This window comes from Schistocerca cancellata, chromosome 4 (genome assembly GCF_023864275.1).
Source record: "Schistocerca cancellata isolate TAMUIC-IGC-003103 chromosome 4, iqSchCanc2.1, whole genome shotgun sequence".
Taxonomy (NCBI): domain Eukaryota; kingdom Metazoa; phylum Arthropoda; class Insecta; order Orthoptera; family Acrididae; genus Schistocerca; species Schistocerca cancellata.
The window spans coordinates 148,747,570-149,292,328 of NC_064629.1; the positions used below are offsets into that span (position 1 = coordinate 148,747,570).

At 41.9% G+C, this 544,759-nt stretch overlaps 1 protein-coding gene across 1 annotated transcript; it reads left to right on the forward strand.

Annotated features, from left to right (window-relative positions):
- The first annotated feature begins 5,329 nt into the window (after positions 1-5,329).
- On the forward strand, positions 5,330-301,290 carry LOC126183313 (mediator of RNA polymerase II transcription subunit 16). The gene is made up of 16 exons (XM_049925164.1): positions 5,330-5,721; positions 40,026-40,172; positions 48,842-48,905; positions 94,777-94,911; positions 117,514-117,766; positions 130,890-131,045; positions 155,989-156,170; positions 180,084-180,242; positions 192,836-193,013; positions 220,679-220,886; positions 222,075-222,214; positions 249,645-249,829; positions 257,128-257,323; positions 264,492-264,601; positions 285,359-285,504; positions 297,953-301,290. Exons 1-16 carry the CDS (start codon positions 5,651-5,653, stop codon positions 298,077-298,079), a joined length of 2,457 nt encoding a protein of 818 aa, XP_049781121.1. The 5' UTR covers positions 5,330-5,650; the 3' UTR covers positions 298,080-301,290.
- Positions 301,291-544,759: the final 243,469 nt, after the last annotated feature.

Sequence of the window (544,759 nt, forward strand, 5' to 3'; positions counted from 1 at the left end):
TACTGTGGAGGTGCTGACAACTGTAAGCTGGATATTTGTGTCCTGGTCCAGCATTTCTGCTAGCACTGCATCAGAGAAAAAATATGATTATAAACACATAGGATACTATTTAATAAACAACAATATTGTTAATAGTAAAACTGTATCGACAGATACTTACTTAAAAATGTGACAGTTTCTTCTTTTTTTGCAGGTCTCTGCTCCTGCTGCTGACTTTTCATGGCAATCCTTTCTCTATAGTGAAGAGAACATGAATGAAAATGCCTCTGCAGTTGATTTTATATTAAGAAGAAACGGCAAGGGGGAGGGTGGGGAACCTGTTTCTTATTGGTCCAGGGGAGAATGACCTTGACCTCACCTTAGATCATAATATATCCCAGAACTAGCACAGTGGCTCGATGACCTGGCATGACCTCATCACATGCCAGTGGGATGGACATTTTCAGAAGTCTTATCTTGAGTTACGGAGAACAATGGGCCCTTTGTCCATGTACTGACCCTCATACATAGCTAGCGTGTATCTTGACACTAAACAAATGATTGGGAGTTATTATCTAAGTATCTTTATACCTCAATTTCCTGTTTTATAAATCCATTTAATTTTCGAAATGCACCATTCTTTCAAGGCATGGAGGAGACAAGTATAGAATTGTTAGCATAGTTTACTGGTGAAGCATCCTTAGATTCCATGTCCTTTTCCTTCCAATCAGTGTGTCAGTCCAACCACACATAGTCAAGTGGGATTAATATACAGTATTTTAAATTGAACTTTCCTGCATTATTCCACTTTTGTAAGTAGATTCACTTGTCTGCATAGAGTTAGAGCCCTGTACTAGGCTGATACAACAGTTCTGTATAACAGCACAAACTTCCTCATGATCAGCAGAAGTTGCCATAGTTCCTTTTTGAAAAGTGAAGTTGTTACACAATTCAATTGGGTGAAAACAACAACACGATATCTTAAAGGGTTCAGGAAGTATCAGAGGTGAACGGGTTAGCTGAACACTGCACACATATAGGGTGAATTGTATAAGATGAATATGTGCATAACACCATTATAACATGTGTTTATAAAACCTATTTCAGAAGTCCAGGAAAATTATGTAGACTTAGTTGGGTTGGGTTGGGTTGTTTGGGGGAAAAGACCAAACAGCAAGGTCATCGGTCTCATGGGATTAGGGAAGGACGGAGAAGGAAGTTGGCTGTGCCCTTTCAAAGGAACCATCCCGGCCTTTGCCTGGAGCAATTTAGGGAAATCATGGAAAACCTAAATCAGGATGGCCGGACTCGGGATTGAACCGTCTTCCTCCAGAATGCGAGTCCAGTGTGCTAACCACTGCGCCACCTCGCTTGGTGTAGCCTTAGTCCCCACGATACTAAGTAGCATATTGGACAACCAATTTCCTCCAGAAAATTCGATCACCTGCCAGGTTTTCAGCTTTCTCCCAGTTCCTGTCCCTACACTGAAGATCCTTTGCAAAATTTCGTTTCCAGATGACACAAAATCTTCCTTTACTTCTGCATCCATCCTTTGGTTTCCACAACAGTGCTGATTTGGGGATTCATTGGTCTTTCGTGCATAGAACATGCCCTCTCAAGTTGCAGTCTTCTTTCAGCAACAATTCTGTACATGGTGGCGAAAACTGATCTTCAAAAGTCTCCTCAAGCATCATTGATGAAAAACATTGTGCTTGTGTGCTGATTTTACAAACGTTTAGTAGCTGTCACATGCATTTATCGCAACCAGGGAACAGGTCAAGCAAATTGATAGCTACAATTACTGAACAGATGTGCAATCTAAACGAGGTTTCTAGAAAATGATAGTACGCAGACAGGTACATAGTTTTATTGCGTTTTTAATCCTCTTAACTCTTGTACTGAGTGAGATATGAAATGGCTTTTTAATGGTGCGATATACTATTTTCAGGCATTTATAAGATCTTGGTAAAAAAAGTACTTTTCCCGTAAGTATCCAAGAAATGTTCTAAAATTGAAAGGCAAGGCAACCAGAATCTGTTGTTTTAACATAAACAAATTGGGTCTATCACTCCACACTGCATTGTTATATCCGTCTTGAAGATAGGCCTATGATACTAATATGAAATGCATTATTTTTTTTCGGGCCTACTGTATATGACATAGATACAGGGTCAGTTATGATTGTTGTTAATGGAATTACATGCTAGAAGCTAGCATATAATTCCATTACAACAATCGTAACTAACTCTGTGTGTATGACCAGAATGGGCCAAAGAAGTGAGCAACCCAAGCAGAAAACAATTAAACATTAAAAAGGGCCGGTCGCTGTGGCCGAGCGGTTCTATGCACTTCAGTCCGGAACCGCCCTTTTGCTACGGTCGCAGTTTCGAATCCTGCCTTCGACATGGATGTGTGTAATGTCCTTAGGTTAGTTAGGTTTAAGTAGTTCTAAGTTCTAGGGGGCTTATGACCTCAGATGTTAAGTCCCATGGCGCTCAGGGCCATTTGAACCATTTTTTTTTAAGGCTTGTCATGACGGCAAGCCTGGAACGAGTGCCCCCTTGGTGGTGTTTACATTGCAATAGCAGTTTTGGGCTGCCTTGGCCTTCAGTTTCAAATGCTGTAAAATAGATATATCATTGCATTAAAAAAATACTTGCTTTAATGTCTCAGTTGATATACTAAAGTTACTATGATGAAACAGGCATTAAACTTACATGCTCCTTTGCGTATTATCATTTGTCGAAAACCTGGTTTCGATACACTGAACCATTGGTTGGTTGGTTGATTCGCTCGAGGGGACCAAGCAGCGACGTCATCGGTACCATCGGATTAGGGAAGGATGGGGAAGGAAGTCGGCCATGCCCTTTCAAAGGAACTATTCCGGCATTTACCTGAAGAGGTGTAGTGAAATGGCCGGATGCGTGTCTGAACCGTTGTCCTCCCAAATGCGAACCCAGTGTGTGAACCACTGCGCCACCTCGCTCGGTCCCTTGAACCATTCATGAAATGAGAGGCGTTAAAACGATATTACTTGTTCATTAAATCCTTATATGTCCTTGATATACGTAGTATTCTAATGATATACTTTTGTTAACCCTTTGTTTCATTTATACCTGAGGACCGTGTTGTTACAGCCTAATTGGGCTGCCTACGCTTGGGGCATCGTCCTCTGTGATGTTTATCTTCACTTGACTCATCCTACTGAAGGCTGTAATACATACTCATAAACAGGTTTGGTCTCTATTGTGCTTTGCGGACGCCTTTACTGTTTAATGGTTTTATAGTTTTCGACGTTTATTCAGAGCTACTTTTGCGCTGTGCAGTGGGCACTGATAACTTGTTCGTCTGATGTCAGCAAACTGAACTACCGGTACCATATGTTGTAAAAGCTCGTTGCTGATGCTTGTTGACTCCTGTGTACTGCCTCCACTTTTGATGACAACGAACTGTCCTCCCGTGTTGATAGTATTTGTCGACCTTATAATTATTTAAAATGCGAAACTACGTTTCTTAAGCACCAAATATGGACGACTGTTTGCAACTGAATTAACAGAGGGATCTGCCTCTCTTTGTGCTGATTAATTTTGGAGCTCCTTCATGTATCTTGCGAAATAAACGCTATAGAATCAGAAATGATCTATTCATCTGCTAGCACAATAATTTGTTTGTTCGTACACTCGTGCAAACAAAGTTGACACTCAGCGCGCTGGCTGATGGGAGCGACTGTAAATGGGAAATGCCTTTACATTTGTAGCCAAGTCGTCTGTTTATCGCAACAGGCACTGGACTTGTATCTATACGATCCACGTTCATAAGCCCAATAAATTCTGCCAAAGCCAAACAGATGAGGTAGTTGAATGGTTTTTGTTAATATATCAATAATTCCATATCGGAAGTAGGCGATTACTTATAAATGTTGTGTTATTGACGCAATGTATACTTTGTTTTCATTATTTAAGGTTCTTGCACGAAATATCTGTTACAGAGTCTGAAACATTCATCCTGTGTTTGTCAGCATAGTATTTAGTCTGAAGGAAGAGTAAAAAACCAGTACTGGTTTCATGTACCATATATATTTCCCGTGTTTCATTTTTTCCTAGGGTCTTCAGACTAGCATTAAGTAGGCCAGAGCATTTCTAGTCTGTTTTGTGTTTATTTTTAATCATTTGTCTTAAGGTCAATGAACACAGCAATACAGGACCTATCGAATCAGTTTCAAATATATTTACACACACACACACGTACTACATGTATGAAATACGGTTGGATCAGAGAAGAGCAGGGGAGGAAGTCGAAAATAAGCCATGGCCTTTTCAATGGAAACACCCCAGCACTCTCCTTAGCGACTTGGGGAAACCACGTAAAATCCAAGTCAGGAAGAGTGGGTCAGGAGTAAACACCAGCTCTCTTGCAAGCTTGTAAAATAAATTAACAGTGTGTCTCCTTGTTCCGTATTTACTTTATAAACAAACAGTAAGTAAAGCGATTACATATATAGAGCCTACTATGAACACGATCCCTACAAAAGAACTATAAATAGTAGTACTACTCGAACGTGAAAATCAACTTCTGTTCCTCCTTTCTGATAAACTCTCACGTTATATTTCCTGTATTGTTGATAATGATCAGTACTTTTTCTTTGTCTGGTACGCCATGAGACAGCCTCGCACTCACAGTAGTAGGTTACGTGTTTTCCATTCCTGTTTAGATTCCAAGTTCACTTTCTATTTCGAGCAAACTGCGCATGCGTAAATGAAGAAAACCGTCCTTCTCAGTCGTGTCTCTAATTTATGCTTCTTCCTCAAGATTGTTATCACGTCTTTCAGACTTTGACTATCGTGGACATCTTTTTTGGAACGCATAGAGTCATGTGCTATATCTATTGTAGCACACCGATCAGGGCTAATTTCAAGTCTCTTTAGAAGAGGAAACAAATTTCGATGCCGATTCCTACTGTTTTAATGATTTTTTTGTGAGTGGACCTACTATGACGTGCAATTTTCGTACCAAAACTGGAATGTTGTTCGATCAGCAGATGAATCACCCCCCCCCCCCCCCCCCCATCAACAGCAGACTCTCACAAATAGTAAAATTAAACACCTGGATTTTGAAGGAGTACTGGTGAATGGGATAGACGTATGGCTCTGTGAATTTGTTAAGACGCCTACAGGACACAGGTACATAAGCGGCACCGCATGTAAACACATTTTCAGCTCCTGGCATTGATGACGACTCTGCGTGTTATCATGTGCGAACTAGTTAAAGGGTTTTCCGAGGCGTTTGCTAAAAGAGTGAACACGTATTGTGTTTCCCGCACCAAGGAGAGGAAATATATCGAAAGCAACAATATAAACACTTTGGAGGTTGTGATGTGCACTGAACTTGTGGTTGTGTTTTGTTTACTTTTGCGGTACGTTTCGAGCTGGGGTTTTGGATTGACGATATATAAACACGAAATTATAAATGTCATGAAAAAATAAGCTTTCAAGAATGGGATATAGAACATACATTTAACGAATTCCCTTCTCGGTATGACTAAATTTCGCAATTAAGTGATATTTGGACTAAATATTGGTCTTCTCTTTACTCCCAATGTACAATAAGTTTCACATGTGTGTGAGGTACCGGTAGTGTTTGTGATCAATAGCTACAATTAGAAGAGGACATTATGGATCTTCTGTATACAGTTTCAAGAAAGCCGAATTGCAATCCATCCAAATCAGGACCAGACTACGATGTGTAAGTGCCTAGTGCTATTTAATGTATTTGGAGGAGAAATCGTTTTATATCGTCTTTTCATGTATTAGGCGTGTTTTTAATTCTGGTTCTAGGTTTAACATATCGGTTTACATGTCGAATTATCATCAAGTTTAAGTTGTGTTTTGGTTAGTGTTGTTGGCTTCGAATCGGCGGGTTCCTACTTCCATTCACTACGGCTAACTGTAACTTTTCTCTAGCGAGAAGATGTGAAATTGTGCCTCTCTCTACTGTATGTTATGATTGCCGTACGGGGCAGGAAGCTATTCGATTCTGGTGCTGTGCTTAAGGCAGATATTACCGTGTTGCCACCTTGATGTTCAGTGGATTTATTGGCAAAGTATGTTAATCGCCTCAGCGTAATTTGAATCAATAAAAGGCTATGTATAAAATATTAATTTTAAACGAATATAAAAGGGAGAGGGTGATTCGTCTTTTCAAGCCAACCTGCCCAATCCAATGAAGCTGTTGTACGACACTAACAATATTGGCAGCATAAAATTTAAGACATTCCTCAAAGCGTCGAAGGGAACAACATAGCCTACTACCTTTATTGATACAGCATCTGGCCAGAAACATGTAATTTCATGGAAGTAGCCAAACAATTTGTAGACTTGTCATTTGTACTTCCATACAATGTATAACTTTGCGTGAAAAGTGGGGTGATATTATAATTCTTTTGGTAACAAAGTAGTAATTATGATTTCAGTGAAAGAATTGTTTATTTGCCTTTATTAGTCTATAGACAGCTCAAAAACGATGTGGTGTGTGTGTGTGTGTGAAAACAGTTTGAGACAGTAATAGAACTATATAAATATACATAGGAGAAAGATACTTTTCATCAGACATGGAATAGGTTTATAGTTAGCCTACACTTGGTACTGTTGCTGTACACGTGCTATTCAGAATTAATGGGACCAAAACCGTAATTTTACACTTAAAAAGTAATTTATACTGTTTTATTCATAAAGTTCTCAAAATCTTGGAAATCATTTTGTTTCACCCAAACTTCACATGACTTATTTGATTTTTTAAAACCCTCAGCAGCTTTTTGTTGTATGGTAATTTACTAAGAAAAGTTTTTCTAGTTTTCAGAAAGATGTTTTGTATTTTTATTCATCTATTCTGGGAATTATTTAGAGAGTGAGAGTTTGATACAGTTTCATACTGATCCCACCTGATCTTAGTATGCATAAGGACTTGAAGAATGCAGGCCTATAGACTTAGAAGAGTCAGTATGTTGTGTAAGCAGTAGTGGCACCTAGATCAAAACATATTCATGATGTCCTTCTGCCAAAGAAAAATTCTTATGTTTGCAGCAGATTTTCATTACATTAATATACCACAGTTGCCAACAGCCCTGCCACAGTGGTAACACAATTTCCTGTCAGATCACCAAAGTTAAGTGCTGTCAGGCTTGGCTAGTACTTGGATGGGTCACCGTCTGGATCTGCTGAGTGCTGTTGGCAAGCAAGGTGCACGTAACACTTGTGAGGCCATTTGTGGAGCTATTCGATTGAGAAGTAGGGCACCAGTCAAGAAAACACAATGGCCAGGAGAAAGTGTCCACATCTGGTGATGCTTAAGGGCTGAGGAAGACACAGCGGTCAGTCAGTACCACTGGGCCTTCAACACCTGTTTGGATGGTGTTTGTTTGTTTATAATATACCATAGTTTGCCTATGTGAAAGTAGGTGTTTTCCACTAATACAGTATTTTAGTTATCTAAGAGGTACATCAACCACGGCCCGAACCGCACAATAACCCTGGGTTTGGTGTGGGTTGGCGGAGGGGTGAAGTGGAGTGCAGTAGTCATCGTGGGGTTGTGGACCACTGCGGCTGCGGCGGGGATGGAGCCTCTCTGTCATTTCTAGGTCCCCGGTTAACATACAGTACAATACAATACAATGATGTCAATGCGGTATATTAAGTTTATGCAGAAAAGAAATAGACAATTTGTTGTATTTAATTTTCTGATTTTCTTTCCATGTGTGAATCTTGTTATTTGTGGTAGTTTTCAAATACTTCGCAAGAAGACTAATACTGGTTGAAGAGGGAACTCCAATGAGTATGCCTAGGCCTAGCTTTAAGATTTGTTATTGCTTGGCCTTCTGTAGTCTCAATGATCTGGGTTCATCCCCACATTTGTAACTCCATATAGCCACAAGAGTATGTCATGACTTTCAGGTAGCATAGGCGTAATTATTTCCAATGGAGTTTTATGTTTACAGGTATTTGAAATGATCATATCTAAACAGGCATTTCATCTCGTGAGTTGATTGTAAATACAGTCAAAATTGTGTAACCATAAAATAGCTTTAAAGAACGTAACCTTGATTTCACTTGCACATTCATACTATTGCCAGAGATTAGAAATTCTGTCATCTTTTGTATAAGTAAAGATGTTGTAGAGATAGCTTTCCTGTATGCAGTATAAAATTTTTAAACTCAATTTTGAGGGCACAGCATACAGACACCAATCACTTTAGAATCTAGAGACTGAATAGCATGATCTGTGAATTTTCCTTCTAAGCTTACATATTTAACATCTTTAACTTTACCTTTATATGACATATAGGCCTTAGAAAGTCTTGCTTCACCGCCTTCATCTGAGATGTGTTTAGCCAGAACCAACTGAACCTAGCAATACCAGATGTTGGCTTCATCCTATGACGTAATTATGCTGTGATGTGACATACATGCACAAACAGGAAGAGAACAGATCACCGACATTATTTTGTTTTATGTCTGTATTATTGTTTGGAAAGTAGGTTATGGTGTCAAGCAGCCTGAGGTATAGGTTACATTGAAAAGTATCCATTTGGTTGTGAGTTGAAAAAAACCAATGAATACAAAATCTTAGTTGTGTGGCATAAATTGACATCTAGGTTACGTTGAAAGGTGACAGTCTGGTTATCAGTAAAATGGTATCGAAAGCTTCAGTTCCTCTGTTAAAGTTGTATAGATAGGTGTTGTGTAAGCCAGTGTGTATTTGGACACACAATATCACAGTGTGCTTCCAAGTACTTTCAGTGAAAACAAGCCTGACAATTAACACGCATTAAATAAAATTATTAAAATGGTATACTGATGATCTGGCTCGCATTTGAGAATTCAGAATGCATAAAATTTTTATAAACAAAGGTCAAAGCTGAATGACACTATTTATAAAACTTAATTAAAATTTTGCATATATACTGCTTACCAGAAAGTTTTTTTTCACTGGGATTGGTTTGTCTTCCTAGCAGACCGTGGAAAAAAGGTTCTGGTGAACAGCCTACATAAAGGCACTCAACAAATGTGAAGCTACATGGGACATCATCAGACAAGAAAATTCCCAAACCCACACACAAGACATAGTCATGGATCCAAAAGTGAATGACTTCTTCTTGAACTCAGTAGGTGCGCTGAAAAATAAAAGATACATCGCATTAGACCTGTGTGGTACTAAGCCATGTGGAATGAGTACTTTCCACTTGAATGTTGTCACTTCCAAAAAGTTATCAAAGGAGATAGCAAAAGGAAGGCTAAAGTTTTAAATTCCACGTTTAAGAAATTGTTCATGCAGGAGAATTGTACAAATGTACCGTTGTGTGACTGAGTCCTGTATGGAAGGCATAGTAATAAGAAAGAGAAACAACCACAAAAGTTGAAAACAACTAAGTTGCCAAGTCCAGATGGAATCCCAATTCGGTTTTACAAAGAGTACTTTACGCCATTGGCCTCTTACGTAGTTTGCATTTATCACAAATCTATTGACCTGTGCAAAGTGCCAAGTGACTGGAAAAAAGTGCAGGTGGCTCCTGTAAATAAGAAGGGTAAAAGAATGGGCCCACAAAATTACAGACCAAACTCCTTAACATCGGTTTGCTGCAAAATTCTAGAGCATATTCCGAGTTTGAATATAACAAATTTCCTAAAGACCTAAAAGCTCATGTCCATGAATCAGCACAGCTTCAGAAAGCATTGCTTGTGTGAAAACCAGCTTGCTCTTTTCTCACATGATATACTGTGAACTATGGATGAAGGGCAACAGGCAGATTCCATATTTATAGATTCCTAAAAGGCATTCAACATGGTGCCCCACTACAGACTATTAATGAAGGATCGTGCATACGGTATAGGCTCCCAGCTATGCGACTGGGTTGAAGACTTTTTAAGTAATAGAACCCAGTATGTTGTCCTCAATGGCAAGTGTTCATCAGCGACAGGGGTAACTTCAGGAGTGCCCCAGGGAAGTGTGATAGGACTGTAGCTATTTTCTATATCTGGCAGACAGGGTGGGCAGCAATCTGTGGTTGTTTGCTGATGATGCTGTGCTGCACAAAAAGATGTCCAAGATAATTAACTGCAGATTGATACGAGATGGCCTATACCAAATTTTGAGGTTGATGTGATGAGTGGCAGCTGGCTCTTAATGTAGAAAAATGTATGTTAATATAGACGAGTAGCAAAAACAAACTCATAATGTTTGGCTACAGCATTAGTAGTGTCCTGCTTGGCACAGTCATGCCATTTAAATATCTGGGTGTAACGTTGCGAAATGATATGAAATGGAACGAGCATGCGGGGATTGTGGTAGGGAAGGCAGATGGTCAACTGTGGTTTACTGGGAGAATTTTAGGAAGGTGCAGTTCATCTGTGACAATGGCCTTGTCACAGTGGTAACACTGGTTCCGTCAGATCACCGAAGTTAAACGCCGTCAGACTCGGCTAGCACTTGGACGGGCAACTGTCCGGTCTGCTGAGCACTGTTGGCAAGTGGGGTGTACTCAGCCCTTGTGAGGCAAATTGAGGAGTTACTTGACTGAGAAGTAGCAGCTCCAGTCATGAAAACTGACAAAGGCTGGGAGAGCAGTCTGCTGACCTCACACCCCTCCATATCCACATCCAGTGACATCTATAGGCTGAGAATAACACGGTGGTCACTCAGTACCATTGGGTCTTCCACGACCTGTTCGGACGGAGATTAGAGTAGTTCATCTGTAAATGAGACCACATATAGTATGCTAGTGTGACCTATTCTTGAATACCACTCGAGTGTTTGGATTGAAAGAAGACATTGAAGCAATTCAGAAGCGAGCTGCTAGATTTGTTACTGATAGGTTTGATCAGCATGCAACTGTTGAGGATATGCTTCAGGAGCTCATGTGGGAAACCCTGGAGGGAAGAAGACATTCATTTTGAAGAACACTACCGAGAAAGTTTAGAGAACCAGCAGTCGAAGCTGATTGTAGAACAATCCTATTGCCGCAAACACACATGAAATTTTGTATTCCACAGCCTTTTGCTACCCAACTATTGCATATTAACTTTCACGTTCAGCATGCTTTTACTGTACAGGATATAAGAATCGGAAGTTAACATTTTTTTCCTGCTGCGATTTTCGCGCCTAACTTTAATTCAAATTATGTAGCTTTATTAGCCTGTGTTGGATAATCAGGCACACCATTTTTTGCTGTTAAAACAATGGTATTTCTAATGAGCCCAGTTTGGAAAGATTTTTTGTAAAAATCCAGCCAAAAAGACCATGGTATTTCTAATGAGTCCAGTTTGGAAAGATTTTTTTTGTAAAAATCCAGCCAAAAGTCCTCATTTTTTACTTTTTTAAAATAAACTCTTCAATTTGCACTTAATTTATTCAATATTGGAAAGTGCTACATAAATGGAACTTGATATTTGAGAGCCTTGTGGTTTTACGTTACTACATGCCAAGTTTCACATTTGTTGTACCTTTAGTCCCTGAAATATAAGAAGCCAAACTTTGAAATTGTTTTGGGCAATTGTGCCAATAATTTTCTGGCTGAATCTGTCTTGTAAAACTCTTTTCATTATTATTGTTAAGAGAATGCATAAATTTGTACAGTATGGACAGATTTCATCTCTTTCAAAACAGCTCAAAGTTGCCAGAAATTCACACTCACTCTGCGCAAAATCACTACAAAAATCAAACAAGTGACTATATCTCGGCCGGTATTGCTTTGATGAACATTAAACTATACCAATCTTTATTGGGGACATGTGTGAATGTTGACATAAAATTTCACTGAAATATGTGATGGTCGACCAAGGAGGCCTAGATGAGTTGATGTGGAATGATCCATTTGTTATACCACTGAACACCATCATATCACTTGAGACACAGTACAAGATAATACTGTAAACTTTGCTACACTGTTCTGTCCAATACAACTCTCACACTGCTGGCTGTAGTGAGGTAATACTTTTGTCTTTGACAGTGAGAGCAGAGTGGGCTGAGTAAGCAAGCATTCTACAGCAGTGGCATATGGAATGCTTGAGAGCATATCTACGCTGACATCTCTCATACGTTGTTGCTTCTGGCAACAACTGTGATGTGGTTCCATTGCAAGGTACCAACTTTGCCATTCTTTGGACAACACCACACTTTTCTAGTTTCTTGCCCCCTGTTTTATAGTGATATGTGGACATTTCTGTTAGAGCAGTGAAATTCTCTTTCTCAAGTTGAAGATACTGACCATCATATCCCTATATAACTATACAACATTGTTTACGTCAGTGTCAAAAGCAATGTAACTGAATTTGACACTAGAGAGGATGCACAGCATCACAATAAGAAAAGGAATATTGGACTCCCATACTTCAAAGAGAGCCAACGGCTTTGCTGCAGTGAAAACACCAGTTCCTGTCAGGTCACTGAAGTTAAGTGTTGTTTAGCTAAGCTGGCACTTGGATGGGTGACCATCCGGGTCTGCTGAGCATTATTGGCAAGCAGGGTGCACTCACCCCTTGTGAGGCTAATAGGAGAACTACTTGATTGTGATGTAGCAGCTCCATTCACAAAAACTGATTACATGTCCCTCTGTATGCTCATCCAGTGATCGTCATAGGTTGAGGGTGACACGGCAGTCGGTCAGTACCATTGGATCTACAAGGCCTGTTCAGATGGAGTTTGTTTATTCTAAGAAACTTATTGGCAAAGACTGGGAAGTCACACAAAATAACAAGTTTAAAATTTATTAATAAATTTCCAAAATCTGTTTGGTCCTTGGAGTTAAAATTTGTGATGAGTATTGGAACTCTCATGCTACAAGGTAAAAGAACTTTTGGGAAAAGGCCTATACAAAGTTGATATTCATTTTTAAGAATGTTGAGAGTGAAGTAGCATTAAATTTTAAGGCTTACTCTGTAAAAATAGGCTTGTTGTCAATTGTATATTTAATCACTAAACGTATTCAACAGTAAGTGGTCCGTAGTTAATTAAGAATCATTACAAGGTGCATTCAAGTTCTAAGGCCTCCGCTTTTTTTCTAATTAACTACTCACCCGAAATCGATGAAACTGGCGTTACTTCTGGACGTAATCGCCCTGCAGACGTGCACATTTTTCACAACGCTGACACCATGATTCCATGGCAGCGGCGAAGGCTTCTTTAGGAGTCTGTTTTGACCACTGGAAAATCGCTGAGGCAATAGCAGCACGGCTGGTGAATGTGCAGCCACGGAGAGTGTCTTTCATTGTTGGAAAAAGCCAAAAGTCACTAGGAGCCAGGTCAGGTGAGTAGGGAGGATGAGGAATCACTTCAAAGTTGTTATCACGAAGAAACTGCTGCGTAACGTTAGCTCGATGTGCGGGTGCATTGTCTTGGTGAAACAGCACACGCACAGCCCTTCCCGGACGTTTTTGTTGCAGTGCAGGAAGTAATTTGTTCTTCAAAACATTTTCGTAGGATGCACCTGTTACCGTAGTGCCCTTTGGAACGCAATGGGTAAGGATTACGCCCTCGCTGTCCCAGAACATGGACACCATAATTTTTTCAGCACTGGTGGTTACCTGAAATGTTTTTGGTGGCGGTGAATCTGTGTGCTTCCATTGAGCTGACTGGTGCTTTGTTTCTGGATTGAAAAATGGCATCCACGTCTCATCCATTGTCACAACCGACGAAAAGAAAGTCCCATTCATGCTGTCGTTGCACGTCAACATTGCTTGGCAACATGCCACACGGGTAGCCATGTGGTCGTCCGTCAGCATTCGTGGCACCCACCTGGATGACACTTTTCGCATTTTCAGATCGTCATGCAGGATTGTGTGCACAGAACCCACAGAAATGCCAACTCTGGAGGTGTTCTGTTCAACAGTCATCCGGCGATCCCCCAAAACAATTCTCTCCACTTTCTCGATCATGTCGTCAGACCGGCTTGTGTGAGCCCGAGGTTGTTTCGGTTTGTTGTCACACAATGTTCTGCCCTCATTAAACTGTCGCACCCACGAACGCACTTTCGACACATCCATAACGCCATCACCACATGTCTCCTTCAACTGTTGATGAATTTCAATTGGTTTCACACCACGCAAATTCAGAAAATGAATGATTGCACGCTGTTCAAGTAAGGAAAACGTCGCCATTTTAAGTATTTAAAACAGTTCTCATTCTCGCCGCTGGCGGTAAAATTCCATCTTCTGTACGGTGCTGTCATCTCTGGGACGTATTGACAATGAACGCTGCCTCATTTTAAAACAATGCGCATGTTTCTATCTCTTTCCAGTCCGGAGAAAAAAATCGGAGGCCTTAGAACTTGAATGCACCTCGTATTATTGAGTGTAATTAATGAGTGTACAGTCCAGTACAGTTATTTCGTTGACAGCCTATAATGGAGGAAGGGAGAATTGCTGGAAGATAGTTGAAAATTGGAATGATGTTGAGGAAAGATTATTTTCTTAGAAAGGGGCATGTAATGATAAGTGTTGTACTCGTATTAAGTTACGTGTAAAGGAAAAATTTTGATGTCATTTGTTCTGAGAAAACCACTGATTAAATTTAATGGTAGGAAACCTTCACAATGTACTTTCAGAAAAAGTACTCAGAAATGAAACTAAGGGCAAGAAATGGCCCTCACGGAATTTCTTTTCTGTGTGTTATACTTTGCTGTGACTTCTGGTGGCAGTGGCGGCGGCAGCAGCTCCTGCGGCTGCTGCTGCTGCTGCTGCTGCTGCTGCTGCTGCTGATGATGATGATGATGATGCTGATGGTGATTATGATTATGATGACTGATAATTGTTTATTCACTTTGACATAATTTTCACAATGACATCAGACATATCAGCTTAATACAGATGTAAAATACAGTTGAAAGTTAATTGACTGATACGTTGGACCATGTAATTACTTACAGGTGTAATTTCATAAGGCTGGATACATTGAGTACAATTTATTTATTTCATTAATATACACTGACAGAAAAAAATTGCAACACCAAGGAGTAGTAGTCTGTGATGTAAACAAAAGTTAGTAGGTGTGTTTTTTACATCTGAAAGATGACATGTATTACAGTTTTACACGTCACATAAAAGTGGCACTGGTAGTGCCACAATGAGAATGCAAGTCAGGATTTGCTTTAAATACTTGTTCACATTGTAATAGTGCTGAATGTTACTTACCATTGAGATTATATGTTGTGAGATGATGTTAGTCAAGAATGATTTTCAGGTGACAGAGACACCATTATCAATATCTCACTGAGTTTGAATGAGGTTGTGTAATGGGGCTATGAGAAGCTGGATGTTCCTTCTGCGATATTGCATGAACACTTGGCAGGAATGTAGCCACTGTACCTGATTTGTGGCAGCAGTGGTCACAGGAATGTACAGTCGTAAGAAGATGAAGCTCCGGATGGCCATGTGGCACTACTGAGAAGGTAGACCATCATGTCTGGTGTATAGCTGTGGCACATCATACTGTATCTGCAGCAGCAGTTTGAGCAGCAGCTGGCATCACAGCAACATAGTGAACTGTCACAAATGGGCTACTTGAAGGACAGTTCCGAACCAGGCGCCCTGTAGCATGCGTTCCACTGACCCCAAACCACCGCCTTTTGCAACTTCAGTGGTGTCAAGCAAGAGCTTATTGGAGGGCATGGTGGAGGCCTGTTGTGTTTTCTGATGAAAGCTGTTTCTGCCTCGGTGCAAGTGATGACCGTGTGTTGGTTAGGAGGAGGCCAGTTGAGGGCCTATAACCAATGTGTGTGCGTGCTAGACTCACTGAACCTACATCTGGATTTGTGGTCTGGGATGCACTTTTGTATGACAGCAGGAGCACTCTCGTGCTTATCCCAAGCATCCTGACTGCAAATCTGTACATCAATCTGGCGATTTGACCTGTTGTGTTCTTATTCATGAACAGTATTCCAGAGGATGTTTTCCAACAGGATAACTCCACCCACATACCGCTGTTGTAACTCAACATGCTGTAAGTGTGTCAACATATTGCCTTGGCCTGCTCGATCACCAGATCTGTCTCTAATCGAGCATTGTCCACAAGCAACATGAACCGTTGCCGTATTGCCCGACCAAGTACCACAGGCATGGATCTCCATCCCACAAACTAGACATCCAGCACCTGTACAACACAGTGCATGCATGTTTACATGCTTGCATTCAACATTCTGGCGGTTACACAGGTTATTAATGTACCAGCATTTCACATTTGCAATGGCTTATCTCACGCCCATTCCCAAATTTTTCAGAAGTGCAGATCGTGCGGGGAAGGTTGCCAAATGTGGTGTCTGTTCCACTTTTGTGCCTTCCCACCTTAGCACCCTTCCTTTCCACAAAGGTAATATACCCCAAGCCCAGCACAGCAGCCATTCCATTGTGGAGACGTGGAGTGGGTGGGTGAGGGGGGGGGGGGTTGTCAAGCACCTGCACTGTAATAGCCCCCTGGCCATGCAGGGATCACACTGTTGGTGCCTCAGCTGATACCTTCTCATGCATGCCAAGGAGTATGTGCCCATCATGGCATGGGTGTAAGGACTCTGAGCAATGGATTATTGGCCAGGTAGCCATTGCTGAAGTTGGTTGGAGCCCATCGGAGAGCCTCTGTTCGGAGTGGGTTGGCACCATTGTGGATGGCTTGTATATGAAGCAGATGAAGCTTTCTTCTGCTGGTGGTCACATGATCTCTTCAGAAGGAATGAACTCATTCAACGCAGAGATGTATGACCCCAAATGTTTCCTTTCATGGTTATGCCATGGGATTAATTTCAAGCTAAGTGACAAGCAGAGAAATAACCCCTTGGGGCCTTCATCTTGGCCTTTGAGGGTAATTTGTTATCTGAAAAGGTCAAGGTGATGGTATACCGATGTGATGTGAAACTGTATGTTCCTCCCATATGTTGTGCTTCAAAAAGATGAACTTTGGGCACATGTCTTCGCATAATGACACTAGCTCAGTCTGTAGGGATTGTGGATGACCATTGCATGTGAACATTCTGTATGCTCCTTCCCCCTCTCTGTGTCAGTGGTGGAGAGCACCATCCTCCTTGCTCACCAGACAGCACTGTCTTTTAGAGAGAGAGAAAAATACAAGAATATAAGACTAACAAACCAAGAGACCAAGAAAACGTATAAAAATCTACATCCTGCATGCATGACGATGTCATATGCTACAGTAATGATGACGTCACCCTTTCTGCTGGGTACTCTCCTCCATTATGCGTTCTACAGTGAGCCCTCATGCCTGCTTGACCATACCTGCTCTCATGATGGTTGCAGGCTCCCCTCCTGCTGCTTCCCTCACCCCCACTTTCGGAGCAATGGCTCGCCACCAACCAGGGACACTGATCCCCATCTCCCAGCTGGAAATGAGTCACTCTCATCTGGCTTCTCACACCTGGAAGGGGTCTCTTGGGATTCTTCCCTCCAAGGTTACTGTCAGTCTGCAAGCGTATACCAGCCAGTGGCTGAAGGAGGTACAGGCTGCTGGTCATAGGATTTCATGGTCTTCTTCGGTCGCTGAAACTAATTCAGGGAAGCCCTCTCAGTCATCCAAACTCTATAAAGAAAAGAAAGAGAAAAAGAAGTTTTCCAAGATGAAGGAAATTCTGGTGGCACCCAAGCCACCTCCCACATATACAGCTTCTATGGCCGCAACAGCGATCCTGGTGGCCCCTGAGGCTTCATATCACACCACACAATGTGTGTCATAACCTATGTGTCTTGACACCATACTTTCCCAACCAGTGGCAGCAGGTGTGACTGAGATATAAACTGCCTCCTTGGTCCCTTCACACCCTCACAGTATACTGACAGCGTAATTCTCCAGTGGAGTTGTAGTGGTTTTTTCCATTACCTGGCTGAGCTATGACATCCCTTAAGCTCCTCCCCTGCTTTCTTTATTGCCCTACACGAAATTAGTTTTTCAGTAACATGGACCCCTACCCCTCATGGTCAGTGGAGGGTATTTTAAGAATTGTGATGATTATTATATTGTGTCAGGTGGAGTTTGCATGTATGTTCTGAAATATGTAAATAGCAAACTTGTGCCTCTTGATACAACTTTGGATGCTGTGGCTGTTCTGGTAAGGGCATTTCAGGATTTTACCATCTGTAATATTTATCTCCCTCTCGATGGTGGAATGTCTCAGGATGTATTGTCTGCATTGGTTTCTTAGCCCCCCCCCCCCCCCCTTCCTCAACTTGGGTGACTTCAATGCCCATAATCCTTTGTGGGTGGAACCACAACACTGGCCGCAGTAAAGGCATCGAAACTTGCTGGCAGATCTCGACCTGTGTCTCCAGACACTACTGTGTGGTACAGGGAGCTTACTTGGCCATTGATCGTTCTATTTGAAGCCCTCGTCTCCTCCCAGCTGTCCACTGGGGGCTCCACGATGACCTGTTTGGTAGCAACCACTTCCTATCTTTCTGTCCATCCCTCTGGGTGCCTGCCTAGATGGGCTCTCCACAGTGCCAACTGGGATGCTTCCGCCACCAGTGTTGTTCTGAGCTCCCCGCGAAGTAGAGGTATTGACGAGGCTGTCCAGAATGCAACAGCAGTCATTCTATTGGCAGCCGACTTAGCAATCCCCTTTATTTGGTCCCCCCCCCACACCTCCCCCCCATTGAAATGTAGTACCTTGGTGGACCCCAGAAATATCCCCAGTCCATTGGAGATCGTAGGCGGGCTCTCCAACGCCGTAAGTGGCATCCATCAATCGAGCACCTCATTGCCTTTAAGCGACTCTGTGCCTGGATCTGCCTCTTAATAAAATGGCGGAAGCAAGAATCTGAGAATGGCACATTTCAACCATTGGACGATGTATTCCTCCTTTGCAGGCTTGGGTGAAAATCAGATGCCTCAGTGGATACCAGTCCTCTGCAAGTGTATGTGGTATTTCCTTGAACAGTACTGTTTTCACTGACCCAAACATCATAGCCAAACATTTTGCTCTGCATTATGCTTGAACCTCTGCATCTGAGAAGTATCAACCTGCCTTTCATTTTCTTAAGCAGCAGATTGAGCGACTGCACTTATCTTTCAATACACACTTTTCTGGAGCCCAATAATGTACCATTCAGTGAATGCGAATTCTTCAGTGCCCTTGCCCTTCAGTGTAATACAGTCCCATGACCAGACCACATCCACAACCAAATGGTCAAACACCTATCGGTGGATTGTCAGCATTATCTCCTTACCATCTTCAACCATATCTGGAGAAAAGGTGATCTCCCATCTCAGTGCCGGGAGAGCATCTTCCTCTCCGTACTGAAACCAGGTAAACACCCCGTAGAGATGGACAGCTATTGACTAGTCTCACCAATGTTCTCTGTAAGTTGCCTGAACATGTGGTGAGCTGCTGTGCTGGCTCCTTGAGTCTCTGGGCCTTCTGGCTCATGCCAGGGCTGTTTTTGCCAAGACCATTCCAGTGCCAATGATTTGGTTTGTTTGGAGTCTGCCATCTGGACAGCTTTTCACTGATGTCAACAATTTATTGCTGTCTTTTTCGACCTACAAAAGGCTTATGACATCACATGGTGACACCATATTCTCACTACTTTATATGAGTTGGGTCTCTGGGGCTCAATTCCAAATTGTGTCCAGAACTTCTTGTCACACCATACTTTCTGCGTTCAAGTTGGTGCTTCCCACAGTACCTGTATCCAAGAGAAGGGGGTCCCGCAGGGCTCTGTATTGAGTGTCCCTCTTCCTTTAGTGGCCATCAATGGTCTAGCAGCAGCTGTGGGGTCTCCAGTATCACCCTCCTTGTATGCCAACAATTTTTGCTTTTACTATACCTCTGCTGCTGTGGCCATTGCTGAATGCTGACTGCAGGATGCCATTCGAAAGGCAATCGCATTCTGGGTGGAGTGGCTCACCCATCTTACCTCCTCTCAGTCCCTTCCTACTTCTCCTCGATTTTGTCTCTGTCTTATTATATCTTGTCTACAATCGGGCTTCCCAGGATTTGCCTTTTGTATCCTTCTTTTGAGGGTTATTCATGGTTCGCTACATATAGGATGAAGGGACTGATGACCTCACATTTTGGTCCCTCTAACTCTGACAACCAACCAAACAATCACTACTCTGAGAGCTCCAAGTAATTTTTAATTATGTTGTATGCATTATGTATATGAAGAATGTTTGAAGAATGTTTTAGCTGTCTTTTTAAACAGAGGTATGTTAGTAATCTCTTTTAATTCTTTGGCCAGACTGTTGTTACAATTTAGTCCCTCATAGAAAATATTGTTTTTAATTTGTTTTTCCTGGATGAATATTAGTAAAACTAGCTCTTGTTCCATGATTATGTATAGAACTGTTAGTGAAATACTGACTAATGTTTTCCCTGACATGCATACCAGATGGGTAGGTGTAGAGTAAGGATACTCATTTTTTAAAACAGTTCTTTACTGTGATCTGGACTACCACTTCTGGTCATTCTTATGGCCTTTTTATGCAGTTTAAAATTTGCATTTGTGCTTTGCGCCTTCAATCCCAAGAAGAGAAACCCACAGCTAAGAACTGAGTGTACCTAGTAATAGTATGTCAGCACAAGACATTGGCATATTGAAAATAAAACCCTAAGAGCAAAACATGGTGGCATTCTTTTTGCCAACATGTTTGTGTGTTCATTGTATTTTAATTGACAATTAGTATTCATCCCTAAAAACTTTGTTTCTTACTCAATCCATAGATTAACATCTATGCTTAATGCAACAGAGTTGTTTACCCTCTTAATGCGGAAGTGCATATGGTTTGTTTTCTTTATAAATCTCATGGCGAGTGAGGCAGTCATAGCCCTAGAAATCCATTTGCATAAATAAATAACTGCAACAAAAGAAAGACCACAAACCTTTTTAGACATGGGAGGTGTCCCTCGATAAAACATAGATATCCCCTATCCTCATGATGATCATAGTGTAAAAAGACAACTGTCAAAAAACTTGACAGTGGACTACATATCAGGTGCAGCCTAGAACAAACAAAGATACTCTAAGAACCCAATCAAATTATAAAAGAATCTGGTGGTAAATAATGATACCCACAGGAAATTGAAGACCCATTCTAAGAACCCCTAAACATAAATGGTTTTTACACAAGCATTGGTGAGAGGATGTGTGTGGACTGGCCCAGCCCACAGCATATAATGTACTGACAACTCAGGAGTAAAACACAGAAATACTGTCCTGTCACACTTGCACAAAAAGATTATTTTTGGGGGTTCTTAGAACGGGTTTTCAATTTCCCATGGGTATCATTATTTATCATTGGGGTTCTTTTATAATTTAATTGGGTTCTTGGTATCCCTGTTTCTTGTAGGTTGCACATCATGTATAGCCCACTGTCAAGTTTTCTGACAGCTGCCTTTTTGTGCTATGGTCTGCATGAGAGTAGGGGACATGTATGTTTTATTGAGGGACGGGTTCCATTACTAAAAAGGTTGATGGTCTTTCTTTTGTTATTTATAATGTAATTAAAAATTTTTATCATATAGTTTAGCCTATGTAGGTTAATAAATGGGTTTTTGTAACTTCTTTAGGTGAACTGTTTGTCATGTGAGGATGTGACTTTACAGTTGTGAAACTAATTGTGATCCAGTAAGAGATCAATAAATCTTGTCATGGCAGTTGTTGCAATTATTTAAAAATGGTTCAAATGGCTCTGAGCACTATGGGACTCAACTTCTGAGGTCATTAGTCCTCTAGAACTTAGAACTAGTTAAACCTAACTAACCTAAGGACATCACACACATCCATGCCCGAGGCAGGATTCGAACCTGCGACCGTAGCGGTCTCGCGGTTCCAGACTGCAGTGCCTAGAACCGCAAGGCCACTTCGGCCGGCTGCGATTATTTATTTATTCGGTGTTTCTTCATGTTCAGTTAAAATTTATTACATACTGTCCAAATGTAAACATCTTTGATGGTTTCATTTGTTTTTTTCTAATAATAGTTCTGGTGTTTTGTCAGTGACTATGATGTTGCTGTCATCGGCAAAGAGAAATTTTCCTCCAGGCCTTACACTATCTGGAAAGTCATTGATATATATTAAGAACAGACTTGAACCCAATACACTACCCTGAGGGACACCTATGTTTACATGTTTTTTGTCTGACAATTGCTTTACTAAAAATTTATCAGCAGCAGACATGTAAACTATCTCTGCTTTTAGTGTCCTTTGATTAAGACTGAAACCACTCATTTGCTATTCCTCCTATATGTAGTGCTTCTAGTTTGTGTGATAGTATTTTATGGGTCGCAGTGTCAAAAGCCTTGGAAATGTCCAAGAATACGTTGGTAACATAGTTGTTCTTATCAAGAGCTTCAAGTACCACTTTTGTGAACACTATTATGGGTGATATGGTCTTCTCCCTCTTTGGAAACCAAATCTTGTTTCTGTGGAGGGTGTGGGTATGCTCTGGTGGAGGATGGTGGTTCAGGATGAGGCAGATGCCACTTTTAGGTAGGAGAGTCTCTTTACTAATTTGCTACAAGCTCACTGCTGTTGGCTCACCACAGCCCAGGTGTGGCATGACCTAGAGCCATAGACAATCCTAGTAGGCTGAGCTACATTAGATGCGGAATGCAAGGTGGCTGTCACTGCTGAATACGGTATGTTAATTCCCACTTGTCTGTGACAAGTGGTGGGTGCAGATTGTCAGGGAGCGAACTGTGGACCTGCGGGTTGGCTGGTGATGGCTGTCAGGATGATGGCAGGTAGCCTCATGGCCGAAGTTGGCATAGTGATGGTTGATGACTCAGTGACTTGCCAATATGGCGGATGACTAACCTGGCTGTATGGCCATTATTTATGTTCAACAAAGCGGGTCTGTTGTGGCACTGCAGCTGCAGAATTCATGTTTGCCCCTGTTTACGGTCATCGCCTTGGCATAGACCAGCAGGCGAATGGCAGAGCCATGATGCAACTATGGATCTGTGTACTGCTGCAAGTGACCCGCTTGGAGCCCATGTAACTAGATCTGTATCTTTACACTCTTCCCCTCTTTAAATTCTAATTCTCCCTGTTGCTATTTAATTCTTTCCTGTTCATTGCACACACATCTGGTTAGTTGATGAATCACTACATCTGTAAGAACCCATCTATGACCCTTCAACAGCTAAATCAGATACGCAGATATGTATGAAATCTTTACATATTTCTTATGGTTGCAGTCACTGACTGTCCCTAAAAACTAACACTAAGTCTGCTAACACATTCCAGAGATGCTTTATCACATGTACACTACACGTATGTTCCTTTTTGTAGTTCACTGACTGCTTTCAGCAGCACTCTCCGAGCTGTCTCACTGAAGAGTCTATAACTCTTTTTTAGTCTATGTCTTTGACTTGTCTGTCCAGTAGCTATGTCAAACTGTTTAATAGGAATAGGGGTGTGGGAATCTGGGAGCCATCCTACAACAGTACTACCACTAACATAATGAACCATGTAGCCATCCTTTTCTCCATATTATCCTCTTCAGCTCAGTAATTTCAACCTAGTTATCCCTTCCTTCATGTGGCCCACTGTCCTTATCACTAAGTCATAAAAAATGAGCACTTACATTCAGAATGAAGAGTTTAACATGAACTATTTACAGAAATCTATGGTAAAGTCACTTCAGTTGCATTTCTGATCATAATGATCAGAAAACTATTGCTTGAACTCTAATACCTCTCATCTACGAGAGACCTGTCCTGTGTATCATGGTTCACTAGCTCTGCAATACCACTGATGTATTTAACTACAGGCACTGTATCACCTGCAACCTGTGCCTCTTAATACAATTCTGTGATACTCTATGATACTTTCTCCCTGTCATAATCCCCTGTTACCTGGTATGTTCTCAGATTCTGCCATAGGCTGGTTGCAGTTATCACTGAACTTGAGGAACCTTGGAGCAGTACAATGGTGATGTCACAGCCAATAACCCATCTCACATCCATAGTACCTCTGTGCCTTGCCTTGCTGCTTTGAACTAGTGTTGCATGATGTAAAGACAAAAAGTCCGAAGCATAAGATCTGCTGTGACACTAATCTATGTTTTACTTCATCAGTGTTGTTCCGTGGTTTAGTGTTACCTCACTATAAAAGAATGCATCACAGAAAGGGCAAGAAAGAAAGCAGCTCTGCATACAACTAGGGCTCTCTGTGGGTTTCAGACCACATATCTACTAGTGTACACCCTTGGAGAACTCTTAAATTCCTAATTCACATATAAACACTGTTTACAACAAACTAATTGTACAGTTGCCTACTGTCAATATCGACTTAAACTTCATTTGAATCCACAGCCTTCCTTGTCCCAACCAAGCACTCCCTCCACTGCCTGCCTTAACACTCTTTTTTCCATCATGCTTAGTGTATGACATTGTGTGATTCAGTGCAGGGTGCCACATGAGCCGATAAGTTATGTTTTTTACACAGAACTGGTATCATAGGTTCGTGTCTTGGGCCTTTCCCGGGTATCGTAACCAAGTCTATACCTGACGATGAGAACCAGCATGCTGCATGTTAGATGGCTATCACTCGTGGTGAATACAATGAAAGCATATTCTTTGAATTGTACAGTGGGATCAAAAGTGTTTTTTGCTATGAAATGTGCACCCACTCCCCTCCATCCCCTCTCTGATGCCTTATGCTGATAATGAGAGCCCAAGCACTGCTTTAGTTTATCTTCGGTAGCCTCTGATTGTGTGTGGACTTTCAAAATATTTTTAGAAATTTCTCTTGGAAAATTTGATTAACAAGGGATATGAGATTAACATATTTCTGCGCAAAAGGCAGCTGTTCAATATTTGAATGCGGAACCTATGCAGCATATTATTTTAAGTGCATTTTGTCAATATAGTGGAATGATTTAAATTCGCCCTCTGTTATGATGTCTTTAACCTTTTAAGTTCTTGATTTGTTGATGCTGTTTTCTTTTTTTGTCTTCATCATGTTAATATTCAGTGCATTACATCCCAGTGTGCAGTACCGGGTGATTTCTCCTAGATGAGATGTAAAGTTTTATGCTTCAACTATTTTATTCATCCATCCATCCATCCATCCATCCATCCATTCATTCATTCATTGATCCTTTAACCATTTCCCACAATGGTATAGGACATGTCAGATACATTACAGAAATAATGGATGCAGTAGATCTCCACTGAGAAATTGTGAACTGTTTATGAGGAATCTGGATTCCTTAGGCCTACTGTGCTATCTGTCAGACAGCAGCAAGCAGATAATGGTGTATGGTGACTTAAGTGTAGAATTTCTAAAGGATTCCGATAGCAAAAATGGTCTGGAAACCTTATTTGGATCCTACAATTTGATCTCAGTAATTAACTTTCCAGTTGGGTGGATGAAGACAGTAGAACTCTTAATTGATAATGTTTTCTTTGACGAAGCTCAAAGCAAGAAAGTAACTGTTTACCCAATAACAAATGCTTGCTCTGATTATGATATGATGCACAGTTAGGATAAATCACATAGTGCCTTACCATATGGATACTCCTCAATGGAAATCAGTTAGAATAGTGAAAGACTCTAAGATAAATGTTGTTATGAATAGTTTACAAGAGGTGACCTTGATTAAATTTATAATTTATTCCTGCAGTAGTTGCACACTACAATAACTATCCAGAATTGTTAAGAAAGGTTATTAAAAGTCAAGGAACATGGACATAATGTCAGGAATCAGTACTTTCGACAACAGATTTAAGGCTATATGGAATGTAGTGAAACGAGAAACAGGACAACCAGCTGAAAAACAGGTTAACATCACTACTGAACTGAATGGAAGAGCTGCAAATGTTGTGTCACAGGTAGCAAATGTATGTAATAGTGGTTTGTTAAGATATTAGAAAGCATAGGGACAAACAATTCAAGAGAAAAATCACAGCAGTATGTTGAAAAAGTAACTCTCATAATATTCAATCATGTGAATGTTTCATCAACGTCTCCTTCTTTCATTAAGAAAATTATACATTCATTCAAAAATAAAAGCTCATATGGCTTTTAATGGTGTTTCTAATATAGTACTGAAGATTAGCTCCCATATAATTAGCCCAATCTTATCTGAAATTTGTAATGCATCACTAACTGAGACTGAAATGTGCTGTCGTTAAACACTTCTTAAAGAAACGTGATAAGAGAGGTGTCAGTAACTACCAACATGTTTCACTGCTGACATCATTTTCCAACATTTTTGAGATGATGATGTGTTCTCAAATAATATCTCACCTTAGCAACAGTAATATCCTCAACAAATTACTGTTAAGTTTTCAGAAGAGTTGCACTACTGAGAATGCCATTCATATGTTCAATCACCAGATTTTACAGGCATTAAATAGTAAAACAGTGCCAGCTGGTATTTACTGCAACCTATCTAAGGGATTTGACTGTGTGAATCACAGTATTCTCGTACATAAATTGCAGTTTTATGGGAATGATGGTCTAGGCAACCAATGAATAATGTTGTATCAAACCAAAATAATGCAGAAAGTTGTACTTAGTAATTCAACCAATATAGTCTGCAGACATAATCCTGACTGGGGAGAAACCACATATGGGGTGCCCAAAGGTTCAGTCTTAGGCCCACTATTGAACCTCATACATGTAAAAAATCTTCCGTCTAATATACAACAAGCAGAATTTGTTATTTTTGCAGTTGACACTAGTATTGTAATCAAAGTGTACATACAGCAACAGAAGAAATGATAAACAAGGTTCTCAAAAGTATCATTGACTGGTTTTCTGCGAATGATCTCACCTTTAATTTTAAAAAGGCACAACATATTTACTTCTGCACATCTAGAGGTACTACACCAATGATAAGTGTAACACATGGTGAGGAACTGCCTGTTGGTTTCTGTCTTGGGCTGTTCGGCCGATGTTCGTCTGACATTTCGCCAGCACGGGTGGCTGACGTCAAAGGTTCACCCTCCATTGCTGGTGGTGGACTGGAGCCAATCTGGTGGCTGCAGACTATACATACCTGGCGTGCCAGTGTCCAAGGGGTTCTCCGCGGTCGTTTCTGGTGCGGTTCTCTTGCTGCTTGCGACGGTTGCGTTTTAAGTTTTTTAAAAAGCAGTAATATGGCCAAAGAAATTTCATTTTTACCTGATGACTCCGGTTTCTTGTCAACATCTTTTAGATTCTCTTCTGTAACGTCTTGATGTTTTAGATTTGTTTGTTCTTCCTTTTTGTATTGGACCTCGCAACGGTTTTTTTCTCCTCGCGGTCCCTACAGTCTCTGGTTCCTTACTGGGTGCTTATGACCTTAGATGTTTTGCGCCAAAAAAAAAAGTCTGGGGTGCTGCAGCTCACATATTTGTCTTGCTCGCACTACGAGCATATTAATCATGTCTCTTTTCTGACTCATGTGGTGGTTTGATAGTTTGTGCTGGTATGGGTCCGTGTGTGGTGGTTGTTGATACATGCTGTGTCACCATCCCTTGTGAGCAGCACCCCTAGAAATGGTAGTTTTTTGTCCTTTTGTACTTCCATGGTAAATTTTATGTTGGCACAGAGGCTGTTCAAGTGTCTTAGGAAGTCACCAAGCTGTTCTTCACCATGGCTCCACAACGAAGGTTTCTTTGGTGTATTTGTATCACATCTTAGATTTACAAGGTGCCAGGTCCAGTGCCTGTGCTTCGAAATGTTCCATGAAGCACCACTGGTCTAAGAGGACTACCCACAGTGACGCCTTCCAGCTGTGTGTAGAAGCTACCATTCCATGTGAAATAGCTTGTGGTGAGACATGCATGAAAGAGCTTTGTGATATTTTGCAGGAAAATGGAACCAATGTGCTCCAGAGAGTCACTGAGTGGCACTTTCATAAACAAAGAAACCACATCAGAGCTGAGCAGGATGTTGTTTGATGCAAGTTTTAATTTCTTCAGCTTCTCAGTGAAATGTCGTGAGTTCTTTATTTATGTGTCAGTTTTCCCCACGTGTGACTGGAGTAGCAAGGCCACATGTTTTGCCAGTTCATACATCGGTGAGCCAGGAAGCGCTAACAATTGATTTTAGTGGAACATTATTATTGATCTTAGGTAATCGATACAGCTGAAGTGATAGGGCTTCTATGTTGCACAGGTTCCTCCATATGTCTGCCAGCAGAGAAGATGCCTTGATTAACTGATTTGTATTCCTGAAGGGGTACAAGCTAAGTGCAGATCCGATGCAGCGTATAATATGGGATACGAATCAGTTAATCAAAACGTCTTCTCTGAAAGAATTAGGCAAGAATAAGGCAGGGAGACACTTATGGCCTTATCAAAGGAACTATCTTATCATTCACCTCAGCAACTCGGGAAAACTACGAAAAATCCAAGTCTGGGTGGCCAGACTGGGTGGGTACTCAACCTGCTCTCGCCAAATGTGAGTCCAGTACCTAGTGTCCAAGGAGTTACATCATTCACAAGAAGTAAAATAATAATATAACTAGAACAATAAACTTTGTTATAGTATACTTCTGAAAAATATAAACACACAAACACCTGCCAGCACTATAGCCAACACAACTTTTTCTTGCAACTGATTCACCACTTTGAGATGGTGTATTGCATTGCATTTGAAACAGAGAAAACAGGAAACCAACAACAGAAACATTTTTATTGAAAGACACACACAGCATAGATGGTACGCCTGATAACAGATTAAAAAGAACTCGGTAAACAAGGCACTAGTATTTGTTCAAGCTAACACATTCACTTACGCTGTAGAAACATTTCTCAACAAGAATGAATGTTAACTCTTTAAAAATCTTTTTAGCTGTTTCCTTGTCCAGCATCTTTATATATGTGGATAATGCATTATGAAAAATGACACTATAGTGGCTTACTTTTTTTGGGTACAAGTTGGTCGCACTTGCTGTACATGGAGGGACCCACAGTTACAAGTGTTACAACTATTGTACATGCTGTTGGTTTGCAGGTCTCCAGGTATAACTCTTATCATCAACACGCACTTGCATAAGAATAAGGAGGGTGGAAGGGAGGTTAGAGTTTAATGTCCCACCAACAACAAGGTCATTAGAGATGGAGTGTTGTTTCAAGGATCAGGAAGGTAATTAGCCAACCCCTTGCAAAGGAACAACCCCAGCATTTGCCTGGTGTGATTTAAGTGAATCACAGGAAGCTTGAATCGAGATGACTGGATGTGGATTTGAAATGTCAACCTCTCGAATGTTAGTCCAGTATGCTAACCACTGTGCCACCTCACTCTGTGTGTAGGTAGGTTACAGTAAGCACACATAGCTTTTTAACTATGGACTTTCGGTGAGCCCTTGTACAGCTGTGTGGCAAGAATCAAATAGGCTTCTTTGGTAATGTAAAAATTTCATTTAATTGACAACTAGTTTTACCCCTAAAAACTATTCGATAAGCCACAAGGGACTGGAAGTAACCAAGGCCATTCTAACACCTCCTAAGGAGCGTACTTTCGAAAAGATTCTCAGAGCAAAGCATGCCGAACTGAGTTTCTGGGAGAGTTTTGTTTCCAGTTTGTCTTGATCTATATACATTCCTAAAAGCTTTGTACATCAAACTCTAACCAATTTTCACTTAATACCATTTGATAATCTTGATTTTGTTTCATTTTTCCAAATTGAAAGAAATTTGTTTTCTTTACATTATAGTCCCAATGGTAGCAGACCTCTATGGTGGGTATTGGAACTAGGTTGGCAGAGGTCAGGACATCAGTACTGTACCACCCTGGGTGGCATAGCAGTGGAGCAGTGAGTGGATGCCAGCTAGTTGCCTGACATATTGTCATGAAAAGGTCATTATTAAAACATTCATTTATTGTTCATCAACTACAACAATGAAATGAAGTGAGTGTATGGCGTTGTTGGCCGGGATCTGGGGAAGTTTGCCCACCAAGTGCAAGTCTTATTGCAGTCGGAGCCACATTGGGCAACAGTTGATGAGGATAAAATGATGATAAGGACAACACAACTCCCAGTCCAAGAGCGGAGAAAGTCTCCGACCCGGCCGGGAATTGAACCCGGGTCTACTTGCATGGAAGGCAAACACGTTACCACCCAGCTAAGCAGGCGCACAACTACAACAATCATAGTAGCCAATATCCCCTGGCCGTAAGTGGTAGGCGGCTGTCAGCAAGTGACCCAGCAGCATGGAGTGATGACAGCAGTGACTTGGCAAGTCCACTAACAAGTGGGCTGCAGCCCACAATGTAGACTAGAGACAGCCTGACAGCACAGAATGGGGTGTACAGAGGTGTCTATAATCACACCATGGAGCCAGCATGGATGTAGTTCGCAGCAGCAGTATTGTCTGCCCACATGATCAGTGGCAGGCAACATGGAGTTTTCCTATATAAGCAAAGGCGGCTGAGCGGCTTCACCACCCTGGGCTCAAACTGTAGACCACCTGGTGTCTGGCCAGTTGGAAGACACTAAGTCCACATTGTTGGACTGCAGCTATCAATGGCAGAGTCCAAAGATGGAGACTAGTTGATCCATGTACATCTACATCCATACTCCGCAAGCCACCTGACGGTGTGTGGCGGAGGGTACCTTGAGTACCTCTATCGGTTCTCCCTTCTATTCCAGTCTCGTATTGTTCGTGGAAAGAAGGATTGTCGGTATGCCTCTGTGTGGGCTCTAATTGCTCTGATTTTATCCTCATGGTCTCTTCGCGAGATATACGTAGGAGGGAGCAATATACTGTTTGACTCTTCGGTGAAGGTATGTTCTCGAAACTTTGACAAAAGCCCGTACTGAGCTACTGAGCGTCTCTCCTGCAGAGTCTTCCACTGGAGTTTATCTATCATCTCCGTAACGCTTTCGCGATTACTAAATGATCCTGTAACGAAGCGCGCTGCTCTCCGTTGGATCTTCTCTATATCTTCTATCAACCCTATCTGGTACAGATAGTAGAATCCATGTAGATTCATATACTGTCTTAGGTCCCCCACTGGAACTGGTGGCTGCCAACACTGTAATACGCCTGACTAGAAGTGAGGCGTATTTACACAGGCTTGGCCCGTCCTTGTTTTGCTAAAGCGTGAGTTTCTATCATGTAAACCATTACAGAACTATGGCTTGGATGTGATGCAATTAGGCCACTCACACCAGAGCAGCTCTGCCTTTCTGCGCTGTCGATGCTAATACACCTCTGGGCTCTTTGATTGACTGTAGACTGTGGTAACCGTCTTGACGCCTCAGAGACATAACTTCACCTGGCCTACCTGAACTGACCCACCTCTGTGCTCTTGCATTAACCATGGAAGATGTCTCAGTTTTATCCAGCCGTGCCCAGTAAATTATTTGCTGTGCAACAACATTAAGGGTCAGCCTGTTGGCATTGAACTATGAATGTGTGGACTTGAGGACATTATCAGTTGTTATAGAGAGATTCCTTAACATTGCTCACTATTATGCTAGTCCCATCTGCAAACAACATGTCCTTGATTGCAGTTTGTGAGAACTTTGTCATTTATATAAATAAGGAACAAAAGGGGGTTTAACACTCTACTCTATGGTATATTAATGTTACCAGCTTTGTAAGTGAGTTTTCCTGCTTGTCACGTATCTTCCCTGTTTTCTCTTTACAATATCCCATACAGATTTTGATTTATTGCTGACAGTATTAGTATGCTATCGTTCTAAGTAGTTTTACCATTGCAATTAGCTGTCGATATTTTTTCTTATAAGTCTTTACACATCCTATGAACTGGGCATCTATGTATCTTTTCATTTGAGAAATGAGCCTTTTTAAAGTTGTACAGGAAGTATTAGAGCCTAATGTAATCCAGGAACTAGGTGTAGTTATCCCACATGAATGGACTCTGGTTAATTTTTTTGCAAAACACAATTTCATAATTGGTCATGAATACTGAAGAGAAATCGTTGTAAGCATTGTTTTTGGAAAGTGCTTCTGACTGGGTTCATTACTTGGAGTATTAATTAAAATAGTGGAGTTCTGTGCAGAAAAATTCCGTCACAGGCATAGCAGAAATTGTAAGGATGAAGGCATTATGATAATATATTTCTAAATCAGTATTAATAATGTCGCTCTCTGCAGCACCCACTATTGGAAATATGTTGTGTATAAGACTTTTTTTTCGATGTGTTATTCTTATGGAACTATTTATAAGTGGAGAGATGTTGAACCTTTGTAGCACATTAAGAAATAGCTCCTTAGATGCAGATTCATTCACAAGATTTTTAGTGAAGTCCCCATAGACAATTATAGTGGATTTCTCAGTAAGTGTAATGTCCACCTGAGACTCTTAATTTATCCATGAAAGTGTCTGTGTCCACACTAGGTGGTCAGTATACTTCTGTAATTACTATTTGGCACAAATCTCGATGCAGTTGAACAGTAGCAGCTTCAAAATGCTTTTCAATACTCAGTGCTTCTGCCTTACACATCCTTTTGTGTTCAACATTAGAATTAATAAAAATTCAAACCCCTCCACTTCCTATAGAACTGACTCGCCAAATTGTGATGATTAATGTTAACAGTACCTAATGCAGTATTTCTACACTGTCTTCCATAACACACGTGCTATCAGCATTGGTGGCATTAACCGCAATTTCAAGTTCAAAATATTTATTTGTCAAATTTTGGATGCTGTATATAAACAAAATATGAAAGCTTCTAGAACAAGACTGGGAGCAGTTGTGCTTGCACTTTGCTGTGTCATATCTGATCCAATTTTGAGGCAGGGTACCAAAAATATTTGAGTACTATATATTTTCTAAGCCTTTTAGGTCTTCCCTTTGGCTTTTTCTGCTAGTGAAAGATCCTCAGCTGCCAGTGTAGGATGATCTGCAACAATATGAGGTATGGCCCTCTGCTTCAAATCTAGAGTCCTCCACTGCCAATGTAGGGTCTTCTGCTACTAAATAGGTCGAAAGCATCTATCCACTCACTCTTTGACCAGTCTGGCGTGGCAATAGAAGACAGGAAAAGGAAAGCTGAAGTTTTGAATTTCAAGTTTAAGATATAATTCACACAAGAGGATTGTACAAGCGTACAGTTGTTTGACTGTCATACAGACTCCCACATGGAGGACATAGAAATTGGCGCTTGTGGCATAGAGAAGCAACTGAAAGATTTGAAACCGAATAAGTCACCAGGTCCAGATGGAATCTAAATTCATTTTTACAGAGAGTACTCTGTGGCATTACTTAGCCTGCATTTATCGTGAATCTCTCACCCAATGAAAAGTACCAAGCGAAGGAAAAAAGTGCAGGTGTACATAAGAAAAGTAAAAGAACTGAGCCACATGATTACAGACCAATATCCTTAACACTGATTTCTGCTGCAGAATTTCTTCTGAGTTCAAATATAACAAATTTCCCTGGATTTAGAAGCATCATTTGTGCAAAACCCAGCTTACCCTTTTCTCACACAATATTCTACAAACCATGTAAACCATGGATGGAGGGCAACAGGCAGAGTCCATATTCCTAGTTTTCTGGAAAGCATTTCACATGGTACCCCACTGTAGAAGATTTTGATGGGGGTCTGTGTGTCCAGTTTAGGTTTCCAGATATGTGAATGTCTCAAAGACTTTTTAAATAATAGAAACCAGTACACGGTTCACAACAGCGAGTGTTCATCAGAGACAAAGATATTGTCAGGTGTGCCTCAGGGAAGTGTGACAGGCCTGCTTTTATTCTCTGTATACATAAATGACCTGATGGATGTAGTGAACAGTAATGTACAGCTTTTCCTGATGTTGCTATGGTGTACTGGAACGTGTCACCGCTGAGTAGCTGTAGCAATATATAAGATTCTAGTTGGTGTGGTGAATGACAACTTCCTCTAAATGTAGAAAAATGTAAGTTAATGCGGATGAATAGGAAAAACAGTCTTTTAATGTTCGAATACAGCATTAGCATTAGTAGGTTGCAGCTTGATACAGTCACTTCCATTAAATATCAAGGTGTTACATTCCAAAGTGGTATGAAGTAGAATGAGCACATCAGTTTGGTAGTAGGGAACGTGAATGCTAGACTTCATTTTTATTGGTAGAATTTTGGGAAATGTAGATCATTCATAAAGGAGATGGCATATAAAACACTATTGCAACCCATTCTTGAGTACTCTTCAAGTGTTGGATTAAAGGAAGATATTGGAACAGGAGCTATTGCACAGATTTATAGAACCATTTGAGGCTGACTGTAGAATAATTCTACTGCTGCAGATGTACGAGGGTTGCCCAGAAAGTAATGCACCACATTTTTTTCTCAGCTGAATACAATGCTACGTATGTGAAATGTTACGTATGTATTACTTGAAGTCTGCTGAGTGAGCGCACCAAGTTTCCGTCACTTCCAACTGGTAGCGTAGCTACAGGACAGTTCCAAAATGGCTTCTGTGTAGGTGATACATGTTACAAACAAAAAAATGGGCCGTCGTTGAATTTCTCATTTCAGAGAAAGAAACTGTGGGGAATATTCACAAACACTTGTGCAAAGTCAGTGGAGCATCTACTGTCAACAGGAGTACAGTTAGTTGCTGCGCATGAAGGTGAGATCATCAGAAGGTGAGATCATTAGAAGGTGATTCGGCAGAGCTCCACAATTTGCAGTGGTCAGGGAGACCATCAACGGCTGTCACACTTGACATGTTGCAGTGAGCTACCACTTGTTTGGGCCATTGAAGGATGCCATTTGTGGAAGAAATTTTGAGGACGATTAGGAGGTTAAGCACTGGCTCCAGACAAAGATCGGTACTGACAGGGAATACACATTCTTGTTTTGCACTGAAGGAAGGCCATAGAATGGGCTGGAGATTACGTGGAAAAATGGGGTGTGTAGATAAAACACCATTCTTTCGTGTGTGTAATTCTCATTATGTTCAATAAAGAATTGTTGAAGGAAAAAAATGCAGTACATTACTTTCTGGGCAACCCTCATACATTATGTGTAAGGACTATGAAGGTAATATGCGAGAAGTTAGGTCTCGTACAGAGGCTTTTAGACAGTCATTTTTCCCTCGCTCTATTTACAAACGCAACAGGAGAGGAGATGACTTGTAGTGATACAAGGTACACTCCGGCATCCACTGTACGGTGGTTTGCGACGTATGGATGAAGATGAAGGTGTAGTGTTTTCTACTGCAGATCTAGGCTCCTCCACTGCTGATGTAGGATCCTCTGCTGGAGGTGACCCTGGGCTCATGTGTAAGTGACCTGGGAACATCTGTGTTGGCCTGCCCTCGTCTGTAGGTGACTTAGTCTCTGCTGCTGTGGGCGCCATGACTTCCACTGTAGGTGACATGACAGTCACTGTTCACCAGAAATTTTGCAGATGTGTTGCCATGACCTTGCTATTTGAACACATTTTTGTAATGTTCTGAATTTCAGTTGTCATTACATTTTTACCCTTTATGTTCCTGTGGAGAACATGCCTGATGAAATGACCTCTTACAGTACTGTCTCTATTGTTGTATCGTGACTACAGGAGAGTGGCTGGCCACATATTTACCAGAGAAAGATCTCCAAACTACCATATGTTTTCAGAAATTATCATTTTATTTACACAACCAGTTTTGGTATATCAGTAATGCCACTTCAAGCTCCTATGCAATCCGTATATAGAGAATCAGATATATCGATGCATGTTGCGGGGCCCTCAATACCTGGGTTCCATGACGTTTTGGTGGAGTGTGTACTTTGAAGACTTGATAACAACTTGAGTTGTCATCAGGTCCTCAAAGTACAAATAACAACTTCTGAAAAGATATAGCTTTTTGGTGATTTTTCTCCGGTAAAAATCTTACATAACTGTCTGCACAAATATTGCATTGGCAGAATCATTGCAGATTTTCTGAAGACTTATGTTCATGGGCTCCTGCCCAAATACATTTTGTTTAAGGCCCACAAAGATAAAATATGAGAAATTAGGGCTGATACGTATACGTAGGCGTATAGACAGTAGTTTTTCCCTTGCTCTATTTCAGAGTGAAACAGGAAAAGAAGTGGATATTAGTGGTACAGGGTACCCTCCACCATGCACTGTATGACTGCTTGCGGAGGATGTAGATGTAGATGTAGATGTAGATATAGATATAGATATAGATGTACTCTGTGATTAACACAAGAATTTTCCATGATACGAAGTTTGTGAGGTACCCACTTCAGGTGTTTTTTGCAAAACTTCCCTAAAAACAGTGTCTGCATGTTAGCTCTTGTTCCTATACACATAGTTAGCACCTCCAACTGACACTCAGTCACTACCAGGCTTTACTCGTAACATCTTCTCACAGCCTTTCAGTACTTCCTTGAGGGGGAGGGGGGCGCTGGGCTTAATGATACCCATGACATTGAAACAAGGTTGACTGCTTGCCATGATTGCTGCTACTTCCCTCCCATGACTGTCAGATAATATAGTAATGTCATGCATTTTTTGGTTATGTTTCCTTGCTGCACTTGTTTGCTTTGTGACAACTTTGGCGTATTCACACAAATTTCTGCATTATCTGACAAGTCTGATAAAAGTGAGTCAGAGGTAAATTTGTCAGAATCCAGAGCTTGGAATTTATTATTTATCGTCAGCATAAATTAGGGATGACAGCACTGTAATTTGAATGGTTTTCTTGGCCTGCAGTAACTGTCATTCCACACACACTCACATGTGATATTTGCATCACAAAATGTATTTAACACATCTTCAATGTTCAAAACATACCTTTTTGCTACTGAAAGTTTATACTGAAAAGCATTTTCCATGAAGTCTTCGTGATTTTCAAAACATTGGCCAATTGCTAGGTAAATACCAGGCTGGTACCTATGTCCAGCCTCGTACTCTCACTACTTCACTACTCAGTGTTTAGTCTCTTGAAACCTTTAATCAGCAGCAACAGCAACATTGTTACTATTCGTGATGCAAACAGAATCTTCAGTTACTGGAAGGAGTAAAGTTCTGTTTAGATTACTGTATAATTTTCTTAAACTTCCAGGATCAAGTGAAACAGTTTGTTGGTGATATTTTTTGAGATGTATAACTGGAAACTTGGTTGGTGTCATAGATTTGTAGCAATATTTCGAAAAGGCACCACCTTTTTATGATGTAGTATATGAATTACAGGTGTACAAGAACCTCATGTTCAGTTGGATTTCCTGACATAGGCTTTAGGATTAATCTTCCTGATGAATTTATACTTTTCAGTGTAGAGTTCTACATGATACTGAGAATACCATGATACATTAGAAATAGGATCATGTGAATCATTCCATTATCAGCCCTCAGTTTCCTAACTGTTCTTTCTTTTATTCAGCTGATGTACCAAAACAAAAAGTTAAGTAACCACATCAAGGAGCCCATTATTTTGCCAAAGCAGTTACTTATTGCCCCTATATTCTATCATTAACTCATAGAGACGTATCTTAATGCATCGTTTAATGGCTGACTCATCAATTACATGGATGTGTTAAATGTTTGTAGATTTTCATTTTGTTTAGAATGGCTTCTACTAAATTAATGCTTACCTATTTTGTTATGTATGATATTCTAAGCTGCTGATTGCTCAGACATCATTTGTAGCTGCATATTCTATGATTTGCAAAGCGTTAAGTATGTTCAGACAAAGAGGAGCAGCACACCAGATTCTCTAATTTTGATGAAATACCCTCCAAATCACTTTATTTTTTATTTATTTTTCCATTTTTGACCTGTGTTTAATATTATCAAGTACATGCCATAATTCTTATTTCTTTGGATGGCACCATGATGTATAATAAGTACTTTTCATGCTACTGAGTACACCAAGATGACTTGAGTTACTCAAATGCATTACAAAGAATGTATGATGGAGCTTGACATGAGGTACTTTCTAGGATTAAATTAAAGCACAAAATTTGTCTAATGATAACTGGTTTATGTGAAAACCTGTAACATGATTTGCACTTCTGTCAATAAACTTCTGCTCCAAACTTGTTCACCATATCTTACAATAGGTACTGTGTATAAAATTATTTTGTAATTTTTATATTAAATATGTAATGGGATCTCCTTGTGTATCATCCTGTTATTGTAGAACGCTACTTTTCAAAAAATCTTCCTAAATCCATGTCCAGTATTTCTATCAATATTATTTTTGACACATATGTGACATGATCATATATGCCTGTGTGTGTGTGTGTGTGTGGCTTTCTTCATTGTTAGTTTCTGTCTAGGGTGTGGAAGGATTTATTATTATTCTTTTTCAGTTCCTAACTCATTACATGTTTCCCTTGCGTTGATACCACTAATGTAATTGATTCATTGATGATAAGTAAATAATAATACCTGGACTCTTAGACATACAGAAAATGTATGGTAGTAGTCTGTGACACCTTGAACAACCTAGTTCCATGTTCTTTCTCTTTGCCCTCCATTACCAAAGTGTAAACTCCCATAGATGAATTTCTGAGTGTTCTAATTGTTGACAAAATTTCTCTGTTAATATTACTGTGCCGACTGTTATTGGTCCCCACACCTCTATAATGTCTGTGTTGAACATAAGTTTTGCCTAAGATATCACATTTGTTGTTCCAGTATCATACTGAATTCTCAGTGTGCAAATATCTTAGTATATCTGACCACCAGAAAATCTACTATACTAGTGCCATGCAATTCACTAAAGTTTGTGTGTTAGGTATCTGCTGATCTTGGAGAAAATTCCTCCAATTACTATATTAAATTCCTTGTCCAGTCCTGTACTTATGAAATAAAAGTTCTGTTGTACATCTCTGTAGTGGCATTAGTTTCCAGCTTATCCCTAGCGGCTGCCCTAAACAATAGACTATCAGGCCCGACACAAACTTTCATTGCTGCTGATGTTTCCACCTATATCTGAACACTACTATTAGGGATTGTCCCCTGGGGTATATGGGAGTAGCTCCATTGGGGGGACAGAGTCGCTAGAGTTCTGTCAGTTACCCTGTGACAAGGGATGAAATGAATTAAACGCAATGAGATGAAAGTAATGGATCAATGAGGATGAAAGAAATGATGATGCAGTGTCATGAAATGATATCAGTGCAAACTGTTTAGATATGCAAAATCTGTGGTACCTGCAAACCCTATAGGAAAAGCTCTGGTAGTAGCTTTTCAAAATTTTGTGGAAACACAAGTAACAACAAAAGTTTGAATCATTCCTGGAGTTGTGCTCAGATAGACAAATGGTGTGGGTGACTGCTAACAGTGAGCAGGAAATTCAAGTTGAGTTCCAGTCTGGTGCAGTATCATTTCATGTCATTACATTTTCATTGATTTTGGTCCAACAGTTATTCATTTAACTTATGTGCATTTGATTCATTTCGTGAAAGTTATATATATCTTCTGAAAGAATGAATTCCATCCTTTCAAACATCTGAAGTCATCTTATTTCCTTCATTGGATCAGCTGCCCTTAACTTACTATAGGTTCCTTCTATACAGGCCTCCTTCTCTACTCACTCTGCCCATTCCTCTACCCAACTGCCCCCCCCCCCCCCCCCCCCCCCCTCTCTCTCTCTCTCTCTCTCTCTCTCTCTCTCTCTCTGTGTGTGTGTGTGTGTGTGTGTGTGTGTGTGTGTGTGTGTGTGTGTGTTTTTCTGCTGGAATTGTGTCTAATGCAACATTCAATTATTTAATTTGAAAACTAAGATGATTCATTATGGGAAGTGTTACTTGCTTTCTGCAATACTTGCAGAATTAATAGTGACATATCTTCCTTGCAGGACTAAACAAGTTTATTAAAAGTTTCCTTGTCAGTTATCATAATATATTCTTTTGAAATGGCAGATAAATGTTTCATTTCTTTATGTGTAATTGATAATTAATGGGATGAAAAGAATACATAAATAGTAACTAGACTTGAGCTACGAGAATGAAAGCTGTAATGCATAGGGCATGAAAGAGGCTCTTAATGAATGTTCGCTGATAAAACAAAGGGTAAGTTAATCCATAAGCTTATGGAATTGTGATTCTCATGTTCTGAAATGGAAATATTTGACCATGAATGCATGTTCACCTAAAAACTACCATGTGACTGTAATTTTTTGATGCTTACATTTGTCTTTGCTTTATTTTTTACAGCTTACATGATGGACGCACATTGTGTTGCATATCAAGCCAAAGCATCGTTGCATTCTCTGCAATTACAGAACTTGAAGACTGTTGGGGCAAAAGCTGGGGTTCACATGTTTACATAGCAGACCTGAATGTGCCATGGCATTGTCACAAGTATGTAATATGAGACTTTCTTCATTTGAAGACATATGTTGATGTTTCTGTTAAAGTTTTTGTTATTTACTTCATAGTACTCTTCTTTTGCCTGATTTTAAGATGAGTTTGCCAGTGATACTGGTTACAGTTACAATATCATCTGTAAGTTTTGCCTGAATTCACTATACTGTGTGGTATTATAGTGAGACAACAGTGTGAACATTGATCATGACTTTTAAGAAAATTTTGGAGACTCTAGTGTATTAGATGAATACTGTACTCCATATCAATCTATGTAGGTCAGTTATGATGGGTTTGTCATTCCAGCTTCCAGTCTGTCATTACAACTTAACTGGTAACAAATGCATTTGAACTTGACAGATCAAGAATCCAAGTTGGCAGCTAGACAACATGTCATTTTTTACCGTAAGCTTTGTACATTGTTAACCATCCTCCATTGCACATGGAGGTAGATGTTTTTCCCCAGGAGGCACTGTTTAACAACTTGCATTTAGAAGAGGTGACTGAAGTTTGTGGTGCCTCACCCTTGTTCTATTATACTTTTATGGATATGATGTCTGTTTTTTCGGACATGACCTGCAGCTGTTTAGAATGAAATTAGAATTATATTAATACCTTCAGCTGTTGATGGGCATTGATATATATCAATGGGGACAGGTGAAAATGTGTGCCCCAACAGGGTCTCGAACCTGGGATCTTCTTACATGACATGCTCTATCCATCTGAGCCACCGAGGGCACAGAGGACAGGGCGACTGCAGGGACTATCTCGTGCATGCCTCCTGTGAGACCCACATTCTCACCTTGTATGTCCACACTCTACATTCATAGTGTCTCACCCCAACACACTCATTACTCATGAAGACATTCTTATCAAGTCCCATAACAGTTCAGGGAATATGTGTGCATCTGCACAGAAGAAGGAGGTCATGGCCGGTATTGCCAGAACTATATACTTACATGGTGTCTGTTCTTTCGGACATGTCCGAAAGAACAGACACCATAATCATCCTCCTGTGATTTGATAAATGTGGAAGAGCTGAAACAAGAATAGTATGTAGAAAGTGTTATGGAAGTGAAACATTGGAGTTGCAGGGTGTACTGTACAAATGGCTATTCTTACACCGACATTACAGTCTCTGGCATTACCCAAGTGTGGTAAATGATGACTTATTTATTCTGTCATAAATTTCATCTTTTTATTCCCAGTACAGTAATATATCTTTGTATCGCGCTAGGTTTATAAAAATTTTGATATATGTGACAGATGTGCACATGGAGGTGTGACATGCTCACTGTGTGCCCATTTGTGTGTGTGTGTGTGTGCACACGTGCACGTGTGTTTGCCTATGTGGTTGTGTGGGTGTGTGCGGGTGTGTGCGTGTGTGTGTGCGCGTACGTGTGCATGTGCGTTTGTGTGCGGGTGTGTGCTAGTGTGTGTGCGCGTACGTGTGCATGTGCGTTTGTGTCACCATTCAATTTTGTGATCAAAAAATTTACTCAGAAAACAGCTTAGTCTAACCTGGCTGTTACAGCTGAAGCTGGTGTGAACAGGTGTACCTGAAAGAGTAGATTCAGTCATGTTCAATAGATAAAGCTATTAGTCTCCTCCATACTACCAAGAAAGACAAGAGATATGAATGCAGTACCTCACTCACAACTCTTAATGTCACCCCAATAAGAAGAAAGAGAAAAGTTAAACACTGTGGCCAAAACAAGGAACAGTTTAATAAAAACTATTGCAGTTAATAATGGTATTGATCTCTTGTTAGTTGAAAACATCTTCAAAATTAAAACTGATGCTAAAGCAACTACTTTAGGCATCAGTGCTGTTTCTGACAGTAACGAGCATAAGGAAGATTTTTCGGTTCCATTTTTATGCCCAATTTCTTATAGTATTCATCATCTTCTAATTAAAAAATATGGATGTAAAGTTGCCTTTTCTACTAACAATAACTTACAAATGGGCATATGTCACTGTCCATGCGTAATAGGTAGCGCAACTTGTGTAATGTTTTCGTGGCAGCAATCTAAGCCGCTTAGTCTGATGTTACTTGCAAGGTGTATGTACCAAAGGCTGGAATGTTTTTAATTTTTGAGTTGAGCAGTCTGCTCTAAATATTGACTATTGCCTTCTCAGAATATAACTTTACGTAAGTAACCTTTCTATGTTATGGCATTTTTCATCTTGGTTAATGTTTCCGCCAAACTTAATTTACTATATATTATTTTGTAGGAATTTTAAATTAGGGTGTCGAAACCTGGGTAAATATATTAAACAATTACTTGCAACCGGTTGGCTATGTTATGTCCACATTGAAACTTATATATTATACTGACAGACAGCCATGTTCAAAACTGTCTAAATAAGAAAGGCATCAGCTTCACACATCTAGGAGAAACTTATAGACACCTTTCACTGATTTTTATCTAAAGAATCAGATGATGACTGATCTATCTACATAGGGAATGCAAATTGATGTCTGCATGAGGAAGTTATTTAATCCCAATGGACCCTCCTCCCCCCCTCGGCTCACACACACACACACACACACACACACACACACACACACACACACACACAAAATGCTTGTGAATTAAAGAAGACGTGCAGCGTCATTGTGTGGAAAGTAAGTTCACTGGACGAAAAATTAATCGCCCCTTGAAAAATATGCACAAGAGTCATTTAAATTGTGTATTTTCACCCCTGGACTTGATAACCACCTGAATTTGATTAGGAAGTAAGGCCATAAGGTAGTGCAGGGCATCACATCCAGGTTAAGGCACTCACTGAGGATTTGATTGCACAGTTCCACCAAATTGCGAGGATGCTGATGTCAGCGTTTCACCCACTGTTCCAACGTGTCACACATAATTTCTGGGGGATTCAAGTTAGGTGATTTTGCAAGGCAATTCAGATGTAATTGGGTAGGGGAGTGTTCAAGAAACCAGTCACATATTCTTCCAGCCCGATGAACTTTACTGTTGACGTCTATATGTGCCTGTGTGAGCAACATCTCTTGCTAGGTGACTGACTCCAAATGTTCAAAAAAGGTTCAGATGACTCTAAGCACAATGGGACTTAACATCTGAGGTCATCAGTCCCCTAGATGTAGAACTACTTAAACCTAACTTACCTAAAGACATCACACATATCCATGGCTGAGGCAGGATTCGAACCTGCAACCATAGCAGCAGTGCGGTTCCAGACTGAAGTGCCTAGAACCGTTCGGCCACAGCAGCTGGCTCCAAATGTTCATTGCATGCAGTTCCCATCATAATATTCTCTCGCTAACAGGGGGTAATGGACCTTCATTCATTGCCTGCAGCAATTGCTGTCAGGTTTGGAATTGATTTTGATTCACAAGCTGTGAAACATCTCCATTTCCTCTCATTCAGGATCTTTTTTGGGAAACAATTCTGACATCATGTTTTGTGGCTACATGTATTACACCACTGCTTGTAGACACGTTGAACTGTCCACTGCAAAACACAAACAAACTTTGGGTTGCCAAGCTGAGGAATGATCAGTGCTGCCAGTCCTGTATAACCAAAAATTGCAGGAGTGCTTCAGCTGCTACTGTCTGATGTGAAAATGGAATACTGTGTGTCACAGGAAAGGAGGATTTTGTTTTAACTGTATTGTTGGTAAGGCTGATACAAATCTACAAAAAGGAAAACAAAGCTGTCAACATCAAAGCTCACTGTGTGTGATGAGGTGGACAGCTGTTGTGTGACAATCATTAACGAGTAACCTCTAGCACACATGCCCAATGCCAGTTGAATTAGGCTTGTACAGATGCACTTTTATTTCCCTAGCTGCTCATGTTACCCAAACAAAATCCATTAATTTAATCCTCCCCATCCCTTAGCACACACACACACACACACACACACACACACACACAGATATCTGTGCCTCTACATGGTGCCAGCTGGACACAAAATGTGAAGATGGGGTAGGGTGTGGTTGTATGGAGTGTGGCTGGAAGAGGGGGGGGGGGGGAGTGGCGGGAGGCAGGAATAGGGGTGGGAGGTGAGTAGCTAGTAGCTTGGAGGGAGGTAGCCGGTTTGCTGGCTAGGAATGCGGGAGGAAAACATGGCAGGTGCACAGGCTAGGGATGTGATGCATGGATGTCATAGCAGATGGGGAACGTTGCACGATGAAGGTGACAAGGTGACACAAATTGTGAGGGGATGACAGGACGGAGGAAGGGGAAACTGTTGTTGGAGGGAGTGGGAACAGTGTGTTAATGGAAATTAAAGCAAGGAGGATTACTGGAGTGAAGGATGTGTTGGAAGGATAATTTCTATCTGTGTAGTTCAAAGAAGCTGGTGGTGGAGAGAAGGATCCAGATGGCACAGGTTGTGATGCAGCCATTGCAGTCTACCATGTTATGCTGAACAGCACATTGTGCCTCCGTGTGGTGGGGTCCTATAAGCCTGTGGCAGGACTGGAGCAGGAAGTGCTGTTTGGCAGGACTGGGCAGGAAGTGCTGTTGAATGGATTGGGTAGGTCTTGTGCCTGTGTTTTCCACAGGAATATGAGCCCTGTGGCAAGAAGTTGGGAGAGAGAGTGGCACAGAGATCGACGAGTATGTTGTGTAGGTTGGGTGGGCAATGGATCACCACCGTAGGAGAGGTGGGAAGGATCTTGGATAGGATGTCCCTCATTTCAGAACATGATGATAGATAATCGAAGCCCTGACAGAAAATATGGTTCAGTTGTTCCAGTAGAGGGTGACAGTGGGTGATGAGGGGGCACACGTCTGTGGCTGATTCAGGGATGGGGGGTGGGAGTTGGGTGGGAGTGTTAAGGTTAAGGTTAGGGTTAGGGTTGGGGTTGTATGTCCAGGAAAGTGGCAATTTGTGTTGAGAAGGGGCACATGAAGCAGATGGGGTAGTAGGTGTTAAGGTTGTGGATGAACGAGGATAGGATCTCTTGGCCCTGAGTCCAGATCGTGAAGATATCAGTAAGCAGACAAGGTGTTTGGGAGGCTAGGAAAGTTTCCTCTAGATGGTCCATTAGAAGGTAGGCACAGAAGGTTGCTATGTGGGTGCCCATGGCTGAGCTGCAGACTTGTTTATATGCCTTTGCCTTAAAGGAGAAGTAGTTGTGTATCAGGATATAGTTGGTACGGTGTATGAGGAATGAGGCCTGAGTCTAAAGGAAGTTGGTAGAGGTAGTGTTAGATAGCAGCAAGGCCATGGACATGAAGGGTGTTGTTGTGTAGGGTGTTGCGGTCTACAGTGATGAATAGGGATCCTGGAGGTAAAATGGGTGGGGATGGTTGAGAATCAATAAATGAAGTGGTTTGTGTATTTACTGTGAGAGGCTAGGTTTTGGGTGATTGGTTGGAGGTGCTGGTCAACAAGAGTGGAAATTCTCTCAGCAGGAGCACGATAACCACCTATGGGGTGTCGAGGATTGTTGGGGTTTATGGATTTTGGAGAGTATGTGTGTGGGGTGTCCTTTGGGTGAGGAGGGAGGTGGAATCATGGGAGAGGTTCTGGTATGGACCTAAGGATTTCGGTAGGGATTGGAGGTTATGTTGGAGTTCTGAAGTGGGGTTAATATGGCAGAGATTGTAGGTGGAGGAGTCCGACAGTTGGCAGAAGCATACTCTCAGGTAGCCATTGAAATTCATCACAGCAGTGGTGGAGCTGTTGTCTGCCAGGAGGATGATTAGGTCTGGATCTGTTTTGAGGTTATGTAAGGCTGTCCTTTCCTATGACGACATGTTAGTATTTTTAGGATTTGACCTGGGGAAGGATGGTGAGGCCAAGTTGGAGGTAATAAGGAGTTTGGCAAGGTGACCACGGGATTGTTAGGTGTGTGTGTGTGTGTGTGTGTGTGTGTGTGTGTGTGTGTGTGTGTGGGAGGGGGCCGACAGTTAGATGGTAGTATGAACTGAGAGGGGCAAGGTTAAGCATCGGGACAATGGGACTTTGGTTGGAGGGATTTGTGGTAAACAAGTGTTCCCACTGCAGGGATTTGTGGTAAACAAGTGTTCCCACTGCAGGGTTCGGGAGAAGAAGAGTAGGTCTTTGGGAAGCCCAGCATGGTTAAACTTGGGTTTGGGGCTCAAGATGAGGCATTTAGATAGGACTGAAACTTCTATGGGATTGGTATTTTTGGTGGCAAGGTGAACAACAGTGTTCTGGGTTTGTTTGGATTCTGGGTTGGGAGGGAGTTTTAGAGGATGTGGCAAGTAGTAACTATTAAACACTACCCTTCCCAACGTCCTTCAGACTTTAAACCCACTACCTCATTCCTCTTACTTGTTACCAACTACATCCTGATACACAGCTATTTCTCCTTTGAGGCAAAGGTAGATAAAAAAATTCACAGCACAGCCATGGACATCTGCATGACACTATTGTGCCAGTTTTTCTATGGACCACTTAAAGGAAACCTTCCTAGCCTCTCAAAACCCTAAGACCCTTCTATGGTTCAGGTCCATTGATGATATTTTCAGGGTCTGGACTCAGGGCCAAGACACACTATCCTCAAGTGTTTCAGAACCTTGACAGCTTCTCCCCCACCTGCTTCACATGGTCCTTCTCAGCTCAGTGTGTCAACATCCTGTACATTGACATCCATCTCTCTGAGAGCCCCATCCACAACTCTGCCCATATTAAACCCAGTAACCACCAACAGTATCTGCATTTTGACAGCTGTTATCTCTCCCACACCAAGATATCTCTCCCATGCAGCCTGGCCACTCGTGGATGGTGTATTGATGAGAACTCTCTTGCCCAGTATGCTGAAGGTCTCACAAGGGTGCTACTTCCTAAACCCAGTCTGCAAACATATTTCCCATGCCATATCCTCGCACACACCTAATCCTCCCATCATCCCCAAGAATCAACCACAAAGGAGTAACCCCCTAGTCGCACAATATCGCCCTGGACTGGGACAACTGAACCATATCTTTCTTCTGGGCTTTGATTACCTATCGTCCTGAAATGAGAGACAGCCTGTACAAGATCCTTCCCATCCCTCTGTGGAGTTCTGTAGACCACCCAACCTACATTCCTATGCCACTCCCACTCCCATCCCCTTGCCACAGGGACCATATTTCTATGAAAGACCCAGGTGCAAGACCTGCCCAATTCACCCACCAAACACTTCTTACTCCAGTCCTATCACAGACTTATCCTAGCCCATCAGAGTCAAGGCCACCTGTGGAAGCAGCCTTGGCATAAACCAACTCTGCTCCAATCATTGCACATATTTTTGTTTTGGTGTGACAACCATCCAGCTGTCCATCAGAATGAATGGCCACCGACAAACTGCAGCCAAATACAGTGTTGAACACCTGCTGGCACAATGTGCAGCTGTGCACAACATGGTCTATTTCTTTGGCTGCTTCACAACCTGGACCATCTCTATCCTTCCCTCCACCAGCAGCTTCTTTGAACTACACACATGAGAATTATTCTTGCAACACATCCTTCATTCCAGTAACCCTCCTTGCCTCAATTTTCATTAACCCACTGGCCATACACCTTTCACCCAACAGTTTCCGCTTCATACATCGTATCACCCCCTCTCAATTCATAACTCTACATCCCCTTCATGTTGCAATGCTCCCCATCAGATCCAACACCTGTGCACCACATGTCTAGTCAGTGCACCTACCATCCCTTCCCCCCTTCTTTCCTAGCCAGCAAACCATCTTCCTCTCTCCCTCTACACACCCCACCCCACCCCACTCCACTCCACTCCACCACACCACACTCCACACCATCACAGGTGTATGCAGGGATGCCAACCGCATTTTTCTCCAACATACCTTGGGTGTCAAATTACGAAAGTTCCGAAATTTTTTGAACAGACCTCACAAATTCACTAAATCTAAACTTCTAAAATTAAAAATATTTAGCACAATTTTCTAAGCAATAAGCTTACTTAATTTTAGCATTGCTTCAAACTCTGAAGTCTTTTCAGTAGTAGGTTCTGGCAGCCCATCTCATTTGATTTGTTTTTTTTTCTCCCCATATCCTAATTAAAACAAACTTCATCTTGCAATTTTCTTTAGGTGTTCCACAGGATCTCGTGTATAATTTGAGATGGATGTTGGACGGTTTCTTCAAAGTGCGTGTGTCTAATTTCCTTTACTATCCTCATCTAGTTGAGTAACAGGCTTCAGGACTAATTGGCCATTACACCCTAACCTACCTTCCTTCCATCTCCCTTTGCTCCAATTAAAATGCTGTTACCATTGTTAGGAGAGATGAACCTCTCCCTCTCCCTCTCCCTCTCCCTCTCCCTCTCCCTCTCCCTCTCCCTCTCCCTCTCCCTCTCCCTCTCCCTCTCCCTCTCCCTCTCCCTCTCCCTCTCCCTCTCCCTCTCCCTCTCCCTCTCCCTCTCCCTCTCCCTCTCCCTCTCCCTCTCCCTCTCCCTCTCCCTCTCCCTCTCCCTCTCCCTCTCCCTCTCCCTCTCCCTCTCCCTCTCCCTCTCCCTCTCCCTCTCCCTCTCCCTCTCCCTCTCCCTAAATCTTTCTTATAGTTGATGTTTTATGAGCATGACATTTTTGCTGTCAGTATTACTCTCACAAACTGCTTATCTATTTAACATTAAAATTCTATTTTGGTATCGCAGACTGCTTTGCTATACTTGTTGCAGTGAAATTGTGTAATATGTACATTTTTGTATTACAGGGTTATTTCTAACAAGGCTATAGTGACAGCATTAGAATGGGATGTTCCTGGTGATAAGTTGCTGGTATGTATTTATTGCTGTTGTGTAATATCAAAATCGGTGATCGAAAATTACCTCATCCTCATAAACGGCTGAAGGCGTGATGTGTTCGTTAATACTACACAACAGTGTACCTAATTTATTTATGTTGTTGGATTAAATGAAAATAAAATATTGCATCAAATCATAGTGCACAAAACTTCAAATTCAGAAGTGAAAATTAATTTTTGAGAAATAATATTAACTGAAATAGGCTTCATTTTAATTCTTGTCTCATGTTGTATAATTTTTATGATCTATACTGGAAGAAACTACTGATAAACTTTTATGAAAATTACTTCCTCATTAAAACATGGTTCCAATGCTCCTTATGTGTTCAGAGAGCTGATGAGTATGGTGGCTGTGGTAACTCGTATGGCACAAACTATGTAGTTGTTCTAAACATATGAGGATGTGATTTATTGTGGGACATTAGCATTTCATTTCTTTTGACAATTAAATGCCATTTAACTTTTAATTCTCGATTAATTTCATCTTGGTGGATGTTAGTTTTAGTGATATTTTGATATTGTTAGTATTTTTTACTCATGCCAGAAGCACAGATGAGAATACATATTTAATTTTTAACGCCTTTTGCACTGTGGTAAGTAATGATGGCTCAAGGTTTAAGTGTAATTAACAGTGCAACAGTTTTTATAAATGAAATAAATGACCACAAGAAGAAACTGGCACTACTTGATATAAATTAATAATGAACATTGCAGGATTAAACTATGGGAAGGCAAAGCAAAGTGAGATATAGTTAGTAACACTGCCTTAAACTACTCAATAAAATAGTGTTCGCTCACTAGCAGGTCATGTAGAAGCCATTTTGGATTGTTTCTGTGAGTTCACTTTGAGTGCATGTGAAAGTGCACTGTGTACACTTCTACATGCTGGAGGTTTGTTCCTCTCCACAGTTATAAAGAACTGAACTTGCAGAGACTCTCCATCTTCATAGATATTACTTTAGGATCTGTCTGTACCTGCACACAGCTTGTTCAGTGACTTCTGTTTAGGCCACAATTGTTTTTGCCCAGATGATAAGGATTCTCATGATAATTGTGTCCTCATTTTTGGAGTCTCCTCACGTTTACTTCATAGCCCAGATATGAACTTCAGTTCTCATGTGATTGTTCCTATACAGTTGCTCAGGTAACAAATGAACTCTCAGTGAGATTCTCAGCCTCATACATTGAGGGCATCTGCTCTTGCCTTATGTTAATCCATAGAGGAGAATATTAGCTCTGTCTAGCATAAGTCTACATATGCAAGACAGCTGGAAGTTGTCCTGAACGAGAAAGCAATGATTATTCGTGGGTTGGTTAAAATCATCTCTCATTGGAAGTGTGTGGTTTTTTTTTTCCCAGTGTCTGGAACACTGACATGAAAATACTGCATGAAAATTATGGCTGAAGATCCTATCACAAAATTTTTATCTACTAGCTTCCTTAAGTAAGCAGAGTACCTGAAGTTCCTCCAAATGTGTTTCATGCATTTCATTTTGTGTCCAAGGAAATGCAGTTTATGTATTCCTCTTCTGTGCTTTAGTTGGGTCCTGATCATGACACTCTTTTGGCTTGGGTGATGATTTGAAAGTCATTACAGTTACTGGTCTCTGTGTGTGTCAGTTTTAGTTACCCCCTCTTGGAACAGAGTGGGTTTTGAAGACAAATCATTATTAACTATTTTAAAGTTCAATGTGGGCTCTTCTTACCTTGCTGTAGGTGTAATGTTCTCTCTCCATTATTATTATTATTATTATTATTTTTAAAAATATAATTAGGTTACAGATAATAGTAGAGACAACTTGTGTTCATTTTGTGTCAATCACGATATAGAATGCTCTTATGTTAATGAAGGAAGAGAGACAATATCTACTAAAATAACTGGAGGTCTAGTACAGCTTACATTCTCTGTATTATAATTCTTTTGTAGTGCTTTAGTGTTCAGAACTGTTGCCAAGCAAACTTAATTACAAGCCAGCTTGTGCCTACTCACTAACAATTTTCAAAAGCACTGAATAACTCATTATGACCTTTTTCCTTGGAATCCGGTAATACCGAAGAAAACTTGAGCATATTTGGATTATTAACACTGTTGTTCCCACAGGCAATTTGGTCGCTATTATACTGAGCAAAATGTTAAATGGGCAATAGAAAAAAAAAATCCCTCTTGCCATTTTATCTTATACTGTAATAGAACACTTCAACAATTTATTGCCCAAATGCTGTAATGGATTATGGGTGGGTCTGCCTTTTTGCAAGTACCCAAGATATTGTTTTGTTTTAACAGCCAAACATGTTTCACCACAGATGTGGAAACCTCAGTGGGCTTTTCTTTTATTTTTCTGAGATACACACATACGGATTATGGTTCAAATGGCTCTGAGCACTATGGGACTTAACAGCTGTGGTCATCAGTCCCCTAGAACTTAGAACTACTTAAACCTAACTAACCTAAGGACTTCACACACATCCATGCCCGAGGCAGGATTCGAACCTGCGACCGTAGCAGTCGCGCGGTTCTGGACTGCGCGCCTAGAACCGCGAGACTACCGCGGGATTATGTTTAGATTAGGAAATACATTACATCAGATTATATTGTTATTTAAGTTATATATGCACTTTACCTTTTATTTTATTGTACACTGAAGCACCAAAGAAACTGGTATAGACGTGCATATTCAAATACAAAGATACATAAACAGGCAGAACACGGTGCTGCGGTCGGAAATGCCTATACAAGACAGCAAGTGTCTGGCCCAGTTGTTAGATTGGTTACTGCTACTACAGTGGCACGTTTTCAAGTTTTAAATGAGTTTGACTGTGGTGTTATAGTCGGCGCACGAGCAATGGGACACAGCACCTCTGAGGTAGTGTATGACCATTTCACAAGTGTACTGTGAGTATCAGGAATCTGGTAAAACATCATATCTCCAACATCGCTCCAGCCAGAAAAAGATCCTGCGAGAATGGGACCAACATCGACTGAAGAGAATTGTTCAAAATGATAGAAGTGCAACCCTCCGTAAATTGCTGCAGATTTCAGTGCTGTGCCATCAGCAAGTGTCAGTGTGCGAACCATTCAATGACACATCATCGATATGGGTTTTTGGAGCTGAAGGCCCACTCTTGTACCCTTGATGCCTGCAGGACAAAGCTTTATGCCTGTCATCATCGACATTGGTTTGTTGATGACTGGAAACATCTTGCCTGGTCTGACATTTCAAATTGTATCGAGCGGATGGATGTGTATGGATATGGAGACAACCTCATGAATCCATGGACCCTGCATGTCAGCAGCAGACTGTTCAAGCTGGTGGAGGCTCTGTAATGGTGTGCGGTGTGTGCAGTTGGAGTGATATTGTACCCCTGATTTGTCTGGATATGACTCTGTCAAGTGAAACAAATACTAAAAAAGAGATAGAGGGGCTGGCCAGTACTTACCTCAGCTCAGTACAGCCGATAGATACACACAAAACAAAACCGAAAATTTATGTTCCTAGCTTTCGGAACAAATGTTCCTTCATCAGGGAGGAGAGAGGGGAAAGAAAGGGAAGAAGGGAAAGGAGATTCAGTTACTCACAACCCAGGTTATGAAGCAACAGGGAAAGGAAAATAGGGAGGGTAGCAAGGATGGAGGCATGGTTGTCAAGTGACACTTACATAAGCATCCTGTCTGATCACCTGCATCCATTTATGTCCATTGTGCATTCTGATGGACTTAGGCAATTCCAGTAGGACAATGTGGTACCCCACATGTCCAGAATTGCTACAGAGTGGCTGCAGGAACACTATTTTGAATTTAAACACTTCCACTTGCCACCGGACTCCCCATACATGAACATATCTGGGATGCCTTGCAACGTGCTGTTCAGAAGGAATCTACACCCCCTCGTACTCTTACGGATTTATGGACATCCATGCAGGATTCACAGTGTCAGTTCCCTCCAGCACCACTTTAGACATTAGTCATGTCCATACCATGTTGTGTTGCGGCAATTGTGCTTGCTTGCAGAGGCCCTACACAATATTAGGCAGGTGTACCAGTTTCTTTTGCTCTTCAGTGTATATGCACTTTACCTTTTATTTTACATTGTATTTGTCCTGTGGCTGCTAACCAAAATCAGCCACAGGTCTACATTGTTAAACCATGTCATCTGCAAAAAAGAAAAAGAATTGTATGTTCAACTAAAATTTGTGGCATATACCCATTTCTGGTCTTACCATTGTAGTATTTGCCTTATCCTGAGCTATTACAAGTTTGTTATTGTGTGCCAAACATGTTGTCGTGTAGTTTAACTGAACTAGTTTAACTGAACATGTGGACATCAGTATAAGGTTTGTGAACCTTAGGTATGACGAACTATTCCATGCAGTTTGTAATTCATGGATTATGTTTCATATTTTCACAGTGTTTACCCACTTCTTCTCCTGCTCATTTGTGAATACTGCTTCTTACTATGTTGTTGTGGCTTGGAAACACATTTCTCTGCACAAGTTTACATTTCTGATGCACTTTGACATGATGTAATAATTTTGACCTGTGGTTGATTTTGGTTGGCAGCCATAGGACATATGTAATGTAAAATAAAAAGTGCATATATAATTGAAATAACAAAAGAATCTGATGTGGCTTATTTCCTAACCTAAACATAATCTGTATGTATGTATCTCATAAAAATAAAAGAAAAAAACCTGCAGGGGATGCTATGGTGAAACATGTTTTGGTGTTAAAATTAAAAGAAGATTTTGTGTACTTCCAAAAAGGTGGATCCATCCTTAATTCATTATAAAAAGCTTGAGAAACAAGACCAGAAACTAAACAGACTATTGAACACAGACCTTCACAATAGAAACAACAGACACTGGCACACGCAACATTTTCAAAGAGTTGTTAATTTAACTGAAATAAAGTTCTCAACATAGGAAGAACTACTACAAAATGGACCCAAACACAATCTAAACACACGTCGCACAAAGAACAATACAAAACATCACTGTAGAAAGTTAATGCACAATAAACAGTTAGAAAGGAAAGATACAGGAAATTTCTATTCATGGCTAACTGGAGAACTAATAGCAGAAGAAAGCAGACAGTTTATCAGAAAGAACAAAAATACCACCAGTGATCACAAGATAACCACAGAAGAGAAAGCAGCCAAAGACATACACAATAAACTGAAGTCACAATATTCAGTGGTCACAAGAACAGACCAGGGAAGAACCTTGGTTATCAAGTGTGAAAAGGACTATACTGAGAAAACACAGTATTTCATAACAGCAAACAAGAAAACTAAAAAGTGACTCCACCAAAAGATTCAAAAGAGAGACACAAAAAATATCAAATCTACACTCTGACTGCCAAATAAAAAGAATAGCACAGAAGAACCTCGGGGCACCCACACTGTGAACTTTACCAGATTCACAAACCTGATAATCTGATGAGAGCAGAAGTTTAGAAAACACCAATGATCTAATCAACAAAATAAAAGACTTGAATTTACCCAGCACAGCTACACTACTGTCATTTGACAGTGCATCATACAAACAGAAGAAACAATCAGAATAACTGAAAGACAACTAAGACAGACAAACATTATCTTGCAAACACAAACAGTCTGAACTGTTTCAAAGGTAATCACAGGACAAAATTATTTCAGCTAGAAAGATGAGTTCTGCTTTAAACAGGAAGCACTCCCATTGGGGTCACCCATAAGCAGCATGCTGGTCAACATCTTTCTTAATCACCTTGAAAACAAAGTCTTTTAAGAAATAATAAAATTAAAACAGTACAAAGTAATACATTGGTACCACTACGTTGATGACATAATTTCCTTGATAGATGAAACACTTGACTGGATACTACAGAGACATCAATACTGCTGACCCAAAAATACACTTTGCCCTTGAAACTGAAAGAGACAAAACATAAATTTCCAAGACATATCAATAGAAAACAAAAACCACAAACACTGGTTCTCAGTATACAGAAAACCTACATCAACCAGTATAGTTATTCACAACAGGGCAAACCACATGAAAGCCCACAAGCAGGCAAGCCTCAGATACATCCTACACAGATTGAACAGAATCCCAATAGACAAAGATAGCTACACACAAGAACTAAACATAATCAGACAGACTGGCAACAAACTAAGCAATAAAATAAAAACACAACTGATGCAGAACACACACAACAGTATCACAACACAACAGACCAGCAACAACCAGAGAACAGAGGACACACGGGGCACATAAGTGAAGAATCCACAAACAATAAGAGAACGTGGCACACCCTGGCGTTTAACAGCAAAATAACACACATGATAGGAAACATCATGGGAAAACAGGATATACATGTGGCATATAAAACAAGCAACACCAAGCAGAAAAGATTAAAAACACCCAACACCACCATAGATAAATTCAACAAAGCAAGCATATACCACCTAACCTGCAAAAGGCAGTGATTCAGTATATGTTAGACAGACATGCAGAAGTTTCAGTGTAAGATACTCTGAACATGTAAGAACATTGAACAGCGACAGAACACATTCCACATTTGCAGCCCACCTCATCAAAAACAACCACCATCCCACTGACATAGAAACAGACCTCCAAATCCTAACACACAGTAACCATCTGTACCAATTTTTAACAATAGAAGAAGATTATGACAGCCGGAAGCTATCACAAGGGGGGAAAATTATCAGTGACCAAATAGAACTGTGTAACAAAATACTATTCAACACACTAAAGGAATTATCAGACAGCACAAACTAGCACCCCCCCCCCCCACTCCATCCCTGCTCACACACACACACACACACACACACACACACACACACACACACACACACACACAATGAAAACAAATGGCACAGATTCAAAGTTTGTGGACATCAAATGGGACTTAACATGTGAGGTCATCAGTCCCCTAGACTTAGAACTACTTAAACCTAACTAACCTAAGGACATCACACACATCCATGCCTGGGGCAGGATTCGAATGTGCGACTGTAGTGTTCGCGCGGTTCCAGATTGAAGTGCCTAGAACTGCTCGGCCACTGCAGTGGGGCACAGCCCTGACAAGAGGACATAGCATGGCATAGTGTGGAGTCCAGAGTACACAAACATGAATTTTAAGCACTTAAACCATACCAAAAATGTCTCAACTCATTACTACACTCCTGGAAATTGAAATAAAAACACTGTGAATTCATTGTCCCAGGAAGGGGAAACTTTATTGACACATTCCTGGGGTCAGATACATCACATGATCACACTGACAGAACCACAGGCACATAGACACAGGCAACAGAGCATGCACAATGTCGGCACTAGTACAGTGTATATCCACCTTTCGCAGCAATGCAGGCTGCTATTCTCCCATGGAGACGATCGTAGAGATGCTGGATGTAGTCCTGTGGAACGGCTTGCCATGCCATTTCCACCTGGCGCCTTAGTTGGACCAGCGTTCGTGCTGGACGTGCAGACCGCGTGAGACGACGCTTCATCCAGTCCCAAACATGCTCAATGGGGGACAGATCCGGAGATCTTGCTGGCCAGGGTAGTTGACTTACACCTTCTAGAGCACGTTGGGTGGCACGGGATACATGCGGACGTGCATTGTCCTGTTGGAACAGCAAGTTCCCTTGCCGGTCTAGGAATGGCAGAACGATGGGTTCGATGACGGTTTGGATGTACCGTGCACTATTCAGTGTCCCCTCGACGATCACTAGTGGTGTACGGCCAGTGTAGGAGATCGCTCCCCACACCATGATGCCGGGTGTTGGCCCTGTGTGCCTCGGTCGTATGCAGTCCTGATTGTGGCGCTCACTTGCACGGCGCCAAACACGCATACGACCATCATTGGCACCTAGGCAGAAGCAACTCTCATCGCTGAAGACGACACGTCTCCATTCGTCCCTCCATTCACGCCTGTCGCGACACCACTGGAGGCGGGCTGCACGATGTTGGGGCGTGAGCGGAAGACGGCCTAACGGTGTGCGGGACCGTAGCCCAGCTTCATGGAGACGGTTGCGAATGGTCCTTGCCGATACCCCAGGAGCAACAGTGTCCCTAATTTGCTGGGAAGTGGCGGTGCGGTCCCCTACGGCACTGCGTAGGATCTTACGGTCTTGGCGTGCATCCGTGCGTCGCTGCGGTCCGGTCCCAGGTCGACGGGCACGTGCACCTTCCGCCGACCACTGGCGACAACATCGATGTACTGTGGAGACCTCACGCCCCACGGTACGTCCACCCGGCCTCCCGCATGCCCACTATACGCCCTCGCTCAAAGTCCGTCAACTGCACATACGGTTCACGTCCACGCTGTCGCGGCATGCTACCAGTGTTAAAGACTGCGATGGAGCTCCGTATGCCACGGCAAACTGGCTGACACTGACGGCGCCGGTGCACAAATGCTGCGCAGCTAGCGCCATTCGACGGCCAACACCGCGGTTCCTGGTGTGTCCGCTGTGCTGTGCGTGTGATCATTGCTTGTACAGCCCTCTCGCAGTGTCCGGAGCAAGTATGGTGGGTCTGACACACCGGTGTCAATGTGTTCTTTTTTCCATTTCCAGGAGTGTATTTTGAATTGCTTCCAGTACATATTGACATTTAAACTCCTACAGATGTAATTGTTACCCAAGTGACTAGCAGAGGAAAGAAAGTCAAGACAGTGTTTGATGTTACATTGTAGGAGATGTCCTTCAATTGGGACTTCAGTTTGTAGACATGAAATATTATATAACAGTTGCTGTAACTTAGTTCTTATGGTAATTTTTGAATAATGTGTATTTGAATAACAATGAAACAGGTTCATGTTTATTCCATGTAGTCATCACAAAAATGTGAAGTGTCTATTGGATGACGTAAAGAAACATTTTCTATGCAACAGGCACACCTGATAAAAGAAAAATAATGCATTCAGAGACTTCACGGTGATTACTAGTTTTATTTAGACAGGAATGGAAAGGAGCAAGAAATGGTCATGGCCATTATTCTACATATTGTCTGGGTACTAGGCATACTTGATCTAATTCATATAATGTGATGATGCAGACTGAGAATACAGAAATGACTGAAGTTTACTGTTCTGCTGATGCATCTGAAATGACAAAAGAGCTATTGGAAGTTATATTGTTCAGTTATTTTCTTAGAAGTGCTTTACACTGTTGGAAAGCTTTTTTTATTGTGGGACTAGAGCGCTCTATTAGTTCCAGGTGGAATTCTATTTATATTAAGTCTTTTCATCATCCTCCTAAAGGCAGAGGGGTCATTATGTTCAGGCCAAGAGTCCAATAGAAGCAATCACTTATTCTCTGCAATTGGTAAGAAGGTGTTTCCAATGTAACATGGAAAATTTTTCTCTCCTGTTTTTCCAGGTTTTGCTATCTCAATTACAAGACTTGTGCAGGTAAACAGTCCTTCTTTTTTAATTTTTGGTCCTAATTTGTCAGTTTGCCATGTTGTTCCTGAAGACATAGATAAAGCTGTGGAAACAGTAATCCACTGATACTTATCACTGGTTTTGTTGTATATGGATGTGTCACAGCATTCATTGACTGCACAAGCAACTCTCTCTCTGTTTTTTCTTTTCCTCTCCTCGAAATGATGAATTTATTTTGCATGAAACCTGACTGATTTAGCTTTATACACAGCTTTTAGGTGATAAGAAGAAGCTTCGTCTTCATGTCAGACATATGAATTTCATGATAGAATTACCTATTTATGACATCTCCTCGACACGTTTACTTCAGGTAAACTTTTTAATTTTGTGGCTTTCTTTTCCATGTAATTTCTCCTGAGCCTGTTTAACTAAGTCGTAGAAGCCTGGAAGGCAGTAATGTTTATCGTACCTGCAGTTCATAGCACCAAGTCTCGTAGATCTCCGTTGGGAGCTGTGCATTGACTCTCACGAGCAATTCTAAATCTTTTGAATGGTTTTTCTTTCACACTTCTGTGAGTTTAATTTTGACTCATATTTTGTTCTTCTTGTCTGTCTTTCTTCCATTCATATGATTCATGTTCAGATTTACAAAATGAAACTGGCTCTGCACATGGCTTAAGTTGAAGTGTTTTCTCCCTCCTTAGTTTAACCAAAACATTTACAGTCGTTTCTTTCTCACTGAAAGCTATAAGTGTGCATGTTTTCTTTGTGTTTGGAAGGTACTCTGTTTTCGTTCTCAGCTTCAATTAGCGCAACAGTTGTCTTTTGAACAACAGTTCATGAAATTGTCTTGAGTCATTTCCTGTTTCTTCTCATGTTTCCTCAATTTTTAACGAAATGCCAACATCATTGGAATGAATATCCAAGAAATTAACTAATAAATAACACATATGTAGGTCTTCAGGAGAAGTAAGTGTTTTCGATTGCATACCATGTTTTTCACATTACATCTTTGCAAGGCTGAAAACATTAACTGGATTCCACAATCCTGTGAAACTCTGGAACCTGCACAAAGACAGATGCTATTGGCAAGCATATATGAAGAATTAACAAAGAAAATTAATTCAGTTTTATCTCCAGGGTTAATGCTTAGTGATACTGCAAAGGCAGCTACTAAGAGGCATCTTCAGAAAGTAAATGTACTAGAATTTTATATTTTTTCAGACAAAGTGTATTTGAAAAAAATTGCAGAATATTGTTGATATACTTGTTGTCTATTTTTTCAAATAATCGCCATCCAATTCCTTGCATGTGGTGAGCCAAGGCACTAGCTTCTTTATAGCATCCTCGAAGAACTCTCCTGCCAGATCCTTCCTCCACTTCAGAATGTCTTTCTGCACCTGCTCATCTGTTGAAAATCTAAATCCACTCATTTTTGCCTTCAGGGAGGTGAGAAGATAATTTGAAGACACCAGGTCAGAGAATGAGGGGGTTGGGCGGGGGGTTCAAAATAACCTGATCAAATGTGTCCAAGCACATTCCCCTCGTGAGCATCCCCCTTCTTTCGTTTTGAGTGTTCCTTTTCAGTTTTTTAGGGTCTCCCAATATCGTTGTGCATTTATCTTCTCCCCCTGAGGCGGAAATTCGATCAAAATGGTGCCTTTTTGGTCACAAGACACTGAGGCCATGATTCTTTTGTAGCTGAAATTGTGGTTTTGAATTTCTTGTGCTGTTCTGTCAGCTGTTTTGGGACCAATCTTGCCCACCATTTGCTTATACGGTCGCAGGTTCGAATCCTGCCTTGGGCATGGATGTGTGTGATGTCCTTAGGTTAGTTAGGTTTAAGTAGTTCTAAGTCTAGGGGACTGATGACCTCAGATGTTAAGTCCCGTAGTCCCTTAGAGCCATTTGAACCATTTTTTGTGCACCATTTTTGGTATCCCAGCATTTCTGTGCCTGTCTCCTATAAGAGAGTTCTGTATAGTTGTGGAAACATCACAGAAATTTTATCTATTGTCAATTGGCGATCTTCATGACAGTTTCCTTGATTTTTTGCACCAATTCATTGGTCAGAATGGAAGTTCTTAGACTCCTGTGTTCATTGTGGACATTTGTTCTGCCTCCACGAAACTCCCTATACCACTTAAACACAATTACTGTGTTCATAACACTTTCACCATAAACATTTTGATTGAGAAAAAAGTTTTGGTTGGTGTTATTCCTTCCATGAGTATGAAGCGGATCATAGCATGTGACTTACACTTGGCGGGATTTCTTACTGACCTCTTTTGTACAATTGAACACTACAACGTGATTTTCTGTACCACTGTGTACCCATGATGCTCACTCTGCTCTGGGCATCCCTCTTTACCACGTTGCCAACTCTCAAAAAACAAAAGACCACAGCCTGTTACGGTTACAGTATGCTCACTTTCTGAATATGCCTCATAATAATTATGGATATTCAATGAGTTGAAAATTTGAGCAAAAAGTAACTGTGAACAATTGTGTCATTGAAACTGTCAACAGAAACTGAAATTTGCTTTACAAATCATGATCATGTTGTGCTGTGTTATCTGTTTACCGATGTGCTGTCAACCAAGGATATGTGCCCACCGTGTTGGGTGTGCGCTGTCTGCTTCAGCCATGGCATGAGTGTACATTTCTCCAGCCATATGGTGAGCCAGGAATTTGGCAAATTTCAGCATTTTAAAAAAATATTTGTCTTTTGTCTTAGCAGCTAAATTTTGACATTGTGCTTCTTTTGGGGTATTCTCCTTGTTAAAAAATTTCAGGGCATGTTTTGACATGTTGGGTTGCACTCTCCACTTGATAGTGATGTATGTCCGGATGTCTTGTCACGCTCACCACTTAAAAGGCTGTAATTTTCACAATTGATTGTTGGATGATTAAAGTTTCCTCTGATGATGACAGAATGATTTGGTAACTTATGTACTAGTGAAGCTAGCTTTTCTCTTACATTTTCAGTTACCTCCAGAGGTGAGTAGTGGTTGAAAGGAGGATTGGATTACCATGTTGTGCCCACCCTTGATACTGAGTTTTGCCTAAACAGTTTCATATGCAGCCTCCATTTCTATCTCGGTGAATTTGAGTTTTTGTCTGTTGTGGCAAATACACCATCTCCATTTACCATTAACCTATACTTTTTAGATACACTTAAATTTTTCCCAAACATCTCAATGCTGTTAGTTTTGGGCTTTAATTAGCTTTCCATAACTAGTGATATGTGAGCTTCACTGTGTCCTTAGGAGCACTTCAAACTCTGGCACTTTGTTGCAAATGCTTCAGGAGTAAATCACTAGAACGTTAATATGCTTGCCTGTAGGAAGCATTTCGTTGGGCCTTATACTAACACTTCTGTCCCTCCTACAGTTATTGTTATTTGGACTGCATAAGAGTTGCCTAATCTAAGAAAGCGAGGTTGGACTTCTCAACCTCCTCTGCCTGTCCCTGAGATGATAACAGTATGACCTTGGAATGTATACAAAAGGCGTCATTTGTTCCAACGTGCATCACCATCTACAGATGGCTGCACTTTGTTCCCTCAGTAAAATTCATAAAAATTTCAAATTCTTCCAATATTTTAGGGAATGACTCTTTGGGGTTGTATGTATTACTTCCAATGTTGTTGTATATTTTGTGTCGTAGGCTTCACACAGATTATGTTCGTACAAAATACAATTTTATTATTTGTGTGTACGTATTTCATAAATCAATAAAAAGCAGAATGACTGAAATAGCAACGTGGTTGCCATGAATGAAGTACAAGAAAAGCATATAGACATAGCTTCTATGACAGAGTAGTCAACCTCACCAAGATACACATTTCTGAAAAAGAACAGCAAAGGCTAAATGAACGATTATTATGTGTCTGTCGTGTTTTTTTAAAACAGCAAGATATTAAACATTCAATTGGGCAAATGAAAGCAACACATACACAAATGCAAGAGAAACCATATTAATATCGGGAAATGACTTTAACCATGAAAATAAAGAAAACATTAGAAGACAAAATATTAAAAGGTTTCAGTACAGAAACAAGCTGCACATTATTAATAAAAAAACAATGCACCCTGAAGGAATGATCTGATGGAATGGAAATTGGTAGATATAGTGTACACATACAGACAGACAAATTACTACAATTTCAGAAAAATTGGACAATTTAATGAAGAGAAAGAGCTTCAGAAATTGAGCAAGTCAATAATACGTTGGTCTCTTATGCAAACAGTTATTCAGCTTGGCATTGATTGATTGATTTTTTGGATGTCCTGAGGGATATTGTGCCAAATTCTGTCCAGTTGACACTCTAGATCGTTAAAATCTGTAGGTGGTTGGAGGGCCCTGCCCATAATGTTTCAGACATTCATAATTGGGAAGAGATCTGGCAACCTTGCTTGCCAAGGTAGGGTTTCACAAGCACAAAGACAATCAGAAGAAACTCACAGTGTGTAGGTGGGCATTACCATGCTGAAATGTAAGCCTAGGATGGCTTGCCATGAAGGGTAACAAAATGGGGCTTAAAATATTGTCGACATACTACTGTGCTGGAAGGGTGCTGTTGACGACAACCAAATGGGCCCAGCTACAAAATAAAATGGCACCCCAGACCATCACTCCTGATTGTTGAGCTGTAAGGCAGGCAACAGTCAGGTTGGTATCCTGTTGCTGTCTAGGATGTCTCCAGACACATCTTCACTGGCCATCGAGGTTCAGTATGAAGCAGGACTCATCACTGAAGAGACAGTTCTACTTCAATCACTGAGATCCCAAGCTGAGGACGTCTGGAGATGGTCCGGACAGTGGTAGGATACCAACTTGATTGTCACCCACTATACGGCCTGACAACCAGTAGTAATGTTCTGTGGTGCCATTGTATTTCATAGTGGGACCCCTTTTCTTGTCATCTACGGCACCCTTACAGCACAGTGGTACATGGACAACATTCTATGCCCCGTTTTGTTGCCCTTCATGATGAGCCATCCTGGACTTATATTTCAGCAAGATAATGTCCTCCTGCATGCAGCAAGAGTTTCTACTGCTTGTCTTCATGCTTGCCAAATCCTACCTTGACAAGCAACGTCACCGGATCTCTCCCCAATTGAGAACATTTGGAGCATTATGGATAGGGGACTCCAGTATATTTGTCCATCAAGTTTCAGCACCAAACTGCCAAATGTTATGATTTGTCTCTAACTGTTATGGATTTGTCACCTTAATTGTGGATTTACAGGAAGTTACTAAAAAATTATGAAACTAGACATTTTTATAATTTGATGTTTTTTTAAAAAATGAGATAAGGTACTGTTTACATTTTGCTAATTATGTGCTACTAAAATGTTTTATGAATTGTAACAATTTTTCTTCCTGAGTATGTAGTAAACCTGTCTATAAATGACTTCATTGCCACGACTTACTAAAATAGGTTGTGATGAGTGACATCAAACATTTTTTGGTCTGTGCATGTGAGGTTAAAGGGTAGGAATAAAACTGTTTTCTAACCAAGGGACATCATAAGGTTATGTAGGGGTGGAAAGCTTCTGAAATTTAGTGTATAGAGGCTTACTTTGGCCTTCTGATTTTTATTTTGCCATGTGATTACTGACAGCCTCTTCTCAAAGTTGGCAGCTATGCAACACATTTCTGTAAAGTTTCTGATAGTAGCGGTTTGTAATTTTTATTCAGTTTTGTAGTGGAGAGTAAATAGTGTTCTTTTTTTCTCTTTTTTTCTTGCTGTGTGGTGGGGTTAAAATGGCAACTGTGGCAGGCGGTTTTAGTGTCTTGGGTGATGTTTATTTTACTGGTTACATTGTGCTTCTGTTAGCACTTAAATTAGTAAAATAAAATTCTATTAGTTGTTGCCTTCACAAATTATGTGGGTGTAAATTAATACTATAGTGCCCACATTGCAGGGAAGGGTGGCTATGAGGCACGGTGGTGCAAGTGAGTAGTGAAAATGAGGTGGGAGCTCAGGAGGCTTCAGAGAAAGACAGCTACAAATGTAACAAGTTATTTTTGAAGCATCAGCGCTGTGTAGTGCACCATGTCAGTGCATGACTGGTCCTGAATTCTGCTGGGCTGCTGCTTGCATGCCCCATGATGCTGATGTGGATTGTCTACTGAGTCCTGGTGGCTTTGTTACATAAGCTGACAGCACGGTTCCTTTGCCAGTGGCACACAATCAATCATGGAGTATTTGCTGTGGGCCCAGGTGGCACCTGGATGCGTCATGGTGGGTCATGCCCACTGCGATAAGGTGCCTGTCCTGCAGTGGTGGTTGATGGCTGGTGTGTACTGGGAGCGAACTGCTGCTCTCTGGGCAGGAGTTGGCCATGCTGCTAGAGTGCCCTTGCCATTCAAGAGTGTGCAAAGTACCATTAAGTTTGCTGTTTCAGCAAACTAACCTGCCTCACATTACATTGGCATTGTTGAATTATTACGGTGACAATGTACCGCACTCGCCTGCTGTCAGCACTGCTGCAATACATTGTATATGGTCACTATGCTACAATACATATAAAAAAACAGTGCATATTGCTGAAGAGAGAGCACCACAAGTTGTCAGCACTGTGGGACCTCACGACCTTCAAACATCACTGACCCTGAACAGTGCTCCTCTGCACAGAAGATGCACTTCACCTTCTCATAGCACTGCTTTGGAAACAAAAATTACTTTTCCCTCATAATGTGCTGTTGGTTGGAGCACATATACTACTTCACATTAAAAGTGTATTAAAGCCTATTCTTCATTTTTTAAATTTTTTCTATGTGAAACTGCACTACCCACACTTCGATTAAAATATTTTAGTTTGCCTGTACACAGTGAAATTCCACCAGATTCAGGTCTGATAACCTAAATTGTCAGCTTTGCACAATACCCAATTCTCTTGATTAGCAGGAGCCTCATTCCTGTTCATCATCTGAAACCTAACTTTTACTTTCCCATGCAGCTGTTAGTGCTAAGAATGAAAAGGTACACCATATACCTGAAGTAATTTATAAGGGGCACTCAAATGATAATCCCTGAAGTAATTTATAAGGGGCACTCAAATGATAATCAGACAGATTGGAAAGTAATCGCCATAATAATTAATACATTTATCTCACTGTGAGACAGGACGGGCAATACCTTCATGGAAAAATATATGCAGTCACCTACTGTATTGAACTCAAAGCTCCAAACTCTGGCATGATACGACACACAGATTGCTAATGAATTCACCCCGCCCTGGTAGTAGCCAATAATTAAATAACTACTATGATCATACAGTGAAACTGAACAGCAAAAGGTAATGAGATTAAGGCATTGATTGCAAATGGAACAGATTAATTAGAGGATTAAAATGTGAAATGTTTTCTTTTATTGTGGCACCGTTTATGCGAATAACAAATCTCAGGGCTGATTGGACTGGTCTTGGATGTGACTCAGTTATTAAGGGGAAGGAATGGGGGAACAAATCATCTCACCGTTCTTCATAGTCATTTGTGGTGCGGTGATGTCAGTGACAGATGTTGGCTTGGTACGGCATGTCACCTCATAGCTGTGTATTACCAAGTCGGCAGTTCTCATTAGTGTTCCCTTGCTTTACGGTGAGGCTCTGGAATGATCTCCACATTGATTGCACACCATGTTATTGGGTGGCTGAAGTAGCATTATTTCGGTGTTGGGAGGCATGTGTTAGGTGAGGAAATTGTAATGCTCAGTTGAGTGAGGAAATTGTAATGCTCAGTTGAGTGCTGGATAGCAGTAAGGATCAGAATCAGTCATCAGACTAAGTAGTGATGGGTGGAAGAGCATCCCTGTCCTCTCACTTTCGTACAGTCTCACTGATTGTCTCCTACACTTCTCACCACTCTCCTTAGCTTACAGACTCATTGAATTTTTCTTCCTCTCTGCGTTGTCATTGGTGAACTAAATTTACAATGCTACCTAGTGACTGATCGCCCTTTGTAAGAATGCCACACAGCAATGGGCAAAAATTTTTTATCGTGTGTGTGGGCAAATGTGTGACTCAGGAACTGTTGTTTGTCTCGCATTTTCACTGTAAAGGGAGTTCGAAGCATTGGTCGCAAACAGTCCAGCACATTGTCCAAATGTTTTTGCACATTCTTATGTTGCTGTGAAAGCAGATACACAACACTTTCTTGTAATGACAGTTTTATGTTTTGTGCTTTGTCTAAGAATCTTCTGGCATTCATTATTGATAAGCAACCTCCTTACTCCCCATCAAACATATTTTTAAGCAGGTTGATTCTTCTTCTGCCTCCCTGTGTGCATTCTTGGCGCTTTTGTGTCTATGCTCCACCTCAGTGCCTGCAGGAGTGTGTGTATTATTGGCATGTTTCTGACTTTTAAAGGCAGGCCAAACTACTGTAGCAAGCCAAGAGTATGAGGTGTGACTTTCCATTCTGCCTGGGCCATTGGCACTGGGAGGTGGTGAAAGTGTCTGCTGGTGGAGGTATTTCGGTATGGAACCGTGATTGTACTTGGACATGCACCTCTTCACTTGAAGCAAATCAAAGGGCACATATGTATTTCTTCAGAGTTCCAAAAATATGGAAATCACATAGGAAGGGATCTGGACTGTATGAAGCATGTGTAAGATCTTCCCAGCGAAAATTCTGGAGCATAGTTGAAACAACCTTTGTAACATGTAGGCCCTCCCAGAACGACAAAACGTATTGCTGCTATCTCTCACCACTACTGTCCATCACATAATGCTGAACATATACACAGCACATATACATAGGATATGTACATCACTCCCTCATCAGTTCACAAGAGTCAAATCCTTGCTGATCACTGGGTATAATGAACATTCGCATTTGCTTCCCTTGATAACAAATTAAATGAGTAGACAGGTCAGTAAATAATTCAAACAGTTCTTTGCATGGATCCCACACAGCTAAGCACTAACCCAACAGGGAACTGTAGACCTCCAAGGAACATATTTAACTGGACAAAAATTTTGTTTCCCCATTGTTTTTGTCTTAGCAGAGAGCCTATCATGTTTTATGTTACTCCTGATGACCAAATTGTATTCAGATCTCTTAGCCATGAACTGTGACACTTCATGCAACAGCAAGTTGTCAGGCTTCATTGTCACTGGGACATAATCCCACTACAATTTATCAGCTGGCACCTTAGATTCAGCCCAGCTGATGGGTCTAACTTTACAGATTTCATAAAAGTGTCTAACACTACAAACACTTAAAACTTCGTTTCTCCCACATCTTCCTACCCATCCCCATCCTTTCCCTTTCACTTCACCACCCATCCCCATTTATTCTTTCCCTTCTGCTATCCCCTCACTTCCCCCTTGTCCTCCCTCCACCTCCCCATCTCCTTTTCTCCCCTCCTCCTCCATTCCTCCCCTCCTCCCCACCTCCCCTCATACACCCTTCCTCCCCTCCTCCACCCTTCCTCCCCACCTCCACCCTTCCTCCCCACCTCCACCCTTCCTCCCCTCCTCCCCTCATACACCCTTCCTCCCCTCCTCCACCCTTCCTCCCCACCTCCACCCTTCCTCCCCACCTCCACCCTTCCTCCCCTCCTATTCACATCCTCCCCTCCTCCACCCTTCCTCCCCTCGTCCACCTTTCCTCCCCACCCTTCCTCTCCTCCTCCCCTCCTACTCCCTTCCCTCCTCCCCTTCTTCTCTCTTCCACCCCTTCTCCCTCCCCTCCTCCTCCCTTCCTCCCTCCTCCTCCCTTCCTCCCCCCTCCTCCCTTCCTTCCCCCTCCTCCCTTCCTCACCTCCTCCCCCCTCATCCCTTCCTCCCCTCCTCCTCCCTTCCTCCCCTCCTCCCCACCACCCCTCATAACCCTTCCTCCCCTCCTCCACCCTTCCTCCCCACCTCCACCCTTCCTCCCCACCTCCACCCTTCCTCCCCTCCTATTCCCATCTTCCCCTCCTCCAACCTTCCTCCCCTCCTCCACCCTTCCTCCCCACCTCCCCTCTCCCCACCCTTCCTCTCCTCCTCCCCTCCTACTCCCTTCCCTCCTCCCCTTCTTCTCTCTTCCACCCCTTCTCCCTCCTCTCCTCCTCCCTTCCTTCCCCCTCCTCCCTTCCTCACCTCCTCCCCCCTCATCCCCTTCTCCCCTCCTCCTCCCTTCCTCACCACAACTGCTCCACCCTCCCTCCCCTCCTCCTCCCTTCCTCCCGTCCAGCTCCCTTCCTCCCCCTCCTCCCTTCCTCCCCCTCCTCCCTTCCTCCCCCTCCTCCCTTCCTTCCCCCTCCTCCCTTCCTTCCCCCTCCTCCCTTCCTTCCCCCTCCTCCCTTCCTTCCCCCTCCTCCCTTCCCCCTCCTCCCTTCCCCCTCCTCCCTTCCCCCTCTTCTCTTCCCCCCTCCTCTTCCCTTCCTCCCTTCCTCCCCTCCTCCCTACCACCCCTCCTCCCCTCCTCCCTCTCCTCCCCCTCCTCCCTTCTTCCCCTCCTCCTCCCTTCCTCCCCCTCCTCCCTTCCTCCACTCTTCCTCCCTTCCTCCACTCCTCCCGTCCTCCCCTCCTCATCCCTTCCTCCCCTCCTACTCCCTTCCTCCCCTCCTACTCCCTTCCTCCCCTCCTACTCCCTTCCTCCCCCTTCCTCCCCTCCTACTCCCTCCTACTCCCTTCCTCCCCTCCTCCTCCCTTCCTCCTGTCCAGCTCCTTTCCTCCCCCTCCTCCCTTCCTCCCCCTCCTCTCTTCCTCCCCCTCCTCCCTTCCTCCCTTCCTCCCCCTCCTCCCTTCCTTCCCCCTCCTCCCTTCCTCCCTCCTCTTCTCTTCCTCCCTCCTCTTCTCTTCCTCCCTCCTCTTCTCTTCCTCCCTCCTCTTCTCTTCCTCCCTCCTCTTCTCTTCCTCCCCCCTCTTCCCTTCCTCCCCTCCTCCCTTCCTCTCCCTCCTCCCTTCCTCCCCCTCCTCCCTTCCTCCCCCTCCTCCCCCTCCTCCCCCTCCTCCCCTCCTTCTCCCTTCCTCCCCTCCTCCTCCGTTCCTCCACTCTTCCTCCCTTCCTCCACTCTTCCTCCCTTCCTCCCCTCCTACTCCCTTCCTCCCCTCCTACTCCCTTCCTCCCCTCCTACTCCCTTCCTCCCCTCCTACTCCCTTCCTCCCCTCCTACTCCCTTCCTCCCCTCCTACTCCCTTTCACTCCTCCTCCTCCTCCCTTCCTCTCCCCTCCTCCTCCCTTCCTCTCCCCTTCCTCCCCACCTCAACTGCTCCACCCTTCCTCCCCACCTCCCCTTCCTCCCCACCTCAACTGCTCCACCCTTCCTCCCCACCTCCTCCCTTCCTCCCCTCCTCCACCCTTCCTCCCCCTCCTCCTCCTTTCTTCCCGTCCAGCTCCCTTCCTCCCGTCCAGCTCCCTTCCTCCCCTCCTCCCGACCTCCCCTCCTCCCTTCCTCCCCCTCCTCTGTTCCTCCCCCCTCCTCTGTTCCTCCCCCCTCCTCCCTTCCTCCACTCTTCCTCCCTTCCTCCACTCTTCCTCCCTTCCTCCACTCCTCCCGTCCTCCCCTCCTCATCCCTTCCTCCCCTCCTACTCCCTTCCTCCCCTCCTACTCCCTTTCTCCCCTCCTTCTCCCTTTCTCCCCTCCTACTCCCTTCCTCCCCTCCTACTCCCTCACCTTCTCCTCACTTCCTCACCTCCTCCCCTCCTTCTCACTTCCTTCCCTCCTCCTTGCTTCCACCTCCATGTCCAACTCCTGCACCTGCACCTCCACCTCCATCTCCACGTCTAAGGGTGTAAACGAATTTCAATGGGGCTTTGACTTCTGTTTTAGCTGATGACAAGATGATTGTAGTGAAGGTTTTAAAGTTTTATAAAGTGTCTTGACTCCATCCTAAGCAATTCATTACTTTACTGCCGCCTGCACTGTGTGCGTGCATGTGACTGTTGGGAACTGCTGCTCAAACAAAGCTATTATCATTGTTGCAGAAACAAAGTCCATTTCTTCAGTTAGTAGTAGGCTTACAGTTCTTTAGAAAGCTTACTACTCTATGACTGATTTAGCCCAAGCTGTCTCCAACACTGCTCATGGGTTGTGGGCACATGAAAATGCTTGACTGAAGATGCTAATAGGCTGTGGCCCAGCTGCCTTACTGCTAGTGTGTCAGCAGTTCGCACACTTCTGTCTACTGCTGCCCACACACACCTGACTGGCTGCAGGCAGGCATTTGAGCTTGAACAGCTTAGTTTAGACAATGGCCTTGTGTCCCAACAAAAAAGTTCAAACTCTGAATAAACTACACTTTGGGTAAGGCCTCAAATTCAAAAGTGTGATTGTTTCTAATGTTATATGACATTATTTTGTTATTACAAAGCAATAGTAGTGTGCTTATATATCTTCCCACCAGTAAAACGTACTTTTAATACACTTTTATAGGCATATTGCAAAACAGTAACTCCAGAGTTTGAATTATGCAGGACAAATATCATGCTATTCAAAATCTTAGTTTCAGGTTATTAACACATTACTGCCCGGCCACAGTGACTACTGCATCCCTATAGATATCTTACACTTTTTTTTAATTTCCTTGTGTGGTTCTTGCGTATAAGATGAAGGATTCAAGCAGATTACCATGCATTTCAGAAGTACTGTCATTGATTTCAGAACCATTATCATGAATTTTGTAACAAGATTATTCAAGGAGCCTCATAATTTCTTCATCAGCCAAACTGTTCCCCATTGTGCAAGAAACGTTTCTGATGAACCCAACTATGGAAGCACATTGCCCCAACAAATGTGTGGGAAGTGATTTGCCTGTAATACATTTTTCATTTCACACAGCACTTCATGGAAGGAGAAACATACATTTAGCAGCTCTTCAAAGTACTAAAAGAGTGAACAGCTGACTTCAAGCTGTCATTGCTTGGAAATAGCTCATCATGAAGTAACAATCTGAGAAGCTGCACTCGGAGATTCGTTGAGAGATGACTGTTAGGGAAATCACAGTGTGCCCGTAGTTTCTACCAGAATGTGTTAAATGTCAGTCCATGCCACCACCACTGCTGCCACATGATCATAAGGAACTGCAGAATGACTGTATTTACACTTGGAAACTGCATGGCAGTTTATTTTGTCTTTTCTGCCACTGAAATTTCATTTGGAACTGGTTATTGCTTCACAAAGGACATTTGGTGCTCTTTCACTTACATTCTGCACTCAATGCAGTTTTATCTGTAAAGGCTATCTCATTTTTGACCATCAACTGCCTTCTTTTGTCTATTTGACAATCTTTCTGCTTCATGTAGTTCATCATTTATTGTATTGTTCTTTCCATATATTGTCCTTGAACATGTCTTTCTTCAACTAGAATTCATAATCATATTTTACTCACAGTGTACATTCTCCTGTATACAAATGCCACAAAATGATCTTGCATCACTCCCTGTACATTAAATTCCTTAACTCCTGTTGAGAAATCGGTCTTACCTCTCCTCATGAAAGCAATCCCATATGTTCACAGGTAAACTCAGAAATACCAAGAATTGGCACTCCATAGTATGTTTGTGTAACATAAAAGACAGCAACACCTTCCATATTACTGCACTGGTTATCTATCTTGTAGGCCCTACTATTTTGATGACACTCACATTGGCATGGTCACTAGTTCCACATCCGTAGCTATGTATTCATAATGAAGGATGTCTCATACATTTTGCATTCCCTATGAAACAAGACTTTTAATTCCTTCCTCTTACAGCTATCTTTGCTTCAACACCTATCTCTTACCACAGCCACTGCATGAACACTCATACATTCTATTTCTGCAGCCTTCATTTCCTGTTCATAATTTATTTGCCTCTTATGACAGTGGCCTTCATTTCCCATCCACATTTAGTTTGAAGTTAACTGCTGGAAGTTTCACACTTCCTACACTCTCTGAAATGGATAGCGACAAAACACCTTTGGCTCCTATTTCAACAGGATATTTTTGATTGCCTGATCATGTCCTTTTATTTGCCACAATATCCTAACATGGTCTAGCCATCAAATATAATATTGCACTCACTAATATCTGACTGTACTCTTTAGGCTAAATATTCAGTGCTATTCTTTGCCTCTTACAGCTCCTCACTGGCCTACTCCCTTTGCATGCATGTCTCTTTACCACTGTTTCCACCCATCATAGTCTCCATCCTCATCCTTCTACTTTAATAGGAGCAGACTGCTGTCAAGAGCAACCACACTCTGTTCCTTATTAGGTTTTCCTCAGTCCACACTTTGTGTGTTCTGTTCTGTTTTTGATTAGAGTTATTGGTTCAGAACTAACTCATACATGATTCTTGTTAGTTTTATTGAATTCCACAAATGAAGTGTACACTGACATTATATGATACATAATTCTTACCTATTTTACTGTAGTTGTCCTTTTATTACTCATTCAGTCTTAGTTCATTGCATCATTTCATGCCCTGAATTGTATCCGAAGATTTCTCTTCTTCGCTATATCAATGAAACTATATTTTTGCATTACTTTCTTGTCACTGGACAGCAATTTTAGCAAGGTTGCAACCATGAATGTGAACCACTCATTTCCACATACATTGCTTCCTTGCTTGGAACCCTGGCATATACAAAAAATGAAACACAATAAAAGTAATTTGAAATTCCCATTCCTGATTTTTGCATCAGAAAAGCAGAGCAGTGTTCAGTGATAGTTTGCAGCCCCCCCCCCCCCTGCTCTCTCTCTCTCTCTCTCTCTCTCTCTCTCTCTCTGTGTGTGTGTGTGTGTGTGTGTGTGTGTGTGTGTGTGTGTGTGAGTGATTATCGTTCGTAGTAGTGAAATATTCATTCTGTGTTGATTGCAGTTTAATAAGCCCTGTAGTAGTGAATGACTATAAATCTTGTTTACTACAGTAAGTGTGGAGTCTTATGTTCACATTTTCGTAGCTGTATGACATTCAGAGCTGTTTGCAATCAGTCATTATTACAGTCCGACTTTTGCCTCCTTACTAACATTTTTCATAATCACAGGATAAATCATTCTTGTCTTTTTCATAGATATTGTATGATATTATAAATACTCCAACATACTTGAATTATTAACACTCATTTTCATATGCTAATTTAAATGCTATACTGTATATTACTAAACAAAAAAGTAAAAATCATACTAAAAATAATGTACACCCATACAAGCATGTCTACATTGCCCCAGCTGGCTACGTTCCCCCACTGTTATGGTCCAACTGCAATCAGGGGTTGTGTTACCTGGAGTTGGGTGAGAGTAGCTAGAGGGTGGGAGGGGAATGGAGGAGTGCACAGAAGGAAGATTGAAAGTTTAGAGGGAAATGCAGCAAGGAAACAGGATAGAAAAGTGGATGTGGTGAGCCCTTAGTGTTACGGGCAGAGGAGTCTTGCATGTGACACATCATGAAGTGGCACAGTGCATATGAAGAAAAAGCAATGGGGTGTTGGGGTTATAGAACAGAAGAAGAGAGGGACACTGCAGAGAGAAAAGTGTAATTGTAGATTAATAGATTATATTAGGTGCATGGGGTGAGGTGTGTGTGGGACGGGCTACTGGAGATTGAGAGCAGGGGGATTATGTGATTTAAGGATATGTTGTAGGACTGACTACCGTCTAAATAATTCAGACAAGCTGATATTGGGACTCAAGGTCCACGTGGCAAAGTTTGTGAAGTAGCCACTGAAACCAAGCATGATGTGCTCAGCTGTATGTTCTACCTTAGAGCAATCAACTTTATTATTGGTGACTGTCTAGCAGTGGCCATTCATTTGGCTGGGCAGTTGTTTGGTGGACATACCCACTTAAAAGGCTGTGCAGAAGTTACAGCTGTGTTGTAACATGACATGCCTGCTTCTAAATGTGACCTTAGATCTTATTAGGTCAGATATGCATGTGACAGAACTATAATAGGATGAGCCAGGTAAGTGCATAGGACAGGTCTTGTGCATGGGTCTTCCACAGGGATACTGTCCATATACTAAAGTAATGGGAATATATGTGGCCCAAGGATGGATTATGATATTTTGTGTACTAGGTGGGTAATGGGGTACCAGATAGTGGGAGTTGGGAAAGAGTGTGAGGAGGATGTTTCTCATTTCAGTGCACAGTGAAAGATGGTAGAAGCCCTGCTGAAGGATGTGGTTAAATTATTCCAATGTGGTGTGATACTGGATAACAAGGGGGTCCGCCTTTTCAACCTGTTTGTTGAGGCTAGTTGGAGAATTAGGGGCCTGTGTGAACATGGCCAGCAGATCTGTTTACAGACTGTATTTGGAGATAGGGCCTTTCTGAAGGTCTTAGTAAGACCTGAAATACATAGTGGGCAAGTGATTGGTCATCACTGCAGATGAGTCATCAGTGATTGGGTTGACAGTATAGAAGTAATTTTTTAGTGTGGAAGGAATGACAGCTATTGAAATGGAGGTACTGTTGTTGGTTAATTGGATTATTAGGGAAGGAGGTTTTTATGGAGACATCAGAGATGTGGAGGGCAACATTCTGGAAGGTGGCATGGTGGGCTGAAGAAGACAAGGTAGAATGAATTGGAAAGATGTTTCATTGCTGTGGAGGATGGAGATAGAACATATTAACCTTTGGTTCGGATTATGAACATATAGTCAATGAACCTGAGCCAGATAGTGTTTATGTGTGACTAGATTGTATGGGAGAGACTTCTGTGCTCATAGACACCTTCGTATGATAACCAGTTTATGGGCCATCTATAAAAAAACTTTGTTTTCCACCCGACATCGTAAACCTATTGTTTTATTTATTTATTTTTATTTACACGTCAAGTTCCATAGTACCAAATTGAGGAGCAAATTTCCAACATCATGGAACATGTTAGTACATGAAATTGCAACATAAAAGTAATAACAGATAAAAATAAAATGTTTATGAAACTGAAAAAAGTCAGTCCATAAGTTTAAGTAAATGCAATCAACAATACAACAAGAATCAGCTTAATTTTTCAATGAACTCCTTGACAGAATAGGAGCAGTGACCCATGAGGAAACTCTTCAGTTTCAATTTGGAAGCACGTGGGTTACTGCTAAGATTTTTGAATTCTAGCAGTAGCTCATTGAAAATGGATGCAGCAGTATACTGCACACCTTTCTGCACAAGAGTTAAGCAAATTCAATCCAAATACAGGTCTGATTTCTGTTGAGTATTAACTGAGTGAAATCTGCTTATTCTTGGGAATAAGCTAATTTTGTTTACAAGAAATAACAGTAAGGAATATTTATATTGAGAGGCCAATGTCAAAATACTCAGACTAGTGAATAGGGGTCGACTAGAGGTTCGTGAACCTTACACCACTTATTGCCCGAACCGCCCGTTTCTGAGCCAAAAATATCCTTTTAGAATGGGAGCTACCCCAAAATATAATACTATTACAACATAGACGAATGAAAATAAGCAAAGTAGACTAATTTTCATTTCGAATGATCACTTACTTCAGATACCATTCGAATAGTAAAAATGGCAAGCATTAAGCCTTTGAACGAGATCCTGAATATGGGCTTTCCACGAAAGTTTACTATCTATCTGAACACCTAGAAATTTCAGCTGTTCAGTTTCACTAATCATATGCCCATTCTGTGAAATTAAAACATCGGGTTTTGTTGAATTGTGTGTTAGAAACTGTAAAAACTGAGTCTTACTGTGATTTAGCATTAGTTTATTTTCTACAAGCCATGAACTTAGGTCATGAACTGCACTATTTGAAACCGAGCCAGTGTTGCACACATCATCCTTTACTACCAAGCTAGTGTCATCAGCAAACAGAAATATTTTAGTTACCCGTAATACTGGAGGGCATATCATTTATATAAATAAGGAACAGGAGTGGCCCCAACACTGATCCCTGCCCCCCCCCCCCTCCCCCCACTTGGCCGTACCCCACCAGACCCCACATCACAGCCATTCTCAACATTGTGAATAATGACCTTTTGCCATGATGTTGCTAAAGTAAGAGGTGAACCAGTTGTGAACTACTCCCCGTATTCCACAATGATCTAACTTCTGGAGCAATATTTTGTGATCAACACAATCAAACGCCTTAGTTAAATAATATATATATATATATATATATATATATATATATATATATATATATGCCTAGTGTTCGAAACCTTTTGTTTAACCCATCCAGTAGCTCACAAGTAAAGAGAATATAGTATTTTCAGTTGTTAAATGACTTCTAAAGCCAAACTGTACATTTGATAGCAAATCATGTGATATAAAATGATAAATTATTCTTACATACGCAGCCTTCTCAGTAACTTTAGCACTCACTGATGGCATGGAAATAGGTCTAAAATTGTCTGCATTATCCCTTTCTCCCTTTTTATAAACTGGCGCTGTACTACTGAGTACTTTAATCATTCAGGAAACTGACCTTTCCTAAAGGAAAAATTACAAATATTGCTAAATACAGGGCTAACATGTGCAGCACAGTACTTTAATGTTCTGCTAGGCACTCCATCAAAACCATGAGAGTCCTTAGTCTTCAGTGATTTAATTATTGACTCAATCTCCCCCTTGTCAGTATCACACAGGAGTATTTCAGAGATCAATCTTGGAAAGGCATTTGCCAAGAAAGTCACATGATTCCCTGTAGAAACTAATTTTTTATTTAATTCACCAGCAATGCTTAGAAAATGATTGTTAAATACTTTACGTAAATCTGATCTATCAGTAACAGAAATATTTTTACTACTAACTGACTTTATATCGTCGATCTTGTTCTGCTGACCAGACACTTCCTTCACAAATGACCATATGGTTTTAATTTTATCCTGTGAATTAGCTATTCTATTTGCATACCACATATTCTTTGCTTTCCTAATAACAATTTTAAGCAGCTTACAATACTGTTTGTACTGGGCTACTGTAGCTTGATTGTGACTACTTCTAACATTTTGATATAATTCTCGCTTTGTTCTACAAGATATCCTTATCCCACAAGTCAGCCACTCGGCCTGCCTATTACTACTAGTACATCATTTAGAACGTCCTAATGGAAAGCAGCTGTCAGAGAGCATGAGAAATGTGTTAAGGAAAGCATTGTATTTATCATTTATGTTATTGACACTATAAACATCCTGCCACTCTTGTTCCTTGACAAGGTTTAAAAACTCTCTATTGCTGTTGGATTAACTTTCCTACATAGTTTGTAATTAAATATGACATTGGTTTGAGTACAAAGGCCTTTTAGTGTTAAAATTTGTGCCTCATGGTCTGAAAGACCATTCACACTTTCACTATCAGAATGTCCATCTAGTAATGAAGAACGAATAACAATATTGTCTATGGCTGTGCTACTGTTCCCCTGCACCAAAGTTAGAAAAAACACAATTTGCATCAGATCATATGAATTGGGAGATCTACCAACATCCTTTTCCTTGCACCATCATATACAAAATTTATATTGAAGTTACTACATATAACTAATTTCTGGTTCTTCCTACAAAGTGAATCAAGAACCCTCTCTAGCTTGAGCAGAAATGCTCTGAAGTCGGAGTTAGGGGACCTATAAACAACAACAACTAGAAGTTTAGTTTCACTAAATTCAGCTGCCCCTGCACAACATTCAAATATCTTTCCAGTGCAGTGCCATGATATATCTATGGACTCAAATGGAATACTGTTTTTTTTATGTATGTAGCCACTCCCCCACCCCACAAGGAACTCCTTGAAAAACAGCTAATTAATCTGTATCCTGGTAAAGGAAGCCTCTGAATTGTCAAATTATTTAAGTGGTACTCCGACATACCAATAATTTCAGAGGCAACATCTATAAGCAGTTCACTAACTTCATCTCTAATACTTCTTATATTTTAATGAAATATGCTAATTCCTTCTCTACTTGTAAACATGACATCCTCTGAAGGTGAGCCCTTAGTTAGAGGGACTTCCTTTAAGCAGTTATACCTATCAGCTGACTTCGATCTAAAAAAGGTGCAGCTGTAACACCAAGTACTACAGGAATTTTTCCATGAGTGATTCCACCACTACCCACTACTCTGTCACCTATAAGCTTTGCCAGCCTCCCATTCCCATACCTTTTGAGCTGCAGGCTATGCCTAGTGAAACCCGATCTACTGATAGACCCAACTGGCACCACTGAAATGTGACCCATGCCCTCTGCCGTCAGTGCCCTCTCCAGCCCCATGTTAACATGCGTAATAGGTGTATTAATTTGAGGCCAATCATGATGCTGAAACAGTTGTATGAAATGCAAATTAGTGCCACCAGTTTGAGTAGCTATCGTTACCATCTTTAGCTATCTTTTACATCATATTCCCCGTCCCTATCAAGAGACTGTTCCCTGCCTCATCCACTATCTCTACCTGATCCTCCTTTGTAAAATTCTTACATAACTCCCCTATGCTGTCAGTCACTTGAGCCAACCCTGCACTTGGCTTCACAATGCTGGTGATCTGGTACCCACTCCCCAACACTTCCTGTAACTGCTGGCCCACACCTCTACCATGTGAACTACCTAACAGCAGAACCTTCTTCTTTCTGTTAGACTTTGCAACTGACCTAGGCCTCCTAACTGCTGAGGACTGCTGCATGTTCCCTACACCTGCAGCTACAAGAGGCTCCTCTCCTCTCAACTCTGACAGTTGGTCATATCTATTGCATATATGCAAAGTATAACTGTCTAAATTCCTTCTCCTCCTATCTGCTTTCTTGCCAATTGCCAGTTCCCATTCCCCAGCACCCTTCACTCTCAACCTATCTAGTTACTCCTTTGCATGTTGGAACTGCACCTGAACGGCACAGATCTTACGCTCCTGCTCCTCTATCAACTTATTTCTACTACAGATTCTGCATTCCCAGGAGAGGATCTCGCTAGAATGCCCACTGGCTTCCCCACTGCATTCCCCCTCAGTGAAAATACTTTGAACAAATCCCACACCATAACCCACTCCTCACAAACCTACGGCAGAGCCCACTCTTCTCAGTAATGGTAAAATTTTAGTTACTGAAAAAACTATATGTCTTTGTTATGTAAGTTCAGTTACGCCATTAGAACTATTTATAGTAACAATAGCAGTCTCGAAATTTTCTATCTACTAAGAAAACAACTACTTGTATTAATACTACTACACCACAACTAATACCAATACCAACAGAACTTCACAAAATTATTAACTAAAATAAAAAATTCAAGGGACCACTGGAACACTCAAAGAATGAAAATTTTACTGAAATATTCCGTAGAAACAATAAGAAACGTCAACTGAAAAGTAAAACATGAAATTTACTAAATGACTTCAACGCACAGAAAACTCTAAAAAAACACAGTGAGCGAATGTTTCCAAATCTAGCAGCCTGCCTCTGAATTGCTTCGATGTTTTCTTTTAATCCTATATAGTGCAGATCCCAAACACTCGAACAATACTCAAGACTGGGTTGTGCTAGTATCCTTTACAGATGAACCACACTTTCATAAAATTCTCCAAATAAACTGAAGTCAACCATTTGCCTTCCTTACTATAGTCATTACATGCTTATTCCACTTCATATTGCTTTGCAACATTACATCTTGGTATGTAATCGAAGTGACTGTGGCAAGTAGCACATTACTGTTACTGTACTTGAACATTATGGGTTTGTTGTTTTTACTCATCTGCATTAAATTACATTTTTTCTATATTTTGAACAAGCTGCCATTCATAACACCAACTAGAAATTTTGTTTAAGTCATCTTGTATCCTCCAACAGTCATTCAACGATGACACCTTCTCATACACCGCAGCATCATCAGCAAACAGCCACAGACTGTTGCTTACACTGTCAGACAGATTATTTGCATATATAGAAAATAACAGCATTTTTTATCACACTTCCCTGGGGCACTCCTGACAATACCATTGTCTCTGATGAACACTTGCCGTCGAGGACAACATACTGGATTCTATTATTTAAGAAGTCTTTGAGCCACTCACATATCTGGGAACCTATCCCATATTCTTGTTCTTTTGTTAATAGCCAGCAGTGTGGCACTGTGTTGAATGCTTTACAGAAATCTAGGAATATGGAATCGGCCTGTTGCCCTTCATCCTTGGTTTGCAGGGTCTCATGTGAGGAAAGGCCAAGACGAGTTTCTCACAAGAGATGCTTTCTAAAGCCTTGCTGATTTGTGGATGGAAGCTTTTTCCTCTCAAGGAAATTTATTATATTTGAACTGAGAATATGTTCGAGGATTCTGCAGCTAACCGATGTTAAAGGTATTGGTCTGTAATTTTGCAGGTGCATTCTTTTACCCTTCTTATAGACCGGAGTCACGTATGCATTTTTCCATTCTCTAGGGGCTTTGTGCTGGGTGATAGATCTGTAATAAGTGCAAGCTAAGTAAGGGGCCAGTGCTGTAGAGTACTCTTTGTAAAACCAAATTGAGATTCCATCAGAACCCGTTGACTTATTTGCTTTCAACTCTTTCAGTTTGTTCTCTACACCAGCAGTGCTTGTTACTATGTCCTTCATATGAGTGTCAGTGCAATGGTCAAACAACGGAATGTTTGTATGATTCTCCTGCCTGAATGATTTCTTAAATGCAAAATTTAAAAGTTCATCTTTACTTTTGCTGTCTTCTACTGCCACACCCAACTGATCAATGAGTGACTGGATAAAAGCCTTAGACCCACATAGCGATTTTATGTAGGACAAGAATTTTCTTGGGTTCTCGGCAAGATGCATCATTAAAGCATGATGGTGGTAGCTTTTGGGAGTTTCATGCATCGATCTTTTTACAGACACGTGAATTTCTGTTAACTTCTGCCTGTTGTTTCAAACTGAGAGTATAGTAGCCTATGCTTTCTCAGCATTTTTCAAATTTCATTGTTAAACCGTGGTTGGTCTTCCACACCCTTAATAATCCACTTTCTTGGTGCATACATCTCCAGAATATGATTTACAATCTGTTTAAATTTCATCCGTAATTCCTCTACATTCATCATACTGGAACTAATTGATGTCAATTCGTTGTCTGAGTGGGATGCTAACAAGTGTCTCTCTGCTCGTTCTAGCAGAAATACTCTCTTAACCGTCTTGATTGATTCATTAATTTTAGTAACCAGTCACTATAATGAGATCATGTTCATTAATCCTTGTCTCTGTAAGAACACGTTGATTAGTTTGTAGCTATGAGGTGTAAAATATTTCCATTGCATGTGGGCTGTTGAACTAGCTGCTCAAGATGGTTTTCGGAAAATACTTTCAAAATAACTTTGCAAGACTGTCTGTCTGTACCCCCTGCAATGAATCCTTAGATATCCCAGTCTGTACTCTGTATAGTAAAGGTGCTTCCAACTAACACTGCATGATCACAGTATTTCTGCAGTACTGGCCATAGACTTTCTGTCAGTAACTCTAAACCTGTCTCTGTGGAGTTGGATGGTCAGTAAAAACATCCAGCAGTGAACTTTATTTCACCTAGACCTATTATATGCAATCAGATAACTTCACTGTCACACTTAAATTCAGCCTCAGTAGGCACAATATTTGTATCAGTTGCAATGAACCCACCCTCACATATGGTGTTTAATCTGTCTTTTTGATATACGTTCCCTGAATCACTAAATCGCAGAGCTTTCTGCTTTGGGTTTCAGCCAGCTCTCTGTCTGGAGACTAATTTGAGCTCGAGAATTTTGCTGGAGGGCAGTAAAGTCAGAGAACCTTAATCTGCTGCCTAGCATAAAAAACCCCATGTGTACTTCACAAGTACTCTGCTACCCGAGTAGCTGCTTCCTTCATGTAATACAACCCTGACTTATCAAGGGGAGTCCTAAAGTTCCCCAGCTGATAACACAGGTCAAGAAGTCTGCAGCCAAGACCATCACACAGTCGACGCAGCCTTTGGTGTAGGACCCTCCACACCAAATTACTCTTATTAACTATGGGAACGATGCTGCAAATTGCAGGCACTGCTTGCACCCCGTGCATGAGGCCAGCAGCCTTCACCACCTCCGCCAGCTACCTGTATGAACTGAGAATGGCCTCAGAACCAAAGTGACAGGCGTTGCTGGTGCTGATATGAGCCACAACTTGCTGACCATTGCACTCTGCACAGTCTATAGCTGTAGGCAAGGCCTCCTCCACATCTTCGATGAGGTCCCCTGGCAGATGTACTGAGTGCACATTGGCTTTCTTTCCAGCTCTGAACGCTATCTGCTTAAGGAGCTCCATAAAGCATCTCATGTTGCAGCTCCTGATAACTGGTAAACCACTCCCACGATGTGCCCGCTTGGACTCTGTAAAGGAGTGGCCCTCTGCCCATTCACAGGATGAAGGGTGAGGCCAGACGATTAGCCTCCACATTGGCCCTCCATCTTGAGCGATGTGAACGTGTTACCACTCACTACTCATCCTCCTGTGGGTGTGAATCCACCACATTGGGTACACTGCGAGGTGCCTCAGTGGCAGAGCTCATGGGTGAAACAAGCAACACCTGAGATGTCCCATGCAACGTGCCAGATTATCTGCCACTTCTACACTCCAAGGGAGCAGCCTGAAGGTGACTGACCGTAGCCAAAAGCACACTCAGTTGTTCAGCTGTTTTCATATACCAACTCTGCCGTAACTTCTGCACAGCTTTTTTTGTGTGAGAGAGACCACTGACCAGCTGTTCACCTGAATGAATAGTCGCTGTGGTCAAAAGCATAATTGACCACCCAGTGGCAGGATGTGTAGATGAGCACAATGTGCTTGACTTCGGTGGTTGCTTTATTGCCCTTGCCATCTGTATTCTCTCCACCCCCATCCAAGTATCAGCTTGTCTCAAATATGTTTGTGGGATAGTCATGATGTTTCAATTATAACCTCAAAAATCATGCTGTGACCATGAAACGTAGTGTTGGTGTTAGTCCTTGTATACTTATTAACCTTTCAGAATGACAGTTTTCCCAAATATGGATGGCTTGGTGAAGACCTTGGTTACAGATGTCTGTGAATTTTGAAAAGGGAAGAGGAAGAAGTCATTGGTGACCATGTCAGGAGAATTTTGGGGCAAGTCAAAAATTTAATAATATGAAAGATGCAACATCAATTACTTTTTTCTGTGAATAATGATCTGAGGCATTGTCATTGAGCTAGGACGCCACCTCTGTCAGCTTCTCATAATGCGTTGTATTGGCAGCCATCCATTACCTCATCAGGAGAGTTTGGTAGTATGATCCTATGGCAATCTGCTCTGTATGAGCTATTTGAATAGGTGTGAGCAGTCATGGAACCCAGTAGGCAGCGACCTTTGTTATGTTTAAAATGTCTAAAATGTTGTACAAGGTGTTCAACACTGATCCACAACTGATTTTCAATTTTTCCACTCTTGCCTCGATTGTAATACACTGGTCTTCAAGCAGGAGGGCCTCCATTTCTCTTTAGATTCCCATTTCTTCACAGAGTTGTGACCTGCCACTTTATTCTTCGTCATTCAAACTTGTTGGACTACAATAGACGTGCTTTCTCCACATAACCACTGTGTTGTTTGTTGGTGCATTGTTTGCCATACATTTCTACCAGTTCATCATGGATTACTGTAGTATTGTTCCCCTTCAAAGGCAGAAAATTAATTACAGTGTGATACTGCATTTTATCAACAGGCTGAAACATTTTCTTTTGGCTTGTGTATCGATTGCTGTGGTTCTTGACGTGAGGAGTTCAAAGTGTACCACAACTGCAGACATGTACTTGCAAACAAACAAAAATTAGATTATGTAGCAACATTTTTTTGATGTGATTATTAAAAATATATTACTGCTCCTCATAGCTGGGAATTATTGTTAAAATGTAACCTCCAATCCCACAATCCTCGTACTCCTCTCCACTAACCCTATCTGTCACTCACCTTTACCCCTACCCCATGCCTCTTACACAGGGTGTGTCTGCTAAGGATTGTCAGGTGCTTTTTCTCTGGTGTTTCAGCCGATATTTGCAATTTTGTATTTGCATTGTGTAGCTGGAGTCAGCAACGATTCAGTAGCACTGCACACTTGGTCGTAGCAAACAGTGCAGGCCAGGGCGGTGCTGTCACTGCTGAAGTGCTGGATATTCTTCGTGTTTTACTGTCCCTGTTAATACGTATCAATAAAACAAATATCACACTATGCTAATTTTGGATTGCTCTATTGAATGGGCATGTAAAATTCCACTTTAAAAATAATTTTGCTGGTAATGGGAAACAGACTCCAGCTACACAATGAAAAAATGAAATTGCAAATATCTGCTGAAACACCAAAGGACGTGCACGTGACAACTCTTAGGAGAGACACGCTATATAACTCCGTTAATCTACCCTCTCACTGTTATCTCTGCAGTCTCCTCTTCCTCTGTTCTATCCCTCCACTTCCCCTACCTCTTGCTACACACTCTGCTGCTTTGTGTGCACATGGAACTTACATAACTGTGTGTACCTCCACGGGCTCACCAGTACCACATTCCTGTCCCATTCCGTTGCTGCCTGTCTCTCCCATTAGTCAACCTCCTTTCCCTGTACCCCTCTGTTCACCTCTTCTCCTCATTGCTCCACTCCAGTAAACACTCTTATTGCAGAAAACACAACCACTTATATTACCACAGTTGCACTGCTGTGATGGAAAGTGTAGCTCCACATGTGGGTGCAAGTGGGTGCGTGCATGCACATGGGCATGTGCATGCAGAGAGAGATATTTTGTGGTGTATGATCTGTACACCCCCCCTTCCCCCCCCCATGAACCATGGACCTTGCTGTTGGTGGGGAGGCTTGCGTGTCTCAGCGATACAGAAAGCCGTACCATATGTGCAACCACAACGGAGGGGTATCTGTTGAGAGGCCAAACAAATGTGTGGTTCCTGAAGAGGGGCAGCAGCCTTTTCAGTAGTTGCAGGGGCAGCAGTCTGGATGATTGACTGATCTGGCCTTGTAACACTAACCAAAAGGGCCTTGCTGTGCTGGTACTGCGAATGGCTGAAAGCAAGGGGAAACTACAGCCATAATTTTTCCCGAGGCCATGCAGCTTTACTGTATGGCTAAATGATGGTGGCATCCTCTTGGGAGAAAGAAAACTGGTGTTGTACGGATCGGAGTGTGGAATGTCAGATCCCTTAATCGGGCAGGTAGGTTAGAAAATTAAAAAGGGAAATGGATAGATTAAAGTTAGATATAGTGGGAATTAGTGAAGTTCGGTGGCAGGAGGAACAAGACTTTTGGTCAGGTTAATACAGGGTTATAAATACAAAATCAAATAGGGGTAATGCAGGAGTAGGTTTAATAATGAATAAAAGAATAGGAGTGGGGGTAAGATACTACAAACAGCATAGTGAACGCATTATTGTGGCCAAGATAGACACGAAGCCCACGCCTACTACAGTAGTACAACTTTATATGCCAACTAGCTCTGCAGATGATGAAGAAATTGATGAAATGTATGATGAGATAAAAGAAATTATTCAGGTAGTGAAGGGAGACGAAAATTTAATAGTGATGGGTGAATGGAATTCGAGAGTAGGAAAAGGGAGAGAAGAAAACATAGTAGGTGAATATGGATTGGGGGTAAGAAATGAAAGAGGAAGCCGTCTGGTAGAATTTTGCACAGAGCATAACTTAATCATAGCTAACACTTGGTTCAAGAATCATGAAAAGAAGGTTGTATGCATGGAAGAATCGTGGAGATAATAGAAGGTATCAGATAGATTATATAATGGTAAGACAGAGATTTAGGAACCAGGTTTTAAATTGTAAGACATTTCCAGGGGCAGATGTGGACTCGGACCACAATCTATTGGTTATGAACTGTAGATTAAAACTGAAGAAACTGCAAAAAGGGGGGAATTTAAGGAGATGGGACCTGGATAAACTGAAAGAACCAGAGGTTGTACAGAGTTTCAGGGAGAGCATAAGGGAACAATGGACAGGAATGGGGGAAAGAAATACAGTAGAAGAAGAATGGGTAGCTCTGAGGGATGAAGTAGTGAAGGCAGCAGAGGATCAAGTAGGTAAAAAGATGAGGGCTAGTAGAAATCCTTGGGTAACAGAAGAAATATTGAATTTAATTGATGAAAGGAGAAAATATAAAAATGCAGTAAATGAAGTAGGCAAAAAGGAATACAAACGTCTCAAAAATGAGATCGACAGGAAGTGCAAAATGGCTAAGCAGGGATGGCTAGAGGACAAATGTAAGGATGTAGAGGCGCATATCACTAGGGGTAAGATAGATACTGCCTACAGGAAAATTAGAGAAACCTTTGGAGAAAAGAAAACCACTTGTATGAATATCAAGAGCTCAGATGGAAACCCAGTTCTAAACAAAGAAGGGAAAGCAGAAAGGTGGAAGGAGTATATAGAGGGTCTATACAAGGGCGATGTACTTGAGGACAATATTATGGAAATGGAAGAGGATGCAGATGAAGATGCGTGAAGAGTTTGACAGAGCACTGAAAGACCTGAGTCGAAACAAGGCCCTGGGAGTAGACAACATTCCATTAGAACTACTGACGGCCTTGTGAGAGCCAGTCCTGATAAAACTCTACCATCTGGTGAGCAAGATGTATGAGACAGGCAAAATACCCTCAGACTTCAAGAAGAATATAATAATTCCAATCCCAAAGAAAGCAAGTGTTGACAGATGTGAAAATTACCAAACTATCAATTTTATAAGTCACAGCTGCAAAATACTAACGCGAATTCTTTACAGACGAATGGAAAAACTGGTAGAAGCCGACCTTGGGAAAGATCAGTTTGGATTCCGTAGAAATGTTGGAACACGTGAAGCAATACTGACCTTATGACTAATCGTAGAAGAAAGATTAAGGAAAGGCAAACCTACGTTTCTAGCATTTGTAGACTTGCGAAAGCTTTTGACAATGTGGACTGGAATACTCTCTTTCAAATTCTAAAGGTGGCAGGGGTAAAATACAGGGAGCAAAAGACTATTTACAATATGTACAGAAACCAGATGGCAGTTATAAGAGTCGAGGGACGTGAAAGGGAAGCAGTGGTTGGGAAGGGAGTAAGACAGGGTTGTAGCCTCTCCCCGATGTTATTCAATCTGTATATTGAGCAAGCAGTAAAGGAAACAAAAGAAAAATTCGGAGTAGGTAGTAAAATCCATGGAGAAGAAATAAAAACTTTGAGGTTCGTCAATGACATTGTAATTCTCTGAGAGACAGCAAAGGACCTGGAAGAGCAGTTGAACGGAATGGACAGTGTTTTGAAAGGAGGATATAAGATCAACATGAACAAAAGCAAAACGAGGATAATGGAATGTAGTCGAATTAAGTCGGATGATACTGAGGGAATTAGAATAGGTAATGAGACACTTGCTATTTGGGAAGCAAAATAACTGATGATGGTCGAAGTAGAGAGGATATAAAATGTAGACTGGCAATGGCAAGGAAAGCGTTTCTGAAGAAGAGAAATTTGTTAACATTGAGTATAGATTTAAGTGTCAGGAAGTTGTTTCTGAAAGTATTTGTATGGAGTGTAGCCATGCATGGAAGTGAAACATGGAAGATAAATAGTTTGGACAAGAAGAGAACAGGAGGTTTTGAAATGTGATGCTACAGAAGAATGTTGAAGATTAGATGGGTAGATCACATAACTAATGAGGAAGTATTGAATAGAATTGGGGAGAAGAGGAGTTTGTGGCACAACTTGACAAGAAGAAGGGACCAGTTGGTAGGACATGTTCTGAGGCATCAAGGGTTCACAAATTTAGCTTTGGAGGGCAGCGTGGAGGGTAAAAATCATAGAGGGAGACCAATAGATGAACACACTAAGCAGATTCAGAAGGATGTAGGTTGCAGTAAGTACTGGGAGATGAAGAAGCTTACACATGATAGAGTAGCATGGAGAGCTGCATCAAACCAGTCTCAGGACTGAAGACCACAACAACAACATGATCTGTAAGAAATGCACAACCCTGAACTCGAATATGATAGCCATTTTGGAGTTTAAGGTGTTATTGAAGTCTCTTCTCTTGAGCGTGGAAGAGACAGTTTGACACAAAGACGAAAATTACGTTATAATCCACTCGTCAGCTTTTCAGTCAGTGAAACCCAATTCACTGGTTCCTTTAATAGGTAAACTAAAATTTCATAATGCGTGTTTTCACAAACATCTGCGAATATTGCATGCCATGGAGACACTTTCCTGTTCTTGCAGTCAGTGGGCTGATTCAGATCATCTTTTCTTTGAATGTCCTATGGGAAATGGCAGGTGTATTCTTACACAAACATGTGGAATTCAGTCACCCATTGCCAACCTGTGTGGTAACTGTTAGCATTGCAGGATTACAGAAGTTATGATGTCCTCTTCAGATGTATTATTTTTAGTACCTACAGTTTTACTGTGAGACCAAAGTACACGGTAAATGCAGTGGAAGAAACTGAGTACCAGAGTTAGCACACACGTGTGGACAAAAACAATGGAAAAACAATCTAGGCCAAATCTGGTAACAAAGGAAGTTGTTATAAGCAAATAACAGAACAGTCCTAATCGGCAAGTAGAACCGTTAGGGAGTGCGAACAGTCCGAGAAAGGACAGGCTGCACTGCTGACATGTGGTTGTCCCCTCTTGGTCAGCAGTGGGACTGACAGCAAGTGAAGCAGGTGGTCTCATTTCAGTCTTGATGTAATGTATAGACTCTGCAGTTATGATGATGGCAGTGGAAGTGGACATCTAGCCTCATCAACACCCCCCACCCCTCCCCAACAACAACCACCACCACCATCATATTAGGGGAGCAGTGCACCGCAAGTTTTGGTGGAAAAAGGCTGGATGTGGGTAGGGCTGCCACCGGAGACAGATCAGTGTGGCTGAGAAGGCCATGGAATCTGCCCAAGTGACTTGGAGGTGACAGTGCAGTGGCAGCTGTGTGTTGACTGTGTTTGCCTTCATCAGTTTGTTGGTGTCTGATGAGGCATCACTGTTGAGGTATTGGCCACTCAGCTGTCTCCAACTTGGCAAGGAATGTGCCTAGAAAGTGCCCAGAGGATGGTGAGCCAGATGTGGTAGTGATACTGCACGTGCTGGTGGTGAGGAAACTGCTCCATCAGTGGTGAGGGACAGGTGCAGTACGACTGGGGGAGGGCCGACGAGTACTCCTATAAGAGGACGGTGTCAAGGCGGGTGTCGTCAAACATATGTGGAAGGTGCTGGCCATATCTTGATGTCACTGGCACCCAACAGCTCTTCAGATCAGTATACTCCTGTGGTGTCTGGTATCTGGTGCACATAGGCAGACTCCCCACTGGCATCTGCTGTGGCTGCAAGGCAGATTGGCACCCCACTGAGAACACAGCTGGTTCAGATAGCGGGTTAGTGATACACCACTGGAATCCATAGTGAACATTGGCTGACCGCATATCGTTTGCATTGTTACTGGCAGCCATCAATGCTGTCAACTGAAAGTGTGTGTCCAGATGGGTGCCTGCGCCAAATTGCAAATGACTTGAGCACACTTCTGGTCACGGCACAAGAAGAGCTGCTTTTGAGCATGGAGGACCCCCAATGGCAGCAATGTGGTCCTGTAGGTGCTGAGAAACAGAGACAATCCCAAGTCTGCTGATGAGTCTGCTAAACACTTTTAACTGTGTCTTACAGGTGTTCACCATATACTCCGTCTCCCCATTCAGTTGTGGCTGAAACCATGTGGGAAGCAAGACCATTATGGGTGCAGAAATCTTGAAACAATGCGGATGTGCACTGTGGGATTTTATCGGAGATGTTGTCCAGGGCAGCCCTTCAGTTACGAAGGCCTGGGTAAGAACCCACATGGCAGCTTCTGTGGTGACGGAGTACATGCGCAGGACACATGGATAATTAGACTGCATATTGAGCATCACCAATCGCATGTATTGACAGAAGGGGCCCTCAAAGTTGATGTCAACACCGTACCATGCTGTATGGGGCATGGGGCATGGTGTAAAAGTTCTTGGTTGTGCCACCTGCTGTTCAGTGCACTGTTTGCACTCATGGACAGTCCTTTCAGTTGCTGAGTTCATGCCATGCCAATAGACAAAACACTACATGAGGCCTTAATGTGGATCATATTCCAGTGGCCCACAATGTGAGAGAACAGAGATATTAGCTCACAGGACCAGAGGGATGATGAACCTGAGGTTGTTCGAATTGGTGCTAAAGAGGAATCTGCCATTGACTACCACCAGCCAATGATAGAGAAGAAAATAGGTGCAGAGCGGACCAGACCAGACTGACTCCTTGGTGGGCAGATGCTCAGGCCAACCATTGTACACAAAACTGACCACCTGTCAGAGCTTCAAATCTTGCTGTGTGGCCTGTGCTGTGCGATGGTCCATTGTCAGAAGTGTATCCACTGCATGCTGCAAGTGAGCATCAATCTAGAATCAGAAAACTTTGGCTTTGTTGAAAAGTGGGTTGGGTACTATGGGCATGTGCTACAATGTGTCCACATTAGCATACTGTGCTGTGACTCTGTAATGAATCTCATAGTAGTATGCACTCAGAATCACTTTAGTCACTGTATGGTCCTGTCAGGAAGTCTTGAACGGTACCACAAATGGCTTATGATCAGTGATGAAATGGAATTTGTTGGCATAGAGGAAAACATGGAACTTCCAGATGGTACACATGATGGCTGAAGCCTCCTTTTTGATCTGAGAATAATTATGTTGAGCAGCTGTTAACGTTTTGGAGGTATATACAAGAAGCTGTTCAGACCCGTCAGGATTTCTGTGAGCTAACATCTCTCCAACCTGGTACTAGGAAGCATCCGTTGTCAGTTTGAGCTGTTGGTCCAGTGTGAAGGTACTGAGGCACGGTGATATCCTTAGCAGCATCTTCAAGTGGGTGAATGCTCTGTCACAGTCTGTGGCCAAATGAAAGGAACACCTTTTTTTTTTTTTTTTTTTTTTTTTTTTTGCCACTCACTCAATGGATGATGTCCACCACATTAGGGAGAAATTTTGAATAATAACTGTTTGCCTAGAAATGATTGGAATTCCCTCAGGTTCTACGATTTACAGATGTTATCAATTGCCACTACACAGTGCTTCATATGTTTGACTCAGTCTTTCATAATAAGGTCACAGAAATATCGTCTATCTACATAAAAAAAAACTTTGATTTTCACAGATTTGGTGAACATAATCTGGAAGTTAGCGAGATGTTCCTGCCATGAGGAACCCTTAATGACGATGTCATTAAGCTAGTTTCCACAACGTGGATCATCTTGCATTACCTATTCTAAAAATCTTTGGAAAATGGCGGGCACACTCATGATGCTACATGGAAGATGCATATAATGGTACTATCAGAAGGTAGTTTTGATTACCATTATTTGTTGAGAGGTGGAATCCAGCTGAAACTGCAAGTATGCCTCCATCAAGTCAGTTTTAGAAAAACACTCACCACGTGGCAGTTGTGTGTGTATGTTTTCAGGGTAGGGAATAGAGTAGCTATGCACTGCAGATTGGATGTTAATGGTAGACTTAAAATGTGTGCACAAATGAAGCATCCACATAGACTTTTGTATAACAACCAGGAGCCTCTCTCACTGGCTGGAAGGAATGGAGTCAGTGTTACCCAGGCTGTGTAACCAGTTCAGTTCTTCCTTAACTCCAGGCCGCAGAGCAAACAGAATAGGCCAAGCACGACAAAATTTTGGAATGACTGAATGGTGATTTAGGCCTAATAATCCTTCATAGCATCCAATCCTAGCAAAAATAGTGACCCAAACTTATGGCATAGCTTGTCTAATGCGTGGAATTGGATGGAATAAGAAACAAGATGACAGCATCTTGAATTTGAAAACCAAAAACTGTGAATGCTTCAAGACCAAAAATGTTTTCAGATGTCGTGCTTTCGACAGCCAAAAACATGATTGCCCACTTGACATGCTGATACTCAGTGTCGATTGTGAACTGGCCTTGAACAGGAATTGGCTGATTATCATTGAAACTGACTAAATGACGGTTGGTGAAGGAAAGAGAAGAGCACTTGAAGCAATGATACACTTCAAGATTCACAAGAGAAACAGACCCTGGTATCAACCAAGAAATGGAAAGGCCATTACCGAATTTGCAGCGAAATATAAACCTTGCTGCAATAACTGAACTTCTGGCTGAGCACTGTCGTGGCATTATGAACCTCTAGAAACTCCATGTATGGGCCTAAGGACTGCTTTGGGAAGAGCCACAATCTGAAAATGGTGCAAACAAGAAGAAAACAATGAGGGTGTCGGTGAATGACCAAACATATGAGAAGGTGAGTGTTGGGATGGATGTGCCGTTGGTAGTTGCAGAATACCCTTGGCACCATGCAGAGTCATAAACAACTAACAAAGGAAGTCTAAGTGGTGTTGTTGCTGCTCAAGCTGCTGCTGTAACAACTGAACCCACTCCATCATCTCATGGAAAACACGTAGAAACTGAAAGGGTCTTGTTACCAAAAACTGTAGTATCTACTGTTTTATTGCAAGTACCCAGGAAATATAGTGGTAGTGACTGAGCACCAAAGTCTAAACACACATGTGGACAGAAACAGTGAGAAAACAGTCCAGGCCAAGACCAGTAACAAACTAAGTTCTTCATAAACAATCAGGACACAGTCGTTATTGGCAAGTAGAATATTCACAGAGTGCAAATGATGTGACAGAGAGTGGGCCATACTGCTGTCCCCACTCGACTGGTGGTGGAGCTAGCAGCAAGCAAAGCATTAGCTGCTTTGTTTATGAAGACACAGTTGTTGTCTTGCCGTGTGCTACTGTCAAAGATTTACACAAGTGTTTGATTCTTTTATCATTCAATAATGCCATGGTCACAAAGTGCAGTAAGGGCTATGTATTTCAACCTGGTTTCAGCAGATGAACATCCCATTCATAATCTGTGCCACTTTAGCTGGTGTAAATATCTACACGCTCAGAGGGATAACAAACCCTACATTCACAAGTAGAGGCTTGCAAATTGTATCGTGGATGTTGTCAAGCCTGCTTACTGGTTTCTGGCTGATCCTGAACTTCTGAGAAAGTGTGTTCATGGCAAAACCCAGAATCCAAATGAGTTTCTAAATTCACTCATATGGAAACAATGCCCTAAAACCACATTTACATCTGATACAATTGTCATAATTGCAACTTATGATGTAGTTCTTGTATTTAATGATGGGAACATTGAGTGGATGAATGTATTAGAGAGAATGGGCATTAAAATAGGAAATTTCACTTGAGACACCGTGGGAAAAATAATTTAGAGCACCTCTCTGCAGCTGAAAAATCAGTTGAAGATGTGGTAAAGGAAAGAAGGCAGAAAACAAGAAACCAGAAGAGAAACTGTGAAGGGAAAGAGGACTGTGAGTACAAATCTGGGACCTTCTGAAGAGGTGACATAAGAGAAGGTTGAACTTTAATTTGCATTTGGTGGAAATTGTGTTTTTTTAAAGTTTATGTACCTTTTTCTCGAAATCTATAAAGGCTATAATTATGAAATTTTGTACACTTATTTCTATAAAGCCAATAAATGTTATCTCGAGTAAATTTTGAAATTCTGAGTGTAAGCCGAGATATGGGACACAGTGCTTGGAATTTTGCTTATATTTTGTATTATACTTACAGAATTATAATTGAAAAATTATTAAAATTCTCCTATTCCATATATTCAAAAAACCTCATGAGAGAAGCTTACTATATGCATAGAGATTAAACAGAGAAAATTTTGTAGAAATCTGTTAAATAGTCTCTGAGGAAAAGGTACATATATTATTTTTTGAAAAACTTAAATATGTATAATGCAAGGAATTTAACAGTAAAACACAGATTCTTCATTCATAAGCATTATCCTAGTTTGGGTGTAGTAGTGTATAATGCTCATATTTACAAACAGCAGTCTCATAAAGAGGCCTTTCAGTACAGTAGTTACTTGATGGAATAAATAAAATTAATTTTCAAACATCATGGAGCATTCTCCCATATCAGTTAGGCCCACAGAATTGTGAGAGAATTTATACAAAATTTGGAAGAATGTTGAGCAACTTTTGGCACATTGAAGCTTTGAGTCTCCTAGAGCGGACCAGATAGCACAGTTGGTAGGTAGCACAAGGCAGGTATCTAGGTTTACGTTTGTCTAGCACACAGTTTTAACTTGTCATATGTAATTATTATTATGTTGAATCCCTAGTCTTAGGTTAAACTGATCTCGGAAATTCTATCTCTTAGGGTAGCGGCTTCCTGCAGGGCTCATGGGAAATAGCAATCAGCTGTTTTCAAATGATATGGAGAACACAAGTAACTGATGTTGTAGTTTGAAATGTGTGTTATGTTAACAGGTTTCTCAGAATACTTCCCTTTTGAGGCTAAAAATATTTCTTCTCTTGTGATGGGTAACTTTCAGTCACTACTGAGTATTCTGAGAGAATGAATATTAAATTCAGTTACGGTGCTAACTTTCAGAGCACAAAATGTTGATAAGTTCTGTCTTAATGTCTTAAAAACTGAGCCATATTTTGTAATTTTCATTTTTTTTCAGATTGCAGATGTAGATGGGAATGTTCAGTTATGGACTTTTAAAGACCATTTATTAAATGAGTGGGTTTGCCTTGGTACTGTATCCTTTCCTGGTGAACACATTCTTTCAGCATTATTCTTTCATAATGGGAAAAAGGTGAGTAATAGTTGCTACTATTTGTTATTGTTGATCATAAATTCAAATTTCAATAAGATTGGCATATCTCTCTACTTAGCAAAGAACCATTTGTTTGGCACAAATATTCATCTTTTTCTCCTCCATAGAAAGTTTGGTTTATTGTTATCTTTTACTGATAATATGATAATTTTTCAAACTTTTTGTGATAAAACTACTTATTTTTGCTGCTTCCTGTTGGGTTCAGTATTTTATAACTTGGCCTGTACTCTTAGTATAATTCATTAGCTCATCTGTTTGCTAGGTATATTGGGTGAAACAGAAGTAAGTGATCATCAAATGATACAGCACAGGCCATTGGAGATTTGAAAAACAGCTATACACTGATTAAATGCTACCTTCATTATAAACAATACACACAAATGAAAATGAAATTCAGAAGTGCTTCTAACGTTACTGATGTACGAACCTCATTTGAAGTAGTCCTTTAGCCTTGATTGATGATATAGTGCACGATGACAGAAATTTTCAATTATTTATTCAATACTACAGGTGTTTAGGATTCTATCAAAGAATATTTTAACTACTACACAAAAACAATGGTTAACTTGGAGTTTTTACATTGTTCTCCTTCTACATAAACATAGAAAAATAGGTCAGTAACATACATAGAAACACTGAGTCTAAAATAGGTCTACAAGAGCCAGTATGTGAAGTGGCAACTTGTCTTTCTTGGAAGTTTGCTATTTCACTTTGGGAAGTGGAAACTCAATTACAGTTCAGTAGATTACAACTGACCATGGCCAATTCCCTTTAAGCAGTTAATTCTACTCAGTGTTTACTTTCCACTGCCTAAAGGGTTTTTTTGCCACCCACGCAAGGGCCAGCAGATCACCTGAACTTAGTCTAAAGGTCCCCCTAAATGATCAAACATTTTGTCAAACTTAACTATGCTTGTCAATTACTTGACCATGTATGGTGCTGTTTGATGTGTTTGTCAAGCATAGATCATGTTTGACGTGTTTGCGAGAAATTTTGATTGACGGGAAGTTTGACAAGATGGCGAATGTAGTTTGTTAGACGTTTTGCTGCATATGTATAGTGAAAAATTGTTTAATTACAATGTGTCCCACTGTATGGTTTGTACAACTATAGAAACTTCAATCAAGGATAAAAACAAAATAGCGATGACAGTTACATCTTTCCCCGCCATATATTATACAGGAAGAGGTTATGAACAAAATCAGCATTAGGACATAAAAGCAGGAGTGTAATGAAATAAAAGTAATTAAAGTTCTCGGGTTCTTTTATGGATGATGTGGGTGATTTGTTCTCATCTTGTGGTATTTTAATGAAATGTGATTGTAGGACCAAGGAAAAGAGAATAAATTTTCACATACATGCATCTTCTTTTTCAGTGTGATGGTGAAGTAACTCTAAATAAGTTATTAAATGTTTCACTGTCCATCCACAGATGTAACATTCCCATTAACGGGTTTTCATGTGTATATCTCTGTCTCTCTCATTTTAAAAAAATTCCCAAGTCAAGAGTCATGGTTTCTTCTTGTTCTTCTTCAAACACACTGCCAGAGTCTCTGTTAGAAATACTTTATCTGTATTTGTAGGCATAAGGTTAGGAATGAGGAGTCTCTGAGCAGAGTTGGAGAGGAAAGGAATATGTGGAAAACACTGACAAGATTAAGGGGCAGGATGATAGGGCATCTGTTAAGACATCAAGGAGTAACTTCCGTGGTACTAGAGGGAGCTGCAGAGAGTAAAAATTATAGAGGGAGATAGAAACTGGAATACATCCAGCAAATAATTGAGGATGTATGTTGCAAGTTCTTCTCTTAGATGAAGGGGTTGGCACAGGAAAGGAATTCATGGCAGGCCATATCAAATCATTCAGAAGACTGATGACTCAATAGTCCCAAAATACAGCATACACAAAAAGTGTGTGCTTCGAAAGTAAGGTTAAATTCAAAAGCTTTCTTAGTATGTGTACAGCTTGTGTGATCCATCTGTAGCGAATTTGACAGGGCCGTAACAAGTTTTTAGAAGTTCCATTCTCCGTTCAGAGAAAATTGATGTGTTAATGGCGCTCTGAGAGTAATATTTCCTTTAGCAGATGTTTGAATGTAAATCTCTCTCTCTCTCTCTCTCTCTCTGTCTCTCTCTCTCTCTCTCTCTCTCTCTATCTTTCTCTCTTTCTCTCTCTCTCATTTCAAGCTGTTCCCTAGACCAGCATCTTGATTTCTTCTTCCATTTTAAACACAGTGCCAAAGTGAATGTCAGAACTGCTTAGTCTGCATTTGTGGCCATTCTCAGTACTGTCAAAATACTCACAAACACAAACAATGTCTGCTTCAAAGTAAGGTTAAGCTGACAAACTTTTTTGTACATGCACAGGCTTGTTTGACAAATCCACAGCTAAACAAGGACGCATTTGACAAACAAGTCTGCTTGCTTAAGGGGGCCTTAAAAGTAATCTTCAATTCACTTATTGACATTTCATCTCCTGGAAAATACAACCTACTGTAAAGTAGTTGGTAATAAGATAAGCTTTTCAACAAATAATGTGAAGCTGGACCTGGTGAAATTGAAATAGTCAGTCTCGGAAGTCCACATTTACACAAACAAGCAGGACCTCGCACGTTACTGAGTGGGAAGTCTGATAGTGTTCCTGCTGTGCTAATTGAAATAATTATTGGCATGTCAGTTCAAAAGTTGTGTTACTTGTCCTAAAAGTGGAAAAGTATAATACTCTGCTTGCCTCGCAGTATCACATGCAGATGGTGCACAATAATTAATACCAGGTCTGAGATACTCTGCTTTGCAAGTCACTTTCCAAAATCTTAAAAATGTCAGTCAGAGCAATCAGTTTTATAAACGTCTATCAGATATTAGACATTAGCATTGCCCTGTCCACAATATGACATTTACTAGAAACAGGTATTGGGATACGTGTTTATAACTTCTATAATAACAGTAGTGTGCAGGCTGGCATGAACTAATCACATTGACTGCCTGGCATAGACTGACTACTTACATTACGTGGCATGGACTCACCAACTGCTCCAGAACAATTTGAATGTCATTTGTGGTCATGGAAGGCAGATGGAACACTCAATTTTCTTGCCACAAGCCCTCTACAGGAGGCTGAGAAAGTTTGTTCACATCATACAAAAAAGTAAATAGGTTTCACAATTGGGACTCTATGTTCATGCCAAATTTTACCATATTACAGTACGGTTTTCTTGATATGATCAAGTTAATTAGAATTAGTCACTCTTATAAATACATGACACACAATTTTTCAAATGGAACTTTTGTAGACTTTCAGTTCTGAAAGTACTGATAGAGTAGATGTCGTGTGGCTAGGGCCTCCTGTTGGGTAGACCGATCGCTGGGTGCAAGTCTTTTGATTTGATGCCACTTCAGTGACTTGCACATCGATGGGGATGAAATGATGATGATTAGGACAACACAACACCCAGTCCCTGAGTGGAGAAAATCTCCGACCCAGCCGGGCCCTTAGGATTGACATTCTGTCGCGCTGACCACTCAATTACCAGGGGCGGGCAAAGTACTGATTCAAAACTCTCAGTAACTTGAATAACTGTGTTTACAAACATGCAAATTGGTACAGCTTAATTATATCTCTTCTCTATCTCTCTGTATGTTAATTGAAGCCACTTGCTTGCATTTGTCTGTGTATGCTGGCTAGTCTCGGGAACTATTGTAGGGATTTAGATCTGGTTTTGACTGATAGGTACACTGATTTGCAAGGAAGGTTTTTGTACATAATTTATAAATATTTCGTGCAAATTGTCAGAATTGTGATGAATTAAAGTTAAGTTGCAGAAATGATGCCATCACCACCTAGTGAACAGCTGCCATAACTCGAGAGAGCAGCAGTGACTCAAGAAGACAGCAAACAAGATGTAATTCGTATATGGTGTGGTGATATAGCAGTAGAGTGTGTGGATGGAAGCCAAAAGATTGTGGGATGAAATCCCAGCTGGGTCACATTTTTTCACTCTGGCTTTTAACCTAGCATTTACCTCCCTATGACGTGGAGATACGCATTTTGAAATGTGACGACAATTTCAAACTGCCAATTTCTCCTTCCCTCAGATTAGCAGTCACAATTCACTCTCTTAATGCACTGTAAATTCTTAAAACAATGGGCAGTGAATTTGTTGTATAGCTAGAGAAGGCCGAAATGCACGCGTTAAACTCAAGCAGTCTGGCGTGAGGTCTGAAACAGGATACGTAATGAATGCTATAAAGAAAAGTACGTAGCTTCTGGAATACTTAACTTTAATCCACATTTGTAGAACATTGCTCTTGATGATACAGAAGTATTATAGCAGTTGAATACGGCGCCTTGCTAGGTCGTAGCAACTGTAGCTGAAGGCTATGTTAACTATCGTCTCGGCAAATGAGAGCGTAATTCTCAGTGAACCATGGCTAGCAACGTTGGCTGTACAACTGGGGCGAGTGCTAGTACGTCTCTCTAGACCTGCCGTGTGGTGGCGCTCGGTCTGCAATTACTGACAGTGGCGACACGCGGGTCCGTCGTATACTAGCGGACAGCGGCCGATTTAAAAGCTACCACCTAGCAAGTGTGGTGTCTGGCGGTGACACCACAGAATTAATGAACTCTGAAGTATCATAATAAATAGGAGCAATAACAATAAGATAACCACATCATCATCAGGCTGTGACGTGAGACTTACAGTTTGAAATAATAGAATATTCTTTTACCCAATAGTTTCCTTACAATTGTTTGAGAATAACTGCATAGTGAAAAAACAAGTGAATCCAAAATATGTGGTGGTTTATTTTTTATGCTGCAAGTAAAGCATTTTCTGAAAAACTACTTCAGCAGCTTTGTGTCCTTTACATACATTACATTCTGTCAACAGTGCAGCATATGACTCAAATTTCAGCTTTCTGCCTTCCTTGAACCAAACCTTGATGTGGGCTCTGTTCCTTGTGTGGCATGGTGAAGTAGTCTGCCATAAAGAATCAACGACAAAGAATTATGGCAATGAGTATCAAAAATGCATCACAGTGTGTACTAAGCATCACAAGATAAGTGCTGTAAAATGAACCAAACATGTACATCATGTGTGTTTTTCCTTATTTATTTCTTTTATTTGTGCCACCTCAGCCAGTCTTCAATGCACATTGAATCATTCACATTTGCACATGAATCGATGATTAGCATACAATATTTACTTTGCTTGTAAACATATTACTTACATCACAATGTGCTCACATAATTGCCATGAAAATTCCAATTCAGTATGGAACACACAACATAATTGTCTCCAGACAACTTTCCTGCTGTGTGTTGCTTACATTTTGTAAGTTGTTCTTGTTCTTCTTCGTAGCATCATCCCTTTAGAACTGAGTCCGCTCTTTGGGTCAATGCATGCCAGTTCTTACGGCCTAATGCTTCCTCTAGATTTAGCCTTCTTGATCTTAGATTGTGTTTATAGTGTCAAGCCACCATAATTTAAGTCTGCCGCATTGTTTCTGGCCTTTGACAGCGAGATGATGGGCTGAGCTGATGACGGAAGTAGGTGGTGCCTGTATGATGTGGCCATACTACCAAAGTCTCTGTTCTTGCATCTTATCATTGATTGGAGTCTCTCCAGCTAGTCATCTGATTATTGTTTTGTTGATGTGGTTGAGCAGGGAAGTGCCTAATGATCTTCTCAGTATCTGTATTTCCATGACATGTAGTGAGTGTTCAGCACTTCTAGGTGTGGGCCAACACTTGGAACTTTATAATGCAACTGGCTTCACCATTGTGCAGTATAGCTTTGATTTCAGGTGAAAAAGACATCTTCTTATCACAAAGAATACCAATAACATCTCTGAATCCCAACTTATGGGTCAATGACACAAGTTAAACTAGTGATGATACTTAATTACTTAATGTTGCTCTGAAATGTATTCATAACTCTATGCATTGGACCCAAAGAAAATATGCTGTGCCACACAAGTCATCTGGCCATGGAAACTTAATGCTGCCTGTGTGAAGCTGGGCCGGGTTGCTTGTTGTGTTATAAGTATGGTACTGAAATTTCTATCTCACAGTTATAGTTTTTGGCCATTAATAGTCCGTTGATAGTCTGTAATGTTTTAGTGTTTTTATATCACAAATACACACTTTCCACAAACTGGAAAATACAGAAAATAATTAAATATACTCTTCGGTATGAAGCTTTCATACTCAAATACACATACTGTTATAAGAATTCCAGGGTTGTAGATTCTGTATTTTGTCAGAACTCGAAATTATGAAAAACTCTATTTTCTTGTAAATTATTAATTGTACTGCCTTCAACTCACGACAGAAAATTTTCTGCAAATTATTTACAAGATGATTAAATACAAATCAGTTGTTGTTATTTTTGTTGTGATCTTTAGTCTGAAGACTGATTTGATGCAGCTCTCAGTGCTAGTTTATCCCTTGCAAGGGTTTTCATCACTGCAGAATTATTGTAAGCCATATCCACTTGAACCTGTTTACTGTAGTCAGGTCTTTACACTTTTTACTCTTCACCCTTCCCTCCACTACTTTACTGATACCGAGCGAGGTGGCGCAGTGGTTAGACACTGGACTCGCATTCGGGAGGACGACGGTTCAATCCCGCGTCCGGCCATCCTGATTTAGGTTTTCCGTGATTTCCCTAAATCGCTCCAGGCAAATACCGGGATGGTTCCTTTCAAAGGGCACGGCCGACTTCCTTCCACATCCTTCCCTAATCCGATGAGACCGATGACCTCGCTGTCTGGTCTCCTTCCCCAAAACCAACCAACCAACTTTACTGACTATTCTTTGATGCCACACTGTGTACCCTTTAAATTTACCCCTTCTTTTAGTCAAATTGTTCCTTAAATTTCTTCTCTTCCAAATTCGATTTAGCACCTCTTCATTTTCTTCTTCTCAGAACTGTTTATCGCCCACTTTTCACCTCAGTGCAAGACTACAATCCAAAGACATTCACAAAAGACTTCATAACTGCTAAATTTATGTTACGTATTACCATATTTCTCTTCCCCAGAAATGCTTTTCTCACTATTGCCATCTCTACTGCAGCCATTTGTTTTGCTGCCCAAATGACGAATCTTGTGTACTTCCTTTAATGTCTCTTCTCCTAATCTAATTCCCTCAGCATCACTAAATTTAATTCAGTTACATTCTTTTACCCTTGCTTTATATTTGTTGATGATCTTCATCTTATACTTCTTTTCATACGTTATCCATTCCATTTAACTAATCTTCCAACCCCTTATCCATCTGTGTCAGAATTACAACCTTCAAGTTGTATTTCTGTATTTCTTCACCCTGAACCTTAATTCCCTTTGCAAACTTCTTCTTGGTTTCCTTTACTGCTTACTGTGTATACAGACTGAATAATGAACTACTGCTTCCCTTTCTTGTCACTTGATTCATACAACTGCAATCAGATTTCTGTAAAGGTGGTAAGTAGTTTCTTTCTCCCTATATTTTAGCCTTACTACCTGCAAAATTTCAAAGAATATATTCCAATCAACATTGTCAAAAACTTCATTTAAATATACGTGTTTACCTTCCTTCAGTGTATCTTCTAAAAGAAGTCATACAGTCAATATTTTCGATTGTGCGCACATGTGTGTGTGTGTGTGTGTGTGTGTGTGTGTGTTCTTAAGATTTTGCGGAACCAAAACTTATCTTACACAAGGTACTCCTCTGACAGTCTCTCTGCTCTTCTAGAAGTAATAAATGTAAGTATTTTGCAACTATGATTTATTAAGCTGATGGTTTTGTAATATTCACACCTGTCAACTGCTGCATCCTTAGCAATTGGGGTTATTACATTCCTCTGCTCATATGTCTTCCATACCATGTAGAATGGTTTTCTCATGGTTGGTTTTCCCAAGGATCTCAATAATTCTGAGGGAGCTTTGTCTACTACTTTAGACGCCTAGTTTCAGTTTAGTTGTTTTAGTGCTCTTTCAAGTATTTCTCACAGTACAGTTTCTCTTATGTCTTTCTCATCTACTTCCTCTTCTCTTCCTTCTTTGCTCAGTACTGCGTTGCCATATCTACTCTTGATATAGTCTTTTCCCCAAAGGTGTCTTTATTTTCATGCAGGCGGCATCTGTATTTCCCAAGTCATGCATGATTCTACAGCTTTTCATTTCTCCTCTAACTGTTCTTTGTATGCCAGTATGCTCTTCCTGTCACTATCATTTTTTTAGACTGTGTTCCCTTTTGCCGGGTTCATATTTATATTTTCCCCTATTGTCAGTCAAATAAAAATAATCAATTTTTGAAAATATAATGTAACTAGGTAGATAAAAATGTACTCACCAAATGGCAGCAGGAGAACACACATACAAAAGTATTTACATTTACAAGCTTTCACAGCTAGTGGCTCCTGCTTCTGGCATAATGGTTGAAGGAGAAGGAAGAGGGGTGAAGGAAAAGGACTAGTTAGGGTTAGGAAATGGGGAGGGTTTGGAAAAACTGCCCAGAACACTAGGTGATAGCAGACTTAATGGACGGGATGAGAAGGAAAGACTTATTGTTGAGTACTACAACAGATGAGATTTGAAAACCTGAGAGGTTAAAGATGGAAGATAGGGTAACGTGCAAGACAGAGATTACTGAAGAGTCATTGTTCATAGGTTAATACGAGCAGAAAGCTTAGTGCATTTTATGTGGTGGTGGTGGGGAGATAGACAGGTCAGAAAATAAAAGATACAGAAAACTAAAAGAGACTGAAGAAAGGAATAGTTATTGTGAAGAAATTATAAGACCAAAAATTTAACATTCGTTAAGACCAGTTGGGTGGTGAGAATTGAGGGCACGCTGTAACGCCACTTCCCACCCGTGGAGTTTTGAGAAACTGGTGTCTAGGGGAAGAATCCAGATGGCACGTGTGGTGAAGCAGGTACCAAGGTCACAACTAATGTACTTAACTTTCTGCTCTTATGAAATCGCACATGATGTTTTTTTCAGTAATCTCTGCCTTGCGTATTACCCTATGTTCCAGCTTGAAGCTCTCAGGTTTTCAAATCTCGTCCATTGCAATCCCCAACAAGCAAGATTTCATTCTCATCCTGTCTAGTAAGTCTCCCCTGAACCGGACTTCTGGGTGACTTTTCTGAACTCTCCCCATTTCCTAAACCTCACCAGTCCTTTTCTCTTTCACCCATCTTCCTTCCCCTTCAACACTTCTGCCAGAAATGAGCCACTGGCTCTGAAACCTTGCAAATTTAAATACGGTAATATGTTTGTTCTCCTGCTACCATTTAGCGAGCAAATTTTTTATCTATACAGTTATGCTAGAAATGAATATCTAATATTTTATCCAATTTCTTGTATGCCTATGTCTTTTTCCTATTTGATCATTATTTGCTGCCTTCACTGTTTCAATTTCTCAAAGAACCCCTTTCATCGTCTATTTTAATCCTTTCTTCTGCTTCAATAAATCATTTTCTAATGCTGTTTTTGAAACACTCAACAACTTCTGGTTCTGATAAGTTTATCAGGGTCCCATTTTGTTAATTTCCTAAATTTCTACAACCTTCTTTCATGAATTTTAAACCAAATGGATGCATTGATTAAATTGTGCTATGTGCAAAATTCTGCCAGTGGGTTTCCCCTCTTATGTGTTCTTGTACAATTTTTCCTTCTCCTCCTCTTCCTACTATTGAATTCCAGTCCCCTATGACTATTAAATTGCACCTCCTTAATGAACTGAATAATGTCTTTTATATTATTTATACAACATATTATTATCTTATATTCTTTTAAGTTTTTCTTCATCTGTGGAGCTAAGTAGGCTATGTATTTGTACTACTGTGGGGTGTTGGCTTTTTTTCTGCCGTGACTTTGATAATGCATTTATAGTAGTTCAACCGCAGTCTTATTTAATTATTTATTATTAGACCCTCTCCTGTGTTACTCCTATTTGATATTGTGTTGATAACCTTGTACTTATGTGACCAGAAATCCTGTTCTTCCTGCCACCAATTCACTATTTTGTATTGTATCTAAGTTCATCTTATCCTCCCTTTTCAAGTTCTCTAACCCTCATACCCAACTAAGGGATCTAACATTCCACACTCTGATCTGTAGAATGTCAGATCGGTTTTTTACTGATGGCATCCTCCCAAATAGTCCCTGCCCAGAGATCCAAATGAGACATTGTTTTACCTCTGGAATATTTTATTCGACTGGATGTCATCATCTTTAAATTATACAGTAAATCTGCATGCCCTCAGAGATATGATTGTAGTTTTCTTTTGTTAATGTTACAAGGCTAGATCAGTCAACATCTGGACTGTTGCCCTTTTCAGCAATTGAAAAAGCTGCTGCCCCTTTTAGGAACCTATGAGATGTGGCTATAAAATAATGGGACTGATGTCACAAAGTAAGTACTCATGCACCAAAGATGAACGACCAGTAGCCGTGAAGCGTGAAGTCTTCTCAGTTGAATGCCATGTCTATAAACAAATCAGTGTGGCTGTGGTCTTCATTTGTGTAAGAGTTATTACTTTGTTTTGCCAGAAAAATGATAAGTGTAATAATAGAGCATCAAATTTTTGTATAGTTTCACATGAAACTTGGAAAAACTGCTTCTGGAACCTATCTGTTAGTAAAACAAGTGTATGGCAAAGACTGTTTATCAAGAATGCGAGTTTTTGAGTAGTTCAAGCATTTCCAAGATGGCTGAGATGATGTTGAAGATGCCTCACACCTAGGAGGCCCTTCAGCATAAAAAATGAATGAAAATATAAAAAAGTGGGCTATCTCATTTGAACTGACTGTCTATTGAGCATTCAGTTGATTGCTGAAACTGTAGGAATTGACAAAGAATGTGTAAGGCAAATTTTACATAAGCAGTCTAAAAAGAGAAAAGGGTGTACAAAACTGGGACTGAAAATTCTCTCAATCAGAATTCATGAAAATGTTTGTACTGACAGTTTGAATACTATTGAAAATGATCCTAATTTCTTGGAAAGAGTGATAACATGTGACAAATCTTGAATTTTCATTTATGTGATCAGAAACTAAGCACTAGTCCATGCATTGGAAGGGCCCAACTTCACTGAGTGCTCAAATGAGCAAATCAAGAGTCCATTTTTTTCAATATTCACAGGATTCTGTATCTCCACTGGACTCGTGAAGGACAAACTATTAATCACCATTAGTACCTTGAGATCAGTTCTTGTTCAGCTCCATGAGGGGAGGGGGAAAAAAGAGTAAGAGAACACAGATGGGGGAAAGGAATGAAAGGGGGAGCTGCCTGATAGAATGTTGCATGGAACGTAATTTAATCATCACAAACAGTTGGTTTGAGAATATTTAAAGAAAGTTGTATATGTGGAAGAGAACTTAAGACACAGGAAAGTTTCGGATATGCACTTCCTGATAAAAAAAGTGAAGCCCCCAGAAGGGACGGAGGAAATGAAATTACAGGGGTTTTCTTATTTCAGTGATTACAAAATCAAACCAGATTTATAAATAATTTGGGAGTATAAGCTCGCAAACCTCTGTGATGTTGCACCCCCTGTGGCCTGGATGCATGTACTGATTCAAGTGACAAAGGTGTCATAAATCCACTGTATCCTCTCCTGAGGTTAGCTGGCTCATAGCTTTTGTAACTGGTCCTTGATATCCTGGATACTGTCACTGGGATGGAGTTGAGCCCTGAACTGGCCCTACTCATGTTCTATCAGGAACAGATTGAGGGATCTTTCTGGAAATGGAAGTACCTCAACATCACACAGACAGTTCACAGACACACACATGCCATATGTGGATGACCATTGTGCTGTCGGAGTTCCCTCAGTCACTGTGAGCCATGACCTGAAGTCATATCCGATGGTTCCCCACAGCAGGACACCAGGAGTAATGCTACTATGCCTCTCCAAAACATTGTAAAAATGGGACCCCTCCCCAGGTCACTATTATAATTGTTGACTATGGTCATCCTGGGCAGCAAAACCACAATTCATTTCAGATACCATTCATCAGCAGTCCATACTTAGTGGTAACGACACCACTCCATTGTGTTGGAGTGTTAATGGCAGCCTACTTTCTATCTTTCTTTCACTGGTGCCATGTTCCACACTGACGCATGGTCGGCATTGTTAGGAACGGATTTGGTAAGGTTAGGATGAAGGGGTGGCCAGATGCCCTTCCTGCCGCCACCCTGTACCCCCCGGGACGGAATTAGTGTACCCTAGCTGTCTGCGTCTAGTGTAATTCATGGAATAGTTCGAACCTGTTCAGATGTTGGCGAGTCGTGTAACTGAGGCGGAATGTGGGGACCAGCCTGGTATTCACCTAGTGGGATGTGGAAAACCGCCTAAAAACCACATCCAGGATGGCCGGCACACCGACACTTGTTGTTAATCCGCCGGGCGGATTCGATCCGAGGCCGGCGCACCTACCCGAGTCCAGGAAGCAGCGCGTTAGCGCTCTCAGCTATCCTGGCGGGTCTGTTAATGGCAGCCTACACGACGTGGTAATTCCGTAGTCTGGCTGCTGCTAGTCTTTGACCTATGGGATGGGATTACACAGAATCTTGCAAACAATCCATCACTTGCTGTTGGATGGCAGGCACATAAGTGAAGGGGTTACGATGTGCTTGGCGCACAATCCTCCCTTGTGGTGATCAGACTTGGTCGACGGAACACTGACTACAGGTATGTCTGCCCTCACACTCCCTTTCAGCTTGACATCACATCTGTATGCTCCACAAATGTGGATATAGCACGATTTGACCAGCCAGCCAAACAGAGACCCACAGTGATGCCTTTTTAAATCTCTGTCCGGAGCTGATAGCGGTGTTTCACATGAGTATATGGCACGTCCTTCACATTAATCACTCAACATCTGACATTGTTCATACCTGCCTGGTATGGTAACAGCACTAAATATGAACAACACTAATGCAATCTGATGGCCATTCTACATGGTACAGAGAATTGCACCTGTAATCATTTACATACCTGTCAATGGTGTGTACATTTAGGAAGCTACATTGACATTTGGCCATGTCTCCGTGGTGCTTCACTTTTTTTGTCGGGAAGTTTATTATATAATTGTAAGGTAGGTATTTCAGAACCAGGTTGTAAACTATATGACATTTCCATGGACAGATGTGGACTCTGACCATAATTTACTGGTTATGAACTGCAGATTGAAACTGAAGAAATTGGAACAAAACAGAAAATTAAGATGATGAGATCTGGACAAACTGAGAGAAACGTTTTGTTGGGAGTTTCGAAGGTAGCATTAGGCAACGATTGACTGAAACATAATAAAGGAATACAGTAGAAGATGAATGGGTAGTGTTGAGGGATGAAATAGTAAAGACAGCAAAGATCAAATAGGTAAAAAGACAAGGCCTAGTAGAAATCCTTGGATATCACATGAGATATTGCATTTAATTGATGACATGAGAAAATATGTAACTGCAGCAGATACGAGGTGCATTCAAGTTCTAAGGCCTCCGATTTTTTTTCTAATTAACTACTCACCCGAAATCGATGAAACTGGCGTTACTTCTCGATGTAATTGCCCTGCAGACGTACACATTTTTCACAACGCTGACGCCATGATTCCATGGCAGCAGCGAAGGCTTCTTTAGGAGTCTGTTTTGACCACTGGAAAATCGCTGAGGCAATAGCAGCACGGCTGGTGAATGTGCGGCCACGGAGAGTGTCTTTCATTGTTGGAAAAAGCCAAAAGTCACTAGGAGCCAGGTCAGGTGAGTAGGGAGCATGAGGAATCACTTCAAAGTTGTTATCACGAAGTAACTGTTGCGTAACGTTAGCTCGATGTGCGGGTGCGTTGTCTTGGTGAAACAGCACACGCACAGCCCTTCCCGGACGTTTTTGTCGCAGTGCAGTAAGGAATTTGTTCTTCAAAACATTTTCGTAGGATGCACCTGTTACTGTAGTGCCCTTTGGAATGCAATGGGTAAGGATTACGCCCTCGCTGTCCCAGAACATGGACACCATCATTTTTTCAGCACTGGCGGTTACCCGAAATTTTTTTGGTGGCGGTGAATCTGTGTGCTTCCATTGAGCTGACTGGCGCTTTGTTTCTGGATTGCAAAATGGCATCCACGTCTCATCCATTGTCACCCGATGAAAAGAAAGTCCCATTCATGCTGTTTTTGCGCGTCAACATTGCTTGGCATCATGCCACACGGGCAGCCATGTGGTCATCCGTCAGCATTCGTGGCACCCACCTGGATCACACTTTTCGCATTTCCAGGTCGTCATGCAGGATTGTGTGCACAGAACCCACAGAAATGGCAACTCTGGGGGCGATCTGTTCAACAGTCATTCGGCGATCCCCCAAAACAGTTCTCTCCACTTTCTCGATCATGTTGTCAGACCGGCTTGTGTGAGCCCGAGGTTGTTTCGGTTTGTTGTCACACGATGTTCTGTCTTCATTAAACTGTCGCACCCATGAACGCACTTTCGACACATCCATAACTCCATCACCACATGTCTCCTTCAACTGTCGATGAATTTCAATTGGCTTCACACCTCGCAAAGTCAGAAAACGAATGATTGCACGCTGTTCAAGTAAGGAAAACATCGCCATTTTAAGTATTTAAAACAGTTCTCATTCTCGCCATTGGCGGTAAAATTCCATCTGCCGTACGGTGCTGCCATCTCTGGGATGTATTGACAATGAACGCGGCCTCATTTTAAAACAATGCACGTGTTTCTATCTCTTTCCAGTCTGGAGAAAAAAAATCGGAGGCCTTAGAACTTGAATGCACCTCGTAAAGCAGGTAAAAGAGACTATAGATGTCTAAACAGTGGGACTGACAGAAAGTGAAAAGTGGCGAAGCAGATGTAGCTAGGAGACAAATTCAAGGCTGTAGAAGCATATAGGACTTTTAAGGTAGATAGGTGTTGCCTATAGGAAAATTAAAGAGACCTGTGGAGAAAAAGAAATAGCTTATAAGTATCAAGACCTCAAATAGCAAACCAGTATTAAGCAAAGAAGGGAAAGCTGAAAGTTGGAAGGAATGTATAGAAGAGCTATGCCAGCAAAATAAACCACAACACAGTATTACAGAAAGGGAATTGGAAGTAAATGAAAATATGATGAGGGATTTGATTGTGTGAGAAGAATTTGACAAGACCACTGGAGTAGACAATATTCTAAGATATTATTTCACTTGGCACGCAATATATACAAGACAGACAAAATACTCTCAGATTTCAAGAATAATGTAATGATTGCAATTCCATAAAAGCCAGCTATTGACAGATTTCAAAATTACTGAATTACCAGTTTCATAAGTCATGATTGCAAAATTCGGACCCTAATTATACAAAAGAATGGAAAAGCTGATAGAAGCTGACTGCACAGAAGTTCTATTTGGGTTCTCAAGAAACACCGCAACATGTGAGGCAACACTGAGCCTTCGACTTATCTTAGCAGATAGGTTGAAGGAAGGAAAATTGACTTTGTAGAATTTTTAGATTTAGAGAAATGTTTTAACAATGTTGACTGGACTACGCTCTTTGGAGCTATAAAGGTAGCAGGGGCGAAATACAGGGAATGGAAGGTTATTTGCATCTTTTGCACAAACCAGGTTTCAGTTATAAAAGTTGAAGGACATGGAAGGGAAACAGTTGTTGAAATGGGAGTGTGACATGGTTATAAACTATCCCCCGTGTTAATCGACAAGCTGTGAAGGAAACCAAGAAGAAAATTGGAAACAGAATGAAAGTTCAGGGAGAAGAAATAAAGCTTTGAGGTTTACTGACGGCATTTTTATTCTGTGAGAGATGGCAAAGAACTTAGAAGAGCAAGTGAATGGAATGGAATGGATTAGTGCCTTCTAAAGAGGTTCTAAGATTAAAATCAACAGAAGTAAAACAAGGGCAATGGAATATAGTGGAATTAAATCAGGTGATGCTGAGGGAAATAATTAGGAAATGCCAAGGTAAAAGTAGTAGATTATTTTTGCTTTTTGAACAGCAAAATAACTGATGATGACCAAAGTAGAGAGCATATAAAATGCAAATTGTTAATAGGAAGAAAAGCATTTCTGAAAAAGAGAAATATGTAAACATCCTACATAAATGTAACTGTTTCGTGTTGTGAAGTTGCACAGACATAGTATCAGAAGTGACACCAACCAAGTTTTATTCTGCTTACACATGAAGAGATCCACGGTAACACTGAATTAAATATAGAACAGTAAAAAGTCTCATAATTGTGGAACACATCAATATACAGTCTTGTAGGTGAGCATACAGTAAGCAAGTAAACATAAGTGAGACCGAGGACTTGGTGTGCCGGGCTTATACTGGGCTGTTGTGCACACGGGACAGTGCTTGTTGCGCTGTCTTTCCAAGTTGCAATGCGACCTCCCTAGCTTGGCATGGATGCTCTTGGTATGGCACTCTGTTTGATTATATGCACTCACACAATAGAGTTGCAACACTCCTTTACCCTTGGGAAAAAGTATTCTCTGTGGAGATGCCCATGCATTCATTGGTAACTGGAGCAGTTGTCATCCTGTGGCAGGAGAATATGGTATGAAATGCTGCAGGTGTGGACATGTGCTGTGCCCACTCCCTCGCGAGAGGCCATAAGGGAGCACTGGTGATGATGGTGCTATATCCATATTCACATCCTGTGATGGAGGCAGCATGGAGCAGAGAAGACAATGGTGGTGGAGGCGGCAGTGGCAGCAACAAGGGCTCTGGAGATGGAAATGGCTACGGCTACTCCACCTGGTGATGGCAGCACCCAGAGCAAAGGAACTTGCCCCCCTTCTTGCAGCGGTGTACCGCAGGTCTCTAGAAGAGCGTAGCGTTCCAAAGGATTGGAAAAGGGCACAGGTCATCCCCGTTTTCAACGTTTTCAACGTCGAACAGATGTGCAGAACTATAGACCTATATCTCTAACATCGATCAGTTGTAGAATTTTGGAACACGTATTGTGTTCGAGTATAATGACTTTTCTGGAGACTAAAAATCTACTCTGTAGGAATCAGCATGGGTTTCGAAAAAGACAGTCATGTGAAACCCAGCTTGCACTATTCGTCCACGAGACTCAGAGGGCCATAGACACAGGTTCACAGGTAGATGCCGTGTTTCTTGACTTCCGCAAGGCGTTCGATACAGTTCCCCACAGTCGTTTAATGAACAAAGTAAGAGCATATGGACTATCAGACCAATTGTGTGATTGGATTGAGGAGTTCCCAGATAACAGGACGCAGCATGTCATTCTCAATGGAGAGAAGTCTTCCGAAGTAAGAGTGATTTCAGGTGTGCCGCAGGGGAATGTCATAGGACCGTTGCTATTCACAATATACATAAATGACATGGTGGATGACATCGGAAGTTCACTGAGGCTTTTTGCAGATGATGCTGTGTTGTATCGAGAGGTTGTAACAATGGAAAATTGTACTGAAATGCAGGAGGATCTGCAGCGAATTGACGCATGGTGCAGGGAATGGCAATTGAATCTCAATGTAGACAAGTGTAATGTGCTGCGAATACACAGAAAGATAGATCCTTTATCATTTAGCTACAAAATAGCAGGTCAGCAACTGGAAGCAGTTAATACCATAAATTATCTGGGAGTACACATTAGGAGTGATTTAAACTGGAATGATCATATAATGTTGATCGTCGGTAAAGCAGATGAGCTTAAGAACCTAGCAATGGCCTCATCGGGAGAAGTTTGAGCAATATAGTTTTTCGTGTGGGTTTTGAGAGTACGGACCAGCCACTCTACCTCTCAATTGGGTTGGGGAAGAACCCTATGAAATGCAATCCGAAAACAAAGGAAGTAGGTTACAGTACGCTTGTTCGCCCACTGCTTGAATACTGCTCAGTAGTGTGGGATTCGTACCAGATAGGGTTGATAGAAGATATAGAGAAGATCCAACAGAGAGCAGCGCGCTTCGTTACAGGATCATTTAGTAATCATGAAAGTGTTACGGAGATGATAGATAAACTCCAGTGGAAGACTCTGCAGGAGAGACGCTCAGTAGCTCGGTACGGGCTTTTGTCAAAGTTTCGAGAACATACCTTCACCGAAGAGTCAAGCAGTATATTGCTCCCTCCTACGTATATCTCGCGAAGAGACCATGAGGATAAAATCAGAGAGATTAGAGCCCACACAGAGGCATACCGACAATCCTTCTTTCCACGAACAATACGAGACTGGAATAGAAGGGAGAACCGATAGAGGTACTCAAGGTACCCTCTGCCACACACCGTCAGGTGGCTTGCGGAATAGGGATGTAGATGTAGATGTAGATGTAGATAGCACTAGAGCAGGAGGAAAAGTGGAGGCACTGTGTTGGGTGGCGCAGGTGGCAGAGGCGGCCACGGGGATGAAGGGCTATCTGTTGGGCGGTTGGTCATGTGGGGACGGAGTGGGTCATAATGTCATGAAACCCAGCCAACGGAGGTGCACATGACAGAGGCGGCGGCTCTGACAGTGATGGACAATCGCTGGTATCCACTCATGGTGCTGGTCGAACCCTCGGGCCCAGATGTTGGAGCCTGAATGAAATTGCTGCAAAATGGGTGTCAGTGTGGCCAGGTGTTGGCTGGGAGAAGATAAAGCAGCTTTACTGACCTTTGGTCACCAACTGAGTCAACCTTTATGAGCTTAAGAACCTAGCGATGGCCTCATCGGGAGAAGTTTGAGCAATATAGTTTTTCGTGTGGGTTTTGAGGGTACGGACCAGCCACTCTACCTCTCAATTGGGTTGGGGAAGAAATGGAGGGGTCGTAACATGCCAAATCCCACTCTTTGTACAAAAATCTTCAAAATCTTGAGTCACAGACGGGGCCACTGTCTGTCTCATGCATATATGGCAATTCTTCTAAGAAAAAAAAAAATCTTTGAGAGAGCAGTGACCATAGCCACCATGGACTTGGAAGGGCGATGAACCACATAAGGAAATTTTGTGGAAGCATCAGCTACTACAAGCCTAAAGGGGTTAAGGAGCCAATCCACAAACTCAGCATGAAAACACTCCCAGGGGTGTTGGAGGCAGGCCATGGGGAAAGAGAAGATCATGTTACCAATGATGGGTGTCACACTGCGGGCAGGCTATAACACTGTGCATGATCTCATTGTCAATATCCGGCCAAAACGTGGTGGTGGGCCAGTAATTTTGTTCTAGAAACATCCCAATGATTCAGATGGCAAAGGTGCATGACGTCCCACCACAGTGGGGATGGGGTCACAACCCTGGGTGCCGACTCTTCATTATCTAATAGTAGCACACCATCAAGAATTGAGAGCCGGTTGGCAGTCGAGAAAGAGCACCCTCATTAGTGTGTTGTGCTGTGGGTTCAAAATGAATGTCATAGTTATAACGTGACAAAAACAGCCCAGCATTTCAGGTGATAGGCCACTTTGTCCGGAAAGATGCTGACAGATTGAAAAGAGAATCCAGAGATTTATCATCAGTAATCAAATGAAACATAGTACTGTAGAGGAAAACGTGAATTTTTTTGAATGTATACACAATAGCAAGGACTTCTTTTTCCATCTGCTAGTAACACTGTTGCGACTGATCCAGAGTTTTGGAAGCATATGCAATAGGGTGTTTGGAACCATCCAAATGTTTGCGCACGAGAATTGCCCTGAGGCCGTACTGGGAGGTGTCTGTGGCCGAAACAAGATTGGCCTGGTTGGAAGATAACCAAGCAAGGTAGTGAGTGTAATTTTGACTTTAATAGGGTAAAAGCATACTTGCAGGTGGGTGAGCAGTGAAAAGGAACATCTTTACGTAAGAGAGCACGAAGTGACTGGCTCAGTGTGGCTGCACCAGGAAGAAATTTACGGTGGTACACAATCTTTCGGAGAAAGGCTTGCAGCTCTTTGACATCAGTGGGATGTGGCAGAGCTGTAACAACCTTGACATGCTGGCGTAAAGGCTTGATGCCAACATGTGAGACTTCAAAACTGAGATAGATGATAGACTACTGAAAAAATTGTAATTTGTTCAAGTTCCATTTCAAATTGGCAGCCTGTAGCACCATAAATAAGACGCGAAGATTCGGCAGATGTTAATGTATTGGGGAACCTGAAACCATAATGTCATCCAGGTAGTTAGTACAGCCCAGCATGGAGGCTGTGAGTTTCTCTAAAAGTCATTCAAAAATGGCAGGGGCAATGACCATGCTGAATGGCAGCCATTGGCATTGATATAACCCGAAGGCAGTATTCAGTATGAGGACATACTTGGAATCATCATCCAGAGGCAATTGCAAGTAGGCTTGTGACAAGTCTACTTTGGAAATATATTGCTCCCAGAAAGCTGTACTAAGAGTTCATCCTGACTGGATAAGAGATAGGTATCAATAAGAGATTGTGAATTTACAGATACTTCGAAATCGCCACAGAGCCAAAGGTTGCTATTAGGTTTTTGACAATTACCAGTGGGATAGACCATTCACTAGAAGAGACACATAAAGACATAAGTCGATCTAGTTTGAACCTGACTTTCTCTAGTAAAGCTACTGGGATTGGGTGGGCATGAAAAAAAAGGGGGGTGCACCATTGGTTTCATGGTGACATGAGCCTTGAAATCAGTAGCACACCCCAAACCTCCCAAAAACAGGGAGGAATATTCTGAGCAGAGCAAGTCCATTTGTTCGTATGGAACTTAATCCAATACCAAATGCACTCTGCCAGAAAAAGAGAACCCAAAAATTTTGAAAGCAACTAACCCAAATAAGATTTTAGTGTTGACATCATTCACTACTAGAAAGATCAAAAGTTGAACAGCCGTTTTGTACACTTCGGAAGTAAAAATGTGTCCCAGTATGGGTATTGTAACTCACCAGTCGATGGGAGATGGGACAATTCTGGAGATCCAAGATCCACAAAGTTTTGAGAATTTAACAAAGTGTCTGCTGCACCCATGTCTACTTGCATTGTTAACATATTGTCCGTAACACATACTTCAGTATAAAGTTTGTTTGGGACTGCCAACACTTGGTAAACTCTACGCACATCTGTGATCTTGTCTGGTGAAGGAGGCTGGGAGTTTTCCCATGCGATGTGGAGGCCATGGTTGCACAGCCATGATGTCATCTCCCCGCCCCACCCTCCGTCCGTGAGTTAACTGATGGCAACTGAGGAGGAGAGGAAGCAACAGTGACTACTACACACTATGCTTCTAACTGATTTTCTGATGCCCTAGATACTTCAAAAGACTGAGCACTGTTCAGAGTGTGTATGAGAGAGGGATTTCCACATTGTGAAGCACATTAATGAACTTCACCATCAGGAGCCAGGTGTATTATACCATCACAAACCATCGAATCAGTATATGAGTCCTGTTGATCCTCAATAAAAAACTGGCAACAATGACTAAGCCCATGAAGTTCTGCTGCCCAAAGCTCTATGACCATTTGCTGCTTCATGCGAGCCCCAATAACATGAGTATGTGAGTATGTTTGCAGTGATAATTAGAGAGCAACTAACACATTTCAGCAAAAAAGAGACTGGCAGGTTTCTGAAGAGGAGCTAGCTGAGACAAAAGGCGATAAACATGGGAAGAAATCCATGACAAAAGTAAAACCTTACACAAGTTGGGGTAAGCAACTCCAAAAGCTTGAAAATGTTGCCGAACGCATTTTTCATATCATTACAGTCTTCTGCAGAAACATAATATGGAGGAAACGGTTGAGGTTGAGGCAGTGGAACCTAGCACATCAACAAGGCTGCTGGATTGTTTAGTGCCATGGTGAGAATCTGCTGCTGGTTGGTAAGAGTTCACCATTGTTCAATGAGACATTGAAAAACTCCATCCACTGGCATGTTGGCTGTGTATCAAACCAAAGAAATGAAACATGGGGTGTGGAATCCAATCCTCATTGCCAAATACATTGTAAGTTTACAGACACAATGTCGGAAGTAACACCAACCAAGTTTTATTCTGATTCCACATGAAGAGGTCCACAATAACACTGAAAGAAGCAGAAACAGTGTAAAGTCTGATAGAACACAATGGCCAGTGCACTGGGATTATATTGGGCTGTTGTGCACTTCGGCGACTTGTGCATCGATGGTCAGCAAATGATTATGATTAGGACAACACAACACAGAGTCTCTGAGCGGTGAAAATCTCTGACCCAGCTGGGAATCGAACCCGGGCCCTTAAGATTGACATTCTGTCACGCTGACCACTCAGCTACCGGGAGCGGACAAAACTGAAGTTACAAAATGGTTGTGAAATACATTCTTCATGCAAACCCCATCATTTAGATAAAGCTTCAAGTACTTTAGCATAAGTTATTGTCCTGATATGTTCTAGTATATCTGTACATGAAAACTTAGAAGAAAATTTAAGTTCTATATTGTGAATCAAACTCTTTTTAGTACTTGATGTAGTCATTCAATACTCCAAAATGCCTGCTTTTCTTGTGATAATGATGGTAGATGAAAAATGGAAGCTTCAACTATGAAAAATTTGTCTAATCTTTCTTGTGGCCTACATGGATTAGAAACTAAGCTTTTGATTACAGAATAACAATCCTAGTTACAAAAATCCAGTGGTTATAGATTTTATTGTGTTACAGACTAATTTGGTCCCTGACATGAAGGATGCCATGCAGTACACTGAGAAATTTAAAAGCTTGCCATTGACACCGTCTGTCAGAGGTTTTGGTGGGAGTCCAATTGATGGATGTGTTGTTGTCACAGCAACAGGGATGATTGGAGCTATAATATGTGTACAAGAAGGTCAGAGCGTACCTCTTTTGCTGCACACCAGTGAAAGCCTTTCCTCGACTCGGAGCAGGATCACAGCAGCTGACATATGTTTTGGGAAAAGTAAGACATGTTATCAATTAATATTTGCTGAACTGTATGTCACCCTACTGTGGTTTCATATAATTTAACATTTGATTTTTTTTTAAGGAAAAAAATTATTCAAGTAAATAAGGTTCGCTCCCTGTTAGCTAATAATGAGTAATTAGAGTTTATATATGGAAGATCGGCTTAAGTATTATTGTACAGTTCAAACCCTTTGCTACTCATATATGCACCATATACCTCTGCTCTTGTCTTCCTACAATTTCTGGATTTAGTAGTCTATTACGCAAAAATTTAGTGTTAATAATATTGAAATCGACACCAGCATAGGTTACCACAGGTTAAAAAGCATGACGTTTTCTGCTGTGTCCCCTAGTGGCTATGTAGACTTATTATCAAGCTGATAATGGAAGCATGCATCATGCTCCTTTAATTAGGGCAAACTTTGCATTTTATTTTAAGCTAATGTCTCTAACTTTTCTTATCCTAAATCAGTTCTTTTTATATTTTGGCAATATATTTCACTTCTGGCACACCTTTGTATCTCTATACTTGAAATGTTTCTGTATTCCTAATTTTCATGTAATTTGCCATGTTTCCTTGCTTCTAATTACAAAGATTTAAAGATTTTTTCTTTAACTAATGTTTATTACAGAAGCACCATCTATAATCAGTAGACATTTCTTATCGAAAAGCTGGTTTTAAACTCCTATTTGACGACCTTGCTGTACATTTTCTGCACTTTCAGAAAACTGCTCAAGGCAATTCTTAATGTAGTTCTTATGTAACATATTAAGGACCTCTGTGTTGCTCCTTACCAATTGAGCTTGTGCACTTGTTTGTGCTTTACAAAAACAATTTCTTCACTTGTGCTGTATGGCACATTATGGTGTTTGTAATTGATAATGAAATATGATTTCATTTTCCAAATACAAAGTGCTGCAGTATTCCAGTCTTCATTATTTCCACACATATTTATCACAGAATCCTCTATAATTCTTTCATGATTCATTTGGTTGATTTCAGATCCTACAAATACGCTTTTGCCTTCAATTCTATTCTATGCTAACTTCAAACTTTTCCTTCACTTTCATTATTACTTCCTAAACTATGATGTGGAAACTATGAATGATAACTGGCAGTGTTTTTAATATTTTATCTTTTGAGGGGATTGATTGTGTTGAGGACTTCGATTGTCAGTCAGGTACAACAGACTCACAAGCTAATGTCAGTGAGGGTACTTGTTGCCCAAAGTATACCTTTCTGTACAGAAGCTATCCTTGCATTTTGGCACAAAGTGTGTGGTTTGAGAATGACTGTGTCAGCCCAAAACCAGTAAGCACTGCACCAAAAAATTTATATCAGTGCAGTTGTGATGGACATAACATAACATTATCAAGTCTCCTGTGCAGTGAATAGTTTTGGACCTACCATCCCATGGCAGCGTGCCTTGAATAAGCAAATTTTATCTTTTGTCACTTTTAGCTATGCATGAAAATTGTTAATGCCATGTCTGTCAAAACAGCAAAAACATTATCTTTGGAGGTGATGCTTCTATCTGTGTGTTGGGTGCACAGTATATTCTAGTCTTTCCTCACTCTACTCGTGCACCATTTCAGACTTCACCACGAGTTCCATGTACAACTCTTTTATGATAAGTGCATTAAAATATAGTACAATATCTCTTTAACAAACTCTTTTTATCCTTAACCAATTGTAATCGTTTGTGACACACTGGTATTTTGATTCCTTATCTTACAACATGTCTTTTCCTTCAATTGACTGAGCAAGGTGGCGCAGTGGTTAGCGCACTGGACTCGCATTCAGGAGAACAACAGTTCAAACCTGCATCAAGCCATCCAGATTTAGGTTTTCTGTGATTTCCCTAAATCGCTCCAGGCAAATGCTGGGATGGTTCTTTCGAAAGGGCCAACACAAACCGAGCTTGTGCTCCGTCTTTAATGACCTCAATATTGACGAACATTAAACCCAATCTTCCTTGCTTCTCCTTAAATTGACGTATTTTATACCAGTTTTTCCAACTGTGCTCTATTTACAATTCCCAAATTTCCACACACGCTCCCTGTTTACATATCTTTTTCCTTACTTTTATCTCCTGTCATCACTGCACGAACTTCCTCTTGGGTTTTGTTGTTTACATTTCTGGCTACTGCACAGTGTATTTGGGGAGGTACCAGTGACATATAAAATTTATCTGGAACAAAGTCATTTGGAAGTATGTCTGCCATATCCTACGTTCACCTACACAGCTGCTTGAGTCAAGAAACTAAAGATTGTATTTCATTTGCTGACTATATCAACTGAAGGAAGTCACGTTTCTGATCATAGATGAATGGAAAGCAGTATCTGCTTGGTTGGCATGAGTCAGTGGCTAAAACCACAAAGATGATATTGATGAAGCTGATGCAAAAGTTAACAAGGGCCCTTGATTTTGAAAATTTGAAATACGTTTCCTGAACATTCCCTTGAGCTTTACCACACACACTGCATTCTGTTGACATGGCCTTTTCTTAAAATTTTATTACTGTGATATGTTAAATAAGGGCCAATAAAACACCGAGAAAGAAGCCAGAGTGTGTAAATGAAAAGCACAACATTGTGTATGTTATACAGTATTAATTTATTTTTGCTAATCAGTTTTTGGCTTACAGTGCCACATCAGGCTTTAACTGACTCTTGTCAGAGGTACAGTATTCATGAATAACATTGAAAAAGATGTTGCACATCAAGAATGAGGTACGAACACAAAGTTTGTAGTGTGACATTCTTTGAAACGTTGTTCATGAATAATATACCTTCTTTGATGATCATAGGCAGTTAAAGTCTTATAACAGCCTTATAAGCCAAGAAATTACTAACAAAAATAAATTAATATTGTAGAACATACACAATATTATGCTTTTTATTTATAATTATGAAGTTGTTCTATCAAGAAGTGACAGAAGAATCGGTTAATAAGAGACAATTTGTTAGCTGAAACAGTACACATCGAACAGAGGAAAATAAAATCATTATGTAAAATGAGAAAGAGAAATACTATAAATGGAATTGATCGAGTAGTTGTAAAGTGCCAGAAAGAGCATAGAGAAAGTGATACCAGTAGGAAGTAAGAGAAGCAGGTGTACAGTTCTCCATCATTATTTCTCAGTAGGTTTTTCTCAGTTTAGAATGTAATTTCTTGATCTTCATATAAGTATACTGTCCTTCAAAGTAGTCACCAGCGTTGTGTAGAACCCGTTGCCAGCAATGTGGAAGGTGTAGTATACCATTAGCAGAGCCTATTCTTTTGATGGTGTGAATGGAGCAGTCTAAAGTTATGGTGATTCTCATGTACGACTGTGATGGTGTTATCCTAGCACATTACATTCCTCCACAGCAGACCGTCAGTGCACAGTATTACAGTTTGCTTTTGGAGCATCACCTGCGACCAGCTTTGCGAAAGAAGCAGTGACACTTTCTGCACAACCCACCCATCATTTTGCACGACAATGCTCAGACACATACAGCCCAAACTGTGGCTGCTCTGTTCAGTCGTTGGGACTGGGAAGTACTGTACCATGCACCATACTACCCGGACTTAGGTCCTTGTGACTTTGATTTGATTCCAGAGCTGAAGGAACCACTTAGTGGCATTCGCTTCAGAACTGTTCCAGAGATTCGACAGACAGTAGACTGCTCCATTAGTACCATCAACAGAACAGGCTCTTCTAACAGTATACTATGCCTTCCACATCACTGGCAACGGGTTCTACACAATGCTGGTGACTATTTTGAAGGACAGTAACAGGTGCAAACATGCAACGATTTTGTATCGGTTGTGAATAAGTAGTTGCCACTATTTAAGTTCCAACCCTCATATTAGTAAGCTGCATTCTGCCTTCAAATTATTGTCTCGGGAGTTGCTGCAGAGTTTCTTTCTTTTCTACAGTGATTCTTTGTGTGTGCGTAAACTAAGCCTATTTTTTCATGTTTCTGTATCCCATAAGGGGGATGGCAAGCATTCCATAGGCTAGTTTGTCCAATTTCTACATGATGAACATTAATTGATAGAAACACAATATACCTAATCCACTTCTTCTCTTGTATCTTTTAAATGGTTACATGAAATCAAGCATTAGTTGTCGTCACTGTTGACCTTTGCTCAATATGTTTGAGTTATGTGTGATGGAGTAGTGATGTGTAGTGCTTCAAGACAATACCTTTTTCATGACTATTGATAGTCTTCCCTATTAATGGCTGTATTTGTAGTTTCATTTATTTAGGTGATGAGGAATAGCACGTATCTTTATTTGCTCTGTGTATTTCTGGTTGGTAGTAGTGGGCTAAAGTTATATTCCCTGTGATGAACCTTGCAAGGAGGGCATCACCTTCATGTACAAAACTTTGTACAAAGGTTTGCATGCATCAACACTGTTTTAATTTCGGAAGTCAACTGCTGGGACACGAGTCTTTCAGACACTTTGTGCTATTGGAGGGAACTGAACGCAATGTGATTTGCTCAGCTGTGACTGATTTTTATTTTGGTTCTATGTGATCCAATACCACTTGGTGATTTTACATCTCAGTTGTGTTTTCTGTAGTCAAACTGGTCTGTTCCTGGCCCAAACTAGGAACATTGGCCATGAAAATCGGACCTTAATTCTGCAGTGAACTGCAATAGGCTTCACACTTCCATTATGCATAAACTGAATACACTAGACTTGCACATATGGGTGCCGTGTTAGTGGAAATGCCTGATTGTTGAGAATGTCTGAAATTTAGTTTAAACACATAGGGAATATACTTTATTAAATTCTAAGATAGATTCATTTTCATAGAAAACCCAGTTCTTGAATGTGTCCATAGTATTACTCAGTGTGAAACATGCCCCAAATTTTTAGTTCTTGCAATAATGAAATGCGACGCCGGCACGCAACTCCTTTACAAGCATTACATCACTACTGCATGTGTCTGGTTGTTGCATAATGTACTCCAGGAAGATGTCTGCAGCTTTAGCACCACAGGGTGAGAAATCTTAATGGTCTCTTCTCCTACGTCGTCTCCTTCATTACTTTCATCATTATTTTTCTGCACACTTTTGATTACTTCTTCATAAGTTATAATTTGGTCTGTTCACAGTTTTCCACATACAACCACTTAGCAACATATTCTTCATCATTTTCTCCTCCTCCTCCTCCCCGTATGTATAGCATTGTTTAACATTGTAATTAACTAACTAAATTGTTGCACAGAATAATTCATTATTGTGTATCTCATTTTTGCTTGGCCAGCTAGAGGCAGGATGTGGGCTGGGTTGTTAAGATGCCAGACTACTCTGGGCCATATCGGCAAGACTTTAGTGTTACAAATCCTAGTCCATTTTTTATGTAAGTTCCAGTGTAGCAGCCACTGTTACACACTGATCCTGTGTCAGTGTTTGTGCACATTCAAAATGCTCCACTTGAACATTTGGCACACTGATAAGAACATTCTTACTGGCTGACATATCACTGGTGAAATTTTCACTTAGTGTTTTCATTTGATCCATCATCATATGGTTGCACAAGGACTTTGGTGTATTGCATTTGTTTCTCTATCATGCTGCTTTTTTTCTGATTTCATTCTATTCCTCATTTAATGTTATTGCTTTCTCTCTTTTTATGGGCATTCATAGCTGTGCAGTCCATACTTGGCAATGCTACAGATAGAACCAACAATGTACTTAGTGTAGAACCAAAAATAACTCTATTTGAATGTTAGAGGAAGAATTTTGAGCATGGTTGAAATACATGACAGATTTTGTTTACCCATCACCATACTGCAGATTGCATACGGTGTTGTACTGGCAGGAGACTGTGAGCACAAACAAACTATAATTGTGACTGCCGGATGAGAGAGAACTGATGGGGGGGAAATGAGCCACACCTCCCACTGGCAGGACAGCAGCCTAGGCCTATACCCATTTTGTGTGTTCTTGTGAAAGCAGGATTGACAGATTGTTTGTAGTGTTGTAAGGGTTTTAATCAAAATTTGTGAAGGACCAGGTGGTAGTGCTAAGTGCCTGTGGGACAAAACTGTTCAAAATAAGAAAAGAAAATGATGAGTAACATGCAGCACAAAGCATTCAAGAAACGCTACTACACAACTGGTTGTTGAGGTTGGCAGAGTGTTGATAATGAGGTAGTTCAGGCCAACCTGTAGTGATATTCAATGTAACCACAGTTCAAAACATCTGCCACTTGAAACAGCTACATTAAAAGTGTCCACCTTATACCAATTTTTGAACTTAAATGAACAAAATCAAACAGCTTATGCAATTCTGTGTTCTAAGATGGCCAAGTGCTACATTGCATTGTGTGGCAAGACCATTCAGCCACCCACAGTTGGCATGGCACTAGAGCATTGAGTGAACTTGGTCTTCTGCAGATGATGGGCAATACCAGAACTGAGAATTTCAAACTATACGTGATAAAATAACTCACCTGCTTACGATTTGCTGTGAAGTAACTTCTATTAGGTAATCTCACATTTTGATGTAGAATTTGTTTCTGTATTCACACTTTTTGGAAAATGCAAAATTTTCTTGTCCTCATTTGCAAAAAACTGCTGATTTCTCAAACTGGGGAACAATCAAGAATGGGGTGCCGCGAGGTTCGGTTTTGGGTCTTCTGCTGTTCTTAATATATATTAATGACTTGCCATTCTATATTCACAAAGATGCAAATCTGGTACATTTTGCCGATGATACAAGTTTAGCTATCACACCCGGCAGACAAGAATTAACTGGTGAAATTGTAAATGATGTTTTTCAGAAAATCATGTGGTTCTCTGCAAATGGGCTCTCATTAAACTTTGACAAAACACAGTATATACAGTTCCACACAGTAAATGGAATGACCCCATTAATAAATATAGACTTTGATCAGAAATCCGTAGCTAAGGTAGAATATTCAAAATTTCTAGGTGTATGCATTGATGAGGGGTTGAACTGGAAAAAACACAATGAGGATCTGCTGAAACGTTTGAGTTCAGCTACTTATGCTATTAGGGTCATTGCAAATTTTTGCGATACACATCTGAGTAAATTAGCTTACCACACCTATTTTCATTCTCTGCTTTCGTATGGCATCATATTCTGGGGTAACTCATCATTGAGTAAAAGAGTGTTCATTGCACAAAAGCATGTAATCAGAATAATTGCTAGAGCTCATCCAAGATCATCCTGCAGACACTTATTTAAAGAGCTAGAAATCTTCACTGTAGTCTCACAATATATACACTTCTGGAAATGGAAAAAAGAACACATTGACACCGGTGTGTCAGACCCACCATACTTGATCCGGACACTGCGAGAGGGCTGTACAAGCAATGATCACACGCACGGCACAGCGGACACACCAGGAACCGCGGTGTTGGCCGTCGAATGGCGCTAGCTGCGCAGCATTTGTGCACCGCCGCCGTCAGTGTCAGCCAGTTTGCCGTGGCATACAGAGCTCCATCGCAGTCTTTAACACTGGTAGCATGCCGCGACAGCGTGGACGTGAACCGTATGTGCAGTTGACGGACTTTGAGCGAGGGCGTATAGTGGGCATGCGGGAGGCCGGGTGGACGTACCGCCGAATTGCTCAACACGTGGGGCGTGAGGTCTCCACAGTACATTGATGTTGTCGCCAGTGGTTGGCGGAAGGTGCACGTGCCCGTTGACCTGGGACCGGACCACAGAGACGCACGGATGCACACCAAGACCGTAGGATCCTACGCAGTGCCGTAGGGGACCGCACCGCCACTTCCCAGCAAATTAGGGACACTGTTGCTCCTGGGGTATCGGCGAGGACCATTCGCAACCGTCTCCATGAAGCTGGGCTATGGTCCCGCACACCGTTAGGCCGTCTTCTGCTCACGCCCCAACATCGTGCAGCCCGCCTCCAGTGGTGTCGTGACAGGTGTGAATGGAGGGACGAATGGAGATGTGTCGTCTTCAGCAATGAGAGTCGCTTCTGCCTTGGTGCCAATGATGGTCGTATGCGTGTTTGGCGCCGTGCAGGTGAGCGCCACAATCAGGACTGCATACGACCGAGGCACACAGGGCCAACACCCGGCATCATGGTGTGGGGAGCGATCTCCTACACTGGCCGTACACCACTGGTGATCGTCGAGGGGACACTGAATAGTGCACGGTACATCCAAACCGTCATCGAACCCATCGTTCTACCATTCCTAGACCGGCAAGGGAACTTGCTGTTCCAACAGGACAATGCACGTCCGCATGTATCCCGTGCCACCCAACGTGCTCTCGAAGGTGTAAGTCAACTACCCTGGCCAGCAAGATCTCTGGATCTGTCCCCCATTGAGCATGTTTGGGACTGGATGAAGCGTCGTCTCACGCGGTCTGCACGTCCAGCACAAACGCTGGTCCAACTGAGGCGCCAGGTGGAAATGGCATGGCAAGCCGTTCCACAGGACTACATCCAGCATCTGTACGATTGTCTCCATGGGAGAATAGCAGCCTGCATTGCTGCGAAAGGTGGATATACACTGTACTAGAGCCGACATTGTGCGTGCTCTGTTGCCTGTGTCTATGTGCCTGTGGTTCTGTCAGTGTGATCATGTGATGTATCTGACCCCAGGAATGTGTCAATAAAGTTTCCCCTTCCTGGGACAATGAATTCACGGTGTTCTTATTTCAATTTCCAGGAGTGTATATTCACTTATGAAACTTGTTATTAACAATCCGAACGAATTCAAAAGTAATAGCAGTGTACATGGCTACAACACTAGGAGAAACGATGATCTTCACTACTCAAGGTTAAATCTAACTTTGGCTCAGAAGGGGGTAAATTATGCTGCCACAAAAGTCTTTGGTCACTTACCTAATAGCATCAAAAGTCGGACAGATAGCCATATAGCATTTAAAAGGAAATTAAAAGAATTTCTTAATGGCAACTCTTTCTACTCATTAGATGAATTTTTGGATATAGTAAGTGGGTAATTCCCCAACCTCCAAAATAGTAATAATAATAATAATAATAATAATAATAATAATACCAAGCAACAAACCTAGGAACCAACACAACTGGATACAGATCACAATTATACACAACATTTATTATCAGATACCCAGAATTAAAATTTTTAACAGAACAACGACTAGCTGATCAGATCCATGTAATAATCAAAAATAACAGGATACCCCAGTCAGAATTAGAAAACATCAAACAACAAGTACAACAAATACTGGAACAAAATAATGTGCAATCAGAAGAAGAAGAAAATACAGTAATGGACTCAAACATCCCAGAGCAAACAAACAAAGAACAACACGCATCAATTAAACAATCAGAGGAAAACGAAATCTTAAGACAGCCACCAGAACAAGCACAAATAGAACTCGAAGTAACACACATGTTAGATATAGAAGAAAAATTTCAGCTGACATATATAGAATACAAAGACACAAATACAGACATTAGACCATTCTTGCATAGACCGCCAAATAACCCATAAGTCAAAACAACAATAAAAACTATCAACACAATCATACACAACAAAATAAATGAAAACACAACTATGAAAGTTACAACTACTGGTTTATATAGGAGCACTCACTACACTAAATATACACTAGGCAGAGATCAGAACCAACCAACACACAGAAGAAACCCACAAAACCAGCATGGCAACACAGGCTACAGATCAGAATAGAAAAACTGAGAAAAGACATCGGACAGCTAACACAATTTATAGGAAATGAAATGCCAGAAAAAAAAAAAAAAAAAAAAAAAAAAAAAAAAAAAAAAAAAAAAAAAAAAAATTAGATGAAAAGAAGCAGAAATTACAAGCATTGGCCAAACGACTTAGAAGATACAAAAAAAGTGAAAATAGAAGGAAACAAAACCAAACATTCAACACAAACCAAAAGAAATTTTACCAGACAATAGATAACACACACATTAAAATAGACAATCCACCAAACATAACAGACATGGAACACTTCTGGAGCAACATATGGTCAAACCCGGTACAACATAACAGGCATGCACGGTGGATACAAGCAGAAGCAGATACATACAAGATGATACCACAAATGCCTGAAGTGATAATTTTGCAACATGAAGTCACCCAAGCAATTAATTCTACTCACAATTGGAAAGCCCCTGGAAAAGATAAAATAGCAAATTTCTGGCTAAAGTAGTTCACCTCAACACATTCACATCTAACTAAATTATTTAACAGTTACATTGCAGACCCATACACGTTCCCTGATACACCTACACATGGAATAACTTATCTGAAACCTAAAAGATCAAACAGACACAGCAAACCCAGCTAAATATCGCCCCATAACATGCCTACCAACAATATACAAAATATTAACTTCAGTCATTACACAGAAATTAATGACACATACAACACAGAACAAAATTATAAATGAAGAACAAAAAGGCTGTTGCAAAGGAGCATGAGGATGTAAAGAGCAACTGATAATAGATGCAGAGGTGATATATCAAGCTGAAACTAAACAAAGGTCGCTACACTATGCATACATTGATTACCAAAAAGCTTTTGATAGTGTACCCCACTCATGGTTACTACAAATATTGGAAATATACAAAGTAGATCCTAAATCGATACAGTTCCTAAACATAGTAATGAAAAATTGGAAAACCACACTTAATATCCAAACAAATTCAAATAATATCACATCACAGCCAATGCAGATTAAGCGTGGAATATACCAAGGAGACTCATTAAGTCCTTTCTGGTTCTGCCTTGCTCTGAACCCACTATCCAACATGCTAAATAATACAAATTATGGATACAATATTACTGGAACATACCCACACAAAATCACACATTTGCTATACATGGATGATCTAAAACTACTGGCAACAACAAATCAACAACTCAACCAATTACTAAAGATAACAGAAGTATTCAGCAATGATATAAATATGGCTTTTCGAACAGACAAATGTAAGAAAAATAGCATAGTCAAGGGAGAACACACTAAACAGGAAGATTACATATTGGATAACCACAGCGACTGCATAGAAGCGATGGAAAAAATAGATGCCTATAAATATCTAGGATACAGACAAAAAATAGGAATAGATAATACAAATATTAAAGAAGAACTAAAAGAAAAATATAGACAAAGACTAACAAAAATACTGAAAACAGAATTGACAGCAAGAAACAAGACAAAAGCTATAAATACTTATGCTATGACAATATTGACCTACTCATTTGGAGCAGTGAAATGGAGTAACACAGACCTAGAAGCACTCAATACACTTACACGATCATAATGCCACAAATATAGAATACATCACATACATTCAGCAACTGAAAGATTCACATTAAGCAGAAAGGAAGGAGGAAGGGGATTTATCAACATAAAAAAACCTACATTATGGACAGGTAGACAATTTAAGAAAATTCTTTCTAGAACGAGCAGAAACTAGCAAAAGATCACATAACATCAACAGATACGAAGAAAGTAAATTGGAAAAAGAAAACACTACATGGCAAGCACCCGTATCATCTAACACAGCCACACATCGATCAAGACGCATCCAACACATGGCTAAGAAAAGGCAATATATACAGCGAGATGGAAGGATTCATGATTGCAATACAGGATCAAACAATAAACACCAGATGTTACAGTAAGCATATTATTAAAGATCCCAATACCACAACAGATAAATGCAGACTTTGCAACAACAAGTAGAAACAGTAGATCACATCACAAGCTGGTGTACAATACTAGCAAATACAGAATACCCCAGAAGACATGACAATGTAGCAAAAATAATACACCAACAGCTTTCCTTACAACATAAACTTATAAAACAACACGTTCCCACATACAAGTATGCACCACAAAATGTACTGGAGAATGATGAATACAAATTATACTGGAACAGAACCATTATAACAGATAAAACAACCCACATAACAAACCTGACATCATACTCATCAATAAAACGAAGAAATTAACACAACTAATCGAAATATGAAAAAAAAGGAGAAAAAATTGAAAAATACATCCAACTGGCTGAGGAAGTCAAGGACATGTGGCATCAAGATAAAGTTGACATTATACCAATTATACTATCAACTACAGGAGTCATACCACACAATATCCACCAATACATCAATGCAATACAGCTACATCCAAACTTATATTTACAACTACAGAAATCCATAATTATTGATACATGTTCAATTACCCGAAAGTTCCTAAATGCAATATAACATATACCGTACAGTTAAAAGGAAGTGACACTTGATCAAGGTCCGCGTCACTTTCCATTTTTTACCAGACATAACGTCTGAGAAAAGAAAGAAATAATAATAATATTGAGTGTCATGTAATATATTGTCTAATGTAATATCTTGTATAGACACCCTTTATTAACCTGACACGTTCCACATCATTACGAAGTGTCGTATTCATGATCTATGGAACAAGTACTAATCTAATCTAATGTAATCTAATCTAATCTTAGGTATTGACCATGTTCCTTAATGTGATATTCAGTGTGTTAAATCTGGTATGTGATATTTAACAACTGTATACTCCAACCATTGAACAGTTATATTTTTGTAATTGTGGTTAAATGTAATGTGGATGGCTAGTTGTATTTTTTCCCAACTTAGACACTGTGGAAATAAAGCATTACAGTATAAATATTTTTAGGCTTATATGAGAGAAACTCGGCAGTGAATAGGCACTTAAAGAAGCCTTTGATAACTGATTTGACACTAATATGCTGAATTTAAGAGACTGGTATTTCATGAGACAAAAGACTATTTAAAATATTAAGTTATGACTGTGGTTCTCACATGAAAGCATTACTTGATTTTGAAACTAGTAATGATTTTAATTAATAAAATCATCAAAAGTTTCAGATCTACATATACTTTTTTCCTGACAGCAAGTCTAAGGATCAGTTAAATTTGTCTACATTCATTTACTTGTCAGTCAGTCAGTGATGTTTTCTAAAAAGATGTTACTTGTGATCAAATCTTTCTTGTCAACATTCATTTTCCATGAGAAATAGAAATCTACATGCTTGGAGTTCCACATTTAACATTTCTGATACTAATTTTTGTGTAAATATGTGCATTTTAGATGGGAATTTCATGGTTGCATTGAGCAGTGGCCGAGTCAGTCTGCCGGTGCACTGTGTACGTGTTACTGTGAAACTTGTGGATGAGAAGTGTGTTTTGAACACTCAAGCATTACCAAGTTTCTTTCCACATTCTGGCCCCATTAATGACATCCAATGTAAGTGTTAAATAGTGTTCCTGCTACGGAGTTAAAATTTGTATAGTACATGCGAAGTTCAAATTTATGTGATTGTTTTCATGTTGTTCTTGAATTTATATTTTCAGTTTTTCTTGAGATTATGTTTCCTTGTTTTTCTTGAGATTATGTTTCCTTGTTTTTCTTGAGTTTACTGCTTATGTCTTTGTCATCATCTGTGTCCTTAAAAATTAAAAATTTTTGGGAGATTAGTAATTAATTGTATTAAAACTTCCTGGCAGATTAAAACTATGTGTTGGACAGGGTCACTAATTGGAACCTTTGCCATTCACAGGCAAGTTCTCTGCTGACTGAGCTATCCAAGCATGACTCATCACCCGCCCTCACAGATCTACTTCTGTCAGTACCTCATCTCCTACATTCTGTACTTCACATAAGCTGTCCTGCATATATTGCAGAACATGCATTCCCAGAAGAGTGGAATGCTAGTCCCGCAAAGTACTGAGGAGATCTTTTGTGAAGTTTGGAAGGTTGGAGATTAGGTGTTGTCAGAAGTAAAGCTGTGAATCTTGCTTGGATAGCTCAGTTGATAAAGTACTTTCCTTTGAAAGGCAAAAAGTCCCATGTCTGAGTCCTGGTCTGGCACAAAGTTTTAATGTGCCAGAAATTTTCAAATGAGGCTACATTCTACTGCACAGCGAAAATTAATTCCAGAATTGGTTCAAGGACCTCTGAAAAGTTTGAGGAAATAATGCAAAATCTCACTTTTACGAAAACTGACTTTTAAAACTTCTGAAAAATACTTTCCTCCAAATTGTATACATCTCAACAGATCACTTAGTTTAGACCCCACAGTATGTATCCTTAGGAAGATAGGAATATAGCTCAGAGACCTTTTTGTAAATGGACCCAAATATTTATGTGGACTCATAATTATGCCCATGAATGGCTTCCTTGCTCTAGATGATGGGGTGAGGGGACAGGGGGGGGGGGGGGGGGGAAGGTGACCTAAAGTCACCAGGTCGGGATTGTAAGAACATGAAATCTTCTGGATTTAAGGTTCAAGATTTGTTTGTACTGGTCATTTTCTGAAATGGTACGTTGTAGTGGTGGAATAATATATAGGATGTCAAATTAAACACCTTTCACCTATCTAGTTTCCAAACTTATTTTATTTGGCTACCAGTTTTGTCGATTTACTATGCCACCTTCAGGCCCCTGGCCGACATGTAGGAAGATCTCTGACTCAAAGTCGGCAAATGATGGTTGAAGGTATCGCTACAGCAAGCAGAAATCTACTAATACTAGTATTGCTGGCCCTGTTTTGATTAGAACTGAGATGGAATGTTCCTACATGTTGGTCAGGGGCCTGAAGATGGCATAGTGAATTGGTGAAACTGGTAGCCAAATAAAATAAGTTTTGAAACTAGACGACTGAAAGGTGTTTAATTTGACATTGTGTATCAAACATCCGAGTCCTGCAGCCATCTTTGAAAAAATGGACACAGAGAGTAATAAATACTTCTGCATTTGGATATTTCTCTTGAATTCCTTAAGAAAGTGCAGAAAGGACAATTATATGAGGAGGATTCTACTTCTGTGAGGGAACCTGAAATGAATCTCTGAAACGGTATGGGCTGAAGTGGGATGAAAATGTGTTTTTATTTATTTATTTATTTAAAGTGCATTTATATTCCAGAGTCTGAGAAATTGGGTTCGATCATATTATAATACAGTAAGGAAGCTATTGTCTAGCTTTCCTAGCAGGAATTCTCCCTTTGTTCCAGTAAGAATCACTAACATATAAAACTGGGGAGGATCAATATATATCTGAGACTGCAGATAATTGCAGTCAGACAGATGTTACTGAAAGCTCTGTTTGCTTCAGTATAAATGAATTGTTTATGTTCATGAATTTGGATACTCTCTTTTTGCAGGATGTTTTTTTTTTCTTTTTTTTTCAGAGTTTTTAGAGTTGTCTTCTAAACTGTCTTGGCTGACTGCTAGTAATTCAAAGTGAAATTGAGGCTATACGAGGTGTGATCAAAAAGTAACGAGAATTTTTTAATTTTGTGGCCTTTATACATCAGATTTTCAATTTTTTTGTTGTCTTGTTGGTACACATCATCATGATGTATGTTTGCATTTTCAGTTGTTTTGAATATTTAGTTCATTGTTGACAGTCAGAAATGTGGTATGTGTTTTCTAGTATTTGACAAATTTTTACTTTCAAGAAAGATGAATCAAAGAATTTGCATTAATTTTTGCTTGAAAAAATGAAATAAAATGCAGCACCACTGTAAAAATGTTGCTTGGAATTTTGGCAAATCTACTATAAGTAAGACAAGAGTTTATGAGTGGTATAAATGTTTCAAAGAAGGTTGAGAAGATCTAGACAACAACCACCCTGGATACCCTGGAACATCAGTTACTGAGGAGGGAATCATCATCAGAGAGGTTGCTGGTGATGCCAGCATATCCTTTCCCTCATGCCAGATGTTTTTAGCATGAAACATACAACAGAGAAGTTTGTTCTGAAATTGTTGAATTTCGACCAAAAAGACATAATGTAGGCATCATTCAGGAATTGCTGAATAAAGTTGACAGTGATTGAGAACTTCTTAAGAAGTTTATAACAGATGACGAAACATGGGTATGTGAGTATGATGTCAAAACCAAGGCCCAGTCGTCCCAGAGAAAAATGTCTAAGAGGTGGGGGGATTGAGAAGTTCGATCACATGTGTAGGTTGTTCTCACTGTGTTCTTCAATTACAATGGGGTAATGCATCATGATTTCCTGCTGTATGGTCATACGGTCAGTAAGGCAATAAGGAAACACTACCTGGAAGTTACATGCTGTTTGCGTGAAGCATTCTGAAGATAATGACCAGACTTGTGGCAAAATCACGATAATGTTAATGCTCACACCTCAAGGCTTGTTCATGATTTTTTGGCAAAAAACAAAACCGTGATGTTGCCTCAGCCACTACCGGATGTGGCCCCCTGTGCCTGCTTTCTATTCCCAAAGCTGAAGAGAACCATGAAAGGATCTCGTTTTGCCATTGTTGGTCAGATAAAAACAGAATCATCGAAGGAACTGAACACCACAATGAAAAATGAGCTCCAGAAGCGCTTCCGCAAGTGGAAAAAGTGCTGACACAAATGTATAATATCTGGGGTGGATTACTTTGAAGGGACCAAAGTTCATGTTGATGAATAAATAAAGATTCTTTATGAAAAACATAAAAACTGTTACTTTTGATCACAACTTTATACAAACAGAAGAGTAACAGGTAAGGAGGTCACTGGTGTTGGAAATTTGCACTCTTAAGTTGCTGGTGACAGCACTAAAATAAGCCTCTGTATTAGGTGGGAAAAGCAAACGACTAAAGGCATACTATTAAAGCAGCTTTCACAAGCAGGACCAGGCCTAGTTTAGGTTGCTGGGGCACTATTCTGTGTGAAGAAGAGTGTGACTTGCTCAGACACTTCTTTCAGAAAAAAGTTCCATCACCTGGAACAGGAGTATTGTTTAAATGCTTATTTTCGTTCCATATAATCATTAACTTTTCTTTAAGGTAGGCATTAAATTTTAATGTTTTATTGTACTAATTACAGTTACTGTTACTGTGTATTACAACTTTTTTAAAAATATTTTTCGAAGTGGCTCCAGAGGCCACTTATAGGTATGGGCCTCCGAACCACATAAATGTCTCCAGTCTGATGATGCATAGCTCATCGCTGACTTGAACCATCTTTTTAATACTCTAGCAACTTTATAAGATGATTAATGAATTAAATATTCTGTCACACCCTTGAACATTCCTTAAATGTATTATCATTTTTATAATCATTGTACTTTGCACATACCCGTAAGTTTACTTTTTGTGATTGTTAACCATTATACTTAAGCTGGTATACATTATTTTCTGATCCTTTAGTAGTCTAGAAACTGGTTTAGGATTTCTGTTTGTGGGCACAACAAATTTTATTTTGATGAACACGTTTCTGTATAACAGCAATATTCTTGATTAATTGTTCTAATAATGTCATCATCTGACATTTATACTTTTGAAAACAGCGTAAAATGAGCATGATGATAATTTTTTTTGTGGCAGTTTTGCTTCAGCAACCTTATGTCATGTATCAAGGACTAAACATAAACTCTAAACCCTAGTCTTTATGGGAATGTAACTGCAAAGTGTGATTTTTGTTCAAAGTAAAGGCAGTGTTAATTATTTTTCCAAAATTATGATACCTACAGGGATTTGCACTAGTGTTATCCAAACTTTCAAGAAGGTTTGGCCACAAGACTTAAATTGTTATTTTGTAGCACGCATCTGTCTTTGCCATAAGTTTGTCAGAGCATCTGCAGGGGGAATAATGACACCCCAGTTCCTAATTGTGGTTCCTAGTTAAGCATATCGCTGAACTGAAATATGTGTCATGTTAGATGTGGCCCAGAGTTGCACTGAAAATGGAATTTAAGTTGCAAAAAAATATCATGGACCTAAGTGCATTCATCAGATGAGTCATATGTATTACTGAAGGGTTGAGAGTAGTGTATAATTATGACCATTCTTGTAATTTATGTACCATATTTACCTGGCTGTACAATTTAGGTTTTCTCCCAAATTGGCCGCTCAAAAAATACAGGGTCTTCTTACATTCACAAATTAAACTATTGCTGCTAAGGTCAATATTTTTATGTTGTGTATCGGCAGTATAAGGACAAAATAGATTGCTACTTACTGTAAAGATGACATGTTAAGTTACAGACAGGCACAAAGAAAAGAGACTTACACATAGCTTGTGTTCAAAGCCTTCTTCAGTAAATATATATATATATGTGTGTGTGTGTGTGTGTGTGAGAGAGAGAGAGAGAGAGAGAGAGAGAGAGTGTATATGCGTGCGTGTGTTTGTGCATGTGTGCGCATCTATCTTTTCCTTATATTATTGATAGTCCAACATGGAGTTTCCAAGGTTTGTTTTTAAATTGTGTACTGGATTAATGTAGGGGTTGTCTTACATTTAAGCCTAGTTTACACGGTGACCCTAGGTTGCAGGCAACTATGCTACTGGCCACTGCGCACACGCGCCCCGTGTTTGCGCAACTCGTTGGTGAAACTAAACACTTTCGGCGTGTTCCAACTTTGGTTACACTATTTGCATGAGTTTTGAGGTTATGTGTCTTCGTAGAGTGTAGAAAAAGTGAAATATGAAGTGGGGAACAGAGAGTAATGTTCGCTTTTTGGACATCTATGCTTTGCATAGGTGTTTGTGGGATTTCAGGTATGCTGATTACAAAAATAAGCAACATATTGCTGCTCCTGAAATAGTCGCGAGCGATCAGAACATAGATGGTTTGACAGTATCTGAGCTGCAGGTAAAAATCTGTTGGGATAGGAGCACATACACAGCTGAATTAGGAAAATACAAGCGAGTAATTCTAGATGCGGCAATGCTTTCGTCTACAAGACTAAAATCCTGTCATTCGAGTTGGCCGACTCTTTGTTAACGAGAATTGTTGACAGGAGGGAAGGCTACACAAATCAAGAAGCTGCATTCTTTATTCACTATTCTTGTATTTAAAATGTCTCACCAGTGATCCCCATTCACATATGTTAGAATTTTGAAATATTGCCACTGTACAGATCTATCTTCAAGAGAGTAGTTTACAAACCATTCTCTTCTTAATGCGCCCTGCTTCAAATAATTATTGCTGTTAATTTTAATAATTATTACTGTTAATGTTAATAATTATCGGTGTCAATGAAAAAGCGTCATCTCTAACTAAATCCGCATCTTATAACATGCTGGGTGTACTTGATTGTAATGCAGGCAATATGATATGTAATTTCAGTTCTGGCAAAAATGCTTCATGCATTATATGATCTTTACTCCTTATCGCATAATCAACTCTGCTTAGAAGAAACATGAACAGTTCTGTTGACATTTTAAGACAACTGAAAGAACTTTTTGGGTCTTCCATTATAAATTGAAGCAAGGATGCTGAGCAACCGAGCCGATGTCTGTTCTTCAACCAGTCATGAATCGAAACACGTTTCTTATTTTTTTTATTATGCAGCGATTCCACTCAGGAAGGTGTAAAGCCTGTATTCTTACAATTCACAATTCAGACAGGATACCACAAGTGAAGTTTGGGGTTATCTTGAGTCAACTTCACAGTAATGCAATTTCAAGGTACAGTCACATCAACGTGACCACCACCTATGTTTGACATCAGCATGCAGTAACCACTTACAGACAGCAGATGGCAGCACTAGCAGTCTTGGGGGGATGAGGGAATCAGTGCAGTCATTGTCGTAATGTAGAAATGAAGCAATTTATCTGATGTCCAAACAGACATGATCGTTGGCTTTCAGGCCAAGGGTGGAAATATTTCTGAAACGGCTGTTTGTAAACTGTTCACATTCTGCCGTGGTTAAAGCATACCGATCATAGCAAAATGGCACTTATCCAAAACTGGTGCCTAGGCAACAGTGGTGCATCATGGGCCATAGATGGCGGGGGTAAATGATGGCTGCAGAGATGTGTACAGGTGAATAGATGGGCAACTGTTGAACAACTGAGTACCCAGATGAATGAAGGGACTTCCAACACTGTCTTCAATGACTGTTCAGCAAACATTGCCATGTATGGTCTTCTGTAAGAAGTGCTTGGTTAATGCAGTTATGCTGATGGCTGCTCATCTGCAACAAAGGCTGAAATTTTCATGCCAGTAATGTAACTGGATGTTCACTGAGTGGCGGCAGGTGGCCTTTTCAGATATTATTATTATTATTATTATTATTATTATTATTATTATTTCTTTCCTTTCTCAGATGTTATGTCTGGTTATAATAATAATTATTATTATTATTATTGTTTCGTGTGGCTCAGCAGTCTAGAAAGTCTTTCAATTCTATGCCACTTTGACGAAAATACATGGCACTTCCTTTGAACAGATTTCTGACAGATTTATGAAGTAGACATCGGACCTGTTTTTCTTGACTCTGCTCACGTATTATGAGTAATTTTTCACTGTGACTGTTTTTTGTCCAGTGTATTCCTGTGATTGCATTTTCAGCATTTTCTTGGAATTTTTCTTCGAGCCCTTCGGGCAGTCTGTAGACTTCCTTTTCCTGCCACTGTGTAAATCAGAGTACAGTGCTTGGCTTCCAGTTTTAATGTCCTTGCTTCTGTCATTTTCCAATACTTTATTTGGTAAACATTCGGCACCAGAATGTAGCTATGCATTTGATGGATTACTGTCTTCTACAATGGCAGTTGTGGCTGCAGTATAATTTTGAGCCATTTTGGATTCAGTCAACAAGGTTTCTATATAAATAACAACAACAACAACAACAAAATTACCTGTCATTGAATGGTCCAGGAAGAGCAACTGCGAATCGCATGTATGAAATGAGTACTTTTTCAGCACTTAATTTTGCTGTGTTTACTACTGTTTTCACTTGTTGCTTGTTTCTGCATTTACAAGAGAACCTGTAGTTAGATGGGTATTTACAAAATATTTGGCAGAAATGACTAAAGCACAGAATGTCAGAAGCGTGGAATTCCGATTTATATCCCAATAAGTCACAGTCAGTGGGTTAAAATAAAGCTGAGGCACTTTTAAATTTTGTAGTTTTAGTGGATTACTGGTAATGATAGATTAACAACAGTTTTCTTACTGCTGTCAATCATTCTCACGAGGGAGTCCCAGCTTTCATATGCTACCTTCAGCCAAGCACTGGTAAAAAGATCTTGTGAAGCACTGTCTGTTTCCATGATCTGAAGCTACAACCAAGGAACTGCTGCTGAACACTGAGAAAGATTTAGTAAGCAATAACAAATGCTGTGGCCTTTTGTGCTTTTGCATTTATGGGGAACTGTTTACCACATCCACTACTCTCAGCTTATGGGGGTATTTCATTCTTCTGCAGTTATGTGATATTTCCACCTATTTTTCCCATGTTTGACTTGTGTCATATTATTTCAACTTCATGTTCTTTATAAAGAGCTAAAAATTCATAATTGTCATGATAAGAACAGATGTGCTGTGCAGTCAAATATGCCAGCTGACCAGAAAAATGCAAAATCAGCACAAGTCAGTTATATGATATTGTTTCTTCAATGATTCACTTTTCATACATCAGCACTTCACAACTACTTCATTGTATTAATTGTGTAAATGACGAAAATGCATTTATACTTATAGAAACTGTTTCTGTAAAAAGGATAGTTTGTTATTCTCAGTGGATTTCTGTACTATTCCAAATAAGTGCTGTGATGGGGTATACTAATGGGCTATGGATAACACCTTCCCTGTTCCTAGCCTATTATTATGACTTAAAAATGGAGTACATGCTGATACGGCATGATTGCTATTATTAAAGTACTCAGAAATATCTTTCCTGTGTTGTATAATTTATAGCCTCTATTAGTAGTGCAAAAAACTGTTGTGGAACAGACTGGTCAAATCCATCATTTGTCTTCATAGTCCAGAGTGACAGTGGAGTCCTTGCGACTTACGGCTCTGCATTATTCCATCATGGCGAATTTGTATTGCATCTTACACTGGGAATTTCAGGGACAACTGATTTGCCCACATAACTCTTGTTGTATGCAGCTTGGTGTTAGCTATGGTATGACTTGAGGACTTTGGTCACATCAGCTGTTTTGTTGTAGCTGGAATAACAGTAGTAGCAGTAGCAGTACTGTAATTATTATTATTATTATTTTCATTTTCAATTATTCCCATTTAAGAGAGCGTTTGAACTTGAATTCCTTTATGATGATTGTTTATGTTTTTTCTGAGCCCAAATTTTCTTCATGTGTACACTGTGTTGTTTCTTTTGCTCCGCTGTCCATTTGCATCCTGGTCTCTTCTGTGTTGTGGTGTCAAATTTATGTTTTTTGATGATGTTCCTGAATTCAGTTCTATTTTCTGCATCATTTACTGTTATGTGTGCTTGTCTGAGGTCCTCTTCAACTTCTTTTATCCATTTTGTTTTTCCCCTGCCTGAGTTGATGACTTTAAGAATTCGCTGTGAAATTCTGCTTTCATTCATCCTGTGGATATGTCCGTAGAACTGCATTCTTCTTTTCCTTATTGTATCCGTAATCTTGTCTGTGTATTTATATAATTCTGATGTCAGTCTCTTCTTCCAGATTCCTTGCTCTTGTATTGGGCCAAAAATTTTCCTGAGGATTTTCCGTTCTTGTTTCTCTATTTCTTTGATTTTAGTTTGCCCACCTATTTGTGTTGTTTCAGGTGCATACAGTGCCTCCGGAAGTACGACAGTGTTGTAGTGCCTCAATTTCGCGTTAATGGATATGGACTTTTTGTTATAATAGTTCCACGTGAGTTTATATGCTTTCTGTAGTTTTTTTTATTCTTTCCTCATTGGCCTTTAGGTTCATCCTTGATGGCTGGATGATTTCTCCCATGTACTTAAAATGTGGTACTTGTTCAATTTTCCCATGGGTTGTCACAATAGGCAATTTGTCTTGTGACACTCTTTCTATGCACTGGGTTTTCTCATATGAGATTTGCAGGCCAGTTCTTTGTGCAATTTCGTGTAACTTCTCTATGGCATTAGTGGCTTCTTTTCTGTTATTTTTGAGGATTGCAAGATCATCTGCAAAAGCTAAACACTTCACATTGAATCTATTATCTTTTCTAATGCCAATTTGGATTCCTTTGACTTCTTTTTCCCATGTCCTGATAATTTTTTCAAGAATGATATTAAAGAGTAATGGTGAAAGTCCGTCACCCTGTCGCACTCCAGTTTGTATTTCAAATGGTTCAGAGATATCCCCCATAAATTTAACCTTGGAGACTGTGTCAGTTAATGTTTGCCGAATGATTGCTCTTGTCTTTCTGTCAATGCTGAATTCTTCCAGCGTCTTGCAGAGCGCTACTCTCTCTATTTAGTCGTAGGCCTTTTTAAAATCTACAAAAGTGACCACTGTGTTTCGGGTGTTTCTCATCTGGAGAATCATTTTCAGATTCCAGATCTGCTCTATGCATGATCGTCCCTTGCGAAAACCAGCCTGGTATTCTCCTATTTGTGGGTCAGCTTGTTCTTCTAATCTATTCATGAGAACTTTTGATAGGATTTTATATGTGACCGGTACGAGTGAGATACCCCTGTAATTATTTGGTTCAGTTTTGTCCCCTTTTTTGTGGAGTGGATGGATGAGTGCGCACTTCCATTCAGAAGGGATCTCTTCTGTTTCCCAAATGTTTAATATGATTTTGTGAATTTTTCCTGCTAATCTTTCATCATTTAGTTTCCATAGTTCCGCAATAATTCCATCTTCTCCTGGGGCTCTATTGTTTTTCAGTGTCTTGATAATTTCTACTATTTCGTTGATGGTTGGCGGTTTAGCATCAGGATTTGGCGTAGACGTCTGGTAATGAATATCCTCTGTAGGTCTTTCGCAGTTGAGAAGTTTGTTGAAATAGTCTGCAAGGATTTGGCAGTTATTCTTCGTGTTAATTTCTAGTGAACCATCCGGTTTCTTGAAGCAGATTGGGTGGCTGGTATCCTGCAATATGTTCTTTAAACGGCTTATAAAAATTCCTGGTGTTGTTCTTCTTAAACTCTTGTTCTATCTCATCTAGTCGTCCTTTGTCATAATTTCTTTTTTCCCTCCAGATAATTTTCGATGTTTGTTTTCGGATTACTAGAAATTGTTGGCATTTTTCTGATGTTTTGTGACTATTGAAGTTTTTCCAGGCGTTGGTCCTTTATTCTATTGCTTGGTCACACATTATATTCCACCACCTGTGTTTTCTCCTTCTAGGGGGTTGACCCAATTTCATCGTGGATTTGAGGACATCCACAAGTTCTGCCAAGTTTGTGGTGTTTGTCTGACTAATTTCCTGTAAGATGTTTTCCTTGTTGAGTTTTATGTATTCAGGAAGCAGTACTGTAATTGTTTTAATCGCTATTTTTATTCTAAACTTTTATAGTGCAATGTATTGTAGGGGTACCAGGTGGAGTCACCTTAATGTTGTCAAGATGGTGGAACCAGTAGAGCACCTTTTGGCTCTAATAAAAAATGATTAGCAAGTTAATATTTATTCATTCAAATTTACAGTTTTGTGTCTTCTCATCGGCCTCAGCTGATATCTCATGCCAGTGATGGGAGGAATTCCGTTGACTGCTGTTGTTGGTGTGGCTGTGCTGGTAACCAGGATCACTATTCAAGCAGTTTGGCTGAGGTCTTGCGGGCTGCCATCTGGCAGGCGAAGCCATAGCGTGAGGTTATGCCCCCACACTGTGTTAGAGTGTCATCGATTCCACCCTGGAAGATGACGATGAACCGAGGTGATCCATCATGATGTACCACACTGTCGTAAGTCATGTAGTTGGTTGATCGTGACTCCACCAGACAGGTAGACCCTGTCAGCCAGAAGTACCTGCAGCAATGATCAGTATGGCCCTCTCGCCTAGCAGTGCTGCTGATATAGTGTGATAAGTACTAGTCTACTGGTGCTGGAAGGCCCTTAATCTCCCCATCTGCGATGTTGTATGTGGACAATGTGAAGTCCCACAAGTGGCAGATCTTTGTTACATGATTGTTGCCATCTCAGGACTCACAAGCTGTGTGTTCACAAATGTCTAATACATGGACATCATTACACCATAATAATCACTGAATCAATAGCTGTGGTGTGAATGCCATCGATCCTAATGACCAGCTGAATTCAGGGCAGGAGAACAGCGGATTTATGGCTAAGGGTGGGAGGCAATGATGTAAGGCTTTTGTTCATTATGACCTTTGCTCCCACTCTTAGGTGAATACATGTGTGGCAACCAAGGAGCTCCAGCCTTTGAAGCATTACTTCCTCTGTCTGTGCTGCAAACCTACACTTCGACTATCTCTTACCTGCTCTGACTTTCTGTTGGATGGTGCTTTTGGTGCAGAATCTGCTTTGACTTGGTTCACGATTTTGGTCTTGATTTCCAGTTTCACTCCCAGCACTATCTTCACCTTCCATTAATGATTATATGGTCCCTATTATTGGGTTTGATCTGCCATCTTTTCCAGATTTTACAGAAGTGCGATTCATGCAGGGAAGGTTGCTCGCTGTGGTGCATGCTCCACCTCTGTGAGCTTCCATCAGGGTGTCCTTTTAGCATGCCCAAAACTTAGTATGGTAGCCATCCTGCTGTGGGGAGATCATCAAGTACCTTCACAGTGGTAGTCCCCTAAACATGCAAGAATCACACTGTTGGTACCTGCGCTGCACACTTCCCATGTATGCCATGGAGTATATACCCGTCATGGTGGGCACAGAGACTACCTGCAATGGATTACTGGCCAGGTAGCCCTTTCTGTGGTTGGGTGGCAACCATGGGGAGAGCCCCCGTTTGGAGCGTGTGGTGCTGTGGTGGATAGTTCACACATGAAGCAACTTAAACTTTCTTCCGATAGTGGTCACATGGCTCCTGCAGTCTCTGTGAATGGAAAGGTCTCATATGATGCAACGAAATACGATCCAAAACGTTCCATTCCCTGGCCATGCCGTGGGAGGAACCTAGGACTACACAACAAGGAGAAAAAATACTCCCCTTGACACCTGGTCTGTACTAGGACCAATGGGGACACTTTTTTGGCCTCAAAACCTTTATTTTATTTTATTTATTTTTTTCTTTTTTTGTTGAACACACTGAAGACGAATACACGAAAGTTGCAGCCATGGCACCCTCCATTGGTAATACTGGAAGTCAATATGGTGTTGACCCACCCTTTGCCTTGATGACAGCTTCCACTCTTGCAGACATACGTTCAGTCAGGTGCTGGAAGGTTTCTTTGGGAATAGGAGCCCATTCTTCACGGAATGCTGCACTGAGGAGAGGTATTGATGTTGGTCGGTGAGACCTGGCACGAAGTAGGCATTCCAAAACATCCCAAAGGTATTCTATAGGATTCAGGTCAGGACTCTGTGCAGGCCAGTCCATCACAGGGATGTTACTGTCATGTAACCACTCTGCCACAGGCTGTGCATTATGCACAGGTGCTCAGTCGTGTTGAAAGATGCAATCGCCATCCCCGAATTGCTCTTCAACAGTAGGAAGCAAGAAGGTGCTTAAAACATCAATGTAGGCCTGTGCTGTGATAGTGCCATGCAAAAAAACAAGTGGTGCAAGCCTCCTCCATGAAAAACACGACCACACCATAACACCAACGCCTCTGAATTTTACTGTTGGCACTACACACGCTGGCAGATGATGTTCACTGGGCATTCGCCATGTCCACACCCTGCCATCGGATCGCCACGTTGTGTGCCATGATTCATCACTCCCCACGATGGTTTTCCACTGTTCAATCGTCCAGTGTTTACACACCTTACACCAAGCGAGGTGTTTATTTGTGGCTTATGAGCAGCTGCTCAACCATGAAATCCAAGTTTTCTCACCTCCTGCCTAACTGTCATAATACTTGCAATGGATCCTGATGTAGTATGGAATTTCTGTGTGATGATCTGAATAGATGTCTGCCTATTACACATTACGACCCCTTCAACTGTCAGCGGTCTCTGTCAGTCAGCAGGTGAGGCCAGCCTATAAGCTTTTGTGCTGTACACGTCCCTTCACATTTCCACTTCACCATAACATTGGAAAAAGTGGACCTAGGGATGTTTAGGTATGTGGCAATCTCGCATACAGATGTATGATACAAGTGACACCCAGTCACCTCACCACATTCAAAGTCTGCGAGTTCCGTGGAGCGTTCCATTCTGCTCTGTCATGTTGTGTAATGACTACTGAGGTCACTGATATGGAGTACCTGGCAGTAGGTGGCAGCGCAATGCACTTAATATGAAAAATGTATCTTGTCGGGGGTGTCCGGATACTTTTGATCACATAGTGTATGTCTTCCCATTGTACCACCACCCGTGTCTGCAGGGTTCATGGATGTCTGTTGCACACAAATGTTCCTTGTGCTCTTCCTATCAGTGTAAACTGCGATCAGCTCCACTCTCCCTCCTCACCATATTGGTCCATTTTTAAGCATGAGGAGAAAATCTAGAAGTATAAGACCCTGGACAAGCTCACCTATCAAGAAACCAGAAAAAAGTATGAACATCTTAATCCCATACAAATAACACAATCTTACGCTACAGCTGCAAAGTCATCTCTGTTGATGGTGCTATCCTCTGTTGCTCCTCTTACAATGGGCCCTCAGAGCCGCCCACTAATACCTGCTCACGTGGTTTGGGGCCCCTTCAGGTGCTTCTACTGCACCCACTTCAGGAACATTGGTTCCCCACCTGCCTGGGACACTGATACTCTTCCCTCAGCTGTGGGCCCTTCATCTTCCTTCAGCTTCTGTAGCTAGGAAGAGGTCCCTTGAGACTCTCCATTCCATGGTTCCTTTAGTAGTGGTCAGTGGTCCTCGCTCCGCTGTGTTTGCTTAACAATCCCTCTCTCTCTCTCTCTCTCTCTCTCTCTCTCTCTCTCTCTCTCTCTCTCTCTCTCTATGTCTCCCCCCCTCCCTCTGCTGAATGTGTAGCTTATGCCTGATGATTGGTGTCAGTGTAGCAATGTGTGCTCATGTTCACGATTAACCTACAGTGTTGATTATTTCTTTCTGCCACATTGCTGTGTCACCACCTCTGCCTGGTGTCACCTGTAGCTGTGCTACTATGGACATTGGAAAAATTTTAAGTTTTTCCCTTATTCTACTCTGTTGCACAACATTCCTCTCTTCTTTAAGAAATTCGTCCCGAATTTTACTTTTTCTATCTCGTACTAAACTAGTCTGTACATGTTTTGTATTTACAATTTAAACTTACTCAGATTACAATCCCTTGGTTGCTACTTAAGCTAAACTATAAGGCTCTTAATCTTGCTCTCTGTTAACTTAATTGTCTAATGTTACGTTATCTTTCTGGTTTGCTTTCTCACTACTAATATGCTTTACAGTTTGTATTCTTAATTCTTACCATGGGTGTGTATCTATCTGATGCATATTTGATGGATTGGTGATTCGTTTAAACAGAATATTTTGCACTTAATTGGAAGTAAATTGCGCAGATGAGTACTAGTTGTGGACACACTAACCGTTATTATGTTTTGCTTCCATTTCTCATAATATTGCTTCACATGATGTAGCATCTGGTCAACTGAAATTATTCTCTTTTCTGAGATTATGAGTCTGTGTAAAGACTATAATAGACTAGAATTTGAGACTTTGTTAAGAAAGGTTAGATGCTGTACAGGTGATATGCGTAATGGCTTTTCTGGTCAATGCAGCACTGGTCAAGAAAAAGTAATTAGTGTTGTTCCTGTGATAGTAGCTGGAAGATGAAACTGTATTCTGGCTATATCACACTCAGTTCCATTGATTAGTAATCAACTATTTCACAATGCTAATTTTGTCATCCCTTTTGATTTTCTGTTTCTGTAACAGTTTTTCTGGTGAAAACATGGAGCGAGTCCAGTTGTCTTCAATTTTCTGGAAATACAGCTGCAGTGGTAGTACTTCCCGTTTACGGTCACCTGCTTCCATTTTTGCAAGAAATAGTTGCATTTCACAGGCCTGTTTGTCAGTATGAACTACCATGGCTGGACAAATAGTAACTCTGTCTGATACAGTTGTTGAGATCTGCAATGGACATAAGTACATGAACATCTTTTTATTCTGAGACCAATAACACTTTGTGAGTCTTTACTTGTATCCATTTATTGATGGTGTCCTTATTAATCAGATATGCATGAATTATGAAACATCGATATTGTGGATTTATGCCTACTACCACAAACAGTGTAGTGATGTATAAACTGGCACAGTCAGTGCTAACCTTAATGGTAGGTATGTGTTAAAATAAAGCTGTATAGTTTTATGTTACATATATGACATGCTATAATACTGTGGGAGAGTCTGTCTCTACTTTTTGTTACACTGTTAGAAGCTGCTGTGGGGCTAACAGTGTTGCACTCAGTTATGCGCAGGTGGCATGATGAACCTCTTTTTGCAACATATTAGATTCATCCTTTGCATTCCTTAAACTTTCTGCTAATATTTGCAATGGCTTTGCTATTACCATTCTTCCATTAAATGCACGCAGGGGCCTTTGTAACGCCTTTAAATCACTATTCAGAGTACCCATGGTGCTCTGTTCGTACTGCCCTAATTCTGTTGTTAACTTTTGCACTGTTGTGGTAATATTCCATATGCTTTGTTCCATGTTTGCTAGTTGTGTTTGTGCCACCCTCCCCCCCCCCCCCCCCAAATTTATTTTGTATCTTCTTCCATCTCGTATATGATTCCTATTGTATCATTCAAGTTTGCTACATTCTTGGTGTCGTCTGTTTCAAACACCGTTTTTAAGCTTCCCACCTGTGTCTAACCACCCTTTTTTGTTCTGTGCTACCTATTGTGTCACTATTTCTACCAGCTGCTGCAGTTCCTTTCATAGGAAAGCTTTAACTCTTGGTTCTCGTTTTGGACTTCTGCTAATACTCCACCTTCATTGCTTCTTCGTGCAAATCTATGAACATGTTTTGCAGTCTTATGACGTCGTTCCTCACCTCCCAACTGTCAATTGTCAACTTAATTGCCCATTTGTGATTTGTGAGTAGCACATCTGGTTGTCTTGAGAACAATGTCCCAATGTTCAGAAACTGATTTTGTATTGTACCTATAGTACAGCCATGAAAACCTGTCCGCCGCTCGTGGTCTCGCGGTAGCGTTCTCGCTTCCCGAGCACGGGGTCCCGGGTTTGATTCCCGGCGGGGTCAGGGATTTTCACCTGCCTCGAGATGACTGGGTGTTTGTGTTGTCCTCATCATTTCATCATCATCCAGGAAAGTGGCGAAATTGGACTGAGCAAAGATTGGGTAATTGTACAGGCGCTGATAACCACGCAGTTGAGCGCCCCACAAACCAAACATCATCATCAGCCATGAAAACCCTTCTGGACATCATCATTTTTACACCACCTAAGAGAAAAGGAATTACTTATCAATGAGGTTAATGAGGAGGGGCACTACACCAATAGTGTGTGGTAAAAGTTGAGAATTTGGGTCTCACTGGAGGTGTGCTAGGGTAGTCAGTACAGTTGTGACCACAATGTGCAGATGACGTAGTAGTCAGCGAATCTGTCTAGTAAGCAGTGGATCCGAGTTCGAATCCTGGTCCGGCACAAATTTTCAACTTGCCTCATTGATATAAATCAATGCCAACTGGCAGCTAATATCTTCAATTTCGTAGTTAGTCTTAGATATACCCCAACATAACCCGTGTAAACCTAAAGTATAAAATGTATAGACTCACCCTATTTTCCCCTAGATCTAAGTTCATACAGAACTTTATACGGCTTCACTCTATTGACATAGACTACAGATGTGTTTGTTGGTAGTTTCAGTTTTACATTTATTGGTGAAGTCATTTTGAAGACCTGGTAAGCTCCTTGATACTTTGTTAAGAATGTTCTTGTTTTGCCCTGTGGGATACAGTGTTTTGCTAGCAATACCCACTGACTTATCCTGTATTGTGGTAGTTTACTTGCATGTGGCCCAGAACATTCCTGATTTTTGAAAAGCTTAGTGTTGGCTTATCTTACTGTCTGCTAAACTTCTCTTAACTGTTTCGTAAATAATGCCAAAAGGTGACAGGTTGTTCCATCAATGCATTACTTCTTATGGTGAAAGACCTGTCTGCGTGTGAACTTTTGTACTATATACACTGACTACAAAACTTAAGTAGGTATCCCAGTCTACATGTAAAAGCCTAGCATTTTTGATATTGTGTAATGAACTCTTTCTCTTCATCCATTTGTTTGTGTATGGAATGGTCTAGTATGCAAGTTCTTGATTTGCAGTAAATGGCATAACTGTTTCATCAGATTGGACACACAGTTAGTCCCTTGGTCTGTGATTATGCTCACTGGTACGCCAAATTGTAGCAACCAGTTGTTTACTGTTGCCTGTTCTGAGTCTGCTGAACATTTCTACCAAGCATTTAACATGCTCTTCTAAATTTCTTGAATAAATTATTATGTCAAGATCACCATACATATCTTTGGTTTCAACACGTGAAGAACTCCATCATTTTTAATCCAGCTTTCTTATCCAGAATAGTGACCATTATGAGATATCTTGAAAAGTGATCTATCTTCATTAGTACATATTTTTTACCATCTGGAGTTTTGTTGAAAGGTCCTAACACATCAAGTCCTACCATTTCTGCTTCTGGTAACCTGTTTAATTTTGTGCTGACTTCACTATGCTGTGTTTTCCACCAAAATCTTTCTGCAACTTGTTTATCAGTTGCTTTCCTGCACCCAGGACCTGATAATAAGTGGTCATGCACCTGTTGTGATACTTTGGTTCTGAGCTTGCGGGATGCCTGGATTGCACTTTGGGAACCTGTGCAGTAAACCCTTGTGTGTTACAAACTGAGGTTGCATTTTAAACAGGCGGCATTCACTGTCAGCTGCGTCCGCCTTTTCCACTCTGCTTGAATCGTACATAATGCCTGTAATATTGCTACTTTCCTTCTTAGGGTATCTGCATTTGTATGCTTTACTCCTGGCTTTTGAAGCATTTCGTAATCAGAATCACACTATTTGTGTGCCCATCTTGTTAACCAACATGAAGGATCTTTTGGGCCTAACAACCACTTCAAAGATATAAAACCTGATATCTCTTTAAATTTCCGACCATACAAAGAACAATAAAAATAAGAAATTCCATATATTACTACAAGTATTTCTTTTTCTGTTGTTGAGTACTTTTGTTCAGCCTTGTTCAACTGTCTAGATGCATGTGCTACAGGGTACTCCTTTTCATTGTATATCTGACTCAAAATACAGCCCAATGCATTGTTACTAGTTTCACAGAAAAGTATGAATTCCTTCTCAAAATCAGGGAGTGCTAACACAGGATCTGACATCAGTATTTCCTCCAAATTCTGAAAAACTTCCCGACACTCTGCTGTCCATTAAACTTCACTCCCATCTGAAGTAATATGCAATGGTTGCAATATGCAATAGTTGTTCAATTTCAGCAAGTCTCTTTACAAATTTATGATAATAGTGATGTAAACCAAGAAGCAGTTGTAACTGTTTTGTTGTCTGTGGTGTTGTAAAATCACACACGGCTGATGTGAGATGAGGATCTGTCCTTACTCTCTTTTTACTGATAATATTTCCTAGTTGATTGACTTTTGTTTCTGCAAAATGAAACTTCTCTGTGCTAAGTGTAAGATGTACTGTTCCGAGTGTGCTAAACACTTCTGCCAATTATTTAACATGCTGTTCTAAATTTCTTGAATAAACTACTATGTCAAGATACATAGTACTCCATCTTTTTTAATCCAAATGGTATCCTGTGGTTTGATGATGATGACCTGAGGATGCTGCTATGAATGCTGTTTTAGGTCTGTCTTCTGGAAATACTTCAAGTTGGTGATAACCACTTTGAAGATCCATTATCAAAAAATGTTTGCAGTGCCCCAAGTTGTCTAATGTTTTTTTGATGGTCAGGATTGGATACACATCTTTCATGTGCATGTATTTAGGTAACAGTAGTCACAACAGAATCTGTATTTCTTGCTTCCATTGGATGACTTTGTTGGTATAGTGACAATATTGGCTGACCGGGGACTATCACTATGGTCTATAATGCCTTCAATTATCCGTTGATCCATATATTCATCTACCAGCGTTTGTAGGTGCTTTGCTGTACTGTATGATTTCTTGTAGGCTGCGGTATTATTGCTAGGTGGAATGTAATGTTGATTTACGAGTGTTGCTGGCAAAGTACCATTTGAGTTAAACAAGTGTGAGTATTCTAACAACAATGTTTTGATGGCTTTCCATTCACTGTCTTTCAAGTGATGAACCGAGGCATTTAGTGCAGGCGCATTGATGTTTTGCTTGAAGCTGTGATTATCTGTTGCTCTATCTATATCATCCTCATCGAGTATCTCTGAAGGTGCTACTATTAATCCCTTCAGGAGACTCAAGTCATCCGCCCCAAAATTATCCAGGCTTACCGTAACCATAAAATCGCCATTTATGTTGTGCACATGTGCTAGGCTTCTGCTTGTAAAACAGTGCCTTTCATCTATTGCTTTATTGTCGTGCAGTCGCTCAACCACACATAATACTCATTGTTGTATGTTGATATGCACAGTTTCCTCAAATGAACTTCCCTGTACCTGCCAGCGTTTTGTCATGTGTTCACAGTTCAGTGGGTGACACCTTAGCAATTGGTGTACCTTGCAATACTGAAATATTTGCAGCTGTTGCACCCATTGGAAATGAATTCCTGTTAAGTGCAACTGTACGCTGCCAAAGATCAATTTGGGCATGATGTCCTATCAAGGAAGTTAAATCTGAGAATCGCAGAATGTCCCTGTCACACAGTTTGCAACACTTCCACTTGCTCACAAAACCATTTAGTTCCTAACTTAAAGCTGAGGTGTGTTCCACCCAATGACTTCACATCATTATTTCCTTTTCCGCATAATCCATACCTTGGAGTGTTTGAAGTCTCCTCATTCCCTTAGGGTTCAGACTAATGACAGACATATGTGTACCAGTGTCCACTATGTGTACCAGTGTGTACCAGAAATTTATGTTCCCTGCCCTGTAATAAGCCCATCAAGCAGCAATCCATCTCTGTAGACGTGTTTGCAGTATTATGGTTTCCTGAAATGTTTCTTGAAGGACGAAACATTGCTGTTTGCATTTAACACTAGCTTATGCTTGTTTTGTTTAACCTTTTTCTTGCTTCTGCATTTGTTTGCCTTGTGACCAAAGTGCCAACAAGTGTAACAATGTGGCTGGTGAGACTGTGCCTTCAAATGTCTTTCCTTCCCATACCTATACCTTTTTTTGCCTAAAAAGATTCATTGATCATTGTGTACTTTCGTAATAGTGTCTATTTCCTGCAAGTGTGTGACAATATGAAGTGCTGAAGCTGAATCATCTGGATTTTCCATGAGGACACTTAAGTGAAAATTCTACAGGAATCCCCGATAAAAATATGTCTAGAATGCTTCTGGATTTTGTGTCAGCTCGTATGTCTGCATGTTCGCTTTTCAAATTCTCTCAGAAAAGGCTTCGACAGTTTAAATTTCCTTTCAGCACTAATCGACACAACTTCTCTCTAAGAAATCTAGCATTGTTCTGTTTATGATATCTCTGCTCTAAACCCTCTGCTGCCCTGTTTGAATGTACAAGCTTTGTTAAGTGTCTTGTGATACGTCACATATGTTTTAGCCTCACCTGTTGACTGTAGACTGGCCATCCGCAGAATCATTTCATCTGACCGATTACTCAGTTTGGCTGTGGATAAAATATCATTTATGAATACTATCACTTCCTCTGTTGTCTTGCCAGAGAGGGGTGCTATTAAGTTAGCTGCTGAAGGATGTACAGTGGAGGAGGGTACACTCACTACTACCTTAACCTTGTCTAAACCCGAATGTGACTGTTGCACAGCTTGCAAAGCTGCTAGTTGCGTACTGAACTTGTTATTATAAAACTTCTGTGAGTATTATCCTCTAACAGTTTAGTTATCTGCTCCATCAGAGCAGCTGCAGTGTCATCATACCTGATGTCTGTTTCCAGCATTTTATTACTACTACTTTTACACTTGCAAGACTAATGTGAATGAAACACTTCGTATTTCAGAAGAAATAGCAAAACTCAACAGACACAATGACACCCATCATTTGTATAATGATGTTAACTAATTTCTACATCTGATCATTGCTAAGGAAGACTCAGTACATTTGTGTGCTGCATGACCGTAACGCCTACAAGTGATGCCAGTTACTGGTTCTACTACATGGTACCAATGTCGAGTGAAATTGCAGCACTTACACTTCATGGATACCAAATAAATTTCCTTACAATTCCCTCTGAAGTCTGACAGATCTACAGCCTCTTCAGATTTGACAAATGCCACTTTCGACATTGTATGCCAATCTCTACACCCAATCCTGTCAAAAAGAGCCAGTGGAAAATGTTCTTTGGACTCACCATGTTGCAATCATATCTGAGGCATGTGGCTGCCATTCGAGACATCAGAAGGGTTTTGCCGATGCTGGGACATTCGCTTCTGGTTTGTCAGTCACTCCGGGACATCAGTATCGTATTGATGTCACCAAAGAATCACTTCTGGAACCAGGTTATGGGAGTGCCGTGCAGAGATAATGCTATGTTGTTAGGATGGTGTTGTGGAATATGTAGTGTGTCCTTTGGCACTAATAAAACATAATCAGCAAGTTAATATTAATTCATTCAGATTTACAGTTCTGTTTCTTCTCACTGGCCTCAGCTGATACCTCGTGCCAGTGATGGGAAGTAATTCCACTGATACCCGTTGTTGGCTCAATTTTACCGGTAGCCAAGGCCGCTACACCAGCAATTTGGCCAAAGTCTTGCAGGCTTGCATCTGGCAAATGAAGCTATAGTGTGAGTGTATACTCCCACACTGCATTAGAGGGTCCTCAATTCGGCTCCAGAAGAAGATGAAAACCGACAGTGACCCATCGGGATGTACAGCAATGTTGGAAATCGTGCAGTTGGTTGGTCATGGCCCCACTGAACAGGTAGGCCCTGGCACCTGGAAGTGCCTGCAGCAATGATCAGGATCAAAGGCACCTGATAGCCTTTTCACCCACCAGTGGCAATGATGTAGTGCGATAAGCACTGGTGTACTGGTGCTGGAAGAACCTCAGTCTCCCCATCAGCGATGTGGTAGTCAGCCAGTGTGATGTCCCATGATGTGCAGCAGATCATGGTTACCTGGATGTTGCCATCTTGGGCATTGCAAGCAATGCGCCCATGAGAAGTGCTGGAACATCTAATACTAGGTCATCACTGCATCGTAATAATCATTGAATCAAGTGCTTCAGTTCAAGTGCTGTTCATCCTAATGACCAAGTGAATTCAGAACTGGAGAACTGCCGTATTTGTGGGGACAGGCAGAAGGCTGTGACATGAGGGTTTGTCCATTATGACCGCATTTGGCCTGCTTCTTTACTAGTGGTCAGCAGCCCTCATTCCTGTGTGTTTGCTTAACAATTTGTTAATGTCTGTTAGCTGCACTGTCAAGTCTCTGATAGGTGTTATTATTGTGTCTGGTGTATAGCTTGTTGCTCTACGCAACAGGAGCTAATGACTTACAGTGTTGACTGTTTCTTTTTTCTACATAGCTGTGTCACCACCTCTGCCTGGTGTCATCTGTAGCTGTGCTAGTGTGAAAGTAAGAAAAATTTTAAGTTTTCGCCTTTTGTGCTCTGCGGAGTAAAATTATTATTATTCTTTTTTTATGTAAGTCCTGAGTGTATTATAATACTTTTATTACTTAGTGTCATAGATTTATCCCTTGAACCAAGGGAAATATTTGATTTCTCTGCCTTCCATCATTTGTTTCTTTCAACTCCTGTTGAATATTCCAATTTAGCTATTGTCTGCACTGACATCTTATAGATACTTGTATGAATCTGGTATGCCTTCAGATACACTTGGGTTTGGGAAATGCATTCTTTACCAAGCAGATGCAATGTTTTTTGGATATTTTGGTTTTGATTATCTATGACCTTTATTCTGATCTTCATAGTGCCAAGAGCATGATTGTGTTCCTCTGGAACCCAAACCACATTGGGATTTTGGGGAATGGGTGATCTGACCATTTAGTTAAGGAGCCTACCAAGAGGCAAAATTTGATGCTAGGGATACAGAGATCCACCCTGTGAGATGACGCTGTGACTACTGCTTTCGAGGGCTTTGAACGGGTATGTCATGGGCTCTCCCCGTAAAAGAAGGCAATAAAAACGTCCCCAGGTGTATGACTGTCTTCCCTTGTAACAGCATGGGCTCTCCCATAAACTGAAGGCAATTAAAAGGTTCGTAGGTGTGGACACTCTTCCCTCCTAACTACATGGAGAGAATCTAGAAATCATTGTCGACTCCATATTGAATACAGCTGGCTGACTCATGTCTGTGTCTTCAGAAGAGCGGGTTCTCCTCTTTCTTGTTGTGACATACAGCTATCAGTGGGCAATATCCTGTTAATTCACCAACTATGTCACTTTGCGACAAATGCTGAAAGTTAAGGGCTTATTGCCTTTGATGTGAGATGAATGGTTACCTTTATTGTTTCCATTATCTAGTTGTTATGTTTGGCTTTGTGTTAATTATTTCACAGATAAGGTATGGGTTACCATCATACTGTGATGATTATAATAGTAATTTAGAGAGTGGAGTAAAAATAGATGAAATGGCAACACTCATTAATTGTGAGTATTGTGAGTGGGCATCAGTGAAATAGTAAGTGCACAAGTGTGGTTTTTTTGACCAAATTTGTAGGAAACAGGAAAATAGCGTGGTACAAAATTGTTTCAGAAATAAAGATAAATGTCAGAAGGCTAAAAATGGAGTGTGTGTGCCCACTCCTTATGAGATGCATCATTATTCGATATACATTTTATCCATTTTGTAACAGTGTTTGGAACATTCTTATCTAGGTAGCAGTAAACATATTGTTTGTAAAAATTTTTGCAGATTTAGTGTAAAATGATGTTTTAAAGCAGTCTCATTCCTAAATTTATTTTTTTCCATGTTACTTCTAAACTTATATTGATTTGTAGATAAATACTTGGTTTCAATTTATCATATGCTTAATGTCTACTAACAATGCACTGTGTACCCTTATACATTTTTGTACCTTACTAAACATTAGTTATTAATCGAATCTCAGTGTTTATTTTATGTTGGCATTCACAAACTTCAGCAATATTACTTGAATCAAAAAAACACAGTATGCCATGTAGCATGAGAAGTAGAAAACTCTCCATTGATGTATTGTGCAATGTTTTGTTTCCTTCCCACATGGGATATGGAAGGTTAAGAATGCCTAGTTCGTGTAAATATTATTTTTGTCAACACTTATCTACTACTGACAATTGTTATTTTCAGATCGTCATGTTTCACAGCTGAAATTCGCTGCTCGTGATGATGCAGATTGTTTAATAATTGCTACAAATGGTGATTCTGGCTGCGTTATTGAACTATGGGAACTACGTGAGAAACCAGTGCCAATACATAAAACATTCCAGCCCAAGAATCATAACAACCAATCTGAGCCATATAAGACTATGGTACTCACTCCATCTTAGAAGTATATTTTGACTTATGTGTGGAAAAAGACTGGATTGTGGGCACTGGAACATGACACAACACCCGCACTGGTTAAATTTCATGTCAGCAACTTTATGGCATGTGTTTCACCATTTTGTAATACAAGGAATGTCTAAAAAGTTCAGTGAATGGTATAAAACAAATAAAATGTAAGATACAGACAAAATACCTTTATTTGCGTTCAAAATTGGAAACTGTTGGAAACTGTCATACGGCCCTGGGTATGAATAAAATTATTGATGTCAGAAATCTTCAGATGTCTTTCGAAGCGAGACACAGGCAGCTGTAGACTAAGGCTGTGAGGTTGCATACCATCTTCTGGAATGGACTGATAGTGCAAGGTCTCATCCCCTTTTATAATGATTTGCAAAACAGACACCTCTCATTTACACTTGACAATGAATTATACAATAATGTACAACCAAACACTTTTGCAACTTTTCCAGGTATGTGACCACATAATCATGATGTTGTGTAGACCAGTGTTTTGGCCACTGGTGCAATTAGCATTCACCAGTGTGTTGTTATTACTGGTTTGGTTGTATAACACCATGTTGATGATGGACACTTACCACAGTGGGTTTAATGTTGTCCTATACAACATGATAATGCGGACTCATACTGAGAAACATTTTAGTGAAAATCTAAAGCAGTTAACATCTGAGAGACATTTAACTTGTCAGTCAGTTATTCTCTTAAAACTGGGAACATCTCCTTCATTTATCCAAATCTTTATGACTGATGATCACACTATTGTTGTTAATCTGTAACTTTTCTGATATGAGTGTCAGAAACAGATAGCATATCATCAACAGTTTTTACCAGTATTAAACATATTTTATGCTCACAGCTTCTATTCTGTCTACTCACAGTAACATTTCTTGTGTTATGGTGGCAGTTTATTGTGACCTTCAACTCCACATGATGTTAATGCTTTGTTCTATTGTACTGTGATACGTATTTTAAAACTCAAGTATGTTTAATTGGTTGTTCGAGACAAATCTGTTTCATAGTAGTATGTTTCAGCTGTATGATGCTTCTCAGGACGTTTCCATATGCATGTGCATGCATGCATTTTTAACACAGTGTAACCATTTTTATATCAGTCCATTCACCAAATGTTTTAGACATATCTTGTATTTATAAGCTCACTGCTCTGAAACATCCTATCAGTGGGTGATATTTTTAACGAAAGCTAAGTAAATGTTTTTAATTTTTTCAATGTTTTTATTTATTTTATTATTTTTTTTCTTGTCACCAATCTTATGATGGGTTATTGGAGTAATACTACTAGAACGTCTTGTATATATTTTTCACATAACATTATGCAGTTATTGCTGGAAAGCTGAAAGTGCTGCTATAAAACTTTTAATAGTTTGGGATATATATATACGACACATATTACACCAACAGTATACTACATCAGTGCTTAAGATTTTTGGTCTTGGATAACTGTTTGTACTGCATTTGAAGAACAAGATTAATTTGGAAATCATCATATAGTTGTTGCTTAAAATGCTACTGTTTAGAGGGACTTGCCTTCTGTCTGAAGAAGCAATAGCCTCTCACATGCTGATATCGTCACTGCATGGAGTGCTGAAGTTCCATAGATGACATCTTACATGACTGACTGTGGGACTAAATAGTGTCCCATTGCCAGTGTAACTAATTATAGCATTCACTGAAAGCCTTCTTGATGCTGGGTTTTTGTTTTCTGACTACTGTAGAATACAGATGCATTAGCAGTGATCAGTTGTGCAAAGTTGGAGTTGGGATTAAAAAGACATGCAGTCTTATAAACTTATAATTATTGTCTGTGTTTGAAAACATTATGCTATAGTATATTTTGTGCCACTGAATTTTGCGTATGTGTATTACAAAATTAAAAGATAATATGCAAAATTTAATATTACAGATATTTCAGTATGAAATGTTAAGACATTTGGTTGCTGCTGCTTGTGCTCAGTGCTTACTCTATAGCTTATTCTGTGGCTTGTGTTTAGCTTCCGTGTAAGAGTTTTCTTAATATTTCACCATTTGAAAGACACCAGGGCTTGTTGTCTTTTTATCTGTGTCTTATAGTTCACAATTTAGTAGTGTAGCTTTAGTCGTATGTAGTGTCACAGTTGTGCAGTGACGTATTGTAAAGCTCAGAGTTAGGCAAATAAGCTATGTTTCAGACTTCCTTTATTAGGTGCTCTACTGTAGTTCTTTAGTTCATCTCCACTTGCTTGGTTTATACTAGTTTTTGGGCTACTACCCTAAGATAGAGCACCTAAGGCAACAGCTATGTGACTTTCAGTGCACTTGATGCCATGTAACGTCCCTGATGCCGTTGTGCTTTCTAGTGTACTCGACATGATTGTTCTTCATCTGAGAGTGAAGATGGACAGTGGTGGGGTGTGGATCCCTGGATGGGAATTTAATAAGCTTGCTGGTTGTATGGTATTCCCTCTATGCTTTAACAACAGGTGTTATGTATTGGTCCTGCTTGAAAATATATGTGAGCCGGCAAGTGATTCTACTTTTATTGGTTTTGGGGCTACTCTCTGTGAAAGATAGTCACATCCAGGGAATGCTTATGTTGGTTATTGGGAGCTCCAGCATTATGTAGGTAATGGAACACATTAAGTAAATAGCTGTCATTTGAAGGTGTCAGTCCAGTGTCGACATAGTATGTTTGTTTTGAGTAAGACGGTCCCTGTGTTTGAGATGATAAGAAGGCCCATAAGCTGCTGTTGAGCACAATGGGTCCAGGCAGCTGCACAGTGTGGCTCATGTTGCCATAAACAATGGCTGTCGCGTATGATTTAGTGTTTAGACAGCTAGCTGGCATGGTGAAGACAGCTAGCCTCACTTGTGGAATAGAAGTGCAGTTTGTGATTTGCAGCCTTTTTCTTAGAACTGATCATGGTCCTCTGGCTTGAACACAGGCAGAAGACATAAACTAGTGGCTCTGATGATTCTGCAATGATCTTGTATTTATATTTATGGATGTATTCTATCATGCAGAGAATTTTAGGATGCTCTGTCAGTAGGTTAGATGAGCAGTGAATCAGGAAGGATATGAGTACTCCAATAGCTGAACAAGTGTGGCATCCACATGCAGGTACTTTAGGTTAGTGAAATCCTGCTGTAAGGTACTCAGCAATGTTAGTAGATCATATATTTTAATTACAGAAATGAACATTTGTTGTTGCGAGTCAGAAAGAGAACATGTAGAAGCATCCATGGTAAGGAGCCAGAAGTTGTATCACAAGTGAATAGTAGTGAAATCTTAGTTTGATTAGTATGTATAAAGATAGATTGGACATCAAAGGTGACAGCATACATATTGCTGTAAGGAACCTGGTCATGCCACATGAAGTTATTACTATTTCTACATGTGAAATAATTTTGGTTAAGACAAATGTCAGACATAAATTGAACATTGGAGTCAGTTACTTTTATAGGCTGCCTGCCGCAGGTGCCACAAAATCCTAATACTTCAGAGAAGTCTCGAAGAATGTCACTCATATATTTCCACATTACGTCACTCTAAGCTGAAAATGCATTATTGTACTGTGTCATGCATTGTTTGTCTCATTGTGATAATGAGTGTTTATGACCTGTTGCCACTCGCAGCATGGCTCGCTTTTGTGTGCGCTACCGTCGCTTACAATAAAAAAAAAAGAGAGGAGTTGTCTCATTATTGAAACAATGGCAAAAGACTGCTATTTTTTGTTACTTACACTGCTGCTTTCTTTGATAATGATCAACAAGAACCAAATAATAGACTGCGTATGCTAGAAGATGTTCTGAACCAGAGTTTAGCGAAAATTTTTCTCCATTTGAAAATCTTTGCAGACGCCTCTGTAGTACATTACATTCTGCACAGAAATTAGAGTCATCGTAGATTTAAAAATCTAGCCAGTTGCTGTGCTTCATTTCTGACTGTATCACTATGCATCATACGAATAATACAAATATAAACATGACATGGTATGTATTTTCTTCCGCATTTGCTGTTATCTCACTCTAGTTTCATAGTTTATTAGGCAGACAGGATTTAAATGAGATAGCAGCAAACACGAAAGAGTACATGGCATAATGTTTACATTGATATTATTCTTATCTCTTGTCACAGATAGGAAAAACTTCAGAATGTAGAGTTGGCCATATTGAAGTGCATCCCAAATGTGTCTTGCCAGTAGGATTTTCGTAGTAGATTTTTAGTGATGACTTCAAATGCAGAGTGTATTGTTGTTGTCTTCAGTCCGTAGACTAGTTTGATGCAGCTCTCCACACTTTTCTATCCTGTAAAATGCAGAGTAGCAACACTTACTAAAATAAGAGTGAAAGGAACTTAGAAATTAAATGCTGAAATTTAAAACAAAATTTTATTAGGTTTGTAATACATCTTATATGAAATGTTTAAAATATCAGTTATGATTCTGAATCACAATCACTCGATTCTTTATTGCTCATTTCTTCATACAGAGCATCGTCCTCGTGCATTGGATATCGAACATTTTTTTAAATGCTTATTACACAGTCTGATTTGGAACACACTTCCATGCGTCATAAATCCATTGGCACACTTGCAACAAACTTGCACGTTTTACACATCCTGTTGGTGTCAGTTGTCTGTCACTTTTCAAAAGCCAGTCTGTGCAATTGCGCAATTGCGTTTAAGCTTGTCCTTAAATGGTTTATTCAAACAGACGTCAATTGGTTTGCAGAATTGACATCATCCTGCCTGGAATTACTGCCAAGTCCGTTTTGCTTTCCTCTTAATTTTCATTTTACTGCAGGTACGCATCTAATACCAACAGACTGCGTAAACCAGCATTGCGCCAGGATGATGATTCCACACACGCCTAACCCATTGCAGCACCATGTCCTCCAAAAACCACCCAGTTTCGTTTGCTCGTACAATTACAGTTTTTGGAAACACTTCTGATTTCGGTAAAGTCTTTCGCTTGAAAACTACGAAAGGGGGTAATTTATGTCCATCTGCTGTGCAAGGAAGCATGATGGGCACCCGCTGTTTTTCACCCCCTGATGTAAGAACACTTATGTCTTTCTTTCCTTTGGCGCCAACCGTATAATTTGACATCATGTCAAAATATACGGAAGTTTGGTCAGCATTTCATATCTGACCAAGAAGGTATTGCTTTTCTGTGCGCTGCCTAATTATGAAGCGCTGAAATTCCACAAGTTTTTCTTCATAATTTTTCGGCAGCTTCTGTGCAACTGAAGTTTGTCTCCGAAGTGAAAAACCCCAGCGCTTCATTAACAGATCAATCCAGCTGTGACTAGCCTTAAAATTTTCGATTTTTTTGCTCTCTAGCAATTTCATGTGCCTTAATTTTTAAAATTTCAGTGTTCACAGACAGATTCATTTAAAATCACTTCTAGTGCATGATATCGGCCACACTTTGGTCCCTAAATGCTTTCCTGCTACTTGAACATTCAAATAATTTGTCTCTTTGCAGTTGCCATCGCATGACATTGCTCTCATCAATCCCGTATCGCAGACCTGGAGCATGATTAGAACTTTGTTCCGCAAAAGAAATAACCCCCTTCTTGAATTTGGCAATATAATGAAAACGCTTCATTATGGTTCACTAACACCAACATGCACTTCACAAAATTCCTCGAAGCAATAGGTGCCACTACATGAAATCTTAATGGACCCTAAAGCCTTGTGCATTGTTGGTATTTTTGTGTAAAGAAATTTATTTTTGTTGCTACGAATATTTGAAAGGCTGCTACATCCAAAGATGGAACAATACAGAATTTCTATTTACTTTGTTGGATGATGTATGAAAATGCAGTCGTCGAAACTCAGGACAGAGAATTTTTTAATTTATTTGCTGTCGCAGAGGTTTTGGTGCCAGTATTTATCTTTGTGCCTGCAAAGCATGCCTATGTAGCGCTACATATATTCGACGACAGAAGTTAGTTGTGGCAGCACCTACCAACATTTTTCAGAACTTCCGCTTACTTTGCACTAGATTCTAAGCCACAGGCGGTTTTTTGGATTACAAAAACCAGAAAAAAAGTGCGGATTAGGTTTGAGTAAATACAGTAATGTGCTGTATTCACATGCTATGTACTATCGTTGTGCATGATGCAATGTCAGGTTACAATGTGTCAGGTGATACCGTGGATGTAATTTGTTAAATTCTATAATTTAACGGATTTTGGCATTTAGTTAAGCAAAATGTATAAATTCTGTTTAAGTGATGATGACAGTCAGAGCTTTTCTGTAGGGCTGCTGAATGACATCTTGATTATACTACTCACATGCAGCATTCAATTAGTTTTACTAAATTTTAGTTAAGTAAGTTTTCCAGTACTTATAGATATTTTCTATTTATTGCACAGTGTATGCCTTTAAAATGGTATCTTCTTTGCCATTGTGATATGCATAAGTGATGACTTTCTTTTCAAACCATGGACATTCCAGGTTGGAATATCACCAATATAAGGAAAAGATAGCTGAGGTGAGGGCAGTGCACAAAGAGGGTAGGAAATGAGAATAGGGCAGAGGGGGTGGAAACTGTTTGGTGGAGGGTGTGGGGACAGTAGGTTACCATAGTTTCAGGCCGGGATAATTTCTGGAGCGGAGAACATGATTTTTCATTTTTATTTACAAGTCAAGTTCTGCAGGACCAAATTGAGGAGCAAATCTCCGAGGTCGTGGAACGTGTCAATACATGAAATTACAACATAAAAGTAATAACAGATAAAAATAAATGTATATGAACCCAAAAGAAGTCACTCCATAAGTTTAAGTGAACACAATCAACAATACAATAAGAATCAGCTTAATTTTTTCAAGGATCTCCTCGGCAGAATAGAAGGAGTGACCCCTGAGCAAACTCTTCAGTTTTTATTTGAAAGCACGTGGATTACTGCTAAGATTTTTGAATTCAAGTGGTAGCTTATTGAAAATGGATGCAGCAGTATACTGCACACCTTTTTGCACAAGAGTTAAGTAAGCTTGGTCCAAATGCAGGTTTGATTTCTGACGAGTATTAACTGAGGGAAAGCTGCTTATTCTTGGGGATAAGCTAATATTGTTAACAGGAAATGACAGTAAGGAATATATTTATTGAGAGGCCAATGTCAAAATACCCACACTCGTGAACAGGGGTCAACAAGAGGTTCATGAACTTACACCACTTATTTCCCGAACCACCCGTTTCTGAGCCAAAAATATCCTTTTAGAATGGGAAGAGTTACCCCAAAATATAATACCGTACAACATAAGTGAATGAAAATAAGCAAAGTAACCTAATTTTTGTATTGAACGATCACTCACTTCTGATACCGTTTGAATAGTAAAAATAGCAGTATTAAGTCTTTGAACAAGATCCTGAATGTGGGCTTTCCACGACAGCTTACTATCCATCTGAACACCTAGGAATGTGAACTGTTCAGTTTCACTAATCGTATGCCCGTTCTGTGAAATTAAAACGTTAGGTTTTGTTGAATTGTGTGTTAGAAACTGTAAAAACTGAGTCTTACTGTGATTTAGCGTTAGTTTATTTTCTACAAGCCATAAACTTAGGTCATGTACTGCACTATTTGAAACCGAGCCAATGTTGCACACAACATCCTTTACTATCAAGCTAGTGTCATCAGCAAACAGAAATATTTTAGAGTTACCTGTAATACTAGAGGGCATATCATTTATATAAAATAAGGAACAGAAGTGCCCCAACACTGATCCCTGGGGCACCCCCCACTTGACAGTACTCCACTCAGACCCCACATCACAGCCGTTATCAACATTGTGAATAATGACCTTTTGTTGCTTGCTGCTAAAGTAAGAGGTGAACCAATTGTGATCTGCTCCCTGTATTCTGTAATGGTCCAACTTCTGGAGCAATATTTTGTGATCAACACAACCAAATGCCTTAGTTAAATCAAAAACTATGCCAAGCGCTCGAAACCTTTTGTTTAACCCATCCAGTGCCTCACAGAGAAAAGAGAATATAGCATTTTCAGTTATTAAACGACTTCTAAAGCCAAACTCTACATTTCATAGCAAACTGTGTGATATGAAATGATCAATTATCCTTACATACACAGCCTTTTCAATAACTTTTGCAAACACTGATGGCATAGAAATTATCCCTTTCCCCCTTTTTATAAAGCGGCTTTACTACTGACTTCTTTAATTGCTTAGGAAACTGACCATTCCTAAAGGAAAAATTACAAATATGGCTAAATACTGGGCTTGTATGTACAGCACAGTACTTTAATATTCTGCTAGACACTCCATTGTAACCATGAGAGTCCTTAGTCTTCAGCGATTTAATTATTGACTCAATCTCCCTCTTGTCTGTATCACAGAGGAGTATTTCAGACATCAATCTCAGAAAGGCATTTTCCAAGAAAGTTATATGATTTCCTGTAGAAACTAAATTTTTATTTAATTCACCAGCAACACTCAGAAAATGATTGTTAAATACTGTACATATGTCTGATTTATCAGTAACAGAAATATTTTTACTACGAACTGTCTTTATATCATCGAACCTTGTGCTGCTGATCAGACACTTCCTTCACAACTGACCATATGGTTGTAATTTTATCCTGTGAATTAGCTATTCTATTTGCATACCACATACTCTTTGCCTACCTAATAACATTTTTAAGCACCTTACAATACTGTTTGTAATGGGCTACTGTAGCTTGATTGTGACTACTTCTAACATTTTGATGTAATTCCCGCTTTGTTCTACAATGTATCCTTATCCCACAAGTCAGCCACCCAGGCTGCCTGTTACTGCTGGTACATCATTTAGAATGTTCTAATGGAAAGCAACTCTCAGAGAGCATGAGAAATGTGTTAAGGAAAGCATTGTATTTATCATTTATGTTATCGGCACTATAAACATTCTGCCACTCTTCTTCCTTGACAAGGTTTAAAAAACTCTCTATTGCTGTTGGATTAACTTTCCTACATAATTTGTAATTAAATATGACATTGGTTTGAGTACAAAGGCATTTTAGTGTTAAAATTTGTGGATCATGGTCTGAAAGGCCATTCACGCTTTCACTAACAGAATGCCCATCTAGTAATGAAGAACGAATAAAAATATTGTCTATGGCTGTGCTACTGTTCCCCTGCACCCTAGTTGGAAAAAAGACAGTCTGCATCAGATCATATGAATTGGGAGATCTACCAACATCCTTTTTCTTGCACCATCATATACAAAATTAATATTGAAGGCACCACATATAACTAATTTCTGGTACTTCCTACAAAGTGAATCAAGAACCCTGTCTAGCTTGAGCAGAAATGCTCTGAAGTCGGAGTTATGTTCTGAAGTCGGAGTTAGGGGACCTATAAACAACAACAATTAGAAGTTTAGTTTCACTAAATTCAAATGCCCCTGCACAACATTCAAATATCTGTTCACTGCAGCGTCTTGATACATCTAAGGACTCAAATGGAATACTGTTTTTTACGTACATAGCCACTCCCCCACAACACAAGGAAGTCCTTGGGAAACAGCCAGCTAATCTGTATCCTGGTAAAGGAAGCCCCTGATTTGTAAAATTATTTAAGTGGTGCTCTGATATACCAATAATTTCAGAGTCAACATCTTTAAGCAGGATAACTCCCATCTGTGTAGTTCAGAAAAGCTGGTTGGGTAGGGAGGGGGGGGGGGGGGGAGGGGAATCCTGATGGCTCACATAGTGAAGCAGCCATTCAAATCAAGCGTGTTAAGTTCAGCTGCATCTTGTGCCACAGGGTGGTCTACTTTGATCTTGGCCACCGTTTGGCAATGGCTGTTCATCCTGATGGACAGTTGGTTGTGGTTATACCAATATAAAAGAACTGAAAGAGTTTCATCCCTCATTGGCCAACACATTCAACAAATTGCCCATAATGTAGTCTCCCATGTCAGAGATACCAAACACTTCCTTCACGGACTCTGCGCCTTCTCCATCCCTTTATCTCCTGGATCACTGCTCATCACTGTTGATACCACTAACCTATACACCAACCTCTCTCATGTCCATTGTCTTACTGATATTGAACACTACCTTTCCCATCGTCCTTCAGACTCCAAACCTCTTACCTCATTCCTCATACTCCTTTCTAACTTTATCCTGTCTCACAACTACTACTTCTTCAAAGGGAAGGTGTACAAGCAAATCCACCAAGCTAGATGGCGCAGTGGTTAGCACACTGGACTCGCATTCGGGAGGACGACTGTTCAATCCGGTGTCTGGCCATCCTGATTAATGTTTTCCGTGATTTCCCTAGATCACTTCAGGCAAATGCTGGGATGGTTCCTTTGAAATGGCACGGCCAATTTCCTTCCCCATCCTTCCTTAATCCGAGCTTGTGCTCTGTCTCTAATGATCTCATAGTTGGTGGGACGTTAAACACTAATCTCCCCCACCTACAAGCAAATCCATGGCACAGCCATGTCCATCCGCATGGTGCCCTCGTATGCCAACCTGTTTATACACCATCTAGAGGAGACCTCCTAGTCTCCTGAATCACCAAACTCCTTGTCCTGTTCATTGATGATATCTTAATGATCTGGACTCAAAGCCAAGACACCCATCCTCATTCCTTCACAACCTTAACACTTACTTTCCCATCTTCTTCACATGGTGCTCCTCAACCATACGTGCCACCTTTCTGGACTTTGACCTCCTCCTTTCTGATTGCCCCAATCACACCACTGTCCATATTAAACCCATCAACCACCTACAGTATGTTCATTTTGACAGCTGTTGTCCCTTACACACCAAAAAATCCCTCCCAAACAGCCTGGCCACTTGGGGATGGCATATCTGCAGTGACAAGAACTCCCTTGCCCGGTATTCTGAATGTCACGCCAAGGCCTTCATGGATAAGCAGTATCCCCCAGATGTAGGCTGCAAACAGATCTCTCATGCTATTTCCCCACACACTCCTAATCCTCCCACCACTGCCAAGAACCAGCTACAAAGGAGTGACCCCTTCATCGTCCAGTACCACCCCAGACTCGAACAACTGAACCACATCCTTTGTCAGGGCTTCGATTACCTATCGTCATGCCCTGAAATTAGGGACATCCTACCCCAGATCCTTCCCACCCTTTCTAACACAGTGTTCTGTTGACCACCCAAACTCAACAACATGCTAGTCCATTCCCATGCCACTCCCAATCCCTTGCCATACGGATCATATGCCTGTGGAAGACCCAGGTGCAAGACTTGCCCAGTCCACCAACCCAGCACTTCCTATTCTAGTCCTGTCACAGGCTTATCCTACCCCATCAGAGGCTGAGCTACACCTGTGAAAGAAGCCATGTCATATATGTTTTTATATACGTGTGACTGCCAACCAGGATGAACAGCCACTGCCGAACTTTGGCTGAAAGCAAAGTAGGCCATCCTTGGCACAGCACTGAGATGAACATAACATGCTTGATTTGAATGACTGCTTCACTGCCCAAGCTATCTGGATCCTCCCTTTCACCACCAGCTTTTCTCCACTGAGCAGATGGAAGTTATTCTTACAACACATTTCCGCTCATGTAATTGTTCCGTTCTCAACCTATGATAACCTTCTGTCCCACACCCTCCACCTAACAGTTTCCACCCTCTCTGTTTTATCACCTCCTCCATATTATCGTCTCATGCCCACTCTGTGTGCCGCCCTCTGCCAATACATCTGTCTATTGTCCTTCTCCTCCATTCCTCTCATTTTTTCACTCTGTCCATCCTCCCCCCCCCACCCCACCCCCCACTTCCCACCTCCCTCCCCCCACAGCCTCTTGTCACTGTGACTGTTGGCAATCTAGTCACTGCATGCTCTGCCAGATGACGCTCTTCTCTCCGCCCATCCATCCCCTGCTTCCCCTTCCCCACCCCCTCCAGATTGCTGCTTGTATGCTATGTGACAATTGAATTATTGTCTGAGCTCTCCGAGATGGTAATCGTATGTGTGTGAGATGTGGTTGCTTGTGTGAATGGATGCATGTGTGTTTCCGCGAAGAGCGGAAGAGTTTCTGTGAAGTTTGGAAGGTAGGAGACGAGGTACAGGCAGAATTGAAGCTGTGAGGATGGGTCGTGAGTCATGCTTGAGTAGCTCAGTTGGTAGAGCACTTGCCCGCGAAAGGCAAAGTTCTCCAGTTCGAGTCTCAGTCTGGCAGGAAGTTTCATATCAGTGCACACTCCACTGCAGAGTGAAAATATCATTCTGGAAATATCTACTGATGATGCACAGTTGACATTAAAAAGTATGTTATATATTTCTTTAATCATATCTTCAGATCCTCACTAGTTGTCTTTTATTTTTATTCTGATACTTTAAACTGTACTATGTTTCCCCAAAGTACGCGGCTGAGCATTACAATTGCAACACCAAGAAGCATAGCAAATAACAAAAAATTACTTATTGTGTATAGTGATTATAATAAGAAAAATACTTGATTTAATTTGTAAGTGATTTTGTGTGTGTGTGTGTGTGTGTGTGTGTGTGTGTGTGTGTGTGTGTGGGAGGGGGGGGGGTATACAGGGTGTGAAATTTAGTGCATGGAGCCCTGGCAGTGACAATGACTCTAATGTGGTTGAGCATTAAGTAGAAGTGTGGTTGCATGACAGATGTGGGTATACCATTACATGTTGTTTCAAATCTGTGCCATAGTTCATCAATCATAGTGTCTAGTGAATGGTGGCATGCCAGTCTCCAGGTAACCCATGACCAGATGTTTTCAGTGAGCACCCTTTGAACCACACCATTCCAATGCTGGGTCACTGGGCAAGGGTGCCCACACTCATGTCTCAGTGCACCCACGGGGAGGCACAGGTTGGATGGGCAACCCACCAGGCAGTCTCATTTCACTGCGTTTGTGCACTGCTCTGTTGCGTGCACATATGGATGTACTGTTAATGCTTGACATCATATGATACATTAATGCTTCTCATTTGGTAGTGAATGTAGCTGCAATGATGACATTTCAAAATAGCTAGTTACTATTTTCCCTTCGTTGGCAAGAACAATTCTTATTTGTTGAAAAAGGTGGATCACGTGAGTGCCTGGTGTGCCATAATATGCTTACTGCAATAAGGAAGTACAATATTCAGTGTCACTACTTGACCCTTCATACCACACAGTTTGATGAGCTGGGCAGTGATACAAGGAAGCAATTCATTGTCACACTGAAGGATAAAGTACAGCTAGAGGCAATTTTGAGGCATAAAAAAGTCATAATGTAGACCACCTGTGTGTTCTTCATCTGCATCAGTTTCAATTATTATGTGCATTTTAGATAGCTAACAAGGAGGCTCATAAAAATGATGCACCATTATGAGCAAGCTTCAAAATTTCACACATCCTTGCAACAAGTGACTTGCCATTTTCAATGGGGCCCCTGTTCAAATCCTATTTGCTGGCCATTGCAGAGTGCTTAATGCCACGAGAGGTAAAGAAATGTAAGGAGGTTACCTCTCCAAGCAAACAGTTCCAAGATATGGTTTGCAGATCTGGAAAACCAACTGCAGGAGAAAGGTCAGACTTTCGTTGCTTATTCATTAGCACTTAATGAAACCCTCAATGTCCCAGACCAAGTGTAGCTCATAATGTTTGTGCGGGTTGTTACCTTGGAACTGCAGGTTGTTGGGGACTATTACATGTTATACATACGGATTACAGAACTATAAATTGCAGTATATTTCAAGCAGTGTGTGAATCCATTAGAAATGTGTCGTCATGGGACAGGGTCTTTTCTGTGATGACAGATAGAGCACCACAGTAGCTGGAAGTCAGCAAGGTTTTGTGTGTTGTATGAAAGAAAAAAATAAAGATTGAATTTGGGAAAGACATAGCAAGTATACACTTTTTTATCAACCAGTATGTCCTTTGTGCAGAAAATGTGCAATATGGCAATACCATGAAGATTGTGATTCAGTGTGTGAATTTTTTAATGCACCACAGTGCCAATCTCAACTATTTTGAGAGATTTTTGTAAGACCTTGAAGCAGCATGTAGTGACATACCCTATCATTGTATGGTATGACGAGTTAGTAGAGGTAAAGTTCTCAACATATTTTTACTACTCACAAGGGAACCACCCCATCGCACCCACCTCAGATATAGTTATGAGTTGGCACAGTGGATAGACTTTGAAAAACTGAACACAGATCACTCGAGAAAACAGGAAGAAGTTGTGTGGAACTATGAAAAAAATAAGCAAAATATACAAACTGAGTAGTCCATGCGCATGATAGGCAACACAAGGAGAATCTGCTCCAAGGATGGCCATGGTCCCGTGGTTAGCGTGAGCAGCTGCGGATCGAGAGGTCCTTGGTTCAAGTCTTCCCTCGAGTGACAAGTTTAATTTTTTATTTCCAGACGATTATTTTGCGAAGCTGCACAGTTACACAGAGCAGTATTGTTTACGTGATTGTGTGTCAATTATCAAAGTTCAGACACTCTCACATAATCAACTTCGCTCTCCAAAATTCCAGGACATTTTTAGATTTGCTTGGACATATGCAGGATTTGACGGCCTACACACGGAAAAATTTGAAAACGTGAAAAACATATGTTTTGACAGATCACAGGGAAAACTGTGCGACTGTGAGACTGTTGCATTCATTTGTTGCAGTTTATGTGACAAACTCTTATGTTTTCATCACTTTTTTGGGAGTGATTATCACATCCACAAGAAAACCTAAATCGGGCAAGGTAGAAGAATCTCTTTACCCATTCGCCCAGTGTACAAGTTAGGTGGGTCGACATATTCCTGTCATGTGACGCACATGCTGTCACCAGTGTCGTATAGAATATATCAGACGTGTTTTCCAGTGGAGGAATCGGTTGACCTATGACCTTGCGATCAAATGTTTTCAGTTCCCATTGGAGAGGCACGTCCTTTCGTCTACTAATCGCACGGTTTTGCGGTGCGGTCACAAAACACAGACACTAAACTTATTACAGTGAACAGAGACGTCAATGAATGAACGGACAGATCATAACTTTGCGAAAATAAAAAAGTTAAAATTTTCACTCGAGGGAAGACTTGAACCAAGGACCTTTCATTCCGCAGCTGCTCACGCTAAACACGGGACCACGGCACTTCTGAGGTCAAATTCTCCTTGATGTTGCATATCTTGCACATGGACTACTCAGTTTGTATATTTTGCTTATTTTTTTCATAGTTCCACACAACTTCTTCCTGTTTTCTCGAGTGATCTGTGTTCAGTTTTTCAAGTCCTATCCACTGTACCAACTTATAACTAAATGTGAGGGGGGTGCGATGGGGAGGTTCCCTTGTCAGAAGGAAATTTCTCGAGTTATGAAAATGCAGTCAGCATGTAGCAATGACAAATGAGTTGCAGACTTGGCCTTTTCACTGATATCACATGACACTTAAATCACTTCAATTTGACAACTCAAGGAAACGGTGTGCTTATTCCTAACATGTATGATGAAACCAAAGCATTCATGGACAAATTCAATCTACTTGAAAGGCAGCTTGCTAAAGGAAACCTAACATACTTCAAAAGCATTTCGTCACTACCGTTAACTTCAGACTCGTGTTTCGTGAGTTATTAAAAAATTAATGTGGAAGTCTGTCAGTCTTTTGAGACAGTTTAAGGACTTGCATAACGTACAAAATGATTTCAAATGAATTAGCATGCTATTTTCCACTGCACCAGACACTGTGCCATCAGAAAGGCAATTAGAACTGATTAATTTGCAAAATTGCAGTCTGCTGAAGGACAGATATTACTACACAGCCAGTTTATTAAGATATTTCTGTGATGTTCATGCAGAAGTGTTTTTGAAGCTACACAGGAATGCAGCTAACTGTATATTTATGTCTAGCTCAACATATTGTTACCAACAATTGTTTTCCATTATGAAAAGGATGAAAGCTTTAGAAGAATCCCAGCTGCACTATGCACATCTTGCGGCAGCAAGGGGCCTCACCCCAAATATTTCATGTCTCATTATCAAAAAGAAATGTCTTGTGTCCCAAACATAATAAAATATTTGTATTTTCACTCAGATTGAATTTTTCTGTTAAACATATACTGCATGTTTCTTTGCTCATGTTCTCCTCACTACCCCTTTTTGTTCTATGCACTGAATTGACTATTCACACATGACCTGTTTGCCCGTCCCTGCCTGCGTGCGGCCATGCTCCCTGACTGCCTGTACATATGCAGTTTGCACACCCCTGCCCAGATGTGTCTGCTGGTACCCACAGCTCAGTGGTGGTCATGCCTGCTGGAACAGCCTACTGGGTAAACTGTAGTCGGTGGGGACAGTGTGAGCAACATGCTGTCTTCCATTATCTTGTATGATGTCTCAAAGATTTTAAAGACAGACACACACACACACACACCAAATTTAACATGTCTGAAATGCAACAACAGCTGTGCAAACAATGAGTTATGTGAACCAGATGTGATTTTGTCACGTTCTGATTGCACTCTGTAACATCACGCAAGGTGCTGGGACCATATGATGATTAAAATTGCAATATGGGAACATTCATTCTCCTTGGAGCATGCACACAGATGGATATATCTGTTGTGATGCTGTACACAAAACCAAGACTTTCCTAAAAAGATAACATAGTCCAGGTCTATGTCTAGTATTTTTGTTGCCTGCACTACTGTAGATGCACCTCTCTGCTGCAATGTCAATGGTAACTGCAACAATAATCACAGTGCTAACAGTACATGGTACTCCAAATGTTGCCACAGTGTCCAAGTGGGTACTTATTATGCTGAAAACAAGCCAATTTCCTGATTTAAGATATGTGAGGCTTTAACATTTTTCATGGCCAAGAATAGGGGGGTTATGCTTTTGAGCAGTTATTTACTATACCTAACATTCACAAACTATCAATGGGCAATCACTCACTGATGGGTACGGTCGTCTTCTTTGAAGCTCGGTTTCTGTGGGATCTTAAGTGACTGTAGAGGTTAATCCTGGAGTTGCAGATTTTATGAACTATTAAGGGCATTATAAATACATTCCATATTTGGAGTTCACCTACAGTTCAAATTGTTCATGGTGTACTAAAAGTTGTAGAAATAGACTGTAGTCTTTCCTGTGAATTCACATATTTTCCTTACCTTCTGGCTACAATTATGTCTTCAGAGATGCAGTTGTGTTCTATGCAAATTATGTAAGGTGTCTAGAGCCATGATTGCTAAAGTTAATTTTGTCCTAGAAAGAGTTGAAATACTAAAGGAAAAACATTCTTCCAAAGAAAATATGATATGATCCAGTTAGGGAAAGTAAAAACATTTTAACCAGTTGAAGTATGTAGCTTCCAAGCAATATCCCACACATTGGAGCAAGCAGCTGTTTTGAATATCTATCTGTAGTTTACTGCAAGGTAAAATGAATATTATTTTCCTCAATCTAAACATTTTATGACAGTACAAGCAATTAACTATTTATCATGGAACCGCATTTAGAAATATAGTGACTGTGAACTGTAGTAAAAGGAAATTCGAAAACTAAATGTAAATACAATACTTAAAAAAAAATAAATAAAAATGTCTTTTTAATGAGTTATGTCAATATTTCATTATAATTCTAGTGATTACATTACAGAGTGATCACATATGGTACATCTCGAGTCCAACAGTGCTGTACTTTTGTGACTAAAGGTTTGTGTTAAACTAAGCACATTTAGTGAAAAGCCTTTAACCAAAGTGGAAATGTAAAAAGAAGTATGAAGTGCCTTCTCAGTGTGAAACAGTGCAAAATCAGTATGTGACTGGGTTTTAACAGTGCAGATTATGGAGTAGGGCTGTCATGATGTGAAAGTTTAGCTTATTTAGTGTAAAGCTATTAATCAAACTGGAAATGTGAAAGGAAGTTTGAGATACCTTATCAGTGTCAAATAGTGAAATATCAGGATGTGACTTGGTTTTAACAATGCAAGGTAGGGATATGTGATTGTCGTAGTATGGCATTTCAATTCATAAGGTCACTGGGGAAAATACGAATCACCCCAATGTTCACACATAGTTGAATTGGCAAGCCTTTACAGATGGCACAGTGATCACGTCATGTGCTCAAGTGCACACACAGTGTCTGTATATGAGCATAAGGCAGAAGCAATCAGTGAAACATTTGTGTTTCAAGCAGACATCATACATAAACATGGGTAAATATAAGGACAAGATAGAGTGGGCAATTGTGTTTGGCCATTTTAATGGCTATACAGTGTGAAGCTGCTGGATTTGTTGGTGATTTCGCGGCGTACTGTTCAACGTGTCTACAGGCAGTGGTGTAATGCTCGTGGCCTAGAAACATGTCAGAGAGGTGTAACAGAAACTGCATGCAATGAACATTTGTAGTCAGTCACCTCACAAGAGGCCATTGCTCACTCAGACCCACAAAGATGACAGTTTTCTGAATACTTCTTTACCCTATTAAATCCTGATTTGCCTGCAAAATCACCTGACTTGAACCTGATAGAAAATCTGTGAGACATGTTGGATCAGCATGTAAAACACTGACATCAGCATCCTCACAATTTGGTGAAATTTGTGATAAAATCCTCAGTGAATGGCTTAACCTGGATGTGACTTATCTGCACAACCTTCTGGACTTGCTTCCTAACTGAATCCAGGCGAGTCCATCGGTGGCAATACACAGGTGATTTCTCTAGGAGTGATTAAGTTTTTGTCCTGTGAGCTTATAAGGCATGCTGTATGACAAGGGACACGTCTGGAAGTAATGGGTAGAAGTGGGTTCTTATGGAATGACAAGCAAGTATTATATCATGTATTGTGACCACACTATGAGATGAGCACCATTTTGTGTGAATGACTGTAGTAGAGTATACAACTTTGTCCACATTATTGGCTCAACAGTGAAGCACTACAACATTGTCTGTATCGACAATTCAGTGCAGTCTGCTGTAGGCTTGATTGATGACGTGCATCAATGTCCATTGTTCAGTAACCTTAACCAGACTCCAGTGGGAGTGTGAATGCCTTCACTGGTGCCCTGAGTGACAATGAAATGTTTTTGGACAAGTCTGTCATCAGCCTCTCCTACAATGTTGGCTACAAGACATGTTAAGACACTACTGTGGTGGCCACACAGACAGACTTCATTGTTGAACAGCATTGCACACTCCTAGTGTGACAGTTTGAAGCACCCCAGTATTGCAGGCAGTCTAAACAGCAAAGAGAGATTATAGCTCAAATCTCTACTACTACTTCAAGTAACTCTACAAGCCTTATTTCAGGAGAAAAGTGCCTGGTCATATATGGCAAGGAATGTGATGACCTCTTTCCAAAAATAGCAGTGGCTACTGGAAATGTGACCTGCACATTCACCTGGCATCAGCATCTTCCAGCAGTTCTTAACTGCTACTCTGTGGACTTGTGTACAGAAAGCATCAAGGAAGGGGCACCAGTAACATTGTTCCATGCCGTGACATGTAGAGGCTCTGCAGCACATGAGGGGCTAAACATCAACTGAAATTTTCAGTCATAAATCATGCAAAATTCTGTATTCAAAATCATTTGTGTGCTGTAGTGGTATAAAATTCATTTCAGTTACAGGTATTCCTCTTGATGCTGAAGTGTTCACAGATGTTCTTGTAAAATCTTGCAGCCATTGGCCATACAGGTCCTAGGGACAGAGTGACTTCCAAAATCTAGATAATAGGCCATTTGAAAAGACTCACTATTTTTAGGTTCTTAATAGTGCTACTTGGACTCCGCTCAGAACATCGGAAGCTTAACTGCATCATATTCTCCCCTAGCACGCTGGACTCGCATTTGGGAGGACGACATTTCAAACCCGTGTCTGGCCATCCTGATTTAGGTTTTAAGTGGTTGCCCTAAATCACTTCAGGCAAATGCCGGGATGGTTCCTTCGAAAGGGCACACCTGACTTCCTTCCCCATCCTTCCCTAAGCCGCTGGGACCGATGACCTCTCTGTTTGGCCCCTCCCCCAAATCAACCAATTAACAAACCAACCTAACCATTAATGGTCTCTAATCAGTTTCTCCATACCATGATTTGGAAGTTCATTTTGATAACTGACGGAGGTTGCTAAGTATGCCTATGTTCCCTTTGCGGAGATGTCGTTTTCAAACACACTTTCAAAAAATATTTGGCAGCTAACATAAGGAAAAAGAGTCAAATATGTAATTGTCTCTTTACAATAGTATCCCTTTACCAAAAATCATCTCATCTTCACCCACAAAAAAAGGAGGAGGAGAAGAAGAAGAAGAAGAAGAAGAAGAAGAAGAAGAAGAAGGCAGGAAGAAAAAAATGTAAAACATTTCATTGTGATTGTGTATGAACATGCAGGAGAGGGACAAATAAAATTTATTAAAGTCATTCTGTAACAGCTTTTTTGCTTATTAATTTTCTTTCATGTGATGAAAGAAAAGTAAGAATTTCCCTGCATTCAACTAGTAACATTATCTACTGGTCATGAACCTTATCAACATCAGCATATGATGTTATATTTGATTCTTAAATGCATGTGTGATGATAACGAAAACAGCAGCAGACAACCCTATGTACTAACATTTTAAAATACACACATCAACAGACGTTTTGCATCACCTCAGTTCTGTGAGTTCCAGAACCTGTACAGAAAATTGGAATAAAGATCAACATAAACATCATTTCTGGCCTTTTTATTGCTCATGAAAACCACGCATTGCATGTTGTACCACCATACAGCGAGGTGACACCTTCAGAGGTGGTAGTCCAGGTTGCTGTATACACCAGTATCTGTAATACCCAGTAGCACATCCTCTTGCATTGATGCATGCCTGTATTCATCGTGGCATGCTATCCACAAGTTCATCAAGTCATTGCTGGTCCAGATTGTCCCACTCCTCAACAGTGATTTGGTGTAGATCTCTCTGAGTGGTTGATGGGTCACATCGCCCATAAAAAGCCCTTTTCACTCCATTCCAGGCATGTTTGATAGGGTTCATGTCTGGAGAACATGCCCGCCACTGTAGTTGAGCGATGTCATTATCCTGAAGGAAGTCATACACAAGATGTGTACAATGAGGGTGTGAATTGTCATCCATGAAGACTAATGCCTCACCAATATGTTGCTGATATGGTTGCACTATTGGTCGGAGGATGGCATTCAAATATCGTACAGCCATTACGGCGCCTTCCATGACCACCAGCGTCGTACATCGGCCCCGCATAATGCCACCCCAAAACAGCAGGGAACCTCCACCTTGCTGCACTTGATGGACTGTGTGTCTAAGGCATTCAGCCTGACCGGGTTGCCTCCAAACACATCTCCGACGATTGTCTGATTGAAGGCATATGTGACACTCATCGGTGAAGACAACGTGATGCCAATCCTGAGCGGTCGATTTGTCATGTTGTTGGGCCCATCTGTACTGCGCTGCATGGTGTCATGGTTACAAAGATGGGCCTTGCCATGGATGTCGGGAGTGAAGTTGTGCATCATGCAGCATATTGCGCACAGTTTGAGTCATAACACGATGTTCTGTTGCTGCACGAAAAGCATTAGTCAACCTGGAGGCATTGCTGTCAGGGTTCCTTCGAGCCATAATCCATAGATAGCGGTCACACACTGCAGTAGTAGCCCTTGGGCAGCCTGAGCGAGGCATATCATCGACAGTTTCTGTCTCTCTGTATCTCCTCAATGTCTGAACAACATCGCTTTGGTCCACTCCGAGACACCTGGATACTTCCCTTGTTGAGAGCCCTTCTGGGCACAAAGTAACAATACGGATGCAATCTAATCGCGGTATTGACCATCTAGGCATGCTTGAACTACAGACAACACGAGCTGTGCACCTCGTTCCTGGTGGAATGACTGGAACAGATGGCTGTTGGACCCCATCTGTCTAATGGGCGCTGCTCAGGCATGGTTGTTTACATCTTTGGGTGGGTTTAGTGACATCTCTGAACAGTCAAAGGGACTTTGTCTGTGATACAATATCCACAGTCAACGTCTATCTTCAGGAGTTCTGGGAACCGGGGTGATGCAAAACTTTTTTTGATGTGTGTAATATTCAAGTTACCTTACCAGCTGATCATGCTCACACAAATTCAGGAAATGTAAAACTATACTAGTGAGTGCCTCTCTAGAGCAAGTAAAATAAAACTTCTTTTAATTTTTTAACTAAAACAAGTCACAGTGATTGCAAAGAGATACTAGAAAGCTACTGATAATGAAACAGATGCAAACTTTGAAACAAATTTAGCAGCACTCATTATGTTATTCATTGCTGTATTTACCATGATTTACTCACTTATCTCTTCTTTCTTGTTTTGAACTGTTATTGTATTGGCTGTCCTTGATTAACGTTTTGCATTGTTTTGTGCATGGAATCTTTGCAGTAGTAGTAGTAGTAGTAGTAGTAGTAGTAGTAGTAGTTGTTGTTGTTGTTACTGTACACTATGTCCGTAAGTTAAGGAATCGTGAAGATCTTCAAAACAGTATGAGACAGGGCTATAATGTGCGCATTCAAGGTGAACTGACAACATTATGAAACATGACATGGAAAACAAGGAGTACAAGAAAATCAGTTGTGAGCTATTGATACCACTTACTGTTTGTGGGGCCACTGTGCTTGATGCATACAGCATGTCAGGACATGTTGTGATGACCGTGCATGGCGGTACGGAATGCATAACAACTTACCATACTGTGGATCAGGCTACCTTTGACAGCTTGCAATAACGCTCTGTGTTGTTGGACAAGTACCTTCTGGATATCAGCAATGGTCCTTAGAGGTAGTCATAGGGCTGCAGTCATCCAGTTAACTGTGTTCAATACTTGCCAGTGAGATTTAACTTTTGGGAGCAATCTGGGAACATATGTTTTATGTTCTCTTGTTTTAGGTACTTATCCACGAGGCCAGTCTTGTGTGGCCAGGCTTTGTTATCCACCAGATGGAACCAGGTCCATACAATGAAAAAAGGACATACAAAATACATAGACCGTAGCCATCACATAATGTCTAGGAAACACATTTAGAATCATAAGTTCTTGTAACAGGATATTGCCACAGATAACAAAGTAGTCTCTTTCGTCAAGGTTAGCAGAGTTTTTAGTGTCCGTAGGGCCCGTCAGATAAGAAAATGTTTAGTCAGTCTCCAAGTTAAACTGTCACTAATCCATGGACAGGAAACTGCATCAGTGTTCATGTTCTCGGATTCACAACTATTGTGCAACCATGTTGTGTCCTTGGTGAAGGAATGGACTTGGTATCATGGAGCATACATGTTGGAATGTATGTAACCTTGAGACTATGTGATGTCTCTTGTCAGAGCAGGTGCTATGATGGTAGGGCATCTTCAAACACATAAGGTAAGGAAATAATTCTAATGCTGAGTTGCAGCACATGGTCAACTAGAATACTGTGTGCTAAATATATACAGTAATACTATACATAAGATGTCTCCTCTTAATGAAGGCTGTAGGCACACTAAAAGATCTCCTTCTGACATGCCTGGTATGTCATGTGATTCTGTGTTGGCCTGCCACAGTGTTGACATGATGCACTTTTACACCACATGAATGTACAAGATCTCTTTAACTTATTGACATGAGAACAGTTCTACTACTACTACTACAGTAGTAGTAGTAGTAACAGCAGTAGTAGTAACAACAACATGTACTCACACTTTTTCCCATTTAATAATATACATTTGCCTGTGCGTGTGTGCCAGTTTTTGCTGGTCTTTGTACTGATTACCAGCCTTATGATTACCACTCATTTTAGTGTAGTTCAAAGTTTGATTATGTTGTTCAAATTGTCCAGAAAAGTGTGTTTTATTGTCAGTCAATTTTGCTTACGTAGAGTGTAACAGCTGACTTTTATGGTAAATAGTATGTTTCTTTGCATTTACACAGGTTTGGCAGCACCAGTGCCATTACGTAGCCCAGTGCCCAGTTGTATGTGTGACAACATCAAAGTTGTCACTTGTATCTGCCGTCCCACCAGTAGGTTACATTACGGTGGCACTGAGTGATGGATCAATACATTGTCTGTTCCGAGATACTCTGAAACAAGTAATAATACATTCATCATGTAGTTTATCCCATAAATTGCAATTTATCTCTGGGTAATAGAAAATGTATTCTAGTAATTTAAGGAATACTCTTTTAGTTATAACTGTTTATCTCTCCTGTAAAATTATTGTTATCAGTAAAAAAAAAAAGATGTAGGTATGATTGGCCAAAGACAGTGAGGCCAGAGATTTGTAACCCAGGAGCTCTTTTGTGACTGCTGAATGAACTGATTCAGTGGTTTAGACACAGGCCTTGAATTTGGAGGCTTGGGACCCAGGCCATTGACTGACCAGCCTGATTTACGTTTCTTATGATTCCCTGATATAACTTGAGGCTAAGTATTAGATTATTTATTCCAAAAAGTCATGTATAATTCACTCCTCCAGTTTTGTCCAATCTGAGCTAGTACTCAGCCGCTAATGTCATAAATGTTCTGATCTGATGTTTTCCTACCACATTTCTAACTTGTACAATTCTTGAGCATCTCCCTGAGTCACATCCTAAGTTCTCCATGCTTATTTCAACAAAGAGGCTTGTTGCCATCTTCAGCAGGTTGATGATGACTACTGCTCTGCTTGGATTAGCATCGTGTGTAAGTTGGCTGTTACGTCCTGTATCACTCCAAAACTGTTGTTATGCTTGCAGCCACTGTAATGGGTGGTGGGGTTGGAAATGTCTGGATGCAAACTGTGGCCCCTCAGTTTCCCATTCCCTTCACAAAATGAGCCAGCTTGGGGGTGGTGAGAGAGATTATCCACAAAACCTGCCACTACCCAGATACCACCTCGAAAAAATTGTTGGGTACCCACTTCTTGAACTAGTTGATATTGTCATTTGGCCTCAGGCGGATACCACATGAAGAAAATCTACAACTAAACAGATGTCAAAGTATGAACATCTTGCAGTACAACATAAAATCACATGAGAACTACCTAACTGAACTGTGATCCACCTTACAGGGAAAATGATCGATGATGCAGCAATGTCTGTGCTCGGGAAAGGACTAAACTTCATCCCGACTCCAACATCACTGTTGATTGTGGACATCGTAAGTAGTTTAGAACAGGCCACCTATGTTCTATCAATCATCAAGGTTGAAGAAATATGCTATGAAAAGAGCTGCACACTCACCAGGCCCCCACCACCCAAGAGCAACATTTCAAAGGTGGGACAAGGGGCCATTCGTGAGTTACATAATGATTCATATTTGGTTGTCCTGCCCACTGACAAAGGGAATGCTATGGTGTTGCTGCTGCACATAGAATATAAACAGAAAATTTATGGACTTATCGATGATGCAATACTCAGGACAATGCAGGGGGCTCTGACAGGTAACCTCCAGAGAAAACCATTGAACTTCTTGTCAGTACCTTCAATGTGGAATCTGTCAAGAAACTTCAACAACGAGCTACTGCTCTGGCACGACTGGAAAAGTCATCAGATCCAGAAGCAATCAGAGTTCGGTTTTGTAGAGAGTACTGTACTGCTTTGGCTCCTTCCTTAGCTTAGCTTGAGTCTCTTGCCTACTTCAAAGTCCCAAGTAGTAAGAAAGGTACAAGAAGGAACCTGCAAAATTGCAGACCAATATCCTTAACATTGGTTTGCTGCAAAAATCTTGAATACATTCCGAGTTCAAATATAACAAATTTCCTTGAGACGGAAAACCTTTTGTCCATAAATCAGCATGGATTTAGAAAGTATCACTCATGCTAAACTTGGCTTGCCCTTTTCTCACATTATATCCTGTGAACCATGGATAAAGGGCAATAGGCAGTTTCTATGTTCCTGGATTTCCAGAGAGAGTTTGGCATGGTGCCAAGTTGCAGACTGTTAACAAAAATATAAGCATACAGAGCAGGTTCCCAGGTACATTGGTGGCTTGAGGACTTCATAAATAATAGAAACTGGTGCATTGTCTTCGATGGTGAGTGTTCATCAGAGATGAGCGTATCATCAGGAGAGCCCCAGGGAAGGGCCAGTACTATTCTCTATGTACAGGATGTCCATAATTAAAGTTCCAGTTTTAAAATGCTGTAGAAAGAGAACCACTGCTCAAAATGATGTCAAATTTGAACAGTTATTCATGTAGGGGGGAACATCATAAAAAAAAGACCATTAGATGGTGCTGTAAGGGTCAGAATATGCACACCAACAGACACACAGCACATGGCTGTTCCTCAGATTACTTCCAAGATGCCCATCATGAATGTCTCCCTGTAGGATTGCATGTTGTTGGTAAAGCTCTTTTACAAGAACAGTGAACTGGTGCCAGTAGCACTGCAGAAGTCCGAGGCACTCAAGGGTATGAAAAAAGTCATTCGTCTGATATCTACTAAGGGTCTCAAGACAATGATTACAAAATTCAAAAACACAGGTTCTTTTGAAGTGCAATGTGACAGAGGGAAGGAAGTAGTTGATTCGACGTCTGTCAAAAATGTGGCCATAGCATTGCAGGAGGTGTTCAACAGTGGTGTGCAAAATTGCAGTGCTTGGGGAACTGCCCAAATGTTGGACATGCCTGTGCATGTGGTGCATAAAATCTTATGAAACATCCTGCATTGCTATCCAGAAGAAGTCACCCATGTTCAGGAGTTGCTTCCTGCTGACCTTCTAGTAAGACAAACATTCACTCTGGAATTTCTTGCTCGTATGAAGGTGGACAATAAGTGGCCGTGGAACATTTTGTGGACAGACAAAGCCCATTTCCATCTCCAAGGACATGGCAATATGCAGAATTGCAGAATATAGGCAACGAAAAATCCTTGCGCATCTCAACCAGTACCACTTCATTCTGCAAAGGTGACTGTGTGGTGCATGTTGATGGCATCACTTTTTTTGAGGATATGAGTATGAGTCCTGTGGATACTGTTACCTGTACGGTCACTGGTAAATGCTATGAGAGTTTTCTGCGCACCAACATGATTCCAGCCCTTCAACAGCATGGATGTGTGAGTATTATAATTTTTATGCAAGATGGCGCTCCTCTGCACATTGCACAGCCAGTGAAGTGGCTGCTGCAGGCATTTTGGAAATGCTAGAATTACCATCCATCATTTCTGTACAGCCTCGCCTTCCAGCTCGCCTGATCTTAAGCTGTTTTACTTCTGGCTGTGGGGTTATCTGAAAGATGTTGCTTTCAGTGCTCCAATTACTAACTCAGCTGAACTGAAGGCATGCATTGTGCAACACATTCTGTATGTGATCCCTGAGACACTCTGATCTGTTGTGGAACTTGCTATTTCTTGATTTCAACTTGCTGCAGAAAACAGTGGACAGCATATTGAACATGTTTTGTGCCAGTCTCACGACAATTAGAAACTGATGTCATTTTGCTTTTTATGCGGTTTTTGCCCCCAGGACAACTAAAAACCAATTTTTTGCATCCAATGTGGCATGACCTTGCCATTGTGGAAGGGCTTACCTAGCTAACAGTGCCACAACTATTGACTGACGAACTTGTGCAGATAGTGTAATGTGCAACTCAAACCATAGCCATTGTACCACAATTCTTCTGTCATTTGTAGCTGGACCCATTTACATTGAGACACTTACACCGCCATCTGTTGGTAATTTTTCTCCCCACTACGTTTCCCACCCCATCGATAATAAGCTGTTCAAATTTGACGTCATTCTGAGGAGTGGTTCTCTTTCTGCAGTGTTTCAAAACTGGAATATTGATTATGAACACCATGTGCATAAATGACCTGCCGGACAGGATGAGCAGCAATCTGTGGCTGTTTGCTGATGCCACTGTGGTGCATCAGAAAGAGATAACGTTGAGTGACTGTAGGAGGTTACAGTATGACAGACAGGATTTGTAGTTGGCATGATGAATGACATGTTGCTCTGAATGTAGAAAAATGAAAGTTAATCTAGATGAATAGGGAAAATAATTCTATAATGTTCAAATAGAGTGTTGGTGGTGTACTACTTGACACAGACATGTCGATTAAACATCTGGCTGTAACACTGCGAAGTGATATGAAATGGAATGAGCATGTAAAGACAGTAGTAGGGAAAATCAGTGGTTGGCTTCATTGTATTGGGAGAATTTTATGAAAGTGTAGCTCATCTGGAAATGAGACTGCATCTAGAATACTAGTGTGACCCATTTGTGAGAACTGCTCACATATTTGGATCCCCACCATGTCAGATTAAAGGAAGACATTGAAGCAGTTCAAAGGCGGGCAGCTCGAGTTGTTACCAGTAGGTTTTCTAAACACACTGGTGTTATGGAGATGCTTTGTGAACTCAGATGGGAATCTCTGTAGGGAAGACAACATTCTTTTCATGAAAATTTAGAAAACTTGCATTTGAAGATGACTACAGAACAGTTCTTCTGCTGCCAGTGTACATTTTGTGTATGGACCAGAAAAATGAGATAAGAGAAATCAGGGCTTGTGCAGAGGCATATAGACAGTCATATTTCCCTCTCTGTATTTGAAAGTGGAACAGGACAGGAAATGACTGGTAGTGGTCCAAGCTACCCTCTGCCATGCACTATATGGTAGCTTGCAGAAAATGTATGTAAATGTGTATTTGGGCTGCCAAAAGTCCACAAGGACGCCGTCCCACTGTGGCCCATTACCAGAAATGTAAAAGGTGCAACATATAGCTTAGCCAAACACCTGACTGCTCTCCTGAGCCCATCTGTGGGGAAATGCTGACACCACATCCGTAATTCCATTCATTTTGTATTACGTCTACAAGATCTTCACATCATTGATAGTGACCTTCTGATGAGTTTTGATGTAGTGCCCACTTCACCAAGGTACCACTAAAGGAATCCATGAAATTATTCTTCTTCTCCTCCTTTTCTTCTTCCTCTTCCTCTTCCTTTTTCTGTTTCTGTAGGGGCCCAGCATTGTTATATGGGTTTTGGCCAATGTTCGTGACAGTTGGTGGTTGTGTGCTCTTCCTGATACCACAACTACCCCCGTGCCAGAATTTGTGTACCCTGTCTGTCTGCATGTACTCCATGTTCAAGTGTGAGAATATTTTGCTAAATGTTTGTGTAATGGGTATCTGATGTGGGACATGGGTACCAGTAATTGCCAAGTTGGATGTGGTAAACCATCTAAAAAACACATCCAGGCTGGCTGGCTTGCCAGCTCTTGTCATTATTCCTTGAGGAGGATTCAATGTGGGGCAGGCTCACCTACACGGATGACGGAAGTGGCACACTAACGCACTTGGCTGTCCGGGAGTATAAGGGAATTTATGGAACTGATAAGCAAGAAGTTTGAGGCCAGCCTGACGAGACTCTTGGAGTTTGTGCTCATCTCACCGCAGCTTGCTTCCTGTTCGATAGGTTTTATTATGATCATATGGACGGCGTCAGCATGGGGTGACATCTGCCACCTTTTGTGGTAAACTTGTTCATGAAAGACTGTCAGGAGAATGGAGAATGCTCTGGAATAATCCCCCCGCCCCCCTACACACACACACACACACACACACACACACACACACACACACACACACACACACCTCTCCAGTAGTGCATAGGCATTTTATGCACAATTGTTCACAGGACAGTGGTCCAGTTGTGAGCAGTGTTCCAGCTGAATTGAAGCACCTGTATACAGTATTCCAAAGCAATGTGGGTACAGCAACAGGCAGATAAGGTGTCCATGTAGACAGGTTGCACCTAGACAACGGCAGGAAGAAAAAGAGGAGCACAAATCACTATTGTGCATTCTGTTTGTCATCAAAGTTTCCAAAAAAGTCAGAAGAATATTGCAATAACACAATGTTAAATGTGTATTTTGCCCAATCCCTAAGACCTTGACACTGCTAGGTTCAGTAAAAGATGATCTAGGTCTTTTCAAACTAGGGGTCCACCAAATCCCCTGCCAATATGGCAAGATATATGTTAGGGAAACTGTATGCATAGTAGAAGAGAGGTCCCCTGAACATAGACGCTACAGTGAATTACACCAGACCACCATATCAGCCATGGACAACAATAGTATAAAAATTATCCATACTATAAATTACAGCAACCCTTCACTGAACTGAGAAAAAATCAGAACATTCCTGTTCAGTGAGGTTTGCATCCAGTGGTGATAGTATGGAGTTCACAAACGGACGTTGCCGCCGCTGCCGCCGCCACCACCACCACCACCACCACCACCACCACCACCAAATATGGCAGCTGCACAGGCAGCAACAGGAGTGAAATGAAAGAAGTGGTAATGGCCAACATATATAGGTCATCGACCCAACCAGAGCTGCAGTCATCAGAAATCACCTGAAGATGGCAACAGATCTGTTTCCCAAAAAGAAAGGAAAAAAAAAAGAAAAAGTGGAGAACTTACACCATGACCCAGGCAGGACCTAAATGTTGTCCAGAATGTTAAACTCTAACCTTCCATTCTTTTTGTGTCCTATAGTCTTAAAATGATGGTAACTGTAGAAGTTGTGGTCATCTTCATTCACATTATATGATTGAGTCTGACAATATAGAACTCTGTATGGATTTCTAGGCATGATTTCAATGGAGGAGATTTTCCATGGCCTTCTTCAAACCAGTATGTATTGTGAGGCTTGTGAACAACTATATTGCCCCAATCCAGTCAAAAGATCAACTTCAGCTGTGTCTTATACCATTACTGTGCAGGAAATTCTCTAGAGGTCTGGATTTAATTCAATAAATTGTTACACAACATGATGACATAATAATTGCTACCGTATTTCCTCCTCTTTGTGGATAAATTGTGTGATGCATATTTTTTTCCTAATGCTACATCCATGCTTGATTGCCATTGTGACACAACAGTTTGAAATGGTATATGTATGTGAGAATTAAATACTATTTGAAATAAAATATTTTTTTTTTATTGTTCATCAGTAGGGTCTGGATATAATTTTGACATTGATACGTAGATGAAGTTGAAAAGCTGGACAATATATTCAGTTTAAATTTAAATTTTAGATACATTATTTGTCAGCACTAAAAGACAATAACAGGCTGAATTGTCATATTATCTTTGGCAATGTTTTGTGACATGTTACTTATTATCCTTTATGTGGTGTCACCGCCAGACACCACACTTGCTAGCCGGCCAATGTGGCCGTGCGGTTAAAGGCGCTTCAGTCTGGAACCGCGTGACCGCTACGGTCGCAGGTTCGAATCCTGCCTCGGGCATGGATGTGTGTGATGTCCTTAGGTTAGTTAGGTTTAATTAGTTCTAAGTTCTAGGCGACTAATGACCTCAGAAGTTAAGTCGCATAGTGCTCTGAGCCATTTGAATTTGAACCACACTTGCTAGGTGGTAGCTTTAAATCGGCCGCGGTCCATTAGTACATGTCGGACCCGCGTGTCGCCACTGTCAGTATTCGCAGACCTAGCGCCACCACATGGCAGGTCTAGAGAGACGGACTAGCACTCGTCCCAGTTGTACTACGACTTTGCTAGCGACTACACTGACGAAGCCTTTCTCTCATTTGCCGAGAGACAGTTAGAATAGCCTTCAGCTAAGTCCATGACTACGACCTAGCAAGGCGCCATTAACCATATCTGGAGAGAGTCTCATTTTTATAGTCAAGAGCGATGTACGACAATGATGGAATAAAAGTTAAGTAAACCTCAGCTACGTACTTTTCAGTGTAGCATTAATTACGTATCCTGTTCCAGAACTCACGCCAGTCGGCGTGTGTGTATGCGTGCCTTCGGTTACCCGTCACTGTGGACTGGCTGTCTTGTCAGCCCACTACACTTAAAATGAAAATATGTTTAATATTAATTTTTACCTATTCCACATCCATGAGGACAATTTCACTTGGGATCTATGGAATGCATATTAGCATATGTGTTTTTCTTTGTAAATACATATTGCATATTCTTGTTTTTCTCACTGGTTTTACATCTGCGCAGAATGGACTTATTGGAGTTAAAAAGTACATTTAATCTAACCTAATATACACAGGGCTGTAAATTTTGTAATTATATTGTTACCTGTTCCTTTGGCTTCTTTTTCAGTTCTGTTTTCTATCTTCCTTCCACCTCCTATTTTTTAAAGTTTATAATTGAAAACTAGGAATAGATTACTATTAAAATTTTGCTTCACCATTTCCATTAATCATACTGTGTTTGGGAATTTCTGTACCTGTAAAACAGCATAAGGTAATGGAACAATAAATGTTACAGTCCCATTTCTGTTCCTGTAGTACGATTTCCAATAATGTTTCCAGTAATGTTGTCACTATATGCATGTTTTCTGGTGTATACTTTAGAAATATTCCAGAAAGCATTATCACATTCCTTTCTGTGTTTTGGTATTGAAGTAAGTTGTTTTATCTGTTTACAACATTTGCCTGTAAATTGACATGTGGGTTGGTAATATCATTTTTCCTTTAGTCTAAAATTTCATTGTGTTACAAATGAAAGGCAAAGTAATTGTCAATTTAAATAATGATGCTAACATTGCTGCATGGGATAATTATTCTATTTTTAACAAATAATTTGATGTGTATATGAAGTTGGTCGGCACCAGTTTCCAGATTTATTTTCTGTTGAGCTCACTGAAAGTTGAATATAGCCACTTATGTGCAATCCTGTAAACTAACTGCAAGAAGAGTTCTTCTCTATGGTGATTCATGTACACTCTTGTGCCTTTTCCACAATTAATAATGTTTGGAACTGATAGACTGTATTATCTCTTTTTAGTTCACATATTTTACTACCCCAAGGTCTGGTTCAATGAAATCCACATCTTGAATAAATATTCCGAAATTAAATATCTTTAATACTTCCATGGCATACACATTTATAAAACAGGGATTAAACATGGATAGCTGTGAAGTGATGTTACATGTCCAAAATCCATATTTGGTGAAGTCATAATATACTGTGATAAAACGATTTACAGATAATGGCATCAGATAGGTTTTAAAAACATTTTTGATAAAGTTTGTTCTAGTCTAAAGTTTATTTGTGTTGACTATAGGGTAGTATTTTTTATATTAACTGCAAATGTGTGACGAAACAAAATATTTCCATAGGGCTGATTCACCCACCATCACTCCTTACTTGTTTGTTAACTTCTTGTGTCCTTTGGTGTCAGTGATGCATTATAAACTTTCATACAACGCTTACCTGGCAACCACCAAAGTATGTGTAGTTTTGTTTGGATTGTTGTTTACATTCCATAAAAACGTTGGGTGTTTCACAAGTAAGAGGGTAGCTGCCATATGACTTAGTAATCTGACTCTTTAGCCAGCTTTTATTGTTTAATGTTCCTTATTGAATTCTTCTTTGAGCTTCCTGGCAAGTTTCAATGTGAGGAGCACATTTTTCAGTAATGATTGTCAATAAGGAATTTCAGATACAAAGAAATTAAAAACATTAGTTGCCAGTGGGCATTGATATGTATCAATGGGGCAAGTTCAAAATTTGTGCCGGACCAGGATTTGAACCTGGGTCTACTGCTTATTAGGCAGATGCATTGACAACTACACCATCCGGTTACAGTGGTCACCAAAATTGCACGGTCTAACCTAGAATGCCTCCCGACAGACCCAAATTCTCAACTTATTCCAAACACTACTGAGGTAGTGCCTGTGCTCGTTAGTCTCATTACTCGTGACATCTCACTGATTCCCATGAGTTTGAGCTTGGTGTGCATCTGCACTAAAAGGATCATTGGCCATCATCACCATAATGATATATGTGATGTCTTTTTCTTTCAGACAGATCATGGGAATTGGATAGATGCCTTGAGTGATGAGGCTAATGAGCAGGGGCACTACGTAAGTAGTGTGTGGTAAGTTGAGATTTTGGATGAAACAGACACCACATGTATAATAAGGAATTGGATGGAACTTATTGACAGATTAACACTGTATGTCAGACTGCAACTTGAACCTACACTATCCTCTTTCCAGATATGCATATATGTTAGAAAACTTACGGGGAGTTTGGGTAAGTAGGACAGAGGTGATGACATCACAGCTTTGGGTGGACTTTATGTGCTGAGATGATGGCAGTGGTAAGTTTGTTGCTTGTATTCTGTGTTTAGGTTCATGTCCTGGTTTTGCTGACAACTTTAACCTATCAGGGAGTTTCATAGTGGCTTACTCTCCAATGCAGAATGGGAAATTAATTCTTGAAGCAGTTTGCATTTAAGTGTAATCTGAGTTTCGTCAGTTAGTTGTAATAAGTTTGTTACATGACATGCTAATCCCATCCATATACTAGACCATTTTCATTGTAGTATGAATGGGTATCATAGTGCTTACTCATTATATTGTTTCAGAAATATCTCTTTGAAGCATTCAAATAGTGCGGTATGCTAAGAGGACCCTATTTCCCAAGTTAGCTGGTTCGTGTTGTTGCTCCATATACAGGGTGGTCCATTGATAGTGACCGGGCCAAATAGCTCACAAAATAAACTACAAAGGAGGAAACTCGTCTAGCTTGAAGGGGGAAACCAGATGACGCTATGGTTGGTCCGCTAGGTGGCACTGCCATAGGTCAAATGGATATCAACTGTGCTTTTTTAAATAGGAACCCCCATTTTTATTACATATTCATGTACTACGTAAAGAAATTTGAATGTTTTAGTTGGACCATTTTTTGTGCTTTGTGATTGATGGCGGTGTAGTAGTCACAAATGTATAAGGATGTGGTATCACGTAATATTCCGCCAGTGTGGACGATATTCGCTTCGTGATACATTACCCGTTTTAAAATGGACCGTTTACCAATTGCGAAAAAGGGTCAATATCATGTTGATGTATGGCTATTGTGATCAAAATGCCCAACTGGCATGTGCTATGTATGCTGCTCGGCATCCTGGATGACATCATCCAAGTGTCTGGACCGTTCACTGGATAGTTACGTTACTTAAGGAAACAGGGAGTGTTCAGCCACATGTGAAATGTCAACCATGACCTGCAACAAATGATGATGCCCAAGTAGATCCGCACATCAGTAACAGACAAATTGCACGAGAATCAGGAATCTCAAAAACGTTGGTGTTGAGAATGCTACATCAACATCGATTGCACCCGTACCATATTTCTATGCACCAGGAATTGCATGGCGACGACTTTGAATGTCGTGTACAGTTCTGCCACTGGGCACAAGAGATATTATGGGACGATGACAGATTTTTTGCACGCGTTCTATTTAGCGATGAAGCATTATTCACCAACAGCGGTAACGTAAACCGGCATAATATGCACTATTGGGCAACGGAAAATCCACGATGGCTGTGACAAGTGAACATCAGCGACCTTGGTGGGTTAATGTATGGTGCAGCATTATGGGAGGAAGGATAATTGGCCCCCATTTTATCGATGGCAATCTAAATGGTGCAATGTATGCTGATTTCCTTTGTAATGTTCTACCGATGTTACTACAAGATGTTTCACTGCATGACAGAATGGCAATGTACTTCCAACATGATGAATGTCCGTACATAGCTCGCGTGCATTTGAAGCAGTATTGAATAGCATATTTCGTGACAAGTGGATTGGTTGTCGAAGCACCATACCACGGCCTGCACGTTTACCGGATCTCATGTTCCCGGATTTCTTTCTGTGGGGAAAGTTGAAGGATATTTGCTATCGTAATCCACCGACAATGCCCGACAACATGCGTCAGCGCATTGTCAATGCATGTGCGAACATTACGGAAGGCGAACTACTCGCTATTGAGAGGAATGTCGTCACATGTATTGGCAAATGCATTGAGGTTGACAGACATCATTTTGAGCATTTATTGCATTAATGTGGTATTTACAGGTAATCACCCTATAACAGCATGCGTTCTCAGAAATGATAAGTTCACAAAGGTACATGCATCACATTGGAACAACCGAAATAAAATGTTCAAACGTACCTCCGTTCTGTATTTTAATTTAAAAAACCTACCTGTTACGAACTGTTCGACTAAAATTGTGAGCCATATGTTTGTGACTATTACAGAGCAAAAAATGTGGTCCAACTAAAACATTCATATTTCTTTACGTACTACATGAATATGTAGTAAAAAATGGGGGCTCCTTTTTGGGAAAAAAAAGAAAAAAAAAAAAAAAAAACGCGGTTGATATCCGTTTGACATTTGGCAGTGCCATCTAGTGGGCCAACCATAGCACCATCTGGTTTCCTCCTTCAAGCTAGACAAGTTTCATTCTTTGTAGTTTTTTCGTTTGATGCTTATTTTGTGAGATATTTGGCCCGGTCACGATCAATGGATCACCCTGTATACTGTGTTTTGTTGAGAAATTTCTGCAAGAGCTTGGAAATCAAGATACTTTCCAACTGTGTGTGTATGATTTGTGATGATTTAGGTATGAAATTTGTTTTGAAATTGAGTAGGGTAATTGTGTAACTAGGCTCTTTTTATCTATCACACAATTGTTTAATTTTTGTACTGTAATTTTCAAACTGATTTTATTGATAGAAACTGACAATAATTTAATTGTAACTCAATAAATGGTTTTAATAATATAATCTGAAAAGGTGAGGAGGAATAGAGGTAAGGATTATATGCTACAGTTTTGGTAGTGTAATCATTTTTTATGATTGTTTCAGTTATATCTTTGACAGCTGTTTACCATAAGTGCTAACTTTTTTATGTACAGGCTGCACAAACATCACAGAATGTTATAGCAAGGAATGATGATACACCAAGCACAAAGCAACAGAAATTACACATTAGAATTTCACATGCAGATATGAGTTGCATTGGACTTGTTCTTGCTGCTGTTGATGCTCAGGGGCATCTGTACGTGTACCGACTCTCGCCATTCTCAGAGCCAAGTGAGTAAAACATGGCATATAAAAGTTGATTGTATCTCTTCCTGGAAATGTTCTTTAATATTATACAATTACGATAAATCCTTGAAGGATTGCAGATAATGGATTAAGTAAACACTATCACTTGATACGTAAAGAAAGAATTGAGCAATGGATAAGCACATTAATAGGAACTGGGGTACTGCTACTCAGCTTTTGATGTTGATGCAGTTCCTTAGAGAAGTGCAAGTGCATACAGACATTCATGTATAAGGACAACAATAATGAACTAACCTAATTTTAACTTGATAGTTGAACTAATGCAAATAACTGCATTGTCCCTAAGGCAGAGTTGGAAAAAATTGCATTTAGTGCATAGTTGTACACTTGGCAGCACAAAAATTGTCTTCCAAAAATTGCAGCCAGAGTTAAAGTCTGGAGTTAAAGTAACATGTCATATTTTTCCATTTAGCTTGGGAATGTGCAGGTGAGGAAATATTAATTCAAAAATTACAGGAAACTTATTTTGTCAGTACACTAGATCTGTTTCAGGAATGCACAAAATTGTGTCTGCAAGTAGAATATGCTGGTATTATCCATAGATATAGTGCACATTAACTGAATAGATATAGTTCATAAATGGTCACTTAGCTGAATAAACAACGTGCAAGCTTTACATATAAAGTGTCTCTCATTTGAATCTGCATGAATTTTAGTCTCCTTCCCACACATGACACACTATCCATCTGTTTCAACGATTTGGTGTCTATGGAGCCCTCAAATGTATTCTACGAAACACATTGTAATGACATGCAGATAATTTCACACAGAAGATGAGACGGAATTTCCACTTCTGGTGGAGAATGACCACCTGGCAGTCGAAACCTTATATTTACTGCCTCCATTTGACATAATTCATGAGAATTCTTCACACAGTTTCACTGATATTAAATGGTGATAGACTGATAGTTTGCCACAGTGAGTTAAGTCTGCAAATGCAAAATTTGTTCTATAACAGCCAGTGACAGTACATGAGCAAGTTCAAACAAGTGCACTACGCCACTTTCAGTCAAGTCACATTATTCACGCACCATGTCTCATTGTCAACAGGCTATTCATGACCACATCGTTTCTCTCTTGAAGGAAGGGAATCGGACATCATCGGAGTCTTGGGCATGGTATGGTGTTTCTCAGCACACTACAAAACACCGGATAAAATGTTATCAAGATGCTAGAGAATCCTGTAGGCATGTGGGAACTGGACTTTGGCGCGTAACAGCACCTGTCTAGGCTAGTGAACTTATCGACACTTACAGCAAAATCCTGTTTTAGACATGATTTGGTGCCAACTTATAGAGGCCAGACTAAATAGTAAATGTGCAGCCATCAAGGAGAGGCTCTGTGATCATCATTGACACTGTTAATTAGCTTTTGTCAAGGACAGTGTCAGCTGTTAATGGTGGAAAGTGGTATTTTCTGATGAACTGGTATTGTTATAAGTGAATGATGGTCCAATACTAATTATACAGGCCAGAATGTGCATGTTTTGACTACATGAATCATCTGTCATGTGTCTGTGGCAGTTTGGGACTGGATGTGTTCCTGTGGACCTGGAATGCTTACTGGATAGATGATCCACTTGAAATCCTAAACTCAGATTGGAATGTATACCGCAGAGACAGGCTGAACAGTGAACGGGGAGGCGTGTTTATAGCGGTAAGAAGTGCAATAGTATCGAAGGAAATTGACGGAGATCCGAAATGTGAAATGATTTGGGTGAAGGTCGCGGTTAAAGCAGGCTCAGACATGGTAATTGGATGTCTCTATAGGCCCCCTGGCTCAGCAGCTGTTGTGGCTGAGCACCTGAAGGATAATTTGGAAAATATTTCGAGTAGATTTCCCCACCATGTTATAGTTCTGGGTGGAGATTTTAATTTGCCCGATATAGACTGGGAGACTCAGACGTTCATAACGGGTGGCAGGGACAAAGAATCCAGTGAAATTTTTTTAAGTGCTTTATCTGAAAACTACCTTGAGCAGTTGAACAGGGAACCGACACGTGGCGATAACATATTAGACCTTCTGGTGACAAACAGACCCGAACTATTTGAAAAAGTTAACGCAGAACAGGGAATCAGTGATCATAAAGCGGTTACGGCATCGATGATTTCAGCCGTAAATAGGAATATTAAAAAGGGTAGGAAGATTTTTCTGTTTAGAAAAAGTGACAAAAAGCAGATTTCAGAGTACCTGTTGGCTCAACACAAAAGTTTTGTCTCAAGTACTGATAGTGTTGAGGATCAGTGGACAAAGTTCAAAACCATCGTACAATATGCGTTAGATGAGTATGTGCCAAGCAAGATCGTAAGAGATGGAAAAGAGCCACCGTGGTTCAACAACCGAGTTAGAAAACTGCTGCGGAAGCAAAGGGAACTTCACAGCAAACATAAACATAGCCAAAGCCTTGCAGACAAACAAAAATTACGCGAAGCGAAATGTAGTGTGAAGAGAGCTATGTGAGAGGCGTTCAATGAATTCGAAAGTAAAATTCTATGTACTGACTTGGCAGAAAATCCTAAGAAATTTTGGTCTTATGTCAAAGCAGTAGGTGGATCAAAACAAAATGTCCAGACACTCTGTGACCAAAATGGTACTGAAACAGAGTATGACAGACTAAAGGCCGAGATACTAAATGTCTTTTTCCAAAGTTGTTTCACAGAGGAAGATTGCACTGTAGTTCCTTCTCTAGATTGTCGCACAGATGACAAAATGGTAGATATCGAAATAGACGACAGAGGGATAGAGAAACAATTAAAATCGCTCAAAAGAGGAAAGGCCTCTGGACCTGATGGGATACCAGTTCAATTTTACACAGAGTACGCGAAGGAACTTGCCCCCCTTCTTGCAGCGGTGTACCGTAGGTCTCTAGAAGAGCGTAGCGTTCCAAAGGATTGGAAAAGGGCACAGGTCATCCCCGTTTTCAAGAAGGGACGTCGAACAGATGTGCAGAACTATAGACCTATATCTCTAACGTCGATCAGTTGTAGAATTTTGGAACATGTATTGTGTTCGAGTATAATGACTTTTCTGGAGACTAGAAATCTACTCTGTAGGAATCAGCATGGGTTTCGAAAAAGACGGTCATGTGAAACCCAGCTCGCGCTATTCGTCCACGAGACTCAGAGGGCCATAGACACGGGTTCACAGGTAGATGCCGTGTTTCTTGACTTCCGCAAGGCGTTCGATACAGTTCCCCACAGTCGTTTATTGAACAAAGTAAGAGCATATGGACTATCAGACCAATTGTGTGATTGGATTGAGGAGTTCCTAGATAACAGGACGCAGCATGTTATTCTCAATGGAGAGAAGTCTTCCGAAGTTAGAGTAATTTCAGGTGTGCCACAGGGGAGTGTCATAGGACCGTTGCTGTTCGCAATATACATAAATGACCTGGTGGATGACATCGGAGGTTCACTGAGGCTTTTTGCAGATGATGCTGTGGTGTATCGAGAGGTTGTAACAATGGAAAATTGTACTGAAATGCAGGAGGATCTGCAGCGAATTGACGCATGGTGCAGGGAATGGCAACTGAATCTCAATGTAGACAAGTGTAATGTGCTGCGAATACACAGAAAGATAGATCCTTTATCATTTAGCTACAAAATAGCAGGTCAGCAACTGGAAGCAGTTAATACCATAAATTATCTGGGAGTACGCATTAGGAGTGATTTAAAATGGAATGATCATATAATGTTGATTGTCGGTAAAGCAGATGCCAGACTGAGATTCATTGGAAGAATCCTAAGGAAATGCAATCCAAAAACAAAGGAAGTAGGTTACAGTACGCTTGTTCGCCCACTGCTTGAATACTGCTCAGCAGTGTGGGATCCGTACCAGATAGGGTTGATACAAGACATAGAGAAGATCCAACGGAGAGCAGCGCGCTTCGTTACAGGATCATTTAGTAATCGCGAAAGCGTTACGGAGATGATAGATAAACTCCAGTGGAAGACTCTGCAGGAGAGACGCTCAGTAGCTCGGTACGGGCTTTTGTCAAAGTTTCGAGAACATACCTTCACCGAAGAGTCAAGCAGTATATTGCTCCCTCCTACGTATATCTCGCGAAGAGACCATGAGGATAAAATCAGAGAGATTAGAGCCCACACAGAGGCATACCGACAATCCTTCTTTCCACGAACAATACGAGACTGGAATAGAAGGGAGAACCGATAGAGGTACTGAAGGTACCCTCCGCCACACACCGTTAGGTGGCTTGCAGAGTATGGATGTAGATGTAGTAGATGTAGATGGTGCCCATTATACCCATATTATGAGTAACATTATGCTCACATAATGTGAATATATCATGAGGTAGTAATCTGTTTCTAGAATGACCATTCCCCTAACATGTTGGCAGAGACGAAATGGGCTGTGCTTGAAAATTGCATGATCCTGTGCCCCAAGAACCCTTGATGACCTTTGGATGTCACCCTAGCTGCCTGAGAGGAGGTGGCGGGAAATGAGAGATTTATTGCCCTCCTACTAGATTCTCTTCCTTGCAGACTGCAGGAAATTATTAAAATTAAAGGCCTTTGTATGGGATGTTAAGTGGTAAACAAGCCACACGATGTGCCTTTTTGAGGGCCGAAAATATCTTAATAAGGACCGTGAACTGCTCATTCATTTAATTTCATGATATCTGCAGATAACACAAATTAATGGAGTTACACAAAAAATTGTACAAATCAAACCTTTTTGTCAGGCAACTGCCTACTAGATCATTGACTAGACACTGAGCTACAAATGCATTGTACCCTAGCTTACGACATTTAGATACATCTTATCACTCTTGACTCTACACCAAAAAATGAAGTGCCGTTAATGGGTCTGCAGTGTCAAGAATGACACAGCACACTTTTCTTGCATGTTTTTAGAGTGTGTGTTCTAATGCTAAGTGTCAAAAGATTTTAATCCTCCTCCTACACTCTCAACAATTAAAAGCGTTATTTACATTTAGAGTTAGATCTATAGAACCTGTAATATGATAGGCCCCTGCGTAACATGGCAGGTAATTCAAATTTCAGCCACGGCCATTATTTGTGCTGTCAAGTGTACATGTATGACCATCAGCGTTAAAAATATATAAAGACAGGAATGTTAAGGTTACTTAAATGAATTAAACACCCTGTTCTTTGAAAGGTTTCTGGCTAATAGCACAGTAAGCAGGAGATAGATAGATAGAGAGAGAGAGAGAGAGAGAGAGAGGGGGGGGGGGAGGGGGCTAGTGGGGGATAATTAACTATGTTCAGTTAATAAATCTTTGAATTCCTGTAGAAAAACTTACTGTCAATTTTGTCTGAACATTGAGAATGTAGTGTGATGCAGTGTGTGTTGATGTACATTTATATTTACTCAAAAAGGTCAAATTTAATGCCTCTGTATGATGGAGTACCTGAGGGTTCATTTGCATAACTGCTGTGTGTGGCAAGATGTATGACAAAACTAGATTTGTTTAGGTTGTTGAAACTGAGTACATCTGTGTGTTCTTCGAACCTCATTGTGAAGCTTCTGCCAGACTATATATAGAAATTTGAACATGAATTACAAATATGTTAGGACACACCAGATTTTTTTTTTGCATTCTTGAATAGCAGTTTTGATACTGTAAATTTGTTTTGTATTTTATTGATGTTGAACAGATTTACTCTTATGTCTTAATAAGGTTGGCAAATTGTTATGAGTTCTTCCCTAGGAAATGGAGGTTTACATAATTTGTCAGTTTTTTTTGTTGTACTTAGACTGGTTTGATTATATTTGCTGCACTCATCTGTCTATTATGGCCAGCATATATCCATTACTGCAGGCAACTGATTTTATAATGATGCTGCCTGTCCTTATCACCTCCAGTGAGTCTGTAGATGTCCCAGCCTATACTAAATAGATTGAAGTCACCTCCAACTAATACTGAATGATCTGGATATTTTGGCACAACTGAGTGTAGACTTCCCCTGAATTATTCTACAACTGTTTCAACAGGATCAGGTAGCCATTAAAAGCATCCGATAATTAACTTATGTTCACCTCTTGCTACTCACGTCCAGATAATTTCACAGACAGACTCAGTTTTGACCTCGATATAAATTTTTTTTTGTTGACATCGATTTTTTATTTATTTTTATTTCAGCAAGGAAGATCTCACAATGACATAGGATTTTTCAAGGTAATACAAGGCCAATCAATAGGCCAAAGTATAGCGCACTGCGTACATAACATGCTTTGAGAGGATAAGACGGGTAGCCTACGGGTATAGGACAAGTGGTCAGCCATAGCCTTTACTGAGGAACCACCCAGACATTCGCCTTAGTGATCTAGGAAAACCATGGAAAACCCAAATCAGGATGGCTGGTTAGGGTAGCTCTATCCTCTAAATATGAGGTCAGCTTCGTAACAGTACCTCACTTGGTAATTCTCTATTGTATAATGGTCCTTTATTTAGACACAAATTGTTCCAGGTAACTTGCAATATACACTACTGGCCATTAAAATTGCTACACTATGAAGACGATGTGCTACAGACACGAAATTTAACCAACAGGAAGAAGATGCTGTGCTATGCAAATGATTAGGTTTTCAGAGCATTCACACAAGGTTGGCGCCGGTGGCAACACCTACAACGTGCTGACATAAGGAAAGTTTCCAACCGATTTCTCATACACAAACAGCAGTTGACCGGCGTTGTCTGGTGAAACGTTGTTGTGATGCCTCGTGTAAGGAGGAGAAATGGATACCATCACGTTTCCAACTTTGATAAAGGTCGGATTGTACCCTATCGCAATTGCGGTTTATTGTGTCGCAACATTGCTGCTCGCGTTGGTCGAGATCCAATGCCTGTTAGCAGAATATGGAATCGGTGGGTTCAGGAGGGTAATATGGAATGCTGTGCTGGATCCCAACGGCCTCGTATCACTAACAGTCGAGATGACAGGCATCTTATCTTCATGGCTGTAATGGATCGTGCAGCCACGTTTTGATCCCTGAGTCAACAGATGGGGACGTTTGCAAGACAACAACCATCTGCACGAGCAGTTCGACGAAATTTGCAGCAGCATGGACTATCAGCTCGGAGACCATGGCTGCGGTTACCCTTGATGCTGCATCACAGACAGGAGTGCCTGCGATATTGTACTCAACGACGAACCGGGGTGCACGAATGGCAAAACGTCATTTTTTCAGATGAATTCTGTTTACAGCATCATGATGGTCGCATCCGTGTTTGGCGACATTGTGGTGAATGCACATTGGAAGCGTGTATCTGTCATCGCCATACTGGCATATCACCCGGCGTGGTGGTATGGGGTGCCATTGGTTACACGTCTCGGTCACCTCTTATTCGCATTGACGGCACTTTGAAGAGAGGAAGTTACATTTCAGATTTGTTATGACCCTTGGATCTACCCTTCATTTGATCCCTGCGAAACCCTGCACTTCAGCAGGATAATGAACGACCGCATGTTGCAGGTCCTGTATGGGCCTTTCTACATACAGAAAATGTTCGACTGCTGTCGTGGCCAACACATTCTCCAGATCTTTCACCGATTGAAAAGTCTGGTCAATGGTGGACGAGCTACTGGTTCGTCACAATACTCCAGTCACTACTCTTGATGAACTGTGGTATCGTGATGAAGCTGCATGGGCAGCTGTACATGTACACGCCATCCAAGCTCTGTTTGACCCAATGCCCAGGCATATCAAGGCCGTTATTACGGCCAGAGGTGGTTGTTCTGGGTACTGATTTCTCAGGATCTATGCTCCCAAATTGCGTGAAAATGTAATCACATGTCAGTTCTAGTATAATATATTTGTCCAATGAATACCCGTTTATCATCTGCATTTCTTCTTGGTGTAATAATTTTAATGGCCAGTAGCGTAAAACAAGTTTCATTCTTCACTGCCCTCATACTGAGGAGACCCACTAATGATCCTGGACTGCTGTCGGTCACTTGCAATGTAAAACATAATTCCGCTCTTCACTGCTGCTTACACTAAGACACCCCTGATGACTCTGGACGGAGAAGACACTGTTGTGCCCCTTTACTCAATTCTGGACTTCATATTCAACTATGTGCTACTGTCCACTTGAAGAACTAAGGCAACAGACATTACTGTCTCGCATTTTTACACCTTGACATGTGATCTTTGTGAAAGCAGTTAGTGAGAATCATGTATTTAAATGTGACAAGGTGCTATGGTTATCCCTTTCCATTACTATCCACCACTCTGAGTCCTCTAAATAATCTTTAATTGTGTAATATTTATCAGTTGGGAAGAGCGTTTTAGCTGCTGTTTTAAGCAAATATGTTTCAGTAACACGATTCTTCAATTTCTCCCAGTATACTTCATGGCGAAAGAGTTCACTGGTGAACAGCCGGGTGTTAGTGTCCAACAGACACATTTCAGCATGCGACCACATTAACATCATCAGGTGTGCTGACGAACTGACCACCAAGGTGCTGGTGCCGAGGTTTTATCTTCTTGCCCCCTCCAGGTGTTCCCAACACGGTCCGCGCCCAGGTGCGGAACATCCAGCATCTGTTACATTCGTGGTCCACACCCAGGGCCACGTGCCGGTGGTGTCTTCGTAGTATCTTTGCCTGTTCTTGAAGTCAGTCCGTGATGGGATGTCTTCTTTCTGCTTAATGATGTAACCGCTATCTTGATTGATCAGCAGCTCCCGTACTCGAATCTTGATAGATCCTTTAATGACACAGTCCCAGTATATTTGGATGTCCATGTCAGAACCTCGGTCTGGTCATAATTCATTCTGTGTGATTCCGAGAGGCAGTATTCAGCAACCGCTGACTTGTTAAGCTGCTGAAGTCTGGTGTGTTGTTGATGTTCTTGGCAACAATTTGTGATAGTATGCACTGTTTCACCTGTGTATGTCATGCCACATTCACAGGGGATCTGGTAGACTCTGGATTTCCATAGTCCTAGATCATCCTTGACATTACCAGGCAGTGCCTGTGTCTTAATTGGTGGGTGGAAGACTGTTTTCACTTGATGTTTTTGAAGAATTCGACCTATCTTTCCTGATAAAGTGCCACAGACAGGAATAAATGCTATGCCCCCATCCTGCTGATGTTCCTCTACTGTTTCCTCCAGTTGTACAGTTTGTGTGGGACGTAGAGCTCTTCAAATTTGTGTCTCTTTATAGCCATTTTTCTGGGAAACTGACCTCAGATGATCAAGTTCTTGGTTGAGGCTCTCATTGTCAGACAGGGTACACGCCCTGTGAACCAATGTTTTAAGGACGCTGTTCCTCTAGGCTGGATGGTGGCAGTTGTTTGCATGTAAGTAAAGGTCAGTGTATGTCTGCTTGTGGTACACCATGTGGACCAATGTGCCGTCTGCTCTTCTTTTAACCAGGACATCCGGAAAGGGGAGCACTCCATCTGCTTTGTTTTCCATTGTAAACTTGATGCTTTGATGTATGGAATTGAGATGTATGAGGAAACCATTCAGCTTGTCTCTGCCATGTGACCATATGACAAAGGTGTTGCCAACATAGCGGAAGAAGCAGGTAGGTTTACACTGTGCTGAATCCAGGTATTCCTCCTCGAAATGTTCCTTGAACAAGTTGGCGTCAACTGGTGAAAGTGGACGGCCCATGGCTACCCCTTCTGTCTGCTCATAGTATCCACCGTCGAAGAGAAAGTATGTCGACATTGGGACATGCCCAAAAAGGTTTGTCATCTCTGTGTCAAATTTCTGAGCAGTAAGTTCCAAGGATTCCTGCAAAGACACCCTTGTGAAGAGAGAGACAACATTGAAACTCACAAGGATGTCTGAATCACGAAGTTTGTTGTGAAGCCCAACAAAATCCACTGAATTGCAAATATAATGTGGACAATTTCTGACATAAGGGCTAAGCATATCCTTTAGGTATTTTGCAAGTGAGTATGTCAGAGCACCAATGTTGTTGACAATTGGGCGTAAAGGCACTCCCTCTTTGTGCACCTTTGGGAGTCCATAAAGTCTCGCTGGAACACATGCTCTCTGTTATAGCTTCTTCACATTGTCTGGTAAGCTGGATTATTTGAAAAGAGCCAAGGTCTTCCTCTCCACTCTCTTGGTAGGATCAGTGTTGAACTTCTGATATGCGCTGTCTTCTAGCAAGCCTCGCATTTTCTCAATGTAATCCTGATGAGATACGATCACAGTTGTGTTGCCATTTTCGGTTGGTAAGACCATGATATCTGGATCTTCTCATAGCTCCTGTATGTCTGCCCTCTCCCTGCTAGAGATGTTCAGTTTCACGGGTTTAGCTCACATGAGAGCATGACAGTTTTCAGGATGTACTTCTTCGTCTGCTTTAGGTGGAACTCATGCAACTGCCTGTTCCACTACACTGATAATATCGATGATAGGTGTGTATTTAGGAGTTGGTGCAAATTTGAATCCTCTCTTAAGAGCTGAGAGTGCGTCCTCATCCAGTTGCCTGGTCGAGAGATTGATGATAGTCTTGCAGAGAGCCTCAGAAGGTTGTCATTCTGATAAACACTCAAATTTTGATGTCTGGTGTCCAGTGGCCTTTCTTTGTGCAGAGTCTGCTGTGACCCATGTGACACCATCAATCCATTCCCACATCTAGGAATTGACCTGGTTGGCCAGCTGTAGATGTAGTTTGAGAAGTTCTCTGTCGAGTCTAGGCACCAGCAAATAAAACATATTCTTTCACGGACCATGGCTAGGCTGATGCTTCTCTTGAGTCTTCTGGCTGCCACTGAATCAATGTGATGGGTCACCTTGGCGAAGTTTGACATCAAACACTCTTCATGGCATCTCATAAGGAATGCGAATGCGCTCAGTAAACGGCGGTCTCTCCTGTGGTGCAGCTTGTCAAGTCTTTTCATGCTGCGATACATCTCCTCCCTGTAAAGGTATGTGATGTGATTCTTCAATTTCTCTGGGCGTATTTCATGATGAAAGAGTTCATGGGTCAACAGCTGAGTGTTAGTGTCTGACGAGCACAATATTTCAGCAATTGACCATGTTGCCATCATCAGGTGTGCTGACAAACTGACCACTGAGGTGCTGGTGCCGGGCCTCTATCCCCTCCCCCCCCCATCAGGTGTTCCCAATGCAGTAGGCATGGAGCGTCTAGCATCTATTCTATTTGCGTTTTCTGTTTGTTTTTCCTGGGTAAATGTAACTCCAGACTGCCTCTTGTTCCATGGTTATGTATAGAACTACACTATGTGATCAAAAGTATCTGGACACCCCCAAAAACATACGTTTTTCATATTAGGTGCATTGTGCTGCCACCTTCTGCCAGGTACTCCATATCACCGACCCCAGTAGTCATTAGACATCATGAGAGAGCAGAATGGGTTGCTCCACGGTTGCAACAGTAAATTTTGGAGGCAGTGGTGTTATGGTGTGGCCATGTTTTTCATGGAGGGGCTTGCAGCCCTTGTTGTTTTGCTTGGCACGATCACAGCACAGGCCTACATTGATGTTTTAAGCACCTATAGAACACCTTTGGGATGTCTTGGAATGCCGACTTCATTCTAGGCCTCACCAACTGATATCGATATCCCTCCTCAGTGCAGCACTCTGTGAAGAATGGGCTGCCATTCCCCAAGAAACCTTCCAGCACCTGAATGAATGTATGCCTGCGAGAGTGGAAGCTGTCATCAAGGCTAAGGATGGGCCAACACCATATTGAATTCCAGCATTACCGAGGGAGGGTGCCATGAACTTGTAAGTCATTTTCAGCCAGGTGTCTGGATATTTTTGATCACATAGTGAGTTAGTGCAGTAATGAGTTATACTTCCCCTGATGTGCCTCACAGATTGGCGTGGTAAGGATGCCCAATTTTTTAAATAGCTCTTTACAGTGAGCCCAACTACTGCTTCCATTTAATATTCCTTTGGCCCTTTCCTGCACTTTAAGAACTGTGTCGGTGTTTTGTGCCTTCAGTCTTCCAGACAAGATTCCTCTAACTAAGAATTTAGTGAATGTATGCATGGTATGTCACCATGAGACATTAGCTGTTACAAAGTGATGCTAACACCCTCGCATTCTTTTTGCCAGTATCTTTGTATGTTCACTCCATGTTAGCTGACAAAGTCAGTTTTCATCCCTAAAAACTTTGTATTTGCTACACATCATTGATGGTTAAAGTGAAGGAGGTGCTTCCTCTTCATGCTGAAACACATACTGTTCTTTTCCATTATTACATACTGCCCAGTTGTAAACATCTTTGAGGGTTTCATTTGCTTTCTATAATTGGAGTTCTTGTGTTTTATCAGTGACTATGATGTTGCTATCATTGGCAAAGAGAACTTTCTCTCAATGTGTTTCGATGTCTGGAAAGTCATTGATATATGTTAAGAACAGAACTGGACCCAATGCACTACCCGAAGAGACACCTATGTCTACGTATTTTTTGCCTGACAATTGTTTTACTAAAATTTTATTTTCAACAGACTTTTGAACAATCTCATCCTTTTGCTCCCTGTTTTCCAAGTAAAACTGAAACCACTCATTCACTGTTCCTCTCTTATCTAGCGCTTCTAGCTGGCACAGTAGGATTTTATTGTGTCAAAATCCTTGACCAGTCTAAGAAAATGCATGTAATACAATCATCCATAGCAAGAGCTTCAAGTACCACTTTTGTGAACTCTACAATGGCCAATATTGTACTTCTTCCTCTTCTGAAACCAGACTGCCTATTTTTAAAGAGATATGTACTCGTGTAACTTAAGTCTCTCTTTCATTACTTCAGTTATTTTTGAGAAGTAAGGCAACAGTGAAACTGGCCTGCAGTTTTCAGTGCCTTTTGCATTACCTTTCTTGGGTAAGGTCAACACTCATGTATCTTTAGAGACTCCAGGAAAACACATGAACTGAAGGATTAATGTATTGTGTTGGTTAATGCTATCTATGCATGCCTTTGGAACAGAGACAAGAACATCATCAGTGCCTGCTGACTTATTTTGTAATTGTTGTACTGTCTTCCTAACTTCAAGCTCTGTTGTGGGAAACAACATAATTTTGCTTGCTGTGTGAGCTATTGTGGGTACTCCATGTGTTTTAGGAAGATTTTGCTGCAGCTTCCCCACAATACCATAGAAATAATCAGTTACAAAATTTGCTAATTCTGTGGACTTTCTTTTATTTTATCCCCATCTTTGATTTCTGAGTTGTTATATTTCTGTCTACCTTTTCCAGTTTCTTGTTTTATAACATCCCACACCACTTTGCTTTTATTTTCTGCATTATATACTGGGCAACAATTATTGAACTATATGAAAAAAAAGTAAATTAGTTACAAACTATAGCGTGCACACACTTCATTCAGTATGTAAACATCACTACAGATATTTGGATTTAGGTTATGATGTGTTCGATATGCCTGCCATCATTGGCGATCATGTGGCACAGACGAATAGTGAAATTCTGCATGACCCTCTGAAGTATCGGAACATCAGTGCTGTCGATGACATCCTGGATGGCTGTTTTCAGCTCAGCAATGGTTTTGAGGTTATTGCTGTACACCTAGTCTTTAATATGGCCCCACAGAAAGGAGTCACTTGTGTTCAGGTCCAGAGAATATGGCGGCCAATTGAGGCCCATGCCTGTGTCCACTGGGTACCCCAGAGCCAGAATGCGGCCCCAAACTGCTCCACCAGGACATCAAACACTATACTGCTTTGATGGGGTTGGATGAACCACATCTTGTCAAAATCAGGGTCACTTTGGATAATAGAGATGAAACCATCTTCTAAACCCTTCACGTGCCACTCAGTAATCGCCGTGCCATCAAGCAATATTGCAAAGATTATTCTGTGACTGGTCATTGCATTCCACACAGTCACCCGTTAAGAGTGAAGAGACTTCTTGAGTGCGAATTGTGGATTTTGAGTCCACCAAATGTGCCAATTTTGCTTATTGATGAATCCATCCAAATGAAAGTGCGCTTTGGTGCCATACCAAACCACATGCGCATACTAATTCCCATCGTGCCCTGCCGCCAACCGTGCAGTTTGAACATTCTAACACAAACTGTTCACAAGTTATGATGATTTTATTTCATATAGTTCAGTAAATGTCACCCTGTATTAGTTTATTGTTGAATGAATTTTTGGCCGCAAGCAGTACCCCCCTCTATATTTTGTTATACCTGTGATAATACTCAAGGAACTGTGGATTAGTGCAGCACTTTTGCAAAGAAGTGAGAAATTTGTGTCTGTTAGGACTTTCTGATATCCACAGTTATCCATCCATTTTCCTTACCTGCTGCAGTAGAAATGGCTACTTTTGGAAATGTCAGTTCAAAAATTAATTTAAACAGTGTGCAAAATTTAGAGAACTTAGCATGTACTTTGCTTTCCTTACACACGTCATCCTGGGTTTGATTTGCCAATGCCTTAGAAAATGTATGTAATTATAATCTGGGAGAGTCCTTTTGTAGGCCTGTAGTTTTGCAGATTTCACTGAGCCTATCTTTAGCTCCATTATCTGACAGTAATGATCTGAAATGCCAAGATATCTTGTAAATACTTTACAATTCTCCCCTGTCAATGTCTGTAAGCACATAGTCTAAAATTGAAGCTGAATTTTTTGATATCCTCATAGGAGTGTTCACCATTTGTGCCATGCCAAAAGTGTCCAAAATGTTTAGGATATTATTTTAATTTCACCCTCAACAGCTTTGTTAGCATTCATGTATTTGCATATTATTATGCTAGTTTTGGTGCCTGGGACCCATTGATCTGATTTGATTTGATTTTGACAGGGAAGCTAAAACAGCTTGGTCTAACCTGCCACAGCCCACATTGAAACTGAGTTTATTGTGTGGTATTGTTCCCTTTATATCTAGTAAAGCCAACCAATGCCCTTAAATAGTGCAAGGAGTCCCTTTACCATTTTTTTGTTAGACAAAGTTTCTTCAGGTCTAGTTGTTCTGAGTATTCTGTATCTTTGGCTCTCCAGTGCCATGCATTCGAAGATTAGATGTAATACAGTTTCTTCACCCTCATCACATACCCTACATTTAGGGTCTTTTTCCGTTATACCCATTGTGTGTAGGTGTGTTTTGAAATTCTCATAGCCGGTCATCAGTCCAGTCATGAGTTTGATCTCTTTTCTGTTCAATCCCAGGATTACAGAGCTTCTTTTAAAACATGGCTTGGGCATCATTACCTTACCATGTTTTTGTTTATGGACCTTGGTCCAATATTCTATGTGCTGTTTCCTAAGCCAGTTCCGTAGTTCTAGTTTGATCATAGCCTTGGTGATTGTCAGGACAGGTTCCAGTCCAATAAATGGAGTCGTTGCCCCCATCCTGGCCAATCTGTCGCCTTGTTCATTGCCACAGATCTCCGAGTGGCCAGGGACCCACACTAAGTTTACCTTATTGCTTCCCCCTAGCTCCACCAGAGCCCTGTGGCATTCTGCAACAATCTTTGATCTTGTTGCATGAGCTGCCAGTGATTTCAGGGCTTCCTGGCTACCTGAATAGATGTAGATGCTATAGTCCTTGTAGCACCTATGCATATTCTCCTTCACACGTACCCTGATTGCAGTAATTCAGCTTGGAATACAGAGGCCAGTTTTCCTAGAGAGATGATGCCCTCCAGTCTTGGCTGGACCCTGTACACTTCTGCCCCAATGCCTTGGTCAGATTTTCACCCATCGGTGAACCAAACAGTGTCCCCTGTACAGTGTCAAACTATTTTTTCCCACTGCTCCCTTCTTCCAATTATTATATTGTAAGACTTCTTTAAGCTGTTGGATGTTGTTATATAGTCTGCAGGCATTTCCCCAGCCATTCCTATATTTACCTCACTCACTATGTTAGTGCGTGATTCTGGATATCATGATGAGATCCAGTTTTTGCCAGTTTTAAGTCTGTATGCTGGAGCTGCTGCCTCCATCTTGACGCAAAGGTGTAGTGGAGGCATGCTTCCATCCCAGTGGTTGGTGTGCTGCTAATTCCACCTGTTATGGCTAAGCAGGCCAGTCTCTGCACCTTAGCAAGCTCCTTAGCTGCAACCCGCTTTTCTACCTTCTTCCACCACACTGTGGCCCCATAGGAAATCCTAAGACTAACCACCGTGGTGTATATCCAGTGCATACCTCTGGGGCTTACACCCCAGTTTTTACCACAAGCCCTGGTACTCACTAGAGTACTTTTTGCCTTGGAGCAGATGCTCTTAATGTGAAGGGTCCATGTTAGTTTCTCATTTAAGGTTACCCCTAGATATTTCACTATCCCCTTCACAGGTAGAGTATCAGTGAAAAGCTTTAGATTCCAACTTGAGTGTTGGGTATGCCTCTTCGTAAATGGCACCAGAACAGTCTTCTTAGGATTAACCCTCAGATCCTGTTTAATGCACCAGTCTTGCACAATGTCCAAGCTTCCTTGTGCCATATTTCTAACCGTGTCAGGAAATTTGCCAATTATTACTATGACAAGGTCATCTGCATATCCTTGGCAGAAGCATTGTCTGGAATTTAGTTCCTCAATGAGTTCGTTCGCCACTAGATTCCACAATAATGGGGACAGAACTCCTCCTTGTGGAAAACCTCTAGTGGTGTTAATTACCATCTTGTCATTCATCATGGTAGCCTTTACCTTCCTTCCACTAGGCATGGCCCTGGTCCACCTATATATAATGGTCCCTAGGTCATGTACCTCTACTGCCCTTACCATGGAGTCATAGGTCATGTTACTGATGGCCCCCTCGATATCCAGGAAGATGCAGAGAGCTATTTTAGGAAGTGAAGTGCTTTCTCCACCCTCCCAACGAGTTGATGGAGAGGTGTCTCGCATGATTTACCTGGTTGATATGCATGTTGGTTTGAATGTAGGGAGGCCCTAATTAGCCTCCTCTCCCCAACGTATACATTAACCAGTTTTTCCAATGTTTTGAGAATGAAGGAGGACAGACTGATTGGTCTCATATCCTTAGCCTTGGTATGATCAATTCTCCCTGGCTTTGGAATGAAGACAACCTTCACTGCCCTCCAAGCATTGGGAATGATTCCTACTGCTAGGCAACCCCTGAACAACCTGCATAGGACTTTATTGAGATTCTCTCCTGCCTGTTGCAGGAGAGCTGGAAAGATTCCATCTGGGCCAGGTGACTTGAAAGGTTGGCATGTTCCCACCGCCCATTGGATTTTATTGGAGTCCACACACTCTTTGGCTGATTCCCAGTCCTCTCTTCGAGTGTCTGAGAACCGTTGTCTCTCCAGAATCATATTCTGGCCTGTGTTGTCTGGCAGAACTTACTGAGGAAAGTGAGTTTTGAGGAGAAGTTCCAGCGCCTCATGTGCTGTCTTTCTATATTCCCCGTCCTCCTTCCTCAACATACCTGCTGGATTGGTTGGTACTCTAGTGAGGATTATGTGAAGTCTGGCTTGAGCAGCTGTGCTCTCCACTACCTCACAGAATGCCTTGGTTGCTTGTCTGATTGCAAGGTTGTAGTTGACAATTGCCTCACGATATTTTGCACATTGTCCTTTACGTCTCGCAAGGTTAAACAGTCAAGTACCTGTTTTCTTTGCATTTCCAAGTTGTTATTCCACCAAGGCACACTCCTATTTGTGCATTTCTTGGTAATTTTGCAGTTGTCCTGATATGAGGTCACTATGGCAGAGGTAACAGCCTCTGCTACTTCCTCAAACTCTGCTGGATTCCTTATCGAGGTTTTAATTTCCGATAAGCCTAAGTCAAGGTCCCTCCTATATGTCTCCCAGTCTGTTTTCCTGTGATTCCTATAGGTCATGGACTGTTTGATTCCCATTTCAACCTTGAATTTAATGTATATGTGGTCTGATGAGGATGGCTCTAACACCACATGCCACTGTTTGACATAGCTGCCCATCATCATGGAACCAAAGGTCATGTCAATTACTTCTTCCCTTCTGCTATTCCTGAATGTAGGTTCATTGCTCCATTCAGGACCTCCAAGTTGTTGTTGTTGTTGTGGTCTTCAGTCCTGAGACTGATTTGATGCGGCTCTCCATGCTACTCTATCCTGTGCAAGCTTCTTCATCTCCCAGTACCTACTGCAACCTACATCCTTCTGAATCTGCTTAGTGTATTCATCTCTTGGTCTTCCTCTATGATTTTTACCCTCCATGCTGCCCTCCAATACTAAATTGGTGATCCCTTCATGCCTCAGAACATGTCCTACCAACCGATTCCTTCTTCTTTTCAAGTTGCACCGCAAACTCCTCTTCTCCTCAATTCTATTCAATACCTCCTTCTTAGTTATGTGATCTACCCATCTAATCTTCAGCATTCTTCTGTAGCATCACATTTCAAAAGCTTTTATTCTCTTCTTGTCCAAACTATTTATTGTCCACGTTTCACTTCCATACAAATACTTTCAGAAAAGACTTTCTGATACTTAAATCTATACTTGATGTTAACAAATTTCTGTTCTTCAGAAATGCTTTCCTTGCCATTGCCAGTCTACATTTTATATCCTCTCTACTTCGACCATCATCAGTTATTTTGTTCCCCAAACAGCAAAACTCCTTTACTACTTTAAGTGTCTCATTTCCTAATCTAATTCCCTCAGCATCACCCGAATTAATTCGACTACATTCCATTATCCTCGTTTTGCTTTTGTTGATGTTCATCTTATATCCTCGTTTCAAGACACTGTCCATTCCGTTCAAATGCTCTTCCAAGTCCTTTGCTGTCGCTTACAGAATTACAATGTCATCGGCGAACCTCAAAGTGTCTATTTCTTCTCCATGGATTTTAATACCTACTCTGAATTTTTCTTTTGTTTTCTTTACTGCTTGCTCAATATACAGATTGAATAACATCGTGGAAAGGCTACAACCCTGTCTCACTCCCTTCCCAACCACTGCTTCCCTTCCATGCCCCTCGACTCTTATAACTGCCATCTGGTTTCTGTACAAATTGTAAATAGCCTTTTGCTCCCTGTATTTGACCCCTGCCGCCTTTAGAATTCGAAAGAGAGTATTCCAGTCAACATTTTCAAAAGTTGTTAGCGAAAGCAAATTCAAGAAGGTACTCACCTCTACTGTTGGTGTCTTTGCTGCCCCACACTAGGTTGTGGGCATTGGCGGCACATCCCACCAACAATTGGTCACCTTGCCGATGGCAAGCCTCTACCAGTCTCCTCACCTCCTAAGGAGGAGAGCTGTCTTCATAAGGAAGGTATGCTGAGGCCAATACAATTTCCCTCATGATATCTTCCTCACATTGCTGCATTCTAATTGTCACTAGGTCCCTGGAGCAGAAATTGGCATGAAAGAAATTCCATTTCTTACATAGCTGCATGTTCTGGAGTTTCTTAGATTTCTAGCATAAATCAGCTTACCTCCAGTGCCACTGAGGCCTGATACGCCCCCTTTATATAAATAGAGTTCTTCTATCAGGGCCATGTCCACTTCCTGCCTCCCCAGGCAGTGGCTCAGGGCAGCAGAGGCCCCTTTACTGTGCTGCAGATTAATCTGCAGCATTTCCAGTCTCCGTCCTGCTGCCATCGTTGCCTTTGAGGTCTTTGATAACCCTGACAGTGACCTGCGAGAACCGTAGAAAACATTTCAGGTCTTGCTCTCGCATCCGCTTCAGGGACTTCTCTCCTACCACCACCACCGGGGTTTGTCCTTCTGGTAAAACCTTCTGGTTGATCACTCTCCAGTCTTCTGTTGAAACTTTTGGGTTCTTGGCCCCAATTTTCTCAAACAGAGTCTTAGGAGAGACATCCTTAAGGATCTTTGGTACCCATATTGATGCCTTTGTGGTCTTAAGAAGCTCCGCTGCTGTCTTGACCAGCAGCTTCGCATCTTCCCACGGGGATATCATGGACACCTTGTCCTTAAGCCATTCCACCATGTGCACCCCGTCACAGAGAAAAATGAGGGCACTATTATCTAGATAGACCCTCGTGAAGTTGGATCCTATACCAGCGTCCCCCTCAATGTTTTCAAAGAGGGCCATCTGTACAAGTGCCTCCTGCTGCGAGGTGATGGCCACCAGTAGATAGCCTTCCTGGATAACTGCCATCTTAAAAACCGAGACTGCAGTACTACAGGTCTGTTTCCATATTTCTTGCCTTGGTTTTTTCTGGGCTCGCATATCCAGGGGGGAGGGAGTCTTAGATTCCTTCCTTATTCTCTTGCTGCCTATCTTCGACATTGTGGGGGTCTGTGTATCCCCTTCAACCTGAGACAAGTTTTTTCTTGGGGGTCTTAGATTCAAGTCCCTTTAATTCCCTCCAGTTGTCTTTAGGAAGCCATTCTTTTCCTTCTTTTTTTCTCTGTTCCCTAAGTAGTTTCCTCCTCTGGGCCCCAGACAAGGCTTTAATCTTGATCTGGTCCAACTTCTCAGTTACAGTTCCCAATTTTGGCTCAGGTCTAGACTCCAATTCAGTTGTGGGAATGCCTTCCATCAGCCCTGACCCCGATGTTTGGGTCTCTGAGGTCTCAGTTTGTCCCTCAGTTTGTTTTAATTTATTTTCTTTAGTCGTGTCCATATTGGTCCCACGAGATTTGTGGATCTACACGGTCCACACCACGAAAAACCCGCGCAGAGTAAGGCTGCTTACTCAGGGAAGTCACCCAGTATCCCTGAGGCTCCGTTTACAACACATCTTCCCATGTACCACACACCTCTCGGCACAGATCGCATCATGCCTTCGGTTGGGAAAGAGAATTGGATAAGGACTAGGAGTGGATAGGGAAGATGGGACTTCGTGGGACACTCTTGGTCTGATCCATCAGCTGAAGCCTTTCCGGCAGTAGGTCCTCTACCTTCGGCATAGCCCTCAGCTTCACGTGGATACGCAAGCCTCTCCATCCACACAGACAGTACTTTGTCAAGGTGGTGTCCCCCAGAGAGGCCTGAGACCCATTCCAGGACTTCAGTTAATTTCTTGAAGAAAGTGCCCACATTACTACTAGGTTAGCAGTAAACGCACAGAATGATTAGCTTATTATAAGCATCTAGCTTTGTTACTTAAGTGGCTGACAATACAAAAGTCTATCTACATTAATTGTGGTCAGATCTTATCTAGTTTTAAAATGTGTGCCACTCCTGTTCCCTGAACTCCCTCCCACCATCACACAGAATCCAGAACCTAAATAGACCTGAAACATAGCCATGACACTGTCCTCCAAAAGCCTGCAGAAGTATCTGTCCTTTCCATAGGCCCCACCTTTTGCCCCACTCCCATATTCAGTTGTGCAGGATGTGGTAAAGACTTTCTCTCCTTCCCCCATTCCCTACAGTGGAAACACTTTTTTGCCACCAACCCTATCAACCAGACTCATCCAAAGACCAATGTTGAACCCTGCCTGACTCAGTTCACTCTTCCATCCAATCGTGATCCATCCTCACTGCCCCCAAATCACCTGTGTTAACTTTCCAGAATTTCTTAACCTTGAACCTTGCTTCACCATCATTCCCCAAATCCCTCAGCATGCAAACTAACCTTATGTCCACAGAAAGAACCTCAATTCACCACCTAAAAACTGATCCTGGCCTACCTGGTGACAAATGCTCCACCACTGTTGTTTTGAACCACAAGGATTACCTGGTAGAAGGACTCCTCCAGCTGTCAGATTCACCCACCTACAAACACTGCCTCAGTGACCCCATTCCAGAAATCCGGAAGGATCTCCAGTCCCTCCTAAAATCCATAGGCTCATGCCAGAGCCTTTCCCTGGAGTCCATCTCTCTCCTCACCCCTATCACTCCCTGCACTCCTACCTTCTACATGCTTCCTAAAGTCCATAAACCCAACCACACAGGACACCCCATTTTGGCCAGGTACTGTGCCCCCATTGAGAGAATCTCTGCTCTCGTAGACCAATACCTTCAGCCTGTTACCCACAACCTACTTTCCTATATAAAAGATACCAACCTATATAAAAGATACCAACCATTTCATCCACTGACTCTCCACAGTTCCTGTTTCTTTACCACATGGTGGCCTGCTTATCACTATTGATGCCACCTCCCTGTACACTAACATCCCTAATGCCCACAGCCTTGCCATAATTGAATGCTACCTTTGCCAACACTCAACAGATTCCAAACCAGCAGCCTCCTTCCTAGTCACCATATCCAACTATATGCTCACTCATAATTACTTCTCCTTTGAAGGCATTACCTACAAGCAAATCGAGGATACAGCTGTGGATACCTACAAGGCACCATCCCGTACCAACCTATTCATGGGCCAACTAGAGGAATCCCTCCTAAACACCCAAATCCCAAACATCTCATCTGGTTCAGATTCATTGATGACATCTTCATAATCCGGAACAAGAGTAAGGAAACCTATCCACATTCCTCCACAACCTCAACACTTTCTCCCCCATTTGCTGCACCTGGTCCTACTCAACCCAACAAGCCAACTTCATCTATGTTGATTTCCACCTCAAAGATGGCTACATCAGTACCTCTGACCATATCAAATTTACCAACCACCGGCTATGCCTCCACTGTGACAGCTTCCCTCTTGACTTATATTGGGTTTCTCACTGAGACCATAATTACCTTCCCAACCTTGTACAAAAGAAGATCTCCTGTGCCTTATCTTTCCAGTCACCCACAACTTCCCAAAGTCCCACTGTGTGGGCACAGAGGAGCACTCCCCTTGTGACTCAGTACCACCCAGGGCTGAAGCTACTGAATTACATTCTCGCCAGGGTTTCTGTTACCACACGTTGTGCCTTGAAATGAGAAATGTACCCACTATCCTTCCCACCCCTCCCACAGTGGTATTCTGCTGCCCACTGAACCTACAAAGTATCCTCATCCATCTCTACACACAACCCCTGCTCCCAACTCCTTGCCTCACAGCTCATATCCCTGTAAGAGACCTAGATGCAAGACCTGTCCCTTACATACTCCCACCACCACCTAGTCCATCAAAGGCAGGGCTACATGTGAACCAGTCATGTGATCTATAAGCTAAGCTGCAACCACTGTGCTGCTTTCTACGTGAGCATGACAACCAGCAAGCTGTCTGTCCATATGAATGGCCATCAACAAACTGCTGAGTCTGTCATCCAACACAACATTCTTCATTTCAACCACTGTTCCATCTGGATCCTTCCCACCAACACCAGCTTTTATGAACTGCGCAGGTAGGAACAGTCCTTGCAATACGAGGTGCGACAATAAAGTAATGAGACTGATGTGAAAAAAAATGTTGCTTACCGTTTTAGTCAAGTTTAGTGTTGTCTCCTTCAAAGTAGTTCCCTCCTACTTGCACACTTTTTCCAGCACTTCTGCCATTGATGGTAACATTTTTGGAACTCATATTCTGTAATGTCCTCCAAGACCCTCCTCACAGCTTTTTGGACATCTTGTGTTGTTTGAAAATGGTGCCCCTTGACAGCCGTTTTGACTCTTGGAAATATAAAAAAGTCGCACGGAGCAATATCTGGTGAATAAGGTGGCTTTGGTAGTACTGAAATTTGTTTTGAGGTTAAAAATTGCTGTACTGACAGAGCAGTATGGGATGGCACATTATCGTGATGCATAATCCAACTATCAGCAATGTTGCCACGGACACGAAGAACCCTTTTACAAAGTCTTTCTAAAATTTCTTTGTAGTAATATTGGTTAACTGTTTGTCCAGGAGGCACCCACTCTTTATGCAAAATTCCCTTGGAATCAAAGAAGGTTGATGGTCGTCCACTGCGGTCTTCATCTTCAACATTCGTTCTGCCTTCACTAAACATTTTATGCCAACAAAAAACTTGAGCTCTTGACATAACCTCCTCTCTAAAAGCCTTCTGAAGCTTACCGTAAGTTGTCGTTGCGTTTTCACCCAATGTAACGCGAAAAGAAATGGCATACCGTTGCGCAATATTATGCAGTTCCATTTCTGTGAGGAGAGACACAAACATGTGTTAACTTATTACAGCACAACACATGACTGAGCAGCTGCATCGATGTGCTGCTTGGACTAGAAGCAGCTTATAGACCAAAGTCAAACATATTGTGCATACGCAAGCCTGCAGGGTTGCCACATCTTGCAAAGAAAACCAGTCTACTTTTTTGTCGCGCCTCGTACATCCCACATTCCCGTAACCCTCTTGTCATTGTCCTTAGACCTCTAGCCCTTCCCTGTTCCCATTCCAGCACTAGACAGCCCTCTATTCCACCAATGCACTCTTAGTCTATTTTCTTCTCTCCTTTTCTACTACCTGTCCCCCCTCCCCCTCCATCTAACCTCCTGACTGCACCTAGCTGTCCTGTCCTCTCTCCACTGCATCCCTCTATGTGCCCATAAGCAGCACTTTACCATCCTCCACCTGTATCCTGCTATCATCTTGCTTCCCCACCCCAGCCTCCTCCTTAACCCCACCACCCGGTTGCCTCTCCCATCGTGCACTGCTGCTCACAGTCTGGCTTCAGCTGCCAGAGACTGTGGTCATGTGTGTGTGAGTTGCATTTGCATCCGTGTGTGCATGTGTGTCAATGTTTGACGAATGCCTTGTTGACCAAAAGCTCACTTTCCGACAGTCTTTTTGTTTTGCCTATCTGCCACTCAGCCTCTCCACTGCGTGATGAGTAGCAACTATCCTTTTCATAATATTGTTACATTCCACCCCTGATATAGTTACATAGTCCCCTACCCTTTAAGAAAGTAATAACTTGCACATTCGTAGAATGATAGCATTCTATGCTGCAATTCATCATATCCCAACCAGTGCTACTACTCCCACAATGCATCTTACTACCCACTTTCTTACAACAGCTCCCACAGAGTCCACTCATGGTCAGATATTATCTATAAAAACTGGGAAAAAAGCTTAAATATGAAATGCTAAAGGAATATTATGAAATGTGTTACATTTGTTTCACTATAAAAAGAATGCAACCTCTACTAATGTATTAAGTTCACTACTACGGCATGTTCAGAAATGTAGGATGCAAGATAATTTTAAAAGGTAATGTGAATGCAAACAAACGTTCACCAGATATCACACCTAACAACAGTTTAAACCAACTTGCACTGAAATGTAACACAGAGTTACCAAAACTACTCCCTACTACGGCATTTAATCTGTTTTTTTATACACATTTCATGCTGTGCTAAATATTTTGAATCTTTCTGCTTCAGGTTTCAGCCAGCTCTCACTTCCGAGAATAATGTGAGTGTGACTCTCTCTCTCTCTCTCTCTCTCTCTCTCTCTCTCTCTCTCTCTCTCCACCCTCCCTCCCCCCTCCCTCCCCCTCCTCTGCCCCTGTCACATCTCTCCCCACCCATTCTTAATTGTAATTCTAACAGTTCTGTTGTTGTTGTTGTTGTTGTTGTTGTGGTCTTCAGTCTGAAGACTACTCTGATGCAGCTCTCCATGCACTCTATCCTGTGCCAGCCTCTTCATCTCTGAATAATTCCTGCAACCTACCTCTTTCTGAATCTGTTCACTGTATTCATCTCTTGGTCTCCCTTTATAAATTTTACCTGCAACAGTTCCCTCCAGTACTAAACTGGTGATCTTTTGATGTCTCAGAATGTGTCCTATTGACTGATCCCTTCTTTTGGTCAAGCTGTACCACAAATTTCTTATCTCCCCTGTATTCAGTATCTTGTCGTTAGTTAATCTACCCATCTAATCTTCAGCATTCTTCTGTAGTACCACATATCAAAAGCTTCTTGTTGTCTTCTTGTCTAAACTGTTTATTGTCCATGTTTCACTTGCATACATCGCTGCACTCCACTCAAATACTTCCAGAAAAAGACTTCCTGACACTTAAATCTATACTCAATGTTTCTCTTCTTCCGAAACGCTTTTCTTGTCATTGCCACCATACATCTTATATCCTCTCTACTTTGGTCATAATCAGTTATTTTTATGCCCAAATAGAAAAAACTCATCTACTGCTTTAAGTGTTTCATTTCTTAATCTAATTCCCTCGGCATCACCTGATTTAATTCAGCTGCATTCCATTATCTGTGCTTTGCTTTTGTTGATGTTCCTCTTATATCCTCAGGAGGGTGTGGGGGGGGAGGGGATGAGGGGGTCAACAATGCTGTTAGACAGGAACTTTAAAAAAAACTGTCTCTTTCATGTAATATTTTATATGAATGAAGAAAAATTTGTGCACTATGATTTCATAGTGTGATTCATTGCATACCGACTCTACAAAAACGTCTCTGAATCAAATGGACACCAAAGGCAAGCATTTTGAGAAGACTGTAATCACATGTCCAACAAGTATGTTTATTCAGTATGGCAAAACAGAATTGCAGTTGGTAGGGTGTTGAATTAGAATGTAAGAGATGGAGAGCTAATTTCTGGCTACAGGGCAGTACTGTAAATATAGCTTATACAAAAATATGAAGGTTGGAACTTTAATAGTGGCAACTATTTATTTACAGCTTGTACAAAATAGATAAGTGTTTCAAAGTTTTACTGACCTCCAAAGTAGTCACCAGCATTGTGTATAACCCATTGACAGCGATGTGGAAGTCGTAGGATACTCTTAACAGTGCCAGTTGTGTTGACAGTTTGAGCGGCACGGTCTATTGCCCGACGAATTTGTAGCAGTTCTGAACCCAACGCCATGAAGTGTTTCCTTCAGTTTAGAAATCAGCTTGAACTCACAAGGACTTAAATCAGGGAAGTGCTATAGGCAGTATAGCACTTAGCAGCCCCATCAGTCAAATCAGTAACAGCTTGCACTGTACGTACTTGAGCATTGTCCTGCAAAATGATAGTCAGGTCCTGCAGAAAGTGTCATCACTTCTGTCTTATGCTGTTCATTTTTGGAACACAACCTACGACCGGCCTAGAGACAGAAGTGATGACACTTTCTGCAGGACCTGACCATCATTTTGCAGGACAGTGCTCAAGCATGTACAGTGCAAACTGTTACTGATTTGTTTGACTGATGAGGCTGCTAAGTGCTGTACCACCTACAGCACTCCCCTGATTTAAGCGCTCATGAGTTCAACTCGATTTCTAATCTGAAGGAAACACTTCATGGCATTTGCTTCAGAACTGCTACAAATTCATCGGGCAATAGACAGCGCCTCTCGAACTGTCAACACGACTGGCACTGCTAAGAGTATCCCACGACTTCCACATCACTGGCAATGGGTTACACAAAATGCTGTCAACTAATTTGAAGGTCAGTAAAACTTTGAAACATGTATCTATTTTGTATGAGCTGTAAATAAATAGTTGTCATTATTAAAGTTCCAACCCTCGTATAAAAGAGATGCTCAGGGAATTTGAATAGGCATCTTTGCATAAGGCGATATTTTTTTCATGTAACCATGGTGGATAAATTCAGAGAACTGATATTTAAGCTAAATTGTGCACAAAGTGTGCTGCCCGCATTGTGTGTCTTATGTAGGAATCACGAGAATAAAATAAGAAGGATTGGAGTACCTTTGAAGACAGTTGCCAGTTTTCCCTTGCTCTATATCCATATGCAAAGTGGCTTTTCATGATAGAGTATGCTCTTTGACAGGTGTTGCACAATGGTTTGCAGAATATATTTGTATATCTGTATTTAGATGTGTACTTTTCTGCATATATCTTTCAGCCACCACTTGATAATAAGATGTATTTTTGTTTCTTTGTGTGGCTGTCTAGACATTTTTAAATATTATTTCATTTGAATAAATTAACTTTTCTTTATTTTATAAATTTTCAGGTGGTCCTATATCTGTTTCAAGTGCCAGCACTTTATTGGAGTACTGCATGATGACAGGATTTGACTGGTGGGATGTACTGGTATCATTAAGGCCGGAAATAATTGATGCTGTGTGTGAAAGATTCTCAGAAAATTTTAACCGCCAGTCTGCACCCATACAGCAATTCTATTATATTAAACAGCTGAACATTAAGACATCCTTGTACAGGTTATTATAAACTCTTCTTCTCTATATTTTGTTGTGTTGTTTTCGTATAGTTGAAGGTATAGAACATTTTAAATGGAAGACAATTGATCTTCAAAAATGTAAATCTGTGCTTCATTTTCATAGGATCAATAAGGGTATACACTCATGAGCGATTGAACTAGAGATGAGATAGCTTGTAAGTGGAGGGAGGGGGGGGGGGGGAGGGAGGAAGATAGATAGATAGATAGATAGATAGAGAGAGAGAGAGAGAGAGAGAGAGCGCACTTCTGCCACCACAATGAATGAAGTAGTTTGGTGTGTTTGATCACAGGGGTATTATCAGACCTTATAATGATCATTGGCATGAGAGTAAAGTAAAGGTAAGGAAAGGCAAGATGCATGCTATCAACACACCTTCGACCAAACCCAGATTGTGAAACAACCCGTTATGTTGTAATAAATGCACCTAAATAAAGCTGTGGTGGTTCCTATCAAGATTAATGTAAATCAGCTACAAAGCATAAAATGATCAAGATTATTTCAAGGATATGCTTTAACCCAGACTGAGATACTGACAGCCCAAGAACTTGCCCATAATTAATGTGGCCTCCTACAACCATATCCATTGAACAATAGTCTGCCGAGCTTAAAGAATTTCGTGAGGCATATGTCCACTATGAAATATTGGAAGAGCAGGCCTCACAGTAGATTCAGTTCATCTCTTATTTTTGCTATATGTCATGGTTGGACATCCACATGATCAGTTCACATGCTGAATGCGTGCCAGCAAAGGGTCATCCTTTATGGTTAGTAATTGCCAGGTAATTAGTCAGTCAGTTTTCTAGTGCAAAATAAATGTGAACTGTATGGAAAGTTGTAGACCTCTTCTTTCCTCACCATCTGCAATGCAGGATGCGGAGTAGCCTTTTTACATCTTTTTACCAAAGTAATCAGCTTGTTTAAATACCTATTAACCTGGGTAATGTAATCTATTTTGTATGAGATGATTAACATGATTCTATTTTATAAAATTAGCCTAAAGTGAGGGTTCACAATTAAACTGCAGAGTACACAGAAATTTTAAATAGCCTGTAGTTGTCAGTCGTGTGAATGTACTGTGACTTACCATAGCAGTATTTTTCATAAATTATCAAGTGTTATGTTATTAAGTATGAAATTAATACCGAAGGCTAAATTTAATTTTTGCAGGTTGTCAATGAATGGGCAGTCAAAAGCAGCTGATCTCACATCTCTACTTATGTTGCACTCTGTTGCAACAGCATTTAAATCATTATTACGACCATCTGATCTTTCAAATCATGAGAAAGGTCCTGCAGAAAGCTTGGCAAGTATGTTGAACTAATGAACAGAAAATATATTTTTAGTCAAAAAACTGTTAACAGCTTCCTCTTTTTTTCTTTAAATTTTTTACAGTTGTAAGGAATGTATGTAGTTGCACTAGGAGCAAGTACTTTTGTGGAGATTTGATACTTCATTTATTATGTATTCAGAGAGAAGGAGAGAATGAGGAAGAAAGATGGGAAGAGATGGGCTCAGTACCTAAAATTCTTGATATCTCCCATTTAAGCTGCAGACTTAATTTTGATAACATCAACAAATTTGCAGAGAACATACATTGATATGCATTTAATAAAACTTTAGGTATTAGAACCAGGTACAAAGTTTTTGGCCACAATCTCTTGTTCTGTGGGTGTAGTCTTTGGTCTGTGGGTGTGAAGAGGAAGAGAGGAGGCAGTGAATGTTGAATAAAGTGAGTTCCTAATCTTCCTGACGTACATCTGGCTTTCTTGAAATGTGTAGTCATATTATGGAGGTGGAGTAAGGTCTGAAAATAATGTGTGTAAGTGTATGAATGAGGGACAGTTACCTTCAATATTTTCACATTGCAACTACGGTCAACTCCAAACCTGAAAGTAATGGCTCATGTAGTGTGTAATGGATGACTAGAGACCTGACCAGTGATATCCTTGTTTGATTCTACCTGAAGTCCTCATGTATCCTAAGTGACCAGATGTTAAATGCATCTTGGAAATAACTTAAAATAGCTGACTGTAGGTGAGCTGGGATGACAGGCTCCATTGAATCATAGTGTTGTGGGTTGGAAGGAGAACCAACACCGTGTTACTAGAGGAAGCCGAAAGGCACGTGTTTTAGTTCACGCAGGCTGGCGTGAGGTCTGGAACAGGTCAAGGAAATTAGAATTTAGAAAAAACGGACGTAGCTTGTGGAATACTTAACTTCAATCCATAAATGGTGAACGTCGCTCTTGACAGTACATTATTCATAATATCAATAGTAACTGGTAATGGCGCCTTGCTAGGTCGTAGCAAATGACGTAGCTGAAGGCTATGCTAACTATCGTCTCGGCAAATGAGAGCGTATTTTGTCAGTGAACCATCGCTAGCAATGTCGGTTGTACAACTGGGGCGAGTGCTAGGAAGTCTCTCTAGACCTGCTGTGTGGCGGCGCTCGGTCTGCAATCACTGATAGTGGCGACACGCGGGTCCGACGTATACTAACGGACCATGGCCGATTTAAAGGCTACCACCTAGCAAGTGTGGTGTCTGGCGGTGACGCCACACATAGTTCCTCTTATTCAATATTCTGTTTATTAATTGGAATATTTCTTTTGTCAGTTCCTCATTTTTCCAGGCTTGTGTGGTTTTCAGCAATGCTGGATCCTCCGTCTCTTCAACAGCAGTGTCATTTAATGCAGTGAAGACTGAGATTTTGTTGTCTTTATTTAGCATACAATATCCAAAAGTATTGTGTGTTAAATAACTATAACAATTACCTTCATAACTGCTCCCCCAGTCCATATAATGGATAGTATTAGACCGTGATTTCATCCACACTGTTATGTTCCAATAAAAGATTCCTTGAAGTTGGTGTCCTTGTGTTCGCATGCTCCTTTGTGTACCACTCTGATGATGTACTCCTGAAGCCTCAGTTCCCATCTCACCAGTCGATCCCATAGACCCTCAGGCTAGTCAGCTAGCATAGAGAATGATGGTCCATCATGGCAGTCAATCATTTGCCAAATAAATATGTTGAGCAGGATGGTACAGTGGTTAGAACACTGGGTTTGCATTCTGGAGGATGATGGTTCCAATCCATGTTTTCCCATCCAAGCTTAAGTTATTGATTATTGCCATAGATTACTCCCCTCAAATGCTGGGATAATTCCTTTCAGAAGGGCATGGCCGATTTCCTTCCCCATTCTTTTTCTAATCCGAGTTTGTGCTCCATCTCTGCTTAATGATCTTGCTGTCAGCCAGACATTTTTTAACTCTGTTCTTCCCACCCCCCTTTTTTAAAAAAAAAAAATACTGGAAATTTTTGATGGTCAAAACAATTGCAAGGCACTCTTCCTCAGTGGTAGACTAACTTAATTGTGGACTTTGAGAGTACTTCAGAAGTGTAAGAGATCACCTTTTCGTAATCTTATTGAATTTGCACAAGAACTGCACGTCTCATACAATTCTATGACTGGAGAAGATGTTAGTGCCTCTTTTTTTATGTCATTAGTCTTATGACTGGTCTGATGTGGCCTGCCACAAAATGAATTTCTCTCCTGTGCCAACCTCTTCACCTCAGAGTACCACTTACAACCTTCATCCTCAATTATTTGCTGGATGTATTCCAAACTATGTCTTCCTCTGCAGTTTTTGCCTTCTACAGCTCTCTCTAGTACCATGGAAGTCATTCTGTGATGTCTTAACAGATGTCCTATCATCCTGTCCCTTCTCCTTCTCAGTGTTTCCCACATATTCCTTTCCTCTCCGATTCTGCGTAGAATCTCCTCTTTCCTTACCTTATTGGTCCACCTAATTTTCAAAATTAACCTTAGCACCACATCTCAAATGCTTCGATTCTCTTCTGTTCTGGTTTTCCCGCAGTCCGTGTTTTACTACTATATAATGCTGTGCTCCATACATACATTCTCAGAAATTTCTTCCTCAAATTAAGTCCTATGTTTGATACTAGTAGACTTCTTTTGGCCAGGAATGCCCTTTTTGCCAGGGTTAGTCTGCTTTTGATGTCCTCCTTGCTCCATCCGTCATTGGTTATTTTGCTGCCCATGTAGCAGAATTCCTTAACTTCATCTACCTCATGACTATCAATTGTGATGTTAAGTTTCTCACTGTTCCCATTTCTGCTACTTCTCATTACATTTGCCTTTCTCTCTTTTACTCTCAATCAATATTGTGCGCTGATTAGATTGTTCACCTCCATTCAGCATGTCACGTAATTCTTCTCCACTTTTACTCAGGATGGCAATGTCATCAGCAAATCATATCATCGATATCCTTGAATTTTAATTCCACTCCTGAACATTTCATTTATTTCCCACATTGCTTTTTCGATGTACAGGTTGAGCAGTAGGGAGGAAAGACTACGTCCCTGTCTTCTACCCTTTTTAATCTGAGCGCTTCATCCTTGGTCATCCGCTCTTTTTATTCCCTCTTGGCTCTATTACATATTGTGTATTATCATATTACCCATCTCTCCCTACAACTTACACCTATTTTTCTCAGAATTTTGAACATCTTGCACCATTTTACGTTGTCAAATGCTTCTTCCAGGTCAACAAATCATATGAGTGTGTCTTGAATTTTCTTTAGTCTTGCTTCCATTATCAACTGCAGTGTCAGAATTGCCTCTCTCGTGCCTATACCTTTTCTAAAGCCAAACTGATCGTCATCTAGCATGTCCTCAATTTTCTTTTCCATTCTTCTAAATATTATTCTTGTTACTAACTTGGATGCATGAGTTGTTAAGCTGATTGTGCAATAATTCTTGCACTTGTCAGCTCTTGCAGTCTTCGGAATTGTGTGGATGATATTTTTCTGGAAGCCAGATGGTATGTTGCTGGACTCATGTTCTACACACCAACATGAATAATAACTTTGTTGCCACTTCTCCCAATGATTTTAGAAATTGTGATGGAATGTTATCTATCTCTTCTGCCTTATTGGCTCTTAAGTCCTCTGAAGGTTGCTTAAATTCTGATTCTAATATGGGATCCCCTATCTCTTCTAAATCGACCCCTGTCTCTTCTATCACACCAGAAAAATCTTCCCCCCTCATACAGGCCTTCAATGTACTCTTTTCACCTACCTGCTTCCCCCTCTGCATTTTACAGTGGAATTCCCATTGCGCTCTTAATGTTACCACCCTTGCCTTTTAGATCACCGAAGATTATTTTGACTTTCCTGTATGCTAAGTCAGTCCTTACAACAGTCATTTCTTTTCAATTTCTTCAGATTTTTCTTGCAGCCACTTCATCTTAGCTTCCCTGCACTTTCTACTTATTTCATTCCTCAGCAACTTGTATCACTGTATTCCTGAATTTCCCTGAACATTTTTGTACTTCCTTCTTTCAACGATCAACTGAAGTATTTCACCTGTTACCCATAGGTTCTTTGCAGTTACCTCCTTTGTGCCTATGTTTTTCTTTCTAACGTCTGTGATTGCCCTTTTTAGAGATGTCCATTCCTCCTCAATTGTACCAGCTACTGAGCTATTCCTTATTGCTGTATCTATAGCCTTAGAGAACTTCAAGCATGTCTTGTCATCCCTTAATACTTCTGTATCCCGCTTCCTTGCTTATTGATTCTTCCTTTCTAATCTCTTGAACTTCAGCATACTCTTCATCAGCACTACATTGTGATCCGAGTTTATATCTGCTGCTGGATACACCTTACAATCCAGCTACTGATTTCGGAATTTCTGTCTGACCATGATGTAATCTAACTGAAATCTTCCCATATCACCCGGTCTTTTCCAAGTATACCACCTCCTCTTGTGATTCTTGAACAGAGTATTCATTATTATTAGCAGAAATTTATTACAGAACTCAATGCCTTCTTAAGGACATGGAAAGATGTTTCTTGCATCTCATTCCAGGAAAATTTGTTGTCTCCATGCAGTAATTCTTGCAAGGTACAGAATTTGGTACAGAAGTTCTCTATGTATTGCTCATTGTACAAGCACATTCCAAGAAAACTTCTCATGTCATGAATGTGCCGAGGAGATGAAAAATCTGTGACCGCACTTATTTTCTCTGGATTGGGCTAGTCCACTTCGCCATTAATTAGATGCCCCAAGATCTTTATTTCTTGGGCAGTGAAGAGGCACATTTTTGAATTTGGGCAGAGGCCTGCTGCCTGAACACACTTCAATATGGTTGTCAGGTGGCTTAGATGTTCTTCAGATATCTTTGAAAAAAGGACAGTGTCGTGCAGATAGTAAAGACACCTCATCCATTTAAAATGTCGAAGCAAGTTGACCGTCAAATGCTCGAAGATGACAGGAGCATTACACAGTCCAAATGGCATAACTTTGAACTCGTAAAGGCCATTAGGTGTGATGGAGAGCCAGACTTTTTCCCAGTCATCTTTGTCAGCCATGATTTGCCAGTACTCCTGCTGCAGATCCATAGTTACAAAATACTTTGCTAGTTTCACACAGTCCAGGATGTCATAAGTTTGTGACAGTTGGTAGTAATTTTGGTCGGTGATCCATAGTTGATGCAGGAACACCAGGTGCTGCATTTCTTTGTGCAAGGTTCGAGGACCCTCTGAAGGTTCAGTGATGTCATCCTGCCACATCTTCTCCACTTCTTCTTGCATTATGTGTTGTTCAACTGGCAACACCATAAATGTTGCTGGGTGATTGGTGGATTATCTCCAGTGTTAGTACAGTGTTTTACCATGGGCCACTTAGTCTGTTTTTTCTCCACTCCAGATTTGAAAGCATCCAAAAAGTGGAGCATAACAGCTAACACTCACCAGCGTTGTTCCTTTGTCAGGTTAGATCCTGTTTGAAGTTCAATAACAGCTACCTCCACTCCATTGTCTGTAGTGGCAGCAGAGCATGATTCTTCATTGATGACACTGAGCTGTGCATTCTGGACTGGTCTGGTTTTTCATACTCACACACCTGTAGGGATGGATTGTGGTGACTCATGACAGTTAGTAACCCAAAGTTCTCCTTGGCCATTTGCAGTGCTCTTTTGTGCCTTACGCAATAGGTAAAGCTTCACAGTTTGACTGAGCACTTAATTTGATGACTGGAACTCGTCTTGGTGATGGTGGTGGGATAACATGTCTTCAGTGCAAACAACCACCTAGAACAATCTTTTGCAACGTGTGCTTGTTGGAATTCTGTCACCAATTTGGAACTCTGATTTCTCAGTCTTTGACTGCTTGTGATGCCTGCAAGAAGTCCCATCAGAGAATAACATTATAACTATATTTTGTTAAAAGACAAATTTGAAGGGCTGTATTCTGTCATTGATACTTATTTTTGCAATACATGTTCCTGGCAGCTGGAAGTGTTTCCAATTTGTAACATTCAGCACATTCACTTCTGTATCCCGGAACATAATCTTCTTTAGATGGCTACAATAAGCATTCAACATTACTGAAAAAGAAACCCCTGTGTTGACTACTGCATGGACAGGATGGCTGTTGATGGTGATGTCAATGAGATTTCCTGACATCTTGATAATGTTTTTCTGTGGAGAATTGTCATCTGTGGCAGCTTTGCTTGCATAGGTGGTTGGTTCACATAGTTTCCCTGAATTCAGCAGGTAGGTGACTGGCTGGTACCCCTGCACAGCAACAAGGAACAGCTTTGGCATGGCATGGCTCACCCAGCGTATGTCAATTGGCTTTGTCCCACAGGTTGATTATAATCATCTGCAGTTGACTAGCACGAATAGAACTGTTGTGATGGCTGATGTCTGGCCGCATGATAGTTGTCAAACATTCCTCTTCTTTCTCTGCAGTTGCATATAATGTGTCCAGGGCATCCATTGTGGAAACACTGGTGATTTGACTTTTGTCCTCCATATGTCTTTTCTTGTGTGGAGGAGTTGGTTGTACCTGCACTGGACGGATGCGTGTTTGTCGTTTGATAGCTGTGGCGTAAGTCTGATTTGGCTTGTTTGTAACTGGTCTCTCAGTCTGGCTGCCATAAACTTTTGTATCTTTTCTCTTACTACCTGGCACATGGGAGAGGCAAGGACATGCTGGTCTTCCACAACTGGCATAGGAACCACATTCAGGAGTTGGACATACTCCTTTTATCCAACTCTCCCCCCCCCCCCCCCCCCACCCCCCTTCAATGTGCAGACACCACTTGAATAATTGCTTTTTGTTGTGACAGCCTTTACCAGAAAAACTTGGTAAATAGATTCTGCGACTCCTTTCTCTCAAGTGTGAGATTTTGTTTTTTGTCATACTCGGATTGACAATGTGACACAAGGGCAAAGCATTCTTTATGTAAGACTGCTAAGCGAACTTGCTGCTGATTGTCACCAAATGTTTCCTTCAGTTTAGCCTGGAGTTTGTACCATCCACCAAGTTTTTGATCATTGTTCTCAAATAACTGCTGGGCTGTACCATCCAAATAAAAGTACACATTTTCCAAACACATCATGTCATCCCATCTCTTGTATTTCATGATTTGGTCAAATCCTGTCAGCTGTCTTGTTGAGCCCTGACTATTGTCTGGAAAATGCAGATGGATGCCTGATGTGGAGCTGACTTACAGCTGTTTTGGTATGAATTGGTCTCCTGAATAGATGGACCTTGAGAACGATTTACTACTTGTATTCTGGTTCCTGTCCATGTAGGCAACAGCTGTTACACTGCCTATCGAGAGTCTTGGTGATGTAGATGTTTTTAAGTAGCGCCGTCTCTGCAGAACACTGTCTTATCATAACTACAATGAAATCCAAATCTGAAAGCAGGGTCATCAATGAAGTGCAACACTTAGCACTGAAACACATGTCACACTTCAAGCACTGTTATTTATACAGATGTTGAGTTGTCCAGGATATGAAAATATTAGAAACATAAGATATTTTGAGAACATTCCAGAAATTATAAATACTAAGTAGCAAATATGAGGGTTGGAACTTAAATAGTGGCAACTATTTATTCACAGCCGATACAAAAGAGTTACATGTTTGCACCTGTTACTGTGCTTCAAAGTAGTCACCAACATTCTGTAGCACCCATTGCCAGCGATGTGGAAGGCGTAGTATACCATTAACAGAGCCTGTTCTGTTGATGGTGCAAATGGAGCGGTCTACTGCCTGTCATATCTACGGAACAGTTCCGAAACGAATGCCACGAAGTCAAAACTGAAATGCCAGTCCAACGAATGGCGTCATTATGGGTCGAATTGTAAGTCGAAAGTGCATCAGAGTCCCAGTATGGTGAAAGTTATTGTGATTCTTGACTACAACTATGATGGTGTTATCCTAACCCATTATGTTCCTCCATGGCATACCATCAGTGCACAGTATTACTGTTTGCTTTTGGAGCATCACTTGCAACCAGCTTTGCAAAAGAATCAGCGACACTTTCTGTGCAACCCACCCATCATTTTGCATGACAATACGCGGGTGCATACAGCGCAAGTTGTGGCTACTCTGTTTGGTCGATGGGACTGGGAAGTACTGTACCATCCACCATACTCCCCGGATGTAAGTCCTTGTGACTTTGATTTGATTCCAAAGATCAAGGAACCACTTAGTGGCATTCGCTTCAGAACTGTTCCAGAGATTCGTCAGGCAGTAGACCGCTCCATTCGCACCATCAACAGAACAGGCTCTTCTAACGGTATGCTACGCCTTCCACATCACTGGCAATGGGTTCTACACAACGCTGGTGACTACTTTGAAGGACAGTAACAGGTGCAAACATGTAACTCCTTTGTATCAGTTGTGAATAAATAGTTGCCACTATTTTAAGTTCCAACCCTCTTATTTGCTATTTATCAGGTATGAACTGGTGACCCACAGTATACCATTCAGTAATGCTAACTGCTACTCCACACTGAATGCAACATTGCTTGTGGCAAAATTTTGAAAAGGATGGATTTAAGAATAATTCTTGTGTTGTGATGGGGATGGAATTGTGTCTCAAGAAATAGAGTGGTTCAATTGCAGAAAACACTAAAGTAAAAATAATATCATTCTGATACTTCTATTGCGATTGTTACACTTAACTGGTGGCAGGAAATGGCATTGTGCTACTTTGAACATATTAAATATGAATAAAGAATGTTTACCGTAACTATTAGTATTATTAGGCAAAAAAAGTGTAATAACTGATTGCTAATGATACTGCTAAATGTGTGTGTGTGTGATAGAAATGCTTTTTAGATAATAGAGCTCAATGTTTTAATATTATTTCACAGAGAGATGGATACAACTTGCTGTTCAGCAGCTAGAAAGGAAGAGCAGAGTATTACCAACTTTTGTAAAAGTGGCAAGTTTATGAGGTCAGATTATTCAAGCTAGGCAACAGAGGATACTGAATTGATTTTCAGTGTCATCTACCTCTACATCTACATTTATACTCCTCAAGCCACCCAACAGTGTGTGGCGGAGGGCACGTTAAGTGCCACTGTCATTACCTCCCTTTCCTGTTCCAGTCGCGTATGGTTCGTGGGAAGAACGACTGTTGGAAAGCCTCCGTGCGCGCTCGAATCTCTCTAATTTTACATTCTTGATCTCCTTGGGAGGTATAAGTAGAGGAAAGCAATATATTCAATACCTCATCCAGAAACGCACCCTCTCGAAACCTGGACAGCAAGCTACACTGCGATGCAGAGCGCCTCTCTTGCAGAGCCTGCGACTTGAGTTTGCTAAACATCTCCGTAACGCTATCACGCTTACCAAATAACTCTGTGATGAAACGTGCCACTCTTCTCTGGATCTTTTCTCTCTCTTCTGTCAATCTGACCTGGTACGGATCCCACACTGATGAGCAATACTCAAGTATGGGTCGAACGAGTGTTTTGTAAGCCACCTCCTTTGTTGATGGACCACATTTTCTAAGGACTCTCCCAATGAATCTCAACCTGGCACCCGCTTAACCAACAGTTAATTTTATATAATCATTCCACCTCAAATCGTTCCGTACGCATACTCCCAGATATTTTACAGAAGTAACTGCTACTAGTGTTTGTTCTGCTATCATATAATCATACAATAAAGGATCCTTCTTTCTATGTATTTGCAATACATTACATTTGTATATGTTAAGGGTCAGTTGCCACTCCCTGCACCAAGTGCCTATCCGCTGCAGGTCTTCCTGCATTTCGCTGCAATTTTCTAATGCTGCAACTTCTCTGTATACTACAGCATCATCCGCGAAAAGCTGCATGGAACTTCCGACACTATCTACTAGGTCATTTATATATATTGTGAAAAGCAATGGTCCCATAACACTCCCCTGTGGCACGCCAGAGGCTACTTTAACGTCTGTAGACGTCTCTCCATTGAGAACAACTTGCTGTGTTCTGTTTGCTAAAAACTCTGCAATACAGCCACACAGCTGGTCTGATATTCCGTAGGCTCTTACTTTGTTTATCAGGCGACAGTGCAGAACTGTATCAAACGTCTTCCGGAAGTCAAGGAAAATGGCATCTATCTGGGAGCCTGTATCTAATATTTTCTGGGTCTCATGAAGAAATAAAGCGAATTGGGTCTCACACGATCGCTGTTTTTGGAATCCATGTTGATTCCTACAAAGTAGATTCCGGGTTTCCAGAAATGACATGATACTTGAGCAAAAAACATGTTCTAAAATTCTACAACAGATCGATGTCAGAGATATAGGCCTATAGTTTTGCGCATCTGCTTGACGACCCTTCTTGAAAACTGGAACTACCTGTGCTCTTTTCCAATCATTTGGAACCTTCTGTTCCTCTAGAGACTTGCGGCACACAGCTGTTAGAAGGGGGCCAAGTTCTTTCGCGTACTCTGTGTAGAATCGAGTTGGTATCCCGTCAGGTCCAGTTGACTTTCCTCTGTTGAGTGATTTCAGTTGCTTTTCTATTCCTTGGACACTTATTTCAATGTCAGCCATTTTTTCGTTCGTGCGAGGATTTAGAGAAGGAACTGCAGTGCGGTCTTCCTCTGTGAAACAGCTTTGGAAAAATGCGTTCAGTATTTCAGCATTACACGTGTCATCCTCTGTTTCAATGCCATTATCACCCCAGAGTGTCTGGATATGCTGTTTCGATCCACTTACTGATTTAACGTAAGACCAGAACTTCCTAGTATTTTCTGTCAAGTCGGTACATAGAATTTTACTTTCGAATTCACTGAACGCTTCACGTATAGCCCTCCTTACGCTAACTTTGACATTGTTTAGCTTCTGTTTGTTTGAGAGGTTTTGGCTGTGTCATCTACATCTACATGTATACCCCACCAGCCACTGTATGATGTAAGGTAGAGGGTACCATGTACTAGTAGTAGTCATCTCCTTTCCTGTTCCACTTGCAAATTCAGTGAGGGAAAAACAATTGTCTATATGCCTCTGTATAACCCCTAATTTCTCTTATTTTGGCTTTGTGGTCCTTAATGTGAAAGGCACATTGTCAGCAATAGAATCATTCTGTACTTGGCCTCAAATGCTGGTTCTCTAAATTTTCACAATAGTGCCTCACAAAAGAGCATCATCTTCCCTCTTGGGATTCCCATTTCAGTTCATGAAGCACCTCCATAACACTCTTGTGTTGATTGAACCTACTGATAAAAAATGTGGCAGCACACTTAAGAATTGCTTCAGCTTTTTCTCCAAGCAGTACTCAAGAGTGGGTCACAAAAGTGTTCTGTTTGTGATATCCTTTGTAAATGAGCTACACTTCCCTAAAATTCTCCCAATAAACCAAAGTTGGCCATTTGCCTCCCCTACTACCATCCTAATGTGCTCATTATATTTCATGTCACTTTCAAATGTTATTCCTCAGTATTTAATTACCGTGACTGTGTCAAGCCATGCTCTACAAATATTGCATTTGAACATTACAGAATCCTTTTTCCTACTCACCTGTGTTAACTTAAATTTTTTCACATTTAGAGCAAGCTACCATTCCTTACACCAACTAGAAATCCGCTCTGTTATTCTATATTCTCCTACAGTAACTCAATGATAATACTTTCCCATACACCACAGCATCAGCAACAAACAGGTAGAGATTGCCGGTGAGCAGCTTACCATATCTGTCAGATCATTTACGTTTTTAGAGATCAAGAACAGACGTATCGTACTTCCTTGGGGCACTCCCTGACGATACGCTTGTCTTGATGAACACTCGCCATTGAGGACAACATATTGGGTTCTATTACTTAAGGAGTTTATGAGACACTCACATATCTGGGAACCTATTCTGTATGCCTGTGCCTTCATTAACAATCAGCAGTGGGGCACCATGTCAAACACTTTCCAGAATTGAGGAATAAGGAATCTGCCTGTTGCTCTTCATTCATGATTCATAGTATATCATTTGAGGAAAGAGTAAGCTGATTTCCGCGCGAGCGATGCTTTCTAAATCTGTGCTGGTTTGTGGACAGAAGGTTTTCTATCTCAAGGAAATTTACTATATTCAAAGTTACTATATGTTCCAAAATTCTGCAGCATACTGGTGTTAAGGATATGGTTATGTAATTTTGCAGGTTCTTTCTTTTACCTTTATTATATACAGGACACACTAGTGCATTTTTCCACACTCTTGGGACTATGTGCTGGGTGATAGATTTGCAATAAATGCCAGCTAAGCAAGGGGCTAATGCTTGCTGTTGAGTGCTCTCTGTAAAACCGAGTTGAGATACCATCCATACCTGGCGAGTTATTTGTTTTGAACTGTTTCAGTTGCATCTCAACATCAGGAATGACTATGTCTGTGTCCTTCACATGGGAGTCTGTGTGATGTTCAAACAGTGATATGCCTGTATGAACTCCCTGTGTATGTGATTTATTTTTAAGTCAAAATTTGAAAGTGCAGCCTTCCTTTCACTGTCTTCTATGTCCATAGAAGACTAGTCAACTAGTAATTTATGTAGGATCAGACGTTTCTCAGGTTCTAATAAGACCCTTCACGAATGTATGGCAGTGAAAGTTGTATTCTTCAGTATCAGTCTTTGTACAGTTACAAGAATTTCTACAAACTTTTGGCTGTCGACATTTCCACAATATTTTTTGACATGAGGATGCAACAATCTCTGCATCCTCAAGAAGGTCTTTTCTGTCCTTGTTCAACTTACTTGGCACATATTTCTCCAGTGTATGATTTACAATCTATTTAAACTTTGCCAATAATTCATCATGTGGAACTAAATGACATCTGTTCACTGTCTAACAAGGAGAGGTCCCCAGCGGTGCGATCGACGACTTTCTGAAGCTATCTGTATGGTTATGTACGTTAAGAGCCCAGGTATCACACACTGCAGCTATTCAACCTGGTGAGACCTTATTTCGGGTAGTTGATGTCATACTCAGTAGCCTTGAAAAATTGAATTGTGCAATCTGGTTGCATGGTGTAATGGACTGGGTAACAGCTTTGCATGCAGGAGGTTGTTGGTTTGAATCTCATCAGGTCCAGTAAATCTTTACCGCCATGACTTTGATCATAATTTTCATTCAGTTAATTTATTTAACTGTAATTTTTAATTCCATTCCTTTGTCTCATAATTTTAATCATAATATCAACTTATTCATTTGCTCTCATTTTTCTTTCTATCATTATTTCTCTACTTGAAATCTTTGTTCATGTGTTTTTAATTAATTTTATGTATTAATTTCAATTTAATTTCTTATCTTTTATCACCTTGTTTCTTCGTCCACATTATTGTGTTCATTATATCTATTTCTCATTTCATTTTACTTTAATTCATTTTAGTTATAAAGCTGTCTTTCATTTAAATTTTCATCTGTGTTATTTTGTCCATAATGCAATATGTGTTTAGGTTATGTTTTAAATGTGTGTTAAAATAAACTGCACATCTGGTAACAAAAATACATTTTTCTCACCATTGCACAAATATAAATAGATTATTTTGCCATTTGTTTTTTAACTAATAGGTTTGAATTTTGAAATAAATTAGTATTATAATCAGTGACATCTCGTGAACAGATTTGGTGGGTGTGTTGTTCTCTTGATCACCAAGTTGAAGAGGAAGGGGGAGGGTGGTTGAGAAAGGGGGAAGCAATTTCAGTGGCAGTACTGTCAGTGTGTTTTCTGATGGCCCATCTGCTATGGTTAAAAAAAGAAAATAAAATAAAAAGGTCTGGCAGAAGTACAGAAATCATTCAGCAACCACTTCCCATAACAAGTAGAACAAACTGTATAGAAACTCAACTGATGAATTTTCAGACGGCTAGTCTGTTGTGGTTTTTATAGTTTTTAATAACCATTTCAAAAACCACCTTCTGACCTATATCAGCAATTTTATGTACTATGAATGGATCTACTGCTTTGTATGGAAGAAGACAGGCCGCTCAGAGATTAGAAAAATATTTTACATGCTTTAATATTAAAGATACTTCTTTGCAAAACCAAATTTAATACCTGAGCATAGCAGAGAATAGAGAGAGCTTTCAGTTATCTTGACAGAACCTGAGTCTCCAGGTCATTAATATAAGCACTCCTTCTTGATACACCATTATACATCTGGCTGACCAACTTCTCTGCAGTGGCAAATTCATCAACGATGTGTTTGACATTAGCAAACAAACTATTAGCTGTTCTGTCTTTCCTGACGTCTGTAAAACCTACTAATCTTTAATTTGCATTGTCTTTATGAAGATAACATAGAGCTATTAGCAATTACAGTTCACACAATATGTCAGAAGTTTCGTCAAGTATTAACGGTTACAACATCTGATGATTTTATTTCTTGTTTCAGGTTTTTTTTTTTTTTTTTTTTACCTCAGAAGTACTTTTAATAATGTCATTTAGTATAGTTGCGGAAGTGCCTCAAAATACTGTAGGTGAACTCAAGTGCGCCTATAACAGGGTAATTTTTTTTGATGCTGCTCGTGTAATAATATGTCAAATCTGTCCTCCCCAAACATTTTTATCTGCGAAAATGACTGAATGTCATTTCGAATGTCTTTGTTGCCCAGCTGACACCGATTTTTCTCTGGAAAACTGAAAACATGGCTAAGGAAAAAAATAGTTTCACACTTTTTGAGCCGTTTCACATAGCTCTGCAGGACTGATCTTCTTTCATCTCTAACTGAGCTCTGTATGTTCAATATTTTGGTCACCGTTTTCTGAACCCACTCATAGTTTTTCCTGAAACATGTCAAAGATTTTATTATTACAGCCCATCAGGTGGGACACATTGGAATCAGTTGTCAAGCTTTTGGTTTTGGATTCGTCTCATCAACACCAGATGATACCATGACGTCTGTATACACATTTTTCCTTTTTGCAGATTCTAGAATTATATTTGAGATGTCTTTCGCCATTGCCAGTACATTGCACAATGGATCATAGATTCTTGAAACTTCCTGTAATGCCAAATCCAAACAATGATTGCTGCAGTGGATGTAACAACTCTTTGGCTGATCTTGAAGAAGAGTTTTCTTCAAACTTTTGTTCCACCCAGATGTATTAGCTGCACCATCAAAACAGTGAGCACATAGAAACCCAATTTCTAGTAAAAGTCTTAGAAGGATGTCTTTAAACAGTAGTTGCCAGTGTTTGTGCCTTGGAGTCCAGTGAACTATATAAACCCAGTAAAAGTTCATTTATTTCAAGTGTCTTGGGGTCAACACAAAGAGTGAACTGCTCCTGGCCAGCCATGTCCATTGTTGAATCTGGCATAATTCTGTAAAATGCAGAATTTTTTATTTCCTGCTCAATTTATCACTGAACCATGGGAGCCATAATTTCCAGTACTTCGTTTTGTTTCACTGGCGCCGACCAAGTGTCACAACATTTCAGCCATATCTTCAGTTCTGCCACATCATTCTTCCTCTCATCGAGAAGAGTCATGAGGTTCCCAGAGACTGTGTCATGACCTCTCAGCGCATTTCTTCTTTGAGCCAGGAACCTGACTGAACTGATAATTACCAGTAAAGCAGTTCTAGCTTTCTCCTGGTCAGTCAGCAGACGTCACGCAACTTGGGCAGTCACAGGTGTGCTATTTTCATGCTGCTGAATAATTGTGAGAGACTTTCGATGAAAGAGACTCAGCTCGTGTGCCTTGAACTTTTCTGTAGTTTTTTTCCAGTTACAGAAACCTTCTTTAAGAAAAGCCGTATCTTTCTGTGGTCTTGTATTGTTCAGTGAGTGGATGGACTGAATGCAGTCATAGCAGAAAACACTGCCACTCTTTTCTTCCTAATGTAGCCATGGATAAGCCACAAACCAATCTGATTTACAGGATCTTTCATTCCTTCCTGGAAACTTATGCTTCTCTGATTGGTGAAATTTTATTTCAAAAATAGGTATACTTGAACTAGAGCCCATTATGTTTTCACATAAGAATGGGGTGTCTGCATGCTTTGACAGTCCTATGCCACAACTTTAATGTCCACTGCCTCTACCTGAAATTGTTAAGGATAAAAACGTGCAACATGTCATATCTTACACATATCACACGAACATAAAAATAGCTTTGAACAAGCAAAGTACGTTAATGGGGAGCACATAATATAATAGCACTAGGATAGGAAGACACACTTGTAGTTGACCATAAAATACAGGGTGTTCCATTTACCTGATGACCGCCTGTGCGGCGCAGAGGAATGCTGGGCAGCGAGCACTCAGTTGCTCAGCAATCAGATGCCGTATCATCCGTCTACTGCTGCAGTGACATGATTGCATTTAAAATATAAGCAAATAAATTTTGTACTCACCCATGTTATGCAAGGAGATGCTGGAACCACCTACCATTATTTTCTGTGCATTTCTGATATCTACTCAAGAAATTATTAATCACACAATGTAATTCTCTCTGAGATATTGAATTACTTGATTCATAGATATTATTCTTGAGTTCCTCTAGCATGTGAGGATTTGTTGTGTACACTTTGTCCTTCAGCATACCCCACAAGTAAAAATCGCATGGAGTGAAATCAGGTCTTCTAGCGGGCCAGATATTGTTACTAATCACTCTTTTCATCGAACACATCATGCAGTGCTTGCAAAGGAACATTGGCTATATGAGCCCTTGCCAAATCCTGTTGAAAAAATGTGAAGCTTCGTTCTCTTTCACTCAGTTCATTAAAAAAGGGTCGCAAAATGTTTTGTACATATCTTTCACTTGTAACTGTATCATTAAAAAAAATTGGTCCTATTATTCTGTCATCACTAACTTTGCACCACGCCCATATTTTCTGATCATGAAGGGGTTCCTCATGAAGCACAACAGGTCTATCTATGCTCAAATGTTGACAGTTTTGGGAATTAACATACCTGTATAAATGGAACCAAGCCATGTCTGAAAACAGAATAAGGTAAGGGTCCATTTCACTGTCATGCACTTGTTTTAAAACCCATTCACAAACTACTGATACTTTGTAGAGCCTTAGTGAAAGCAGCTCAGCGCCTTTTTTTCCAGAGGTGCACAATATTTGTTTTATCTGCAAAAGACATGTCATTAATTTGTGAACTGCATCACAACTTGGAACTCGAACACCTGCAAACTTCTGTTCAAACAGTCTCCGAACAGTACAAGTGGAATTTGTACACACATACAAATCATAAACAAACACTTGTTGTGGAATTGAATTGTTTGCTTTAGAATTGTTTGCTTTAGACATTGTTGTGTTCGCAAATTTCACTGTTATGCTCGTGATGCCTATTTCACTGCTTGAATGACACTGGCCGACAAGGCGCTTATGTCTGTATGTATGGCCTTTTGGCTAAAACCCATAAAAAAGGGGGGGAGGGGCATAGTGCTGTCCCGCAGGACCCATTCGACCGGCAGGCGCAGCTTCTATGGCCGGCCTGCAATACCCTGTGCCGGCAGTCATCAGATAAAAGGAACACCCTGTATTTAGCTTACCAGTACCAATGCTTGTGTGTTCTTGTAAGTATCTTCGGCTAATATTACTACTATCGGACTGAAAGTGGCCACTGTCGGGGGTAATGCTAACACAAACGATCTGAGATTTTTTAGTGCTACTATCACCTCCAAAAAATTCCTTGATAGATTTTTGTGACATAGTGCAGTACTACACCCAAAATAACAAAATAGTAATAATCGTGTATAAATATCAGCCATGACCCATGGATCGATGTACACATAAAAAGGGAATGAAAAGTTAGATACTGAAATTTAAAAATGATGCTATAACTCACTAACTGTATGTGTCACAAGTAAGAGGAATCACTGTAAACGTTATTGGACATTTATATAGTGAATTACAAAAGAGGGTGCTAATCAGACCTTAAAGCAATACTGCAGTGGAAATGGAAGAACGTTAATGTCAGACATGACACATGAAGTTGCACAATTCATACCAAATCAACTGTGACTTATGATTTATTAGAAGGAAACTAACATGGTAAATAAAATATTTTCAGCTGTAAAGATAGTATGTACTACAATATTTGTTCAGTAATGAACTGCTGTGTAAAGCACTGTGTTTTTGTGTTTATTTGACATTCAATTTCAGTTTTAAATCAATTTAAGTAAATTGAACAATGTTTGTACCATTACATTTATATGTAATGATGAGAGAATGAGAAACTGGTATGAAATACAGAGAACTCAAATCTCGTTTCCTGTGTACTAATGCTTTTCTCAGTAACTGTATTATAACAAGAATGAAGCTGCACTTGCAGTATATTAAAACTTCTTGTCAGAAGCCACTGTATATTTTTACTTGCTGCTGTTTTTGTGACAAGTTCTTTTGTAATCATTGACTTGCATTACAGCACAGTACTTTTCCTTTCATAAGCTAATGAATGGCATTAATATACTTCCAGGTTATGTTATATAGAAACTTCTCAGTATTTATTGTACAGAAAACTACTCAACTCTTTGCATACTGTTATTTATTGAAAACCTTGTTTCAGTATCTTGAACTTTTGTGTGAAGTGACTTGTCATGCTGCACTATACATGGCGTGCAAAAACTTATTGTGTGTGGTGTATCACCAACACATAAAATCCATTTACTCATCACTGGAAAGATATAGCTTTCCTACCACAATAAAAAATTACTTCGGTATGTTAGCTTCAGTTGGTACGGTGCAATACATGACCTAAAGTGCATAAAACATGAAATAGCCAGTGAGGTCATTCTTCTCTGCAAATTCTTCAAATTATGTTCAGTGAGTTACGGTACTTCATATATAAACATCGTAAAAACTATGACTAATAACAGGAAGGTAGCCACTTCACTGCCAAGCATGAATGTTCAGCTATAATATATCAAATTTTTTATGAAATAATATGAGAAACATTGCATAGTAAAAAGAAAAACCTTGCAAAAATTCAAAAACAGTATTTTCTTAATTTTTGTGTGCAAACAGCAAAACATTTTCAGGACAAACTAATTTCAGAGAAGTATATAACTTTGCCTCATTTATACAAATAAAATGATCCATATGACTGAAATTCAGTTTCCGCTTCAGTTCTTTTGTGTTGTAGGGCGAGAAAGAGTTTTCTACAAAGTCTGCAATGGTAATACCATATCTATAACCCAGGGATAATGAATCAGTACTTGCAAGACTTTGGGATAAAATTATGTATAATGCCGTAGTAAACTGAGGCCTTCTTTTTAGCATGAAAAATATTATCGAAGCTATAATTGCCACGAATAGTTGAGTGTATTGCTTCACTACTATTGCTGGGCTGACAATGAGAAATGTGGCTCCTAAAAGAAGCATAGTGTCAAATCATGAATGTATTGTATATTCCTATGTGACATAAATGAGGGATATTTACAACTAGTTAATTTAATTAAAATTTCCATACTGAAATGTGAATATAGTGTGTATCATGAATTTCATAACAACTCGTTATATAGTAATGTTTTGCAACATATGCCTCACTTTTCTGATCCTGCAACAGCAGTGGACTGTCTCTTGCTGTGAAACAAAAGAATGATCTGAGTGCACTGTCATTATGCCTAGTTTCAGGACAAGCTGCAATGGGTTATGGAGGGATTTTCTTGCAATACTACACCTAGTTCAAATGCATGCATCCAAATACTAGTTTTCTTGCAACTTTCTAGAATTATTCCATTTTATTTCTCGATACGATGTTGTATGTGCGTAGTCATGATGCCTAGTTTCAGGACAAGCTGCAATGGGTTATGGAGGGATTTTCTTGCAATACTACCACTAGCTCAAATGCGTGCATCCAAATACTAGTTTTCTTGCAACTTACTAGAATTATTCCATCCTATTTCTTGATACGATGTTATATGTGCATAGTTTGTGCCTTTCTGTATGAGTTTTTTACATAGCGACTGTCGGCACATTTGTTGATTGAACCTCTACTTGTTTTGTTATAGTGATAGGGAATGCTTGTTCACTGACTGTGGATTTATGGAACATTTCTTTGCCTTTTCCTGCTTGAATCCTTAGGGCTGACCTGTTTGCCACTGATGCTGATAGTCAAGTGAGCTGTGAGTATTCCAGTGTAGATCCAGTCACTGTTTTGTCACTTTTGCATTGAGATGTGGTGCCCCCTTTAACTCAAAAGCATGTACACTGTATTGGAAGTAACTAGCATTGTTTTGTAAATACTTTTGGATTCACCACTGCTCTCCTCCCATCTCCCTTCGTCCCAGTTTTAAATCTATGACTCATAATGGGGGACAGCCTGTACATGCATATGTAACAGATTCTGCACAGCACTTTTGAACAGTAGTTGAGACTGATCAGGCCCTCAGGGCCGGCTGTGTAATATAGACAAAATACAGAATGGGCAGTGCACCGAATCGGGTGAAGGAGTACCAGATTTAAGGCAAAAATCGTGACTGTAAACAACTGGTTTTGCTGTCCCTTTATGTTGTTAACAGTTACCCTCTTCACCTGCGTAATGACATACTGTTCAAAACAAGTATTGCCACCACTCTCATTACTTACTGTTCGGTTCCCCCTGAATCTAAGTCCACACACATTCACAGATCTGCAGGTGGCGCAAAACTTTTTTTTGATCAGTTTAGTCTTGTGGTCACACAGGCACAAGTCACATGCAGTCATGTCGAAAATGATAAACACTAGCCAACAGTGCCCAAACAGCAGTCGGTACGCCTGACTTGGCTCGCCCCTACGACAGTGTCTGTCGCACTCTGCGAACAATCCAACATCTAAGAAAATAAAAACAATGTCATAACCTAAATATGAGGAGAGGTGGTATTTTAACACTCTCCCCTTTTCCTTCCCTTCATGACCACTGTGCTTTCATGCCATAGCTACATTGCTATGCATAGTTGCTCTGCTAACAAACATGAAATGTGTACAGTATAGTCAGTGATTTTTCTCCAATTTTCTATACTGAGATAAAGACACACACACACATTTGATTGCAGTTTTGAGGTGATATGAGTGAACCTTTGTGGTGAAAGTAATGTAATTATTTTATGTCACTTATGTGTCATAGATGTTCTAGCTCAATATTGATTGTTCTCAGTAGTTCAATGAAGAACATAAATGTAATTATACTAATAAGCCATAACTACTTACTAGTGTTATGACCATATTTGTGACAGAAGACTGATAGTGCATCACAACAGCAAGAACAAACAAAATGAAAAGTGGGAAGAAAAATGTTAAAAAAAAAACGTACTTATGTTTCGTAAATGGGGCAGTAATGTGACCCCCATCTGACCAGATGAGAGGAAACACTGATGCCAATTAAAAATGTGAAGAACTAACCCACTGATGATGCCTTACAGTGAAAAAAGGCAAAACATATCTGGGAGAATAAAATACAGTGCAGTAAGAGAAGGCATTTCTTATTTAGAAAACAAACATTTCTGTGCTTGCTGTGGAGGATGGCCACGCAAACAAACTCATCATATATGTGAATAGTCTGTGTCATTGTTGCAACTGTATCATGTTAGATTTGAAGACGAAAGTCTATAAAATGTGCTATCTCAAAATCCTTGTTCTATTTCTGTGTGACATCTGTGCCATAGCACATCATCATCACGAAAAATATATTTTTAGCACTCCACGAAATGCTTTCACCCTTACTTGCTGCCCCACTGTTGAAAGGACACTCCCCTGTCCACACATACAGCAGGCAAGTTCATTTTACATGTATTAGTACGGTGTGATGGGTGAGCTGGCTGTTGGGTGACTTAACAGTTCACCAGCCAGGAAAAGCTCACTAGCTGAAAATGACTGATGTTTCCTTGATTATGACCAAGCATATTCTTCGAGACTCAGTGTCTGAATTTAAAAGGTTGATGATCAATATTGTTGGTGAATACATTACATCGGAAATTCATGCAAAAAGATGAAACTGAGTTATAAGTGGCACAAGAAATGGTGATTGCTGGTTTCCTTTGTCACATGTTGGCTGGGTCCAGAACACTTCACATATCTTGTTTTTCCATTGCTGCTGCAATCTAGCAGTAGTTGTATCATAATTGCATGGTGAAGCTAAATATTGCACGTTGTGCTGGCAATGCCAATCGTGGATTACATCAGCTTTTCCTCTCTCACGTTTCTCCTTTCTGCAATGGCCTAAAATATTCCCTCAACTCCGCCAACACTCGTGGAGTGAACCATTTGTCTTTTGTGCGACTTATAACTCATTTAGTCACATCAAATGTCAATGGGGAGAAAATGGGACAAAGTCAAGCGAGACATCAAGTAAGAACTTAGAATGAGGTAAACCTTACTAGGAAGAAATGTAAAATTGGGGAATTTTTAGCATTGATCTCATGGGTTTTTCACAAAGGCTTTGAATTTATGGTGTAGAATGATGAAAAATGTAACATCGAAGTTTCACTGTAACTACATACAGCATATGGAAGGTAATTTGATATTTCAGTATAGTCACAGAAAAAAGTCAGACTTATTTCCAAACAAAAGATTGATTCTGGTTATCAGTGATTGGAAACTATGTATGCAACAAATAAAACAATCCCTGAAATCTAAGAGAAAACATATGAGGAACATTATGTATTTGTAGTCATAACTTTTCACACTTTTCACTTGTTTGCAAGAGAAGAAAACTTACATTTGCTTGTTGATAAGTAGTAGATTAATGATGCAGTTTGGATTTAATTGGCTTTTAGCAATTTGTTAATAACATGCCATATTCACTAAAGTACTGTTCACAGGACGCGCTGGTTGCTGGGATAAATAAAATACATCTTGTAGCTGCAACCACCATCCCTAGTAGATTCCTTTCGTGTTTGCTTGAATCATCTCCAGGGTTTATTAAAATGTAGAGATCTTCCTCTGTTGTGAAAGATTTGGTATTCATCCCGTCCTTGAAACAATCTCTTTATGTGGGTGACAATGACACTACACTTGAAGGCTCAGTGATGATAGACAAAAGAAACATAAGTAATAAAGAACTGATGTGAAAATTATGAACTTTAACACAAGAAACATGTGATTTATGTTGATGAAATATTACGAATTATAGTACTTCCATTTCGTTATAAGACAATACGCACTAACTATGGTTATGTTAATGATTACATTTTTTATGTGCATAACTTGCACACATTTGTCACACACTGCTAAGAACTTCTTGCTTTTCATTTATGGCATGCTTAATGAGATGGTGGACATAAGGCCAAAGGAACATAGTAATTTTATGTTTACACACAATTACAACCTTCTCACAAAGAAAAGTGAGGGCTCATTGTTATTTCTTTGTAGTTCCTGTTAAAAAATACATATTACCTAGGGTATGGTCACTTCTTCTCACTCGGCTAATATAACTGATGCAGGCATCATATGCAATTAGACTGTGCTCACCCCATCTTGCATTTTGTGCTTGCTTACTCAGTCATGCAGAGCTCTAGTGGCAGTGTTGGAGTAAATCACTATCTTACCCTCTTAAGAGACCTAGAATTGTTTTAAGTTCAGTGATGAGCTTCTGAAGAAAAGCACTCCAAATGTTGTTTTTGGAGGTTTGTTATAATGGCCATAGTATCATGTATCCAAGGTATAAAAGGGCAGTGGATTTGTTGAGCAGTCATTTGTACTCAGATTATTCGTGTGAAAAGGTTTCCAGTGTGATTATGGCCACACCACGGGAACTAACGAACTTTGAACACAGAATGGTAGTTGGAGCTAGACACATGGGATATTCCATTTCAGAAATTGTTAGGGAATTCAGTATTCTGAGATCCACAATATCAAGAGTGAGCCGAGAGTACCAAATTTCTGGCATCACCTCTCACCATATACAAATCAATGGCTGTCAGCCTTCTCATAACGGCTGAGTGCAGCAACGTTTGTATAGAGATGTAAGTGCTAACAGACAAGCAACACTGCACGAAAAAACTGCAGAAATCAGTGTGGGACATATGACAAACACATCCGTTAGAACCGTGCAGTAAAATTTGGCTTTAATATGCTACGGAAGCAGATGACCAATGCACATGCCTTTGCTAACAGCATGACATCACTTGCAGCAACTCTTCTGGGCTTGTGACCATATTGGTTGGACCCAAGATGACTGGAAAACTGTGGCCTGGTGAGATGAGTCCCAATTTCAGTTGGTAAGAACTGATGGTATATTTCAAAGGTGGTGCAGATCCCATAAAGCCATGGACACAAGTTGTCAACAAGACACCGTGCAAACTTTTGGCAACTCCATAATGGTGTGAGCTGTGTGTACTTGGAATGGACTGGGTCCTCTGGTCCAACTGAATTGACAATTGATTGGAAATGGTTATGTTTAGCTACATGGAGACCATTTGCAGCCATTATTGGACTTCATGTACCAAAAAAACAATGGAATTTTTATAGATAGTAATATGCCATGTCACTGGGTCGCGGTTGTTCATGATTGGTACAAACAACATTCTTGACAGTTTGAGCAAATGATTTGGCCACGAATATTGCTCAACATGGATCCCATTGATCATTTATCGAACATAATTGAAAGGTCAGTTCGTGCAGAAACTCCTGCACAAGCAACACTTTCACAGTTATGAACAGCTACAGAGGCAGCATGGCCCAAAATTTCTGCAAGGACTTCCAACATGTTGAGTCCTTGCCACATTGAACTGCTGCACTAAACCAAGGGAAATAAGGTCTGACATGATGTTGAGAGGTATCCCGTGACTATTGTCACCTCAGTGTAAATATGTTAAACAGCCATTAGGGGTTTATCATAATTTATTATGTGTGCCAAGTGAGTTTTCCCATTTGTGTCTTGAGTTGCCAACTGTGACATACATTTGCAGTAAACACTGTTCATTTGTACATGATGCTGAAGACACTGAAGCAGGTAAAGCATAACAAAGGGTAGAAATTTCTCATCTACTTTGATTCCCTTAGCACTCTCTTCAAGTCATTCTGCTAATTTACCTAGTAGAGAAATGGTCCAGAACACAGAGGGCTCTCTGCTTCGACAGCAGGGACAGGTTGGGGTTGCATTTTGCTGGATGTGTGTCCACATAGGGATAAGAAAATAATTAAGATCTAATAATAAGAGGTCTCTATGTTTGACAAAGTTGAAGAAAGTACTATCTCCCAGAGGGTTAGTAACTTATTGTTGATCAAAGAGGATCATGCATCAGTGGGCAGAATATTGACTGCAGACGAGGGACAAGGACAGCAAAAGAAATGCCTAAACTATGATGCTCCTACCATAACTCTCAGAGACAGGATTCAGTCAAACTCATTCACCTTTGTGTAGGACATACACCTGTCATGCATAGCTTTTTGCTCTGGTAGAAATTCTCTCCATTTTGTTGTACTCATGGCATAGAAATTTCAGTGCAACATATTGTAATAGAGTGCATTTACCCCACCTGTTCAGACAGTTTTGAGATTAATAAATAATAATAATAATAATAATAATAGTTAATAAGAAGTAGAGAACAGTTATGATGGTATTAATGCCTCAAGTGTTCCACATATATGCCACTCCTACCCCACCCACTTGAGCTCAATGCATGGAACATTCATACAACAATATGAAATTCTTAGAAAAATTATTCTTTGAGATGTTGTTCAACTTGCGTCTCACATTGGCTTGAATGTTGGTTATCTTATCCCTGTTGACCCTTCATGTGAATTTTTGCTCTTTGTCATTTTGTGGTAGATTAATGTTGATAACACCAAGTCTCGTCATCTGCAATGATTTTCATGGAAACAAATTGTTCACCTTGCACTTTTCAATCAAGTTGCAGCAGCCATCCATGCATTGACGTTTTTGTTTAGGAGTCAAGGTGTGTGGGACAAACTCTGCATACACTTTTCTCTTCTTCAAAACATACTGGAGAATGTGCATAACACATATGATTTACAGGTGTTGCTTCATTGCAATTTGTGATAAAACAGTGTTGACACACAGCAGCTGCACATCCACACTGTGTGCTCACAACTGTGATCAATACACATCTGTTGTTTACAGTTGTTGAGTTAAACTGCCACTATAGTTGCTGTGCTGATGGTGCTTATATGCCAGAAATAAAATATGTCTTGGAAGTTTTTGGATGCATGGAGTATATTCAGATAAAATGACAGTAGCAGACTTAAGTTGGCACAGGTCTTCTGTTTTAGGGTATAATGATACCAGTAGGTAAAACACATACACATAACTCATAAATGATGGGTTAAAAAGAATATACTTCCTGAAGAAAAATGATAGAGTATATATGTGTGTGTGTGTGTATGTGTGTGTGTGTGTGTGTGTGTGTACACGCATGTAGAGACACACTATCATTCCTTACAGATTTTTGGTGACATTGTGAAGCACCCTGTATAAAAAAGCTGATTTAAATGTGAGTTTTACTGTTCAGATCATGAATATTTTCTCCCAATGCCTATGCTTTAGAATACCATTATTGTCATAGTGACATGTTAACTGTAAGTACTCTCTTGTTAATCAACTTTCCTCCACTTGTCTCCTATCTTTGCCCATCATGTCATTGCTTCAGATCCAAATTTTTTTCTTTTATCATCAATAATAAACCAGATATTTTGTATTTCCATTTAATCACTACTCTGTTTATCCATTCTTTAACAAATGCAGTTTTTTTCTGATATTCATTTTGAACTGTAACTGATGTCTGTCAACTCATGTTGCTAGACTCTTAAACTTTCTTCTGCTTTCCACATAGTACTTTTTTCAGTAACTTTGGATATTAATTTTTCTGGATTTTCAATAATTTAAGTGTTATGTGTGGTTTAATTGATTTGCTGCATATTGTTTCGATGAATACCACACTCATTTTTAGAGCTAGAACTTACATACAGACCATGTTACAATTTTTCCCATCAGTGTGTTCCAGGACACACACACACACACACACACACACACACACACACACACACACACAGAGAGAGAGAGAGAGAGAGAGAGAGAGAGAGAGAGAGAGAGAGATGTATGTTAAATCTAGTACAACTGCTAAAGCTGTAGTGGAGTATTAAAAAGACAACATGTCATATGAGAGATTTTAGGAATGGAGGAATTGGTATAAGTTGGCTGGTAGTGTCTTGTTTCCATGTAGTGCCAATCTTAGTAAACAGGACTGTGTGTGTGTGTGTGTGTGAAGAGAGGGGGGGGGATATTGTGTTTGCGTCACTCACAGCAGCTCAAGTGCAGAGGTATTGTGCCTGCATAGTACATTTTCACACTGATGTTTTGCTATTGATAAAAATAGTGAATAAGCTCCACAGAAGTAAATATTGTGGGGTGAAATAATGTGCTGATTGAGACATGAATTGTATAAAGCCTTATCTGTGTGGCTGTACTCCTGTATTCCATTGAATGAGAAAGTGAAATAGCGTTAATAACTTCAAATATTTTACTCAGTTTCTCTTGTTCCAGATGTCATGACTGAATCAATAACAGATGTTGATAAAGTTTTGCTACATTTGGAAGCAAAGGAGTTCACTGTTGAACCTAGCACACTGCAATCACTGCAACAGCTAATTCAGTGGGTAGCAGATTTAGCACTTAATCTTTTAGCAAGGCTGCCAGAGCAACGACAGGCCTCAAACAAAGGCTCTGGTGTAAGTATATAAAACCATTGACAGTAATGAGAAATTATTCCACATTTCATTTAAAGTAAAATATCATAAAATAAAAGTTTATAATGTGAGTATTTAATGTAATATTAATTCATATTTATAATGTAATATGGTATAAAAGTCAATATTTGAATAAAATTAGCCACTTTTCGCACTGATTCCCACCATCACTTTTTTTTTAAAGTTTGCAACACCAATTCATGACTGAAATAACATGTTTCAGAGCTGGGTGCAAGGAGTGCACGTCCCTGTCTATGTCTCACTTGTGGTTGGTTGGATTGAGATCATATGACATTGGGGCCACACATACACCTTCATAATTTTGAAGTGTTCCCTAAACCATTCAGCTACAATTTGGAAGCAGTGAGATGATGCATTTTGTTGCTGTATATCTGCTTTGGTTCATCATAATAGTCGAAGGCAATCTCTGCCGTTAATACACTGTTGCCCATGAAACTTGACCCCTGCAGCAGCAGTTTTCCATGAATTGGTGTTCACACAGCAAAAAATTCAGTGTGTGCACACTCTCCAAGGATTGTCTAAGAGTTTATGCACACAATCTGGTTCCAGTCAAAAGTGCAGGTATTTTATGTCTTGTATACACTACTGGCCATTAAAATTGCTACACCAAGAAAAAATGCAGATGATAAATGGGTATTCATTGGATAAATATATTATACTAGAACTGACATGTGATTACATTTTCATGCAATTTGGATGCATAGACCCTGAGAAATCAGTACCCATAACAACCACCTCTGGCCGTAATAACGACCTTGATACGCCTCGGCATTGCGTCAAACAGAGCTTGGATGACGTGTGTAGGTACAGCTGCCCATGCAGCTTCAACACGATACCACAGTTCATCAAGAGTAGTGACTGGCATATTGTGATGAGCCAGTTGTCGGCCACCATTGACCAGACATTTTCAATTGGTGAGAGATCTGGAGAATGTGCTGGCCAGGGCAGCAGTCGAACATTTTCTGTATCCAGAAAGGCCCGAACAGGACCTGCAACATGCGGTTGTGCATTATCCTGCTGAAATGTAGGGTTTCGCAGGGATTGAATGAAGGGTAGACCCACGGGTCGTAACACATCTGAAATGTAACTTCCACTCTTCAAAGTGCCGTCAATGCGAACAAGAGGCGACTGAGATGCGTAACCAATGGCACCCCATACCACCATGCCGGATGATACGCCATGAATACACGCTTCCAACGTGGGTTCACCACGATGTCGCCAAACACGGATGCGACCATCATGATACTGTAAACAGAACCTGGATTCATCTGAAAAAATGATGTTTTGCCATTCGTGCACCCAGGGTCGTCATTGAGTACACCATCGCAAGCGCTCCCGTCTGTGATGCAGCATCAAGGGTAACTGCAGCCATGGTCTCCGAGCTGATAGTCCATGCTGCTGCAAACATCGTCGAACTGTTCATGCAGATGGTTATTGTTTTGTAAACATCTCCATCTGTTGACTCGGGGGATCGAGACGTGGCTGCACGATCCGTTATAGCCATGTGGATAAGATGCCTGTCATCCCGACTGCTAGTGATACTAGACCGTTGGGATCCAGCACAGTGTTCTGTATTACCATCCTGAACCCACCGATTCCATATTCTGCTAACAGTCAGTGGAACTTGACCAACGCGAGCAGCCATGTCGCCATACGATAAACCGCAATCGCGATAGGCTACTATCCAACCTTTATCAAAGTCGGAAACGTGATGGTACGCATTTCTCCTGCTTACACGAGGCATCACAACAACGTTTCACCAGGCAATGCCGCTCAACTGCTGTTTGTGTATGAGAAATTGGTTGGAAACTTTCCTCATGTCAACACGTTATAGGTGTAGCCACCAGCGCCAACCTTGTGTGAATGCTTTGAAAAGCTAATCATTTGCATATTGCAGCATCTTCATCCTGTCTGTTAAATTTCACATCTGTAGCACGTCATCTTCGTGGTGTAGCAGTTTTGATGGCCAGTAGTGTATATTGCACTATATTTGTGTGTGTGGGGGGGGGGGGTGAAGGGGGGGGGGGAGGATACAAAATTGAAATCAGTCGTTTATAATGGATGGGCAGTTAATTTCCTATCTACAAATGCAACTAATTTTTAATGTTTGCTGTTTTTGTGGTCTCCAGTCCAAAGACCAGTCTGGTGCAGCTGTTTATAGCTGCTGAAATGGAGGAACTGACTTATTTTTAATGGAACTATATATACATATATTTCTGTGGTTTTGGAAAGAGCCTTTGAAGAGAACTTTGATATAACTTGCATGGAACTTGATCAAATGGTAACAAAGTTAATAGTGTCCCAAACTACTGCCCTGCCTTCAGTGGAAGGTATTTATAAACATCTGCCCTGCTGTACCAAATGTAAGCAGATGTGTAATTCTGGTACATTCTAGAAGCACATCAGTGTCCAGTCTGCTGCTGTAGCGATTAGACAACTTGCTCATAAAGCTATTCAGACTTCCACAGTGTATATGACAGTCCAGAAGGTGACTATGGTTTTTGTTTGTGGTAAATGAGCAGTGCTGTAAGTGTATGCCAAAAGATATCCTTGTTTCATCACACCCCAACAGCCTGTCTTTGCAAACATTACAAACGAAGGAAGGAGTGGGAAGTGTGAAGAATAAAATATGCCTATGACAAAGAATGGTACTGATGGGGTAAAAATGCAGCTAGTATTGTAGTAGTGGTAGCACACAACTCACATGTCACAATCAGGCAGCTTGGAACATATCCATTCCTTCCTTGTTGCACACTATCAACAGCTTCATCCCAATGAGCTTCAAAATTGGTTGCAGTTCTCCAAATGGTATCTGTGGAAACTACAAAGTGGTGTGCTGTTCCTGTGCAAGATTTTCTTCACAGATGAAGCATCTTTGCCAATCATGGGCAAATCAATCCACGCAATATTCACTACTTGTCAGTTCGAAGTGCTGAGAGAATTTGGGAAATAACTGCATCTATCAACAAGTGGTGCAGACTTTCCAAGAATCACATAAATTGTCCTTGTTCCATTGACAAGATTCTAAAGTATCTACAACACTTAACAGATGCACTTCAACAGGTACTGGAAGATGTACCAATGGAGATAGGCAATCCATGTGGTAACCTGCATAACAGTCTCACCCATTTTGCATGGATAATTACAGACTTTCTTAACAGAACACTTGGAGATTATCTTGTAACTATTTGATGAAGTTCCACACATGTTCTGTTGTTGAAATGTTCTTAGAAGGCTCCTGCCAGTGCCACAGAAAAACTGTAAAGGTGCCATAACTCAGCAGTTACAAATGTGAAATCTGTTGTGTACATCAAAAAATTTGCTACATTGTTCACTATACCATAGCTAAAATGACATCTCAGTACATTTACTAACAAAGAGATAGAGGGGCTGGCCAGTACTTACCTCAGCTCAGTACAGCTGATAGACACACAAAACAGAACAGAAAATTTACGAATCCTAGCTTTCGGAACTTTGTTCTTTCGTCAGGGAGGAGAGAGGGGAAAAAAGGGGAAGAAGGGAAAGTGGATTCAGTTACTCACAACCCAGGTTATGAAGCAACAGGGGAAAGGTAAACAGGGAAGGTAGCATTATCTCCATTTCATTACTGTTGTATTAAAACCTTATTTACCTGTGTCAAATGTTCAACTTCATTGACACATTTTGTCACATTGTCATGTTAACTTGTGAACATAATCACAGGATAGCAAATAAAGCAACCTTTTCAAAAACTTAACATATTGAGTGCAGAGCTGCTTTTACTGTGCTTTGAGGCTTTTAAGGTGACAGTCCCTCATGCAGGTGGCCACTTGATGTGTTTTGTGTCAGTGTATAAATGGGCACTTAATGGTGCACTTGCCAGGGCAGCAACTCATCCAACAGCGAATTTTTTCCATGGAAACATCTGTGTACTATGTGACAAATATGCCACATAGCACACAGATGTTACTGTGGAAAAAATTCGCTCGGCAGTTGCTGCCTAGCTGGGTAAGTAAAAAAATGTAGGTGCACCACTTGACAGTTGTTGAGTTGGTGTATAAATGGGCATTTTATGGTAAGAAGACAACCTCCAAGAGAAGACCAGTTAAAAAAAGCCACAGTTCTGCAAGGAGGGGGTAGCTTCAGAGTGATATTTTCTAAAAACTTTGTTGCCCATTGTAGCAAACATGTCAGGAGGGGAAAACAGTGCTACATCGAGTGCATTATTTGTAACACATTAATGCCTCCATATTTGTAAAATGTAAATCTCACAAATAATAAAATGTTCTGGGCTATTATGCCATGTTCGAATGGATTTCACCTGAAAACCCCAACATTTCGTCACCATCTGCAGAGAGGATATTTTCGAGGGGTGTAGTAGCTTCTTTGAATGTCTGATTCACACCCTGGCTTACTACTGATGACAGCAAAATTAAACTTACACATGCTTCTGCGCCATGGTGTGATGTCACGTTATGAATGTGCGACCACAGTTGGCCACTGTCGACTGTTGTCGTCCGCTGTTGCTATCACCCCTTGGTGGAAGACTAGTACACATCATCTTTGGCACTGAAATCCAAACGTCATTTAGTTTCACACCCTCCTCCTTCCTACTGGAATTTCAGGGTTGTTTTACAATCTCTGTGGCCTCTCTGTATAATCTTACATGGTATCCGCTTGTGGCTGCCCAGTACTTTAGTCCTAGCAAAATGAGTGTGGCGGGCTCCTGGCTGCAAAGCATGTTCCGCAGCAGCTGATCTGTCAATCTCCTCTCTTTTGCGAATGCCCTCGTGTTCATCTAGTCAATTTTTGACTATTCTTCTTGTAGTACCCTGGCACACTTCCCCCCAAACACAGAATCCTATAAATTCCTGCTTTTTTCCAGTGGTAGGCAAGCCGCCTTGGCCCCTTTTTCGTGATCTTGTATCTTCCGGGTGAGTTTGTTGATTACCATGATGTTCATCTTTTTCAAGATTTTTCCTATGCGGTCAGTAACTTCCTTAATAAAGCCAAACGGATTCTTACATAAAGAATTCAGCACATTTTATCAGTAAATTAAATGGCATAGTGGTACAGCTGGAGTATGTATTAGTCAGTTTTGATATGGTATCACTATTCATTATGGTTCCTTTCAATAAAGTGTTGCAACAGCTGAATCAAATTTTACCTCCCGATGTTGCAGGACTGTTTAAATTCAATCACGTATTTCAAATGGAGCAATGAGTTCTATGAACAGATGGATGGTGTCACTATGAGGAGCCCACTGAGCCGAGTTATAGCACACTACTTTATGGAAAAATTTGATAAGCAAGCATTGGAAACTGCAAAGAAGAAACCGAATATTTGGTTCCGGTATGTGGATGATATGTTTGTTTTGTGGCAGCGTGTCAGGAAGGAACTGGATCATTTTCACAAACACCTCAACTGGATAAATTTGAAGATTCACTTTATCATGGAGGAGAACACAGGCAGAAGATTGCGTTTTCTTGATGTGCTAATTTTCAAGAAAGAAGGTGGTATCTTGGGCCACACGATTTACCAAAAACCCAAGCAAGCAGACCATTACCTACACTGGGATTCAAACCACCACACACAACAAAAGTGAGGCATAAAATAAATGTCGGCAGATAGAGCAAGGAAAATCTCTGAAGTAGAGCTGCTTGACGCAGAATTAAAATGTCTCACCAATGCATTACTAAAGAATGGTTATTAATTCGCTGAGGTGAAAAGAGCATTAAGGCCATTGTGTAGAAATTGTAGCGATGCTCAAGCACTGGTGAAATCAAAAGTTTTTTTGCCTTTCATTAAGGAAGTTGCTGAGAGCGTAGGAAAAATCTTGGGAAAGAGGAACATAGTAGGAATCTACAAACCCACTCAGATGATACAAGATCACCTAAAATTGGCTAATTATACTTGCCAACCACCAGAAAAAGCAGGATTTTATACGATTCCGTGTAGTTGTGGGGAGGTGTAGTGGGTACTACAAGAAGAACAGTAAGAAAATGACTAGATGAGTGCAAGGGCAATTGCAGAAGAGGGGAGACTGATAGATCAGCTGTTGTGCGACATGCTTTTTAGCCAGGAGATCACCACATTAATTTTGATAGCACTCAAGTACTAGCATCTGCAAGTGGATACCATGAAAGGTTATACAGAGAGGCCATAGAGATTGTAAAACAACCCTATAATTCCAGTGGGAAGGAGGAGGGTGTGAAATTGAATGATGTTTGGATTCCAGTGCCAAAGAAGATGTGAACCGGTCTTCCACCATGGGATGGTAGCAACAGTGGATGATGGCAGTCAACAGTGGCCTATTGCAGTCGCACATTTAAAACATGTGATGTCACACCACTGTCCTGAAGGATGTGGAGGCAGAATTTTGCTGTTGTCAGTAGTGAGCCAGGGTGTGGATCAGACATTTAAAGAAACTACAATCCCCCCTGAAAATATCCTCTGCAGATGGGGACAAAATGTTTGGTTTGAAGGTGAAATCCATTTATCCACAGCATAATAGCCCAGAAAATTACATTAAATGTTAATTTCTCTGTGTAATATGATTACCATCATTTGACAGTGATAATTTGACTGATGGTTCAATAAGTGATCAAAGTATGTGGTTTGATCCTCAGTGTAACTGGCCAAACATTGTGCATTTTATGAGTGCCCATGGTACCAATCTGAGTAATAAAAATGGGCAAAATTGTAACAAAGTTGAAGTTTTTTATTGACTTTTTATCACAGATGAAATATTTGAACATATAATTAAACAAACAAATATTTATGCCGCACAAATGACAGTGGTTTCCAAACTTTTGAATCAGTGGTTGCTAGCAGACAGGGGTGAAATAAAGTGGTTTTTTGGATTGATTTTGTGGATAGGACTGGTGAAACTTCCATCCATACATTTATGTAGAATAACAACACTTTAAACATCTAGTATTAGTCAGATATAGTCAGCCAGAAGAATTCAGTTTACATAGTGGCCTAATCCCATCTATCTGTATTTGTCTTCCTGCAGTTGTTATAATTTAATAAGCCAAACATGAGAAAAGTTCCAGGATAAAGACCACAGGCAATTCTTTCCTTAAAACTGGAGTAATTGAACTCTAAGTAGTAATTTCATGTTGGAAGAATATATAATCAGGATCTTTAATGTTTACTGGCATCTATACTCTCCAATATTACGCAAAACCACCTAAATTCTGTTATACCATCTCTAGTTTCTCTTCTATGACACTGTATGTTTCATATTTCTACTTTATTATTGTTGTTCTTTGCAGTATGAATTATTACGTGATTACAAAGCACTAAATACACTTCGTGAACTCCTGGTGATAATTAGAATTTGGGGCCTGTTGAGACAGAGTTGCCTGCCAGTCTTTGTACGTAGTGCGGAGAATCTCGATGTTTTGGCGTTATTATTTAAATTATTGTCACGCTTGATACAGAATACGGAACCTGATGAAAATCTCATAGGTAAGTTTGCAGTTTTTCCTTACCACTTAATTATTTTTATAAGTGAAATGTGTATCCAAACTGTTTCGGAGTGGTCAGTATATGTTTGAGGTAACTGTGTCTACATTGGTGTGGCTTATTCACTATTTTCATATGTTATAACATCTTCTTTATATAATAATAATGTGTGTAACAATTTAGTCATTTTACAAAGTAGCCAAAGTTTACAAAAAAAAAAAAAAAAAAAAAAAAAAAAAAAAAAAAAAAAAATTGCTTATCATAAATCAGGTAGGAGCATTAGGTTAAACTGAGTTTTGTGAGATATATTGGAAGAGAAAGCCACCGAATCGTTTGTCCTTCAGGAAGTAGAATTATTTTATAGATTGGCCATCAAAGACAATGTAACATCATGGAATAAGCTCTTTTCTGTTCATAGTATGTGTGATGAAAAACATATTATTTTCTTATTTATATTAATTCATCTGAGAGGGGTAGGGGTACTTAGTGAAACATAACAATAATTACATGGAGGAACTTTTCTATATCCTACGCTACTCAGTATAGGCTATAGAAAAGTGTGTCTCAGAGTAAATCTTATTTTTATTTATTGTTGGTATTTAGGAATACAGTTGTGCTGATTCTGTGGTCTTTAAAATCTTAGAAGCTTCCTCTGCAGTGAACTGGCTATACTGTGGGCCTTTGTTTCTAATTTTATTGTTTTTTTAACTGTGTGTATGATTAGTTTATTTTAATCTCACATTAAAATTTCTGTGTGTTTTACGTGTGATAATGTGCAACCAAATTTTATCGTTTAGTTATTAGTTATCACCTATAAACTCATTTTTCGTGTTCATTTCTGACAGTAAGTGAAAATAAGTATGTATAAATTGCTGGTTTCAGTTTTCTTAATTGGACCACTGATTAGCACTGGCATTTTATCCTTAATGCTAATAAAATAATTTGTGAACTACTGACAAGTTAAAAGTTAGCAGATAATTCACAAAAGTAAGTTGAAATTACCTGCAAGATACGTGTTTAGTATAATTTTCATATCCATGAAATTCCTATTGTTATGTTGCCATAGGTTTTTTAAATGGGCCTTAAATTGTAGTTGATCTCATTGAAGTCATGACACCTTAGCATGAGTATTTAGAACGATTGCCAGGAAGTTCGGTCATTTTATCGCATCATATCATATCGCATCATGTGATAACAGAGGTGGTATTTCCTGTTGTAGAGGAACTTCTCTTTGAAGGAGTAACGGTGACATTTAGTTAGTGCTTTAGTGTACTACGGAAGGTTTTCTCTGTCTACTGTTCCAATTGCTTATCAAATTTAGTCAAAAGTATATTTAATAATACTTTTGTAATAGTAATTCTGAAGGACATGTGATGCTGTTTAACTGCTATAATGGACTCTGCACAACAGAAATGTGATAGTTCAGTGTCAAACACAACAGAAAAATTGAAGGAAGACGTCATGATTGTGTTATTGCTACCCATTTTGTGTGGTGTGTACTCGTTTTTTCATTGGTTCATATTGGTTCCACTTCTTTGGACTGCTTTTGCCCATGGTGACTGGAATGCCACATCATTTTTGGTTTATGAGATAGTTGCTTTTGCCATTTGGGTAGTTGTTATTGTACTCCTTCTCAACATGAAATGTTGTAAGAAAAAAGAATCTCTCAGACCACCACTAAAAAACTGTAAAGGCAGTAATTCCCATTTGGCACCAAATTTTCAGACACGAACTGCACATGTTCAGCCAAAAGATGAAAATTTATTTCATGAACCACATTTGTCTCAGTCAGGATGTGATAATGGAGACAGGCAGGTTTCAATTTCATTGTACAGCATCCCAGTGCAGCCTCAGTGTGTTACCTCTCCCTCTAGTAGTAAAAACATGCAAAAGACTGCTGATTTATTTTCTGAAAGTCCTACAGACCTAATAGACAAAACACCACAAACTAATGTTTTACCTATAAAAGAGGATGTCAAGTCTGGCTCAAGGCATAGTCCCTCACTTGTTACTGAAAGTGCTGGTGAAAATTTGCAATCAAAAGATAATGATGCAACATCCCTGAAAGATACTGTGATCCCAGATAACAATTTCAGTGAGAACCATGAGAAACATTCAAACCTTTCACGAGAGGAATCATTTGTTGGTTTGCCTGAAATGAATTCGTTTGGCAGTTACCTGCAGTTGGTGACAGTTGATACACCTTTCAGTCCTAGTGAGCAGTTCTTTCCTGACTCTGTGAAGAAGCTTGACAGTGACCAGACTGTACACTTAAATCAAAGCAAAGATGTAAATAACCTCGAAAGTGAAATTCCTCAGATGGATTCATCTGCTTCAGAGGATGCTGATACAAGAAATAATATGAAAGATATTCCAGATGATCAGCCTACTGTTTGTGGTGGTGGTGGTGGTGGCAACAGAACTAGTAATGAAAGTGGAAAGGGTGAAGAAGAAATGAAAACTGGAAAAATAAACAATGAAAAGTTAACAAAAAGTGGCGGTGATGATGATGATGATGATGTCTTTACACCAGGAGCTCCTGTACCACACAGTGAACAGAAAGGAAGTGTTGAGGAATGCTTTATAGCAGATGTCCGCAAAACTGAAAGTTTGACTTCAGAAGTGTTCATTACAGTGAATGAACCAAGTCGTCATAGAAATACAGGTGATATAATTCATGTAAATTTGCCAAGTGATGCACTACAGCATGGTGTGATGAATGACACAAATGTGTGTGAAGAAGGAAGATGGGCAGTTCTGAAATAGATGCTGAAGTACTTCAGTGGGGTGGTGAAATATTTATCTGATTGCCAGCATGTAGAGATTCCTCATATTGGTACTGTGACAGAATTAAATAATCCAGAATAAGGAGTGAGTTATACTGTTTCTAAAGTTCAGTGTTAAGTTGTTTTTAATTTGTAAGAAATGTGATGGACAAATCAGAGCCATTGCTTGATGCAGAATCTAGAGAAATATTTTTAAAAGAAATTGTTATTAATCACGTTGAGTACATGCAGTAAGTAAATAACTTTCAATACAAAATAATAGTTGTTGAATTTATCTCATAATGTGTTTTTACTTAATTACTTTGTTCAAAAGTTCTACCTTTCTGCTTGTAAATGAGTTAAAATAGTCATAAAAGTTTTGAAAAAGAAAAGTGACTATGACAAAATCAGTGGATACATGCTGTATTAAATATTAGAATGATTTAAGTTGGAACATTCTGTTTGTATTATATTTTAGCTTAGTTTGTTTTTATTTACCAAATACCAACATTTACAGAATATATTTTCACCTCATTAAATGTGTACTTAAAATGCTGTTGCCAGGTTCATTCACTGCTGTATTCTGAAAATATTTCTTTTTTATATAAAGTTTTACTTGGCAAAATCTATTGTACAGTTGACACACATAATCTTGTTATTTCCTTCATATCATTAGCTGAAGCACATTTCATAATTTAATAAATATAATCAGAAATTCACAAGCTTGTGTTTCATTTATAAATATTAAAAAAAAAAACAAACAACAAATACCTTAAATATATAGCTCAGCAAGGTGACGAACACAGTCTTGTTTGAGCAAGTTAGAATTCAGTTTATTTTGTGGAATTCCTGTGTATTTATACTTTCGTTATATCTTTAGCAAGATGGATAACTTAAATATGTGCAATGAACTAGATTGGAATTAGACAGAGCAAAGACATTATATGAGACCAATGGGCAATATTTTATTGTTTGAAACTTGTCGTGTTGAAAAAAATCTGTTACATTGATGCTTACTTTTCTGTTGTTATTGTTTATGTAGTAGCACCTTTGTTTGCAAAACACTAGTGAACTTAAGATATATTTTAGTAGTTGTTGGGAAAAGAAAAAACAGTGTTCAAAATGAACAAATTAATGAAATTTTGCAGGTATAGAGTTTCATTATTATTATTATTATTATTATTATTATTATTTTATTTATTTATTTATTTATTTTTTGGTGGATGAAACAGCAGAGCACTGCAAAATATTGTATTTTGTAAGATTTAATCATGTTGAATATATGAACTGCTGTTTTCATGGAGACAATACATGCCATTTTTGGAGTAGCACAGTAGTTCAGTTTATCTTATTCTACTTCTTGTGCTGATGTATTTTTTCAGTGTCACATTGACCCAGTGTTTATTAACACGTCTTAACATCTAATGGTATCCATCACTGAAACAACTACTAATTTAGTGTACTCAAAGATATGGCATATTATGGAATATATTGTAATCTTACTTTTTAATGCAATGTTTTGTTACTTTATTCGAGGCACATTTTGAAACCTTATGGGTTTATGTGATCATATTCTTTATTGTTATGTCTCTTACCAGATCAGTTGTACCAATGTCTCTCACTTTCTGCTGTTATCTCTTTATAGGGTGTTCAATATTCTTTACTTAGTTTTAATTGTAAATCACTTTTCCAGCTTGTGCAGTAAATTTGCAAGTGAATGTTTGCTGTATTGCATAGGACATAGTGAAGTATTTGTTTAGAGTAATGCGTTGATTGAACAATTCTGCATTAAACTTCCGAGTCCTAGCTGTTTGATTGCTTCTAAATATGTACCCTGAAAAACTGAATCTTACAAGCATTCTTTAATGGTTCTTTATTTATAATATAATTCACATTTCCAAAAGTCTCCCAGTTTATTTATCTTTTAAGGTTCCAAGGGCCCATGTGAGCCAAAGCTACTATGTCATTGAACAAATCAATACCTAAGTCACAAAAAGTTCATAAAAATGAAAAATACAAAAAAATGGTTCATGGTAGTTTGAATAAGTAAATAACACATTACAGCAAATTACTAAAAACAAGTGTGTGTAACTACTGTATAGATTAAAATTAGTTTGCCAGGAGGAAGTATTTCAACTTAGATTTGAAAATTTGGTGTTTTCTACTTGTATTATGTTCTGCTGGAAGACTATCCAAAATTAAGCTTCCATAGTAATGTATGCTTTCTGTACAGTGGTTAAGTTAGTGTTATCACAGATTAAGGTTTTTGTCTGTCTAGTGTTCGAGTGAATGCTGAATTTTCTTTTCAATGAGTCCATATTATTAATCACAAATACTGTGGAGGTATATATGCACAGGAATAATTCTGAATCATGTGAACAATGACTTGCATCAAGTGTTTGAACTGACTCTTTAGTTCAGTCTGCCTGATCTTTTGTGAAAAAAAATCTATTTTTTGGGAATACGCGAGGCTGACCCAATAAAATGATACCATAAGATATAGTAGAGCGAAAACAAGCTTTCCCGTTTTAGTGTCAGTGACACTGGAGGTTATTCCCATAATGAAGACATCAGCAAACTGTTTCTGCCTGAAAACCAAGTGAAATGACACAGTGGTAAGTCACTGGACTAGTATTCTTGAGCACACAGTTAATATCCCTGTCTCACCATTAAAAATTAGGTTTTTGTGTGGTTTCTTTAACGTACTTAAGGTACATGCTAGGATGGTTGCTTTGAAAAGGACACTGCCAATTTCCTTCCCCATCATCCTCATATATGAGCTTTTGCAAAAGCAAAAATCCTCATCATTGGCGGAATACGAAGACATAACCTCTGTGTACTTTCTGTAAGAAATACTGAATGTGATACTTCAAAGAAGGCTCCACTGATTATTGTATCATTCTGTGATACTAAGGTTTTGCTTCAACAAGAGTTCTGTTTTAGAAACTGTATATAACATGCCCCACCGTTGGACTGAAAGGTCAAATACACTTCTGTTCTGCCACTCGGTCGCTGTAAACTGCAAGATTAAGTACATTGTATGCCACTGACCACTACTAATAGTTTTTCTTGTAACTTGTCCAAACATCCTTTTATTGACAATTCATGTGGGTACTTTACATTTTTGGTGCCATATTTGTCGTAGCTTTTGATGTATTAAAATTATCTGTTGATGTACTTTTGTTTGTAAGTCATCTGGTTTTGTCCTCCAGCACCCATCAAAGAAAAACGTCAGCAGTGAAATCTTGCTCCGCAGCATGTGCATTGCTGTGTGGCAGCTTGAAGTTATTTCTCCAATTGTTGTCTGATTTTTTTTTCTATGACTCCTCCTTATTTGTGCCATGTTCTTGTAGATTCCACACCCTTTTCCATGTTTCATTGTTTATTTCCTCCCTTCTCGTGCATATTGTTTATCTATTTTCTAGCTTTCTCACTGTTTTTTATAGTGTGATTTAATAGTCTTTGTTGATTCAGTTCTTCACCTGCACTATTTGCTTTTTCTAGTCCCTTTAACAATTTCTTTCCATTTTTGATCCACATATATCCTTGTTTTCACATGTTCATCATCTATTTATCTTTGACCTACCTCTGCAACATAATTGTCAGATTTTGAAAGCATGTATATTGGTGGCATCTGATTTCACTTCAGGGGATTTCAGGTGTGCATGTTTTTTATGATACTGACATAATTTGAGTGAATGATAGAGTGACCTCAAAAACAAAATTTTGTTAGTCTGTGAACACTTTCACTCAGTTCTGTTCACGTTTTTACTCAGGTAATGCTGGAAAAGAAAATCAGCATTCTGGTTTGAGTTGCTGTATTGTTGAGTGCTGCAGAGCTGTGGAAGTATGACAGTCGAATGGCATGTTGGCTAAGACTATATTATTGTCACCTTGGACATGTTATTTCAGGGTGTATATTGCCTTGGACATGTTGTTTCAGGATGTATGATTATTTCAGTGACATAACAGTGTATTTATAAATCAGTTCCACCTTCATTTCATCATCACAAGAATACTCTCCTGAGTATTTTGGAGGAGTGGGATTCATATTCTCATTTGGCCTTCCAGATGTAGAGTTTCTGTTGTTTTCTTAAATTATTCAGGGCACAATTCCATTTGTTTGATCAGATCTTGTGATCCACATCTAATTACAACATTGATGATATGACTTCAACACCTAAACTTCCATGTAGATGGTTCCTGTGGGAGAAAAAGAGATGTGGCTTATTTCCATCCCCAATCATAGTCCAGTAAGACTTGCTGCTCCACAGCTATTGACCTTGCTACTACAGGATGCTGCTCCCTAATCTTTCTTCCTTACTTCTTGTAAGCAACCCACAGTTGTGCTCTAATAATTAACATGCGCTGTCCTCCGAGTTACAATGTGTGCGATTTTGTTTCAGATGACTGCTGCCTGTTGCCCAGTCAAGTAATGATCCCTCCATTGAACTCTCCACAGAAGCTTATAGCCATCACATCACCGTTGTTTTTCTGTCAGTCTTTACCCATACAGGTTAGTAGGAAAGACATTACAGCTTTTACTAAAATTGAAAACGCTTGTGAATGATTTGTTTGAATTTTGGTCATAGTCTTGCAGAAATAGGTGCTAATCATCATCTGCATTAGTGAACTACAAATGTACTATTTGCTTTGTCCCAGTGAGACCTTTTACATCTTAATAAAATAACTTAGCATTTTAAATTTAAAAAAAATTCAACTTATCATTGTTGAGACTAACAGTATATTATTTATAGTATTACATATAGTGTAGTAATTTACATTAACTCTCTTCAATGCATGTCTGTGAAGTAATTTTTCATGTCCAAGAAACAGAATTTAGGTTTCTTTTATTGTATCATTGCATCAGTTCCATATTTTTGAGCCTTTCTGTAGTGTGATGCTAGGTGATATGTGGGAGGAATTGATTCAGGTACTAAAAGAGAGACAGCTTTCGCTGAGCATTCATCATGATTGAACTAAATAGTTAGAAAGATGGAAATTATTTGTTTGACAATTACTGTAACTTATGTAGTAATGCAGTTTTCTTGTTGAGTTATTGTATTCCATTGTGTGTTCTCGTGATATTATAGCCATGGAATTAGTGGACTTTATTTAATTTTAATAGTAATGCTCATGTCTCTGGTGACCTTTAAAATGATTCCTTACCATTTCAGTAATAAGAATTGTTACCCCTTAAAACAAAATACTTACTGTGTGGTCAAAAGATAGACAACAGAATAAAAGTATGCAATACGCAAGGCCAATTTTTTTGACAATTTGTTATGTTGGTGTCAAAAGCAGGTAACAGAGAGTTCATTTTGTCCACATACTGTACCAATACAGCCTAACTGAAAGCCATTCTCACAAGCATTCGAGCTGTTCTATCTTATTTGAAAAACTGCAGAAATATCTTTTTGTTGCATTTGGTAAACACAAAGTGTATAAGTAAATTAATGGGTTTAGGTGTTTTAAATATCAGGAAGTATTTCTGTGTATTGATATAACATGGGATTATGTGAGTTTCTTCATTTGTTTGTTGTAGATATTCACAAATCCATGGTAATTTCAAGAGTTATTGGTATATATTGTGCTTGCAGCAGGCACCTACAGCATATTATTCCTTTATCGTTGTGATTTATTAGGTTGAGGAACAATTTCTGTGGGCATGTGAGAACTGTTTCACATAAAGTTTTGTGTTACTGGAAACAACAGCAATGTTGAAGAGGATGAATTGCTCATATTGACATATTTTATCTCAGCTGCCATATCAAGTTAGTAATAGGGAGTCGGACTGACTCTGAGTAAGTTACTTACTTTGTCAAATAAGCTGTTATGAAGTTATTGAAGCTTGTCTCTTCTATGTAAACAAAAAGCACATCCTGTCTTTTTTGTGTTTATCTATCTGATAACTGCAGTACTTGTGCAGTGTGTTGGCATGTATCAGTGAAGCAGTTGCATGAAATTTTTAGTTGCATATTGGAGTATAGCTTGCTTTGGCCAATGGCATTAATTGTGTAGCAGGCTAGAAATTATTTAATCTGGTTTGTGGACTACTGACTTTTCACATTTGAGGGGCCCAGTGGAAAAGGGAGTCATGACATTAACAAAAAGTTTTGTTCTAAAATATGCTTTTGTTTCTGAACTGTAATTGTATCAACTTATAATAATTTTTAATTTGCTTTCATGTATGTATCTCAGTGTAGAATCATTTGTAAGTGGTATTCAAAGATTTTTATATGTTTAGGCTAAATGAAATGTAGGCTATATTACGAGAGGCATTCAATAAGTAATGCAACACACCTTTTTTCTGAAAGCAAGTTAGTTTTATGCAGGAGTCCAATACACCATATTATTCCTGACTCCATTGGCTTCGTCTCGCGGTTCTAGGCGCGCAGTCTGGAGCCGCGCGACTGCTACGGTCGCAGGTTCGAATCCTGCCTCGGGCATGGATGTGTGTGATGTCCTTAGGTTAGTTAGGTTTAAGTAGTTCTAAGTTCTAGGGGACTGATGACCACAGCTGTTAAGTCCCATAGTGCTCAGAGCCATTTGAACCATTTGAATCCATTGGCTTCAAAAACATATTTTTCAATATAATATCCATTGAATGGGACAGCTTTATGCCACATAACTGGGAGGGCCTATATGCCCACATGGTACAACTCTACTAGTCTTGCTACATCAATAAGCTCCTCATCATCCACGTACTACTGCCCACAGAGTGCATCCTTCATTAGGCCAAACATATGTAAGTCGGAAGGTATGAGATCTGAACTGTGAGGTGGATGAGGAAGAAGAGTCCAATGAAGTTTTGTGAGAGGGTGCACAGAATTGCGTGAGGCCTTATGTTGTCATGGAAAAGGAGAAATTTATTTGCATTTTTTGTGGTGACGAATATGCTGAAGTTGTTTCTTCAGTTTCCTGGGGATGGCACATACATTTCAGAGTTGACTGTTGCACTGTGAGGGAGGACATCAAACGGAATGACCCTTCAGAGTCGCATAAGATTTTTGTCATAACTCTACTAGCTGAGGGTGTGGCTTTGAACTTTTTCTTTGGAGTAGAGGTGGTGTGGTGCCACCTTGTGGATTGCCATTCTGTTTCAGATTCAAAGTAATGAACCCACGTTTCGTTGCCGACGAAAAATTGTCAAGCTCAGCCTTGTTACGTGCAAGAAATTCCACATAGATAGTCCTTCGCTGCTCTTCATGGTCTTCTGTTAGGCACTGAGGAACCCATCAGGCACACAACTTTGAGTACCCAAACTGTTGTTCACCTTGAGAGAGTGATCACACGTTCCAACATTGCAGGAGTTATTACCGTGGGCAGCCAGCAGGCACGTGGGAGATCAGATGGGTTTGCATGACATTGTGATGATGACAGGTGCCTTATCCAGTGACTCACCAGCTTTTGTTCATTGCTAGGTCTCCGTAGACATTCTGCAATTGCCTGTGATCATCTTTAATGCTCTGGTTTTTCACCAAAAGAAAGTCAGTGCATTTCTGTTGCGGGTACCAGTCTGAAGGCTACGTACAGTGCCGCCACCTATCATAACTTCGTGAAACTGTTGGGGCTGAAGTGGGGGTATTCCATGATGTCTCACAACAAATTGTGCATTTTTTGAATTGAAACAGGTTGAGAAAAAAAATGTGTTGCTAATTATTGAATGTCCCTTGTACCACTTACTTTCATGATGAACATTAGACTGTAAAGGACTATGTAGAAACATTTTTTCATCACATTGTGGTATTGCTAGGGATGCTTGCTAATAATACTTAAAGGCAGAGCAGAAGAGATGAACTACTGTTGAGAGAAGAACAAGCTCCATGTCCTGATTGCTCAAAGGAAACTGTATAACATGCTTGTTATGTGCTATACCACACAGAACCATTAGACATTTGGTATGCAATGAATCACCATTACACGATTTATTAGGTGATGATTTATTGTCATGTAATTTTCAATGATAAAAAATACTGACAAAGTTAATATACTTAGTATTATATTTTGATAACTCTGCACATAACTACAATAACATCATTATTCTAGCCACTGAAACAAAACCTTTAAAAAAATCTCCTGTAAAGATTTTTGTATTTCCTTTTCTTTTTGAAACAGACTGATTTTCCAGTGGGCTCCTTTGTTAGTGTTTGATTTTGCATTTGTTCTTGTTACTTCAAAATCAATACATCTGCCCCTGCTGGAATGCATTTTGACTTGCTTTGAGGTGTAAGACAGAATGTGCATGGCACCATCATCTCTCTTTTCCATTCATTTGTTAAATAGCATGAGAGAAGAATGACACTGTAAAAGTATTCGATGGTGACTGAATCCGACATGTGTTACCCTTTGTGTTGTTGTTCCGTAAAGTCTTACCATGTAACATTTGTGGTCAATGCTACTGGTAATTCAGTAAAACTGATGCACTGCCTGGCCGTGAAGCTATTCTGTGTCTAAAATATACAGGGGTTGGACAAAAACATGGAAGCACTGTGGGAATTGCATGCTTGAACATAATTGCAGTTTTTAGCCAAGCCTGCAGCTTTTGCTGTTGTATTTGACAATGAGTGGCTCGTGTGTGATGTCCTCAACATGCTACAAGTGTCAGTCATGGTCAGAACAGTGTTCTGTATATTGCCAGTGCATCATGTTGGGGTTAATTGAATTCAAATGTGGGAAAATTGTTGATGCTTGTATGGTGGTTGCTTCTGCAACCACGGGAGCTGAAGTGCTGGATGTTTCAAGAGGTGGAGTATTGAAGGTTCCTAGTGCATATAGGAAAAGCAGAAAAACACCACGGAAGAAAGTGTGTTTGAGTGAGTGTGATGAATGGTCATTGAAAAGGATTGTGACAACAAGTAAGAGGATGACAGCTGCAAAAATCACTGCAGAACTGAGTATCACACTCGTGAACCCTGTCAGCACCAAAAAAACTTGAGGGGGTTCCATAAGCTTGGAATTGAAGGTGAGCTGGAATTCCAAAACAACTTACCAGTGATGCGAATGTTGGTGACAGGAAAAAGTTATGCTCAAGCCATAAAATTTGGACTATGGAGCACTGGAAGAATCATTTGGTCAGATGGGTGTTGTTTCACAATATTTGCAACTAATGGCTGAGTTTACATCCCAAATGTGAAGCATCACAGTGGTTCAGACATGATTTGGGTAGCCATATTGTGTTATTCCACAGTGGTCATTACTCTGCAACATCATTTTACTGCCAAGAATTATGTGACCATTTTGGCTGATCAACTGGATTCCAATGTACCTTGTTTGTTCCCCAATGGTGATGCTGTGTTCCAAGGAGACAGGGCCCCTGTTCACACATCTTGCATAGTCCATAACCAGTTTTGTGAGCACAAGGATGAACTGTTGCATATCCCCTGACCATCATAGTCACCACCTCTCAATATTATGGAGATTTGTGGTTTACATTGGAGAGAACACTGCATAATCGATATCCACCTCTGTCATCATTACCTGAACTTGCCACTATTTTGCTGGAAGAATGGTATAAGATTCCCTTGAAAACCATACAGAACCTGTGTTTTTATCTATTCTGAGACAACTGTAGTCTGTTTTGAATGCCATCAGGTTTCCTACATTGTATCAGGCATGGTAATGTGTTGTGTTTTTGGTGTTTTTGTATTTTTGTCCAACCCCTATATGTAATTTCACAGTAATTTATCCTGATCTCATACTAATGTTCTTAAACTTTGTAATTAGCTACAGAATTTTTTGTTCGTGATAATGATGTGGTTCCTGGAAAGGTAAGTGCGTACCAGCTCATTTGGTATGCCCAAGATCTGAAAGTGAGAGACATTCAGAGTAATTTTAGACAGTATTCCACATACGTGTGGATAAATGTCTGTCTAGATTCCAAGTTTTGAGTCATATGCAATTGTCAAACAATAGTATAAGGTAAGACAAACATTCACCTTATAGAGGAAGCTTTGAGCAGTGAAGGTATTGGACACATTGGCATATGTATGTGTGCTCTGAAGAATGCTAGTTTGTCAAAAGAAGAGCTAATGTGTTGAGACATCTCAAATATCTCCTTATCTGCAGCTAAACTTTTCATTTATTGGTGAGTGGTTCCCTCTTTGGATACCGTATCTTTTCAAATAACAGCCAAGATTTTGAATTTATCATGTAATATTCCTCAGGTAAATAGTTGGCATAGTCTTCAAATTTTCTGAACTCATTACCACTTATAGGATAAGCTGTGTTATGTCAAATTTAAGTGAATGACATATATGTCAGGTGATTTCCTTATCAACAGGTGTTATATTGAAACTATTAATTTCAACATGGGGTGTAATGGCATTGCTTATGTGGGTAACCTGTACTCAGATATTCATCTAAAGATAAAAAGGGAGATAATCTCTAATACTCTGGTGTCATGTTCAAGAGAACTGTAATTTGATCTGTAGTTAAATGTCTTGACCCCTCTGCATGCACTGTTGAATCTCTATAAATGTTTAATGATACCATAACAATCAGGAAAAGTTCAGCTGTAATGACATAAACAAAATCACTTTTTAAATCACAATATTCTGGGCAAGTGAACTTTCACTTTTGAAATGTTTTAACCAGTGTCCATTTAAAAATCAAACATTTAATTGGCAACAGTGTGCTAATAAACAGCAATGTGTGGCAATATTTGTCTGTGTAGATTTGATTTACATCAGGATTGGAGGACCCTCATGATGCCAGTTGAGAAGCAACTTGACTGAGTAGTAGTGGCTGCAGGACACGAAAACTAACAACAGTCGGGTGAGCGATGTGCTGAAGCCATGCCGCTCCATATGGCAACCATTGACACTGTTGGCAAGGCAAGGCACAGTGGTCAGTTGGTACTAGTAGGCCTGTCAGGGCCTGTAGGTGGAGTTTACAAGATCATTGTGCTCCAAGACATAATTTAAATCAAAATATTTGAAAATTTTAAGATCGAGAAGGATTGGGAAGGAAGTCGGCCATCCCCCTTCAAAGGAACCATCCTGGCATTTGCTGGAAGCGATTTAGGGAAATAATGGCAGGTTTGAACCATCCTCCTGAATGAGAGTCCAGTGTGCTAACCTTTTATAACTGTGTGCTGATGTAGTTTCCATCCCCTGAAAACTGTTAATGTTGTAGCATGCATTTTACAGCTATGTGTTGTATTGCCTTTCTCCAAAGAAAGCTTCCTAACCAATGTTTAGGAAACCTGTACATTTGGTTATCAGTGATGTTGTTTTTGATCATTGAAAGTCTTTGAAATTGCCTCAGGTGAATGAATGGTCTGCTTCTTAGCATCTACTGCAGGACTGCTAGATCTTGCTGTGCTTGCCGTAATGAGTATGAGAAAGCATAACTATCATATAGTGCATGCAAGGAAGTACAGCCAAAACATAAGTGTTGAAAAGTTGGTAAAACACAGTGTTTGCTATATGTCAAAGGCTGGCAATGATAGCTAAACACTGAATGTGAGTTATCTGTGGGGGTAATGAGAATGTTGTCTTTATGTGTGGTCTATATATACGAAAAAGTTAATAAAAATCATGTTGTTTAATCAGTGTGTGTTTTACAATATTCAAATAAAGTGAACACGGTGGAGGATTCAAACCTCCGATGAGGGCAGCTGCAAAAACCATGGCAAGGTGCCTCAGACCGTGCAGCTATGCCATGCGACAGTAAAGAGGAAACTACTCAAGAAAACAAGGAGGGATATGTTGTTGAAGAGAAGAAGAGAGAAGTCATTGAAAAGAACAAGAAAGAAGACATTGGTGAAGAAGAAAGGAAGAGAACACTGCAAGTATTTCATATGAATGCAACAAAAATAGATTTCAGAAGAAGCTAACCAGAAGGAATAAATGTTCATGGTTATTGATTGTGCATGTTGATGATATATTTGTAATGATGTGGCCAAGTTAACAAATGTGAAAGACAAGGGTGGTGTTGTGAAAGTCGCCAAACATGGTGGATCAACTAAGAGAGTAGGAACAGCAGATTAAAACTTTATTCTGAAGGTGATTTGCATGTTCCTAAACTTAGCCAAAATCTGATGTCTGTGAATGCTAGCTATGCAAAAGATTACACAGTTGTCTTCAATGAATATTATTTTCAAATTTATAAAGGTAAAATGCTTATTTTAGAAGGACCAAAATCAAGAAATTGGTTGTATAAAGTGACAAACCAGGAAGGCAATCATTACTGACAGAGGAAGAAAAACAAGAATGACATAAGAAGCTAAGTCATCCACACACAAGCTATACTTCAGTGAGCAAAAAACTGTCCAGTGGAGCTCCTGATTAATTCGTTAGTTAGTTCGCACATTGCCTATGGATCCTTTTGCATGATAGATCATAATGATGTGGAATGAGTCATTTTACATTCACATCTCAAATTAATTTGTACATATGATTGATTCCCCCCCACCCCCCCACCCCCTCTCCCACCCCCCCCATGAACCATGGACCTTGCCGTTGGTGGGGAGGCTTGCGTGCCTCAGCGATACAGATAGCCGTACCGAAGGTACAACCACAACGGAGGGGTATCTGTTGAGAGGCCAGACAAACATGTGGTTCCTGAAGAGGGGCAGCAGCCTTTTCAGTAGTTGCAAGGGCAACAGTCTGGATGATTGACTGATCTGGCCTTGTAACAATAACCAAAACGGCCTTGCTGTGCTGGTACTGCGAACGGCTGAAAGCAAGGGGAAACTACGGCCGTAATTTTTCCCGAGGGCATGCAGCTTTACTGTATGATTAAATGATGATGGCGTCCTCTTGGGTAAAATATTCCGGAGGTAAAATAGTCCCCCATTCGGATCTCCGGGCGGGGACTACTCAAGAGGACGTCGTTATCAGGAGAAAGAAAACTGGCATTCTACGGATCGGAGCGTGGAATGTCAGATCCCTTAATCGGGCAGGTAGGTTAGAAAATTTAAAAAGGGAAATGGATGGGTTAAAGTTAGATATAGTGGGAATTAGTGAAGTTCGGTGGCAGGAGGAACAAGACTTCTGGTCAGGTGACTACAGGGTTATAAATACAAAGTCAAATAGGGGTAATGCAGGAGTAGGTTTAATAATGAATAGGAAAATTGGAATGCTGGTAAGCTACTACAAACAGCATAGTGAACGCATTATTGTGGCCAAGATAGATACGAAGCCCACACCTACTACAGTAGTACAAGTTTATATGCCAACTAGCTCTGCAGATGATGAAGAAATTGAAGAAATGTATGATGAAATAAAAGAAATTATTCAGATAGTGAAGGGAGACGAAAATTTAATAGTCATGGGTGACTGGAATTCGAGTGTAGGAAAAGGCAGAGAAGGAAACGTAGTAGGTGAATATGGATTGGGGCTAAGAAATGAAAGAGGAAGCCGCCTGGTAGAATTTTGCACAGAGCACAACTTAATTATATCTAACAATTGGTTTAAGAATCATGATAGAAGTTTGTATACATGGAAGAACCCTGGAGATACTAAAAGGTATCAGATATATTATACACTCCTGGAAATTGAAATAAGAACACCGTGAATTCATTGTCCCAGGAAGGGGAAACTTTATTGACACATTCCTGGGGTCAGATACATCACATGATCACACTGACAGAACCACAGGCACATAGACACAGGCAACAGAGCATGCACAATGTCGGCACTAGTACAGTGTATATCCACCTTTCGCAGCAATGCAGGCTGCTATTCTCCCATGGAGACGATCGTAGAGATGCTGGATGTAGTCCTGTGGAACGGCTTGCCATGCCATTTCCACCTGGCGCCTCAGTTGGACCAGCGTTCGTGCTGGACGTGCAGACCGCGTGAGACGACGCTTCATCCAGTCCCAAACGTGCTCAATGGGGGACAGATCCGGAGATCTTGCTGGCCAGGGTAGTTGACTTACACCTTCTAGAGCACGTTGGATGGCACGGGATACATGCGGATGTGCATTGTCCTGTTGGAACAGCAAGTTCCCTTGCCAGTCTAGGAATGGTAGAACAATGGGTTCGATGACGGTTTGGATGTACCGTGCACTATTCAGTGTCCCCTCGACGATCACCAGTGGTGTACGGCCAGTGTAGGAGATCGCTCCCCACACCATGATGCCGGGTGTTGGCCCTGTGTGCCTCGGTCGTATGCAGTCCTTATTGTGGCGCTCACCTGCACGGCGCCAAACACGCATACGACCATCATTGGCACCAAGGCAGAAGCGACTCTCACCGCTGAAGACGACACATCTCCATTCGTCCCTCCATTCACGCCTGTCGCGACACCACTGGAGGCGGGCTGCACGATGTTGGGGCGTGAGCGGAAGACGGCCTAACGGTGTGCGGGACCGTAGCCCAGCTTCATGGAGACGGTTGTGAATGGTCCTCGCCGATACCCCAGGAGCAACAGTGTCCCTAATTTGCTGGGAAGTGGCGGTGCGGTCCCCTACGGCACTGCGTAGGATCCTACGGTCTTGGCGTGCATCCGTGCGTCACTGCGGTCCGGTCCCAGGTCGACGGGCACGTGCACATTCCGCCGACCACTGGCGACAACATCGATGTACTGTGGAGACCTCACGCCCCACGTGTTGAGCAATTCGGCGGTACGTCCACCCGGCCTCCCGCATGCCCACTATACGCCCTCGCTCAAAGTCCGTCAACTGCACATACGGTTCACGTCCACGCTGTCGAGGCATGCTACCAGTGTTAAAGACTGCGATGGAGCTCCGTATGCCACGGCAAACTGGTTGACACTGACGGTGGCGGTGCACAAATGCTGCGCAGCTAGCGCCATTCGACGGCCAACACCGCGGTTCCTGGTGTGTCCGCTGTGCCGTGCGTGTGATCATTGCTTGTACAGCCCTCTCGTAGTGTCCGGAGCAAGTATGGTGGGTCTGACACACCGGTGTCAATGTGTTCTTTTTTCCATTTCCAGGAGTGTATAATGGTAAGACAGAGATTTAGGAACCAGGTTTTACATTGTAAGACATCTCCAGGGGCAGATGTGGACTCTGACCACAATCTATTGGTTATGACCTGTAGATTAAAACTGAAGAAACTGCAAAAAGGTGGGAAGTTAAGGAGATGGGACCTGGATAAACTGAAAGAACCAGAGGTTGTACAGAGTTTCAGGGAGAGCATAAGGGAACAATTGACAGGAATGGGGGAAAGAAATACAGTAGAAGAAGAATGGGTAGCTTTGAGGGATGAAGTAGTGAAGGCAGCAGAGGATCAAGTAGGTAAAAAGACGAGGGCTAGTAGAAATCCATGGGTAACAGAAGAGATATTGAATTTAATTGATGAAAGGAGAAAATATAAAAATGCAGTAAATGAAGCAGGCAGAAAGAAATACAAACGTCTCAAAAATGAGATCGACAGGAAGTGCAAAATGGCTAAGCAGGGATGGCTAGAGGACAAATGTAAGGATGTAGAGGCTTATCTCACTAGGGGTAAGATAGATACTGTCTACAGGAAAATTAAAGAGGCCTTTGGAGATAAGAGAACCACTTGTATGAACATCAAGAGCTCAGATGGAAACCCAGTTCTAAGCAAAGAAGGGAAAGCAGAAAGGTAGAAGGAGTATATAGAGGGTCTATACGAGGGCGATGTACTTGAGGACAATATTATGGAAATGGAAGAGGATGTAGATGAAGATGAAATGGGAGATATGATACTGCGTGAAGAGTTTGACAGAGCACTGAAAGACCTGAGTTGAAACAAGGCCCCCGGAGTAGACAACATTCCATTGGAACTACTGATGGCCTTGGGAGAGCCAGTCCTGACAAAACTCTACCATATGGTGAGCAAGATGTATGAAACAGGCGAAATACCCCCAGACTTCAAGAGTAATATAATAATTCCAATCCCAAAGAAAGCAGGTGTTGACAGATGTAAAAATTACCGAACAATCAGTTTAATAAACCACAGCTGCAAAATACTAACACGAATTCTTTACAGACGAATGGAAAAACTAGTAGAAGCCGACCTCGGGGAAGATCAGTTTGGATTCCGTAAAAATACTGGAACACGTGAGGCAATACTGACCTTACGACTTATCTTAGAAGAAAGATTAAGAAAAGGCAAACCTACGTTTCTAGCATTTGTAGACTTAGAGAAAGCTTTTGACATGTTGATTGGAATACTCTCTTTCAAATTCTAGAGGTGGCAGGGGTAAAATACAGGGAGCGAAAGGCTACTTACAATTTGTACAGAAACTAGATGGCAGTTATAAGAGTCGAGGGACATGAAAGGGAAGCAGTGGTTGGGAAGGGAGTAAGACAGGGTTGTAGCCTCTCCCCGATGTTATTCAATCTGTATATTGAGCAAGCAGTAAAGGAAACAAAAGAAAAATTCAGAATAGGTATTAAAATCCATGGAGAAGAAATAAAAACTTTGAGGTTCGCCGATGACATTGTAATTCTGTCAGAGACAGCAAAGGACTTGGAAGAGCAGTTGAACGGAATGGGTGGTGTCTTGAAGGGAAACATAAGATGAACATCAACAAAAGCAAAATGAGGATAATGGAATGTAGTCGAATTAAGTCGGGTGATGTTTAGGGTATTAGATTAGGAAATGAGACACTTAAAGTAGTTTTGCTATTTGGGGAGCAAAATAACTGATGATGGTCGAAGTAGAGAGGGTATACAATGTAGACTGGCAATGGCAAGGAAAGCATTTCTGAAGAAGAGAAATTTGTTAACATCGAGTATAGATTTAAGTATCAGGAAGTCATTTCTGAAAGTATTTGTATGGAGTGTAGCCATGTATGGAAGTGCAACATGGACGGTAAATAGTTTGGACAAGAAGAGAATAGAAGCTTTCGAAATGTGGTGCTAGAGAAGAATGATGAAGATTAGATGGGTAGATCACATAACTAATGAGGAAGTATTGAATAGGATTGGGGAGAAGAGAAGTTTGTGGCACAACTTGACGAGAAGAAGGGATCGGTTGGTAGGACATGTTCTGAGGCATCAAGGGATCACCAATTTAGTATTGGAGGGCAGCGTGGAGGGTAAAAATCGTAGGGGGAGACCAAGAGATGAATACACTAAGCAGGTTCAGAAGGATGTAGGTTGCAGTAGGTACTGGGAGATGAAGAAGCTTGCACAGGATAGAGTAGCATGGAGAGCTGCATCAAACCAGTCTCAGGACTGAAGACCACAACAACAACAACAACATGGTTGATTCTGAACATTTCTGAATGTGGCTTTTTTCCAAAAAAGAAAAAAAAAAAAGATATGCAGATGTTCTGAGTTAGTAAGTCCTACGCATCACCCTTTACACATTAAAGTAATAGAAATTCTTCTACAGAATAGGAGGAATTGTCAGGGGGAAACTTTCTTAGTTTGTTTTCAAATTTTACTTTGCTGTCTGTCAGACATTTTGTATCACTAGGCAAGTGATCAAAACTTTTTGTTGCTGCATTGTGCACCCCTTCTCGTTCTGACTACTCCTTATTGTGGAGTAATGAATTTAATTTTCCCTTCTGGTGTTGTAATTATGTACGTCTTTGTCCCTTTTTAACTGTAGTGGATTATTTACAACAAACTTCATGAGAGAATAACTGTATTGTAAAGCAGTAGTCAGAATGCCCAACTCCTTAAACAGACGTCTACACTAAGATCGTGGGTTAGCGTCACATATTATCCTTACAGCACGTTTTTGCCCAATGAAGACTTTCTTTCCTAAAGAATTTATTTATTATTTTTTTAATAATTTATGTGCAGCAGAAACATTGTATGAAACTAGTGTGAGAGTAAAACTGACAATAAAACCATTTTCTATTGTGAGAGAAAGAGCTACAAGAACACTTGAAATAATAAATACTGATCTGTGTGGAGAGATTGATTTCCCAACATTTAATGGATGTAGGTACTACATGAGTGTATTAGATGATTTCACTCATTTTTGTATAACCTATTTGTTAAGATATGTGTCAGAGGCTGCTGAAAATCAGTTCACTTTGAAAGAGTCAGAAATAAGATGTGATAAAGGTGGTGAGTACTCCAACTGTGAGTCTAAGGATTGGTGTGAAATAAAAGGAACTGTGCTAGACTAAAATATTTCTTTATGTTGTCAAGGTTGTTTTGCGTACTCTGCTGAAATGTCATTGCGAAGACCTTATATATCCTCCATACAGTCATGATCTACCCCCATGTGATTTCTGTATTTTTGGAGCCCTGAAGAGAGACATTTGTGGCCATTGATTTGCTTCAGAGGAAGAGGTCTCACACTTTGGTACAATCATGGTTCTGTAGGCAACAATAAACATTTTTCCATGAAGGCTTGACCGTCTGGCCTCACAGTGAGATAAATGTATTAACAGTTATGGTGATTACTTGTGAAACAATAAACAGTTTACTCACTTTTTTCGATCTGTCTCATTTTCATTGGTTTTCTCCTTATATGTGACTCATAAGCGTCCTCTCTTTGATGTTTGGAAATTTGCTTTATACTCTGCACCTGTTGTGATATTGTCCAGTCTCCTTGCCACTCATGCTCTCTCCATAGTTTTAGCTCTTGTTTGATTGTAATTTTGAGACCCATTATTTCACTCACATTGGCGAAATTCCCTTTGTAAAGCCAGTAGAGAGACCTTCTATATCTGACAGCAATATCTACGTCTCCATCAGTGTTTTCCCAAAGGGTCGTGTGAACTTCAGCAGCACACTTCTCTGTGTATGCCTCAGGATTGACTTGTATCGATTGTATCACTGTTTGCGTTCGCAGGTATTGGTTTCATACCGTACAATAGCAGTGAGGATTGCATCATAATACTAGGCCGGCCGAAGTGGCCGTGCGGTTAAAGGCGCTGCAGTCTGGAACCGCAAGACCGCTACGGTCGCAGGTTCGAATCCTGCCTCGGGCATGGATGTTTGTGATGTCCTTAGGTTAGTTAGGTTTAACTAGTTCTAAGTTCTAGGGGACTAATGACCTCAGCAGTTGAGTCCCATAGTGCTCAGAGCCATTTGCATCATAATAGAGTGGGATCCTAAAGTCAGTGATTCCCAGTCTTGCCAATTTGTGCATAACTTCAGTAGCTTTGTGACACATTTGAGAGGTATGTTTGAGAAAGTTACACTTCTCCTCCAATTTTTACATACCTCATTGCATCCCACTGCAGCTCTCCCATTTCTCAGAGTACAGTTCTACAAGTGGGAGAGGCAGTCTTTGAGAAGCAGGTAGGTGGTCTTATTTGTTGTAATTTCTAATTTATTATCTGGGCATCACTTCTGCATTTGATCAAGCACATCACACACTTTTCTTTCCAGCATGGTTCTTGAGTCCAGTACTACCACAACCAGTATGTCATCAGCATAGGTTATTACTTCTGGCACTTAAATGTTTGTATTCAGGGTTACTAGCAATGGCTCAAGGGTAAAGTCCCAGGAAATTGGTCCACATATACATCCCTATGGAGACCATTTACCTCCCGTCCTGTATATGCGACATACACTACTGGCCATTAAAATTGCTGCACCACAAAGATGACGTGCTACAGATGCAAAATTTAACCGACAGGAATAAGATGCTGTGATATGCAAATGATCAGCTTTTCAGAGCATTCACACAAGGTTGGCTCCAGTGGCAACACCTACAGCTTGCTGACATGAGGAAAGCTTCCAACCGATTTCTCATACACAAACAGCAGTTGACCGGCATTGCCTGGTGAAACATTGTTGTTATGCCTCGTGTAAGGAGGAGAAATGCGTACCATCACATTTCCGACTTTGATAAAGGTCGGATTGTAGCCTATCGCGATTGTGGTTTATAGTATCGCGACATTGCTGCTCACATTGGTTGGGATCCAATGACTGTTAGCAGAATATGGAATTGGTGGGTTCAGGAGGGTAATACGGAATGCCGTGCTGGATCCCAACGGCCTCGTATCACTAACAGTCAAGATGACAGGCATCTTATCCGCATGGCTGTAACAGATCGTGCAGCCACGTCTCTATCCCTGAGTCAACAGATGGGGACGTTTGCAAGACAACAACCATGTGCACTAACAGTTCGACGATGTTTGCGGCACCATGGACTATCAGCTCGGAGACCATGGCTGCGGTTACCCTTGACGCTGCATCACAGACAGGAGCACTTGCATTGGTGTGCTCAACGACGAACTTGTGTGCGCGAATGGCAAAACGTCATTTTTTCGGATGAATCCAGGTTCTGTTTGCTGTGTCATGATGGTCGCATCCGTGTTTGGCAACATTGCGGTAATGCACATTGGAAGCATGTATTCATCATCACCATACTGGCGTATCACCCGGTGTGATGGTATGGAGTGCCATTGGTTGCATGTCTTGGTCACCTCTTGTTCACATTGACGGCACTTTGAATAGTGGACATTACATTTCAGATGTGTTACGACCCGTGGCTCTACCCTTCATTCGATCCCTGCAAAACCCTACATTTCAGCAGGATAATGCACGAACGCATGTTGCAGGTCCTTTATGGGCCTTTCTGGATACGGAAAATGTTTGACTGCTGCCCTGGCCAGCACATTCTCCAGATCTCTCACCAATTGAAAATGTCTGGTCAATGGTGGCCGAGCAACTGGCTCGTCACAATACGCCAGTCACTGCTCTTGATGAACTGTGGTATTGTGTTGAAGCTGCATGGGCAGCTGTACCTGTGCACGCCATCCAAGCTCTGTTTGACTCAATGTCCAGGTGTATCAAGGCTGTTATTATGGCCAGAGGTGGTTGTTATGGGTACTGATTTCTCAGGATCTATGCACCCAAATTGCGTGAAAATTTAATCACATGTCAGTTCTAGTATGATATATATGTCCAATGAATGCCCATTTATCTTCATTTCTTCTTGGTGTAGCAATTTTAATGGCCAGTAGTGTAGATACAACAGATAGTGTGTTTGCTTTCTCTGTCACTATTCTATAATGAGTAACCCATGCATATATTAGTAGTTGTTCTTAAATGTATTGTTCCCATTGCAATTTCTTCATGGCATCTATTAGAGCTTTGCATTCAGTTTTCACTGTGCTATGCAACAATAGTCTAACCTCTCTTTCCTTGTGTCCAAAGCTCTTTCATAAAATTTTTGCAGTTGTACACATTTTTTTTCAAATTTGTGAGCTCTGCGTTCTAAGGTGTACCACAATGTCTAGATGTTTTCTGTACTGGAATGGCGACGTTCTGTGCATTTTATATGACAGTTGGAAGTGTCTTTGCCACGTAGTCTACACTGCGGTTAGCATATCCTGGTATTTGATGATCATTTCTGTTTGTAGTTTTTAACTGTTAGCCTTTTTCAAAATTTCGTTAAAGGTGATTGTGTTCCTGCACTACAGTATTTCAATGTAAACCAGCATGCAACAAATCTATCATAATCACAGTTTGGTTGTTTCCAGTAGCATGCTGGAAGATTCTCCAAGAGTCGATTTTGTTAGCTGCAGAGTGATTTGCCATGATGACATCAATATTGATTGTGGTACCAGCACTGTTTTCATATGTTGCCGGACATCCCGTCCTGTACAGCGCATGGAGGTTCAATTTGTCAGTTGCGTCCTTCAGTTGTATGCTATACTCATCAGTTATGACTATGCCACAGAATGAATTTTGCCTTAGCATCTGTCACCCCATTTTATTTATGTGATGAGTGCCAAGCTTAATGACCCTTGTCTTTCAACCTATTGATGTAGGTTTCAGTGCTGTATGAATATTTCATGTAAATGTTCATTAGTGTTAGTGTATTGGTTGAGGACTTTAGAGGTACAGATGCAGTGTGTGTGTCACAAAGTTGGCATACTTCTGTTACTTGATCAAATTTCTGGAAAGGCACTATTGCTGCTTTAGCATTTGGATTACCTAAAGTTGTCATCACATGATATAGAACTGAGGACTCTGACTGTGATTCATGTATGGCCCGTGAATGCATACAATGTCTATCTCCCAGTCTTCTATTAGTTTATGTATTTCAGTCATTACTCTCATACAGTGTTTAGCTTTTATTTGTAATATTTGCAGAAATCAAAGTAGATCCAACCACGAGCTTTAACTAAGTCTTTGTAAGTTTGTTTCAGGTCGTTGGCAGATTACACACTTTTAACTGAATTTGGTCAGTCACTTCAGGAGTCAGAAAGACCACTGAGCCATCTTTTCAGTGTGCTGTGCAAATAATGTAGCACAAGGCTACTTCAAGTTTTTTGAAGTCCTCTATTATATTTAGATAAAGATTGTTTTCAAGATTTTTTTATGCATATCTTCCAGTTCTAGTGCTTATATAATATCTTTTGAGGGAAGTTTCATATTCTTGGCAGATTGTGGAAAATCAGGCATAACAGCTTCCGCTGACTCCACCATGTTATTGTAAATCGCACTAGATAAGGCTTGAGGGAGCATTTGAGTTTCCAAAAGGGGAGTACCATCAGTTTCTCTTTGCCTTCCATCCTTCTTATTTGCGTCTGTACTGAGTTCATCCCCTTGTACTTGGTCTTCATAGAAAAAAGTTGTTCCCTTGAGAAATTGTGTCCCATACCAGTCATTTCCACCTTTAACTACCAGATCAATTGAAATCTGCCTAACTTAGTGATTTTCAACAGTGTCTCTTATATAAAACTCAGCATTCTAACCTGATGTACCAGTCAGGACCAACTGACTGCTGTGTCATCCACTGTCGATTGTGTCATTGGATGCACTACAGAGGTGCATGCAGTCAACATACCACTCACCCAGCCATTGTCGGCTTTCTTGACATTGTAGCTGCTACTTCTCAGTTGGCAGCATGAGGCTGAGTGCACACTATTCTAGTCCTCTCACCAAGGAAAAATCCCTGGCAGTACCAGGTATCGAATCCTAGGTCCTCCACATAGCAGCCAGACATGCTGGCCACAGAGCTATGGAGGTGGGTGTCTGTTGTATATGTCAGGGTTTTTTGTTTGTGTGGCATCTGGTTTGATGTAGCATATGTTCTGTTCCTAACGATGAGAGATGAATATAACAAGGACACTCAAATTAGGCCTGCATTAAAAATGTACCATGACACATTCTACTGTTCTAATATTTTTTTGTGTCATTCCAGTGTGATCATTTTGGTTTCCTCACCCCCTAATGAATGCCACCAATTTCAAAGGTGTTTTGAAGGAGGTTTCTTCTTTTTGTGCTTATTGTTACTTCCTCTTTCATTCTGCATGGTTTCCGGCAATGACTATTCATCTCCAGAACTAACTGCAAGTGGGTTACTGGTTGTAGCCGGTTTCTGTTATTTCTCTTTGCAGCAGCACCTTGTGCGTGGCACATTCACTTCCACTTGACATTTGTTACCTCTGTTGATACAAGATAATGCACTTCAGTGTCAATTTAGTGTTGGCGAAGCCTTTATTTTGGTGGTCAACTTCACTACAATGTGCACACACTTGCTTCTCTAATTTTCAGAATTTGGTTAAGTGGTCATAATCATAACACTTTAGACATTTTCACACTACTAAGTTTTCCTTGATTGACAGTACTCTGTAGCCATTGTGCAACCTGCTGATGTTAACATTACCTTCCTAGGTCTTGAGCTGACCACCACATGATGCATGTACATTTTTGCACTGGAACCTCTCATGAATGAAAAGTCAAGATCAAGAAAATGGAGGATAAGAAAACCGAGAAGGAAGAAGATTCAGTAAAGAGAGAAGAAACTGCAGTTTTAGGGATAGATCCAGCCCGAAGAAACCTTTAAAATGTGATGATTTTAAAACAGCAGTACTTCCATATGAAGAATGTATTAATGCTCTGGATGAAGAAAACTGGTTGGAAGCACTAGAAGAAGAAAAGAAATCACTTGAACATAATGACACTTATAAGTTTGTGAATCCAAAGTAGGCAGGGAAAGAAATATTGGTAGGCAAATGGGTCTTTAAAGTCAAAGAAGATTGTCCGTATAAGGTCAGATTGGTTGTCAGAGATGATCAATGAGAGGAGGACATAGATTTCAAGGATTTATTGAACCTAGTAGTAGTAGTAGTAGTAGTAGTAGTAGTAGTTCACTAAAATTGTTGTTTGCTGTAGCAGCAGAGAAAAATTTTTCATGTAAGATTATTTTATTTAAAAACAGTCTTTCTCTATGGAAAACTTGACAAAGAGATTTTCATGAAGATATATGAAGGATAAAAAGAGGCTGGAAAAATTAGTCTTTTGAAGAAAGCTCTGTATGCTCGATTCTAATGGTGTAAAATTCTGGCAGATTTTATAAAAACTGAACGACTAATTCAGTTTAAGTCAGATTAGTGCATATTTAAAGGTGAAACTGAAAAATTATGAATGGCAATACATGCTGAAGAAGGAATCATTATTTTAAGAACACTTGGAGAATACTGAAAATGCATTGAATGAACGCGAAAGGAATTTTGAAATGTCTGTGGTTGAAAATCCAGCTATATACCTAGGGATACAAATAATGCAGATAGAGGATGGAACATTTCTACATAAAGAACAGTGTGTGAAGCAAGTACTGGAAAAAATATGACTGACTACAATGCCATGAATACTCCTTCAGTTCCAAAAAAGTGACGTGGTGCACTGGTTAACACACTGGACTCACTTTCGGGAGGACAACAGTTCAAATCTGCAATCGACCATCTATATTTAGATTTTCCCTAAACTGCTCCAGGCAAATACTCTGATGTTTCTTTTGAAAGTGCATGACTGATGTCCTTCCTCATCCTTGGAGTATTCTGAATACGTGTTCCATCTCTAATGACCTCATTGTCGATGGGGCAGTAAACCCTAATTGTCCTTCCTTTCTTCATCCCTTCCTTTTTTAGTTCCAGAGGGGAAACCAAGTGCATTTTAAGGAGTGATGTTGGAAAGCCGTTAAAATGCAATGTTTGCTGTATGTTTTTAAGGGTTGGGAATTATTGCAAAAAGCTGAATGTCAGTTGTCTATGGTGCAAACAAGAGAGTTGTCTGTATCTGTGGCCTGTATGTTTGAAGAAGTTAGTAAAAAGTCATATTGTGTAATTAGTTTGTATTTTGTAATATTCACATAAATTGAACACAGCATAGTAAAAATGCAGCAATAAGAGCACCAGATTTCATATTGCAGAACCACTTATTATTCACCATTCCAGAAGAAAGTTGTTAATTAATGTAATTGACTGCAACTAAGGATATTAAATTAATTTTTGTGATTTTATACCATATACATCTTTCCTGAATATCAGATTGACTGTTTTGTTACATATTGTGAAAACATGAAATAACGATTTTAATTTTGCCTATGTTTTTGTCACATTTGCATTTATTTAATAAATGTGGGTGTTTAATTTCTTATATGTCCTCTATAAAATTTCAGCTTGAATGGGGAACAGAACCTGATAGTCTTCTCTTTGTGCCTGAAATAAATCCAGTTGAAGGTGCAATGCAAAGTGAACAAATTATAGATTGTACTCGACATACCTACTTGGGAAAACACCCAAGCGTTGTTAAACAGTGCACAAGGTAATTTTATTTCAAAATCTTTTGTAAATTAGTTGAATAATTTTACTTTAGATTTGTATTGCTAAATATTTTAACTCATTGGAGTTCTTAGGTCTTCTAATAGGAACAATACATAAGGTATTTTTCCCTTGGGAATCTTTGCATAGTATTGAATCAACACACTGAAAAGAGATTGATTGCATGTATAGACAGTATCATGAAAATGATTTCTTCTGTTTCTGAATGTACATGTTAAACAGAAGTACAATGAAATTTTGAAACTAACTGTGATGAATGTAGCATTTTGTGGTGTTTTGTTTTTTTATATTTCTGATACTGTGATTGTAGAAGAAATTTACGCTCAAGGGGAGTCGTCGTATGATCAAAGACAGAATTTAGTAGCTAAATTGTATCAGCAGAACAGTGCACCAGGACAATATTAAATTATGTTAAATTAAATAAAAAGTGTTCTGTAAATATTTTTGCATTGTTAATAGTGGTGTTCAATTCTATGAGGGCATGCTGAAAAGTAATTCCACAGATTTTTTTATTCTGTTTTCAATATCTGTTGAGGTACTACATTATGCATATTACTCTCTCACCTTTGCCACATTGCTGATGCAAAGTGCAACCCTCTGACAGAAGAGGGATTCAGATTGTAGTATGTAACACGACAATGTGTAACGTACCTATGTCAGTGCATGAGAAACAGCGTGGTGTAATAGTGTTTCTAACAACGGAAAACCTGCCTCAAATTGAAATCTGTAGAAGATTGAAAGCTGTGTACAGTGATGATTGTATCAACTATCAACACTAGGTTGATAGTGCTAATAATGAAGGAAATGGTGGTGCTAACCTCAACGTGTGTGACAGAGCTTGTGGTTGACAATTGTGTAAGGCAACCAATGAGGTTCTTCAGAATCAGATTGATGACCTCATCCAAGAAAATTCTTGGATAACACAAACACAGCTGTCAGGTAAGTGCGGCATATCATGAGAGCACATACAGGCCATCATTGCAGAACTGCAGTACAGGAAACTGTGTGCCTGGTGGGTGCCTTGAATCTTCACTCCCAACATGAAACAGAGGAGACTGAACATCAGCCAACAGTTTCTTTTGCATATTGAGCGTTAGGGTGATGATTTTCTTAACAACATTCTGACATGATGAAAGCTGGGTTTACCGTTTTGATGCTGAAAACAAGAGAGAATCAGTGGAGTTGCATTGGAAAGGATCACTGATGCCAAAAAATTTCAAGACCGTGCCAGTGACAGACAAAGTCATACTGACAGTGACAGTGTTCTGGGATGTTCAAGATGTGGTGCACTGGGAATTCATGCCTAAAGGCACCGCCATAAACTCTGCAGCAGGATACTTCGAGACCATCAGAAAATTGAAAGCACAAATTCACATGTGGAGCACCCTCTCCTTCAGTATGACAGTGCCAGTCCACACACAAGGAGCTGCAACATCTGCAACACGATCATCCTCCATAAAGGCGTGATGTGGCACCATCAGCCAAAACTTAAAGAACACCTTGGAAGACTTCACTTTGTTAGTGACAAAGCAGTGCAAATAGAGGCAAGTTTGTAAGTTTGTCAACAAAGTCATAAAGTCTACAGTGATGGTATCAACAAACTGGTCTTTCATCGGGAAAAAATGTGTTCATCGCATGGGGGACTGTGTTAACAATGAAATATGTAGACATGAAGAGTAAAGATGTAGAATGTTTTATAGTAGTTTTCACACAAAAAATTCAGGGCATTACTTTTCAGTGCCCCCTACCCTGTACCTCAGACTACTGCCTTGCTCTTTGTTTACCAAGTAAGTGCTACAATCCATTTGAATAGTTTATTGTTGCTTGAAGTAAGTGTAATGGGGGTATTCAGTATGCAGTAGATTATTGACTATCTGGCATAATATGGTGAAAGGTCAAGATATATAGGGCAGAGGTCTTAAATTCTCTCTTCTGATTCCAGCCGTACCATTCAAGACACCTTGTTATATACTGTAACCCAATTTTGTTAACACTGTCTGACCTTATGACATCTAGCAAGTCAGTCCTCGTTGGAATGGTTACACAGTCTTCATTATCATCAATCTCTCATATCAATGAACTGAGAAGACAGTGGTGATACTTCTTTTTAGCATTTCAAAGATGCTGTGGACCATCGGCTGACAAAGAACAGTCACATTTGTCGCTGGCAGGATGCAAAGGCACATTATTGAGAAGCAGCAGATCTTTCCTTAGTAGACTGTGGTCTTTTAAATATTTGTCTACAGCTGGTATGAATTCAAATTGGAACCAGGTTTTAAAGATTTTTTATTTCATTTATGCTGTCCTGTGATAAGTGTAATGTAGGGCCAGTGATTCCTAATTTTTAGTTTTCTTGAAAGCTCCAGGTTTACACGATTTCCCTGTTCATGTAAGTCTAAGCTTGTGGTTGCCGGTTGCATTACTGCAAACCAATGTAATGACTTATTCCATGCTTTTCTCGTACCTGGGTACCATAGTTTACTTTTTTGAAACAAGTGTTTATCTTGGGAGCGTCTTCTAAGTTAAACCTTTCTCATCCCCATAGTACAGCTGTTCACCAGAAATTCCCTCCTTGTCAATAAACTTTGAAAGACAGTGCTCAAACAATGGCACAGCCTCTTTGTCAGTGGATAAAGCCTCTCCACTAATGGTAATCTGGAATATACCAAATTGTCTCCTCCTCCTATTTGCCACTGAAATTGCAGTTCTTTTTCCTGAACTATCAGCCCAGTAATGGGCAAACCATTTCCTCTTAAATGTTATGGCAGAAAAACAAAGCTTCCTCAACTTCTTCATGCTTACCTTTCAACATTATCTTTCTTACTTTTATTCCACTTCCACTAGCTTGGGAAGTTCACCAGTTTTCAATGTGTGCTCAGTTTTTTGTCCAGTCTCCAGCAGTAATACCAAAGCAATAGTTTTTTCTGCTATCTGAGAATCCAGTCACATTATAGCTCATAGTTTCTGATCCATAGTTTTCAAGTTTTTTCATGTATCATCCCTTTACGACTCCTTAATTAAAACACAAAGAACAGCACAGAAAAGAAATTGTTAAAATGCACTGACTTAAGACATCTGGTGTGCAACTGAAGAAACAAAGAATGCTGGTTTGCCAGCAGAGATGCTCTCTTTGTGTGTTCATTGTTGTTCGTGAGTGCTGGGAGAGTGCTTCTAAGTATCCTTTGTTGAAGGGTGGTTGCTGTAATATAATTTATTTGTTATTAACAATACAGTATGGACCTTATAATTGTGACAGCAGATGTGCTAGAAGCACAAAAGGTGCAAAAAAAAACATTCTAAATGCCACAGAGCATGGTAGCTGGTGCCCACTTGCCAAAGCTTTAAAGAAGTTCATTATGTACAGTAAATTAATTCTCACTTGTCACTACTGTATATAATGGTGTGATATTGTTAGACATAGTATCTTGTTTCAGTGAAACTGTTATGATGACTCATTCTTAAATTTTTTTGCTAAAAATGTGACATATGGCCCGCCATAAAACTTAATTCCATATGGTCCTAGAGAACAAAAATAAGAAAATTGAGCTTCTTTTCCTCATTAACTTCAATGTGTGACTTTCTACCATCCCCAGACCTCATCTAGTGCCAACTATTGCCCGGCACTCTTTTCCCCGATTGTAGCAGTTTTTCCCTGATTGTAGCACTTCCAAAAAATTGTTCCAATGTGGCCTTTAGTTTTGTCATATTATGTAATTTTTGTTCTGAACCATTGAAGTAAGAAACTTGAGTACTGTTATGATTTCTGAAGCAGTGGTACATTTCAGAATCTGCATCTAGATGAAACATATGTATTAGAGAAAGAAGGCAGTTTCTGTCAGAATGTGCTGTGTTGATTGCAGTGGATGAGCTGGTGCATTATCATGGTCAGCTGCTAGCTTTCTGAAAACTACACACATCAAGAAAACTTTTCATTGCTCCCTTTTTTTTAAAAATTCATGGTACAGAAAACAAAAACTGACCTGAGGCATGTGTATATATTCATTTGCAATGTGCCCAGATCATCAGATCAAGAAAACAAACTTTTGTGTAATGAGAAAATCATCTGTTTCCCATGGTGGGTATTTTACAGCATCCCTGGGCAATGTCAATATGTGGTGGAATGTCCACTTGCTCAAATGCAGGGTTGAATATGTCATGTCATACCACTGATGAGATAATCAATTCAGCCCTGGTCCAAATCATCCCACTCTTAGTGATTTTGTGTAAGTCATGCAGAGTTCATGGCCATTGTACATGCCCAAAAACTGCTTGTTTCAGTTGATCCTGCACATATTCGATTGGGTTCATGTTGGGGAAACAGGCAGTCCACTCCGTTCTGATGATGCTAACATGGTGAAGGAACAAGTTCATGAGAACAGCATAATGCGCACACAAATAATCGTCAATCAAGATGGAATTGTCACCAAAATGTCAGTGCTATGGTTCAACTGTTGGTTCCAGAATCACATTCCTGTTCTGTAGAGCAGTGAGAGTTCCCTGAGCAACCATGAGAGATGTATGGTGGCCCCATGTAATGCCTTCACACATCATCACTCCACCACTATGTTCTTGCATATGTGGTACACAGGCTTGGAGACATTCGATATTACCAGATTGTCTCGAAACATGTTTTCTGCAGTTATCAGGGTACAAACACACCCAGGTTTTGTCTGTAAACACCACCTGATGACAATCCTGGGGTGTCCATTCTTCATGATTCCTTCTCCATCTGTAACATAGTCCATGGTGTTGTGGTGTACAATGTTGTGCTTGCTGTGGTCGATGGGAATGAAGAGTTGCATCATGTAATTGTCTCCTAACAGTTTGATGTTATACATAATGTCCTGTAGCCTCTTTGAACAGTGAATTCAGTTCTGGAACACTGGACCAATGGTTTCTTTGATTTTACTCCGAAGTCATAGACATTGATCACCCTATGCACCTGCTGAAAATGGACAGCTTGTGTGTTGTAAGTCCTCAACACTACCTGTCATTTGAAACTGATTCCATGTCTGTATTACATCACTTTGACCCCAGTGCACACATCGAGCAATGTGCTTAGGTGACAGCCCTTGTGTGCATAACATGATGATGCAGACCTTGGGATTGTCCTTCATTGCATGATGAATACTTTCTCTATTGTTCCAAAAATGCATCTATTGCATTCCTATATGTACTTTATGGTTAACTGAAATGCTGTGATCCATTTGAGTGCAGCATTCAACCTGTAGGTAGTACTCACAGTAACTTTGTGTATGTTTACAAACAATGTCAGGGGTATTCTTCTGATCAGTACAGGAACAGTCACAACAGCAACACAGCTCCACAACATATCAGGGTGATGGAAAACTTTTGATTATGTGTCTTGTGTGCAGTTTTTTGCACTGAATCGCATTCCAGAGGAGACAGATGGGTTCTTTGTCTTTTCTCAAGTACCTCTTTGTGGTTCAATCCTTGTTTCTTTTAGTATAAAGCCGGCCACTGTGGCTGAACAGGTCTAGGTGCTTCAGTCCAGAACTGTGCTGCTGCTATGGTCACAGGTTTGAATCCTGCCTCAGGCATGGCTGTGTGTGATGTCCTTAGGTTATTTAGGTTTAAGTAGTTCTAAGTCTAGGGGACTGATGACCTCAGATGTTAAGTCCCATAGTGCTTAGAGCCATTTGAACTATTTTTTTTTTTTTTAATATAAAAGGAAGAGGGGAAAATATATTTTGAAATTGTTTAGCAATCATCCTTGTTTTGCCACCACCTGTGTTGAGTCCATGTTTGTGGCACTGTTACATCAGTGAAGTTAGTAAATTCTTCAGAAACCAGGGTTAATGTTGATGCCACTCAGCATACACTGAAATCCACTACTGAAACTGCACCAAAAGATACTGGGCAGAAAAGTGTGAGCCTTGCCAGATTCATGACAGTCAGACTTAGGACCTGAGGACAATGATGGAGGCAATCATGGAAAACTTGGGGTTTTATTTGAATTTTACGCAGTGGATTAATGTTAACCCTTTATCTGAGGATTCCACTGCAAACTGACTTTGCAGTCACACCAACAGAATGTTTGCTGATGTAAAATCTTTCAATAAATTCTTGAAAAATAAGTGAGCTTACATCATGAATCTTTAAAGTTTTGTTATTTCTGAATTTCAGTGTGTTACTGGCATCCTAAAATGCTTTTTAGTATGTGGGAATGTACAGCTAGTAGCAGCTCACAAGTATACATTCTGGGTGTTCACAAATTTTTAGATTCAGCAAATTTGACAGTGTGAAATTAATAGCAGCTGCTGTATAACAGTTACGCTTATGAACAAATTTATACAACTGCCAATAATAATAATAATAGTCATAATAATAATAATATATATATATATAAATAAAAATAAAAATAATAAAAATAAAAATATTATAAAAAATCGACATAAAAAACCTACATTATGGACAGGTAGACAATTTAAGAAAATTCTTTATAGAACAAGCAGAAACTAGCAAAATACACAAAGCAATGACTCATATAAATACATCGGCTACACCACTGCAATTTCATAACCACTTCTACAACCCTTTAGATCACATAACATCAACAGATACGAAGAAAGTAAATTGGAAAAAGAAAACACTACATGGCAAGCACCCGTATCATCTAACACAGCCACGCATCGATCAAGATGCATCCAACACATGGGTAAGAAAAGGCAATACATACAGTGAGACGAAGGATTCATGATTGCCATACAGGATCAAACAATAAACACCAGATATTACAGCAAGCATATTATTAAAGATCCCAATACCACAACATAAATGCAGACTTTGCAAACAACAAATAGAAACAGTAGACCACATCACAAGCGGATGTGCAATACTAGCAAATACAGAATACCCCAGAAGACATGACAATGTAGCAAAAATAATACATCAACAACTTGCCATACAACATAAACTAATAAAACAACATGTTCCCACATGCAAGTATGCACCACAAAATGTACTGGAGAATGATGAATACAAATTATACTGAAACAGAACCATTATAACAGATAAAACACCACCACATAACAAACCTGACATCATACTCACCAATAAAAAGAAGAAATTAACACAATTAATCGAAATATCCATACCCAATACAACAAATATACAGAAGAAAACAGGAGAAAAAATTGAAAAATACATCCAACTGGCTGAGGAAGTCAAGGACATGTGGCATCAGGATAAAGTTGACATTATACCAATTATACTATCAACTACAGGAGTCATACCACACAATATCCGCCAGTACATCAACGCAATACAGCTACATCCAAACGTAGCTATACAACTACAGAAATCTGTAATTATTGATACATGTTCAATTACCAGAAAGTTCCTAAATGAAATGTAACACATACCGTACAGTTAAAAGGAAGTCACGCTTGATCAAGGTCCGCGTCACTTTCCATTTTTAACCAGACATAACGTCTGAGAAAAGAAAGAAATAATAATAATAATAATAATAATAAGCTTTACTTGTCTCACAAAAGAAAATTGTTTTGTGGGATTTTGTGATTTTGTACATAATTAAGTACAGTTTAGGACAAGAATGAAATAATCTGTAAGCTTTCGCTATTCTCTGTTTTGCATTTTTGTCCAAGTGGGAGTTTTCACACTTTTTTATTTTTTCGGACAAATATACAAGATCCCTAATACCTGTATTAGTCGATGATTTAACTTCCAGGCTGCAAATGAGACATTCTTAAGTTGCACCCACACAACAACTTATGCTTATTGTACACTTCTTTGGTAATTGTTAGCTTGCGGTCATGCTTATTTGATTATGTCACTTTTTCAATCAATGGATCTGGTCTGGAAGGCTTTAGTTCCTTTGCGACTAACTTTTCCTGGTAATTTACTTTTTTGTTAGCACTTAAAATAGATTCAACAGAGTTCATGGTGACATTGCACACGAAAGCCGATTTGCACACAGTAAACTACCAATTCCAAACACAAACTGCCATTTGTAGAAACGATTAAATTCAAGTAGTTTTGCCTACCAATATGGTCACTTGACTAGAATACAAATGAGGTGCTGAGAACCAAAAAGGCCTAAAATAAACCATCGTTGATCCCACATTGACGTGAATATCGGAGAAACCAGAGAGACAGTTTTTTGTGAATGTCCATACATTGTATAGGCAATGTGGCCCACAGCACAGATAAACCTGACTCACCATAACATTAACAGATGTCAGAGGCATGAATAAATACTACACTCTCACAGTCGACGATGATGTGCTTTAGGGCCTTATGGTTCTCAGGGCTTCAAATGGATTACCACGCAATAAAATCCAAAACTTAACACAGTATAGCTCATTCAGAAACCAACAGAATACATTATTGCAGTGCCTGTGTTATTCTGAATTATGATGCATAGTTCCTTCGGACATGCATGCAGTTTGGAATAACTCAGGCACTGCAATATTGCATCTGTCTGCTGACAACAGGCAAGCAAATTTCAAGTATATTGTCTCCCCTGTGCAGAAATATACATAATGGATGTACGTGTACATGTTGTAGATGCATGATCAATGACGTATGGGTATAACTGTGACTTGTGCTCGGATAGCCAAATGGTAAGACGACCACTCATGATTAGCAGGAAATCCAGGTTCGAGTCCCAGACCTGTACAAATTTTCATTGTTGTCATTCCATTAGACAGTTGATATTTATCCATATTCGAAACTGTGAATACTTTTAATGTAACCCACAAAATGTAACCCATATTAGAAACTGCGAATAAATTTAATGTAACCCACAAAATAGGTATTGCTATCAGTATAAGTATAATTTATGCTGGTGAGTGACTTGGCATACCTGAGGAATGTGCTACCCCCTAGTGGGATTTATGCTAAGCGAACAAGGATAAAAGTCTGCTTCATTGTGCTACCACCTGGTGGCGTTCACGTAAACGTGTAGTTGAGTGGTAGGGGCTAGCTGTGTATGCCATGAACTGTCCACATTGTTAATCAAATCAGTATGTATTTCACCCAGAAGCCAGTTACATCGCGCGAGTTGCGCATTTGCAAAAGCTCCTTAAAATGTGCACAATTGAAGATGTGCTCGCATCCCTGATGCTAGAGTAGCAATGTAGTACAGCGCAATAGATTTAGTGCCACATGTTTCAGATTATCACATCTGTGTTACATGTAACAGCATTAAAAAAAATAACCAATAAATCCGCTAAGTGTCAAAAGTTAGGGTGTTCTTGTGCTCTTACACATCAGGTTCCACTGTTTACAGTCATATACATAGGTCTCCTGAATGCTGATAATTGTTTTAGTGTATCTCACCAAGCCTCTTGCGACACTTCATGAGGCAGAATTTGTGTTAATTACATACATTCAGGAACCAACATGTCTGGTACTACTGATAAACATGTATAAAAGTACACACATTATCATAGCTTTTCCAACTATTGTTCCTGCTTTGGGGAGGAGAGGGACATGTTGAGGAAGGTTGAAAAGGGAGGGCAGGTCATTCAGGCCCCAGGATGAATGGGACTCTCACGTTGTGAGGGAGGGGGGAAAAAACTTAAGTAATCGTGCAAATTGTCAGCATGGTTTGCTGAGAATATGTACTACAATTGTAAAACAGTCTTGTACCATGTTATAGTGAGAAGGAAAATGCAAATGACTAACTAATAGAGAGGAAGAAAATGAAGGTAGAGGATACGGACAAATTGAGAAGTAAAGATGGATTTGAGGAAGAGATATTAATAATGCAGTTAAGAACTGGGAAAAAAATGACAAAGAGGAGAGGGATGATAATGAAGATGAAAAGTGAAAGCAGTAAAGAAGACAAAACTCTCTCTCTCTGATCAAAAGAATGTGGACACCCCGTATAATGCAGAATTGACCACTAGATGTCATGAGGGGAGGACTCAGCAGTATAAAAGAAGGCAGCAAGTATTATGTTGTCAGTAGAAAAGCAGTAATAGCAGAATGGATCAGTCAGGAGACCTCACTGATTTCAAACAAGTACTTCAGGGACATTTCAACCCTTCTAAAGCTGCCCAAGTCAGTTGTTGGTGATGTGACATGGTAGTGAAGTGAATTGCAAAGGAACAACCACTGACAAATCAAGACAACAAAGACCTTATTTACTGATGGGCAGCGATCATTGAATATTGCAAAGATTGGTTGTAAAAAATCACATAATGTTAGCAGAATGCATCAGTTCAGAAGTGCTTTCAGTGATCCAGTTAGTACAGAGACTCTGTGTAGGGAGTGAAAAAGAATGGGGTACAGTGGTTGAGCAACTCTTCATAAGCCACGCATTTCTGTAGTCAGTGTCAAGCATCACTTGAGGTGGTGTAAAGAGCAATGCCCCTGGTCAGTGGATGACTGGAAATGAGTGATTTGGAGTGATGGACCACCCTGTGGCAGTCAAATGGAATTGTTTATGCTCGGTAAATGCACGAAGAATCTTATATGCCATCATGTTTAGTCCCCGCATGGAATTATGGTGAAGCTGATGTTGTGGTATGAGGTTAATGTGTGGTCCCCTTATTGCACTTAGGAAAACCTTAAATGCAGAAGGATGTGGACACATTATACAGCATTGCGTACTGTGTACATTAGAGGAACAGTTTGGAGACAATGGTCATATCAGCATGACAGTGCATCCTGTCATAAAGCAGCATGTGCGAGGCAGTGTTTTGGGGACAATAACGCTCTTGAAATCAATTGGCTTGCCCAGTGGAACATCCTTGCGATGAATTAGAATGTCAGCATTGCTCCAGACTCCAGCGTCCAATGTCACTACCTTCTCTGGTTTCAGCTCTTGAGTAGGAATGGAGTGCCATTCCTCCATCAACATGTGGTCACAGCATTGAAAGTGTCACCAGTACAGTTCAAGGTGTCACAAAACTGATGGATGGACACATTCCATTTTAACGTCAACTGGATTTCACAGTAGTGGTGGTGTAGGCACTCAGGTCCGTCGAGTCATGCAGTAAAGCGTGTTCTGCGACTGGAATCTCAGTGTCCCCAAGGTTGACAGTTTGTCTATACCCATACTTGCACTTAGCCAGTTTAGTGAGGGTCATTCCCACTCTTCACTGGACAAAAGTTACTTGATAAACAACATATTTGATTTTGTAAATTGTTCTGCCTTGGACATTGTAGGATTTACTGGTGGTTGGGTTTGAGTAGGTGGTAGTGGGTGGGTTTGTGAAGTAAGTTTTACTGTGGGAATGATTGAGGCTTTGGCACATTCAGATAGGTGTAATGGTTTGGGAATGCCATATGGTTTGACTAGGATCTTACTGAGATTAGGAGGGTGATAGAAGACATATTGTGTGGTGTGGGGAAGATATCAGGGAGAGTGGATCTCGTTTCAGGGCTTGACTTGAGTAAGTTATAACTCTGACTGAGTTATGTGTTGCTGGGTGATATCTGGTGACAAATGGGGAGGGTGCATCTGGGTTTTTTGGAAGAGGGTGAAAGGAGGCTACTGCCAAGGAAATTTACTTGTGAATAAGTTCTGTGGGGTAGTTGTGGGAGAGGAAAGCCCAGGAGAGGCTGTCAGTGTAGATGTTGAGGGATTCAGAGGTGGAGCAGATATGTTTGTTGTAGATGCCTAGAATCAAAGGAAGGGACTGTTTGATACGGAAGGGATGTCAGCTGTCAAAGTGTAAGTATTCTTGTTTATTGGTTGGTTTTATGTGGAGTGATATTTGGGTGTGGTTTTCATAGAGGCAGGGGTCAACGTCAGTGAATGTCACTTTGGATTTGGGAAAAGACCAAGTAAATTTGAGTTGGAGAAAGAGTTAAGCTGTTGCAGGATGTGGAAGAGTTGTTCTTCACAAACAGCTTATGTTTGGACTCACGAAATACTGAGTATGTGTGGAATTACTTTTTTTGTTTATTTTAGCCCACATTTAGGTTCATGTTAAGTGAATTACATAGGTTTCAGGCTATTCTTTATTTATACTGAAACTGTTGCAGATGCAGATTAGCATGTATACATAATAATCAATAGTTGTATTTATGTTATCATTATACCAGATCAGAAATTGCACTGGAGACACAGCTTTTCCATGCTTTCTGTAAATAAAGTTAGATGCTGCTTCCAACAACATGACAGTAGATTTTAACGCCTAAAATTTTGAAATTGAGTAAGTGATTGGTCTAAAAAATCTTTGCTGTTGAATGAACATGAATGAACTGTGATGAAACAAGATACAGTATTTAATGTGAAAAGTAACTGAGGATAAATAATAGAGAAAAAACTGTTTAATCTTAAGCATGGTAACATCAGTACAAATCCTGACATAAATTAATTTTAGTAATACTCAGTGGTTGGTGGAAGCATGCACAAAAATAAATCTTGTTTAGATTTCTCCCTTTTGTTGTTGATATTGTTGTAATTATGCACTCTTTATGTTTGTTTCTAGGTGTGCTGGAGTTGCATTCCAGCAGTTTCTAACCAGGACTGCTGCAATAAGAGCATGGGACATGAGATGGGCTCGGGAATGCCTTTGTGGAGGCCATTGGAGATTACACTACTTTTCGTCCATTTGACAACTACATTCTATCCTAGTCCTTCTGTTTTCAGATCTAGCAGACATTTTACCTTAAAACAGTTTTGCAGATGACTAGGAAAAAATTACTGTGTTATTTTAACAAACAGAATATGTGCATTTGATTGCACACACGGACACACACCAAAACAACACTGAGTGTTGTAATCTATAAAAAACTTGATGATGCTGGTACTTACCACAGCACTAAGTGCTTTTTATTAAAACTGATGTTTCTACAGTTTTACAGTAGAAACATTTTCAAGCGTAATATTTCTATTAGTGTACATAAATGCTTTTTATTATGTAGTTGCATTTGTTTTTAACATTTCAGTTATGGGAATGGAGTAGCTGCGTAGCACAGCATTATGGGTACAGCCATGGTATCTATTCCATACACATACTGAAATCATTTTATGTCTTACACCACAATAAGCAAACATTCCTGGGATTTTGTAATTGTTCTAGGAAACAATTGCTATTGTGTATTAGTGAACAATATCTGTTATGTACATATTACATACATTGTTTATAGGATTTGATTGTGATTTGTTCACACTTTTATACTATATAGATTATTGCTGCCTTCATTTGTGTAGGTGGTCCAGTAGAACACCATTAATTTAAAACTTAACCTGTGCTCAGGGAATAAACTGCCATTGCTTGTAAATATATATTTTAGATAGGTCTGTTGTTTATAAATAATTTTTCATCTCAATTTTTCTTATTAACTCATTCTTAAATAACCTGGCAATCTTAGCAGTCCATTTTTCATTGGGTGCGCCTTGAAAGGCAAATGAACTAGCAGATGTTTGTCTGCTTGTGTGATTCTAAATATGTTAGACTGAACACCTACTGCCAGAAGTGACCTTACAATGGTTTCTCTTTTGCTGAAACTGTTAAATGACTTAAATGATTCACCAATTTTATTGTAATTCATAATGAAAGTGTCATTGTTCTTGAGTGTTAGTGAGTGCTGCGGCAATACCCATTACTTTTTAAACCAAGGCACTTAATAGAAGTGTCTAATTATTGTCCTCTTTCAGCTTGTTAGCCTAACTCAGAAGTGTTTTAGTTTATTTCATGTAATATGTAACCTTGTGTGAAGTCTGAAATAACTTTTCTTTGGCATATCTCAGATATGCAGAACAATTGTAGTTGAGAGAGAATAAGGTATATGATCTCACAATAAATTTAAACCAGATACCTTATTCATTGTTCATAGGAAACTTTATGGCAAGACCACTTCAATCATTAAATGATAGTAAAAATATACAGTGGGATATTTCCATTACTTCATATACCACTCTGTTTTCTTGGTGATTTCCTTGTGCTTTGAAAGCATAAAAGTTTGTACTTAATATTTAGTAAATTGATTCCATCATCCAAGTTTTATTTTTGCATAACCTGGATTTTAATTTTTTATGTTAACTTTTTAATTTGAGTGAGTAGGTCATGTACTTCAATTTACATAAATTACTTCTGCAGCTCTCTGTATTCACCCCTGAAAAGAAGGCTTACACTGTATGTACGCATTGAGTAATACTAGCAGAGTGTGAGCTGCTGTTTGAGGTTTTTGTGATGTAATAACTGCTCGAATGGTTCGTAGGCATCAAGTCTGATTGTGTTGTGAAAACTGCGCAGTATTTCCATGAGTCAGCTACGTATTAGCTTAAGGTGCTTACTGACATATTGCTGTTTTGGCTAGCCAACGTATGTGGTAGCTAACTAGAAAAGCACAGGCACCAAGAGATGGGGCTGTAACAATATCATAGATGAATTTTAGGGATATTGATGCCCAGAGCCATGTGCATGGTCTCCACATGGGCAGCACAAGAAAAGCACAGCTGCAAGGCACTGATCTAGTGTACACATGGGGACAATATGTCAGGGCGCAACTTAAATCTCCTGCTTTCCGTTCTCCATCTGTGCTGATTCATTGGATTGGTTTGTCTGCAGCTGATGATACCTTAGTACTGCCAATGCTGACTCCATGCTTTGCTAAGTTGAAATCCCATATCTCTGCTGATCAGATCATTACTTATGTTTATGTATTTTGACTGCTTCTTTCCCAACACTATCCGATGTAATGCCCATGAACAATGCAAACAAAGTGTGAGCTGTTTATAACATGATTACCAAGCTGTGTATTTCAAAATCTACATTTGATTTGTTCTTGGTTTGTGTCCAATTACCATGTCATTTTACATTTCAGTTTAATATTTGGGATTTATTTTCACTATCAAATACCATTTTGGATATATATGTACTTAATTAATAAGAGATAGCAAAAAAGTTAGCTCTAAATTTTGTGTGCCTAAACATGAAATTAGTCAGTCTCATTGTGTTGGACATCTTTAAACAAAGCAGATTAAAACAAAATGTGATGGTAAATACTGTAGCCCATGCAACATTTTGTAAATTTGTGGTATATTTTATTTTTGAGAGGCTCCTAACTACAGCCCATGATGCATTACTGGGCTGTGAGCACTTTCAGAAAAGTAAATAACCACATATCTGTAAAAGTGAGATTCCAAGTAAGGAAAAAAATTACTTACTGATCTCAGAATAATTTAACTGCCAAATTAAACACAACAGAAAGTATCGTCATTCTTATGTTATTTTGCTGTAATTCAGCTGAAACAGTTGTAGAAAAGTTTGTATATATGGAGTAAACATTAAAATACCCCTATATAACAATGAAAAGAAGTGCCAACTGTCAATATTTTATAAAATTACTTTTTTTATTCAAGCAGCGACCAGTTTGTCACCTGTGACACTCTCCAAATAGCTGCATCCATGTGTTATACAATATGTGGCACAATGTTGGTGTTACAAACATATCACCAATGATCTATGAGAAATAATTTATTTGTCTTTGTTAGAGTCACATTCAGTGGATAAGAATGGGGAAAACAAGATTATATTTACATGAACAACACTTGCTAGATCATAATGTATTCCACAGTTACTGCTTCCACACACACAGCTTCTGTGACTCACAAAAGAAAAACCGTATTTCATTTGAAGGAAATATGCCTTATTAGGTTGATAACCTCTTTTGGAAATCTGCTGTTACTCTAAGGTTTAACATAAACAGTAAGATTTTAAAGATTTCTCAATATTTAGTTTAATAATCCAATTCTGAATCAATGATATGTAAACTCCAGTGTGACTCATGTCCCAACTTTTACATTGGTACTGAGCCAGGTGGCACAGTGGTAAGACATGGGACTCTCATTCAGGAGGTTGACAGCTCAAAACCTATCTGACCATTTAGCTGTAGGTTTCTATAGTTTCTCTAAACCACTTAAGGCAAATGATGGGATGGTTCCACTGAAAAGGACACACGTGTTTTTCTACACATCCAGTCTTGTGCTCTGTCTTTAATGACCTTGTCATTTATGTGATATTAAACCCTAACATCCTCCTCCTTTATGCATTGACATGTCATATGGATCTTTTACACTAAGGTTCCAAGGCATATGGATTCGATCTTTTACACCCAGGTTCCAAGCCATAGATTCATTTAGGATAGGAAACTATAGTAACTCCACTCTGGGACATATTTTACAGAGCGGGATCATTCTTCTGGTAGCATAGAAAACCCTTTATATGTAAATAAATGAACTTGGTAGGAGAAGTAGCATTTTAAATGAAAAATTGGATAACACCACAGCATCTTGTGATATTCCAGGCAGATGTATTATAACTAATAGATTGTAAATGTAATTCTTATTTATGCATGTATAATATTATTTACAATATATACTCTGAGGAGGATTTAGTAATATGCCAAGTGCCTTGCATATTTTCAATCCCATTTGCTTTACAATAAATAAATGAATAATGCAAATACAAGTTTGACAAATATGCACTCATTGCTATTGTAAGTTGTTAAATGTATAATAATGCTGTAAATAGCATTCCATTATAAAGTTGCACAAGTTTCATTTATATTTACACTGAAACAATATCTGTACTTGAGAGATGATGATAACAACTTTTCATCTTAGCTCAATAGAAGAACTTACCTCTTGTAAAGTATGTACCTTACTTTGGAAATAATTTGAATAAAGATTTATACAGTGTTCTTGTGTGAGAGAGAAGTAATAACTGTGCTCCTTTGTTTGCTCAGCATGTTTGTTTATGAAAAAAGTGCAACAGAAGAACTACATGTAGCTGACATTTCCATACATTTTTATTGAATGCCAAGTGGTTAACTCACACATCACGCTTGTAGTGTGCAGTTGGTTTTCTTATAAATTTTCATCCATGCTTATTCATCTAATGTGGTTCAAACAGAAACAAATAACTAACTTCTTACTGGGCATACTCATTTTTAATGTTACAGTCTGTTCATGTACTGTGTAATATGTGAATGTAGCTATCAGAAGACAGCTGCAGGTGCTCAGAATAGATTTTTACTTCAATTAAAAAATGCAATAATAATTTCATAAAACAGTGAATATTAGCAATTCAGTTCAGCATCGTGCATGATTAGTGCAGTCACAGAAATTTGATGAAGTTAATACAGGTTAATCATATTCATTTCACTACCAAATACATATTTTGTGAGGGAGGAACTGAAGTCTTTCAAAAGTTCAAAGGAAGTCATTCAACCTACTTAAAAAATAAGGCTGAAGTGGACATAAGTTCCCACAGGCATTTTTGAAAATGCTATATAATGAGAATGTTTGTTAAGATCTCTTAGAGGAATCAGTTTCTCTGTAACATGCATTTTTAAAGTTATTTATTTTGTAGTTAGAAGGCATAAAATACAGATTTCACTGTTATCTAATGTTATATGTTTGTATTGATGCTTCACGAACAACGATATTTTTTTTTTTTTTGGAGGGGGAGGGGAGGAGGAGGAGGAGGAGGAGGAGGAGGAGGAGGAGAGAGAGAGAGAGAGATACATTATTGATTTTTCCCAACTGTGGGCTCAAATTGATTGGCTAATTATGCAGAAAATTGTTAATTTAAACAGACTTTTGAACCCAAATGAGTCATAATTTTTTATAATAATTTTCAAACTGATATTAATTGTAACACCAACTCATATATGTCATTTTTTACTGCACAATAAAGTTGAAGCTAAGTAATTACAATGTGTTGTTAATTAATTTGTTGTTTTGTTTATTGCCAATTATTTGTAATCTGAACATCATTCAGGCTGATGCAATCTTTGCAGACATTTATATGATCCTCTCTATCCCAAGAGGTGACACATTAAAATAGCACTGTTCTCTTTAATCAACCTGACTGAAATCTCATATGTACTTGAGAGCTATACAGATAGCACTGGATTCTGAACTCTTGCCAGCAGATTAATTATATTCTGATGAAAATAATTTTGTGGTTGACATATTGAAATGGCAGTGGGCAGTGTTGCCGACGTGCACCCAGCCCTGTTTGACAAGGCTCAGTATGTACATACAAAACACCCAACACACTGAGCACGTGGTACTCAAAAAAGATCTAAGATTGTCTGATACCTGGTCCCCTACCACATGACTCACTGAAATGCCAATCACAGAGTTATTTTAATCAGAATTACTGAATCAGTTATTTAATCAGACTTATTTTAGTCAGCTTATAGACAAACACTCTCCCAAAATACCCTGCCACTGTGAACGCCCAGTAGGTACTGTCTTTGACTACTACTCCAATGGCCTCTGTTTCTATCCTGGTGTCTGCTAAGTTTCTGAAAACAAGTCAAGGGCAGTAATAATGAAGACTTCAAATACAAGATATCATGTTCATTTTGCCACTGGTCTTCTGAGAAGTAAGAGGGCAGAGAATTAGATAAAGCTTGATGTGGTAAAATAACCATAAATGTGGATGGCTAAACAATGATGATGTTATGTGGATGCAGAGAGTTGAAACCATTGCATTGAAGACACAAAACTTTTACCAAGAGAACATGCAGTCTTGTAAAATAATTTTTTGATGACCCCTTCCTTTCTTACGATGTACTCTGCTAACTTTATTAATGGCTCCAATCCGTCTACTGTACTGCAGCATTCACCATGCATCTGTCTCCAATGTCTTAAAAAATGACTTTGATGTCATATAATACTTAATTCCTACAATGTGTCAAGGATTCCCACATGGAAACTGTCAGTGATTTTACGCTGCAGGAAAGCAATGCATTTATTCCATCTGTGTATGCATTACTTGCACTGTTTGGAAATTAAGAATTTATCCCAAGTAAAGGTATTTTGCAACTGTTGTGGTTGCAATGTAAAATTCAGACAGTAAAAAATACCTATGTAGATACTGTTACGCGCTGTAGGTAAAAACAGAAAATGTACATACTGGCCCTATAGTGAAACATGAAAGCTCAAACTTTCATCGAAATCACTGCAAGTCTGTTGCTGCATATTTAATAAAGATAATAATAAAGAATGGTAAATACAATGCTTTCGTGATGAATGCAAGATGTAACACAGCAAAGGTGACGGACTGGTTTGGCAAGTAAATTCATGGGGCTGGGGAAGCAACAGGCCAGCGAGGTGTGTCAACCAGGGCATGTTCGTTCGGTGACTTACACTCAGCGGTCCTGCACATATTAACAACTGTCACATCATGTTATGTTTAGTTTCTCATTTCAACAATGGAAGCCTCTCTAGGGCTGGAGCTACTCTATTCATCCAGTAGCCAGTGACTAGTAGGTGTATGTCTGGTCCCAGGGCAGAATTGAGGGTTTTGGGTTGCTGCCTTAGAAGACTGCCATCGCAAACTAGGAACATGCAGAACTGCTTAGACCAACGTGCATTGAAAGATTGCGATAAAGACCCCCTCCCTCTTCCCCCCAAAGAACAGAGCTCAGAGGAGGAGTGAGATGGTGACATGGAGGCTGGTACCTGTGGAGGGGCATGTTGCACCAGTTTGATGCCATCCGCAGTGGTATCATGATGCATATGCCACTGATGGTGCCAGTGGTGTGTGCCAGATGAAAGGATGCTGGGTATGATGTGGGCGGGATGGCTGGCTGTAAGTAATGCCAGCCCGCTGCATCACAGTGAGCACTGGCATGGTGCCAGCAGAAATTGTGAGTGTTGAGTAAGATGGTTGTGCATGGGGTGGGGGTGTAAGGCCAGGTGGGCCTGAATGTGCATCTGATGCTGTGTGCGCAGTTGTGAGCAGGCAGAGGGCACAGTTGCCAGTGCAAGGGGGTGGAGGCGAGGGGGGCAGCAACGATGCCGGTTGGCTGCGAGTAGGGGCTGACAGCTGGATGGCCACTTGCGACTGTTGAAAACACACGACAGGTAGTGCGAGTGAGCGTCACCTGTGCCTCCAACGTGAGGACAGACAGTGGCAGGTACAAGGTGCAACACAGAATGCATGAAATAAAGCTGCTGTCGGAGTAGCAGAGGCTGTGATGTGGTGTTGGGGACATAACTGTTTGTTGGTGGTGGTAGTTGGATGTGGAGGCAAACTTGCTGCATCGGGCGTAGGCTGTAGGAGATGTTAAAAGGGGTAGGGGCATGAACATTCTGGGCATAAATGATGCTGGTGCCTGTGTTGTTGACAACTGGTGGGTCAGGAGTGGTGCCAGTGTTCTGTGATTGGTTTCCAGTGGGGCCCTTGGCTGTAGTGTGGTAGGCCAGCATCTCAGGGGGAGGGGGATTTCGGTGGTGGGGATGCTTGACATGGTGTCATCAGTGGTTTTGGTGGCAGCAGCATCACCGGCCGTGGCATGAGCGCCATCGGAGGCAATGATGTCAGCGAGCAGCCACGGGGTGTTGATTAAGGTGGTAGTCGGTCTGGATGGTGTGAGATTTGGCAGCATATGAGTGACTTTAGCGTATCATCTGAAATACTGGTAGGGTGACATCAAGGTACTGTCTTAGAGTCCCACTTCAGGATCTGGTGGGGCCGAAGTAGTGTGGGTGAAACGGGGGCTGTTGTGTGTCTATGCACAGAGTAATGTGGGTGCATAAGGTGAGATCACTGTGAGTGACTTCCGTGCATTTGGCATGGCACTGGGGAGGGGTGGACTGCAGGTGAGCAATGCATTCCTGCAAGATAGAGACAAACTCGGGCATGACATTATCTGCGAGCAAGTTGGCAGGCTCTAGGAAGTCACCTGGCATGGTGAGTGGCCAGCCCTAAACAAGGTCAGTGGCTGACATCTACACATTAGCCTTTTGAGTGACACGGATCACAAGAAGTACAGTAGAGCAGCGATTATCCAAACTAATCGAGGGGCACAGGTGTTTGAAAAGCTGGTTTATTCAGATAATTAAACATCATGTTTTTATTTACCAATTACCCAATAACATTAATCCCTCTTATTTTTACAATTGCATGTGCAGTAAAAATGTCTGTAGTACAGCCAAGTAAGCAAAAAATATGTGATACAGATGCATTATGCATGTACAGTACGCACACTGATTATCCAAAACATTACGACCACTGCCCATCATGATGTTGGATACTGCCTGGTGGCGATGTGGACATGTGATGCAGTAACAGAAGTATGTAAGTGGAGCAGACACAGATGGTGGATCACTCTAGCGAAGATATCGGCTGCAAATGGGGGAATCTATTGAGATTAGTGAATTTGACAAAGGCAGATTATTATTACGCAGAGCCTGTGGACGAGTCTCTAAAAAACAGTGAAGTTGGCCAAATGTTCACGTGCTGCTGTCATGAGCATCTATGGAAACAGGTAGGACAGTGAAACTACCACTAGGTGCTAAATGGACGGATGTGTATGACTCTTCACAGAATGTGGGGTTTGGAGGCTTGTCTTCTCTGTAAAGCAGGATAGATGGTGATCTGTGGCATCTCTAGTGAAAGAGCACAGTGCTGGTGCATGCACAAGTGTTTTGGAGCACACTATTCATTGTAAACTGTTGAACACAGAGCTCCACAGCAGGCCACCTCTCTGTGTTCACATGTTGACCCATCGACATCATTAATTAAGATTGCAGTGGGCACGGGACCATCGGGATTTGACCATTGATCATTGGAAACATGTCAGCTCTTCAAGCGAATTACATTTTTACTACACTAGGTCGCTGGTAGTCTCCACAAATGTTGTCATTGAGGTGAACGGCAGCACGAGACGTGCAGTGCGCCACGGACACAGCTTGGTGGGAACAGCATTATGCTATGGGAAACATTCTCCTGTGCTTGTATGTGATATGTGGTAGTAATTGAAGACAGACTGACAGCTGAGCTGTGAACCACCTGCATCCCTTCATGTTTGATGTCTTCTTTGACACTGATGTCACCTTTCAGCAGCATAATTGTCTATGTCTGAGAGCCAGAACCTTGCTACAGTGGTTTGAGAAGCATTAAAGTGAACTCACATTGATGTCTCGGCGACCAAATTCGCCTGATGTACATCCCTTATGGAACCCATCTGGGTCGCTATTGGGCACCATCACTGCTTACACAATTAGTCACACGAATTACATGACCTGTGCATAGACATCTAATGCCACATACCTCCTCAAACCTACCAACAAACTGTTAGATCCCTGATATGCAGAATCAGTGATGTTTTTCGTTTCAAAGATGGGCAAACAAGCTATTAAGTATGTGGTCATAATGTTTTGGCTCATCAGAGTATGTATAGAATTAATGCTTAAAAAAATTCCTTACTTTTGGTCTGTATAGGCAATCCTACTACTTATGAGCAGCTAAGATTGTTTTCAGGACAGACTTCTAATACTAGTTGCTTTCATTCTTGAGCTTCAAACCATCATGAGGCAACATCTAAACATGTTAAACATGTAAATGCTTCGGAGCAGCCCGTAAATTCTCATCATTATTTCCTGGACGACTACCGGTATAGTTGGAGTCACGAACGATGGCGGTCGAGTTTTGGCTTGTTTTGCACACCTACGTCACGCATTTTCCAACAGCCAATGAGCATTCAGTAGTGTTCTGAGCGATCTGCTCTGAATGCCGTAGCTAATGCGAGCATTAAACGTGATCGTAGCGAGTTATTTATTCCATGTGTTGCGAGTTGTCATCGCTGATCGTGGTGGTAAGTGATACATTCCGCATAAGCAAGCGAGAGACATAATTTGCAGGATACGCACTTTCTTCAAGCGGAAAGCACGCGCATGCGCGAACCACAACTGTCGCCTGGAATCGTTAACAATGCTGTGCTCGTCCACGGCTCGTCATGCACAAACTGCCATCGTTCGTGGATCGGACTGTAGTTGACGAGATGCTGGTGGCGCTGTTCTGTGAGGTGTAAACAGTAGGCATCGCCGACGTATTAACGCTTTCGAAACAATGCGTTTTCTTATTTTCACCAATGATGAGCACACGCAATCGATGGCTATGAGTAGCAATATCACAAGCTAAAGCAGTAATACAATCCTTGCTTATTTTAGGACTGGGTGCTGCTAATTCATGACGTGAATCAAGAGTTTTTCTTGGCAATGCTTTCGGATTGAGTCCAATTTCGTCAGCATTGTAAACGTTTGTGAGAGCATAATCTTCTTCCCACAATAAATCCCCTAGTTTGATTTTGAAAAAACACTTATGCTGAAGAACCGGTAGAATGTTTTTACCCTTTTATTTGAAGCTCACGAAAGCTGTGTCTTCACTTAAAGTGTTTAGCCAGTCCATGGTTGCTTTAAAATCCGGCAGCCCTCCAAGACTTTTATTAAACTGAATTGTCTTTCACACACAGAATTTGAGCAGAGATAGTTTCTCCTTGTGCCCTTCTTCTTGTAAACCGCTTGTAAACAGCATCATCTAGATCTGTGTTCATGACGAGCTTCATAGTTCTATGACTTGCCAATCCACCAGTAGTATCAATCTTGGGTATAAAATTTGTAATCTTCGTCTATTCATTTTGTATGTCCGTAATTGTCGACTTCGCAACCTTATACTCAATAGATAACTTGGTTGAAGACTCACCTTCCACTATCCTTTTATTAATCTCGCATTTATCTCTCATAGAAAGGTAGCAACACATTTACGTTTAGGCATTTTATATCGCAATTTGACTTTACACCACAAAGCTGATACTGGTGCCGTAAAAGAGCACAGCTGGTTATTACTGTCAGCAACTCGGTATTGGCGGAATCGGTATGGTGGCGGGGAGGGGGAGGGGGAATGGTGGCGTAGCAAGTGAGGGTAGCACATGCGAGCGAGCAACAGTTCAGTTATGTCGTCATTCAATTGACCTACATTTGGATAACTGACGCTCTAGTGTAGCGACGGCAGAGCAGCAATCCACTTGCTGTTGTCGCAGGCGAGGGCAGCCTTCAAGATATGGTGGAGCCTTTCCACAGTGCCTTTGGTGGCTGGATGGTAGCTCGATATCAAGTGCAGCTCAGCCACATCGAGGTCTGTTAGCGTGCAGAAAAGATCATATGTAAAATGAAGCCTGCAGTCTGTTGTGTGGTGGTGTGGGCAACCAAAACGGGAAATCTACCTAGAGATAAAGGCAGCAAGTACTATGGCCGTGGTGACATCAGGTATTGGTATTGCCTCAGACCAGTGGGTGAACCTGTCCAATTTGGTGAGGCAGTAGCGGCAGCTATCAGAGGAAGGTAGAGGGCTGACAATGCCCACATGAACGTATATGAAGCAATGTCTGATGTCTGGAAAGGTGGCAATGGAGGCTTATACTTGGCAGCTGACCTTGGTACGCTGACAGGTAAGGTAGGTGGAGGCCCTGAAATACCTCTGAAATGCTGCATCGCCAGAGAGGTTGAAGCACGCACACCGGGATGCACCAGGTTGTGTAACAAATTGAATGTGGCCTTGCAGACGTTAAGGTGCAGGAATGGGCATGACGAACCAGTGAACACATCACATGACATACTGCTGTCTGAGCTGGGGCCCAACATACGTGGTCTGGAAGCACCATCCAGGTAGAGGCAGGTGAGTTCTACGTCATGTTCCTGGGTGTTGCTGAGTGCCTTCTAGTTCAGGAAAGAAGCAACGGTAGGTGTAGCTGAGGCCGTTGGTGACGAAGCTGTCAATTTTGGTGATGTGACATATGGCGGTACTAAATTTGGAGATGAACGACTGTTGCACTTGTCAATATCTTTCGTGAGCACAAACGCTACAGTCTTGTGGTCACTGAAGAGAGTGAGGTGATGGGCCTCCACTGATGACTGAAAGTATTTGATTGCCTTGTAGATGAGGAGAAGCTAGCTGCCTTATGCTGTCTAGCACTGTTAAGTGACAGAGAGCTTGCTGGAGAAGACAACGATCAGTGCCTCGTGTCACTGACATGCTGCTGCAGGATGGTGCTAATGGTTATCTGACTACTGTAGACCACGACTGCTAGTGGGGTGGTGGGGGGGGGGGGGTGGAGGCGAGCAGGGTAGTGTCTGCCAAGTCCCACTTGGTGGCAGCGAAGCTGTCTTCCATTTGTAGCATCCACAGAACCTGCTTGTTCCCCCTTGTTTTGGTGCCATGAAGTGTGGCAGTGACTGGCTCCTGTGTAGCACTGAGCAGGGTAGCACAGTGGTTAGCACACTGGACTCACATTTGGGAGGATACGGTTCAAACCTGTACCCAGCCATCCTGATTTAGGCTTTCCATGATTTCCCTAAATTGCTTCAGGCAAATGCTGCGATGGTTCCTTTTAAAGGGCACGGCCGACTTCCTTCCGCATCCTTCCCTAACCCAATGGGACCAATGACTTCACTGTTTGGTCCCCTCCCACAAATAAACCAGCCAACCAACCTGTGTAGCAGCAGCATTCCTCAGATGGCAGTGGAAGAACATACAGAGTAAGTGGTGGAAGTCCGTGAATGTCTCTGGTTGTCAGAAATCTAGGATAGCATATACCTTGTCAGGAAGGGAACGTGAGCTGGTGGCAGAGATAGTATGGCCCAGCAATACCATCTTATTGGCACCAAATATGCACTTTGCTGTAGTGACAATGATGGTGGCGTCCTGGAGGTGTTAAAAATACTGCTGATGTACTCGTAGTGTTCCTGAGACGTTGTGGAGAAAACAGGTATGTTGTACATGTAGGCAAAACACCAGGGCAAGGCTCGCAATTCGCCATCCAGGAAATTATGCCATATTTGGGCAGCATTACAGGGGTCAGAGGTCATAAAGGCGCTCTCATACAGGCCGAATGGCTTTTGTATATCCTCAGGTGTGTCAGGATCTGGATGAAAACCTTGGTGCAGTCAATCTTGCTGAAGATCGTAGCCCCAGACAGCGCATTGTTGTAGCTGTGTAGGAGCTGTATAGGAACAGCAATGGGTCAGAGATATTATGGGCGTTCAGCTTCCAGTAATCACTGAATAGGTGCCAAACTCGATCCTCCTCCTTGACAAGGTTCAGGCCAATGCCCAAGGACTCTTCAGAGGACACAGCACATTGGCAGCAAGCAGCTCATCAAACTCGACCTTGGAGATCTTGAGCTGGTCCAGGGTAGGAGTCGTGGCCAGCAGAAGACGGGTGGTTTGGGCATGACATCAATGTACTAGACAGCTGAATGTTAGAACCAGTGGCGTAGCGTGAGGGGTGACTTTGAGACTTAGTCTCCCCTGTATTCGTGCTTATAAAAGATGCAATAGTAATTCATAACAAAAATATAAACAACTTTCTACTAAGAGCACTAAATGTGCGAAGACATGTTTTGTAGCCCGCGCCGCCGCACCCTGAGTATTGGTGTATCGACTGCTCTCAGTCTCTGCCTCCCTTCCCTTACCTGGCTGTGTTAGTGGCATTCTCGGCTCCCCTCCACTTCCCCTTCCATGAAGGTCGGTGCGCTGCTCTTGCTAGCAGGTATCGAGACTAGTCTCTGCCGTTTCAATTCTGGCTTTTAACACGGAAGTGAACAGTCACGCGGTTTGTGTTCATAGTCATTTTTGTGTGATTTTAGTGCATATTTTCGTTGTGTCGCCAACATGAGTGAGCCAGCAACTGAACACTTTATAGAATTTTTATTAAAAACGCCTTTTTCTACATTAACGTACGAAAAAAAGTGCGAATTGGAGGACGAACGACCTACTCCTATACTCAGTGTAGTTTTAAGTGAAGCCAAACAAAAACGCACTTTACAGACAGCCTGGTACGAAAAGTATGCTTGGTTGACTGCGAATGCAGTTATAACAGATTATATTGTTGTATATGTCTTCTGTTTGGTGGTGAAAAGGAATGATGCAATGGGGCATTTGTACAATAAAGAACTTTGACAGGAAAGCACAAAAGCATCAGATATCAAAACGTCACCTGCAGAACAAAGAATCATTTCAGTACAATTGAGCACGCCCTTTCTGAAGCCGCTCGTCTGACAGCAATAAAATACAATAAACAAGTTGCATCCAGCAGAAGAGTATTGGCTCGTCTTATTCAGGCAATTGTATTTCTTTGTAAACAAGAACTAGCCTTTTGCGGCCATCCAGAAGACGAATCCTCCAGGAACAAAGGTAACTATCTGAAATTGTTGGATTTATTAGCTCCAGGAGAGCAGTTAATCCGAGACCATCTGTCATCATCTTCAACCTTTAAAGGAACTTCTCCAGATATACAGAATAATGTAATAGAAATGATAAATTTGGCAGTTAATGAGAAAATAAAATCTGAAATTCAGAACTGCAATTTCATTTCAATTCAGGTCGATGAAACATTAGACGTGTCATGCAAGATAATATTCAGGTACTGTATTGCAGACAAAATTGAAGAAAGATTCGCTGGATTTTACGATGTTTCTGGAGATAAAACTGCTGAAGGTTTGTCAAACATTATTCATGCAGTATTGAAAGAATGGAATGTGGAAGGAAAGGTGGTTAGTCAAACATTTGATGGCGCTTCAGTAATGGCGGGCAGAGAAAGAGGACTACAACAATTGGTGAAGCAGTTCTGTCCCTATGCGCTGTTTATTGATTGTTACGCACACCAACTGAATTTGGTACTGTTACATGCCTCCAAAATCATTCAACAAGTACGCATGTTTGTAAGTGATCTTACTGCATTCCATTCGTTTTTCAGCAAATCATCAAAACGAACTGTATTGCTAACTGAGAAAGGATTTAAACTGCCACCAGCAAGCAACACTCGCTGGAACTTTCGTTCCAGGGCAGTTTCAACAACATCTAGTCATTTCTAAGGGCTATATAGTGTTATTAATTATATATTTCATGATACAGACTCTCAGTGGGACCCAAAATCTTTGAGCTGCGCTGTGGGAATGAAACGACAGATGGATTATCCTACGTTCGTCTACTTGCTTTGCTTCTACCGAGGGTGCTTTCTTTATGTTGATCATCTCTATAATGTTCTTCAGTCAAAATCTGTCAGCATAACTGCTTGCCACGACGAAATAAGAACTGTTTTGAGAAACTTACGGCAATTAAGAACGGAAACATTCGTAGATGAATGCATTAAATGCAGCTTGTGTTTGAATGGCAACTTATCATTCTGTGACAGTCAAAATACATCTCTCAGGGCACTAACTTACGAGATACTGGATTTGCAAATTGTTCAGATGGAAAGAAGGTTTTCCCAAATTCAGTTTGTTGAACTTTTGAACGAAAAGTGTTTCCCGAACTATCAAAAAGAATTCCCAAAGTTGAAACTGCTTCAATTATTAGAACAGTATTCTTTTTTCAAACAAGAACAACTTGAAAATGAACTGTGTAACATAAATTCTGATGAGAAAAAACACTTATCTCCAAGAATCCTCTTAAAGTACATTGTCAACAATGATTTAGACTCCGTTTATTAAGAAACTTCGAAGTTCCTGCGTTTGGTTTTGACCCTACCCGCAACTACAGCAAGCAGTGAACGAAGCATGAGTGCTTTTAAACGAGTGAAGAATTATTCATTACGCCGCGAGAAGTTGAAAATGCACATAGAGTGAAGAATTATTTAAGAATTCAATGTCCAACATCCGGCTGTCGTTTTTGAGCACGTTAGCCATAGAAAAGACACTATCAGTGATCAGATCTTTGTAGACCGAGTTATAGACTTATTCGTGGAAAGAAAAGACAGGCGCATTGCACGCGTGTACAAGAAAATATAAGTGCTTCTTCTCTTGCTGCTGGGGTTCTACAAATTTGTCATCGTTTCTTGAACAAGTTAGTTATTATTATTATAATTATTAGTGGCGGTGGTAGTGGTAGTGGTGGTCATAGTAGTAGTAGTAGTAGTAGTAGTAGTAGTAGTAGCTGTTGTTGTTTTATTTGGTGCATTTTGTTTCATTTGTTTAAATTATTGTTTATTGTACTATTTTGTTTCCCTATAATAACTGCAGAGCCTCCCCAACCTTTACAACCACGCTACGTCACTGGTTAGAACACCCAATGAGCAATGGCCAGGTGAGTGAGAAGGGGAATTTGCACCAGGACATCAGTGTATGGGCCAAAATACGCCACCTGCTTCACATAAAAGAAAACAAGTAAGTGAGTGGCACACTTTGTTGACTCCCAGTACTACTGTCAATGATCTGCTATACAGCAGCATCAGGGAGCAGGTAGTAATGCCCATTGAAATCTGTTCCGATAATGTCGTCAGTGACATCAGTGATGGTGAAAGTCCAGGGGAGCCTCATTACAGACCGAGGTCAAGGATGCAATGATTTATGCCACAGGTGGCGATGGTGGGATTGTTTGCTGCCAGCAGGAGGATGGCTGAGGCGGCACCAACGTCCCATATATGCAGCCACAGGAAGACAGACAACTCTGAGCCAGTGTCGATCAGGAATGGTATGGTGGAGCAAGCATCACCGATGAACAGGCACTGGGAGGCTAAGCTGGAGATTTGCACACAAATTCCCAGTGGCTGTTAGCGTTTAGGTGCCAAGATCAATGCTCTCTACAGTTATTGGCATTCAAGCCGAAGTATTCATGGTACTAGCAGACACCAGCTATGTCGCAAGAGCCATCAGCAGCACAGATGGAATTTTCGTGGCAGCAGCCATTGTTGAGCTGGTGGCTGGGACTGTCCACACAGTGGCGGTAAGAATCAAGGCAGACCGTGGTGGCCTGCAGGGCTGCTATGTTGGCGCTGGGGAAGGTAAGGCTGTCACATACTCCCAGCATGTAATCACGGAGCTGCAGACCAACGGTGATGGGAGTGGCCATGACATAACTAGTAGTGCATTGAGCAGCGAGGGGGAGTTTGTGAAGGGGTGGCTGGAAACATGATGGCAATATGGTGGTGCTGAGTGGGGTTGTGGTTGGCATGCACTTGCGACAGTTTCAGGCAGGGAGGCTAGAATCTTCTGCAACATGTTGGTGAGCCTGGTGGCATCAGTGAGAGATCAGTGTGCGACACTGCAACTGTCTGTATTGGTGGCAGAAGGCAAACCAGCCAGATGTACAGGTAATCATTGGAAACCATGTGTGGCTCAATTATGGTTCTGAGGTGACACAGGAATTGAAAGGGTTGATGTCCCCACGTTGCTTGAGGGAAAGGAGGTCCACACATGCTGCATCTTGGAGGATGTGAGTTGTGTCACAAGCTGGTGCCAGAGGGTCTCATAGTGGTCGATGTTGAGATTACATTATGGATCTCCAACATGTGTGTCAGCTCGAGTTGGCTGATCACTTTAGTGAACTTGGTAGTGTCCTGGGTGATGCCAAATCTGACAAAAATGAAGGGCAGCAGGTGAGCCACAGCATAGTCAGTCAGAGTGGCAGTGGCAGGAGCGGGTTAGGCCATCAGAGCATCAAGGTCAGGAGGAAAAGTGGCGGTGGCAGATGCAGGGATTCGTACAGCATTGGTGTGAAGTCTGGTGCTAGAAGCTGGGTCACAGCTGGTTGTGTGGTGGTGCACATGCTCACTGACAGTGCAGTGTTCCAGTTCTGTATGTGGCACAGTCGTGTTGGCAATAACATGGGGCACTGGAGTGGCGACTGTGTGAGGCAAGGTGTTGGTTGGCCCATTGGCAGAAGCCATAGGCACTGTTTTTCACAAAGTGCAAACATGCAAAACGCCCACAAGTGAAATAGCTCATGGTGTGAAGCACAGTAGTGTCTTCAACTTGGAAACAGAAGCTGCTGAAGGGGTGTGCGCTTTGTGGGAGTCGAAAAGCGCTCTATCAATATGAAGCAGAGAACAACAAGTTGAATTTGAAAACTGAGTCATCTGAGTTTATTGTTGGCTCAGCATTGTAGGAATGTTTCTCTAAATAACTTAAAAAATAATCACAAAATTGTGAGATAAGGCATGTGGGTACTATGCAATGGTTAATGTTCACTTTTGGTTAGGAAAATACATTTATTCGAACCACTAAAATACTTCAGAGAAAACTTATAATTGCCTCAAAATTTAACAGTTTTCAGACAAAGTCCCTTGCCAACATAGTGTACTAGTTAAAAGAGTCGGGTGGTAAGAACACGTGTCCTAAGTGCTGACTCATCCAGAAAGATACACTATACATGCATTCCAAGTGAGTAAAGACACAGAACAATGTTACTAATTCGTCCTCCAGTATCCATGAGCACAAAACCAATTTTACTGGTGTGAGGTATGGAATTAAAAATCTCTCATGGAACAAATGGTCAGGACAAACACCAAAGAAAAGTCACATGGTTATCACCCAAGTGTACTAGCAGTGACATGTAGAGCTCAGATCTCAGATGGTACTTGCATGGGCACTAATGCTCGCCAATCGGAATGTCTATGGTGGAAAGCACTGATTTACATACCAGACTGGGCTGCATATTAGGTATAGAGATGATGCACGTGAGTCTCAACATTTTAGGATGAGTGCCTCAGGTACAAAGTGCATTGCCATGTGGTATGCCCATCACAGCACATGTGTTGGGCTGAAGTCCAATGTTGACTCTGTGAGAAGAATACTAGGACTGAGCATGAGGCTAGATCAGTGGACACCTTGATAGGATCAGAGCTATTCTACTCACCCTGATAATCAGTGACTGTAATAGATAAGCATTTGGATACAGGCAGGAATCAACAGCCTGGGTCAGAAGTAGACACGCGAGAAGAGAAACTCACTGCCATAGTAAATTGGCCATATCGAGCTAGGAATGTACAGAAATGCTTAGACCAATGTACGGTGACTGGCCACCACCATAACACTTACTTATATGTGATGAAATGCTGAGATGCTTCTGCCTCAAATTAACAAATAAGAGCAAACCTGTATCATTATGTGGTAGCCACATTGCAACATTTGCGGCTCTGGAGTTCCACTGAAGTAATTAGGGATTGCATTCCACCAGCACCATATTTTTTTTACATTGTGTAGTTTATTGATAAGCATAACACCAACACAGCTGAGGTATGCCTAACATGATAACACACTGCGCCACAGATGAGTGTATGACGCCATTTACTGCCAGGATGTCTGAGAATACGCAGACCATGAGAGAAAGCAACGTAGCACTTGTTCGACGATGGTTTCAGTGTGCGTGAAGCAGCATCCAGATGCAGTGTTCAACCTCACTATGCCCAGAAATGGATAAAGTGGCGGCATAAGACAGGGGTAACTGTCCGACTTTGAGGGTCAGGCTTACAAAATGTGACAACATCTCAGCAATACAACGTGTTGTTTGACACCTGTAGGAAACATCTGTTTTTAAAAGCTGTCCAACTCAAGAATGAGACCAATTTCCCTGGATGATTGCAACTCTTTCACAACTGCTTATGAGATACTGGTTTTAAACCCCAAAGAGATGCCAATAAAGAGGTCCTCTCTGATTATCATACGTTTTATAGTCTTGCCTTCGCTGAATTCAGTTAGACTGTGACTGGCACCACATCACCTTTCCATATGAGCCAATACTTAGCTCAATGAATGAGGTTCCAGTGACGTTTTTTCAGGCCAAGGGGAGCCTGTTACAACTCTCTCTACATGACGTAAGATTCGTGTGTTGGCCACATCACAGTCTCATGCTAGAGATGGGTGTTCATCAGATTAGGCAGGGATACTTCATTCAATTTATAATCATCTCACTGTGAATCAGTATATGCACTTTGTGAAACATACTATGTTTCTGAGTGTGACAATGTGCTATCCCAATTGAGTGATCCACTTCCAGCAGGATCATTCACTGGTTCATACAAGTCGAACTGTTTAGCAATGGTTTTTGCAAAAGGCTGATTTTAATCTGATTGTCTGGCCTATTTGAGTGCCACACTTGAGTTCCATTGAAAATGGGTGAACCAAAATGTAGTGCCACATGAACTTACACTGACCCCATGCAAACCTGAGCAACTGTGGCACCTTGTGCTGGATACATGGGAGAGTCTTGCGGAAGGTGAGACATATTTCCAGAGGCTGACCTATGCAGTTAACTGATGCCAGTGGTGGGTGAACCTCATACTGGCCTCATTTCCGATGTGAAACATCCCTTGTCTCACATTAATCCACTTTATATTACATCATTTGATATAAGTGTATGTTGGTTAACTGAAAATCTATGTGAATTCATCAGTTAAATTGAAAGTAATGAATTCATGTAAAATTCATTTACTTTAAATTTCGTTTACTGAATTCATGCTACTTAACAGCGAAATAGAAATGGGGTGAACATATAGACCCTAAAATGATAATATTCTCTTTCTTACTGCCTCCAAACATTTTCATTGTTTATAGTGCGAAAGAAGTGCAGTCATGCCATACAGAACTCTTTTTCAGGTTAACATTCTTCGGGTGTCCAAAGGTAACAATTCATGCACTGTGCTCATTTCTCTATGTTAGTCTTCAGAGAAATGACCACTGCAGAGTATGGATTCAGTGTCTTTTTCTTCTTCTTCTTCTTCTTCTTCAGATTGCACATCTGAAGCACTATCCTCAGTTAAATTTGTATCAGACTCCAAATGCCTGGAAGATTGTTTCCTGTGATTTTGTCTGTTTCTTTTTCAAGAAGAAGACTTTCGCTTCTATCCCCTTTGATTCCGCTACAGCTTTTTTCTCTCTGAATTGTTTCAAACGTTCCCTGTAAGGAGATTATGTTATCCATTTATGGATTCAGCACATGCTGATTCTACCAGATCTGGTAGCTCTTGATATGGCTTTCTGATTTTGGGAATTGGGCAGGAACCATTTGGACTCACGTCACTCCGTTGTTTGCATCTTGTATGTCAAGCTGTTGAACTGCAAAGTCATTGTCTCCAAGTATATGTCTATTACATGGAAGAGTTCAATTTTCCAGAAGCCTTTTATAGCAGTTTCCATCACTGCTGCTCTCAAGTACACTGCTCCAAAAACCTCGTAATCAAAAATGAGATTACTACTTGACCTGGGTTATTTGCCCACCAGGTTCCTATTTGTTGCAGATAACGCGTTTTAAACGGTCCCATGAATTTCACACAAGAGGCTGCATTTTATGCTTGGAATGTTGTGATAGACAGATGATGTGAACACGGTTTTCTCTTGCTTTGTCGATCTCGTAAATATGATATGAGGCCCATCAAGTATTAGTACAACACAGAGTTGAGTCCAGGATTTCGGATCTGCGAGACGAGTGGAGGGGCTGAGCTCTTAGAAACTTTGTATCACTGTGCCGTCTCAAAACCTCTAGAGTGAATGAAGTTATTTTCTTAATGTATTATAATACCAACAACAACAGCGAGAGAATTTTCGAGATTCTTAAACCTGAGAGCTATGTTGCAAAGGTTTGTTTTTGTTTGGAGGCGAAGAACGGAAGGTTCAGTTCTGGGGAGGGGGGCTGAAGCCTCATAGCCTCCCCCTCCTCCCTCCCAGTGTTCGCAGCTGGTTTAACAGGACGGTTTAGCAAAATTGTCAAACCGCTTAGTAAAAGTATAAGTGAATCCAGCTACAAGGGCGGCAAGCTGAAGTTATCCTGATATGATATAGGGTGTCCTAATATATGATACTCTCAAATATTAAGATACACATGGTATCATACATCAGGATTAAGCCATCTTGCGCTATTTCCCCCCCCCCCCCCCCCCGAGTCCTTTTGTACTCCCCTCCTCTGCCTTCCCCAATCCCTGGCCCGTCTGCTCAGCACCCTCCCCACCCCTCTTATGGATCCTCCTCTTCCATTGGCTCCTTTCCCCCCTCCCCCTTCACTTTTCCTCTCCTCCCCCCCCCCTTTTTTCCCGTCATCTGACCAGTTTCCCCCCACCTGCTCTCGGGTGTGGTATGTCGTATTTGTGCCAACTTTTAGCGCAGTGTTTAAGTGAGTGTTCAGTGTTGTGCGTCCTTCCACAGTGTTGCGAACAGAAATCATGCTGTCGCTGGGTGTGCTTTTTATATCTCTTGCGAACAGAACCCAGACTGTCGCCGTGTTTTTTTTTAATTGTCTGTCTATTGTTTTTCTGCTTCCTGTGTGTTTTATTAGCTTCATCGACCCTGTGTTTTATGTTTTATGCTCCAGAATTTTCTGCCAGTTTTACCTGTAAGTCGCCGATTTTATCGCCAACTGTTATTATTTTTTATTATCTTCATCTTTTTAAAACAAATTCTGTAGGCTGAAGAGCGGCGTAATAAGCTGCTGCCAGCCCGCCCCCTTTAGGGGGAATCGAAACCCAATAAAGGAAAAAAAATTGCGCTATTAACCTATGCTCTTAGTTATGCTACTCGGTTTGAAGGACATAGTATAAGGTATGAAAGAGTACTTTCTGAAGAATTTAATTATACACTATGTGATCAAAAGTATCCGGACACCCCCAACACCATACGATTTTCATATTAGGTGCATTGTGCTGCCACCTACTGCCAGGTACTCCATATCAGCGACCTCAATAGTCATTAGACATCGTGAGAGAGCAGAATGGAGTGCTCAGCGGAACTCACGGACTTCGAACGTGGTCAGGTGATTGAGTGTCACATGTGTCATACGTCTGCACACGAGATTTCCACACTCCTAAACAACCTAGATCCACTGTTTCGATGTGATAGTGAAGTGGAAACGTGAAAGGACAGGTACAGCACAGAAGCGTACAGGCCGACCTCGTATGTTGACTGACAGAGACCGCCGACTGTTGAAGAGGGTCATAATGTGTAATAGGCAGACATCTATCCAGACCATCACACAGGAATTCCAAGCTGCATCAGGATCCACTGCAAGTACTATGACAGTTAGGGAGGAGGTAAGAAAACTTGGATTTCACTGCCGAGAAGCTGCTCATAAGCCACACGTCACGCCAGTAAATACCAAACGACGCCTCGCTTGGTTTAAAGAGCGTAAATATTAGACGATTTAACAGTGGGAAAACGTTGTGTGGAGTGACGAATTACGGTTCACAATGTGGTGATCCGATGGCAGGGTGTAGGTAGACGAATCCCCGGGGAACATCATCTGCCAGCATGTGTAGTGCCAACAGTAAAATTCTGAGGCGGTGGTGTTGGACTGTTTGGGGAAGGACAACAGACAGCGAGGCCATCGGTCTCATCGGATTACGGAAGGATGGGGAAGGAAGTCAACCGTGCCCTTTCAAAGGAACCATCCCGGCATTTGCCTGGAGCGATTTAGGGAAATCACGGAAATCCTAAATCGGGATGGCCGGTCGCGGGATTGAACCGTCGTCCTACCAAATGCGAGTCCAGTGTGCTAACCACTGCGCCACCTCGCTCGGTGCGGTGGTGTTACGGTGTGGTTGTGTTTTTCATGGAGGGGGCTTGGAGCCCTTGTTGTTTTGCGTGGCACTATCACGGCACAGGCCTACATTTATGTTTTAAGCACCTTCTTGCTTCCCACTGTTGAAGAGCACTTCAGCGATGGCGATTGCATTTGTCAACACGATCGAGAACTTGTTCATAATGCACGGCCTTTGGCGGAGTGGTTACACGACAGTAACATCCCTGTAATGGACTGGCCTCCACAGAATCCTGACCGGAATCCTATAGAACACCTTTGGGATATTTTGGAACGCCAACTTCGAGCCAGGCCTCACCGACCGACATCAATACCTCTCCTCAGTGTAGCACTTCGTGAAGGATGGGCTGCCATTCCCCAAGAAACCTTCCAGCACCTGACTGAACGCATGCCTGCGAGAGTGGAAGCTGTCTTCAAGACTAAGGGTGGGCCAACACAATACTGAATTCCATCATTACCGATGAAGGGCACCACGAACTTGTAAGTCATTTTCAGTCAGGTGTCCGGATAATTTTGATCACATAGCGTGTGAATATTGTAGTAACAGCTACACAGCTTCAGATATTAAGGCCCTACAAGAACATACACTCAAAAACTTGATATTCAAAACGTTTTATATCAAGAATTCTCTGCAATGCCCAGCTGTGTAATGGTCTTATTGTCACTGGTGTACGCTTCAGGCGTTGTGGGAACGAACTGAGCACTTACTTTAGTAAGAATCTAGCTGTCTCATATTAGGGAACTCTCCCATCATAGGCACCTTTCCTCTATATTCAAAATCTTTTCAGTAATGTATCAATTGGGTAAATTAAAAACAATGTAAAATCAGAATATTGATAGTCATTTTCTCCAAAAAAAACTAAAAAGGTTCAAATGGCTCTGAGCACTATGGGACTTAACATCTGAGGTCATCAGTCCCCTAGAACTTAGAACTACTTAAACCTAACTAACCTAAGGACATCACACACATCCATGCCCGAGGCAGGATTCGAACCTGCGACCGTAGCGGTCGTGCGGTTCCAGACTTAAGCGCCTAGAACTTTTCGGCCACACTGGCCGGCGTCATTTTCTCAAATTAAATCCCCTCGGTTCCGAGATTTCCGGAACCTGTACAGAAAATTGGAATAGAGAACAACATAAACATCATTTCCGCCCTTTTTATTGCTCATGAAAACCACACATTGCGTGTTGTACTACCATACATCGAGACCTCCAGAGGTGGTGGTCCAGACTGCTGTACACACCAGTACCTCTAATACCTAGTAGCAAGTCCTCTTGCATTGATGCATGCCTGTATTCGTCGTGGCATACTATCCATTAGTTCCTTGAGGCACTGTCAGTCCAGATTGTCACACTCCTCAAGGGCGATTCGGCGTAGTTCCTTAGAGTGGTTGGTGGGTCACGTCGTCCATAAACAGCCATTTTCAATCCATCTCAGGCATGTTCGATAGGGTTCATGTCTGGAGAACATGTTGGCCACTTTAGTCGAGCGATGTCGTTATGCAGAAGGAAGTAATTCACAATATGTGCACGATGGGGTCACGAATTGTCGTCCATGAAGACGAATGCCTCGCCAATATTCTGCCGATATGGTTGCACTTTCGGTCAGAGGCTGGCATTCACGTATAATACAGCCGTTACAGTGCCTTCCATGACCACCAGCGGTGTACGCCGGCCCCACATACTGCCACCCCAAAAGAGCAGGGAACCTCCACCTTGTGTCTAAGGCGTTCAGTCTGACTGGGGTTCCTCCAAACTCGTCTCCGACGATTGTCTGGTTGAAGGCATATGTAACACTCATCAGTGAAGAGATCGTGATGCCAACCCCGAGCGGTCCATTCGGCATGTTGCTGAGCTTATCTGTACCCCCTCCATGGTGTCGTGGTTGCTAAGTTGGACTTCGCCATGGACGTCGCGAGTGAAGCTGCGCATCATGCACAGCTTGAGTCGTAACACGACGTCCTGTGGCTGCACGAAAAGCATTATTCAACATGGCGGCGTTGCTGTCAGGGTTCCTCCGTAGGTAGCGGTCATCCACTGCAGTAGTAACCCTAGGGCGGCCTGAGCGAAGCATGTCATCGACAGTTCCTGTCTCTCTGTATCTCCTCCATGTCCGAACAATATCGCTTTGGTTCACTCTGAGACGCCTGGACATTTCCCTTGTTGAGAGCCCTTCCTGACACAAAGTAATAATGCGGACGCGATCGAACTGCGGTGTTGACGTCTAGGTATGGTAGAACAACAGACAATACAAGCCGTGTACCTCCTTCTTGGTGGAATGACTGGAACTGATCGGCTGTCGGACCCCTCCGTCTAATAGGCGCTGCTTATGCATGGTTGTTTACATCTTTTGGAGGGTTTAGTGACATCTCTGAACAGTCAAAGGGACTGTGTCTGTGATACAATATCCACAGTCAACTTCTATTTTTAGGTGTTCTGGAAACTGGGGTGATGCAAACCTTTGTTTGATGTGTGTAATTGCAGTAACGCAAAGCGTAGTGCATTCCTTCATCTGGCGTTTTGTTTCACAGGCGTAGGCCACCGAAATTAATTAACTACATTTTCCTCGAAAATTAGGGAGCAACGAATCGTAATTTCCGTTGGAAAATCATAGTCTACGCTTTTCCTGTCATTGGAAGGCCGTGCAGTTTCTTATCTGCTTATCTCTTTCGGATCATTATATGCACCCAACCGGATTTTGATAAATATTGTCTGATAGAATTTATACGTTTTATTCAGACTCACTGCACGCTTCTATAGCTGGGTGGTCAGCGTGGCTGACTGTCATGTGAGGGTCCCAGGTTCGATTCCTGGTACTGCCAGGGATTTTTCCCCGGTGGGAGGATTGGTATGGTGTGCCAGTTGAGAAGCTTCTCGCCCGATTAGTAGCGGTTTCGTCAGAAATTCGACAACGACCTGGTGAGTGGTGTGCTGACCACGCGCCCCTCCATACCACATCCAATAACGCCATTGGCAAAGAATGACAAAGCGGTTACTCGCGTCTGATTTGGCCATCTAGGAGCAAATGCGGAACTTTACCTTCACTGAATTCAGACCCTTCACACTGAATAGCTGAACTTATTTTTCGCAGCATATTTGTAATTTTAATTCGAGACAAAAATTTGTGAGCTCATTATTGAACATTTATTCTCTCTTACTCAGTTTCATCTCAATGATTCTTTTTCTGCTACGTGTGCTTTCCTATTATGTCTGCTATTTCTGTGAATAGTTTTATGAATGCGGACAAAACTTTCTCTTCAGAAACTAAATTTGGACCTGATTCATTTCAAAATTGAATGTGATAGTGAATTTTAATGTTCCTAAATAAACGGGCAAAAGGTTTGCTCTTGAACTTCATGCTTACAGCGCGTAACAACATTGCGTAATTTGAAACAAAGTATATCATTAGCAATTCATTACACCAAAGAATTAAATAATTATTCGACTATCTACTCTCTCCTACATTTGAATTACGAGTTTTGTAAAAGACAAGATTATGCTAAAAGTTGATTGATCTAAAATCAGTTACTCCGCAAAATAATAATGTTTTCTCACTCCTATAAAACGAATGCCCTTAAAATAACTGCCGGCCGAGGTGGCCGAGCGGTTCTAGGCGCTTTAGTCCGGAACCGTGCGACTGCTACGGTCGCAGGTTCGAATCCTTATCTCTTAAGTAGTTCTAAGTTCTAGGGGACTGATGACCTCAGATGTTAAGTCGCATAGTGCTCAGAGCCATTTGAACCATTTTTGAACGAGCATTGAAATCTGCAGCAATTTGCGGAACGGTTGCATTTCTGTCACGTTGAACGAGTCTGTTCAGTCAGCGTTGGTCCCGTTCTTGCAGGACCTATTTCCGGCAGCAGCGATGTCGGAGATTTGTTGTTTTACCAGATGCCTGGTATTCACGGTACACTCGTGAAATGGTCGTACGGTAAAATCCCCACTTCATCGCTACCTTGGGGATGGTGTGTCCCATCGCTCGTGCGCCGACTATAACACCACGTAGAAACACACATAAATCTTGATAGCCTTCCATTGTAGCAGCAGTAACCGATCTAACAACTGATAGATAGAGGTGGAGCCCCTCCACGCCCACACCGGCATGATGGCCAACTCAAAAGGTCTACTGCCATCTCTGCATAAGGGTTAGTTTTCACTAAAGTGAGGTGTCGCAGGATGTGGGTACTGCGATGTTTGCGTACATCTGGCTAAGGTTAACCATCAATACGCGCTCATCTGGAGATAGATTGGGTCGAAGTCGAACGAAGGGTAGCTGTTTGAAGGGCAGAGGAAAAAAAGTGCCAATGCAAGAGCCAAGGGAAAAAAACCTCTGCGATAGTTAGGTAGGGTGGTAAGAGCAGTATCGGATGTCTTGCTGCCTGCGATAGGTCGTGCAAGGGTAGGCTTTGTTAGTAGTGGGTATCATGCATGTCGGTACCTTTGACGTTGTGCGGTGGTGTTGCTCGGAGGCTGCCACTGGGTGCCGGTGTAGAGCTCTCGTTCAGCGTCAGCATCCTGCAACGGTTAGGTTTATTATCGTTTTTGTGTCCGATAGGTCATATATTGGATGCACAGTGTAGGGTGATGTTAGCGAATTGTTTGTGCGTCAGTGGGCGAGCTCGTCGGTGTCCCTGCTGTGACCTGTTGGTCGGCTCTAATAGCAGCTGGTAATTACCAGTCAGTGTTGCTGATATGCAGGGGCTTGCCGACGTTTGTCGCTTGTTGGTGTATGTTAGTTTACCATAGGTGGCTATGCCCTAGCTAGTAGTGTCTTTGGACGCTTGTGCTTCCACCTATGGTTGTGATCGTAGTTTCCCAGAGTGAGGATGAAAGGATTGTTCGAGTGTCTCGAGTTCCTGTATAGTCGTGTGGCGTGTTTTTTGAATACTTCCTTGAGGGTTTCAAGGCGGTATTCTTGGTGAAGTTCCACGGTGCGTGTGTAGCGTGGATCGTTGCTAATGATTCGTAGCACTTTGTTCTGTATGATCTGCAGGCGGCGCAGTCGTGTAGGAGCTGCATATCCGCAGACGGGGCCTACGTACGTCAGCAGAGGTCTAATCAGAGTCATGTTTATGGACCTCGACACCCCCTATTCAGTGTACTTTCCCTGTTGAGCATTGGGCAGAGCTGTTTGAGCCTCGCGTGTGCTCTGTTGGCAACGTACTCGATGTGGTCCCCCCCCATATAAGTTTCCGGTCCAACCAGACACCTAGGTATCTGACTTTCTCCCGGAAACGTATTGGGCGTGTATGTAGTGTTATCGGTCGACTGTGTTGATGTTTGCGCAGTAGTTTCGGTCTACGTGTAAACAGAACTGCTTCGCACTTGTCGACGTTTACTTTAATACGCCATCGCTCCAACCGAGGCTCAGCCGTTCTGAGTGCTGTCTGTATTCGTGAATTAATGTTCGACAGTTTCCAGTCTTGCGTAAGGATGGCAGTGTCATCCGCGTAGATGGCTAACGTCGTGTTTTGTGTTGCTGGGAAGTCGTTAATGTACAGGTTGAACAAGATGGGCCCTAGGATGCTTCCTTGGGGTACTCCAGCTCGGATACCATGTTGTGTTGATTGTTTATCCCGCACGTTAGTGTTGAAACACCTGTTGGTGAGATATGAGTCTATGAGACGTACGAGTCCGTCCGGGAAACCAGCTTCGCTTAGTTTGCGTATGAGGCCGTTGTGCCAGTGACGGTCGAAAGCCTTTTTGATGTCCAGGAACACGGCCCCTGTGGCTCTGTTCATGTTGTAGCCGTGTGTTATATGTTTGACTACGCAGAGGGGTTGTCGTGTTGACGAAATGTTGTGGGGCGGCGGGTGGAATAATTGTATAAATGTTTTGTATTTATTTAATGCTGTTGTTTGCCGTTCTCAACACTGGCTCTCTAACTACAATATTGGCAACCAGAAAGTGATTAGCAAAACGTGAAGCCTGTAATTAGAATTCCTAGTGCCCACTTCATCTGAGAAATACATTTATAGCTACAGCTTATAGCTCTGAGGAATTAGGAGATTGTCTGGGATTCATAATCAAAAACCATTCTCTCTAAAATGTTCACTATATTCTGAAAGTCACAGACCAAAAAGAATCCACACAATCCAACTACTAGAGCAGTTCAGAGCCTAATGCGCTGATGCAACTATAACTGTTCAAATTAAATGTTTAAGTGAATGCTCGCCATAATTTGATGATAATGTTCATCAAATGCCACGCTAATAATGGTAGAATGTCTGTCCTGCGGCGGCACGTGAAAATACGACATACTCAAACTAAAGATAGATCATTAACGTCATCCCAAAATTAACACTTCACTCGAAAACGATTTCATGGTTAAGCGTATCCCGAGTAACTTATTGCTGCATCCGAGGTTGTTTATATCAACGATACCGACGCGACGCAACTCCCAGCACAGGTGGTGCGCTAATCAGCGTCTGGAGAGAACTGGGGCCTTCCCTTTCTCGCGCAGCGTTCTTACATATAAAGCGGCGGTGCGGACGGCTAAGGGAACGCCTGATCAAATCTGCTCTCCTGACTAGCCGCTGGGCTAGTAATGCACCACTTTAAGTTATCGATTAAATCATTGCTTCCTTTGCTGATGGCCGATGAAGCTTTCAATTTAATTGTGCAATCAGCACACAAGTAAGTAATCATAATAAAAGTCTGACGTGACTAAGTCAAATATTTTGGGCGAGAGATTAATTTAATTACACTACACGCAGTAGACGAGCTCTGAACTTGCTCTTTGGAGATATGCTATAGCTATAGTTTTATAGTTATTCTGTTGAAACTTCTCATATTTTTATGATTATAGCGGATGTCCCTTCTACTTAAATTTAAAGATCCTAGCGTTATTTATTCGCCTACTTAATCTATTTTGCTTCCTTAATTTCTAAGACAAAAACCAGAAAATCATGAATTCAACTAAAATTTTAATTTGTGAGATCCAGAATTCTGTTTCTACTAAATTATTATGCAAAAGGAATCTAAATATAAATTTTTAAGTTTCTAGCTCTTTTCTGTTGCGCCAATGATTTTTACAGAAAAACATCCAAATTTCGAAAATGGTTAAAGTTATTGAACTGATATCCAACACATATTGATTTAGTATTACTCCTGACATGCTAGAAACGTTTCAGGTTATTTACTTCATTTTAAATTATTGCGCAATATTTATGACGTCAGAGCTAGTTACAGCGGACTTGGCTGGCTCACAATGGAAAGACTGATGTGAATTTTATAAGGCGTAAGTATGCTGCTTCCCTACAATGTGATTCCTAAAGCAGAATTGCTCTGGTCTTACGGTGTCATTGGCGATGCAGTGCCTAGTTATACGTCTTAATATTACCTTCTCAACAATCTTGCTGAGCGAACACAGGAGACTGATGGGTCGGTAATTTTGTGGGAGGGAGTGGTCTTTCCCTGGCTTCCTGAACATCAGGACCTTGGCCGCCCTCCAAAACTCAGGGAAGTGTCGGTGTTTTAGGATGGCATTCGTTAAGTGTGTAAGGTATTCTACGGCTTTATCCGTGAACTCCTGGAGGACACGGTTTTGAATGCCATCAGGCCCAGGGGCTTTCCTAGCATTGGTGTGCTTGATAGCCCATGTGATTTCGTTTGTGCTAGTGCGTCTAATTTCGTTGCGCGAGGGCTGGGCAACAAGTCGTGTAACCTCCTGGTCCGTTTCAAGTGTGAATGATGGGTCTGAGGGAACCAGTTTCGGCATGAAAGACGCTGCGAGTGTTGTGCCCGTAAGCTCTGCCTTCTCCATCGCGGAGTAGGCTGGGCAGTGTGGTCCTTGTAGCGTGGGAATGTAATGTTTCTCCCTGGTGAAGTGTCTGGCTAGCTTCCACACGCCAGGACGTGTGGTATCTAGCCCTGCGAGTTTCTGCCCCCACTGTTCGTTTCAAAATTGTATTTTATCCCGTACTATGACCTGGAGTCTGTTGACGTGCAGTTTATAGAACGGGCGCCTGGTACGCTGCCAGTACCTCCTGAGGCGGTTCCTCATTGAGATAAGGCCCAGGATCTCCCGGGGCAGGGCCGTCGAGTGTCGTCTTGGTGTTGTATATGGAATGGCGTCTGTCATTGCGTCTTGGACGGCAGTTGTGAGAGCCTCCACAGCCTCATCGATTTGCTGCGTGTTGTTAATTTCGTGGGTGTCAGGAATACGACTATCAAGGGTTTCCTTGAACAGTGTCCAATTCGCGCGCTTGTAGTTCAGTATCCTGCGTGGTTCGATGTCCTGCAATGTTTCTTCCGTGTGCAGTATTACAGGCATGTGGTCTGAGTCCAGATTGTTTTCAACCGTAAGGTTGAGTGTGCATGTGATGCCCTTTATGAGGGCTGTGTCTAACACGTCTGCCGGCCGCGGTGGTTTAGCGGTTCTGGCGCTGCAGTCCGGAACCGCGGGACTACTACGGTCGCAGGTTCGAATCCTGCCTCGGGCATGGGTGTTTGTGATGTCCTTAGGTTAGTTAGGTTTAAGTAGTTCTAAGTTCTAGGGGACTTATGACCTAAGATGTTGAGTCCCCTAGTGCTCAGAGCCATTTGAACTATTTAAATCTAACACGTCTGGCCTGTGTCGGGGCTGTGTAGGCACGAACGTGGGAACGTCCGGCCCAATTATAATGTAGTTTCGGCCTAGTGTGTGTTCGTATAGTTTCTTGCCGTTTGAGGTTCGTATTCGTGAGTTCCAATCGGGGTGTTTTGCGTTTAGGTCTCCAGCGGCGATTACCCGCGGTGCTATGTTGAGTACTGTGCCGATATCGCGTGTTACTATGTTTTTAGGAGGATTGTACATCGATACCAGTGCGGTGTTGGCTCCGTTGAACTTGATCCTGACGGTCGTGGCCTCTAGTCTTTCAAGCGCAGGGAGCTCGATGTTCGTGTGTTCTATGTCTCTGTGTATGATGACTGCCATGCCGCCTCCCCTCCTGCCATCCGCTCGGTCGGTACGATAGACGCAATACCCTGGGATGTTTAGCTGTTTGCGAGGCGTAAGCAGTGGTTCGTTCACAAGAGCGATTCGGATACCCTTTCGCTCCATGAACCCGGCCATTTCGGCTTTTTTGTTTGCGATCCCGTTGGCATTCCAAAACAGGATCTGTGAGTTTGTGTTAGCGTCTGCGTTTTGGGGCTGGTGTGGCGTATTATCCGTGTAGTAGTGTAAAAAGTGGCGTGACAATGGCTTGGAAGCTAGTCCAGTTGAGCGTGCTCGACATGAACTGCGTGAAGAGTTGTGAGAGACACCCCATAATCTTCGCGACTACGTCGGTGGTCGTGAGTCCGGGGAATAATGTCTCCATTATTCTCCGGAATGTTGACGTAGTGTTGGGCGTGTCGGCCTGTGTGTTCTTGGTCGTGTTAGCGGCCGCTTGTGCCTGTGTTGCCGTCTGGTGGGGGCTGGCTTGTGTGTCAGCTGTTCGTATGACGGTTGTGGGCGCCTGTGTATTCACTGTGGTGAGTGGATGTGTTGTGTGGGTTGTCGAGTTGGTGTCCGGATTTTGTTCGTGAGGATTGGTGTCCTGTTGCCTGTGTACTTGTTGTGGTGTGGTCGTGTTCCTCCTGTTTCGATTGTTGCTCCTTCTCCTCCTCTGACGCTGTGGTCGTCCCTGTATTGGTGCATCTTCTGTAGCCTGTGATGGGCTGCAGTCCGCGATCTCAGGGGGTAGGGTGGGGTTGGGTTGGGTTTGGGTTGTTTGGGGAAGAGACCAAACAGCGAGGTCATCGGTCTCATCGGATTAGGGAAGGAAGTCGGCCGTGCCCTTTCAAAGGAACCATCCCGGCATTTGCCTGGAGAGATTTAGCGAAATCACGGAAAACCTAAATCAGGATGGCCGGACGCGGGATTGAACCGTCGTCCTCCCGAATGCGAGTCTAGTGGGTAGGGTGGTGTTGTTACTGGTGTCGTGTGGTGTGCCCGGTGCTGGTGTGGTGTTAGGTGTTGTGTTTGTCTGTAGTGTGTCTGTTGCTGGGGGTGTTTGTTGTGCGTGTCCTGAGCTCTGGGGCTTCTCTGACCGTCCCGCGCTGCTGGGGCTGCCAGCGACCACTCCAGCGAAAGATATTCTACTTCTTACTGGGCGCAGGGGCGGTTACGGAACTGTGATGGCGGTAGGTTTGGCATGTTTAGCTATTTTGCGCCTCAGAGCTGCTTTGTATGCAATGCACCCCTTGTAGTTTGCCGGATGGGCAACACCACAGTTGGGGTGCTTGCGAGGTGCTGTGCTGGGGAGTTTCCACAGTTGGGTCGTGTGACCGCCAGCGGAAATGCGACAGCGGGAGCGAGACCACATCGGATACCCGCGTGCGCAAAGCGCTGACAGTTGTGACATTGTTGGGGGGTGCGTGGCGTATTGTATATCTCTACACTGACGACCATATGAAGAAACAATTTTAACTTCAACAGGTCGCGGGGGCTTGGCCGTGTCGGCCAATTCCGCCATGTAGTTGTGCGATGGTCTCGCTGTGCCGAAATCTGTCATTCGGTTTACCCGAATGCGCTCCCATGTGAGAGCGGTGAGTTCTTCGTGTACTGTTTCGATTGGGGTTCGTGAATCTATCCCCTTGATCACGTACTGCTGTGTCTTTGCAAGGACTGTTCTGTACGTGAAATGCTCTACCTTCCTTTCTTTAAGAAATTCCAGCAGGTTCGAGTAGTCTGTTTTGTTTACCACGTACAGTGCGGCGTGTTCCCCGGTGAGTTTTGAGTAGTATGTTGTGAGGTTGTGTTTTTTACTAAATTCTTTGTTTAGGAGACTAACGTCTCCATAGTTGTGTATGATGACTGGTGGGAAGCCAGTCGCGGATTTGTTTGGGTTCTGCGTAGCTGCTTGTGGGTTTGTGAGTGCTGCAGTCGCAGGGTCGTTCGTGTTGGTCCCTGTGTTGCCGTTGTTGTTAATTTGTGGCGTAGCTGGAGTTGGCAACAGCACTCGGCGGTTGCCTCGTGAGTTTGTGGGCTCACTTGTTTGCGTGTTTGGCGGCTGTTTGCGTCCCCGACCGACCTGCTGCCACGGTCCGTCTTCTGTGTTAGTTGTGTCCTCCGTCGGCTCTGGCTCCAATTCCGTCGGTTCCTGGGCCGCCGGAGGTGAAAGAGGGGGCACATCTTTCGAGTTTTCAGCAGGCGCTTGTGTGTGTGGTGTGGGTGTTGCTGTTTGTGAGTGTTCACTGCCCATCAGCAGTGCGATCTGCTCTTGCTGATCTGCAATATGTTTGTCCTTCAAGGCGACTGCCTCTTGGAAGGTGGACAGTGGGACGGAAATGCTGGTGGGAGTAGCTGGCATTCCCGCCTCTTGTGCTGCAGCTTTGCTTCGGGTTAATGGTGGGGAAGCACAGGAAAGATCAGACATCTTTGCTGCTTGAAGGAATTTTATTCGGATAGGGAAGGATGTACGACAATTTTGCTCTTTTGACGAAGCGACAAGTGTTGCTTTTTTCAGCGAGAGTGCAGTGTATTGTGTCCCTACGGAAGAGGGGAGTCCCTACGACCTATCTGCGCGATGTGCAATGCGCGGCGCAAGAGAGAGCCGATAGAAGAGAGCGGCCTACAGTGCGCGGGGTTATCCGACGTGAACGGGCCCCTGACACTGAGATTACCCTACCAAAGAACGGGAGAGTCCCGCTGGGGAGGTTTGCAACCGGAGTAGCGGGAGGTTGAGCCGAAGCTCTGGCCGCTCAGCGCCTGTAAGCGTTAAGCGGCTTGCGCTGGTTCGTGGCGCTCAGAAGAGCGTTCAATGGCTCTGAGCACTATGAGACTCAACATCTGAGGTCATCAGTCCCCTAGAACTTAGAACAACTTAAACCTAACTAACCTAAGGACAACACACACATCCATGCCCGAGGCAGGATTCGAACCTGCGACTGTGGCAGTCACGCGGTTCCGGACTGAAGTGCCTAGAACCGCACGGCCACCGTGGGCGTGTCAGAAGCGCGTCACTGGTAGCTACGCCAGTTGTAGCTTATTTGACACTACTCCGAGGAGCTATCAAAGGGGCAGCTACGCCAGGTGCAAAGAGCAGCGTTCCGCTCGGGTCGGCTGCTCGACTGCGAGTGCGATCTGTAGGCGCCCCGGTAGTCCCGGTCGCCTATGGCGGACTGGATGGTCGAGTGGTGGTCTCTCCAGTTGTCAGGATGCTAGGAAATGGCTGTAGAAGCGTCAGAAACGCCAAAGCAACATTGTTAATTCATAACACTTTTATTCCTGCCGAGTACAATGTGGCTTGGTGATATCAACGACCTTCCCCGAGTCCTCGCTGACTCGTAGCGATGACACCAGCTCCGGGCCACGCAGTCATGCTAGCGCAGCGCCGCGTGCTGTGACGTAGCGTAGGAATGCCCTTACTTCGGCCGCGCGTGGCTGGCGGCGCCCGGCTGCCCTGGCGGCTCGCGGCGGACAGCAGGCTGCTGCGCGTAGAGGCTCCGGGTTGGAGTCCCCGGCGCTGTCGGTACGAGAGGCGTTCTCGTAGTGCGGGGTGTACTCTATCCCACCCCGTCTGCTTCCCTGCTCCTCCTGGTGGCTCGTCCGCGTTGGACGTGCGGAACGGGCTGCAGTCCCCCAGCGTCGTCGGCTCACCCGGTTGTGACGGTGGATGCACAGGGCCTAGGCCCCGCACTCATCTCGACGACGGCTCACTGATGTGGTCAGCATTGGCGGCGAGCGAGTCTGCCGCGATGTCTGCTAATCCTGGGTTGATGATTGACAGCAGCAGCAGAGAGGACCAGAGCTGGTACTGTCCCCTCACGTCTGCTGCTGGATGGGCCGCCCTTACTGCAACATCTCCTTAATACAGATTAACATGTCGATCACCGAGCTGAGCACTACGCAGCGACCCAGTACACATCTAACTGCAAGTCTAACTGCGAGTGCGAGTGTCTTGTTGCTATCAAAGCTGGCGTATTTAAAGGAAGCACGAGCGACGTCCTGACGACATGCTCGTTTGTAATGACCGCATTCGTTCCACTTATACTGCTGATTCATCTGTCATACTCGCCCCTTAGGTGTTCTTGCGACAGATTTACGTGTTGTTGCGACAGACTTATGCGGAGTTGTGAAATGCAGTATAGCTGAAGCTATACCTCTGTTTTGCACTCTGCGAAAGTCTCCGTCTAACACAAACCCGCGTGCTAAGCAATTCTCTCTCACCTGTTGTGTGTAACCGGGCCATTGCCCCTGCGTGGCGACACATTCCGATATATGTGCAATCCTCCTACCTCTGGCTCTCGGCATAGGCAACGAAACTTTGACAATATTCCACGTTTCCAACTCTTTACTATTCCGCGACACTACAGATCTAACAACTGCGCGAGACACTTGTCTTAAACAGGCTTTGCCGACCGCAGCGCCGTATTCTGCCTGTTTACATATCTCTGTATTTGAATACGCATGCCTATACCAGTTTCTCTTGCGCTTCAGTGTATATCGCTGCCAAAGCAGAAATATTTCTGGATCTCATCCTGGTTTTCCACTGCAACGTCGCCAAATATGACTGCAAGTTTGATTTTACTTTTTCAGGTGGCGGAACATCCCTACTTTCTCTGGACGTCTGGTACGTTACTCCATCGATGCCTTGTGGATTCTCCTGCAATATCCTATATTTGGACCGAAATATGTTTTTGAAAGTATACAGGGTGACAATTATTATTATTATGCAAAGTCATAACTTCTGAACGGTTTGTGTTAGGACGTTCAAACTGCATGGTTGGCCGTACGGCATGATGGGAATTAGTATGTACTGTATGGTTTGGTTTAGCGACGAAGCCCACTTTCATTTGGATGGGTTCGTGAATAAGCAAAGTTGACACAAAAAATGGTTCAAATGGCTCTGAGCACTATGGGACTTAGCATCTGAGGTCATCCGTCCCCTAGAACTTAGAACTACTTAAACTTAACTAACCCAAGGACATCACACACATCCATGCCCTAGGCAGGATTCGAACCTGCGACCGTAGCGGTAGCGCGGTTCCAGACTTCAGCGCCTAGAACCGCTCGGTCACTCCGGCCGGCAAAGTTGGCACATTTGGGGGGAATGCGAATCCGCATTTCACGACTGAGAAGCCTCTTCGACCTCAACAGGTGACTGTGTGGTGTGCAATGTCCAGTTACAGAATAATTGGTGCAATATTCCTTGATGGTACGGTGACTACCGAACGGTACTTGAAAGTTTTCGAAGATGATTTCTTCCCCTTTATCCAAAGTGACCCTGATTTTGACAAGATGTGGTTCATTCAAGACGGAGCTAGACCCCATCGAAGCAGGAGAGTGTTTGATGTCCTGGAGAAGCACTTTGGGGACCATATTCTTTCTCTGGGGTACCCAGAGGCCACTGACATGGGCCTCGATTGGCCGTCGTATTCTCGGGATCTGAACACTTGCGACTCCTTTTTGGGGGTCTATATTAAAGACAATATGTACAGCAGCGATGTTCCGACACTACAACGACGCGTGCAGAATTTCACTGTTCGTCTGTGCCACATCATCGCCAATGATGGCAGGCGTATCGAACATGTCATAATCTAAATCCCAATATCTGTAGTGACGTTTGCGTGTAGAATAAAGTGTGTACACGTCATAGTTTGTGACTAATTTACGTTTTTTCATATAGTTCAATAATTGTAACCTTGTATACAGGGTGTCTCATAAATAATGGCGTAAACGCATACAGTTGAAGGTACACGATACTAGAAGCAAAAAAGTCTCAGTAAACATCGGGTCGAAAACGCATACCTTAAGAGTTACGAGCAATTTCTCATCTTCGATGCTATGAAAAAAATCTCTTCCACTGCAAGCTCTTTGCTTTCCATATTTTTGGAAGTGGCAGTATGGACCAAAACAAGAAAAAATTTCCAGTAAACATCTGCTCTAAACGCATAAGTTAAGAGCTATGAGCACTTTTTCATCTTCGCTACTTTGAAGCATAACTCTTCTAATAAACAAATGCTCATAGCTTTTAGGGTATGCATTTTAGAGCACATGTTTACTGGACTTTTTTTCTTGTTTTGGTCCATACTGTCACTTCCAAAAATATGGAAAGCAAAGAGCTCGCAGTAGAAGAGATTTGTTTCACAGTATCGATGATGAAAAATTGCTTGTAGCTCTTAAAGGTATGCGTTTTCGACCCTATGTTTACTCAGACTTTTTTGCTTCTAGTATCGTGTACTTTCAACTATATGCGTTTACGCCATTAATTATGATACACCCTGTATACATGCTTAAAGCGAACCTAGTCAGGATGTGTTGGTAATGATAGAACAAGATTAGCCTTCTCACAGTAGAAGTCCAACAATTAAAGCGCCTGCGTTGTAGGGTAGGAATTACCTTTTTTCCTTCTTCTCGGTATCAGCATGATAACAGGACTAGTCGGTTACTGTGAAGTCCTTATAACAAAATGTGCAGCCCACTCAGCTATGTTGATAGCTGGAGGTTAATTCATTTATAAATTTGTATACACCGCTGGAAAAAAATGTATTACACCCTTTTAGAGGTTTCCAGTTCACTCAAGATTTATTGTTGCACCAGTACATATGGACTAAATGAAATGATAACATTTACAGATCAATAGCACAAGCGGTTATGAGGTACCAGATGTCGACTCATGCTGAAACACCCATGATACCGTGTGATGCAGCCCCCACGGGCGGCAATGCAGGCGCTGACTCCGGCATCCAGTTGACCATACAGATGGCGAATACTGTCTTGGGATACGTTATTCTAGGCCTGCTCGACCTGTTCGAGAAGTTCTGTAAGAGTTGTTGGCTGTCAAGTCACACGAGTCACTTCTCGTCACATCATATCTCAGAAGTGCCCCATTGGAGACAAGTCCGCTGATCGTGCAGGCCAGGGAAGTTGCTTCACGTCTTGCAAAGCACGCTGAGTGTCACGAGCAGTTTGTGAGCGAGGAATATTCTGTCGAAAAAACACATCACGTTCCTATTGCGAGAACGGCAAAAGAATGGGTCGAACAACATTCTGCTTATACTGAGCTCTGTTTAGCGTTCTCTCCAGACACACGAAAGGTGAATGGGAGTTGCAGCTTATTGCACTCCAGACAGTAAGGCCTACAGTGGGGCCAGTGTGTCATGGACGAATGTACACTATGAGGCAGCACTCACCAGGTCTACGACGCACTCGCCAACGAGCGTGCAGGCAGCATCTGCTGTCGTCGCTGAAGACCACAGCGAGCCATTCCATCTTCCAAGTGATCCTCTGACGGAACCAGTCGAGCCGTGCCTGTCGACGCTGCAGTGTGAGTGGAAGGCAGGCTAGAGGTGAACATGCCCATAGTCCTAATGCTAATAACAAGTCTGCAACAGTTTGGGTTGCCACGGCAGACCTCACTAACCGTCTTATCTGTGCTGTGGTAGCTGTACGATTTGCCATTGCTGCCCTTAAAATGCGACGATCCTAGGGGGCGTCTGTTCTTAGTGGACGTCCAAAACGTCGTCTGTGGGTGTGAAAATGTTCACGTGACCACTGGTACCAGCATCGTTGCACAACTGACGTAGCACGTCCAGCTTGTGTGGCAATTCTTCGAAAGGGCCCTGGCGCCACTCAGATGGCCACAATTTGACCCCTTTCCAACTCGCTCATTTGGCTGTAGGAAGCATGAGTGCACATCTGTGGCATGGATGCCTGCTTGCTTGACAAATGGTTCAAATGGCTCTGAGCACTATGGGACTTAACTTCTGAGGTCATCAGTCCCCTAGAACTTAGAACTACTTAAACCTAACTAACCGAAGGGCAACACACACATTCATGCCCGAGGCAGGATTCGAACCTGTGACGAAGCGGCCGCGTGGTTCCAGACTGTAGCGCCTAGAACCGCTCGGGCACTCGGGCCGGCCTTGCTTGACACATTTGCACCACACAGATCGTTCTGTTTTTTTTTCTTTTTTTTTCTTTATTGAATTTCAATTCCCCCCGAAGGGGGCGGGCTGGCAGCAGCTTAGTATGCCGCTCTTCAGCCTACAGACTTTGTGAGAAAGATGAAGAGAATAAAGAATAAAAACAGGCGATAAAATCGGAGACTTAAAGAGTAACATGGCGAAAAGAAATCGTGGAACTTAAAACAAAGAACAGAGGGATGATGATGCTAATAAAATACATACGAAGCACACAGGTAAAACAATAGACAGACAATTAAAAAACACGGCGACAGTCTGGATTCTGTTCGCAAAAGACATAAAATTCACACCTAGCGACAGCATGGTTTCTGTTCGCAACACGAGAAAGACGAACAACACTGAATAATCACTGGAACACTGCACTAAAAAGTTGACAAATGTGACATACCACAGCCGAGAGCAGCTGGGGGAAACTGGACAGATGATGGGAAAACAAAAAAGGTTCAAATGATTCAAATGGCTCTGAGCACTATGGGACTCACATCTGAGGTCATAAGTCCCCTAGAACTTAGAACTACTTAAACCTAACTAACCTAAGGACATCACACACACCCATGCCCGAGGCAGGATTCGAACCTGTGACCGTAGCAGTCCCGCGGTCCCGGACTGCAGCACCAGAACCGCTAGACCACCGCGGCCGGCAAACAAAAAAGGGGGGAAAGGAGAGTAAAAGCGAAGGGGGGAACCGGGAAAGGAGCTGATGGAGGATGAGGACCCATAAGAGGGGTGGGGGACAGACGCGACAGGGAGTGGGGTAGGCAGAGGAGGGGAATACAAAAGGACTTGGGAGGGGGGAGAAGGGAGATAGGGAGAGGTTTAGTGGGGAGAAAACAGGACGGTAGCGGGGAAGAGGGAGCCCAGTGAAAGGACAGAGGAAAGGAGGGGGAGTGAGGATCAGAGTTGATAGGAGGGATAAATGGAGGGAGAGAGGGCATTGTCCGGGAGGGGAAGTTGATGGAAGCCACCTTGGGAAAGGAGATGTAGGGTGTAGAGATGGAGGGTAGGGGGGACACAACATCGTTCTGTTTGTGAGCATTCCCTATTAAAGAGTAGACACAGATGGCACTCGAGTAGCTATGCCATTACGCTATCTGTTGGCGGACGACGCTGAACCCATTATCAGTACATCCACTACCTCCCAGGTGACATATGCTGTCATCGGATCAAAATCGGCGTCATCCTTCAAGATGTACTAATTTTTTTCCGGCAGTGTATGTTCAACATTGTGTCGAATGTTGGGGCGACTGAATCTTTATATTATTCTTAAAAAAACCAGGTTCGTGTAGATCGCTTGTAAATCTTTTAATTGATTATCAGTTTTGACAGATCTGTGCTGTCATCATCGGATCTTGTGACACGAACTTCTGTTAACATGTCACAAGATCCGATGACGACAGCACAGATCTGTCGAAACCGGTAATCAATAATAAGATTTCCAAGCGATCTTGGCGAACCTGATGTTTTAAGAAATTTGTAAATTCTTACATATGTGAAGATAGATATACATGCTTAAATGTGCTCATAGTTCGCTACCCACATCAAGCATGGTTGGTTCATACATATTACCATGTATCGATATACACCATGCGTCATACAGTCGAGCGATGATTTCTTTCAACGGATCGGCACACTGGACTCGCATTCGGAAGGACGACGGTTAAAACACGCCTCCAGCCATTCAGATTTAGGTTTCCATGAATTCCCTAAATTTCTCCAGAAAATTGCTGAGATGGTTCCTTTGAAAAGGCATGGTCGATTTCCTTCCCCTACCTTGACCCAATCAGAACTTGTGCTCCGTCTCTAATGATCTCGACGTCGACGGGACTTTAAGTCCAATCTTCCTTCCTTCCTTCCTTCCTTCTCCTCCCAACGGATTAGGAGTTTGGCGCACTAACTCCATCAAACTGGTCCACATTGTTTCGTAGAACCGGTATACATATGGTTATAAGCTTAGCCGCTTGTCTTGAGCATGCTGAATTGCATAACTGACATACCGGGTGATCGAAAAGTCAGTATAAATTTGAAAACTGAATAAATTACGGAATAATGTAGATAGAGAGGTACAAATTGACACACATGTTTGGAATGACATGGGGTTTTATTAGAACAAAAAAAAAAAATACAAAAGTTCACAAAATGTCTGACAGATGGCTGATATCTGATCAGAATAGCAATAATTAGCATAACAAAGTAAGACAAAACAAAGATGATGTTCTTTACAGGAAATTCTCAATATGTCCACCATCATTCCTTAACAATAGCTGTAGTCGAGGAATAATGTTGTGAACAGCACTGTAAAGCATGTCCGGAGTTATGGTGAGGCATTGGCGTCGGATGTTGTCTTTCAGCATACCTAGAGATGTCGGTCGATCAAGATACACTTGCGACTTCAGGGAACCCCAAAGCCAATAATCGCACGGACTGAAGTCTGGGGACCTGGGAGGCCAAGCATGACGAAAGTGGCGGCTGAACACACGATCATCACCAAACAACGAGCGCAAGAGACCTTTCACGCGTCTAGCAATATGGGGTGGTTCTAATAAAACCCCATCTTATTTCAAGCATGTGTGTCAATTTTTACCTCTCTGTCTACATTATTCCGTGGTTTATTAAGTTTTCAAATTTATACTGACTTTTTGATCATCCGGTACATTAAGTTTTTAAATGTCTGTTCCTGTAGATGAGTGTAGTCCTTTCTCGTTGTGAACACCAATTGCGCCTGGGAAGTCCTCTGAGGTAGGAGATTTACCAATTCCATTGATCATGGTGGTAATCCGCATCGAAGCTTTGCATAGGCGAAGCTTCTCATCTAGGGATAGTTCGGCTATGGTGTCACTATATCAAAGATTGTCGGAAACCAGTACTGTGTAGAACTCGCGATCCGAGATCATACCCACACTAACAAGCTTGCTATCATTGATTATTAAAATGTAGGTGGTTATATAACATAATTCTAAAATCAGGTGGCTGCTGTGATGGCTTCGTCTCATCTGCAGCAAGACGAAGGAATGTGTTAGATACACATATATAGCCACATTCTTTACTAACTACACCACCACGAAAACTTACTCGCCACCTGCCTGCAATGTGTGGTTCTACATCTTCACCTTTCAAAAATTCTTTCTCGACTGGTTGCGCGTTATTTTGAACTGCCATTAATGTAGAGCATTCACAACAATGCATGAAATATTATAAAAGCGAAAAAAACTACACTCCTGGAAATGGAAAAAAGAACACATTGACACCGGTGTGTCAGACCCACCCACAATACTTGCTCCGGACACTGCGAGAGGGCTGTACAAGCAATGATCACACGCACGGCACAGCGGACACACCAGGAACCGCGGTGTTGGCCGTCGAATGGCGCTAGCTGCGCAGCATTTGTGCACCGCCGCCGTCAGTGTCAGCCAGTTTGCCGTGGCATACGGAGCTCCATCGCAGTCTTTAACACTGGTAGCATGCCGCGACAGCGTGGACGTGAACCGTATGTGCAGTTGACGGACTTTGAGCGAGGGCGTATAGTGGGCATGCGGGAGGCCGGGTGGACGTACCGCCGAATTGCTCAACACGTGGGGCGTGAGGTCTCCACAGTACATCGATGTTGTCGCCAGTGGTCGGCGGAAGGTGCACGTGCCCGTCGACCTGGGACCGGACCGCAGCGACGCACGGATGCACGCCAAGACCGTAGGATCCTACGCAGTGTCGTAGGGGACCGCACCGCCACTTCCCAGCAAATTAGGGACACTGTTGCTCCTGGGGTATCGGCGAGGACCATTCGCAACCGTCTCCATGAAGCTGGGCTACGGTCCCGCACACCGTTAGGCCGTCTTCCGCTCACGCCCCAACATCGTGCAGCCCGCCTCCAGTGGTGTCGCGACAGGCGTGAATGGAGGGACGAATGGAGACGTGTCGTCTTCAGCGATGAGAGTCGCTTCTGCCTTGGTGCCAATGATGGTCGTATGCGTGTTTGGCGCCGTGCAGGTGAGCGCCACAATCAGGACTGCATACGACCGAGGCACACAGGGCCAACACCCGGCATCATGGTGTGGGGAGCGATCTCCTACACTGGCCGTACACCACTGGTGATCGTCGAGGGGACACTGAATAGTGCACGGTACATCCAAACCGTCATCGAACCCATCGTTCTACCATTCCTAGACCGGCAAGGGAACTTGCTGTTCCAACAGGACATTGCACGTCCGCATGTATCCCGTGCCACCCAACGTGCTCTAGAAGGTGTAAGTCAACTACCCTGGCCAGCAAGATCTCCGGATCTGTCCCCCATTGAGCATGTTTGGGACTGGATGAAGCGTCGTCTCATGCGGTCTGCACGTCCAGCACGAACGCTGGTCCAACTGAGGCGCCAGGTGGAAATGGCATGGCAAGCCGTTCCACAGGACTACATCCAGCATCTCTACGATCGTCTCCATGGGAGAATAGCAGCCTGCATTGCTGCGAAAGGTGGATATACACTGTACTAGTGCCGACATTGTGCATGCTCTGTTGCCTGTGTCTATGTGCCTGTGGTTCTGTCAGTGTGATCATGTGATGTATCTGACCCCAGAAATGTGTCAATAAAGTTTCCCCTTCCTGGGACAATGAATTCACGGTGTTCTTATTTCAATTTCCAGGAGTGTATATGTAAGTTCATTGTGTGACATGATTAAGAGCTTGATACTAGACGCTAGGTGCGATAAGAAGAGGATGAGGGTGTTAATTGTCAATTTAAATACAGGTGACGAGAGTATGTAGCAAGTTCTCAGCACCAAAGCATTCTGGAGACTTTGCAGTCAACCATTAAGGCACTGTTAGCGACTGCACGACACTGGTGTTTCCAGAGAATCTACTAAGTCTATTCATTCTAAATATTCTGCAGTAAATTACAGCAGTATACGTACCAGTGGTGGAATTAGAAAACGATGGATTCATCAAGATGGAGAGTGTTGACGCCTATTACATATTAAAATGGTATAAATCTAATATTGTACGTATCTAATGTTGAGCAAGGACGTATACATTCTCCATGACAACGCTCGCCTGCACATCTCACGGCAAACCGTTGCTCTCCTGCAACAGTTTCAGTGGAACATAATCACCCACCCACCCTATAGCCCTTACTTGGCGCCCAGTGAGTATCACCTGTTCCCTAGGTTAAAACTGCTGCTCGATGTGGAATATTTTGTGAGGAAGAAAATACATTTGAATGACTGTGCTAGCTGGACGGAATAATTAAAGATTTGTTCATGTTCATGAGGGATCAAATTTGAATGGCTGTAACGGATCGTGCAGCCACGTCTCGATCCCTGAGTCAACAGATGGGGACGTTTGCAAGACAACAACCATCTGCACGAACAGTTAGACGACGTTTGCACCAGCATGGACTATCAGCTCGGAGACTGTGGCTGCGGTTACCCTTGACGCTGCATATACGAGGGTAATCTCAAAAGTAAGGTCTCCTATTTTTTTATAAGTACATAGACCTGTTTATTTCTACAATGGTTTAAATCAGTTTACAGCTAGAACATTTAGCTATTTTTCGACATAATCACCATTTCTGTCGATGCATTTTGAAAAAATGTTCAAATGGTTCTGAGCACTATGGGACTTAACTTCTGAGGTCACCAGTCGCCTAGAACTTAGAACTACTTAAATCTAACTAACCTAAGGACATCACACACATCCCTGCCCGAAGCAGGATTCGAACCTGCGGCCGTAGCGGTCGCGCAGTTCCAGACTGTAGCGCCTAGAACCGCTCGGCCACCCCTGCCGGCGATGCATTTTGAAGGTGATATTTGAAATATATAAAAAAACTTATAGAGGAGTGCTATAATTTGAATGCAAGGGTTTACTATTTACTTCCTAAAGAATTGGTGTCTGCTTTGACTAATAATACACACAAATTTCACAAGCTGCCGCTGAATGTTTCATTCGCCGTTGAGTATGGAGGAATGTCACTTTCCACTAGAAGAATTTACTATTTATGGTATATAATTAGTAAGGATGGTGTGAGGACCGATCATAGATTAGTGCAAGCGGTGCTAGATTTTCCAGTACCAGGAAAAATTAAAAAGTTACAATCTTTTCTGGGTCTTGCAAATTGTTACAGGAAGTTTGTAAAGGAGTTTGTAGATACTGCAAGCCCACTTACATAGTTGTTGAAGAAGGGTTTTATGTTTGTGTGGTCAGAGGAATGTCAGGGAGGACTTGTCGATTTAAAAAAAGATGTTAACGTCAAGTCTGGTGTTGGTGCTTCCTGATTTTTGAAAGCAGTTCATACTGTTATGTGATGCATCCAGCCATACTCTTGGATGCATTTTGAGCTCGAAGGTCAGGAACACCCTATTGCCTTTGCATAAAGACAGTTGAACCACTGGAGAGGACAAAGAGGGAAATACTTAGCTTGGTGTAGAGGGTAATATATTTCTAGTGTTACCTATGTGGAAGGAAATTCAAGGTAGTCACAGACCACGCTACATTGAAATGGATATTTGGTTTTAAGAATTCATCCAGTATATTGACCAGATGGGCATTACAACTCAATGAATTTGCGTAAAAGTAACCACAAGCCAGGTAAGAAGCACGGAACTGAAAATGGATTAGGCAGAAAAATAGCAGTAGTACAAGCACTAGTTCATGACATAGGGAAATGGCAAGCAGCATTCAGAGAATTACATGAGGATGTGCAGAAGGAGACTATTTTGGAGGCAATACAAAACGAGTATCATGATCTAAGACTTTCACATGAGAAACTGAGAGCACAAGAAGCAAGTTGACAGAAACAGTACCAAGAGGATCGTTGAACGTGGAAGGAAAGATATTAAAAACTGTATCTGGTATGGCAGTAGGTGAAGATATACAAAACTTAAATAATACAACAGAACAAACAATAGCAGATAATACTAGAACTAAAGCAGAATACCTTACTACGTAGTTTACAAAGACGGAACAGAATGTGCTTAATAACACGAGAATGGTAAGAGACTCGGCTAAGGAAATGGCACAGTATACAAAAGGTACTGTGCGGACAATGAATAACAACTTGGAGAGAATTCAGACTCGGTTAAGTGCATTAGACAGGATAATTACCCTAGCCAGGCTGTTGCAAGCATTAGCAGATAGCTTGAATGACGCCGCCACAATTCCTAGCAGGATTACGCCAAGCACTGAACGTAAGAACGTGTGGGGAACAGCTCTTAGGGCAAACGGGAGTATTAGTGTGTCAAACATAAGTGCCGGCTCCACAATCAAGTTTCCAGAGAATGGGAGCACATGAGATTTATTCAGTTTTCGCATGGGAAGTTGTAACTATAAACTGTCACCAAAAAATGAATACCCATGGGCACGACCAAAATACAACTACGAAACAGAGGTATATTCATAAATGGTGCAACTTCTGATACAGCAGGAGCACAGTTTCTTCTTGCAGCTGCTATCACGGGTACAACAACGATCCAGTGCTCGCTATCTCTGTTGTAGAGGCCGGAATAGCCGTTAGAAGTGTTACTCACCAAAAACCTAACATTCCTCAACAACATCTTAAAATCTGACCTATTACATTCACTAAACTTGCTGACAGCGTCACAGAAAGCACGAATTTCGGCAGAATAAAGGTTCCAAGATATTCAGAACTACATAGATAAAAAACGATGTCACATCACGACCACACGCATTTCCACTACGAGTGCTACCACGGTTCAACTAACGGCTAATGCATTCTACTTTTGCTTGAGGCATAAAACCACGCATCCCCCTGAATCACCAATCCATAAAATTCCTTTCTAAACGGCTCTGAGCACTATGGGACTTAACTTCTGAGGTCATCAGTCCGGTAGAACTTAGAACTACTTAAACCTAACTAACCTAAGGACATTACACACAGCCATGCCCGAGGCAGGATTCGAACCTGTGACCGTAGCAGTCGCGCGGTTCCAGACTGTAGCGCCTAGAACCGCTCGGTCACCCTGGCCGGCAAAATTCCTTACAAGTGGGTAAATATTGGTAATAAGGAATAAAAAATTGTAATATAAAGTAAGAGTGAAAACGAGTAGAACATAAGTACACAACAAAAACCATATTTGATTAAGAACAGACCAAAAAAACTTTTCAAACATGTAAACAACGCCAATGGCTGCTGCCCCCAAGTAGTACCTGTAAGCAATCATCATCATCCTTAGCCTTCCTACCTGGAAGGGCCAGACAGTATGCTGTTGTTTATCTCCACATGGTGTAGAGTTGCTGAGAGATTACCCGAGTACACCCTTTCCATGCCTGTGACTGTTCTGGTAATATGCAGTTGCTGTTCTGGGAGTAATGTCAGCTGTACAGACTACACGGCCACCAGTGAGGCTTGCCGCCTCTCCAACATCGTGTTTACGTGAACCGTACACCAACGGGAGATGTCTCCCAAACATCACTGCAATAGCGTCAGAACATGCCGAGCGCATACGCTGCACTGCCACTGGTTCAAATGGCTCTAAGCACTATTGGACTTAACTTCTGAGGTCATCAGTCCCCTAATACTTAGAACAACTTAAAACTAACTAACCTAAGGACATCACACACATCCATGCCCGAGGCAGGATTCGAACCTACGACAGTAGCGGTCGCGCGGTTCCAGACTGAAGCGCCTAGAACCGCTCAGCCACACCGGCCGGCTAAAGAAGGTACTTAAAACATCAATGTAGTCCTGTGCTGTGATAGGGCCACGCAAAACAACAACGGCTGCAAGCCCCCTCCATGAAAAACACGACCACACCATAACACCATCGCCTCAGAATTTTACTATTGGCACTACACACGCTGGCAGATGACGTTCACCAGGCATTCGCCATACCCACACCCTGTCATCGGATCGCCACATTGTGTACTGTGATTTGTCATTCCAAGCAACGTTTTTCCACTGTTCAATCGTTCAATGTGTACGCTCCTTACACCAAGCGAGGCGTCGTTTGGCATTTACCGGCGTGATATGTGGCTTATGAGCAGCCGCTCGACCATGAAATCAAAGTTTTCTCACCCCCCGCCTAACTGTTACAGTACCTGCAGTGGATCCTGTTGCAGTTTGGAATTCCTGTGTGATGGTCAGGATAGATGTCTGCCTATTGCACATTACGACCATCTTCAACTGTCGGCGGTCTCTGTCAGTCAAGAGACGTGGTCGGCCTGTACGCTTTTGTGCTGTACGTGTCCCTTCACGTTTTCACTTCACTATCACATCGGAAACAGTGGACATAGGCATGATTAGGAGTGTGGACATCTCACCTACAGACGTATGACACAAGTGATACCCAGTCATTTCACCACGTTCGAAGTCCGTGAGTTCCGCGGAGCGCCCCATTCTGCTCTCTCACGATGTCTAAGGACTACTGAGGTCGAAGATATGGAATACCTGGGAGTAGGTGGCAGTAAAATGCACCTAATATGAAGAACGTTTGCTTTTGGAGGTGTCCGGATACTTTTGATCACATAGTGTATATTTCCCCAGGCTCTTAGGCAGGACATTAACATGGTCATTGCACACCACAAAACCAACCAAGTGCTCAGTAATGAAGTGGACATGATACCGCTTCAAATTGTGAAAAAACACAGATATGTGATTTTGGAGTTTCTAATTCAAGATGGGCTTACTGTGCACTGCACCATGGAATTTCCCAATTACATGGCAGCGGTTTGTAGCTAATATTTTACCAGCGTCACAAAATGACGGGTTAAAAATATTACACTCAATAGATTTCTCAAACTTATAGTTAGAGACAAATATGACACTTAATAGATTTCTCAAACTTGTTGTTGTTGTTGTGGTCTTCAGTCCTGAGACTGGTTTGATGCAGCTCTCCATGCTACTCCATCCTGTGCAACCTTCTTCATCTCCCAGTATCTACTGCAACCTACATCCTTCTGAATCTGCTTAGTGTATTCATCTCTTGGTCTCCCTCTACGGTTTTTACCCTCCACGCTGCCCTCCAATACTAAATTGGTGATCCCTTGATGCCTCAGAACATGTCCTACCAACTGATCCCTTCTTCTGGTCAAGTTGTGCCACAAACTTCTCTTCTCCCCAATCCTATTCAATACTTCCTCATTAGTTATGTGATCTACCCATCTAATCTTCAGCATTCTTCTGTAGCACCACATTTCGAAAGCTTCTATTCTCTTCTTGTCCAAACTATTTATCGTCCATGTTTCACTTCCATACATGGCTACACTCCATACAAATACTTTCAGAAATGACTTCCTGACACTTAAATCTATACTCGATTTTAACAAATTTCTCTTCTTCAGAAACGCTTTCCTTGCCATTGCCAGTCTAAATTTTATATCCTTTCTACTTCGACCATCATCAGTTATTTTGCTCCCCAAATAGCAAAACTCCTTTACTACTTTAAGTGTCTCATTTCCTAATCTAATTTGCTCAGCATCACCCAATTTAATTCGATTACATTCTATTATCCTCGTTTTGCTTTAGTTGATGTTCATCTTATATCCTCGTTTCAAGACACTGTCCATTCCATTCAACTGCTCTTCCAAGTCCTTTGCTGTCTCTGACAGAATTACAATGTCATCGGCGAACCTCAAAGTTTTTATTTCTTCTTCATGGATTTTACTACCTACTCCGAATTTTTCTTTTGTTTCCTTTACTGCTTGCTCAATATACAGATTGAATAACATCGGGGAGAGACTACAACCCTGTCTTACTCCCTTCCCAACCACTGCTTCCCTTTCATGTCCCTCGACTCTTATAACTGCCATCTGGTCTCTGTACAAATTGTAAATAGCCTTTCGCTCCCTGTATTTTACCCCTGTCACCTTTAGAATTTGAGAGTATTCCAGTCAACATTGTCAAAAGCTTTCTCTAAGTGTACAAATGCTAGAAACGTAGGTTTGCCTTTCCTTAATCTTTCTTGTAAGATAAGTCGTAAGGTCAGTATTGCCTCATGTGTTCCAGTGTTTCTACGGAATCCAAACTGATCTTCCCCGAGGTCGGCTTCTACTAGTTTTTCCATTCGTCTGTAAAGAATTCGTGTTAGTATTTCGCAGCTGTGGCTTATTAAACTGATTGTTCGGTAATTTTCACATCTGTCAACACCTGCTTTCTTTGAGATTGGAATTATTATATTCTTCTTGAAGTCTGAGGGTATTTCGCCTGTTTCATACATCTTGCTCACCAGATGGTAGAGTTTTGACAGGACTGGCTCTCCCAAGGCCGTCAGTAGTTCCAATGGAATGTTGTCTACTCCGGGGGCCTTGTTCAGACTCAGGTCTTTCTCAGGTCTGTCAAACTCTTCACGCAGTATCATATCTCGCATTTCATCTTCATCTACATCCTCTCCCATTTCCATAATATTGTCCTCAAGTACATCGCCCTTGTATACACCCTCAATATACTCCTTCCACCTTTCTGCTTTCCCTTCTTTGCTTAGAATTGGGTTTCCATCTGAGCTCTTGATGTTCATACAAGTGGTTCTCTTTAATTTTCCTGTAGACAGTATCTATCTTACCCCTAGTGAGATAAGCCTCTACATCCTTACATTTGTCCACTAGCCATCCCTGCTTAGCCATTTTACACTTCCTGTCGATCTCATTTTTGAGACGTTTGTATTCTTTTTTGCCTGCTTCATTTACTGCATTTTTATATTTTCTCCTTTCATCAATTAAATTCAATATGTCTTCTGTTACCCAAAGATTTCTACTAGCCCTCGTCTTTTTACCTACTTGATCCTCTGCTGCCTTCACTACTTCATCCCTCAAAGCTACCCATTCTTCTTCTACTGTATTTCTTTCCCCCATTCCTGTCAATTGTTGCCTTATGCTCTCCCTGAAACTCGGTACAACATCTGGTTCTTTCAGTTTATCCAGGTCCCATCTCCTTAAATTCCCACCTTTTTGTAGTTTCTTCAGTTTTAATCCGCAGGTCATAACCAATAGATTGTGGTCAGAGTCCACATCTGCCCCTGGAAATGTCTTACAATTTAAAACCTGGCTCCTAAATCTCTGTCTTACCATTATATAATCTATCTGATACCTTTTAGTTCTCAAACTTATAGTTAGAGAAATGATGGTATCGTAGATTACATCGACTCCCTCTGCAAAAGATTTAAGCAGTTCAAGTCCTACGAACACAAAACCTGATACGTCGCAGCAAACGGTACATAACATTCTCTAAGAGTTGTATGTGAACTGGTAGAGTCACCCTCACAGCCTGCCACAGGAACGAGAAGACATTCAATGTCCACATACACCATGGTACTCGGTCTTTGCGTAATGAATTCTTAAACTTCAAGGTATTTTTAGCCTCAGTAAGCATCTCTACACACATTGGATCCTTAGTAGAGCAATCCATCTTATTCTCTGTCAATTTGACTTGGTTGTCACACAAGCTGGAAGTGACTGAGTAAAGCAAATGTTATTGGAATTCTTCACATTAATAACAGCCCATTTATTCAGTATATCCGATGGAAGAGGGATATATGAAGTACCGGTACCTCCACAGAGTGAGTCATAAACATATATGCAAACATGCAACCACAGGAACGTGCTTTACGTTTCCTCCAGGTGCTGTTCCCGAAATGTGGATGAATGGCTCTGCATCTTCTTTCTAATAGAGTTTTAGAACCACTCACCAGGAAGAGTGCCCCACGATATCCAAACAACTTGCACCCCCAAATCTATTGGCGCTGAATGGAACCATTCTTTGTAAGTAACAACACAAAGTAGTCTCACATTTATGGCGGTATAGTGCGGAACCGCAAGTACTTTGGAGTATCGACATGAGACACAAATGTCCATGTATGCATATAAAGAATTTTTGTTTGCAAAGTAGCAATGTAATTCTTCCAGTGCTAGTAGGTCTCCAAATGAATGAAAACAGAATATACCATTACACTTTTTAACGTATGCCACCCATTGTGTACCTGGCCCTCCTACACAATTTAATGAGAAATTCAGACAAGTTGAGATTTGCTGACGCACATGCACATCCAAGGTGTTACAATATCGTTGGTGCTAGATTTTGATTTTTGGTTTCTTTAAATAAAGTTATTGCATATACGCTGTCAGCTTCAGGCTTTACATTACAGTTTTAAGATACAGTGGCAAATGGTACATGACATTCTGTAAGAGATGTATGTGAACTGGTAGAGTCACCCTCACAGCCTGCCATAGGAACGAGAAGACATTCGATGTCCACATACACCAGATACAGTAGCTGACACTCACTGTCATATTATAACACATACTCAGTCAGCTTCTGCTGTTAGAATGCTATTTGAACCCAGTAGCTGAAATTCTGTGTCAGCACATTATTTTTCCTAACTGTTGAATAAAACTTTGCATTCGTGGTAATGGTAGTTCCAATGATCAGGATAATGGCAGTCACTTTGTCAACTGATCATCATTGCCCCACAGTTGCATCCACCCCAAGTTCGGAGTAATGATGGTCACCGTGACTGGGGTAATGGTAGTTACGATAACAACTGGCCGTTGTTGCACTGGTAGTATTTACCATGATTGGAGTAATGGCAGTTACCATATCAACTGACCATCATTACCCCAAGCCGGCCGCTGTGGCCGAGCGGTCCTAGGCGCTTCAGTCCGGAACCGAGCTGCTGTTACGGTCGCAGGTTCGAATCCTGCCTCGGGCATGGATGTGTGTGATGTCCTCAGGTTAGTTAGGTTTAAGTAGTTCTAGGTCTATGGGACAGATGACCTCAGATGTTAAGTCTCATAGTGCTAAGGGCCATTTGAACCATTGCCCCAAAATAATATCCACCTTGTGTTTGACATAATGGTAGTCACCATGTCAACTGAGTGTCATTTCCCATTGGTACCCACCATGTGGTCATGATGTATGGGGCAATTTGTTAGAATTTTATGTAACAATGGTGATGTATGAGGAAATTTGTTAAAATTTTTCTTTACATAGCGATTTATAGATCAGTTTGTTACAATTTTGCTGTAACATGCTGATGCATAAAGCAGATTGTTACAATTTTCTTTAATGGTAATCTGAAACTGAGAATACTTTCTGTTATCTAGTAGCTGACCCCCATTGCCAAGTTCTGGTGTATACACTATCAGTTTCTGGTGTTATGAAGTAGTTTTAAAATCCAGTAGTTGGCACCCACTGCTAAGTTATGGCACATACATTGTCAGCATCTGGTATTGGAATACTATTTGAGATTCAGTAGCTGACACCCACTGTCAAGTTATGGCACATAAACTGTGACCTTGTGGTGTTAAAATACTGTTTTAAGATGCAGTAGCTGACGTCCATTGTTAATTTATGGTATATAGATTTTCAGCTCCTTGTCTTCTCAGTTCTGAATGCCTATGTGTCTGAGTCAAAAATTAGTGCCTTACCTGATCAGCAGTGTAGTTTTCACTGCGCAGTAGTGTAAGTTATTATTATCAGCAGAAGATGACAAACGTTTTGTGTGTGGGGCAATTTGTACAATTTTCCTGTAACATGGTAATGTACTGCAGCAATTTTTTACAGCTCCTTTTGATGCATATCTGTAACCGAAACGAAAACGGGGCAATTTGTTACAATTTAGTTGTGAAATGGCGATGTATGGAGCAGTCATGCAGTCTTCACTGTGCGATAGCGCAAGGTATCATTGGCGGAAGATGATGACAAACATTTCTACTGCATCTAGTCGCTGTAATGTTTGGCTGACTTTGAAACGTAGTTGAAGATGTGTAGTGTAAAGCCCATATTTCTTACCTATTACTACTGTTCCGTATGCTATTTCATCAAAGTTTACACTGTGTGATAGCTTAAGTCAGTCCTTACGAAGTGCACTTTAGCCTGTAAGTTGGATTAGTAATGCCACGTGTGTTTTGTAGTGTTATAAAACAAATCTTTAACTACTTTTACCAACAATACAGAAAATCTTTGTTTTCTTTAAAGTTTGGTACAATGATATAACAACACTCATTGATAAGTGCAATTTAACCTGTAAGTTACATCACTAGTGTCAATAAGTGAGCTTCGAGTGTTTTGTACAGTTACAGAAGAAATTTCCTACATATTTTGACAAGTAATAAAGGCAATCTTAGATTTCTTTGAAGTGTGGTACAAAGATCGAACTATGTTTGTTGACAAGTGCAGCTTAAGCTGTATGTTAGAACAGTAGTGTCAATATGCAAGCCATGTTTTGCACTGTTCTAGAACAATTAAGTTACAACACTATTTTCACATATATATTGTACTTGAAATCTACAGGGTGTTACAAAAAGGTACTTCCAAACTTTCAGGAAACATTCCTCACACACAAATAAAGAAGAGATGTTATGTGGACATGTGTCCGGAAACGCTTAATTTCAATTTTAGAGTTCATTTTAGTTTCGTTCTTCCACCTACGCTCAATGGAGAACGTTATCATGATTTCATACGGGATACTCTACCTGTGCTGCTAGAGCATGTGCCTTTACAAGTACGACACAACATATGGTTCATCCACGATGGAGCTCCTGCACATTTCAGTCGAAGTGTTCGCACGCTTCTCAACAACAGATTCGGTGACCGATGGATTGGTAGAGGCGGACCAATTCCATGGCCTCCACGCTCTCCTGACCTCAACCCTCTTGACTTTCATTTATGGGGGCATTTGAAAGCTCTTGTCTGCGCAACCCCGTTACCAAATGTAGAGACTCTTCGTGCTCGTATTGTGGACGGCTGTGATACAATACGCCATTCTAGAGGGCTGCATCAGCGCATCAGGGATTCCATGCGACGGAGGGTGGATGCATGTATCCTCTCTAACGGAGGACATTTTGAACATTTCCTGTAACAAAGTGTTTGAAGTCACGCTGGTACGTTCTGTTGCTGTGTGTTTCCATTCCATGATTAATGTGATTTGAAGAGAAGTAATAAAATGAGCTCTAACATGGAAAGTAAGCGTTTCCGGACACATGTCCACATAACATATTTTCTTTCTTTGTGTGTGAGCAATGTTTCCTGAAAGTTTGGCCGTACCTTTTTGCAACACCCTGTATACATATTTTGAGAAATAATACAATTTCATTTCGGTGTAAAGATCAAATTTCCATTCACAATCAGAGATCTGTAGTTATACTTGTGTATTATGATAAGCAATGCTTGTATAATTTTTACGTGAAAACTTTGCATATTTTGGCAAATCCTTTTATTTTGGTATATATTTTCTTGGCCTCAATGCATACCAAAAATGAAGCATCTGGACCTCCCTCTACTAATATCTCTCTTGGAACTGCCTCTCGTGCACCCTTGAAGGGTCGTAGACAACCATGATGCACAAATGTTTACGCTGTCGGCAGCTGCAGCTTTACATTTACTGGTGATGTAGTTTCAATTTTTTGGTATGGATCGTGGTACTGTGTTACACACTTCTTTGGAACATTTGGCTCAATAACATCACCCATAGACCCCCTGTATACTGAGGCAATATCCCCACTCACTTCACTGCCTCTTCCTACTTCTCCATTGCCTTAGTATTTGCTCACTGGACCCTTCTGCACACTTCCCTCGCCATTCTTGCAAATTCTGAATCTGTTTCCCCATTCCTGCCCCCTTTTTTCGTTAATCAAGTCGAATGGCGATGGCATCTTCTTCTTATAAAACCACCTTGAATGCTGACAATCCTGTGCTAGTGTGCACTTTGGAGTATGCACTAACTACGAAGGACAGATACATGACACAGTCTGAATGGTAAGCATTCATGTAATAAGAAAGCATCTTTCCAAATGTTCGATTAACTCATTCTGTCCTTCCTTTAGATTGTGGATGACGTGGACTAGTTGTCATTTTTTTTTTTTACTTATAACAACTGACGCAACTCTTTCGTCAGGCCCAAATTGAAGTTCGTCCCTTAGTCCATAATTATTGCCTCCAGCGCCCCAGACTTCAGCATCCACCTATTTACCACTGTCTGCGTGACTGTGAGTGCATGCTGATCTGGCATCGGTATCATCTCAATGTAACTAGAAAAATGATCTATCATAGTCAACATAAAATGATTACCTGCAAGTGTTTGGTTGAATGAGCCTAACACGTTCATCCCAAAGGAACTAAATGGTTGCATAACTTCTGGCAGTCTCTGTAAAACTACCTGATCCCAGTTTAATTTGGACCACTGCACGGACTCTACACAATTTCTGACATCATTCTTCCTTACCTTCTACCAGTACTTCTCTGCCTTTTCCGATTCGTCGTCCCAATAAGACGTGAGCATGCATTTTGCATAGAACTTCTTGCTTCAGCTCGACTGTCACCACCACCCATGTCCCTAATTTCGGTTCTCTACACAACAATCCATCATGAATGCTAAACCGCTGTTTGTCGCCTTACTGACCAAGACTGGAGGATAAGAAAATATATGTTATGAATTATAGGAAACTCCAGAAATGCACTGATTTGCTTATGGATCTGGTTAGAGTCGCACATGTTATGGCATTCAACCACTACCCCACTGATCTGAACACCAGTGAATGATCTCCCATGATATACAGCTTTCAAAAAGATTTTCAAAACGAAGAAACACGCAAATTTCGGCAAAACTGTGGAAAATATTTGAAACCACCACAACTTTAAATTATTCAGTCGTCGGGATTGCTGTGGTGGGGTGAGACAGTTGATTTCCACGCCAAATTTTAAATGGGATCTCATCATTCACGAAGGATTCGTGGCTCCGGAGATGGTGAAAGTTCACAAAACCCGTGTGTGTTATTATGTGTGTACTGAATCTTTCGAAGCTTCATGTGTACAGCTTTCTTCATGAGTTTGCAAAAACTCATTTTGAAGACTGAAAGTTGCTTTATATGGCTACTGACAACTTTGCGGTCCATATAACGTGATAAGACGCCATCCTAATGCATTAGTTACGTCTGGATAGAATGTGATAACCTGTAATGCCCAGTACAGCATACAAACCATCAACAAGAAGGTTACTGAGTTGACGAGGTCATCAGTCCCCTAAACTTAGAACTACTTAAACCTAACTAACCCAAGGACACCACACACATCCATATCCGAGGCAGGATTCGAACCTGCGACCGTAGCAGCAGTGCGGTTCCGGACTGAAGAGCCGCTTGGCCACAGCGGCCGGCTAAGTGAGTTTTAACGTGGTGTTATAGTCGACGCACGAGCGATGGGACACAGCATCTCTGAGGTAGCGATGAAGTGGGGACTTTCCCGTAGGAACATTAACGAGTGTACCGTGAATATCAGAAATCTCCGACATCGCTGCCGCCGGAAAAAGATCCTGCAATAACGAAACCAAAGACGACTGAAGAGAATCGTTGAACGTGACAGAAATTCAACCCTCCCTCAAATTGCTGTAGATTTCAATGCCAGGCCATCAGCAAGTGTCATCGTGCCAACCATTCAACGAAACATCATCGATATGGGCTTTCGGAGGCGAAGGCCCACTCGTATATCCTTGATGACTGCACGACATACAGCTTCACGCCTCGCCTGGGCCCGTCAGCACCGACATTGGGCTGTTGATGACTGGAAACATGTTGTCTGGTCGGACGAGTCTCGTTTCAAATTGTATCGAACTGATAGTCGTGTACGGGTATGGAGAACACCTCATGAATCCATGGACCCTACATGTCATCAAGAGACTGTTCAAGCTGATGGAGGCTCTGTAATGGTGTGGGGCGTGTGCAGTTGGGGTGATATGGGACCCACGGTACGTCTAGATACGACTCTGACAGGTGACATGTACGTAAGCATCCTGTCTGATCACCTTCATCCATTCATGTCCATTGTGCATTCCGACGAACTTGGGCAATTCCAACGGGACAATTCGACACCCCACACGCCCGGAATTGTTACAGAGTGGCTCCAGGAACACTCTTGAGTTTAAACACTTACGATGGCCGCCAAACTCCCCAGACATGAACAGTATATCTAGGCTCCCTTGCAACGTGCTGTTCAGAAGAGACCTCCAGCCCATCATACTGTTACGGATTTATGGACAGCTCCGCCGCATTCATGGTGTCAGTTCCCTCCAGCACTACTTCAGATATTAGTCGAGTGCATGCCACGTCGTGTTGCGGCACTCCTGCGTGCTCGCAGGGGCTCTACAATATACACTCCTGGAAATTGAAATAAGAACACCGTGAATTCATTGTCCCAGAAAGGGGAAACTTTATTGACACATTCCTGGGGTCAGATACATCACATGATCACACTGACAGAACCACAGGCACATAGACACAGGCAACAGAGCATGCACATTGTCGGCACTAGTACAGTGTATATCCACCTTTCGCAGCAATGCAGGCTGCTATTCTCCCATGGAGACGATCGTAGAGATGCTGGATGTAGTCCTGTGGAACGGCTTGCCATGCCATTTCCACCTGGCGCCTCAGTTGGACCAGCGTTCGTGCTGGACGTGCAGACCGCGTGAGACGACGCTTCATCCAGTCCCAAACATGCTCAATGGGGGACAGATCCGGAGATCTTGCTGGCCAGGGTAGTTGACTTACACCTTCTAGAGCACGTTGGGTGGCACGGGATACATGCGGACGTGCATTGTCCTGTTGGAACAGCAAGTTCCCTTGCCGGTCTAGGAATGGTAGAACGATGGGTTCGATGACGGTTTGGATGTACCGTGCACTATTCAGTGTCCCCTCGACGATCACCAGTGGTGTACAGCCAGTGTAGGAGATAGCTCCCCACACCATGATGCCGGGTGTTGGCCCTGTGTGCCTCGGTCGTATGCAGTCCTGATTGTGGCGCACACCTGCACGGCGCCAAACACGCATACGACCATCATTGGCACCAAGGCAGAAGCGACTCTCATCGCTGAAGACGACACGTCTCCATTCGTCCCTCCATTCACGCCTGTCGCGACACCACTGGAGGCGGGCTGCACGATGTTGGGGCGTGAGCGGAAGACGGCCTAACGGTGTGCGGGACCGTAGCCCAGCTTCATGGAGACGGTTGCGAATGGTCCTCGCCGATACCCCAGGAGCAACAGTGTCCCTAATTTGCTGGGAAGTGGCGGTGCGGTCCCCTACGGCACTGCGTAGGATCCTACGGTCTTGGCGTGCATCCGTGCGTCGCTGCGGTCCGGTCCCATGTCGACGGGCACGTGCACCTTCCGCCGACCACTGGCGACAACTACGATGTACTGTGGAGACCTCACGCCCCACGTGTTGAGCAATTCGGCGGTACGTCCACCCGGCCTCCCGCATGCCCACTATACGCCCTCGCTCAAAGTCCGTCAACTGCACATACGGTTCACGTCCACGCTGTCGCGGCATGCTACCAGTGTTAAAGACTGCGATGGAGCTCCGTATGCCACGGCAAACTGGCTGACACTGACGGCGGCGGTGCACAAATGCTGCGCAGCTAGCGCCATTCGACGGCCAACACCGCGGTTCCTGGTGTGTCCGCTGTGCCGTGCGTGTGATCATTGCTTGTACAGCCCTCTCGCAGTGTCCGGAGCAAGTATGGTGGGTCTGACACACCGGTGTCAATGTGTTCTTTTTTCCATTTCCAGGAGTGTATTAGGCTGGTGTACCAGTTTCTTTGGCTATTCACTGTATATAACGTGGAGGAAACCACATTACCCACCGTATAAAGTAGACACATCCTCTCCAGCTATTGAACAGATCTTTGTTTAAAACACTAAGGAACAAGTACAATATAGCGGCATGTTCGTGGCTACGTTCATATCCTGGCAATGTCGTGAAACAAGCTAACATTCCAGGACTAAAAATTGGTTCAAATGGCTCTGAGCACTATGGGACTCAACTGCTGAGGTCATTAGTCCCCTAAAACTTAGAACTAGTTAAACCTAACTAACCTAAGGACATCACAAACATCCATGCCCGAGGCAGGATTCGAACCTGCGACCGTAGCGGTCTTGCGGTTCCAGACTGCAGCGCCTTTAACCGCACGGCCACTTCGGCCGGCTACATTCCAGGACTCCTGGGTAATGCACACCCTAGATCAGTTTGTATGGACATAGCACTAAACAGTTTTAAGGCAACAGGCTTGTGGGTATGTGATAGAAATGTCGACAAAGAAGAGGACTTTGTAGCTACTACTGTACGTATTGTTGATTAGTCAGACCAAGAATCGGCTGATTGAACTGAAGCAACAACACGAAAATCTGGAGGGCCCCCTAACGTTGCAATACCACTCAATGATCAGTCTGGACCTTCTACAATGTCTCAAGAATATGGACACGAAGACAACAGTCCAACAGTTGCCGAAACTCACAGTCAACAGATAAAGTCTTACTTGATCACTTTATCTCCTATTTCGTGAATAACAACAGTTATGAAGAAAAACACGAAACGACCGAACGACCGAGGTATGCGCTGGCCTGGAAAGTAAAATCAAGAAGTATTTCTGCGATATCTGTGTTCAATCCAATTACTATTCGATATGCCAATTTAAGCAATTTAATTTGTTAAGTATTTATAGATTATTTCTTATGTATAATTTCATTACGTGTAACTATGGAAGTAACATTGCGTTTATAGTTTGTAATTCGTTAATATGACTTTTTTTTACATTATTCCAAGGATTTACTATGTCGTCGCTAACTTCTTGTCCTAAGTACCACGTAGGCTATAGAGGATACGGATTAAGAAACCAGGAACGTTAATCGTGCCTAAGGTATAGATTTGGAAAAAAGTTGAAAACTCATTTTAAGAAAAAATTGTATTTATATGGAACCTGGATGATAGCTTAAAATATAAAGAGTCAGTGTATGGGAAACAAACTGTGTTATTTAAATTACCCTACCAAGAACAATTTTACCTTAAGACATGACTTGAACAACCTAACACTATATGTTAAAATGACACATAGCAAATTATAAGAATTTTTATATCATTATCAAGAGCAGTACCACACTTTTAAGCAAATATTTTTTGTGTGCTCTCGATCTTCCTAGTAAGTAATTCGACTCTGTAGGAGTGCTACCAGGTTCATACATTTCACAGCATACACCACGTACAAATACATACATATACATACTGCTCTGATGACCCCTCTTAAGAACAATGATTCGACAGTTACCTCACAATACCGTAGAAACTACGATTCAGCCTCTCTGTAGCAATGTATAATACATGGTACAAGTTTTGCAAGTTCTCATTACACTGACGTTGACCTGAAACTGGGCTTACTATGTACAACTACCATTCCTCCAGCAGTGTTAAATTTTCACTACATATTGCAGCAGATAGAGTACTTTTATTTATTTAATCGTATGGCTAGCCCTCCCCCCCCCCCTCTCCCCCCGTCGGGCAGACCGTTCGTCGGGTGCCGGTCTTTCAATTTGACGCCACTTCGGCGACCTGCAGTCGATGAGGGTGATAGGGTGATGATGAGGAGAGCACAGCGCCCAGTCCCTAGGTGGAGAAAATTCCCCGACCCAGCCGGAATCGAACCCGGGCCCAGAGGACTGACAATCCGTCACCATTCAGCTACCGGGGACGGACGATAGAGTACTGAAATTAAGTAAGTAATATCGCCTGTTAGTCTAATTTGGCACAGGCCCAACACACTTGAGTAATATTCTAAGATTGGTCACACGAATGTTTGCCAGTAATCTGCTTTGTACGCTGATTGCATTTTCCTAGTATACTACCGATGAACCAAAGTTTGCTACCTGCTTTACCTACGACCGGAACTGGGACTATATGATTTTTACATTTCATTGTTGTTGTTGTGGTCTTCAGTCTGATGACTGGTTTTATGCCGCTCTCCACACTGCTCTATCCTTTATAAGCATCTTCATAACTACTGCAACCTACATGCTTTTGAACTTGTTTGCTGTATTCATCTCATGGCTTTCCTCTGCAATTTTTACGTGCCACACTTCCCTTCAATGCTAAATTCGTTAATCTTCGATGTCTCAGAATGTGTCCTATCAACCGACTCCTTTTTTTAATCAATTTATACCACACATTTATTTTCTTCGCAATTCTGTTCAGTACTTTCTCATTGATTACGTGATCTACGCATCTAGTCTTCAGCATTCTTCTGTAGTACTACATTTAAAAAGCTTAGATTCTCTTCTTGTCTGCAGTGTTAATCGTCCACTTTCCACTTCCATACAAGGCTACACCGAGACAAATATCTTCAGAAAAGACTGACTAACACTTAAATCTATATTCTAAGTTAACAAATTTCTCTTCTTCAGAAATGCTTTTCTTGCCATTGCCAGTCTACGTCGGCCATCAGCAATTACTTTACTGTCCAAATAGCTAAACTCATCTATTACTTTTAGTGTCCCGTTTCATAATCTAATTCGACTATATTTAATTACTCTTTCTTGCTTTTATGATGTTCATCTTATATCCTCCTTTCAAGACACTGCCCATTCCATTCAACTGCTCTTGCATGTCCTTTGCTGTCTCTGACAATTACAATGTCGTCTTCAAACCTCAAAGATTTTATTTCTTCTCCCTGAACTTTAATTTCTTATCCAAATATTTTTTTTTGTTTCCTTTACTGCTTCGTCAACTTACAGATTGGATAACATCGGGATTAGCTACAATCCTGTCTCACACCCTTTCAACCACTGTTTCCCTTTCATCCCCCTCAACTTTTATAATTGCCGTCTAGTTTCTGTGCAAGTTGCGTATAACCTTTCTCTCCCTGTATTTTACTTCTGCTACCTTCAGAATTTCAGAGAGTGTATTCCACTCGACATTGTCGAAATCTTTCTCCAAATCTGCTAAAGCTCGTAGGTTTGCTTTTCCTTAATCTGTCTTCTAAGATAAGTTTTAAGGTAAGTATTGCTTCTCGTGTTCCTATATTTCTCTGGGATCCAAACAGATCATTCCCGAAGTCGGCTTCTGCCAACTTTTCCATTCTTCTGTAAACAGTTCGTGTTAGTATTTTGCATCCATGACTTATTAAACTGATAATTCGGTAATATTCATGCCTGTCAGCACCAGCTTTCTCTGGAATTGAAATCATTACATTCGTCTTGAAGTCTGAGAGTATTTCGCCTGTTCCATACATCTTGTACATCGGATGGAATAATGTTATTATGTCTGGCTCTCCCAAGGATCTCAGTATTTATGACTGAATGTCGTCTACTCAAGGGGCCTTGTTTCTAGTTAGGTCTTCCAATGCTCTGTCAAACTCTTCTCCCAGTAGCACATCTCCCGTCTCATCTTCATCTACGTCCCCTTATCTTTCTATAATATTGCCTTTAATTACATTTCCCTTCTATAGCCTTTCTATGTACTTCTTCCACCTTTCAGCTTTCGCCGGCCGCTGTGGCCGAGCGGTTCTAGGCGCTTCAGTCCAGAACCACGCGACTGCTACGGTCGCAGGTTCGAATCCTGCCTCGGGCATGGATGTGTGTGATGTCCTTAGGTTCATCATCATCATCATCATCATCAGCCAATTCAATCATTAAATGATGTGGCCTCTTCGAGTCGTGGATTCAGGTAGGCTTTCAGCAGTCTTCTCCAAGTGGGACGATCTTGGGCAGTTCTCTGCCAGTTGTTACCAGCGATCTTCTTGATGTCTTTGTCCCATCTGTCTGGTGGTCTTCCTCTAGGCCTCCGGTGCTCTCTCGGACTCCACTCCAGTACTAGCTTCGTCCATCTGTTGTCTTTTCTTCTTGCGACGTGGCCAGCCCACTGCCATTTCAAGGAACCTACTGTCTCTAAGATGTCATTAATCTTCGTCACAGACCGGATGTCATCTGCCCTTTTCCTGTCCTTTCTTGTATAGCCCAGCATTGATCTCTCCATGGCTCTCTGTGCTGTCCTAAGTTTCCCTTTTGTAAATGAGTTCAGTGTCCATGTCTCGCAGCCATACGACATGACAGGAAGAATGCATTGATCAAATACTGCTTTCTTCAAATTTACTGGAATTTTTGATCTGAATACTTTTGAATTCTTCCCAAAACTAGCAGCGCGCCTACCAAAGGCGTCTGTGCCCCATGTCAGGGGCGGCCTGGAAATTATATCACCAATCCGTTCTGAAGCAAGCGTGGCGATTATGCTTCTCACCTTCGAGTTATGTTATGTTGTGTGATGTCCTTAAGTTAGTTAGGTTTATTTAGTTCTAAGTCTAGAGGACTGATGATCTCAGATGTTAAGTCCCATAGTGCTTAGAGCCATTTCAACCATTTTTTCAGCTTTCTATTCTTTGCTTAGTACGGGTTTCCCATTTGTGCTCTTGATATTCATATATCTGCTCTTCTTTTCTACTAACTTTTTTTTTAAATTTTGCTATAGGCGGTATCTGTGTTTTCGCTAGTAATATATGCTTCTCTATTCTTACATATATCCTCCAGCCACTCCTGCTTAGCCATTTTGCATTAATCTCAGTTTTAGACGTTTATATTCCCTTTCACCTGCTTCATTTGCTGCGTTTTAATATTTTCTCCTTTCATTAGTTAAATTCAATGTCTCCTGTGATATCCAAGGATTTCTAGTAGGTGTTGCCTTTTTACGTAGTGCCCGTCTACTACTTTCACTATTTCATCTCTAGAAGCTACCCATTCGTCTTATACTGTACTTATTTCCCCTGTTTCAATCAATCGTTACCTAATGTTTCCTCCGAAATTCTTAACATCCTCTGGTTCTTAACTTATCCAGACACCATCTCCTTTATTTCCTACCTTTTTGCAAATTCTTCAGCTTTAATCTACAATTCATAACCAAAAAATTGTGGTCAGAGTGAACATCTGCCCCTGGAAATGTCTTACAGTTTAAAATATTGTTCCGAAATCTCAGTCTTACCATTATATAAACAATCTGAAACCTCCCGATGTCTCCATGTCTCTTCCACGTATACAACATTCTTTCGTGTTTCGTAAACCAAGCGTTAGCGAGGATTAAATTATGCTCTGAGCGAAATTCTATCATTCGGCTTCCTCTTTTATTGCCGGCCGGAGTGGCCGAACGGTTCTAGGCGCTACAGTCTGGAGCCGCGCGACCGCTACGGTCGCAGGTTCGAATCCTGCATCAAGCATGGATGTGTGTGATGTCCTTGGGTTAGTTAGGTTTAAATAGTTCTAAGTTCTAGGGGACTGATGACCTCAGAAGTTAAGTTCCATAGTGCTCAGAGCCATTTGAACCTCTTTCATTCTTTTCCCCATATTCACGTCCTATTTTTCCTTCTCTTCGTTTTCTTACTATCGAATTCCAGGCCCCTATAACAATTAAATTTTTCCCTCTCTTGTATTATGCATTTAAACTGTGGGCATAGAAACATCAGAGAGGCTTCGTGCCGCCGTAGCCCTCAGTGGTTCACTACCCCACAACAGGCCACAGCAGTCCTCCCACCCCACCGCGGCCCCACACCGAACCCAGGGTTATTGTGCGGTTCGACTCCCAGTTGTTGATTATATGATTATAAATCGTTTCATATTAGGTCACACAAAATTGCAGTTATAAGTTGTAGCAAGTTAAAATTTCGGTCGCGGGTCTAGTTCGGACGTAATTTTAGTGAGCCACGAAATTTTAATAAGTAAACCGAAAATTTCAGAAGTAACTAACTCTCTTCATTAACTATTTCATGAGAAAGCTAATGAATCAGCTTTTACCTGTAGTATTGAATACGCACTTTACTCTGAGACACTAATTAAACAAAAAGTCACTCTGTCACATTCACAGTTACGAAAGTAATTTAGAAAGTTCTGAGCAAAATAACATCTGAAGTAACCAACGGAAGTTAATCTGCACCACTTCTATCTTTCATAGAAATCCCATAGTCAAAACTATGAAATACTGTACTCAATTTAGTCTTCATTTGTGTGGCTATAGTGTCCGTAGTTGCTTTATAGTTCTTGAGGATACTTTTGGTCTGTCGTTGCAACTACAAAAACGCGTGATTTTTGATGAAAAAATAACACATTTTTGTAGGTGCAACGACGGACCAAAAATACCCTCAATCTAGTCATTTATCATGAACATTAATTGACTGTTACTGTTAAAACAGAGCTATTTTTAGACTAATAGTTAACTTTTCATGAAATTCAAATTCCGTTACAACATTGCGCAACAGTTAAATTTAGACTCATATCTTAAGTAGATTCAGTCGATGAATTTCCTTTCACGATAGTATAAATTTCTGACAATCTCTGTTAAGGAAATATGGTAGTTTTTCATTATAATTCAAACACTAACATATTCTAGGTTCTTGGCCACGAATCTGCCACAGACAACATGACTTGGATCAATAACAACAGTATGCATTTTTAAATTAAGTTTTCTACTACACTGATAAGAGAATACAAAATAAATACCGACCCATGTGATTTATGATAACGAATAAGACGACGATGTGAATCATAGCGTCGACATAATCGAGTATTGCATAAACTTAACATTTGCGTAGCTCACACGTGGTTCGTAGTCTAATTACTATTGCCATGAAGCACTAAATAATCATTCCACATCTTTGCAACATCCATCTGAGGCTCTAGTTCCTTGTAACTGTATAGATTTTAGGCTCGTGCCCAAGGTGGAATGAGCATAATCTGACGGCTGACGTGCGTCTGGAACTTTGTTCTCACAAGGGAAACTTCCCATCGCAATCCACTCAAATTTAGTGGTAGGAGGTCCCAGCGGACAGCCCGTCGAAAAATCAAGCATTAAAACAGGAAGAAGGTGAGAAAAAGCAAAATAGGAACAGTGAATGGTCGAAGAATAAGAATTGCAATATTGAGGAGCTGCGTGGAGAATTGGCGTCGTGGTTAAGTGATTGCGAGCCATACTCAAACGTCCCTAGGGCAATTTTTCTTTTTTGTCCACTATTCTCTTTATTCAAATTTGTGTCTGTGTCGTGGTGTAACGTCCTTTAGCAACAGCGAGGTGTAAGGTTCTACATAACTACTCTATTAGCAGCCGAAAGGAAGTGGCTTTCGAATGGAACCGCAAACGTTTGATGACAAGGCGACAAGTCAACCGAATCCTCCACTGCAAAACACGTCTGGAGTGTCAGACACTGCATTAATGACAGTACGTGTGTCATATGATAAGGACTCTCTTATCGACGCACCTTATTTGTACGTTTGGTAACCGGGTCAGATATGACTCCTTGCCCGATTTAGGTGTTCGTATGAAAGTGAATGTGATCGCTCCCAAGAAAATGATGAAAACATAATAGTTTGTGACATAAGCTGCAACAAATGAACACAACAGTTTCACAATCACACAGTTTGTTTGTCCTCTGTCAAAACATATGTTTTTAACGTTTTTGGAGCTGCGTTCCGTTTTAGAAGTCTTGACTCTTAAATTTCTTTGTTGTAACATAGTTCATACTCGTTTATTTGTTGTTTTCATTTCTATGAGAAGTCTATGTGGTATCTCGCCTGCTAGCAGTATTCATCACTAGACTGCGGATTTTAGGTAAAAAACTATTTTGTTCCTGAGTTCCTATTTGCATAAAAATTTGTACTTATGCGTTTCATGACTATTTACACTTAATAGCGTTAATTCTATAGAACCTAAAAAAAGCCTTTTCCGACGTTAGTGCCTATTTTTGCATATTTCGGCTTTAATATCCTAAAACGTGCCTATTTCATCATATAAGACAGTGGCTCCAAGTTTTTCCACACTATACGACAGATGGAAAAAAAATATTTTCTGCCCAGCGTGCAGCAAGGTGGCTAGTTGATATGCGCTCATGCTTCGTATTTGCCTAACACTTCAGTCTTTTTTTATTTTTTTTATATCGCTATCCCTGTTAATACCAAATACTCTTTATAGGTGTTTTATTATTCATATGTAAAAAATAGATCACGGATCTTTAGGTTAAAACCTATTTTTTTTCCTAAGCTCCAATTTGCATATAAGTTGGTACTTATGCGTTTCATGACTAACTAAACTGAATACCTTTAGTTCTATACGACCTAAAATTGCGTAATTCGACGTTGACGCCTAATTTTGCCTATTTCGGCATCAAAATCCTAAAAAGTACCTATTTCGTTAATCTGACATAGAGTTCTTGTGTTTTCAAAGATTGGAAATAGGAAGTAAACTTAGGGCTTTATGTCTCGTCGAAAGCGAAGGTCGTTAGAGACTGTTTACAATTCCTTTGCTTGCCTTACTACCAACAGCACTCGGCACAGTTGAATGGTCATCCATCCAAGTACGCGCCGAGCGCGACAGTGCTTAACTTCGGTGAGCGAATGGGAACCGGTCAAAGATTTGAGTTACACATTAGAATCGAATATGGGAGTACTAAATGTTATATTTGAAAATATTTCGTTCGTAGGATTCTGGCCAGCTGTGTATTTTCGCAAAGAAACGGTGTCATAGGCCTTAAGCTCAGCACGGATTAAAATATCACAATGTTAAACGTAGACGCCCTCTACAGCTAAATTACTGCCCTTCGCGCATTTTCTCGCTGCTGTCTACAGGCAGTCCTATCAAACTACTCTGTTTCGTGAAAGGTATTATACATGAATTTTCCGGTTCGAAAAATAATTTGCCAGTACTGAGAAGTTTTCATCTGAAGCACCGGTAGATTCCATTCGCTTGTTCAGAAGGGGCGGCCATCTGTCAGGTGCCATATGTCCAGCAACGAGTACGGTACTTCCCCTACCGCTCCCATGCACCGCAGAAAAAAAAGTCATCGTTCACTTTTTCCCAGCGAAAACAAATCAGCACACTGTGTAACGACCGACGTGTTAAGTGTTACTGACGTTCTAAGTGCAAAATAAATTCTAGTTTCTGTGTGAGAATACTACGCCATGCCGCAAACAGCTAGTTCAAAGTCTACTCATATAAGGCAGTGGCTGCAAGATTTTCCGCATTATACAATAGATAGGAAAATTATTTTCTGCCAAGCATGCAACAAGGAGGTTAGTTGATGTTTTTCTTAAACTGCTTATTTTCCTGTCATTTAGGATTATTTTTTATCGCTATCCTTTAGTAATACGAAATGCTCTTTATATGCGATTCTAAATTGCATTTCCCTTTTCTCTCGTATTAGGTTTCGAGTGTTAAGAAATCTCACTTAACTCAGCATGCAGAAGGAATCGCACATAAAGCTAATGTTGAACGAAAGTCAAAATTGAAGCAAACTCTTTTAACCAATAAATCTGGTGAATCCTCCGAAAAAAAAACAAGTTCTGCAGTGATTTGTATCATGTACTTGTGGCAGCAAACATCCTCTTTCGGAAACTAGAAAACCCTATTTTCAGAGGTTTTCTTGAGAAGTACTGCCATCAGTCTATTCCTTCAGAGTCAACTTTACGTAAGAATTATGTGGATACAGCTTACAATGCTGCATTGCACAGAACCCGAGAAGATGTGGGAGAATTTTGTATATGGATTTCTGTGGATGAAACTACTGACAATCTTGGCCGTTACATTGCAAACCTGATTATTGGCGAGCTAGATCCAGATGCTCCATCCAGGGCTCATTTGATTTACTCAAAACAGCTTGCAAAAACTAACCAACAAACAATAGAATAGTTTGTGAACAATGGGCTTAAGGTGCTATACCCAAACGGAGTGGATGAGAATAAGGTGCTTCTGGCCGTCACTGATGCTGCTGCATATATGATAGCAGCGTTTCAACTATTAAAAGTATACTACCCATTGATGCTGCATGTAACTTGTGTAGTGCATGGGATCAACAGCATAGCAGAGCAACTAAGGCTACAATTTCCTAAAGTAAATAAAGTAATATCTATGGTGAAGAAAATTTTTGTTAAGGTACCAACAAGAATACAGGCATTCATAGAACAGCTTCCAGATGTCCCATTGCCGCCAGAGCCTGTTGTCACCCGCTGGGGCACGTGGCTGATAGCAGCAGAATACTATAGTAAGCATCTCTCAGCTGTCCAGAAGGTGGTTGAAAGTATACCGGAGGATGCTGCATCCGTAACTGCAGCAATGGAGTTACTCAAAGATGTAGAAGAGTACTCAAAGAAGTACGCCCCTGTCACATCTGTTGATGTAGAACGTTCTTTTTCAGCGTATAAATTGATTCTGACTGACAAGCGCCACAGTTTTTCACTAGAAAACCTAGAAAAGATTTTGGTTATTTATTGTGAAGGCAACTATGGTCAGAATATGTGAAACTACGAATGTATTAATTAAACCATTGCCACATCTTTTTTACGGAGATCTTTATCTTTCAGGAACTGAAAAATATTTGGAGTTATGTTCAACATTAATGTTGTAGATTGCTGTGCTCTGTAACTGTGTAAGTATTCATTCCCCCTGTTTTAATGACTAATAAGATGTTAATACTGTCAACACTGTGTATTTTAATTTATTTTTATTTTCTCTGCATCATTTTTATTAAAGCCTATTTTTAGGTTTTATATAGCCTAAATGAACTATTGAAGGAGCCTATTTTAGGTGCCTAAAACACACTTTTTTACGACCTAAAAATCCGTGGTCTATTCATCACACCTTGCGACGGTAACGTAGTATTACCACTAGACTCATATACTACAACTACTGCCAAGACAACAGAAAGAGAACAAACATTTCAATGAGCGGACGGACAGTTCATAGTGTTGTGAATAAACTAACATAAATGGCATAACGGAGTTTGGAACACGTCTCGCCCGCTTGATAATCCAAAACCACGCCAGCTGGTGTGGCCGAGCGGATCTAGGCGCTTCAGTCTGGAACCGCACGACCGCTACGGTCGCAGGTTCGAATCCTGCCTCGGGCATGGGTGTGTGTGATGTCCTTGGGTTAGTTAGGTTTAAGCAGTTCTAAGTTCTAGGGGACTGATGATCTCAGATGTTAAGTCCCATAGTACTCAAAGCCATTTGAATCCAAAACCACGATCACTTACCCACGACGCCATTGCCGTATCAGGCTCCTATTTATTGCAGTTCTTGTTTTTTGGTCGTTCACTGTTTCTATTTTGATTTTTTTCAACAGTTCAGTACAGCTTCTTCCTGTTTTCGCGCTTGATATGTGTTCAGTTTTTGGCGGGCTGTCCACTGGGACCTCTTACCAGCAAATCTGAGGAGGGTGTGATGGGGAATTTCCCTTGTGAGCCAGCACGCTCTCTTTGCGCCTTCCACCTCGTCCGTTGGTGTGCTTTTGCCGCACTACCCTCTGGCTTTTGCTGTCCTGTATTTAAAATTCTAATTAACGGCATGTAACATGGACCAGTAATCGATTCGATATTTTCCGTTTACGTTACGTGAGGTGACAAAAGTGATGGGATACCTCCTAATATCGGGTCGGACGTCCTTTTTGCCAGCGTTTTGCAGCAACACGTCGTGGCATGGACTCAACAAGTCGTTGGAAATCCCATGCAGAAATACTGAGCAGCGCTGCCTCTACAGTCGTCCATAATTGTGATAGCGTTGCCAGGGCAGGGTTTTGTGAGCAAACTGACTCGACTATGTCCCATAAATATTTGATGGGATTCATCTCGTGAGATCTGAGTGGCCAAATCATTCGCTCGAACTGTCCTGAATGGTGGTCAAACCATACGTGGGGCGTTTGAAAAGTCCGTGCAAAAATAAAAACTACTTATGTGTTTGCGGTAAACCTTTTTTATCTTTCGACATAGTCTCCTGTTACACTTTGTAAGTAGGCTGTTTATGTTTTCTTATTGGCAACGTTACGTAGCGCTCTGTATGAAAATCACTGGCTGCGCTGTGTGCAGTCTGTGGCTAGTTTGCATTGTTGTCTGCCATTGTAGTGTTGGGCAGCGGCAGCTGGATGTGAACAGCGCGTAGCGTTGCGCAGTTGGAGGTGAGCCGCCAGCAGTGGTGGATGTGGGGGGAGAGATGGCGGAGTTTTGAAATTTGTAACACTGGATGTCAAGAACTGCTATATATATTATGACTGATAAGGTAAATACATTGTTTGTTCTCTATTAACATCTTTCAATTGCTAACATATGTAACGTCCCCTTAGAAAAATTATACACGACTGTGCTTAAACTGACACAATATTTTTAGCGCAACGCAATCTGACTATCAAAAATCCCTACAAAAGAATGGTCCTGACTAACATTAAACTATACGTTTCACAAATCACTTACCTCACAAAAATCTTCATTACTCGAACTACTGCAATACAGCGAGCGCCACTACTGCCAGCTAAATAAAAGATTCAAACTACGGAAGGCACTAACTACTGATAGGCATAGTTAGCAATTGAAAGATGTTAATAGAGAACAAACAATGTATTTACCTTAACAGTCATAATATATATAGCAGTTCTTGACATTCAGTGTTACAAATTTCAAAACTCCGCCATCTCTCTCTCCACATCCACCACTGCTGGCGGCTCACCTCCAACTGCGCAACGCTACGCGCTGTTCACATCCAGCTGCCGCTGCCCAACACTATAATGGCAGACAACAATGCAAACTAGCCACAGACTGCACACAGCACAGCCAGTGATTTTCATACAGAGCGCTACGTAACGTTGTCAATAAGAAAACATAAAAAGCCTACTTACAACTTACACACCTCGTCCAACGCTGTTCTAATTCGTTGATCCCTTCCGAATAATAGGAACTGTCCAAGTCTACAAAATAGCTATTAGTTGCTGCCATCACCTCCTCGTTTGAATAAAATCTTTGTCACGCCAGACATTTCTTCAAATTGGGGAACAAATAGAAGTCCAAGGTAGCCAAGTCTGGAGAATAGGGGGGGAAGTGAAACGGGTTGGAATCCTATTTCCATTAATTTTGCGACCAAAACTGCTGAGGTGTGTGCTGGAGCTTTGTCGTGATGGAAAATGACTTATTTGTAGTCCAATCGCCGGCGTTTTTCTTGCAGATCGGTTTTCAAACGGTCCAGTAACGATGAATAATATTCCCCTGTAATAGTTTTACCCTTTTCCAGATAGTCGATGAGGATTATCCCTTGCGAATCCCAGAAGACAGTCGCCATAACCTTTCCGGCCGAAGGAATGGCCTTCGCCTTTTTTGGTGCAGATTCTCCCTTGGTAACCCATTGTTTAGATTGTTGTTTGGTCTCAGGAGTATATTAATGTATCCATGTTTCATCCGCAATGGAGAAAAGACGCTTGAAGTCCTGCGGATTCTTCCTGAACATCTGCAAACCATCCTTGCAATACTTCACACGATTCCGTTTTTGGTCAAGCGTGAGCAATCGCGGAACCCATCTTGCGGATAGCTTTCTCATCTCCAAATGTTTATGCAAAATATTATGTATCCGTTCACTCGAGATGCCCACAGCACTAGCAATCTCACGCACTTTAACTCTTCTGTTATTCATCACCATATCATAGATATTATCAATGATTTCTGGAGTCGTAACCTCCACAGGGCATCCAGAACGTTCAGCATCACTCGTGCCCATATGGCCACTCCGAAAATTTTGAAACCACTTATAAACTGTTCCAACCGAAGGTGCAGAGTCACCGTAATGTTTATCAAGCTTCTCTTTAGTCTCCTGAGGCGTTTTGCCTTTCATAAAGTAATGTTTAATTACCACACGACATTATTTTTCGTCCATTCTTTGACAATCACTCGACTTCCTTGATTCACACGAATGCCACACACAAAGAACTAGACCAATATGGCTGAAACTTGGTGTGCGTTCTGTCTAAAGATGCTACTAACTAAACATGACCTCGATACGCGCCGGCGGTGCCATCTCTCGGACTTTGCACGGACTTTTCAAACGCCCCTCCTAGCGAGTAACTGTGGCCCAGTGACTTGGCGAATCGTCATCCATAAAAATTCTATTGTTTAATGGCTGCAAATGGTCTCCAAGTAGCCGAACATAACCATCCAGTGAATTATCTGTTCAGTTGGATCAGAGAACCCCGTGTAAAGACAGTTAACACCATTATGGAGCCACCATCAGCTTGGACAGCTCCTTGTTGACAACCTGGTTCCATGGCTTCGTAGGGTCTGCACCACACTCAGATTCTACCATCAGTTCCTACCAACGGAAATCGGGACTCATCTGACGACGGTTTTCCAGTCGTCTAGGATCCAACCGATATGGTCACGAGCTGCAGGCGATGTGCTGTTAGCAAACGCACTCGCGTCTGCTGTCATAGCCCATTAACACCAAATTTCACCACACTGTCGTAACGGATACGTTCGTCGTACGTCACGCATTCATTTCTGAGATTATTTCACACAGTGTTGTTTGTGTGTTAGCAGTAACAACTCTACGCAAACGCCACTGCTCTCGGTCGTTAAGTGAAGGCCGTCGGCCACTGTGTTGTCCGTGGTGAGAGGTAAGGCCTGAAATCTGATATTGTCGGCACACTATTGACACTGCGGATCTCGGAATATTGAATTCTCTAGTGATTTCCGAAATGAAATGTCCCATATGTCTAGCTCCAACTATCATTCCGCTTTCAGGGTATGTTAATTCCCGTCGTGCAGCCATGATCACGTCTGAAAGCTTCTCGCATGAATCAACTGAGTACAAATGACTGCTCCGCCAACGCACTGTCCTTTTATACCTTGTGTACGCGATACTACCGCCATCTGCATATGTGTATATTGCTATCCCATTCCTTTTTGTCATCTCATGTAAAGTAATTGTTCATATAAGTACAAAAATCATAAATTAACGTAATTAGTGATGGAGTATACAAAAAATACAGATCAATTATTTATGACCAACTGAAAATTACGGAAGACTTAAAATGTTGGTGTTACAAGGTATTTTCGGAATCTGTGATGATTGACATGGAGGAGGTTTTCTGTTTAAGATACCTCATTACGCTTTAACTCAGAATATGTTGTAAGAATATGTTGAAGATTGAGCAAGCAGTAAACGAAACAAAAGAAAAATTCGGAGTAGGAATTAAAATCCATGGAGAAGAAATAAAAACTTTGAGGTTTGCCGATGACATTGTAATTCTGTCAGAGACAGCAAAGGATCTGAAAGAGCAGCTGAACGGAATGGACAGTGTCTTGAAAGGAAGATATAAGATGAACATCAACTAAAGCAAAACGAGGATAATAGAATGTAATCGAATTAAACTGGGTGATGCTGAGCAAATTAGATTAGGAAATGAGACACTTAAAGTAGTAAAGGAGATTTGCTATTTGGGGAGCAAAATAACTGATGATGGTCGAAGTAGAGAGGATATAAAATTTAGACTGGCAATGGAAAGGAAAGCGTTTCTGAAGAAGAGAAATTTGTTAACATCGAGTATAGATTTAAGTGTCAGGAAGTTTTTTCTGAAAGTATTTGTATGGAGTGTAGCCATGTATGGAAGTAAAACGTGGACGATAAATAGTTTAGACAAGAAGAGAATAGAAGCTTTCGAAATGTGGTGCTACAGAAGAATGCTGAAGATTAGATGGGTAGAACACATAACTAATGAGGAGGTATTGAACAGAATTGGAGAGAAGAGAAATTTGTGGCACAACTTGACTAGAAGAAGGGATCGGTTGGTAGGACATGTTCTGAGGCATCAAGGGATCACCAGTTTAGTATTGGAGTGCAGCGTGGAGGGTAAAAATCGTAGAGGGAGACCAAGAGATGAATACACTAAACAGATCCAGAAGGATGTAGGTTGCAGTAGGTACTGGGAGATGAAGAAGCTTGCACAGGATAGAGTAGCATGGAGAGCTGCATCAAACCAGTCTCAGGACTGAAGACCACAACAGCAACATGTTGTAAGATTTTCCAACAGACAATCGGGATTCAGCATTTATCGAAGAAGAAAAAGAATAATAATAACTGAAGAGCGTCAGGAAAGTATTTACATATTTTACAGGACTGTACTGCTTTGCAGGTGGAACATAATTTAAAAATTTCTTCCACTAGACAGAGCATTTGTTACTCATTTTCGGCTTGACTTTTGAAGAGCATGCTTCACCTAGAGGTCACTTTCCGATCGTCTTTTACGAGGTGCATTCAAGTTCTAAGGCCTCCTATTTTTTTCTCCGGACTGGAAAGAGATAGAAACATGTGCATTGTTTTAAAATGAGGACGCGTTCATTGTCAATACGTCCCAGAGATGGCAGCACCATACGGCAGATGGAATTTTACCGCCAGTGGCGAGAATGAGAACTGTTTTAAATACTTAAAATGGCGACGTTTTCCTTACTTGAACAGTATGCAATCATTCGTTTTCTGAATTTGCGTGCTGTGAAACCAATTGAAATTCATCGACAGTTGAAGGAGACATGTGGTGATGAAGTTATGGATGTGTCGAAAGTGCGTTCGTAGGTGTGACAGTTTAATGAAGGCAGAACATCGTGTGACAACAAACCGAAACAACCTCGGGCTCGCACAAGCCGGTCCGACGACATGATCGAGAAAGTGGAGAGAATTGTTTTGGGGGAACGCCGAATGATTGTTGAGCAGATCGCCTCCAGAGTTGGCATTTCTATGGGTTCTGTGCACACAATCCTGCACGACGACCTGAAAATGCGAAAAGTGTCATCCAGGTGGGTGCCACGAATGCTGACGGACGACCACATGGCTGCCCGTGTGGCATGTTGCCAAGCAATGTTGACGCACAACGACAGCATGAATGGGACTTTCTTTTCGACGGTTGTGACAATGGATGAGACGTGGATGCCATTTTATAATCCAGAAACAAAGCTCCAGTCAGCTCAATGGAAGCACACGGATTCACCGCCACCAAAAAAATTTCGGGTAACCGCCAGTGCTGAAAAAATGATGGTGTCCATGTTCTGGGACAGCGAAGGCGTAATCCTTACCCATTGCGTTCCAAAGGGCACTACGGTAACAGGTACATCCTACGAAAATGTTTTGAAGAACAAATTCCTTCCTGCACTGCAACAAAAACGTCCGGGAAGGGCTGCGCGTGTGCTGTTTCACCAAGACAACGCACCCGCACATCGAGCTAATGTTACGCAACAGTTTCTTCGTGATAACAACTTTGAAGTGATTCCTCATGCTCCCTACTCACCTGACCTGGCTCCTAGTGACTTTTGGCTTTTTCCAACAATGAAAGACACTCTCCGTGGCCGCACATTCACCAGCCGTGCTGCTATTGCCTCAGCGATTTTCCAGTGGTCAAAACAGACTCCTAAAGTAGCTTTCGCCGGTGCCATGGAATGACGTCAGCGTTGTGAAAAATGTGTACGTCTGCAGGGCGATTACGTCGAGAAGTAACGCCAGTTTCATCGATTTCGGGTGAGTAGTTAATTAGAAAAAAAATTGGAGGCCTTAGAACTTGAATGCACCTCGTATGACGGAAACGTCTTCTCTGGGTGAGACCACCTTTTTCGTTGTGTGCGTGTGAGGTGTGGTGACGGGGGGGGGGGGGGGGGAGGCATTACATCACCGTCGCAGACATTAGACATATCAAGGGAAAGCTATTCTTGTCTAGAATATATGAGAGATGACACACCTTTCCAACCTAAAAACTAGAGGAAATACAGATAGTGTTCGCCTGCGTACTGGACTGACGTCTGCGGCTGCAAGGTAGGTGTCGTATTCCGGCCAGCGTTCCACTTGAGCCTATGTTTCCCTTTAATTACCATTCACTTGTTCTTATATCAGAACTGTGTCAGTATCGGCAAACAGGAGCATATGCTGCAAATTGTCGCCCCTCTGTACAGGCGCGCTGCACTCTTATCACCCGCAACGCTCTGACAAGCACTCGTGTTTGATCAGCTCTATCAGTTAGCGTCAGCGTGTATTCCGGGCCTGATAACTTATGACTGCGCTTTTGTATCTTGTACTATTACAGGCAGTCAAATGAAAACGTCTACCACGCGTAAAACTAAAGGCGTGCTACAGCTGGTGACGCTACCAGTTTGCTATCGACACCCGCTGCAAGGAACTATACTAGTCTTCGCCATCAACCAAATCCAGTCTTCCCCACTGAAGACTCAAACAGGAAAGAATAAGACAGCGGTCCCAATCACTCCCATTCCCTACTCTACACTACCCAAAATCACACACACACACACACACACACACACACACACACACACACACACTCACACACACACATTGACCGCTTATTGAGATGAGGTTCTCGGCATGCGATTTCGTATAAGGTCAGAAACGCATACGTTAAGGGACGAAGGTTAAAGATTAGCGTCCATAACAACAGAGGTTGCTTGCATTTAAATCCGTCCATCATGAACGAAGGAGGTGTGTCAGTAAAAATTTCTGTAAATTTATGGTAAGTTCTATGGGACCAAACTGCTGAGGTCATCGGTCCCTAAGATTACACACTATTTAATGTAACATAAAATAACTTACGTTAAGGACAAAACACACACCCAAGCCCGAGGGAGGACTCGAACCTCCGACCCCTCCGACCTCGAACCTCCGACGGGGGGGAAGCCGCGCAACTGTGACACAAGGCGCCCTAGACTGCGCGCGGGCGGCTACCCCACGCGGCTGTGTTAGTAAAGATTTATACAATAAAATACTGCACTCTTTACGTTCTTTTATGCGTAAGACACATAGAAAAAAGTAACTAGCCTCTTAATTTTTTATTTAAATCAAACAGCTTATCACTAATGTAAGCAAGCTATCCCCACGTGCTTTAGGCGAATTTCTAGCTCTGATATGGAGACATCGTTGATGGCAATGAAATTTTGGTTTTTTAAAGTTGGTACATGTTTTGTTGCAATGTAAGCAAAGTTTTAACTTGGTTTCTGGAATACTTTTGTTTGTGCGGGTTTCTAAATAAGTCGTACTGTGTTTAGCGTGTCAAAAGTGTAAACTGGAGTGCTGTGTGGTCATACAATTCTTTCCTTTACACACTCATCCGAAGCTGATGATCGTTTCTATGAAGTCGTCTCTTTTATTGTTAATATTATAGGCATGGGTGGTTTAAATAAAATTACGACACGAAAGACTTTCCCAAAGTGCAACCACAGATTTGAACATTGAAAAAGTACAGTATTTTATTGAATGGTCGGTGACTAAAAGCATATGAATGGAAATTGACTCCATCAAAACCTAGAATGAACGCTACAAGATACTCCAGTGTCCAGTGGGGTACGTTGATTAAAGTTCCAGCCTTATGCGAGATCTTCTTCGGTATTTTCAGTACAGAAAAAGCCATTCCTACAGATGAAAAATGGTGTTAGTATATGGCATCTCCAACGTTACTGGAACTTTTCCAGTGGAGATTCCCACACAGCACGCCCAGAGAATGTGTGTGGCAGCCGGCCGGAGTGGCCGAGCGGTTCTAGGCGCTACAGTCTGGAACCGCGCGACCGCTACGGTCGCAGGTTCGAATCCTGCCTGGGGCATGGATGTGTGTGATGTCCTTAGGTTCGTTAGGTTTAAGTAGTTCTAAGTTCTAAGGGACTGATGACCTAAGATGTTAAGTCCCATAGTGCTCAGAGCCATTTGAACCATTTTTTTAATGTGCTGCAACATGAAGGCAGGCAGGTTGTTTCGATTACGCTGCGGAAGTTCCGCTGGGAGGCCCTTACACATCTCCCATACAGTCCCGATCTCTCCCTACGCAATTTCCATGTTTTTGGAGCCCCTAAGAAACATATCTTTGGCCGTCGATTTGCTTCGAACGATGAGGTGCACGCCTGGATACAATCCTGGTTCTGTAGGCAACCGCAAACATTTTTCCATACGGCACTGACCGTCTTGTCTCACATGTGGAATAAATGTGTTACCAGTTCTGCGATTACTTTTGGAATAATAAACAGGTTACTAACTTTTTTTCATCTGCCTCGTTTTCATTAGACTGAACCTTATACTACCAGATGATCTGTGACAAGTAGAACGATGAAACGAGAATTTCTCAGGGCTAGCACCACTAAAAAAAGGACAACCTTTGATATCCATTCCTTTTGTTTGTCAGCTCCAATGTAGTTGAATTTGTAACGCAGTGACAGGGCGGTGTTGCTGCACATCACAGTATCGAACTTTTGGCAGGGGCGGTCACGAATCTGTGCTTGTGCCGGACTGGGATTCGAACACCTGCCTCTCGCTTACTAGACAGTTGCTCTGACCATCAAGCCATACAGCCACAGTGGTCGCCGCAACTGCACGCTATACCCCAGCACGCATCCTGCCAGACCGAACTTCTCAACTTATCCACACACTACAAATCGTGGGTACGTGTGTGTGAATTCGTAAAGGACCAAACTGCTGAGGTCATCGGTCCCTAGACTTACACGCTACTTAGAATAACTTATGCTAATAACAACACACATACCCGTGCCTGTGGGAGGACTCGACCTGCGGCGGGAGGGGACGCGCAATCCGTGACATGGCGCCTCTAACCTCGCTACCACTCTGTGCGACTCGTGGGTATGTTTTTGTAAGAAGTAGAAGCAAGACAAATTTATCCAGAATTATTTCTGGCCAGTTAAGGTACTTGTCTAACAACACGATCGGCAGTGCTTTGATAAAATAGTGGAGGGTTTTCTAGAATGGCACGAGAAGTGTACTCACCAAATGAAGGCCGATCGGTTTCAGATGAGAATGGTACGAGAAGTGTTCTTGCCAAATGAAGGCCGATAGGTTTCAGATGAGAATTACTTGGTTCTGTTTCAGAACTAGACTTCGAGTCCTTCTAAGTTGTAAAAATATCCATGCAACAGATCAATTTGAGTGATGCGCCGATGTTATGAATCTCTTAGATGAACGCAGATGGGTTCAGCAGGATATACATCAGGTGAATTTGGTCGCCGAGACTTCAACGTGAGTTCACTGTAATCCACCTCAAACCACAGTAGCACGGTACTGGCTCCGAGACACGGACAGTTATACATTGCTCTCCCATGCATGCGCTCTGCTAATTATGCGGCTGATACTGTTAATAAAATTAAATTACAGATGACTAAGAGTCCACGCTTGCACAGTACCCTACCAAACTGCACTGACATCGATGTCCTGCGCCACAGTCTGTATATGAAATGGAACGATCGCATAGTCAGTCGTGGCTAAAGCAGGCGGAAGACTTCGGTTTACTGGCAGTACACCAGAAAAATGCTATTAGTTTACAACGGAGACAGCATACAAAACACACGTGTGACCCATCGTAGAATATTGCTCAAGTGTACGGGACCCGTACCAAATAGGACTAACACTGCATATTCAACGTGTACATAGAACTGTCACAGGTTTGTCTGACAAATGGCAGAGGGTCACGAATACGCTGAAGAAACTGGACAGTTGTACATTGCTCTCCCGTTTTGTCGACTTCCCAGATCGAGTGGCTATACTATTGGTATCACGAGGCTGAGTGTATCCCGTACCAGCTCCCCCGAGTAAAATTCCTTGGTAGTACCGAGAACCTAACACGGGTCCTCCGCGTCTCAGCCCTCTTCACTGGTCACTCATCTGAAGGGACGAACGATTGTTCTTTTATGTCTGTTAAATTACATTCTCTCGTTAAAGAAATTCTATATTTCATCTAAATGGTTGAAGCTTACTTTTTGTTCGTATTTGCTTTCATATATGTAATTATTGAAGTTTAGTTCTGCCTTGAGTAAACACAAATTCTTCTTCCTTTAACACCACAACACGTTTCGGTAAAGTTTCAGCATCATCAGTGGGTTCATTTATTTTCTACCAAATAGCATGCTAAAAATTTGCAAGATAGTGTATACTGTTGGCATTATGATATTTTATGCACAACATTATTAACAAAACATATACTTTAGTATCATACACTGATGAGCCACAACATTATGACGACCTGCTTAATAGCTTGTTTGTCCGTCCTTGGAACGAAATACATAGCTGATTCTGCGTATCAGGGATTTGACAGTTAGTTGGTAGATTTTTGGAGGTATGTGGCATTACATATCCACGCACAGATCATGTATTTCGGGTAAATAACGGGCCGCTAATTTGATTACGCGCTGATGGCGTCAGGCAGCGACACAGATGGGTTCAACAGGATTTACATCAGGCGAATTTGGACACCGAGACTTCAACGTGAGTTCACTGTAATCCTCCTCAAACCACTGTAGCATAGTACTGGCTCCGAGACATGCACAATTATACAGCTGAAAGATAACTTTGCCGTCGGGGAAGACATCAAGCATGGAGGCAGGCAGGTAGTTCGCAGCAATCAGCTGTAACCTCCCCACAAAATTCTTTCCTTCATATTTGTAACCTCCCTACAGAAATTCATTCACATTTAACCTCCACACAAAATTTCTTTCCCATTTAATGTACCCACAAAATTCTTTTCTCATTTAATGTAAGCTCGAAACAGAAAAATTCCTAAACCTGGTAATAAAAAATAAATTCAGTAATCTGGTAATAAAACAATGTAACTAACCCCTCAATTAAATTGTCGCTCACTTATGACTTTTCAATAATTCACTGTGAATTTAACCTGGTAGATTTTGGACGACAGCAGTGCTGCGTCATTGCCCTGTAACATCATTCTGAATAAAAAAAGGAAAAATTCTTACCTCAATAAAATTGCCGAATATATCTGCTCTTACAATAAATTTTTCCGGCACAGCTCTGTGCAATGCTGGCCGATAGATTTGTCATTTATGAAAGGAAGCAACTGATTTTTCTTTTGCAACAATCGAAATGATCATGGATTGGAGAAATTAGTAAATTCTTTAAATTGAAATGAATGCTTGTTAAAAAAATTACTTTATATGACAAAGATTATTATTAGGACATTTTTAAAACATTTACATGGGAGTTCAGATAACATTACTAGATATGCGCGACGCTGCTTTTTACCTTATACAATAATACTCAGGCTCCGGCATCGCTGCACCGCGACCGGCCAGCCAACACGATACACCATACCAGACCAGAGCAGACTGCAGACTAGCCACTAGCAACAACTTACTGCTACAGCTATACAGTTCCTGCTCAGTCAACACTGCTCTCTGGTCAGCGATTCTCTTATACCTTGCATATCGCAGGCAGCGCATGAGCAATACATCGAAATTACATCTGCTCGGACCTCTTACACAGCATGTCTTCGATTAGTTGAAAAGGTCCCTTCCAAGCGCAGGAGAATATCTTCCGTAGCATAATACTGCTCCCACCTGCTTGCGTCCGTGGCGCGCTGCACGTTTCGAGCCACCATTCACCTCGATGATGGCGTTTGTGGAAACGACCATCGACCTAGTATAGGAAAAATGTGATTCAACCGAAGAGTCGACACGTTTCCATTGATCGGCGATCAAACCCCGATGGTCTTAACTGACGATGTCGTTGGATCAACATGTGAACACGTAGGGGTGGTCTGCTGCGGAGCTCCGTGTTTGACAGTGTACGACGAACGGTGTGTTCCTAAACAGTTGTGCGTGTACCAACATTGTGCTCTTTCGACAGAGATGCCACAGATAACCATCTATCCTACTTTACAGAGCAGACAAGCCTCTGAACCTACATCCTGTGAAGAGTCGTGGACGTCCAACCATTCAGAGCCTAGAGTTAGTTTCACTGTCCTTCTACCTCTTTCTGTAGATGCTCGCGATAGTTGCACGTGAATTTTCGATGAGATTCTCCGTTATCGAGGTACTCATTCACAGGCTCTGTGTAATAATAATCTCCCCTTTGTCAAAATCGCTTATCTCAATGGATTTCCCCATTTGCAGCCTATGTCTTCGCTAGGATGATCCCCCGTTCGTGTCTGCTCCGTTTATATACTTTTGATATCGTGAAACGTGCCCGCAACTCCACCAGGCGGCATACAAAGTCGTGGTGGTCAGTGGTGATAATGATTTGGCTGATCAGTGTATACTGAAGTTTATGTGGCGGTCTGTGATTTTCAGTACGACTGATATTTGCTCCAATATGTCGTCAACAATAATCAGGAATTCTCAATAGTATATTATATATACCAGGTGATCAAAATGTCAGTATAGATTTGAAAACGTAATAAACCACGGAATAATGTAGATAGAGAGGTAAAAATTGACACACATGCTTGGAATGATATAGGGTTTTATTAGAACCACCCCATACTGCTAGACGCGTGAAAGATCTCTTGCGCGCGTCGTTTGGTGATGATCGTGTGCTCAACCGCCACTTTCGTCATGCTTGGCCTCCCAGGTCCCCAGATCTCAGTCCGTGCGATTATTGGCTTTGGGGTTACCTGAAGTCGCAAGTGATCGACCGACATCTCTAGGGATGCTGAAAGACAACATCCGACGCCAATGCCTCACCATAATTCCGGACATGTTTTACAGTGCTGTTCACAACATTATTCCTCGACTACAGCTATTGTTGAGGAATGGTGGTGGACATATTAAGCATTTCCTGTAAAGAACATCATCTTTGCTTTGTCTTCCTTTGTTATGCTAATTATTGCTGTTCTGATCAGATGAAGCGCCATCTGTCGGACATTTTTTTAACTTCTGTATTTTTTTTTGGTTCTAATAAAACCCCATATCATTCCAAGCATGTGTGTCAATTTGTACCTCTCTATCTACATTATTCCGTGATTTATTTAGTTTTCAAATTTATACTGACTTTTTGATCACCCGGTACATTGGTGTACAAAACGTAAGGAGGAAACATTCACATTATGTGTCACTGCAAATAATATAGATGGATGAAACATTGACTGTACATAGATAGAACTGCTACACTACAGTACAGAAGGTAAGTGAAAGAAATTCGCAATGAAACGAACTGATATGACATTCTTATTCAAAGACAATAATTGCATTGAAGTCAGTGCGATTCACGATGGTCCTCTGGATTTTACAAATGTGTGTGATTACCACTGACGGAATGCGTGCTCTGCGACGCATTCCCACGCTGGTCACAAGGTTGGTAAGGAATACTTGTGGTAGGATGTTCCATTTCTCCAAAAGCGCGATTGATAACTTCTGGATGGTCATTGGTGTATGTAGATTTGTTGCAATACGTCCACCAGACGCATGCCACACGTGCTCGGTGGAAATTAAGTGGGGGAGTGGTCAGGCTAGTCCATTCGCCGAATATCCTATCGTTCCACGAGATCCTGCACCTATGCTGTTCGAAGCGGTCGCTCGTTGTCAATCATAAAAAGCCTGAAAAGTCACATAAAAATGTTGTCATGTTACGTTTGCCACAGACGGCCCCTGCCAGGCAGACTACACTCAAGACACCCCTGTGTACCATATAACATACACAAGCACTTGCAGGCGCAACCAAGAGGAAAACAATTCTTCAGAACAAACAAAACTTGCTAGAGACTAATGCGAACCTTTTTCTGCAGAGGTCGCCTCACAGATACAAGGAAAGTTGGAGTACTCCGCCGGCCTCCGCCGGCTTTATAAGGCCAGCGCAGCAGCAGTACAGCCAGTTGCTCGCCGAGCTAGGACCAGCTCCGACTGACGTCACCGACGCTCTTGATGAACGGTCGTCTACAAGTTATTTGTATTTGCGTGTATATAGTGATTGTTCGAGAAGTGTGGTTCAGTTTCAATAAACGACATTATACTGAGTGTTCTACAATACTGACAAGGGAACCTCCCCATCGCACCCCCCTCAGATCTAAATCTGAATCTAAATCTAATTATAAGTTGACACAGTGAATAGACCTTGAAAAACTGAACGCAGATCAATCGAGAAAACAGGAAGAAGTTGTGTGGAACTATGAAAAAAACAAGCAAAATATACAAACCCAGTAGTCCATGTGCGAGATAGGCAGCATCAAGGATAATGTAAGCTCATGGGCGCTGTGGTCCCGTGGTTAGCGTGAGCAGCTGCGGGTCGAGAGGTCCTTGGTTCAAGTCTTCCCTCGACTGAAAGGTTAATTTTTTTATATAATCAACTTCGCTCTCCAAAATTCCAGGACATGTTCAGATTTGCTTGGACATATGCAGGATTTGACGCTCTGCACACGGACAAATTTGAAAACGTTAAAAACATATGTTTTAACAGATCACAGGGAAAACTGTGCGACTGTGAAACTGTTGCATTCATTTGTTGCTGTTTATGTGACAAACTCTTATGTTTTCGTCACTTTTTTGGGAGTGATTATCACATCCACAAGAAAACCTAAATCGACTAAGATAGAAGAATCTTTTTACCCATTTGCCAAGTGTACAAGTTAGGTGGGTCGGCAACATATTCCTGTCATGTGACGCACATGCCGTCACCAGTGCCGTATAGAATATATCAGACGTGTTTTACTGTGGAGGAATCGGTGTACCTATGACCTTGCGATCAAATGTTTACGGTTCCCATTGGAGAGGCACGTCCTTTCGTCTACTAATCGCACGGTTTTGCGGTGCTGTCACAATACACAGACACTAAACTTATTACAGTGAACAGAGACGTCAATGAACGAACGGACAGATCATAACTTTGCGAAAATAAAGAAAATAAAGTTTTCATTCAAGGGAAGACTTGAACCAAGGACCTCTCGTTAAGTAGCTAACCACGGGACCACGGCGGTCCTGAGCTCACAGTATCCTTGATGTTGCCTATCTTGCACATGGACTACTCAGTGTGTATATTTTGCTTATTTTTTTCATAGTTCCACACAACTTCTTCCTGTTTTCTCGATTGACCTGTGTTCGGATTTTCAAGGCCTATTCACTGTGCCAACTTATAACTAAATCTGAGGGGACTGCGATGGGGAGGTTCCCTTGTGAGTATTCTCCAGCGTACAGTGCCACAATACTTCGACTGGCGTATGTTCAAAGATTTGGAGGTCAGGTCATCACATCATAACAACTGGACCACCAAAACGATCATGTTCGACAACGTTCCTTGGTACATTAGGTGTACCCACTGTTCCAGACTAACGAAAGCGCCGGCACGAAGATGAACGCCAAAGCAGAGAAGGCTGTGAGACGACGTCAGCCAATAGTTTGCTGACTAGGACCGCACCGCGACAAGAGCGGCATCTAGCCGAAGAGAATATAAGCACCGCCCCTGGCAGCCTCGGCCCAGGCGTCCGGGTCCCATGGTCCCCTGATACCAAGTACCTACGTGTCCGGATGGATAAAAAACTGCTCTCCCATCGCTATTCAGAATATGTAATCCAAAAATGACTCAAGCTGATAAAAGCGTTGTACCCAGTGTTCACCAGCAAGGAACTGAACCACGACACCAAGCTCCGTCTGTACCAGATAGTTGTCCACCCTTCTCTCATCTACGAGGTGCATGCAAGTTCTAAGGCCTCCGATTTTTTTTTCTAATTAACTACTCACCCGAAATCTATGAAACTGGCGTTACTTCTCGACGTAATCGCCCTGCAGACGTACACATTTTTCACAACGCTGACGCCATGATCCCATGGCAGCGGCGAAGGCTTCTTTAGGAGTCTGTTTTGACCACTGGAAAATCGCTGAGGCTATAGCAGCACGGCTGGTGAATGTGCGGCCACGGAGATTGTCTTTCATTGTTGGAAAAAGCCAAAAGTCACTAGGAGCCAGGTCAGGTGAGTAGGGAGCATGAGGAATCACTTCAAAGTTGTTATCGCGAAGAAAATGTTGCGTAACGTTAGCTCGATGTGCGGGTGCGTTGTCTTGGTGAAACAGCACATGCGCAGCGCTTCCCGGCCGTTTTTGTTGCAGTGCAGGAAGGAATTTGTTCTTCAAAACATTTTCGTAGGATGCACCTGTTACCGTAGTGCCCTTTGGACCGCAATGGGTAAGGATTACGCCCTCGCTGTCCCAGAACATGGACACCATCATTTTTTCAGCACTGGCGGTTACCCGAAATTTTTTTGGTGGCGGTGAATCTGTGTGCTTCCATTGAGCTGACTGGCGCTTTGTTTCTGGATTGAAAAATGGCATCCACGTCTCATCCATTGTCACAACCGACAAAAAGAAAGTCCCATTCATGCTGTCGTTGCGCGTCAACATTGCTCGGCAACATGCCACACGGGCAGCCGTGTGGTCGTCCGTCAGCATTCGTGGCACCAACCTGGATGACACTTTTCGCATTTTCAGGTCGTCATGCAGGATTGTGTGCACAGAACCCACAGAAATGCCAACTCTGGAGGCGATCTGTTCAACAGTCATTCGGCGATCCCCCAAAACAATTCTCTCCACTTTCTCGATCATGTCGTCAGACCGGCTTGTGCGAGCGCGAGGTTGTTTCGGTTTGTTGTCACACAATGACCTGCCTTCTTTAAACTGTCGCACCCACGAACGCACTTTCGACACATCCATAACTCCATCACCACATGTCTCCTTCAACTGTCGATGAATTTCAATTGGTTTCACACTACGCAAATTCAGAAAACGAATGGTTGCACACTGTTCAAGTAAGGAAAACGTCACCATTTTAAGTATTTAAAACAGTTCTCATTCTCGCCGCTGGCGGTAAAATTCCATCTGCCATACGGTGCTGCCATCTCTGGGACGTATTGACAATGAACGCGGCCTCATTTTAAAACAATGCACATGTTTCTATCTCTTTCCAGTCCAGAGAAAAGAAATCGGAGGCCATAGAACTTGAATGCACCTCGTATGGCTCCACTGTGTTGTCGATGCATGCAGACCCTCCAGCGCCTGCAGAACAAGGTGCTTCGTTGTTCATGCCGAACAAAGAACAGGTCGGCCATCTGCGATCTTTGATGCCCTTCTTTGGAGAACGGAGGAAGCAATTCATGCGAATAGACGTCTCACATTGAAAGAATTGCATCAGATCATACCGGACGTGTCAATGACAACTCTTTATGACGTTTTGACTGTCAAGTTTGGGTACAGGAAATTGTGTGCGCCCTGTGTTCCAAAACTGTTAACAGAAGAACACAAAAAGAAAAGGATGGGCTTTGCACTCGACTTCCTCACACGCTATGCTGAAGCAGGTGATGAGTTCCTTGATCACATTGTGGCAGGTGACGAGACGTGGGTTTATCACCATACACCTGAATCCAAGCAACAATCAATGCAATGTCGCCATTCGAATTCACCAGAAGTTAAGAAGTGCAAAACGTCGATTTCAGCGAAGAAAATCATGTATTCTGTTTTTTGGGACAGACAAGGCACTCTTGTGTTGGAATTTTAGCCTCCTGGAACGACAGTTAATGCTGCTGCATATTGCCAGACTTTGAAACGTCTTCGAAGGGCAATTCAAAACAAACGCAGGGGAATGCTGACAAGTGGATTCCGCTTGCTTCATGACAACGCTCGGCCTCACTCACCGCTTGTAACGAAAGCACTACTCAAACAATTCAAATGGGACATATCGGACCATCCGCCATGCGGGAGTCAACGGAACTCAATATACTGGTCGCAGAGCAGAGAGACCATCCCAAAGCAGTGCCACTGTGGCGCATGAATTACAGACGTGTTCAGTGTGGTTGCAATTGCACCCGCTGTTTGACCAGAGTCCCTTCTTGCCTGTTTCACAATACAGTGGTCATCTGCTGCTGTAGTTGACCTTGGTCGACCAAATCCTCTCCTTCGGACAGCAATGTCTGTGGTTCGAAACACTCCCCACGTATGTGAAACTATGCTGGGAGCAATATCAAACTCTTGGGCTACACTCGTTACGCTTAGTCCTCCTTCCCGTTTCCCGATATTCCTTCCGCGTGTGAAGTCGTCCAAATGTTGTTTTCGGCCATGTTTTAAGAACATCATCAAAGTGCACTGTAACTGCTCACTGGTTGACACATACAACGACTTTTCCCGCTTCTTAAACTGCCGCGAGTTGCGTAGCCAGTCGCATTTGGCACTGTAGTCACGCTGACCGCACACCATGCGACTTCCAACTTCCTGTGCATGACTGGGAGACCTTTTGCAACATGCTACTGCACTTTTATTCATTTCCAGCGGGTACTTAAGGTGTTATGTTACTTTATCTAGCTCGTCCTTAAATTTTGCAGAGCAGTGCATTTACCGAAAAGTTACGCCTAAAATGAAACTGTTGCTCTTTTTCTCCGTTTTGCTAATGTTGAATTGTAGTACTTTCATTGTCTTACGTTCTGCTGTCAGTACCAATTTGTTTTGTATTCTTTAAATATCGTTTGCTGGGTTAATGTAATAGCTTTCGATAATGTAGTAAGATTCTGTTTTTGTGATGGGTTTTGTAAATATATGTCTGGAGGGAAAGGGGGGCTGTGCATGTAATTTGTATTCACTTACTTTTTGTTGCCTTCTCATTTACATGTCTCTATGCTACGTAAACTGTACTTTCTAACACACACACTCTGTCATTTTTTATTAGCTATTCGCCTTTCCACCACCTTATTCTACGTGCTCTGTGCGAAGTTTGCAATGACAGCAGACTCTGCGGGGTCTCTCTCTCTCTCTCTCTCTCCCTCTCTCTCTCTCTCTCTCTCTCTCTCTCTCTCTCTCTCTCTCTCTCTCTCTCTCCAGAGAGAACCAGAGTTCTAATGCAGAGAGTCGTATATTCATTTATTCTTTTCCTTCCGCTATGGATTTTTTGTATAGAGTAATTTTCTTCCATTGTAAGTTTCTGTGGAGTGCTGTTGCTGCATTTAATAAATTTTAGGATTATGTTTACGACAGTTGGCTCAAAAATGGCTCAAATGGCTCTAAGTACTATGGGACTTAACATCTGAGGTCATCAGTCTCCTAGACTTAGAACTACTTAAACCTAAGGACATCACACACATCCAAGCCCGAGGCAGGATTCGAACCTGCGACCGCAGCAGGCACGCGGTTCCGAACTGAAGCGCCTAGATCCGCTCGGCCACAGCGGCCGGCTACGACAGTTGGCCTGTGGTTCGTAGCCGTAGGACGCACTGCAGATGTAGAATGACTATTTTTGTTCTTAAGTGCCCTTCAGTGTTCAGTGTCTATAATGCTGAAATTTCGATGCTTCTGTCTGATATCAACTGAGTGGCGGTCTTGGCACGTGAGCTGATAGATATTGGCTAGTAGTCTTCATATAATACACAGTGAGAATTAAAACAATGCCTGAATGATACTTGATTGGGGTACCAGCTCTTCAAATGTCACAATCGAAAGGAAAGGAATTTGTTTGATGTTGTATTTCTCTCGCAAATGAAAATACCTATTGGCTACAAATTTATAGATCTGACCGGAGGCCCATAATAGATCCAGTGGTCACAGCGTAATTATATGCACAGTTTTTTTAAATATTATGACACAATCAGCTCTAGTAATAGCGTGAGTAGTGGTCTGCCTAAGCGTCCACCTACATTCTCCTTGCATGTCTTGCTGGCGCACTGCGCATTCCTCTTGAGAATGAGCTAATATTGATCGAACTTGATTGAAGAGACTGAAGTAAACAAGATAGGATTACGTGAGCGAATGAGGTCTCGTCTAAACGTGTTTGCGAATGTGAGCTCAAGATCTCATCAGCACAATTCCCCACGCTGCGCTCAGTTACATGCTGCCGAAGGCGCAAAGAACACGTGTCGCGCTACCCGACTCTAAGTCATTTATAGAGACGCACGATGAAAACAGTGGAAACCGTATATACACATTTGTTTATGCGCGTCTCATCAGGAAAGTTGCAGTTTTTGATAAAAGTATTTTCAGAGAAAATGCAGTGTTCGTATTGATCGCTCCTCCGTTAATCGCGTTTTCACGTTCAAGCCACAGAAATGAGAGTTGTTCACTCATGTGATGCTCGTTTCAGATGCAGTTAAGAGTTTATAGCTCCTTTTAGGAATCACCGGCGAATTACAGAAGTCATCCAGTCGGTGTTCTGCGTGGTGACACATAGTGAGAATCTTGGCTCAATTTGCCGTCCGGTTTGGCATAAACTGCGCAAAGCGTATTGAGATTAGATGTTTTTATTTTTATTGAATTACAGCACCAGTTGACCTGACTTTCTCCACGACCAGTGTCTGCCCTTAAGCCGTGTTTATTGTTTACAACTAACTGGACGACGGGAGCTCCATTGTCACTTGCTAAGCACCAGGCACACTCTCTCTGCTGTCGGGCCATCGGAAAGCAGAGTAGGAAAGGTTGCTGTCAGGAATCTAGTTCTGTAATTATTGTAATTCTGTGCGTAACTAGCTCTTTGCCAGATATTCTTACACAACTAGGCGGGCGTTATACTGATCCCCACGTCCCCGCGAACGTGAAAAAGTAATCTGCAACGAATCCACATTGCCTCCACCTGGCGAAAAAAGATAGTTAAATATACATATTTTACTAGTCTAAGCTCGAGAGCTGACTACTGTTTGGTTTTTATTGAACTTATACGTATTTCAGAGTGAAAACGCCATCGTCAGGTTAAATATATTTCGCGTGCTGTAGCTGTTGTACTTTAGGAACGTTATGTTGATAATTGAATAGGAAGTGCGTATGAATCTTAATGACATATTACAGCACTTATTGTCCACAGTGACTTTTCTTTACACTTTAGCATATGCATATCAACACAAAAATCTGCATTACGAAGATACTAGTCATATGAGCTGTCTGCTTGCAGGGTGAACCATTCGAGGGAGTAGTCCTCTTTGTACGCATATAAAATAATTGATTTTCGTGATTTTTTAACTAAAATATAAATAATGCTAAAACTGATGATACAGTTTTATTTCTTACACTTCTGACTTTAAGAAATCATTTTTGTGTCCCCATCGGCCGACCGGAGTGGCCGAGCGGTTCTAGGCGCTTCAGTCTGGAACCGAGCGACCACTACGGTCGCAGGTTCGAATCCTGCCTCGGGCATGGATGTGTGTGATGTCCTTAGGTTAGTTAGGTTTAATTAGTTCTAAGTTCAAGGCGACTGCTGACCTCAAAAGTTAAGTCGCATAGTGCTCAGAGCCATTTGAACCAAAGCGTACGTAGTCTAAATGAAAAATACACTACTGGCCATTAAAATTGCTACACCAAGAAGAAATGCAGATTATAAACGGGCATTCATTAGACAAATATATAATACTAGAACTGACATGTGATTACATTTTCACGCAATTTGGGTGCATAGATCCTGAGAAATCAGTACCCAGAACAACTACCTCTGGCCGTTATAACGGCCTTGATACGCCTGGGCATAGAGTCAGAGCTTGGATGGCGTGTACGGGTACAGCTTCCCATGCAGCTTCAACACGATACCACAGTTCATCAAGATCAGTGACTGGCGTATTGTGACGTGCCACTTGCTCGGCCACCATCGACCAGACGTTTTCAATTGGTGTGAGATCTGGAGAATGTGCTGGCCAGGGCAGCAGTCGAACATTTTCTGTATCCAGAAAAGCCCGTACAGGACCTGCAACATGCGGTCGTGCATTATCCTGCTGAAATGTAGGGTTTCGCAGGGATCGAATGAAGGGTAGAGCCACGGGTCGTAACACATCGGAAATGTAACGTTCACTGTTCAAAGTGCCGTCAATGCGAACAAGAGGTGACCGCGACATGTAACCAATGGCACCCCATACCATCACGCCAGGTGATACGCCAGTATGGCCATGACGAATACACGCTTCCAATCTGCGTTCACCGCGATGTCGCCAACCACGGATGCGGATGCTGTAAACAGGACCTGAATTCATCCGAAAAAATGATGTTTTGCCATTCGTGCACCCAGGTTCGTCGTTGAGTACACCATCGCAGGCGCTCCTGTCTGTGATGCAGCGTCAAGGGTAACCGCAGCCATAGTCTCCGACCTGATAGTCCATGCTGGTGCAAACGTCGTCGAACTGTTCGTGCAGATGGTTGTTGTCTTGCACACGTCCTCATCTGTTGACTCAGGGATCGAGACATGGCTGCACGATCCGTTACAGCCATGCGTATAAGATACCTGTCATCTCGACTGCTAGTGATACGATGCCATTGGGATCCAGCACGGCATTCCGTATTACCCTCCTGAACCCACCGATTCCATATTCTGCTAACAGTCATTGGATATCGACCAACGCGAGCAGCAATGTCGCGATATGATAAACCGCAATCGCGACGGGCTACAATCCGACCTTTATCAAAGTCGGAAACGTGATGGTACGTATTTCTCCTCCTTACACGAGGCATCACAACAACGTTTCACCTGGCAACGCCGGTCAACTGCTGTTTGTGTATGAGAAATCGGTTCGAAACTTTACTCATGTCAGCACGTTGTAGGTGTCGCCATCGGCGCCAACCTTGTGTGAATGCTCTGAAAAGCTAATCATTTGCATATTACATCATCTTCTTCCTGTCGGTTAATTTTCGCGTCTGTAGCACGTCATATTCGTGGAGTAGCAGTTTTAATGGCCAGTAGTGTATATTTCGCGTGCTGTAGCTGTTGTACTTTAGGAACGTTATGTTGATAAGTGAATAGGAAGGGCGTATGAATCTTAATGACATATTATAGCACTTATTGTCCACAGTGACTTTTCTTTACACTTTAGCATATGTATATCCACCCAAAAATCTACTTTACAAAGATACTAGTCATATGAGCTATCTGCTTCAGGATGAACCATTCGAGGGAATAGTCCTCTTTGTACGCACGTAAAATAATTGATTTTTGTGATTTTTTTAAACTAAAATAAAAATAATGCTAAATACAATGATACAGTTTTATTTCTTACACTTCTGTCTTTAAGAAATCATAATCGTGTCCCCATCGGAAGCTCCCTGTAACCGCTACACCAGGTGGAAAGGCTCCTTGCAGCCGGAATATCAGTCATCGGAGAGAATTCCCGAAGCCCCTCTGTTGCACCTATAACAAAATAATTTTTTATAAGTCATTTTTTATATATTTTCTGTCAATGTACACAGTGTAAAAGAAAAATAATAAGTTATGACGAAACGGTGACGTGTTGAAAGAAATAGCATTTGTTCCGCCCAAAGCGTGAACTGAAAATAGACTTTTGGAGATATCACAAAACGGATATGTACCCTGACAGAAAATTCGATTTAGAATGCCAGCATCAAATTCTGATCAAAATCATATGCACCGTTCTCAAGTTATGCCTCCCACGAATATGAAAAATACGGTTTCGAGAAAAACGCGCTTAAACTTTAGGAATAAATTGTTTGCAGTTAAGTGAAACATACCTCTAGATAGCGACCACTGAACCGTAAAGCAATCCTCCCACGTGCAAAAGGGGGTCCTCCTCCATCTTCTTCGTGGCCATGGTGGGCCTGCGGGCCTCTTTCGCAGCTTCTGCCATCCGCCGCTCTGCTCCCTCGATGCGCTTTTCGTCTGCTTTTGGACAAAGTTGTAACAGACCAGTCCGATTTCAGGTTCGGGCACTTTCATAAATTCCGTCATTGGAAATTACATGCTGCCACACTGGCCGCGACGTCGACTATTTTTTTCAGCCGTGGATGGTTTTCGGAGACACTTTTTCACAAATCGCACCGTAACTCGACAACGGAGTTTCTGGCGAATTTGGCTGGTTGATTTATTTTTTTTTTGGGGGGGGGAGGAACCAAACAGCGAGGTCATCGGTCCCATATGATTAGGGTAGGGGAGTCGGCCGTGCCATTTCAAAGGAACCATCCCAGCATTTGCCTGAAGTGATTTAGGGAATCACGGAAAACCTTCAATCAGGATGGCCGGACACGGGTTTAAACCGTCGTCCTACCGACTGCGAGTTCAGTGTGCTAAGCACTGCGCCACCTCGCTCTGTGGCAAACTTGGGATGAACACTATAATAAAGTAGGCATTCCAGAGAAAATTTGATGCCAAATCATATTTCTTTTTTTATTTGTAAAGAGGAAATTAAAGCATTCCTAACGTACACATAATGCCCGCCTAGTTCTGTAAGAATATCTGGCAAAAAGTGTCACATATTGCTGCAGGTGGTAGTATTGGTCAAAACTAGAAGAAGAGTTCCTATAATAATATGCCGGGAAACAAAAACCTATTGAGTTATGGACCAGTCTCTAGAAAAATTACGCGCTCTAGATTGTTACACCGTGTTAGTTCGCCCCTGCAGATAGCAACGCAATGAGCACGTTTCCAAAACGGCCTGCTGTAATTGTGTGCCATGAAACGTGCCCATGTAGGCTGTTTTATTTGTCACGAACATGGTGTAGTACGAGGTGGTGTAAACCGTGTTATTGTTGCAGCTTATTGCACATATCTGAACGGCTGTAATTTGCAGGACACTAATGGTGGTGCTAACAGCAGTCATAGGAGTAAATCTACACTATGTGATCAAAAGTATCCGGACACCCCCAAAAACATACGTTTTTCATATTAGGTGCATTGTACTGCCACCTACTCTCAGGTACTCCATATCAGCGACCTCAGTAGTCATCAGACATCGTGAAAGAGCGGAGCTTCACGGAACTCACGGACTTCGAGTGCGGTCAGGTGATTGGATGTCACTTGTATCACACGTCTGCACCCGATATTTCCACAATCCTAAAAATCTTTAGGTCCACTGTTTCCGATGTGATAGTGAAGTGGAAACGTGATGGGACAGGTACAGAACAAAAGCGTAAAAGTCGACCTCGCCTGTTGACCGACAGAGAACGTGGACAGTTGAAAAGGGTGCTTGCACCACTAGTTGTTTTGCGTGGCACTATCACAGCACAGGATTACACTGATGTTTTAAGCACCTTCTTGCTTCCCACTACTGAAGACCAATTCGGGGATGGCGACTGCATCCTTCAACACGATCTAGCCCCTGTTCATAATGCACGGCCTGTGGCGGAGTGGTTACACGACAACAACTTCCCTGTAATGGACTGGCCTGCACAGAATCCCGTCCTGAATCCTATAGAACACCTTTGGGATGTTTTGGAACGCCGACTTCGTGCCAGTCCTCACCGACCGACATCGATACCTTTCCTCAGTGCAGCACTCCGTGAAGGAACCTTCCAGCATCTGACTGAAGTATGCCTGCGTGAGTGGAAGCTGTCATCATGGCTGAGGGTGGGCCAACACCATACTGAATTCCAGCATTACCGATGGAGGGCGCAACGAACTTGTAAGTCATTTTCAGCCAGATGTCCGGATAATTTTGATCACACAGTGTAATTTTTGGCTAATCAGTGATTTAGATGGTATTTAAGAGAATGCAATCCTGTAGCGTAAGATCAGTAATATTCACAAAGTAAGAGCCAGTGAAAGGAGCGTTAGGACTGCGCGGTACACAGTGAAGTAGGGCCATATTTTCTCCCGTAAGTTTGAGGACGCTGCAGACAGATACAAGTCTCGCCACAGTACAGTGGACAGATGGGAGTGGTGCAGTCCGAGAGCAAATAGTCGGTCCCTGTGGCCGAGCGGTTCTAGGCGCTTCAGTCCGGAACCACGCGCTTGCCACGGTCGCAGGTTCAAATCCTGCCTCGGGCATGGATGTGTGTGATGTCCTTAGGTTAGTTAGGTTTAAGTAGTTCTAAGTTCTAGGGGACTAATGACCTCAGAAGTTAAGTCCCGTAGTGCTCAGAGCCATTTGAACCGTGGGCAAAGCGCACAGCCCCGCGGGCCGCTAGGCGACAGGCTATGCTTGCTGTGGCGCAGTGGGCTGCACTCAGCTACACAGTCCGGCGGACCAGACTGCCCATGCAATGTTTGAGACTCGGGCTGGGCGGGCTGAAAGCTACAAATCTACATCTACATCCGTACTCCGCAAGCCACCTGACGGTGTATGGCGGAAGGTACTTTGAGTACCTCTATCGGTTCTCCCTTCTATTCCAGTCTCGTATTGTTCGTGGAAAGAAGGATTGTCGGTATGCCTCTGTGTGGGCTCTAATCTCTCTGATTTTATCCTCATGGTCTCTTCGCGAGATATACGTAGGAGGGAGCAATATACTGCTTGACTCCTCGGTGAAGGTATGTTCTCGAAACTTCAACAAAAGCCCGTACCGAGCTACTGAGCGTCTCTCCCGCAGAGTCTTCCACTGGAGTTTATGTATCATCTCCGTAACGCTTTCGCGATTACTAAATGATCCTGTAACTAAGCGCACTGCTCTCCGTTGAATCTTCTCTATCTCTTCTATCAACCCTATCTGGTACGGATCCCACACTGCTGAGCAGTATTCAAGCAGTGGGCGAACAAGCGTACTGCAACCTTCCTTTGTTTTCGGATTGCATTTCCTTAGGATTCTTCCAATGAATCTCAGTCTGGCATCCGCTTTACCGATCAACTTTATATGATCATTCCATTTTAAATCACTCCTAATGCCTACTCCCAGATAATTTATGGAATTAACTGCTTCCAGTTGCTGACCTGCTATATTGTAGCTAAATGATAAGGGATCTTTCTCTCTATGTATTCGCAGCACATTACACTTGTCTCCATTGAGATTCAATTGCCATTCCCTGCACCATGCGTCAATTCGTTGCGGATCCTCCTGCATTTCAGTACAATTTTCCATTGTTACAACCTCTCGATGTACAACAGCATCATCCGCAAAAAGCCTCAGTGAACTTCCGATGTCATCCACAAGGTCATTTATGTATATTGTGAATAGCAACGGTCCTACGACACTCCCCTGCGGCACACCTGGTTCAAATGGCTCTGAGCACTATGGGACTTAACATCTGAGGTCATCAGTCCCCTAGAACTTAGAACTACTTAAACCTAACTAACCTAAGGACATCACACACATACATGCCCGAGTCAGGATTCGAACCAGCGACCTTAGCAGTCGCGCGGTTCCGGACTGAAGCGTCTAGAACCGCTCGGCCGGCGCTGAAAGCTACACTGTGCAGGATTTTACTGAGGGAACACCGAGCGGCTCTCAACTGTCTGACATCACTGGAAGTAAAAGGAACAAAGATTATGGTTTAACGCCTCGCCGACGACGACGTCAGCTGAGATAGAGGAATAAAATCGACTGTTCCTTTTGAAAGGAACCATCCTGGAATTCGCCATAAGTGGTTCGGGGAAATCACAAAAGACCTGAATCTGAATCAGAGAATTGGAACTGTTACCCTGCCGAACACGAGTCTAGTCCCCCACCATAATGTCATCTCGCTCAGCACATCATCGGAGGCGGAAAACCACTATCTGATCAAGTTGAATCAAGCACACATGTGTATTGTGGAGCTGACCACTAGATGTGAGAGGTAGACTCACCACAACAAAAGGAAGCGTACAGTACTGAGATATCAGTGGAGAAGAAATAACTGCAGAGTGGCTTGATTCGAAAAGTTCAGTGACTTCGAACGTGGACTAATAACTGGGTATCACCTGAGTAACAAATCCAACACGGACATTTCAGCCCTTCTAAAGCTGTCCAAATCGACTGTGGTTGACGTGACTGTGACGCGGAAAGGGGAAGGAACAACTTTAGCTAAACCAAGACCAGACAGACCCCAAGTACTGACGTACAGCGACCGTCTGCCGTTGCGGAGTTGTGCGTATGGAGTTAAAAATAATGGGGTACAATGGTCGAGCAGCTCGTCATAAGCCACAGATTTCTGTGGTCAATGCTATTCGATGCTAAGAGCCGCTTGAGGTGGTGTAAAGAGTGACGCCAGGGCGGATAGTATTCTGTTAACAGTAGAGAAGCAGTAACAGGAGAATGGGTTGGTTACGAAAGCTCAGGGGCTTCGGAAGTAGACTAGTCGTTGGATGTAACCTGAGTTCAAATCCATCAGCTGGAAATGAATGATTTGGAGTCACGAATCACGCTATATTGGTAGCATTCCGGTGGAAGAGTTTGGGTTTAGCGAATGCTTGGAGAACGTTAGCTGCCATCGTGTGAAGTGAAAAGGTGGTGTTACTGTATGGGAGTTTTTTGGCGGGCAGGATGTGGGATCCGTATTGCGCTGCAGAAAACGCTAAATGCAGAAGGATTATGAAAATATTTTACAGATTGGTGTACTGCGTATAGCAGAGGAGGAGTTCAGAGACGATAATTGTTTGTATCTGCACTCTCGCGTAAGGTAGCATCTGTTTCTGAAATAGACTGGTCTACCTAGAGTACCGACCTGAACTTTGGTTCAAATGGCTCTGAGCACTATGGGACTTAACATCTATGGTCATCAGTCCCCTAGAACTTAGAACTACTTAAACCTAACTAACCTAAGGACAGCACACAACACCCAGTCATCACGAGGCAGAGAAAATCCCTGACCCCGCCGGGAATCGAACCCGGGAACCCGGGCGTGTGAAGTGAGAACGCTACCGCACCACCACGAGATGCGGACGACCTGAACTTTGGAACGAGTAAGAACGCGACTTTGCTCCAGACTCCGGCGTCCAACATTCCTCCACAGATACTCACACACCTCACTGAATGTGTCTCCGGCAGACTCCAAGCCTTCATAAAGGCGAAGGTTGGACACACAGCATATTAATATTCACTGATGGGTGTCCGGATACTTCTGATCAGATAGTGTACAAGATATGTTGCTGCACAGAAAGCATCTTACAGTGGTCTTTTTTCAATATTCAGGGGACGCACTGTATGACTTACAAGGACAGCAAAATGCTCAATTTACGTGAACGAAACTTCCGCTATTGCCTTTTACATTTACTGAACTCGAATCTTCCGATGGGGAGTTTTATTTGGCATGGCATTAATCAGATCTCATACAAGCTTTTCCAAGAAACTCGAAACTTTCGTTAAAGTATTTTATGTGTCACTTTCCTTGTAATAACGGTAAACAGAATATAATCCCTACTCACAAATCCTGTATGGTACTCCCTTCACATAAAAGTCTTAACTAGCAAGTATAATCTGTGACATGATGCTTACGGCGTTGGTAGAAATTGTTGAAGGAAACATGCTTGAGGAAGATCTCTTCCTGTTTTCAGTCCACGAGATATGTCGGTTCTCAGACTTCCCAAAGATCACATCATGCCATTTATCTGCAAATGTTATGTTAATATCGATCCCACAGCTCACCATAGCCAATAACGTGTGTATAATTCAAATTCTCTTCTGTATTTACTTGATAAATTATGCAGCCATTATCAAAGTTCCTGAAAGATTAAGAGTTTGTCCTTAACCAGGAGTCAAACCCATAGCCTTGATATTTGTAGGAAATACTCTTATGGACTGTCAAGGCGCGATTCCCAATCCGCTTTCACAACTTCAGTTCTCTTAATACCTCAATCCTACTTTCCACAGATTATAGAAGCTCTCTGAAATATTTTGCTGGACTTGCACTGTTGAAAGAAAAAGTATCGCCAATAACTGGCTTAGGACAGCCTAGGGATTGTTCTCATTATGAATCTTTTACTGCCGGCCGAAGTGGCCGTGCGGTTCTAGGCGCCGCAGTCTGGAACCGCGAGACCGCTACGGTCGCAGGTTCGAATCCTGCCTCGGGCATGGATGTGTGTGATGTCCTTAGGTTAGTTAGGTTTAACTTGTTCTAAGTCCTAGGGGACTAATGACCTCAGAAGTTGAGTCCCATAGCGCTCAGAGCTAATCTTTTACTCTGAATTGAAGTGTACGCTGTTTCGAAACTTCCAGGCACATTAAATTCAATTAACGCTCTCGGTGTTTTTTTTTATTTATTTGTTATTTACGTTCCCCCTCTTGTAGGTAACCAACTTGCCTGTCTTTAAAATAGACAAATAAAAAGGTATAAAATTAAAGATTCATTCTTACCATCAAGTAAAACTAGCGACTCTTAATAATGCTATTTATTAAGAGCAAATAGCGTCTTTAGCAGTTTTTTTTCCGACCAATCCATCATCGGACGGCTGTCCACGTTTAAAATTACGTAATACAGCTTTTGCTTTATATGTGATGTTGGCTGATTTCCGATGTGCCGAAAATTTCTTGAGGTGGTGATACCATTAAAAATATTGGGTCATTTTATAGCTCTTTTGGCTGTTTTTGAAGAAATTCATACACTGAGGTGACAAAAGTCATGGGCTAACGATATGCACATACACAGATGACAGTGGTATCGCGTATACAAGGATAAAAGGGCAGGGCATGGGCGGAACTGTCTTTTGGCCTCGCCTGCTTAGCTGGGTGGTGACGTTCAAAATGGTTCAAATGGCTCTGAGTACTATGGGACTTAACATCTGAGGTCATCAGTCCCCTAGAACTTAGAACTACTTAAACCTAACTAACCTAAGGACATCACACACATCCATGCCCGAGGCAGGATTCGAACCTGCGACCGTAGGGGTCGCGCGGTTCCAGACTGAAGCGCCTAGAACCGTCGGTCACACCGGCCGGAGGTGGTGACGTTCTCGCCTCCCAGGGAAGCGGGCCTGGGTTCGATTTCCGGCCAGGTTGGAGAGTTTCTCAGCTCGGGGTATAGGTGTTGTGTTGTCCTCATCATCATTTCATCTTCATCATCGACGCGCAAGTCGCCCAGTGTGGCGTCGACTGGAATAAGACTTGCACTTGGCGGCCGAACTTCTCCGGATGGAGCCTCCCGGCCAACGATGCCAAACGCTCATTTCATTTCAAAAGCTTTCCGACGTGGTTATGGCCACACGACGGGAATTAACAGACTTCAAACGCGGAATGATAGCTGGAGCTAGACGCATGCGACATTTCATTTCGGAAATCGTTAGGGAATTCAATATTCCGAGATCCACAGTGTCAAGAATGTCCCGAGAGTACCAAATTTTAGACATTGTCTCTCACCACGGCCATCACTGAACGACCGAGAGCAGCCGCGTTTGCGTAGAGTTGTCAGTGGTAACAGGCAAGCAACACTGCGTGAAATAATCGTAGGAATCAATGTGAGACGTACGACGAATGTATACGTTAGGACAATGTGGCGAAGTTTGGTGTTATGGGTTATGGCAGTAGACGACCGAAGCGAGGGCGTTTGCTAACAGCACAGCGTCGTCTGTAGCTCCTCTCCTGGGCTTCAGACTACATCAGTTTGACCCTAGATTACTGGAAGATCTTGGCCTGGTCAGATGAATCTCGATTTCAGTTAGTAACGACTGATGGTAGAATTCGAGCGTGGCACAGACCCCATGAAGCCAAGAACCCAAGTTGTCAACAAGGCACTGTGCAAGCTGTTGGTGACTCCTTAATGGCGTGGGCTGTGTTCACCTGGAATGAGCTGGGTCCTCTGGTCCAACTGAACCGATGATTGACTGGAGTAGAGCATTTGCAGCCATTCTCGGACTTCTTTTTCCCAAACAACGATGGAATTTTTACGGGTGACAATGCGCCACGTCGCCGGGCCACTATTGTTCGGGATTGATTTGAAGAACATTTTGGACAATACGAGCGAATGATTTGACCACTCAGATCGCCCGACATGAATCCCATCGAACATTTGTGACACATAATCGAGAGATCAGTTCCCGCACAAAATCTTGCACCAGCAACGCTTTCGCAATTATGGACGGCTGTAGAGGCAACATAGCTCAAATATTTTTGCACGAACTTCAGACGACTTGTTGAGTCTACTCCACGTTGAGTTGCTGCACTATATCGGACAAATAGAGGTTCGACACGATGTTAGGGGGTAGCCCACGACTTTTGTCACTGCAGTGTATTTCGCCGAATACTAATTCAGGTTCAACACATTCCTTAATTTTGAAGATGTGTAGAACTCCACCGACACACAACTATAAATGTTTTATCATTATTGACAAATAGTGCTGTAGCTTGCTTAGCATTAGTATTCAGATGTCGTTCCCATTCAATGCCACCGAGCAGTGTGTCAGCAGGGCGCAAGTAGCAGCATTACTGCATTTACTAGGCAGTCTTGTATTTTAATAACCGTTTAAATTTTGTGTCGAATTGTTTGTGCTCTCTGTAGATTAGTTCAGACGTTCTTTGCACAACAGTATTTAGCATGTACAGGGATTGCGACTGCTGTGTTCGGATGCGGGCTGAGTTGGCATCCCTTCGCTCCCAGCTTCAGGCAGTGTTGGATTCGGTCACACAGCTTGAGGCTGTTGCCAATGGGCATCACTGTGGGGGTCCAGACGGGGGTTTGTTGGGGACGGCCAGCTCGTCCCACACATCCCCCGATCGGACTACTGCTGTGGCTGCATGGGATACTGCCCACACTGAGGCTGACCCCTCACCTGTGGTAGAGTGGGAGGTCGTCTCGAGGTGTGGCAGGGGCCGAAAGACTTTCCGGAGGGCTGAACGGAAGGCTTCTCCAGTTTGTCTGACGAAACAGTTTCAGGCTCTGTCTCCGGCTAATACTGATCTTCGGCCGGACATGGCTGCTTGTCCTGTTCCAGAGGTCCCCCCTCAGTCTGCAAGATCCGGGTGGTCGCAGAGGGTGGGCTTACTGGTAGTTGGGAGCTCCAACGTCAGGCACGTAATAGGGCCCCTTAGGGATATGGCTGCAAGGGAGGGGAAGAAAACCAATGTGCACTCCGTGTGAATACCGGGGGGAGTCATTCCAGATGTGGAAAGGGTCCTTCCAGATGCCATGAAAGGTACAGGGTGCACCCATCTGCAGGTGGTTGCTCATGTCGGCACCAATGATGTGTGTCGCTATGGATCGGAGGAAATCCTCTCTGGCTTCCGGCGGCTATCTGATTTGGTGAAGACTGCCAGTCTCGCTAGCGGGATGAAAGCAGAGCTCACCACGTGCAGCATCGTCGACAGGACTGACTGCGGACCTTTGGTACAGAGCCGAGTTGAGAGTCTGTATCAGAGGCTGAGACGGTTCTGCGACCGTGTGGGCTGCAGATTCCTCGACTTGCTCCATAGGGTGGTGGGGTTTCGGGTTCCGCTGGATACGTCAGGAGTCCACTACACACAGCAGGCGGCTACACAGGTAGCAGGGGTTGTGTGGCGTGGACTGTGCGGTTTTTTAGGTTAGATGGCCTCACGCAAGTACAGAAAGGGCAACAGCCTCAAAGGGTGCGGGGCAAAGTCAGGACATTGTATTGTAATTGTAAACTGCCGAAGCTGCGTTGGTAAAGCACTGGAACTTCAAGCGCTGATAGGAAGCACCGAAGCTGAAATCGTTATAGGTACGGAAAGCTGGCTGAAGACAGAGATAAATTCTGCCGAAATTTTTAAAAAGGCACAGACGGTGTTTAGAATCGATAGATTGCATGCAACCGGTGGTGGCGTTCAAAATGGCTCTGAGCACTATGGGACTTAACTGCTGTGGTAATCAGTCCCCTAGAACTTAGAACTACTTAAAACTAACTAAACTAAGGACATCACATACATCCATGCCCGAGGCAGGATTCGAATCTGCGACCGTAAAGGTCTCGCGGTTACAGACTGTAGCGCCTAGAACCGCTCGGCCACTCCAAAAGCTAGTGGTGGCGTGTATGTCGCTGCTAGTAGTAGTTTTATTCTGTAGTGAAATAGAAGTGGATAGTTCCTGTGAATTATTATGGGTGGAGGTTATACTCAACAACCGAGCTAGTTTAATAATTGGCTCCTTTTACCGACCTCCCGACTCAGAAGCATTAGTGGCAGAACAACTGAGAGAAAATCTGGAATACATTTCACATAAATTTCCTCAGCATGTTATACTATTAGGTGGAGATTTCAACTTTCCAGATATAGACTGGGACACTCAGATGTTTAGGACGGGTGCTAGCGACAGAGCATAGAGTGACATTATTCTGAGTGCACTATCCGAAAATTACCTCGAGCAAATAAACAGAGAACCGACTCGTGGAGATAACATCTTGGACCTACTGATAACAAACAGACCCGAAATTTCGACTCTGTAAGCGCAGAACAGGTAATCAGTGATCATAAGGCCGTTGCAGCACCCCTGAATATGGAAGTAAATAGGAATATAAAAAAAGAGAGGAAGGTTTATCAGTTTAGCAAGAGTAATAGGAGGCAGATTTCAGACTACCTAACAGATCAAAACGAAAATCTCTGTTCCGATACTGAAAATGTTGAGTGTTTATGGAAAAAGTTCAAGGCAATCGTAAAATGCGTTTTAGACTGTTACGTGCCGAGGAAAACTGTGAGGGACGGGAAAAACCCACCATGGTTCAACAACAAATTTAGGAAACTACTGCGAAAGCAAAGAGAGCTTCACTGCAAATTTAAACGCAGCCAAAACCTCTCGGACAAACAGAAGCTAAACGATGTCAAAGTTAGCGTAAGGAGGGCTTAGCGTGAAGCGTTCAGTGAATTCGAAAGTCAAATTCTATGTACCGACGTGACAGAAAATCCTAGGAAGTTCTGGTCTTACGTTAAATCAGTAAGTGGATCGAAACACCATATCCAGGCACTCTGGGGTGATAATGGCATTGAAACAGACGATGACACGCGTAAAGCTGAAATGCTAAACACCTTTTTCCAAAGCTGTTTCACAGAGGAAGACCGCACTGCAGTTCCTTCTCTAAATCCTCCCACGAAAGAAAAAATAGCTGACATCGAAATAAGTGTCCAAGGAATAGAAAAGCAACTGAAATCACTCAATAGAGGAAAGTCCACTGGACCTGACGGGATAGCAATTCGATTCTACACAGAGTACGCGAAAGAACTTGCCCCCCTTCTAACAGCCGTGTACCGCAAGTCTCTAGAGGAAATGATTGGAAAAGAGCACAGGTAGTTCTAGTTTTCAGGAAGGGTCGTCGAGCAGATGCGCAAAACTATAGGCCTATATCTCTTACATCGATCTGTTGTAGAATTTTAGAACATGTTTTTTGCTTGCGTATCATGTCATTTCTGGAAACCCAGAATCTACTCTGTAGGAATCAACATGGATTCAGGAAACAGCGATCGTGTGAGACCCAACTCGCTTTATTTGTTCATGAGACCCAGAAAATATTAGTTACGGGCTCCCAGGTAGATGTCATTTTCCTTGACTTCCGGAAGGCGTTCAAACAGTTCTGCACTGTCGCCTGATAAACAAAGTAAGAGCCTACGGAATATCAGACCAGTTGTGTGGCTGGATTGAAGAGCTTTCAGCACACAGAACACAGCATGTTGTTCTCAATGGAGAGACGTCTACAGACGTTAAAGTAACCTCTGGCGTGCCACAGGGGAGTGTTACGGGACCATTGCTGTTCACTATATATATAACTGACCTGGTAGATAGTGTCGGAAATTCCATGCGGCTTTTCGCGGATGATGCTGTAGTATACAGAGAAGTTGCAGCATTAGAAAATTGAAGCGAAATGCAGGAAGATCTGCAGCGGATAGGCACTTGGTGCAGGGAGTGGCAGCTGACCCTTAACATAGACAAATGTAATGTATTGCGAATACATAGAAAGAACGATCCTTTATTGTATGATTATATGATAGCGGAACAAACACTGGTAGCAGTTACTTCTGTAAAATATCTGGGAGTATGCGTACGGAACGATTTGAAGTGGAATGATCATATAAAATTAGTTGTTGGTAAGGCGGGTGCCAGGTTGAGATTCATTCGGAGTGTCCTTAGAAAATGTAGTCCATCAACAAAGAGGTGGCTTACAAAACACTTGAGTATTGCTCATCAGTGTGGGATCCGTGCCAGGTCGGGTTGACAGAGGAGATAGAGAAGATCCAAAGAAGAGCGTCGCGTTTCGTCACAGGGTTATTTGGTAAGCGTGATAACGTTACGGAGATGTTTAGCAAACTCAAGTGACAGACTCTGCAGGAAAGGCGCTCTGCAGCGCAGTGTAACTTGCTGTCCAGGTTTCGAGAGGGTGCGTTTCTGGATGAGCTATCGAATATATTGCTTCCCCCTATTTATACCTTCAGAGGAGTTCACGAACGTAAAATTAGAGAGATTCGAGCGCGCACGGAGGCTCTCCGGCAGTCGTTCTTCCCGCGAACCATACGCGACTGGAACAGGAAAGGTAGGTAATTGCAGTGGCACGTAAAGTGCCCTCCACCACACACCGTTGGGTGGCTTGCGGAGTATAAATGTAGATGTAGATGTAGAATGTGAGATGTAAATGTAAACAGTAATTGACTGTTGTGATGTAAAAAATTGAGGTGAGTAGGATAATGCAGGAAGCGCGGGTGTTGTAGCCTTCATTTGGGTTACGATGCGTCATGTAGCCTATATTTACGAGGCTGGGTAGTTCTTTAGGATTATTCCATGGTCTGGGAATCTAGGAGGTTAAAACTGTTCTGGGAGAATTTTTGGTATATTTGGAGGTGAAACCAACGGGCAATGTGCTGACAGACACACGGCACCAGGAAAAGTATCTCAGTGATGAGGGATACATTGGGTGCTGAGACTTAAATTTGTAGGGTGTATGGATCTGGCGAAGGCGTTATAGGCGTTTAACGTGTGGGACCTTTATGAGCTTGTACGGGTAGGAGAAGGCAGTCCAATGTGAAAACTCAGGTTCTGTGCATGTCGTTCAAGGATTAGGAGGAAATGGTAAAATCTGATACGACATTTGCATAATTGAAGCTGACGTGTGTTTAGGACCTCGCACGCAAAATGAAGATGTATAACTGCAATACTTGTTACAAAAGTGTGGCAGCTGGAGAGGCGGTTCACTGTATCACACAGCAACCTAATTTCTTCTACTTCTCATGTCGAAGAGCTGTCTAAATTTTGAGAGGAAGTCAAACGTGTATCGCATTTACTGCCGAATCGATAAGCGATGTCATGTTTCTCTTCGAAATGGTTCAAATGGCTCTGAGCACTATGGGACTTAACATCTGAGGTCATCAGTCCCCTAGAACTTAGAACTACTTAAACCTAACTAAGCTAAGGACATCACAGACATCCATGCCCGAGGCAGGATTCGAACCTGCGACCGTAGCAGTCGCGCGGGTCCGGACTGAAGCGCCTAGAACCGCTCGGCCACCGCGGCCGGCCTGTTTCTCTTCGTGTTGTCGTCTATTTACGAGGGGCGTACAATCAGTAATGCGTCACATTTTTTCTCGATCAATTTAGGTTGAAGAAATACGAAATTTGTTGTGGGAAATTATGGAATATTTCGCTTCAGCATCTGTAGTTTCGTGAAGTTCCGATAGCTGACGGCACTATACGTAGCCTTCAAAATGGCATCTGTTACGGATGTGTGGTCCAAGCAAAGAGTTTCTTTCGGCGGAAAACCAGAACATCGCATAGGCACTTGGAGAATGTCTACAGAGACGTGGCAGTGAAGAAAAGCGGGGTGTGTCGTTGTGCGAGGCGTCTGTCATCATCGCAAAGAGGTCGCGCAAACTTGTCCGATATTCCACGTACCGGACTGCCGCACACAGCTGTGCTATTCTCAGGAAACTGAAGAAACAGCTTCAGCATGTCCGTCGCCACAAAAATGCAAACGAACTTCTCCTTCTCCATGACAACGCAAGGCCTCACAGAAGTCTGCGCACCCGAGAGAAGCTCACAAAACTTCATTGGTCTTTCTTCCTCACCCATCCTACAGCCCGGATCTCGCGCCTGCCGAGTTCCATCCGTTTGGCGCAATGAAGGATGCATTCCGCGGGAAGCAGTACGAGGATGATCAGAAAGTTGCTGATGGAGCAAGAGGTTGGCTCCGACATCGACCAGTAGAGTTGGACCACGCAAGCATACAGGCTCTTCCAGTAACGTGGCGTAAGGCCGTCGCATTGAAGGGAGATTATGTTGAAAAATACGGTTTTATAAACAAAAGAATGGGTAATAATATGGTGTATTGGAATCCTGTCCACAGCTCGTGGTCTTGCGGTAGCGTTCTCGCTTCCCGCGCACGGGGTCCCGGATTCGATTCCCGGCGGGGTTAGGGATTTTCTCCGCCTCGTGATGACTGGGTGTTGTGTGTTATTCATCATCATTTCATTATCATTGACTCGCAAGTCGCCGAAGTGGCGTCAACTAAAAAGGACGGCGGCCGAACTTCCCCCGCATGGGGCCTCCCGGCCAACAGTGCCATACGATCATTTCATTTCATTGGAATCCTGAGTAAAACCAACCTGCTTTCAGAAAAAAAGTGTTGCATTACTTACTGAATGCCTTTCCTACGTTTGTCTCGTACAGCAACACTCCACACAAATTCTTTCACAGAAGACTGAGAGGTTGGGTTGTTTGGGGGAAGAGACCAAACTGCGAGGTCATCGGGTTAGGGAAGGGCGGTGAAGGAAGTCGGCCGTGCCCTTTCAAAGGGACCATCCCGGCGTTTGCCTGGAGCGGTTTAGGCAAATCACGGAAAACCTAAATCAGGATGGCCGGACGCGGAATTGAACAGTCGTCCTCCCAAACGCGAGTCCAGGGTGCCAACAACTGCGCCATCTCGCTCTGTACAGAAGACTGAGAAAGGAAGATTATGGACGAACACCTCGTCAGAGACAAGGACTCCAATCTCAGAATGGACAAGGACGCAGAAGAAACTCGGTTGTTCCCGATTCAAAGGAGCCATCTGGGTTCAAAATGGTTCAGATGGCTCTGAGCACTATGGGACTTAACATCTGTGGTCATCAGTCCCCTAGAACTTAGAACTACTTAAACCTAACTAACCTAAGGACATCACACACATCCATGCCCGAGGCAGGATTCGAACCTGCGACCGTAGTAGTCGCGCGGTTCCGGACTGAGCGCCTGAACCGCTAGACCACCGCGGCCGGCAGCCATCTGGGTATTAGCTATAATAGGATAAGTGGAATTATGGAAAACCTAAACCTGATTTAAGTACCGCATCTCCCGAACGCGCGTCCAATGCCTTAACCAGTGAACCACCTCACGTAGTCCTGGCCCAAGAAATAGGCCTTTAAATGCGCTGTATTATCAAAGTGTTTCGCAGTTTTGACAAATGTCTATGATACGATACATCTCACGCTGATTTTTCAGAAGTCCGAAATCTCAGACGCATCATTTCAACGTTAAGTGCAGCTGCACTAGTGAGCCTGCTTAATAGCTTATGGGGCCACCTTTGGAAATCAGTGAAGCAGCGATTATGCGTAGCATGGATTCGGCAAGTCCCTGGTAAGTATCGGGAGGCACATGGGACCAGAGATTGCCACATATGTTTTTCATTCAGTTCAGATCAGGTGAATTTGGTGGCCAAGACATCAACGTGAGTTTACTTCGAGCCCCTCAAACCACTGTAGCACGGTTCTGGCCTAGTGACTCGGTTAGTATGGACAGTTATCATGGTGAAAGATGTCATCGCCATCAGTCAAGACATCAGACATGAAGGGAAGCAGGTGGTCCGCAGAAGTGTTGACGTCGGCCACAGCTGCCACTGTGTCTTCGATTACTGCCACAGATATCATGGAAGCCCGGGTGAATGTACGCCATGGCATAGTACTGCCCCAACTGGCCTGTGTCTGTGACACAGCGCATTTTTCGAGCAGCCAGTCACCTGTATGACGGCGTATCTGGGCACGGCCATCAACCTGTTGTAATGAGAAACGTGTTTATTCGAGCAGGCGATACCATTCCATTGACACATGGTTGAACACCCATGATCGCATGCTCACTGCTACGATGTCGTTGTGTCAATATGGGAACACCTAGGGGTCGTCTGTTGTAGAGCCCCATTTTCCAAAATGTGCCCTGAAACATGTGATTCGAAACACTTGTGCCTGCACCAACATTGTACTCTATCGTCAGATCTGTCACAGGTATCTTGCTTTACAGAGTGCGTGAGCCTCCGACATCCACGTTCTCTATTAACGCGTGAGCGCCCAACAGCTTGTCGCCTGCTGGTAGTTTCACAATTATATATATTAAGATAGTATCTGTTCTTTCGGACATGTCCGAAAGAACAGATACCATCGGTGACCATGCAGCTCGTTAGAATGAAATTACAATGAAATGAACACCCTTTGCTGCTTACAGGCGTTGACATACGTGAACGGGGACAGATGGGACTATGGTATGAAGATTAGCATCTCCAAAACAAAAGTAATGTCAGTGGGAAAGAGATATAAACGGATTGAGTGCCAAATAGGAGGAACAAAGTTAGAACAGGTGGACGGTTTCAAGTACTTAGGATGCATATTCTCACAGGATGGCAACATAGTGAAAGAACTGGAAGCGAGGTGTAGCAAAGCTAATGCAGCGAGCGCTCAGCTACGATCTACTCTCTTCTGCAAGAAGGAAGTCAGTACCAAGACTAAGTTATCTGTGCACCGTTCAATCTTTCGACCAACTTTGTTGTATGGGAGCGAAAGCTGGGTGGATTCAGGTTACCTTATCAATAAGGTTGAGGTTACGGATATGAAAGTAGCTAGGATGATTGCAGGTACTAGTAGATGGGAACAATGGCAGGAGGGTGTGCACAATGAGGAAATCAAAGAAAAACTGGGAATGAACTCTATAGATGTAGCAGTCAGAGTGAACGGGCTTAGATGGTGGGGTCATGTTACACGCATGGGAGAAGCAAGGTTACCAAAGACACTCATGGGTTCAGCAGTACAAGGTAGGAGGAGTCGGGGTAGACCGAGGAGAAGGTACCTGGATTCGGCTAAGAACGATTTTGAAGTAATAGGCTTAACATCAGAAGAGGCACCAATGTTAGCACTGAATGGGGGATCATGGAGGAATTTTATAAGGGGGACTATGCTCCAGACTGAACGCTGAAAGGCATAATCAGTCTTAAATGATGATGATGATGATGATGATGATGATGATATAGTTAAGGCTCGCCGGCCACTTGACCATATTCTTCTTCTGTGCGAATGCACAAACAGTGCCCGAACTCTTACGGGAATCGGCAACGCGCCGCGAGTAATGAGTATAATGGGCGGGTGCACTACCAATGTAGTGCGGGACAATACGTTGAGAATGTGGGTTTCGCGGGAGGCGTGCCAGAGTTAAATCCCTGCAGTCGCGCTGTCCTCTGTGTCCTCGGTGGCTCAGATGGATAAAGTGTCTGCCATGTAAGCAGGAGATCCCGGGTTCGAGTCCCGGTCGGGGCACACATTTTCATCTGTCAACGTTGACGTATGTCAACGCCTGTAAGCAGCTAAGGGTGTTCATTTCAGAGTTCTTCAACCACTTTCCGCGGATACTCACAGCAATGGCACGCGAACAGCCGACCCGCTTCTCCGTTACAGAAATGCTCGTTCCCAGGCGCCGTGCCATAACAATCCGCCCTTTGTCGAAGTCGCGTATGCCAGTGAATTTCCCCATTTGCGGCCTATATTGTCGTTAGAATGGTTCCCATTCATCTGTGTATATACATTCTATGTCAGATCACGTGGCTCCAACGCCATCAGGTACCATTCTATCTTGCGGTGGGCAGTGTGTATTTAGAGGAAAGTGAATGATGTCTCGGAGACAACAAAGGGACAAACGCGGCTGATGGAAATAGTAATTTCTGCCTGGCTACTACACAGCTGGGAGATGTAAGAACTTTGAAAATGAATAAAAAGGAAAAGATGGAAAACGCTTGGCAAAAATGACTTTTGAGAGACTATTGTTAAAATATGTTTTAACTAACTTAGTGACCAGCGTAGCGCGAGTATGTATTGATTCAAGTCTTCTACAGGGTGTTACAAAAAGGTACGGCCAAACTTTCAGGAAACATTCCTCACACACAAATAAAGAAAAGATGTTGTTATGTGGACATGTGTCCGGAAACGCTTAATTTACATGTTAGAGCTCAGTTTAGTTTCGTCAGTATGTACTGTACTTACTCGATTCACCGCCAGTTGGAAGGTAATGTTGACTTCGGTGCTTGTGTTGACATGCGACTCATTGCTCTACAGTACTAGCATCAAGCACATCAATACGTACCATCAACAGGTTAGTGTTCATCACGAACGTGGTTTTGCAGTCAGTGCAATGTTTACAAATGCGGAGTTGGCAGATACCCATTTGATGTATGGATTAGCACGGGGCAATAGCCGTGGCGCGGTACGTTTGTATCGAGACAGATTTCCAGAACGAAGGTGTCCCGACAGGAAGACGTTCGAAGCAATTGATCGGTGTCTTAGGGAGCACGGAACATTCCAGCCTATGACTCGCGACTGGGGAAGACCTAGAACGACGAGGACACCTGCACTGGACGAGGCAATTCTTCGTGCAGTTGACGATAACCATATTGTCAGCGTCAGAGAAGTTGCTGCTGTACAAGGTAACGTGGACCACGTCACTGTATGGAGAGTGCTACGGGAGAACCAGTTGTTTCCGTACCATGTACAGCGTGTGCAGGCACTATCAGCAGCTGATTGGCCTCCACGGGTACACTTCTGCGAATGGTTCATCCAACAATGTGTCAATCCTCATTTCAGTGCAAATGTTCTCTTTACAGATGAGGCTTCGTTCCAACGTGATCAAATTGTAAATTTTCACAACCAACATGTATGGGCTGACGAGAATCCGCACGCAATTGTGTAATCACGTCATCAACACAGATTTTCTGTGAACGTTTGGGCAGGCATTGTTGGTGATGTCTTGATTGGGCCCCATGTTCTTCCACCTACGCTCAGTGGAGCACGTTATCATGATTTCATACGGGATGCTCTACCTGTCCTGCTAGAACATGTGCCTTTACAACTACGACACAACATGTGGTTAATGCACGATGGAGCTCCTGCACATTTCAGTCGAAGTGTTCGTACGCTTCTCAACAACCTTTCCTTTCTCTGTCCATCTCCTCCTCTCGCCTCTTTCTGTCCATTTCCCCTTTCCCCTCTCTCTGCCCATCTACCCTTCCACCCCCCACCCCCTTATCTGTGTCCATCTTCTCCTTCCCCTTCTCTCTGTGTCAATCTCCTACTCTCTCTCTCTCTCCACGTTATCGCCCTACCTCCAATATTTATGACGTCGTATCTCCTGAAACATCTGTCGTAAAATGATATAATTTTCCAGCTTCATCCAGTGGAAATTGTGGATACTGTCTGAAAAATGTTTTGCGAATGGACGTAGTAGTAAAGAAGTAATAAATTACAACGTCATACATGATGCGACCCTTTTTCGCGCTTGTTAGTGTTTATGACGTCATATCTCCTAAACTATGTGTCGTACAATGATATAATTTTGATGGTGGATTCAGTGGTATATGTGAATACTGTCTGAAGAATGTGTCACGAATATATTTTGTAGTAATTCAGTATCAAATTAAAACATCATGCTTCATACAGCAGTGACAATATATTTAGCGATAAACTTTTTTTTTTATTTCATCATTTAGCTGCGGTTACCGACGATAAAAGTTTCGTAAGGGTTTGAAATTATGTGTAAAGTTTATTGCAAGTCACTAGGTGCTATCATTATCAAATACTGAATTACTAATTTAAGGGTATTTGAACGTCACTGGCTAAGCTGTTTTTTTCCCCCGCCGCACACCTTTGATAGGTAGTTGGTTCTTATCCCCACAGCGATTCTTTCCAGTCAGTTAGTGATACCTGTACTAAGTTGGATTGAAATCGGTCCAGTGTTTTACGAGTAGATCTGCGACATAGATACACACATATCCAGGATGTTCATAATTAAAGTTTCAGTTTCAACACCCTACTGAAAGAGAACCACTGCTCACAATGACGTCAAACTTGAACAGCATATTATCGACGCAGGGGGAAATGTCAGGAAAATAAAAAAGTTTAACGAAAATTTGGCTAATAGATAGCACTGTAAACGCCATAATGCGCTCCGGCAGACGCGCGGCACAAGGCTGTTTGCGTCAGAAACGCGCAACATGACCGTCTCTATGAAGGTTCGCGCGCTGCTGGTAAAACTCTTTTAAAAGAACGGTGTCTCTGCGCCAGTAGCCCTGCAGAAGTTCCGGTCACTCAGGGGTATGAAAAAAGACATTTATCCAATGTCTGCTAAGGGTCTGGAGAAAGTGATTACAAAATTCGAAACGACACGTTGTTTTGAGGCACAGAGTGGCAGAGGGAGGAATGCAGTTGATCCGAAGTCTCTCAAAGATGTGGCCACAGCACTGCGGCAGAGGTTGAACGGTGGTGAACAACCATGCAATGGACGGGGAATTGGCCCAACTTTGGGCATGCCTACGAGCACTGTGCATGAAATCCTACGAGACATCCTGCATTACTGACCTTTAAAAGTCACCCATGTTCAGGAGTTGCTTCCTGTTGACATACTAGCAAGACAACGTTCGCTCTGGAACGTCTTGCTCGCGTGAAAGTTGACAATGAGTGGCAGTGGAACAGTCTATGGACAGACGAAGCCCATTTCCAAATTCAAGGACATGTCAATACGAAGAATTGCAGAATATGGGCACTGGAAAAACCGCACGCATATCAACCAGTACCACTTCATTCTGCAAAGGTGAATGTGTGGTCCGGGCTGACGATATCGTTTTTTTCGAGGAGATGTGTCCTCCGGGTCATGTTACCTGTACCGTCACTGGTAAACTCTATGATTATTGGGACCTGTCACAGATGATCATGGATGATCCAGTCATTCAACAGCGTGGATGTGTGGGCAGGATCATTTTTATGCGAGATGATGAGCTCCTCCACACATTGCACAGCTAGTGATGTAGCTGTTGCAGAAGCATTTCATAAATGCTAGAATTCTTCTTCTTCTCCTTCTTCTTTCGCTTACGCCATAGTCCTGCAGCGATCGCAAGGTCGGCGTGGTTCCAACGGATTTGGCAGTGTTACTGTTAGGGATGGCCGGATGCCCTTTCTGCCGCCACCCCGTTCCCCCCCCCCCCCCCCCCCCCCCCCGGGACGGAATCAGTGTACCCCAAATGTCTGCGTCGAGTGTGAATCGTGAAATAGTGCGTACGTGTTTCAAATGTCTGCGACGCGTGTAACTGAGGCGGAACGTGGGGACCAGCACGGTATTCATCTAGCGGGATGTGGAAAACCGCCTAAAAACCAAATCCAGGCTGGCCAGCATACTGGCCCTTGTCGTTAATCCGCCCGGCCGCATTCGATCTGGGGCGGGCGCGCCTACCCGAGTCCAGGAAGCAGCGCGTTAGCACGCTCGGCTACCCTGGCGGGTTTCGTAAATGCTAGAATTATCAGCCGTAATATGCATAGAGCATTGCTGTCAAGATCACCTGATCTTAATCCGTGTGACTTCTGGTAGTAGGGTCGCCTGAAAGATGTTGTGTTAAGTGCTCCAATTACGAATGTATCTGAATTGAAGGCATGCGTTGCGCAGCGGATTCTGTAAGTGGCTCCCGAGGCACTCATATTTATTGTGGAACATGTTGTTTCTCGATTTAAACTTGTGACAGAATATGGTAGACAGCATGTTGAGCACGTCTTGCGCCAGTCTCACAATAGTTAGAAACAGATGTCATTTTGCTTTTTTATGTGGTTTTTGACCTCAGAACAATTAAAACCAATGTAATTTCGCTTTTTATATAGTTTTTGGCCTCAGAGCAATTAAAAACCGATTTTGACCTCGTCGTGGTAGATGGACTTACCTGACTAACAATGCCACAACTGTTTACTTCCGATCTTATGCAGTCATGCAAGTTGAAGAATACGGATGGTGTAATGTGCACCTCAAACTATAGTCCTTATCCTGCGATTCGTCTGTCATTTGTTGCCGATCGCAGTTACGTTAAGACGATTACATCTCCATCTATTGGGAAAAGCTTCGTTAGTTTTTTTTTTTTTGTTCCTTGACATTTTCCCCTGCGTCAGTAATGTGCTGTTCAAATTTGACTCAGTTCTGAGTAGTAGTTCTCTTTCTACAGCATTTTGAAACTGAAAGTTTAATTATGGACATCCTGTATACAGCAATGAGCCAAAACATCCAAAACATCATAACCACTTGCTTAATAGCTTGTTTTTCCGTCTTTGGAACGAAATACATCACTTATTACGTGTATCATGGATCCAACAGTTTTTTAGTAGGTTTGTGGATGTATGTGGCATTAGATGTCTACGCACAGGTCATGTAATTCGCGCGAATAACGGGCCGCTGTTTGCGTACGCGGTAATGGCACCCGATAGCGACCCAGATGGGTTCCATAGAATTCACATCTGGTGAATCTGGTCGCTGAGACATCAACGTGAGTGTAATGCTCCTTAAACGACTGTAGTAAGGATCTGGCTCCGAGACACGGACAATTATACTGCTGAAAGATGAGATCTCGGTCGGGAAGACATCAAGCATGAAGGGATTCAGGTGGTTCGCAGCCTTCAGCGTGTCTTCGATTACTACCACAGGTCCCATGTAAGCGCAGGAGAATGTCTCCCATAGCATAACACTGCTCCCACCAGACTGCGGCCTGCGTCCATGGCGCGCTGCACATGTCGAGCCGCTGTTCGCCTAAATGACAGCGTTTTTGGGGACGACCATCGACCGAGTGCATCAAAAATGTGATTCACCCGAGGAACCGAGAACTTTCCGTTGATCGACGATCGAATCTCTATGGCCCCGTGCCCACTGCTGTCGTAACTGACGACGTCGCGGGGTCAACATGTGAACATGAAGGGATGGCATGCTGCTGAGCTCCATGTTCAACAACGTACGATGAACGGTGTGCTCTGAAGCACTTGTGCGTACACCAAGAGAATGCTCTTTCAGCAGAGATGTCACAGATCACCATCTATCCTACTTTACAGAGCAGACAAGCCTCTGAATCCCACGTTTTGTGAAGAATCGTGGACGTCCAAGCATTTAGCGCCTAATGATAGTTTCGCTGTCCTTTTACCTCTTCCCGTAGGTGCTCACGACAGTAGCACGTGAACATTCGACCAGCCTCACCGTTTTCGAGATACTCGTTCACAGGGTGTGAGTAATAATATTCTGCCGTTTGTCAAAGTCGCGTAACTCAATGAATTTCCCCATTTACAGCCCATATCTTCGTTAGGGTGATCGCACATCCGTGTCTGCTCCTATCACATACTTTTGTTACCGCTTCAGGTGCCCGCAACGCCACAAGGTGGCATCCGACGTCGCTGTGGGCAGTGGTCACGATTTTGGGCTAATCAGTATATGTAAATCCATTTTTGTAATATGTATGGATTTAGTACGTTTCACAAAGTAAAGGTAAACTAGTGTAATGCTGGAACACGCAGGGTGGCGCAAAATAGGTGTTGGAAATTTTTTATCCACTTTTACCCACTTGGGTTCATAGATTCTTGTCAGCATATTTGTGTTACAGAATATAATCTGAAATTTAATACAGAACGTTTGCAAAGTGGTTTCCTTCTGCAGCAGTGTGTGTGTAGAGCCTTGAACTGAATTCATTGACGAATGTCTGAAGAACATCATTTTAGACTGCATGAATCTCTCTGGAAATTGCAGTACAAACATGCTGGAGTGATGCAGGTACTGCTTTGAAGACTCTGTCCTTTAGATAAACCTGTAACAAATAATCAGACCGTCTGAGATCGGGAATATTAAGTAGGCCATTTCTTATCATGTCCAGTGAATGCTAAAGCGTCCAGGGTAACAATATGACTTCCGAACGTCTGCTGAAAGAAATAGAAGACGTCCGCCGTAGTGTGTGGACGTACTCCATCCTGCATGAACCAGTAGTTTCGGAGTATGCTGCCGCGTCTTGCAGCCGGTTCAAATTCATGTTCCAGTACCTGTCCGTATTTATCTGCTGCGACAGGTCCCTCAATAAAAATGGTCCCAATAATCATTCTACACTGACTGAACACTAAACAGTGGCTGTTTGTTGATGAAGTGGAGCGGCAGCTTGAACTTGTGGATTTCTAGCAGCACAGTGGTCTCAGCTCAGTTTGTTGGCGTCATTCATGGCGTTGGAAGCGTGTCTCATCATTAAACCACATCTGATCCGTATCGATTGTTCCATTTTCAAATGCCTCAATCATCTCATTTCCAAAAGAATATCGCCTCTCCACATCCCCGTCCTTCACAGCCGTCACAGCTGAATCTTTTGAGGGAAAAGATCAGTTTCTCTTTCATTATCCTCTAGAGAGACCGTCGTAATGTCCTGACCTGCTGTGTTGCATCTCTCGTTGATGCAGTTGGCTCTTCACTGAGTAAGGTTCACAGTCGTTCCACATGTCTAAGGTTACAACTGAGGCTGGTCGTTCTGATTAGCCCTTCCTGGAATCACGTAGGGATCTGGTCTATTCAAAACATTGCATCAACCTGTTAGAAAACAAGGAAAAAATTACACAAAATCTGTATGAGAGGATGCTTAAACCTATGAGCCCAAGTGGTTTCTGCCTCAGACCACCATTTTATCAATTTGTTTTGAAGTGCTACTGCCTGTCGAGTGAAATCACTGACGGTACAGCAAGACAGAGACTCCAAGCGGTAGACTGAGGTGCTTCTACGAATGTAGTGCAATACAGCAGTCGCTAACTACGTTCTAGGCAACAGTCGGCGCTGAGTGTCTTCTAGGCGATTTTAGGAGATTTGTGCTTGCAAATTTTTCTTACATAATTTACTAGATTTGTGGATTTTGCATAGTGATCATATTGAGGAGATCACAGAAAATGAAAGTAAGTACATCCAAAGTTATGGTGACGTAAATTTGAGTTTGTACAGCACCCTTTATGAGTGGTTTCAACAGGAAACCACTGGGCCCATATGTAGTTTTATACTTAATTTTGTAATTGTGTGCAAATTTTTTGAATTTTAGACCAGTTATTTGCTTGTTATTGAGGACCATAATTTGTTTCAGGCATTATGTGTTCATGCCAACGGCCTTACCGCAGTGGTAACACCGGTTTCCGAAGTTAATCGCTGTCGGGTTTGGCTAACACTTGGATGGCTGAACTTCCCGGTTTGCCGAATGCTGTTGACAAGTGGGGCGCCCTTAGCCCTTGTGAGACAAATCGAGGAGCTGCTTGACTGAGAAGTAGCGGCTCCGGTCTTGAAAACTGACAACCACCGAGAATACGGCGCACTGACCACATGCCCATCCACATCCGGATCCAGTGACGCCTATAGTCTGCGGATGACACGGACGTTAGGCGGCACCGTTGGACCTTCTAAACCTGTGGGAATGATCTAACGGCTCATGAATATAGCGGTTTCCAGCGAATAGGCTTTTCATGTAGGACATTTAGGGACGTATAAGGATTGCTGCTACGACAGTTACAGATTGAACCGACGATGTTGATAAGATAGAGGACTTGCCTTCAGGAGGATGGTGTTTACAATCACCGTCCGACCTTTCAGATTTAGGTTTTCCGTAGTTTTCCTAAATCGCTTAAGACATATGTCTGAATGATTCCTTTGAATTGGGCACGATAGATTTCTGTCCTCATACTTCTCAATTCCAAACTTTTGCTCCAATAACGCAGCTTTCTACCTCTTACCTAGCATTCCGTAGTACAGGATCCACTGTTTCCTTGATTTGGCATTTTTTTTTGTAACTTTGTGGCCAGGTGCTCTTTTGTCGCCGCAGTCGCCACTTAACCCAAGGGAGTGAAGTCTTGGGTACTATCTGTCTGTGAATCGTGTAAAATTTGTTGTTTGTGGTGGGTGTTGCACACACCAAAAAAAAGTTTTGCATCACCCCGGTTCACAGAACTCCTGAAGACAGACGTTGACTGTGGATATTGTATCACAGACACAGTCCCTTTGACTGTTCAGAGATGTCACTATACCCGCACAAAGATGTAAACAACCATGCATGAGCAGCGTCTATTAGACGGAGGGGATACGACAGCCGATCAGTTCCAGTCATTGCACCAGGACAGAGGTACACAGCTCGTGTTTTTTGTAATTCAATGATGCCTAGACAGTCAATACCGCGGTTCGACCGCGTCCGCATTGTTACTGTGTGCCAGGAAAGGCTGTCAACAAAGGGAGTGTCCAGGCGTCTTAGAGTGAAGCAAAGCATGTTGTTCGGACACGGAGGAGATAAATAGAGACAGGAACTGTTGATGACGTGCCTCACTCAGGCAACCCAAGGGCTACTACTGCAGTGGATGACGGCTACCAACGGATTATGGCTCGGAGGAACCCTGACAGCAACGCCACCATGATGAACAATGCTTTTCGTGCAGCCACAGGACGTCTTGCTACGACTCAAACTGTGCACAACAGGCTGCATGATGCGCAACCTCACTCTCGACGTCCATGGCGAGGTCCATCTTTGCAACCACGACACCATGCAGCACGGTACAGAGGGGCCCAACAACATGCCGAATGGACCGCTCAGGATTGGCATCATGTTCTCTTCACCTATGAGTGTCGCATATGCGTTCTACCAGACAATCGTCGGAGACGAGTTTGGAGGCAACCCGGTCAGCCTTAGGCACACTATCGAGTGCAGCAAGGTGGAGGTTCCCTGATGTTTTGAGGTGGCATTATGTGGGGCCGACGTACGACGCTGGTGGTCATGGAAGGCGTCGTAACGTCTGTACGATACGTGAATGCCATCCTCCGGTCGATAGTGCAACCATATCGGCAGCATATTGGCGAGGCATTCGTCTTCATGGACGACAATTCGTGCCCCCATCGTGCACGCCTTGTGAATGACTTCCTTCAGGATAACGACATCCCTCGACTAGAGTGACCAGCATGTTCTCCAGAGGTGAACCCTATCGAACATGCCTGGGATAGATTGAAAAGGGCTGTTTGTGGACGACGTGACTCACCACCCACTCTGAGGGATCTACGCCGAATCGCCGTTGAGGAGTGGGACAATCTGGACCAACAGTGCCTTGATGAACTTGTGGATAATATGCCACGACGAATACAGGCATGCATCAATGTAAGAGGACGTACTACTGGGTATTAGAGGTACCGGTGTGTGCAGCAATCTGGACCCCACCTATGAAGCCGTTGTGGCCGAGCGGTTCTGGGCGCTATAGTCTGGAACCGCAGGTTGGAATCCTGCCTCGGGCATGGATGTGTGTGATGTCCTTAGGTTAGTTAGGTTTAAGTAGTTCTAAGTTCTAGGGGACTGATGACCTCAGATGTTCAGTCCCATAGTGCTCAGAGCCATTTGAACCATTTGAACCCACCTATGAAGGTCTCTGAAGGTCACACATGCAATGTGTGGTTTTCATGAGCAATAAAAATGGCGGAAATAATGTTTATGTTAATGTCTATTCCAATTTTCTGTACAGGTTCTGGAACTCTCTGAACCGCGGCGATGCAAAACTTTTTTTGATGTGAGTATTTCAACTGTTTTCATGTATCGTGTTTTCTGAGAAGGAGTTTGAGGAAAAGTGCATCATATGACTAAACGGCCGTGGGAACCACCTACGAACGACACTCAGGCTGAATGGTGTACCAAAGAAACTGTCGTCAATCCGCCAGGCGTATTCCATCCCGGTCTGGTTAAACTCTCTGCTTCCCAAGCTAGCACGCTGCACGTTAAGCTGTACAAACTGGTTCTTCAACAACCTCCTGTCGACGAAAAGCGGGTCGCACGTTAGAATACTTTACAATATACACTGTCCGAACAAAGAAGTGAAGCACCCACAAGGAGAGGAGTAGGAAACAAAATGAAACTTCACGGTTAGAGAGGCTAGTTTACGTTATTTCAGCAAAATCGAGTCAGATTTACAAAGAACCTGGCAGTATAAACCCACTTATCAATATGACCTGCACTTCCCCTCGCCCGGATGCATGCACTAACTCGGTTTGGAAGGGCGTCACAAAGCTGTTGTATCCTCTTCTGAGGTAAGCTGGCCAATAATTGTGTAAATGGCTGTTTGTATCCTGAGTTGATGGAGTTGACGTCCGAGCTGGTCCCACACATGTTCTGCTGGGGACAGATCTGGAGAAATTGCTGGTCGTGTGCTTACCTCAACGTCGCACAGACGGTACATAGAGACACATGCCATGTGTGGACAGACAATGTCGTGTTGAAAAATGACACCACTCTAAGGTCGCATGAGAGGTAGCACATGAGCACCAATCCCGCGTCCAGCCATCCTGATTTAGGTTTTCCGTGGTTTCCCTAAATCGCTTCAGGCAACTGCCGGGATGGTTGCTTTCAAAGGGCACGGCCGACTTCCTTCCCCATCCTTCCCTAATCCGATAAGACTGATGACCTCGCTGTTTGGCTGTCTGGCTGTCTGGTCTCCTCCCCCAAAACAACCCAACCCAACATGAGCAAGCAGGACGTCCGCTGTGTTTTTCTAAACCACTGGAATAATGGGACCTCTCCTGATATTGCCGACATACTCATCGACAATTGTGCAAAACCACAATCCATCGCTGAACACAATGCGAAGCCATTTATCAGCGTGTATGCTTCCCATTCACGGCACCACACGGAACGCAGCCATTTGTGTTGTGGTGTCAACGGCAGCCTATGAATGGGATTGTATTTCCCCAGTTCGGCTGCTGCTTGTCACCGGCCGCTGTGGCCGAGCGGTTCTAGGCGCTTCAGACTGCTACGGTCGCAGGTTCGAATCCTGCCTCGGGCATAGATGTGTGTGATGTCCTTAGGTTAGTTTGGTTTAAGTAGTTCTAAGTCTAGGGGACTGATGGCCTTATGTGTTAAGTCACATAGTGCTCAGAGCCATTTGAACCATTTTTGCTGCTTGTCTCGGACCAATGGTGTGAGATGATACAGTATTTTGGAGGGAGTACGGCAATGTCTAATTGTTCTCGTATGCCAGGCGCAGATGTGAAGGAGTTTAGATGTTCTTGGTGCACAGTACGGCAATCCTCCATTGTGGTGGTCAGACGTGGTCGACGACGATTATGGCTGTCCTCAAGTTCCCGTGCAGTCCACCATCAGGCCACTGTGAGATACGAATGCACCAAAAATCTGGATTTTACACGATTCGACGAGCCGGCCAAAAAGACACCGAAAATGAGGGCCCTTTCAAAGTCTGTCAGTTACTGCTAACACTGTCTCACACGTAGAAGAGGCATCTCCGTATCTTTCACTGTGATCACTCACCATCTCATCTCTTCACCACCCTTATAAACTCTACCAGGCCTGATAACAACAATAAACAGCAACATCACTAACGCACTCTGGTGGCCATTCTGCCTGTCACAGAGAATTGCAACTCCCACCGTTTACTGTACACCTCCGCCGATGTTGTGTCCGTGTACACGCTACATTGACATCCGACCACGTCTCTTGAGTACATAATTTTTCTGTCACGCATAGCACGATATGATCGCAATCTCATTTGCGTGGTCGTACTGGCTCGTACAACTTCGACCGTAGCTTTGTGTGTCAGACTATTAGTGTCAATGGCCCGAAACCACTTGCTACGGATTGCAGTGATGGAACACTAACGATTAACCAAAGACATCAGCCTTTTCAGACTGCGATGTACACGTCAAAGCTGTTAGTGACGTAATGAGTAGCAATATGTAGTTTTTCCAGGTAAGACTCGTTTCAACCCATTCTACATCAATGGGCGTATGAGTCCTATACCCTGTCATACTGACCACAATGTAATACGTTGCATTTCTGAGAGGCGTAGAGGACAAACAACAAGTGATATGAAACTTCCTCGAAGATTAAAACTGTGTGCCGGATCGAGACTGGAACTCGGGACCTTTGCCTTCCGCGGGTAAGTGCTCTACCACTGAGCTACCCAAGCATGACTCACGCCCCGTCCCCACAGCTTTACTTCCGCCAGTACCTCGTCTCCTACTTTCCAAACTTGTGAGGACGGGGCGTGAGTCGTTATTGGATGGCTCAGTGGTAGAGCACTTGCCCGCGATAGGCAAAGGTCCCGAGTTCGAGTCTCCGTCCGGCACATAGTTTTAATCTGGCAGGAAGTTTCATGTCAGCGCACACTCCGCTGCAGAGTGAGAATCTCATTCTGGAAACAAGTGTTATGGTTTTGGATGTCATTGAATACAACATATAACTTCGACTCCTAATGATTGAGGGCAATCTGAACGGCGGTCGATACGTGAGGGAGGCACTGCCCACCCTCCCCGCCCTTCAGGTAATTCTATGTGTCACACTTCAGTAGGACAATGTGTAAGACATCTTCCAAGAGCAGCGGGTAACATTGCTTCCCTGGACTGCACATTCGCATGACACGTCACCCATAGAACACGTCTGGGATGTCGTTACTCGGCAACTTGTTCTGAAACGTTCTTCAGTAACCACTGCTGATGCCTTGTGGATTCGAATTTAAATCAGCTCTGGGGAAATTTATCAGTAACATATCGAGCCCCTTCTTGATTCCATACTGTGATGTAGTATTTGGGGGCTTCACGTTATACAGGATATTTAAAAATTGGTAAATATTCTCCACTTGCTTGCAGGCTGAAAGGATGCTTTTTTACAGAGTAAAACTATGGTCTGATCTTGGACAGAAACCGGAACGTAGTGAGAATGGTCCCAGAACTAAATAAAAGCCTGCTCATATTTTTTAAGAGGGCGTGAGGAAGCGTAAATATCGTTTCGTACATTGTACGATTTATGGTGGAAAATACTGTATAGTTTCCACGTGTAAATCAGGACTAATGCCGTAAACATATACAGAAACATATTGACTGTGACTCTTGTTAGAAAACGTATTTTTTGTGGTATTTCATGTGACTAATTTAATCCGGAAGAACTGAACTTTTAGGGCGATGCTCTTAGTGACAATAGAAAAGCTATTGCAAACGCAGGTGAACATCGTCTTTAATGCATCGATTTCACTTCGGAGAGCCTGTTGCTGTAGCGACACCTGGGCACGTGTCCATTCGCCTGGCTCCGGATGTCTCTTACGTATGACGATTTATCTCCAGTAAATATCAATGCTCTTTGGCAGTATTTGTTTGATACGGGGAACATTTATTTCTAAAAGACACACATCTCGGTTGCGGTTATATCCTTTTCAAGTACGTAAATACAAAAAATAATTTTAAAACGTGGAAGTGTTTCAAAGAATAAAGGACATCTCTCGTATCTATTTCCATCCACAGCGCTCTAAAATCAAACTACCAATTGTAGTTTGTTAACAAGCGATCCGCCCCGGCGTTGTACGGGTACCACTAAGTATCTACGGCAGGACGACTTGTCTGGCGAACTGATAATACATTGTAGACATTAACTTCCCTCGTGAGTCAGTCTGCTTGTCTGTGAAAACCGTATCGTAATCTTTACAGTAGCTCATGAGATTAGCTTTCACCTACAGACAAAAACGCAGCGTGGATTTTAATTCAGTACTTCAGCAATTAAACAATCAGTTAGTACCACAGGGTCGGCCGCGGAGGCCGAGCAGCTCTAGGCGCTTCAGTCCGGAACCGCACGACTGCTACGGTCGCAGGTTCGAATCCTGCCTCGGGCATGGATGTATGTGATGTCCTTAGGTTAGTTAGGTTTAAGTACGTTACTGGCCATTAAAATTGCACGAAGATGACGTGCTACTGACGCGAAATTTAACCGACAGGAAGAAGATGCTGTGATATGCATCAGAGCATTCACACAAGGTTGGCGCCGGTGGCGACATCTACAACGTGCTGACATGAGGAAAGTTTCCAACCGATTTCTCGTACACAAACAGCAGTTGACCGGCGTTGCGTGGTGAAACGTTGTTGTGATGCCTCGTGTAAGGAGGAGAAATTCCTACCATCACGTTTCCGACTTTGATGAAGGTCGGATTGTAGCCTACCGCGATTGCGGTTTATCGTATCGCGACATCACTGCTCGCGTTGGTCGAGATACGGAATGCGTGGGTTCAGGAGGGTAATACGGAATGCCGTGCTGGATCCCAACGGCCTCGTATCACTAGCAGTCGAGATGACAGGTATCTTATCCGCATGGCTGTAACGGATCGTGCAGCCACGTCTCGATCCCTGAGGCGACAGATGTGGACGTTTGCAAGACAACAAACATCTGCACGAACAGTTCGACGACGTTTGCAGCAGCATGGACTACCAGCTCGGAGACCATGGCTGCGGTTACCCTTGACGCTGCATCACAGACAGGAGCGCCTGCGATGGTGTACTCAACGACGAACCTGGGTGCACGAATGGCAAAACGTCATTTTTTCGGATGAATCCAGGCTCCGTTTACAGCATCATGATGGTCGCATCCGTGTTTGGCGACATCGCGGTGAACGCACATTGGAAGCATGTATTCGTCATCGCCATACTGGCGTATCACCCGGCGTGATGGTATGGGGTGCCATTGGTTACACGTCTCGGTCACCTATTGTTTGCACTGACGGCACTTTGAACAGTTGACGTTACATTTCAGATGTGTTACGACCCGTCGCTCTACCCTTGATTCGATACCTGCGAAACCCTACATTTCAGCAGGATAATGCACGACCGCATGTTGGAGGTCCTGTACGGGCCTTTCTGGACACAGAAAATGTTCGACTGCTGCCCTGGCCAGCACATTCTCCAGATCTCTCACCAACTGAAAACGTCTGGTCAATGGTGGTCCAGCAAGTGGCTCGTCACAGTACGCAGTCAGTACTCTTGATGAACTGTGGTATCGTGTTGAAACTGCATGGGCAGCTCTACCTGTACACGCCATCCAACTTTTGATAATGACCTCAATTTGGCGAGGAAAAGAGTCCACGCATTTCTTTCGGAGTCCCAAAAATGTTGTGTCCGAAGCGATTTAGGGGGGCAGCCGAGGTGCAATAGGGAACTTGAATGTACGAGGGACGTTCAACAAGCAATGCAACACTTTTTTCGGCCAGTTTCGGTTGAAGAAAATGCGGAATTTGTTGTGGTACATCGTCGAATATTCCTGCTTCAGCCCCTATAGCTTCATGAAGTTCCGATTGGTGGAGCCGCTATATGTAGCCTTCAAAATGACGTCTATACCGGAGGTGTCTTCCAAGCAAAGAGCTGTCATTGAGTTTCTTTTGGCGGGAAACCAGAGCATCGTAGATGTTCATGGGCACTTGTAGAATCTATACGGAAACGTGGCACTGAACAAAAGCGCGATGAGTCGCTGGGCGAGACGTCCGCAATCATCGCGACTAGCTCGCGCGTACCTGTCCTATCTCCCACACGCTGACCGGATGCACACAGCTGTGACTCCTGCGATGTTGAAATGTGCGGACACTCTCCATCGAAGTGATCGACGGATCACAACGAAACATCTCATTGCACAACTGGATGTCTCTGTTGGTAATGCTGACACACTGGTCCACCAGCTGGGGTACTCAAAGGTGTGTGGAGAGGTTCCTTGCCGCCCAAACAGTAGGCAATATGGAGCAACGAAGTACCACCTGTGTGGAGTTAATTGTGACTTACGAAGCTGATCGTGACAATTTTTTGTCAAACATCGTCACAAGCGATGAAACGTGGATTCATCACTTCTAACCGGAAATAAAGCAGCAGTCCATGGAGTGGCGCCACAGCTCCTCTCCTCCGAACATTCCATTCAAAGCACCCTCAGTCCCTTATGCGGAGATGGCAGTAGACCTTCTCAGTTGGCCATCATGCCGGTGTGGACGTGGAGGGGCTCCACCTCTATTGTTTTAAGCAACAGGCAGTTCCGTCTCCGGCAGCAGAGGCAGAGATCGCCAGCACGATGTCACCACCCGGACTCGATGGTGGTGGTGGTGGTGGTTAGTGTTTTACGTCCCGTCGACAACGAGGTCATTAGAGACGGAGCGCAAGCTCGGGTTAGGGAAGGATTGGGAAGGAAATCGGCCGTGCCCTTTCAAAGGAACCATCCCGGCATTTGCCTGAAACGATTTAGGGAAATCACGGAAAACCTAAATCAGGATGGCCGGAGACGGGATTGAACCGTCATCCTCCCGAATGCGACCCGGACTCGATGTCGCCCTTGCCACTGGGGGCGACAGCTCGTCGCGTCCCACTGCTCTGGCTGTGGACTCTGGTGCTGGAACTCCTTCTAGTGATTGTGAGATGGGACTTTAACTTTCTGCCTCTTGTTAATGTCTAAGAAGACAGTCATTTTCTTTTGGAAGAGAACTTTTCAGAAGATAGTCTCACGCAAAAATTTACTTATCTTGTTTACCAAGAACTTTAAGCTGTCAAAGAAGTTATTCCTTTATTTTCAAGAATGACTTTTCTTGTTTTGATCTCCTAACGGGTCACAGAACTTACGATTGTGAACATAAGCTGATTGTATCAATAAAATGATTTGTGTGTAATCATCGACTTACTGTGGAAGTGCCCCAAGCCGGGACACTTAACCATACAATCAGTGACCGTGCCACTACAAAACAATTGCAACTGGTCGATCCCTCTATACATTTATCTATTGTGATCTGTACTACTATCTGTGTGGTTCAAATAAATGTCTGTCGTTGAAAATAAAATAAAAACTGATATCTGAAATACATCGCTGTGATACTGATAAGGGGGAGAGTGTGTTAATAATTAAATCGCTGAAAACTGAGGTCTGTCACGGATATAATGAGGTATCTAGAACGATGCTAGAGCACTGTGCTGGATATATTAGCCCAGTACGTAACCATATTTGTAATTTTTCCTGCACGACGAGTTCAAATGGTTCAAATGGCTCTAAGCGCTATGGGACTTAACATCTGAGGTCATCAGTCCCCTAGACTTAGAACTACTTAAAAGCTAACCTAAGGACATCACACACATCCAAGCCCGAGGCAGGATTCGAACCTGCGACCGTAGCGGTCGCGCGTTCCAGACTGAAGCGCCTAGAACCACTCGGACACAACGGCCGTCTGCACGAAGAGTAAATTGTGCACAGTGCTCATCTGTAAAACCGCCTAATAAAGAAAGAGAAAGACATGATGTAAACACCTTTAAAGCCATTTCTATGCAATCAGTGTCAGCAAATGTTATTGAAAATGCTGTGTATACACACATCATCAAAAGAATTGCATCAACCCATACGTCATGCAGGTGTGTTGCTATTGTGACTATTCCTGTACCGATCAGTAGGTCGCCCTCTTACGTTGTTTGTAAACATACACAAAGCCACCGTGAGTTCTATGTACGGGTAGAATGCCGCGCTTGAATGGATTGCAGCATTTCAGTTTAACGTAAAGAACAAGTAGGGACTCATTAAGAGACGTCTGTGGACCAGCACAATGAATATCCATTACGCCACGAAGAATAGTCGCTCTAACAGAAAGGTTTAGGAGTTCGTTTTTCCCACGCGCTGTTCGGGAGTGGAATGGTAAGGAGATAGTATGATTGTGGTTCGATGAACCCTCTGCCAAGCAATTAAATGTGAATTGCAGAGTAATCATGCAGATGTAGATGTAGATCATGGCGCCCAAAACAACAGGCGCCCACGGCACTGTGCACAATTTACTCGTGAGCTCAGCCCCTACAGTGCAGACAACATGGAGCTTCGCAACCCCAGTGCTCCACGGACAGATCAGGAGAGGGCGTCTACAGCACTCTGGCTGGGTCACTGAGCGGCATACACAACGACGGTAGACTTCATTGGTAAACCGCACCTCTTCATGAATCCGCCATGTCACGTGCCAAAAATACGACCACCTGTATCCGTCTGGAAAACGGCTATTTAGTCTATATCGCGAGCTCTGGAGAGCAGTTTCATCACAGCCAGCTGCCTGAAGATCTCCACTACCCCACTCCGAGGACTGGACCATCGATGCAGGGACAGCACGCCGCATCCTCAACTGGGACTCTAACTCATCAGTGACATGCTCATTGAGTCTTGGTATAATTGTTACTGTTGTACTTCTAGCCGACAAGATAATGCCAGACTGAAAGTTTCTATCCTTGTCGAACAGATATTTCGTTACAGGTAGCTCTCCATACATCTTCAGTGATGTACACCATGGGAGTTGTTAAGTGTTCATTCTCCTTTGAATTTGGTTTAGACTTGAAGTGTGAAAATTGTTTTTCCATTTAGACCCAAAGTTATTAAGATTGGTTTGGTTTGGTTGTTTGGAGAAGGAGACCAGACAGCGAGGTCATCGGTGTCATCGGATTAGGGAAGGATGGGGAAGGAAGTCAGCCGTGTCCTTTCAGAGGAACCATCCCGGAATTTGCCTGGAGTGATTTAGGGAAATCAAGGAAAACCTAAATCAGGATGGCCGGACGCGGGATTGAACCGTCGTCCTCCCGAATGCGAGTCCAGTGTCTAAGTTATTAAGATATCAAGACTCTGCTCATGGAAGAGCATGTGACTACAGGAACGTAATTCACTGTTTTTAACGCAAATCTGTTGAGACTTTAAGATTGTGTTCACTGAAGCATGTGCTACTCTTTCAAATATCACGGAACTTATTTATTCACTTTGTGATTGTGGAAGTAAAAGAAGTTCTGTTATTTACGAACCGTCACTTATTTTGTTTCACTTACATCTACATCTACATCTACATTTATACTCCGCAAGCCACCCAACGGTGTTTGGCGGAGGGCACTTTACGTGCCACTGTCATTACCTCCCTTTCCTGTTCCAGTCGCGTATGGTTCGCGGGAAGAACGACTGTCTGAAAGCCTCTGTGCGCGCTCTAATCTCTCTAATTTTACATTCGTGATCTCCTCGGGAGGTATAAGTAGGGGGAAGCAATATATTCGATACCTCATCCAGAAACGCACCCTCTCGAAACCTGGCGAGCAAGCTACACCGCGATGCAGAGCGCCTCTCTGGCAGAGTCTGCCACTTGAGTTTGTTAAACATCTCCGTAACGCTATCACGGTTACCAAACAACCCCGTGACGAAACGCGCCGCTCTTCTTTGGATCTTCTCTATCTCCTCCGTCAACCCGATCTGGTACGGATCCCACACTGATGAGCAATACTCAAGTATAGGTCGAACGAGTGTTTTGTAAGCCACCTCCTTTGTTGATGGACTACATTTTCTAAGGACTCTCCCAATGAATCTCAACCTGGTACCCGCCTTACCAACAATTAATTTTATATGATCATTCCACTTCAAATCGTTCCGCACGCATACTCCCAGATATTTTACAGAAGTAACTGCTACCAGTGTTTGTTCCGCTATCATATAATCATACAATAAAGGATCCTTCTTTCTATGTATTCGCAATACATTACATTTGTCTATGTTAAGGGTCAGTTGCCACTCCCTGCACCAAATGCCTATCCGCTGCAGATCTTCCTGCATTTCGCTACAATTTTCTAATGCTGCAACTTCTCTGTATACTACAGCATCATCCGCGAAAAGCCGCATGGAACTTCCGACACTATCTACTAGGTCATTTATATATATTGTGAAAAGCAATGGTCCCATAACACTCCCCTGTGGCACGCCAGAGGTTACTTTAACGTCTGTAGACGTCTATCCGTTGATAACAACATGCTGTGTTCTGTTTGCTAAAAACTCTTCAATCCAGCCACACAGCTGGTCTGATATTCCGTAGGCTCTTACTTTGTTTATCAGGCGACAGTGCGGAACTGTATCGAACGCCTTCCGGAAGTCAAGAAAAATAGCATCTGCCTGGGAGCCTGTATCTAATATTTTCTGGGTCTCATGAACAAATAAAGCGAGTTGGGTCTCACACGATCGCTGTTTCCGGAATCCATGTTGATTCCTACATAGCAGATTCTGAGTTTCCAAAAACGACATGATACTCGAGCAAAACACATGTTCTAAAATTCTACAACAGATCGACGTCAGAGATATAGGCCTATAGTTTTGCGCATCTGCTCGACGACCCTTCTTGAAGACTGGGACTACCTGTGCTCTTTTCCAATCATTTGGAACCTTCTGTTCCTCTAGAGACTTGCGGTACACGGCTGTTAGAAGGGGGGCAAGTTCTTTCGCGTACTCTGTGTAGAATCGAATTGGTATCCCGTCAGGTCCAGTGGACTTTCCTCTGTTGAGTGATTTCAGTTGCTTTTCTATTCCTTGGACACTTATTTCGATGTCTGCCATTATTTCGTTGGTGCGAGGATTTAGAGAAGGAACTGCAGTGCGGTCTTCCTCTGTGAAACAGCTTTGGAAAAAGGTGTTTAGTATTTCAGCTTTACGCTTGTCATCCTCTGTTTCAATGCCATCATCATCCCGGAGTGTCTGGACATGATGTTTCGAGCCACTTACTGATTTAACGTAAGACCAGAACTTCCTAGGATTTTCTGTCAAGTCGGTACCTAGTATTTTACTTTCGAATTCACTGAACGCTTCACGCATAGCCCTCCTTACGCTAACTTTGACATCGTTTAGCTTCTGTTTGTCTGAGAGGTTTTGGCTGCGTTTAAACTTGGAGTGAAGCTCTCTTTGCTTTCGCAGTAGTTTCCTAACTTTGTTGTTGTACCACGGTGGGTTTTTCCCGTCCCTCACAGTTTTACTCGGCACGTACCTGTCTAAAACGCATTTTACAATTGCCTTGAACTTTTTCCATAAACACTCAACATTGTCAGTGTCGGAACAGAAATTTTCGTTTTGAGCTGTTAGGTAGTCGGAAATCTGCCTTACTGAAGGACTAGCATCAATTTTGTTTCACTTCTTGAAAAACGATCCTTGTTTTTGTTTCACCGTGGAGAATATTTTAGCGGAAAATATGTTCAATAAACTTTTATTTATTCCCAATACCTGCGCTGTTCACCTGTGTCCGCCAGCGGCGGATTCATTCCACAGGCCACCCACGTTCAACAGGTGGATAGCAAAATCGATCTCCACGACTTTTGAGACAAAAGAACCGTGTGATGAGCGCTGCAGAACTGAATTGGCGCTCGAAGATGCTACAGGACTCCACGTATCGCATCAAACTGTTAGGAGACGAGTGCACGAAGCAAAATTCAAATGTTCAAATGTGTGTGAATTCCTAAGGGACCAAACTGCTTAGGTCATAGGTCCCTAGACTTACACACTACTTAAACTAACTTATGCTAAGAACAACACACACGCCCAAGCCCGAGGGAGGACTCGAACCTCCGGCGGGAGGGACGGCGCAGTCCGTGACATGACGCCTCAAACCGCCTTGTCACTCCGCGCGACAAGCAAACTTCGGTTCCCGCCAATTCGTCTACCGTAACACCATGGACTCTGTTACAGATGGGCAAGAAACCATGTAGAATGGACGCCCCACAATTGGTGTCGAGTGTTATTTGCTGATGGAACTCGTATTTGTTTGTACCCTGATAACCGCCGACAACGTGCTTGGAGGCAATCCGGTAAAAGCTAACGCCTCCAACACCGTGTCCCACACGCGCAACAAGAGGGCTGTGGGGTGATGTTCTGGGCATCATATGAGGCCACCGTGGGTTTCCCGTAGCTGTTGAGGGCAAGCTCACTGCTCTACAGCACGCGGACGAGATTACGCAACGAATAGTGGGGCTGTAGCGCCAACATTTTGGTGACAATTTCATCTTGATGAACGATAGTTGAGTGCTCATCATGCTATTCTCGTCAGCACGTTTCTTAAGCATGCTAGCATCACCAGATGGAGTGTCCTACCTGTTCCCAGGACGTGAACCCAATCCAGCATGTGTGGGAACAACTGAAACGAGCTGTTTTTGAGCATCTATAACGCCCAAGTACTCTGCACGAGTTACTCAGAATCACCATTGAATGGTGGGATAATTTGAACCATCATTTCATCTATGGTATGCCACTACGGATTCAAGCCAATGTCCGAGCAAGGAGACGTTTCATCACGTATTGACTCTGTTAAAGAGTGCTGTGGAAAAAAAAAATGGAAAACGGATAATTCTGTCGTTACACGTTTTAATTACTTGTTTTTTTGTGTATTATTTGGTGATCTGCACTCACTAAAAATGGATATACACACATGCCTCAGGGCTAATTTTTGTTTTCGTACCACGAATTTTTAAAAAAAAACAGATGATGCAAAACTTATGGTTATGTGTGTAATGGTAATTCATCATATCAGTTCACATAATTTGCTGTCAATGATTTGGTTTTAGATGTGGTAAATGCTGTAAATGCTATATGCTATATTCTCTGTGAGGCACTGGACGGTTTAAACAAAGAGTTCCTGACACTGATTGTGTTGATCTCAAAATATTAGTGCAAAACTTTGCTCATTATGAAATATGGGGCGTAGCTCATCACTGTTTTCTCTCATACTTCAAGAGCGGACAACAAAGATCATTCTCCATACTGATGTGGACGGCTATGAGGTGGCGTCTGATGGGGGCGTGGTTAAGTAAGATCTGCCTCAGGGAACAGTGCGAGAACCACTATTGTTTCTTATGTGTATAAAAGATCTGCCTTCTAATACGACAGATGAGTCTCAAATATTTCCGTTTGCTGATGGCGTTAGGTTGGTAGTGAAGGGTACTGAGTGAAACTTCGGCAATGCGTCAAACATTGCAGTTCAAGACATCAGTTCACGGGCTATAGAAAATAAAATTTACGCTAAATCGCAATATACGTTTTCACAATTTCTAACACACAATTCAGCTGACACTGATATTCTGATTACACAGGATGGGCATACGATTGGTGATCTTGTACAGACCGAATTCCTATGTGTTCAGATGCTAGGTAAGCTCTCATGGAAAGTTCGGTCGGGGTGGCCGAGCGGTTCTAGGCGCTACAGTCTGGAACCGCGCGGCCGCTACGGTCGCAGGTTCGAATCCTGCCTCGGGCATGGATGTGTGTGATGTCCCTAGGTTAGTTAGGTTTCAGTAGTTCTAAGTTCTAGGCGACTGATGACCTCAGAAGTTAAGTCCCATAGTGCTCAGAGCCATTTGAAAGTTCATGTTCAGGATCTTGTCCAAAAACCTGTATGCCGCTGTATTTACCATCGAAACAATATCTGCAGTAAGAGATAGTACAACACGGAGATTAGTCTACTTTACTCATTTTTGTTCGCTTATGACATGCGGCGTTATATTCTGGAGTAATTCTTTCCATCCACAAAGATAGTTTTGGCTCAGACGCGTGAAGTACAAGGAATACGTTGTGTAAGTTCATGAACGTCTTGTCGGCCCCTGTTCAAACGCCTGGGATTTCTGACACTGGCCTCTCAGTATATATTTTCATTAACGCCGTTTGTAATTAACAATACGAGATTTGTAAGAAAAGTAACGAGACTGAATTTTTTACTACCCAAGTTTTTTTTTTCAGACAACAATATTGTCCCCATCAAAGTAGATCCCTGCGGCAGCTATGCTCTGGCAGAGTCACTTTTCCCAATCATGGCAGCAACGCTGAATGTCTTCAACTGGTGGGGCCTTTCACATGGTCACACTCCTTTGAATATCTCCAGAGTCCCAAAATGACGACCTTTTAAGATATTTTTCAATTTCGGGAAAAGAAAAAAATCGCAAGGAATCTATAAGTTGAATAGGGGAGTGTGCAACAATAGGAACGCCTTTTGAGGTCAAAATTCAGTGTTGGAAGCGGCCGTCTGGCATGGGGTGCTATCACGATGCAGCATCCATTTGTCTGCAACATCCGATCTTCCTCGATTCACCCTTTTCATGAGCCTTTCAAGGACATCTTTGTAAAACACTTGGTTGATAGTTTGTCCTGGAGGTCTGATCTCACAAGAGCACGCACACGTTCGACGTTTTCGTCGGTTTTTGAAGTTGAAGGTCTCCCTGAGCAAGGTTCATCTTCAACTTGTTCTCAGCCCAAAAATGATTTGTGCCAGCGAAAACCTGGTACTCTTGGAAAGGAATGTTCCTCATAGACCTGCTTCAACTTTTCAAAGGTCACACTCGCGGATTCCCCAAGCTTACATAAAACCTGATGCTCTCATGTTGCTCTAAATTCCGCTTTTCCATTTTCGTAACGCACAACAAAAACAAAGCTTCACCGATGGCGCTCTCAAAAATCATGTCATGTATGTAAGGAGTTAAAAGTGAGAGAGAGCATCTGGAAGAGATGAACACACCGGTCTACACAAATAGAACAATACAGCATTGCCAGATCGCTCCCACTGTTGCCAGTCTCACTACTTTTCTCACACACCTCGAATGAGGTCACTCCCCAGAATAAGCAGTTTTCACTCACCTTATACCCTGACGGAAAAAAATCGCAACCCCAAAATATCATTAATGTAGAGTAATGAAATCTCGGGAATATATTTCCTTAGATAAAGTATTTAAGTTATTAATATTCCAAGATATTAGGTTAATGTACGCCCGAGATAAGTCATTCAAAATGTGAAAGGTACGTTCATAACCAGTGTAACCGCAGGAGTGTTGAATGCACAGGCCCAGATTTAGGGGGTGGGGGCAAACCGGAGTATCTGCCACGGGCGGCAATTTCAGAGGGTGCGAAGTTCATACTCTTGAAGAAAAAAAATCTTGTTTCACTAAGCGCCTAGTATCCAGCGCACCTTGGCCTATCGGTTACTCATATGATTTTGAAACGCATCCCTGTTGGTTTTTGAACATCTTTGAACACATTCTAAGTTGATTTCTGAACGAATCATAAGTTGATTTTTGAATGCGTGCATAGTGTAGATGTCTCTACCAGGGGAATTCCCTTCGTATCTAGAAATAAGAAACTTTCCCGCAGACAAAAGGGGACGGGGCTATACGAGCTGAGCCAAATTCACCTGAACCGGTGAAAAATTCCTTTTCTTGCGCTTAGTAACGATGGTTGTAAAATGCTAAAAATGGTGGTAAACGCCAATTTCAAAGCCAGAGGTTGTCACTAATGTTAATGTCTTCTGTTAAACGTAAAAAAAAAAAAATGGTTCAAATGGCTCTGAGCACTATGGGACTTAACGTCTGAGGTCATCAGTCCCCTAGAACTTAGAACTACTTAAACCTAACTAACCTAAGGACATCACACACACCCATGCCCGAGGCAGGATTCGAACCTGCGACCGTAGCGGTCGCGCGGTTCCAGACTGTAGCGCCTAGAACCGATCAGCCACCCCGGCTGGCGAACCGGTGAATGACAATCGCTGTTTGTTTATGTGGCTAATTGGGTGTGCGAATGGTTAGTGTTGTTACAGTTGTTGCGAAGTCCATAGATTCGGACTACCGGAGTGGAAATAAACGACTAACGGGAATAGCAGCCAAGAAAGATTACATATTAATCTTCTCAGTGTATCCAAGAAAATGAAATTTTGACGGAAAGTTTTTGCGACACCGCCACACTACTGAGGGTCAGTTGTGCAATCCACGGTTAACAGCCGCTTAATTTCTATTCTCGGAATACCGCGGAAAACGCGTTGTCAGAAAACGTAATAACGCCCAACTGGAGAATAAACGAGTGATAACTAAATCAGTGATTTTGGCAGGGTTAATTAAAATGCACATGCACAGTCACGTCCGCAAAAACTTCTCTTTTTGTGGGAGATTATTGGTTTAGGTCTGTTTTAGACCATATTCAGACCTACCAGCATGATGGTAGACGGTGGCGGTTCTTCAAGAGAAGAGAAATTTTCTCAAAAGTTAGTTAAGTTAACCGGAGAATAAGTTTTGACAATGGCACGAATAGAATTAGTGATGACAAGATTGTTTGTTGGGACAAGGAAGAAGAAGAAACGAGGACGTCACACAAATTATATGGAATAATATGACGCTTCCAAATTTATACAAAAATTTCGTACTACTATTTTTCGATCTCATGCTTGAGAAACTGGCACGTAGGAATGAAATGTGAAACTATTTCCTAACATAAAACCTTTTACTTGTAGTAGGCCTAATAGGCATTTGACATTGGTACTTCGTGAATTATATTCTGTCGTGTTGCCTGTGTAAATGAGGTAGATAAAAATGACCATTTGTGCCAAACTGGTTTCGCTTATTTGGCGTGCATTACACCTGCTACAATATTAGAAAGGCCTATTTCGTTTTATCTAGTAGACAGTGACAAAATAGACGTAATCAAATCGAGAAACCACACCAGTCTTGGGTACTATTCGTATTAAGAGCTTTTTCAATATTAGACAACGACATTTTGCTTTTTTATGTACCAATTGTTTGACGAACTTTGAGGAGGTAATAGATTCTTTCGCATAATGGAAAGCACGCCATGTAAAGCTGTAGCAAGATTACATCTACATCTACATCTACATGGATACTCTGCAAATCACATTCAAGTGCCTGGCAGAGGGTTCATCGAACCTCTTCACAATTCTCTACTATTCTAATCTCGTACAGCGCGCGGAAAGAATGAACACCTCCGTACGAGCTCTGATCTCCCTTGTTTTATCGTGCTGATCGTTCCTCACTATGTAGGTCGGTGTCAACAAAATATTTTCTCATTCGGAGGAGAAAGTTGGTGACTGGAATTTCGTGAGAAGATTCCGTCGCAACGATAAACTTCTTTCTTTTAATGATTTCCAGCTCAAATCCTGTATCATTTCTGTGACACTCTCTCCCATATTTCGCGATAATACAAAACATGCTGCCTTTCTTTGAACTTTTTCGATATACTCCGTCAGTCCTATCTGGTAAGAATCCCACACCGCGCAGCAGTATTCTAAAAGAGGACGGACAAGCGTAGTGTAGGCACTCTCCTTAGTAGATCTGTTACATTTTCTAAGTGTCCTGCCAATAAAACGCAGTCTTTGGTTAGCCTTCCCCACAACATTTTCTATGTGTTCCTTCCAATTTAAGTTGTTCGTAATTTTAATACCTAAGTATTTAGTTGAATTTACGGCTTTTAGAGTAAAGTGATTTATCGTGTAACCGAAATTTAACGAGTTCCTTTTAGCACTCATGTGGTTGAACTCACACTTTTCGTTATTTAGGGTAACTTTTCACACCATTCCGATATTTCTTCTAAATTGTTTTGATCTTCTGATGACTTTATTAGTCGATAAACGACAGCATCATCTGCAAACAACCGAAGACGGCTGCTCATATTGTCTCCCAGATCGTTTATATAGATAAGGAACACCATAGGGCCTATAACACTACCTTGGAGAACGCCATAAATCACTTCTGTTTTATTGGGTACAAACGGCTCTGAGCACTATGCGACTTAACTTCTGATGTCATCAGTCGCTTAGAACTTAGAACTAATTAAACCTAACTAACCTAAGGACATCACACACATCCATGCCCGAGACAGGATTCGAACCTGCGACTGTAGTGGTCGCTCGGTTCCAGACTGTAGCGCCTAGAACCGCACGGCCACTCCGGCCGGCTCTGTTTTATGCGATGACTTTCCGTCAATTACTACGAACTGTCACCTCTCTGACAGGAAATCACAAACCCAGTCACATAATTGAGACGATATTCCATAAGCACGCAATTTCACTACGAGCCGCTTGTGTGGTACAGTGTCAAAAGCCTTCCGGAAATCCAGAAATACGGAATCGATCTGAAATCCCTTGTCAATAGCACTCAACACTTCATGTGAATAAAGAGCTAGTTGTGTTTCACAGGAACGATGTTTTATAAACCCATGTTAACTGTGTGTCAATAGACCGTTTTCTTCGAGGTAATTCAAAATATTCGAACACAATATATGTTCTAAAATCCTGCTGCATTTCGACGTTAACGATATGGGCCTGTAATTTAGTGGATTACTCCTACTACTTTCCTTGAATATTGGTGTGACCTGTGGAACTTTCCAGTCTTTGGGTACGGATCTTACGTCGAGTGAACAGTTGTATATGATTGTTTAGTATGGAGCTAATGCATCAGCATACTCCGAAAGGAATCTAATTGGTATACAGTCTGGACCAGAAGACTTGCTTTTATTAAGTGATTTAAGTTGCTTCACTACTCCGAGGATATTTACTTCTACGTTACTCATGTTGGCAGCTGTTCTCGATTCGAATTCTGGAATATTTCCTTCGTCTTCTTTTGTAAAGGCATTTCGGAGGGCTGTGTTTAGTAACTCTGCTTTGGCAGCACTGTCTTCGATAGTATCTCCATTGCTATTGCGCAGAGAAGGCATTGATTGTTTCTTGCCGCTAGCATACTTCACATACGACTAGAATCTCTTTGGATTTTCTGTTTCGAGACGAAGTTTCGTTGTGGAAGATTAGAGAGGAAAAAAAAATGCTGGGACCTAAGAATTGAAGAAATGTGTACTGTCTTCCTTGTCTCTTGTCTTTACTGGTTTTATGTTCTCATATTTAATTTTATGTCACACAAAAGATAAAGTTATTAGCTGACAGGCAATAAAGAGCGCATATTTTCTGAAGATTTATTATTCTCTCGGTTACAAATAATCCCTCACAGTATTAACTGTGAATTGTTTTTAAGTGGGATTGGATGTCAAACCGGACGACTGGGAGTGGCAGAGGCACCACAGGACATTTTAATTTCCACTGTCCTGAATTTAGGGTTGATGAGTTACATTACAAAATATACACGTTTGAATTCCACAGTGCCGAGCGGTTCTAGGCGCTTCAGTCCGCAACCGCGCGACATCTACGGTCGCAGGTTCGAATCCTGCCTCGGGCATGGATGAATGTGATGTCCTTAGGTTAGTTAGGTTTAAGTAGTTCTAAGTTCTAGGGGCTGATGAAGTCAGGTGTTAAGACCCATAGTGCTCAGAGCCATTTGAACCATATGAATTTCACAGTGACGTGCGACAGAAGAATGCTGTGTGAAGAGACGTCGCATTGCATTTTGGCACACTTAAGACCAAATAGCAAGTCTTACATTTCCTCGAATATATGTACATCACACTCTTCAGAAAGACGTGCGCTATAAAATGAACATATACAGGGTGCGTCAAAAATGTATACACACTTTGAACTGTCATAGACAATTTATTTCCCGTTCTACAAGGTTAAATATCTGCGAGAAAGTAATGTTATATTTCTTCAACAGGTGGCAGCAGTGGCAAGGAAGTAACTGCAACATGGCGGACGTGCGTTTGAGCTTTGAAGCGCGGAAGCAGATAATTAAGTGGTAATGGAAGTTTGAGAATGTAGCTGCGGTTCGAAGACATTGGAGAAGTGAGTATGGTACAGAACCACCTTCAAGGTTAACAATTACACGTCTACGATGGGCCTTTCCGCTTTGAAGGTACTGTTACTGGAGAAACGTACCTAACAATTCTTGCTGACTCCATATTCCCTGCCATTCGTGCATTATACGGTAATGATGAGTTTTATTTCCAACAAGATGGCGCCCCGCCGCACTATCATAGGGACGTACGAGCATACCTGGATCATAATATGCCAGGCCAGTGGATAGGACGCAGGCGACCAATCGAGTTTCCTGCACGCTCTCCAGACCTCACGCCGCTGGATTTCTTCTTATGGGGCACAGTAAAAGATGAGGTGTACAAACGTAAACCACGTAACCTGGACACACTTTGGAATGAGATTCAGGCGGTGTGCGGATAAATCTCATTGGACACTTTGGTACGATGTACGGAATCAGTGGTGACTCGTACTCAGAAATGTATTGATGCTGAAGGCCACCAGTTTGAACATTAATCACATTTGCAAAGTACATTTATTTTTCCAATTGGACTTTAAGCTTTCCATTTCCAGAAATTTAACATTGTAGAACGGGAAACAAATATTCTATGACACTTCAAAGTGTGTATACATTTTTCTGACGCACCCTGTATTTGAAAAAATATTTTTTAAAATTTTTCACGTCCTATCTCAAACGATGGAAAGGGGGGGGGGCACCCCTATCAAATTTTTGCCGTTCTGGAAATATCGTAGATCCGGGCCTGTGAATGCATTGTGTTGTAGAGATGCTGGATGGCAGTTTGTGGGATGGAGTTCCATGCCTGTGGCACTTGGTCTGTCAATAGAGGGACGGTTAACGCTGGTTGTGAATGACTCTGGAACTGTCGTCCGATGATGTCCTATATGTGCTCGATTGGAGACAGATCTGGTACAGCTGTATGTGAGCGTGCGTTATCCTGTTAGAAGGCGCCCCTAGAATGTTGTTCATTAATGGCAGCACTACAGGTCGACTTACCAGACTGACATACAGTTTTGCAGTCAGAGTGCGTGAGATAACAACGAGAATGTACCTTCTGTCATACGCATTTGGCACCTCAGACCGTAACTCGAGTTGAAGGTTCAGCATGTCTAGCACGCAGACAGGTTGATTCCAGATCCTCAACTGACCTCCTCCTAATCGACACACGATTATCACTGCACCGAGGCAGAACCTGCTTTCATCAGAGAACACAACAGACCTACACCCTGCCTTCAAATGAGCTTTTGCTTTACTCACTGAAGTCGCAAACGGAGGTGGTTTGGGGTCGGTGGAATACACGCTACCGGGCATCTGTCCGTTGACCTGTCCTTGAAGTAACCAGTTTGTAACAGTTCGTTGTGTCACTGTGGTGCAAACTGCTGTTCAAATTACTACTGCAGATTCAGTATGACGCGCCAGAGACATGCGCGCAATAAGATAGTGTTCCCTCTCAGTAGTGCCAACGTAGCCGCGGGAAATCCGGTCTTCTTGCCAACGTGACCACCGGTGCCATCAGTCATGTACAGTGGCTACATTTCTGCCAAATCTTTTGTCAGTATCGCAGAAGGAACATCAAGCTTCTCGTCGCCCTACTATTTATGTCGTTGAAACTCAGTGAGGTGTTGATTCTGGCGTCTTTGTCGCCTTAAGCGAATTCTTGACTAACGTCGACCCAAAACGTCTAATCTCAAAGGTAACTGTCTTTAAAGCAAACTTGATTCGCATCCTCATAGTAGCGCTACTAGCGCCACTCTTATGTGTCTGGCACGAAATCTGGTGATAAGCAGGCGCACTGGAATGGCTGGGGGGGGGGGGGGAGGGGAGGGGAAGGTTTGTAGTTTCAGAGCTCCAATGTTTGGCGCGTTATGGAGTCCCTTAGTGTCCACGCCTGGAAAGAAATGTGCGCTCGGTATATCTGCCGGTGGGTCCTCATTCGACATGTGGAGGAGGCGCTGCCTGGGGCTTTGGGAGTGTAGGGTGCAGTCATCTGCAAGTTGTGGCACCAATGATGCCTGTCGCTTGGGTTCTGACGTAACCCTCATTTCGTACAGGTGGCTGGTGGAAATGAATTATAATCTACAGTATCGTACCCAGAACTGACTGGGGTCATTTGCTTTGGAGCCGAGAGGAGGATCTCAAACAAAGACTTCGTCGATTCTGTGACAGTTGGCTGCATACATGTAGAGCTGTGGTTATGGGGTCGAGAATTGGAGGCGTCCCCTTGGCAGGTCAGCAGTGGACTACACAGAGGATGTGGCTACCCAGGTAGCGGAGTCCTTGTGGAGTGGATATGCCCGGCAGTCGATAAGTAGAGAGCAAAATCGGATCACATAGAAGGTAAAGATACTTGGAATGTCAAACTTTTGACAATAAATTGCCGAAGCATTCGGAACAAAGTCCGTGAATTCACGGGTCTCCAAGAAAGTTGACGCGCACAAAATTATAGTCGGAACCGACAGCTTAATGAAACACGAAGTGGAGAACTCCGAAATATTTATAGAGCATGGAATATGTATCGAAAAGACAGATTAGGAGGGGAACTGTTTATTACAGATGCCAAAGACGTTAAATATGCAGATGTCGAAATTGATTCTGACTACGAAGTCATCTGAACGCTAGTAACTGACCTATGTGAACTCGAGTTGATCATTAGGCATTTCTATCGACTACCCGATCCCACTGTATCAGTTGTAAAACCATTCAAAGTAAGTTTGCGCTCACTAGCACGATAATGCAATGATAATGCACTGATAATGCAATATTAATTGGAGGCGACTTTAACGGACCTATTATACACACATCAAAAAAAGTTTTGCATCACCTCGGTCCCGAGAGTTCCAGAACCTGTTCAGAAAATTGGAGTAGAGATCAACATAAACATCATTTCCTCCCTATTTATTGCTCATGAAAACCACGCATTCCATGTTCTACCACCATACAGCGAGACCTTCAGGTGGCAAAGACTGTTGTACACACCGGTACCTGTCATACCCAGTAGCACGTCTTCTTGCATTGCACTATCGGCCGAAGGATGGCATTCACGTATCGTACAGCCGCTACAGCGCCTTCCGTGACCAACAGTGGCGTACGTCGGCCCAAATAATGCCACCCCAAAACAGTGGGGAACCTCCACCTTGCTGCACTCGCTGGTCAGTGTGTCTAAGGTGTTCAGCCTGACCGGGTTGCCGCCAAACACGTCTCCGACGATTGTTTGGTAGAAGGCATATGCGACACTCATGGGTGAAGAGAACGTGATGCCAATCCTGAGGGGTTTATTCCGCATGTTGTTGGGCTCATTTGTACAGTACTGCATGGTGTCGTGGTTGCAAAGATGGACCCCGCCATGGACGTCGGGAGTGAAGTTGCGCATCATGCAGCCTGTTGCGCACAGTTTGAATCGTAACACGACGTCCTGTGACTTCACGAAAAGCATTATTCAACATGGTGGCGTTGCTGTCAGGGTTCCTCCGAAACATAATCCGTAGGTATCGGTCATCCACTGCAGTAGTAGCCCTCGGGCGCCCTGAGCGAGGCATGTCATCCACAGTTCCTGTCTCAGTGTATGTCCTCCATGTCCGAACTACATCGCTTTGGTTCACTCCGAGACGCCTGGACACTCCACTTGTTGAGTGCCCTTCCTGGCACAAAGTAACAATGCGGTCGCGATCGAACAGCGGTATTGACCGTCTAGGCATGGTTGAACTACAGAAAACACGAGCCGTGTACCTCTTTCCTGGTGGAATGACTGGATCAGATCGGCTGTCTGACCCCTCCGTCTAATAGGGGCTGCTCTTGCATGGTTGTTTACATCTTTGGGGCGGGTTTAGTGACATCTCTGAGCAATCAAATGGACTGTGTGAGTGATACAATATCCACAGTCAACGTATATCTTCAGGATTTATGGGAACCTGGGTGATGCAAAACTTTTCTTGATGTGTGTAGATTGGGACGTCTATGAATTCATTGGAGGTGGTGCAGATAGACCGTCTTGTAAAGTAATTCTTAACACGTTTCACCAAAATTGTCTTGAGTAGCTAGTTCGACAACACACACGCAGTGGAAATACACTGACTGAGTTGAGCGACATAAACGAAAGTTGGTAGGCACGTTTCTACATCTGAAAGATGAAGTCTATTCAGATTTCGAGCCAGTCACATAAGAATGGCACTAGTAGCGCCACTATGAGGATGCAAATCAGGTTTTCTTTTAACGTACGCTATAACGGTCGTAAGCGTTAGTTAACTTCGAGATTAGACATGGCGACTTGATATTAGTCAAGAATGTCTTTACGGTGACAAAGACGCCTTTATTAACACCTCTCTGACTTTCAACAAGGTCGTGTAATAAGGTTACTACACTCACGCTCATAAATTTAAGCATAATTGCAGAATGTGATGCCACACAACGTGGCACTACACAAAACTGGCGCTAATAGCATAGGCACATAGGGAACACACACGACACAGATCTGTAAGTCCACGGTGTTGGTGATAAGTTGGGAAAACCGTCTCGAAGCACATGTGTTACAAAACGCCACTGTTTCTTGCGCATGTGCCCCGACATCAATATGGGATATGATCACCATGCAGACGTACACAGGCCGCACAGCGGGTTGGCATACTCTTGATCAAGTGATCGAGCAGCTGCTGGGGTATAGACTCCCATTCTTGCACCAGTGCCTGTCGGAGCACCTGAAGTGTCCTAGGGGTTTGAAGACGTGCAGCGATATGTCGACCGAGAGCATCCCAGACGTGTTCGATGGGGTCTGTGTCTGGAGAACAGGCAGGCCACTCCATTCGCCTGATTCGTCTGTTTCAAGGTACTCTTCCACGATGACAGCTCGGTGGGGCCGTGCATTATCATCCATCAGGAGGAAGGTGGGATCCACTGCACCCCTGAAAGGGCGGACATACTGGTGCAAAATGACGTCCTGATACACCTGACCCGTTACAGTTCCTCTGTCAAAGACATGCAGGGGTGTACGTGCACCACTCATAATCCCACCCCACACCATCAAACCACGACCTCCATACGGGTCCCTTTGAAGGACATTAAGGGGTTGGTATCTGGTTCCTGGTTCACACCAGATGACAACCCGGCAGGAATCACTGTTCAGACTATACCTGGACTCGTCCGTGAACATAACCTGGGACCACTGTTTCAATGACCATGTGCTGTGTTCTTGACACCAGGCTTTACTGGCTCTCCTGTGACCAGGCATCAGGGGAATGCACCTTGAATGTCTCCAGGCGAATAAACCATGTCTGTTCAGTCTTCTATAGACTGTGTGTCTGGAGACAACTGTTCCAGTGGCTCCGGTAAGGTCCCGAGCAAGGCTACCTGCAGTACTCTGTGGCCGTCTGCGGGCACTGATGGTGAGATATCGGTCTTCCTGTGGTGTTGTACACTGCGGACGTCCCGTACTGTAGCGCCTGGACACGTTTCCTGTCTGCTGGAATCGTTGCAATAATCTTGAGATCACACTTTGTGGCACACGGAGTGCCCGTGCTACGACCTGCTGTGTCTGACCATCCTGCAGTTGCCCTAGTATTCTACCCCTCATAACGTCACCAATATTTGTTCTTTGAGCCACTTTTAACATAGAGTCACCATTAGCACGTCTGAAAACGTCTGCACACTTGCTCGCTGCGCCGTACTCTGACATGCACCGACACACCTCTGCGTATGTGGACTGCTGTCAGCACTACCGTGCGACGACCGCAGGTCAAATGCACTACATTATCATACCCCGAGGTGATTTATACCCACAAACCGCCCACCAGAGCGTTGTTTCATCAAGGAACAGCATTATCCTTAATTTATGAGCACGAGTGTAGAAGCTGGATGTTCCTTCTACGGTACTGTAGAAAGACGTGGCAGGAATTTAGCTACTGTACATGATCGCTGACAGAAGTGGTCACGAGAATATACGGTCGCAAGAAGCCCGAGCTCCGGAAGGCCGTGTGACACTACCGAGAGGGATGACCATCGTGTCCGACGCATGGCTCTCGAGCGTCGTACTGCATCTGCAGCAGCAGTCTGAACAGAAGTTGGCACCACAATGACACAAATAACTGTTACAACTCGGTAACATCAAGGACAGTTTGAAGACAGACGCCCAGAAGCGTACATTCCACTGACCGCGAACCACCGCCAACTGCGACTTCAGTGATGTCAAGCGAGAGCTCATTGGAGGGCAGGGTAGAGATCTGTTGTTTTCCGATTAAAGTTGGTTCTGCCTCGGTGGCAGGGATGGCCGCGTCTTGGTCAGAATTAGGTCAGTTGAGGGCGTGCTGTCAGCCTGTCTGCGTACTAGCCACGCTGGACGTTCATCTGGAGTTCTGCTGTGGGCTGCAAATTCATATGACAGCAGGCGCTCTCTCACGGTTGTAGATCTTGGGGAGAGACAAATCAATAAGTTGACTTATTTAGAATACTTTTATTCAATAATATCATTTGGAATAACGTTCTGGGGTAACTTATCTTTAACAGAGGACAAATGAGATTCATTACTCCACATTTTTGATAACTTACCCAGTGATGTAAAATGTCTGACAGACAGCAAAGTAAAAATTGATAACAAAATGAGAAAGTTTCCCCCTGACAACTCCTTCTACCCCGTGGAAGACTTTCAATTACTGCAATGTGTTGAAGGAGGTGGGTAGGAATTATTAACTCACAACTGCATATCTTTGTCTTTTCTGAAAAAAAAAAGAAAAACTTGGAACTGTTTAGAATGTAACAGTAGGTACAAATTAATTTGTGATGTGATCGTGAAATGACTCATGACTCGGCCCATATCACAACTATCTATGGTGAAAAGTGAAAAATGGCCGGCCGAGGCGGCCGAGCGGTTCTAGGCGCTACAGTCTGGAACCGCGTGACCGCAACGGTCGCAGGTTCGACCGGGCATGGATGTGTGTGATGTCCTTAGGTTAGTTAGGTTTTAAGTAGTTCTAAGTTCTAGGGGACTGATGACCTTAGAAGTTAAGTCCCATAGTGCTCAGACCTATTTGAACCATTTTGAAAAATGATCCCTGGAACATGTAACTAAGTAAGTAATCACTGAAACTTTACCTACACAACTCGTACCCTTGGTAATTGGGTTATGCACTGCTCTGTTCAAAAAAAGAATAGCTCTATTGCAGTTACGAATAATTTAAGTTGGAATGATTGCACAGATAACGTTGTTGGTAAAGCAAACCAAAGACAACGATTTATGGGCAGAACACTGAGAAAGTGCAACAGGTCTACTAAAGAGGGTGCCCCTACTACGCTTATACATCCTCTTCTGGAGTATTACTGCGTGGTGTGGGATCCGCAGCAGATATGATCGACAGAGGACATCGAAAAAGTTCAAAGAAGGGCAGTCGTATTGTACCATCGCGAAATAGGTGAGAGAGCGCCAAGGATATGGCAGTGAATTGGGGTGGTAATCATGAAAACAAAGGCGTTTTTCGTTGCAGCAGGATCTTATCGTGAAATTTCAGTCACCCACTTTCTCCTCAGGCTACCTAGGGATGGATGATCACCATAATAAAATGATGCAAATCAGAGCTCGCACAAAAATATGTGTTCATTTTTCCTGTGCGATGTTCGAAAATGGAACGGTAGAGAAACAGATAGCTTGAATGTGGACCGATGAACTTATTGCCCGGCACTTAATTGTGAATTGCACAGTAAAAATATACATTTTTCATATTAGGTGCATTGTGCTGCCACCTACTGCCAGGTACTATATATAAGCGACTTCAGTAGTCATTAGGTATCGGTATGGGGCGCCCCGCGAAACTCACGGACTTTGAACGTGGTCAGGTGATTAGGTGTCATTCGTGTCATACGTCTGTACACGAGATTTCCACACTCCTAAACATTCTTATGTCCACTGTTTCCGATGTGATAGTGAAGTGGAAACGTGAAGGGACACGTACAGAACAAAAGCGTACAGGTCGACCTCGTCTGTTGCCTTACAGAGAACGCTGACAGTTGAAGAGGGTCGTAATGTGTAAAAGGCAGACATCTATCCAGACCATCACACAGGAATTCCAAACTGCACTAGCATCCACAGCAAGTGGGTCAACACAATATTGAATTCCAGCATTACCGATGGAGGGCGCCACGAACGTGTAAGTCATTTTCAGCCAGATGTCCGGATACTTTTGTCACATAGTGTGGATGTCGTAGGTTCGAACCGCATATGTCTGCTTTCATGCCCAGTAGCTAACTTGCTGCAAATAATAAACTCTAGCTGTGATCCTGCAGTTAAATAGGTCAAGACTCGCGCGAACTATGTCCAGTTCGTTGTCAAAATATATACGAAATATTCTCCAGCTCACAGTAATTCAGATTTCAGCATAACTATTTACACGTTAACACACGAAAGGTAACGAGCAGAAACTCATACTTCGTCTATTCTCAAATCCGTAAAGCAATCAGAAAGAGCTGAATTTCTGCACTGGAGCACATTCAAAAATAGTTCAAATGGCTCTAAGCACTATGGGACTTAACATCTCTGGTCATCAGTCCCCTAGACTTAGAAACTACTTAAAACGAATTGAACTAAGGACTTCACACACATCCACGCCCGAGACAGGATTCGAACCTGCGACCGTAGCAACAGCGCGGAGAGCACATTCAGACGACGTGAAAACTAGTCCCATCAAAAACCAGCGTATTGTAGCGACTGTACACCACACAGAATCTATGGCCAAGATAACCGAATAACATACATTACCACAGGCACGTCTGTGTTCTAGCTCAAACGTAAAGCTGTCCAGAATGGCTCCCTTGAGCACACCACTCAAAAAGTGTCGTCTCCACTTGACTCCAGCAGCGTTCCATCACTATCTTGTATTCTACAGACATAATTTTGACTCAACTTGACCACTTTTCACACTAAACCACGAAGGGATTATCCGAATGGGACGGAAATTGGTAGATGTGTATTATCATTACCAAAAGTATCCGGACGATGTGAATTGCGTTTCGCTTGATCTGCATGCAGCCCACATAACGTAGCTATCTTACACGTCACCAACTTTGTAGTGCAGTCGTTTGACTAGAGAACACTTTATTTTAAGAGAATCAGCCCATATGCAAATCAACACCACGATGTGAATTGCGTTTCGCTTGATCTGCATGCAGCCCACATAACGTAACTATCTTACACGTCACCAACTTTGCAGTGCAGTCGTTTGCCTAGAGAACACTGTATTTTAAGAGAATCAGCCCATATGCAAATCAGCTCCACGATTTAGTAAATACTAGGAAATGCATCATTAGAGATGAGACAGTCCTTAACGTTTGTAAACTCAATTTCAAAATCACAACCACACTCATTAGAATTTGAGTTAACTAACTCTTCACATAAGTAATTGGTTCAAATGGCTCTGAGCACTATGGCACTTAACATCAGAGGTCATCAGTCCCCTAGAACTTAGAACTACTTAAACCTAACTAACCTAAGGACATCACACACATCGATGTTCGAGGCAGGATTCGAACCTGCGACCGTAGCGGTCTCGCGGTTCCAAACTGAAGCGCCTAGAACCTCTCGGCCACTCTGGCCGGCCATAAGTAATTCCAGCAATCTTTAAGAAAAATTAAATAGATTTATGAACAACATCTGGACTCGTGTAGTTCTATGACAATTCAAAGTATTTTTGTCTGTAAAAAGTTTTCGCACATCCGTGAAACGTCGTTCCTGATATGAGTAGTTTGTCATAAACTGGATGCTGAGCTAACCAGTTAAAAGAAATGCGATTAACAGCTGCAAGGGCTCTGTGAAGACCTCGACATCAACATCGTATCACCGGTAATTTCTCTGTACGCATGTCTGAGCGATTATTTGCGCACATGTTTGAACTATAAACGATACGACGAACTTTTTTGTTCTGGATCTGTATTGAAACCAAACACCTACTAACTAAGCAAACTTGTAACTAAGCAAAACTTTCGAGCCTGACAGACTCCATCATAGCAACATTTGTCACTGGCGACTAGACATAATGAGTCGAGAAATAAAAGTTAACATCAGTATCAGTTACCGAATCTTAACTTGAATATTTTGGTGCTCTACCTAGAATCGTGTAAACACCCTTATCTCCCTCTTAACTAACCACGAAAAACGTTTAATATAAATTCAGGTAACGAATTTTGCAGGTGTTAAAACCGAAGTGCCATGAGGTAAGGTTTTGTGCCGCGGACTCGAACCCAGTGCGTAATCAGATTGTTAACTCAGTAAAATCAGATGTTAGTCATCGAATTATTTCACCAGAAGCGAGATGTTTTAATTTGAAACGAGGATGCAATATCTTTGTCTGGGGGGAATCGAACCCGGCTCCTACGTTCGTTAGTTTCTATCCACGAATTGTTTGATCACCAGTAGTGAGATGCGTGCATGTTTAGCTAGAAATGATGGGACCTGTCGTTATTGTTGGCAACACATGGAGAGACATTGAAAATGAAAATAATTTATCACTAGTAGTTCCGTGTGCATATGCTAGGGGTTGAGATCATGAATATTTTTGCACTGGACCAGGATTCAAATCGACATATGTGTCTTTCGTGGAGACCTAGAGGAGTTTGCAGTCTTGGGGAAAACAACGAAATGATCGAACTATATCGTTCTGTGTAGGTCAGATACCACAAAAGAGGAGATCCCAATTCGAATCGTAGTCCAGCACCAAATTTTTCAACGTCCTAAGATCAAATAAAATAAGAGCCTTGTGACTTTAGATGATCATTGGCACACTAAGTAAAATAAAGATTCTACTGTAACGAAGCTCACTGGCGAGAGGGTTTCTGTTTGCCGTGACTTCCGCCTCTGCTATGGCTCACCCTAAGCCGGCTCTATCGAAAGGATATGTTTGTAATGCGGATTGTGAACTAACGTACAACTTGACGTTCTTCACTTGGCATTGCCAGAGGTGAAGGAGACCTGTTCGTGTGTGTTTAGAATATACGCCGAAAGTGGAAATCGAACACATACCTAGCAACTAAGAAACTAGGATCATTCCACCAAACCACTGACGCCCACATATGTTGCTTTTATGACTGTGTCGTAACGTGTGATGCATTTAACTTGCAAATTAGACACGGTGAAAAAAATTCAGTCTTCATTAAATGGTTAATTACCAACAGGCTGCTGACAAGGAAATTACGCTAGTCTCATGTCAGCGAAATGAAACACGCTTTTAGCCACCAAAGCCTCGATTCAAAGCCGTTTTCAAATTTTCACTATTTTTAGAGATTTCTTAGATCGGAAAGTTCTACTGCAGAGTATGACGTTACCAGATACTTCGATTATTTCTGGCACTATCGCTTTTGACTTCTTCATTCTGCTGCTACTACACGAGTGCTTGAAGAGAGCATTTAATGCTTCTTGGTCATTTTTAGAAACACTTGGCCAAAAACAGGTAAATATTTAGTTCGCAGCAAATGGTTGTGGCTTTCTATAGCAACTGGGCCGTAACAAGTAGTTATTGAGTTCTTTCCACAAGTAGGGAATATTTTTCAAGTTGAAGACGTTATTTCATAACAGAAATTACGTTGCATTACTTCAATTTCTCGCCCTTAGTAACGATGCTTGTAAAATGCTAAAAATGGTGGTAAACGCCAATTTCAAAACCAGAGGATGTTACTAATGTTAATGTTTTCTTACATGTCACGATCATTCTCTCCAGATGACTTAATCGACGTCAACTATTTCAAGTAAAACAAGGAAGAAAGTATTGCAGAAGATTAACTGTTTTCCGTTGCACTACCTCATTCTACATAGCCTAAGCTCACATGTTTGCGGAAATGCTGTAACTGAACTTCAACAATGTAGAAAAAAAATTTCAACTATGCAAATCTCATATCCGACTCAGAGGCTTTACAGTTAGTCGCCAACCAGAAATTCTAACTCTGTGAAACATCAGTTTCAGTAAACTGGTGTAGAGAAGACTGTTTAACACTCCTCTTTCGGAAAATACGCAGTTGACTTTTTGGGATCTGTAACGATACAACAACAGTAATTTAGTGAGGGAGAAATTCTAACAACTGCAAATTTAACAGTGATGTGGTTTCCAGTTCTGTATATTCCTGACTGAAATTGGCTATGCATCATTTCAGGCCCCAGGTACTGCAACATCATGTTCACACCAACAGTGTGCTCATACTGGCAACTTCAGTGTGCGTTTCCCTCAACATGAAGGGTTTCAATGCGTTCCTCCTTTCCTTCTGGGAGATTAGCTTTCTGGTCAGTAAGCTTTTTCCATTCTAACCAGCAAAATGCGGCAAAAGGTGGTCAGTAATCGCATCACAAACCGCTATTTGGTACAGTTAAGAAGGTTTATTTTAACGTTGCCGTAGGCGAAGGAATTTAGTTTAATCTTAAAAAATATTAAGAAACAACGTTCACAAATTGCAGGAATAAGAAAAGCTTATTGTCCAGGTAGGAAAAGGTTTAAAAATAAGTATTGAATAGGATTGGGGAGAAGACAAGTTTGTGGCACAACTTGACCAGAAGAAGGGATCGGTTGGTAGGACATATTCTGAGGCATCAAGGGATCACCAATTTAGTATTGGAGGGCAGCGTGGAGGGTAAAAATCGTAGGGGGAGACCAAGAGTTGAATACACTAAGCAGATTCAGAAGGATGTAGGTTGCAGTAGGTACTGGGAGATGAAGAAGCTTGCACAGGATAGAGTAGCATGGAGAGCTGCATCAAACCAGTCTCAGGACTGAAGACCACAACAACAACAGCACTGCATTATAATCTGCCTACGAAATATCACTCATTGTGTTCCAGTAGCTGTGTAAATCGTTAGTTGGAATCGACTTTAACATCAAGGGTATGGTTGTTGTTATTGTGGTCTTCAGTCCAGAGACTGGTTTGATGCAGCTCTCCATGCTACTCTATCCTGTGCAAGCCTCTTCATCTCCGAGTAACTATTGCAACCTAGATCCTTCTGAATCTGCTTAGTGTATTCATCACTTGGTCTCCCTCTACGATTTTTACCCTCCACACTTCCCTCCCACGCTGAATTGGTGATCCCTTGATACCTCAGAAATTGTCCTACCAACCGATCCCTTCTTCTAGTCAAGTTGTGGCACAAGTTCCTCTTCTCCCCAATCATATTCAGGACCTCCTCATTAGCTACGTGATCTATCCATTTAATCCTCAGCATTCTTCTGTACCACCACATTTCGAAAGCTTCTATTCTCTTCTTGTCTACATTGTTTATCGTCCATATTTCACTTCCATACATGGCTACATCCCACACAAATACTTTCAGAAAAGACTTCCTGACACTTAAATCTATGGTCGATGTTAACAAATTCCTCTTCTTCAGGAACACTTTCCTTGCCTTAGCCAGTCTACATTTCATATCCTCTCCTACTTCGGCCATTATCAGTTATTTTGCTCCCCAAATAGCAAAACTCATTTACTGCTTTAAGTGTCTCATTTCCTAATCTAATTCCCTCAGCATCACCCGACTTAATTCGACTACATTCCATTTTCCTCGTTTTGTTTTTGTTGATGTTCATCTTATATCCTCCTTTGTAGACACTTTCTATTCCGTTCAACTGCTCTTCCAGGTCCTTTGCTGTCTCTGACAGAATCACAATGTCGTCGGCAAACCTCAATTTCTTTATTTCTTCTCCATGAATTGTTATTCTTACTCCAAATTTTTCTTTTGTTTCCTTTACTGCTTAGTCAATATATAGATTGAATAACATCGGGGATAGGCTACAACCCTTTCTCACTCCTCTCTCAAACCTTGCTTCCCTTTCGTTTGTACAGAATTCGTGTTAGTATTTTGCATCCGTGACTTATTAAACTGATAGTTCGGTAATTTTCACACCTGTCAACACCTGCTTTCTTTGGGATTGGAATTATTATATTCTTCTTGAAGTCTGAGGGTATTTCGCCTGTCTCATAGATCTTGCTCACCAGATGGTAGAGTTTTGTCAGGGCTGGCTCTCCCAAGGCTATCATTAGTCTAATGGAATGCTGTCTATTCCTGGGGCCTTGTTTCGAGTTAGGTCTTTCAGTGCTCTGTCAGATTCTTCACCCAGTATCACATCTCCCATCTCATCTTTATCTACGTCCTCTTCCACTTCCATAATATTGCCCTCAATACACTCCTTCCACGTTTCTGCTTTTCCTTCTTTGTTTAGGACTGGTTTCCATCCGAGATCTTGATATTCATACAGGTGGTTCTCTTTTCTCCAAAGGTTTCTTTAATTTTCCTGTAGGCAGTATCTATCTTCACCCTAATGATATATAGTTATGCATCCTTATATTTGTCCTCTAGCCATCGCAGTTTAGCCATTTTGCAATTCCTGTCGATCTCACTTTTGAGACGTTTGTATTCCTTTTCGCCTGCTTCATTTAGTGCATTTTTATATTTTCTTCTTTCATTAATTAAATTCAATATCTCTTCTGTTATCCAAGGATTTCTACTAGCCCTCGTCTTTTTACCTACTTGATCCTCTGCTGCCTTCACTATTTCATCTCCCAAAGCTAACCATTATTCTTGTAGTGTGTTTTCCCTTTTCTTGTCAACCGCTCCCTAATGTTCTCTCTGAAACTTCCTACAGCCTCTGGTTCTTTCAGTGTATCCAGGTTCCATCTCCTTAAATTCCTAATTTTTTGCAGTATCTTCAGTTTTAATCTACAGTTCATAACCAATACATTGTGGTCAGAGTCCACATCTGCCCGTGGAAATGTCTTACAATTTCAGACCTTATTCCTAAATCTCTGTCTTATCATTATATAATCTATCTGAAACCTTCCGGTGTCTCCAGGCCTCTGCCATGTATATAATTTTCTTTCATGATTCTTAAATTAAGTGTTAGCTATGATTAGGTTACGCTATGTGCAAAATACTACCAAGCGCTTCCTCTTTCATTCCTTACTCCCAGCCCATATTCATTTACTACTTTTCCGTCTCTTCCTTTTCCTACAATCGAATTCCAGTCCGCTATGACTATTAAATTTTCGTCTCCCTTAACTATCTGGATAATTTCTTCTACTGCATCATACATTTCTTCAATCTCTTCATCATCTGCGGAACTAGTTGGCTTATAAACTTGTACTACTGTGGTAGGCGTGGGCTTCGTGTCTACCTTGGCTACAATAATGTGTTCACTACGCTGTTCGCAGTAGCTTATCGGTGTTCCTGTTTTCTTTTTTTTTTTAATTCCTGCATTACCCTTATTTGATTTTGTATTTATAACACTGCATTCACCTGAACAGATGTCTTGTTCCTCCTGCGACCGAACTTCACTAATTCCCACTACATCTAACTTTAACCTATCCATTTCCCTTTTTAATTTGTGTAACCTACCTGACACTAACGGATCTGATATTCCACGCTACGATCCGTTGAACACCAGTTTTGTTTCTCTTGATAACGAAGTCCTCCTGAATAGTCCCCGCTTGGAGTTCCGTATGGGGAACTATTTTACCTGCGAAATATTTTACCCAAGAGGAAGCCATCCCGGCCATCTGTGGCCGAGCGACTCTAGGCGCTTCAGTCCGGAACCGCGCTGCTGCTACGGTAGCATGTTCGAATCCTGCCTCGGGCATCGATGTGTGTGATGTTCAAATGGTTCAGATGGCTCGGAGCACTATGGGACTTAACATCTATGGTCATCAGTCCCCTTGAACTTAGAACTACTTAAACCTAACTAACCTAAGGACATCACACAACGCCCAGCCATCACGAGGCAGAGAAAATCCCTGACCCCGCCGGGAATCGAACCCGGGAGGGGTCAGGGATTTTCTCTGCCTCGTGATGGCTGGGTGTTGTGTGATGTCCTTAGGTTAGTTAGGTTTCAGAACTTCTAAGTCTGCCGGCCGGTGTGGCCGTGCGGTTAAAGGCGCTTCAGTCTGGAAACGCGTGACCGCTACGGTCGCAGGTTCGAATCCTGCCTCGGGCATGGATGTGTGTGATGTCCTTAGGTTAGTTAGGTTTAAGTAGTTCTAAGTTCTAGGTGACTGATGACCTCAGATGTTATGTCCCATAGTGCTCAGAGCCAAACTTTCAAAACTCTGCTGCCGGCCGCGGTGGTCTAGCGGTTCTAGGCGCTCAGTCCGGAATCGCGCGACTGCTACGGTCGCAGGTTCGAATCCTGCCTCGGGCATGGATGTGTGGGATGTCCTTAGGTTAGTTAGGTTTAAGTACTTCTAAGTCTAGGGGACTGATGACCTCAGATGTTTAGTCCCATAGTGCTTAGAGCCATTTGAACCATTTTGGACGCCATCATCATTTAACTATACAGTAAAGCTGCCTGAACTCGTGAATAATTACAGTTGTAGTTTCCCCTTGCTATCAGCCGTTCGCAGTACCAGCACAGCAAGGCCGTTTTGGTTGATGTTACAATGACAGGTCACTCAGTCATCCTGACTGTTGCCCCTGCAACTACTGAAAAGGCTGCTGCCCCTCTTCAGGAGGGCCTCTCAGCAGATACCCTTCCGTTGTGGCTGCACCTGCGGTACGGCTATCTGTATCGCTGAGTCACGCAAGCCTACCCACTAACGGCAAGGTCCGTTGTTAATCGGGGGGGGGGGGGGGGTGGTTGGGGAGGAGGTTAGAGGGCAGACGTATGGTACTGCGAAAAACACAGAACGATTAACAACCGAAGGCTGAGTTCATCCTCAAATTGAGGTGTATTTACAGGGTGATTATAATTAAACTTTCAAAAGCCGGCCTGTGAGGCCGAGCGGTTCTAGGCGCTTCAGTATGGGACCGCGCGACTGCTACGGTCGCAGGTTCGAATCCTGCCTCGGGCATGGATGTGTGTGTGTGATGTCCTTAGGTTAGTTAGGTTTAAGTAGTTCTAAGTTCTAGGGGACTGATGAACTCAGATGTTATGTCCCATAGTGCTCAGAGCCAAACTTTCAAAACTGTGCAGAAGTAACACCACTGGTCAGAAAGACGTCCAATTGCCACGGAGTACTATCGGAGAAGGGGGAGAACTTATAGCAGAAGGAAAAAAATAGTGCGAAAATTGATCAATAGATCGCGCTGTTTGTGTCAGAATACGTAAATGAAAACACCTGTCAAGCGAACGACCCATTTAAATTGGTATAAACACGCCGATTACACGGCTTCTCCTCCTTTTGCTTCTGCAACGTTCGCCATGACTGTCTCAACGCAGGATCGCACTCTGTTTGTAAAGCTGTATTACAATAATGATGACTGTGCACACGTCGCTCTGCAGAAGGGTTTTGTTCGCTGCTGGACTATGGAGCTGTGTCTGGTTGTGATTGGCACCATAGGCAGTGCGGGAGACAGATTGTTTTGCAGCTGTTATTCTGCCAAGCTTTGATTTATAGCAGCTCTTCGGCATAAAAGTTCATTATCTTCCAGTCTCCTTCCAACACTTTCAATTCTTATGGTTTCCTGCATAGGAGCCTTTCTCGATTCGGAACTTCATGTTATTCGTCGGTTTTTGCAATCAATGCTGCGATGTTGTCTCTTCATTTGTGTTGCTGTCTTTTAAGGATGGTGCCACTGACATCGATCTCAACAAAAATATTTTCCGAGCCTAGTAATATAAAAAAGACATGTCGCCGATTCATAACGTTTACAGTATAATTGCTAGAGATATACTAAAAATGTGAAACCTGTCTGTCGACGAGCTTTTTATTTTCAGTACGCTTAAGACAGAAAAATACAAATAATTGTGACAGCTAATAATACGTGTTGTTTAGTTTGCAGTCTGCACATTTGCGTATTATTAGTGACGACGCTCCAGTCCGTAAAGTCAGTTTCGGGAAACGCAAATCAGAATGATTGACATATACTTTAGCCGTTTAGTGACAGAGCCACGAGCAGTCAGTTCGAAAATCAATAAGCAAACTTCATTTATTTTATTTATGAAATGCCATATTTTTTTAATACTACTTCATTGCGACACAGGACAGCAAGACCTATTCGAAGTCCTGAATAGTAAAAACTTAGTAATTCGTGCTCGTATAGGCACGCTCCTGTTACAGATACCATATCTTTGATTAAAACAGACTTTCATCGTAAGGATATAGCGTTACCTTGAATTTCATTTGAATTACTACAGTGCATATTTTAATGGCACTGTCCATTATTTTATTGAACACAACATTAAACATCAGAGAGAAGTTAATTGTCAACAGTATATTCTCTCGCATTACCCAAAACAGTCTGACAACACTCAGGTAGTGTACCGAGACCACAAATGTACAACCTGCTGGATCAGAGTGGAAGATATCTCCAAACGAGGTTTGAAATGCAGTTTCATCCAGAGAGGAATTGTCTTGAGTGTTTTTCGGTAAGAAGCTTGGAAGATAAATTTTTTATGTTTAGAGAGCATAAGCTTTACATTTTTCTTTTTGTTATTGTCGGGCCTCCTACTTCCCCCTCCCTCCGCTCGCCAGTATTCTTTCTTCCCGGTTTGACTTCATTGCCTTGAATGTTCTTCTCTGGAAACGTAAAATAACAGGTAAAATTCTTTATTCTTGAAATTGATAGTAAATACATAAATAAATAAATTTTCTTTTCTTAACAAAGAATCCAGTACTATTAAGACAAAATAAATCAAATACTTTTTGGAAAAGTTTTGTTTTTTCATTGATTCCATTCTGCTGCGTTGTGCCTTCTGACGAAATTAGAATTTTCCTGAGGCACCATGACTTGTCAACAACACAAATTTTTGTGTCAGATTAATCAAAATGATGCTCACTTCATAGCAGCTCTCGTAACTAAGGTGTGCCAACCTTACCTCTTCTTTACAGTAAAGTGTGAAGTAAAAAACTTTGAACCAAAACTTTGTATTCAGACTCTTGTTTAGATTATGGTGCTCTTCCATTATACAGGGTGAGTCACCTAACACTACCTAGTGTAATTGGTTAATACAAACCATAAAAAAATGCACGGAAGTATGTTTTTTAACACAAACCTACATTTTTTTTAAATGGAACCCCGTTAGTTTTGTTAGCACATCTGAACTTATAAACAAATACGTAATCAGTGCCGTTTGTTGCATTGTAAAATGTTAATTACATCCGGAGATATTGTAACCTAAAATTGACGCTTGAGTACCACTCCTCCGCTGTTCGATAGTGTGTATCGGAGAGCACCGAATTACGTAGGGATCCAAAGGGAACGGTGATGGACCTTAGGTGCAGAAGAGACTGGAACAGCACATTACGTCCACATGCTAACACCTTTTTATTGGTCTTTCTCACTGACGCACATGTTCGTTACCATGAGGGGTGAGGTACACGTTCGACGGGCGTTTATAGGACGTGGAGGACGCATAAATTGGCCAGCCCGTTCTCCTGATATTACACCTCTGGACTTCTTTCTGTGGGGTACGTTAAAGGAGAATGTGTACCGTGATGTGCCTACAACCCCAGAGGATATAAAACAACGTATTGTGGCAGCCTGCGGCGACATTACACCAGATGTACTGCGGCGTGTACGACATTCAATACGCCAGAGAGTGCAATTGTGTGCAGCAAATGATGGCCCCACATTGAACATCTATTGGCCTGTCATGTCGGGACACACTCTATTCCACTCCGTAATTGAAAACGGAAACCACGTGTGTACGTGTACTTCACCCCTCATGGTAATGTACATGTGCGTCAGTGAAAAAGACCAATAAAGAGGTGTTAGCATGTGGACGTAATGTGCTGTTCCAGTCTCCTCTGTACCTAAGGTCCATCACCGTTCCCTTTGGATCCCTACGTAATTCGGTGCTCTCCGATACACACGATCGAACAGCGGAGGAGTGGTACTCAAGCGTCAACTTTAGGTTACAATATCTCCGGATGTAATTAACATTTTACAATGCAACAAACGGCACTGATTACGTATTTGTTTATATGTTCAGATGTGCTAACAAAACTAACGGGGTTCCATTTTCAAAAACGTAGGTTTGTGTTAAAAACATACTTCCATGCATTTTTTTATGGTTTGTATTAACCAATTACACTAGCCCCTCTCCTCACGTTCGGTCTGTGGAATCGATTCGTCAGTATTTGATGTGGTTTACGAAATATATCCAGCGGTAACGTTAGGTGACTCACCCTGTATATTGTACATACTCATATATTCTCTCATTGTTGGCCATAGTTGCAATATATGCAAACTGGCTTTTTGCATGAGCAATTGGCGTGTGTGTAACTTTCGCATCACAGTGTCGAATTTACAACACTTGCATTAGCAGCTATCAAGCCCTAACACTCTCCCACACATGGCATTTACAAAACAGGCAGATCTGATAAAACCTAGCAGAATACCTACTGCGTCGCTCACAGTGAATTTATGTTCTTCATAGCTCCGTTCATGGAATCGAAAGTCAGATGGACTGTCTGCATATCTGTCCAAGACGCAATGCGCCACCTTCACTCGGTATTTCATTTCTTTTTCATCACAGACCATATCATATCACTTCTAAGTCTAGCGTACGAGTGTGGTAGAATAGCGTCGTTTTTAAGGTTGGTTCGAAACCTATCACTTCCATGAATTTTAATTCATCGTAAGATTTATCAGTTTAGGAGGACAACATGAATTATTATTTATTCATAATTTTAAAGTGTTCGGAAATATATAACTGAGGATGTAGAGGACTCAAACCCTCGACTTTACATGCGTCGCCGGTCTTCCACTACCGTTTCTCTTTATGTATTGTGATTTCTGCTTGGCATTAAAAGAAAATGATATTTCCTTTGTGCTTTCGTCGGTATTGGTTTCCTGTTTGTATGTGTTTAAAGAAAATGGAAATTAGTATGATGATATTTCCGGGCGCGAAAAAAGCTAAACACGTCTCTTTGTTCCCTTCATCGCATTGACGTCATACGCCAAGTGGCAAAAAAAGTTTTATGATTATCTCAACTTCTTTGCTCAATCATTGTAAAACGATTTAAAATCAAGACTGAAAACAGTGAAATAGACGGCCTAGTTTTTATGCATAAAAAAAGAGATAAAACGAACGAATTTTCCTATTCTTCGAGGGAAAATGTTCATTTGTCGCAAACAAAATTTTCTCCATAATAACACAATAATTCAGTACCGTTCGCAGTTTTCGTCCTCTTCTACAATTGCATTTAACCGCCGGTGAACAGAGGCAACAAGTTTCTGGATGAATCTGTTATTCTGTGACAACTCTTCCCATGCGTCATGAATTGCTTCGGACAACCTGGATTGGTTGTCGGTGCTGGTCTTCTACAACTAATAATTTTCTTCATCTCTGCCCGTGTGTCCTAAGTGGGATTTACGTCAGCACCTTTGGGAGGCCAGTTCAACAGCTTAGTGTCTCCGTTCATTTTGAAAGATTACCGTCAAACCTCCTTGCCTAGGGACGCCAGATGAAAGTTGAAGTCGTCAAGCCCTGAATGAAAATTGCGCAACGGATAACTGGGGAGGGGAACTTGAGAGCGCTACCTAGAGAGCATGCCCTTTCTGTACGATACTAGGCAAGGGGCTGGAGGGCTCACACGCTGATGTGTGGGTCTCTGCATTCTATATTTTTTATTTTAAATTAATTGCTTTAACTTGACTCCTATGTGATTTTTGGGGTATGTTAAAGATTGATGACAATTGATTACCTATTTATTTTAAACATTATCACTCCACTTTACAGCGATTGCAGGAACTGTTCCAGTTTACAGATATTACAATTTTACAACTTGTAGCTCGGGTATATTATATACTGATCTGCACGCACATTTCTACGGGCAAGACGGAATTGCGTTGGCCAGATGTATACCACCAAAGTCTCCCAATATTTTACATGGGACATCCACTATGTGAGGAGGATAACGGGCAAACTGGGGACCAGATACATTAACACAGGGGGTCAAATTTACGAAATTAAACGAGAACATTCATTTCCTTACACAATCCGAAGCTGGAAATAAAAGAATTAGTGCAAATATTCAAATACCTCTCTTCCACACGTCAACATCGAGACAGACGCACTGAGGACATGTCTGTTCACTTATCCGTCTTCCGTAACTCTCCCTGAATATCATGGGCACCCGGAGGTCTTCCTGGGCCACGGTGGAGGGGATGGTCGAACCACTTGGCCGTGACCAACCTCTCCACCCCAAATCTCGTGACACTGGAACGTCTCTGACTTTGACCTGCCTGTGCTGTCTCTATGATCCCCCACCCAGGAGTAAGGTTGGCACTACTATACTACAGAACTACTTCCCAACTAAGATTTGGCCACGCTTTATGGAAAGGTGTGAGGAGGATTAGGAAAGTTCATGTGCAGATTCACATTCACATACAAGAAATGCATAATACACGACACATATAAATACGTATTATGAAGCCTGTCACATTTCTTTCCACCCGTCCACATGGGTTCTGCTGCACCCGCGGCCGGCCGCGTCGTGCAATAAAATTGGCGGCGGAGCCGCCTCCGTTTGTATTTCCCAGTGCGAGCGAGCAGCGAAACCTGCTGCTTATGGAACGGAAACTACTGTACCGTTTCAATTTGAAATCAGTATGTTACACAGTACTTTGTGTAGATAGGGGAACGGTGTGTTGGAAGATTTTTCTGCCTCCGTAAAATCTCTGACGAACAGAAGGAAGCATTACGTTGTCCAGTATTTCGCAATGTTAATGAATAGAAAACGGACGATGCAGTTGCCACATAACGTCGCAACCACTTGCTGATATCCATCCCCAGTCTACGACACCAGTTCGGCCACGTCTTTGGTTCTGATGGACATATTTGCTGTCGACTCTCGCTCCACCTGGTCGATATACATGGATTGAAGTATTTGGTGCAGTAGAAAATACCTTCTCGTCCATAAATATAACTTGCTCCCAGTACGAAAGCAGCTTCCTTTTGTACGCCAGTGTGAATTTTAATCTGGAATCCTTATCTTGTTCCTACATTTCTTTAACTGCCTGTTTTCGTCCATATCTTTCTTTCTTTTTAGACGACAACGGATTGTCGACCTGCTCACACTTCATAAAGCGTAAGAAGTCAACTTCATTCCCGAGAACACGCCTTGAAAGAAGATTTAACAAATTAGTTCCTTGTGAGTATTGTTCAGAGTATCGTGAAAATGTATTTTGTCTCTAGAAATCATGCATAATAATAATAACGACACCGTTTTCAGAGGTTAAAGGTAAAATTATAATTCACGTTGTGATGCTGGTCATGTTGCTCTGGCAATCGTATTTCAGCCACCTGTGATAGCTCATATATCAAACCACAGAAATCAGTACCAAAGCTTCATCCAAGTAGCGATGAGTTTGTTCTCTCTTATTACCGTGGTCGTATCCCGCCGCTTCTACAAATTTTAATTTGTTATAAACAAAGATTTGTTGGTTTAGGAGGACAACATCAACTGTAACGTTGAAAGTACCCGTAATATTTTAAACAGTTGTATATACAGCTTTCAATGCTCGTTGGAAGAAGGCAAGGACAAATGGTGTCCTCTGGTTTTCCTTTTATAAATGCACCTCAGTTTGATGATGAACCCAGCCTTAGGTTGTTAATGTTCTGTATTTTTAGTAGCACCATACCCTTAGATGTTAAACTCGGTTCCAACTAATGATTTCTACATCTACAGGAACACAACGTGTGATTTCTTTTAGGTAAACTATAATGCAGTGCTATCAGACGAAAATATTGCCCTGTCCAGCCTGTGAAGAACTTGTTTTTAAATCTTTTCCTACCTGGTCAATAAGCTTTTTTTATTCGGTAATTTTGTGAAAACTGCTGCTTCATATTTTTTAATATTTAACTAAATTTCTTCGCCTACGACAACGCTAAAGGAAATCTTCTTAAGAGCACTAAAAAGGGGTTTGTGTAGCGATTACTGGCAGAATATTGCCGTGTGTGGCTGGTTAGACGGGAAATAGCTTACTGACCAGAAAACTAATCTCTCAGAAGGAAAGGAAGAAAGATATGAAACCTCTCATGTTGGGAGACCATGTAACTTTATTTGAGTGGTTACTAAATCAAGTGAAACTAACAATGAAGTTGACATTACGAGCACATGTTGGTATCAGAATGTCATTGTAGTTGCTGGCTCCTGAAATGATGCGAAACAAGTTTAGGTCAGATGTATACAGAACTGGAAGCCGTGGCACTATTAAATTCTGCAGTTAGCATGCATTTCTGGCTCACAAAAATTACTGCCGCAGTACAGTTACAGAGACCAATAAGTCAACTGCATTTTTCCGGTGAGAAAGAGCAGTGCTAAACAGTTTACGCTACATCATTTTACTGAAACTGGTGTTCCACAGAGTTAGAATTTATGGTTGGCGACTAAGTGTAAGGCTTCTGAGTCGGATGTGAGTTCTGCAACGTTGAAATGTTTTTCTACATTATTCAAGTGGATACTAAAGTTATTGAATACTAAAGTATTGCAACGGAAAACAGTTGATCTTCTGCAATATTTTCTTCCTTGTTCTACTTCAAACAGGTGACGTCGACGAAGTCATCTGGAGAAAATGATTGTGACATTTAACAGAAGATATTAACGTCTTCTGGCTTTCAAAGTGGCGTTTACCGCCATTTTTAGCATTTTACAAGCTCCGTTGTTAAGCGCAAGTAAAAGAAGTAATGCATCGTAATTTCTGTTATGAATTAACACCTTAATTAGTTAGTTTAGTCTTAATGTAATCTATGAATAATTGGAGATGAACAATATTAACCTGAAAAGTATTCCCTAGACATTGAAAGAACTAAATAACTAATAATAACATAAGACTAGCACAATTTCCCTGTGAGAAGCCTGCTGATAATTAAATAGTTAACGGAGAACTGAATTTTTGCACTGTGTCTACTCTGTAAGCTAAGCGCATCGTACGTTCCGACACAACCGTGAAAGTAGCATATGTGGGCTTCAGTGGTCTGGTGGGTTGATCCTAGTTTTTTCGTTGCTAGGAATGCGTTCGATTCCCACTTCCGGCGTGCATTCCAAACACGCACGGACAGGTATTTTCACATCCAATAATACCAAGTGAAGAACTTCAGGTTGTACCGTAGTTCACAATCCGCATTACAAACATAACCGACGGGCGGATTGGTCGAGCGGTTCTAGGCGCTACAGTCTGGAACCGCGCGACCGCTAAGGTGGCAGGTTCGAATCCTGCCTCGGGCATGGATGTGTGTGACGTCCTTAGGTTAGTCAGTTCTAAGTTCTAGGGGACTGATTACCTCAGAAGTTAAGTCCCATAGTGCTGAGAGCTATTTGAACCATTTTGAACAAACATAACCCTTCGAAACCAACTGGGGCAAAGCAGATTGGGCCATAGCACAAGCAGAAGTCGCGGCAAACAGAAATTTCTGTCGCCAGAGAGCTTCATTAAGCTAGAAACTTTGTTTTATTTAATGAGCCAATGATCATTTAAGGTGACAGGGCTCTTACTGTATTTCAAATTGAGAAGTTGAAAAATTTGGTGCTGGACTACGATTCGGATTCGGATCTCCCCTTTTGTTGTATCTGACCCACACATAACGATATAGTCTGAACATTTCGTTGTTCTCCCCAAGACTGCAAATTCCTCTAGATCTCCACGAAAGACACATATGTGGGTTCGAATCCGGGTCCAGCACAAAAATATCCATGGTTGTAAGACCTGGCATTTGCACACGAAACTACTAGGGATAAATAATTTTCATTTTTAATGTCTCTTCAGGTGTTGTCAACAATAATGACAGGTTCCGTTGCTTCTAGTCAAATTTGCACAGATCTAACTGCTGGTGAGCAAACAATTCGTGGACAGGAAACAACGGCAGTAGGTGCCGGATTCTATTCCCAGTCACGGAAAGGAATTGTATCCTCATTTCAGATTTCAACATCTCGCTGATGGCGAAAAATTTCCTTACCTAACGTCTGATTTTACTTAGATAACAATCTTATTACGTTCTGGGTTCGAGTCTCCGTCACAAAACTTTACATCATGGCACTTCGTTTTAAACATGTGCAAAATTTGTTACCAGAAATTATATTAAGCATTTTTCGAGGTTTCGTTAATAGGGAGATAAGAGTCTTGACAGAATTCCAGACAGACCACAAAAATATCCAGGTTTAGATTTGCTAACTGATACAGAACAACGGTACGTCGACGATATTCTACGCCCCGTTTTGTTGCCCTTCATGGCAAACTACCCTGGGTTTACATTTCAGCAACATAACACCTGCCCACACACAAGGAGAGTTTCTACTACTTGTCGTTGTGCTTGCCAAACACTTTCTTTCCAGCAAGATCGCCGGATCACGCCCCAGTTGAGAACGTATGGAGCATTATTGATGGTAAGTGGGAAGATCTTATGGGACCAAACTGCTTAGGTCTCGGTCCCTAAGCTTACACATTACTTAATCTAACTGAAACTAACTTACGCTATGGACAACACACACACCAATGCCGGGAACTACCGGCGGGGAGAGCCGCTCGGACCATGACAAGACGCCCCAGACCTCGCGGCTACCCCGCGCGGCCCGAAACATTATGGGTAAGGCACCCCAACCATCTCTGGATTTTTACGGTCTAACGGGCCAGTTGGACAGAATTTGGTACCACACCCCTCAGTAGGACATCCAATAACTTCATTATTTCCCGATTCTTTATGCCTAGTCACCAATGACGAACGTTCCTATGATCAAGTCTCGGTCAGACACGAAAGCTTTGCTTTGTTATAATGGCTATAGGTGTTTTGTTTCAATGCAGATCCAGAACAAAAAGTTCGTCATCACGTATAAAATTCAAACAAATGCGTGAATAATAGCTCAATCGTAAGTACAGAGAAATTACCGGTTTTACGATATTAATTTTGAAGATTTCGTAGAGCACTTTCTGCTGTTAATCGCGTTACTTTTAAAAGATTAGTCCAACATCCAGTTTATGACAAACGACTCGTATCAGGAACGGCGTTTCACAGGTGTAGCAAAACCTTTTAAGCAGCAAAAATACTTTGCATTTTCATATAACTTACACTTACTGTACTTACTATGTTACACTTACTATACTGAAATTTAGTTTACAAGTCTGCAGGTAGATCAGGTGAAAGGCAGTTCAGGTCATTCGGATACTTTTGGGTATGATAGTAGGTGTACAGACAAACAAAAGATTACAGTTTCAGAAAAATTGCGTAATTTGCACTACTGGCCATTAAAATTGCTACACCAAGAAGAAATGCGGATGATAAATGGGTATTCATTCGACAAATATATTATACTAGAACTGACATGTGATTACATTTTCAGGCAATTTGGGTGCATAGATCCTGAGAAATCAGTACCCAGAACAACCACCTCTGGCCGTAATAACGGCCTTGATACGCCTGGGCATTGAGTCAAACAGAGCTTGGATGGGGTGAACAGGTACAGCTGCCACTGCAGCTTCAACACGATACCACAGTTCATCAAGAGTAGTGACTGGCTCATTGTGACGAGCCAGTTGCTCGCTCACCATTGACCAGACGTTTTCAATTGGTGAGAGATCTGGAGAATGTGCTGACCAGGGCAGCATTCGAACATTTTCTGTATCCAGAAAGGCCCGTACAGGACCTGCAACATGCGGTCGTGCATTATCCTGCTGAAATGTAAGGTTTCGCAGGGATCGAATGAAGGGTAGAGCCACGGGTCGTAACACATCTGAAATGCAACGTCCACTGTTCAAAGTGCCGTCAATGCGAACAAGAGGTGATCGAGACGTGTAACCAATGGCACCCCATACGATCACGTCGGGTGATACGCCAGTATGGCGATGACGAATACACGCTTCCAATGTGCGTTCACCAGGATGTCGCATTCACGGATGCGACCATCATGATGCTGTAAACAGAGCCTGGATTCATCCGAAAAAATGACGTTTTGCCATTCGTGCACCGAAGTTCGTCGTTGAGTACACCATCGCAGGCACTCCTGTCGGTGATGCAGCGTCAAGGGTAACCACAGCCATGGTCTCCATGCTGCTGCAAACGTCGTCGAACTGTTCGTGCAGATGGTTGTTGTTTTGCCAACGTCCCCATCTGTTGACTCAGGGATCGGGACGTGGCTGCACGATCCGTTACAGCCATGCGGATAAGATGCCTTTCATCACGACTGCTAGTGATAGGAGGCCGTTGGAATCCAGCAGGGCGTTCCGTATTACCCTCCTGAACCCACCGATTCCATATTCTGCTAACAGTCATTGGATCACAACCAACGCGAACAGCAGCGTCGCGATACGATAAACCGCAATCGAGATAGGCTACAACCCCGCATTTCTCCTCCTTACACGAGGCATCACAAGAACGTTTCACCAGGCAACGCCGGTCAACTGCTGTCAGCACGTTGTAGGTGTCGCTTCCGGCGCCAACTTTGTGTGAATGCTCTGAAAAGCTGATCATTTGCGTATCACAGCATCTTCTTCCTGTCGGCAAAATTTCGCGTCTGTAGCACGTGATCTTCGTGGTGTAGCAATTTTAATGACCAGTAGTGTATTCAAAAGACTGAGCTAGTCAATAACATATTGGTCCACCTCTGGCTCTGCAAGCAGTTATACCACTTAGCATGGATTCATAGAGTTGTTGGATGTACTCCTGAAGAGTATCGTACCAAATTCTGTTCAAGTGGCCCGTTAGATCGTCAAAATCCACAGATGGTTGGGAGGCCCTACCCATAATGCTCCAAACATTCTCAAATGGGGAAAGATCCGACGATCTTGTTAGGAAGGTAGGGTTTGGAAGGCACGAAGACAGTCAGTAGAAACTCTCGCTGTATGTGGGTGGGCATTATGTTGCTGAAATGTAAGCCCAGGGTCCTTTGCCATGAAGGACAATAGAACGGGGCGTAAATATCGTCGATGTACTGCTGTTCTGTAACGGTGGCGCAGATGACACCCAAAGAGCTACTGCAATGAAAAGAAATGGCACCTCAAGCCATCACTCTTGGTTGTCAGGCCATATGGTGGGCGACAATGAGGTTGGCAACCCACTGCTGTCTTGCTTCGAACTGAGCCCCGATGACCAGTGAGGACGTGTCTGGAGACGGCCCAGACAGCGGTAGGTTGCCAACCTGGCTGTCGTCCGCCTTACGGCCTGAGAACCAGGAGTGGTGGTTTGGGATGCCATTTCTTTTCATAGCAGGACCCCTTTGGTTCTCATCTGCGTCACGCTTAAGGCACGGCGGTAAGTCGACGATATTCCACGCCCCGTTTTGTTGTCCTTCATGGCAAGCCACCCTGGACTTACGTTTCAGCAATATAATGCCTCCCAACACAGGCCGAGAGTGTGTCTTCCATCCACTAATATATTGAAAGATCCTTCTCAGTTGCGAGAATTTTCTGGTCTTTACCCAGGTTTCGGCTAGAATAATTTAGCCTTCTTCAGAAGCATAGGATTACTATAACATGCCAGAGTAAGGCACAGTCAACACTAAAAATGGGAAGCAGGCAAAAAGGAATACAAACGTCTCAAAAATGAGATCCACAGGAAGTGCTAAATGGCTAAGCAGGGATGTCTAGAGGACAAATGTAAGGATGTAGAGGCGCGTATCACTAGCGGTAAGATAGATACTGCCTACAGGAAAATTATATAGACCTTTGGAGAAAAGTGAACCACTTGCATGAATATCAAGAGCTCAGGTGGAAGCCCAGTTCTAAGTAAGGAAGGGAAAGCAGAAAGGTGGAAGGAGTTTATAGAGGGTCTATACAAGGGCGATGTTCTTAAGGACAATATTATAAAAATGGAAGAGAATGTAAATGAAGATGAAATGGGAGATATGATACTGCGTGAAGAGTTTGGCAGAGCACTGAAAGATCTAAGTCGAAGGCCCTGGGAGTACACAACATTCCATTAGAACTAACGACAGCCTTGGGAGAGCCAGGCCTAACAAAACTCTACCATCTAGTGAGCAAGATGTATGAGACTGGCGAAATACCCTCAGACTTCAAGAAGAATATAATAATCCCAATCCCAAAGAAAGCAGGTGTTGACAGATGTGAAAATTACCAAACTCTCAGTTTAATAAACCACCGCTGCAAAATAAAAACACGAATTCTTTACAGACGAATGGAAAAACTGGTAGAAGCCGACCTCGGGGGAGATCAGTTTGGATTCCGCAGAAATACTGGAACACATGAGGCAATACTGACCCTACGACTTATCTGAGAAAATAGATTAAGGAAAGGCAAACCTACGTTTCTAGCATTTGTACACTTAGAGAAAGCTTTTGACAATGTTGACTGGAATACTCTCTTTCAAATTCTGAAGGTGGCAGGGGTAAAATACAGGGAGCGAAAGGCTATTCACAATTTGTACAGAAATCAGATGGCAGTTAGAAGAGTCAATGGATATGAAAGGGAAGCAGTGGTTGGGAAGGGAGTGAGACAGGGTTGTAGCCTCTCCCCGATGTTATTCAATCTGTGTATTGAGCAAGCAGTAAAGGAAACAAAAGAAAAATTCGGACTAGGAATTAAAATCCATGGAGAAGAAATAAAAAGTTTGAGGTTCGCCGATGACATTGTAATTTTGTCAGAGACAGCAAAGGACGTGGAAGAGCAGTTGAACAGAATGGACAGTGTCTTGAAAAGAGGATATAAGATGAACATCAACAAAAGCTAAACGAGGATAATGGAATGTAGTCGAATTAAATCGGGTGATGCTGCGGGAATTAGATTAGGAAATGAGAGGCTTAAAGTAGTAAATGAGTTTTGCTATTTGGGGAGCAAGATAACTCATGATGGTCGAAGTAGAGAGGATATAAAATGGCAAGGAAAGCGTTTCTGAAGAAGAGAAATTTCTTAACATCGAGTATAGATTTAAGTGTCAGGAAACCGTTTCTGAAAGTATTTGTGTGGAGTGTAGCTATGTATGGAAGTGAAACGTGTACGATAAATATTTTAGACAAGAAGAGAATAGAAGCTTTCGAAATGTGGTGCTACAGAAGAATGCTGAAGATTAGATGGGTTGATCACGTAACTAATGAGGAGGTATTGAATAGAATTGGAGAGAAGAGAAATTTGTGGCACAACTTGACTAGAAGAAGGGATCGATTGGTAGGGCATATTCTGAGGCATCAAAGGATCACCAATTTAGTATTGGAGGGCAGCGTGGAGGGTAAAAATCGTAGGGGGAGACCAAGAGACGAATATACTAAACAGATTCAGAAGGATGTAGGTTGCAGTAGGTACTGGGAGATTAAGAAGCTTGCACAGGATAGAGTAGCATGGAGAGCTGCATCAAACCAGTCTCTGGACTGAAGACCACAACAACAACAGCACTGTGGTACTATGTCACTTCACCACGCGGTTGTTGGCAGCGGCAACTACGTTGACACTGGCGGGACTGGACTTCAGTTAAGTAGTTTTAATGCGACATAGTACCACGGTACTATAGGTTTCAATTTTTAATGTTGACTGTGCCTTACTCGGGCATGTCATAGTAATTCTATGCTTCTGAAGAAGGCGAGATTATTCTAGCCGAAACCTGGGTGAAGACAAGAAAATTCTCGCAACTGAGAAGGATCTTTCAATATAGTAGTCCATCACAGTTGCTGACGGCACTGCAAATTCTTCGATTCCATTCAGTAACTCTGTCAATCAATGCCAAGCCAGATAACTGCTTGCGTAAGGCAAGAGGTGGACTACCGCGTTCCTGATTTGCTCAATCTATGCAGCTCTTTCTCTTGAATAAATCATCAAATATTTCTGAAGTTGTAGTCATTTGTCTCTACATGTATATCACATCTATCGATTTCCGTCCCATTCGATTAATTCCTTCATAGTGCAACTTTTTTGTGTTGGAATGTCTATTACAACAATAATTAAATAAAAGACATGTTATGAACGTTCTGTCACACACAGGCCATTTACAATAAATATAAATAAAGTTTTATTCACAAATAAATACATCAGCAATTTTGCTCTCTGCCGGCCGAAGTGGCCGTGCGGTTAAAGGCGCTGCAGTCTGGAACCGCAAGACCGCTACGGTCGCAGGTTCGAATCCTGCCTCGGGCATGGATGTTTGTGATGTCCTTAGGTTAGTTAGGTTTAACTAGTTCTAAGTTCTAGGGGACTAATGACCTCAGCAGTTGAGTCCCATAGTGCTCAGAGCCATTTGAACCAATTTTGCTCTACTGCACTCACTTTAAATGACAACAAATTGTCGTTAAATATTGTTTAAACAATTATTTAATTCTGCTTGATAGGAGCTTCATTTGGTACTCTCTTCAGTAGTGGTGCCAGGTGACGCGTGAGACTGACCACTTATTCAATTATCACAGTTTTTAGTATGAATACTACTCATATGTAAATAACGTTACTGGCAAAATAGTAAAATATTCCTTAGGTAACTGCACTAGTATGACAATATATGAGGTATTCGTGCTGCATTTAAGTTGCTGTGTTATTGTGCAAGATTTTATGTTCTGACAAACATTTGACTATAGAAAAAGATATAAATACATAATACATCAATAAATAAGTTAGATATGGATGAGTGGCTATCAAGGATGATATCTATAGTGCAGTTCTGTCATCTGAGATGTCGTCTGTTGAAATCGTATGAAACATTTAAAAGTTGTTAGTTCGAAGGTTCATTGTGAAAATATTCAGTCACTGTAAAATATTAACTTTCGTGGTTTTTAAGATATTGAATATATTATTGCTCCACTAGATGCGACTCATTTTTCTGAGATCGCCAATGTATCCAAGTTTGCTTTATTATGTAACTGTGACTTATTATAGAATTTTTGAGAGTTGTAAGTAGCCATTTTTCGGACTTCCTTAAAGTCAGCCATTTGTGGTGCAACTTCTGCACTCTGGATATGCGAGCAACCGTCATCCAACATCTCCACGTTTTGGGATTTACACATTTCTGGCCACGCTGGCTGCCTTGGTACCTGAACTCGCGTGGAGTGGCTGCACGACATCCTCGTCATACCAACTCGCACTCAACAAGGCAAGCAAATTCATCTATCCTCAGTATCGATTCTAGGCTGCCGAATAACTCATTTGCATACGTGCAACTACTAGTAAATGCTAGAAAGCATGAAGTCTTAAGAAGCTGCCATACACATTGGTGCCCACAGAGCTATTTACTTGCGCTGACTCTTCGCGATACTGGTATGGAGTCGCTACTGCAAAGATTACAACAAACAATGCCAGAAAAAGGAATGTGGTTAATACAAACAACCGATTAGTTGTAAACGCGAAAGACTTAAGAACTCAATTATTAGAAAGCAGTTATTTTCGTCCTTGACATAATAAGTGCCGACTAGAGAATGAACTGAAAGTAGTAGCTGATAGGACCCCACAACCGAAAATTAATGGAGAATCCATCATTAATAACCACGTGCACACAATATCTTCGTGATATAATAGAAGATAAGCTAAATTTTCATTATAGTACAAACAAAATTTGACAGGATGTAACGAAAATCACGAACAAAATTGTGAATATCAGTGTAAGCAACATCTGGCTACTGTTAAAAACTGTCAGCGCAAATCCCAGAGTAAAGTGGCGCTGTAGTCAGCCCACTGAATTGGTATTTGGGAGCTGAGACATTCATATGTATGATTCCCGTTGTTTCTTTAAGCCGAGGCCGGGCGGTGTGGCCGAGCAGTCCTAGGGGCTTCAGTCTGGAACCGCGCGACCGCTACGGTCGCAGGTTCGAATCCTGCGTCGGGCATGGATGTCTGTGATGTCCTTAGGTTAGTTAGGTTTAAGTAGTTCGAAGTTCTAGGGGACGGATGACCTCAGATGTTAAGTCCCGTAGTGCTCAGAGCCATTTGAACCATCAGAACCTGAAGCTGATCGAGGTGAATCGGGATAGTTCCTTTAGAATAGGAAACAACTGATTTCTCTCCTCATCCTGTCTGTATTTAATCATGATGACATCGTCATCAACAGCACGTTAACTTACCAACTCTAACCCCACCTTCCTCCCCCCTACTCCTCAGGGCTCCCTCTCCCCTCCCTTTCTCTTCTTCTGAGCGGTTTTCCCCCCTCTCCTACCACCTCCCTCTCCCATGCCCCCCATGCCACCCATTCTGTGTCTCTGTGCTCCCTCCTGCCTTGTCTTCCCTATTCATTTCCTGCCCCACCCATCTCCTGCCTCTTGGTGCGCTTCCTGCTCCCCCTTTTTCCCTCTTCCTCCCGCCCCCCTCCCAGCCCCCCCGCCCCCAACGAACTTCCTCCCCTCTTTTTCCCTCCTCTCCAGCCTTCAGTCCCTTGGCAGGTCTCTACCAGTGGCTTTTGTTCCTCATGAGTGCTCTGTTGCTCCCAGTGGTTTTTTAAGTGTCTTGCACTGTGTGATTTTTATCCTGTGGCCGACTTTTAACTTTTGTTTGCCTCCAGTGTTTTTTAAGTGCACTTTGAATTGCCAGCTGTGTTGTTTAAACTTTATGTCGACTTTCTAACTGTCCCCCAGTACATGTCCCTATATTAGTGTATATTTTCACTCCCATCATCTCCATTTACTGTGTTTTTATGTCCCTCTTTTTGTCCCCCCTTTTTATGTAAGTGTCCAACTTTCTGTATTTTTGTAAAGCCATTTGGCTGAAGAGCGGTGGACTGTGCCGCTGCCAGCCCTCTCCTGCCCATATGGGGCAGGGGAATGAAATTACAATAAAGAAAAAAATGCTTAAGGGGTGACCTCTATGATCCCACCAAGAAACATAATGGTTGGCGCCCGCTAGACTTCCTGAAAAATTGTGAAAGTGTTTTACTGATGATCTGACGAGTCAGGAAAAGATTATCATGGTAATCAGTGCTGGTGATGCCAAAAGATAGGGTCTGAATTTGAACACAGGTCTAATGACTTTTAGTGAGTTCAAACAAAAATTGAACGAGGAATATTAGTCAGAATAGAAGCGAGTTTTGTTTATGGCGTCAATTTATCATAGCCAGAATGAATGACAATGAAAGGTTTGGTGGTCTATGACAATGAAAGATTTCTGTGACTCCTGATATAGGAAATTGAATAAGCCTTCAGAGGTCGGCATTCAGAATATTTATTGTTAAACCAATAAAAGTTTTGTGATGCCTGAATAACGCCAAGACTCAAGTCTTTCTTGTAGGAAGCAGACAGCAGAAAGCTACTCTGCAGCCAGGAGACATCATGGGACGATATCTTTGGACGAGCGTCCCCCAGCCAGGTTCCTCTTCAAGCTGTTTTGGCGATCAGGCGTCTTAGGCACTTTACTGGCAAACTTGAACGTACACGCAGATTCAAGTTGTTGGCACGAAACCAGTGACTAATTTTACTGCCATTTGAGCCATCATTTACAGCTTAATATAGTGAGATCCAGTCGTAATAGCGAGACGAACTGTAGGGAAAGTCGAGTCATTTCCACAGAGATTCAGCAATTTCAAACTTCATTCTCAAGACATGGCAGCAGCCAAAGTTTTCTGACTCTGGCCATAGATACAAATGCATACCTTTGTGTAGCGCTTTCTGTTCTTAAACGCTAATCCGTCGGCAGTCACGGTACAACTTTCGTGAATGTAATTGTTTTATCCACATACACTTTCATTTGAATCATATTTCAGATCCCTTGTCCAGGCTTTCCAAGATATTAGCTTACTGTTGTCAACGTTTATCACAAAATTTGTCATGCATTTTAATGTAGTAAATTGAGTTAACTGTGATTATTGGCCGGCCGCGGTGGTCTAGCGGTTCTAGGCGCTCAGTCTGGAGCCGCGCGACTGCTACGGTCGCAGGTTCGAATCCTGCCTCGGGCATGGATGTGTGTGATGTCCTTAGGTTAGTTAGGTTTAAGTAGTTCTAAGTTCTAGGGGACTGATGACCATAGATGTTAAGTCCCATAGTGCTCAGAGCCATTTGAACCATTTTGTGATTATTGTTTAATCTCGTAGATAACGAATTCCTCGATCGTTATTTTCGGAGAGCAACGGTGTAATTATGTCAAACAACAGGGTCACTTTCATATATGAATTAACATTGCAAGCATCCTCCACCGCCAACTACTAACAGTTGCAGTCATTCAAACACACTTCTTGACAAGACTGTCTTATCAACCCCCGAACTGGAATTCGTTTTCTGCACCTGCAGAAGCCTGACACCTTGTTACTCGCATATGTGGTTAGATGTATCATGGTTTGGTTACTATTATAACATTTTCCACAATGCATACTTGCGTACACATCTGACTTACAGTTTATTGATCGCTTGCACAGTTCACCATTAGCAGCACGGCAATGAGGTTTCTGACCAGTTTTCTCGTCATCTACGTATGCATCTTTGCATTCCAGTGATGTCGTTGCTCTTATCAGTCACATCACCATCCTTATCAGTTGGAAGTCATGCCCTTCCCTCCCCCTTCCTTATCCCCAGCCGGTCATAGTGCAGTATTAAAAATGAAACACCTAATGGAAAACCCAAGCTGATGAAAATTGCCCAATTATGTAAGTTGGAAATTAAAAACACCTTCCCTCCCCACCATCTCCTGCCCATCATAGCACTGTATTAGAATAAAAAGAAATCCAGCATGGTGGAACTAATCCAATATTGTTAATTGGGAAGTTAAGAACTCCTGTTCTCAGCCAATCAGAGTGTAGTATTAAAACGATGCTTAGACGTGGTTTTAAGTTACATTATTTCCGAAAGACACATCAGACCGTGCCCCATTCCCCTCTCCCTCCTCCCTGTCTCCAAACAATCAAAAAAACACAAAACTATGGAAATAGTCCATTTTTGTGCTTGTACCACCTTCTCCTTCCAGCCAGTCAGAGTGCAGTATTAAAAATGACGGCAGGTAAGCAGTAAACATCACGTAACATCCATACGAAAGATTTAGAAAAATCATTATTTCCTAGAAACTCAAAGATGTTCACTATTTCCAGCATAAAAATGGTGTCAAATTACATTAATTACGTACAGCAGTGTGCTTTATACCACTCATCCTCTTTATAGCCAGGGTGTCTGGGTTAAACATTTAATAATATAAAATGTAATAACTTGAGATGTGATTGAGATATTTACCGGCGGTTTAACTTTACAAGTATGGTAACTCAAAATGTCTTCTCTATTTCCTTGCGGCAGTTGGTACTGCGTGCGTATAAGCGTAACTGCTTTGTTTACGCCAACGCGCATCAGTAGCTACGTGGACTCCACAGCAGAAGCTGTCCTGCGTCCTGTGTTACAACTTCCTCGAAGGGGTCTTTCAACAAGGTGGCGCACCATGCCATGTTGTGAATACTGTGGGGGATTTCTTGGAACATGAGTTCCTATATCGCTGGATTGGGAGATGTAGTCCATCTATTGCCACGCTCCATAGAAGACCAGACATTACGCTATTTGATTTTTTTGTGGGGGTTTGGTCAAGAATAAAATGTACCAGACACCAGTTCGTCATCTACCAGATCTGTGCCACCGTATTCGTGCAGATACTGCAAATGTTACGTCTGCAGAGCTGCAAAACACTTGGAGAGAAGTGGAATACAGATTAGATGTCTATCTCGCCAGTAATGGTGTGCTTATCGAGGTGTAATAGATGTGTAAAAAACCATTTTGAGTTACCATACTTGTAAAAACGTACTTTCAATAAACGTCTTAGTTACTTCTCAAGTATGGGTTACCTAGATGCTATGTGTAATAAATAATATGAGGCAGTTATTAGCGATCTGCGCTAACACTGTTACTTGCTTGATGTCCAAACAACAACTGATAAAATAGCTCAATCTATGCCCCTTAAATACAGAAGACTTCTGCATTCACCATCATGAACGACAGAGTGGGCAACATTATTCTCCAAAATACGGTAGTGGCGTAGAAAATGGGTACTATTAGGGCAATGATGAGGTGAATGTCATTACCAAAAACACAGTATTTCATTCAACAACTATTTTATGCAGAAATTAGTGCTTATCTTGATCCCGTGTGTAATCAGTAACACGAGAGAGCTGATCTGTGCTACATAATTATTCGCATTATTATATCTGACGAAGATAGCTCACTCTATACCCCTCATATGTAGTTGCGTTCACCACGATAAATGACAAGGTGGGCAATATTATTTTTCAAATATGCTATTCTTCGTGTATTCATATTGAATTCTCTTGAATTATTTGTGGACGTCGGACTTCATGAGATTGGGCTTGAGGTTTTTGCAGTAGGGAGAAGCTGAGTGTGATAAGCCTTAGAAAAACCATGGGAGCAAGTCTCAACTCGCATTTTCATGCTGGAAAACAAGTCTTACCTTGATTAGGTTTATCTGTTTACACACACTTGGTATTTATGGGAAACTGGCGTTTCTGAGAATGTGATTTGGCAACCTCTGATTCAGAACACGAGATAAGAAATCTCTGCTGACTCAGTGGGGGCGCAGGCCGGCCGGTGTGGCCGTGCGGTTCTAAGCGCGTCAGTTTGGAACCGCGTGACCGCTACGGTCGCAGGTTCGAATCCTGCCTCGGGCATGGATGTGCGTGATGTCCTTAGGTTAGTTAGGTTTAAGTAGTTCTAAGTTCTAGGGGACTGATGACCTCAGTAGTTAAGTCCCATAGTGCTCAGAGCCATTTGAACCATTTATAAGGGTATAAAAGGAGATTTTCCAACTCGCTGGAAACATTCATGTTTTGACATCTCAGCTGTCAACAAAGTGATCATCTGGGAGCTGAGAGAGAGAGAGAGAGAGAGAGCAGAGTCAGAAATTCTACAAAAAATGTAAGTTTTCAAAAATGGCTCTGAGCACTAGGGGACTTAACTTCTAAGGTCATCAGTCCCCTAAAACTTAGAACTACTTAAACCTAACTAACCTAAGGACATCACACATATCCATGCTCGAGGCAGGATTCCAAACTGCGACCGTAGCGGCTGCGCGATTCCAGACTGTAGCGCCTAGAACCGCTCGGCCACATCAGCCGGCCTGTAAGTTTTCTTCTGTTTATCCAGTCTGTCATTCAAAAATTTTTGTCATATCCACACATGTTTTCTTCTCGTTTAATGTTCTGCGCTTCTCCTAATAGAGCCGGCCGAAGAGGCGGAGCGTTTCTAAGTGCTACAGTCCGGGAGTGTTTTGTATTTTTCCATGTTCTCTACAATCACAGAAACATGGCCTGGATATAATTTAGCTGCCACTTCCACTAGTTCGCAGATGTTCATGATTATGAAGTTTGTATCATAATTATTTGTATTGTGACACACAACAGACACCGTATAATTAGTTTTATAATTTACATTACAGCTATCATTTGCGACACCACAAAACCTGCCCATAAAGTGGCAGTGATCCCTGTGTTTCACATCTGTTTTCGTCAAGGGTGCTTCGCGTATGTGACAAATTACTGCTGTTTGAAACACTTCTTCCTCTTTGGAACTTTTATCATCTTATTTTGAAACAGGTAATTTTTTATTTACTGTACAATCAGATATAGCTGAATGCTAAACCATTCCATACAGTCTGCACCCCGGTAGAGCTGAAACTACGAATTTTTTTCACTACAACTACAATGCACGTAGAAAACTATATTACAGGGTTTACGTGTATGAATTTCGTTACTAACACCTCGTCGGCCGGAGTGGTCGTGCGGTTCTAGGTGCTACAGTCCGGAGCCGAGCGATCGCTACGGTCGCAGGTTTGAATCCTGCCTCGGGCATGGATGTGTGTGATGTCCTTAGGTTAGTTAGGTTTAAGTAGTTCTAAGTCCTAGGGGACTGATGACATCAGAAGTTAAGGCCCATAGTGCTCAGAGCCGTTTTCTCCTAATAGAGTACATGAGATAAGAACGCTGATTCAGCAGCAGGAAAGTTCTCCTGGAAGTGTATGCCACTTTTTGGAGGGTATAAAAAGTAGAGCTTCAAACTTGCTGAAGACATTTCTGCTTCATCTTCATATAAACATCTTTTGAGCTCAAGGAGTGAGAGCAGCCGGGGAAGATACATCTGCAAGAAGTAGGGAATCTACGAGCAGTTTGGAGTGTGAGAGCAGAGTTGGGAGAACTTCTAATGCAGTCCATCATATGCTGTGCATATTTCATACCTGTGAATACACTTTTTTTTAAATTCAGTGTTGCAGAATCTGCAGTCCTTCATATTGAGCAGCGGAGAATCTGTAGTGTGATGGAGCAGCATGGGAAAAAAATCTACAAGAAGAAGAAGAAGCAGCAGTAGCAGTGAAGAATCTGCAAAAGAAGAAGCCCACCTAAACTTTGTGGACATCGTCACCGTCATCGTCAGCTTAAGACCAAGTAAAGTAGTACTTTATTTAATTATAAAAGATTAATGAGCCACCCACGAAGTGTGTTAAAATCCGTGATGGTAGTCTACAATAGGTCTGTGACGATTCCACTTCTAAAACTCGAATATGTACTGTTATAATAGTCAGTCATTATGCGTTAAAACAAACCCAAACAATTTCTTGTCGTATGTTAGGATAAACCTCTCACTACTCTGTAAGTCCCTTTTGGTTAAGTCAGATGAAATTAGGGAATTGTATATGAGCACCAACAACACACCTCTATCGCCCTCTGAGGACATCTGTACATGGTACTCAGCCAATCTCACAGAGCGACTTGAAAAACAAAGCAACTCCGTCTGGGCATTAAAAGAAATCGTGAAACTCTGCGTTAAAGTTAATGTAAATGAAGGATTTTATTTATGAACACACAGGACATCGCCAAATGTCATTGCAAACAAAGGACCTTGATAAATGTTGATTCATACAACGATGATCGTTGCTCCAAATGGTTAATTATAGCTGGTTTGTTTCCAGCAAATAACCATGTGGATCATGTGTCTAATTATGTTCGTCATTAAGATGTATTCAACTTTTCGAATGCTTTATTTCCAGCTGAATTGAATCGTATGGGAATGTTTGAGAAAAACCATGTAAATGTATCTATCAATGTGTGCAGCATACAATACTCTGAGAAGGAGTGAATGATTATGGGAGGACCAGAATGAGTACATGAAGGAAAAAAAGTTTCAAGTGATTCCACTCCATTTGTCAAAGCACTGCAAACCTGACAACCAAGCGAATCTCTTAATGCTGCGTTTCGAAAACACAGAAATTTACCATTTCTGCTACAATAACAACCTTTCAAGACCTGCACGAAACAGCATCACTGCTTGTCGTTGCTCAATCACAATTCACAAACATTGTTTGTTTATGCTACTTCCATTCTGTAGAGAAGTTGACAATATATTTAGTTTATTGTTCACAGTTCAATCCAGTGAGAAGTATAATGAACCACGCAGAGAAACAGTTCTTAAATTCGAATCATATAACAAACAATTAGAATTACTGTTTGTCATGTACGTAGACACTGAATGTTTGCTGCAACTAGGTGTTAGTAAAAATGGTTCAAATGGCTCTGAGCACTATGCGACTTAACTTCTGAGGTCATCAGTCGCCTAGAACTTAGAACTAATTAAACCTAACTAACCTAAGGACATCACACACATCCATGCCCGAGGCAGGATTCGAACCTGCGACCGTAGCGATCGCTCGGTTCCAGACTGTAGCGCCTAGAACCGCACGACCACTCCGTCCGGCTAGGTGTTAGTAACGAAATTCATACACGTAAACCCTGTAGCATAGTTTTCTACGTGCATTGTAGTTGTAGTGAAAAAAATTCGTGGTTTCAGCTCTACCGGGGTGCAGACTGTATGGAATGGTTTATCATTCAGCTATACCTGATTGTACAGTAAATAAAAAATTACCTGTTTCAAAATAAGACGATAAAAGTTCCAAAGAGGAAGAAGTGTTTCAAACAGCAGAAATTTGTCACATACGCGAAGCACCTTTGACGAAAACAGATGTGAAACACAGGGATCACTGCCACTTTATGGGCAGGTTTTGTGGTGTCGCGAATGACAGCTGTAATGTAAATTATAAAACTAATTATGTCTGTTGTGTCTGTTGTGTGTCACAATACAAAGAATTATGATACAAACTTCATAATCATGAACATCTGCGAACTAGTGGAACTGACAGCTAAATTATATCCAGGCCATGTTTCTGTGATTGTAGAGAACATGGAAAAATACAAAACACTCCCAAACGCTATCGCTGTTCTATATCGTAGCGATATAAAATTTTGCTTTGAAGATACCTTCGAATTTCTAGCACGCTCTTTTGAAAAACGCGTCATATATTTAAAGCACGGAGAGGAAAAAATAACGGAATGTATTTTCCCGATGACGAGCAGTTTAATTTTATCAACCAAAAAGGCACCTTTCCCGGTGAGCACGCAACTGACGGATCCGTTTTGTCGCAGGAACAGTTACCACTGCAATAAGATTAACAAAGGGCATGCACAGTGTGGAGCCCATTTAAATGCAGGCTGGTGAAGGTTAGTTAGATTTATATTAAAATAGCGACACCTTTTTTCTGCCAGATGTGTTTGAAAACTTTGCACATATTCTGACTTAAAACATACAAACTAGATCACAACCGTTGTGTGACCTCCTCTGGACTGGCATGGGATTCGTTGCTGAAAACGACTAATGCTGATATTGAGCAATTATAATTTATCGAGCATAGTATTAGATGTGGTATCTTTCACTGCTTCCATAGGCATTTAGTTACAAACAACAGGTATACGGCTGAGCATGATAAAAATACGGATGAGTCATATTTTTTATATCCCGATGTTAATATTTTGTGCGGCTGGGCCATGATGCAACACCTACATCACTTCGAGTTAGCATGGGTGCCTGTTGCGGGTTTAGATGTAATGACTGTGCCTGATGATTCACACATGGGCTACATTATAGAAGTCGATCCTGAGTATCCTGAAAATTTACGTGATCTCCACTCTGATCTACCTTTGTATCTGCAGAAAATTGCACCATCACCTAGCGTCACCAATCCGGGCATTCCGAAGAAGCTCGTTTCCTTGTTGTAGTGTAAGAAAAATTATGTAATTAATTTCAGAAATTTAAAGCAGTGTGTGAACGACAACTTTATGCTACACAAAATACACAGCAAATTTGGTCAATCAACCTGGATGAGACCATATGTAGATATTAATGCAAGAAACGTATGAGTGCAAAGAACGATTTTTGAAAATATTCAAATTCATCGATAATGGTATTTTTGGCAAAAGTGTTCAAAATCCGTGAAAAATGAGTGGCGTAAATTGTAGGGAGTTGCGTAGAGAGATTCGGAGGTGCTGCTATGATTGAAAGACCTAATTTCAAGTGAAGCATCACATTTAATGAAAATTTAGTTGCAACTGAAATGAGAAGACAAGATTGTTTCCGACAAACCTATACTTGTAGAAATGGCTATTCTAGAGATCCCCAAACCACTGGTCATAGATTTTCGTTATGAGTGTATGTTAAAGAAATCTGACCCGAAAAACGTTAAAATCAGTTACCCCGACAAGAGAGCCCAATGTACCATGTAAGCATATGAAATATTTATGATATTATTAAAAACGATGTGTGTAATTGTTCGATGCCTCATCCTATGCTGACAACAACATTAACAAAGATAAAGTGGATCTAATGAAAGATGAATTGTGAAGAGAGATAATTACTGAATTCAGCAGACTGAGGCCAAAAATCTGCGCTCTGCAAACTGAAACGCAACGCGTGACGCATAGAGCAAAATGCATGAAACACTCATCGGTGAAAGCATTTTCCGTTGATATATACGCAGAACATAATATTAAATCCAAGCAACATGTTGTTTCTACTATTGGACAACGTAACAACATAAACATGTTCTCCCCAAGACGATATACTTTTGATACTTCCTGGTAAGGCCAATACAGTGACTTGCGGTCAATACTTAAGAAAAATGGCGATGATTACAAATAATGCAAAAAGCTGTAAAAATGTAAACAACTGTACAGTGTAGATTGCAACTTGAAGTGAATATCACAGTTTTCTGTCGGAAAAAATTTTGTAATCCATCGTAATTTGATTTTAGCGTAAATAATGTAAATTGTGGATTGTAAGTTAAGTACTACCTTTGCGATACAAATTTGGTGAAAAACATAATTTGATTTTATTCTAAAGAAAGTAAATGCTTGTAAAATGTAAGTACCTGCAAAAAATGTAATGTGAATCTTGTAAATAATGTACGAAAAAAATTTTGTAGTATATTTAATATGTAGCGTATTATTTGTATTTCAGTTTTCCTTGCTACTCCCTCTATAGTTTGTTCCCACACATAATTAGCGAGTGCCCCTGTCTGTCAGCTGGGCTGCACTTTATTGGGATAGGTGAGACATCCAGAGACATCTGTCCCTCCCTCTGCACTGGATCTCCCTCTTCCCCTCCCTGCCTCACAGCAGCAATTGAAGACGTGTACTACAGACTAGCCATAAAATGTGTGTTGTAGGCATGTCCGTACGATACTGATGAAAAATCTCAAAGGCTCGAGCAATTATACATTTTCGCAAAAAGAGGTTATGAGATGGCGTTTAATAACAAGTCAGAAGTGGAAAAATGTACACAAACATGTATATGAAATGAGACTTAATGAGGAATTAATTTAATTTTTTGGTTGGAGATAGGGAGGTGGGGAGGGGAAGTGTTTTTAATTTTCCAATAACACAGTTGGGCTATTTCCACCATCATGATTTTTTTCATTTAAATACTGCACTTTGTTTCACTGAAGATAAGATTTGGGAGAGGGGAGGTGGAGAGGGTTTTTTTTCCAGTAGCACAGTGGAGCTATTTCCAACATCTTGGATTTTTCATTGGCTCTTTCACTTTTAATACTGCACTGTGGCTGGAGATAATGAGAGCATGGAGAGGGGGGCGTGGCTTCCCACTGATAGTGATGGTGACTTCACTGAAAACAGTGACGGCGTCAGTGGGCCCTCGTGATGCACACGCAGACGACGCGAAGAATGATCCAGAATCATCATTGTCATCCTACCACTGTTTTCCACCAGTTCACGTAAGTTCATTGCACTTAATCGTTGTGCGCGCATTCGATAATTACGATCCATGTATCAACATTCACATCGATTGTCAATAAAACTAATAAAATTTATACCAAGACGATTTTTCACACCCTCACGATACAATACCTCTGACCTCCACCATGATCCACCCACTTATCTGGAGACCCTTTGTTCGCAGTTCTCACAGGAAGAATCTTAAGGAAATGTAAATCATCCACGAAGGAAGTAGCTTACAAAGTGCTTGTTCGACCGATTATTGAGTGCTGTTCATCGATCTGGAATTCCTCCAGGTGGGACTCATAGAAGAGACAGAGGAGATCCAACGAAGAGCGGCGCGTTTCGTCACGGGATCGGTTAACCGGTGCGAGAGCGTTACGGAGATGCTCAACAAATTCCATTGGCGGACGTTACAAGAGAGGCGTTGTGCTTCACGTAGAGATTTACTATTGAAATTTCGAATGAGCACTTTCCGGGAAGAGTCGGACAACATATTACATCCACCCACGTAAGTCTCGTTTAATGACCGAGGAGAAAATGTGAGAAATTAGAGCCAATACAGAGCCTTAGCGACAATCATTCTTCCCATACGCTATTCGAGAATGGAACAGGGTTCGAGGGCTCGGTTAGTGGTACGAAAAGTACCCTCCGCCACATATCATTAGATGGATTACGGTTTATGACGTAGGTGTAGATGTATATGCAGTTCTCTTGCCACGTGACAAGTATGTATGGCTGTTGGCTATTCCTTTCACTGGCCCAGGCTCTCTTCTACACTTCTACTTTCAACAGTGATATTTCTGTATTGTTGTAACCGTTCTACATAATATAGTTTGTTCAATCTGGCCGTCTCTTTTTAATTTACTTTACAGTTCGATTGTTCTTAACCAGTTTTATATTCTTTACAAAACTTTACTCCCCAATTTCAAACTGTCCTCCTCGCTGTTTCCATCAATCAGTTGGTTTCCTGTCCGCCCCCGGTAGCTGAGTGGAGCCGGCACGGTAGCACAGCGTGTTCGGTCAGAGAGTTAGCAGCCCTCTGTAACAAAAAAAAACTGAGTTAATCGATCAACAACGAACTTAAACGGATGTCTTACGACGTCCGCCCCGAGCAGACTCAACGAACAAAAGCGAACAAAATGAGATTTAAAAAAAAAAAAAAAAAAAAAAAAAGTGGTCAGCGCGACAGGCTGTCAATCCAAAGGGCCCGGGTTCGATTCCAGGCTGGGTCGGAGATTTTCTCCGCTCAGGGACTGGGTGTTGTGTTGTCCTAATCATCATAATTTCATCCCCATCGACGCGCAAGTCGCCGAAGTGGCGTCAGATCGAAAGACTTGCACCAGGCGAACGGTCTACCCGACGGGAGGCCCTAGCCACACGACATTTCATTTCATTTTTTGAGTTGGTTTCCTGAAACATCTAGTTATCTGGCCATCATATAGATGCCAAACAAGGCTGGACTGGTGTGCTGCCACCTTGCACAGTCCTTCGCCATCAAAACAAAATTAAAAAAATTATCAGATCCTAAATTAAGCATAATCGTTACAATTGGTAGCCATAACACTAAATTTGGATTGTTATTTCAGTGTCATCGAATTTCAACCATTTGTCACTAAAATATAACTTCTGCGCTATCCTAGCAGAACCAAACAACTATAACAATTACCGTCATCACGAAAAAATTCTTGCTGTTTTATTAAGTTAGTGTTTATCGCTGTTACAAGATTGTAAAATCAGGGAGAATCTAGATTCTACAAGTTTCTCTGCAACAGTAACATCTTTCCGCGCTAACGAGGCATGGCCCTCGCGGCGTTGTATCTGCTGGATTCCGAGACAAAACACAATTACAGCCTCCGAGTTTACGTCTCGTTACAGGTGTTTATTCTTCCTAGGGGGAAAACATCGTTTCCGACAAGACGGGAAGGGAAGAGAGAGAAAAGACGCACTCCATTACCTGCTTTAACCAGACAAAATTAACTGTTCAGTTAGCATTCTTTGGATAAATTCAATAACCTCCAGCTATTCGCTTCTATTCAATAATTAGTATGGTTCTAATCTTTCTCAGATGTTTTTTATCGGTAACTAATCATAGAACTAAGTTATTGCGTTGTTATTCGATAATCATGTTTTGCTGGGCGTATACCTGTGAAACAGTAAGGTGCGAACTGCGATGTGAAAATATTAAAATATATCGAAAATCCATATGGTATGATAGCCTGACAATTATCTTCCACAAAAAGGCACTTCTGAGGGTAATTGACCGTTTCGTCACGGTTTGAGCTCGAAAGACGGTAAGAAAATGTTACTAGCACCCTACCCCTCCCTTCAGAAATATTTCAGGTCAAGTTGTCAACCGCGTTTACGATTTCGCGAGAACAGAAATTTCAATTGTTTGTTTTACACCTCTGATCAAGTTGATCCTGAATAATGCGTATTCTGAAACTTCTGGAATGCGTATTATGCTAAAAATTATTTCAGAACTGACTTCTTGTATAATTCACCGTTTCCTACAGACGCATATGAAGGAAAACAGTAGTAAATATCGGCAATACAAGTAAGCCTTGTATTTTGGTTGTCCTAACACTCCTCATCGTTAACACTCCGAAACTTTGTCAGTGCGATCTCCAAATAGTGTTTGGGGAATCTCTGTCCAGGTCGTGAGTTTTGTATTTCCTCCTGAGGAGAGGGTGAAATATTCCTTTCGCTTTTCGTAACTGTATCTAAATATCGGTCTAATCATTGTTTCAATGGCCTTGTGTTCTGGTCTTTTCTATTGTAAAATACCCAGCTCCCTCATATCTTAGAAACGAGTTTTAATTACCTGGAATTCATTTTTAATTTTATTGCTGCAGTACCGTTGTACTTGAGAGTCTACCCCACATTAACATTATGCCTACTACAAATGACACAATGGAGTATTATAAAAATATGGAAGTAGGATCAACACAGTCTGCCTTTTCTTGTTTAAGTATTTGAAAATCTCACAAAACTTATATGACTATAATAATAATAATAATAACAAAAAGTTATAGAATTACAAACTAAATAGAAATAAATGTATGGTTTGAACAGAAAAAGAAAAATGTGAAAACGTTCATAAGATTGAAAGTACTGAAAATAATGTAGTAGGGGTCGAGGAGGTAAATGACAACAATGGACTCAGCCACTTGGCCTACCGTCCTTACGTGACGAAACTGGTGCAGTTTATAATCCTAATGTAAGCAAACTGCTCTTTTGCACTCTTAGTTTTATTTATTTCGGATGTAATTAATGACCTACAACTGTCAATTTTATTGCTGTAATTTATGATCGAAAATGGCTGCCAAGTAGTCCACTTGTGTGCTTGTGCTTATGCATGTCCAGTTTATGACAAAATGCTTTATCGTATTCTCAGTTTCATAATTTATTATCCAAAATGGTGGCATCCCCTTTCCCATTACTGTTGGTGCCTCACCACAAGCTCCCCCCCTCCCCCCCCCATTCTTTGTAGTACATAGCATCATGAGGTGTGAAAACCTCCCCTTAGAAAAATTAATGAATTACTGTGCTGATAAACCTCTTACGTTGTTTGATTTTCAAACAGCTGAGCACAACTGAACGTACTCAGACATTTCTCTGTTGACTTATTCTGATCATCACAAAACTGACACACAATATTTTTAGCGCAACGCAATCTGACTTTCAATAATCCCTACAAAAGAATGGCCCTGACTAACAATAACCTATACCTTTCATGAAACCTCACAAAAATCTTCGTTACTCGAACTACTGCAATACAACGAGCGCCAATACTGCCATCTAAATAAAAGATTCTAACTACTGAAGGCACTATCTACTGATAGACATAGTTAGCAAATGAAAGATTTTGATAGAGAACAAACAATGTATTTACCTTAATACTGTTCAAAAGTCATCATATATATATATATATATATATATATATATATCAGTTCATGATACGCAGTATTACAAATTTACGTCCAGAAATGTAAAATTGAGCACTTGACAAAACGAAAAAACGTAGTACCCTATGACTTAAATATCAATGAGTCATAGATGGAATCGGCCAACTCATACAAGTAGCTGGGTGCAACGCTTTGTAGGGATATGAAAAGGAATGATCCCATAGTCTCAGTTGTGGGTAAATCAAATGGTCGACTTCGATTTATTGGTAGAATACTGGGGAAATGCAATCAGTCTACTCTTTCCGCTCTCAAAATTCTGCCATCTCTCTCCCCACATCCACCACTGCTGGCTGCTCACCCACAACTGCGCAACGCTACGCGCTGTTCACATCCAACTGCCCAACACTACAACAGCAAATATTCCAACATTGCAAACCAGCCACAGACTGCACACAGCACAGTCAGTGATTTTCATACAGAGCGCTACGTGGCGTTACCAACATAAAAACAAAAACAGCCTACTTACAGGTGGACTTAGTATTCGTACTCTGTATGTTGCTCCATTACCAACACGGAGTTTCCGCAACAGCAGAGATCAGACACGGCTCACACAACCTGCCTTGGGAGAAACAAAACAAAAAAAAAAAAAGAAAAATATCACATTCAAATGTAAATATTAATCGTTCCATCTCTCTCTCTCTCTCTCTTTATCATTGGGCATCTTTATAATACGTGTTTTTCATTTATTATTTCTCCCGCAGCGCATCGGACTCCTGACGATGATGCAGTCAGCTTACCAGATTTACGGGAGCCAATCGAGTTTCCACAGCACCTGATGTATCAGACTTCAGGCTTCCAGCACCTGATTCATCGCCGAACGTCGAGTCTCTGCCACAGCAGTGTATGGGAGATATATTGCAGCAGCAAGATCTACAACTGCATTTACTTCTACCCTATTCAAACCACTGTGAAGTGCATGGCATAAGATACATCCCATTGTACCAGTTAATAGGATTTCTTCCCGTTCAAATTGCTCTGAGCACTATGGGACTTAACTGCTGAGGTCATCAGTCCCCTAGAACTTAGAACTACTTAAACCTAACTAACCTAAGAACATCACACACCACATGCCCGAGGCAGGATTCGAACCTGCGACCGTAGCGGTCGCGCGGTTCCAGACTGTAGCGCCTAGAACCGCTCGGCCACCCCGGCCGGCGATTTCTGCCCGTTCCAATCTCATATGGAGTGTGGGAAGAATGATTGTTTAACTGCCTCTGTGACTGACTAAATTAATCTAATCTTCTCTTCACGATCCCTAGGTGAGCGGTACATAGGGAGTTGAGATCAGTTCCTAGAGTCATGATGTAAAGCAGTTCTTGGAATTTAGTAAGTCGGCTTTTTCAGGAAAGTTTACATGTATCTTCAAGAGTCTGACAGTCACTTTCTTCAGCATCTCTCGACACTCTCCCATAGCTCAAATAAACATCTGACCATTCGTGTTTCCCCTGTCGGTATATGTTCCATATCCCTGTTAGTCCTGTTCGGTATGGGTCCCACACACTTGAGTAACATTCTAGACTGGATTGCATGAGGGATTATTAAGCAATCCCTTTTGCAGACTGATTGCGTTTACCCAGTATTCTACCAATAACTCGAAGTCGACCATTTGATGTACCTACAGCTGAGACTATGGGATCATTCTTTTTCATATCCCTACAAAGCGTTACACCCAGCTACTTGTATGAGTTGGCTGATTCCATCTGTGACTCATTGATATTTTAGTCATAGGACACTACGTTTTTTCGTTTTGTCAGCTGCTCAGCTTTACATTTCTGGACGTTTAAAGCAAGTTGTCAATCATTGCACTACTTTAAAATCTTATCAAGGCCTGACAATATTTATGGAGCTTCATTCAGGCAGTACTTATATAGTACAGTACAGTACATTATATGTAACTGCATCATTTGCAAGAAGTCTGAAGGTACTGTTAATATTGTCCGCAAGGTCATTAGTACGCAACATAAACAGAAAGGGTTCCGACAAACTTTCATGGGGACACCTGAAGTTACTTCTACATCTGACGATGATTCTCCACCCAAGATAATATGCTGCGTCCTCCCTACCAAAAAATTCTCAATCCAGTCAAAGATTTCTCTTGGTACCCCATATGATCGTACTTGTGACGATAAGCGTAGATATGGTACTGAGTCAAATGCTTTTTGGAAATCAAGAAATACTGCATCTACCTGATTGCCGTGATCCAAAGCTTTCAGTATTTCATGTGAGAAAAGTGCGAGTTGGGTTTTGCATGACCGATGTGTTCGCAATCCATGCTGGCTGCCATGGAGGAGGTCGCTCTGTTAGAGATACCTCATTATGTTTGAGCTAAGAAGATGTGCTAAGATTCTACAACAAATCTATGTCAAGTATGTTGGGTAGTAGTTTTTTGGATCACTTTTGCTTCCCTTCTTACAAACTAGTGTGACCTGTGGCTTCTTCCGTTTGCTAGGCACGGTTTTTTGTTCTAGGGATCTACGATAGATTATAGTTAGAAGAGGGGCTAACTCAGCCTCAATTTCAAGTATAGAATCTGACAGGGATTCCATCGGACCCTGGAGCTTTCTTCAATTTTAACGATTTCAGCTGTTTCTCAGCACCAATGACACTAACACTCATTACACTCATTTTTCAGTGGTACGAGCATTAAAATGGGGCAGTTCTCCTGGGTTTTCCATTGAAAAGGAATATTTGAAAACGGAGTTTAGCATTCCAGCATTTGATTTTCTATTTTCTACCCTCAGTTTCAGTTCCTGCGAGTGACTCGAGACTAACTTTGGTGCCACTAACAGCCTATACATAAGACCAGAGTATTTTGAGTTTAGTGAAAGATCATTTAACGATATTCTACTACGTTAGTCACTGAAGGTTTTACACTTTGCTCTATCGGCAGCCAAAGGCGTTTCATTCAGCATTTCCCACGCTGTAGTTCTCTGATTTGTTTTACATCTCATATGCAGTAGTCTTCGTTTCCTTAAAAGTTTCCTTACGGTGACTGTATACCACGGAGAGTCACTCCCATTATGAAATGTTGTACTGCATACACATGTGTCCAGTGCATGGTAAACTACTCTTTTAGACTTCAGCCATAGTTACTCTACATGCTCAGGCCCTGTGATGGCTGAATGTTTCAGGTTCCTCATTGAGATATGACACTATTCCTTTTTTTATCTAGTTTACTGAACACACACACACACACACACACACACACACACACACACACACACACACACACACACACATATATATATATATATATATATATATATATATATATATATATATATATATATATATATATATATATGCGCTCACCCACCCATACACTATAAATACATACACTCTATCATTCAAGTGAATAGTGTCAGTCACTAACGTAATTGCACTAAAAAATACAAATCAACAATTTGTTGTTATACTGCGACAGTCCAATTTTCAGTTGTTATACCGTGACTATCACACGGTCTCACAACCAAATCCTCACCTGATGTACAATATGTGGAGAAGCATCTGCACATTCATGCTGATATCCCTTGTAATTGTCAATTGTGAGAGCCATTGAGGCAGAATAAGACACGCCCTTCGTCTGCCTTTGGTTGGCACCTGTTTCTGTATGGTGGGTGTACATTTTAGTTTTAAGCCCAACAAACTCCACAACCTGTGACTCATTCACCTCATGTTTCATGAGGCCATTAAGCTTTTTGTTAGCTACCTTTATGCCACAAGGATTATTGGCTGCATATCTAGAAGTGAAAAAAGCATTGGAATGGCACCTTATTACTTCATATGGATCGCAACACTACACCCAATAGATGAAGCTGTCTATATCCATATAGAGTAACTTTCGATCTGCAATAGAAACAGGTTTCGTGAACACTGCCGGTACCTTAGCCACCAAGTAAATTTTATCCATAATGAATGCTACTGATATGAAATAGTAGTGCCTGTGTTATTACGAAGTTCAATGTAATATTCCATCAGACATACACGCATGTTCGAAGCAACAGGCACTGCAGCGACTGCAGCCATCAAATACAGGAAATATATTCACAATTGTGAATTGGAGCCACCATTGGCTGCATACTGGAATGACGACAATGAATATTTGTATCAGATCTGTATTCGAACCCGGATTTCCCACTTTTTAAGCGATTCAGCTATCCACGCACGAATCACAGCCACACCCAAACTTCCATACGTCGTCTATGTGTCACAACATGCACTCGTACATTACGTATATTCCCGTCCAGGAAGGACATATTTATTTAGAGTTAAGGGCCTCGTATTGGGGAATAAATACGAAATAGCAGTGCCTGTGTTATTAAGAATTACGATACAGTGTTCCTTCGGACATGTATTCATACATGTCCGATGGGACAGGCACTGCAGCGACTAGAGCTGTCAAGAAATAGTGGAAATGCATTTGCAATTGAGAATGTGAACCACCATTGGCGCTATATTGGAATGATGGCAATGAAAATTTGCGCCAGACTGGGACTCGAACCCAGATTTCCATTGTCGTCATTCCAACATACAGCTGATCGTGGTTCACATTCGCAATTGGTTCAAATGGCTCTGAGCACTATGGGACTTAACATCTGAGGTCATCAGTCCCCCAGAACTTAGAACTACTTAAACCTAACTAGCCTAAGGACATCACATACATCCATGCCCGAGGCAGGATTCGAACCTGCGACCATAGTGGTCGCACGGTTCCAGACTGAAGCGCCTAGAACCGCTCGGCCACACCGGCCGGCCATTCGCAATTACGACATGTATTGTAAAGTATTATAGTACTTACATACAGCTGGAGTATTCATGTCATTTCCATATCACATTATCTACATTAACTGTATGTTGTACATCATGGAAAATATTTGTTCTTCCATGTTATGCCTTCAGTACAATAGATGTTAATAATTTCAGAAGAATATATACTCACAACAGCTAACGTGTTTACAAAGAAAAACAGAGGTTATGGTCAAAGTCTTTAGATCTAAAAAGTTGAAAGGTGTTAGAAACACAAAAATGTAACTGGTATTACAGGTTATGATAATGGAATTGTTACACAATTATGAAACCACGCTGTTATCTATAATATATACAATGGTTTCTGACAAATTATGTAACGTAGTCATTGTTTTTTAACTAGTTGTGATGGTGCAATGAGTAACAGTTTTAGTTTTTACAAGTTTCATCAAAAATGTATAGAAATGAATTGTTACCCAGGTCTACTTCTTCATTGAGAATGAGATGTGGTGAGTGGGAGGCAGAGATATAAATTTCAAGTTCTACCAGTTTAATTCCTTTTTTCTTTGCCGCAGTGTGTAGTGTATTCAGGTTGTCTGTAATGGTTGTGGCTGTGTAGTCATGTTTTTTTTCAGATGTGTTGCAGAATTGGGTTTATCAAAGTTATTTACCTGGAATGCATCCTTGTGTTGCCAGTACCTTATCGTGAAACACCTTCCTGTCTGACCTATGTAGAACTGTGAACGTTTATAAACACCTGATTTGCTGTGACACTTGCGATTTGTCTTGCCACAGAGAACGATGTCCTATTGTAGCTTATTGTTAATGCTGAAGGGTATTTGAATGCCACTGTTACGTAAAGGTTAGCAACTTTGTACGAAATTTTTCCTATAAAGTGGATGTGTAGAAATGTGTGTAGTGTTCTTGTGAATCTGATTTAGGAGATGTACATTATTTCTTTTTGTTTTTATTGTTAAGTTTATCAACCATATCTGTGTTGTAATCATTCCTGAGTGTAATTCCTATCATAATGTTAATTTATTTTTGTTCATAAAGAAGGCTATGTGAGACTTTGTGTTTACAATTAAGTGTAGATTGGAAGAATGCCATTTTGTATTGTATGGAGTGACAGGAAGAGATATTTGTGGCAACATCACTGGCTGCGGGTTTTCGGCAAATTAGGAAGGCACGTTTGTTATTTACATTAGAGATTGTGTGATCAAGAAAATGGATCCCTTTATCTAAATGATGTTCCACTGTAATGTTAATGTTATTATGTAAACTGTTTAAAGTATCTGCAAGTTTTTCAATCTTCTCAGTCGTACCACTGTATGGGATAATGGTGTCATCAACATAACTTTTGTAATAAATTATTTCGTCTTCAAACAAACATTCTGACGTGAAGAGTTGAATTTCTGTCTGATTAATATAAATTTCTGCAAAGATTCCTGCCAAACTACTGCCCATTCAAATGGTTCAAATGGCTCTGAGCACTATGGGACTCAACTGCTGTGGTCATAAGTCCCCTAGAACTTAGAACTACTTAAACCTAACTAACCTACGGACATCACACACATCCATGCCCGAGGCAGGATTCGAACCTGCGACCGTAGCGGTCGTGCGGTTCCAGACTGTAGCGCCTTTAACCACTCGGCCACTCCGGCCGGCTACTGCCCATTGCAAGACTATCTTCTTACTTGTAAATTTTGTTGTTAAAAAAGAAATAATTATGTGACAGTTCTAGCAGTTTAATGAGCTCATACACCTCAGCCTTGGAGAAATTTTCCGTTGTAATAGGTTGTTTTAAATTATTTGGATTGCGTCATGAATTGGTGTGTTAGTGCACAGGTTCACTATATTCATTGAAGCAAATTTGGCACCCTCTGGTACTGGTATATCTTTCATAAGATCATAGCTATTCTTAATTCAGAAACAATTTGCGTAAGTACAAGAATTGCTAAGAATGTCTTATACCTGCTTGCTAGTGAAATATGCTGGACTATTTTTTGACTTATTCAAAAAATTATATCATTTATTAATTTAAATTTAATTAATTTAATTAAAATTTAAAAAATCATTTTCAGAACCACATGTCACTAGTGCCCATTGTTTGGCATTAACATCAGTATGCTATAGAATGAACTTTTCCCAATGCAGTGAGGTGTGTTATGATATGAAACTTCCTTACAGATTAAAGCTGCGTGCCAGATTGGGACTCGAACTAGAGACGTTTTTCCTTTCACGAGCAAATGTTGTACCAAGTGAGCTACCTAAGTATGAGTCACGAAACGTCCACATAACTTCTCTTCAACCTGTCCCTTATCTCCTCTCTTCCAAACTTGAAGAATTTCTTCTGCGAATCCTGCAACACTAGCATTCTGGAAACAGTCCCACAAGCTGTGGCTAAGCCATGTCTCTGCAATATCCATTCTTCCACGAGTGCTGGTCCTGCAATGTTCACAGGAAAACTTCTGTGAATTTTGGAACGTATGAGATGATGCACTGGCATAAGTAAAACCATGAAGACGGGTTGGGAGTCATGTTTAGGTAGCTCAGTTGATAAAGCAATTGCTTGTGAAAGGCAAAAGTCCCAGATTTGATACCCAGTTCGGCACACAATTTCAATCTGCCAGGAAGTTTCATATCAGTGCATATTCCGCTGCAGAGTGAAAAATTCATTCTGGAAACAAACCCCAACGCTATGGCTAAGCCATATCTCTGCAATATCCTTTCCCTGAGAAGTGTTAGTCCTGCAAATTTTGCAGGAGAAATTCTTGCAGCTTGGAACGTAGAAGATGAGGTACTATCTGAAGTGAATCTGTGAGGCTGGGTCGTTAGACATTCTTAGGTGTATCAGTTGGTAGAGAACTTGCCCGCAAATGACAAATGCCCCGGGATTGAGCCCCAGTCCAGCACAATGCTTTAATCTGCCAGGAAGTTTCATCAATATACTCCTGCAAGCAGCCTGATTGCTTGAAAGAGATAGTGCAGGTGACTCTAACCAGTTTCATTCTCAAATTGAGACGCCACAGGAAGTTTCTACAGTGCATAATTTATCTCTGTTTACTTCCCAGTGTCATCATTAGCTTGGGGTGGAACTGTTGTACAAAGTAATAGAACAAATATGGACAGATCTTGTCGATGGCTCAGACAACTGCAAGACACTCTTTTTCGGTTGCAGAGTAGTTCAAAATGGTTCAAATGGCTCTGAGCACTATGGGACTTAACATCTATGGTCATCAGTCCCCTAGAACTTAGAACTACTTAAACCTAACTAACCTAAGGACATCACACACATCCATGCCTGAGGCAGGATTCGAACCTGCGACCGAAGCAGTCGCGCGGCTCCGGACTGAGCGCCTAGAACCGCTAGACCACCGCGGCCGGCTGTAGAGTAGTTGATCTCGTACTGGGAGAGTACTCTGGAAGCATAAGCCATTATGTTTTCAGCACTTTTCTGAATTTGCACTAGAACTGCACCTATCCCATAACCTCTAGCGTCAGTGTAAAGTTGTGTCTTGGCATTCTCGTCATACAGTGTTAGGACTGGAGAAGATGCTGGCGCCTCCTTAAGGACAAGATGAGATCATTCTTGCAGCTCATTCGAGGAGAATTTGCCGTCTCCTGCAGCAGTTTTTGCAAGGGACACGCCTTGCTACCAAATTCCTTTATGAATCTTTGGTAGTACAAGAACATTCCGAGAAATTTTTTACATCAAGAATGGTTCAAATAACTCTGAGCATTATGGGTCTTAATGCCTGAGGTAAGCAGTCCCCTAGAACTTAGAACTACTTAAACCTAACTAACCTAAGGACATGACAGACATCCATGCCCGAGGCAGGATTCGAACCTACGACCGTAGCGGTCCCGCGGTTCCGGACTGAAGCGCCTAGGACCGCTCGGCCACACCGGCCGGCCACATCAAGAATGCGACGAGGAGTCGGAAATGTGTGACTCCTCTTGTTTTCTCAGGATCGAGACGGATTCCATCATCATTCATTAGATGCGCCAAGATTTTAATTTTTTGGTTGGCTAAGGGACATTTTTTCAGATTCAGGTAGAGGCCCACAGTCTGAATGCACTTCAGCTCTGTTGTCAGGCAGCTTAGATTTTCTTCAAATGTCTTGTTTTCTGCAGAGCTTTGTAATTGGTGTAGCGGTTGTTTATAGCTGGGTTGCTCAGGTGCTGGGTTATTGTTTGATGGCTGTAGCTTAAGTCCAAATTGACCAAATCAGTTCCTCGTTGTGAGTTCAGCTGGTGCTTCTTCAACATTCCCTGTTATCTCCTGACATATAAGCTCAACAATCATGCCTGCTATCTTCTGCTTACTAGGTCTGACAGTTCTGGCTGCCATAAAATGCTGTACCTCTTCACTCTCTATGTGATGTACGACAGGGGCAAGCTTACGGTAATCATCAACTGCCATAGGCACCAAATTCGCCAGTGGATCATAGTTTTTTCATCCGATTCTTTTCTGTTGCATTTTTTCTTCTTCTGGCCCCAATTGGTGAATTCCTCAGCCGTTTTTATAGTGCATAATTTATCTCTGTTTACTTCCCAGTGTCATCATTAGCTTGGGGTGGAACTGTTGTATAAAAGTAATAGAACAAATATGGACAGATCTTGTCAATGGCTCAGACGACTGCAAGGCACTCTTTTTCGGCTGTCCTTTAGCAGAAGAGTTTGCTGCATCTCTTCTGCCACTCCTTTCAACAAGTGTGAAATTTTGTAGGATTTTATGATGTTTGGGTTCACGATTCGGTAGAGGGCCAAAGCATTCTGTATGTAGAACTGTATCGTTCCCCTATGATGTGAGTCCGTGTTCTTCAATTGTTCTTACAGTTGATTATAGCCAAACGTTTTCCTTAGTTCGACCTGGAATTTTTCCAGCTATTATCTCTTCGTTATTATCGAACCCCTGTGCCGCGCGGGATTAACCGATCGGTCTTAGGCGCTGCAGTCATGGACTGTGCGTCTGGTCCCGGCGGAGGTTCGAGTCCTCCCTCGGGCATGGGTGTGTGTGTTTGTCCTTAGGATAATTTAGGTTCAGTAGTGCGTAAGCTTAGGGACTGATGACCTTAGCAGTTAAGTCCCATAACATTTCACACACATTATACATTTTTTGAACCCCTATTGGGCTGTGCCGTCGAAGTACAAGTACACACCACCAGGTCAAGGCAACAGGCCGACGCTCTGTGTCACAATCAGAATGACAAAGGCAGAAAGCCGACATTATGAATAGCAGAGCAATCTCAGACGATATTGGCTAATCAACTGCGAGAGAGAGGCTTAAATCGTAATCTTAGTAACGTGATATAAGCAAGGAGGCAACAGATTGATCTTACAAGAGAGATAGCACGGGGGGAGACTGGGGCTGTACGGAGGATGTGTAAGAGCTTTAGAGAGAAACTTCCGCAGCATTCTCAAAACATGTGGGCCCACCCACATATTGCCAAGGCTGTTTCGACTACGCTGCAGAAATTTCGCTGTGTAGCCCTTACACGTTCTCTTTATAGTCCCAATCTCTCCCCATGCGATTTACATATTTTTGGAGCCCTGAAGGAAGACCATCGTGACTGTCGATTAGCTTAGAACGAAAGGGTATAATCATGGTTCCGCAGACAACGGAAAATATTTTTCCATGAAGGCGTAGAACGCCCGCTTCACAGTGAGATAAATGTTTTAACGTGTACAGCGTTTACTTTTGAAATAATAAACTATTAACTTACTTTTTTTCCACCTGCCTCGTTTTCATTTGTCTGCCCCTTACATTAACATCCTGTGTTGCTGTCACCGCCGCACTCTACAGACCTTCAAATCAGCGACCTTCTTTTACAATGATGATTTTTCACGTACACAACTGGTCATTAAAATTGCTACACCAAGAAGAAATACAGATGATAAACGGGTATTCATTGGACAAATATATTATACTAGAACTGACATGTGATACATTTTCACGCAATTTGGGTGCATAGATCCTGAGAAATTAGTACCCAGAACAACCACCTCTGGCCGTAATAACGGCCTTGATACACCTGGGCATTGTGTCAAACACAGCTTGGATGGCGTGTACAGGTACAGCTGCCCATGCAGCTTCAACACGATACCACAGTTCATCAAGAGTAGTGACTGGGGTATTGTGACGAGACAGTTGCTCGGCCACCATTGACCACATGTTCTCAATTGGTGAGAGATCTGGAGAATGTGCTGGCCAGGGCAGCAGTCGAACATTTTCTGTGTCCAGAAAGGCCCGTACAGGACCTGCAACATGCGGTCGTGCATCATCCTGCTGAAATGTAGGGTTTCGCAGGGATCGAATGAAGGACAGAGCCACGGGTCGTAACTGAAATATATCGTCCACTGTTCAAAGTGCCGTCAACGCGAACAAGAGGTGACCTAGACGTGTAACCAATGGCACCCCATACCATCACGGTGGGTGATACGCCAGTATGGCGATGACGAATACACGCTTCCAATGTGCGTTCACCGCAATGTCGCCAAAGACGGATGCGACCATCGTGATACTGTAAACAGAACCTGGATTCATACGAAAAAATGACGTTTTGCCATTCGTGCACCCAGGTTCGTCGTCGAGTACACCATCGCAGGCACTCCTGTCTGTGATGCAGCGTCAAGGGTAATCGCAGCCATGGTCTTCGAGCTGATAGTCCATGCTGCTGCAAACGTCGTGAACTGCTCGTGCAGATGGTTGTCGTCTTGGAAACGTCCCCATCTGTTGACTCACGATCCGTTACAGCCATGCGGATAAGATGCCTGTCATCTCGACTGCTAGTGACACGAGGCCGTTGGGATCCAGTACGGCGTTCCGTATTACCCTCCTGAACCCACCGATTCCATATTCTGCTAACAGTCATTGGATCTCGACCAACGCGAGCAGCAATGTCGCGATACGATAAACCGCAATCGCGATAGGCTATAATCCGACCTTTATCAAAGTCGGAAACGTGATGGTACGCATTTCTCCTCCTTACACGAGGCATCACAACAACGTTTCACCAGGTAACGCCGGTCAACTGCTGTTTGTGTATGAGAAATCGGTTGGAAACTTTCCTCGTGTCAGTACGTTGTAGGCGTCGCCACCGGAGCCAACCTTGTGTGAATGCTCTGAAAAGCTAATTTGCATATCACAGCATCTTCTTCCTGTCGGTTAAATTTCGCGTCTGTATCACGTCATCTTCGTGGTGTAGCAATTTTAATGGCGAGTAGTGTAGCTGTAGCGTCAGTCAAACTACACAGCAATTACAACATGTATCTGAATTCAAATTGCCGGCCCGTGTGGTCGAGCGGTTCTAGGCGCTACAGTCTGGAGCCGCACGACCGCTACGGTCGCAGGTTCGAATCCTGCCTCGGGCATGGATGTGTGTGATGTCCTTAGGTTAGTTAGGTTTACGTAGTTCGAAGTTCTAGGGGACTGATGACCTCAGATATTAAGTCCCATAGTGCTCAGAGCCATTTGAACCATTTATTTTAATTCAAATTATCTTTTACTAGCGACGAGCCTTGGCTTTACACGAGTAGCAATAGGCATCCATGCTGTGTGGCGTAGCGGTAATAAATTATATGCACAAACCTTTCTTGTGAGTCAGTCTGTCTATTAGAGAAAACCGTATCAAAAGCCCAATAGTAGTTCCTGAGGTAACATTCCACAAAAAGACATTGCGGGAGACTAATTTCTAATATGTATAGAATAGATACGTATAGATAATGAACAAGCTTCGCTCTTCTCTGGAGTTGCAGCGTTTGTTTTCTTTACTGTTCTTCGCGACACACACAATCTTCTTTGTAGCTGCCCATCTCGTACCTCCCATCACTGCCATGAGATGTCACTCCAAATACCAACGAATAACGGAACAGATAACAATACATAAATTCATCCCTCTACTTTACTACACTGCGCAAAGGAATCAAAGGGTCTCTTTTTTCAAACACCATTACTTTCCCCCATTGAGACGCAGAAGTGTGAAATTTAGCTCAAAGACGCCTACAATCTTTCTCTGTAGTGGTGCAAAAGCGTGGCGCTCTGCAACTTCACCCTCGGGCTCAGCATCGCTTCAAGCAACACATCCCAAAAAATGGCTAAAGCTCAGATGTTTATTAGAGGTGTAAGGTGGGTTAATAAGGCCACGTTGGAACCAAATTTCACTACAATTCTGCCTAACGCTACCGTGGACGTGTCATACCATGGAAAGCTCCCCATCGGTGTTCTTACACACGTTTCACCTCTTCTCTTCACGGCTCTGCGACGGAGGTCACTTTTCTTATGAATGGCTAAGGGAACGTTTCAACATACTGTCGCTCAGGATGTACACTACTGGCCATTAAAATTGCTACAACACGCCACTGATGTGCTACAGACGCGGAATTTAACCGACAGGAAGAAGATGCTGTGATATGCAAATGATTAGCTTTTCAGAGCATTCACACAAGGTTGGCACCGGTGGCGACACCTACAACGTGCTGACATAAGGAAAGTTTCAAACCGATTTCTCATGCGCAAACAGCCGTTGACCGATGTTGCCTGGTGAAACGTTGTTGTGATGCCTCGTGTAAGGAGGAGAAATGCATACCATCACGTTTTCGACTTTGATAAAGGTCGGATTGTAGCCTATCGCGAATGCGGTTTATCGTATCGCGACATTGCTGCTCGCGTTGGTCGAGATCCAATGACTGTTAGCAGAATATGGAATCCCAACGGCCTCGTGCCACTAGCAGTCGAGATGACAGGCATCTCATCCGCGTGGCTGTAACGGGTCGTGCAGCCACGTCTCGATTCCTGAGTCAACAGACTGGGACGTTTGCAAGACAACAACCATCTGCACGAACAGTTCGACGACGTTTGCAGCAGTATGGACTAACAGCTCGGAGACCATGGCTGCGATTACCCTAGACGCTGCATCTCAGACAGGAGCGCCTGCGATGGTGTACTCAACGACGAACCTGGGTGCACGAATGGCAAAACGTCATTTTTTCGGATGAATCGAGATTCTGTTTACAGCATCATGATGGTCGCATCCGTGATTGGCGACATCGCGGTAAACGCACATTGGAAGCGTGTATTCGTCGTCGCCATATTGGCGTATCACCCGTCGTGATGGTATGGGGTGCCATTGGTTACATGTCTTGTCACCTCTCGTTCGCATTGACAGCACATTGAACAGTGGACGTTACATTTCAGATGTGTTACGACCCGTGGCTCTACCCTTCATTCGATTCCTGTGAGACCCCACATTTCAGCAGAATAATGCACGATCGCATGTTGTAGGTCCTGTACGGGCCTTTCTGGATACAGAAAATGTTCGACTGCTGCCCTGGCCAGCACATTCTCCAGATCTCTCACCAATTGAAAACGTCTGGTCAATGGTGGCCGAGCAACTCGTTCGTCACAATACGCCAGTCAATACTCTTGATGAACTGTGGTATGGTGTTGAAGCTGCGTGTGCAGCTGTACCTGTACACGTCATCCAAGCTCTGTTTGACTCAATGCCCAGGCATATCAAAGCCGTTATTACGGACAGAGGTGGTTGTTCTGGGTACTGATTTCTCAGGATCTATGCACCCAAATTGCGTGAAAATATAATCACATGTCAGTACTAGTATAATATATTTGTCCAATGAATACCCGTTTATCATCTGCATTTCTTCTTGGTGTAGCAGTTTTAATGGCCAATAGTGTAGCATACAGGGCGTCAATGGAACAACCCCTTCTTTTGGGGCGTTAATTTACACGAATATCGTGGTCGAAAATGAGAGTTTACACTGTGATGTGCGACAGAACGAAGTCCTTCATAACCTTTGACACTGCCAACACCACCAGACGATTTGCCTTGTCTCGAAGGACATCGTGGGGCTGCAAGCCTACTGCCGGAGCAGGTAGTGCCGCCTGTTCTCCTGTGTGTCGGTGGCGATCACCAGCAGAGAAGGCGACTCCTTGTGCGTGACGTGGGACTTGACTCGCATCACGTTGCGCACACTGAAGTCAAGCTCCGCCAGTTCTTCTTTCATTAGTTCCGGTTCAGCCGCCTTGAGGAAACCCTTGACGACTATCTTCAGCAGCCTCTCGGAGACGGCGGCGTCCGTGTACCAATGCAAGCCCTGGTTCGACGTCTCGCTCGTCACCTTGATGTTGTCGTCGGTATTTTCGACTTGCAGCCACGCAAGGTTCCCCACTCGCACCGTGAATTCTGCAGTCGTCCACTGCTTCACTAGCTGCAGGAAACCTTTGTAGTCTTTGGCCACCTCAAAGACTATCGGCGGCGGCCGTCGCTGGGACCGTCCGGCGGTGGGGACGGTCGCTTCGTCTTCTTCTCCCGAGCGGCCAGCTTGGGCAGCGGTCGTGGGCACCGTCTGCTCGGTTGTTGGCTGCTCTGACATCTTCTCGTCTGCAAGCTCGCCGTAGCGGTTTTCAGTCGATGTGGGCGGAGGGGAAGGCGTCGTCCTGGGTCTGGGAGCCCGCCGAGACGTGACGGTAGTCCAGGTCGCGCCCGTCACGCTGTCATCTGGTATGGCGCGTCTTCTGCCACCGTAGGTTGAGACAGCAAGCTGCCTCTTCTTCTTGTGTGCCTTTCTGGCGCCGATTGGAGCTGAGGAGATTGCTCTTTAGCGCCGCTCACCCTCTGGGCGCTGCATGGCGCTGGCCGTCACCCTTTTCGCCCTCTCGTCGGCCGGGAGTGCGTCATATACTGTGACATCATCTTCACCAGAAACGCCGTCCAAGTCGTTGTCCATGGACGGTGGCCAGGTCGCTCTAGGCGGCGGGCCAGACGAGGCCGCCGGGGAGCAGCTCCTCCGAACGGCGATCTGCCACACAGCTCCAGTCGTCGTAAGTGAGGGGCCGGACGGGGCCGTCGGCCGAGCAGGCTCGGTCGAACGGCGATCCGCCACACCCATCGCTCTATTCAGCGCTCCTCGGAACCGCGGGCGTGCCCACGACATCTCTGCTCGCTGCAGGAGCGACGACTCGAGCCTAGGTGAGCCGGCGTATACATGATGTAACCACTGGGTATCGTTTAGTTCCATTCGATGAAGTCTGAACGTGATCTTATGCAACAAAGGGTGTTTATACTTTTCCAGCCCTCCTGTGATCACAGGGGTGAGGGGAGGCAACAAAGACGTGTGCATGAATAAAAAGGGAAAGTGTCCCTCTAAGGCTCCCAGTTTGTTAACACCGTAGGTGCCACCCACACACTGTTTTGAGCACTTTAAAAGTGTACCTGTACAGAGATAACCATTGACTGATCTCTATACGCCTGCGAGCAGGCAACCCATTAGGCACCATACAGCTGAGTGGCGCTATACTGCTGCTCTAGCACCTGCTTAGGGGCATGCGGAATCTCAGAGGTGTCGAAGGGGTTATCTGCCTGCAGGTGCCTAGAAATTGATCAAGGGTTGTCACCGTACAGGTACATGTTTAAAAGTGTATAACAAAGGTGCAAGGGTCACACTGAGGGTTTTGCCGAACTGGGGAGAGGGGGGTGTTGGGTGTTTTGAGGGGGACCCTATGCCAATTTATTCCATGCACACGCACGTGTCAATTTCGTGCGCACCACCTCGACCATCTCCCCCCTCTCCCCCCTCCCCCCCTCCCTCCTGTGGGCACGCCACATGACGGTGGGCTGAAAGAGCATGCACACCAGTTACTTCTGCGGATCACTCTCAAATGTCTTCGAATGGTTTTGAACAGTCCCTAGTGGTTCCACCTTGTTTACCAGACTAAAAATTGCAGCCGCAGTACACTCGAAATGGTTCAGAACACGTTCAATGGGGTTACAAACCTACGATGTCCTTACAGAAGGGCTTAATCATCCACGTGGTGTCACAGTGTCGAAAGGTTGTCAACAGCGTCGTTCTGTTGCACACTGCACTGCAAACTATCGCTTTTGACCTACCGAAGGGAAGAGATGGTTTCACTGCCGCCCTTTATGCCACCTTCTGAGGCCTTTTCGTGTTAATTCTCAGCGATGGTGTGTCTGAAGCGTTTTCCTCGGCCACCCATAAGAAAATTGCATGATTTCAACTCTCGTCGCGGTTGCGACCTCCATCTCAGAGGCGTCAAGATAAGGGATCAGCTGATATGGTGAAGGACAGACGTAGAGCGAAATTCATTCTTGTACTTAAAAATATATGTCTCCAAAAATATTACAGCTAAAACAGTAAAACCTGAGATTATTATGTACAACATAATTCTTGATATTCTGCGCAACTGTTATTTGAAAATGCGCGCCGACAAACGAGGATTTGGATTTTTAATTACCATTGATCTATAATGTACCTCTTCTCGTAAACTAATCAAGCAATAAAACTGGAATTTTGCAGTTTACATCTGCATAAGACGCTAATAAATCGTGTGGAACAGATTTTTTAAGGTCATAGTTGCTTCGAAATTAATTTTTCAGTTTTGTGTTATCCAGGACTGCTTTATTTTTCTCTGATTTTAAAGAAGAAATTTTCTTAGAGAAAAGATAACGCAAAAGTGGTGCACAGGATTATTCAGTAAGTAATCCTTAAGAACTATGCCAAATTTGAAGATGTTAGCTTTTATAGTTCCTGAGAACAGGTACATTATAGCTCAAAAAGTCAGTTTATGGCAATTTGCATTTAAAGTTTTTATTTCAATTTTTAACAATCTTGCTATACCTCTAGTTACTAATGCTATCCATATCCATAATATTTATCCTCTTCCTCGTCTTCCTGGAGTAATCTCTTCTCCTGCCTCCTTTGCCTACCAAACTTTTGCATTTTTTCTTCTGCTGCCTGAGCTTTGTCCAGTCGCGCTTCATCGACACTTCTGAGAATCTTCAGTGTGAATGCACCTGGATGGAAGCCTGGTCTCTGTCGGCACTTAATCCTACCTACATTTCCACTATTGAACACCAAAGGGGAATCACATGAGGCTATCTTCACAACAGTTGAGGACACAAATACTGTTTTTGGACAAGGCTTCCATAAAAATAAGGTGATTGTAGCTGTCTTTTGTATTCTGTGTTTTCCCATGCACAAATTTTTTCGGCAGTTCAGGATTGGCTAGGTACCTGAAAGTTGGTTTCATAACATCTAAAAGAGCAAATGGCAAACCATGTTTGCTGGTGTGTGGCCTTCCACTGGTTTTTGCATGAAAATATTTGCACCATATTATGTCACAAATGGAATGTTGAGGATTATCATCTGTCATTTAAATTTCCTTTACTTTTTACACGTGAAGTTCGACATTTTCTCACTTTTTTGAATATGCGTCCACTGTTACGACACACTTTGAGCAAAACAGGTTGGCGTATGCAAAACTAATAACTGAAATAAGTTTGTAGCACGTACAATTAAAAAAACGCGTTGTAACAAACGAACAAGTAAAGATAATCTTCCTCACAGCCTTACAGACTCATCTGCAGTTCGTTTCGATTGCGTGAACGAAAAATTAACGCACAAAAAATTTATAGCGTAGAGAAGGTGTGGATCAGCGCGTAGAAAGAGGGGACGTGGCAGGAGCAGACGTCCAAACAAACCTTTTAAAACATATTTCTACCCAGAGTTCGATTATGAAACTTCGCGGTGTCACTCTTAAAGTCTCCATCTATTAAATTACGCAATAAAAAATTCTGAGTTTTTGGCAGGTTTTGCCCTGAATCTGGCCGCAAGTGGAAGGTATCACGAGACTCGTCCACGGTGGCGTTGGAAAGAATTGTGGTGAAATTTGGTGCGAGTTTGACATCATTAATGTACCCTACACCTCATATGAACCTCTGAAATCTGGTCATTTTTTCGCAAGTGTCGACCCCTTGATGTCCGAATCGTCGCCGAGGTCAAGGGCGACATAGTAGGTCGGCTCAAAAAATGGTTCAAATGGCTCTGAGCACTATGGGACTTAACATCTATGGTCATCAGTCCCCTAGAACTTAGAACTACTTAAACCTAACTAACCTAAGGACAGCACACAACACCCAGCCATCACGAGGCAGAGAAAATCCCTGACCCCGCCGGGAATCGAACCCGGGAACCCGGGCGTGGGAAGCGAGAACGCTACCGCACGACCACGAGAATAGTAGGTCGGCACGCTTCTTCATCATTATAGAAGATGGTTGTAGGAACCTTTGAGCCAAATTTCACAGTACTGCGTCTCAATGGGGGAAAACGATGGGGTACCAGAAAAGAGACCCTTTAATTCTCCTGTGCGGTCTGTTTTTATAAATTATACACATAAATCTTCCACGTGAATCGCCCTATCTATTAGGGAAACATTTTAAAATCTCTGCAGTAATTCCTGAGATTAGTCTTCACATACAGACAGAAAAACACTGGTGAGGACTTTAATTTAGTAGTATGTATTGGTGTGACATCAGTTTACGTTGAAGATCTATTTTAGGCTAGAATCATTGCATCATAATAAGAACGGTAGCCCACATAGATTGCCGAATCCATGCGCGTACAAATCGTGGTTATAGTATGTTGATTGAACAGGAATGACATGAGAGGACTATAGATAAAAACGTACAAAATAAAAATATCACTACAATGTTCCAAAGTAAACATTGAAAAATGTGTTGTTGTTAAGCACATCAAATGATTACGTTTTGTTAGGAGAGTACCAATATGGAATCATATTTTGTCAATACAAAGTATTTTGGAAGTTATCGGTGCATTTTTCGATATTTTAGTTAATTAATAGTAATTAAAAAATCGTCTTATGTGAAACTGGCGATCTCAATTAAGGTATTTAGGTCTCATGCTTCAACTGAAATACCTCAATTACTTGAAAAGACTTAATTCAAGAAAAGTATCAAATAATTAGCTGATATCCCTTGTATCAGATATCCTAGACATTAGCGGTGCAGCAGATGCGTTTTTATACATGCCGTTCTTCATAACAGACGTGTTAGTACGCAACCGAAATAAATGGCTTGAAACGAATACCGAAAAAGCGGAATAATTTCATCAGCTCACGTCATTACGTTACTCGCTTAGTGTATGTACGTGTGTGGTACGTATCTACCGATTGCTAAATATTTTTCAGCTATTGAAGCACTTCAGTGCTCCTCTCCTGATATTGATGAATGATGTAGTCAGTGTTGTTTGAGAGCGTGACTGTTACGTACTTTAATAATGGCTAACTATTTCAAAAATAAAGGTTTTATTTATTGTATCTTACCTTACACAGTGAAATACTTTAGAAGGGGTGTAGGGAGGCAAATACGAGGTGCATTCAAGTTCTAAGGCCTCCAATTTTTTTTCTAATTAACTACTCACCCGAAATCGATGAAACTGGCGTTACTTCTTGACGTAATCGCCCTGCAGACGCACACATTTTTCACAACGCTGACGCCATGATTCCATGGCAGCGGCGAAGGCTTCTTTAGGAGTCTGTTTTGACCACTGGAAAATCGCTAAGGCAATAGCAGTACGGCTGGTGAATGTGCGGCCACGGAGAGTGTCTTTCATTGTTGGAAAAAGCCAAAAGTCACTAGGAGCCAGGTCAGGTGAGTAGGGAGCATGAGGAATCACTTCAAAGTTGTTATCACGAAACTGTTGCGTAACGTTAGCTCGATGTGCGGGTGCGTTGTCTTGGTGAAACAGCACACACGCAGCCCTTCCCGGACGTTTTTGTTGCAGTGCAGGAAGGAAATTGTTCTTCAAAACATTTTCGTAGGATGCACCTGTTACCGTAGTGCCCTTTGGAACGCAATGGGTAAGGATCCCAGAACATGGACACCATCATTTTTTCAGCACTGGCGGTTACCCGAAATTTTTTTGGTGGCGGTGAATCTGTGTGCTTCCATTGAGCTGACTGGCGCTTTGTATCTGGATTGAAAACTGGCATCCACGTCTTATCCATTGTCACAACCGACGAAAAGAAAGTCCCATTCATGCTGTCGTTCCGCGTCAACATTGCTTGGCAACATGTCACACGGGCAGCCATGTGGTCGTCCGTCAGCATTCGTGGCACCCACCTGGATCACACTTTTCGCATTTTCAGGTCGTCATGCAGGATTGTGTGCACAGAACCCACAGAAATGCCAACTCTGGAGGCGATATGTTCGACAGTCATTCGGCGATCCCCCAAAACAATTCTCTCCACTTTCTCGATCATGTCGTCAGACCGGCTTGTGCGAGCCCGAGGTTGTTTCGGTTTGTTGTCACACGATGTTCTGCCTTCATTAAACTGTCGCACCCACGAACGCACTTTCGACACATCCATAACTCCATCACCACATGTCTCCTTCAACTGTCGATGAATTTCAATTGGTTTCACACCACGCAAATTCAGAAAACGAATGATTGCACGCTGTTCAAGTAAGGAAAACGTCGCCATTTTAAGTATTTAAAACAGTTCTCATTCTTGCCGCTGGCGGTAAAATTCCATCTGCCGTACGGTGCTGCCATCTCTGGGACGTATTGACAATGAACGTGGCTTCATTTTAAAACAATGCGCATATTTCTATCTCTTTCCAGTCCGGAGAAAAAAAATCGGAGGCCTTAGAACTTGAATGCACCTCGTATTGTAAGCTTTAAGATTCTCCAAGAGTAGTAAATGTTTATATTCGGACCGAATGGTAATGGACACGATAAAAGTCAAAAGAAAACAGAAGCAGAGGCTAACAAAATAAAAGTCACGGTTTATCTTACATATGTGAACAATATCTCACAAAAATTGGAAAGAATTATGACAAAGTGCCAACTGGAATGCTCGTTTTGTTCGTAACCGGTAAGGACCTCTGTTCTGAATACCAATGATATCCATACATTTTCTTTAGTCCTGTACTTGCAGTTGCTGAAAACTTTGTTTCTGTATGCCTTTTAACAACCTGCAGCAATACAAATTTAATATTCCACATCTTAAGCTTCTAGGATTAGGTTATTTTAAAACACGATCAAAATTCCGTTGTCATCAGTCGTGGCAAAGATTGCCACTAAACGAGCGTGTGATCCACTATAGGAATTCAATTCCAAATACCATCGAGGCACGCTTCGCCTGTGTTGCAGGTAGAGAATCCAGCGACACTCTACCGCAGAACCTGATACATGTACATTTGGGATATTTGTAACTTGAAGTTACAGCATCGAGTTTAACAGAAATTCATCCCAGGACCTAATGAAACCCCACTGGTTATATGGTGGAAAGTTGTGCACTTTTCAGAAAACCAAAGACGAATAAAAGGGCAAGAAGAAAATTTCTTGACCTATCACAGAGATTTCATTGATATTCTGTGGTTTTATTGTTCCTGGAGCACTCCAGTGAGACTGTATAGCTTTTTGCAAATTTATAACATCTGAAATGTTCACGAGGTATCACAAGTACAGAATTTTGTTGTCTAAACTTTCACAGTTCCTCTTATGTTCTCTGTTGACTACTCCCAAACTTTGTCATTATTTTTTTTTTCTGGCGATGTGTTCTGACGTGAGAATGTGGTGGGTTTTACATTCTTCTTCTTAACTTCTCGAAAAATAATTTACCACTCTCACATAGAGCGCTAGATTATTTCATCTATTTAACTATCAAAACAGACTAATTTCTTAAGTTGTCGGACTTTCGAAGGTTGTGAAATATACAGTAGTCTTGGTATGAAGGCAATCTCAAAAGTTTATAAAATCGATTACAAGACCTCTGTTGCTTCAGACAACTATACTTCGCAGCTTTTTGCGTCAAAGTGCCTACGTAAGGTAATTCTCATTCAATTTCTGGACGTTACAAGGGAACACAAAACTATCTATCCTGCGATTTACATATGAAGTTAGCAGAAACTCGAAAAATAACGAATCTGCTTTCACCTTGGCTACTGCCAACGACAGAATCAATAGTAGTCCGGATTTTTTAAATAACACGAAAATGACGAAACATTATTTTGAGGAAACGAAAGGAACCTCATAGATAAGTTTAAGAAGGTTTTTCTTGGAAAAGTACTGCGTATTACTATACATAGATTTACGAACATTTATTTAATATATTTTTCGCTTTCGTATGCTATTTTCGATTAGAAATCTCTATATTACAATGTGTAAAGTATACGTTACATCATAGAACACACCGTCCTACAGTTATGCAGACTGACACAAAAACAAGACCTGAGAAAGCACGAATGGTACATTTTGAAGGACGACCGAACATTTTTCTAAGGACTAATGCAATATGTTGGAATCAGCTTACTATGCAATGATTGTAATGTTGTTTCCTGAAGCAAAATGATAAATACGTAACGTAGCGGAACCATTACCATCCGGAAACAGAAAACTTTCCTTTCATAACTAGATAAAATAAGATCCATACCCGACAAAAAATATTAACACGTTACTAATGTAGTTGTGAGTATATCATGAGATTTGGTATACGTCAGGGCTTACAAACCGTGAATTGAAACAAAAGGAAGGAAGGTTAGAAGGTTAGAGATAAGTACAATGCCGAAAACGACGTCGTTAGAGACGGGGATCAAGTTGTGATTGGGCAAGGCTCGGAAGAATATCGTCTTCTCTAGCATTAGCCTTAATTGGCGTGGGGAATGATGGGAAAATCTAAACCAGAGTTACCGACCAGGGTCTCGAATGCCACTCCTTTAGAATGCGTGTCCACTGCCGTAGCCACTGGAACACCTCAATCTGTGACGATTTCTGACACACACAAAAGGGAACCATCGACTACGAATAAATGAGGATAAAGTAGTATAATTCAACTGTAATGAAAGGGGTATTATTTCGAAATGGCGAGATGACAGTATTTCTTGTCAACACAGAAACGTGAATATTTAGTGCAGTGAAAGTGCTGTGTGCTGAACACTCAAAACATGCACGTGGAAGTACAACAAGAATGAAGCAAATAATAAAAAAAACTTGAGCATCGAAGACTTTCATTATAGTTGCAAAGACTGTATCTAACCCATACATCTTGTATATCTGCAACTGCGGAAGAAAGAGACCGAAAAACAACGAAGACAAAATCGTAAAAGAGGACCACATGTTTTTGTTTTTCTTCTGGTGTTTCGCTTTGCAGACATGCACTTGAGACTGAAGATTACTTTATAAAGTACTTTAGTTTACATCATACGCCTAATACGTGATTTCATGCCAGTGTTACAGTTTTAAACGATAGTTCCCTTTTATTTTTAATTGCTCTTGTATTATAGTATGAATCTTGCAATGACTCACGAAACTATGATAAGAAGCATGTCTTAGGTGACATAATGAAATGAAATGAACTGGGTATTCATTATTCGTACATCCTTTGCGTTAGTTTACGAAAGTTAACTGGCTCGAAAGGCAGTAACTACATCGTCACAGAAGTTATTATACGACTCTCGAATTTTGCAGGACAGCGAATATTTGCAAGTTCGTTACGGTATCAACTGCGGTAGTCCATGCATCCAAAGAAAAAACCATCTACAAGAAGTAGTCATGAAGTTTTAATTATCACCGCGAAAATATAAAGTCGTTAATAATATTTAGAGTGTTTCTAAGTACTGGTCTGCAGTCCTGCTACACAGCGGAATACTCGCCCCACAGGACCGGAGCATGCAGCTAGGAGAGCCGAAACAAAATAGTGTACATTATTCATAAAGTGGCTTATTTCTTTTTCTGCACTTGAAGTGGAAAAGTGCCGCAACAGTCCATGTTGAATTGCTGGAAGTGTACAGCAACAATGTGCCATTACATATAATTGTTTGTCAGGGTGTCATTCCTGCGGCTTGTCAGGTGTTTTTCTCTGATGTTCGGGCAGATATCTGAAATTTTTCTTTTGCAGCGTATATCTGGAATCGGCCCAAACACACTCCACTGCAGAGTGAAAATCTCATACTGGAAACATCCCCCAGGCTGTGGCTAAGCTGTGTCTCCGCAGTATCCTTTCCTTTAGGAGTGCTAGTACTGCAAGGTCCGCAGGAGAGCTTCTGTAAAGTTTGGAAGGTAGGAGACGAGGTACTGGCAGAAGTAAAGCTGTGAGGAGAGAGGGTGAGTCGTGCTTGGGTAACTCAGATGGTAGAGCACTTGCCCGCGAAAGGGAAAGGTCCCGAGCCCGAGTCTCTGTCCGGCACACAGTTTTAATCTGCCAGGAAGTTTCATATCAGCGCACACTCCGCTGCAGAGTGAAAATCTCATTCTGGAGATTTCTCTTAATGTCTTTCATGCGACGGCCAGCACTGGCAAAAATCGTCGATTTGTTCGCCATTACAAACAAAATTATTTTTAAAGTGGAATTTTACGTGATCATTCGATAGAGCGTTCCAAAATTAGTCTAATGTGTTATTAGTTTTATCTGTATGAATTAACAGGAGCAGTAAAACACGAAGAACAATCGCTACTACAGCAGCGACTGAACATCGCTCCTGTTCGTTCCTTTTAATGTGTGTCAGGGCGCTGATGACCTCGACGTTGAGCGCCCGTAAGCCCCAACACACACACACACACACACGCTCCTGCATGACAGTAGCAGTCAGTGCGGCCTAGGGCTGTGCTCTCGTTGCTGGAGTACTGTTTATTCTTCCTGTTTTACTGTCCCTGTCAATACACATCAATAACAGGAATATCGCACCAGGCTAATTTGGGACCGCTCTGTCCAATTAACACGTAAAATTACACTTTAAGAATTATTTTCTTTGTAACTGGAAACAAACCGACGCTTACCACCGAAGACGGGTGTCGCACGAAAGACGCGATGCGCAGTATTTGGGTGGGCTGACTCCAGCTACACGTTGCAGAAAAGAAATTGCAAATATCTGCCGAAATACCATAGAAAATGGGCTTGACGACTCATAGAAGAGACACCCTGTATATTAGGAGAGATGTCAGCTTTGTAATATTTGCCACTGGAAGTGTATTTCCTTAGTATATGTATAGAGGAGAGTATTTGGATTCCGAAGTTCATATTGTTGTCGAGTAGCCAGTACCCGCCGGCGAGCTGTTCTTTGTCGAACGTTGGTAGAATCGGATGTGTTGACTTGGGACGTGCTGGTTTGGAGACTTGATTTTGGGAATGCAGTTGCTGCAAGTTCGAACATACCGAATGAGGTGCTATCTGGCTATACAATCGCGCTCACTGGCGTAGCAGGAAACGGAATGTAGAGTTTACGGAGCATTTCCAGTTTAAGCTTTTTCAGTATTGTAATTTGTGTTTTGATTATAGAGTCCGCCAGAAAAATGTATACACTCTTTGTCGGGCTCTATCGAGATATCGATATTGTCGTTCGATTTGAGTTACGAGTGTGTTACGAGTGAGTCTTTGGCTCAACAGATGTTAGTACTTTCATCTCGGTATTGAGAAAACAAGATGGCTGGAGCACGCTTGACATTAGAGCAACGAAAATGTATTGTGCAGTGTTTTTTCAACTTTGATAATGCCGTTGAAGTACAACGTCAGTGGAAGCGGGAGTTTGAAACAGAACGGCCAGCGTGCCTAACAATTAAACGTGTAACTGACAAGTTTGAATTGCTTGGAACGATTTATGATATTCACTAAGGAAGATCAGCGCAGAACTACAAGTCCTGCTTCGTCGGCTCTCGTGTTGGAAACGTTTGTTACTTCTCCACCGAAGTGTGCTACGCAATGTGCACGTGAAGTGGGGGTTAGCAGTACAAGTGTACGAAGAATTCTGAAAGCTGCAAAGTGGAAAGTTTACATTTCGCGATTACTGGACGCGGTTAATGATGACGATCCTGATCGCCGAATGCAATTTTGCGAATGGTATCAGTAAGTGGTAACTGATGACGAACAGTTTGTGATGAAGGTAGTGTCGAGAGAAGAGGCACAATTTAAACTTAATGGAACCGTGAATCGGCATAAGAGTGTGTACTGGAAACCGGGAAATCCGCATGTTTATGTGGATAAAGCGGTGAATCTACCAGGGGTTCATGTGTGGTGTGTACTATCATCTAGGGGCTTAGTAGGACATTTTTTTCTTTGACACTACTGTCACTGGAGAAGTGTACCTGGAAATGTTACGCACATCAGTTTTGCCAGGTATACGTGCGCTTTATGGAGCTGATGAACAGGTCTTCTACCAACAGAACGGGGCGCCACCACACTACCACCTAGCTGTACGAGCTTTCCTACATGACAATTTTCCGGGGCACTGGGTTGGACGAAGAGGGCCCATTGAGTTCCCTCCATGGTCGCCAGATCTAACACCTATGGACTTTTACTTGTGGGGAACTGTATAAGATAACGTCTATCGACGTAAGCCACGCATGCTGGAGAAACTTCGCCAGGAGATTACAGCGACATGTGCAGCGGTCTCCACTGTAACATTGACTAACGTAGTTGCGGCGACCGCTCTTCGTTCTGTTATGTGTATAGTCGCCAACGGTGAACATTTTGAACATTTAAAGTAACCATGTGCTAAACTGAATGTTGTGCAACATGTGTGATCAATTATCAAATGTAAAATAAACACAAAAGTAGTACTTTTCGTTCCTTAAAGTGTGAATACATTTTTCTGGCGGACTCTGTACTAGAACATTGTTGGTTTAAGCACTTCGCAATATGCACGAGCTCAGGAAGGATCACATCACTCTTTTCCTTTTAAAGTTTTGAATCTAAGGGGAAGTTTTATCTAAAAGGTCCACTTCATGAGCTTTCTACCCTATACTCAAACCTGCTGTTAATAACAATTATCAGAAACGTATGTATGTTCACGTTATCTAATTCCGCTAATTAACACGCAAATAAATCACAGTAGTTTTCAAGTATTTCGTTACTGAGCCGTCAGGTCCCACATGCCTATTCAAATGATTTCTAATCCAACATTACCTGTGTAAACATGAAATATAGGGAGGGAGGCTAAAGGGAAAGGATGGGTGGAAAAATCGTGACGGATAGCCGCACAGGGCATTGTGGTAATGCAATGGTGAAAGCCGAAAACTTGCGCCGGACTGTGATTCGAACCCGGATTTACCGGTTTTCATTAGCGGTGGACTTAGCCATTTCGGCCATCTGGACATGGTACCTGACTATCTCAAATTTGTAATTTATCGCACGCTGCAATGTAGCCTTCCTCGTTCATTGAAATCACTAATGACAATGATTTAGGACCCCGGACGATGTTTGTGCATTCGTATTGAAACAAACGTCGAGCAGCCGCCCTTCTCTTCTTTTACAGAAATCTATATATACAGGGTGATTCAAAAAGAATACCACAACTTTAAAAATGTGTATTTAATGAAAGAAACATAATATAACCTTCTGTTATACATCATCAATAGTGGCTGGGAGAGGTGGCCGAAACACCATATCCTTAACATACCCCCATAAGAAAAAATCGCAGGGGGTAAGATCAGGGCTTCTTGGAGGCCAGTGATGAAGTGCTCTGTCACGGGCTGCCTGGCGGCCGATTCATCGCCTTGGGTAGTTGACGTTCAGGTAGTTACGGACAGATAAGTGCCAATGTGGTGGCGCTCCATCCTGCTGAAATATGAATTGTTGTGCTTCTTGTTCGAGCTGAGGGAACAGCCAATTCTCTAACATCTCCAGATACTGTAGTCCAGTTACAGTAGCACCTTCGAAGAAAAAGGGACAAAAAACTTTATTGGCTGAAATGGCACAGAAAACGTTCACCTTAGGCGAGTCACGTTCATACTGAGTTGTTTCCCGCGGATTCTCAGTGCACGCTGAACAACTGTCGTCGATTCACTTCTGCCGTGCTCAATAACACAAAAAGCTTTCTGTTGAGCGGTCGCCATCTTAGCATCAACTGACGCTGACGCCTAGTCAACAGCGCCTCAAGCGAACAAATGTGCAACTAAATGAAACTTTATAGCTCCCTTAATTCGCCGACATATAGTGCTTAGCTCTGCCTTTTGTCGTTGCAGAGTTTTAAATTCCTAAAGTTGTGGTATTCTTTTTTAATCACCCTGTATATATATATATATATATATATATATATAGGAGTGGTGTGTGTTCAGTCTGACATGTCCGACCACTCACATATATACAAGATTATCCGGACACGTGTTGCCGCTCGCGTAATCGGGTTACTAACATGTAATTTGCTGACGCTCGGCTGCTACCAGCGCACTTAGCGAGGTTTATTTATGGAATCCCAGAAGCAGCGAGATTTCATCCAGCTAATCTTGTTGCAGATGACTATTTTTGCACTTCACCGTAGAGCAACGGTCCCACTGTTGGGCAGGAAAGCCATACCATTAAACTCTTCATTTGTCTGACCACATTGTCCGTAGTTGCTTTAAAATTTCTGAGGGTATTTTTGCCCCGCCGTTACAACTGCAAGAAAATGTGTGGTTTTCTCACCAGATCTGCTTCGCTTTATCGAAGTAAAGGGTCATCAACGGTCTGTAACTAAAGATATTTACAATTTGATTTGTTTTCTAGATCGAAAAACAGTTCGTCCACAAATTCTTGGTTTTTTATTATGGTAATTTCTGCTTGGTTTTTCGCCTACACGAGTAAATACCCCGTGATAGCACGTTTTTAGTTCCTTTCTTTGTTAAGCACTGATAATCATGTTCTAATTTTAAGCTGCTTTTCAGAACTATGCATTTTTCTCGTTTAACACAGCACAATTTCGTACGCCACTGTTCACTGTTTATTTGTATACTTCTAAGTGTGTATCGTGTTTTGTAGTGTCGCCAACATTGTCACTAGCTTTTCTTTGATTTATATTTCTTTCTCTCTCTGTAGTTCACTATGCGTATAGTATTCTATTTAATTATATTACTGCGTATTTATATCCTGTGTAAGAGAAATGAAGCAATAGAGATGGAATTCAAATTATGTGTGGTGAGTAGGTGGGGGCGAAAGGCAAATATCAGTGGTCAGTAAGTTCATAGTAGTGTGATGAACAAGGAGTTGGAGGAAAAAGATGAGTGGCAGGAAGTGAGATGAAACTGGGGTTGTGGGGGGACGTTGAGTGAGAGAGGGTGAAGGACGGTAGAGGCTCTTTCTATGTGATTTCTTCATTTATTTTATGTAATTTCCAATATTTATTTGATCACTGAGCAACTGTTTATTTTGTGTTAATGTCTTTTGTATATAAAAATTTTCTTGGAAAGAGAGGAGGTGTACGACTCTACTGGATCTTACGATATTCATATCTTTTTGAATAGTGCTTCGTTTGTGGTATTCCTGTTTAAGATGGTCTGCAAATCTTGAACGGTTTGTACCCTATTTCAATGCTTTCTTTATATCTTTTGTCAAATTCCCTGCCAGTCATCCTAATGTATATTTTTTCACAGTTTCTGCAACTGAGGTGATAGATATCAGATTGTTGATATCTGTCTGGTTTTGATTTCAGCTTTGGGATGTGCTTTTGTAAACAAAAAAATAAATGCACAGCTAATGAAAACACTTTCCAAACCACATCAATTGCGTGGAATTACCTATCATAACAAAATCACTCATAAAATAGGTAACATGTTCAAAACAACAAGGCATAGACATTGCTTACAAAACAAACAACTCAGTACAAAAACATATACCAAAGCTGAAATCAAATGCAGACAGACACCAACAATCTGGTATCTTCCAGTTCATTTTCAGAGACAGTGAAGAAGTATAAATTGGGATGATTGACAGGACATTTGGCAAAAGATATAAAGAACACATGGGAATACGGTTCAAACCATTCAAAATTTGGAGACCATCTTAAATAGGAATACCACAGACCAACTATTACTGAAAAAGATTTGAGCATCGTAAGAATCAATAAAGATAGACACCTCCTCCTTATCCAAGAAAATTTCCATATACAAATAGCATTAACACAAAATACACAGATGCTCAATGACCAAATAAATATTGGAAATCAGATACTATATAAATAAATGAAGAAATCATATAAAAAGATCCTTTTCCGTGTCCTTCACCCTCTCTCACTCAAAACTCCCCCCCTCCCTACCGCCCAGTTTCATTTCACTTCGTGCCCCTCACTTTTCTCCTACAACTCACTCTCCATCACACTACTATGAACTTATTGTCCACTCACCTATGCCCGTCGCCTCCACCTACTCACCACACAAAATTTGAATTCCATCACTACTTCTTCACTTCTCTTACACATGATATAAATACACAGTAATATAATTAAATAGAGTAACACATGTAAAATGAACTACAGAGAGAGAAAGAAATATAGATCAAAGAAACGTGTGGTTCCTGAAGAGGGGCAACATCCATTGCACTAGTAGCAGGGGCAACAGCCTGGACGATTGACTGATGTAACATCAACCAAATTGGCATTGCCGTGTTAGTACTGCGAACGGCTGAAAGCAAGGGGAAACTACAGCTGTAATTTCTCCCGTGACCATGAGGCTCTACTGTATGGTTAAATGATGATGATATCCTCTTGGAAAAAAATATTCCGGGAGTAAAATAGTCCCCCATTAGGATTTCTGGGTAGGGACCACTCAGGAGGGTGTCGTTATCAGGAGAAACGAAACAGGCTTTCTACGGATAGGAGCGTGGAATGTCAGAACCCTTCACCGGGCAAGTAGGTTAGAAAATTTAGGAGGGGAAATTGATAGGTTAAAGTTAGATATATAAAGTTTGGTGACCGGAGGAAAAATACTTCTGGTTAGGAGAATATAGGGTTACAAATACAAAATCAAATATGGGTAATACAGGAGTAGGTTTAATAATGAGCAAAAAAAATAGTAACACGAATAAGCTACTATGAACAGCATAGTGAACGTATTATTGTGATCAAGACAGACACGAAGCCCACACCCACCACAGCAGTACAAGTTTACGAGGGGCGTTTGAAAAGTCCGTGCAAAAATAAAAACTACTTACGTGTTTGGGGTAAACCTTTTTTTATTTTTCGACATAATCTCCTTTTAGACTTATACACTTCGTCCAACACTGTTCTAATTTATTGATCCCTTCCGAATAACAGGAGTTGACCAAGTCTGGAAAATAGCTATAAGTTGCTGCAATCACCTCCTTGTTTGAATAAAATCTTTGTCCCGCCAGCCATTTCTTCAAATTGGGGAACAAATAGTAGTCCAAGCGAGCCAAGTCAGGAGAATAGGGGGGATGTGAAACGAGTTGGAATCCTATTTCCATTAATTTTGCGACCACAACTGCTGAGGTGTGTGCTGGTGCATTGTCGTGATGGAAAAGAACTTTTTTGCGGTCCAATCGCCGGCGTTTTTCTTGCAACTCGGTTTTCAAACGGTCAAAAAACGATGAATAATATGCACCTGTAATATTTTAACCTTTTCCAGACAGTCGATGAGCATTACCCCTTGCGAATCCCAAAAGACAGTCACCATAACCTTTCCAGTCGAAGGAATGGTCTTCGCCTTTTTTGGTGCAGACTCTCCCTTGGTAACCCATTGTTTAGATTGTTGTTTGGTCTGAGGAGTATAGTATTGTATCCATGTTTCATCCACAGTGATGAAACGATGCTTAAAGTCCTGCGGATTCTTCCTGAACAGCTGCAAACCATCCTTGCAACACTTCACACGATTCCGTTTTTGGTCAAACGTGAGTAATCGCGGAACCCATCTTGCGGATAGCTTTCTCATGTCCAAATGTTTATGCAAAATATTATGTACCCGTTCATTCGAGTAGCCCACAGCACTAGCAATCTCACGCACCTTAACTCTTCAGTCATCCATCGCCATATCATGGATTTTATCAATGATTTCTGGAGTCGTAACCTCCACAGGGCGTCCAGAACGTTCAGCATCACTTGTGCCCATATGGCCACTCCGAAAATTTTGAAACCACTTATAAACTGTTCTAATCGAAGGTTCAGAGTCACCCTAATATTTAGCAAGCTTCTCTTTTGTCCCTTGAGGAGTTTTGCTTTTCATAACGTAATGCTTAATGACCACACGAAATTCTTTTTCGTCCATATTTTGACAATCACTCGACTTCCAAACGAATACCAAACACGAAGAAATAGACCAATATGGTTGAAACTTGGTGTGCGTTCTTTCCAAAGGTGCTACTAACTAAACATGACCTCGATACGCGCCGGTGGTGCCATCTCTAGGACTTTGCGCGGAATTTTCAAACGCCCCTCGTATATGCCAACCACCTCCGCAGATGATGAAGAGATTGAAGAAATGTATGATGAACTAAAAGAAATTGTTCAAATAGTCAAATGGTTCAAAAGGCTCTGAGCACTATGGGACTTAACATTTGTGGTCATCAGTCTCCTAGAACTTAGAACTACTTAAACCTAACTAACCTAAGGACATGACACACATCCATGCCCGAGGTAGGATTCGAACCTGCGACCGTAGCAGTCGCGCGGTTCCGGACTGAGCGCCTAGAACCGCGAGACCACCGCGGCCGGCTTCAAATAGTCAAGGGAGGGGAAAATTTAATAGTTTTCTGGGACTGGAATACGATAAATGGAAAAGGAAGAGAAGGAAATGGAAGAAAGGAATGAAAGAGGAGGTGGCCTGATAGAATTTTGCACAGAGCATAATTTAATCATTGCTATCACTTGTTTTAAGAATCATGAAAGAAGGTTGTGTACGTGGAAGAGACCTGGAGACACCGGAAGGTTTCAGATTAACTATACAACGGCAAGACAGAGATTTCGGAATTAGATTTTAAATTCTAAGAGATTTCTAGGGGAAGATGTGAACTCTGGCCACAATTTATTGATTATGAACTGTAGATTAAAACTGAAGAAACTGCAAATAGGTTGGAATTTAAGGAGGTGCGACCTGCATAAACTGAAGCAACCAGAGGTTGTATAGAGTTTCAGAGGGAGAATTAGGGATCGACTGACAGGAACAAACCGAACGAGTGGCGTATTTGTTAGCACACAGGACTCAAATTCGGGAGGACGATGGTTCAAACCCGCGTCCGTCCATCCAGAATCAGGTTTCCCGTGATTTCCCTAAATCGCTCCAGGCAAATGCCGGGATGGTTCCTTTGAAAGAGCACGACCGATTTTCTTCCCTTTCGTTACACAATCCGAGCTTGTGCTCCGTCTCTAATGACCTCGATGTCGACGGGACGTGAAACCACATCTTCCTTTCGACAAGAACAGGGCAACGGAATGCAGTAGGAGAAGAATGGGTAGCTTTGAGAGATGAAGTAGTGAAGAGAGCAGAGGAGCAAGTAGGTAAAAAGACCAGGGTTAGTAGAAATCTTTGCTTAACGCAAGAGATACTGAGTTTAATTGATGAAAGGGGAAAATATAAAATTGCATTAAATGAAGCAGGCGAAAGGGAATACAAATGTCTAAAAATGAGATTGTCAGGAAGTGCAAAATGCCTAAGCAGGAATGGCTAGAGGGCAAATGTAAGGATTTAGAAGCATCTATCAGAAGGGGAAAGACAGATGCCGCCTACAGGAAAAATAAAGAGACCTTTGGAGAAAAGAGAACCACCTATATGAATATCAAGAGCTCAGATCGAAAACCAGTCCTAAGCAAAGAAGGAAAAGCAAAAAAAGTAGAAGTAGTGTACAGGTGGTCTATACATGGGAGATGTACTTGAAGACAATGGACGGGGAGTGGTGGTGGTGGTTAGTGTTTAACGTCCCGTCGACAACGAGGTCATTAGAGACGGAGCGCAAGCTCGGGTTAGGGAAGGATTGGGAAGGAAATCGGCCGTGCCCTTTCAAAGGAACCATCCCGGCATTTGCCTGAAACGATTTAGGGAAATCACGGAAAACCTAAATCAGGATGGCCGGAGACGGGATTGAACCGTCGTCCTCCCGAATGCGAGTCCAGTGTGCTAACCACTGCGCCACCTCGCTCGGGCAATGGACGAGGACGTAGATGAAGATGAGATGGGAGAGATGATACTGTGAGAAGAATCTGACAGGGCACTGAATTACCTAAGTCGAAACAAGGCCCCGGGATTAGGCAACATTCCATCAGAACTACCGATAGCCTTGGGAGAGCCAGCCATGACAAAATACTTCCACCTGGGGAGCAAGATGTATGAGACAGGGGAAATACCCTTAGACTTCCAGAATAATAATTCCAATTCCAAAGAAAGCAGGTGCTGGCAGGTGTGAAAATTACCGGACTATCAACTTAATAAGTCGCTGTTGCAAAATACTAACACGACCTCTTTACAGAAGAATGGAAAAACTGGTAGAAGCCGACCTCGGGGAAGATTAGTTTGGATTCCGGAGAAATGTAGGAACACGTGAGGCAATATCGATCCTACGACTTCTCGTGGAATATAGGTTAAGGAAAGGCAGACCTACGTTTATAGCATTTGTAGACTTAGAGAAAGCGTTTGACAGTGTTGACTGGAATACACTTTTTCAAATTCTAAAATTTGCAGGAGTAAAATACAAGGAGCGAAAGGCTATTTAAAATTTGTACAGAAACCAGATGGCAGTTATAAGAGTTGAGAGGCACGAAAGGAAAGATGTGGTTGAGAAGGGAGTGAGACACAGTTATAGCATATCCCCTGATGTTATTCAGTCGATATATTGAGCAAGCAGTAAAGAAAACAAAAGAAAAATCTGGAATAAGAATTAAAGTCCAGGGAGAAGAAATAAAAAATTTGACGTGTGCTGATGACATTGTAATTTTCTCAGAGACAGCAAAGGACTTGGAAGAGCAGTTGAACGGAATGGACAGTATCTCGAAAGGAGAATATGAGATGAACAACAAAAAAAATAAAACGAGGATGATGGAATGTAGTTGAATTAAATGTGATGCTGAGCGAATTAGATTAGGAAACGAGACACTTAAAGTAATGGATGATGTTTGCTATTTGGGCGGCAAAATAACTAATGATGACCGAATTAGAAAAGATATAAAATGTAGACTAGCAATGACAAGGAAAGCGCTTCTGAAGAAGAGAAATTTTTTAACACTGAGTATAGAATTAGGTGTCAGGAAGTCTTTTCTGGAAGTAGTTGTATGGAAGTGAAACGCAGACGCAAGCAGTTTAGACAAGAAGAGAATAAAAACTTTTGAAATGTGGTGCTAGAGAAGAATGATGAAGATTAGATGGGTAGATCACGTAACTAATGATGAGGTACTGAACAGAATTGGGGAGAAAACAAATTTTTGGTACAACCTGACTAGAAGAAGGGATCGGTTGGTAGGACACATTCTGAGACATCAAGGGATCACCAATTTAGTACCGGAGGCAAGCGTGGGGTTTAAAAATCGTAGAGGGAGACCTAGAGATGAATACAGTAAGCAGATTCAGAAGGATATAGGTTGCAGTTCTTACTCGGAGATGAAGAGGCTTGCACAGGATAGAGTAGCGTGGAGAGTTGCATCAAACCAGTCTTCGAACTGAAGACCACAACAATAACGGATCAAAGAAAAACTAGTGATGAGGTTCGCAACACTATAAAACTCGATACACACTTAGAAGTATACAACTAAACAATGAGGAGTGGCGTACGAAATTGTGCTGTGTTAAACGTCAAAGCTACATATTTCTGCAAAGCGGTTTAAAATTAGACCACAATTATCAGTGCCTAACGACGAAAGAAACGAAAAACATGCTAGCGGGCGGCATTTCCTGATGTAGGCGAAAAACCAAGCAGAAGTTACCGTAATAAAAAAAACCAAGAATTTCTTAACGAACTGTTTTTTGATCTAGAAAATAAATCAAATTGTAAATATCTTTAATTGCAGACCGCTGATGACACATCAATAAAACGAAACGCGTCTGGTGAGAGAAACACATTTTCTTGTAGTTGTAACGACGGAACAAAAATACCCTCAGAAGCCAAATCATGATATGGTTCAAATGGCTCTGAGCACTATGGGACTTAACAACTCAGGTCATCAGTCCCCTAGACTTAGAACTACTTAAACCTAACTAACCTAAGGACATCACACACATCCATGCCCGAGGCAGGATTCGAACCTGCGACCTTAACAGTCGCGCGGTTCCAGACTGTAGCGCCTAGAAGCGGCCGGCCACTCCGGCCGGCATGATAATGGCCAGGTTCAGACATTGTCTAGTGCGTTTATGGAATAGTGAGTGTTTATTCATTTTGGAAAAATGTTAAGAAACATTGTGTTGCTCTACACTGATAGCAGAGGGTAGGCACCTATTCAGTAATTTGTTCAGTCATGATGTAAGAATCTTACATAGTTACGAATGCAAATCTTGATTTGGTTAAAAGACATACCGATGTTGCACAATTAAAAGAGTTGTTGCACAATAGAATAGTATGTGAGTGCAGGAATAAAATTTTGCTAAAGAACCAATGGAAATGGCTAAGTGGGGCTCGTTGGCCGGCTACGCAACGGTGTCGTAACTGAATCTCGACCCGAGACGCCCGAAGTACAAAAAAGCTGTAAGCTAATTTCATCAGAGTATGCAAGAGGTAAGCCAAGAACAAATGATTCAGCATTTCGAAAACAGTGCGGAACAGACAGAATGTGCTATTGCAACGAGGTTAAATGTAGCAACTTCACTTAGAGATGTTACAGCAACACCTTTCAGTATGCAATTTTCGCATAAAGAAACGCTCTGAAAGCCTGAAGTTAAACACTAGAGAAGCCGTGAGCGCTGACAGACCCAGAAAACGAGAGAGCGTTCGGTCACCAGTGCGGTTGGGGGGGAGGGGTGGGAGGGAGGGGGGGGGGATGTACTCTACTGCATTGGCTCCTTACTTAGCTTGCATTTATCACGAATCTCTTGCCCAACGTAAAGTCCCGAGCGACTGGAAAAAAGCGCAGGTGACGCCTGTATACAAGAAGGGTAGAAGGACGGACCCTCAAAATTACAGACCAATATCCTTAACATCGGTTTGTTGCAGGATTCTCGAACATATTCTCAGTTCGAATATAATGAATTTCCTTGAGACAGAGAAGTTGCTGTCCATGCATCAGCACGGCTTTAGAAAGCACCGCTCCTGCGAAACGCAACTCGCCCTTTTTTCACATGAAATCTTGCGAACCATGGATGAAGGGTATCAGACGGATGCCATATTCCTTGGCTTCCGGAAAGCGTTTGACTCGGTGCCCCCTGCAGACTCCTAACTAAGGTACGAGCATATGGGATTGGTTGAGTGGCTCGGAGACTTCTTAAGTAATAGAACCCAGTACATTGTCCTCGATGGTGAGTGTTCATCGGAGGTGAGGGTATCATCTGGAGTGCCCCAGGGAAGTGTGGTAGGTCCGCTGTTGTTTTCTATCTACATAAATGATATTTTGGATAGGGTGGATAGCAATGTGCGGCTGTTTGCTGATGATGCTGTGATGTACGGGAAGGTGTCGTCGTTGAGTGGCTGTAGGAGGATACAACATGACTTGGACAGGATTTGTGATTGGTGTAAAGAATGGCAGCTAACTCTAAATATAGATAAATGTAAATTAATGCGGATGAATAGGAAAAAGAATCCTGTCATGTTTGAATACTCCATTAGTAGTGTAGCGCTTGACACAGTCACGTCGATTAAATATTTTGGCGTAACATTGCAGAGCGATATGAAGTGGGACAAGCATGTAATGGCAGTTGTGGGGAAGGCGGATAGTCGTCTTCGGTTCATTGGTAGAATTTTGGGAAGATGTGGTTCATCTGTAAAGGAGACCGCTTATAAAACGCTAATACGACCTATTCTTGAGTACTGCTCGAGTGTTTGGGATAGCTATCAGGTCGGATTGAGGGAGGACATAGAAGCAATTCAGAGGCGGGCTGCTACATTTGTTACTGGTAGGTTTGATCATCACGCGAGTGTTACGGAAATGCTTCAGGAACTCGGGTGGGAGTCTCTAGAGGAAAGGAGGCGTTCTTTTCGTGAATCGCTACTGAGGAAATTTAGAGAACCAGCAGTCGAGGCTGACTGCAGTACAATTTTACTGCCACCAACTTACATATCGCGGAAAGACCACAAAGATAAGATAAGAGAGATAGGGCTCGTACAGAGGCATATAGGCAGTCATTTTTCCCTCGTTCTGTTTGGGAGTGGAACAGGGAGAGAAGATGCTAGTTGTGGTACGAGGTACCCTCCGCCACGCACCGTATGGTGGATTGCGGAGTATGTATGTAGATGTAGACGTAGATGGGGATTGATCACGTCATCGCCTGCTATAAAACCTCTGCCCCTCTAAAGCTCACTCTGAGAGTTAGGCCATTCCATCTGCATTACGGATACCGATGCAAGACCAGCTCTATTAAGTTGCAGGATGCTCTGGTGAATCCAAAAAGTGTCTACAAGGTGCCACCAACTTCGAGGCCGCAGTTGGCCGGCCGTGCAGTGGACTTGTGATCTGCAAGCTGCATTCCTGCCGGTCACAACGGTGACTGACTGAAGATGGGGGCCGGGCCGACCTTCCGTGGATGTAGAACCGATCTGACCGTCTGTAAGGTGTTCAACATAGGCGCTAGGCGACTGTGTTGCCACTACTTGGGCAGTACAAGCACCGCCTTGCTGGCTGTTCACTGCGACCACCACTCGGCCTGTCCTTCTTGTCGGTGCTGCGTCTTCCGCCATCTCGACAACTGACAACGGGGCACGCAGACTTTCTGAGGCCGAGCGTCAGCGCAACTTCACTCGTCGAGAATGCTGATGCTCTGACGGACGTCGACAGCTACGCCAGGCTGTGGGGACGCGCGGCCGCCGCATCCTCCTGCGGTGCGATCGCAGCACTGACTACAGGCAACTCAGGACCTGTGATCTTTAAGTTCCTCGCAATCCGCCTCGGAAGATACGCGGTCAGTGCGGTGGAATGCCAAGCCAAGGGGCCCGGCTCCGATTCCCGGCGGGGTCGGAGATTTTCACCGCTCGGGGACTGGGTGCTTTCTGTACTTACCTTCGTATTGTCATAGTCGTTGTATCCTGCCTACTCGTCAAATATGGGGCGTCTAGGAAACCTGCTTTCTCGGATCGCTAGACAACAATTCAAGCAAATCGTATTAATAAGTTTTATTACAGAGAATAAATGGCAATACTTAACTTTGAGAAATATAGAAGTGTCGCAAGCAAAAGCAGCATGCAAAATAAACAATGTCCCTCAGAATATACAATTCCTAAGTCGCTGGTCTTGAAGTACCTAATCTCGGTGCTGTTGTAGAAGAGGGCCGCGACCAGTCGGCGCGGCGCTTATGTCCTCTTCGCATAGAGAGCGCTGCTGTTACATTGTCGTCCTGGACAGGGGTCGGTCAGCGTGCAATTGGCTGACGTCTTCTTCACAGCCCTCTCTGCTCTCTCGTTTCGGACTGGCGTACCGGCGCTTGACTTTACGCCGTAACAGTATTTGACATTCCACTATTGAGATAGCCGAATGGTCGCGTCCCGAAAGCCAATAAAATAAAAAAACTGTAACTGACGTGCAATTCCGCACTTTCTAGCAGCGCCGACTCAGCAGGTAGACGATGGAGTGACTGTGAAACTCTCGCCAATAAATGACTGTTATTTGAATGATGTTTCATTAGCGCCCCAGCACTATACCCGATCACTTACCTCATCTCTTCACTCGACCTGCTGATAACAACGCGACCCCAGTTCGGGTCGTAAGAGATTATACAAATATTTCCCCTAAAAAATCCAAAGAGAGGGAACAAGAAAAAGTTTATATAATTATATAGCAATCACATCTAGTATGGCAGATCTGTAGGCTTCACTTACAAGGGGAGGCCACGACGTTCGGAACGCGGATTTATTGCAAACTTCGTACACTCGTAATACTCCATGAGGACAGCAAAATGTGTAAGCAGTAGCGCGTCCTTCTCAAGCGTTACTGAGAAAATCGCAAGATAATTTCGATCGTCGAATATACATCTGTGCGTGGCCATTTTAACCATTTAAGCGGCTGCGGCCGACTGGTAGCTCAGCGTGTTCGGTCAGAGGGTTAGCCACCCTCTGTAATAAAAAAACTGAGTTAATGGATCAACGACGAACTGAAACGGGTGTCTTGCGACGTCCGCCACGACAGATACAATGAACGAAAGCGAACAAAATGAGATTGTTAAAAAAATTGCCAGCACGGTAGCTCACCGTGTTCGGTCAGAGGATTTAGCTACCCTCTGTAATAAAAAAAACTGAGTGAACTGATCAACGAACAACCTGAACGGGTGTCATCGGACTCCGCTACGAACAAATACAACGAACAAGATGATATCAATTAAAAACAAAAACAAAAAAGAAAAGAGCGTCAACTATCCTTTATAATAAAAAAACTGGGCGAACGGATGAACGAACAACCTGCACGGGTGTCATCGGGCCACGCCCGGGTTCGATTCCCGGCGGGGTCAGGGATTTTCTCCGCCTCGTGATGACTGGGTGTTGTGTGATGTCCTTAGGTTAGTTAGGTTTAAGTAGTTCTAAGTTCTAGGGGACTGATGACCATAGATGTTAAGTCACATAGTGCTCAGATGGTGTCATCGGGCGTCCGCCCTGAACGAATTCAACGAACAATATAGAACAATTTTTTTGTTTTGTTTTAAGTGTTTGGCGTTCAAGGTGGTGGATCGATGGATCGAGTTCCGTTCGTCAGTTTTTTTTTTTTTTAATTTTGAACACAATCATTTTCTTTATTATTTATATTACAATTGATATAATGGGGAAAATACGTGTAATCGGATGAGCTTTTACTAAATTTACAATGTTATTTGGCAGCCTGCTAATTTTTATTATCACAAATAATGTAATATTCCTAACTATCGACTAGTAAACGACCAAACGCATAAAGTGATACTGAAAATGTATGCTTGTCCGTGATTTGAGAAATCCCTTATACCTGGAAGGAGCCCGAAACGACTTGTTACTTCCAAGCTTTGACCGGCACAGACGGCTTTCGAAAGACGTACAATTAATCGTCGCCTTCGACATTACGAGTACAAGTTGCAGGATGGTATTTTTCGTAAAAATATGGAAAACATTAAGTTAAACGGCACCAGCTGCATTGAATAAATGCTATGTTTCTTCATACGCAAGGTCTTTTGACGTTTTCCGTGGAAAAACAAACTTCGTTAACATTTTCAAAAACCTCTCTTTCAGACGATAGTTTGGAAGCAAACCATGCATAACGCAGTATTTCCTTAAAAATGGGCGCTGATAATTGGTTATGCAGTATCGAGTGTATTTTAATAGCGTCTCCCGAGAAGAAATTTCTCGTTCTCTTTCGATTAAATGCGAACAGTTTTGAAGACACGGACAAGCATACATTTTCAGTATCACTTCATGCGTTTGGTCGTTTACTAGTCGATAGTTATGAATATTACATTATTTGTGATAGTAAAAATTAGTAGACTGACAAATTACATTGTAAATTTAATAACAGTTCATCCGATTACACGTATTTTTCCCTTTATATCAATTGTAATATAAATAGTAAAGAAAATGAAAAAAAAACTGACGGACGGAACTCGATCCAGCGCTCCAGCGGCTTGAACGCCAAACAATTTTTTTTTAAAATATTTTGTTTCGTACTGCTCGCCGAATTTGTTCAGGCGGACGTCCGATGACACCGGTGTAATTTGTACCTTCATCCGTTCGCCCAGTTTTTATAGTATAAAGGGTAGCAGTTTTTATATTATAAAGGGTAGCTAACGCTCTGACCGAAAACGCTGAGCTACTGTGCCGGCAACACTCGGCTGCATCCGCTTCATGGTTAAAATGGCCACACACAGATATATATTCGACGACCGAAATTATCTTGCGATTTTCTCAATAATGCTTGAGAAGTACGCGCTACTGCTTACACATTTTGTAGTCGGATTAAGTCGGGTGATGGTGAGGGAATTAGATTAGGAAATGAGACACTTAAAGTAGTAAAGGAGTTCTGCTATTTGGGGAGCAAAATAACTGATGATGGTCGAAGTAGAGAGGATATAAAATGTAGACTGGCAATGGCAAGGAAAGCGTTTCTAAAGAAGAGAAATTTGTTAACATCCAGTATAGATTTAAGTGTCAGGAAGTCATTTCTGAAAGTATTTGTATGGAGTGTAGCCATGTATGGAAGTGAAACATGGACGATAAATAGTTTGGACAAGAAGAGAATAGAAGCTTTCGAAATGTGGTGCTACAGAAGAATGCTGAAGATTAGATGGGTAGATCACATAACTAATGAGGAAGTATTGAATAGGATTGGGGAGAAGAGGATTTTGTGGCACAACTTGACCAGAAGGAGGGATCGGTTGGTAGGACATGTTCTGAGTCATCAAGGGATGACCAGTTTAGTATTGGAGGACAGTGTGGAGGGTAAAAATCATAGAGGGAGACCAAGAGATGAATACACTAAGCAGATTCAGAAGGATGTAGGTTGCAGTAGGTACTGGGAGATTAAGAAGCTTGCACAGGATAGAGTAGCATGGAGAGCTGCATCAAACCAGTCTCAGGACTGAAGACCACAACAACAACAACAATGGAGTACTACGAGTGTACGAAGTTTGCAATAAGTCCGCGTTACAAACGTCGTGGCCTCCCCTTGTTAGACTGCATACAGCGTACACAACTGTATACAGAGGAACTCAAAATGGGAAGTTTCACATAGCTACAGCAAATGGTTACACACAGCCACCAAAATGCATGAAGACACTCACAGAGATTAAAACGTTGCTCCGCAAAGTTACAATATGACACAATGGGTAGGTGCAGCATAGGTTTCCAGTATGGTCAGACAAGTGACACACCGTCTCTGTGTGAAGAACTGGTAATCGCAACAGAAATGGAGGCCCAGCGTATCCCAGTCCAGGCAACAGTGGAAATCGTGGAAACTAGCCATGTGTCAGTTTCCAATATCCTGCACGATATTATGGGTTCCTTGATTCCTCACATCCATTCTAAAAGCCGACCAAATCGGGGCAATGAGGCAACAGCGGAAATTTTACAGGCCAATCAGAATGACTTGTTTAGTAGCGCACTCACCACGGGTGAGAGTTGGACGCATCAGTATGATCACGAGGTAAAGGAGCAAACAAGCAGTGGAAACATATGGGTACGCCATCGCCGAAATAGGCGGAGACACTGCCATCTTCGGGCAAGGTGATGCTGAGTGTGTTTTGTGACTGCCATATTATAGTGCTAACAGTTTAAGCTCACAAGGGGTAAACCGACAAACGAGCATATTGCCGAAATCTCCAAATGATGCTACAGGAGGCAGCCAAGACAAGGCGTCACGGGAAGCAGCCCGAGAGAATGTCTTTGCTTCATGACAACGCCCCATTTCCTTCTGCACAGGACAGTCACTAGAGTTGTAAAACTACCGTAAGCTACCGCAGATTATCACAAGTAAGGGTACACTACGGTAGTTCTCCTTGTAGCCATGGTTGGTTGAGATCGGAACAGCGCTACCGGTATGTTACATGTGTTTCATACCAGTCGGAGTTACCTCATTTTGATCGCTTTGTTCGCGTATGTGATCAATGTCTTACTAGATTTCCCTAGAAACCGGAAACGGTGAACCGTCTAGGAACTGAATCAGGATATGTAGAGGGCCGCGTAACCTGGGGAACATTTTTTTTCTCCATTGTTATCCTTCAGTCTGTTACATAAAAATAAACAGTGTTTATCGCAAAATTCAAAATGTTGATGTTTAATTCAGATTTTATGTAAAAATTGTTGACTTGTAACGTGAAAAAGAGGAATGTTGTAGTAAAAATTAAAAAAAAACAGATTTATCATATAGTGCTACAAAACGCAATTTCCTCAAAATAAATAAAAGAATAAAATTATAAAAATTCAAAACAAAAACATATCACACATCGGTTCAGTAATACGTCGTGCTTATATAGAACTTTTTTTGTTATTCATAGACAACTTTTGGTCTTATCAATAATTACAGGAAACTCTTGTCTTTGATCATGATGAAGATTGTTCCGTTGAGTACAAAATAACAACAATAATTGCATGTTTGTCCATGAAAACGATGCTCGCATCGAAAGTAATTGCTTTGGTTACATAAAGGACAGAAGTTATACGATAGATTAATATTTGTCACTTTGTTTGTTGTGGTCTTCAGTCCTGAGACTGGATGATGCATCTCTCCATGATACTCTATCCTGTGCAAGCTTCTTCATTTCCCAGTACCTACTGCAACCTGCATCCTTCTGAATCTGCTTAGTGTATTCATCTCTTCGTCTCCCTCTACGATTTTTACCCTCCACGCTGCCCTCCAATACTAAACTGGTGATCCCTTGATGCCTCAGAACATGTCCTACCAACCGATCCCTTATTCTACTCAAGTTGTGCCACAAACTTCTCTTCTCACCAATCCTATTCAATACTTCCTCATTAGTTATGTGATCTACCCATCTAATCTTCAGCATTCTTCTGTAGCACCACATTTCGAAAGCTTCTATTCTCTTCTTGTCCAAACTATTTACCGTCCAGGTTTCACTTCCATACATGGCTACACTCCATACAAATACTTTCAGAAACGACTTCCTGACACTTAAACCTATACTCGATGTTAACAAATTTCTCTTCTTCAGAAATGCTTTCCTTGCCATTGTCAGTCTACATTTTATATCCTCTCTACTTCGACCATCATCAGTTATTTTGCTCCCCAAATAGCAGAACTCCTTTACTACTTTAAGTGTCTCATTTCCTAATCTAATTCCCTCAGCATCACCCGACTAATTCGACTACATTCCATTATCCTCGTTTTGCTTTTGTTGATGTTCATCTTATATCCTCCTTTCAAGACACTATCCATTCCGTTCAACTGCTCTTCCAAGTCCATTGCTGTCTCTGACAGAATTACAATGTCATCGGCGAACCTTAAAGTGTTTATTTCTTGTCCATGGATTTTAATTCCTACTCCGAATTTTTCTTTTGTTTCCTTTACTGCTTGCTCAATATACAGATTGAACAACATCGCGGAGAGGCTACAACCCTGTCTCACTCCTTTCCCAACCACTGCTTCCCTTTCATGCCCCTCGACTCTTATAACTGCCATCTGGTTTCTGTACAAATTGTAAATAGCTTTTCGCTCCCTGTATTTTACCCCTGCCATCTTCAGAATTTGAAACAGAGTATTCCAGTCAACATTGTCAAAAGCTTTCTCTAAGTCTACAAATGCTAGGAACGTAGGTTTGCCTTTCCTTAATCTAGCTTCTAAGATAGGTAGTAGGGTCAGTATTGCCTCTCGTGTTCCAATATTTCTACGGAATCCAAACTGATCTTCCCCGAGGTCGGCTTGTACTAGTTTTTCCATTCGTCTGTAAAGAATTCGTGTTAGTATTTTGCAGCCGTGACTTATTAAACTGATAGTTCGGTAATTTTCACATCTGTCAACACCTGCTTTCTTTGGGATTGGAATTATTAAATTCTTCTTGAAGTCTGAGGGTATTTCGCCTGTCTCATACATCTTGCTCACCAGATGGTAGAGTTTTGTCAGGACTGGCTCTCCCAAGGCTGTCAGTAGTTCTAATGGAATGTTGTCTACTCCCGGAGCTTTGTTGCGACTCAGGTCTTTCAGTGCTATTTGTTACTTATGAAATACAATTTTTATTTTGTAAGGATATAAAATACATAGTGGATTAACACTAAACGTTGTGAGGTTCTAATGATGTGCAAAACAAACAAACACAAAGAGCAGTCGTCGGCTCTCCGTTCTCTCATTCATTTATGTTTCTTACCCTTTTAATGCTACCAGTAACACCGGTAATGCTGCCATTTACTACGTCATTAATGTACTGTACCAAACTACCGTAGTTTTGGGGAAAATGTAAATGTCGTGTGACTAGGGGCTCCCGTCAGGTAGACCGTTAGCCGGGTGCAAATCTTTCGATTTGACGTCACTTCGGCGACTTGCGCGTCGATGGGGATGAAATGATGATGATTAGGACAACACAAAACCCAGTCCCTGAGCGGAGAAAATCTCCAACCCAGCGGGGAATCGAACCCGGGTCCTTAGGATTGACAATCTGTCACGCTGATCACTCAGCTACCGGGGGCAGACGTAGTTTTGGTAGAGTGCAAATTTAACAGTCACATATGCTGTTTCTTCAAAATATCCCATTTTGACTCAGCTCCCACATTCTCACTGAGTGTTAGCCAGTGATTTCTTCATTTTTCCTATGAGGAAGAAACCATTATGTTGCAGACGTTTCCAGAATGAGGTTGAGCTGAAAGTTTCCTGGCCAGTCAAAATGTAGACTTATGAAACAAGGTGTCCACAAAGTCATTGGGCGTTTGGAAAAGTGTGTCAAATTGTAGGGTGAATATGTAGAGAAAGTCTAGAGGCAAATTTTTTGTTAAATTATCCCTTGTCCATCAGTGGATTTGTCAAACAAGCTTGTACACATATAAACACAGTTTGTCTCTTTAAACTCACTTTGAAGCAGATGCGGCTCGTGTTCGTGTGTATTTTGACAGTAGTGAGAATGGCGACAAATACAGAGAAAGCATTTCTGGCATTTGACTTTGGAGCTATGTTTAAAGAAGAAGACAAGACGCTAGTCCAGAGAATGGCTTAAAATGAGAGGTAGATTCACCCATGAAACTCTGCTAAAGGAAATATTACTCTCAGAACCCGTTGATTACATCAACTTTCTTCGAATGGGCAAGGAAACCATTACTACCTTGTTAAGGCTCTCGTGAAAGAGCAAACTTGTTTGTCAAATTCGCCGTTATGTAGCCACGGATGCACCTAACAAGCGGGACACGTGCCAACAAACTTTGTCAATTTAACTTGCTTTTGAAGCGGACGCGTTTCGTGTATGCTTTATTGTGAAACTTATAGGAATGAATACAAATGCAGATAAAGCAATTCTAACAGTAACTCTGGCACTGTGTTTAAAGCAGAAAAAAACAAGACACTGTCCAGGGACACGGATGAACCAAACAAGCAGGTACACGTGCCAACAAACTTTGTCAATTTAACTTGCTTTTGAAGCGGACGCGTTTCGGGTATGCTTTATTGTGAAACTTGCAGGAATGGATACAAATGCAGATAAAGCAATTCTAACAGTACCGCTGGCACTGCGCTTAAACCAGAAAATAAACAAGACACTGGCCAGGAAATAATTTAAAATAAGAGAAAAACTTTTAATAGCTTGTTTAAAGTTACTTCGGCTTCGCAGTGAAAAAGAAGACACAAGCATGCGAAAATTTATTTCGTTCTACTTTGTCCTCTAATGATAGTTCGTTAAAATACCACAAAGTGGAAGCATATGGCTCACATCGTCCGTGGAAGAACCGGAGAACTTCGATTTTTTAAAAATTTCATTGCACTCCCGCTTGTGTGTTACGAGTAGCATTTTGATTTTCTTCTTAATCTCTTCCTGCGTAATATACAGGGGGCCCCGAAAGTATTCGTTCACATTCATACAGGAGGTAGACAACATAAACACAAATATATTTCGTTGTGATATGCAGGGTGTTACAAAAAGGTACGGCCAAACTTTCAGGAAACATTCGTCACACACAAAGAAAGAAAATATGTTATGTGGACATGTGCCCGGAAACGCTTACTTTCCGTGTTAGAGCTCATTTTATTACTTCTCTTCAAATCACATTAATCATGGAATGGGAACACAAAGCAACAGAACGTACCAGCGTGACTTCAAACACTTTGTTACAGGAAATGTTCAAAATGTCCTCCGTTAGCGAGGATACATGCATCCACCCTCCGTCGCATGGAATCCCTGATGCGCTGATGCAGCCCTCTAGAATGGCGTATTGTATCACAGCCGTCCACAATACGAGCACGAAGAGTCTCTACATTCGGTGCCGGGATTGCGTAGACAAGAGCTTTCAAATGCCCCCATAAATGAAAGTCAAGAGGGTTGAGGTCAGGAGAGCGTGGAGGTCATGGAATTGGTCCGCCTCTACCAATCCATCGGTCACCGAATCTGTTGTTGAGAAGCGTACGAACACTTCGACTGAAATGTGCAGGAGCTCCATCGTGCATGAACCACATGTTGTGTCGTACATGTAAAGGCACCATTGCAGGTGTCCTCGTCGTTCTAGGTCTTCCCCAGTCGCTAGTCATAGGCTGGAATGTTCCGTGCTCCCTAAGACGCCGATCAATTGCTTCGAACGTCTTCCTGTCGGGACAACTTCGTTCTGGAAATCTGTCTCGATACAAACGTACCGCGCCACGGCTATTGCCCCGTGCTAATCCATACATCAAATGGGCATCTGCCAACTCCGCATTTGTAAACATTGTACTGACTGCAAAACCACGTACGTGATGAACACTAACCTGTTGATGCTACGTACTGATGTGCTTGATGCTAGTACTGTAGAGCAATGAGTCGCATGTCAACACAAGCAAAGAAGTCAACATTACCTTCCTTCAATTGGGCCAACTGGTGGTGAATCGAGGAAGTACAGTACATACTGACGAAACTAAAATGAGCTCTAACATGGAAATTAAGCGTTTCCGGACATATGTCCACATAACATCTTTTCTTTATTTGTGTGTGAGGAATGTTTCCTGAAAGTTTGGCCGTACCTTTTTGTAACACCCTGTATATTGTCCCTGGCGGAAATTTCTTATGGTTCAAATGGTTCAAATGGCTCTGAGCACTATGGGACTTAACATCTGTGGACATCAGTCTCCTAGAACCTAGAACTACTGAAACCTAACTAACCTAAGGACATCACACACATCCATGCCCGAGGCAGGATTCGAACCTGCGACCGTAGCAGTCGCGCGGTTCCGGACTGAGACCACCGCGGCCGGCGAAATTTCTTATGCTATGGACAATTTGCACACATGGTAGTTTAGCGTGCTAGTTACAGCAGTGGTATTCACAAGAACTGTTCGAATGCGCGACCATTGGCCTGTATATACCCAGTACATCGTCGGCGCATTGATTGTAGTGTCCGTTCGAAGATTCCTGGCATGTCTGCAATGATACCACCAGCGACGGCAATTCTAGCGACAAGGTCTTCTGCTTTCACAACGATTTCATACACCACCTGCTTCATGTGGTCCCAGAGAAAGAAATCCAGACACTTGAGGTCAGGGCCATCTCGGCCGATCAATCGGTTCCCCGAAGATGTCTCTCAGATGACTCCTCACAGCAGTGCTGCAATATTCTGGCGCTCCATCGTACTGGAAGTATGTCCTTTATTTAAATTCAGAGGTACATTCTCCAGCAGTTCTGGCAACACATGTTCCACGTAGATGCGATATCTGTCCGTTGAGACGAAATGGAAGAATTCGTGTTCCAATCAACCTACCACTCAGAATGTTGGCCCACACATCAACGCTGAATCGCTGTTGATGAGCACGAGGCCGAGTATCTCATGGATTCACATGTGCCCAGAAATGCGAACTGTGAATATTTGAATAACAGTACACATTCCCAGTCAGCGACACAGGCATAACAGCTTACGTCAGCACCACTAACAAAATGTTCCCTAACATTATAAGTTTACTCAGTGACCATATGTTCCTAGTCGAAATACACTCCTGCAAATGGAAAAAAGAACACATTGACACCGGTGTGTCAGACCCACCATACTTGCTCCGGACACTGCGAGAGGGCTGTACAAGCAATGATCACACGCACGGCACAGCGGACACACCAGGAACCGCGGTGTTGGCCGTCGAATGGCGCTAGCTGCGCAGCATTTGTGCACCGCCGCCGTCAGTGTCAGCCAGTTTGCCGTGGCATACGGAGCTCCATCGCAGTCTTTAACACTGGTAGCATGCCGCGACAGCGTGGACGTGAACCGTATGTGCAGTTGACGGACTTTGAGCGAGGGCGTATAGTGGGCATGCGGGAGGCCGGGTGGACGTACCGCCGAATTGCTCAACACGTGGGGCGTGAGGTCTCCACAGTACATCGATGTTGTCGCCAGTGGTCGGAGGAAGGTGCACGTGCCCGTCGACCTGGGACCGGACCGCAGCGACGCACGGATGCACGCCAAGACCGTAGGATCCTACGCAGTGCCGTAGGGGACCGCACCGCCACTTCCCAGCAAATTAGGGACACTGTTGCTCCTGGGGTATCGGCGAGGACCATTCGCAACCGTCTCCATGAAGCTGGGCTACGGTCCCGCACACCGTTAGGCCGTCTTCCGCTCACGCCCCAACATCGTGCAGCCCGCCTCCAGTGGTGTCGCGACAGGCGTGAATGGAGGGACGAATGGAGACGTGTCGTCTTCAGCGATGAGAGTCGCTTCTGCCTTGGTGCCAATGATGGTCGTGTGCGTGTTTGGCGCCGTGCAGGTGAGCGCCACAATCAGGACTGCATACGGCCGAGGCACACAGGGCCAACACCCGGCATCATGGTGTGGGGAGCGATCTCCTACACTGGCCGTACACCACTGGTGATCGTCGAGGGGACACTGAATAGTGCACGGTACATCCAAACCGTCATCGAACCCATCGTTCTACCATTCCTAGACCGGCAAGGGAACTTGCTGTTCCAACAGGACAATGCACGTCCGCATGTATCCCGTGCCACCCAACGTGCTCTAGAAGGTGTAAGTCAACTACCCTGGCCAGCAAGATCTCCGGATCTGTCCCCCATTGAGCATGTTTGGGACTGGATGAAGCGTCGTCTCACGCGGTCTGCACGTCCAGCACGAACGCTGGTCCAACTGAGGCGCCAGGTGGAAATGGCATGGCAAGTCGTTCCACAGGACTACATCCAGCATCTGTACGATTGTCTCCATGGGAGAATAGCAGCCTGCATTGCTGCGAAAGGTGGATATACACTGTACTAGTGCCGACATTGTGCATGCTCTGTTGCCTGTGTCTATGTGCCTGTGGTTCTGTCAGTGTGATCATGTGATGTATCTGACCCCAGGAATGTGTCAATAAAGTTTTCCCTTCCTGGGACAATGAATTCACGGTGTTCTTATTTCAATTTCCAGGAGTGTATATTTGCTTTTCTGTTCCCTACCTCCTGTATTAATTTGAACGAATAGTTTCGGAACACCCTGTATGGCTGCAAAAAATGTAACACCACTACCATTTTGATAACTGCCAGTGCTATTTTGTTTTTATTAGTGATGGTAGTTTCTGTAGTTGTGGAAGCTCAGATGCAGTGGGATACATTGTAGTAAAACTATTTTTTAGTAAACAAATGCGGTGAGAAATCGGCACACAAGACGTCCACCATCTTGTCAAACTTTCCGTCAATCAAAATTTCTCGCAAACACGTCATCTATGGTAAGCGGCTGAAGGACGGTAAAAGCACAGTTAAGCAGCAAAGTCTTGGAGGTCGAAGGCTTGCTCGCTCTGTAAAGCACGACCGTCAGCTATCTGTGACATATATGCTGACACACATTGTTAAACAACCCCTACGTGTTTTCATGTTGACCCAACAACATCGTCATTACGATTGCAGTGGACACGGGGTCATCAAAATTAGCTCGTTGATCAATGGAAACATGTCACCTACTAGAATGCATCACGTCTTTTGTTACACCAGATAGATGGTCGTGTGCCGATAAGTCGTCGTCCAACTCGAAACATGCACTGCACCATGGACGCAGGCTGATACGGGCAGTAGTATGCTATGGAGGACAGTCACCTGTACTTCAATGGGACCAATGGTAATAATCAAAGGTATCATGGCAGCTGTAAACCACGTACACCCCTTCATGCTTGATATCTTCCCCTATGACAATGGCATCTTCCAGCAGGATAACACAAACCATAATCGTGCAACAGTAGCTTGAGGAGGGTGATAGCGAACTCACGTTGATCTCTGGGCTACCGTCTTGTCTTGGAAACTTCCAACACAAGGCCATAATTGACATACAGTACTTCGAGAAACATGATAGCGAACTCACATTCATGTCTTGGTCACCATCTTGTCTTGGTATTTTCCAACAGAATAACACAAGACCATAATCATGCTACAGTAGTTTAAGGAGCATGATTGCGAATTCACGTTGATATCTTGTCCACCATCTCGTCTTGACATCTTCCAACAAGATAACATAAGGCCATAATAGTGCTACGGTAGTTTGAGGAGCATGATAGCGAACTTACGTTGATGTCTTGACCACCAAATTCGCGTAATCTGAGCCTGATGGAACACCTTTGGAACACTATCTGGCGCCAGCTCCGTGTCCACAAACCACCAGTTCGTGATTTACGGCAACTGCGTGACCTATACGTAGACATCTTGTGCCACATACCTCCAGAAACTCACCAACGAGTTATCACGCAGAATCGCTGCTGTATTGCATTCCAAAGCTGGACCGACACGCCATTAATCAGGCGTTCATAATACTTGGTTTGCCAGTGTATGTGGTAGACACTACTTTGAGTGTCATGTCTTTGTTGGGTGTGCCACTTAGCTTTTGTTAGGTTTAGGTTTTATAATAATTAAGTTTTTCCTTCTCTGACCAGAAAAATTGAAAATAAATTAGTGATCGTATAACATTTAGAGGAATCTGGGGCATATCGGATATGGAGTTGAAGCCGGGAAGCCTCATATTACTCTTTACGTGTTGCTAACATTGTTTCTCGGCTATCAGACCACGAAAGCAGCCGTCAACTTCAGTATCTCCTTGAGGCTTGGTAGCGTCAACTGCGTTCTTGTTGAGCAGAAAACTTGTTCGATTTATGGGGGAGAATCTTAAATTGTAATTTTTTGTGTTCAATAAGGAACGTGTATTGGCATATTACAAGTTGCAACTAGAAATACCATGAATAATACTTTTAACAGGCTTTATCGACATATGCCATGTTAAACGGTTGTTCGCCTTCTTTATGATGCAGAAGGAATTTTGCATATAAAGTACAGTTAAGGTAAAACCAGGTAGGAGGAATGGCGTAAAACTGGAACCACATGATATTAACCTATGATTTCGTTACACTAACTTACAGTGAAGTGCCAAAGAAACTGGTATAGGCATGAGTATTCAAATACAGAGATATGTAAACAGGCAGAAGACGGCGCTGCGGTCGGCAACGCCGATATAAGACAACAGGTGTCTAGCACAGTTTTTAGACCGGTTACTGCTGCTACAATGGCAGGTTTTCAAGATTTAAGTGAGCTTTACTGTGGTGTTATAGTCGGCGCACGAGCGATGGGACACAGCATCTCAGAGGTAGCGATGAAGTGGGGATTTTCCCGTACGACCATTACACAAAGCTTTACGCCTCGTCTGGGCCCGTCAACACCGACATTGGACTGTCGATGACTGGAAACATGTTGCCTGGTCGGACGACTCTCGTTTCAAATTGTATCGAGCGGATGGACGTGTACGGGTATGGAGACAACCTCATGAAGCCATGGACCCTGCATGTCAGCAGGGGATTGTTCAAGCTGGTGGAGGCTCTGTAATGGTGTGGGGCGTGTGCAGGTGGAGTGATATGGGACCCATGATACGTCTAGATACGACTCTGACAAGTGACACGTACGTAAGAATCCTGTCTGGTCACCTTCAGCCATTCGTGTCCACTGTGCATTCTAATGGACTTAGGCAATTCCAGCAGGACAATGCGACACCCCACACATTCAGAATTGCTACAGAGTGGCTCCCGGAACACTCTTCTGAGTTTAAACGCTTCTGCTGGCCACCGAACTCCCCAGACATGAACATTATTGAGCATATCTGGGATTCCTTACAACGTGCTGTTCAGGAGAGATCTTCACCCCTTCGTACTCTTACGGATTTATGGACAGACCTGTAGGATTCATGGTGTCAATTTCTTCCAGCACTACTTCAGACATTAGTCGAGTCCATGCCACATCGTGCTGCGACACTTCTGCTTGCTGGCGGGGCCCTACACGATGTTAGGCAGGTGTACCAGTTTCTTTGGCTCCTCAGTGTATATGAGCTACGTAAGAAGTTGATATTTTTAACGATGTCCTAGTTGTGTGAACATGTTTTAATAAATACAGTTAAATAATTACAAATAAAATTTAGAATTATTTTGCGCCAATTTTGAATTTTATTTTTTTCATTAATAATATGATGAATTATCCGTTATTGAAGAGGTATATTTTCGTTTCAGGTGGGACTATTAAATGATTTCTACAGTAAGGAAATTAAGATATGGCTTACCACTCATCGGGCAACAGCGGCAACCCAGTTCCCAATACTTCAGTTGTTCGGACTTGCACGTACTAGAAGAGCAACAATGCAAACTGACACATCTAAGTTTAAAAAGGCGGGTATGTTCCCGCTTAACGCAAC

What these genes read in the sequence shown, in the direction of transcription:
- LOC126183313 (XM_049925164.1), top strand. Translation starts at nt 5,651, where the DNA reads ATGGATCTTCTGTATACAGTTTCAAGAAAGCCGAATTGCAATCCATCC. An exon ending in ACCTGATGAAAATCTCATAG is followed by an intron (nt 257,324 to 264,491) that starts GTAAGTTTGCAG and finishes ATTTTGTTTCAG; the next exon opens with ATGACTGCTGCCTGTTGCCC. An exon ending in GTCAGTCTTTACCCATACAG is followed by an intron (nt 264,602 to 285,358) that starts GTTAGTAGGAAA and finishes ATAAAATTTCAG; the next exon opens with CTTGAATGGGGAACAGAACC.